This window comes from Aquarana catesbeiana, linkage group LG01, assembly GCF_042186555.1.
Source record: "Aquarana catesbeiana isolate 2022-GZ linkage group LG01, ASM4218655v1, whole genome shotgun sequence".
In the NCBI taxonomy this organism is placed as follows: domain Eukaryota; kingdom Metazoa; phylum Chordata; class Amphibia; order Anura; family Ranidae; genus Aquarana; species Aquarana catesbeiana.
The window spans coordinates 673,770,258-674,346,973 of NC_133324.1; the positions used below are offsets into that span (position 1 = coordinate 673,770,258).

The following is a 576,716-nucleotide window of genomic DNA, read 5'->3' on the forward strand; positions in this document are numbered from 1 at the left end:
TATTTGATTCTAATGATGTATAGGATCTCGCATGGAGTGTGCTCTTAGTGTGTTGTATTATACATTATCAGTGTTGTACTATGCAGTACTAGTGGGGAGCGCTGTACCACATATCATAGTTTTATCACAACTAAAGCCTCGTACACACGACTTTAAACAAACTTTTCTGTGGATTTCTGTCCAAAGGGCGTTGGCCGTGAACTTGTATTGCATACACACGGCAGGACTTTTTAGGCAACCAACACGAACGTAGTGACGTTTCAACGTACTGACGACACTTCAAAAGAGGACTTTCAATTCTCTGGCGCCACCCTTTGGTCAACTTCTGTATTGTTGTCTGATCTTTTGCATTGGTTCTGAGCATGCGTGTTTGTACTTTGGACTAAAGTCCGATGGATTTGTGTACACACGATCGGACAAGCCGACGTAGGACTTTTGTTGCCGCCAAGTTTGTCTGTTCGCACAGCCAACATTTGTCTGCTGAAAAACGAAAAAGTATGTCCGATGGAGAGTACACACGGTCGGATGTTGCCTTAAAACAGCTAATTTGCATGTTTGTTGTCAAAAAGTCCGATTGTGTGTATGGGCTTTTACAGGGGTTGATTTACTAAAACTGGGGACTGCACAGTTGCACCAGATTTTGCACTCTCCAGTTTTAGTAAATCAGCTCCACAGTCATTTGGGTGTGTCCCTTGTGCTGATTCCTCATCTATTAGTAAAAATCCTTCTCCATCCATGCCTCACCTTCCAGTGTGTTGGGGGATTAATACAAATAAGAGGCTGTCACAGGTTCTCATCAAGAGTGCCAGACTACACCCACTCTTTCTCCCTGCTGTTCTATAGAAAAATTAATAGAAGCCATACTACAGCTTCTATGAATAGCAACACATCTATGAATGAGGGGGCAGATCTATCAATCATCTGCCTGTCCTCCATTCTGAGATTATGTTTCATTCCTAAGAGCTGTAGAAGGGTTTCTATGAATGGAGGAGTTGGGCAGAAATGGCAGGCATATTCAAGCTCTTGATGAGAGCCTGTGACAGCCCTTTAGTTCTGTTAACTCCAACTGTACCAGAAGATTACATATCAAAGCAGCAAAACAAAATAGAAACATTGTGGAACCAACTCAATTTTTGGGGGGATAAAGTAAGAAAGCATTAGAGCCTCAATCAGCTTTTTTTATTAGCATCTGTTACTGTTGTATTCGTGTACAGGTTCCAATTATAGAAAACCTGTGGGAACAAAAAATTTGATCTAGCTATTCCTCAATTTTTCTGCCTGCCTTTTTTAAAACAAGATAGCAAAGTGAGCATATTTGTGTTCCCTTTAAAGCCCCACTCCAGCCAAAAACCTTTTGTTTTGTTTTTTTAAGGGAGAGGGGGATCTCACTTTGCATCAACAAGGATACAACACCAAGCAAGGATCAAAATATCCGAAACAATGCTTTCAGCTTGTCCCACCAGCACTTCTGCAAGAAAGGGGACTCAAGTTTTCAAGAAAGGCGCCTTTGTTTGTGTGAACTTTGCAGTGTCCAAAGAGAACCACTGAGGTTTAGGTGTGTTTATAGCCATTGGTTACACAGAAAGAGACAGACCCCACAAGTAGCATGCCTGGATAGCAACAAGTCTTTCTTTTTCTGTAGGTCAACTGGAAACAAATACAGGGGGAGGCATTGTAAAAAAAAAAAAAAAAAATACAACAAAGGATAGGCCTGATTTATGTTCAACAGAGGCTTCTGCACAACAACATCCTTAAAAGTAGTGGTAAAATACACTCTTCAAATAAAATGCCAGCAAAGACATTTCAGACTTGCAAATAACTGTTTTAAATGTTACGTGCCGCGTGTGCTGTAAAAGTAGGTCGTGGTTACTGTAAGGCTGTGTGTTGTGGTTTTTTTCATAGCTTTAACCTCTACATTTTTGTTCATATAAAATCAGGGAACACTGAAATTCTAGTGGGGATTGGTCAGTTATAGATCTCTGAATTTTGCTTGGTATTGTGTTTCAGTCGATTGATCATTCTATAGTCTTACTTCATATGATATCTGATTGGTTGATATGGGTTTCAAGTGCATTGCTACTCTTTCCAGCTAATTAAGTAAGCTCCAATGTAAAGAAAAAATGATAATCGATACATAGGATACCAAAGCCCTTTAACACAGAATGAAGCCAGCTACAGGTACACCTTTTCTAAAGCTATTTGTATTCTTTGTCATGGGAATATTGTAATTCTAAGTGTAGAGTTTACATTGTGCTGTGCATCTTGGATGCCTTTTGGTTGTGCTATCTCTGGTCTCAGAGATAAGACTCAAATAAATCCTGTAAATTCCAATGTACCATTTTTTCTTTTTCAATAATGCTTTATTATTTTCAAACGTGTCATTTTTAAAAATAACATTTCACTTTTATTTTCTACTTAAGCAAAACATCCACAAAAAAATAAAATGCAAACCATGCTATTTTTAATATGCACTTGCATAGCAGCCATCTAGTTTACTGTACAGTAGAACTACAGTAATCCACTATATTGCATTTTGAACTTGCCATACACTATACACCTCCCAGGTTTTCTTCTTTACAGCACACCCCCTTTTTTTAACACAGTAATCAAGGGTATCTCTAGAAGTGCCATTCTTTAGATTAAGAATACCAGTCAGACTGGTGCTTTATTATTTTGCTCTCATACTACAAAGATGCATAGAAAAGAACAGCCTATTGTGTATAGGCTCTTGCCTGCAAAAAGGGACATTGGCCATCCAGGCAAAAGTGGGAGAATAAGAGCACTAATCGCTGATACAGCAGACAAATTCGATTACCAGCTCGGAGCCCTGAGTCAGAAAGTCTCATAGACTTTAAGATGTTAATCCTCAGCATAATCCTTCCTTTGGCGTGTAGGGATAGTGCAGCCACAAGAGTTGTTTTGTTATTTATATTGGCGTTTAATAAAACTCAGCCAGTGGTGAATGGACTGCCCACTCACCAATGGTAATTAATTCTCCATTTCAGTGACCCAATTGTACTGAGATAGAGCAGCGGGCCAGTGGCAGTGCTCCAATCCCCCTTTGTGCTGTTACACTGCTCTCGTGCTCCAACAGCTATGGAAACTCAATCTTTTCATGTCATTCAGAGTTTTCCTTGGGCATCTTCTAAACTTCAAGGATCCCTTTCTTTTCAGGGTTTTACTGAAAAGCTGTGCTGGCTTGACCACCTCTGTTGAATATAATGATTTGGCTGAAAGCCTTTTGGGGTTTCAGTTAGGCATAGAAAGGGAGGGGATTTTGCAAACTCTTATGCAAGTTAGGCTACTCTGTCTTACAAATAAAAACACGCTAGCTGCGCTAATCTGGGCAGATATCTTCTGAACTGTACAGTTAACATTTTACGGACCAGCCAATAAGCTTCTGTTAGCTTAGTGAACATACAGTATATCAATGTCATTTGGAATTCTCAAATTTACAGGACAATCCTTCTAAAAGTTAAAAAACAGCTTATACAAAAGAAACATTATGCATGTTTATATTTTTGGAACCTAATACATCAAATAGTAAATACATCAGTGTCCATACCCTAGTTTTCTGTCCACAAAAGTCTATAACAGGTGGATGCGGTCTATTTATACAGTGTGGAGTACAATAGAAAGATGTTTGAAAGCTGCATAAAGACACACATAGGCCAAATGCCAGGCGAGATCAGCCGGGTTAATAAAAAACAGCCGACATTCGGCCTATGTGTATGGCAGCCAGTCCGACAAAAGCCGGACGTTTTTTGTCGAACAAGCATGGTGGAAAACCAGCAGCTGACCAGATCGCTATCAGCGTTCTCTTCAAAGGCTGAGAACGCTAATAGGAGTGTTCTGGTGGGGGGGGGCATCCCCCTGTCAGAACACAACAGTTCAGCGGGGGGGGGGGGGATCACTGTACTAACGTTGGATCGACAGCATCTCCGACCCGGAAAAAATTCATATTGTATGCTACTTTGAGTTTTTTTCCATTCAACCTAGGGGGTTGAACGAAAAAAAAAAACTGTCAGCTCCGGTCTGAGTTGCTGTACTAACGATCCAACGTTAGTACATCGATCTCCCCCCACTGCACTGTTGTGTTCTGACAGGGGGATGCCCCCCCTGCCCCAGAACACTCCAATCAGCGCTCTCAGGCAATGGCTGAGAGCGCTAATCGGCTGCTGGTTTTCCAGTATGCTCGTCAAACAGAAACCAGCTGGCTTCTGTTGGACCGGCTGCCATACACATGGGACTGAATGTGGGTTTTTTTTTTTTTTAACTGGCCTATGTTGCCTGGCATTCAGGCCCATGTGTACAGGGCTTTAAGGAGTCTCATATGATTCATGAACACATAACTTATTATAGTCAAAAGACACCAAAGCAGATAACTCTTTGGTAGTACAGTTGGCAAGGATCCATATATTAGCCTTCTTTGCAGATAATCTATGTATTGGTATCTTCAGAGCTGTAAAATTTTATACTACAATAAGCCTACTGCACCTTGTAAACTCAGAATATATACATACACCCACAAACTGGATGAACATAAATAAAGGAATTTTAGGCATTTTATGTAGAGGTCGACCGATATGGGTTTTTCTCTGGCCGATGCCGATATTTAGAAATCGCGGTGGCCGATGGCCGATATGTGATGCCGATTTTTTTGGGCCGATATATTAGGCCGATTTTTTTTTTCTTTTTTTCCCTTCATCTCATAAAATCTAACAGTTAGACCCCTTTCACACTGGGGCGTTTTTCAAGCGCTTTTGGGCTAAAAATAGCGTCTGTAAAGTGCCTGTAAAACGGCTCCCCTGCAGTCTCAGTGTGAAAGCCGGAGTGCTTTCACACTGAGGCGATGCGATGGCAGGATGTTAAAAAAAAGTCCTGCAAGCAGCATCTTTGGAGCGGTGTATAACGCTCCTCCACCACTCCCGCCCATTGAAATGAATGTGCACCGCTGCCGAAGCGCCTGCAAAGCGTTTCGGCAGCAGCGCTTCATGGGCGCATTTAACCCCTTCCTCGGCCGCTAGCTGGGTTATAAGCGCCCCGCTAGCAGCCGAATAGCGCCGCTAAAATGACGGTAAAGTGCCGCTAAAACTAACAGCGTTTTACCGTCAACGCATGCCCGCTCCAGTGTAAGAGCAACCTTAAGTAATACGTGATACAGAAAATTTTTTACATTTAAACATTTATTAAACAAAACAAACCTCCAATCAGTTCACTTGTATGTATAATTTAGATTAAAAAAAAAAATAACTATATCTTAAATATTAAATACACAAAAACAGGTAATCAAAACTTTTGGACGAAAAAAATGGGCTTACTTTACTGCTTATTTTTGTTTTTTTTTAAATTGCGTTTGAAAGACCGCTGCGCAAATACCGTGTGACATAAAATATTGCAACAACCACCATTTTATTCCCTAGGGTCTCTGCTAAAAAAATATATATATATAATGTTTGGGGGTTCTAAGTGATTTTCTAGCAGAAAATACAGGATTTTTACTTGTAAGCAACAAGTATCAGAAAAGACTGAGTCTTTAAATGGTTAAACTGAGAGCTTCTACACACAGAGTTCAGTCTATTTTATAAAAAAAACCTGAAAAGATACAATGTATCTTCTTATCAGACTTGGCAGGCTGCCCAGAGGAGGAGAGACTCCTCTCCACAGATAACTCCAGGAAACTTGCATTGACTTCTATTACAGAAGTCATTTGCAAGTCCCGCTGAAGTTATAATCGGCTTTTTTTATCAGCACAATTAGCAGATGCATTAAGTAAAAAAAAGCCAAATATCGATATATCGGTCGACCTCTAATTTTATGTCTTTAACGGTTTTAAGGCTCTAATGTACTATAGTGCCTTGAAAAAGTATTTATACCCCTTGAAATTTTCCACATTTTGTCATGCTACAACCAAAAACGTAAATGTATTTTATTGGGATTTTATATGATAGACCAACACAAAGTGGCACATTATTGTGAAGTGGAAGGAAAATGATAAATGGTTTTAAACATTTTTTACAAATAAATATCTGAAAAGTGAGGTGTGCATTTGTATTCAGCCCCCTTTACTCTGATATCCCTAACTAAAATCTAATGGAACCAATTGCCTTCAGAAGTCACCTTGTGTAATTTAAACTCAGTATAGATACAACTATTCTGTGAATTTGGAAAATTTCAAGGGATATGAATACTTTTTCAAGGCACTGTACATCCATACAAGCATTATAATTATCTGTATTATTTAGGGTCCAATGAGTGTTCCTGGATGTCCCTGTTCATGAAGAAACAAAAAAAATTCCAGTTACAGTTGGAGTCTAGTGAGCTAAATCATCCACTGACAAATCTCTAGGGGACTCCAAAGATGTCATAGCGCATGGCTCTGTTTCAACCCACCTAGGACAGTAAGTTTTTCTGCCTACAATGGTATGTTCTTACTCTTCCTGTTGCCTTCATCATAATAATAAAAACAGCAATAAGGAAAGATGTTGCAGATTTGCAGGCTTACGATCAATAAATACATTTGCAATATCAGTTTTTGGACTGATCATTAAATCCCAATTTATCTTTTATTTCAAAGGAAAACTGTAGCTTTGTTACAGTTGTCCTTTAATTGCTTGCTTGTTCCCTCTGAGTGCACCCTACTTGAATAAATACATACCTTGTTGCCACAATCTAGTGATATTCATTATGTGGCCCTGCACAGGTCATTGTCAAAAAAGCTCTCCATGGTCCTCCTCAGTGCGCATGTCCACTATAATCCCATTCTATCATATGGGGATCTCTACTACATTCCAGGGTCATCAAAAAAAAAAAAGGTGTAGAAAGTCTTACAGTTCATTTTCTTTAAAAGACAACCACAGCCTGAGGAGAAAAGCCTGTGCCCTGCCAGCATGCTGCATATCAGGACCCTTGCTCTATGTGTGAGCAGTGGTCTCTCTGAAAAGGTCCGATACATCCACTGCCTGTAATCACCAAAGCCTCATACTCCCTGCTGTTTGGCGAGCTCTAGCTCTGACTAAAAGGGGATGTGTTGGATTATTGATTTTCACACAGGGAGCAAGGATCGTTCTCGGAAACATCCTGGCATAGGGCAGGCATAAGGCTTTTAACATCCTTTATTTTGATGCACCTGGATTGTTTGGCTGATGAAGGGTTCATGTCGATGGAAGTTCTAGTAAAGCGCTGCATTTCCATCGAATGCATGTAGTTGCATTCAAATGGATAACGCAGCGTTTGACAAGAAAAGGCTACCTTTGTCTGCGCCCAAAGAATTGCAGTGTAATGCAATGAAAGTCAAATGCAGCTTCTGAACTACAATGTGTACTGCTCAGTTAGTCAATGGGACATTGCTGACCTGCATTTCATGTGTATTCCAAATTCACATCAAATGCAGGAAAACTGAGCTGCCTCATATATGTGTTTGTCAGGAATCTCCTGTTTTCTGATGAGAGCACATGCTGTCACCGTCCCTCCTCTCCACCTTGTAAAAATACAAGTAGTTTTGTATTCAATGAAACAAAATTACAAGATGTTCTATGAATGGTGGTGGTGCTAAACAAGCAAGCCCATGTGGCCAGTGTGCAGTGGGACAGTCGCTCGCATACAACCTAAGCAGGACCAAAAAGATTTTGGCTATAACTGCAATAGCGCAGACTACTACAGTGATTTCCAGCTTCCTCAGCAGTCCTTCAGCTTTAGGTTTTGGAATCTTTACATATACTTTAAAAAGTACAATAAAGCAAATTAAACGTCAGAAATATAGAAGCTGCAACCACCAACTTGTTTTTGAAGGTGAAAGCTCCAAAGTCACTGACTTTTAAAAAGGATATGCATGTCTGGTGATGGGACACTTGATATATGCATGCCTGTTGAGGGTCAGTAAATCACTAGACAGTGCTAGAATAAAAGTGACAGAAGTTGTGACAGGAGTCAGCAATAGCAACTCCCAAATTTCTATCTTGGTAGTTTCCTTTTGCATTTTAAAGGTATTTTCTACAAGCAGACACCACAACACCCACTACTGCATTACTTTTGTTAGTCGGAATACCCTCCTATGTGAAGCTGGTTTCATAGGGTTACTGAACCTGACAGAGGGTTTCTTATTGTTTACTAAGGAAATGCATTTCCCTAAATTCTGCATTATTTAACAAAGACTCTAAAAGTCTAACAAAATAACTTGACAAAAATATTGCAATTAACAAAAATATTCTTGCTTTCAATGTATGCACAGTACCTTGAAAAAGTATTTATACCCCTTGAAATTTCCACATTTTGACATGTTACAACCAAAAACATAAATGTATTTTATTGGGATTTTATGTTATAGACCCACACAAAGTGGCACATTATAGTGAAGTGGAAGGAAAATGATAAATGGTTTTCAACATTTTTTACAAGTAAAATATCTGAAAATTGTGGCATGCATTTGTATTCAGTCAATACTTTGCAGAACCACCTTTCGCTGCAAATACAGGTGCAAGTATTTTTGGGTATATCTCTACAAGCTTTGCAAATCTAGAGAGTGAAATTTTTGCCCATTCTTCTTTGCAAAATAGCTCAAGTTCTGTCAGATTGGATGGAGAGCGTCTGTAAACATCAATATTCAAGTCTTGCCACAGATTCTCAATTGGATTTAGGTCTGGACCATTCTAACACATGAATATTCTTTGATCTAAACCATTCCCTTGCAGCTCTGGCTGTATGTTTAGGGTCGTTGTCCTGCTGGACGATGAACATCCACCCCAGTCTAAAGTCGTTTGCAGACTCTAACATGCTTTCCATCAAAGATTGCCCTGTATTTGGCTCCATCCATCTTCCCATCAACTCTGACCTGCTGAATAAAAGCATCCCCACAACCTAAAGCTGCCACCACCATGTTTCATGGGGGATGGTGTGTTCAGGGTGATGTGCAGTGTTAGTTTTCCGCCACACATAGTGTTTTGCTTTTAGGCCAAAAAGTTTAATCTTAGTCTCATCTGATCATAGCACCTTCTTCCATGTGTCCCCCACATGGCTTCTCGCAAACTGCAAATGGCTTTCTTTCAACAATGGCTTTCTTCTTGCCACACTTCCATAAAGGCCAGATTTGTGGAGTGCACGATGATGGATTGAACAGTGCTCTGTGAGATGTTCAAAGCTTGGCATTTTTTTTTTAGGACCTAACCCTGCTTTAAACTTCTCCACAACTATATCCCTGACCTGTCTGGTGTGTTCCTTGGCCTGCGTTATGGTGTTTGTTCACTAAGGTTCTCTAAGAAACCTCCGAGGGCTTCACAGAACAGTTGTATTTATACTGAGATTAAATTACACACAGGTGGACTCTATTTACTAATTAGGTGACTTCTGAAGGCAATTGGTTCCACTAGATTTTAGTTAGAGGTATCAGAGTAAAGGGGGCTGAATACAAATGCACACCACACTATTCAGATATTTGTAAAAAATGTTGAAAACCATTTATCATTTTCCTTCCGCTTCACAGTTATGTGGTGCTTTTGTGTTGGTCTATCACATAAAATACATTTACATTTTTGGTTGTACCATGACAAAATGTGGACAATTTCAAGGGTTATGAATACTTTTTCAGGGCACGGTATAAATAATGATGTTATTTTCCTGTTAATTCATAACACAAACAATTATATTCTAATTTCATTAACACTGGTACCAAATCTGTATATAGATTATGTCACATTTTGATGGAACACAGATCACAGGGTAGATTATGGTTTGAACCAAAAAATACATTTTTAAATGCTTTAAAAAAACATTTTCCAAATGATAGTGTTTGCTGCATCTGTAATAAGACAAGATGAGGATACTCTGTATCACTATACACTGGCTAGTCCTAGAAAAGCATACTGAATCAAACTAAGAAAATACAGAGTGAACCATATGGCCATGGAAGACTTGCACTGCCTCCATTTTTTCTCAGACAAAGAGGGGATTGATAGTTGAAGGCAAGGAGAAAAAAAAAAACTACTTTCCGGCTGATGAAGCTGTTGTCTGGATGCAATGATCCCACATCTCAAGGCTTTATTCCAGGCTCCGACTGAGACGTGATATGTCATATGATTAGCATCTTTCATATTTACAAGGGTAATAGAAGCTGCTAGGCTATAGAAAAAGGCGAGAGAAAGCAGGGGCATATGCTAAAATGGATTTAGCATTTGAAAGAGAGGAAAGAGATTGGATAAATACACTTAAATGAGGATTTAGTTTTACTCCTGTTGAGCTCTAATGGATTGTTGATTGAGATTTTAAGAAACTACCCTAAGGTGTCTGCACTAATTTAAATTGGGGAATTCAATGCTCCTTAGGTTTGGTTTGTATTAAATTTGAAGTAATTAGCTTAGATGTGAACATGACATACTTACTCTGATAACATCAAAACAGTTTTTTTCAGATCACAATTTTTTTTTCTTTTAAAAAAGGAGGGTGTATTGAGATTATATTAGCATTTGCAAATGTGATATGCATGTTATTGAAAAAACAAAACTGAGCTGATAATAGAAAATAATTAGAATATCAAGGCAAAAAAAAAAAAAAAATAAAAAAAGAAGATTCTAAAATATATATGTTTATATTTATATAGAAGTTTGAACAACTTAATTAGCCATTACATAAAAGAAACAGAAAGCGCAACATTGAATAAAGAATACACTATCGCCACCTAGTGTATTCTGTGTAATACATTTATTTTAACACTTTACATAAAATAAAATACTGTACGTATATACATTTACATGAACACTCAAATTACATATAGTCAAGACAGAATAAGTTAAATAAATATTGCAGAACATTTCATTAACAGCTTGCTGAAATGATTGGATGCAACAATTAGCTCAAGGTATAATTCTCTAATTACAACATAGAAATGATTATTGCTGCATTTTCTATTTGGACAGCATCGCCTAAGGTATACCCTTTCTAAAACAGATATGTTGTGACCTCACTCCTGTGGTCTCCTTACTGAAAGGGACATGAGTTTCTCAAAGCAACACCGGTACACAGGGACTGTATGAGAATCTATTAGTCAGTGCAGCATTCAGATGCAATGCAGGTAGGCAACTAATGCCCCATCTCTTTTTTTCAGGACAGTAGGGTGGACCAAGCAAGGGATGGAATAACTTATCTATGGGGGTGATGTGAATAGTGGCAGTAAAATTGCCTTGAAATAACAAAAGGCAAATTATAACGTGAGCTAGAATTGTATGTAATGGCCTAATCATTTTCTACATTTCTTTTCACAGATTGGAGCCAGGCTCAATTAATTAGGCTATAAACCATCTGTTATTTACCATAATGATCAATATTATCAACCATTTGACTTATGTTCAGCTATCAGTGCCCTCATTATGACAATTAACAATGATTTAGATTAGTGAATTGAGCCTTGTGTGTATGAAGGAGGTAGAGAAAATATAATAAAATCTGTTTATCTTGAATATTGCACATGATAATTCAGTTCTTAAATTGCATTTAGAATTAAAACAATGTGATAGAAACTTTTCTGTTTGGCAATTCCTCAGGTGGGCAAAGAGGCTTCAACCTGTAATTAACAGATATGAAAATATTAGTGCTTTCATATGAGGGGCATCACATTAAACCTAAAGGAAGAAATTGAGTTACCAATCAAAATAGCATTTAACTGAATTCACTGAATCTAAAACTTAAATTATATCTGAATCATGAAGGTAACTTAATTGGGGAGGGAAAAGTAACACTAATCAAAAATAATGATATTACCCCCTGCCACCACCAGACATAGTTAGCTCTATAGTATGTCCAAGTAAAAATATGCTATTGCGTGAGCTTCTGTAATGAGTACAGCAAGAGCACTCCCACAAAACAAGTAGGCACAGATTATTAAATTAGACCTTTATTACAAACAAAAAGAATCAACATATTCAAGTGCTACACGAGCAATTTTATAATATATTATTAACATCTGCATTAAGCCAATCAGTTCTGTAAAAACCACAAAAGCAGTATTTTGGTGTTTACCGTAAAGTCAATTTCTTTGATTTCATTGGGGGACAAGGTTATCAGTTATTCTGAGTCAATTGGATTATAATGCCCCCTACAAGAGTATTTGGACACAAATAAAAAATCTGTTGTCCAGCCAGGTATAACCCCTCCCATTCCCAGCATGCTTTAACTTTGTAGAAAAGTAGTACTTAGGAGTATATCACAAACACAGAATGGGAGGACCTGTGTGAACTCCATGAAACGGATTTTGCAGTAAGTACAAAAATACCGTTTTCATTATCACTCATAAGACATATGATTCAGTTATACTGAGACAAGTAGGATGTACAAAATCCGTCCAACTAAGTGTAGGACAACACAGCAAACAAAATGGTAACAGGCCACAGACAAGCAGAATAATACTTGGGGCAAGGTGCAGCTGAAGAACTGCCTAAAAGATCTTACACATAAAAGTTGAATTACAAGACGCCTGAACATCCACCTGGTAAATATGTGAACAGAAGACCAAATGGCATCCCTGAAAATTTGTGAAACTGTTGCCTGATGACCACAAGCCACCAAGAAATGGTGGAATTATAAGCTGGTTTAACTATACAGGGACCATCAGAAATCACAAAAAGAGACAATTTTTCTTATGAATACAGTGGCTGAAGGGGAAAACTTGCACAGCAAGAACCACATCCAAACAATGCAGGTAAATCTCCTTTTGATGAACTGGGGCAAGGCATAGAGAAGGAAGAACAATGTCCTGCTTGAGGTGAAAAGCGGATAAAAGGAAGAAAGCTCTAGGCTTCAACACCACCTTATCCTTGTGTAAAGTAAAAGGTAAAAAGGTTCTTTACAAGATGAGGTCGCCAGCAAAAGAAAATGGTCTTGCAGAGATGATGGCAACAAGAAATGAAACCCTGAGAGTGAAAGTAGAATAGGGGAACTAATAGGTAAAAAAAAATAAAAAATAAAATAAAAAAAGAATCTTTAAAGAGCCTAAAGAACCAAACTGAAAATCCACAGGGTCAGTTGTGCGGGAGGAGCCACAAGAGAGACACACTGTACAAGGGTCTAGAGCACAGAATGGGAAGCTGGTTGCAAAAAGGTCAAGATTCATCCTACAGAGTATTTCCTGAAGACAAACCCACTAAGTTTGGAATTGAACCTGGAGGCCAGAAGGTTCAAATGTTCCCAGATGAGGCTGGAATATAGAGTTCTGCCTCTTTTGCAGCGGCAAGATTTCTTGTTCTTCACTGGTAGCTAATGTACACCACTGCTGTAGCATTGTCTGACTGGATCCTGATCAGATTACAGTCAAGGCATCCAGCATTGCAGGGACAACTAAATTGCTGGTAACTAAGATTTGAGATTCCTCCAATGACCAAGTGCCTTGCACCTATAAGGTATCTAGGACTGCTCCCCAGCACTTCTTTCTGGCATAATTTGTGATGATCTTCCAAGACAGCAGGAGGAAGATTTTTCCAATTCCAGAGCTAGATTCCTGAGCCTTTGGTGAGGGGAGGCGAGTTGACTTGTCTAGAGAATGAACCGATTTGTCCCACAATAATACATTGTTGTGTTGTAGAAAGTGTAACTGAATAAATGGAACTACCTTTAAAGAGGCCACCATCAAGTCCAGAACTCTCAAGTAGAATAAAAAGTTTTTGTTAGGGAAGAAAAAAACTCTTTCAGGATCTGCATTTGAACCTAAGAATTCTATTATGACCGACTGTAGCTCTTTTAACAGTGCCACTTTAAATGCTGGACAGTTCCCTGCCTGATCCTTAAGACAACTGTACTTTATTTATTTTTTTTTTTGTTTAATAAATTTTTTTTAAAGAAATATAGAGCAAAGATAAACATATGTCTCAAAATAGATACATACTTGGAAATAAAATAACATAGGTTTCAGTACTCAACAGTTACAACATATAGATGTAAACCAATAAACCAATGAGTGGCTATAAAGTGCTACTGTAATACCTGAAAAAAAAAACAAAAAAACACAATGGGTTCATAATATGTAAACCGTTAAACAAAACACAGTAAAGAAGAATCTTTGCTTTTAATTTAAAGAGAGTGGAGAATAAGAGAGGACAGCAAAGGAATAGATGAGAAAATGAGATGATAGGAAAGAGTATAGATAGGAGACGGAGAGTGGGAGAGGAAAGAGAACAGATAGTGGGAAGGGGGGGGGGGTGTTTTGCTGGCATGCATGTCAGTATATTGAAAAGAAATGAGACTTTTGGATTTAAATGGCTAAGCTTGATCGATAAGTTTAAGGGGTTTGCATTAAAAGGTCCTTATAGGTGGAGGTGGATTGAAATTTTATCCAAGAATCCCAGGTTAGAGAATGTTTCTTGGAAGTACCTCTAATGCTGTGGGTAATACTTTCCATAAGATGTACGTTATCGACCATTTGTAACCAAGCTTGAACAGAAGGGATTGTTGGTTGGCCCCATAGAGTCGGAATTAAGGCTTTGGCAGTGTTTAATAAGTGAGCAATAATTGAACGTTTATACAGTCTTATAGGAGTTGTCGTAGAATGGAAGAGGATAGCCCATGGGTCATTGGGTACATTGATATCCGAAATCTGTATTATCAGACTACGAATGGCATCCCAAAAAGGTTGAATTAGTGGGCAAAACCACGAGACATGCGCGTGAGTAGCTTTGTTCCCACAGTTCCTCCAGCACAATGGGGAACTGGCGGGGAACATTTGGTGTAGTCTAGCTGGGGTGTAGTGCCACCTGGTCAGCAATTTATAGGAACTGAGGAAGTATGAGCTAATTGAAGGATCCTATCCTTTTGGTTGTCAGTGAGGGAGGAATCTAAATCAGATTCCCATTTAGCCAGGAAAGGTGGATCGATAAGGTGGAAGTTGGGATTTTGAAGGGCAATGAGAGCTTTTATAAAATAGAGATATCCCATGTAGAGGGGGATCCTTAGGGTAAAAAATTTCCTCTATAGCATGTAAATCACCAATACCTCTAAGCGGATTAGGAAGGGAGCTTAAAAAATGTTGTAGTTGGTGGTATCTCCATTCATGCAAAAATGAAACAGGTTTAGGGGCAAGGATCATACGTAATGGTTTAAGTGTGTTGTCACGGAGAACATGATGTAGTAGGAGAGGTTCTTCGGATCTCCATGATTTAAAGCCTGGGTCTAGTAAACCCGGTAAAATATATGTATGGTTGAGGAGAGGTAATAGAGGGGAATTATAATTCCATGAGAATTTTTTGTGCAGTGCATCCCAGATATCTAAAGAGGATACAGTAAGAACCAAAGTATTTCAAGACAGTTTTCTGCAAGAGCGGGGTATCCAGGGGGCTATTGAAAGATCTATTCCACTTAAAAAATATTCAAGTTGTACCCATAATTTTGAATTGAGAGCATTTTTCCAATCAGCCAATCTGGAAAGAATAACCGCTTGATAATATGCTTTGAAATTAGGAAGTGCCAGACCATCCGAACATTTGGAGCGAAACAATAGCCCTCTGGATATTCTGGAATGCCTATTCTTCCAAATAAATCTGGAGATCAAGGTTTGTAATATAGTAAAGAACCCTACCGGTACACCCAATGGGAGCATTTGAAAAACAAAAAGGATGCGGGGCAATATATTCATTTTGATTATATTTACTTTCCCCAGCCAAGTGTGTGATAAATTAGACCATTTTCGTAAGTCATCTCTAATCCTATTTAGCAAGGGGATATAATTATATCGAAAAAGAGAATGGGGATGAGGAGTAAGATATATTCCCAGGTACTTCATGCATTTCGGTTCCCATTTAAAGGGAAAAAGAGGTTTAAGGGAAAGTGCCTCCGACTTGGGAATATTAATGTTTAAAATTTTGGACTTGGATAAATTTATCTTAAAGTTAGAGATGGAATGAAAATTGGAAAATGCAGTCATTAAATTTGGAATTGAGATGCGTGGCTGTTGAATAAAGAATAGTACATCGTCAGCATAAGCTGCATTTTTATGGGATCTGTTGCCTATTTGTATGCCTTTGATATCAACATTATGTCTAATTGTAGCTAGGAAGGGTTCTAAGGTAATAGCAAAGAGAAGGGGTGAGAGGGGGCAGTCCTGCCTGGTTCCATTATGTAAGACTAAAGGGTCACTTAACATTCCATTAATCCTAATTTGTGCTGTGGGATTTGAATAAAGGGATGAAATTCGATGGAACATCTTAGGTCCCAGCCGAAGTGTCGTAAGGTCATTTTAAGATATTCACAGTCCACCCTATCAAACGCCTTCTCTGCGTCAATGGAAAGGAGTAGGGTGGGCTGGGCACACCTCTGGACATATTGGATCAAAGAGATTGCACGAAGGGAGTTGTCTTTTGCTTCTCTATTGGGTATAAAACCCGATTGATCCGCTGATATCCAGCTGGGCAAAAGAGGCAAGAAGCGATTTGCCATTACTTTGGCAAGTAATTTAATGTCAACGTTTATTAATGATATTGGCCTGAAACTATTGCATAGGGTACGATCTTTATCAGGTTTAGGAATGACAGTGATATGAGTGGAGAGAGATTCTGGGCGTAAACCTGAAGAGTGAGAAATAGAATTTGCATAAGCGCAGAGGCGAGGGAGCAGGACGTAACTGAATGTTTTGTAATATAAAATAGTGAACCCATCAGGTCCAGGGGCTTTACTGGATGGGGAAGATTTCAGTGCAGCCTGGAATTCCTCGACCGAGAAATCTTCCTCCATTTCTTTAAATACAGATATGGGCAATTTAGGTAGGTTAGCTTCTTTTAAGTAGGAAAGTATGCGGCTTCTCCTCTCTTTTTGAGGTAGAGAGGACAAGTCGTTTTTAACATTGTAAAGGTTCGCATAGTATTCTCTAAAAGCCTTAGCGATATCTGGAGTTGCATGAACTAGCTCCCCTGTTGAGAGTTTGATTTTGGAAATAAATGACTGTGACTGTTTAGCCTTTAAGGATCTAGCCAATAATTTACTGGGTTTGTTCCCCCACTCATAGAATTTCTGAGCTAGGCTTTGGAATCTTCTCTTAGTGTCTAAGTTGAGAAGAGACTTTAATTCCTCCCGTTTAAGTGTGAGGGATTGAAGGTTCTCAATATGCAGAGATAGTTTGTGTTGTTTATCAAAGACCGCTATCTGCTGTAGAACCTGATCAATTTGTTGACCATGCTCCCTTTTTTTTCTAGCACCAAGCTCAATGAGACGGCCTCTGATAGTAGCTTTATGAGCTTCCCACACAATGGAGGGAGAGGTGTCAGAGGGTTTATTTTCCTGGAAGTACTGTGATAAATGAAAGGCTAACATGGAAACCTCAGCTTCATTGGAAAGAAGGGAGTCATTAAGTTTCCAGTTACTAGTGCGTCGTGGTAAGGAAGGCATGGTCAACGTCATCGATACAGGTGCACGGTCTGATATAGATGCGGTGCCTATGTGGGCGGATTGTAGGAGGGGAAGATGAAAATGATCTAGAAACATGTTATCTATTCTGGAATAAGATTGGTGTGTTGTGGAAAAATCTTTTTCCTTAGGATGGAGGAGACGACAGACATCCATTAATTGGAGATTCAAAAGCTTTTTTTTAACAAATTTCAGTCGTTTGAAAGAAATACTAGAGCGACCTTGGGACGTATCTATTGTAGGGTCCAGTGGTATGTTTATGTCACCCGCTAGGATAGTAAGACCCTTGGCAAAATGAGAGAGTTTAGTGAGGATTTGTGAGAGAAAAGTTGGTTGGTTGTGGTTTGGACAATATACATTTGCAAGAGTACATTAAGTGTTACCTATGAAGCCCCGAAGGAAAAGAAAGCGACCATGATCATTCACTAACATATCAGATAGCCTGAAGGACACACCCCTGCAAAATCCAATGGCAACTCCTTTAGCTTTATTAGTATCTGATAGGCTATAGTACCACTGCGGAAAGTGGGGTGAGGTTAACTTAACAGATGTGTGAGTTAAATGCGTTTCTTGAAGAAAAGCAATGGAACACGCGGATCGTTTTAGTTCACGAACTATTTGGTGGCGCTTAGCAGCGACATTAAGTCCCCTGACATTGTATGATACAAAACTTTAATGTAGCCATTATTAGAGCAGAGCACGGTCCTTCAGCCTACCCATCCATGCATGCCAGCAGGAAGGGGGGATTGGAGGGGGAGGAGAGAAGGGAGATTTTTGGAGAAAAAGATAAAGAAAAAGAGAAAAGAATGAGCATATATAGAAATCACATATGTGAATTAAACATCTTGTGGGAAACATATGAACATCACGCAGAAATCTGCAGTGTTCCCATTGGGGAAAGAAAGAACGAGAGGCCATCTCAATCCCTGGATAGGGATTGAATAGAACAACTGTAAGGCCAATCGCCCTCACCAACCCCAGAAGGAAAGGGGGACGAGTTTACTTTGTAAGAGATGAGGTAAAAGGAAAAGTGCGCACCAACAGCGCACGGCCTATGAAAAACAAATAACCTATAACTATAAGGAAAGGATTAGTTCCAGTTAGTAATATGAAGATTAACTATGCAGAACCAGGATCATTTTAAACAACACATAACCTACAAGGTAATGCAAATGTAGACCAACTTGGTACGTAAGGTAAAAAATAGAAGATAAAAGGACACACAAAACACAAAAAAAAAAAAAAAAAAAAAAAAACATTGGTCAGTTCAATGGTATGTCAGTTTTGGCCAAATATAAATGGGCAGAAACAGAAAAAACTGTGGCCAAAATTTGGCTTAATATAGAAAACCTGTGGGGAGATGATGATCTACATAGATGAAATTATTATTTGTGAAAAAATACACATGTCAACCATGCTTTTGTGCAGAGCCTGGAAGGGAGGTACGCCGCTTCTTTGAGGGGGTCTTTCTCCAAGGTGGGTCCAGAGGGCTCAAAAATTTGGGGATTGTGTCTTGCCAACCTGGGAGCTCCATTGACGGAAGATTAAGATCATGCAGGAAGGTTGAAAGTTCCTCCGGGAATCTCAGTGTATAGGAGCGTCAATTTTTCGTGGCAATCAGGCAGGCTGGGAATCCCCATCTGTACGTGATCCCATCGGAGCGCAACTGATCAAGGAGCGGTTTCAGGGCTCTACGATGATCCAGTGTATCTTTGGAGAGGTCTAGAAATATGATGATGACTGCTCAGTCAAAGTCTACGTTAGGCAGGCCTCGCATCTTCATCATGATAGCATTTTTATCCTCAAAGTAATGCAGGAGACAAATAACGTCTCTAGGTTGATCTGAGTTAGCATTTCTGGGTCTTAAGGCCCGATGCACACGGTCGAAGCGCAGCGGTTCAGTGACAGGGTTACCCAGGATGGTATTAAAGATGACTCTTATAGATGGTTCGAAATCACTATCCCCAGTTGCTTCCGGTAGACCTCTGATACGAATATTATTTCTACGGTTGCGGTTCTCGAGGTCCTCAAGTTTATATAGAGAGGCTCGATAAACGAAGGCCAGTTGGGTAACAGTGTCCTGCAGTTCTTTAATGGCCAGAGCATGTGTATCTTGCCGCTGCTCTGTTTCCTCAACTCTGACCAGAATATGTGACATATCAGATCTAACAGCAGTTATTTCTTTTTTAATGGATTTCTCCAAACTGCGAAACGTACCTGCAAGTTCTTTTTTAAGACCGCTCATTAGTGTAGTCATCTCGGAACCAGCTGGGGATCCTGGATCGTCCATAAGGTCCGAGCAGTATGAGGAGGCAGGAGAGCTTTCTCGCACAGAGGCAGCGTGAGATGATGGAGAGGCACTTGTTCGCGAGGTTCGGACCTGTTTGTCACGTGAGTTAGCTAAATATTTCTGAATGGAGCCTGTGGAGACTGGAACGGACAGTGATCTCTTGCCTGGTCGTTTACCTGGGGCAGCACGGGGTTTAGCGGGCATTACTGGAACTATACGGCCGATTGCTGTAGGAAGCACCCCTTATTCACATCTGTTTAATGTTGAACATATATCAGAATATCGCTATTATGCGAAAAGATGTAAAAGCAAGTAGCATTTAGAGTCACTTCAGCAGCCACAGGGAGGAACAGGGAGATTTACCTTGATTAAAGTCTGTATGAGCAGGAGCTGTGCAAAAAATGTGGTGTTGAAGAATGAGCATGGGAGTACTTGGAGCACCAATATGGCCGACAGCCTCCAAAGGCAGGCCAGATCCACAGACTTTCCTTGTGGTACTAAGCATGTGTCCCAGCACTATGTGGGGGAGTCTACTTATAAACCTTTACTTGAAGAATTGTTGCTGAGGTGGATAATGGAGCAGATTGAAAAAGGGGGAGTACTGTGGAGCACCAAGTTGGCCGCCGACTTCCAGGGGTAGGCCGAAGCCGCGGGCTTTCCTGAGAGTAGTATCCTGCCGGGTGAGTGCCGCTCCCTGAAGGCCTGGATCGGCACTGTAAAGCACTAAGTTCTGGGTCTCGGTGGAGCTACAGTGTGCCAGCACTACTAAAAGTATTGGTTGAGGGGAGACAGGTAGATGACACTGTACTCGCTGTGCCTTTTGCAGGAGAGGTCGGAGCGGCAGGCCGCAAGATGGCGTCCAATGAAGAAAGGTCTGAGGCAGAGGAGGGGATCATCAGGCGCTGTTAAACCGCTGCAAAGAGCCTCCGAGATCACCGATGGTGACCCGATCTGAGAGTGAGGGTGAAGGCTCCACGTATCCTCTGATCCGTGGGAGAGGAAAGCGGCTTATTCTGGGCGCACAGCAGGCCCCAAAATGGTGGCGGGTGCAGTAGGCCTAAGGCCGGCCGCGGGCTAGGAGCCAAAAGATGCAATGAATCTGGCCAATTCACAGTGGAAACAGCAGTGGATGGAGGATAGTCTCTGTTGAGAGGAGGATTTAGCTTGGGGAATTGAAATCTGGCTAGGATGGCTTTGGATGTGAGTGCGCTGAATGGAGCTCAGCTTCCATACATCCTCCCTGTAGCTCGTCTGGACACGCCCCCGACAACTGTACTTTATATCTCGTTTCGAATGAACCTTAAACTCCTTGCTCCTCCCATGAACTTCCTATTTAAGCCATGCCTCTGCCAGATTATTGTGCCCTGCTCCAGCCAATATCTTGCTCCATGTGTTTCTACTGCTGTCCGTATCTTCTCTACAACTCATTACTGACCTTTGGCTTGTTCATTGACTATGCTTCGGCTCGACCCCAACCCACAACCGCTTGTTACGGACCTTTGGCCTGTTCATTGATTACACTTCTGTTTGATCCCAACCTGCAACCACTTGTTACCGACCTTTGGCTTGTTCATTGACTATGCTTCTGCCTGATCCCAACCTGCTACATCTGCTACAAGACCCCGGCTTTCTCACCTCCTGGTGGGGCAATGCTGAGGACCACAACCTGGCAGTAGCACACTACAAAACTCACATCCACCATTTTCAAGTTTAGAATCCAATCAAACGTTTTTATAATCTGGACTATCCCCATCACATTGGCAACAAACATCTGAACTGATTTTTCACTCAACAGGGGGTTGTTGAGTTATCACAACATGGCAATCGGAGTGTAGTAAGGCTAGCACTGGGGCTAGAGCCTTGGTGAACACTTGAGGCGCAAATGAGAGGCAAAATTGTTGGGCTACAAAATGGTAGAGTTGTGTGCCCACAGCCAAATGTAGATAATATTGTTACACTGGAAAGATGTGGATATGCAAGTATGCATCCAAGGTCTTAACTGAGGCTCGGAAGTTTCCTTGATGGAGGGAGGCAATAATAGTCTTGGTGGATTCAATGCAGAACTTTTGAACTTGAATGAAGAAATTTAAAGTCTTCAAATCTAAGATGGAGTGAATGCCCTCTTTTAGCATTAGCACAGTAAAAAGATTGAAGTAGACCCCCTGAAATTTTTCCTCCATTAGTGCAAGTGGAATAACTCCTTGATTCAAAAGGTCTGGAGCAGAAGGGAGGATCACTAACCATTGCAGAGATGCAGGTAAGTTGGATAACTTCAGCTTGAAGCCCCTGGACCCCACTTCTCATACTCGGGTGAACAAGGTTCTTTCTAACAAGGCATAAACAAAGGTCAACAGATGGCCCTTCACTTTGAAAGGTGGGATGCTCCTTCATAATGAAGAGGACTTGTCTAAAGGCTTGGAAGATTTAGAGGTCCAAGGTTTGCAACTGTCTTGGGTCCCTCCCATAGGCTTGGCTTTGGAGCGAGAAGCCTGGGAGAAATACAAGAAACTGTTGGCTACGGAGGCAGGTGAACATCTGCCACTTTGAGACCTAGGCTTCTTCTGCTGGAGTAAATGAGTAGTCTTACCACTAGTCGTAATCTTTGTGAAATTGTCTGGCAAAACACCAAAACAAAGACATTCACCATCAAAGAGCATGCTGGAAATAAGATGGATACCATTTGCTAGCCCATCAACACAAGAATGTAGGGCAGAAGGCAAAATCTCTAAGCACTTTACAACTAAAGGCTCAATAATGAATATATAGCTGGATCCCTTGATATCAGGAGTCCACTCCCATAAGGTCTGACAGAATGACATTACGGCTATAGCAGGTTTCATAGCAAGGCCTGGTAGTGGAAATACGGATTTGGAAAGTGTTTCCAAACTTTTATTAGTTGGATCCTTAAACACTGGTCCATCCTCAACAGGTGCAGGTGTTGTGTAAGCAGTATATGAGGGTGGTCATACCTACCTCCCTTGAATGTCTATTACCTGCTTAACAATCTGTATTTGAACTGTGCAGTTTGCGTTTTGGCTGATGACCAAATTTATTTATTTTTTAAAATCTTTTTATTGAGGTTTTTGAAAAAGAGTTACATACAAAAACAGAGCCTATTGGGCATACCCAGGCTCGGAACCTTTACACAACATAACATGACTTAAAAAAGTCTAAAACATTAGTGCCCTAACTTGCACTTAAACTAAAAGTGCGCTCCCAAATCTACAGTACACCTGCAAAGTTCTTGTATTTAAACCAGTCAGGGTCAATATTTGGGTCTTGTAACTTTAAAGTAGGGGGTGGAATGTTTAACCACTTCAGATCCGCGCTGCTTTGCCGGGACTACGTCCATTCGTCCCATGCACGAGCGGTTTGCAGGGCGCGCATGGCGTGCTCTGTTTAGCGAGTCTATGAGACACATAGACTGATGATCACAGATCGGAGTAAGGGGTCGATCCCGACCCCTTACCAGGTGATCAGCTGTCAGCCAATGACAGCTGATCATGTGATGTCAACAGAGCCGGTAATCAACTATTTTTTCTCCTCGCGCTGACAGCGTGAGGAGGAAAAAAAGCCGATCACGGCGGCCGTGAGAGGGACATCAGTCCCGATCACGGCGAGCTGCTGCAGATCCTCAGTGCCCACATGTGCCCCCTGCCAGTGCCACCTAGCAATAGGCAGCAGTGCCGCCTACCAGTGCCCACCAGCGCCACCTATCAGTGCCCACAGTGCCACCCATCAGTACCCACAATGCCACCTATCAGTGCCCACAATCCGTGCCTCAACAACAGTGCTGCACATCAGTGCCACCTATCAGTTCCCATCAGTGTCACCTACCAGTGCCCATAAGCGCCCATCAGTGCCACCTTATCTGTGCCCATCAGTACCGCCTTATCTATCCCCATCAGTGCCGCCTTAACTGTGCCTATCAGTGCCGCCTTAACTGTGCCTATCAGTGCCGCCTTAACTGTGCCTATCAGTGCCGCCTTAATTGTGCCCATCAGTGCCGCCTTAACTGTGCCCATCAGTGCCGCCTTAACTGTGCCCATCAGTGCCGCCTTAACTGTGCCCATCAGTGCCACCTTAACTGTGCCCATCAGTGCCACCTTAACTGTGCCCATCAGTGCCGCCTTAACTGTGCCCATCAGTGCCGCCTTAACTGTGCCCATCAGTGCCGCCTTAACTGTGCCCATCAGTGCCCATTAGTGCAGCCTATCAGTGCCCACCAGTGCCGCCTCATCAGTGCATATCAATGAAGGAGAAAAATTACCTGTTTGCAAAACAAACTATGAAACATGTTTTTTTTTTTCAAAATTTTCCATCTTTTTTTGTTTGTTTAGCAAAAAATAAAAATCCCAGCTGTGATTAAATACCACCAAAAGAAAGCTCTATTTGTGGGAAAAAAAAAATGATAAAAATTTCATTTGGGTACAGTGTTGTATGACCGCACAATTGTCATTCAAAGTGCGTCAGCGTTGAAAGCTGAAAATTGGTCTGGGCAGGAGGGGGGTTTAAGTGACCAGTAAGCAAGTGGTTAAGGAGAAAGATCAGGGTCTGCGTTTGTGAAGGGGGCTTCAGTCTAAATGTCCCACACTTTATGGAACTTTTGTGGGCATCCCCTCGACAGGTAAGTGCCCTTGTATAAGGACAGATTAGAGTTGACCAGTTTTTTCCATGCAGCCAAGGCCTTCCAGTGAAGTACAATTATTTTTCTTGCATAAAACAATAGCAGTCCAATTAGAGTTTTGGGGGCCCAAGAGACAGACCTCCATTGAGTGCGGTATCTGAATAGTAGTCACTGTGCAAATAAATGATGTGAGGGCAGTGCCAGAAGATATTATGAAATCCACATGATCTACCGTGCAGCGCCAACACACAGCAGGGATAGAGGGATACATTTTATGCAAGCATGCAGGGGTGAAATAAATTCTATGTAATATTTTAAATTGTATGAGTCTATCTTTAGCAGATACTACCTGTATGAAGGAGCATTCCCACAGCTCCTCCCAGTCCTCATCGTCTAGCTTTGGGAAGTCTGATGACCACTTAGATTTAGTCGTCTCGAGGCCTGTATGGACCAAGGGAAGCATAGACTGTTATAAATTAGATAGAGGTTTAGTCAGTGTATCATCTCTGAGTATCGTTTCAAGGGTGGAAGTAAAGAAGGCAAACGAGTCAGTGACAAATTGAGTACGGAATGCATGTCTAAGCTGAAGGTATCTATAAAAAAAGTACTTATTAGGGAGGTCAAACTGTGATTTCAGAATATCAAACCGGAGCAGCAGATTAAACCATAGTGGAGTATATTGTGATAAGTGCCCAGAAGGAGTGGGTCTTTCTGCTCGGACTGCTTTCTTCGCCGGTGTCAGAGGAAGTGGTGCGGCTGGACCTCTATAAACCAGATTTTTTAATGACTCATAAGAGCCCACACATGTAGCCTCTAGGGCCACAGCTGCGTTACAGCTGTCTTCTATTAGCCAGGTATGTGCGTGTGTTAGCATGGCAGCCAAAAAATATTTATAGAGGTTGGGACATGCTAGTCCCCCCTGCAGCCATGGCCCTAAAGCCCCGTCTACTTGAATCTTGGCTGCTGTGAACCCCACAAAAAGGAGACAAAGCTTGAGTGGATTATCTTAAAATATATTTTAAGGATCCAAATAAGGAAGTGGCGTAGCACAGAGAAAACCCGGGATCAATTTCATCTTGAATAGGTTGATATGTCCTACCAGAAACAGGGGGAGGTTAGCCCATTCTTTCAATCTGGATTGCATGTTTGGTATTAGTGGTAGCAAGTTCAATGCACAATAATCCGACGAGTCCAGGAAAATTTCAATACCTAGGTACCTAATCTTGTCAGTCCAGAGGAGGGAAAGAGTGGGATCAGCCATAAGCCGTGCAGCGAGGTGAATAGGTAGAATTCGCGATTTGTCCTAATTAATCTTTAGGCCGGAACAACAAGAAAAATTTGAGAGGATATGCAAGGCCTCCTTCAGGGACGATCCGGGATCGCTGAGAAACAATATGGAATCGTCCGCGTACATGGCTATTTTTTCTACTAACGTTCCTACCTGGATTCCAACCACTGCAGGCGCCTTCTTTAGACCTATTGCCGCTGGCTCCATCACTATGGCAAATAATGCTGGAGAGAGCGGGCATCCCTGGCGCGTGCCCCTCCCAACCCAGAAAGGCACTGAGAGCTCTCCTCCCAGCTTAATCTGGGCGGTAGAAGAAGAGTATAGTAGTTTAACCCAATTCCAAAACTCTGGCACGAAGGCCATAAGCTCTAGTACCTTATGCATATATGACCTTGCTACAGAATCAAAGGCCTTCTCAATGTCCAGTGCAGCCATGATTCTGGAGGTGGAGTCAGCCAATAGCAATTGCAGATGGGTAAATACCCTGTGTATATTAATATCAGTTGACTTCCCGGGCATAAAGCACCAATGCTCAACAGGTTAGGAAGAATTTGCATTAGTCTAGTGGCCATATTTTTTGTTTGAATTTTAAGATCATAGTTTAATAGGGAGATAGGCCTATATGAGGCGCAGTGGGATGTCTTTACCTGGCTTAGTAATTAATACTACATGAGCCTGGTACATAGAGGGGGGTGATGTTATATTTTCTATACAGTCAGTGAATAGCTTATGGAGCCTGCGCGCTAGGGTAGCAACATAAATCCTGTACCATGCCCCTGGAATACCATCTCTGCCTGGTGTTTTTCGAGCCTGGAAGGAATGTATTGCTGCCTCCCACCTATATGAGGCGCAGTGGGATCTGTCTTTACCTGGCTTAGGAATTAAGACTACATGAGCCTGGTACATAGAGGGGGTGATGTCATATTTTCTATACAGTCAGTGAATAGCTTATGGAGCCTGCGCGCTAGGGTAGCAACATAAATCCTGTACCATTCCCCTGGAATACCATCTCTGCCTGGTGTTTTCCCAGTGTAAAAGGAATGTATTGCTGCCTCGATTTCCTCAATTGTAATGGCTTTGTCTAAAAATTTAACTTCCGCATCATCAAGTCTGCGCAAAGTTATGGCCACTCAGAAACTCCCGAAGCCCATCGTCTGACAGGCGCTGAGTGTCTTCATACAATTTACCAAAGTAGTTTGTAAATTTCTGTAGAATACTAGAGGTTTCAGAGGTTATAGTACCATCTGCACAGTTAATGGCTGAAATTACAGTTTGAGTTTTCGATTCTGCCACTAAGTTGGCTAACATTTTCCTATTCTTGTCCTTGGACTCAAAGGCTCAGCAGGCCAAGGAGCGCATATCCAGATGTGTGGAGGAGGTGAGATGTAGGGACAGTTCATGTCTCTTCTGCGCAAGGAGGCCGAAATGTCCAGAGTCTGGGACACAGAAAAGGTCTCCGCTGCATCTTCCTCCAGCTGCTGAACTAGTGAGGATAAATCAGACCTTGCCACTTTTATGGCAGAGATATATTTTCCACGCATCCCACACTATTGGGGAGGTGGCTGATCCTTCATTCGATTTCCAATATTGCGCTATCTTGGGAGAGATTAATTCCCCAACCTTTAGGTCCTGTACCCATTTAGGAGCTAGGCGCCAGCAATTAGATAGTCCGGCATCTCGTAGTTTGAGGCAAAGCTCTAGGGGTGCATGATCCAAGAGGCCAGAGGGTAAGTAGGAGATATCAGTGAGTGTTGCCATGGCACGTGTATTACCAAACGTGAGTTCAATACGAGATCCCGATTTATGTGTAGCAGAAAAACATGAATATGCCCGAGCCCCGGGATGTTTCCAGAGCCAGAGTTCTGTATATTCCAGAGCTTTGGCCCATTGCAGTGATCCATTACAGAATTGAAATCCCCAGTGAAGTATAACAGAGAAAAATTTAAAGGGGCCAAGTTAGCATATGTTGTGTACAAGACCTGTTGGTTAAAGGGAGGGGGGGATATACACATTCACAAAAGCAATAACCAGTGCATGAATTTCTAATAATAAAATATTATATCTCCCTGAGGGATCAGTGATAACATGTAAAACTTTGTATGCTAGAGATTTGCTCAAGAGGATCGCCACCCCCCTGGCATAGCCTGAGTAGGTAGCATGGAAAGATTGTTGGACCCAGTGCCTGTGTAGTGCCAGAAGCTTACTACCCACCAAGTGAGTTTCCAGGAGAAACAGTACATATGGCCTTTGACGATTGAGATACTTAGTGTCCTCTTGAATTTGTCATTAAGACCCTGAACATTCCACTATATTAGTTTTAAAGCCATGACTTAAAAGGGGGCAGAAGTGACCAAAACATGGGAACCACCTGGAAATGGAGTAGCCATCTCGAGGATGGAAGGAAAATACGATTTGAAAGACCCTGAATACAATCAAAAGACCCAGTGTCACAAGGTATACAAATATATATGATCATATCCGGAGCGCACATTAAACATCCTACATTGAACTCACTATTAAACACCCTACCGACCATACTTCCCCAACAGTAACTAGGTCAGTTTAAGTCCCAAAACCGTGATACAATTTGCTTCAACAGTGCGGTCCAAGCGGGGGACCCGAACGTTTACATCTCCATTAGCAACCTTCTTTGTTTGTCAAAGAGGAAAGCAAGTGGGGGTAGAAGGGGGGCATAAAGTTCCTTAGGTATCGAACGTTTAGAGTTACCCTCAGCTCCCTTAAGCATAGGAGTTTGTGCATTAGGTAGGAGAATGGAATAGCTAACGGGCAGGGGAGGAGTAGAGGAGGGTAGTTCACAAGGCTACCCTTTAGGAAAAAACTAGCAATGTTATACTCCTCTTGCCCCGCCAGGTGAGGTGCCAACAGTTTCAAAATCTTGGTTGAGAGTCCCCGAACAAGATACGGAGCCAAACATCCTATATCTATAGGCTGAGTATATAATTACAAAACGGAACAGTACCTCTCAAACACAGGAGAACAGGTTAACAGAAACTGCTTGGCAGCATCAGTGATAGGGGGACAAATACCATTATCTTAGCATGTTGAGCCAGGTATCTGCTTCCACCAGTGACTCAAAGAATTTGGTGGTGCCCTCATGTTGGACTCGGAGGCGGCTTGGATAGAGCATACCATACTTGATATTGCGGTCACGTAGTCTGCGGCAAACTTCTGTGAAGGTCCGGCATTTTATTTGAAGTTCTGGAGAAAAATCAAGGAAAAGCATAATGAAAGCGTTGCTATAGTGCAAGGTCTGATGTTTCCTGGCCTCTGCAAGTATGCGATCACGGTCTCGGAAGTTTAAAAGGGCGAGGTGGGGCCCCTGAGATGTGGCGGCCCATCGGGACTCTATGCGCCTGTTCAACCACGCATGTGGGAGAAACATCAAAGAGGCCCAAAAGCTCCTTAAAGAAAGCTTCCGCAAAGTCTGCTGGTCTATCCCCCTCGGGGAGCCCCAATACTCTGACGTCGTTGCGCCTCAACCGGTTTTCAGCATCTTCTGCCTTTGCAACCAGCAATTTGACTGTGTGATGGCGCTCAGAGAGCTGATTTGCTTGCTGTCCTGTACGGTCTTCCACCAATGAAACTCGGGTCTCAGACTCTGAGAGGCGACCACTGATCTTGTCCAGGTCATTGCGTATTAGGTTACGCTCCTCTGCTAGATGATCTATTCTGACTAGTGAGGCTCTGCTGCTTTCAATTGCAGCTAGGATAACAGCAGTGTGAACTGCTGGGGCTGAGACATTGAGGGAGCCGGAACTGGTGCGAGGGCGTCTTCCTCCTTGGTTGTGAGCAGAGCCTGGAGCCTCTGGATTAAGATAGCATCAGCACGTTGATTCTCAGCCTGGATCGCCACTGCAGATGTATGTTTGTGTGGCTGGGAGGCAGCGGATCGCTGCTTAGAAGGCATCTAGCAGAGAGGCAGGGAGACAGCGGTGACAGGTCAGAGTGGGCAGCACGGGCGTAGGAGACAGCAGTAGCCGATGATGATGCTCGGGTGGCTGGAACTCCCCACTAAACCGTCTTCTCAAGTCTGCACCAACTCCCCGCCAGTGATCACTCCAGGCATGGATCGGGCACAGAAGAGTCAGGGAGGCCTAGAGCAGTTGGCGGGGTGGAGCAAGACGGCCACTATTCACAGGGCCTGAGCTGTTGCTGAGGCGGAGCAAGATGGCCACTACTCACAGGGCCTGAGCTGTTGCCGGGGTGGAGCAAGATGGCCGCTACGCACAGGGCCTGAGCTGTTGCTGGGGTGGAGCAAGATGGCCGCTATTCACAGGGCCTGAGCTGTTGCCAGGGTGGAGCAAGATGGCCGCTACCCTAGGAGGGTAGACGCCACGGGTGCAGGCTGGGCAGCTCCGGTGGCTGTGTATGCAGTGTGCTGGGTGTGGAGGAGTCAGGGATGCCAGGAGCGAGTGCTGGCACCATCGGTGGGTGGAGCAAGATGGCCGCTACTCACAGGGCCTGAGCTGTGTCCGTTTTTCAGGCAGCTGCAGAGGAGTGCTCCTAGAAGGGCTGAAAGCCACGGGTGGCAGGCTGGGCAGCTCCGGTCGCTGTTTATGCAGTGTGCTGGGTGTGGAGGAGTCAGGGATGCTAGGAGTTGAGGGGGTTGTTGAAGTCTTGTAACACAAATAATATCAAACAACACTTTTTTTTTTACTGGCTTGTTTATGTAGCAATCAAAAGTAGCTAGTTCATTTTAGCAGTTTGATTTATATGTGGCTTATTTGTCAATTTAATATATGCAATATGTTTATTTGATCCTCTGCTGGTGGCATGACATAATTTATTTGCATACATACTTGCATTTTAATAAAATGTATACAAGCAATTATATGCATGTCTACATTCTTACAAAAACAGCTAGAGAATGAACACAATTAGCAACCCACAATGGACATTTCTGAAGAATACATAACTAAATGAAATTATACACATTTATGGACAGTCTTCTCTGTATCTTGCGCCAAGATAATATCTAGTTCATCAATATGATGTACAGTAAAACCTTGGATTGAGAGTAACTTGGTTTGAGAGCATTTTGCAAGACAAGCACGATTTAAAAAAAAAATTTTGACTTGATATACAGTACAAGCTATGTCTTGATATACAAGTAGTGAGTATAAAAGAGAAGAGAGGCGCCTCTAAGTGTGGCAATATGGTTACACTTAATGAAGGTACAGCACTTAGAAATTCACATTGTTGATTAAAAAAGGCACATCTAAGTATGCAGGCATCTGGGGTAAAGCTGTCCACATAGACCGTCCTCCGCACCGCCGTTGGCGTCATCCCTTCCACAAGCAGTTCAAGCCTCGCTTTCAGAACGCTCTACTGCGGGTTAGTCTTCCCGATCACAATTGCAGACTGACAGCGGGGAGAGCTGGCAGTACGGAGGATGGTCTATGTGGACAGCTTTACTCCGGATGCCTGCATACTTAGGTGTGCCTCTTTTAACCACTTTAATATCGGGCCTATTCTGGCACTCCTCTCCTACATGTAAAAATCATAATTTTTTGCTAGAAAATTACTTAGAACCCCCAAACATTATATATGTTTTTTTAGCAGACACCCTAGGGAATAAAATGACGGTCATTGCAACTTTTTATCTTGCACGGTATTTGCGCCATAATTTTTCAAACACCTTTTTTTTTGGAAAGAAAACGGTTTCATGAATTAAAAATAACAAAACGGTAAAGTTAGCCCAATTTTTTTGTTTAATGTGAAAGATAATGTTACGCCGAGTAAATAGATACCCAACATGTCACGCTTTAAAATTGCGCACACTCATGGAATGGCGCCAAACTTCGGTACTTAAACAAAACAAAAAAATTTTTACAGGTTACCAGTTTAGAGTTACAGAGGAGGTCTAGTGCTAGAATTGTTGCTCTCGCTCTAACGCAAGCGGCAATACCTCACATGTGTGGTTTGAATGGCGTTTAAATATGTGGGCGGGACTTGAGTGTGTGTTCGCTTCTGAGCGCGAGCTACCTGGGGGGCAGGGGCATTTTAAAAATGTTTTTTTTTATTTTTACTTTATTTTTAATTTTTTTAATCACTTTTATTCCTATTACAAGGAATGTAAACATCCCTTGTAATAGGAATCTATCGTGACAGGTCCTCTTTATGGAGAGATGCGAGGTCAATAAGACCCCACATCTCTCCTCCAGGCTGTAAAGCATGAGATCGAAAAAAAAAAAATTCACCGATCTCATGCTGACAGCCGCGATCGCGGCTTTGTTTACATGCGGGTCCGGGCGTGACGTCAATGTCGCGCCCGAGCCTCCGACGGTCATAGAGATGGCACGGGAGAGCCTGGAGGAGAGCCTGGAGGAGCACCGGATGGCGGCGGGAGGGGGGGAGATTGCCGCTATGATCATTCTTATCGTGCACAGAATCGCCGCCTGCAAATAATGATATCTGAATGATGCCTGTAGCTGCAGGCATCATTCAAATATCCCCGCACAAAGTCAAGGACGTCATATGACGGTGTGCGGTATTGAAGTGGTTAATCATCGACCATGTGAGTTGCTAAATGTTGTACCTTCATTAAATGTAACCATATTGCTACACTTAGAGGCGCCTCTCTTCTCTTTTATACTCTGTAGCTCCTGCTGGATTTGGCTTCTAATCCCCTTGTGGAGGCTTCCATTTGTGGATGGACATTTTATGGTTACACAACCTATCACATTGCTATAATCTTTTTATATGGACTATAAACTGAAGGACTTAAGAATAAATGGTTGTGGAACGAATCATCTGAGCTTCCATTATTTTTTATGGGGAAATTCGCTTCGATATACAAGTGCTTTGGATTACATGCATGTTTCCGGAACGAATTATAAGCGCAATCCAAGGTTTTACTGTATGTATTTATTTTTCCAGCAGAAAACCAAATATGTCCACATTTACCTTCCCAGCTTTAGCTTTGGGATGCTTTGTTTGCATATTTGATAGTAGTTCTTTTTTCTCTTGGTAAAGTTTTAAAATACCACTAAGTTTTTCATCCCATTGACTTACATGTTTTAATCCATTATCTTGTCCTGAAAAAAAAAAGACAAAAAAGACATCTTGAGTGTTTAACTGGAGAGAAGAATTACAGTGGGGATTTGGAAATGTACGCAGGAATACAGAAACAATTAGTGGAAACAAATGTATCGTGAAAGAGACAAAGTCCAATGACAACATTTTATTCATACAAGTCAACCGACTGAGAAGGTTTAGTATAGAATGGCCATTGTATACTTTCCACCTACTGGTTATATTTGGACCCCACAACAGAGAATCATTAATAAACTGTATGATCTTAAAGTGATTTGTATTTAGTTTGAAGTTGATAACTTTACAGTAGCAACACAGGTTCCATCTGATACTAGCAAGTAATACCTTGAAATGGGCTTATGGTGCGCTTAGAAGAATCCACCTACATGACATGCCCAGACTTCCAAATAGGCATTGCACTGTGAAGAACCAGGTGGAGGTGACCTCCCAAGATACAGGAAAAGAATTCAGGGGGCTCCCAGGCAATTGAAGCTCATTATATAAAGTTGGTTGTACCTAGTAGCCTCATTTTCTAATATAACTAGGTTGACTTTAAAGAGGTGACACAAAAGATAAGTATATAAATAAAAAGCGTAGTGTAAAGTCACACATATTTTTTCAACCTTGTAAACACTGCTCAGTAAAAATAAATTATGGAAAAGCCAACATATTAGAGTTGTCACTAGAAAAAAAAAGAGGGGAGAAATCCTCCAATAGGACACCTATTCTGGTGGTAGTTGTCTAAGAGTATATTTCCCTTTGCTTTGGAGAGATTTCCTCTAAGTTTCTGTTAAATCTCTAGGAAAGAAAGTGAACGGAAATCTCTGATGGGACAGACAGGGGTCTAACTCTTACCTACTATATCCAAAACAATAAAAACCATTTAGGTTTTAAAATCCTAAAAGTTTACAACCATGCTATATTTTATAATTAAATAGGAGAATACAAGGAGTTTACTTGGAACACACATTATTCCATGCAAATTTGGTATTACTATATGAATTATGATTATTAACTCCTGAACAAAATGAATATTTGTCATACGTACAGGTATATCTGGAACAAACATTATTGTATTGAAAGTTAATATTAGGCTAATATCATTGGCTGCCCAGTAAGCATTGTTTAACATACTTTCACAGTGATGAATGACTTGCTCCCACAACCTATTTTTTCTCAAGCATGCCAAGTTGCCGACTATTAACAAATGTCTCTTTCCCCTTGTCAGGGCCACGTTCATTCTCTTTTCAGAGTCTATGAATCCAACCTGCCTTGTTCGCACACAAGACAAGATAATGATCTCCTTTTCTGCTCCTTGGAAGGCATCTACTGTAGATACCTGGATTGCTTTCATCTCCAGTGGATCACAGTAAGACATGCCACTAAGCAAACTGCAAATCTATAAAAAAAATACAAAATAAAAGTTAAAATTGTCATATAGCTACAATATTAAATATGTAAAAATGCAGATACACCGTGAAATTACTAATGTGAGCAAAGCTGAAGCTGAAAATCAGGCTAAGTATATCAAAAGGGGCCTCACATACTAGATAAGTGATGAAGTACTTCCGGCTAGGGGCCATGCTGGCCAAGCCGATCAGCGGGTCCCAGCCAATGATTAACCACTGGCCCCCGCCGGTCAGCAAAGAATATGACAGAACAGAGTTCTGTGAATGTAAGTAATACAGAGCTCTGTCCTGTCAGCGGGGATGTGCCAGTTTTTGTTTCCCCGCAATGCAGGGTATAAAAACCAGCACATCCTTTAGTAAAAGCACCTTACAGGGAATGCAGCAAGCACTGTTAGGCACACATTTACCTCTTGATCGCCTTATGCCGCGTACACACAAGTGGACTTGCCAACGGGCTAAACTCCGTCGGAATTTCTGACGGAAAGATTTAGAACATGTTCTATATCTGAGTCCGTCGGAAATGCCGACAGAAAAAGTCCGGTGGGGCATACACACGGTCGAAATGTCCGACCAAACGCTCCCATCTGACTTTTTCTGTTGGGAAGTCCGGCTGTGTGTACGCGGCATTAGATGTTAACTCCTTCCCCGCCAGTGTCATTAGTACAGTGACAGTGCACATTTTTAGCACTGATCACTGTATTAGTGTCACTGGTACCCACAAAGCGTCTTAGTGTCAGGCTGCCCGCCATACTATCACAGTGCGTTATAAGTTGCTGATCACCACCATTACTAGTATAAGCAAATAATTCCAGTATATATACCATACCTAACTTTGTAGACGCTATAACATTCCTGTAAACCAATCAAGATACACTTATTAGTTTTTTTTTGTTTACAAACTTTTGTTATTGAGGTTAAATTGTAGTACAATAAGAGGTTTCAATTACAGTAAAATTAACATATATAGGTTATTCAGTTATATAATTATTGAAAAATAGAAAAGTAGAAAATATATTGATACAATCAATCAAGGGTTCTGTACAAAAAAAAATATATAGCAGAATACATTTTGGCCTAAATTCATGAAGAAATGTTATTTTTAACATTTTTTTAATCGGATATGTTTTATAACAGAAAGTAAAAAATATTGTGTTTTTTTTTTTCAAAATGTTCAGTCTTTTTTCATTTATAGCGCAAAAAATACAAAAACCCAGTGGTGATCAAATACCACCAAAAGAAAGCTCTATTAGTTAAAAAAAAATATATTGATTGACCATGCAATTGTCAGTTAAAGTAATGCAGTGCCAAAAAGCAAAAAATGGCCTGATCATGAAAGGGGGTAAATCGTCTGGAGGTCAAGTGGTTAAAGATGATATTGGGATACTGGATCACATTATTATTATAATATGCCTTAACCCTCTTGGACATGGAGTTCACCAAAGCTTCACAGGTTGCCACTGGAGTCCTCTTCCACTCCTCCATGACGATGTCATGGAGCTGGTGGATGTTAGAGCTCTTACACTCCTCCAACTTTTGTTTGATGATGCCCCACAGATGCTCAATAGGTTTTGGAGACATGTTTGGCCAGTCCATCACCTTTACCCTCAGCTTCTTTAGCAAACCAGTGGTCGTCTTGGAGGTGTATTTAGGGTTGTTGTATTGGAATACTGCCCTGCGGCCCAGTTTCTGAAGGGAGGGGATCATGATCTGCTTCAGTATGTCATAGTACAACCCCTGGCAAACAATTATGGAATCACCAGTCCCTGAGGATGTTCCTTCAGTTGTTTATTGTTGTAGAAAAAAAGCAGATCACAGACATGGCCAAAAACTAAAGGCATTTCAAATGGCAACTTTCTGGCTTTAAGAAACACTAAAAGAAATCAAGAAAAATAATTGTGGTGGCCAGTAACAGATTTATAGAACAAGCACAGGGAATAAATTATGGAATCACTCAATTCTGAGGAAAAAATTATGGAATCATGAAAAACAAACAAACAAAATAACACTCCAACACATCACTAGTACTTTGTTGCACCACCTCTGGCTTTTATAACTGCTTGCAGTCTCTGAGGCATTGACTTAATGAGTGATAAACAGTACTCTTCATCAATCTGGCTCCAGCCTTCTCTGATTGCTGTTGCCAAATCATCTTTGCAGGTTGGAGCCTTGTCATGGACCATTTTCTTTAACTTCCATTACAGATTTTCAATTGGATTGAGATCCGGACTGTTTGCAGGCCATGACATTGACCTTATGTGTCTTTCTTAAAGGAATTTTTTTACAGTTTTTGCTCTATGGCAAGATGCATTATCATCTTGATAAATGATTTCATCATCCCTAAATATCCTTTCAATGGATGGGATAAGAAAAGTGTCCAAAATTTCAATGTAAACCTGTGCATTTATTGAAGATTTAATGACAGCCATCTCCCCACTGCCTTTACCTGACATGCAGCCCCATATCATAATTGACTGTGGAAATTTGCATGTTTTCTTCAGACAGTCGTCTGCATAAATCTCATTGGAACGGCACCAAACAAAAGTTCCAGCATCATCACCTTGCCCAATGCAGATTCGAGATTCATCACTGAATATGACTTTCATCCAATCATCCACAGTCCACGATTGCCTTTCCTTAGCCCATTGTAGCTTTGTTTTTTTGTGTTTAGGTGTTAGAGATGGCTTTCTTTTAGCTTTTCTGTATGTTTCTTACAGTTCGGTCACAGATGTTGACTCCAGTTTCCTCCCATTTGTTCCTCATTTGTTTTGTTGTACATTTTCTGTTTTCAAGGCATATTGCTTTAAGTTTTCTGTCTTGACGCTTTGATGTCTTCCTTGGTCTACCAGTATGCTTGCCTTTAACCACCTTCCCATGTTGTTTGTATTTGGTCCATGTTTTAGACACAGCCGACTGTGAACAACCAATATCTTGTGCATCTGATGATTTACCCTCTTTACCTACATACTAACAAGCAGATTTAATCTGATGCAGGTGTTAGTGTTTGTAATGGAAATTTACAGAGTGATTCCATAATTTTTTCCTCAGAATTGAGTGATTCCATAATTTATTCCCTGTACTTGTTCTATAAATCTAACTGTTACTGGCCACCACAATTATTTTTCTTGATTTCTTTTAGTGTTTCTTAAAGCCAGAAAGTTGCCATTTGAAATGCCTTTAGTTTTTGGCCATGTCTGTGATCTGCTTTTTTTCTACAACAATAAACAACTGAAGGAACATCCTCAGGGACGGGTGATTCCATAATTTTTGCCAGGGGTTGTACATGTTGGCATTCATGGTTCCCTCAATGAACTGTAGCTCCCCAGTGCTGGCAACACTCATGCAGCCCCAGACACGACATTCCCACCACCATGCTTGACTGTAGGCAAGACACACTTGTCTTTGTACTCCTCACCTGGTTGCCACTACACACGCTTGACACCATTTGAACCAAATAAGTTTATCTTGGTCTCATCAGACCACAGGACATGGCTCCAATAATCCATGTCCTTAGTCTGCTTGTCTTCAGCAAACTCTTTGTGGGCTTTCTTGTGCATCATCTTTAGAAGAGTCTTCCTTCTGAGACGACAGCCATGCAGACCAATTTTGATGCAGTGTATGGTCTGAGCACTGACAGGCTGACCCCCTAACCCTTTCAACCTCTGCAGCAATGCTGGCAGAACTCATACGTCTATTTCCCAAAGACAACCTCTGGATATGACGCTGAGCATGTGCACTCAACTTCTTTGGTCGACCATGGCGAGGCCTGTTCTGTTAAGCCGCTGTATGGTCTTGGCCAACATTTTTCAGATCCTCAGAGAGTTCTTTGCCATGAGTTGCCATGTTGAACTGCCAGTGACCAGTATGAGAAAGTGAGTGTGATAACACCAAATTTAACACACCTGCTCCCCATTCACACCTGAGACCTTGTAACACTAACGAGTCCCATGACACCAGCTGTGCCCAATTTGGACATTTTCACTTAGGGGTGTACTCACTTTTGTTGCCAGCGGTTTAGACATTAATGACTGTATGTTGAGTTATTTTGAGGGGACAGCAAATTGACACTGTTATACAACCTGTACACTCACTACTTTACATTGTAGCAAAGTGTCATTTCTTCAGTGTTGTCACATGCCCTAGGGGACAGGATGGACGTTCAGTAGGTGACCTGTCAGTTAAGAACCCCATACCATCCCAATATCGATCCGGTATCTTTACACGCTGTTTGCCTGATGCAGAGTGGCGCACTGACGCGCCTATACTATGTGAGGGGTTTTATGTGATTAATAAACTGTTAAAACGTTATTACACCATCCAGTCCTTTTTCACTCAACCGAGGTATAGTGCTGACAGGTCCAGGAGTCTAGTTAAAACTGTAGAGCCCCAGAGGTGGTTCACAGGTATGTATTGACTAAGCTTAAGTGCAAAGTCACACGCTCAGAGGTGAGCGTTTATAACCTAGGGGGGAGCACCAGAGTGTGATCACTGTGGCTTGCTTTGGATTATCTACACAGCAGTTTCCAAATCGCATGGACTTTAGAAGCACTTTTGAATTGAAATAATTGGATGACACATATGCACATAGAAGCCCTTTTCTTCATCTATATGTTTTAGTGGATTGAGTCCACTATATATTTTTATGAACACTATAAGATTTTATGAACAATAATTTAGATACAACCAATCACCATATGGATGCATGTTATAGCACCTTTTATTAGTGTGATTATTTATTTTCATGTATATGTTCATTTTTAAGTATTCATAACTATTTGTTGCACTATTGTCACTTTTTAGTCACCAGTTACTGGATGTATCACGGTGTGTGACTCGCATGCATATTTGCACTTTGGTTAAGTGCAAATATACGTGTGAAGATTATATCTGAAAGCGCAGAGTATATATTTATTTCTGCATTTAGTGAGATGTGTTTAACGCTTGCAGCTGTTTCACGGTGCCATTTAGGCAATTTATAATCAGAGGAGGCTCACAGGATCTTTTATATATACTTGTGTTTAGTACGTCCGGTCCTTCTGCCCTGCTGCCGGGATCCCCCCTGTCACAGTACATGTCAATTCAGCTTTGAAAAATCACAGCTGCGTTGCCGAGTGCACAGAAAAGGTCCAGGCAGCAGGAGCTGTGAAAAAAAAAAAAAATCAGTCTGGCAATGTTTATCCACAACATTGCTCAGCGTGAATACAGAAAGATACAATGAAACTTTGTTTAATTTTGTAACTTTCTGTTTTGTCATCTACAGATCAAAGGGATGAACTTCTATCTGCAGATGAAGTCATTTCACCACTTTACTACCTCCCTATTATAGCTTTACTGCTACAGGGCGGCCGCTGTGTGCAGGATCATGTATTTATATATGTGATCCCGCACTTCCAGGTCGTGTGCGCGAATGCGCGCCACCGCCAGCTCGCTGCCTATGTAAACAAGTACAGAAGACATGGATCCTGTGTTACTGCAAAGCAGGAACATGGATCAATGCCTTCCCCTAGTAAAAGCACCTCCTACACAGTGCGCAAAAACAGCCTAAGCACACAGTTAACCCTTTGATCGCCCCTGATGTTAACCCCTTTCCAATCAGTGTTATTAGTACAGCGATAGTGCAAATTTTTATCACACTGATCACTGTATTAGTGTTACTGGTTTCTAAAAAAGTGCCAAAAGTGTCCACTAGTGTCAGATTTGTCTGCTGCAATATCGCAGTCCTGCTATAAATCGCTGATCGATGCCATTACTAGTAAAAATTTTAATTCCATCAATATATCACATAGTTTGTAGACACTATAACTGCGCAAAAAGATTAATATACGGTTAATGGGATATTTTTTTCCAAAAATATGTAGCAGAATATTGGCCTAAATTAATGAGGAAATTCAATTTTTTTGCCTTTTCTTTATTGGATATGTTGTATAGTAGAAAGTAAAAAATATTGGGGGGATAAAACTGTAGTGGCAAACTGACAAGTAAGAACATTTTTTTTTAAATTAAATGATCCTCTGTTAAACCCCTTATTAACCTTAGTTTACTCTAATTAGCCCTATCTAACTCCTTATTCTCCTTCTCCATTCAATTATAACTTTCTTGGTGTTTTTTTATTTTATTAACTTCTATTTAAACTTTTTTCTGTTTCTGCTTGCTTTGTTCATTAATGTTTTTACACCTTTACATTTATTTACACTTATCACACTGAAAAAAGCGCAGAATTGAAAAAACTACTTTACTTCATTTGTAAATAACTTTGCAATGCTTTGTACCAAAATGATAATTTTTGTGTTCTTTAAACAGGACAAATTACAGAATAAAATGCACACTTTTATGTACAGTAACACTATTATTTTTAAAACACCGCTCAAGTCAAAAAAAGAAAAAGTGCCTTTTCGTTTAGTTTTCTTACTTTTTTCTGATGCCTCGTACACACGATCGGATTGTTGGCCAACAAAACCGTGGAAGTTTGCCCGAAGGGTGTTGGCGCAAACTTGTCTTGCATACACACGGTCACACAAATGTTGGCCAACAATTACGAACGTAGTGATGTACTAGACGTACTGTGTGGTTTTTCAGCTCTTTAGCGCCACCCTTTGGGCTCCTTTTTCTAATTTCGTATTAGTAGAGGTTTGGTGAGTGTTGATTCACGCTTTTCTTTTCGCGTTTTCATTTAGCACTTTTCATTTTGTGCTTTTCAGTTGGTTTCTGCACGGCTGTTCTTCAACCAGACATGTTGCGGAATTGGAGGAGATAACGTGTTATTGGCCTTGGAGTTATTGCTTTGACATAGTTTTTTTGGTTAATGATTTGATTTGGTATATTTTCTATATTTTTGGATGCATATAATGCACTTTTTGGTTAAGTTCTATTGGCAGATAGCATGTCTAATTTTATTTGTTTTCTTTTTTTAATGCACAATAAAAAAATTGTGTAGAATAATACTTACTCTAGCTATGTGTTTAACTTCAAATGACAGTTTGGGAGTAGGCAGTTACATTTAAAAAAATACAATGTAAAATTGACAAGGGATACCAACATACAGTAGTTGTATCTTTGATCTTAAAAACGACAGGATAATGGTGTTGTGTTAACTTGCACAAATAATAAAAAAAAAACCCAGAATAGTATTATTCTTGATATCACTAGAAAAAAAAGCCTTTGAACATTTGTTTTCAATAACAGTATCACCAGCAAAGCAGCTTCATTATTATCCCATTAAAGAAGAAGAGAATTGTGCGCTGCATTTGGAGATGTCATAATTTGTCACGTCACAAATGTTAATTCTCCATTACAAAAGCTAGTTTACAAGACCAACCGCTTCTGCTTCCAAGCATGCGTGTTTGTACTTTGGACTTTTGTCCGATGGACTTGTGTACACACGATCAGAAAATCCGACAACACACATTTGTTGGCGGAAAATCTGAAAACACGCTAGCCAACATTTGTTGGCGGAAAGTCTGACAACAATTGTCCGATGGAGCTTACACACGGGCAGATTTTCCACCAACAGCCTGACATCTAACATTTCCAGTCGGAAAGTCCGATCGTGTGTAGGGGGCTTAAGAATTGCAAAAAGAAATTATTGTTGCATTACAATATTCACAAAAAAGAAAGCCTTGTTTGCCCTTAAAAACAATGTATGTATTCTAGGTTCTAGGTGTAACCCTGGACTCTGAACTATCCTTTCTGCCCCAATGTCCAATCACTATCCAAATCTTGCAGCCTCAACCTTCGCAACATCTCCAAAATATGTTCCTTTCTAACCAATGACACCACAAAGTTCCTAATTCACTCCCTGGTCATCTCCCACCTCAACTACTGCAACTCTCTTCTCATTGCCTTACCCCTTTACATAGGCTATCCCCCTTTCAGTCCATTATGAATGCTGCTGCCAGTCTCATCCACCTTACCAACCACTCAGTGTCTACTACTCCTCTCTGCCAATCCCTCCATTGTCTCCCGCTCACCCAACGAATTAAGTTCAAAATACTAACAATAACTTACAAAGCCACCTACAACTCTGCTCCCAACTACATAACTAACCCAGTCTCAAAATACCAACCTAATCATTCTTTGTTCCTTCCAAGAACTCCTGCTCTCTAGCTCCCTTGTCACTTCCTCCCATTCTCGCATCCAGGACTAAGCCCCTCCCATCCTATGGAACTCCTTACCCCAATCTGTCAGATTATCTCCTACTCTGTTTGCTTTTAGATGATCCCTGAAAACCCATCTCTTCAGATAAGCTTATTCTGCATTTACCTATCAACTGTACTTTCCTCCTTTAGCTCCTCCCCCACAGTTACTAACTTTTGTATCACTTGACCCTCCCTCCTAGATTGTAAGCTCTAACGAGCAGGGCCCTCTGATTCCCGTATACATCCTGTATTGAATTGTAATGTAAGTGTACTGTCTGGCCTCATGTAAAGCCCTGCGAAAACTGTTGGCGCTATATAAATCCTGTATAATAATTATTACATTATTATCTTACGTAATGACAAAATTATCACCGACTAAACAGGCTCATAGCAGAAATTTGAAAATTGCTCTGGTCCATAGGGGTGAACAGGTGTGAAAGCCGAAGTGGTTAAACGCTGTATGGAGAAATCAGGCCAAAATTATTAATTATCAGGAGCTCTAGAACATCCAGAAGAAGGCAAAAAAACCCCCCCTAAACATGAAATGTAGTCTAATTTGCTTAGACAAGCAAAAAATTGTGCTTTGCTTCTTGCACTTAAAAATATTTTTCAAGACTTATAGCCTTACAAGGAGAGCTCTTCATTATACACTGTTGAAATGTAAATCTGCAACAGTACATCTCAACTTGGCTTAGCGGAGTGGAATGTCTGTGTGTTCCGGCAAAACCTAAAAACGCTTTTTACCTTAATGCATTAAGGTAAAAAACGTTTTTAGTTTTTCTGTGCCCCCCTTCCCCTGTGTGAAGGGGAAGAGAGGGGAGAAGAGATCAACGCTGTGCACGGCTGCATCTATTCTCCCCTCTTTTCACAGCATTCGAGCAGGCAAGTAAAACATGTTTGTTATTTTAATATTAAAAAAATGTTTTGCGTTTAGTAACACTTTAGGCTGTGGCATTGGGAACATTATGATCATGTGATTTAAAGTGATATTAAACCCAAAAGCATACATTTATTATATTGCAGATTACTAATTCTTAGATGTGATCGCTGTATTCATTTTCTTTTTTAGGCTCTCTTTCTTCTACTTTTTCATCTGGCGATCCAGCCAGTAAGTCTGTTGTTCTTCAACAGAAAAGCTCTCTTGCAGTTACAAAGAGGAGACAGGCCACTTACCACTGACAGGGGTGCTTACAACGGTCAGCTTTTATGTATCTATGTAAAATCTTTATTCCAAAGGGAAGAAGACGCTGTTTGCTGTAACTGATTATAAAGTATTAGCTGGAGTTCAGATTCAATTTGTTACTAGCACATCTAACAATCTAGAGTGGTGTCTGTATAATACAGGTGTGTTAATGGCCAGATCAGCAGCTGAAAACAGGGGGGGGGAGCCTAAAAAAAGCACATTAATGCAGCCACCACATCTAATGATTGGTAAGCCGCTATATGTAACATTTTTGGTTTTGGGTTTATTGGGTTTAATACCACTTTAAAATTAGTGAGGGTTCTTATAGGGAAAGCCATTTAGCCCTTGGTTTGGTAAAAGTATGTTATCCCTAAGCCTAGGTTCACACTGCTGCGGGATTGAAATCGCGTTCAGCTAAACTCGCACAATTTCATTTCCGCATGTTAGTCCGACTTCGGGGGCGATTTCAGAGACATCTGTGCGGGTTCCTGCAGAGATGTCTATTAAAATCGCACCCGAAGTCGCCAAAAGTAGTACAGACACCACTTTTGCGAATCAGTGCGGCGCCACACTGATTCAGATGGTGCCATTGCCAGCAATACCTGCCGATTTGGCATTTCAGATCGCATGCCAAATCGCGTCAATGTGAACCTAGGCCTACAGTGGTTCAAAGGCAGAAGGTTTTTTTTTTTTTTTAACCTTAAAGCGGCATTAAACCCAAAACCAAAAATGTAATATATTGCAGATCATCAACCCTTAGATGTGGTGGCTGCATTCGTTTTCTTTTCATTGGCTTTTTCCCTTCTGTTTTCACCTGGTGATCTGGCCAGTAAAACACCTGTATTAGTGAGACACATCAGACAGCAGCATTGTCAGTCGGTGTGTGTGTGTGTGGGGGGGGTGTTAAATATATTAGCAGATTTAAATACACTTACAAACTGAAACCAAACCCCGGCTCACACTTTATAATCAGTTATAGCAAACAATTTTTCTCCTTTTGGTATAAAGGTTTTACATGAATAAATAAAAACTGATCTCAGTGGTAAATGGTTTGTCTCATCCATGTAAACTGAAACATTCTGCTGGGGAGCTTGTGGTTTTGAAAAACAACAGACTTGCTGGAGCACCAGATAAAAATAAAAGAAAATAAGGCTAAAAAAAGAAAATGGATGCAGCTATCACATCTAAGAATTGGTACGCTGCCATATAGTAAATGTTTGCTTTTGGGTTTAATACTGCTTTAATACATTCTCTGAGGTATTGCATCCCAAAAGATACTTAAAGACTTCGGCAACCTACGCCTGACTTCCTCAGGCATGATGAGACTTGTAGTTCAGTAATAGCCTGGAGGGTTTACGTTTGCCTATCCCTGCTTTAAGGAAAGCACCAACCCCTTTTTCAAACCATCTAATGTATTTGTAAGTACCGGCTCATGTGGAGAAATATTTTACATTTTCACAGCTTTTAAAGCAGAACTCAAAGCAGTCTGATACAATTAATGTTCTTTAACATACATTCCACATTCATAATTATGCTACCAAAATTAGTGTATGCTGTAAATTGCCTCTGGCAATATGTACATTTCCAGCTTTGACTGTGTGTATTGGCTCAGTAGAGAGGAAGGCTGACAGAAACTTTACAGTGCTGAAGTTCACAGGCTGCCAATGAGGGAGAAAGGAGAGACTATCAGGGAGATAAGATGAGACACTATCTTTGTGATTTTAATTTTTTTTGTGCCTCTCTTGCAGCAGAGTTTGTCCTGTCACCTCTCCTGCCCCCCCCCCCCCCAAATCACAGTCATTCCTGTTGCTGTCTTCCCCCTTCATCAACAGTAATTCTTAAAACTGTCAGCTGATCGGCCTCCAGCTGGGGATCAGAGCAGACTGACACTAACCAGCTCCCTGCTTAGGGAGTTCTGGGAACCGAGCAATCAGTGGTGTTTAATCGCTTGGTTCTCAGTGTTAGAGACGGCGGGGGACAGATGCAGCATCCAGCTAGGCAAGTATGATTAAAAAAAACAAAAAAATAACAACATTCCCATGCTTCTCTTTTACAGTATATCTAAACCTGAAAACAAAACTTTAATATACTGCAGCTGATCAGTCCATAGATGTAGGACTTTCATTTTGTTTTTTAACAAGTACAGAAAATATCAGTTGATCTTGCCATAAACGCAAGGTCCTTGTCACTCTGTGTGAAATGAAAAAAAGCACAGAACCTTATTGGAGAAATGAGTGTAGCCGAAAAATGACAAAAAGAGGGGGGATTATCAAAACTGGGGCAGCCATAATGAGAAGCAGCTGTGCATGGCAACCAGTCAGCTTCTAGCTCTCATTTTCAAACCTCAAGAAAACAAGCTGAGGATAGAAGCTGATTGGTTGCCATGCAGAGCTTGTCATAGTCTGCTCCAGTTTTGATACATTTGCAGGATTACCAGAACAAAATGAAGTGAAAAAATCTAAAATAGAAACCTAACAGAGTCACCTCATCTATAGACTGAAAAGCTGCAGTGTATTACTTTTTTGGGAGACTAGATATGCTTTAACACTAAAGTATCCTCTTCTGCAATATACAGTACTTATTCTATCCTGTGGTCAAAGTAGTGGGAGCAGAGAGATAATATTTCCATGTTGAAAGTTTACAGCACAATAGTCCATCACTGAAAACTACTGATCCACATGTAAATATACCATTTACAAAAAAAATGTACCATAGCTAGCTATTAATGTATCCCTAAAGTGACAGATATACTGTAAAGATTATATACGTTTATTTTATATTATAATGTATATTATATTATATATGTTTTTCTTGCAAAACCCAGATCCTTGTAACTCCCATGCTAATGCCGCATAATGCAAAGTACAGTAATCTCAAAAGTGTTGCTAAGACGTAAAGAAGCTGCTACAGTTGTAAGATAAACTTAGAGTACATATAAGTTAAACTGCATAATACAGCACAAATATTAACAAAACCATAATTGCAAAAAGTGTATTGGAACATATATTGCACTTAAGCATCTATAATGTACTTCGTTTTATAAATATCCAGAATATATATTACATATATATAATACATATGTGAAAAACAAACCTTAGTCATCTGTGACTTGTAGAGAGTAATTACTCCAATCATGGAGCTCTGTATTCCACTAGCTATCAGAGATTGGATGAGCTTCACAGTAAAGTTGGCTTCCTCCATATTATAGAAGCTATTGTTCCCTTCCACCTAAACACGTTTGGAAGAAAATATATTTGGATATAAAATGAATTCTATAGTGTAATTAAAGCCACATTCTCTTACACAGTAAAATGTTTAAATGACCTTGAAAATATTTTGTAGTATAGATCCCAACAACTAATGAAAAAAACTAAAAAAAACTAAAAAAATTAAATCCAGTACACATACCTGTTCTGTTCCATTGGCATTATAAAAACACAAGGTGGGTAGCCAGTCTAAAAGAGGTTTACAGTCTTCTTCTGACACTCCATTAAAAAGATGTCCATCATAAAACAGCTCATTAGCTACAGAGCTGATAACAGGGTGACAGCGATACTGGGTCCTTAGCATAATCGCCTGGTGGCCCTGAAATGATGTAAGCCATTTGACAATTAGGTAATACATGTGAAACCCTAAGGCCTCGTTCACACGCTCTAACACCCTTCTGAAAAGAGGGCAGTAGAGCAGCGGCTGTTGGGCATTCAAGAGGCAATCCTGCTGCTTCCTGAATGCACTTTTTTATTTAGTAGAACACGGTTTGCTATTGAAATACGGCAGCACTATTGAAAGCCAAGCATCTGGCTTTGATTTGTGGCCCAGCCCAATTCGTTTGCATGGATCGCATTTGGCAGCAATACTACCTGCTGAACACAACATGTATAATTTGTGCCGTGCCACAAAACAAAGCATGGCAGCCATAGCAATATCTACTACTCTTAATAGCCTGTGGATGGGTCAGCTATCCGTTTAAATGAGACCCAATTTAGAATGTTTCAGTCACAGCTATTGCTAAAGGTAGGGGAGATTTTGCTGGGCTCCTGCTTCTTGAAATCCCATACTGGCTATGGCCGGCACTGGTTAACTACTGGTGTAAGATTAAGTGAAGTTTTACAGCTTTGATGGAACGGATAATGTATAAACACATGATAAATCAAATTTCTGAAAGCATTAAGCAGAGGTTGCACCCATTGTTGTGCACCCGTCTGCGACTTATATTGCATTTGTAGAAGGCAGACTTTTTTAAAACCTTCAAACTATACTGTTGTATGAAAATGTTTTTTTGGATTTGTTTCTTTATTGTAGCATTGATAGTTTTTGAAAAAAATACATAGTGAAAATGTTTAAGCGCCTTAATTTTATTAAAAAATATCTACCATGCTTTGTATCGCAATCCTCAATCCTATCTTTAAATCTACAATAACACTTGTTTTAAATTAATGCTGGTCAAAGTGGAAAAAAGTGTATGTTTATTTATTTTAGTTTGCAAAGTGTATTTAAAGTCAAAACGTTTTTATTTTTCACTTTTATTGAAGGGTTAAAACCCTTATCAGGTTTTTATTGTGTCCCTACTGTGGGGATTCCCCTCTCTATCTGCCTCAGTAAAAAATGTCACCAGAACTGAAAGCGAGGGAAAATCACTGGAACACAGTGCCGGAGGACCGCAAAAAATGAACAGCAATACATACAATAAAATACAAAAAATAAGATTTTTATAACAGCTTACCTGTAAAATCCTTTTCTTCGAGTACATCATGGGATACAGACCACCACAGTAATTACTATGTGGGTATATAGGCACCTTCAGGTGATGGACACTGATATACCCAATAAAGGAAGTTCACTCCCTATATAACCCCTCCTCCTACCAGGAGTACCTCAGTTTTTGTAGCAAAGCAATATACTTAAGCCCCAGAAAGAGGGGAGGGACCTCTGTGTCCCATGATGTACTCCAAGAAAAGGATTTTACAGGTAAGCTGTTATCAAAATCCTATTTTCTTTATCGTACATCATGGGACACAGAGCACCATAGTAATTACTATGTGAGACGTCCCATAACAATGCTATTTGAGGGGAGGGAGACACAACCCATAGGGCACCCCCATACTTGAGGATCTATACTGCTGCCTGCAGCACACTGCGCCCAGAGGCGATATCCTCATGCCTTCTTACATCCACCTGATAAAATTTGGTGAATGTATGTACTGAAGACCAAGTTGCGGCCTTACAGATCTGAGCCATGGAGGCCTGGTGACGCACTGCCCAAGAAGCACTAACCGACCTGGTAGAGTGCGCTTTGACTTGAAAAGGTGGAATTTACCCCTTAAATCATAAGTCTGAATTATAACTTGTCGAATCCACTTAGCGACAGTGGATTTCAACGCTGCATGTCCTTTCTTAGGACCCTCTGGCAGTACAAATAAGACATCATTCTTCCGAATCTGAGCAGTTGTCTTTAAATAGACTTTGACCACTCTCACCACATCAAGACAATGTAGTGACTTCTATTTCTTTGATTATCTTACTGCACCTTTACATAAGAACATGATTAGTGCAAACATTCTATTTTTCAACCGTTATTTCTCCCGTCCCATCTCCCCACAGTATTCCTATAAAATTCACTTATATCTTCTAGCGTGCTTGTGGATCAGCATCCTCTTCATAAAGACATCGAATTGACAATGAGATGCTCATAATGACTAATAAGATCAACATTTTTAAAAATTGTCCTAGGGTCCAACAGTTTTTAACTCCCCCCATCGGGCATATCAAATGGTCAAACACCCACACATGGCAGAAACTAATTGAGTGGCCCCTGGAACCACCCATGATTTGGTGGTGCTAACCTTCCCAGGTATTTTAAGAACAAAAACAAATTTTGACTGGGTTTCTACTTTAAAGTGTAACGCTGCGTACACACGACTGGACTTTCTGGGAAGCTAGGTCCGACGTTCTTCCCGCCGGACTTCCGGCGGACTACCGCCAGACTTTCTGAACGGACGGACTTGCCTACACACGACCGGACTTTCCAGGAACCGGTCTTCCCGATGGACTTTCAGAATGAACGGACTTGCCCACACACGGACAAGTACCGAGTCACGTTCATTTTGAACGTGACTCGGGTACGACGGGACTAGAAAAGGAAGTCAATCTCGCCGCTTTTATCGGCGAGATTGACACCTTGCAAGCCCCGTCGCGGGGCATCCCAGGCCCTTAGGTCTGGTATGGATTTTAAGGGGAACCCCCTACGCTAAAAAAAATGGCGTGGGGTCCCCCCTAAAATCCATACCAGACCCTGATCCGAGCACGCAGCCCGGCGGGTCAGGAAAGGGGGTGGGGACGAGCGAGCGCCCCCCCCTCCTGAACCATACCAGGCCGCATGCCCTCAACATGGGGGGGATGGGTGCGACACGCGACACCCTGCCCTTTCGTATGTGGTCTGTCGCATACAGACGAACAGGCTTTCCATCAGGAACTGAGTCTGGCGGAGTTACGACGTAAAGATTTGAAGCAGGCTTCAAATCTAAAGTACGTCGAATTGCCGACCGAAACGGTCCGTCGGAAGTCCGATGCAGACCACACACGGTCGGATTGTCCGCCGGATTTGGTCCATCGGCCAAGTCCGGTCGAAAAGTCCGACCATGTGTATGCGGCATAAGTTCACCATTGAATTACTCTATGTACATTTAATAGCCATATAACACATGCACCCTGATAAATGCAAAGCACCATGTTTAACTTATGTCTGCCGTCAAGTTGACCAGCAATCAGCTTTGGAAACTGCTTGCCTTCACAAAATGTAGATAGTATCTAGATGATGCATGGCGTTACTGGAAAATGGACAGCAGTTTCCAGTGCTTTATGATGCACAACCAGGGCTCTGTTAGAAGTCATGGTGCAATGCATTTATCAAGGTAGATGTGTTATTTGCGGTTTATTGTTCTGGTGTGAACTTCCACTCTAAGAGCCAATCTCAAAACACCCTGGGTGTGCGATCTGCTGCAGGTGGCAATGTAATCCTAACAACATCCCAAACGCAGAACGTAAACGCAGTGCGTTTGCCTGCATCAGTCTACGGTTGAAGTCAATTTTTAAAAGTAGTGCATGCACTATTTTTGGTGCAATCCAGTGCAATTTCAGCACATTCAAATGAACGGCACATCATACTGAATCACATAGGAATCACACAGGTAACGTGGAGTGCGTTCCTGTGCAATTATTGTGTAAACTGGCACTAAGTGGGATCTGAATAATTTTTATTTACTTTTTTTAAAATTCTTTAAATAAGAGGTTCAATGAAACATACAAACTTCATTGTATTTTTTCCATAAAAAAAAAAAAAAAAAAAAGAGAACTAAAGTTGGGTAACGCTAGTATCATACATTGTTACGCATACTGTTTATCTGAGAAGACAACAAAAAAAATTGAATTACTAAAACAGAAATACAAAAATTCAATGTTGGTCTACCCTCTAAATGCAGCTAAGGTCTGCATTCCAGCCCTGTGGAAGCGGGAATCACCCTCTATGATCTCGCTGTGGCTCACCAAAGTAGCTGATATTTACACCATGGAGAGTATTCCTGCAACCTTGCGAGGTAAACAGGAGAAATGTAACTAAAAGTGGTTCTATTGGTCTGTTTATATTTGCTCTAGGGAATATGGCTCCGTACTAGTAGGGGAGGAGAAGGGGTGCCAAACCCTACCCCCCCCCATCTTCCCCTTACCCCCTGATCTTCCCCTTGCCCCCCATTACAGCCCTTTTATTTTTTCTTCTTGCGTTTCCTTCCTTTATATATGTTTTGTTACTTTGTTGTTTTGTTGCTTAAGAAAAATTACGTACTGTCAGGGTGGTGGAAACTCAAGTGGCTATTATAACTGGTGTTTCATGACATGGAATATGACTTTTGTTGCGAGCTATATGTTTTGGTATGCACTGTCTTATGTTTCTTCCATGTCTGTCTGTACGAAAATTGGTTAAAATAAAGAATTAACAAAAAAAATTGAATTACTTGATACATTTTGCCCCTGAGGGGAGCTGGAACATGGTTTTAGAAAAAACGATGGCAGGACAATATCTTGGTTCAGGTGAAAACCTGAGACCACTTTTGGCAAAAAATCCGGAGGAGGGCGCAACACCAGTCTGTCCTCATGAATAATCAAGTATGACTCTTTACAAGAAAGAGCAGCCAATTCCGAAACCCTCCTTGCTGAGGAAATAGAAACCAAGAATACTAGCTTCCTTGTCAGAAGGACTAAGGGAATATGCTGTATCGGTTCAAATGGCTGTTTTTGTAACACTGACAAAATTAAGTTCAAGTCCCAAGGGCTCAAAGGTGATTTAACTGGCGGATTAATCCGCATCACCCCTTGCATAAAACCCCGGACTAAAGAATGTGTAGCAAGCGGTCTTTGAAATAAGACCGATAAAGCTGAGACTTGGCCCTTCATAGTACTCAAGGCCAACTTCATTTCCCCCCCTAATTGTAGAAAGGCAAGAATTCTGCCTATGATATACCTCCGAGGGTGCCAGCCCTTGGATTCACACCAGGAAACATAAGCCCTCCAGACTCTATAATATATAGTTCTGGAAGCTGGCTTCCTTGCATTAACCAAGGTAGAGATAACTGACCCGGAAAGCCCACGTTTCTTCAGAATGTGGGCTTCAATAGCCAAGCCGTTAAATTTAGCGATCGGAAGGTAGGATGGAATATAGGCCCCTGTGAGAGTAGGTCTGGCCATAGTGGAAGGGACCATGGATCCTCCACCACCATCTTTACGATTTCTGCACGCTGGGGCTACCAGAATTACCGGCTTTCTTTCCAGCTTGATCCTGCAAAGAAGTTGTGGCAGCAAATGCATAGGGGAAATGCATAAATCAGTGAGAACTGATCCCCCGGGGTCACCAACGCATCTGTTCCGCATGCGAGTGGAACCCTTGTCCTGGACACAAAGTTGACTAACTTCGTTTTGAATCTGGACGCCAGAAGATCTACGTCCAGAGTCCCCCATCTTTGGCAAACAACCCAAAAATGTAGGGGTGAAGGGACCATTCCCCCGGGAATAACTGCTGGCGACTCAGGTAGTCTGCCTGTCAATTCTCTATTCCCGGAATGAAGACTGCCGATAGGCACAGAACATTCTCTACTGCCCAAGTTAGAATATGGTTCACCTCTGTCTGCGCTGCAAGACTCTTGGTGCCCCCTTGGTGATTGATATAGGCCACAGCTGTGGCATTGTCGGATTGGATCCTGACAGGACAATCCCGTAACCTGAAACTCCAGGCCTTCAGAGCCAGACGCACTGCCCGAATCTCTAGGAAGTTGATGGGCAAGGCTCTTTCGGTTCTTGACCACTGTCCCTGGACAGTTGTCTTCTCTAATACTGCTCCCCAGCCTGAAAGGCTGGCATTTGTCGTTACCACTTTCCAGATAACTGGTCTGAAGGATTTTCCTTTCGGCAGACTCTGGGTTAGTAACCACCAAGGCTTTGGGACACCCTTGGGGACAGCCGCATTGGCAAGTCTAAATCTTGAATCGCACGCGGCGCCGCGCCTTAAGCCACGCCCCCTGCCCCTCTCCTCTGTTTTAAATGGACAGCGGTCCGCAAGCGCACTCGGGTATGTGCAGACCCATAGGAGAGGAGGCTTGTCCTCATATGGACAGGGCTGGGGATAAACTTTATGGCCAAGTGGGGGATATTGGCATTCAAAAATACGCACAGGGAAGCCACCACGTTTAGCAAACCTTCAAGGACCGGATCCCTTTTATAGGGGTTCCACTCCCTTGGACCTGAATTAGCACCCCGCCAGGAAAAACTTTAGGTAATATAGCATGACCAAAGTCCTGGGTCCCGGGGTCTAGCCCTGCAGAGAGAGGCGTTACAGGCAAAACCTTGTGCTTCATATACGAGGCCCTGGTACCATCCACCTTGGCCTCAGTGGCACTTTGGATGGATCCGGTCTATGGAGGCTGATTAAATCCAGCAAGGATCCCTCCTGGAACTCCTCAGAGCACATCTTCACTCGTGACCAACACCTTAGACACTGGCCAAAAAACTGAGGTACTCCTGGTAGGAGGAGGGGTTATATAGGGAGTGAACATCCTGTATTGGGTATACCAGTGTCCATCACCTGAAGGTGCCTATATACCCACATAGTAATTACTATGGTGCTCTGTTTCCCATCATGTACGATGAAAAAATAACATTTTTCTTTGAGAGATATACATTTTATTTTATTGTATGTATTGCTGTTGATTTTTTGCGCTCCTCCAGCTTCATTGACAGTGGTCTGGCCCTTGTCTGGCGTGGTTATGTGGTAAGGCATTCGGGCGCCCCTGGTGGACGAGGAGGCTTTTCTTCCCCTTGGTATCTGTCTGCCTTAGCTCCTCTGGCAGACAGGAGGCGCTGTGCATGCCGCCTCTTCATTGTAGTCTCTGACACGGTTGGAGGTTGGGCAGATGCGCTCTTACAGGGGGGCCTGCACCGGATATGACGTCGGTGAGCCGCGTCTGGCTCAGTCATTTCTGGTGGGATCGCGTCTATAAAGGCGGAAGTGACAGCCATAAGGAGTGGGACACACACTACGGTGGTGGCGAGGCAAGGTACTAAGGTTGGGGGGAATCTGTGCCCTAGATTAACGCGCAACTATGCAGGTTATTTCCGTTAACATCAAGGTAACCAATCATGGTCTGGGCTGATCCTATATAATTATATTTAGATACTTAGGACATTAGTTCCTGTTGCTCTTTAGAGGGTGGCATTGTATTCATTATATTGTTGCACTGATGTGGTCGGTCTATATGAGGTGTACGACGTGTTGGGCTCGTTTAGGTGATGCTCCGGGCTAGATATGGGTCATACATCTTTGGGGTGCCCACTGTGTCATCCCAGAGGATGGTTGGATGTATGTGTGGTTGGTTGGCTGTTTTTCATGTATAGATTAGGGTGGTCTAGGCAGGTACAATTGGGACATACTGGATGTGTATATGGATATATGCACTCGCCGGTTTGTGGTCTCCCCCCCCCCCCCCGCTTTCCCCGTTTTTTCCTCTTCTCTTGTCACCCATTAATTAGTGCATACTCATATATACATTTAGGTGCAGTTTGTCTTGATACTTTTGCATATATGATGATGTAAAGAATTTTGCATCTGAGTATACGTGTATGGTATTGTAGATAATCATTGGTTAATGACCGCATTGCCCTGGATGTGATCCGATGCTCACCAGACCAGATCAATGACTGACATCATTGATCAATTGCCGGATGATGGTCCATCCTTTCTTTGTGATGCTGCAGACCGCATATAATCAATATCATATAATTTGGTTAGCACTTATATCAATGGTATTACATTGCATATATATGATGAACTTTATTGAATAAATTTATTGTAAATGATACTGTTACTTTTGTGATGTCTTTATAATTTGACTGACAATTTAGATGCATGTAGAGCTGCCCAGAAGAAGCAGTTATGACTCTGCGAAATGCGTCGGCTTACTCCACACACAAGCATCTTTCAAGTTTTTATATGGATTAAGTATAATTTTTGGCCAATGTTCCATATGGCCTAATGCTACTGTCAAATTTTATGTTATTGTATATTTTGTAATAAATTTATAATTTATTGTTATCTACTGTGTATGTGCTTACCCCAGTGACAGTGACATATCCGTTAAAGTGCCATCACCTTATGGGAGAGTGGTGTTCTCCCAGTTTTTCTTCCAATTTACTTTTGAGGGATGTGGATATGACAATCTGTCCCTAGAACTGGTCTCACAACCTCAAATACATATATTTGACTTAATTAACCGCTTCAGCCCCAGACCATTTGGCTGGCCAAAGACCAGAGCACTTTTTGTGATTCGGCACTGCGTCGCTTTAACTGACAATTGCGCGGTTGTACGATGTGGCTGCCAAACAAAATTACATATTTTTGGTAAAAAAAAAATCACAATAAGCGTATATTGATTGGTTTGCGTAAAAGTTATAGCGTCTACAAAATAGGGGATAGTTTTATGGCATTTTTATTAATATTTTTTTTTTACTAGTTATGGCGGCGATTAGCGATTTTTATTGTGACTGTGACATTATGGCGGACACGTCGGACAATTCTGACACAATTTTGGTACCATTAGCATTAATACAGCGATCAGTGCGATTCAAAATGCATTGATTACTGTAAAAAATGTTACTGGCAGTGAGGGGGTTAATGTGTGTCCTGGTTTGTGTTCTAACTGAAGGGGGATGAGGACTGTGCAGGGAAGCTAACAGATCGCTGTTCATACTCTGTATGAACAGACGATCTGTCAGTTCTCCCCTCAGAGAACCAGAAACTGTGTGTTTACACACACAGTTCCGGGTTCTCCGTGTGGCCCGAGTGATCGTGGGAGCCCGGCGGAGATCGAGACCGCGGGGCACCCGCATCGGCTCGGGGAAAACGCGCCCCCTAGTGACCACAGGGTGAAGCAATGTTACATAACGTTGTTTTGCACAGCCATGCCATTCTGCCGCAGTACAACTGTGGCGGCTGGTCGGCATATGGTTAATGTGCTCCTGCTCACTTATTGTCCAATTACAATCTGGGGTGAATGTTGGAAAGCTTTGTTTTGTTGCAGTGTAGTCTGAAAAAAGGTCCACTATCTACTTGTGCATAACTGGATCACTAAAACAGCTCAACAGCAAATTCCTTTGCTGGGTACAATAGTTCACCTGCATGTATTTCAATGAAAGCACTGACAAATGATGATGATGAATACTCAATGTTAATAAATACTAGTTTTAAAAATCTCAAAGTCAATCTGTGCCTGGATCATGTACTATAAAGTATTTGCATATTGTAAACAAGCAGTACTAGCACTTTAAAACAAGTCCTCATGAACAACATAGGTATTGTATTGGCTCCTTCCCTATAAAGAGCAGAACTATGGAAGCTTGCCAGCCTTCTAATGTAAATACACAGTAGGTGTTCCTAAGCTGTTAGGCCATTTGCACGCAGGGCTGTCCATCTGATGTGCGTCCCTGCTGGCGTTCTAGTGCACTCAGGAGGGACAGGTGCACTATCCAGCCCCACTGGCTGCAGCCTGTCAAAGTCTATGGTAGGCTGCAGCTTGAAAGAGCTGAACACTGTACCAAGTGGTACTCACATTGAGGGCCCTATGTGTTTAGGGAAAAATTCCCAAAAATGCAAGTCTACTGCGTTCTGGACATCTGTCATGCAAAGCAAAGGATTCTACACATGACTACTACTCATTACAGCATTCGGCTCGCCATAGACTTTCACAGGCTGCAGGCAGTGGGGTCTGAAGCCGCACCTGTCCCTTCCAGGGCACACAAAAAATGCCAGGAGGGATGCACAGCAGAAAGATGACCCATGTGCGAAACGCCTGTCTTTGCTGTGATTTTTGATAAAAAATACGTTCATATTAAAAGCAGCTACAGAGGTTAGGAATGGCTTGTTGGCTTAACACTCTTTTACTGCCTGTTAAGAATATAGTCTAGACACCGGTGCACTATAGGGAAAAAGCCAGAGCAAACATACTATTGTATAATATGTGATCCACATGGTAAACAGTACTGTCACTTCAAAATTCAGGAGCATAAGTCATCATTGCTCTAATAATTTATACCATTAAGCAGAGCCGATCAAACAGAGTTTGTTCTAATCCACCTTCATGTGCTGCTTCAGAGCCCTGGATAGTGGGAGAAAGCTGCTTTGGGTCTCCAACCAGTATCAGCTTCTCACACTGAAATCTGCAAATGTCAAATAACAGACAATCGCTGAGTTATCTGATATAAAGTGCATGCTTACACAAAAATTTGCATAAAACAAGTCTATTGTAAACCAACTAATTACTACCTATCATAGAAAAGAAAACACAAAACCACTAGTTGTCAGGAACTACTGCAGATAAACAGCTTTTACTACAGTGAAACATATTTGGAACTTTCTAATATAAAATAAAAAAAATAAAAGGATTAACCATTTCCACATTCTCTGTGTGCAAACTGACATACCTGGGAAGCAATACTTTATAATCTTATGAAATATTTATACCTCACAACACTGTAAAAACCAACACACAATTGATTACTCCAATATTCTACAACTGAAACTCTTAAAGTGGACATAGATGGATCGAAATTCAGCTGGTTTAGCAAACACCAGCAAAATTTCTATCCATATGTGGCCACTGCAATTAAACAATCTACTGATGGACTTCAATTTAATAACTTCAATACAAGGAACTTTCCCCCCTCCCTGCCCAGGCCAATTTTCAGCTTTCATCCCTGTCACATTTTAAATGACAATTGCGCGGTCATGCAACACTGTACCCAAACAACATTTATTATCATTTTGTTCACACAAATTAGGGCTTTCTTTTGGTGGTATTTGATTGCCACTGGGGTTATTTTTAATATTTTGGTAAACAAATAAAAGAAGACAGTTTTGAAAAATAAATTTTTTTTGTTTCTGTTAAAACATTGTAAATAAGTTTTCTTCTTCACTGACGGGCACTGATAAGGCAAAACACATTAGGTGGCAGTAATATGCAGCACTGATAGACAGCACTGATGGGCACTGATAGGCAACACTAATGGGCACTGAAAGGCCACACTGATGGGAACTGATAGATGGCTCTGATAGGCAGCATTGATGTGGAGGCACTGGCAGGCATTACTAATGGGCACTGATTGGCAACCCTGGTGGTCATGGGTGGACATCCCTGGTGGGGCTGCACTGATAATCAGCGCAGACCCTTCGTCAGGAGCGCAGCCGATCGGCTCTCCTCTACTCTTGTTGTCTGTGCGAGTAGAGGAAAAGCCGATAAATGGCTCTTCCTGTTTATGCTGTGATTAGACAGAGCTGATCACATGGTAAAGAGCCTACATCAGAGGTTCTTTACCGAGATCGGTGATGCGGTGTGTCAGACTGACACAGCACACCAACGATCGCTGCACGCCCCCCGCGGGCACACGATCACAGCTTATCCTGCTGGACATCATATGACTTCCACTTTGCGCACGTCATTCTGCTATATGGCGGGTGGGAAGTGGTTAACCACCCTGTCGGATAAAAGCTGCTTGACCAGTGGCTGCAGCGCTGATCTATGTACTCTGACAGCAGAGGATTCCCCCTGCAATCAGAATACAATAGTGCAGGGGGAAGGAATCCCCCATCAACCCTGAATGTGTGGATGGGGAAATCGATTTAGTGTTTTTCGTTCAGCCTGCTGGCTGAATCAAAAAACTGAGCCATGTATGGCCAGCTTATCTGCCTGGTGGTGGTGGTTGTTCTTTTCCAACATAGTATATTGTAACTGGTCTCATAAAGCTCAATCCACAACAGATGTTAACAGCTTGCATCCAGCAGCAATTATCTGTCCCTAACGCCCCTTTCACACTGAGGCACTTCTAAACTGCCAGTAAAACACTGAGCGCATTTTAAGAGCTTTTCAGGCACTTTTGAAGAGCTTTCCTCTCATTTCAATGGAGAGGGACATTTTTTCACCTCCCGGCCAGTACACTGCCCCAGTGTGAAAGCATTCATTGATTTTAATTGAAATAGTTTTTCATGGGCTTTTCAGGTGTTTTTTTTTTAGCGTTAAAGCACCTGAAAAGCGCCTCAGTGTAAAAGGGGTCTTAGAGATCACTCAAAGCTGCAGCTCTGTTTAATGTACATGCCTGCACCCTGTATAATGTAAAAGAAGTCTATAGGCTCAATTCACTAGTTTTAACACAAGGCCAAGTATCTTATTTTTAGCCATGTGACTATATTTAAAATCTCAATGGACTAAACTAAAATAACTGCCACTTTTCCTTTTTTTAAGTATCCTTAGGCTAAGTTCACACTGGCATTAAAAGCAGACATTTGAGGGGTGTTAAAAATCACCTCAAACGCCTACGCAAATGATACAATGGACAGCACGTAGTGATGTTCACATAATCAAAACATTAGCGTTGCTTCAAAATTAAAGCCTTGTGTCGAGTCAGGAGGCGTTTGAAGCATTTTAACGCCTCCCATTCAAGTCTAGGGTAACACTTTGCAAACGCTCTGGCAGGTGTTTGTGGTGCAGTTGCAGGGTGTTAAAATTAGATAATTTCCTCTAATGTCCCATTTAAAAATAGGTGTTTGTGGAGCGGTTTTAATGCACCTTAACGCTCATCAAACGCTTCAAAACTGCACATAAGGCATTTGGGGACCGTTTTTAACTCCTCATTAATGCTGGTAAAGTGGCAGTCTAATGCCCATACAAAAGCTCATTAACGCAAGTCTAACGTCTATACTAACACTATAGGAGCATTTCTTAAGCGTTAGAAATGTAGTCAAGTGTAAACAGGCCCTTACTCTGGTGTGTTTGCTTTGTGAATTGACGCTCATGTGCTCTAAACTGACTTGCCTAATGCTGCACTTCTATCCAATATCTTCCTGAATGACATTTTTTATTGAGACTAATCACAATATGCTCTTGTTAAACACGGTCTGTCTGAAGCCTAGTACACACAGGACAAATGTCAGGCAGCATCGGCTGGTTTAATAGAAACCAGCCAGCATTCGGCCCGTGTGTAATGCACCTGGCTGTACAGAAGCCATTTGGCTGGCTTCTGTCGATGGGGCATGACCGAAAAAGTCTGCCGATCACCTCCCAAACAGCGCTCTTAGCCAATGGTTGAGAGCGCTGACTGGACTGTTCTGGGGGATGGGGGGCCATCCCCCTGTCAGAACACAATAGCACAGCAAGGGAGATCACTGTACTAACATCGGATTATTAGTACAGCTACTCCTCCAGAGCTGTCAGTTTGTTTTTTTCGTTCAGCTCCGCTGGGTTGAATGAAGAAAAAACGAATAGTGTGTACTAGGCTTTAGCATAAGAACACTTCATACGGCAGTAAGACTTCTGTTGCAAAGACACAAATCTACACTGAGTGAAACCATATGTAGAAAATATTGGTGTTACCTGGCAATCGGAAGCAAGGATGCTGGCTCTGTCATCTGACTGCATTCATCAAGAACTACAACTGGGAATTTAAGGTTGCTCAAACAAGCAAAGGGACAAGCTGCACATGTTGCACCAACAACACGAACCTTGGATAAAACAGGACAATCAGAAACATTCTAGATAAATGCACTCCTATTGTGACTGTAAAATGACTATAATTAGTTTTCTTAAAAACACTGCCATTCTTTGAACCATAGGGCACTGTGATCCTTGGGAAAGTGGCAAGCTATCGGTGTCCTCCTTTCTGTCAGATTTGTAAACCTTGTGTGTGCATGCAAGCAAATGCAGAGGCATTCCACATATGCAGAGGCTGCTTCAAGAAACTAGCACCCTGGACCCAGTCTGAACGTTCTGTCCAGTGTTTACTAAAGCTGGCCATGCACTAAACGAATTTCCACCAGATCTGGATATGCCAGAGAAAATTTGAGTCATGGCTAGCACTGCCAACGCCCTCCCACCTGACATCCTTTGAAATGAAAATCAAAAGGAACCTGACAAATGGTTGTTACCTGAACACTGGCTGCATCCAAACAGATGTAGCTACTGTTTGAGTATTGTGATAATTGCAGGTGCTGGCTGTCAGAATACAATAGCCAGCAGGGAAGACTGCTCTATTTAGGCTGTTTTTGAATGAGGTACTTAATCGTGGGGCTGAACAAGAGGAATCTTACAGCATATGCATTTATTTGTATACAGCAAGTAAGCTTCCTCTAGAGTAGTCATAAAAATACTCACTGTTGGTGTAACTATAAGAATTTGACTAATAACATTAGAAAAACAGACCATTTTAGAAAACCAACTTATCTATATTAAGGGCCCTATCACATTTATGCATATGCAGTACAGTTTTTATAAAGCCCTGTACACACGGCCGAATGTTGGGCGACGTTGGCCAGTTCAATAAAAACTGTACAACGTTCGGCCCATGTGTAAGGCAGCCGATCAGACAAAAGCTGGCCGTTTGGCTGGCTTCTGTCGGACGAGCATGCTGAAAAAACAGCAGCCGACTGGCTCCAGATCAGCGCTCTCAGCCAATGACAAAGCGCTGACCGGAGTGTTCTGGCGGGGAACCCTCCCCCTGTCAGAACACAAAATAACAGCAGGGGGGATCGCTGTACTAATGTCAGATCATTAGTACAGCGGTCGGAGCTGTCAGTTTTTTTTTGTTCAAACCAGCGGTAGTAGTGTGTACCAGACTTTAGGCAAAAACAATAGGATTTTTATAACAGCTTACCTGTAAAATCCTTTTCTTGAAGTACATCACAGGACATAGAGCACCATAGTAATTACTATGTGGGTTATAGACCATCTTCAAGTGATGGACACTGGCACACCCTAAACAGGAAGTTGCCTTCCTATATAACCCCTCCCATACCGGAAACACCTCAGTTTTTGTAGCAAAGCAATATACATATACCCCAGAAGAAGAGGGGCGGGGCCTCTGTGTCCCGTGATGTACTCCAAGAAAAGGATTTTACAGGTAAGCTGTTATAAAAATCCTATTTTCTTTATCATACATCACGGGACACAGAGCACCATAGTAATTACTATGTTGGACGTCCCATAGCAATGCTATTTGAGGGGAGGGAGACACAACCCGTAGGGCACCAACAGACATGAGGACATATACTGCAGCCTGCAGCACACTGCGCCCAAAGGCGATATCCTCATGCCCTTTTTTACATCCACTTGATAAAATCTGGTGAATGTATGGACTGCAGACCAAGTTGCGTCCTTGCAGATCTGAGCCATCGAGGCTTAGTGATGACTGCCCTAGAAGCAATAACTGCTCTAGTAGAGTGCACTTTGACATGAAGAGGTGAAATATTACCTTTTAACCATTAGGCCTGAATTATAACTTGCCGAATCCACTTAGCAATAGTGGATTTCGACGCTGCCTGTCCCTACCTAGGACCCTCTGGCAGCATAATAAAACATCAGTCTTTCAGACCTGAGCAGTCGTCTTTAAATAGACCTTGACTGCTCTCACTACATCAAGACAATGCAGTGAGTTCTCTACCCTAGAACCTGGTTTTAGAAAAAAACAACGGTAGGACAATCTCTTGGTTTAGGTGAAAACCTAAAAACACCTTTATAATTAGACACGACTTCTTTACAGGAGAGAGCAGCCAACTCCGATACCCTTTTGCAGAGGGTATATCAACCCGAAACACTATTTCCCTTGTCAGAAGGACCAATGGAGTATGCTGTAATGGTTCAAAGGGCTGTTTTTGCGATACCGACATAAAACTAAGTTCAAGTCCCAAGGGTTCAAGGATGGTCTAAATGGCGGAATAAGCCGTATTACCCCTTGTATAAAAACCCTGGACCAAAGAATGCGAAGATGGGAGCAAATAGTAGAAGTAAATAAGTAGAAGAGACTAAATTAGTGCGTGATAGAAACATAACTTGATGCTGTATAGAGGAATCTGCCACAGTTTAACGATTGAAATTAGCGGTGAACAACTTGTTGTGTAAAATGTATCTATGTTTCTATAATGCTTTGTTTATTATATGCTAAGCTACTTTAGTCCGAGAGGTGCAAGATTTATCTGTTTTGTGTGTTTTCCTATTTTTTGATACTTCATGGATGTAACATGTATGTCTGTATGTATATTTAATAAAAATAAAAATTATTTGATTTAAAAAAAAAAAAAAAGAATGAGAAGCAAGCAGTCTTTGAAATAAGACCGATAAAGCTGAGACTTGCCCCCTAATAGTACTCAAGGCCAGCTTCATTTGTACTTGTAGGAAAAAAACAAGAATTCTACCTATTATTATATTTCCGAGGGTGCCAACCCTTGGATTCACACCAGGAAACATAAGCCCTCCAGAGTCTATAATATATGACTCTGGAAGCTGGCTTCATTAATGAAGGTAGAAATCACTGACACGGAGACACTAAGTCTCTTCAGAATGTGGGCTTCAATAGCCAAACCGTCAAACTTAGAGTTTGCAAGGTAGGATGGAATATTGGCCCCTGTGAGAGTAGGTCTGGCCGTAGTGGTAGGGACCATGGATCCTCCACCACCATCTTTGCGATTTCTGCATACCAGGACCTTCTGGGCCTTGCTGGGGCTACAAGAATTACCGGCTTTCTTTCCAGCTTGATCCTGCAAAGAAGCCGTGGCAGCAACTGAATAGAGAAAAATGCCTAACTCAGTGAAAACTGACCCCATGGGGTCACCACGCATCTGTTTCCATGTGAGTGGATCACTTGTCCTTGACATAAAGTTGACCAACTACATGTTGACCCTGGACGCCAAAAGATCTACGTCTGGGATCCCCCATCTTTGGCATATAGCCAGAAAGATTTCGGGGGGGAAGGGACCACTCCCCCAGGAACAACTGCTGGCGACTCCAGAAGTCCACCTGCCAATTCTCTATTCCCGGAAAAAAGACTGCCAATAGGCAAGGAACATCCTTTTCCGCCCAAGCTAGAATATGGTCCACCACTCTCTGAGCCGCGTGACCCTTAGTGCCCCCTTGGTGACTGATATAGGCCACAGCTGTGGCATTGTCGGATTGGATCCTGATAGGACAATCCCATAACCTGAATGTTCAGGGCCTCAGAGCCAGACGCGCTGCCCGAATCTCTAGGATGTTGATGGGCAAGGCTTGTTCGGTTCTGGACCACTGTCCCTGGACAGTTGTCTTTTCTGGTACTGCTCCCCAACCTGAAAGGTTGGCATCTGTTGTTACCACTTTCCAGCTAACTGGTATGAAGGTTTTTCCCTTCGGCAGATTCCCAGATACCGAGCCCCAACTGAGGCCCTGGGACACCTTTGGGGACAGTTGCATTGGCAAATCTAGAGCTTGAACCATTTTGTTCTAAACAGAGAGGATAATGTTTTGCAACAGTCTCAAATGGAACTGGGCATAGGGAACCGCTTTGAATGAAGCCACCATCTTTCCTAACAACCTCATGCAAAGGCGAATGGAGGGATCTCTTTTCGACCTGACCATCTGCACCAGCTCTCTTATGGCGTTGATCTTTGCCTGAGGCAAGAACACCTTTTTCTGGGCTGTGTCTATGATCAGACCCAGGTACTCCAGCCTTTTCAGCAGTTTTAAGGAAGACTTCCCTAGTTTTAGAATTCAACCCAGATTTTTCAGGTATTTGATTGTAATGCGCACGCTTTGCTCCAAACGAGCCACCGACTGGTCTATTAGCAATAGATTGTCTAAGTACACTAAGACTGTTATGCCCTGTGCCCTTACCTGGCTAGAGGTGGGGCCAAAACTCTTGTAAACACCCAGGTTGCTGTAGCTAGCCCGAAGGGCAAGGCTACAGACTGAAAATGCTGCTGTTCTCCCTTGAACCGCAGAATCCCTTGGTGAGAGGGAAATATAGGGACATGCAGATATGCATCCCTGATGTCGATAGACGCCATAAGTTCTCCTCCTTGTAGGATAGAAACCACTGACCTGATTGACTCCATGCAAAAGGAGCGGATCTTCAGGAACTGATTTAGATTCTTTAGATCTAGAATGGGTCTGATATCTCCATTCGGTTTTGGTACCATAAAGAGGTTTGAATAAAACCCCAAACCTTGCTTTTCTGTGGGGATTTGTATGATCACCCCCCGAGCCAGTAATCGGTCTAGTGCCCGAAACAGAGATTGCCTTTTCCCTGGATCTTTGGGAACGTTTGACCTCAGAAAAACGACACGGTGAAAACCAGGGTGGGGGGGGTTGGGGGGGCGTCCCTTCATAATGAGGCTTTAGAATTCTGTTTTGCAGGTGTCCGGCCCCAGGACTTCTTTTGTGCCTGGGCCTGACCCTGAGGTCTTCCTCTTGAGTCTGACGCCGGAAGCCGTCACCACTGCCTACGTTTATCCTTTCTTTTGACTGACAAAAGAGTACTTTTCCCACTGGAAAACGTTTGGATGTATTTGTCCAAATCATCCCCAAATAGCCGATCCCCATGAAAAGGAAAACCAGTCAGGAGCTTTTTGCATGGTGCTTCGGCTGACCAATTTTTTAACCACAGGATTCTACGCATGTGTACTAGCACAAGGCGGGACGCCTGGTGAGCGTCTATGGCAAAGCATAATGCTCTTGGTAGCTCGGCCAAATCCTGGGCTTGCTGTACAGGAACCTCTTTAAGGGCCTGTCTAAATTATTCTTTATGGATTGACAGATGCCTATTGCAGCGACTGCAGGCTGAGTAACGGCACCTGCCAAAGAAAAAGAGGACTTTACCAGGAATTCCAACCTTTTATCTGTTGGATCCTTAAGCATTTGTGCATGGTCTACTGGACAAGTTAAACTTTTATGCACACTGGAAACCGCAGCTTCAACTGCTGGTACATTCATTTTTTTTTGGTGAATTTCTCCCCCATGGGATAGAGAACTGAGAATCTCCTTGGAGGGAAAAAAATGCTTATCCGGGTGATCCCATTCAGCATATATAAGCTTTTCTAGTAATGCATGGACAGGAAATGCATGCAAAGGCTGTGAAGGTTTTAAGGAACACAAGGAAGAAACCAAACTTTCAGCAGACTCCGTTAGGGTAGCATGAAAGTAGAACGAACCATATCCGTAGGAGATTGTATCAGCAACTTCTCAGATTGCGAGGCTGAAAAGGGTTCATCTACCGTTGTTCCTCCGCAGAGGAGTCATCGGTTTGTCTTTCCTCCTGATCGCCTGAGGGTAACACCTCATCCTGTACCCACTGTTCCCCTTGCAAAGGGTCTAAGGTGGGGGAGGGGGATCTAACACGCTTCCTATCTATTTGAATGGAGGATGCGATTAAAGCCGCTAATCTTCCCTCTAGGTCCTGCAGGGCGGAGGAAAAGGCATCTTCAGTCACGTATACAGGGGCTGAGATGTGAGAAGCAGCTGCACCACCAATTTGTTCCAATGACTCACCCTGACTTGCCATATCTGGTATTTCAGGCGAGGTTGACAAGTGTGAAGACACGACTGGAGTTCCTAGCGCCTGGGGGTGAAATCTTTGATACTTTGTGGTGTCTTTTTTGGTACGCAAAGTCCTAAGCACAAAAGCAGAGGCACTATTTAAATGCACTATTTGCTGAACATAGTCTGACAGTATAATGCCGCTATACAAGTTCAGTCTAGTGCTGGGAAAAAAAAATGTCCTTCCATATTAGGAATGCCCGTTTTTGGACCCTTACATGCCCCATCTGTGTCCAGAGTCTAGCCAGCTTGCTTTCTCCTTGCTGCACAGCCGAGGAGAGACAGCTCCAAATAATATCTCCTCTCTGCACCTGCACCATGCGTCCTCGTGGACGTTTATGTCCCACACACGGCGGCGCTCCGCCTAGGCCCCCCCCTCCGTACAACCCGCCCCTCCTTTTGTTTGAAATTTCAAATGGCCTTCGTGTCCTGCAGAACCAACATGAGGGGTGGGGGGGGGTGGGAGAGGCAGAGCCCAAAGACAGCTGGCAGGGGAGTAAAACTTCTGGAGCCGAAACCAGGACCTCCGCACCCCCTGCGGCGGGGGGGTATTACAAGGGGCGCCACAATTGTTGATCCCTAACCCCTCACGGTCCCACCAGGGGGGAGAAATGCAGGATGGAAGATCTCTTGCCAGCAAGAGGAATCCCCACTGCGCAAGCTGCTGCTGCCACACATGGACTGGCACTGAGCTGAAGTGAAGACAACAGATAAGGTATGTGCATATACTCCCTCTAGTGAAGGATTTAAGGCATGACAACATTTTTTCCCTAAGGAAGAAAAATCATAGGTGGATTTTTTCCTTGTCAAAAGAGGTTTATTGAATATACAATGTTATAAAGATACATAAAGTAAGTTTACAAGGATCTATAAAGTAAGCTCATTGTTTTACAGTAGGGTTTATATAGGTAAATATCATGAAATTTCAAATATTAAACATTGGGTTCACGTAAACCTAAATTAAAGATATATATCATTTCCTTAGTTACTTTTGTATGTATTTAAATGATTTATACCTACTATACATATTGTTTACAAGTAGAGTGTATATAGGTCAAATAAATTCTGATAATGAGCTTTAATCGTAAGGTGGAGAAAAGGAAAGAGAAAGAAGAAAAAGGGTTGAAAGGTAGAGGTATGGTCCACAAGGTTGTCCCGCTCGTCAGTTTATTATTCTTTTTAGTTCTCTTTGAAGCCTTAGAATGGGTGTCTCTGTAAGTCATTTAATCTGTTACCATGGCAACAGGACAGAGTCATTGAAGTTTGACAGGAACTGTTGTTTTATTCAAGGATGCCAAAGTTTTTCAAATTTTGGAATTTGATTTTGATCGATGGCTACCATCTTAGCATGGGACATTGTATTATTCATTCTGTGAATTGTTTCTGCTAGTACCAATGTAGGAGATTTCCATGCCTTGGCCACTGTTTGTTTTGCAGCCGTTATTAGTTGGATCATAAGTTTGAATTGAGAGAGTGTCAACCATTCCGGTTTTAGATTAAGTAAAGTTAAATATGGATCTGGTTGTATTATTTTTTTAAATATTTTAGATGCAATCACGAAGACTTCCTTCCAGAAGGTTTGGATTACTAGGCACGTCCACCATATGTGTAAATATGTGCCTATTTCTGGGCATCCTCGAAAACAAAGAGTTGAGGTATTAGGTGAATATTTTGCCACTCTAGCGGGTACAAGGTACCAGCGAGTTAGGACTTTATAATTTGTCTCCAGTGCTAAGATGTTGGGTGAAGATGACTTAGATGTGAGCCATATGTTAGACCAGTCCGTGTCTTCTAAAGTTCGTCCCAGGTCCTCCTCCCACCTCTGAACGTAAGAGGGTCTATTAAGATTTGCTACTCCATATAATTGATTATAAAGTGATGAAATTGTACCTTTAGCAAATGGATCTTTTGTACAGATTGGATAATTGGGATAATGGTGTATCCCCCTTTAGGAATGGTGTATAGAAATTTTTGATTTGGAGATATCTAAATATCTCAGAGTTTGGTAGATCATATTTTTCTCTAAGCGATGGGAATGAAAGGAATGATTTAGATGCTATGAAGTCATTTAGTGTCTGAATGCCTGATGTTGTCCAAGCTTTAAAAGAATTTGGGTAGATCCATGCCGGATAAAAGGCCGGATTTCTGATAAAAGAAAGGAGAGGATTGTGTGGAGATTGTAACTGATATTTGGTTTTTAGTTTATCCCAGAGAGATAAGAAGTGTTTAGTTATGGGATTATGAATTTTAAAGCGGTCTTTAGGATCAAGCCATAATAAATTTGATATTAATAGAGGGTCATTTTCTGAAGCCTCTATAAATACCCATAATGGGATTTCCTGTTTTGCATGGTATTTGGACAGACTGGCCAAATGTGCTGCTCTGTAGTAGTCAGTAAAATTAGGGTATCCCAGGCCTCCTTTATTTTTGGGAAGATGTAGTGTGTGTATAGGTATACGTGGTTTAGAAGAGCCCCATATAAACAAAGTTGCTCTTTTTTGTACTATTCTCAAAAAATAGGAAGGAATTGGAATAGGGAGGACTCTGAATAGATAAAGCAATTTGGGTAGAATAGTCATTTTGATTGCATTAATCTTCCCTATCCAGGATAAAGGAAGTTGCGACCATTGTTTTATTAGATTTGTGATCTGTCTTAATACAGGAGGATAATTGGTTGAGAATAAGTCAGAATGAGATGCTGTTAAATGAATTCCAAGATATGGGATTGATTTTTCTGCCCATGTGAATGGGAGTGCAGCCCTAGCTGGGATCAATTCCATGTTTGTGAGTGAAATATTAAGCACTAGGCATTTCTTAGGATTAATCATAAGGCCGGATAGGGCTGCAAATCCATCAAGAGCTGGTATTAAGTTAGGACCAGAGACCTGTGGTGATGATAGAAAAAGTAATATATCGTCTGCAAATATACATAATTTGTGTGTAATACCTCCTACTTCAATGCCAGTTATAGTTTGGTTTGTTCTGATGTATTGGGCCATGGGTTCGAGTATAAGGGCAAATAATAAGGGAGATAATGGGCAACCCTGTCGGGTACCTCTTTCGATATTAAAGGCTTCAGATTTGTATCCAGCATATTTTATATAGGCTTTGGGTTTATTATATAATGCTTTGATCCATGTTAAAAAGTGGGGTCCAAAACCCCATTTTTGTAATGAATATTGCATATATTGCCAGGATACTGTGTCAAATGCCCTCTTAATATCGAGAGATAGAAAACATAAAGGGATTTTCCGTTTTTTGCAATATGTGCCAATAACACTGCCCTGCGTATATTATCGCCTGCCTGTCTATTTGGCATGAAGCCTACTTGATCTCTATGTATTAATTTTCCTATAATGCTATTGAGGCGTTTTGCTATTATTTTTGCTAATAATTTAATATCGAGGTTTAACAGAGAGATAGGCCGATAATTCACACAGGAAGTATCATCAGAAAGGGGTTTTGGGATCATACAAACAATTGCCATTAGCGTTTCTTGCCGAAAAGAATGTCCATCTAGAAGTTTGTTAAAAGTTTCAGTGAGAATGGGAGAGAGTATTTCTGAGAATGTTTTATAGTATAAAGCCGAGTAGCCGTCTGGGCCTGGTCTTTTGTTAAGTTTTAGGTCTTTTATGGCGTTAGCAACTTCATCTATAGTTATAGGCTCATCCAAACTGCTTTTTTGATTCTGAGATAACTCAGGTAAGGTTATTTTTGAGAAGAAGGATTCAGCTTCTATAGGATTAAATTCATTGTTTGTCTTGTATAAAGTTGCGAGATGTGAGTGAAATTTATGGACTATTTTAACTGGATTACAAGTGTAAACATTTTTTGATAATTTCAAACGTATTGGTTTGAAAGATTTGTTAGTTGAATTTAATGCCCGAGCCAAATATGTACCTGGTTTGTTTGTATTCATGTAGAAATTGTGTTTGGAGCGTTTGAGGGATTTATCAACTGACTCAGTGAGAAATAGATCGTATTCCAATCTAGATTTTTCCAGATGAGATTTTGTACTCTGAGATGGATTATCTTGAAATGATATGTAGGCTGCATTAAAATTGAGTTCTAGTTTTTTTGCTAGATTTTTGCGTTCCCGTTTAAATAGTGCCATTTGTCTTTGTATTGTACCACACAAGACAGGCTTATGAGCTTCCCACAGTGTTATTGGGGAGATGTCTGTTGTATTATTAATTGATATGTATTCCTTTAAAGCTTGTTCAATGGCCATCTGATGTAGTGGGTGTTTGAGCATTATGTCCGGTAAGTACCACGTTGGGTCATGCGCTTTTGGTATGGCTGAGGCTATAGTAGTGTATACTGCATCATGGTCAGACCACGGAATCGGAATTATATCTGATGCAATAATTTCTGGTATCATTCCTATTGTTAGAAAAATATGATCTATTCTGGTGAAGGTTTGATGAGGGTGCGAGAAATAAGTGAATTTCTTTTTCATTGGGTTACTTTCTCTCCATGAATCTACCAGATTGTATTTGGAAAGAAGTTGAGAAAAAGGTAATCTAGAGGTTATTTTGGATGGTGTAAAAGGTGATTTATCTAGAAATGGGAGGAGGACCTGGTTCGAATCCCCACACATTATCACTGTTCCTATTTTGTGTGTATTAATCACTTGTAATATATGTGAGAGGAATGGTGTAGATTGTTTGTTAGGAGCGTAGTAGGAAATCACCGTGATTGCTGTATCCATTATATAACCCATGAGTATCAGGTATCTACCTTCTGGGTCTTTAATTTCTGATGATAAGGTGAATGGTGTGGATCGGTGAAATGCAATTAGAGTTTCCCTTTGCTTGGTACAGGCAGAAGCCGTGTAAATTTGTTGATAAAAAGGAGAAATATATTTTGGAGTAGAATCTTTGGTGAAGTGTGTTTCTTGGAGGCATACTATGTGAGCCTTCTTGTTATGGAAAGTACGGAAGGCTTTGGTCCTTTTTTGAGGGACATTTATTCCCTGAACATTCAGGGAAAGTATATTCAGTGGTGCCATGGCAATAGATCAAATAGTTTTGACTTACTTTTTGTTATGCAGAGCTGACTGCGCAGATCAACCTGTGTGGACTGAAGAGATGAATAGATAGAAAAGAAACCAGTGAATTCTGGAGTAAAGAGTAAACAAAAAACATATGAGATTAGATGATACATTGTATAAATTATTTTTTGCAAGTAATCACAATTTACCCGTGAAAGAGAATAAATCTCTCTCTCAGGGGAATAAGTGCCTTCGTCACACTCCCACATAATATGGTTGGGAGAATGAGGAGGGCTAATGGGGGTACACGGATCTTCCGCTTACAGGAGAGAAGTGCTATGTCAAAAGACATCAAAATGATGTTTCATTAATTGGAGTGCAGAATATAGTTTTTGTTGAAATTATTTATTCCAGGGTGGTTGTATATGGTTAGTCTTGCCCTAGGCTAAATAATTCAGTTAGAAAGGTACTGTTAATAACTTTGGTATTGATGAAGATAGTTTGAATTATTTTGGGATTTTAACCCTTTTAGAGTAAACAATTACATATTTTATTCATATGTAACTGTTTAGATATGTTAACTCATAAAATTGAGGTTGTATTGCTTCAGATTAGAATAAACAAAAACATAATTCTAGGAACTAGTTAGGTAATAATATATTTGTTTTAAGAAAAGAAAGAAAAAGCTTCCATTACTTCTGGATTATTGAACATATTTGTCCTAAAAAGTAATAAATCTATTGTTATTACCTGATAATATATAACTGAACAAGAATTTCCTTATTTCACTTATATATTCTAAGGCTATATGAATCAGAAGTAATAAGAAATATAACTGGAATGTAACATGATCCCACACAGTGTGTGACTATCAGAATGCAGTTACATTCAGTTATAAATATAGGTTTTTTATAGAGAACCATCTCTTAGTATAATAAATGAAGAGATATCAGGAATTAGGATGTCAGTCCATTGAATCTTCTTGGTCCATGGATGATGTGGCATAACGGCCTCTTTTGTGAGAATGATGATTCCCATTTTGTTCTGAAATTTTCTGGGTGCTGCCTGAAGGTGAAGATGACGCCATTCTTCTGCGTGTGGGAGTGTTGCTGCTTGTGGGTTCTGTCAGATTTAATTTTAAAAGGGTTTGTTGTAGTTCATCTGCTGATCTGCTTCTGTAAATTGTACCTTGGTAGTTAAATCTGACTGAAAAGGGGAAGCCCCATTGATACATAATGTTGTGGCGTTGCAGTTCCATTAGTTGGGGTTTCATGGATCGTCTTTTAGTAATAGTAAGTTGGGATAGGTCAGCAAAAATTTGATAATTGTGTCCTTGAAAATTAAGTTCCTTTTTTTCTCTTGCAGCAATTAGTATTTGTTCTTTCGTTCTGTAATAATGAAATTTTGTGATTATATCACGTGGGGGTCCATCTTTCTTTTTGGCTGTGAGGGCTCTGTGTACTCTGTCCAGTTCTAAACGTTCAATAGGGATATCTGGCTTTAGTTCTTGTAATAGAGCAGTAATAGTAGATTGCAGGTCTGTCACAGTTTCAGGTATTCCCCTTATGCGCAAGTTTGAATGTCTGGCTCTATTTTCGTAATCTTCGAGCTTAGTTTGAAGTATTAATTTTTTTTTTTTTTTTTAATTGTTCCAATTCTGTTATATTTTCTTGGGTTGTAATTTCAATTTCATCCATTTTTATTTCTAAGGCTGTGGTGCGGTTTCCCAGCTCTCTTATTTCTTTGGTTAGGCTTTTTGTTATTTGGTCTGAGATTTGTTTTAAAGCCTTATGAAGCATCTTTTCAAAATGTAATAATATTACTGGGGATACTGAGGAGGCTTGTGGAGAAGTTTGTGAGAGGATTTGTTCTGTATCTGACTCAAATGGAGAGTGTTGCTGTGACATTTTCTGTCTGTGAGAGCACCCTGATGCTGTATCTTGTGAGGTGACTGGAGCTGCTTCAGCTGCAGTGAGTGCCTGTGAGCTCTTTGTGAGGTGATTTTTATTTCTGCCACGGTTTCCTCCCAGTACCATATTTCCTGCCCAAACTTTCACAGTTTGTTCCCTGGGGCAAAAAGGTTCAAATGGATACCTTTTGAGCCTGCAGGCTCCGCTTTGTCCTTCTCTTCTCTCCTCAGCGGTGTGGAGCTCTAACAATGCATGTCTGCTCCGCTAGGCTCCGCCTCCTGCCCCCCATAGGTGGATTTTTTCAGTTCCTATGCTTCTTCCCTTACCTTATCCTCGCCGCAGGATACTGCTGAAGTCAGACAGATCCAAACTTCACCCATCACGGTGGGCTGCGTTTAGCAAACCTTCAAGGACCGGGTCCCATTTTATCAGGGTTCCACTCCCTTGGACCTGTATAGCACCCCTCAGGAAAAACTTTAGGTAATGTGAGCATGACCAAAAAGCCCTGGGTCCTGACCTGCAAAAAGAGGCGTTACAGGCAAAACCTTGTGCCTTATATACGAGGCCCGGGTACCATCCACCTTGCCCTCAGTGGCACTTTGGATGGAATCCGGCCTGTGGAGGCTATTTAAATCCAGCATGGATCCCTCCTGGAGCTCCTCAGAGCACATCTTCACTCGTGACCAACACCTTAGACACTGGCAAAAAAACTGAGGTGTTCCCGGTATGGGAGGGGTTATATAGGAAGGCAACTTTCTGTTTAGGGTGTGCCTGCGTCCATCACCTGAAGGTGGCCTATAACCCACATAATAATTACTATGGTGCTCTGTGTCCCATGATGTACGATAAAGAAATTCAGAACACAGATTTTCCATGATGCAGTTGTTTGTAAAATGCACAAAGTTGAATGATACATGCATTTTAAGGTTTTTCACTTCAATTGGCTGGCTCAACTCAGCAAGTAAATTCACTAAATGCAGCATCTCCTATTTTTTAACAAAACTGCCATATTGGCAATAAGCTGTAATAATGCAATCGTTCTGGATTTACCTTTTTCAGTAAAAAAATTAAAAAAACATTACATGAGATCATGTATTATAACATTAAACAATTAAAGTGCAATATTAAAACAGGGTGGATAATGAACATGTACACATACCTTTCCCAACAGAGTCTTATTAGTGCCCAGTTTATGCTGTTCAATACTCTTTCTCACATAGACCTTTTCTACAGGAGTTAAATCTTCCTTCAGGAGAGCCAGAAGTTCCTTTAGTTGCTCATTTTCATTTTCTGATCCTGCATGCAAGCTGAATCGGATAACATAAAGGTGATATTTCTACAAAATGATGCTTTAAAATCATGCTTGATGTACACAGCTCGTTTCATAAGGGCCTTAGTGTCTACACGTTTATTGGACTCCAGCACAGACTTTAGTGATAACACAATACAAAATCTGAACTCCAGGCAGCTTAAAAAACAAAAACAATACAGTTAAAGTGGTTGGAAATCCTCACATATACTCAGTGAAGTGACTGGCCTCAGGTGATACAGAGATGAAACAAATCCTGCTGGAGCTGAAGTTACATCAGTGAGGAAAGCTCTGAGGGCTGATTGGAGGGACACCACCCTTCCACATAGCACACAGGAATAGAGCTGAGGCTGTCAATCACAAGCTGTGCCCTCCCTGTCACCATTTTTCTCTTGGTGTCAGGAAAACCTGTCAGAAGTGACTTATGCTTAAAGCAGAGGAAGGAGTCAGCAGACAGAAATGACACTTAGTGCTCCTAGTTGAGACAAGTATACACCATAGAGGGATGTGCTTTATTCATATTTCAAGTCTGAGGTTTACAATCAGTTTAAATGTTCTTTAAAAAAATAAATCAAATGTATTTTTAAACAGACCTAGATAAGGTATATTGATTTTTCCTAGTATCAGTCTCCTCCAGTTGACTGCATGGCAATACTCAAAGTAGACAAAGCCAGTCAGGCTCTGCTGAAGCGCACATGTGCAGACAGGATTGGAAAGCAGAGTAATGGGCTCAGTAGTGTCCTGCTACTGATTTGACTCTCTTATCAATCAGCAAGAAGGGAGTCATTTGACCCGGTGTTCTTGACTGCTGCAGGGATAGTTCAGGAACTGGCTGTCATCTCAGACAGGGGTGCCTGGATCCTAAAAACTGTCTGCAGAACTGAAAATCCTTTGACAGGTAAAACAGTTTCCCTATTTCAACTGGGTATTTATCTGTTTTTCTAAAGTTCAGCTTTGAGGTAGCCAAATAATCCATATAAACCCATGTATGTGTTTTTATTTATCATTTTTTTATGTGTGACAGTGACAATTTAAAGAACAAGTATTGTGTACTTTCAGTTATCACATATTGTTAGCTATTACTGCAGTGTTTATCTACAACTTTAAGGCCTCATGCTTCTTGGGTGTCTAATGCCACTTTTAAAGTGGTAGCAAACTCTGTTTTATTATTTTTACCTACAGGTGTGCTTATAATAAGGCTTACCTGTAGGTAAAATGAATATCTCCTAAATGTGCACTGTTTAGGAGATATTCTAGCGAGCAGCCGTTGGGGACATCACCTGCGCATGCACTATGAAGGAATAACATATCTGGGCCATCCCTTTTGTGATGTGTGCTGTGGAGGGCTTTATTTTACGGTAAGTCTTTCATAATGTGCTAGTATGTGATGCATGCTAGCACATTATGGCTTTATATTGCAGAGTAAACTTTTATTTATTTTTTACTATGATTATTGGGTGGGGGAGCCTGTTCAATAAATTCAGGCACAATCCCCTAAATAAATTAAAAATGGGAAAAAGGGAGTATTTCCCATATCTCCCCAGTAAGGGGGATTTGGGGAAATGGGGATTTTAACATGCCTTAACATTCTACCTATTTAAAGTGAAGCGCCAATTGGTTTTCTGAAAAATAAGTCAGTAGCTACAAAAAACTGTACCGGGATCAAGTGCTGTACTCAACCGGGGGTGCGCCGGGGACCATTTATGGTCCTCAGCATCTTAACTGTGGGCAATCGGCTTGGCAGCTTGCGGTTGCGCATTGTAAATGGTCCTGCAATGAATCTGACTTGTCCCAGAAGACTGCGGGGAGGGGGGGGAGATGGTAGAACTTCTGTTCAGATCGCCTAGGTGCCCCCCCAAAAATGGCAAAGAGGAGTGGGGGAGGAGGCCTTAAAGTGGTAGTAAACCTCTGGGTGATTTTTTTTTTTCTGACCTGAAAGGTAATGTCATAATGTGCTAGTATGCATTGCATACTAGCACATTATGTGAAACCTACCTGAAAACGAAGCCCTCCAGCGATGCGTTGTCACCACTGGAGGCCATTTCTATCTTCACCCGGTCTCCCTTCTGGGTCCGCGGACTCCGGCTCTGTGACTGACCGGAGCCGCGGTGAAGTCACCCCCGTGCATTCACAGGGAAGCCGCCATTTACGGCACAGGATGCGCTGGTGACGTCATAGGCTGCATATACATTAAATATCTCCTAAAAGTTTAGGAAATATTTACAGTACCTATAGGTAAGCCTTATTATAGCCGATCCCTTTTGGGTGGAGTTCCGCTTTAAGGAGCAATCTGGAAACAGTATAATCTTGAATTGTATTTCATATATGTATATACAGTATATGAGAATGTGACTGCAGTTAACAATACAAATAGAATTCCTGCAAAGAGCTATTTTCAACACTGAAAGCAACCCAAAGATGTAAATTACCTGTGAGGAAGAATAGGCCTTGCGATTTTTCTGATACTTCCAACTCGAATAAACTGCTCAAATCCTAGATTAAGCAATCTGTTTGAAACACAAAATATTATTGCCTAAATGTTGAAAGAGGTTGGTCGTTATACTGTCTTTAACACTCTGAACACGTGTCTAAATTCTTCAGTTTAGACATTTTGCATCTGTGTAACAGCAACTAGAACATACGCAAAGAAAGAGTTGTTCCATGTTTTTTTTGGAAAAAATAAAAAATAAATTGCTTGTAAAATCCGAAAAGATTGCTGTGTGACCAACCTGATTATCTATGTGCCTTAGCTAAACAAAATGATCATGGCACCTGTAACAGAAAACAAGTGAAACCCCTCTTTACCACCAGCACACAAGGATTGTATGCAACACTTTACGTGGCTAAAGGTATACATAAAATCACAGGGTAATGCTGTTGTGTTTCTTTAAATACTTGAATTTATGTTAATAAAAGCATTACAAATTATTCAGTCTCTGCTGTATGCACATATGCTGACAGTAAACATGTTAACAGGGGGAAACAATAGTGATCAGTGATTACATTGTGTTTTGCTGCTTCTTCATTTTTCAAACAGCAGGCGGTGAGCAGGAAAAGTGTACCACTGTAGTTCTCATCTATAACAAAGAACACCTGGCTATGCTATCTGTCAGAGGTGTCTGGAGACAAGGCAAGCTCACACGTGCATTAAAACACTGGGAGAAATTCAGTAAAACAATACATACCCTTTTCTGGTAATATGGCCATATTAAAGCAGTTTTAAACAGCTGAATTAAAAAAAAATTTTTTTTCCTTACCTGCAAGGTAATGTCATAATGTGCTAGTATGCATCTCATACTAGCACATTATGTGACACTTACCTGAAAACAAAGCATTCTAGTGATGTGATGTCATCGCTGGAGGCCGCTTCCATCTTCACCCGGTCTTCCTTTGGGGTCTGCGGACTCCGGCCGTGTGACTGGCCGGAACCGCGATGAAGTCACTCGCACGCATGCACAAGGGAGCCACCGTTTACGGCACAGGACTCTGAAGGAATGGCTCCGGCGGCCGTTCTTTCAGAGTCCTGTGCCGTAAACGGCATGCACCGGTGATGTCACTGGCTGCATGTACAGTATATATCCTGAACGGTGCACGTTTAGGAGATATTTACACTACCTATAGGTGAGCCTTATTATAGGCTTACCTATAGGTAAAATTTAGTGATGGAAGTTTACTTCAACTTTAAAATGGCTTGTGCCAGATTCAAAAAGCCCTGTCGTCAGTTTCCATAGCTTTACCAACAGGTGTGGCAGATTCAGGTAGTTCTTAATGGCGTTACTTTTAGAAAGTAGTGCTATTACTGAACTAAATTCAAAAATAATTACCAACTGTTCTTAGAAAACAAAACTGGAGGTAATAAAGATCTACCTAAACTTGGCATGCAGAGACAGTCAGAGTGCACTTTGTTTGCCACGTCTAACCCTTTTTAACCCCACCACTTGTCACTAGTTGTCAAGGACAGGCCCAGAGAAACCAGTGATGATGGTCTGGGGAAGCCTGACAGGGAAACAGAGACTTGTTGAGTATATCCAGGCGGTCCTTGGGTTACAAACAAGATAGGTTCAGTAGGTTTGTTCTTAACCACTTCAGCCTGGAAGGATTTACCCCCTTAATGACCAGGCCATTTTTTGCGATACGGCAATGCGTCGCTTTAACTGACAATTGCGCTGTCGTGCGACGCTGTACTATGGTTGCCACCTCATCCCTTTAAACCCGAACACATATTAATTACACAGGTTCCGTGGCTGGTAATTAAGGTGGTAATTAAATTCACTTGGTGCCTTATCTGCATTAAATTAGCCTCAGAACTTGTGTAATTCAAAGGTGTTCGGGTTTAAAGGGATGAGGTGGCAACTCTATGCTGTACCCAAACAAAATTGTCGTCCTTTTTTTCCCACAAATAGAGCTTTCTTTTGGTGGTATTTGATCACCTCTGTGTTTTTTTTTGCGCTATAAACAGGAAAAAAGAGCAACAATTTTGAAAAAAAAACAAACACTTTTTTATTTTCTGCTATAATTCATATCCAAAAAAATATATATAAAAAAACAAAATTTATTCATCAGTTTAGGGCAATGTAAATTCTGCTACATATTTTTGGTAAAAAAAAAATAAAAATAAAAAAAATCGCAATAAGTTTATATTGATTGGTTTGTGAAAAAGTTATAACATTTACAAAATAGGGGAAAGATTTAGGGTCTTTATATATTTTTAAATTGTTTTTACTAGTAACGGGTGCGATTTTTAGCGAGACTACGACATTGCGGCGGACAAATCTGACCCAAAGTGACACTTTTTGGTGATTAGTGACAACAACACAGTGATCAGTGCTATAAAAATGCACTGATCACTGTATAAATGGCACTGGCAGGGAATGGGTTAACATTAGGGGGCGATCAAGGGGTTAAGTGTTCCCTAGGGAGCAGAGGCGGATCCAGAGTCTAGTCTCGGGAGGGGCACTGCCAGAAAATACGTTTTTTTGGCGGCAATTTATCGGTGAAATGGCTGGTGTTGGCGCTTCAATCATCCTGACACCATGGTTGTTATGGTGTCAGGATGATTGAGGCGCATTATTTTATTATTACATTGTTATATAAAATGAAATAGTTAAATTCACCATAATGCAGAATCAGTGGAAGCCCTGTGCGTGTCACTTGCCACCGTCGCCTGCCACCAAATGGGGACTTTCACTTGCCACGCCACAAGTTGCGGACTGTCACTTGCCACATCACCTGTCACAAGTTGTAGATTGTCACTTGCCACCAGATGCGGATTGTCAATCGCCACGTCACCTGTCACAAGTTGCGGACTGCCACTTGCCACCGTCGCCTGCCACCATATGCGAATTGTCACTTGCCACGTCACCTGTCACAGGTTGCAGATTGTCACTTGCCACAAGTTGCGGATTGTCACTTGCCACGTCACCTGTCAAAAGTTGCGGATTGTCACCTGCCACGTCACCTGTCACTCGTTGCCGATTGTCATTTGCTGCTAAGGTGGGGATTGTCTCTTGCTGTGTCCCAGAGTCAGGCAGCAGAGATATGATGTAATCTCTCTGTTGCCCGCGGCTGCCTGCACAGTGAGGGCAGAACTGCAGGGCGGGTGGTGAGAGATGATGTCAGGTTCCCCTACAAAATCTGTTTCCCCTGGCTCTCGGCTGAGATCGGAACTCCTCCCCTCCAGCCCTCTGCACTGCTGCTCCTCCTACTCTCCCCCGAATGCTAATCATCCTTCTACCGCCCCCGCGAACGTCCACCTTCCAGGTGATATTGTCGGACTAATAATGGTGACATAATAGGAATAGGGACCGCGGGGAGAACTTCCAGTGTCTGTACCGAAATAGGTTTCCCCAAAAAACTGGGGACGCGCACAGGGGTGGTAAAAAGATGATTAGCATTCGGGGGAGAGTAGGAGGAGCAGCAGTGCAGAGGGCTGGAGGGGCAGAGTTCCAATCTCAGCCGAGAGAGGGGAAACCGATCTCGGCACAACACCGGCCCGCCCGATCTCTCACCCGCATCTAATTTCTTGGGGGGTTGCCATGTTGCCCCCTCCCCCAGGATCCGCCCCTGCTAGGGAGGTGTTTCTAACTGTATGGGGGACGGACTGACTCGGAGAAGAGAGAGATCACTGTTCCTGATTACTAGGAACAGCTGTCCTCTCTCTCTCCTCCCTTGTCAGAACAGGGATCTGCCTTGTTTACACTGGCAGATCCCTGTTCTGCCTCTCTTTCCCATGATCGTGGGTGGCCAGCGGCGGGCGCGCACCCTCAAAACCTAGTGCATGGATCACCGTACATGTACAGTGATTAGTGCAGGTAAGTCAACCTGCCCCAGTATAACTGCCACGGCTGGTCGGGAAGTGGTTAAAGGGGTTGTAAAGGTTTTTCATCTTAATGTTTTCTATACATTAAGATAAAAAAACCTTCAGTGTGTGGCAGGCCCCCTCAGCCTCCCTAATACTTACCTGAGACCCATCTTTATCCAGCGATGTTGCAGGAGTGCCTCGGTGGTCCAGGACTCTCCCTCCTGAATGGCTGAGACACAGCAGCGGCGTCATTGGCTCCCACTGCTGTCCATCAAAGTCAGTTAGCCAATCAGGAGAAACAGGGGGCGGGGCTCTGTCTGAATGGACACACGGAGCTGTGGCTCGGCTTGGGTGATATGGGGAAACTATAGCACAGCTTGCTATGGGGGAACCCAGCAGGAAGGAGGGGCCAGGAGAACCGAAGAGGCACCCGAGAAGAGGAGGGTCTGGGCTGCTCTGTGCAAAGCCACTACACAGGGCAGGTAAGTATAACATGTTTGTTATTTTTAAAGAAAAAAAAATGAGACTTTAGTATCACTTCAAGTTGAATTTGTATGTAAGTTGGAAAAAGTACATTTTTATAAAAGTGTAACTCCAGCCTAAAAAATAATTTTTACGTTTTGGATAGATAGCATTGAGAAGGATTAACACCCTGTAACTTTTTTTTGCGGTCTGTGCCCCTGTTCAAAAGATTTCACCTCACTTTCCGTCCCCGTGACAATTGGATTTGAAACATTTTGGTTTGTCGGGGAAACGAGGATTGGTGATAAAGCTTCAGTGGAGACACCTTTTTCCCATGATAACTCTTATATGAGTGAATTTCCCCTACTAGGGGTAGATTTCCTCTCAATTCCTAATGTCTCCCTCTGTTTATAAGTATGAGTCGTATGTAAATCATATGTTTGTAACGCAGGGACTGCCTGTAACATCGTTTAAACTGTGGTCCCCAAACTGTGGCCCTTTGGTTGCTTTTATCCAGCCCTTGGGGCATTATTCTCCCCCGTCAGCAACAGTAGGGAATAGTTCTTGCCACTGACAGCGGCAATGGTGCACTAGTCCTCTCACTGACAACTATGGCACACTATTCCTCCCCTTGATACCAAAGTTGGGGTACTATACCTCCCACTGAAACCAATGATGGAGCACTATTCCTCCAACTGACACCAATGATGGGTTTAATTCCACTGACGCCAGGACATTTTCTTCTCCCACTGGCCACAGTCCACCTCCCCTAAAGTTTGGAGAAAAGGAAACTGGCCCTTTATTTAGAAAGCTTGGAGACCTCCGATTTAAAATAAACAACTAAAAGTCATCCATAGAATTGCTACATATTCAGATCCATTAAGTAAGTTCTTCTGTTTCCAACAAATCCTATTTTAACAAATGAAAAGTATCTAGGAGTGCAGTTAAATCTGTGTGTTATACAGCTCCATTTATATCTAAAAGTTAATATTATTTACACAAATTATCTTTGGTCTTTTAGGATGTAAAGAAACTTGCTAATGAAGAAGGGGGGGGGGGGGTAATAGTAACCTGGGTATGAGACCAGAAGAAAAATAATGCTAATTACTAAAATTCACTTAGGTCTTGTCATGCTGCCATGTCTTCCATATATAATGGGAGGGAGTAATTAGAAGATAACACTGAACTTGTCTGGTACAGGGCAGACCTGCTGAGAGATATTTTAATCCAATGATATGTAAATGAGGGCGTTTATTGTCAGAGGTGCTCTGCCTAGTGCCTTGTTATAGGACATGCCTCAAGCATCATTCCAGATATTTTACACAAAGTGTTCATTCAGACTCTATAGCTTTCCAAATTAAAACACATTGATTTCTTTATCATACAACATTCTGTTTACTGTACATAGAAAATACACATCATCAACTAATTCATGCAGACAATAAGTTCTATGTTAAGAAAAAAACAAAGATCAAACCAAACCAGTGGAAATTACTAGTATAATAAATGAAAGTGTATGCCAAGGAAAAACATAAAAATAAACAGCATGCAGTGTATCTATGCAACATATGTACATTTTCTGTGTTTTATCCCTTTAACCCTTTTGCTGCCAGAGCCATTTTTGTACACGTTTAAAAATTATAGGCCTGATGAATAGTTAAAACCCAAACATCGTACATTTTCTGAAAGCAGGGACCCCAGTGAATAAAATACTTCTACTTCCAAATTTTTATGTCACACAATATTAGTGCAATGGTTTAGTTAAACTTGCAAAAGTGTAACTAAAGGTAAAACTTTTTTTATTTGTTTTTAATAGAATGGCGAGGAGTTAGAACTGTTGTCAGTTTTTATTGCTGAAAGAAAGAAAAGTGAAAGAAAACCCCAAATTTCGGGTTGACGCCAGAACAGGGGAAGTCTTCCAATAGGGACACTAGTTCTGATGACACACCAGGATTTCCTCACGTTAGAAGGATTTCCTTTTATTTTATTATATAAATTAAAAAAAAGAATGAAAATTTAGAAAAATACTTTTTGATATAAAAACATATCCAATAAAAACATGTAATTTCTTCATAAATTTTGGACAAAATGTATTCTACTACATCTTTGGTAAAAAAAAAAAAAAAAAAAAAAAAATCTCAATAAGTGTATACTGATTGGATTGCATGAAAGTTACAGCATCTACAGACTATGGTATACATACACACACACACACACACACACACACACACACACACACACACACACACAGTATATATACACATACACACAGTATCTTACAAAAGTGAGTACACCCCTCCTCACATTTTTGTAAATATTTTATTCTTCTTTTCATGTGACAACTCTGAAGAAATGACACTTTTCTACAATGGAAAGTAGTGAGTGAAACAGTGTAAATCTGCTGTCCCCTCAAAATAACTCAACACACAGCCACTAATGTCTAAACCGCTGGCAACAAAAGTGAGTACACCCCTAAGTGAAAATATCCAAATTGGGCCCAAAGTGTCAATATTTTGTGCAGCCACTAGGAACGGACTGACCATTAGGGCACTCGGGCGCCGTCCGAGGGCCCGGTTTCAGGGTCTTGGCAGTCTTCTTATAGCCCAGGCCATCTTTATGTAGAGGAAAGAGAAAGGCTCCTAAGTGCATTGGTTAAAAGATTTATTACAACCCCCGGGGCCGGATGGCTTCTCAGTCTCTTATTATAAAAAGTTTGCCCCACTGTTGGCACCCCACATACAAAAATGATTTACTGCTCTTAGCGACTGGGGGGCACTTGATGCAGATTCTAATAGAGCTCGTATATGCTTGATCCCTAAACCGCTATGATCCCTATCCCTAAACCGGATAAGGATCATAGCGATGTGGCAAACTACCGTCAGATATCGCTGATTAATAAACTACTCACAGAAATATATGAAACCAGTTTAATACATTTTTGGCGCAATACATTCATATATGTGGGATTTGTTACGGGGCGACAGGCTACAGACCAGATCTGATGGGCCATAGACCTGGTCTCTGTCCTGCGCTCTAATTGGGATGGGATGGGTGCTAGGCGAGGAATGTTGCCGTCTTTGGACCTTCACAAGACCCTTACCTGGCCCTTCCTCTTCCACATATTGAGAAAATAGATTTGCAGACCAAAATTTTTAAGTCTTATCGGTACACTATATTCTAACCTTCGGCTAACATTCTCGCATATGGGCGCAAATCTGACCTTTTACAGATAAGGACAGGAACTAGGCAGGGATGTCCCTCTCTCGCCTCTCCTCTTTATCTTGGTGATAGAATCCTTGGCTGTGGCCATTCGAGCTAACCCCAATATTCACGGTGTCCCTAGTGGCGGCAAGACTCACTTTCTTTGCCGACAATTTGTTACTATTTATAACGGATCCTATCACAACCCTGCCTAATTTATTTGCTACACTTTCTAGGTTTGAAACTGTGTCAGGACTGCAAGTCAACCAATCTAAATCAGAAGCGTTGGACATAAATCTTCCCGACTCGGTACGGGACACGGTACAGAGGTCCTATCCCTTTAAATGGTGTACACAAGCACTTCCTTATCTTGGAGTTAAACTCACTCAGGACATTTCCACAATGTTTGAGGTTAACTGTATCCCCCTTTATAACTCCACTGAACAAGAATTAAAGAACTGACAGATACATGAGCTTTCCTGGATGGGTAGAATAGCGGCCATTAAGATGACAGTTCTCCTTCGAATCCTATATTATTTTCGGTCACTGCCGATTCCAATACCATTTATATGCTTTAAAAAACTTCAATCGCTGGTTTAAAAATTCATTTGCAGGGTAGTGGATGTAGGGTGGCCCATTCCACTCTGTATATCCCCAAGTGGAGGGGCGGAATGGGATTTCCTCATTTTTTGAGGTACTACAGGGCTGCTTAATTCGTACAACTCTACCAAATGTTCTCTACAACATACCAACCTGACTGGGTACAGTTGGAGGCGCAAGCTAGTCCCTCGCTGCCTATGGACCTCCTGATGTGGCTCCCGACAAGAGAACGTCGGGCTATACTAAGTCCTTCCTTATCTCACTCCCAACATCTCTGGGACAGGGTGTGCATATTGTACCCACTGAGGACTCCCATTCCCCTGTGGCCCATGTACTTAATAACCCGCATTTTCCTCCAGGACAGAATCCACAACAATTCACGTGGTGGGTTAACAAATGCCTTTACAGGACAGCACACTTTATATATCACAAAGGGATTAGGCCACAGTCTTATTTTCTGGAGACACTACAGATGCCCCAGACGGAATATGTCTGTACCAAATTATTCATATTAGAAAATCCCTGGGTACTGATCAGATAGACATAACCACTAGGACCTTGCTTGAAAATAAATGCATATGTGCACCTGAGTCACGTGGGGGGATCTCGGAGCTCCATGTCCTCTTCAATACTCAACAAACTAAACCCTCATACCAAACGGCATGGGAATCAGATCTAGGCGAGACTGTAGAGGAGGAGTTTTGGAGCAGTGGTCGACCATGGTGCACAGAGGTTCCTTGCTGGAAGCGAATTACAAGGTGCTGTCCAGATGGTACCTGGTCCTGGGAGGCTGGCGAGATTGTACCCTGGCAGTTCACCCCTTTGATTCAGAGGGTGCGGGCGAGAGAGTACTATGTTCCATGTTTGGTGGTCCTGTCCCAAGGTCCAGCGCTTTTGAATCAGAGTATTCACTCTGGTTTATTCAGTGACAGGACAAAATATACCTAAAAATCCTAAAATGATGCTGTTTGCGGACCTGCTGGACGAGATCCCTAGACATCTCCAATCTCTCATCTTTTTCATTTTTACAGCAGCTAAAATTACAATAGCGTGAGCATGGAAAACCCCAGTGGTCAGTCTCGCACTAGTAAAACACAAACTTTCTTGGATCATGGTCAATGAAAAATTGACCAGCATCCTCAGGGACAGCCAGCCAGATTTGATAGGATGTGGTCCCCCTGGATTAAATACCTCCAAGCCCCATGGTTCCTCTGAGCTCTTTTCTTTTCACTCCTTCCCTTTTTCTCTTTTTTTTTATGTTCAATGGTATTTACCTTATGGATGCAAATGGAGAGTCCTGGAGCCTCTCATTTTTCAATGCCAATGTGGGAGCTACGTAAAGTAACTTGAAGTACCAGATCAACCTTGGGAATAAGTGCTCCCATCTCTAGTTAAGCTATAGATGCTATAGTTTGATCAAATGTTACAGGGATGAGTTTTGGAGTAATATTTCTGAATCGTTTATACCACAGAATAATTATGACCATACCTTATATGCTCAGGCAGGCAGTAGCCTAATTCAATTGAATTCATCTTTTACAATTGATTTTGTATTACAGTGTGGACGGAAAGTATTCAGACCCTCTTAAATTTTTCACTCTTTGTTATATTGCAGCCATTTGCTAAAATCATTTAAGTTCATTTTTTTCCTCATTAATGTACACACAGCACCCCATATTGACAGAAAAACACAGAATTGTTGACATTTTTGCAGATTTATTAAAAAATAAAAACTGAAATATCACATGGTCCTAAGAATTCAGACCCTTTGCTCAGTATTTAGTAGAAGCACCCTTTTGATCTAATACAGCCATGAGTCTTTTTGGGAAAGATGCAACAAGTTTTTCACACCTGGATTTGGGGATCCTCAGCCATTCCTCCATGCAGATCCTCTCCAGTTCTGTCAGGTTGGATGGTAAACGTTGGTGGACAGCCATTTTTAGGTCTCTGAAGAGATGCTCAATTGGGTTTAAGTCAGGGCTCTGGCTGGGCCATTCAAGAACAGTCACGGAGTTGTTGTGAAGCCACTCCATTATTTTAGCTGTACGCTTAGGGTCATTGTCTTGTTGGAAGGTAAACCTTCGGCCCAGTCTGAGGTCATGAGCACTCTGGAGAAGGTTTTTGTTCAGGATATCCCTGTACTTGGCTGCATTCATCTTTCCCTCGATTGCAACCAGTCGTCCTGTCCTTGCAGCTGAAAAACACCCCCACAGCATGATGCTGCCATCACCATGCTTCACTGTTGGGACTGTATTGGACAGGTGATGAGCAGTGCCTGGTTTTCTCCACACATACCGCTTAGAATTAAGGCCAAAAAGTTCTATCTTGGTCTCATCAGACCAAAGAATCTTATTTCTCACCATCTTGGAGTCCTTCAGGTGTTTTTTTTTAGCAAACTCCATGCGGGCTTTCATGTGTCTTGCACTTAGGGGAGGCTTCCATCGGGCCACTCTGCCATAAAGCCCCAACTGGTGGAGGGCTGCAGTGATGGTTGACTTTCTACAACTTTCTCCCATCTCCCGAATGCATCTCTGGAGCTCAGCCACAGTGATCTTTGGGTTCTTCTTTACCTCTCTCACCAAGGCTCTTCTCCCCCGATAGCTCAGTTTGGCCGGATGGCCAGCTCTAGGAAGGGTTCTGGATCTTCCCAAACGTCTTCCATTTAAGGATTATGGAGGCCACTGTGCCCTTAGGAACCTTAAGTGCAGCAGAATTTTTTTTGTAACTTTGGCCAGATCTGTGCCTTACCACAATTCTGTCTCTGTGCTCTTCAGGCAGTTCCTCTGACCTCATGATTCTCATTTGCTCTGACATGCACTGTGAGCTGTAAGGTCTTATATAGACAGGTGTGTGGCTTTCCTAATCAAGTCCAATCAGTATAATCAAACACAGCTGGACTCAAATGAAGGTGTAGAACCATCTCAAGGATGATCAGAAGAAATGGACAGCACCTGAGTTAAATATATGAGTGTCACAGCAAAGGGTCTGAATACTTAGGACCATGTGATATTTCAGTTTTTCTTTTTTAATAAACCTGTAAAAATGTCAACAATTCTGTGTTTTTCTGTCAATATGGGGTGCTGTGTGTACATTAATGAGGAAAAAAATGAACTGAAATGTTTTTAGCAAATGGCTGCAATATAACAAAGAGTGAAAAATGTAAGGGGGTCTGAACTTTCCGTCCCCACTGTATAGTCATTATAATAGTATTAACGATCTGATGCTTGGTTACCCTTGAGGGTGCATGGATCTTTCTATATCAGTATAATATTTGTATCCTAAGAAATTAGTTAAACTTAGTTAAACTTTTGAACAAAAATCTATTGCAAAAAAAAAATGTATTACAGGCACAATGGGATTAAAAACACTTACAAGATAGTAAGAGGTCATAGGTATATAATTATTAGTCCTCCTGTGGATCGCTGTAATCCTCGTCTGTCTGGGGGAGAAAGCCGTCCTGCAGCTGTCAGAGTCCCTGGTGACGTGGATTGGCGAGGAGGTGAAGATGCGATGAGGCGGCCGGGTTATGGAACCAAGCTGGAACGGCCGCTGTAACATCTGGTGAATGTGGTGGGTGGTAACATGTTTCGGAGCATGCACAGCTCCTTCGTCAGAGAGGTCTGACGAAGGAGGAGGACTAATCATTATATGCCTATGACCTCTTACTATCTTGTAATCCCATTGTGCCTGTAATACATTTTTTTTTTGCATTAAGATTTTTATTCAAAAGTTTAACTAAGTTTAACTACCAGTAATTTGTTAGGATACAAATATTATAATATTAACCACTGCACTTAGAGGCGCCTTTCTCTTTCCTTTATGACCCTCCAGAGCTGCTTCTTCTATACAAAGTGTTGCCTTCAGTGCCATCCCTCCACTGCTACAAAGGACCAGATACCCAGCCTCACCAGAGCGCCCTCATCTCTCCCTCTTTTCTGCATCCTTATATAAAGCAACAATTCTTTTTTTCAGATCCTCAGAGAGTTCTTTGCCATGAGGTGCCATGTTGAACTTCCAGTGACCAGTATGAGAGAGAGAGGGATAACACCAAATTGAACACACCTGCTCCCCATTTACACCTGAGACCTTGCAACACTAACGAGACACATGACACCGGGGAGGGAAAATGGCTAATTGGGCCAAATTTGGACATTTTCACTTAGGGTTGTGTACTGACTTTTGTAGCCAGCGGTTTAGACATTAATGGCTGTGTGTTGAGTTATTTTGAGGGGACAGCATATTTACAAGCTGTACACTTACTACTTTCATTGTAGCAAAGTGTCATTTTTTCAGTGTTGTCACATTAAAAAATAGAATAAAATATTTACAAAAATGTGAGATACTGTGTGTGTATATATATATATATATATATATATATATATACACACACAGTAGAATGGAATATATATATATATATATATATATTTTTTTTAAACTACTAATGGCGGTGATCAGCGACTTATAATGGAACTGTGATAGTGCGGGTAGCAACCTGACACTGACGCTGAGAAGGAACTGACTAACTGCCACTATCATCAATAGCGCCACTAATACAGTGATCAGTGCTAATAGTATACGCTGTCACTGTACTAATGACACTGTTTGGGAAGGGGTTAACATCTAGGGCGATCAAGGGGTTAAACGTGTGCCCAACAATGTGTACAGTGTGTAGTATGTGCTGCTTTTTACAAAAAATCCCTTTTTTTCTGATCACCACTTTGCAGGGCTAAGAAACAGAGTGATTGTTCCCTCTGTACAGAACCATGTGTTGTTAATTTTAAAGTTAATCTAAGGGCGCACAAACGCAATATATTACCCAATTTTTAGTAACATACAAAAGTTATGCTGAGTTTATAGATTCCAGACATATCAAACCTTAAAAAAATGCATGCACAGTCAAAGGGCAAAGAACTTTAGTACTCAAAATTTTTCATAGGCAATGCTTTAAAAGCCCCTACAGATCATGAGTTTACAGTTAACCGTGAATAAAGATCAAGGCTTTGTAAGCCAAAAAGCATTAGAATTCTGTTGTAAACTGGACCACCTGATTTTTAATAAATAAAATCTGCGGATTATGTATGGCCTTCAGCGTTGACTTTTTTGAGTACCAATAACAAAAAGTTTTGTAAAGTTATGTACAGCGCTGACCTTAGCGCTGTATAATTTCACAATAATGAATCTGTCCCCAGAGTTGGGATTGGCCATACAGCTGCTTTACCTGATACACACATTGGCGTCCCGACGCTGGTATTGGCTTTCATTTTTATGTGAATAACAGAACATGTTTGAAAAAGAATTACCATGGCAGCATCACCAGGCATTTTTTTTAGTGAAAGTTACTTGTAAAAATACTGAGAAAAACATTTTGAAAATGGTTCAGTGATTGGATTTAGATCTGCTTTAAAATAGGTCTGCTAATGGCCTATTTCAAAGCAATACAATAAGCTTAGGGTCAGATTCAGCTTGTCTTTGACAAATTGTTTCTAGCTCACTTGACTCCTTGGCAATTGTGCTGGATAACACCACTTAAAAACCTACATAAAGACACATGTATAAAGGATCCTAGTTAAAGCGGGGTTCCACCCAAATTTTGAACAATATCTGTATGTATTCTCTTCCTTGCCTAGATGCTGACATGCCGTTTAAAAACATTTAAATCGCCGTAATTACCTTTTATTTTTCTATTCTTCTTTGCACTTCCTGGTTCTCCTCCCGTGGGAGTAGGCGTGTTTCTAGCCTCTCCCAGACTCCTGGGAGCTAGTCTCAGGCTTCCCAGGATGCCACTGAGCATGTGCGGGAACGAGCGGTGAATGCTGGGAGCACAGCATTCACCACACCCAGGAAATAAATGCTTGTGGGCTTCAAATGCCCACAATGAAGATGGAAACCGCCTGCAGTGAATAATATAAGTTATTCTTTCCGACGAAATCTGACACAGGCGGACATATTACACACAATATGTGAGTATGTAATGCTGAGAAGAAAAGTTTGTGAATGAACTGAAAAAAAAAAAAGATAGATAGGTGGACTCCCGCTTTAAAATGAGAAATTTCCAGTACAAAGAGGGTAGTGCTAGATTTTGAGTCTGAGAATTTTGTCATGTCAGATTGCAAAATGTACAAACAACAAGGGCATAATAGTTAGGCAAAGCAGTTAAGATCTTGCAGATAATACAACCTGTCTTCATTGGTCAAGCAAAGTTGAACTGATCCCATTGTTAGTAAAACTTGGGTGGCATATAAAATCAAGCACTTTTTAAAGGAACAATCTACTAACTCTCCCTTGCTCTCAAAACAGGCTCAGTTCTTCGACATGTACATTCTTAGATGCTCTTCTGCTCATCAGAAAAAAGAGTAAAGAGTAGTTCCCTGAATAACTATAGCCTTTCTTGCAGCTCAAACCAGTCCCACCATTCTCCGCTGACCTCTATCATCAAAAAGCATTTCCATCAATAGAATTGACACTCACAGGATATTTTCTGTTTTTTTGCACGATTCTAAGTAAACGCCAAAGCTGTTATGAGTAAAAATCCCAGGAGATCAGCAACTAAAAAATACTCAGACCAGCCCTTCTGGCACCAACAATCACTGAAATCGCATCGGTCCCCATTCTGGTGTTTAAGGTGAACATTAAAAGCTAACCTCACTTTTTGCAACATGTTACATGTTGCTAAGCAAACTCCTACTCCCCACCCTGTAACAGCAATTGGGGGTTCTTCTTCCAAAGGCTGCTGTCACTTTTGAAATCAGCGCGGCAGATAGACTTAAAGTTCTCAATGGAATATGCCGTGATTACTACTGAGATTTACTCCAGCTCTCCAACTGAAAGCTTGTACCTCTGTACACACAGGAAGCTGGAAGAATCCACTCCTGTGAAAAAAAAAATAATATGTGCGCATTTTTATTCCCTACAAAAATAAGTGCATTGGTTACTTTTCTTTAACCACTTGGGGACCACCTAGTGCAGATATACTGTGGCAGAGTGGCCCCTCTGCGCCGGATCATGTACATGTATGTGATCTGCTTCTTCCGGGTAGGAGGGGTGCGCGCATGCGACCTTGGCTGTGCTGCCGTCGATCCGCAGGTCTTGGCCATTGATTTATGGCTGACACCCGCTGATCGACTGAGCAAATGACAGAAGAGAGCTCTGTGTAGGTAAACAACAAAGAGCTTGTTTCTGACAGTGGATATGTGCCGCCCCCCCCCCGAAAAACAGTGAATAAAAACTGGAACATCGCTTAGTGAAAACACAACACAGCTCACAAAGTAAACATTTTTAGCCAACGTTTTTAGTTTTGGACTGAGTGGGGAGAATTAAAAGTTCTTCTAGGATGTTATTTCTGTCTGTTACTCTAGTAGGGAGATTTTCCCTTCCTGTGTCTTTGATGCCTTTACAAAGTAATGGGTGGTGTAGTTCTCACTGGAACAGAAAAGCACAAATAGCAATAAAAACATCAGTAATTCCCTGTTTGTGAAATTAAGCATTACTTCCTGTCCTGGCAGGAAATTAGGTAAATCTTTCCAGTAAAAACTTTGGCTTTAAAGCTGGGTGAACATTAGTACAAGTTTTTAGGAAAATTCTCAGAATGTCGTTTGAAAGCTGTTTAAGATTTCATTTGCTTTTATCATTCTAGTTTGGAATACTAAAGGAAAACTACATACACTGTTAGTAATTCTTGCATTAAAAAAAAAATTCCATCCTACTTCTTCATATTTTCTTGTCACTGTGATTGAAAACGAACACCGATTTGACCCCACTAATGATAAAAAAAATGAACAAATGTTCTTACAATGAAAAAGTGTCAAACAAGACTTAACCTTTGTCTAGAGTGGGGATTTATAATGCTTATAATGCTAGTTGCCTGACTTTGACTTCAGTGCTTCTAAAAAAAAAAAAAAACAGACCTAGAACAAGCATGAAGAATATTCAGATAAAATAATCAATGAGAAAGTAAAAAAAAAAAAAAATTCTTTACTCTACAATTGTTCTTAGTCAGTGATCTATAAAGTATTGGAGCCAAAGAATCAGTATGACAGCCAAGTCTTGCATTTTTAGAAAAACAGGTCCTCAGTGGCAGCCTACACATGTCACCCTTCAAAGCTGTTCTTTATACACAGGCCTAAACCTTTCACGGCTTATTACTCTCTTTGCCTAAATAATGAATTTTTCCTTGCCTACTGAAAAACGTTCTTTCTCATAAAATAGCCTGCTAAATTTGCAGTTTATAAAATAACTGAAAGGGCATTTAGAAAAACAGCTAACAGTCCAGGTATAACCATTTCCTTCCATGAAACCCAACTGTGACAAAATTACTTGTAACAGCTGCACTAGAACACATGTTCCAGTGTTCTCCTAACAGTAGTGTTAATAATTAAAATATAAAGGCACACTTCTGCCTTGAGACATCTTCCTAATCCTACTTGGGGTGTATTATTGCAGTAGCTTTACTCAAATTAGCCAGTATTTACAGTTATTGGAGAAGCATCACCAAACATAGGTAAGCGTGGAATGAGAAAACAGATGGATGGGAGGCATCTTGACTGGAGCCTGCAGGCAATGAACTCATAAAATACGGACAAAGGGGATCAGCAGCAACATGCTGTAGACTACAACTGCTCTAACAAGGTTATAAATCACGGTTATTACAAAAACATGGTGCATGTTTCCTTCAATCGGAAATGTGTACAGTTTCTAAGCACTTTACCTCTATCTTGTTACCAACCCTCATACATTTGTGGTGTCTTGTGGAACATCACTGGTATATACCCTGCAGCATTTAAGAGTTAAGGTTTGTTTTGGTATCACTGCTTCATATACAGTTTTACTGGATTAGACACTACAAAAAACTAAGAGTTTTTTTTCTAGGACTATTAGATGCACTGTTTACAAAACTCAATAATCTCTTAGAAAATATCCTTTTAACTAAATTAATTGTAGACGCACTAATTTAAATTACCAATACACAGCAGGGAGTATGAGCAGGCGTGGTACTTTCAAAGCACTGTATCATTAGGTGAGACTAGAGATGAAGAATTTCCAGAAATTTTAAAGCCATGAGAAAAAAAAAAAAACTTTCTCTGTTTTTTTTTCCCAAAAAAAAAAAATTCAGTGTGGTGTAGTTTTATAAATTCAAAATCATACTGTTGCACTGGGAAGGTAAAGCCTGGATTCTTTTCTAAATGTACATAACATAATTGGATACTAACATTTATAGGTAAAATCGATCTAGGGAATATCTGATTGCCTCTTGGGGGATCAAGAAGGATTTTTTTCAGAGGAGAGTGGAGGTCCTTGGAGCAAGGAAATGTAGTGTACAAGCCTACTAACTTAAGGATGAGCACTGCAGACACTGGGTGATGACAAAGATCTTTATTGCTAAAGATCCTGTGGGTCACATCTTTGGAGAAAGTTCATTTTAGCAAGGCTGACAACTACCGCTGAGGTCAGCGGGTTAGCTGGTCATACAAAAAGGAGAAAATTCAAGGTGGGAGACACGGATGAACATATATCAAGAGTAAACGAAGGCGTGGATCTGGATACTGCTGCACAGTGGCAAATACTGTGAATGTGAATTACCCCTTCGAGGGGTGAGTATCTCCGGTGAGTGCGTTACCTCTAGGGCAGCGGTTCTCAACCTGGGGATCGATTGCCGATTTGCCAGGGGGTCGCTAATGCTGGCCGAGACGGACCCGAAGTTACTGTGTTACGCTGGAGTCTGTCCGTCTCGACCAGCGAGATGTCACTTCCGGGAGAGGAAAGACCGCACAGAAGTAACATTCCGCCACCTCCATCTTGGTACTCTTGTCCGCAGCAAGGCTACACTTAGAAGTCGGCAAGCGGACATCTTTTTACACCCACCGAAGTCTGCTTGCTGAGGACCAGTCTGCCAAGATGGCGGCGACGAAACATCACTTCTGGGTAACACAGACGGCTTGCTGATTCTGACGAAACACCAGTGACTTTGGTAAGTCAGAGATACTAATTAATAAAAGCATTTTTGTACATCAAATGCAGCCACTGTGCCTTCAAACACCGCACTGTGCCATCAAATGCAGCCACTGTGCCATCAAACGCCGCCACTGTGCCATCAAAAGCAGCCACTGTGCCCATCAATTGCCACCACTGTGCTATCAAACGCAGCCACTGTGCCATCAAACGCAGCCACTGTGCCATCAAACGCAGCCACTGTGCCATCAAACGCAGCCACTGTGCCATCAAGCGCAGCCACTGTGCCCATAAAACGCCGCCACTGTGCCATTAAACACAGCCACTGTGCCCATCAATTGCCGCCACTGTGCCATCAAACGCAGCCACTGTGCCATATCAAATGCTCCCACTGTGCCCATCAAATGCTCCCACTGTACCATCAAATGCTGCCCCCGTGCCATATCAATGCTCCCACTGTGCCCCCCACCCACCGTCTGCCTGGCACTTACCCTGTCTCTCGGTGGGGCATATTATTAATTTGTAACTTATATGTTAATTTTAAATAAATATTTTGCGCTGTATACTACAGATTGTTTTTGTGGTTAATCACTACGCTTTAAGATGTTAAATTTGTAAGAATGAAAATACATCCTGCATATCAGATATTTCAATTCATAACAGTCGCAAAATTACAGCAATGAAATGACCAACGAAAATAATTTTACTGTTATGCAGCGTACACACGAGCAGACTTTTCGACTGGACTGGTCCGACGGACCGAGTCCGGCGGACAATCCGATCGCGTGTGGGCTTCATCGGACTTTCCAGTTGAAAATCTGACGGACTTTAGATTTGAAACATGCTTCAAATCTTTCCGACGGACTCGAGTCCGGTCGAAAAATCCGCTCGTCTGTATGCTAGTGCGACGGACGAAAACCCACGATAGGGCAGCTATTGGCTACTGGCTATCAACTTCCCTATTTTAGTCTGGTCGTACGTCATCACGTACGAATCCGTCGGACTTTGGTGTGATCGTGTGTAGGCAAGTCCGTTTGTTCAAAAGTCCGTCAAAAGTCTGACGAAAGTCCGCCGGAATGGCCGTTGGACTTTTGTTGCCGAAAAGTCCGCTCGTGTGTACGCGGCCTTAGGGGTCCCCACAACTTGGGAAATTTTATCAAGGTGTCACGGCACTAGAAAGGTTGAGAACCACTGCTCTAGGGGCACTGTAAGAAGCACCAGCACAAAGGACACATGATTGAACAGCAATTGTCACTTTTGGAAAAATTATATATTTTTTAAGGACTGTATATATTAATTGGTTTTTTTTTTAGCACAAAGGACACATACAATCGAAGAGCACCTGTCACTTTGGAAATGTTATATTAGGATTGTGCACATCAATTGATTTTTTTAGCACCAGTCACATTTTTCATGATTGCACAATATGCATATGAATTACATTTTAGCACCAATCACTTTATAATCAATGCACATAAGTCTGTTTAGACATATAAGTCACTGGTTAGAGAGTGATTTTGGAGCACTCAAATCCCAGGATTTAAGAACAGCGCCACACCTACTTTTTTAACCCTTATGGCCCGTACACACGATCGGACTTTGTTCGGACATTCCCGACAACGAAATCCTAGGATTTTTTCAGACGGATGTTGGCTCAAACTTGTCTTGCATACACACCATCACACAAAGTTGTTGGAAAATCCGATCGTTCTAAACGCGGTGACGTAAAACACATACGTCGGGACTATAAACGGGGCAGTGGCCAATAGCTTTCATCTCTTTATTTATTCTGAGCATGCGTGGCACTTTGTCCGTTGGATTTGTGTACACACAATCGGAATTTCCGACAACGGATTTTGTTGTCGGAAAATTTTATATCCTGCTCTCAAACTTTGTGTGTCGGAAAAGCAGATGGAAAATGTGTGATGGAGCCCACACACTGTCAGAATTTCCGACAACAAGGTCCTATCACACATTTTCCATCAGAAAATCCGACCGTGTGTACAGGGCATTAATCTCATGCTCCACCTAGGTGGTTGTATTCATAGGGGCAGCAGTTCTTATTACACTAATTTAATCTAGCCATTTGCCCAGAACCACCCATGACCTTTTCTTAAATTGAATCATGCTTTATTGGGGTTATTTTTGCCTTCCTCTGGATCAACTATATACTTTTTTTTTGGTTGAACTGGATGGACTTTTTTGTCTTTTTTCAGCCAGAATATGTAACTATGTACAAATGAATTAACAAGGACTGTATATGTTAAGAACATTTCAATTATACATGAGAAAAGGTAAAAAGGTAATCCCCCCCTTTTTACTCATAATATAAAAAACTTATTAACAATATGCATTTTCAGTTATTGACAATGCTGATATAGAAGCATATCTTGCTCTATAAAGAGCTTGATCAAAGTGCTACTGATTTTCAGGTGTCATTTTATCTATAAGTGAAGGCATTGTTTTTTTTTTGGGGGGGGGGGGGTTTGGGGGGGGGGCTTGGTTTGTAACACTACTTACTTTGAAGTTGCTGCTGGTGAAGAAAAACTTTGTGATGATCCAGAAGCAGCAGAAAGAGTGTTTCTAAAATGAGAACTCTAGAGGGAAAAGCTACTTGCACTTTAACTATGGTCCTCATCATTTCATTCCATAAAGCATTTGTTAATGTCTTTAGAGCACCTCTGGCATGCAAGGATGTGTTTTGTCATCCTTGTAGCAATTGGAAAAGAATATTCCTTCTCACACTATTTACAAAATGCAGCTTTGCTCCCAGCAGAAATTGCATTGTGAAAATGTTTCATTTCTAGATGTTAGTCTCACCATTTTACTGAGAGGAGGAAAAGAAAAAACAATATACTGCGCAGACTATAGGAAACATTATGCTGTGATGGTGGAGAACATTAATAGAAATCATTTAAAGGTCATACAGAGAAACTATTTTTCAGCGTTTTTTTTTTTTCTAACTTCCAGCTTTCCTGTACCAATATAACATTATTGTACTTATTTTGCAAAAATAAAACAGCTTTCCATTTATTCTACATACACTTACCTCACTCCCTCCAAAGCTGTTTAGAAACACTGCTTGAATACTTCTGCCTTCCTTCCTGGACAGACTTTAGGTCATGACACAGGAAGGAGTTGACCAAATAATGCAGGGTGTGTGCTGAGATCAGCTGGTCCACTCCTTCCTGTGCCAATGCTATATTGGTGCATAAGGGAGCTGAAATTTAGGGGAAAAAAAAAGTGAACAAAGGTGAATATAGCCTGAAGACTTTACATAAAGTCTCAGAAACCTTTCATTAACCTCCCTGATGGTAATCCCGAGTGTGGCTCAGGGTTAAATTTCAGTACCATTAGCGCTAACACGAGCAACACTGGGGATTGCATTGCAGAATTCTGGTGCAGTGTACATACCTTGTCACCAGGATCCTGCGATGTCCCTCCGCAGTGTCCTCCGCCGGATCATCTGCTCGATGTCCTGTGTTCTGGGCTCTGTTCCCTGCGAGCGTTGCAACGCATGGGGGCGGAGCCCAACAGCTATTTTGAAACAAACAAAACATAACACAAACAGTACACTGATTACAGATTACATTACTGTATCAAATCATTTCACATTCCTTTTGTCCCTAGTGCTTTGTCTAATGTCCTGCATGCAGTTTTATATTTTATATACTGTTCTTTCTGCCTGGAAACTTGAGATTGTCCATGGCAACCAAAAAGTGTCCCTTTACGTCAAAAATTGTTTTAGACCAGCTAGAAAACAGCGATAGTAAATTAGAACACTTGCAGAATTGAACAATAGTGAATCGTGGGGAAATTAATTTTATTATATTATTATTTTTTATAATTATTTATTATATTATAATTTATGATTTCGTGTTTCAAAATTTATCATACCTGGGATGTCTACTAGACTCTTGTTTGGACAGATTTAAGTGTGTTATTACTAAGAATTACAGGCCTAAAATATAAATCGCCAAATTTCCATGCGAAACAATGTACCACTTTGAGATGCAAAAATCTGACATATTCATACCCCAGGGTGGCTATGGTCTTAATGTTATATAATTTAAATAGATATATTGCTTACTGTAAAAGAACATTTTCCACTCTTTTTTCCATTTTTCCTGGGAAAAAAACCAGCTTTAAAAAAAATGGGTAAAAAAAAATTTTTTTCCTCAATTTTTCCATTTTTTTTCCAGGTCTTCCCATCTCTAGGTGAGACACTAGTCACACCTCATTGAAAATGTATGTGAAGATACCCATATACAAGGTGATTATGTTAGCCATCTGGAAATCAAGAGAGGATCTAACTGCTGGAAGATTTATCTTACCCCTGTCACTTACATATATATTTATATACTACAGGTTTGCTGCCATTGTGATCTCATGAAGCATGCGCTTGTCTGCAACAATCAAAAAGTGCATAGTCGAAAATTCCAACCAGGCAGATAGATTTTTAATATGATGGAGGTGCTAGGGAAATCAGTTGTGTTCATTGGTTCTCCATAGACAATATAGCTCTAAAAAAGGTATCACAATGACATCTACCAGGGCCATAGCAATTTAGGGTTTAATAATATTTCACAATCTTTATTAATCAAATTATAACTGCAAATGTTCCCTTTCTTTTAAATAGATTAAAGCTGAACTAAATTGTATCTGAACAATACAATACAAAAACACTATTTAACCGGTTCAATACAGGGCATTTTCACCCCCTTCCTTCCCAGACCAATTTTTAGTTTTCATCGCTGTCGCACTTTAAACACTTCCCTACCCGCGTATAGACATATGACGTCCACAGATGGGATCTCCCATCCTGGGTGGACATCATATGACGGCCTCGGTTCCCGGCCGCCTAGGGAGCGCGCCCGCCTTGTTGCTCGGGACCCGGTGCGTGTGCCCGGTGGCCGCGATGTCCGCCGGGCACCCACGATTGCCCGTTAACCGGGCCGGACAGGTGAGTAATAGCGGCGATCGCGATTTTTTTTCGTTATGGCGGACACATCGGACACTTTTGAGACATATTTGGGACCATTCACATTTATACAGCGATCAATGCTATAAAATTGCATTGATTACTGTGTAAATGTGACAGGCAGGGAAGGGGTTAACCACTAGGGGGACACGAGGGGTTAAATGTGTTTCCTAGGGGAGTGATTCTAACTGTAGGGGGTGGGGACTCACAGTGGGGACTCACAAGGGGAGGAGACCGATCGATGTTCCTCTGTACTGGGAACACAGATCGGTCTCCTCTCACCTGACAGGACGTGGATCTGTGTGTTTACACACACAGATCCACGGTCCTGCTCGGTTAACGGCAATCGCGGGTGCCCGGCGGACATCGCGGCCTGCCGGGCACACGCACCGGGTCCCGAGCAACGCGGCGCGCACGCGCGCCCCCTAGACGGCCGGGAAGCCCAGGACGTCATATGACGGCCGCCCAGGATGGGAGATCCCATCTGTGGCCGTCATTTGACTATACGCGGGTACTGAAGTGGTTAATAAATGTTTAATATTCAAAGCAAACTTCCCCATCCATCCATGCTTTATTTTGAAGAGGAATCACCTTTTGAAAAACCAGCCCCTAGCATTTCTGGCCGTGGCCATTTTGACTAAGGGCAAATGATTAATGTAGCATTTACTCCCTGGAATCAATTTGCCCTTAGCTTAGGCATGCAGGAGGGTGTGCTTAGCTGAGAAAACCTCTCCTCCAGATGAAAGAAAAAAAAAACATGAAGAATTCTGGGATGTATGACATCATTTTGGCCTAGTCCAGAAAACAGGGAGCAACTATAGAAATGTAAATGTTTTAAACAAGTAAATATAATATACCTCCCAATCAGTTTACTAATGTTAGCAGCATAAGGATTAAAAATAGTTAACGTTGATTGAGAGAGTTTACTTTAGCTTTAAATAGAACTCTACTGCACAATGTAAACTTACCCTAGAAGAACTCGATCCACTGCAACATTGGTGGATGATGAAATAAGGAGTTTCCAGTGAGATGAACCCTGTTCTTCAGAAGGATCATAGGTTTCAAATAGTTGAACTAAGAACAAAACCACCACAGCCAGTAGATAGCTTTTTCCAGCACCAAAAACTCCTGAAATCACAAATGTCTCCATTTTAGAGATTGCTGGACAAGTCAGAAATCAAATTTTAATTAGGTACCTATAAACAATGGACAGGGTCAACAATAACAGTGTGGTTTTGCCTTCCCTTCAATGTTTTTTTGTTTTTTCTAGTTATGGTTTCTAGCATCAATATTTCCTTGCTCTAGCTAAGCTATGCATAATTTTTATGTTTCGAGCATCCAATCACATACTTGGGCCAAACAACTCTACCATATATTTAAAGCGTAACTATGGTCAAATATTATAAAATCATATACTGATTTCTATTTTGTGTTTCAATTATTTGTAGCCTACTCCTATTAATCTAGTAATCTTAAAGTTTGTAAACTAACTTTATGACGATCCACATCCATTTATTTCCTTGAATTCTGTGACACATATTCACTGTGCTCTGTGGGTAGGCACTGCTGTGTCACACATTTCCCAGAGCCTGCCATCTGGACTACAGAGGTGCTGAGAGGAGGAGTTTCAGGAGTTAGAGTCAGTACAGGAATCACTAATCACTTGCAGGTAGCAAGGTACCATGGAATACTTAGTCCTAAGATACAGCAAAGGAGGAGCTGCAAAGCATGCAGGGAGTCCAGCAAGTTGATGAAAGAGATGGCCAGCAGACAGGCAGAACTTACAACATGAAAGGAGATTTTTCAATAAGTATTGTTTGTATTACAATGCTGATATCATAAAATGGAAGTGTATGTTGTGACCATAGATTTCCTTTACTCATGGCATTATACAGCGCCGGCCATGCGCAATCGTGTGCACGAGAGTGGGAACAGGGATTTGTGTGTGTAAACACACAAATCCCTGTTCTGTCAGGAGAGAAGAGACATATCATTTGTTCCTACTAAGTAGGAACAACGATATGCCTCCTTCTCCAGTCAGTCCTATCCCCTCACAGTTAGCAAACACCTAGGGAAAGAAATTAGTATTTTAAAACATTTTTGGGGACATTATAACAAAAAGTTAAAAATATTGTTTTTTTTTTTTTTTTTTTGGCGCTTTCTTTGTTTATAGCGGAAAAAATAAAAACCGCAGATGTGATTAAATACCACCAAATGAAAGCTCTATTTGTGGGAAAAAAAGGGCGTCAATTTTGTTTGGGTACAGCGTCGCACAACTGCACAATTGTCAGTTAAAGCGACGCAGCGCCGTATTGCAAAAAACGGCCTGGTCATTAACCACGCAATGATCGCGCCATAGCCGAATGGCGGCTACAGCATGGCTCAATAACTCTGGGAGGATGTACTATGACATCCTCCCAGAATCGCTCTCCCGCACGCACACGTGAGTATCCGTGAACGGATCACGGTAAATGGCCGCTGACAGAGGCCGTTTACCACGTGATCGCTCTATCAAACGAAGGAGCGATCACTTGTAAACAAACCGGTGTCATGTCCAATTACTCTCTCCCCTCTGCACCGATCAGTACAGTGTGAGTGGAGAGGGAAGAGATCGGGTGCAGCAGCGCTGTGGGCTGGATCTGTAGTGTCCACAGTGCTGCTCTGTGACAATTCCAGCCTCATCCATCCATCCATACTCAGCAATACTCATCCATCTATCCCTAATCAGCAATACTCATCCATGCTCAGCCATCCATCCCTAATCAGCAATACTCATCCATCCATGCATCCATACTCAGCAATACTCATCCATCCATCCTCAGCCATCCATCCATACTCAGCAATACTCATCCATCCATGCTCATCCATCCTATCCACCCCCATCCATACCACATCAGTTCTCATCCATGCCACTACAGTGCCTCACAAAAGTGTAATAGGTAGTCAAATTAGATTTGAAATGTATGCCCCTAGAACAGCTAACGGTACTCCCTGCATGTTGGGCCTCACTATGTGGCCAGGCTGTGGAAAAGTTTCACACATGTGGTATCACCATACTCAGGAGGAGCAGGACAATCTATTTTTTGGTATGTACATGCTATGTGTTAGAAATATTGTATAAATGGACAACTTTGTGCAAAAAAATGTGTTTTCATTTTCTTTCTACATTTTCCAAAAACTTGTAGAAAAAAATTACATGTTCAAAAGACTCATTATGCCTCATAGATTATACATTGGGGTGTTTCCTTTCCAAAATGAGGTAATTTTTGGGGTGTTTCCATTGTCCTGGTGCTCCAGGGCCTTCAAAAGTGCAAGAGGTAGTCAAGAAATGATATGTGCAATTTATGCTCCAAGAACGCCTGATGGTGCTCCCTGCATGTTGGGCCTCTCAATGTGGCCACGCTGTGTAAAAGTCTCGCACATGTGGTATCGCCATACTCAGGAGGAGTATCAGAATGTGTTTTGGGGTGTAATTTGTGCTATGCATATGCTGTGTGTGAGAAAAAAACGGTTAATATAACAATTTTGTGAAAAAAAAATCTTGATTTTGCAAAGATTTGTGGGAAAAAATTACAACTTCAAAAAACTCACCATGCCTCTTACTAAATACCTTGGATTGTCTACTTTCCAAAAGGGGGTCATTTGTACTTTCCTGGCTTGTTAGGGTCTCAAGAAATGAGATCCATCAGTACATCAGGTGTGATCAATTTTCAGAGATTGGCATCATAGCTTGTGGACTCTATAACTTTCACAAAGACCAAATAATATACACAGATTTGGGTTATTTTTAACAAAGATATGTAGCAGTATAAATTTTGGCCAAAATTATGAAGAAAAATTACTACCGTATTTATCACATGCACTTTTTTCCCCTTAAAATCAGGGGAAAATCGCAGGTGCGTGTTATACGCCGATCCCCGGCGATCCCCCGCTGACTGAGCGGAGCGATCACCGACCGCGATTTGAAAATGGTGCTGCTGGCGCCGAAATACACAGAGCCGGTCCTCGGCTCTTCTTGGCTTCACTCGAGCGCCGCCCGAACCTAGCCGAGTGTACTCGGCTAGGTTCGACTAGCTCCGCTCACAGTCACGCCCATCCCGGGCGGGTCTACGAGTGGAGCCGAAAGTGGCCGAAAGTGAACGAGAGCCGCCGAGAAGAGCCGAGGACCGGCTCTGTGTATTTCGGCGCCATTTTCAAACTGCAGTGACACTGACATGTCACTGCAGTTTAACTGCAGCCTGGGCAAGGCTGCAAAAGGACACAGAAAAGCTTCAGATCGGCACTGGCAAAGCTGCAAGGCTGCAAATGGACACTGATAAGGCTGCAAATGACACCAAGGCTGCTGACTGCAAGGCTGCAAATGACCGCAAGGCTGCAATTGACACCAAGGCTGCAAATGACACTGGACAAGCATGCAGATGGACGCTGTGCAAGGCTGCATTGATGGAGATTTAAATGTAAGTTTTTTTCCTTACAACATTTTTTTCCTTATAATTCCCTCCTAAATTTGGGGTGCGTGTTATACGCTGGCGCGTGTTATACACCGATAAATACGGTAATTTGCAACATTTTATAACAGAAACGAAGAAAAATGCATTTTTTTACAGAATTTTCGGTCTTTTTTCTTTTATAGCCCAAAAAAACCCAACTCAGCAGTGATTTCAATACCACCAAAAGAAAGCTCTATTTGTGTGAAAAAAAGGACAAAAAATTCATATGGGTACAGTGTTGCATGACTGACTGCCATTCAAAATGTGAGAGTACCGAAAGCTGAAAATTGGTCTGGTTAGGAAGAGGGTTTAAGTGCCCAGTGGGTAAGTGGTAAAGCAGCCAAATCTTCCGGTCTGTAAGTGGTTAAAAGAAAAAAAAAGTCTTCCTTGGTGCTGAACATGGAGTTCTTGTTACTCAGGAGGCCTATAGTGTTTAGCTCTAGCTCATAGCTTGTGTCATTAGGTTTATGTACATTTTGTTGACAATCCTGCCTCTCTTTATCTTGTCATTCAAAGTATTATTTTTACGTTTCCCTTTGCAGTGTCCGTAAACCTTGAAAAAACCTAATAAATCTCTTGTGGAAAAAAAAAAGTGTAAAAGCAGAGGTTACCTATGATGACAATGTCTAGTGAAAATGCAGCTAAAATTAACATAGTCAGCTTGAATTGCCCACATGTGATCTCTCTGTGTTCTCTTTAGAGGGTCTGTGCTTCTCAAAGTGCTTCCCCTACTACATTTATAATATAAGACATGTGGGTGACACAAAAGATTGTGAGATTTGTGCAAAAAAGCCATGTAATGCTTTGTGAAGATCATATGGATATTCTGTCAGTTCCAAAAATTTGAGTTTAAAAATCCATTCCATAACTCACAGAGATTGGGAAATGGCACCTATAAACACAGAACATCTAAAAACGAAATATCCGACTGTTATAAAGGGAGCTTGTTGCTTTTTAAAAGTTAACTAGCCATAAATATAAAAGTGGACAGCTAAATGAAAATAACTTTTCAAAACATTAGCCTGTTTTAAAAGCATTGTTTCTATGTAGAATTTATTTACAAAACATTATATTGATTACCTATGGTCTCTGTTAGACCCATTGTGATATTTGCCTACAATAAAAGGATGACAAACTCATCCTCCTTTGTTCACAAAATATAAATTCACACCTGAGACCTTGTAACACTAACGAGTCACATGACACCGGAGAGGGAAAATGGCTAATTGGGCCCAATTTGGACATTTTCACTTAGGGGTGTACTCACTTTTGTTGCCAGCAGTTTAGACATTATTGGCTGTGTGTTGAGTTATTTTGAGGGGACAGCAAATGTACACTGTTATACAAGCTGTACACTCACTACTTTACATTGTAGCAAAGTGTCATTTTTTCAGTGTTGTCACATTAAAAAATAGAATAAAATATTTACAAAAATGTGAGATACTGTGTGTGTGTGTGTATGTATATATATACATACACACACACACACAGTATAATGGCATATATATATATTTTTTAAACTACTAATGGCGGTGATCAGCGACCCTCCCCGGTGTCATGTGACTCGTTCGTGTTACAAGTTCTCAGGTGTGAATGGGGAGCAGGTGTGTTAAATTTGGTGTTATTGCTCTCACTCTCTCATACTGGTCACTGGAAGTTCAACATGGCACCTCATGGCAAAGAACTCTCTGAGGATCTGAAAAAAAGAATTGTTGCTCTACATAAAGATGGCCTAGGCTATAAGAAGATTGCCAAGACCCTGAAACTGAGCTGCAGCCTGGTGGCCAAGACCATACAGTGGTTTAACAGGACAGGTTCCACTCAGAACAGGCCTCGCCATGAGCACTGCATGAGTGCTGCCTGCACTGGGAAGCTACAGTTCTTTGAGGGAACCATGAATGCCAACATGTACTGTGACATACTAAAGCAGAGCATGATCCCCTCCCTTCGGAGACTGGGCCGCAGGACAGTATTCCAACATGGTAATGACCCTAAACACCTCCAAGAGGACCACTGCCTTGCTGAAGAAGCTGAGGGTAAAGTTGATGGACTGGCCAAGCATGTCTCCAGACCTAAAGCCTATTGAGTATCTGTGGGGCATCCTCAAAGGGAAGGTGTAGGAGCGCAAGGTCTCTAACCAGCTCTGTGATGTCGTCATGGAGGAGTGGAAGAGGACTTCAGTGGCAACCTGTGAAGCTCTGATAAACTCCATGCCCAAGGGGGTTAAGGCAGTGCTGGAAAATAATGGTGGTCACACAAAATATTGACACTTAGGGATGTACTCACTTTTGTTGCCAGCGGTTTAGACAATAATAGCTGTGTGTTGAGTTATTTTGAGGGGACAGCAAATTTTCACTGTTATACAAGCTGTACACTCACTACTTTACATTGTACAAAGTGTCATTTCTTCAGTGTTGTCACATGAAAAGATATAATAAAATATTTACAAAAATGTGATGGGTGTACTCACTTTTGTGATTTTATATATATATATATATATATATATATATATATATATATATATATATATATATATATATATATATTAATTATCACACACACGCACACATACTTTATATAATGTATGCAGGTTGTGCTTCTTGGTTAGTAGTTCAGCTTCATCACTGCAAACCTGTCACATGGTTCAGCTGGGAATTACTCTTATCTCAGCAGTTGTTCAGCAGCTATGCTTACTTAACTGCCACTAGAGGGAGAACAACTACATGTGTTTAAAAATACAACCATGAAGAAATGATATGGCAAGCATATAAGTTGTAAAAATAACATAAAAAATGATCACTAAAAGGTCACTGTTCCCAAAACACAATTTATTTTGTGAAATGGTTTCTTCCAGTTTTGGGCCATCTGTAATCTACATTACAGGGAGTCCTAAAAAATGATTTCCCATTACATACCCTCACCATGCACTTTATTGGTAATGTCTAGTACACATGGGCCGGTTCAATAAATACAAACATTCAGCCCGTATGTATGGCAGCTGGTCCGACAGAAGCCGCCCGTTTGGCCGGCACTCTCAGTCAATGGCTAAGTACGCTGCTAGAACACAACAGCTCAGGGGGGAGATCGCTATACTAATGTCGGATTGTTAGTACTGCGGTCAGTTTTTTTTCCTTCAACCCAGCCCAAACTATTAGTGTCTACCAGGCTTAACATCTGATTTTTCACACATTTATCCAGCCAGCCAAATACAGGTCAGGAGCCTAAGCTAATAATCAAATCAAACCTAGGTAAGAAACATGATTTTGTGTGACATGATAGCTGGTGCCAGATAGACTAGTTTGAGTATTTCTGTAACTGCTGATTTCCTGGGATTTTCACACACAACAATATACTGTATGTTGATTAGTCAGAATGGCATAAAAAAAAAAAAAAACAGTGTGTGGCAGTTCTGTGAATGAAAATGCCTGGTTGATGAAAGAGGAGAAAGGCAATACTGGTTTGAGTGTGTAGAAAGGCTACCGTAAGTCGAATAACCTTCTTCACAACTGTGGTGAACAAAAAAGACCTTAGAATGCACAGTATGTCAAACCTCAAGACAGTTGGGCTACCAAAACTGAACAGAATATTTATCAAGTAGTAGTTAGTCATATTCATCTGGACTTGCTGTCCCGTTAAATCCGACAAACTGCTAGTAGATATACCTGGATAAACCACCTAGATAAATGAGAATCTTCATAGACAACAGCAGACAATTTCATAATCCACTCCTCATCTCAGCCAACAGAAATCTAAGGTTGAAGTGGACATAGGCACCACAAAATTGGACAGTTGAAGACTGGAAAAACAAAACCAAAAACCAAAACAAAACCATGGTCAGATGAATCCTGATTTCTGCTAAGGCACACAGATGGCAGGGTCACAATTTGGTGTTAGAATAAATGCATGAACCCAACCTGCTTTGTGCCAACAATCCAAGCTGGTGGTGTAATGGTGCCGAGAAGGTTTTCATGACATACTTTGTGTCCATTAGTACCAATATTTCAATATTTTAATGCCATAGAGTATTATTGTTGACCATGTGCATTCTTTTTTGGCAACAATTTAGCTTGACGAAGCATTCCTAAAAAATTGCTTGGCAAGTGTGTATTTCTCATAGTATATTTTTTACCAGCAATTCAACAGAGTTCAAATAACATTTTTGACATATATACACCAACATAAAAAAGGGTTGTTGCTCATGAAAACTAATTATAATCCCTATTTTTGTTATTAACCCTTTCATGACAAAGCCCATTTCTGACATTTGTTGCTTGCAAGTTAAAATCTGTATTTTTTGCTAGAAAATTACTTAGAACCCCCAAACATTATATATATATATATATTATACATACAGTGGGGACGGAAAGTATTCAGACCCCCTTACATTTTTTACTCTTTGTTAAATTGCAGCCATTTGCTAAAATCATTTAAGTTCATTTGTTTTTTCCTCATTAATGTACACACAGCGCCCCATATTGACAGAAAAACACAGAATTGTTGACATTTTTGCAGATTTATTAAAAAAGAAAAACTGAAATATCACATGGTCCTAAGTATTCAGACCCTTTGCTCAGTATTTAGTAGAAGCATCCTTTTGATCTAATACAGCCATGAGTCTTTTTGGGAAAGATGCAACAAGTTTTTCACACCTGGATTTGGGGATCCTCAGCCATTCCTCCTTGCAGATCCTCTCCAGTTCTGTCAGGTTGGATGGTAAACGTTGGTGGACAGCAATTTTTAGGTCTCTCCAGAGATGCTCAATTGGGTTTAAGTCAGGGCTCTGGCTGGGCCATTCAAGAACAGTCACAGAGTTCTTGTGAAGCCACTCCTTCGTTATTTTAGCTGTGTGCTTAGGGTAATTGTCTTGTTGGAAGGGTAAACTTTCGGCCCAGTCTGAGGTCCTGAGCACTCTGGAGAAGGTTTTCATCCAGGATATCCCTGTACTTGGCCACATTCATCTTTCCCTCCATTGCAACCAGTCGTCCTGTCCCTGCAGCTGAAAAACACCCCCACAGCATGATGCTGCCACCACCATGCTTCACTGTTGGGACTGTATTGGACAGGTGATGAGCAGTGCCTGGTTTTCGTCACACATACCGCTTAGAATCAAGGCCAAAAAGTTCTATCTTGGACTCATCAGACCAGAGAATCCTTTTTCTCACCATCTTGGAGTCCTTCAGGTGTTTTTTTTTTAGCAAACTCCATGCGGGCTTTCATGTGTCTTGCACTGAGGAGAGGCTTCCATCGGACCACTCTGCCATAAAGCCCCACCTGGTGGAGGGCTGCAGTGATGGTTGACTTTCTACAACTTTCTCCCATCTCCCGACTGCATCTCTGAAGCTCAGCACAGTGATCTTTGGGTTCTTCTTTACCTCTCTCACCAAGGCTCTTCTCCCCCGATAGCTCAGTTTGGCCAGACGGTCAGATCTAGGAAGGGTTCTGGTCGTCCCAAACGTCTTCCATTTAAGGATTATGGAGGCCACTGTGCTCTTAGGAACCTTAAGTGTAGCAGAAATTTGTAACCTTGGCCAGATCTGTGCCTTGCCACAATTCTGTCTCTGAGCTCTTCAGGCAGTTCCTTTGACCTCATGATTCTCATTTGCTCTGACATGCACTGTGAGCTGTAAGGTCTTATATAGACAGGTGTGTGGCTTTCCTAATCAAGTCCAATCAGTATAATCAAACACAGCTGGACTCAAATGAAGGTGTAGAACCATCTCAAGGATGATGAAATGGACAGCACCTGAGTTAAATATATGCGTGTCACAGCAAAGGGTCTGAATACTTAGGACCATGTGATATTTCAGTTTTTCTTTTTAATAAACTGCAAAAACGTCAACAATTCTGTGTTTTTCTGTCAATATAGGGTGCTGTGTGTACATTAATGAGGAAAAAAAATGAACTTAAATTAGTTTAGCAAATGGCTGCAATATAACAAAGAGTGAAAAATGTAAGGGGGTCTGAATACTTTCTGTCCCCACTGTGTATGTATATATATATATATATATATATATATATATATATATATATGTGCAGCGTTTTTTCAAATGCAATTTTTTAGGAAAAAAATACACTCATGAATTTAAAAAAAAACTAAACAGTAAAGTTAGCCCAATTTTTTTGTATAATGTGAAAGATGATGTAAATAGATACCCAACATGCATGCTTTGAAACTGTGCACACTTGTGGAATAGCGACAAAATACGGTACCTAAAAATCTCCATAGGCGACGCTAAAAAAAAAAATAAATAACGGTTACCAGGTTAGAGTTACAGAGGAGGTCTAGTGCTAGAGTTATTGCTCTCGCTCTGACAATCGCTGAAATACCTCACATGTGTGATTTGAACACCGTTTACATATGCGGGCGCGACTTTTGTGTGCGTTTCCTTTTCCTTTAAAAATTAAAAAAAAATTTTTTTAGTTACTTTAAAAAAAAATGTGATCACTTTTATTGCTGTCACAAGGAATGTAAACATCCTTAGGTGGTGACAGGTACTCTTTATGGGGGGATCGGGGGTCTAAACGACCCCAAATCCCTTCTTTGCACTTCAAAGTATTCAGATCGCCCAAAACAGCGATTCTGAATACTGTCTTTTTTTTTTTAAAACCGCACCATTGGCAGCCGAGTAATACGGAAGTGACGTTGTGATGTCACTTCCGTGTTTACAGAAAGAAGACTGGAACAAAGCCGTTTCCGGCTTCGTTCCAGTCATACTCTAGCCGGTGGAAGTGCCAGATCGTGTCTCGGGTCTCCCAGTGGGACAGGAGGCCCGGGAAGAGCGTTGGAAGGCGAGAGCGTCCCCTCTCGCTCCTCCGGTATAACAGCCGAGCGGCTTTTAGCCGCATTGGTTGTTATCCCTGAAGAGCCGACCTCAGGCTCTAAAAAAAAATGGTACTGGGATGATGGCAGTTGCAGCCATCATCCCGGTATAACCCCCCGAAAGCCGAGGCCGAATATGTGCGTACGCTCGGCGGGAAGGAGTTAAACTATGAACTATATTAAGCGTCTGTTAGTGCCACTGTATTGTAATTTTCTCTAGCATTTATACATCAGTCCCAGAGCATATGCTAAAAAAACAATTACAAAAGGTGAAATGCAGTTTCTAGTTTTTTGCTTACCATGGATAATAGTGATAGGGGGGCTTTGTGGTTTCTGGGGTCCATCAGAACCACACATCATTAGTGCTATTTGCATCAAAGCAGCTGCTTGGTCTTCATTCAAACAGAAGTGTTTAATCATATCCTTAGCTAAACTCATTACAAAGTTATGATCTGGAATCTCACATTTGTTAGAAATCTTTGCAGTAATGGCTGGTGGCTTGAACTTTCCTCTTGAACTCTTATTAGGTTTTTCACATTCAGAGGACCTGGAGTAACAAACATAAGTTAGAGTACTGAAATTTGTGACCGAGTCTCATCTCAACAAAGTATGCGCAGTATTGTAAGGTCTATGTCATAAGGACAGATGAAAATTTGTTTGGAGCTTTTTTTTTTTTTTAAACACAGATGGGTATCCTAAAGTCAGGTGTCGCCTTTTAATTGGTCTGAAAGCAGCAGCATGCAATTAGTGTCAATATACAAAACACCAGAAATAAATAAAAAAGCAGCGCTGATTTTTTTTTTTCTTTTATACAGATGGGTATCCATCTGCATCTTGTGTGTTTTGTGGAAAGTGTAAGAAATTACTTTTTTACATTGTTGGCAGCTCCACAGCAAGAAAAAATCTGGTACACTACAAACCACTTATGCCATGTATACATGAGCGGAATGTCTGACAGAAAAAGTCGTATATGCCGATCGTGTGTATTCCCCATCAGACTTTTTACGTCGAAAATTCTGACGGAACTAGAAAGAGAACATGTTCTAAATTTTTAAGACGGAACCAATTCCTATCGGGAAACCGATAGTCTGTATGCTGTTCCGACGTACCAAAAAAGAGGCATGCTCTGAAGCAAGTACGAGACGGAAGCTATTGGCTACTGGCTATTGAACTTCCCTTTTCTAGTCCCGTCGTTTCTAGGCCCAAGTCACTGGATGTTCTGGACGGTCGGAATTTGGTGTGACCCTGTGTATGCAAGACAGCATGAGCAGAATTCTATTGTAACGCAGTCGGAAAAACCTTCAGAGTTTATTCCGACGGGAAAACCGGTCGTGTGTACAGGGCATTATGTATAGCTTTATTTGAAAAGAGTTTTTAATTGATAAGTGCAGTGCCCTGTGACAACAGTTCAGAATTAACTTTGCTGATGTCAGTGCAGTAGATCAGTTACTGCATTTAAGATTATTGTTATAAATTACAGCACTTAAGAATAAGACACATTGCACCAAGTGAGTCGTGTTCAGGCATCTCATTTCTTAATGGCAGGACAATGGCCCTCCATAGAAATGTTCATGAGCGACACAGGCCCCTTTCAAATTTCCTTTCTGGAACGTGCGCCAACTATGGCACTTTCTAAATGCTATACCAGCGTTTTGGTCATCATCTGATGACCTTTGAAGAATACTGCTCCAATAAAGGCACCCTTACACAAGTTCTGTCTAAAACATACAATCTCTTAAAACACCCCGGCCGAGCAATCACATTTACCATACCTGAGAAAATGGGAAAAGGAATTGAATCGTACATTTACACTAACCCAACAACAACACATCCTCAGATTCTCCCTAAAATCATCAGTCTGTCAGAAAATCCAAGAGACCAACTATAAACTTTTGCTTAGGCGATACCTTATTCCTCATTTGCTACACAAATACTACCCCGCTACAACTGATTGTTGCTGGAGATGCCAGAGGGACACTGCTCCACATATTTTGATCATGTCCCAAGTTAAGTCACTTCTGGGCAACAGTCAGAGAAATCCGATGACCCGGCCTTCTTCCTGCTACATGTCTCCACCATTTCAGCCAAATTTTAAAAAAATCAATTGTGCGACACCTCTTGAACGCCGCCAAGTCCTGTATCCCTCTCCATTGGAAGAAACAACTACCAATGACTATTGCTAGTTGGCTTCACAAGGTGGAGGATATCAATAAAATGGAGGACCTGACACTTACTGCGCAACATCAGCAGAAAAAATACTCTAAAACTTGGGGGCTTTGGAACCAGTTTATCCTTTCTGCAGAGGGTACGGCCCTTCTTGGAACATATTATCTTAACCAAGTTCCACTATTAGAATATCTTAATTATCCTGAACCAACGCCATCTCAGATTATCCCCCCTTTTTTTCCGTCGACTTATTTACTTCTCCTCTACTCTGACCACTGAAAAATGGGAAAATTGTTCTGGACAACCCCCGGTCTTACTCCATAGTTCAATCTTTACCTCTTGTGACATATAACCAACAGTAGACATCTGTCTGTTATAATTTCTCTTGACACTCTCCCCTGATACCATCTGTAATCTATGTATTTCAGAAACTGTTTATTTGCTAGACACATAAGTTATATGTTTGACGTTTTCAATATCTACACATTATGGATGTAATGGCTTGGTTTGCTGTTTGGGTTTCAATAAAAACTATATTTGAAAAAAAAAATTAAGAAGATATATTTACTGAATAGGGTTAACGGTGTTCCGTGACTTCAAATACAAGGTGTGCCTAAAAAGTTTGGTGATTGGTCCAATATCTCAACCACAACATGGGCCCGGATGCGCGCGCATGCACATGGTTATCCATAGACACGTTGAGAAGCATCCAAAGCATTAAGTACATGTGACCATGAGGGTATACCCGCTGCGGGCAGTTCAACATAGTCAGTGTAAGACAGGGGTGCTCAACCTTTTGAAGAGCGAGGGCCACTTTAGCGAATTGGTAACCTGTCACGGGCCACAATGAGCGTAGCGGGCGGATGACAGGTCTGTGTCCACTTGCATATGTAGAGCAGACACTGACACAGCCCGCTCTACTCTATGGGCCCTTCGATCTGATCCGCCCAGACAGAAGGTGGCCCCTTCTGTTTTTTTAAGCAGATCAGATTGGAGATAGGCGGGTGTACACAGACGCGTTTATATCTGCCGCTCTACAGAGGTGAATGGAGAGTCCATTTGGGTCCGCATGAAAAACGGACAGGCGGACCCATTTGATCGGACACTGATTCACACTGATGCACTGGGATTTACCTTCACCTCAGCTGACCTCAATCTTCACTTCTTCCTCAGGATTCCTGCAGGGATCGCTGGCTGCTGCTGTCCCCCAGGCGGATATGGCTGGCGGCTACTGCTGGCTGTCATCCAGGGTGGGTACTGCTGGCTGGTATTGCCGGTGGGTACTACTGGGGGTATCCCTGGTGGCTGCTGTCCCAGATCGCGGGTTCCCGACCTGCCACCCCCAAGCATCAGTGTGACAGGAGCATGCAGCAGCAGCAGAGAGCAGAGCTGATGCTTCCTATATCGCGCTGGCAACTGTCACAGGTGGAGTACATTTGGTATCACTCCGTCTATGAAAGAAGCCGGCGCTATACAGGAAACATCAGCTCTGCTTCCTCTAGTCGGCTCTGTTCTTCACACTAATGCTCTGGGATGGCAGGTCTGGAACCTGCGATCTGGGTTTGCTGACCTGCCATCCAAGAGCAGGAGGTGGCGGGCCACATCAGAGGGCGCCGTGGGCCAGCTGTTGGGCACCCCTGATGTAAGAAGTAGGGTCACAGTGCAATGGAGCAACGAGTGAACATCAAGTTTTGCTACAAATCCAATCTCATCATCTGAACTGATCTTACAGTGTATGACCCCCGGCCTGGCTCTCATTTCTGTCTCCGGTTGCTACTCTGTCGAGCTGACCTGGTACTCCGCAAGCACACCAGCTTTACAGTTCATCCAGCCTGTTCCTGCTACATCACGGTAACCAGCTCATTTCATCTCAGTACCTGGCAAACCGTGCTTCTCTGGGCACTGCTCTCCCTGTACCATTTTCAGGGAAGAGCTGCACTTAGCCGCAAGGGGCGCCCTCTCAGCAGCTCGGCCTCACACCTGGTATGTGAAAGCATAATCCAGCCAACATGTCAGAGGCCGACGGAGGTGCTTCCCCTCTGAAGGTTTTGTGCCAACAGGTCACTGCTCTCACTCAAGCAGTAAAAAGATTCCAGGAAGGCTACTTCCAGCTGGAAGGACGTCTGCAGCATTTGACTGGGCCACTTGCCCGGGCAGATCAAGCTGTACCCTCCACCAGCTCAAGAACGCCCCACCACTACCCATACAGTGGTGGTCCCTCCACCTGAACTATGGGTACCAACCCCCGAACGATTCTCCGGGGACCTGAAAAAGTTTAGATTGTTCAAGAATGCTTGGCTGTTGTACTTGGCCCTACAACCACGGACTTTCTTTCTTGAGACTATTAAAGTAGGGTTCATTGTCTCATTACTAACAGACGAACCCCAGGCTTGGGCTCACAGCTTATTGGAACAAAAGAACCCAGTCATCAATTCTGTGGACATGTTTTTTGATTCTATGGTGCAATTATACGATGACCCACAGCGGGTAGCCACGGCTGAAACTGCTCTACATACTCTGCAACAAGGAAGGCGCCCCGTGGAGGACTATATAGTAGACTTCCGTAAATGGTCCGCTGACACAGGATGGAACGAGGCAGCCTTAAAATATCAGTATCGTCAGGGCCTGTCAGAATCCCTCAAGGATGAATTGGTTAGAGTAGAGTCTCCTGCCATCCTGGAAGCCCTTATTCAGCTTTCTGAATAATTGAAGAGGTGCTACATGTCAGAGTACGCGCTGGTCTACCCCACATCCCTAATTACAGTAAATTGAAAAGGTCAAATTTCCTCTGGGTGGGACTTTTGGAGAGGGGCAGATAGCACAAGTCCTGTCCTGATGGAGGAGAAGAGTCTGCCTGGAGGTGATCTGTGTATGGGGATATCAACGTTTGTACGTTCTGCGACAAAATCGCATACACCCCTGATGAAGAAATAGTAATTTTGAAATGCGTTGGGTTCTTTCTGTTGTGTCCACTGTCAACTCAACAGACCTTTTGCGATTTCCAGCTGTCTCATTTGAACTGTTACTGTATGATTAGTTTTGTCCAAAATCTAATTGTAATTTTTTGATATGTGTATTGTTTATATATGCTCATTATTTTATTATTATTTTATTATTATTATTTTATTTATACATATGTTTCCCAATAAAATCCTATATATTTTTTATATTCTTCTCATACCTCATTGTGCTATCTGCCCCTCTCCAAAAGTCCCACCCAGAGGAAAATTGACCTTTTCATTTTATTCAGCTTGCTGTTCTGCGATTTGATGTTCTGAGCTCACCTATGTTGCCGGTCATTCTAGGTATTCCATGGCTACAGGCGCACAATCCGCAGATCGACTGGTCTAAAGGAGAAGTTCTATTTCCCTATTCTTATTATCATCAGCACTGTCTCACTCCCAGGCATAATAAGTCTGCCAACTGCTTGGCTGTCCAACCAATGTCCAGCACCCATAAGGATATATCATCAGTCTATCGAGGATTCTCGGATGTCTTCGACAAGAAGAATGCCAATGTCCTTCCACCTCATCGGCCATATAATTGCCCAATAGAGCTCATTCCAGGTTCTGAAATACCCTTTGGCCGCATATTTCCTCTCTCTGAAAAGGAGCTTGAGACACTACGGGAGTACCTTGATGAGAACTTGGAAAAGGGATTCATCCGGTCATCTACCTCTCCTGCCGGGGCCGGCATATTTTTAGTGGAAAAAAAAAAGATAAGAACCTCAGACCATGTGTGGATTACAGGAAGCTGAACAAAATCACTATTAAAAACCGTTACCCGCTCCCTCTTATTTCAGAGCTTTTTTAGAGGTTCTGTAATGCCGAGTCTTCACGAAGCTAGATCTGCGAGGAGCCTACAACCTGATCTGCATTCGCGAAGGTGACGAATGGAAGACGGCATTCAGAACACAATTCTGGCACTTCGAATACCTTGTAATGCCATTCGGACTCTGTAATGCACCAGCCACATTCCAGCATCTGGTGAATGACATCTTTCGGGAGTTCCTGGATCATTTCGTCATTGTCTATCTTGATGACATTCTCATTTTTTCAGCTACCCAAGAGCTTCATAGGTCACATGTGGAGAAAGCGTTTTCAACTTTAAGGAAACATAAAAGCCAAAAAGTGTGACTTTGAAAAGATGTCAATTCAGTTCTTGGGGCTTATCATTTCTACAGAAGGAGTCGCCATGGATCAACAAAAAGTCAAGGCTATTCTGGAATGGCCCACTCCTGTAGATAAAAAGGGGGTACAAAGGTTTGTTGGTTTCGCAAACTTCTACAGAAGGTTCATAAAGAACTTTTCTGCCATCATCTCACCAGTCACCCGCCAGCATACCCGATTTCAGTGGTCGCCTGAAGCCCGAACAGTCTTTGACAAACTAAAATCCCTGATTACTTCTGCTCCAGTTCTGCAACACCCTGATCCTGCTTTACCCTATGTTTTGGAGGTTGATGATTCAGAAGTAGCCACAGGAGCAGTCCTGTCACAATGTCAGGGTTCTAAAGCGTTACTCCACCCTGTTGCCTTTTCTTCACGCAAAATGAGTCAGCCGGAAAGGAACTATGACGTTGGGGACCGAGAACTCCTGGCTATAAAGACAGCCCTAGAGGAGTGGAGGTATCTTTTGGAAGGAGCCGTACACCCTATCATGATTTTCACTGACCTTAAAAATCTGGAATATCTTTGAACAGCCAAATGTCTAAGACCCCGAAAGGCTTGTTGGGCATTGTTTTTCTCCAGGTTCAATTTACACATTACCTATCGGCCAGTGTCAAAGAACGGAGAAGCTGATGTTCTATCACGGATGTTTCCCGACACCCCAGAGGTAACAATACCCGACACAATTCTGCCAAGCCACAACTTCTTGTTGCTTCAACATGATTTAAGAGCATCAATTGAACAAGCCTCCGTTCAATGCAGAAAATCAGAGGCTTCCTCTCTAAGAAGTCAAGAAGGGTTCTTGTGGCATCAAGATAAGATCTTTGTCCCTCAACAAAATAGGTTACAGGTTTTGAAGACCCTCCACGAGCAACTTTCTGGGCATTTCGGGGTTTGAAAGACAACAGAACTCATTCAGCGGTCCTTTTGGTGGCACACCTTGAAATTGGATTGTAGGAGGTATGTGAAGTCCTGTGCCATCTGTCAGCGCAACAAGGGGTCCAACACCAAGGCTTGGGGTTTGTTGAGGCCATTACCAGTCCCGGAGCAGCCATGGAATAAAGTTTCAATGGACTTTATAGTGGATTTACCCCCATCAGATGGGTACACAACTACTTTTGTAGTGGTGGATCGCCTGTCTTAAATGGCTCACTTCCTGCCTAGGCACACCTTCAGCTATGGATACAGTAAATATCTTCATTAGAGAGTTACTCAGACTACACTGCCCTCCTGATAGCATTGTTTCAGATAGAGGGGTCCAGTTTATCTCAAGATTTTGGAGAAGTCTTTGCAGAAGTTTGACAATAGATGTGATGTTTGCTTGTCCTCCGCCTATCATCCACAAAGTAATGGGCAAACCGAGAGAACCAACCAAAAACTCTAGTACAGTATCTAAGGTGATTTTGTTCTTTTTCCCAAGATGATTGGCTTTCCTTACTTCCATGTGCTGAATTTGTGTACAATAACTCTGTGCATGCAGCAACCAATCAGTTACCCTTTTGGGCGAACTATGGATTTCATCCTTCATTCCTGCCAAACACCATACCCGAAGCCTCAGTACCAGCAGTTCAGGATCGCATAACATTTATCCAGACTAATTACCAGACCCTCCGAGAAACTATGCAGAAAGCTCAAGAGGACTTCAAGAGACAATTTGATAGAAGGAGAAGAAGCAGTCCTAGCTTCCAGGTCGGGGACAAGGTAGGGCTCTCTTCTGTTAACCTCAAATTGTCTTGTCCTTCCAGAAAATTGGGGCCAAAGTTTGTCGGGCCATTCGAGGTCAAGAGGGAAGTTAATCCTGTGGCATTTGAACTGGCACTGCCAACATCGTATCGGATTCATCCGGTGTTTCATGTCTCGCTGCTTAAACCAGTCACGCCAAGCCCTTTTCCTGGGAGAGATGAAGTGCCACCTCCTCCAGTCTCTGTGGATGATGAACCAGAATTTGAGGTAGAAGCTATCCTGGACTGTCGGAAGAGAGGTAGGCAAAACCAATTTCTTATTAAATGGAAAGGGTATTCAGCAGAGAATTCTTGGGAACCAGCGGGTAACATACATTCCTCTAGACTACTACAGGAGTTCCGGGATAGACATCCTGAAAAATGGGCTCGTTTAGGCATCCGGAGACTGCACCTTGGGGGGCATTGTCCGGGAAATGGCCGAAGAAAGACTGGCAATTCTGCCCAAGACATTCATGGCCGCCATGATGCACAGTGTAACTAATGTGGGCGGTACATCCTCTATGTATCCTGAACAGATCACATGACTTACTTCCTGGTCTATTTAAGCCTGCTGCTGGAGCTGCTCATTGCTGGCTTATCTTCAGCTTCGCTGGCTTATCTTCAGCTTCTCCTTGATCCTGATTGAACTTTTGTTATTGACCCGGCTTGCTCTGACCTGTGATCCTGATCTCCTGATCTGCCCTTGGCTTGTACTTCTGACTTCTCTCTGGCTTGCTCTACCGTGTCTGACCTTCGCTTGGCTTATCAACTCTGCTACAGATAAATCTTCCTGTATATGACCCCCGCTATCCAATCTCATCATCTGAACTGATCTTACCGTGTATGACCCTCGGCCTGGCTCTTGTTTCTGTCTCCAGTTGCTACTCTGTCAAGCTTACCTGGTACTCCACAAGCACACCAGCTTTACAGTTCATCCAGCCTGTTCCTGCTACATCACGGTGACCAGCTCATCTCATCTCAGTACCTGGCAAACCGTGCTTCTCTGCTCTCCCTGTACCACTTTCAGGGAAGCGCTGCACTTTGCCGCAAGGGGAGCCCTCTCAGCATCTCAGCCTCAGACCTGGTACGTGACACTTTGTCTCATTTTTTTACATCACAGAAACCTGACATTTTACCAGGGGTGTGTAAACTTTTTATATCTACTGTATATCTAAATTGTCATGGCCGGGATACATAAAAATTTTCATCATTCATGAAACACTCAGCCAAGGAGTCGTCATACCAAGGGAGGACCCCCCCCACCAGAAAAGGTTGATTGATTATCCTCTCCAGTGGAGGGTTGAGGTCAATATACAAACCTTATGTTGAAACAGAGTAACCTGAACAATTGTGCCACTTTACACGAAACCAACGGACAATGGTCAACTGGTATTTTGAGTTCCAGATATCAAAACCTTTGATCAAGGAAAAGCCAGGGTAAATAACCCCATTGTTTCAAAGGGTGAGATCGTCTCTTCAGTAAGCACCCAGTGTTGACTCAGCTTTTCCCCAGACAATGGCAGAAGAAGCCCAGTTAATTATACACCGGAAGGACACCAATCACAAGTTGAAACAAAACCAAGAGTATATGTGTGTACATATATATACACACATATATTTATGTATAGTGCATCAGATTTATGGATGTATAATATATATAATGTGAAATTACAATATTGCAACGTATTTTGTAAGAATCAGTGTGTACTGTAGTCATCCATGTATTGGACAAGGATTTGGCACCAGTCTTTTATGGTTAAGAGGTAGTGCTGTTTGATTCCATAAATCTCTGTCAATCTCAATATATTTGGTTAGGTAGAAATTTCTTATAGCCAGCAAGGCACACGAGATGGGGACAGCATATGACAGGGCATAAGGCAAGCAATCGCCATATTATATTATCATGAAGCATATTAAAATACATTTCATAATAACACTAGACATCATATTCTTATACACCTTTACCATGATCACAGATGGGGGGGGGTGAGAATTAGGGCAGTTACCTCCCATATTTGGAACCAACCAATCACAAGATGGTAAACATGAAGACAGGGAGGTAACAATCCAACAATTTGCACCATACAAAAGGAGACACACACGATTCAGGAGAGGGAGGACCACAGATCCACACGCTGACATACACTCTCTGGACAAACACAAGTTTGGTAATAAGTGACCACTCCCCATCTCGTTGGACGTTGCTGTTAGGACGAATCGAATATACATCCTTTCCTTTAAACAGTGGTGAGATACTGACCATATAAATATTGATAACATTTTTCTTCCCAAAATTATAGGAAGCGTATTTTACTGTTTATATTTTAATCTTATTAAGTACTGTGTGAAGGGTAGTTTAGTATTTAATAATTGTCCCACGTTATTGGTCTTGTCGTGTGTTGAAGCCATGTGTGTGAAATTAAGATCAACCTGTATTGCAACTAATTTGACTATTGTGGTCCCAGGGAAAGTTTTTATCGCCCAATCCAATCTAGTAGCCCTGTTAAATTAAGACTTCTTTCAAATTGATAATATCTATTTGTTGGCTCTGCAAGACATACCGTATTTATGGGCGTATAACACGCACCCCAAGTTTAGGAGGGAATTTTAAGGGAAAAAACTTACATTAAATGCCCATCAATGCAGCCTTATCAGTGTTCATCTGCAGCCTTACACAGTGTCCATCTGCCTGCTTGTCCAGTGTCCATCTGCCTGCTTGTCCAGTGTCATTTGCAGCCTTGGTGTCATTTGCAGCCTTGCAGTCATTTGCAGCCTTGGTGTCATTTGCAGCCTTGGTGTCATTTGCAGCCTTGTCAGTGCCCATCTGCAGCCTTGTCAGTGCCCATCAGCAGCTTTGTCAGTGTCCATTTGCAGCCTTGACCAGGTTGCAGTTAAACTGCAGTGGCATGTCAGTGTCACTGCAGTTTGAAAATGGCGCCGCCGAGTACACAGAGCCGGTCCTGTGTATCTCGGCGGCTCTCGGACGCTTTCGGCTCCTCTCGTAGTCCTGCCCGGGATGGGCGTTACTGTGAGCGGAGCCGAGCGCCGCCCATATACATAGATAGCCGAGTGTACTCGGCTAGGTTCGGCTAGCTCCGCTCACAGTCACGCCCAGTCCCTGTGTCCATCATAGGGCGGGACTGGGCGTGACTGTGAGCGGAGCTAGCCGAACCTAGCCAAGTACACTCGGCTATCTATGTACTGTATACATAGATACATAGTCGCTCACTCCGCTCACAGTCAGCAAGGGATCGGCGAATAACACGCACCCGCGATTTTCCCCTGATTTTAAGGGGAAAAAAGTGCGTGTTATACGCCGATAATTTGGACTTTCTTCCGGCCGGAAAAATTCTGAAAATTGCCTTCAAAGTGGCAAGAGATATTGTGTGTTTAAATTTAAGGCACGGTTGACCACAACTTTTTAACATAGTCGATTGGGGCTACCCTAGGGTTATTTGTCAAATATTAAGGAAAATAGTTTTATTGTTGTGTTGATGTCTTTGGTAATGTGTATGAAATATTAATAACCAGAACGTCCGGTTTTGTATGAAGTTGTATAATTATACTTGTATATTAATAAAATTCATTTACTTATTAGTTTAATTGGGAGATATTTATACACTGGTAAGAATTTCCCATAGATTAACAAACTTGTATATTACTGATTGTCTGAACAGAGTTCACATTTGTTTTTATTAACTGCCATAAGTGGCTGGAGGCACTGCAATTTATTATATGTAGATTCAGACATTACCCTTTAATTTATCACGTACCTTTCGTCAAAACACTTAATTTATCTATTTAAAATTCCCTATACTTATTATTATTAAATTTACAAACCACACTCACAAGAAAATGGTCAGACCAATGCTACCTATAGAAAAAAAATATGCATGCAATGGTGCCTGCCGGTTAATATCAAAGATATGCTTCTAGGGTACAAGAAATGAGCATGAATTTGAAATTCAATTGTTTTAACTAGAATGCACCTCTCACCGTTGATGCGGTTTTTGAGTCGAATGATCTATGAAAAACACACCATAAGCAGAGTAAAATCGCGGCAAAATTGTGTGTTTTTGCGAAATACCGAAAACACAATTTTCGGCCGATATAATTTAGGTGCATTTCTAGTGTTAACATGGAAAAAAAAAGTCATGCAGAAAATTCTTGCTATTCAGACCACGCTTTCTGGTGTTGGCCATTTACACAATAGCCCATTTCTTTGGATGGTCATCGAAGGTAAGAAGCCTTCACTTGTTAAGCAAACATAGAGGACTGGTAGTCATATAGTACTTTTTGTCCCTGAACTTGGTGTTAGTAGGCAGAAGAAACAGGTGTTATCTGCTTGGTGTTAGTAGGCGGCTGAAAAACCTTTCTAGCTTGCAAAACCCACAAAAAAAAAGAAAAAAACAAAACAAAAACAGAATAAAATGCATTACAATAATACAGCTATACACTAGAAGCTCACAATTCATGTTTCGGACGTGCCATTTTAGGACTCTGCTTTTACCATGTGCACCTATCATTTACTTACATTGTAAGGAGATGAGGCATTAGAGGTAAAGTGGATGAGTTGAAGTGCTCTTGAATATTTCTCATACAAGTCAGTTCTGTGCTTGCATTACAGACCAGCAATGCATGAACAATCACTGAAAATATATACAATAAAAACAACGTTTTAATGAGTTTATGTAGTGCGTGTACATTAAAGTTGTAAATCTAGGCACGTATAAAAAAGACAAAAATTAATATATTTATACATACTGTAAATCAATGTATTTTTTAATGCAAGCAGTGTAAGTACCTGAATGCCTTTGCAGTCTCCTGTAAACCATAGCTGAATGGGAATGAAAGCAGCACTAGGAGCTAGTGAGTTTTTGTTCTGACAAGCATCTTGCTGATAAGTGGAGAGAACAGAGTGACAGAGGTATGAGCTCATCACTGTGCCGATTCTGTCTTGGTGTCTAGTCATAAGATGTGGGCAAGCTCATGGCTGCCTGGTTTTAGAGAAAGTGGGTTAAAAGATGCTGGTATCATTTAACCTAGAAAACTGGGGACAGTGCCTGGAGTTCCACTTTTAAAAGAGATAATCAGGTATAAACTCTCTATTATTTAATATGAAGACTTCTCTTTATATTACAATACTGTATGTTTATTTCCATATGAACAGTGTTATAAAAACAATTCCTTTCACAATGGGGACCAGTTAAGAATTTGGGATTAATAATAATCAGAATTTCGCAAGAGCAACAAAGTCCTAAAGATCAATATGATGTTCAAATAAAGACATGTGTCTAGAAATTACATACAGTATGTCACATTTTTGAAAATATTTTATTATATCTTTGTGACAACACTGAAGAAATGACACTTTGCTACAATGTAAAGTAGTGAGTGTACAGCTTGTATAAACAGTGAAAATTTGCTGTCCCCTCAAAATAACTCAACACACAGCCATTAATGTCTAAACCGCTGGCAACAAAAGTGAGTACATCCTTAAGTGGAAATGTCCAAATTTGGCCCAAAGTGTCAATATTTTGTGTGGCCACCATTATTTTCCAGCACTGCCTTAACCCTCTTGGGCATGGAGTTCATCAGAGCTTCACAGGTTGCCACTGAAGTCCTCTTCCACTCCTCCATGACGACATCACAGAGCTGGTGGATGTTAGAGACCTTGCGCTCCTCCACCTTCTGTTTGAGGATGCCCCACAAATACTCAATAGGCTTTAGGTCTGGAGACATGCTTAGCCAGTCCATCACCTTTACCCTCAGCTTCTTCAGCAAGGCAGTGGTCCTCTTGGAGGTGTTTAGGGTCATTACCATGTTGGAATACTGTCCTGTGGCCCAGTCTCCGAAGGTAGGGGATCATGCTCTGCTTTAGTATGTCACAGTACATGTTGGCATTCATGGTTCCCTCAAAGAACTGTAGCTTCCCATTGTAGGCAGCACTCATGCAACGCTCATGGCGAGGCCTGTTCTGAGTGGAACCTGTCCCGTTAAACCGCTGTATGGTCTTGGCCACCAGGCTGCAGCTCAGTTTCAGGGTCTTGGCAATCTTCTTATAGCCTAGGCCATCTTTATGTAGAGCAACAATTCTTTTTTTCAGATCCTCAGAGAGTTCTTTGCCATGAGGTGCCATGTTGAACTTCCAGTGACCAGTATGAGAGCAATAACACCAAACTTAACACACCTGCTCCCCATTCACACCTGAGAACTTGTAACACGAAGGAGTCACATGACACCGGGGAGGGAAAATAGCTAATTGGGCCCAATTTGGACATTTTCAAGCGCTGCGTAAACTGTTGGTGCTATATAAATTGTGAATAATAATAATATTCACTTAGGGTTGTACTCACTTTTGTTGCCAACGGTTTAGACATTAATGGCTGTGTGTTGAGTTATTTTGAGGGGACAGAAAATGTACACTGTTATATTAGCTGTACACTCAATACTTTACACTGTAGCAAAGTGTAATTTCTTCAGTGTTGTCACATGAAAAGATATAATAAAATATTTACAAAAATGTGAGGGGTGTACTTACTTTTGTGAGATACTGTATATTGTATGTCAATATACATGTGATGCAGTATGTCTTAAATTATTTATAAAAAGCCTGTACGTAAGTGTTGTGACAAAATAATATTGATAAACCAATTCCCTACTTATGTGGTAGAAGGGAAAGAGGAAATAAAAAAAAAGAAAGCAACCTAAAGAAAAAAAAGAGAAGAGAAAATAGAAAAGGTGTCTCCAAAAGGTCACGCTAGTCCAATGCCAGGTATTATATCTGAGGATCTCATGTTTTGATAAATTTAGTTTGGGTATTATTGAGAGTGCACAAAAGTTTATCATTGTTCATGATCCAGTTTAGTCTTTGTTTAACATAATCAAAGAACACCATCGACTGGTCCCAACTCTGTGCAATCGCGATGCTGACTGCTAGGATAAGGTATAACACTAACCTTTTCAGGTTTTTAAGACGCTCAGGATCCAATTTTTGAAAAATGCTACTTCTGGAACTCTAGGTGTGTTCACCCTTATTACAGAGAGGATTAGGTTAACCCCTTGTGCCCGCTCTCGCCACCCCTTTAAGGGGTTTGGCGTTCCGGAAGGCAGGGTGGAGCTGGTGACCACCGTGATTGACTGTCACGGCGGTCACATGATCAGAAAATGCCCAATCGTAAGAGGCGATCAGGAGCTTTTCGTGACCCGCTGGTTCTATCGATGCTAATGTGTGCAAATATTATTTATTATTTATTTATTTATTTCAGGTACTTGTATAGCGCCGTCAATTTACGCAGCGCTTTACATATACATTGTGCATTCACATCAGTCCCTACCCTCTAGGAGCTTACAACCTAAGGTCCCTAACTCACATTCATACATACTAGGGGCAATTTAGACAGGATCCAATTAACCTACCAGCATGTCTTTGGAGTGTGGGAGGAAACCGGAGTACCCGGAGGAAACCCACGCAGGCACAGGGAGAACATGCAAACTCCAGGCAGGTAGTGTCGTGGTTGGGATTCGAACCAGCGACCCTTCTTACTGCTAGGCGAAAGTGCTAACCACTACACCACTGTGCCGCCCAAATATGTGGCCCCCTCAGCGCCAAGGCCCAGCTCCGTGAGGCCGCATATTTGCGTAGGGTCAGCGCCTAGGGGTTAAAAATCCTAATCTAAAATCTAGTTACATTAGGGCACGGCTACCAAACACGAAACCTGGCCACATTGTCGAAAACAGTAGTATGATGCTTGTGGACACATTTTAGCAACCCTACTGAGGACCATGTACCATTTAACCACTTCAGCCCCAGAAGGATTTACCCCCTTCCTGACCAGAGCACTTTTTGCGATTCAGCACTGCGTCGCTTTAACTGACAATTGCGCGGTCGTGCGACGTTGTACCCAAACAAAATTGACGTCCTTTTTTTCCCCACAAATAGAGCTTTCTTCTGGTGGTATTTGATGGCCTCTGTGGTTTTTATTTTTGCGCTATAAACAAAAAAAGAGCGACGATTTTGAAAAAATAAAAAAACACAATATTTTGTACTTTTTGCTATAATAAATATCCCCATTTTTTTTAAAAAAAAAAGCTAATTTTTTTCTCAGTTTAGGCCGATATGTTTTCTTCTACATATTTATGGTAAAAAAAAAAAAAAACAACTCAATAAGTGTATATTGATTGGTTTGCGCAAAAGTTATAGCGTCTACAAAATAGGGGATAGATTTATAGCATTTTTATTATTATTTAATTTTTTTACTAGTAATGGCAGCGATCTGCGATTTTTTATTGTGACTGCGACATTATGGTGGACACATCGGACAATTTTGACACATTTTTGGGACCATTGGCATTAATACAGCGATCAGTGCTACAAAAATGCATTGATTACTGTAAAAATGTCATTGCGGTGAAGGGGTTAACACTAGGGGGCGATCAAGGGGTTAACTGTGTTCCCTGGGAGGTGATTCTAACTGAAGGGGGAGTGGACTGACTGGAGGAAGTGACAGATCGTGGTTCCTAGCTAATAAGAACACACAATCTGTCACTCCTCTCAGAACAGAACACGGATTTGTGTGTTTAAACTCTCACTTCTGTGTTCTGTCCCTTGTGCTCGCGATCGTTCGTGGCCGGCGGTCATCGCGACCATCGGCCACGAGCATCAGCACCCCTGTGCTGTGCAGCGGACGCACCTGCTATCCCGATCCCACGAGCCGATGTATATCTATGACGGCTTGCACAGGGGAGCCAACCTGCCACAGTATAACTGTGGCGGCTGGTTGGGAAGCTGTTAAAATAGGATTTTTATAACAACTTACCTGTAAAATCCTTTTCTTGGAGTACATCACGGGACACAGAGCCTTAAGTAATAACTTAATGGGTATATAGGCACCTTCAGGTGATGGACACTGGAATACCCAATCCAGGAAGTTCACTCCTTATATAACCCCTCCTCCTTCCAGGAGCACATCAGTTTTTGTAGCAAAGCAATATACTTAAACCCCAAAAAGAGGGGAGGGACCTCTGTGTCCCATGATGTACCCCAAGAAAAGGATTTTACAGGTAAGCAGTTAAAAAAATCCTATTTTCTTTAACGTACATCATGGGACACAGAGCCTTAAGTAATAATTTAATGGGACGTCCATAGCAATGCTTTTTGAGGGGAGGGAGACACAACCCGGAGGGTACCCCCAGACATGAGGACCTATACTGCTGCCTGCAGCACACTGCACCCGAAGGCGATATTCTCATACCTCCTCACATCCACTTGATAAAACTTGGTGAATGTATGCACTGAAGACCAAGTTGCGGCCTTACAGATCTGAGCCATGGAGGCCTGGTGACGCACTGCCCAAGAAGCACTAGCCGCCCTGGTAGAGTGCGCCTTAACTTGAAAAAGGGGGAATCTTACCCCCTAAATTATAAGTCTGAATTATAACTTGCCGAATCCACTTAGCGACAGTGGATTTCGACGATGCCTGTCCTTTCTTAGGACCATCTGGCAGAATAAATCAGTCTTACGAATTTGAGCAGTTGTCTTTAAATAGATTTTCACTGCTCTCACCACATCAAGACAATGTAGTGCCTTTTCTTCCCTGGAACAGGGTTTTGGAAAAAACGATGGCAGGACAATATCTTGGTTCAGGTAAAAACCTGAAACCACTTTTGGCAAAAAGTCTGGACGAGAGCGTAACACTACTCTGTCCTCATGAATAATCAAATATGGCTCTTTACAAGAAAGAGCAGCCAATTCCGACACCCTCCTTGCTGAGGATATGTAGCAACCAAAAATACCAACTTCCTTGTCAGAAGGACTAAGGGAATAAGTTGTATGGGTTCAAATGGCTGTTTTTGTAACACAGACAAAACTAAGTTCCAGTCCCAAGGGTTCAAAGGAGGTTTGACTGGCGGATTAAGCCGTATCACCCCTTGCATAAAACCCCGGACTAAAGAATGTGAAGCAAGCGGTCTTTGAAATAAGACCGATAAAGCTGAGACTTGGCCTTTAATAGTACTTTAGGCCAATTTCATCTCTACCCCTAATTGAAGAAAGGCAAGAATTCTGCCTATGATACATCTCTGAGGGTGCCAACCCTTGGATTCACACCAGGAAACATAGGCCCTCCAAACCTTATAATATTATAGTTCTGGAAGCTGGCTTCCTTGCATTAATCAGGGTAGAGATAACTGACCCAGAAAGCCCACGTTTCTTCAGAACGTGGGTTTCAATAGCCAAGCCATTACATTTAAAGACGTAAGGTAGGATGGAATATCGGTCCCTGTGCGAGCAGATCTGGCTGTAGTGGGAGGGACCATGGGCCCTCCATTGCCATCTTTACGATTTCTGCATACCATGACCTTCTGGGCCATGCTGGTGCTACCAGAATTTCTGGCTTTCTTTCCAGCTTGATCCTGCAAAGAAGTCGTGGCAGCAACTGAATAGGGGGAAATGCATAGATCAGTGAGAACTGATCCTACGGGGTCACCAACACATCCGTTCCGCATGCGAGTGGATCCCTTGTTTTGGCCACAAAGTTGACTAACTTCATGTTGAACCTGGGCGCTAGAAGATCTACGTCCGGAGTCCCCCATCTTTGGCAAATAGTCCAAAAAATGTTGGGGTGAAGAGATCATTCCCCCTGGAATAAGTGCTGGCGACTCAAGTAGTCCGCCTGCCAATTCTCTACTCCCGGAATGAAGACTGCCAATAGGCACGGATCATTCCTTTCTGCCCAAGTTAGAATATGGTTCACCTCTCTCTGCACTGAGAGCCTCTTGGTGCCCCCTTGGTGATTGATATAGGCCACAGGTGTGGCATTGTCGGATTGTATCCTGACAGGACAATCCCGTAACCTGAAAGTCCAGGCCTTCAGAGCCAGACACACTGCCTGAATCTCTAGGATATTGATGGGCAAGGTTCTTTGTTCCCTGGACAGTTGTCTTTTCTAGTACTGCTTCCCAGCTTGAAAGGCTGGCATCTGTCGTTATCACTTTCCAGATAACTGGTCTGAAGGATTTTCCTTTCAGCAGATTCTGGGTTAGTAACCACTAACTGAGGCCTTGGGCAGACTCTTGGGGATAGCTGCATTGGCAAGTCTAAAGCTTGAATTTTTTGTTCCAAGTAGACAGGATACTGTTTTGCAACAGTCTTGAATGGAACTGGGCATAGGGAATCGCTTCGAATGAAGCCACCATCTTTCCTAGAAACCTTATGCAAAGGCGAATGGAGGGATCGCCTTTTGACCTGACCATCCTCACCAGCTCTCTTATGGAGTTGATCTTTGCCTGAGGCAAGAACAACTTTTTCTGGGCTTTATCTATGATCAGACCCAAGTACTCCAACTTTCTTAGCGGTATTAAGGAAGATTTCTCTAGGTTGAGAATCCAACCCAAACTCTTCAAGTAACTGGTTGTAATGCGTACGCTTTGCTCCAAACGAGCCACCGACTGGTCTATTAGCAATAGGTCCTCTAGGTATGCCAAGACTGTTATGCCCTGTGCCCTTAACCTGGCTAGAGGTGGGGCCAGGACTTTTGTAAACACCCGGGGTGCTGTAGCTAGCCCGAAGGGCAGGGCTACAAACTGGAAATGCTGCTGTTCTACCTCGAACCACAGAAACCTTTGGTGAGCGGGAAATTTAGGAACATGCAGATATGCATCCCTGATGTCGATAGACGCCAGAAGTTCTCCTCCTAGAAGGATAGAAACTACTGACCTGATTGTCTCCATGCGAAAGGAGTAGATCTTCAGGAACTGATTTCGATTTTTTAGATCTAGAATGGGTCTAACATCTCCATTTGGTTTTGGTACCATAAACAGGTTTGAATAAACCCCAAACCTTGCTCTTTTGTGGGGATCTGTATGATCACCCCCTGAGATTGTTTCGGGCAGTAGACCGATGAATGAGATTGTCTTTTTACTGGATCTGTGGGAACGCTTGTGTGATGGAGATATTGAATTCCATATTTATATCAATGAGATTCAAGCGTACCATCGCGAGGACTTTCTAATTAGATTACCAGGCCCCATTTTGTATGATATGTACGTGTATGTATGAATATATCTATCTATCTGTATGTATGTGTATATGTATATATATATATATATATATATATAATATATATTTATGGGTGTATTTTTTATAGGAACATGTGTACTAGAAGGTGGGCCTATTTAACTGATTGGCATCTCAAATACACCTTTTGTGTTGGCCTGCTATCCGCATAGTAACTAAGTTACCCTATTGTTCATAGAGAGAGCCAGGGCAGACATTGCGTCTCTTGAGTCCTTGTAATGCTAATTTATGGTATATCACAGAGGGCTGACGGTTGGAAATCAAGAGATAGTTAAAAAGGTACTCTTCAGGGGTAGCCAATCAGGATTCAATGCCACTTCTGAACCAATGAGGTGACCCTGAGTTCTGATTGGTGGGAGTGGGTTCTAACAACATACAACCAAATACCTGGGGAGGGCTAGGGCTCTTCTCGGGCGGACGGTCTAGATGCAGGATGGTTACGTAAGACTTCTCCATACAATGTATCTCTATGTCTCTTTTCTTTCCTGTAACCTTTTCTATCGTAGGATTTGGCCGTAATACCTTATTAATCTCTTGATAGCATGGGTATGACCATTATGGCAATATTTATTATCATTGGTAACATTGTTGTTTTAAGGTTATATCATTTATGTTATAGTTGCTAATCTCATATTAACACAAGTTTCTTTTCTGTACAATAGTAAGTTTAAATAAATTAGATTGTTACCCTTTTCGAACAGATATCATTCGTTCTTAATTTCATGGGTTGATTCATATATAGATAAAAGGTTTTAATCACTTATGTATCATTAAATATATAAGTGAGGTAGGTATAAAGGGATCCACGTCAGATGGTGCCCCCTGTGTGAGGAAGTTTAATTTTGGGGTGAATATGATTTCTTGTATGGAAGACAGAGCTGGTTTTGTGTTTACCTGTCTCCCATCTGAATACCCAGACAAAAAAAAAAAACTTATCAGAACTTTCCTGTTTACCTTTTGTCTATGTTAATTCTTTGATGAGACTGATTTTGAATAAGGCATATGAGAAATAGAAATGGAAACTGTATATTGTGTATGATTATAGATGTGGGATTAGTTGCATCCTGCAATGTGTGGGTTTTGTAAGCAACTGCATGTTTGTGGCCATGCACGGGGGAGGGGCAGCCAGGCTCGCTGTCCCATGGTTGTTACATTAGGATATGTATGTGGAAAGGGCTACTCCCTGTGCACAATAGGAAGAGGGAGGCTTTCTTTTTGTTTTTGAGATGAAAAGACCATGCAAGCATTCACTGTGGGTGGGATGGTCTCAGGATCCCAGAAACGCTGTTTGTATTTCTGAGATGTTTTTTCTGTGAAAGCTGATGCCAGAAGAAGGATTGAACTTTCTTTGAGAAAAGTGGGTATGTTTGAGCTGTGTTATATTGTGGCGTTGTTGTTTCATTGTAAAGCATGTGTTGCTAAGTGTGCACTCTCAATTGTGCGGCGAGATTACATACTTTTCAGTGGAACTGTTCCTAAACTGTGTGTCTATGGTTAAGTGTGCATTTACAAATGTGTAGTCAGTCTTTGTGGAGAAAGGAGTCTAGTGAAGAAGTCTGATTTAGCAGGATCAACAATTGCATTTCACGTGTTGGTGTTTTAGTGTGCCCTTTTTCTCATTGGCCATTTTGTGGTCGCTGTGAGACTGTGGCTCGATGTTCATTTGCAACTACCAGTTTATGTTTTATGTAACTTTTGGCTTTCTCGGATGTGTTGTTTGGTTGGAGAGCCTGTATTTGAGGCCTGCCAAGGTCCCTAGTGGTATGCAGAATGAAATGTTTGTAAGTGTTCATTTAGTATCTTAAATGTGTAATTTTGTAGGGAGAAATTTTAGTTTTGTCTGGAAAATTCGCCATTTTGTTGTGGCCTGGCCTTCCTCTGCCATTTCCTTTTTTTGTTACCATGTGACTGTGCTGTGGTTTTCATCGGCCATCTTGCTGTAGTCTACCATGTGGTCGTGGCCTGGCTTTTGTTTGTGCTGTTTGGCCTGTGGGTCATTCTATAGGGGAAGGTGTAGCCACCATTCCTTTGTGTGTGAAACCATGTGACATGAGCCACCATTTTGTTTCTAGGCATTATTTCTGTTGTAAGTGAATGTAAGCTTTTGTAGGTGTTCTGTGTTTGTACTTTTTGTCAACTCTTCAGTAGAAGAGTGGCGATTTTTGTATTGGATTTCTGTTTTGGTGGGAAAATGCACCCTTTTGTTGTGGCCGGGCTTTTGTTGTAGACACCATGAGGCCATGGTCGGCGGCCATTTTGAGAGGTGCAGTTTAAGGATTTTGTGCTTTCTAGCCTGTAAATCATCCCAGAGGGGAAGCTGCTACAATTCCTTTGTATGGGTGTAGCCATCCAGTCTACTTTGCATTGAATTTAATAGCTTTAACTGAGTTTTTTGTACTTTTAGCGGTGCATGTTTTTAAAATATTTTTGGAGTTCTTCAGAGGGAAATTCATTGTTTTGAGACTTGTATTGTATATCCTGCAAGAGTTTAGGAAGGGGGCAATTTATTCTTAGATATCTCTATGCAGTTATGGTTAGGGAGCAGGATGTTTGGTGCACTCTGGGAGTGGCAGACAGAAGAGATGTACTGTGTGGACTATTAGAAGAGAGATATGCTGTGTGTACTGTGGGGGGTGAGTCTGGCGGATATCATCAGACTCAGAGATCAAACTTTTTTATTTAAACAAAAAAAAACAATGTCTTCTTCTAAGAAGGGTGTCATTTTTGGGAGCGTTCGTTTGATTTTCTAATCGTTAGTGGGGTGACGTTTATTTTCAACCACAGTGATGGGAAGATTTGGAGATAAATAGGGAACCTCTTGGTCAAGGGAATTGTCAGACAGTGTATGTGGTTTTCGTTCAGAAATTACATTGATTTTAAAAACAGAATGTAAAAAACAAGTTAAAATTTCAAACATTTTTTTTCATTCAGCGAAGGTACAAAGACTTTTCGGCTGAATATTCCTGTCTGAAAATTGATCTGTGTGGCCAGCATGAGGCTCGGTGCACACCTATGCAGTTTGCTTTTTATCTGTTTCTGCAGTGCTTTTTGCTGTGCGTTTTCGATTTTCTTGCACGTGATTTTGCTGCAATTTGCGTTTTTGTTTTTTCTGGCCAGGTTGTTGTAGGTCAGATTGGAGGACACGGGTTGCTGCAGGGGTGCATTGTATGTTTTTCTGCAGCTTCTCCATTGAAGTGTATTGAACAGAAGAGGCGCTGTTTTGCATTAAGGAGGGAGTCCCCGACCCTTTCCAAATATGCTGGGGGGGGGCATGGATGTGAACGTGTCTCATGGGAGGCCATGTGAATGAACTGTAGTGTGTTTCTGCAAAAGGCACCAGAAAAGCACATAGATGTGAACCAGGTCTAAGACGTTTATTAACATAATGGGGTGCAGGGGGGAGCAGATAGTCACTACTGTAAGGGGTTCATTTTTTTACTGTAGAACGATGAAAGTTATATTTACGTTTGCGATTGTTTGCTCTTTTTGTACTATAGAGGGCTCATTTTGTTTTTGTTTTTTTAACCTCCATTGTGTTACCGGCCGATTGATTGATTGTGAAGGTAGTAGTCGAATGATTTTGTGGTCGATTGGTTGTAGATTAGTCGATTAGTTGTTTCAGCCCTAGTATGGATCTGTCTCTTTGTAAACTACTAACTGTGGATGGTGAGATTTGTAATTAGACCTGTATACACTGGCTATATTGTAAACTGATACCAATCATATTGAACTTAGGTGTGCATCAGTTAACTGCCTCCTGTACTACAAGCACCCATAGGGTCCTGATTATCCAAGTTTATGTTAATCATTATGGAGATAACAGAAGTAATAGCCCTTCGTTAAGCATTTCCTTTAGAATACCTCTGAAAAGTCCACGGGGGAGATTGAACTATTATAGTTTGGAAAATCTCCACGCTATTTTTTTTGAAGGACTATAGTCAGAACAGGGAACATTAGGAGTAGTACGCTAGCAGCCCGCTCAGGCCGTGTAAAATAATCGGAATGCGGGGGCCGGTTATCGTGATAAAGGCGCAAACCATAACCGCTCCAATAGTAAAGCGCGGGGTTCTCTGTACGCAGAGTCCGGGAAAAAATTGTTCTGACAAGTAGTGAAAAAAAAAAATCGGCAAGGGTGACAGGGGCGGTACCTGTCAACCCAATTCTTGGTCAGAGAGTAGCTACCTCTGAAGTAAAGGCAACCTGTAAAAAGGTTGGGAAATCAGTTCAAGGTCCGGAGTCCGTAAAGGATGGGTAATCTAATCGCTTCAAAGAGGGGGTCTGAATGGGGTAAACCCTATCAAATGACCCCAAGGGAAGAGATGATAGATAGATATGGACCTTGGGTTGTGAAATATTTGCAAGATTGGGATCGTTGGACTGGGAAGAAGTATTTTAAAAGAGGTAATTTTAAGCCAAAAAGCTTGGGAAAATCTGTACCTTGCTCACCACAGAAAGATGATACGGCCATATGAAAAAGACACGTTATTTATATGGATGCTGGAGTCAGCAAATAAAACAGAGGAAGTGAATGTTATTACTATGGGATTTAAGGAGAAATCATTCCAAACTCCTGAGAATGCGTCCATACAGCTGAGAAGGGGCTAATGAAATGGGATGGATCTCTGAAAGAATTTTAACCTTACCAAACAGATGTTATGGGTTTAAGAAGAAGTACAGGGTATTATAGAAAACATGCTGATGTGTGATGTCTAGAGGTCATCGTTAACCTAGCCAATTGTGTGAGGGTGTGTGGAGTATGTAATATATGTCGTGTTGTGTGACGTTTGTTCTCAGCTGCTGACAGCCCACCCAAATGACCCCCCTTCTTTCTCACCAGGTCTGTGAAAAGGTGCAGCGAACTGTATTGACATGCAAATGACCTGAGCCAAGAAAATTATCTGTACTAGTGAATTATAAGATACATGTACTAAAATGACTTTGTTTTTCAGGAAAACAGTACTGCAGAGGTTCTTTGTGGTGAGGTATTATAATCTGTTGACAAATGGTACTGCTAAAAGTTTTTTTACGGATTGCTAATTTTTTTCAACCATGGTGAATAAATTTTTTTTTTTTTTGGAATTATTGGTATACCATAAAACAAAAAATCCACGTGGTATTAATGTGTATTAAGTAATACATATTAATGATAAGTTGAGCTCAACAATTTTTTGGTATCTTAAAAAAAAAAAAAAAAAAAAGTGCACTGTTTATGTAATGTAATGTAATGTAATGTATATTTGTGTTTCATATGCTAATGTATTGTTACAGGTATATAACCATTGGATTATTTTGTTTCTAGGAGGAAAATTGAATATTTATTACTAAATTTTATTGGTGTTTTTTTCTCAGATTCGATAATTGGGTTTCCTGGCTTTAAAGGGTTGGCTCGTGTACCCACTACTGTTCAGTGATCCTGGCGCCTCAGTGCTGCAAGGGATATTTCTTTGCCCTTTGGCCAGTTGTGTTTGGTAGCAGAAGTTCCTCGAGTTGGATACACATTATGCAATTTTTGTTTTCCAATTTCCTTCAGATTTACCTTCAGATGTGTAGTATGAGGGCCTGCCTGATGGCATACAAGTTGAGAGTGTACTATTTCCCATCCTTAGGAAAGAGAGGCTTAATGGAGACTGTCTTTGGAGCTGGAGGTGGGACACTGGGTACCTTAAAACACTATGGAGCTGGAGCTATTCAGGATCACATTGGGGGGTCTTGTGCTACATATCAGGGAAGGGGTTAGGAAAGCCAACTTGCTCTGTCCAGCCTCACTTTGCAGGGACAGACAGGTGGGGGTAGTATCCAGGTTGCCTATGAGTCGTAATAGATTGGTGGATGACTCAGTTCCAGGATCGTCAAAAATCTTACTTGCACTGGTCTCATCCCTAATGGCAGGGATGGAACATTGTGCAGATATCACGGTCAATCTGGGTACTATCCTATCAGACTCTACTGGATTACACCCTGGAGTCCATCTTGTTCTGATGGTTTGAGTCTGGACAGCCTCAGATGACTGGTACTGATGAGTGCTAGAGGAAGGTAAGGGTTGTGCTATGGGAAAAGGCAATAATGCTGGCACAGGGGGGGTCATGTCTAATGGATGCCGGGGTAGTGTCCCAACTGGTCCTAAGCAAAGTTAAAACTACTTGAGACTGGAGACCAGGGTACTGGTGCTAGTATCACATGTCTAATGATGCACTGTTTTCAGCATCAGGTTAAATGGTACCCAGCAGGGTACACTACCTCGGGGAGTCTATAGTACACCTCCTCTGGCCCGTGGCATAGATATAGCAGAAACACCGGGTTGTACCCCGATCACCCCTGAAGAAAGGTTTTATAGCAAACCTGACATCCCCTTACACCTACAGAAACTTCCTCTGGGATTTGGGGCTGAGTTAAAAGCTTGGCTGATGGATTTCGGACAACAGGATGAAATATTAAATGTACTAGGAGATGCTGAAAAACAAGCCACCATACGACTCACCCATGATCAAAATAGACTGATCCAAGTATCCCACGCTTTAGACGCAAATGCTAAGATTTCCTGGTGGGAAAGTTTATTTGGGTATAGTCTGAACGCTACAGCTTTCCTAAACATTTTGCTCCACCCTGTTGTTGTCCTAACCTGTGCAGCCTTATTGCTTTTCCTGATGCAGGTAATAATGTGCGTTACTATCAGGAGAATGAATGCCAAAGCTATGAGAATGTGTACCTCAACAAGGTATCTTCTCTCAAGGAACAGAAAGGCCACTAACTCAGAAACAAATCTCTGAGGAAGCCATATCCAATCCAGACCAGTACAAAGAAGTTGCGCATTTAAGAGAGGACCCTAGAACTATATTTTTCTTGTTCCAGGGATAAGCCTCTTCAATTTTTAGTAATAAAGTGCAGTCAGGTTTACCTAAATTCCAAAAGTTTTAATCATTTTTTTTATTTTTTATTTTTTTTCCCTCTCCCTTTTGTTGTTAATATCTGTGTACCTGACCTGCAAAAATACTGTTAATGGGAGAGGAGTTTTTTTTAGAAAAACATTTGTTTTGTTTTTTGTTTTTATTTTTATTTTTTTATTATGTTTTTTTAACCAATGTATTCATTTTTTTTTATATACAGATTCAAGGCTCTTTAACAGTCTTGGTTGGAGCAGCGTTCAATCTGTAGTTTTTTCCGTTTTTTTGTTCTTTTTTTCATTATTATTCCCACTATTTTTCCTGTTCATTTTCATTACTCACCTCTCTTCTATTCCTTTTTCTTCTTTAATATTATGCTCTCTAAGTTTTTCCTTTTGGTTTCTATCATTTATCTTCTCAAGATAATGTAACTAAGACATCAGTCATATCATTTTTCTTTAAAAAAAAGACTTTGCCTGCCCGCAAGTACCATATTTTAACTAAAGTATCCCTGGACATCCAGTTTTATGTCTTAATGTAATTTCACCTCCCCTAGTCTACCTACTACTTTAACCTGAGCCCCGTGAGCAGGCGTGGTGAACCCAGGGACCTGGCAATAACAGACAGTATTGTCTATCCCTACCATCAAGGGCCATGGATGATATTGGCTGTTGCTCAGACTCTGTACCCTGTGGGGAACCCACTCTACTCGTCCACATTACACCCTTTATGAGTATTTAGTTTTAATGGCCAACACTCTGTTCCTGTCCAGAATTTCTCCAATATCTGTACACTAATGTTCTTCTCTCTCTTTTTGTATTCATGCACAACTGTCTGGAGGCCCGCCCGACCCCACCTGAAGAAGCAGCGACCACCAAGTTATTTCTTGAGATATATGTGTCACGAATAAGACTTTCCTGGACTTTCCTTCACCATGCTGAAAAGTGCTGTCTCGCGGTCCGATCCAATCGATGCAACCATTACATGGTCTTACAAAGAGACAGGACTAGATATGCCAGGATCCCGCCATCAATGTTGGAGTTCCGCTCCTCCAAGGCAGAGAAGTGATGAAACATTGCAATACAGACACTCATGGTTTGGATGTGAAGTCTCCAAAGGACCAGGATTTCTTTACTATCTTAAGCCTACTTTGAGGAGTTCCGGCGTGTTCAAGAAAGGAAGAGGAGGCCGCAGTGGTGGTGGGGAAGGGTCGGGGCTTCTGGGCTTTTGTGGGTGGGTGCAAGATCATTGAAGGAGGACATAAGTTCAAGAATGAACTTCAGGGGGAAATGTGATGGAGATATTGAATTCCATATTTATATCAATGAGATTCAAGCGTACCATCGCGAGGACTTTCTAATTAGATTACCAGGCCCCATTTTGTATGATATGTACGTGTATGTATGAATATATCTATCTATCTGTATGTATGTGTATATGTATATATATATATATATATATATATAATATATATTTATGGGTGTATTTTTTATAGGAACATGTGTACTAGAAGGTGGGCCTATTTAACTGATTGGCATCTCAAATACACCTTTTGTGTTGGCCTGCTATCCGCATAGTAACTAAGTTACCCTATTGTTCATAGAGAGAGCCAGGGCAGACATTGCGTCTCTTGAGTCCTTGTAATGCTAATTTATGGTATATCACAGAGGGCTGACGGTTGGAAATCAAGAGATAGTTAAAAAGGTACTCTTCAGGGGTAGCCAATCAGGATTCAATGCCACTTCTGAACCAATGAGGTGACCCTGAGTTCTGATTGGTGGGAGTGGGTTCTAACAACATACAACCAAATACCTGGGGAGGGCTAGGGCTCTTCTCGGGCGGACGGTCTAGATGCAGGATGGTTACGTAAGACTTCTCCATACAATGTATCTCTATGTCTCTTTTCTTTCCTGTAACCTTTTCTATCGTAGGATTTGGCCGTAATACCTTATTAATCTCTTGATAGCATGGGTATGACCATTATGGCAATATTTATTATCATTGGTAACATTGTTGTTTTAAGGTTATATCATTTATGTTATAGTTGCTAATCTCATATTAACACAAGTTTCTTTTCTGTACAATAGTAAGTTTAAATAAATTAGATTGTTACCCTTTTCGAACAGATATCATTCGTTCTTAATTTCATGGGTTGATTCATATATAGATAAAAGGTTTTAATCACTTATGTATCATTAAATATATAAGTGAGGTAGGTATAAAGGGATCCACGTCACTTGACCTCAGGAAACGAGGTGGTGGAAAGTCCCCAAATTCCAGCTTGTACCCCAAATTACCGTGGAGATGACCCATCTGTCCTGAATTTCTTCTTGCCAGACTTCTGAAAACTGCAGAAGTCTTCCCCCTACCTTGGTGAGGGGGTTGCCTCTTCATGATGAGGCTTTATGATACTGCTTTTGAGCCTGGGCCTGACCCTGAGGTTTTCCTCTAGAGTTTGACGACGGAGGCTGTCACCACTACCTAGAGGAGGAAGCCCCTGGCGCAGGAGAAAGAGCCCATTCAAATGAAGGGCATTTATACTTTCTTTTGACTGGCAAAAGAGTACTTTTCCCACAAGAAATTGTTTGGATATATTTGTGTAAATCATTCTCAAATAGCCGCTCCCCATGAAAAGGGAACCCAGTTAGGAGGTTTTTACATGGTGCTTCGGCTGACCAATTGTTTAACCACAGGATTCTACACATCAGCGTAAGGCGGGACGCCTGGTGAATAGGATCTTTAATGGCATCTATGGCAAAGCATAAAGCTTTTGTAGTTCTGCCAATTCCCGGGCTTGTTGTGCAGGAACCTCTTTAAGGGCCTGCCCTAAATTGATCCTTTAAGGAGAATCTGCTTAGTGACTATAACACGTATGCTATGCTCACCAAGGATCCCAGGCTTCAGTTTAAGGAGGAGTTACACTCACTTATTGAAAGAGGGAAACATATAGGAGTCCTTAGTTCCAAAGAAGCATCTTATCTAGATCCATCATCCTGTCGCACTCCGATAGTATACTTTTTGCCAAAAATTAATAAGAACAGTACCAATCCACCAGGCCGGCCAATAGTCAATGGGATCGATTCAGTCTCGTCGAGACTCGGTCAATACATTGACTTCTTTCTCCAACCAATGGTTTCAAATACTCAATCGTTTTTGAAAGACATCAAACACATCATCCAGATTCTTGAAACTCTTCCTAGTCTGTCCTCTTGTTTTCTGATAACAGCAGACGTCAGTTCGTTGTATATGATTATCAGCCATGAGGACGCCCTGACTTCTGTACAGTGGGCATTTAGAACATCTAACTTAACTAGAAGACATAAGAACTTCATGTTGGATTGTCTGAAGTTCTGCCTATCAAAAAATTATTTTTGGTATAACAGACAGTTCTACCTCCAGACCAGAGGTGTAGCAATGGGGGCCCGATTTTCTCCCAGTGTTGCCAACCTATTCATGGCACACTGGGAGGAAGAGGCTATCTTTAAAAACACACCCCCGGAACTTGTCTGTTACCAAAGATATATTCACGATATCATTATGATCTGGAAGGGCGACAGGCCTAATCTGGATCTATTCATGCAGAAATTAGACAGGAATAATAGGAATATCGTTTTGTCCTGGAATGTGAGTAGTGAGCGGATAATCTTTCTTGATTTGGATATCTCTGTGGAGGGTAATTAGTTAAAGCTGATGAACCATTTTAAACCCACTGATCGCAATGCGTTCATTCCCCTAGGAAATTGCCACCACACCCAGTGGTTGTGCAACATTCCGAAGGGACAATTTGTACGCATCAGGTGAAATTGTACACACAAAAGTGACTATCTTTCACAGTCACAGGTTCTTTCGGCCCGTTTTTTGCAAAAAAGGCTATGACAAATCTAGTATAGATAGAGATATTGAGAGTGTCCGGATGCTGGATAGAGCAACATTGGTGACCAATCTCCCTAAGGATCAACAGGATATATCTGGGAACACCAAAATGATCCTGGATTTCAATGTACAATACAAAAAATTTGAAAAGATTGTTCATAAACATTGGCCTATTCTTAAACAGGATAGGGTACTTGGTCCAGTCCTGTCCGAATATCCCCAGTTTGTCTACAAGAAGGCTCCTTGAGAGATAAATTGGCCCCTGGGGTTATCGAACCACCTGTGGTATTTGAGAACAGGATATTCAATGTATTGACAGGTTTTTTATGCCTGCGGGTATTGTCCACCATGTAAACAGGCTAAGGGTAATGTTAAAAAACGCAAAGAATTTGTTGCCACGGCAACCAAGAAAGTCTATCAAATCAGAGACTTTATTACATGTTCTACATCAGGCGTAGTATACATTATGGAGTGTGAATGTGGTCTCCAATATGTGGGGAGAACATCGAGACCTCTACATATAAGAATTGGAGAACACGTGACAAACATCAAAAAAAGGTTTGGTCACACATAATGTTTCCAAACATTTCAGATTGTTTCATGCCCGTAGCCCCGCTAAATTAAAATTTTGGGGGGGTTGAGAAAGTAACCCCTCATTGGAGGGGGGGGGAATTATTTTCGACAATTGAGCCGCCATGAGTCTTTCTGGGTCTATGAGACCCGAGTGGGGGTACCCACGGGGCTCAATGTCGAATTTGATTTAAATTGTTTCATTTCAGATAGAAATATTTGTTTTTCCTTTAAGATATCTAAAAATCTTTTTGGTAACATTCATGCTCCCATATTCAGATTGGGAATATATGCTATTCAACTGAATGGTGATTATATTTTTAATATTGTTAAAAGGTGGCTGCAATTATGTCGTTTTTTAATTATGCGAGGTTTATTCTTTTTTTACATTTTATATGATTGGATATTCTATTATTAATTACTTCTTCGATTTTTACTTATAAATCTTCTCCTTTAAGGCCATTACCAACTCTGTTCTGTTTAGATATCTAATTTTTCAGTCAGTGGACTGGCCGGGGTTTTCTAATTTCAGCCACTTTAGAGTTAATAATTTTTCACAATCTTGTGTACCATCCCACAGAGCAGTCCGTTGCGGGGCAGTCTCAGGCTGTGTAGGTGGATTACCATAGTAATGACTCTAATTGGAGGGCAGGGTTACCAAGGGTGGAGCTTGCTTTTCCCTGTATGCGTTCCAGCTCAATAGCTGGTAGTACGTGCGCTAGGTCACCTGACCGGACGGCGTGCCGTTGATGACGTCACGGCCGCCACGGTAACTCAGTATTGTAAATAGGAAGTGTCTCCCTGCATGTTAGGTCATGTGACCGGGCGTCATGCCGTCGATGACGCCACGGTCGCTATGGTCACCTAGGATTACAGACAGGAAGCTATTTCCTTGACCCCGGAGCGGTCCGTTCTGAATGGGCGGCCTCCATTGGATAGTTTTTCACACAGGTGAATGAGATAAAGGGTTTTATTATATATATGGATTAGACGCCCGGGACTCCATTACCGCTGAGGAAGTCCCGAACAGGACGATACGCGTGAGGGAGTTCCCTGGGACGTCACTGCAGCCACCTTATTCATTGATGTCATATCATGATGTTATCATTCACCATTCATCCCAGCACTAGGGCTTTAGTGCTTTTTATGTGAGTATTTGACTTTTTAATAAATGAAGTTGTTTTAGCCACGCAGTGTGCACTATATATATTTTTATATTTCATGTCACTACGGCTGAAAATTGATTACAATCAAGTGTGGTCTTCCCAAGTTGGTGTGACTATCTACCCATTCAAGCTTCCATCCATGACCACTGAGAGTGGTAAATGTCTGTTTGACCCATCTGTTAGCTCAGGGGTCCTGTGACTGAGGTGAGCGGTTCGGCTAGCTGGTGGTGGAATCATTGCATTGCACCGTATGAACCTTTTGAGCACCCAGACCACCGCAGAGGAGACTTCCTTCTGTCATTTTGTCTTTTTTCATCTTCTTTTATAAGGGGACTTTCATTATTTATATTCTATAAGCAATTTCTGAGTCCTCTGATTGCACTTCTAGCGCTGCACTGCTTATTTACTTTGTACTTGATAAGGGTTTATATGTTTTACCTTCAATGTTCAGCTGCTCTTATTTTACAGTCAGGATATTGTTCTTGCGCTAACTGAATTCCCAATCTTTATCCTTTAAGGATTGACAGACGCCTATTGCAGCGACTGCAGGCTGAGTAACGGCACTTGCCAAGGAAAAAGCAGATTTTAAAGAGGAATTCCAACCTTTTATCTGTTGGATCCTTAAGCATTTGTGCATTGTCTACTGGACAAGTTATGCCCTGTATACACGGTCGGATTTTCAGACGGAAAAAGTGCGATCGGATTGTGTTGTTGGAAATTCCGATCGTGTGTGGGCTCCATCTGACTTTTTCCGTCGGAATTTCCGACACATAAAGTTTGAGAGCAGGCTATAAAATTTTCCCACAGCAAAATCCAATTGGTTAAATTCCGATCGTGTGTACACAAATCCGACGCACAAAGTGCCACGCATGCTCAGAATAAATTAAAAGACGAAAGCTATTGGCTACTGCCCCGTTTATAGTCCCGATGTACGTGTTTTACGTCACCGCTTTCAGAACGATCGGATTTTCCAACAACTTTGTGCAACCGTGTGTATGCAAGACAAATTTGAGCCAACATCCGTCTGAAAAAATCCATGGATTTTGTTGTCGGAATGTCCGATCAATGTCCGATCCTGTGTACAGGGCATTAGACTTTTATTCACATTGGAAATCGCAGCGTCAACTTCTGGTACCTTCCATTTTTTTGGGGAATTTCTCCTCAATGGGATAAAAATCTCTTTGGAGGAAGAAAATGCTTATCTTGGTGATCCCATTCAGCATAAATAAGCTGTTCTAGTAATGCATGGACAGGAAACGCATGCAAAGGCTGTGAAGGTTTTAAGGAACCCAAGGAAGAAACCAAGCTTTCAGCAGACTCCGTTAGGGGTAGCATGAAAGTAGAACGAACCATCTCTGTAAGAGATTGTATCAGCAACGTCTCAGATTGCGAGGCTGAGGGTTCATCTACCGTTGTTTCCTCCACAGAGTTTGTCTTTCCTCCTGATCGGCTGAGGGTAATACCTCATCCTGTGCCCACTGTTCCCCTTGCAAAGGGTCTGAAGTGGGGGAGGGGGATCTGGCACGCTTCCTATCCATTTGAATGGAGGATGCAATTAAAGCCGCTAATCTTCCTTTCAGGCCCTGCAGGGAGGAAGAAAGGACATCTTCAGTCACCTATACAGGGACGGAACTGTGAGAAGCAGCTGCACCATCAAGTTGTTCCAAAGGCTCACCCTGGCTTGCCATAAATGGTATTTCAAGCGAAGACAACAGTGTGGAAATACGACTGGAACTCCTAACGCCTGGGGGTGAAATCCTTCATTTTTTGTGGTGTCTTTTTTAGTATGCATAGTCCTAAGCACAAAAGCAGAGGCACTATTAAATTGCACTATTTTCTAAACATAATGAAGACAGAATGATGCCGCTATTAAAGTTCAGCCTAGTGCTGGGAAAAAAGTCCTTCCTGTATCAGGACTGCCAGTTGCAACCCATACGTGCCCCACAGCTCCTGTGTCCCTGTGTGCAGACTGCTTGTTTCCATGTCAGCGGAGGAGAGACTGTTCCAGCTGTAGTTTATTATCCTGCTTGCCTCGTGGACATTGCACGGTGCTGCGCCTAGGCCCTGCCCCCTCCATAAACCCGCCCCCTCTTTCGTTTTTGAAAATGTTCCAGCGCAGGCGGCTTTCGGGTCTACAGACCCAACACGAAGGGGGGGGGGGGTGGAGAGGCAGAGCCCCTGACACCAGTCAGCATAAGGAACAGATGGAACAAAATCCGGGACCTCCGCACCCCCCCACCGTGGGGGGGAGGGGGACATTACAAGGGGGGTACACCGCTGGTGTTTCCCTAGCCCCCTGTCCCTTCAGGGGGGGAGAAAAAAAGCATTTTAGAAGATCTCTTATCTGAGAGGAATCCCCCTGCGCAAGCTGCTGCAGCCGCACACAGACTGACACTGAGCTTTCCAGTGAAGACAACAGATTAAGGTTTGTGCATATACTCCCTCTAGTGGAGATTTTAAAGGCATGACAAAATTTTTTCCCTTAAAAGAAGAAAGCATAGGTGGACTTTTTAGTTCCTAAGTTTCTTCCCTTCCCTTATCCCCGCTGCAGGATTTGCTGAATTAACAGACAATCCAACCTTCACCCATCATGGCAGGCTGCGTTTAGCAAACCTTTAAGGACCGGGTCCCTTTATTTCGGGGTTCCACTCCCTTGGACCTGTAAAAAGCACCCCAACAGGAAAGCTTTAGGAAATGTATCATGACCAAAGCCCTGGGTCTCGGGGTCCAGCACTACAAAGAGAGGCATCACAGGCAAAATCTTGTGCTTCGGATACGAGGCCCAGGTACCATCCACTTTGGCCTCAGTGGCACCTTGGATGGATCTGGTCTATGGAGGCTATTTAAATCCAGCATGGATCCCTCCTGGAGCTCCTCAAAGCACATCTTCACTCCTTAGACACTGGCGAAAAAACTGATGTGCTCTTGGAAGGAGGAGAGGTTATATAGGGAGTGAACTTCCTGGATTGGGTATACCAGTGTCCATCACCTGAAGGTGCCTATATACCCATTAAGTTATTACTTAAGGCTCTGTGTCCCATGAGGTACGATAAAGAAATAAAGTTTTATAATTAGATTCAACCAGGGTCATATTAATGGATATTTTAAATAAAATGTTAGATATATCCTGCCATTCAGTTAAATCCAGTGTTATATTAAGATCACACTCCCATTGTTTCATAAGGAAGTTTAATGCCGCGTACACACGGTCAGACATTCCTACGGGAAATGTTCGATGTTAGTTTGTTGTCAGAAAGTCCGACCGTGTGTATGCTCCATCGAACATTTGCTCGAATTTCCGGCCACAAATGTTTGAGAGCAGGTTCTCAAATTTTCAGCCAACTTCACCCGTTGTCGGAAAATCCATTAGTGTGTACACAAGTCCGTCGCACAAAAGCTCACGCATGCTCAGAATCAAGCAGAAGGAGCCGCACTGGCTATTGAACTTCCTTTTTCTCGGCTTGTCGTACGTCTTATACGTCACCGCGTTCTCACGTTCGGAATTTCCGACAACATTTGTGTGACCGTGTATATGTATGTAGTTTGAGCCAACATCCTTCAGGAAAAAATCCACGGTTTCATTGTCGGAATGTCCGATTATGTGTACACGGCATTAGGGTCAGATCCACTAAAAGATTATACAGTATTGAAATATTGCCTTCAGGTTTTTTTTTCCATGTTCACATTTGTGTTTTATTGTGTTTTTGATTTTTATACTTATATTGATTTATGATTTTTAATTGTGATACACAATTTGTTAATTTATTTTAATCATAAAAGGTACACTTTGTTATATATTTTTACAATTATATATTTTAGGCATATGTGTATATAGCATATGATTTGAAGCACTAGATAGGATTGTTTTATTTACATTTAGCGCAGCATATATACACTGAGCAAAATTATAAACGCAACACTTTTGCGTTTGCCCCTATTTATCATGAGATGAACGCAAAGATCTACGACTTTTTCTATATACACAAAAGGCCTATTTCTTTAAAATATTGTTCACATATCTGTCTAGATCTGTGTTAGTGAGCACTTCTGCTTTGCCAAGATAATCCATCCACCTCACAGGTGTGGCATATCAAGTTGCTGATTAGACAGCATGATTATTGCACAGGTGTGCCTTAGGCTGGCCACAATAAAAGGCCTCTCTAAAGGCTACAGATGTCACAAGTTTTAAGGGAGCATGCAATTGGCATGCTTATTGCAGGAATGTCCACCAGAGTTTTTGCCCTTGAATTACCGTAAATGTTCATTTCTCACAATAAGCTGTCTCCAAAGGCTTTTCAGAGAATTTGGCAGTACATGCAACTGGCCTCACAACCGCAGACCACGTGTAACCACACCAGCCCAGGACCTCCACATCCAGCATCTTCACCTCCAAGATCGTCTGAGACCAGACACCCGGACAGCTGCTGCAACAATTGGTTTGCATAACCAAAGAATTTCTGCACAAACTGTCAGAAACCATCTCAGGGCAGCTCACCTGCATGCTAGTCGTCCTCATCGGGCTCTCTACCTGACTGCAGTTTGTTGTCGTAACCGACTTGAGTGGGCAAATGCTCACATTCAATGGCGTCTGGCATTTTGGAGAGGTGTTCTCTTCATGGATGAATCCCGGTTTTCACTGTAGAGGGCAGATGGTAGACAGCGTGAATAGCGTGCTGTGAGTAAGCGGATTGCTGATGTCAACGTTGTGGATCGAGTGGTCCATGGTGGCCTTGGGATTTTGGTATAGGCAGGTGCATGCTATGGAAAACGAACACAGGGGCATTTTATTGATGGCATTGTGAATGCACAGAGATACAGTGATGAGATCCTGAGGCCCACTGTTGTGCCATTCATCCACGACCATCACCTCATGATAATGCATGGCCCCATGTTGCAAGGATCTGTACACAATTCCTGGAAGCTGAAAACATCTCAGTTCTTGCATGACCAGCATACTCACCGGACATGTCACCTATTAAGCATGTTTGAGATGCTCTGGATCGGCATATACGACAGCGTGTTCCAGTCCCTGCATATATGACAGCGTGTTCCAGTTCCTGTCAATATCCAGCAACTTCGCACAGCCATTGAAGAGGAATGGACCAACATTCCACAGGCCACAATCAACAACTTGATCAACTCAATGCGAAGAAGATGTGCTGCACTGCGTGGTAGTCACACCAGATACGGACTGGTTTTTGGACCCCCCGGACCCCCCTAAAACTGTAAAACTGCACATTGGCCTTTTATTGTGGCCTACAAAAATAACAAGGAAAAGAGATTCCCCAAAAGAAGGCAGAAACCCAAACACAATCTGTCAAAAAGGCAAATTTATTTATTAGGCTATAAACACCACACAACAATACAAAATGGAAAAAATATTGGGCAATTTAGGGAAGAAATCAAAAGACTAATAAAATTGATAACGTTATCATTAAAAACAACAACAGAGCCGCGGCCAAAGCATACCCCATACACACACCAATCACAACAGCAGATTCCTACTGAATAACCAAGTAATGGGATATCTCAAATCAACAATGTATAAGGTATGGCGGTGTGGGGGTGGGTGGATGAATGCAGGTCGGCTTAGGATTATCACAGGAGGTATCACTGTGGTGTAAACACCAATAGAGGGTTAGTAAGATCAAATAATCTTGGTGACCTGTTGGTCCATTCTGAATACACCCGTACTACCCAGAAGAACTGGTTAAGTGACCCCAGAATCTCCCCAGGCATGTATAGATGCGGACACTGCAATATCTGCAAATATGTTCACCAGACAAGTGTGTTCCCGAACCCTCGTGGAGGTGCAGATTATAAGATTAAACAGTTTGTAAACTGCTCCACTACTCGAGTGGTTTATACACTTACCTGCCCATGTAATAAAATCTATGTGGGTAAAACTAAAAGAGCCCTAAGGGTTAGGATTCGAGAACACATTGCTGGTATTAAAAAATTGAATGATGAACGTCCCATTTCACTCCACTTTGCTAAATTTCATAACCGTGATCCAAGGGGCCTAATAGTAAAAGGTATTTATAGGTTGAACTTACCTACAAGACGCGGCGATTTCGACACCATCCTTCTTCAGAAGGAAAAAATGTGGACCTACTATTTGGATGCGATGGCCCCTAATGGGTTAAATACCGAATGTAGCCTTCAGCCTTTCTTGGAGAAATGATTTTCTATTTCCCCTGTAGCTACCACTTACACATAAAAAGCTTTTTCCCCTGCTCTATATCTTTGAGCGTCTTTTTACCTTTATACTGATGCCCTAATGTGCCAAGCCTTATCTTTAGGTTGTTTTTTGTTTTCTGTTTTTTCGTTTTCTGCTTGGTCTCTGTGTTACTGTATATATCCACTTTCATCAAACATCTCTCTGTATTACAATGTAACACTGTTTGAGGTGCTTACTTTTGAACAATTGAGTGAAGCTATTTTTTATGAAGCCATTTACGAGATACTATCTTTGCTGAAATGTCTGTGATGAGTGGTGACTGTGTGCGACATCTGGTGGACATGTTATGTAACTACACCTTTATTGGTTAGTCTATTTAACCTTCGCCCACGGACCCCTCCTTTGCTCTGAGGAAACCAGCGGTGATTGGCTGGTGAAACGCGTCAGCACGTGACGTCAGCACGTCATCTCGGAGCCGCGATCACAGGGTGTTTGAATGCCTCACTGAGAACTAACAGCTGACGACCGGCTTCTACCATCTGATAGAAGGCACTGATACAGCGGAACTTTTTCAATCAGACGGCACAAGCAAATACAACTGCTTTCATCAACAAGTAAATATCTGGGGTAGAGCCTACGATCCTGAGAGCTGCTGATCCGTTTGGTGAGAGTATCACTCCTATTTTAATATCAATGCAGCCCTGTCCTATGTGCTCCCCCTCACTGCTTGCTATCTACATGAACTGCTCTGCTTGTATGCTCTGAGTTACTACTGCCTACCATAGATGTTGCCGGTCATCTTGATCAACCTGCACATGTTATATGTTCAGCTCCTGGACTGTTACTAACCCTCTATTGGTGTTTACACCACAGTGATACCTCCTGTGATAATCCTAAGCCGACCTGCATTCATCCACCCACCCCCACACCGCCATACCTTATACATTGTTGATTTGAGATATCCCATTACTTGGTTATTCAGTAGGAATCTGCTGTTGTGATTGGTGTGTGTATGGGGTATGCTTTGGCCGCGGCTCTGTTGTTGTTTTTAATGATAACGTTATCAATTTTATTAGTCTTTTGATTTCTTCCCTAAATTGCCCAATATTTTTTCCATTTTGTATTGTTGTGTGGTGTTTATAGCCTAATAAATAAATTTGCCTTTTTGACAGATTGTGTTTGGGTTTCTGCCTTCTTTTGGGGAATCTCTTTTCCTTGTTATTTTTGTATGCCTCTTAAAGGCGACCCAAACTGCATCCATTATTTTTCTGGATGAATATCTGTTCATACGTAATTAAATTAGTACCATTTTTCTTTGGAGGTTGATCCGGGCTAAAAGCTTCTTTTTTTTTCATAGGATCTTCTTTGGGGAATTCTATTCCCTTTTCCTAGCCTTAGTTGATCCCCCCACCACACACCACTATACTGGCTAAGAATTTATATACCATTGGCCTATTTAAGCCATACTGGGCTGTTTTTAGGGTATATCTCATTTGACCTTTATCTCGCATATATGGCTTACATGATCAATCATGATCTTGATCTAGAGATTAATACTGCCTTTGATGTTGGTGTGGAAAGTTGTGACACAGAGAGAGAACCAATCAGGAAACTTTTCAAGCAACACAAAAAACTTGTAATTAAATTCCTTAATCGTAAATGGGATATTTCTTCATTGAAATCCCATATTTCTAAGCAGATTATACCAAGGGGTTTACGTGAGAGAATCTTACCTGCGGAACATCTACATACCCCGCGATTTCTTTCTGCTTGGAAAACTGAATGCTTGAATAGAGGCTTATCTTTGTTAAAACTCATTGTCGATGAGGAGGAAGCCCAACTGGAGGAGATACGTATAGAACTTGATGCAAGCGCTAAAGCATTAGAACCCTTCAAAAATGATCCTGAATTTGACAAAAATAATGAGTATATAAAAAAGGAGATAGAAAGAATCCAAAAAAGTTTAAAACACAGCAAACAAGAAAAGTTTAGACAGAACCTAGCTGATTGGGAAAGTGGTGATATTTTTGATCCCACAACCCAAAAAAGAGGTAGATCACTTTCTAGAAATACCAGACATAGACAACGTCAGTCTAAAACTAGGAATAGCTCCTCATCTGACAGTGAGTGTGACAAGGATACTTCTCAAAAGACTGTTTCTTTTTTAGAACATATAGAGGGGAAGATATCCCCAGAGACTCAAAAGCGAAATTTAGACAAAAAGCAAGAAAACGAAGGAGACAAAGGAAAAACAGAAAGAAAAGGAAAGGAGAGGGACAGTGTACAGAGCCGAACGAGTGGGAGATTGAGAAACCAGAGGAGACGTTGAACGTCTCGAACGGTGCCCCAATGGATCTCAATGTTGTAAACCTCTCAGAGTTCCCTCTTACAGAAATCCACATCAATCTACTTAAAAAGGGTCTTTCCTTCTCCCCTACGTCATCCATGAACGAGTTTGAGGTTTTTAAGGATGTTAGTTTATTCTTGAGGAAGGTCCTCTTCAAATTATGGCATGTAAAACGTCAGAATGACTCTTTCACCTCAGAGTCCTCACTGGATAAGGATGAAAAGGAGGCCATTGAATGCCTAATCTCTTTGCTGAATGAGAACTGTGACAGTGACTTAGATGAAAACCCATGCCATACCTTGAGGAGACCTCCTGATTTAAGAATTAGATCCACCAAGATGCCTCCACTATCTAAGCACAAGTGGTTGCAGCTCTTCTTGGATCAAGTCAAATCTGATCTCATGAAGATTAATTGGAAATGGATCGGCCCTAATAACCTCACAAACATGGAAAGAAAAGCCCTGTTTGAATTGCAAAATGCACCAAATCTGGTGATTAAGAAAAGTGACAAAGGGGGAAACGTGGTACTCCTAAGTGAGAAAATGTATGAGGATGAATCTCTAAGACTTCTTGGCGACATCTCCACTTACCAAAAACTTACCAGTTCCCCCTTTCCCACTCTTGTGGAGGCATTGAATAAAAAACTTAAGTTGGGAATGGAGGCGGGTCTCTTAACGAAAAGGGAATTTTCTTTCCTTAGGGTAGATGAAATCACCATTCCTACCTTTTATATAATACCCAAGCTCCACAAATCCCTTACCTGCCCCCCTGGTAGGCCAATCGTTTCAGCTATAAAGGGTCCCCTAGAAAAAACAGGCAAATACATCGATTCCTTGATTAAACATATGGTTAACCTACTCCCTTCCTTTGTCCGTGATAGCAGAGACGTTTTGGTTAAATTACAACATTTTGTCATACCCCCAGAGGCTCTTTTGGTGGGTATCGACGTGGAGAGCTTGTATACGTCGATACCACATCACTGTGGTATCGAGGCTACAATGCATTTTCTGGACTTTCATCATCCCCAACAAGGTGCTCAAAATGAATTCATTGGGGAACTCCTTGAATTCATGCTTAATAACAATTTCTTCCAATTCCTTGGTCACTACTACCAGCAGATTAGAGGCACAAGTATGGGGGCACCATGGGCTCCCTCATACGCATGCCTCCACCTGGGACTTTGGGAGGAAACTATGGTCTACAAGTCCTCTCTGTACCTCAGCCACTCCCTCCTGTGGCTGAGGTACATTGATGACGTCTTGATGGTGTGGGGGGGCTCAGCTAAACAACTTGAGGACTTTATGTCCGAACTGAACAGAAATAACTACAACATACGTCTGACCTACTCACACCATCCTGACATACTCCCCTTCTTGGACTTATCCATACGGAGATTTGGGAATGAAATTGTTACTAGCACCTATAGGAAGAAAACAGCAGCTAACACCTTGCTGTCTGCCCAGAGTCATCACCCCAAATCATTAATCCATGGGATACCCACAGGACAATTCCTGAGGATCAGACGGAATTGTTCTGTGGAGGAGGAATTCCATAAGGAGGCATACGAGATGTATCAAAGATTTAGACAAAGAGGTTACTCACATAGATCCCTTAAAAAGGCCAAGAGAAGAGCCACCCTCACAAATCGTGATGAACTCCTAGTACCCCCTGCTAGCTCTTCCCTAAATAAAAATAAAAACAATGAGTCAAAAGGAAACTCTGAAAAGAATTTCCCAAGGATTATTACTAAATACGGATCCCAATGGAAATCGGTCCAAGGAGTCCTACAAAAGCACTGGCATATCTTAAAATCAGCCCCTTTAATCTCGGAACTCGTGAGTCCAAAACCCCTCTTGACAGCTAAAAGATCAAATAATCTTGGTGACCTGTTGGTCCATTCTGAATACACCCGTACTACCCAGAAGAACTGGTTAAGTGACCCCAGAATCTCCCCAGGCATGTATAGATGCGGACACTGCAATATCTGCAAATATGTTCACCAGACAAGTGTGTTCCCGAACCCTCGTGGAGGTGCAGATTATAAGATTAAACAGTTTGTAAACTGCTCCACTACTCGAGTGGTTTATACACTTACCTGCCCATGTAATAAAATCTATGTGGGTAAAACTAAAAGAGCCCTAAGGGTTAGGATTCGAGAACACATTGCTGGTATTAAAAAATTGAATGATGAACGTCCCATTTCACTCCACTTTGCTAAATTTCATAACCGTGATCCAAGGGGCCTAATAGTAAAAGGTATTTATAGGTTGAACTTACCTACAAGACGCGGCGATTTCGACACCATCCTTCTTCAGAAGGAAAAAATGTGGACCTACTATTTGGATGCGATGGCCCCTAATGGGTTAAATACCGAATGTAGCCTTCAGCCTTTCTTGGAGAAATGATTTTCTATTTCCCCTGTAGCTACCACTTACACATAAAAAGCTTTTTCCTCTGCTCTATATCTTTGAGCGTCTTTTTACCTTTATACTGATGCCCTAATGTGCCAAGCCTTATCTTTAGGTTGTTTTTTGTTTTCTGTTTTTTCGTTTTCTGCTTGGTCTCTGTGTTACTGTATATATCCACTTTCATCAAACATCTCTCTGTATTACAATGTAACACTGTTTGAGGTGCTTACTTTTGAACAATTGAGTGAAGCTATTTTTTATGAAGCCATTTACGAGATACTATCTTTGCTGAAATGTCTGTGATGAGTGGTGACTGTGTGCGACATCTGGTGGACATGTTATGTAACTACACCTTTATTGGTTAGTCTATTTAACCTTCGCCCACGGACCCCTCCTTTGCTCTGAGGAAACCAGCGGTGATTGGCTGGTGAAACGCGTCAGCACGTGACGTCAGCACGTCATCTCGGAGCCGCGATCACAGGGTGTTTGAATGCCTCACTGAGAACTAACAGCTGACGACCGGCTTCTACCATCTGATAGAAGGCACTGATACAGCGGAACTTTTTCAATCAGACGGCACAAGCAAATACAACTGCTTTCATCAACAAGTAAATATCTGGGGTAGAGCCTACGATCCTGAGAGCTGCTGATCCGTTTGGTGAGAGTATCACTCCTATTTTAATATCAATGCAGCCCTGTCCTATGTGCTCCCCCTCACTGCTTGCTATCTACATGAACTGCTCTGCTTGTATGCTCTGAGTTACTACTGCCTACCATAGATGTTGCCGGTCATCTTGATCAACCTGCACATGTTATATGTTCAGCTCCTGGACTGTTACTAACCCTCTATTGGTGTTTACACCACAGTGATACCTCCTGTGATAATCCTAAGCCGACCTGCATTCATCCACCCACCCCCACACCGCCATACCTTATACATTGTTGATTTGAGATATCCCATTACTTGGTTATTCAGTAGGAATCTGCTGTTGTGATTGGTGTGTGTATGGGGTATGCTTTGGCCGCGGCTCTGTTGTTGTTTTTAATGATAACGTTATCAATTTTATTAGTCTTTTGATTTCTTCCCTAAATTGCCCAATATTTTTTCCATTTTGTATTGTTGTGTGGTGTTTATAGCCTAATAAATAAATTTGCCTTTTTGACAGATTGTGTTTGGGTTTCTGCCTTCTTTTGGGGAATCTCTTTTCCTTGTTATTTTTGTATGCCTCTTAAAGGCGACCCAAACTGCATCCATTATTTTTCTGGATGAATATCTGTTCATACGTAATTAAATTAGTACCATTTTTCTTTGGAGGTTGATCCGGGCTAAAAGCTTCTTTTTTTTTCATAGGATCTTCTTTGGGGAATTCTATTCCCTTTTCCTAGCCTTAGTTGATCCCCCCACCACACACCACTATACTGGCTAAGAATTTATATACCATTGGCCTATTTAAGCCATACTGGGCTGTTTTTAGGGTATATCTCATTTGACCTTTATCTCGCATATATGGCTTACATGATCAATCATGATCTTGATCTAGAGATTAATACTGCCTTTGATGTTGGTGTGGAAAGTTGTGACACAGAGAGAGAACCAATCAGGAAACTTTTCAAGCAACACAAAAAACTTGTAATTAAATTCCTTAATCGTAAATGGGATATTTCTTCATTGAAATCCCATATTTCTAAGCAGATTATACCAAGGGGTTTACGTGAGAGAATCTTACCTGCGGAACATCTACATACCCCGCGATTTCTTTCTGCTTGGAAAACTGAATGCTTGAATAGAGGCTTATCTTTGTTAAAACTCATTGTCGATGAGGAGGAAGCCCAACTGGAGGAGATACGTATAGAACTTGATGCAAGCGCTAAAGCATTAGAACCCTTCAAAAATGATCCTGAATTTGACAAAAATAATGAGTATATAAAAAAGGAGATAGAAAGAATCCAAAAAAGTTTAAAACACAGCAAACAAGAAAAGTTTAGACAGAACCTAGCTGATTGGGAAAGTGGTGATATTTTTGATCCCACAACCCAAAAAAGAGGTAGATCACTTTCTAGAAATACCAGACATAGACAACGTCAGTCTAAAACTAGGAATAGCTCCTCATCTGACAGTGAGTGTGACAAGGATACTTCTCAAAAGACTGTTTCTTTTTTAGAACATATAGAGGGGAAGATATCCCCAGAGACTCAAAAGCGAAATTTAGACAAAAAGCAAGAAAACGAAGGAGACAAAGGAAAAACAGAAAGAAAAGGAAAGGAGAGGGACAGTGTACAGAGCCGAACGAGTGGGAGATTGAGAAACCAGAGGAGACGTTGAACGTCTCGAACGGTGCCCCAATGGATCTCAATGTTGTAAACCTCTCAGAGTTCCCTCTTACAGAAATCCACATCAATCTACTTAAAAAGGGTCTTTCCTTCTCCCCTACGTCATCCATGAACGAGTTTGAGGTTTTTAAGGATGTTAGTTTATTCTTGAGGAAGGTCCTCTTCAAATTATGGCATGTAAAACGTCAGAATGACTCTTTCACCTCAGAGTCCTCACTGGATAAGGATGAAAAGGAGGCCATTGAATGCCTAATCTCTTTGCTGAATGAGAACTGTGACAGTGACTTAGATGAAAACCCATGCCATACCTTGAGGAGACCTCCTGATTTAAGAATTAGATCCACCAAGATGCCTCCACTATCTAAGCACAAGTGGTTGCAGCTCTTCTTGGATCAAGTCAAATCTGATCTCATGAAGATTAATTGGAAATGGATCGGCCCTAATAACCTCACAAACATGGAAAGAAAAGCCCTGTTTGAATTGCAAAATGCACCAAATCTGGTGATTAAGAAAAGTGACAAAGGGGGAAACGTGGTACTCCTAAGTGAGAAAATGTATGAGGATGAATCTCTAAGACTTCTTGGCGACATCTCCACTTACCAAAAACTTACCAGTTCCCCCTTTCCCACTCTTGTGGAGGCATTGAATAAAAAACTTAAGTTGGGAATGGAGGCGGGTCTCTTAACGAAAAGGGAATTTTCTTTCCTTAGGGTAGATGAAATCACCATTCCTACCTTTTATATAATACCCAAGCTCCACAAATCCCTTACCTGCCCCCCTGGTAGGCCAATCGTTTCAGCTATAAAGGGTCCCCTAGAAAAAACAGGCAAATACATCGATTCCTTGATTAAACATATGGTTAACCTACTCCCTTCCTTTGTCCGTGATAGCAGAGACGTTTTGGTTAAATTACAACATTTTGTCATACCCCCAGAGGCTCTTTTGGTGGGTATCGACGTGGAGAGCTTGTATACGTCGATACCACATCACTGTGGTATCGAGGCTACAATGCATTTTCTGGACTTTCATCATCCCCAACAAGGTGCTCAAAATGAATTCATTGGGGAACTCCTTGAATTCATGCTTAATAACAATTTCTTCCAATTCCTTGGTCACTACTACCAGCAGATTAGAGGCACAAGTATGGGGGCACCATGGGCTCCCTCATACGCATGCCTCCACCTGGGACTTTGGGAGGAAACTATGGTCTACAAGTCCTCTCTGTACCTCAGCCACTCCCTCCTGTGGCTGAGGTACATTGATGACGTCTTGATGGTGTGGGGGGGCTCAGCTAAACAACTTGAGGACTTTATGTCCGAACTGAACAGAAATAACTACAACATACGTCTGACCTACTCACACCATCCTGACATACTCCCCTTCTTGGACTTATCCATACGGAGATTTGGGAATGAAATTGTTACTAGCACCTATAGGAAGAAAACAGCAGCTAACACCTTGCTGTCTGCCCAGAGTCATCACCCCAAATCATTAATCCATGGGATACCCACAGGACAATTCCTGAGGATCAGACGGAATTGTTCTGTGGAGGAGGAATTCCATAAGGAGGCATACGAGATGTATCAAAGATTTAGACAAAGAGGTTACTCACATAGATCCCTTAAAAAGGCCAAGAGAAGAGCCACCCTCACAAATCGTGATGAACTCCTAGTACCCCCTGCTAGCTCTTCCCTAAATAAAAATAAAAACAATGAGTCAAAAGGAAACTCTGAAAAGAATTTCCCAAGGATTATTACTAAATACGGATCCCAATGGAAATCGGTCCAAGGAGTCCTACAAAAGCACTGGCATATCTTAAAATCAGCCCCTTTAATCTCGGAACTCGTGAGTCCAAAACCCCTCTTGACAGCTAAAAGATCAAATAATCTTGGTGACCTGTTGGTCCATTCTGAATACACCCGTACTACCCAGAAGAACTGGTTAAGTGACCCCAGAATCTCCCCAGGCATGTATAGATGCGGACACTGCAATATCTGCAAATATGTTCACCAGACAAGTGTGTTCCCGAACCCTCGTGGAGGTGCAGATTATAAGATTAAACAGTTTGTAAACTGCTCCACTACTCGAGTGGTTTATACACTTACCTGCCCATGTAATAAAATCTATGTGGGTAAAACTAAAAGAGCCCTAAGGGTTAGGATTCGAGAACACATTGCTGGTATTAAAAAATTGAATGATGAACGTCCCATTTCACTCCACTTTGCTAAATTTCATAACCGTGATCCAAGGGGCCTAATAGTAAAAGGTATTTATAGGTTGAACTTACCTACAAGACGCGGCGATTTCGACACCATCCTTCTTCAGAAGGAAAAAATGTGGACCTACTATTTGGATGCGATGGCCCCTAATGGGTTAAATACCGAATGTAGCCTTCAGCCTTTCTTGGAGAAATGATTTTCTATTTCCCCTGTAGCTACCACTTACACATAAAAAGCTTTTTCCTCTGCTCTATATCTTTGAGCGTCTTTTTACCTTTATACTGATGCCCTAATGTGCCAAGCCTTATCTTTAGGTTGTTTTTTGTTTTCTGTTTTTTCGTTTTCTGCTTGGTCTCTGTGTTACTGTATATATCCACTTTCATCAAACATCTCTCTGTATTACAATGTAACACTGTTTGAGGTGCTTACTTTTGAACAATTGAGTGAAGCTATTTTTTATGAAGCCATTTACGAGATACTATCTTTGCTGAAATGTCTGTGATGAGTGGTGACTGTGTGCGACATCTGGTGGACATGTTATGTAACTACACCTTTATTGGTTAGTCTATTTAACCTTCGCCCACGGACCCCTCCTTTGCTCTGAGGAAACCAGCGGTGATTGGCTGGTGAAACGCGTCAGCACGTGACGTCAGCACGTCATCTCGGAGCCGCGATCACAGGGTGTTTGAATGCCTCACTGAGAACTAACAGCTGACGACCGGCTTCTACCATCTGATAGAAGGCACTGATACAGCGGAACTTTTTCAATCAGACGGCACAAGCAAATACAACTGCTTTCATCAACAAGTAAATATCTGGGGTAGAGCCTACGATCCTGAGAGCTGCTGATCCGTTTGGTGAGAGTATCACTCCTATTTTAATATCAATGCAGCCCTGTCCTATGTGCTCCCCCTCACTGCTTGCTATCTACATGAACTGCTCTGCTTGTATGCTCTGAGTTACTACTGCCTACCATAGATGTTGCCGGTCATCTTGATCAACCTGCACATGTTATATGTTCAGCTCCTGGACTGTTACTAACCCTCTATTGGTGTTTACACCACAGTGATACCTCCTGTGATAATCCTAAGCCGACCTGCATTCATCCACCCACCCCCACACCGCCATACCTTATACATTGTTGATTTGAGATATCCCATTACTTGGTTATTCAGTAGGAATCTGCTGTTGTGATTGGTGTGTGTATGGGGTATGCTTTGGCCGCGGCTCTGTTGTTGTTTTTAATGATAACGTTATCAATTTTATTAGTCTTTTGATTTCTTCCCTAAATTGCCCAATATTTTTTCCATTTTGTATTGTTGTGTGGTGTTTATAGCCTAATAAATAAATTTGCCTTTTTGACAGATTGTGTTTGGGTTTCTGCCTTCTTTTGGGGAATCTCTTTTCCTTGTTATTTTTGTATGCCTCTTAAAGGCGACCCAAACTGCATCCATTATTTTTCTGGATGAATATCTGTTCATACGTAATTAAATTAGTACCATTTTTCTTTGGAGGTTGATCCGGGCTAAAAGCTTCTTTTATTGTGGCCACCTGTGCAATAATCATGCTGTCTAATCAACATCTGGATATGCAACACCTGAGGTGGATGGATTATCTCGGCAAAGGAAAGGTGCTCACCAGCACAGATTTAGACAGATGTGTGAACAATATTTGAGAGAAATAGGCCTTTTGTGTACATAGAAAAAAGGTCATAGATCTTTGCGTTCAGCTCATGATAAATAGGAGCAGACACAAAAGTGTTGCGTTTATAATTTTGCTCAGTGTATATCTATCTATCTATATATATATATATATATATATATATATATATATATATATATATATATAATCATTCAAGACCATGTTGCAAAAATGAATACACCCCAATGAAATTTTTAGGAGCAAAGCTATATTTTAGACAACAAAATCATAATTAACAAGAATTCAACTATCCAATTATTCATTAAACAGGTGTCCAGCAGACAGTTATCAAAGGGCGTTACTTAAAGAAAACCCCTTCCCATTTCATGCCGTCAACAATGGCACTACATGGAGAAAATGTTACAAGGCCTGAGAAAGAAAAAATTTCTTTACACAAGAGAGGTGAAGGCTACAAAGAAGATCAGCAAAACTTTACTTATTAATCAGAATACTGCAGCAAAAGTGCTAAATTTTTTTAACAAAGATGGAACTGCAACAATCTCACAGAGACGTCCACAGAAGTTAATGCCTCGACAGGAGCGTCTTCTGATGAGAAGGGTTCAAGAAAATCGCCATGCAAATTCACTGCAGTTAGCTAAAGGCAAGCCAAACTGGGGTGATTGTTTCCCATGACACAATACAGTGTATACTGCAGAGGAATGGCATGTATGGGTGTCATCCACAAAGGAAGCCTCTCCTAAAGCCAATGCACAAAAAAGCCTGCCTAGAATTTGCCAGGACCCATGTTAAAAAGAAGAAGACTACTGGGACTGTGTACTCTGAAGTTATGAGACCAAGATAAATGTTTTTGGAAATGATGGCTTTTAAAACTGTATGGCGTTGCAAAGGTGAGGCGTACAAAGAAAAGTGCATGGTGCCTACAGTAAAACATGGTGTTGGCAGTGTCCTTCTGTGGGGCTGCATGAGTGCTGCTGGTGTAGGGGAGCTGCATTTCATTGAATTCACAGATGTACTGCTCTATATTACAAGAGAAGATGGTACCATTACTCCGTGCCCTTGGTCATTGTGCAGTTTTCAACATGACAATGATGCAAAACACACACCTAAGGTCACTGTTGCATTTCTGAAGAAGAACAGGGTGAAAGTGATTCAGTGGCCAAGTATGTCTCCTGATCTGAACCCAATCGAATACCAATGGGGAATTCTGAAGAGACAAGTTGAGCATCACGCTACATCAGGGGTCGGCAACCCCTCCGATCGCCAGAGGGTGACGGGTAGATCTCGTGTCTACAGTGCCGACCCCGCTGCCAAAACAATTCCTTCCCGATTCCTGAGCAGAGCAGCAGACACAAACAGCCAGCTATATGCAGCATGGCTTCACTGACTCCTGTGATCCTCGCCTCACATCTCTCCCTCCCATTTGCTACATATCACACAGGCACTCTGTATAGATGTGAGGGGAGGGGACAGAAAGCAGCATGTCTGAACATGCAGGTAAGGAGCTGATCATTAGGGAGGGGAAAACAGTAGTGACCTGTATACTCGGTCCGTAATTCTGAGCTGTAGACTCCTGACCTGTAATGCTGAGCTGTATACTGCTGACCTGTAATGCTGAGCTGTATACTCTTGACCCGTGATGCTGAGCTGTATACTCCTGACCCGTGATGCTGAGCTGTATTACCCCTGACCCATAATGCTGAGCTGTATACTCCTGACCTGTAATGCTGGGCTATGTACTCCTCTTGACCTGTAATGCTGGGCTATGTACTCCTGACCTGTGAACTCTAGTTACTTCTGACCTGAATAAGTTCATATTTTTACATTGACATTTGTATTATTATATTTTTCTAAGGGCCGGTTCACACCAGAATATGGTGCAGGAAACATAAATTCCATGCGCGTTTCCCGCACTGCCGGTGAGCACACTGACTTTGCGATCTGCATGCAGGTGCCAGTGTTTTGGTAACAGCACCCCAAATGCAGATCACAAATGCAGTGCAATTGTGGGCACCATATCGCATGGTTTCCACAGTACCATGCTTTGTGCTGCAGCGTGCTTTTAAAAGTAATGCATGCATTACTTTTTCTGCATTCCAGTGTGATTTGCAGCCCATTCAAATGAATGGGATGTCAAAATGCACCACACACGGAAAAACGTGGGAAATGCACAGGAGTGTGTGCCGCATTACCACATGATCCCAGAGTGAATTGGCCCCTATTTTTTTTCAAAACTGCCTTACTTTTCAATGGCCTTGCTAGGTTAGCTCCCAAAAATAGTACGTTGAGCCCGGTGATCTTTGATTTCTTCCATGTAGATCTTCACCACTCTAAGGCTGCCTACCCCTGCTCTACATCCAGCATTCAGGCTCTAAAAGAGGTAATATTTGAAGAATGGAAAAAAGATTGATATTGCAATATGTCGCCAACTTGTTCATTCCATGCCCAGAAGACTTACAAATCATGGAGGTCATACAAAATACTAGATGTAGCAGTTTTTGTTGTGGGGTGTATTCATTTTTGCATAAACTAATTTGCGTAAAACTGAAGATTTTGTAATCTGTTATATTATTAAACAAATATTCTATAAAACTCAGTTTTGTCAAAATTGTGGAAACTGTTCATGTGTTCATTGAGATATTGATTAAAATCGGTTTACTAACTTATGCTGAGCACATATATATATATTGTAGTTGGTGACAGATCAAATTACAGTGATGGAAGTCATTATTGACAGATACCAAAAAAACACCACCATTCTACTCATCAAGAGTCATAAAAGTTGTCACCATTTTTTGTTACAAAATTCTTTGTTTTGCTAGTTACTACAGTCACATACTGTTTGCTGGCCAGTTGGAAGGACAGTATCCTTTCAAAGGAGAAATCTCTATGTCATTGTTAGCAGAGGGTCCATAGAAAACGCTGCAAGCGATAAAAGTATCCACAGGATCAAAGTTCAGAGTCTTTGAAACAACCCAGACATCATCTGAAAAATGTGATAAAGTAGGTCATTAAAAATAGTACCATTATATATTACAGCTCAGTTGTAAAACGACAAGGATTCTCAAGATGAATGGACACATTGCTCTAAAAGTCCCCTGCACATGTCAGGTCAACAAGCTTCCTGGGTACTTTAAAAAGGAGGCAATGTAAACATGAAATGTACATAAGTACAATTTGACATTCAGTGCAACACACATTCAAATTCAGAAAAAAAGGTGAATGTATTACAACTATTATACAGCAGTAACACAATCTACATGTATTAAGCGTCATATCAAGTATTATTAATACCCACCACACTTTTGAAAATGCCTCCTGATTTTTATTTTTTTTTTTTTAAACTTGAATTCACAAAACTTTAAAGGAAAATGCTAAACTTAGGGGCTAGTATTGCTTTTACTTTTACCCAATACAGATTTGTGATTAGCTAATTTTGCACTGACACACTGCTCTTGTCAAAAAATATAAAAAGTTCTTTAAAAAATGTATGTTTCTTAAGAAAACTACATCACCTATGGGTTTTTAGCCTTACAGAAGGGGGTCTGGCAAGTGTGTGCTCTTTTCTATACTGATACTTTTCCTTGTGCCTTTTATCAAATGGACCGCCCCTCTGACAGTACTGGCACCTAATGCCAATATGAAGGGAAGGATAAATGCCCCCTGGATGGCAGACAAGTTTGTATGTTATTTCCTGTAATTTGGAATAGCTTAGTTTTTTAATTAGTTTTTGACAATGTTTTTTTTAACATCTTCAAATACAGGTAATAACAATACGTATGGTACAGAGGCACATAACATAGCTCAAATCACAATATATATAGAATAGTAAAACAGTAAACAGTAAAAACAGAAGAATCTTCAGCAAGAACAACCATATTTACTTTAGTTATATAACCGATTACCCATTATTTCATTGTCTTAAGCATATTTATTTGACATTGATAAGACATATCATACTGTATTTTAGCATTACCCCTCCGGCCAGCCTCCACAACCACTTCATCCAGTCCATATTAAGAAGTACTTTTCCGAGACTCAACAACTCAAGTAAGATTTTCATATGCTATACGTTTGAGTTCAGCAACCCATTCTGCCAAAGTGGTTGCTGTAGTGGAAGCCCATTTCAATACTACCATTCTACGGGCTGCGAATAAAGATCATGTCACTGCGAGGGAAGTGTGTATGTCTAGTTCTGTGGCTTCAAAGCAGACCAATATACATGTCAGTGGGGTATTGCTTATGTGCGTACCAAATATACTGTTGATTTTAAATACCACCATACCCCAGTATCGCACAAATGTAAGGCAACTCCACAGTAGATGTAAGAGATCACATTAATTCACTTTGCATTTCCCACAACATCGAGTTTCTCTGCCACCTATCCTGTTGAGAAAAGTTCTGTAGACCCAATGCAAGAAAAATAATTGTGTCCACCTGTGGGAAACAGACCATTACATTTTTGAGACTGCCTGAAAGGCATCCTCCCACAGCTCATCAGTCAGCACACCCAAATTCACTTCACACTTCTGTCTACAAGGTAATGAGAAGTTGACTGCGGATTTATGCAGTAGATATATATATACAGTACATAGAGGATATCAAGCCCTTGGTTATTGAGATTAAACACCTGATGTACTGATTGATTTCTGATTTCTTGAGACACTAACAAGCCAGGAAAGTACAAGTACCCCAAAAATGACCCCTTTTTGGAAAGTAGACATACCAATGTATTTAGTAAGAGGCACGGTGAGTTTTTTTTCAGGTTTTAATTTTTTTCCCACAATTCTGTGCAAAAAGAAGATTTTTTTTAATTTATTTTTTCACAAAATTGTCATATTAACAGGTTATTTCTCTCACATGGCATATGCATACTTACAACTACACACAACACATTCTGCTACTCCTCCCGAGTATGGTGATAGCACATGTGTGAGACTTTTACACAGCCTGGCCACATACAGAGGCACAACATGCACGTCATTAATTTAGGCCAAAATGCATTCTGCTATATTTCTTTGGTGCAAATAACCCAAATCAGTGTGAGTCATTTCGATTGTAGGAAAGCTGGACCTCTTTTTGGAATGTAGACAGTCCAAGGTATTTATTAAGAGGCATTGTGAGTTTTTTGAAGTTGTAATTTTTTGTCATAGTTTTTTGGAAAAATTAAGAAATTAAAAAAAAATTGTCACATACTGTCACCAGTGCAGTACAGCGTCATCAAATAACTGGTGTGGCAGTGTTCAGGGACACTGACTGGTGATAGTACGAATAAAAAATAATATTAATAATTTTTTTAAAAAGGTTTTAATTTTTATTATATTTTCGTTTCTTTTATTTTTTTCACGATTTTTTTTCAACACACTTTGACCAGAGCAATATACTGTCCCATAGTAATATTGTACTACTCTGGGGAAGTGATCAGTAGTTTTTTTTTTGTTTTTTTTACACATTATGTTTGGTTATAGCAATGAATTTCATTGCTATATGCAAACATTTTACTGAATGAAATCGATTCTTTCAGTTTGTTTTGTTGTGATTAGCTGTGATTGGCCACAGCTGGTCACATGGCACAGATGGGCTGTGATTGGCCCAGTCTGTACCATGTGATCACTGTGACCAATCACAGCTAGCAACACAATTGTACACAATGGGTGGCTTGAAAGGAAGCCGTCCATTGTTTACAACGATCATGTAACCTGCTGTGATTGGTTACAGTGGTCGCATGGTACCAGCAGCGGGCCGGTACGGTGATCAGTCATTAGCTGTGTCCCATGAATGCATCCAGTAACAGATCACGCCGCTGCTTGCCCCTGCACGAGGTGCGATCTGGGAGAACATCATATGGCGTCCACCTGGATCAACAAGAGGCAGGCTCTGGCATAATTCGGCCACAGGCCAAGCGGGAATCAGTTAAAGACAGTAGTACTGTGTCCGTTTGCAAACTGAACAATATGTACACTAACTAAATTCAGTTCAAAGATGATAAAGAGCCTTTTCAGCATATCTTGCACAGGAGACGTTAGATATAAAATATACAGTGTTGCGCAAATCATAAATGTCCATATAATAGAAAATAAAAGAAAGAGTCCCAATAAAGTGTGCGTGTGGATACAGCTTAGGTAAAGTGCAGGTGACACACACAAGGCAAAAAGATCTCAAATCCAGTGTTGGTGACCCCTCCACCTCAAACGGATGGCCTCTCACCTCAAGGACTCGACCTGAAAAAGGTCACATAGCGAGGATCTGATATCAGATAAAGCAATCCAGGCAGAGCAATGCACAGATAGCAGCTCCAATGTTCGTCCAAATCAGTGAGTTGAAAAAGCGTAAAGCTAGATAGAGAAAACACACCAATCTAATGCTCTTTGTAGCCACATTTATTAGTAAAAAGAAGAAATATATTGCACTTACATGAAGCCGCACTCAGATCCAAGTGCCGGCATAAGAACGTGTAATGGTATCACACGAGATGGCCGCGGGTGACGTCATGCGTGACACCAGACCCCCGTACGCGTTACGTCCGTAGGCGGGACTTCCTCAGCGTGGGGCAGGATACACGCAGACGGCCCGCTTGTTATATATAATGCCATGGTAACCAGCAGTAGGCCAATCAGGGTTCTGGACACAGCGCTCAAATGACCAGTTACATCACAGATAGTCCCATCGAGCTGCTACTGAGGATAAATACATAGAAAGTGCTGATGTGCTTATAAGTGCAGATAATAGCGCTAATTTATTTAAAATTACATATAGAGAACATCAGTTCCTCCTATATGTAAAAAATATAATAAAGAAAAAAGAAAAAAGTGCTTACATCTGCATAAATACAAGAACGGGAAAGGTTACCCAAAACAGCACATTAATTGATTAAGAATACATATAATTAAAATAATTAAATAGACGTCAATCCATGGCCATCATAAAGACAAAACCACACACTAACAAAAATTAAATAAAAATAACACAATAAACTGTAAATAACAGATATATGGGATTATCTGTGATGTAACTGGTCATTTGACCGCTGTGTCCAGAACCCTGATTGGCCTACTGCTGGTTACCATGGCATTATATATAACAAGCGGGCCATCTGCGTGTATCCTGCCCCACGCTGAGGAAGTCCCGCCTACAGACGTAACACGTACGGGGGTCTGGTGTCACGCATGACGTCACCCGCGGCCATCTCGTGTGATACCATTACACGGTCTTATGCCGTCACTCGGATCTGAGTGCGGCTTCATGTAAGTGCATTATATTTCTTCTTTTTACTAATAAATGTGGCTACAGAGAGCATTAGATCGGTGTGTTTTCTCTTTCCATCTATACGCTTTATCATCTCACTGATTTGGACGAACATTGGAGCTGCTATCTGTGGATTGCTCTGCCTGGATTGCTTTATCTGATATCAGATCCTCGCTATGTGACCTGTTTCAGGTCGAGTCCTTGAGGTGAGAGGCCATCCGTTTAAGGTGGAGGGGTCACCAACACCGGATTTGAGATCTTTTTGCCTTGTGTGTGTCACCAGCACTTGTATCCACACGCACACTCTTTCTTTTATTTTCTATTATATGGACATTTATGAATTGCACAACACTGCATATTTTATGTTCATTTGAGGTATTTTGAGTTAGGCTTTAGTGTCTGCCAGCAGTTCACCTAGTTGTGTCCTTTGTGTCAGCGCTGAATATTCCTCCTGTTTTTACAGGAGACTTTAGACCCTAATTACACCGTTAAGGCAAATATTCCTTCACATTTACTACATAACGATCAACATAAAACAATACAACCATAATTACTTACCTTTACTGTATGCAGATGAGTTATCCTTTCTGTTTAGCTTAAGATAAAGTTTTGTTTTTGATTCTCCATCATAATATGCATTGACAACTTTTGAAAATTTGCCAAACTGCCGTTTTTGATATCCAGATATTTTCCTGTTAACAGGCAACATGAAATTAATATTATTCTTTAGATACTCAATACATTTTGACAACAGTGCAGTAACAGTTTATTCTAGAGTTTAGGTTTAAACTAAATGGGACAGCAAGTCAAAGACCATGGGTTACACGCTGTTACGTTCACGTAATTAAAGCGTTTGTAAAGGTGTTTTTTTTTTTTTTTAAAAATAACAAACATGTTATACTTACCTTCACTGTGCAGCTCGTTCTGCACAGAGTGGCCCCGAACCTCGTCTTCTGGGGTCCCTCGGCGGCTGTTTCAGCTCCTCCCCGCAAGCATTCACCACCTTAATGCGAGCTCCCTCGCACGGTGGTGAGTGCTTGCGGGCGCGCTCCCGTGATACAGCCGGCGGCTATAGCCGCTCGCTGTATCACTCGGCCCCGCCTCCCGGCGCGCCGCGTCATCGGATGTGATTGACAGCAGCGCGAGCCAATGGCTGCGCTGCTTTCAATCCATCCACTGCAGCCAATCAGCGGCCAGGGTGAGCGGAGGAACAGATGTCGGGAACGCGAAGCTGACTTTCGAGGCGTCAGGTAAGTAAAACGGGGGGCCTGGGGGCGGCGGTTCTGTCAGAAGTTTTTTCACCTTAATGCATAGAATGCATTAAGGTGAAAAAATTTTTACCTTTACAACCCCTTTAAATACTGGCAAAAAACTTTGCTGGGAATGCAGTGCACCTTTATATAACCCCATCCACTCCATTGAAGGCCAGTTTTGTAGTAAGCAATTAGAAGTTAGAAGACAGTGGGGAGGGACCCGTGTCCTGTACTGTACACCAAAATATGGAATTTACTTATATGTTTAAATTCCCATTATCTTAATTGTACAGTACAGGACACAGGAAAGCAAGTCATAGAACATGGGATTTCTGCAAGCAATAAACCGAGGGATGGGGAACAATATAGCAAACAGACCCACATAAGGTAGGGTCTATGGACCCCCAACACTCAGATGGCCAAAGAGGCCTGAACATCCACCTAATAAAGCTTTAAACAAATAAAAATGGAAGACCATGTGGCGTCCTTGCAAAGCTGTGAAACAGATGCTTGGTGTTGAAAGGTGCTAGAAACACCCACAGATTAGATGGAATGAACCCTAATAGGGAAGAGAAATGGTAGTGGAAGAAGCAGCAGGATATCCCTTTTTGGGGCTTTCAGGGAGGACAAAAAGGGACTCAGTCTTTCTTGAAAGAAAATGTTGCGGCTAGGTAGACCCTAACTGCTCTGACTAAATACATGCAGTGAAATTAAATCTCCTTGGGATGGTATAGAACAGGACATAGGGATGGAAGGACAGAGTCCTCATTGAGGTGAAAGTAAGAGACAACCTTGGGGAGGAAGAAGGATCTGGATCTCAGTACCTCCGAGTCCCAAATAAGAGAAAAAAAGGTTCCTTGCAAAAAAGAGCTGCCTACTCAGGCGCTCATGACAGAGTAAATGGCCAGCTCACTGGAGAACCTCCAATGTAAAAATCCCAAATCAGTTCAAAGGGAGGTTTTGAAGAACCCAAAGTACCAAATTAAGGTCCCTTGGATACATGGGGCGATTAAAATAATCACTTTTTGGTGCTCACTGTAAAATCCTTTTCTTGGAGTCCATTGAAGGACACTAGAGGACATAAACCTTTGGGTTATAATGCTGCCTGCAAGAGATTTGGACAATGGCATGCAAAAAACTGTGGATCAGCCCAGGATAAACCCTCTTATTACCAGCAAGCCTCAGTTTTGTAAGGAAAGAAGTACCAAGAGCAAAACCATAAACACAGAGAGGTAGTCCCTGAATGGACTCTAGGAAAGGGATTTTACAGGGAGTACAGAAATCATTTTCTCTCTTACCCTGCGAGGGACACAGAAAGTGTTTAACCTTTGTGACATACAGAAGCAGTCCAACTGAGGGTTGGGTAACACAGCAAATGCAGCAACAAAACAAGAGAAAACTGGGGACTGCCTGCAGCTCAATTAACTGCCTGAAGTACCTTAAGCCTGAAGATGGCACCAGATAAGGCAGAAGAGTCTACTCGGTAGAACTTAGAAAACAGAAGACGTGGCAGCCCTGCAAATTTGAAAAAAAACGATTGTTTGATGCAGAAAAGCCCAAGTGCTCACAAATCTAGTAATGTATGTCTTGATAGGAAAAGGTGGAGCCTAGTCCTTGAGGTCACGACCATCATCTTGAATGATGGCCTGTCTGAGCCACCTAAAGATGGTGCAACGGGAGTATCTTTTCAGGATCTATCCAAGATAACAAAGAGGAATCACTGTTTCTGAAAAAAAGCAGTGACTGAGAGATAGACTTCCAACTCACATCCAATGGAGGGAAATTTCAATTTGGCAAATTGGAAGCAGGCAGAAGAATCGAAGAACAATGTCCTGGTTGAAATTAAAGCAGAAATATTTGGCAAGAATGGTCTCAACAACCCCTTGTCTTTGTGAAGAACCAGCTGATAAGGCGATCAGATCATACACTCACCCCGCATAGGTAATGGCTAAAAGAACACCTTGTAGGTAAGAGTAGAAAGAGGAATGTCTCTTATTAACTCAAATAGTGGTATCGAACGTTCAGAGAAAACCAGATTCAGATCCCAGAAAATCACTAGGGAATGAATGGGGGAGCCATTGTGTACAAAGGCCTTAATCAAGGACTGAGAGACCAGTGGTATCTGAAACAGTAAAGAAAGGGCAGAAACCTGACCCTTGACAGTGTTTAGAGCCAAACACTGGTCCAGATTCAGTTGCAGGAAGGAAAGGATTAGTCCTATGGAGAAGCTTCTGGGGTGAAAGGCCCAGGACTCACATCAAGTAAAGTATGCCTTCTACATCCAATAGTAGACTTAGTGGGTAATAGATTTCCAAGCTTTGACCATCATAAAAATGACACTCAGGGATGCCGCTGTCTCTCAGTAACTGGGCTTCAACAACTATGCTGTTAAAGCAGATTCGAGAATCAGGATGGCAAATTTGCCTTTGGGACAGAAGATCTGCCAGAAGTCTTACCAGGTACCACATCTGCCTGGGCCAGTCCGGATCAGTGAGGATCACTGGAATGCACTCCAGCTCGATCCTGCAAAGCAGACGAGGAAGCAATTTTAGCTGAGAAAATGCACTGATTGGGGTGCACTGATCCTGCAGAAGCACCAGAGCAGCCACTGCTTCTGCTAAAGGATCCCGATATCTAGAGACAAACCTGTCCAATTTGTTGTTGAACCTAGAGGCTAGGAGGTCCACAGTCAGTGTCACACACCTCTGGGTGCAGGACCTCTCTCCTGGGTGCAGGTACTGATGGTTGAGTAAATCTGCTTACCAATTGTCTACATTTGGGATGTACACAACAGACAAGGCAGGACCATAAAGTTCTGCCCAATACAGGATCTGATCTACCTTTCTTGCCTTGGCAAAACTTCTGATTCCTCTCTGATGATTGATATATGCCACCGACATGGCATTGTTCATCTGAGTGCAGACTGGATGAACCTTCAGATGAGTCCAATGCTTCAGATGAAGCCAAAACACATCACATTGTGAGGGTCCTGCTGAAGACGGTTAAAGAAGACCTTACGGACGCCAGAGCTGGATTCCTGTGCCACCAAGTCTGGGACAACCTGATCCTTGGTGAAAAATAAATCCGTCTGTCCAGAAACCAGATCGATTAAATGATAAAAGGATGTTGCGACGAAGAGGTCTTCAGTAAAACTGGGCAAATGGAACTTCTCCAAAAGGAAGCTACCATCGGGCTTAGAACTGTCATGCAAAAAGCAGAGAGTCTGACAACTGAGCTGGAAAGTTCAGATCTTTCCAGCTGTTTAAGGAAAACTCTGGCCTGAGCTGTGTCCAGGACTAGACCCAAATACTCCAATAGAGGAGTTGGTTCCAGCAATCGATTTTGAAAGATCAGCATCCATACTAACTGCAGTAACCTGTGGACAAATAAAGACATATTGTCTGGCACAGGCCATGCTGACTGTTCCCTCAAAAGGAGGTTGTCTAAGTATCCTACAATAAAGCCCACAGGAACTAATCCTGGAACCAACACCTTGGTAAATACCCGAGGTGTAGAGTAGAGGCCAAAGGGTAGGGCCACAAACTGGTAGTGCAGGGGCCTTACAGCAATCACTTATGTGCTAGAGAAACAAAAGGGACATTTCTTAAGATCCTGAATATGGATTCCTCATATAGTACAGCGCTAGTACAGTATCCAGTGAGAAATATAGTGCACCACAATACAGTGACAAATTGCAGTAATAAAAATTGGCTATAAAAATATATACTGTATATTATATATTCATACATAAGTGCATAAAGATCCCATATGTGTTCTCCAAAAAAACATATAATCTCAAAATAGTGAATGTATACAAATAAGTCCAAAATATAAACAGTAGATGAAAATGTGTCCAAAAAAGAATATAGTTCTTAACAATCCTTAATTTTATCACCCAGTGATTCTTAAAAACAAAAGTATATGAAACAGAGTCAACCTCGATACACAGTGCTCCCTTCGCCACACATAAGGAAAAGCACCTGGTTAAGGAAAGGCAAACACACCCTAAAAAAAACCAGGGGAAGTGGTTAAACCCACCATGAACAGCTCTAGGAGAAGTAATTCTCCACTGCCTGCACACAGCGTAGTTCCAGACTCACAGGTGGATGGGTGGATGATCACCACAAAAAAAAAAAAAAAAAAAAAAAAAAAAAGGGCTTCACATAGTGTATTATAGTTATAACAAAACATTTGTTGTGGACAATAAAAGTACACTCACAAGTACAGCAGACTGAGGAGTATAATGAAAACCAAACATGCAGATGGACACTGTGGATCAGTATAGCACTAGCTGTAAGATAAGAAATACGCTGGCTGCTCAGATCAAAGCCACTCACAGCACAGAGAGAACCCACAGCATCAATTTGCCTACAACATCTGGCTTCACCCCCTGAAGTAGAGCGGCCAGCGGATTCCTTGGCATACAGCTAGTGCTAGAGACAGGCTTAAGCAATGCCAATGCATCCAGACGTGAAAAGAGCTCTGCAGCTAACTTTTACTATGATGGAGTCTGGAAAGTGCCCTTCGTGGAACCCAGAGTCTAAAGGCAACTTTCACTCTATCCTTACAACATCCAGTCCTGCAGGGTGCAGATACTGTACTCCAAAAATTAGGCTGAGGACGAACGTGCCAGGTGGCTGCATTTAAAGAAACCAACTGCCGAACAGCAAATGGAGAGACGTCTTGATATAAAAAAAAAAAAAAGAAAAGATGTCCATCCTCCTTGGATACTAGCAAAACACTATGACATGTTAGTAGTAAGAGAGGTAATTCCGGGCTTGCCTACAGTTTTTTTGTTTGCCAGTGTCCAATCCTCCTTGAGGGCCAGTTCACACCACATGCAGTCCAGTGCATTTGTTTTCTGCATCAAAAATGCATGGAAATAGGTTATATAGTTTCCAATGGCATAGTTCACACCAGTGCGTCATTTCAAGGGTGTTCCAGAAAAAAATAGAACTTGTTGTATTTTTCCTGCACTTGGACTTCGGTAAAACACATCAAAAACACACCGGAATGCACTGGAACCAGACCCCAGTACAGTGAAAAAAAAAACAACAGGCAAAAAACATCTGAAATGCATCAAAAACGCGGTAAAACTGCACATGCAGAAACGGGTCTGGAGTGTGTTTTTGTGGTGTGAACCAGCCCTTAGGCAGCAATATAACCCAGAAGGTAAAAAAAACTTCCTGTGTCCCTCAATGGACGAGAAAGAAATATATTTTAGTGCAAAATTTAAATATATTGCGGATGATCTGTATAGTACATACCTAATGATAAGCTGGCTTTCTTCATACAAGTTTATATGCTGACATCTGATGAACTTGGACAAGCTCTTCATGTCCCCTAGTACAAGTCTGGACTCAGATTTTCCCTTCTCCTTATGTGTCCCTTTTACTTCATCCAACCATTTGAAGTACTTACACTGATCAGCTTTAGGATAATCACATGTATAAAAGAACCTACCCTAGGGTCAAAAATAAATTTAATATTTTTACAAATAAATTCATCATTTTGTTTTTTGCCCTGGCCACAAATGTAACATTCTAAACCGAGATCAATATAAATAGGTTACCTTATTGGGGCCTTCTTTTCTGACCATAACAAGCTTGGCAGGTTGCTGATGCAAGCAGAGTGGAGAAACTGTTTCCTTTCTGTTTATCTCATCAACCACTGATGATGTGTAGAAGGATATGTCCACTTTGGAGAGAGCTTTATGTAGCCTCTGTGACAGCTCAAACATTATAACATTTAAATGTTCTGTATAGGAAAAGATTAGGCAAACATAATTATGGTACCTATAAAGTGGACCTATCCACAGTCAGGCAGTTTATCATTTTCCTTCCATTTCACAATTATGTGCCACTTTGTGTTGGTCTATCACATAAAATCCCAATAAAATAAATTTAAGTTTTTAGTTGTAACTAGGGATGAGCCGATGTTCGAGTTGAACGTAAGTTCGACTCGAACATCTGGTGTCCGCCTGTTCGCTCGAATAGCGAACAATTTTGGGTGTTTGCGGCAAATTCGAAAGCTGTGGAACACCCTTTAAAAGTCTATGGGAGAAATCAAAAGTGCAAATTTTAAAGGCTTACATGCATGGTATTGTCATAAAAAGTGTCTGGGGACCCGGGTCCTGCCCCAGGGGACATGTATCAATGTAAAAAAAAAGTTTTAAAAATGTCAGTTTTTTCAGGAGCAGTGATTTTAATAATGCTTAAAGTGAAACAATAAAAGTGAAATATTCCTTAAAATTTCATACCTGGGGGGTGTCTATAGTATGCCTGTAAAGTGGCGCATGTTTCCCGTGTTTAGAAATGTCCCTGCACAAAATGACATTTCTAAAGGAAAAAAAGTCATTTAAAACTACTGGCGGCTATAATGAATTGCTGGTCCCGGCAATACAGATAAAAGAAGTCATTGAAAAAAACGTCATGGGATCCCCCCAGTCCATTACCGGTCCCTTTGGGTCTGGTATGAATATCAAACCAAAATGAAAAAAAAAAATTGCATGGGGGGTCCCCCCAAATTACATGCCAGGCCCTTCACGTCTGGTATGGATATTAAGGGGATGTTGAGGGCATGTGGCCTGGTACGGTTTGGGGGGGCGCTCTCTCGTCCCCCCTCTTTTCCTGCGGCCTGCCAGGTTGCGTGTTTGGATAAGGGTCTGGTACGGATTTTTTGGGGGGACCTCCACGTCATTTTCTTTTAAATTTTGAAGGGTCTGATATGGATTTTGAGGGGGACCCCCACGCCATTTTTTAAAAAAATTTGGAGCGGGGTTCCCCTTAGAATCCATACCAGACCTGAAGGGCCTGGTATGGAATTTGGGGGGACCCCCACGCAATTTTTTTTTGTTAAATTGTGGTTCGGGGGTTCCCCTAATATTTGTACCAGACCCAAAGGGACTAGTAATGGACTGGGGGGATCCCATGCCGTTTTTTTCAATGACTTCTTGTATCTGTATTGCCGGACCAACATTCATTATAGCCGCAAGTACTTTTAAATTACTTTTTTTCCTTTAGAAATTTCATTTTGTGCAGGGACGGTTCTAAACACGGGAAACATGCTCCAATTTACAGGCATACTACAGACACCCCCAGGTACGAAATTTAAAGGAATATTTCACTTTATTGTTTCACTTTAAGCATTATTAAAATCACTGCTCCCGAAAAAACAGCCGTTTTTAAAACTTTTTTTTGCATTGATACATGTCCCCTGGGGCAGGAACCCAGGTCCCCAAACACTTTTTATGACAATAACTTGCATATAAGCCTTTAAAATGAGCACTTTTGATTATTCATGTTCGTGTCCCATAGACTTTAACGGTGTTGGCATGTTCAAACTAATTTTTTGCCTGTTCGCATGTTCTGCTGCGAACCGAACCGGGGGGGGGGGGGGGGGGGGGGGGGTGTTCGGCTCATCCCTAGTTGTAACATGACAACATGTTGAAAATTTCAAGGGTTATGAATACTTTTTCAAGGCACTGTATCCCATGTTGCCTTAGTGCCTGCAAGCATGATTCCTGTACGGACTCTACCTTTTGAGACTCAATCTCTCGGCACTTCGGTAGTTTAGAAGGCAAGCTCTGTGAATTCTGTTACACAGTAGTGCCCATCAACAGTGCGTAATGAGTGTCATAGAGTTCAAGTAAGTAAATATGTATGGATTTTCACAAAGTAAGCTCACAAACTTCAAGATCATTCAGCTTAATAGGAGTAGGCTAGAAAAAAAGTGAAATATAATGCAGAGATGAACATATGCTTTAACATTTTGAGGACAAGGCATACCAATGCCATTGATGACATGCATTGAGGTTTTTAGATACATTTTCTGGAATTTAGATGCAAATAGATTCATACATTACTATAACGGCAAAGAACATAAAGAAACTCTTAACAAAGAGTACAGCAACAAGTGCAAATAAGATGTCTAATTATCAACCTAATATTTTATTGATAAAAAACCCAACTGTTCAGCAGTATTATACATTGGAACAGAGGGCTAAACATGCATAGTACACTTTATATGATATAATAGGCAGCATACAAGACTTTCATGTTTTCTTAGCTGTATGAAACTTTGTGTGCGCCAGTTATATGCATGCTTGGTTGCTTTGATTTTCAAACTTAATTAAAACAAGAGAAAATGTATTCCTTGAATTACTTACTACTGACCCCTGCACTCTGTGTTACTTACTACTGCCCCCTGCACTCTGCATTGCTTACTACTGACCCCTGCACTCTGCGTTGCTTACTACTTGACCCCTGCACTCTGCGTTGCTTACTACTGACTCCTGCACTCTGTGTTGCTTACTACTGACCTGTGCACTCTGCGTTACTTACTACTGACCCCTGAATTCTGCATAACCTAATACTGACGTCTGAAGTAAACATCACTTACTGTTACAATTACTAAACATCACTTACACCCAGTCTGAGCACCTTGGAACACGGATATATCATTATAGAGCAGGAGCACTTTTATCAAATACCGGGATTTATGTGTATATATATTTGCTAATACCGAGCGGCGGTGGACTGTTATTATTATTAATTTATCATTGCTTTTAGCAATCAATTTTTTTTACTACAGCTGGTTTACTATTGTGCATTTACTATTCCATTGGCACTGTTATTTTTTTTAATCAATAATCAAATTGATGCAGGGCCCATAACCCTGAATTGGACCGGAAGACACAGATGAACAGTCTACAACTGAAGCATAAGAGAGCAGTTTCAGCAAAAATAATGTTTTATTTTTTTTAATTCAGTTAATAAATTTAACAAACATGCATATCACCAATCTTTGGAAAAAAACTGCTTGAATAAAGCTTTGCATAGTGTAAAAAGCCATAAAAGAAATAGAAAAGTTAGTCATGTTTAGCAGTCTTTCTACTACTTAAAACAAATCTGTCTGAAAGTAAGACGTGGGCAAGGTAACATTCCTGAATTTAGGTATCTTATCTCTGCAAGCACTTGTGTTAGTATACAGAACAATTCTTGTGCCCCATGGAGCACCTTGAATCCTGGACCCAGGCTTTGCAGAGAGCCTTGAATTGTCTCCAAGTTGGCCTTAAAACCCATCTCTTGCTGACACTAAGCCCCACCTTCTGCAATTCAACTTTTAAATGTCAGAGTCTTAATTGCATACCAAGAACCTAGAATTTGACAGTTTAATGACAGGAATAGGCTTAGCCCTGTGGAGGGTGAAATTTGATCTCAGCTTAAAGTGCTGTTGAGGCCCTATGCACAGTGAGGGAAAAAGTATTTGATCCCCTGCTGATTTTGTACCTTTGCCCACTGACAAAGAAATGATCAGACCTATTCAAGTCATTAGGGTTTCGAGGCTGACGTTTGGTAACTCGAACCTTGAGCTCCCTCCATATATTTTCTATGGGATTAAGGTCTGGAGACTGGCTAGGCCACTCCAGGACCTTATTGTGCTTCTTATTGAGCCACTCCTTTGTTGCCTAGTTTTGGGTCATTGTCATGCTGGAATACTCATCCACAACACATTTTCAATGCCCTGGCTGAGGAAAGGAGGTTTTCATCCAAGATTTGACAGTACATGGCCCCGTCAATCATCCCTTTGATGCGGTGAAGTTGTCCTGTCCCCTTAGCAGAAAATCACCCCCAAAGCATGTTTCCACCTCCATGTTTGAAGGTGGGGAGGGTGTTCTTGGGGTCATAGGCAGCATCCCTCCTCTTCCAAACACTGCAAGTTGAGTTGATGCCAAAGACCTTATGGGTTCTGCAGGATTTCAGTACTTCACGGTGTAGTATGTTACCGATTGTTTTCTTGGGGGCTATGGTCCCAGCTGCCTTGATATCATTGACAAGATTTTCCCGTGTAGTTCTGGGCTGATTCCTCACTGTTCTCATGATCATTAAAAACTCCACGAGGTGAGAACTTGCATGGAGCTCCAAACCAAGGGAGATTGATAGTTATTTTGTGTTTCTTCCATTTGCAAATAATCACACCAACTGTTGTCACCATGTCACCAAGCTGCTTGGCAATGGTTTTGTAGCCCATTCCAGCCTTGTGTAGGTCTACAATCTTGTCTCCGACATCCTTGGACAGCTCTTTGGTGTTGGCCATGGTGGAGAGACTGGAATCTGAATGATTGATTGCTTCTGTGGACAGCTGTCTTTTATACAGGTAACAAGCTGGGATTAGGAGCACTCCCTTTAAGAGAGTGCTCCTATCTCAGCTCGCTACCTGTATATAAGACACCTGGGAGCCAGAAAGCTTGCTGATTGATAGATAGGGGATGAAATACTTATTTCACTCATTAAAATGCAAATCAATTTATAACTTTTTTGAAATGTGTTTTTCTGGATGTTTTTGTTGTTATTCTGTCTCTCACTGTTAAAATAAACCTACCATTAAAATTATAGACTGATCATTTAGTTGTCAGTGGACAAACGTACAAACTCAGCATGGGATCAAATACTTTTTTCCCTCGCTGTATATCTTAGGCTAGGCTAACGGCTCTTCACATGGAATGATTTGAAGACTAACAAAAGTACTTGTAGGCACCATAAGGTGACTGTATTTCAGCACTGTTGCATATTTGCACATTTTAGGCCAAGGCAGATTTGATTTAAGTTTCTGAAGGAACACAGAAAACTAACTGAGCCTTATTGTAGCAATGTAATATTTGTTTTGGGAGGAAAAAGTGGGAAAACAAAACCATTCAATCTCTTCATGCAGTCTAAATGCACTTATAGGCATGCTACATCAACTTGCTATTCAGTGCATGTACTGGATGATTTTAGGTTACCTCTCTAGTCATGCCATTGTCTCCTCTACATCAGTAAGCTCTACAGCATATGCATTTTATTAGTTATTCTTCAAAAAAGTGCCCATTCCTGCATCATTTGTTGGTATTGATGGTGCAATTTAACTCAGCTGATTTAATTGCAAAAAAATGGTTCTCATAAGGGCCAGATTTAAAATCAACCATTCTAAAAGCAATCCTCTAATGAATAAGCTATGAAGCCCAATTACATTATTTACTGTAAATAAATATTACTGTTTAAGTACAGAAGAAAGCTCAAGAAAAGCATAATCCGTACTGGGGTACAATAGAGACTGTCTGTAATTGGGTGGCTTAAATAAGCAACACCTTATCTCATTTGAAGATCCATGTAAATCCTTTTACAATGATAGCCATAATATTGTAAATTGTTTTGTAGAGTCCTTTACATCTAGCAGCCCAATCCCTTTACATAGTAAATCAGTAAAAGAAAGTTCGTAGTGAGAGACAATCCATTTCAACAGGTACTGCAAGCAAAGGACACAAACACGTTTAAATGCAATTTGCTGATGTAATCTAACATATATTTAATTCTAATTAATCCAGTCAAGAGCATATTTCCATCAAATCTTAATTATATGTTCTGAAAATTGGACTGTTTGTGGCCAGCCCTACTGTAGAGATTAGGAGATCAAAAGAAGAGACTAAGGACGGTCATACACGGTTCAAATCTTGGCCGGTTCAGCAGGCACTGGCTGAGAATCTAACAGTTAATGGGCAGGCTGAATGCACCAGGCTGATCGATCGATCAACTTGGGTACAACCAGCCTACCAAATTCTCTTGCGATTATCGATAACGGCTATAGCCGCCAGAGATAATCACTGTCCCGGGGGAAGCCGTCCCCACTGGGAGCAGACAATGGCCCAGCAGGAGAGATTCCCCTGTCAGGACTGTCTGTGTTGATGAGGGAATCATCCAAATTTCTTTCCTGCAACCCGTGATTACAGGAAAGAAATTTGCACTGTGTATGGCCTGCCTAAGGGGTTGATTTACTAAAACTGGAGAGTGCAAAATCTGGTCCAACTGTACATGGTAGCCAATCAGCTTCAAACTTCAGACAAGAAAACAAGCTCAATGTGTCTGAGCCACAGTATCCCCTCCCCCGTCAGGTACAGGTGCCGGCTCCGTATGCAAATAGCATGTGAAGAAGGAAGTGATCCGGATGGCCGCACTCCAAGGAAAATATCTTTATTAATGATAGTCCATACAGCAAAGGAATAAAACAGATGCTGACGTGTTTCACACCGTGACTACTGGTGCTGCAAGTGGCAATCTGACTTTAATTAACACTGAGATGAATCAGCTGAAACCATGATCTTCATAGGTGCCATAACAGCCTCTTTACGGGTGATGCAATTAGGCAATAAACCCCAAATCTTTACTTTAATTCATACATTTCATAGTGTAAGGATTTGCCAATGAAAGAACATCTCACCTAAAAACAAAAATGAAAAAGTAAAAACATCAAAAAAACAAAAGCACATGTATTGACATGTGTACATATGTTCATTGAAGCTGGAGGATGTGCAACACTTATGAAAACCCCTACATAAAATTGTATAAAGTGTCAAACGCTAATTAAATGTATTATGTTGTGTATATATCATCGGTCTAATATCCCATATATGAAAATTAGCCCACAAGGTTTTCCAGCACAAAAGTTCCTCCAGCAAAAAGCAGAACACCCCTAACACCATTGTCAGCCTTCATCTCCCATAAGGCCCCTTTCACACAGACGGATAGAATGGTGCTTTTAGCTGCGGATTTTCTCATTTTCCACTGCAGCTAAAAGTACACAATGCTTTCCTATGGCCCCATTCACACACTGCGTTTAGCTGCGATTTAGATACACGCGGTTCCGTGCAGATAGAAAAAGTAGAATTGACTGCGTCCAGGAGCGATTTAGCGCAGCTATCTGCACATAACCGCAGTGCACTGTGTCAGCTGCGCATAACAGCGCCGAGCTGCTCATCGGGAAAGGAAAAATGATTTTTCCTTTCCCAATGAGTGACAAGCACGAGGATCTGACTCGGATCCCCGACAATGCCTGGCACTGTTTGGTATGAATCTTGAGGGGGAACTCCACGCCAAATTTTAAATAAAAAACCGGCGTGGGTTCCCCCCCAGGGGCATACCAGGCCCTTGGGTCTGGTATGGATCTTAAGAGGAACCCCCTACGCCGAAAAAACGGCATGGGGTTCTCCCCAAAATCCATACCAGACCCTTATCCGAGCACGCAGCCCGCTCGGTGAGGAAAAGGGGTGGGGGACGAGCGAGCGCCCCCCCCCCCTCCTGAACCGTACCAGACCGCATGCCCTCAACATGGGGGGTGCTTTGGGGGAGGGGGGCGCCCTGCGGCCCCCCCCACCCCAAAGCACCTTGTCCCATGTTGATGAGGACAAGGGCCTCTTCCCAACAACCCTGGCCGTTGGTTGTCGGGTTCTGCGGGCGGGGGGCTTATGGGAATCCTGTAGCCCCCTTTAATAAGCAGGGCTCCCAGATCCCGGCCCCCCACAATATGTGAATGAGTATGGGGTACATGGTACCCCTACCCATTCACCTGGGGGAAGAAGTGTAGATAAAAAAAAAATAGACAGGTTTTTAAAGTAATTTATTAGACAGCTCCGGGGGTCTTCTTCTGGCTTCGGGGGTCTCTCCGGTTCTTCTCCGTGCTCTCCAGGTCTTCTGCCGGGCTCCTCCGCTATCTTCTGCTCTTTTGCAGCTCTTTTGCTAGTGGTGGCTCGGACTTCTTCCCTCTTCTCTTCTTCCGATGTTGACACGACGCTCTCTCCGGCTGGAATGGTCTCTGAGCGCTCCGATGTGACTTATAGAGGCGGTGACCCCGCCCCCTTATGCCGTCACAGTCCCTGGGCATGCTGGGACTGTGACGTTTTAGGGGGCGTGGTCACCGGGTGATGTTAATGTTAAGATAAGCCCCCCCGCCCGCAGACCCCGACAACCAACAGCCAGGGTTGTCGAGAAGAGGCCCTTGTTCTCAACATGTGGACAAGGTGCTTTGGGGTGGGGGGGGCTGCAGGGCGCCCCCCTCCCCCAAAGCACCCATGTTGAGGGCATGCGGCCTGGTACGGTTCAGGAGGGGGGGCGCTTGCTCGTCCCCACCCCCTTTCCTGACCGACCGGGCTGCGTGCTCGGATAAGGGTCTGGTATGGATTTTGGTGGGGACCCCACGCCGTTTTTTTCGGCGTAGGGAGTTCCCCTTAACATCCATACCAGACCGAAGGGCCTGGTATGCCCCTGGGGGGGAACCTACGCCGGTTTTTTATTTAAAATTTGGCATGGAGTTCCCTCTCAAGATTCATACCAAACAGTGCGAGTCGGCACCCTCTCGGGTTGCCATGGAGATGGCAAACCGCAGCTAAACGCAACCGCAGCTAATCGCACTGTGCAAATGCAGCTGATCGCAGTGCCTGGAGTCTTGAATTTCACAGGAAAAAAACATGCTTTTAACTGCGGCAGAATAGCCGTCCATGTGAAAGGCGCCTAATGCTAACATTGTTATCTTCCATTCTTTTAGAAATAAAATCTGCTAAGTACAAATCATTTTGATTGAGAAAATATGTATATGCATTTAGGGACAAGGAGAAGGGACATCGTTACGGTAATGGAGAAAATGTTAATACCTGAATGGGTTAACATGAAAATTACTCATAGTAGTGGGTGACATCCCACTCGAAATTCATACCTGCCAGTATCCTGGTGTTAAAGAAAAAGGTCCAATAAACTTCTCTTTTACATAAGATCCTAAACTTATCTCCTTCTCTAACTGGTGAAACTAGTTTCTCCACTGCCTGAATAACCAGGTAACCGGGTATTAACATGAATGGGTTTCTGTGTGAATCCTAATAGGGTGCACAATTAGTTGCTTTTTAGATAACAGTGATTGTCATTCGACACTCTACTTTGGATTCATGCCAGTTGAAGTGGTAATAGTACCACCACAATGGTCAGAACATCCTTAAATATTTTGTGTACCCTATGTATGTGTATATATACATTTATCATGTTATACACCATACTTCATATTAGCATTTTCTCGGTTACCATAACAATCTCCCTTCTCCTTGTCCCTAAATGCATATACATATTTTCTCAATAAAAATGATTTGTAATTAGCAGATTTATTTTTAAAAGGCAGGAAGAGAACAATGTTAGCATTATGGGAGATGAAGCCTGACAATGGTGTTAGGGGTGTTCTGCTTTTTGCTGGAGGAACTTTTGTGTTGGAAAACCTTGTGGGCTAATTTTCATACATGGGATATTAGACCGATGATATATATACAACATAATACATTTAATTAGCGTTCAATACTTCAATACTATAATTTTATGTAGGGGTTTTCATTAGGCTCGGTTCACACTGGGGCGACTTGGGATCCGACTTGTACGCCCTCAAGTCGCCCCAAGTCGCTCCAGAAATAGTTTCAATGGGAGTTAACGCTAGCGTCTTAATAGACACTACTGAAGTCGCTCCGACTTCAGAGCGTACTCCCTGTACTACTTTGATCCGACTTTGATCCGACTTCAGCCTATTGACTATCATTGAAGTCGGATCAAAGTCGGATCGCCGTCTCGCATGATCCGACTTCGGCATGCGACTTGTGCTCAGATGATCTTGAGGGGAACTCCGCGCCAAATTTTAAATAAAAATCCGGCATGGGTTCCCCCTCCAAGGGCATACCAGGCCCTTGGGTCTGGTTTGGACCTTGAGGAGAACCCCCTACGCCGAAAAAACGGCGTGGGGGGCCCCCCCCCAATCCATACCAGACCCTTATCCGAGCACGCAGCCCGGCCGGACAGGAATGGGGGTGGGGACGAGCGAGCGCCCCCCCCCCCCCTGAACCGTACCAGGCCGCATGCCCTCAACATGGGGGGTTTGGTGCCTTGGGGGAAGGGGGCGCGCTGCGGCCCCCCCACCCCAAAGCACCTTGTCCCCATGTTGATGAGGACAAGGGCCTCTTCCCGACAACCCTGGCCGTTGGTTGTCGGGGTCTGCGGGCGGGGGGCTTATCGGAATCTGGGAGCCCCCTTTAATAAGGGGGCCCCCAGATCCCGGCCCCCCACCCTATGTGAATAGGTATGGGGTACATGGTACCCCTACCCATTCACCTAGGGAAAAAAGCGTCAATAAAAAACACAGTACACAGGTATTTAAAATAATTTATTAGGCAGCTCCGGGATCTTCTTCCGACTTCGGGGGTCTCTCCGGCGTCTTCTCCCGGTGTCCGCATCTTCTGCCGGCTCCACCGCTATCTTCTGGCGCTCTTTTGCCAGCGGTGGTCCGGACCTCTGGATCATTTTCTTCCCTCTTCTCTTCCAGAGATGTTGACACGACGCTCTCCCCAGCCAGAATGGTTTCTGTGCGCTCTGCAAGGGACTTATATAGGCGGTGACCCCGCCCCCTTATGCCGTCACAGTCCCTGGGCATGCTGGGTCTGATGACCACGCCCCCTTATGACGGCACAGCCCCAGCATGCCCTGGGACAGTGACCTCATAAGGGGGCGGGGTCACCGCCTATATAAGTCCGTTGCGGAGCGTTCAGAGACCATTCCAGCTGGAGAGAGCGTCGTGTCAACATCTCTGGAAGAAAAGAAGAAGGCAGAAGTCCGGACCACCGCTAGCAATTGAGCTGCAGAAGATAGCGGAGGAGCCGGCAGAAGATGCGGACACCGGGAGGAGACGGCGGAGAGACCCCCGAAGTCGGAAGAGGACCCCCGAAGTCGGAAGAAGATCCCGGAGCTGCCTAATAAATTATTTTAAAAAACCTGTGTACTGTTTGTTTTATTGACGCTTTTTTCCCCTAGGTGAATGGGTAGGGGTACCATGTACCCCATACTCATTCACATAGGGTGGGGGGCCGGGATCTGGGGGCCCCCTTATTAAAGGGGGCTCCCAGATTCCGATAAGCCCCCCGCCCGCAGACCCCGACAACCAACGGCCAGGGTTGTCGGGAAGAGGCCCTTGTCCTCATCAACATGGGGACAAGGTGCTTTGGGGGGGGGGCGCACACTGCGCCCCCCATGCCCCAAAGCACCCCCCCATGTTGAGGGCATGCGGCCTGGTACGGTGGGGGGGGCCGCCAGCGAAGTCGCCCGTCATGGAGGCGACTTGAAGTCGCCTCGTAATTTGCCGAAGTCGTGCCAAAGTCGCGCTGAAGCCGCGTTGAAGTCGTGGTACAAAGTCGCGTTAAAGTCGTGTTGCCCATGTGTGAACCGACCCTAACTGTTGCACATCCTCCAGCTTCAATGAACATATGTCAATACATGTGCTTTGTTTTTTTGATGTTTTTACTTTTCATTTTTGTTTTTAGGGTTTTTAGGTGAGATGTCCCTTCACTGGCAAATCCTTACACTATCAAATGAATGAACTAAAGTAAGGATTTGGGGTTTATTGCCTAATTGCATCACCCATAAAGAGGCTGGTATGACACCTATGAAGATCATGGTTTCAGCTAAATCATCTCAGTGTTAATCAAAGTCAGAATGCCACTTACAGTGGGTGTATGTTAATCCTTCAATTAAGCCCATTTTGTATGTAATTGTGTGTGTCCTTGTCCTGACACGCCTCTGATAAACAGTCATTCACTGGATAGCTCAGTGTGCTGCTGCTTCTCCTACCCTCCAGCGCTTATGCAGCTGAGAAAAGAGGGAACATGATCACTTATAAAAAAAAAGGGAAAAAGGGTATTTATAATTTTTTTTATACCTATACAAAAATGTTTTGCCTTTCATTTCTATTTTAAACTGAATGGGTTGTTTTACAAGGTGATCTAAACAGCTCAATTACTACTTGGAAAACTTTGTCTGTCAACAACTAAAAACGGGTATACACGTTCAGTTTTTTTTTGGTTAAACTAGCAGGTAGAACCAAAAAAACCTGACAGATCCCCACATCAACCCATCCCACATCCCTGTTGATGCAGGGATCTTTCCTGCTACTCTGTTGTATTCTGACAGGGTGACTTCCCCCCCTACCAAAACAGATCAGTGCTGCAGTCATTGGCTGTTCAACAGACGACCGGCTTCTGTTGCACACACACCGGTACACACAAACTGAAATTTGTCCGGTTCTTGCTGAACCAGCTGATTTTCTGTTCATGTATACATTGCTTTAGTCCTTCCCTCTAACCACTTTTCTTGGCTACTGATGTAAGCAGGGAGCAGTGACATGCGACTGTCCAAGGACAAAAGTGTCTGACATGCAGGCTATGATTGACAACTGAATTTTCCTTTCTTTTTTTTTTCTGCAAAAGGCAAGATGGCATCACAAAATGCTGATTAAATTGTGTTACTTGGGACACAAAGACAAGTACAAGTGTGTCTTGCCTAGAGTCAAGCATGGTGGTGGGAGTGTCATGGTCTTGGGCTGAATGAGTGCTGCCGGCACTGGGGAGCTACAGTTCATTGAGGGAACCATGAATGCCAACATGTACTGTGACATACTGAAGTAGAGCATGATCCCCTCCCTTCAGAGACTGTGCCACCTCCAAGACAATCACTGCCTTGCTAAAGAAGCTGAGGGTAAAGGTGATGGACTGGCAAAGCATGTCTCCAGACCTAAACCCTATTAAGTATCTGTGGGGCATCCTCAAATGGAAGGTAGAGGAGCGCAAGGTCTCTAACATCTACCAGCTCCATGATGTCATCATGGAGGAGTGGAAGAGGAGTCCAGTGGCAACCTGTGAAGCTCTGGTGAACTCCATGCCCAAGAGGGTTAAGGCAGTGCTGGAAAATAATGGTGGCCACACAAAAGAGTGACACTTTGGGCCCAATTTGGACATTTTATATTAGGGGTGTACTCACTTTTGTTGCCTAGCGGTTTAGACATTAATGGCTGTGTGTTGAGTTATTTTGAGGGGACAGCAAATTTACACTGTTATATAAGCTGTACACTCACTACTTTACATTGTAGCAAAGGGTCATTACTTCAGTGTTGTCACAATGAAAGATACAATAAAATATTTACAAAAATGTGAGGCGTGTACTCACTTTTGTGAGATACTGTAGAAATGCGTGGTTTTGTAGAACTTACTATCTATTATTGTCTTGTTGACATGGAAACTGCCTTTTTGGTTAAACAAAGTATGTGAAAAAAATTTTAAAAATAAATGTGCGGTTTTACCTCTAAGAGGTATTTTAAAGTGTCACCTGTGGATAATTTTCAGCACCAACGTTTGTTGCTGTTTCTTGGGCACACACAATTTTAAAGCTTGACATATTGAGCATCTATTTACTCAACACAACCTTATCTTTTACCAAAAAAATGGGTAAAATATTGCATTTGTGCTTAAATTAACTAGTGTATTTTTTACTGACAATATGTGGCAGATTTTCCAATGCTGGCGCACTCAGAATCTGGAGCAGCTGTGCATGGTAGCCAATCGGCTTCTAACCTCAGCTTGTTCAGTTAAACTTTTGCAATAAAACCTGGAAGCTGACTGGTTTCTATGCAGAGTTGCAGCCGAGTTTTCACTCTTCGGTTTTAGTGAATAACCCCCTATGTGTTTGATGAGTTGTTGCTCTAAAATCATGTGTCACATTTAGTCTCCAGTCCCTGCTTTCTGAAAATATAGAGTACTGTGCAAACGTTTTAGGCAGGTGTGAATAAATTCTGCAAAGTAAGAATACTTTCACAAATATATATTTTATATACAAGTTTATTTTTTATCAATTTATAAGATGCAAAAAGTGAGCGAATAGAAGAAAAATCAAATTAATATTTGGTATGACTACCCTTTGGCTTCAAACCAGCATCAATTCTTAATCTTGCACAAACTAACGTTGTAGGATTAGAGTCAGGTTTATGATTAGCCAATTATACCAAGTAGGTGCTAATGCTCATCAATTTCATATGTAGGTTGAAACACAGTCATTAACTGGAACAGAAACAGCTGTGTTGGAGGCTTAAAACTGGGCAAGGAACAGCCAAATTCTACTACTAAGGTGAGGTTGCGGAAGAGTTATCACAAGTCATATACCATGGCAAGACTGAGCACTCAGGGTAGTTAAACTGCATCAGCAAGGTTTCTCCCAGGCAAAGATTTAAAAGCAGACTGGAGTTAAAAGATATGTTGTTTTGTTCTTTTGAAAAAGCACAAAGAAACAGGCAACGTTGAGGACCGTAGTAGACTCAGTGGTTGGCCAAGGAAACAGCAGATGAAAAGACACATAAAGCTTACATCCCATCGACACTGGAAGATGCCCAGCAGTGCCATCAGCACAAACCCAGTGGAAACCAGTGGGATTCAGGTATACCCATCTACTGTCTGAGGGAGTTGGGCCAGAAGTTGTCTTGCAGCCAAAAAACCATACCTCCGACGTGGAAACAAAGCTAAGCGACTCAACTATGCAGGAAAACATACGAACTGGGGTGCAAAAAAAATGACAGCAGGTGCTTTGGGCTAATGAGTCAAAATTTTAAATGTTTGGCTGTAGAAGGAGGCAGTTTTTGTTCGCAAAAGGTTGGAGAACGGTACAATAATGAGTGTCTGCAGGCTACAGTGAAGCATTGTGGAGGTTCCTTGCAAATTTGGAGCTGCATCTCAGCAAATGGTGTTGGATATTTGGTCAGGATAGATAGTGTCCTCAATGCTGAAAAATACAGGCAGATAGTTATCCATCATGCCATACCATCATCAAGGAGGCGTGTGCTTGGCGCCAAAATTTATTCTGCAGCAGGACAATGACCCCAAACATACAGCTAACATTAAGAACTATCTTCAGCATAAAGAAGATCTGATATTAACATCGAGTCATCTGTGATTACATGAAGAGACAGAAGGATTTGAGGCAGCCTACATCCACAGAAGATCTATGGCTAGTTCTCCAAGATGTTTGGCACATGCTACTTGTCGAGTTCCTTCATAAACTGTGTGCAAGAAGTGTACCTAGAAAAACTAATGCTGTTTTGAAGGCAAAAGGGTGGTCACATAAAATATTGATTCGATTTGGATTTCTCTTCTGTTCAATTACTATTAACACTTCTATTTCTTAGAGCATTCTTAAGTTACAGCATTTTTTTCACATGTGCCTAAACATTTGTTCAATACTGTAAATTGTTTGAAGTTAAACTAATCTTTATGCCTAAAATATGCATTTTAACATGTGCTGAAAAAATGCTTTGGCAGCAAAAGGGTTAATGATATATTATTGATAACAGATACTGCTATAGTTATCAGATACTTAATTTGTGTCTTTTATACTGTAGCTGTGTGGAGTTCAGCTTAAGGTTTCACATTGCACTGAAGACTTTTTTTTTTACCTGCAAGAGATGCACTGAAAACTTGCTTATAATGGGCTGAAGACTGGAACGCAGCTGGGATATTTACTTTCCTTTTAGGAACTAATGCAGACAGCACAATGTGTTTGGGTGGAAATGCAAGATCACAGGAGAGTGAGATCTAAAATGATATGAAAAGAAGATCCAAGTAAGCATAAAAAATATGTGTCTAATTGCCAGAAGCTCTATAAAGTACAAGGCTACTTAAATGATAAAGGGCAAGAGTTATAATTTATATATACAGTGATTTATAAAACATGCAGAGCAGTAGGGGCTCAACAAATTAATAACAGCAAAAACACATTGCAAACACTCATGATCTCGGTTGCAATTTGCTCACCAGATTCGGCTGGCAAATTATTTAAAGTGACACTGGTCACTAATATTTAAAGTGACTGGTTTAAAAAAAAATAACATTCTATTCAAATATGTATTATTAACTCCAAAAAGTACAGTTTATTGCTCTCAACCTCCTCCAAATTTATTATTTTTTCTTCTGTGATCCAAATACCTGTTAGAGGGTGGCTATGTCAGTTCTCCATGTAGGAAGGAAGCCACCCTCTCTTGCTCACTCCATAGATGGATTATGGGATTCGTAGTGTGCATTGAGCAGCGCACAAGACCTCAACTAAAGTGCATGGCTTGTTCCAAACAGAAGTGAGGGGGAACAGAAGAGGTTCAGAAGCTCATGGAGGAAGTTACAAGGAGGCAGAAAAACACAGTAACAAATTATTTCATGAAAAATATATCACAGGTCCAGTAAGTAGGGATGTACAGTATATGGATTAGTTTTGTAGAATACGGATAAAGCATAACTAAAAGAAAAACGTTCTGATTTTTATCGTTGGATAGAGTGGAGATAGATTAGAACTAGGGCCAAAACAACTAATCGATTAATCGATTGTGAAAATAGTTAGTCAACTAATTAGTTGGCCTGCATACAGAATGCAGTATTTGTTTACATATCAGGAAGTACAGTGCAGCACACATACAGCTCAGTACACTGTCCATACATGTCAGAAGACAGTGCAGCACACATAAAGCTTAGTACACCAGCCATACATGTCAGTAAGTGCCTGAGAACTTGTAAATGTGAAGAGTAGGGCTGAAACAACTAATCGATTAATCGTCAAATAATCGATTATGAAATTAATCGATTACTATTTTCATAATCGATTAATTGGCCAGTAACATAATGGGGTTAAAAAAAAATTAAATTAGCCCTTTATAGTACAAAAAGAGCAAATAATCACTACTGTAACTATTTCTTTCACAGTTCTACAGTTAAAAAAATAACCCCTTACAGTAGTGATTATCTGCTTTTTTTTTTTACTAAAAAAAGGGCTAATTTTAGTTTTTTTTCACCCCATTATGTTACTAAACATCTTAGACCTGGTTCACATCTATGTGTTTTTTGGTTCTTTTTGCAGAAACGCAATACAGTTCATTTACATGGTTTCCTATGGGACACGTTCACGCAAATCGGTGCTTTTTTGGTTCAATATACTTCAATAGAGAAGCTGCAGAAAAGCATGTAATGCGTTTTTGCAGCAATATGTGTTTTTTAATCTGCCCAACAACAAATTGGCCAAAAAAAAATGCAAAAACGCAAATCTCAGCAAAATCACGTGCACCAAAATCAAAACGCACAGCAAAAAGCACTGCAGAAACAGATCAAAAGCAAACTGCATAGGTGTGTACCGAGCCTTATGCTGGTCACACGGATCAATTTTCAGACAAGAATATTCAGATGAAAAATCTTTGTACATTCACTGAATGAAAGAATGAACGTTCTTTTGAAGGAAGACATTGTTTTTGTTTTTGATAAAAAAATTTGATCACTGAGTCTGATGATATTTACCAGATTCACCCTTTAATAGTATATACAGTATATATCCTCTAATAGTATATACAGTATATCTTCTCTAATAGTATATACAGTATATCTCAGTATATCTCTTCTGTCTGTTATGCTCAGAGTGGATTCGATATTTTGCTCCCTAACCATATAGTTGGTTTTTTATATTTACCACTGCATAGAGATAGTTAAGAATAAGTTACCCTTTTTTAAAACTTTACACATTAACTAAATTATACACCATACTTTTTTTAAGGTTATTAACCGAATAATCGAAACAATAATCGGCCAACGAATCGATTATGAAAATAATCGTTAGTTGCAGCCCTAGTGAAGAGCAATGCCTCTTGGGACACGTAGTCCTGGGCATAAAGTGAGTCGTTCTAAAGTCAGAAGTTTTTTACCTTGCTATAGGGGTACTCTATATTACAGCTTGTTATTGGGGCACTCTGAAGGCAGGAGCCAGAAGCGTCGGTGGGGGGCCCTAGAAGAGGAGAATTAGGGCTGCTCTATGCAAAACCATCATTATTAATATTTTTGATATAAGTAATATATATTATTACTTTCACAGTATAAATAAACCCCTTACAGTAGCAATAATCTGCTCCTTTTGTACTATAAAGGGCTCATTTTAGTTTTTTTAACCCCATTATGATAGGTGATATGAAAAAAAGCATGCTGCTGCTACTAAACGTCTTAGGCCTGGTTTACACTTATGTGTTTTTTGTGCTTTTTGCAGAAACGCACTACAATACATTTAACATGGTTTCCTATTGGACACGTTCACATCTATGCTTTTTTCAGCCGCTACGTATTTGAAAAGGGTCAGGGACTTTGCTTTTTTTGGTTCAATAGACTTCAGTGGAGAAGCTGCAGAAAAGCATGTAGTGCGTTTTTGCAGCAATTTGCGTTTAATCTGCCCAACAACAAATTGGCCCAAAAAAAAGCATAAGAAATGCAAACCGCAGCAAAATCGTACGTGCAAAAAGGCAATACGCACAGCAAAAAGCACTGCAGAAATGGATCAAAACAAACTGCATAGGTGTAAACCAAGGCTTATGCTGGCCATACAGGTATTGATTTTCGGATGAGAATACTCATACGAAAAATCTTTGTACATTTGCTGAATGGAAGAATGTTGTTTGAAATGTTCACTTGCTTTTAACATTCAGGTTTAAAATTAATGTAATTTCTGAACGAAAACCACATACACAGTCTGAAAATTCCTTTGACCAAGAAGTTTTCTATTCTGCCCCTTTAGGTTTTCCTATCACTGTGGTTGAAAACAAACGTCGATTTCACGCCACTAATGATTAGAACAGGGCTCGACAAACCCCGAGTGCTAGGTCGCATTTGCGACTAGAATTAGCGACCTGGCGCCTGGGGCGGCACACCTGGGGTATCCTGTCTCCGTGCGGACCCCGACCCCTCCGTGCGATCGCGTCGGGCCGCGACAGCTGGTAATTGAGGCCGCGGCTTTGCGGCCTTCTGGAATCTGGCGCCTTCTTGTGGTGGCCGTTGGTATGACAACACAACCAGCAAAGCTAGTGCAATGCTAATGGTGCTTTCCCTGCCTGTTTTCACTGCCCGCCCATCTCCTTCCCAAAGTGGAGAAGATAAGGAAGTGATTGCGGGCGTCATCTGGCGCCTTTTGCCTAATGGTGAATGTGGTGATAGCCTTTTTTTTTCGTAATAGCTTTTATTATTATTATTTTTTTTTTTTTTTTAAGTAAAAACTGTTTATTTTTTTCTTAATTAAAATTAATTTAATTGTCATCTCCCTGCTTGGCCCCTTTCACACGGGCTGTCTAATCAGGTTCGCCTGTCAGTTTTTCAGGCGGTCCTGATCGGACCCTTAGAGCCCTTTCACACCGAGCCGCGGGGGGCGTCGGCGGTAAAGCGGCGCTATTTTTAGCGCCACTTTACCGTCGTTTTAGCGGCGCTATTCGGCCCGCTAGCGGGGCAGTCTTTCTGTGTAAATCTAAGATTGGTTATTTTTTATATTGAAAATAAAGCTTTGTCGGTCGTTTAAAAAAAACCTGGCTCCTAACTTTTTTAGCTGGCTCCTAGATTCCAAGCAAATTTGTCAAGCCCTGGATTAGAAAATCAAACGAATATTCCTAAAATTACATTTTTTTTGAAGGAAGTCTTTTTTGTATGGCCAGCAAATACATTACAGTTCTGTTCTGTTTAAATAAAAAATTTGATCTGAGTCTGATGATAGTTACCAGATTCAACCTCGAATAATATATACAGTATACCTCTTCTGTGTGTTATTCTCAGAGTTGATTAGAGATTTTGCTCCCTAAGCATATACAGTAGTTGGTTATTTAGATTTACCACTGCATAGAGATATTTAAAAATAAATTGCCTTTCTTTTTTTTTTAAACTTTACATATAAACTAAATTATAGACCAATGATTTTTTTAGATTATCCGATTAATCGAAACAATAAAATCGGCCAACTAATCGATTATGAAAATAATCGTTAGTTGTAGCCCTAATTAGAACACCTGTTTTTATTGTTGCCTGTGCCCCTGTTAGGGAGAATCAACCTCTCTAATTGCCCTGTTGACCTTTATCATCCAACGTGAAAGTACAAAAAAAAAAAAAAAATCTGAAATTTTGGGTAGTGTCCAGAAAAGTAATGGAGGGGAAATCTTCCAATAGGGATAATAGCTCTGGTGCCCTAGGGGTCCCCAATGCATTCCCTTAATTTGCATGGATTTCCTCTCACTTCCTGTTTTGGCTATGAGACAGGAAGTTAAAGGGGTTGTAAAGGTAAACATGTTTTCACCTTAATGCATTCTATGCATTAAGGTGAAAAAACTTCTGACAATACCGCCGCCCCCAGCCCCCCCGTTTTACTTACCTGACCCCTCGAAAAACAGCTGCTCGCTCCCGACATCTATTCCTCCGCTCAGGCTGGCCGCTGATTGGCTACAGTGGATGGATTGGAAGCAGCGCAGCCATTGGCTCGCGCTGCTGTCAATCACATCCAATGACGCGGCGCGCTGGGCGGCGGGGCAGAGTGATACAGTGAGCGGCTGTATCACGGGAGCGCGCCCGCAATAACTAATCACCATGCGAGGGAGCTCGCATTAAGGTGGTTAGTTCTTGCGGGGAGGAGCTGAAACAGCCGCCGGGGGACCCCAGAAGACCAGGTTCGGGGCCACTCTGTGCAGAACGAGCTGCACAGTGAAGGTAAGTATAACATGTTTGTTATTTAAAAAAAAAATAAAAAATTTACCTTTACAACCCCTTTAAGGTAAATCTCCCCAATGGGACACAGAACATTTTTTTTTCCTACTACTAGCATGCCTTAGTTTTGTAGCAAAGCAGTACCAAGAGCGTGATCATAAACACAAAAAAATGGGTCCTGTGTCCCTCAATACCCCTCAAGGAAGTCTTTCACCTTCGGATGTCCAAAAGCAGTACAGCTGAGGTGTGGACAAGCCCTGCGGCCCCCCCACCACAAAGCTCCTTGTCCCCATGTTGATGAGGACAAGGGCCCCTTCCCGACAACCCTGGCCGTTGGTTGTCGGGGTCTGCAGGCGGGGGGCTTATCGGAATCCGGGAGCCCCCTTTAATAAAGGGGTCCCCAGATCCCGGCCGCCTGCCCTAAGTGAATGAGTATGGGGTACATCGTACCCCTACCCATTCACCTGGGGAAAAAAGTGTCAATAAAAAAAAAAACACACTGCACAGGTTTTTAAAGTAATTTATTAGGCAGCTCCGGGGGTCTTCTTCCGACTTCGGGGGTCTCTTCCGACTTCTCCGCTGTCTCCGGCCTCTTCTCCCGGTATCCAGTTCTTCTGCCGCTCTCTGGTTCTTCTGCTCTTTTGCTGCTCTCTTGCTAGCGGTGGCCAGTCTTCTCCGTCGTCTTCTTCCCTCTTACCTTCTTCCGATGTTGACACAACACTCTCTCCCGCTGTAATGCTGTTCACGGTGCGCAACAACTTATATAGGCATGGGGCGGGGTCACCGGGTGGGTCCCCCGGGACTGCGACATCATAAGGGGCGGGGTCACCGGGTGACATCACCCGTTGACCACACCCCATGCCTATATAAGTCGCACACAGCATTACAGCGGGAGAGAGCGTCGTGTCAACATTGGAAGAAGAGAAGAGGGAAGAAGATGATGGAGAAGACCCCCGAAGTCGGAAGAAGACCCCCGAAGCTGCCAAAAAATTACTTTAAAAACCTGTGCAGTGTTTTTTTATTGACACTTTTTTCCCCAGGTGAATGGGTAGGGGTACGATGTACCCCATACTCATTCACATAGGGTGGGGGGCCGTGATCTGGGGGCCCACTTTTTAAAGGAGGCTCCCGGATTCCGATAAGCCCCCGGCCCGCAGACCCCGACAACCAACGGCCAGGGTTGTCGGGAAGGGGCCCTTGTCCTCATCAACATGGGGACAAGGTGCTTTGGGGTGGGGGGCCGCAGGGCGCCCCCCTTCCCCAAAGCACCCACCCCCCCATGTTGAGGGCATGCGGCCTGGTACGGTTCAGGAGAGGGGGCGCTCGCTCGTCCCCACCCCCTTTCTTGACCGGCCGGGCTGCGTGCTTAGATAAGGGTCTGGTATGGATTGTGGGGGGACCGCCACGCCGTTTTTTCAGCGTAGGGGTTCGCCTTAAAATCGATACCAGACCTAAGGGCTCCTGTGACGGGGCTCGCAAAGGTGTCATTATCGCCGATAAAAGCGGCGAGATTAACTTCCTTTTCTAGTCCCGTCGTACCCCATCACATTCAAAATGAATGGACTTTAGTCCATGTGTGGGCAAGTCTGTTCAAGTCCGCCGTAACTCCGCCGAAAGTCCGTCGGGCCTAGTCTGCCAGAAAGTCCGGTCGCATGTGCGCCAGTCCATTCATTCAGAAAGTCCGTCGGAAAGACCGTCGGACTTTTGATGCTGAAAAGTCCGCTCGTGTGTATGTGGCATAAGAGTGGAAGCTGACCCTAAGACCATAAACTTAAATATTGGTGTGTCTAAACCACTGAGTGGAACAAGAAACCAGGGCACTGTTCTGGGATGCCTCCTGAATGACAAAAAAGGAATTACCTTTTCAGAAAGAAGCAGTGGCTGAGAAACTCAGACAACCCGTGTCACAGCCAGGCAATAGAGAAAGATTTGCTTATGATGAAGCAAATCTAAACTGGACAGAAGAGCAATTTCCTGGTTGAGGTGAAAGGCAAAAACTACCTTAGGAAATATAAATCAAGCACACAATCACTGTTCTCACATTTATCTCAGAGATGTTATCATTTGGAGTTGTATTGCACATGAGGTTGTGGTACCTTTTGCGAATCTAAGCATTATTACACTATTACACTATATAGTTTTTATCTTTTTTTAATACATCTGGAGTTCTAGTTACACAAGGAGGTCCTAAACAGCCTAAAGGAGTTGCGTTTACATGCACTGTTGCTGCACTCGATTGAGCAGCCCTGACTTCTGGTGAGTGGGCTATCTGGCTATTTGGAACGTTTGAAGATTGTACTTCATGAACTTTTATTGATGACCTTTTATATTGATAGAATGGACTTTTCTTGAATTCACAAAATTTTTAGTACTGCAATTTTATTTATTTTATGATCATGAAGGGTTCACAGTATATTGCCCTTATTACTAGCAGCTTTGACACAGGTGTTTAGCGCTGCCTTTTTTTTTTTTTTTCTTATTCTTGCTGGAAGTAGACTACCTAGGTTTGGGCACCATAGTCATCACAGAATCAGAGATGCTCTTGACCCTCAGAACCTGGGCTTCAACAGCCATGTCTTTAAAGTTAGCTAACAAGTAGTAGGGTGGCAAATAGACCCTTCAGACAGAAGATCCGGACAATCTGTGACAAAGCGTATGTCAAGAGTCTTACAAAGTTGCTGTACCACATTCACCTGGAGCAATGAGGATTACTAGCATGCCTTCCACCCAATAGGAGATCCCTGTTCCTGGATGCAAACCTCTCCAGTTTGTCTTTGAACTTAGGGGCTTGTCTGAGGATTTACTAGACCTTGTGGGTGAATGCGTTGCCAAGGGACTCAACATGGAAGTCGAGGGAGTGGAAAAACTAAAAACAACTTTAATAGTCAGAGTGGGAGAAGACTTCACAGTCTGTTTTTTTCTTCTTCCGCTAGGGAAGATAGGTGCTTTTGCCTCTAGTAGTGTCTTTGATGATAGTATCAAGAGCTGGTTTGAAAAGAGTCCCCCAATGGCCATGTGGATCAAACACTTCTTGAGCAAAGGTTTCGAAGTCCAGCACTTTGGCCAAAGTGAACTAAGGATAGGTTCTGACATGATGCACATCAGAGATTAAACCGGAAATTTCCAGAAAAAAGACACAGCTCAAATTCAACTCTACAGCCAGCTGCTGTACACATTTAATTTGCAAGGTATTGAGCTCTTTTCGGTGGATCTCTTTATGACTGGATTCACATTTTATGGGCTGCAGGACTACAAGTTAAAACACACAGGTTGCATGTTGGAGTGCTGCGGTGCAATTCATTCTTGGAACCGCAAAAGTACATACACTTTTTCTGGTGTATTAGGCAGCCCATTAATGCGTAAAAGAATTGCATAGCAATAAGCTTTGTGTTAAGGCACCCCAAAAGTTGTGAACCCAAGGTTAAAGAATTGTGACCAGTCAGACGTGGTTTTGTAGGAAGTGAGCTCAGGGCACCCACCTGCCCACCCCCATGTTTAGAATTGGACATGTTGTCACGTAGCAGTTAAAGAACACATATACTCAGGGTAAAAGGCAAGGCCTCAAGCACTCAAGAAACCTATACAGCAGTTGAGGGTGGAATGGCCAAAGTCACTATAGATGGACAGCAAGAACAGACCGTAGATCGAGAATCTACGTGGCTCTTTGCAACAGGAGCAGCAGCAGGAAGATTCTCCTTAAGGCTGTATGGCAGGAAGGAGAGCATAGAATGCATGCACATGACACTTTACTGAGAGGATCCTGTCAGAGCTCAGTCATACAGTGTTAACACATTCCATGATAAAACCAGTGGAAAAAGTGGAATGATGACACCGTGTGAAAATGCTGTAGCTCCCAGCGTTACCCTAAGTGAGTCTTCTGAGACAAGGCAAGTGCTGAGACAATGCCAATGGCTCTGGGTTAGGAGAGAGATCTACTTTTAATAAAAAAAACCTGAGTCAAGAAAAAGGCTGGAACCCAGTGCCTGAAGATCACTTCCAGGTTATCCCCACAAAATTCAGTCTAGCAGGGGTCCGGATACAGTACTCCAAAAGCGAGGATGAGGACAGCCACATTGTACAGCTTCAATTGGAAAAAAAAAACCTCCGTGGTGGTGCAGAGAAGAATCTTGACTGAGGAGAAAAATCAAAGATGAAAAGCACTAGTAAAAATAATAGGCAAGTACCGTATATACTCGAGTATAAGCCGAGTTTTTCAGTCAAGCACTTTTCTGCAGCAGAGAATGACATTTTCTGAACCAAATTTGGGGCCCCGTATCTCGGGGCTACTTGGTGGTAGGAACCTCAACTTTGGATATGTTGTAGTGCTATTTCCACTGGGTTTGCACACCAAATTCAGGGTTCCTAGCACTGAGTGGCCCCGAGATACTGGGCCCCAAAGTCGGTCAACTGTGTCCATCAGCAGCAATGTCATTTCGGGACCCTTTGGGTTCAGAGACCCCAAATTTTGGCTGCAGCTAGGGGGCATCTAGGAACCCTTAACTACCGAGTTTGAAGTTCGGGGGACCTATGGGTGCAAATGGGCACAGTGAGGCATGCAAATGGGCATTGTTGACCCTCTTTTCCACTTACAGTAGCTGCGCATTTCTCACCCTAGGCTTATACTCGAGTCAATAAGTTTTCCCAGTTTTTTGTGGTAAAATTAGGTGCCTCGGCTTATACTCAAGTATTTATGGTATTTATTGCAAGAAAAAAAATATCCTAGGACACTTGCAAAAACTGAGGCATGCTGGTAGAAGCAGGTGTTATCCTAGACTTAAGAATTTTTTGTTTGCCAGTGTTTAATACTTCTTTAGGTAGCAACATAACTCGGAGGGTAAATACCTATTTTGTCCCTCAATGGATAAAAATGGAGAAAGAAACTCCACTTCCCATTCTGCACCCACTGAGCCCGCAAGAGATAAGCTCTAAGCACTGTAAGTTTCTAGGAGGATATAGGGGTCTAATAAAAAAAAAAAAAAAAAAAAAGTATATTCAGGACCGGTTCACACCACAAAAAACGCACTCCAGATCTATTTTGGATGCTTTTGTGCATGTGCGTTTTTAACCCGTTTTGCTCCATTATTTTATGCATTTCCAGATGTTCCTTTTTTTTTTTTTTTTTTTTTTTTCACTGTACCGGGGTCTGGTGCATTTTTGATGCGTTTTACCGTGTTCCAGTACAGTCCAGGGCAGGAAAAATGCAGCATGTTCTACTTTTTTTTCTGGAACTGGAATGCACTGGATCTGACTGCACTGGTGTGAACTATGCCATTGTAAACCATATAACCCACTTTCCATGCGTTTTTGATGCAGAAAAAAATGCACTGGACTGCATGTGGTGTGAACTGGCCCTCAAACCTATACTGTCCTTTCAAGGGTTCAAATGCTCGCCCCCACCCCCATATTCTTTTGATGCACATACAGTATCACCCATCTTCAAACTCCTTACACATCCTTTTGCACAGTCTGCTACCATACACTTTGTACTCCCCACTGCTGTATATACTGATCATATCCCCTGCACTTTTAAAGGGTTTGTTAACCCTTATAAGACAAACACTGTCATGCCCTCTATTAGAGCCTGGCATAGCACACTGCATTGGTATTTTGTAAAAACGAGCGCTGTAAATATCTATTTAGAGCTATCTTCAGGCCGGTCACATGACTCGTGGCTGCCGTACAGCTCTGATGGATGGATACTACAGGAGGGGCTGTGATCTCCGTCTGACACCAGTCGGGGAGATCACATGGCCGCTAAGCCCCTCCTGCAGTAGTCCTGAAAACTGGCCAAAAGTCACGTGACCGGCCTGAAAAGAGCGCTAACTTGTTATTTACAGCGCTCGTTTTTATAAAAAACGAATGCAGTGTGCTATGCCAGGATATAATAGAGTGGCTGGCAGTGAGCATTTACAAATGTTTAATTTTAATAATAGCGGTAGGGGGCGGAGACGGAGACACACAGACACAAGCTGACAGGCGGGAAGGAGGGGGTGAGGGGGAGAGAAGAGAGCAGAGGGGACAGCTGCGTAAGACGCAGGGACGCACTCTGACCACGGTGGTCAGGGCTCAGTAGCCCCGATTTTCGTGGTCAGTACAGAGAGGGCATAAAGGAAGTGGCAGGTTTAGGGAGGTTTTTTTTTTTTACAGTTTAGAGGGGGGGGGGGGGGGGCAGATTACACAGCACAAGCACTGTGCTGTGTAATCTGCTTTAAGGGACCAGGAAATCAATTTTTTGTTTTTGGGTTGACAAATACTTTAACCTGAACATACTAGACACAGTCTTATCCTCTGAAAATTCTTTCCTGCAAATACTAGCAAATGTAACCCTTGTTCTAATTCTCACCATCATACCCTTCAGATTTCTCTCATGCACAAACTGTCCCATGTTATATCCTCCACACTCCTGTCCTGCAAATATTCCTACCATAATACCCTTTGTGCTCCTCTTATGTACATACTGCCTTCCCTCATATCATCTGCACTCCAATTCTGCCCTCTTAAGCTTTGCTTTCCTCTCCAAACTTCTGTTCTACACATTCTGCCTGTTGTCATACCCTCGGCACTTATCTCCAGCACATTTGCCATAATACTTCCTGAACTCCTCTCCTGCACATATTCCCTACCATCAAAGTCTTTACAATCCTCCCCTATACATACTGCCCACTTAAACACTTATTTTGCATTATTTGTAATATGATCAACTTTACCTCTTCTGGATCCGAGACACTTTTGCTAGAACAGGTAAAATAAGATACTAAAATGACACCAAGCATATAAAACATGGAAAAAACAGATCTATATGTAAAAAAGGTAAGGCTAAAGAAAGTGAATTTTGTAAGGTCCTTGGACATCTTATATTTGTACAGCCCAACTAAAGGTGAATTTTTAAAAACATATCTTTAAAAAGTTGAGTACAGACCTGCTTATCTCCTGTGTCATGGAAAAACAAGTTCTTTCTCCTCATATGAGTCACAGAACCACTAGCTGGAGTAAGAACATTTGTGATCCGCTCCACCCTTGAAACAGCAGCATTCTGGCAGCCAGGTCTGTGCTTCAACAGACCATTCTGCTGTTCCTGGGCTAATTCTGTATCATCCTTCTGGATCTCCTCTATTCTTTCAGGGTGTCTAAAGACACTTTGTGCGCAGAATTCAGTAATCTCTTCACAGTTATTGTTTTGTGAATTTTCCGAAGAAGCATCCTGATATTTTAACCATTTGCTTAGGTGATTACGTGATGGTTCAGGAAAACTTTTAGGTGGTCCCAGTAATGTGGGACCAGTGCCTAAGCATTTGAGAAGATAATCTCCACCTTGACCTTTGTCATCTACAATGGTAGACTGTGTTTCCTTGAATCTGTATGGATTAGTCTTTATTAAGGATCTGTATTGCTTCTGAATTTCAGGAACATCATATTCACCATCCATAGGATCTAAGCTGGGACTAACAACAGTCTCTGGTTGAATTATTTTTGGTACTTGCATCTGAAGCCTGGGCTGTACTTTTGAGATAAAAAAAAAAAAAAAAAAAAAAAAAAGGTAATTTTAGCTACTTTGTATTGCCTTTCATTTCTAACAGTATGTTATCAGCAGTTCAGCACCATAAGATAACATTTTGGAGTATCATTGTGAACTGTTCATACTTGGTAATCTTTGAAAAATACAAATCAGTAAAGGACCAGCAGCCAACAAAAGAATGTGTAGGCAATCGTGGATTGTTCGTTTTGTGTGTTTCACTTCCCAGCTTACTGTTAGTTGTCACCTGACGCTCATAAAAATTACAGAATCTAGATCAGTGTTTCTCAACCTTTTTTCGGTCAGGGCACCCTTTAAAATTTTGCACAACCTCGAGGCACCCCATTCTAAAATGTAAAAAAAACGTAACTTATAGCTTTACATAATGTAGCAACATCCACACACATAGGACACCCAATGTTAGAGGCGATTAATTCTTCCAAAGCAAAAACACACCTTTGCACACTGCTACTGACTATTATTCCAGTGTTTCTCTTCACCCTCAGTTACTCAGCTAATGTGACTCCAGTGCTGATGGACAGGGGACGGCCTACCAAGGATGCTGTGCAGTTGCCCGACATCCTTCTTATCAATTGATGGTGCCATTGGTTGTTAGGACACCAGCACCTAGAAGGTTTTAATGGTACACAATGAAAACCTGTTGCGTTGTGCTAAAAGGCAGGCTTCATCCACCTGCTGGCTTGTGTACAATTTTTGGGCATTTTGCCAAGGGACCCCTGAAGAAACCTGGCACCCTGGTTGAAAAAGATTGATCTAGAGAACTGTGACCTAATGTTTATGGATACCTTTACTTGTCGCTTATTAAAGCAAAGCAAGCAAACAACCAACCAACGGCTACTATGAACAGGTGTCAGTTTACTTGCCCCAGAAAAGACCTACATCTACCACAGAAATATCTAGGATAGTCATGTATATATGTTACTTTAGCATTTGGACTATTTTCTTACTTTGCTGCTTAAGGAAAGCTGACCCATCCATTAACTGTGCTTCTGGGCTCTCCACAGAAATGCATTGCCTTGGTCTCAGAAAAAATTGACGCGTTAGGTTGTCTGACTTTTCTTGTGTTGGTGTTTTAACCTAAAATCATTTACAAGAGAACAACATATACAATGCACGTATATACCAAGGTCTCATGTTCTGTGGCAGTACAGTCAATAATTAACGAATCAAAAAAATGTATTCTACAAAAAATAATCATGCTTCTGGTTTAGCAAGGAAAGAAAAAATACTAGAACAAAAATTTCCATGCATGAAGAGGAACTTTACCCATCTATGGCTGCTGATTTTTAAGAAATGCATACTTAAGTGCTGTCTTCCACAAACTCAATTCTTCACAAGGCTTCTGATTTTCCATGCCGCCATCTTATATTCCAGTGCTAGCTGTTTCTTCCTGCTCACTCACAGCTCCCCCCCCCCCCCCCCCTACTGTGCATGTACGTGATTATGGACTGTAGCCTCCTGGGATCTGTGATGCATATCCCAGGAGGTGGCATGGGCACCTAGGCAAAGAAAGATGAATATAACTGATACGAGTGCTCACCAACCTCAGTGTCTATCCATTGTGAAAACTCCCAGTCACAGTCAGATCCTGGAGTTCCCACAATCCATTGTGGAAGGGAACATTGCACTGAGGAAACTGAGGGTAAAGAGCAATACTATATTTAAAAAAACAATAATCATTATCCATAAAAAGAAAGCTTATCAGCAGATGTTTATTTTATTTATGATATAATTATTACAGTTAAAGATCTGGAGGTAAAGAACAGTGGAACCCGTAATGTAGGTTAAACAGATTCTCAAAAATGGTCCAATAAACCATAAGCTGCATATATCAAAGTATTGCAATGAGTAGTAACAGTAACTCCTTTTTTGTATGAGACAAAAGAGTATAGTAGAGCACCATAGACAGAGATATCTTTAGTTTTGGTTACATTCAGAACTAAACATTAGAAATCTGTAACCAAGTAAGGATCTTTTCTGTTTTCCAAAAGATAAAAAAATAATTCCTAGAAAAAAATGGGGAAAAAAAAAAAAAAGAAAACGCTTAGACTGGGAAGAATATTTGTGGTTGCTTTTGTTTCAGGGGCATGGGTACACTAACAGTTGCCTCTTTAAATGTTTATTGAAAGAGACAAAAGATTCCCTGTTTTATGGCTTGGAAAGGACCATGCACAACCATTCAAGAGTCCGATGAGTATATGCTGCTCATTTTGCAAGCCCAATCAATAAAACACATTGTCTCAATCTGAACAATAGGCAGATTTAAATACACAAGTGAATGCAGCTTTGCAATTATTATTATTATTATTATTATATTATTAAATGTTGTCTTTTTTTTTTAAGTGTTGTGAAGTACCCAAAATTTACTTGGTATCAGCCTCTTGCAGCAGAGGAGGAAGTTCTGCTTGTTTTCACCCTCCAACCCCCCCCCCTCCACATTTTCCACTTTTGTTTTGGGGGGAGGGGGCGGGTACCCCCTCCGTTCCCCTGCAGTCTTCTGGGACACATCACAGGTCCCAGAAGACTATGAGACCATTCGCTAGGCGCAGCGCGACTTGCACATGCGCAGTAGAAAAATGGCCTTGAAGCCACAAGGCTTCACTTCCTGTTTCCCTTACTTCTGGTCTCGGCACCTGCACCCGAAGCCGAATGAACAATCAGCTTGGGTGAGAACATCGCTGGATCCCTGGACAGGTAAGTGTCCTTATATTAGAAGTCAGCAGCTACAGTATTTGTAACTGCTGACTTTTAATTTTTTGGGGGGAGCCTAGAGCTCCTCTTTAATGATAAGTTCATATCTGATGAAATGACAAGTGTCACATATGATTGTAGCTCAAAGTAGGTCTTCTAAATATTTCTTACCATTGTTGAATTACTGTCTTTATTGTGCACTTATTTCACTTATGCCTGTTCCTTGTCCCCACAATGCAGCTTTGGAATAACAAGATAAATGCCTATACTCAAGAAATTCTTGTTTTAGGATTAGACACAATGAGGGAAATTATCAAAACTGGAGCACACAAAATCTGGAGCAGTTGTGCATGGCAACCAGATAGCTTCTACCTTTCATTTTCAAAGCTTAACTAAACAAGCTGAAGATAGAAGCCGATTGCTTGCCATGCACAACTACTCCATACTGTACTAACTTTACACAAAAGAAATGTTTAAAAACGTAATTTCGTATTAACACCTCAGTTTGTATTCATTTTCAATACAACATTAAAGTGGATGTAAACCCTCACATATACCCAGTGAAGTGAACAGCCTCAGATGATACACAGAGATTAAACAAATCTCCCTACATAAGTTTTACATGTATATCTGCTGTCTTCAACTTTCTACACTGTTTAGAAAGTGCACATCGTGTTAGAATTTTCTCTTCCTGTTCCACCACTGGGAGTGGATTCTTGGCATACACTGTGTGACAGCTGATTGGAGGAAAGGCACACACCCCCACTTCACATAGGCAGAGGAAGGAAGAAATGTGTACAGCTGTGCTGTGAATAGATCAGCTCTCTGCTAATCTATTTCTATGTACCATCCCTAAAACAAATTTTAGGCTGGTTGTCGGAGAGCTTGTCAGAAGTTATCATGCTGATAACAGAAGAACCGAGCAGCAGAAAGACACGGGACATAGGGCTTTGGAGAGAGATAACTAAACACTACGGATAGATGTGCAAAACGTGTTTTCATATAAGGGTTAAAGTCATCGTTTTTAGCACACAGAAAACAACTAGAATCTCTGAGGTTGATTTACTAAAGGAAAAACAACTGTGTACTTTGCAAAGTGCAGTTGCACTCTGTAAGTTCAGGTGCCCCAGAGCTTGGTAAATTAGGTAAAGATTCACGTTGCAAAGAGTACCCAATCACGTGCACTTAAAATAAAAAACAGCATTTTTGCTTGCACATGATTGGATGATGGAAGTCAGCTGAGCTTCTGCTCATTTACTAAGCTATAGAGCAACTGCCCTTTACAAGGTGCACAGTTTATTTGCCTTTAGTAAATCAACACCTTTATTTCATTCTCAGTGTACAGAATGGGAGAGTAGAACAAGGAACTGGCTACTTTGTAAAACAAAGTATAAGATTTAACTCTCAAATAAACGGGTCCCAGTTATATTACCATGTCTGTAATGTAATAAAAAACAATGAGACTTTTTACAAACCATATAAAAAATATGTACATAATTTTAGATAAATGGAGTTGAGGACTAAATTACTGGCAGATAGGATTTTCAAGGTACTTCAAGTTTTAAAAAAGGAGTTGTCGCCACCTGGTGGTGGAAAAAAGTATTACCATCACCTACAATACACCAGCAACTCCAATACGTTCTTTAAATTTACTTACAAGAATTGCTTTCAGGAGGTGTCATACTGTGCAACATAGTCTGGGAAGGACCACTGAAATCAAAGCCTTTCTCATCCAATGCAATAATGGGAGAATTCTGGAAATAAATATAGCTTTACTGTAAGTTACTAAAAATGTAACATTGGCAAGAGACATTAGTTTGCAAAGATCACTCAGGCAGCAATATTAAAAAAACAAACAAAAAAAAAAACATGTTATGTGTATAAAACAATGCACAAAAAAAATGTACTTATAAATGTGTCAAATTTCATGTGTCTCCAAACAATTCAACTCTATTAACCACTTCAGCTCTAGAAGGTACCTACCCCCTTCATGACGATATCATTTTTTTTCATACAAATAGAGCTTTCATGGTATTTGATCAACACTGGGTTTTTTATTTTTTACAATAGAAACAAAAACAATATGAAAAAAAAACAATATTTTTTACTTTCTGCTATAAAACATATCCAATAAAAAAAATCAAATCAAATGCCTTCATAAATTTTAATATTTAGTATTCTGCTACATGTTTTTGATTAAAGAAAAATAAGTGTATATTGATTGATTTGGATATACTTTGCATCAACTGCAGGATTTACACATTGGGGTTGATTTACTAAAACTGGACAGTGCAGAATCTGGTGCAGCTCTGCACAGAAACCAATCAGCTTCCAGGTTTTGTTGTCTAAGCTTAATTGAACAAGCGGACGTAAGAAGCTGATTGGTTACCATGCAGAGCTGCACCAGATTTTGCACTCTCCAGTTTTAGTAAATCAACCCCATTGTCTGTATTTGGTCGGTTTGCACCTCAATAGATTTAATTTGTTTAGAGACACATGAAATTTGACACATTTATAAGTTAATTTAATTTTTTTTAGGGCAGCATGTTTATACATAATATTTATTACATTCGCTAAGGCCCCATTCACACCTTATTAGAATCCCAGGCAGAATAACGCGATTTTGCCTGTGATTCCAGAATCGCAGCAAAACGCGAGCCGTATTTTCAGTGCCATTATTTGTTAAATGGTACCTGAAATGTGGTGCGATTTTTCAGCGATTGTCGTGCAACAAAAAGTGCAGAAGCTGTGGCAAAAAAAAAAAAAAAAAAAAAACGCACCATGGAACGTGCCTGGCTCAGTGCCAAAAGTTGGTACATGAGCTTCTTGGGCGTAATTTGGAGCGAAGAGAGGCCCATTCAAAATGAATGGTGCCGCTCCAAAAACTCACCACAAAAATCGCACAAAAAACCTGCAATGCCGCAGCGTCATTCAGGTGTGAATGGGGCCTAAGTGTGCTTGCAGCTTATTATTGTTTGTGGGAAAACATCTAAATTTATATAAAAAAAACTATGCTTAGAAGAATAAAATTAAACATATTGTAAGAAAGATTCACACAAGACAACTCCATTACCTGCAATGACTGACTGAAAAGACAAGCTGATGGTGATAGAAAGTTACTGCTTGAATCAAAGGGTAGACTTTCATGTGGGCTTCTATCTGGAGTGCAGCTCCAATCTAGCACTGAGGCTTCAGGCCTAACCATGACTGCACTACATGCCGATCCTTTCACTTTGTGACCTTGAAACTCAACTGGATGATCTGCCTGATAAGGGTATATGACACAAACATGGGACAATATATGGTTGTAAGGTTTTATATACATTTTTGAAATGTCTAAAATGTCCACTCCACTCAAAAAAATAACTCAGAAGCAGTATTGTTAAAGCACTAGATGGCTGCATACATCTCTGGGGGACTTTATTATGAGATATACAGTGGGGACGGAAAGTATTCAGACCCCCTTAAATTTTTCACTCTTTGTTATATTGCAGCCATTTGCTAAAATTATGTAAGTTCATTTTTTTTCCTCAGTAACCACATTCCACCCGCTATATAGCAAAATGACGGCTGCAAAGTGGTTTCAATAACCTGACTGGGCGTCATATAACGTCCTCAGGATATTAAGCCGATGCGCGCCCCCGGGGGCGTGCATCGCGGCGATCGTTGTTGCGGTGTGTCATTCTGACACACCGCAACTCCGATCTAGGTAAAGAGTCTCTGACGGAGACTCTTTACCACGTGATCAGCCATGTCCAATCACGGCTGATCACGATGTAAATAGGAAGAGCCGGTGATCGGCTTTTCCTCACTCGCGTCTGACAGACACGAGTAGAGGAGAGCCGATCGGCTGCTCTCCTGACAGGAGGGGTCTTGTGCTGTTTGTTTATCAGCACAGCCCCCCCTCGGATCCCACCCAGGACCACCAGGGAAGCCACCCAGGACCACCAGGATGGCCATCCACACTGGACCACCAGGCATGCCCCCTAGACCCCCAGGGAAATACTAATCTGTGCCCAGGCAGCTGCCAATCAATGCCCAGGCAGCTGCCAATCAGTGCCCACTCACAACGCCTACCACTGCCAGTGCCACCAGGGATGCCTATCAGTGGCGCGTATCAGTGCCCATCAGTGCCAGGTATAAGTGCCCATCAGTGCCACCTATCAGTGCCACCCATAAGAACCCATCTTTGCAGCCTTTCAGTACCCATCAGTGATGCCCATCAGTGCCGCATATCAGTTCCCATCGTCAGTGTCCACTCATTGGTGCCACCTCATCGGTGCCGCCTTATGAGTGCCTGTCAGTGCCCATTAGTGAAAGAGAAAACTTATTTACCAAATTTTTTAACAGAAACAAAAGCAAAACTTTTATTTTTTTCACAATTTTCAGTCTTTTTTTATTTGTTTAACAAAAAATAAAAACCGCAGAGGTGATCAAATACCACCAAAAGAAAGCTCTATTTGTGGGAACAAAATGATAAAAATTTAGTTTGGGTACAGTGTTGTATGACCGCACAATTGTCATTCAAACTGCGACAGCACTGAAAGCTGAAAATTGGTCTGGGCAGGAAGGTGTATAAGTGCCCTGTATTGAAGTGGTTAATGTACACACAGCACCCCATATTGACAGAAAAACACAGAATTGTTGACATTTTTGCAGATTTATTAACCACTTGAGCCCCGGACCATTATGCTGCCTAAGGACCAGAGGTCTTTTTCCAATTTGGCACTGCATCACTTTAACTTTTAATTGCGCGGTCATGCAATGCTGTACCCAAACGAAATTTGCGTCCTTTTCTTCCCACAAATAGAGCTTTCTTTTGATGGCATTTGATCACCTCTGCCGTTTTTATTTTTTGCGCTATAAACGGAAAAAGACCGAAAATTTTGAAAAAAAATGATATTTTCTAATTTTTGTTATAAAAAAAATCCAATAAACTCAATTTTAGTCATACATTTAGGCCAAAATTTATTCGGCCACATGTCTTTGGTAAAAAAAAAGTTAATAAGCGTATATTCATTGGTTTGCGCAAAAGTTATAGCGTCTACAAACTAGGGTACATTTTCTGGAATTTACACAGCTTTTAGTTTATGACTGCCTATGTCATTTCATGAGGTGCTAAAATGGCAGGGCAGTACAAAACCCCCCCAAATGACCCCATTTTGGAAAGTAGACACCCCAAGGAAATTGCTGAGAGGCATGTTGAACCCATTGAATATTTATTTTTTTTGTCCCAAGTGATTGAATAATGACAAAAAAAAAAAAAAAAAAAAATATTTACAAAAAGTTGTCACTAAATGATATATTGCTCACACAGGCCATGGGCCTATGTGGAATTGCACCCCAAAATACATTCAGCTGCTTCTCCTGAGTATGGGGATACCACATGTGTGGGACTTTTTGGGAGCCTAGCCGCGTACGGGGCCCCGAAAACCAATCACCGCCTTCAGGATTTCTAAGGGCATAAATTTTTGATTTCATTCCTCACTACCTATCACAGTTTTGAAGGCCATAAAATGCCCAGATGGCACAAAACCCCCCCAAATGACCCCATTTTGGAAAGTAGACACCCCAAGCTATTTGCTGAGAGGCATGTTGAGTCCATGGAATACTTTCTTTTTTGACACAAGTTGCGGGAAAGTGACAATTTTTTTTTTTTTTGCACAAAGTTGTCACTAAATGATATATTTCTCACACAGGACATGGGCATATGTGGAATTGCACCCCAAAATACATTTAGCTGCTTCTCCTGAGTATGGGGATACCACATGTGTGGGACTTTTTGGGAGCCTAGCCGCATACGGGGCCCCGAAAACCAAGCACCGCCTTCAGGATTTCTAAGGGCGTAATGTTGTGATTTGACTCCTCACTACCTATCACAGTTTTGAAGGCCATAAAATGCCAAGATGGCACAAAACCCCCCCAAATGACCCCATTTTGGAAAGTAGACACCCCAAACTATTTGCTGAGAGGCATGTTGAGTCCATGGAATATTTTATATTTTGACACAAGTTGCGGGAAAGTAACACTTTTTTTTTTTTTTTTTTTTTTTTGCACAAAGTTGTCACTAAATGATATATTGCTCAAACATGCCATGGGCATATGTGGAATTACACCCCAAAATACATTCTGCTGCTTCTCCTGAGTATGGGGATACCACATGTTTAGGACTTTTTGGGAGCCTAGCCGCGTACGGGGCCCCGAAAACCAAGCACCGCCTTCAGGATTTCTAAGGGCATAAATTTTTGATTTCACTCCTCACTTCTTATCACAGTTTTGAAGGCCATAAAATGCCGAGATGGCACAAAACCCCCCCAAATGACCCCATTTTGGAAAGTAGACACCCCAAGGTAATTGCTGAGAGGCATGTTGAGTCCATGGAATATTTTATTTTTTGACACAAGTTGCGGGAAAGTGACAATTTTTTTTTTTTTTGCACAAAGTTGTCACTAAATGATATATTTCTCACACAGGCCATGGGCATATGTGGAATTGCACCCCAAAATACATTTAGCTGCTTCTCCTGAGTATGGGGATACCACATGTGTGGGACTTTTTGGGAGCCTAGCCGCATACGGGGCCCCGAAAACCAAGCACCGCCTTCAGGATTTCTAAGGGCGTAATGTTGTGATTTGACTCCTCACTACCTATCACAGTTTTGAAGGCCATAAAATGCCAAGATGGCACAAAACCCCCACAAATGACCCCATTTTGGAAAGTAGACACCCCAAACTATTTGCTGAGAGGCATGTTGAGTCCATGGAATATTTTATATTTTGACACAAGTTGCGGGAAAGTAACACTTTTTTTTTTTTTTTTTTTTGCACAAAGTTGTCACTAAATGATATATTGCTCAAACATGCCATGGGCATATGTGGAATTACACCCCAAAATACATTCTGCTGCTTCTCCTGAGTATGGGGATACCACATGTTTAGGACTTTTTGGGAGCCTAGCCGCATACGGGGCCCCGAAAACCAAGTACCGCCTTCAGGATTTCTAAGGGCATAAATTTTTGATTTCACTCCTCACTTCCTATAACAGTTTTGAAGGCCATAAAATGCCAAGATGGCACAAAACCCCCCCAAATGACCCCATTTTGGAAAGTAGACACCCCAAGCTATTTGCTGAGAGGCATGGTGAGTATTTTGCAGCTCTCATTTGTTTTTGAAAATGAAGAAAGACAAAAAAAATGTATTTTTTTTTTCTTTTTTCAATTTTCGAAAGTTTGTGACAAAAAGTGAGGTCTGCAAAATACTCACTATACCTCTCAGCAAATAGCTTGGGGTGTCTATTTTCCAAAATGGGGTCATTTGGGGGGGGGTTGTGCTATCTGGGCATTCCATGGCCTCCGAAACTGTGCTAGGCAGTGAAGAGTGAAATCAAAAATTTACGCCCTTAGAAAGCCTGAAGGCGGGGCTTGTTTTTCGGGGTCCCGTGCGCGGCTAGGCTCCCAAAAAGTCCCACACATGTGGTATCCCCATACTCAGGAGAAGCAACAGAATGTATTTTGGGGTGTAATTTCACATATTCCCATGGCATGTTTGAGCAATATATCATTTAGTGACATCTTTGTGCAAAAAAAAAAAAAAAAAAAGATTTGTCTCTTTCCCGCAGCTTGTGTCACAATATAAAATATTCCATGGACTCGACATGCCTCTCAGCAAATAGCTTGGGGTGTCTACTTTCCAAAATGGGGTCATTTGGGGGGGGTTTGAACTGTCCTGGCATTTTATGCACAACATTTAGAAGCTTATGTCACACATCACCCACTCTTCTAACCACTTGAAGACAAAGCCCTTTCTGACACTTTTTGATTACATGAAACAATAATTTTTTTTTGCAAGAAAATTACTTTGAACCCCCAAACATTATATATATTTTTTAAAGCAAATGCCCTACAGATTAAAATGGTGGGTGTTTCATATTTTTTTTTCACACAGTATTTGCGCAGCGATTTTTCAAACGCATTTTTTGGGGAAAAAACACACTTTTTTAAATTTTAATGCACTAAAACACACTATATTGCCCAAATGTTTGATGAAATAAAAAAGATGATCTTAGGCCGAGTACATGGATACCAAACATGACATGCTTTAAAATTGCGCACAAACGCGCAGCGGCGACAAAATAAATACATTTTTAAAAGCCTTTAAAAGCCTTTACAGGTTACCACTTTAGATTTACAGAGGAGGTCTACTGCTAAAATTACTGCCCTCGTTCTGTCCTTCGCGGTGATACCTCACATGCATGGTGCAATTGCTGTTTACATTTGACGCCAGACCGACGCTTGCGTTCGCCTTTGCGCGAGAGCAGGGGGGGACAGGGGTGCTTTTTTTTTTTTTTTTTTTTTCTTTATTATTTTTTTGCTTTTTTATCTTATTTTTAAACTGTTCCTTTCATTTTTATTTTTTTTTAATTAATTTTATTGTTATCTCAGGGAATGTAAATATCCCCTATGATAGCAATAGGTAGTGACAGGTACTCTTCTTTTAAAAAATTGGGCTCTATTAGACCCTAGATCTCTCCTCTGCCCTCAAAGCATCTGATCACACCAAGATCGGTGTGATAAAATGCTTTCCCAATTTCCCAATCGCGCTGTTTACATTCGGCGAAATCTAAGTCATGAAATGCTCGTAGCTTCCGGTTTCTTAGGCCATAGAGATGTTTGGAGCCATTCTGGTCTCTGATCAGCTCTATGGTCAGCTGGCTGAATGACCGGCTGCATTTTCAGGTTCCCTGTTGGGACAGGAAAGCCAGAGAAAAACATGGAAGACGGTGGGGGAGGGGGGGGCATTCCCTCCCACTGCTTGCAAAAGCAGTCTAGAGGCTAATTAGCCGCTAGGATTGCTTTTACATGAAAGCCGACCGCTGGCTGAAAAGAATGATACCAAGATGATACCTAAACCTGCAGGCATCATTCTGGTATAACCACTCAAAGTCCAGCAACATACCAGTACGTTGCTGGTCCTTGTTAGGCATATATTGTAAACTTTTTTTTCATGCAGCCTGTGGGCTGAACGAAAAAAAGATATTGATCGGTGGGTATGCCCACCATTAGAATACCTCCCTTCATCCACCCACTTCTAATGATGGGCATACATGCACCATTTATATATGCCGAAGCATGGGGGCATCCTCCCGCAAAAGGCAGGAGCAAATTGCTCCTCCACCCACTGCTGCCCCCACGCTTCGGCATATATGCTGAAGTATGTAACTGTGGTGGTGAAATCACCTCCGACAGCGCTGGAGTCACGGCTTTATATATCGTGGGAGCAAACGCTGTTGCTGTCAAGATAAATAAATCCGCGCTGCAACTGAATGGCGTACCTGCTAAGCAAATGATGGTTAACAATAAAACAAAGTAACATTACAGTATAACAGTAAGACTTACCATACCTGCAAAGCAAATACAAAAAAAAAAATAGTAAAAAATAAAACATTTAACGCAACCTGTGCCTAAAATATATATATGCCGAAGCATGGGGGCATCCTCCCGCAAAAGGCAGGAGCAAATTGCTCCTCCACCCACTGCTGCCCCCACGCTTCGGCATATATGCTGAAGTATGTAACTGTGGTGGTGAAATCACCTCCGACAGCGCTGGAGTCACGGCTTTATATATCGTGGGAGCAAACGCTGTTGCTGTCAAGATAAATAAATCCGCGCTGCAACTGAATGGCGTACCTGCTAAGCAAATGATGGTTAACAATAAAACAAAGTAACATTACAGTATAACAGTAAGACTTACCATACCTGCAAAGCAAATACAAAAAAAAAACATAGTAAAAAATAAAACATTTAACGCAACCTGTGCCTAAAATATATATATATGCCGAAGCATGGGGGCATCCTCCCACAAAAGGCAGGAGCAAATTGCTCCTCCACCCACTGCTGCCCCCACGCTTCGGCATATATGCTGAAGTATGTAACTGTGGTGGTGAAATCACCTCCGACAGCGCTGGAGTCACGGCTTTAGATATCGTGGGAGCAAACGCTGTTGCTGTCAAGATAAATAAATCCGCGCTGCAACTGAATGGTGTACCTGAAAACAATAAAATGGTTACCAACAAAACAAAGTAAACGGTAAAGTATGAAAAATCTGAAAAGGAAACATGGTAAAACATAATAACAATAAAACATTGCAGAATAGAATAGAGTAAAAAAGAGAAGAACAATAGAGAGAGAATAGAGAGAGAGAGAACAATAAAACAACAACTATTTTTGGTTTTTTTATTTTATATTTTTTTTTGTTTTTATTTTTTTTAATTTTTTTTTAATTTTTTTTTTACACTTTTTTTTAGTAACTTTTAACTTTTGTAACTCGTTCCAGGTTTGGGTCTCTCAAAATGCAATGGCATCTTGGGAGACCCTGTGTTAGTGTGCCTAGTCTGTGCAGTGCTGAACCCTACGCTAATACTCAACTAATGTATGGTAGCGTTCAAAGCATTCACCCATGCAAAGACCAGGATTGCCAGGACAGGAGGGACAATAAGACCGGGTGTCACGCCTAAATCCGCGCTTGCTACAGACACGACATCTTTTTTGGGGGGCTCGTTGGGTAGGGGTACTCGGGATGGCATAAAGAAAATGCCGCTCATGCAGCCGGCTTACTGCATTTGGTTGGGGAAGGTGAGGTAGAGCACCGTCTGGAAACAGAAGGGCTCTGACGATCTCTTCCTGGAATTTAAGGAAGGATCCAGTCTGTCCTGAAGCTCTGTATAGCACATGAGCATTCAGCAAAGCCAATTGAAATAAGTATACAGACACTTTTTTGTACCAGCGTCTGGCCTTACGGGCAACTAAGTACGGCGCCAACAACTGGTCGTTGAGGTCCACCCCTCCCATATTAAGGTTGTATTCGTGGACACAGAGGGGTTTCTCCACAACACCAGTCACCGTAGAAATTTGGGTCGTCGTGTCTGCATGAAGGGAGGTGAGAACGAAAACATTCTTCTTATCCCTCCACTTCATAGCGAGCAAATTATTATACTTCAAGCAGGCTCTCTCCCCCAGCCTAAGACGGGAATCTACAAGCCGCTGGGGAAAGCCCCGGCGATTAGGTCGCACGGTGCCACATGCTCCAATCTGATGATCAAACAAGTGACTAAAAAGTGGCACGCTCGTATAATAATTGTCCACGTACAAGTGGTACCACTTTCCGAATAAGGGTGACACCAAGTCCCACACTATCTTGCCAGCGCTTCCTATGTAGTCAGGGCAGTTTGTCGGCTCTACGTGACTATCTTTGCCCTCGTAAACCATAAATCTACATGTATAGCCTGTGGCCCTGTCACAGAGCTTATACATCTTGACCCCGTATCTGGCACGCTTGCTGGGAAGGTACTGTTTGAATGACAAGCGGCCAGAAAACTTAATCAGGGACTCATCAACGCAGACAACTTGATGGGGGGTAAACAAGTCTGCAAAACGTTGGTTGAAGTGGTTTACGAGGGGCCGAATTTTGTAGAGCCGATCGTATGCAGGGTCTCCACGAGGACGACAGAGTTCATTGTCGTTGAAGTGCATGAACCGCAAAATCTGCTCGTATCGTGCCCTGGCCATGGAAGCAGAGAACAAGGGTGAATGGTAAATTGGGTCAGTGGACCAATATGACCGCAACTTACTCTTTTTATTCAACCCCATGAGGAGGGAAAGGCCCAGAAAGGTCTTAAATTCGGAGACCGTAATTGGTCTCCAATCTCCGGCAAGGGAGGACTGGGGATTAGCGGCGATGTGTTGACCAGCGTATAAATTGCTTTGGTCCACAATAGATCTATAGAGATCTTCGGTGAAAAACAGTGAATAAAAATCCAGTGGCGTAAAGTCAACTGTTTCCACCTGAATTCTGGGTTGGCCAGTGAAAGGGGGAAGTACGGGTGCTGCAGAAGTGGAAGGTTCCCAATTCGGATTGGCCAATGCAGCAGGAAGGGCACTATGGGCACGACGGGCCTGTCTTTGTCTTCTTGGTGGCAGCGGGACACTACTAGTGCTTGCCACCTCGCCAGCTTGAACTGCACTTATGGGACTCGCCACGTCACCACGTGATACTGCAGTGCTGGATGTACGACCAGGGTGTACTAGGCCGCTGGTGCTTGCCAGTTCACCAGAAGGAATAGCGGCGCTAGTACTTCTCTGCTCCATACGAGAGCCCTGCGGTTCTTGCACTTCAAGGACAGAAGAAGAAGAATGGGGTCTGGTACGCCTGACTCTAGCAGGGACCACAACTCTGTCGTCAGAGCTATCTGTCATGGAGCCGCTGTCCTCTACAGGTTCGTATTCTGAGCCTGAACTTGACAGATGAGTGACTTCCTCTTCACTATCTGTCATACTCAGAAACGTGTAGGCCTCTTCACTAGTGTACCTTCGATTTGCCATTTTGGCCTCTAAATTTAGGGGTACACTAGTGAGACTCACAGGCAAAAAAGCTCCTGACTGTTGGCGACTGTATAAAAACGCTACCAAAAAACTGTTAGCGATCGCAGGGATCAGGCCTGACTCTGCGAACGCTGCAGTTATGTGTGCTTAGTGTTTTGTAAGTGTCAGTTATCGATCGATACTGCACTTGGGTGGGCTGGGCAGGGCTGGGCCGAGGAGCAAAACGCAGGTGCTAGCAGGTATCTGGGCTGATCCCGCTAACACTGCGTTTCAGGGAACCCTAAACTGCTGGGGAGTATAGATCTGATCGGATCAGATATCGATCCGTTCAGATACTATAGCACTAAGGGAGGTGTATGCTGCGTGCGTGGGTTTTAGCGGTACTGGCGCTAACCTGACGCTGCCTGGGGCGACGCAGACCTTATCTGATCCTAAAAACTTAACTTCTATCACCGCCGGGCAATTAGGGGGTTAAACCTTTATAGGGTAATAAACGGCGGGTGCCCTAAAACTATAATAAACTATAATAAACTGTAATAAACTGTAATAAACTACAAAAAACAAACTAGCTAACCAGCGTCACCCGTAACAGTTATACGGTGATAGCTGGTGAAAGGGTTAACTAGGGGGCAATCAGGGGGTTAAAACCTTTAGCAGGTAGTATATGGGGGTCCCTGTCGCTATAAAACACTGACAGCGAACCTATATACTTACCTCCCTAACTAGCGTCACCTGTGTCACTAATACAGCGATCAGAAAAACGATCGCTTAGCGACACTGGTGACGGGGGGTAATCAAGGGGTTAACTTTTATTAGGGGGGGTTAGGGGGGTACCCTGGACCTAAGGGGGGGTACCCTAGACCTAAAGGGGGCTAACCTAACTGCCCTAACACTTCTAACTGACACAAACTGACACCAATGCAAAAAAAAAAAAAAATGCTATTGGTGTCAGAGTGACAGGGGGTACAGGGGGGTGATCGGGGGGTGATGGGGGGTGACAAGTGTGCCTGGCGTGTTCTACTGAATGTGTAGTGTTGTGCAGACTTACTTGGATGTCTTCTCTCCTCAGCGTCGGATCAAAAAGACCGACTCGAGGCGAGATTACATCACTTCCTTTCCCTCTGTTTACATTACAGAGGGAAAGGAAGCATTTTCATTCGCCGGGAGCGATCGGGAGGGGGTGGCCAACAATGGATGGCCGCCCCCTCACCTCTCATCGCCCGGGAACAAATGGCGACCGCCTCGGGCACCGGGGGGGGGACCGATCGGACCCCCCACCCGCGGAAGGCAAATCACGTACATGTACGTGATTTTGCCTATCCGTGCCACCTTGCCGACGTACATCGGCGTGAGGCGGTCGTCAAGTGGTTAAAAAAGAAAAACTGAAATATCACACGGTCCTAAGTATTCAAACCCTTTACTGTGACACTCATATATTTAACTCAGGTGCTGTCCATTTCTTCTGATCATCCTTGAGATGGATCTACACCTTCATTTGAGTCCAGCTGTGTTTGATTATACTGATTGGACTTGATTAGGAAAGCCCCACACCTGTCTATATAAGACCTTACAGATCACAGTGCATGTCAGAGCAAACCAGAATCATGAGGTCAAAGAAGCTGCCTGAAGAGCTCAGAGACAGAATTGTGGCAAGGCATCTGGCCAAGGTTACAAAAAAATTTCTGCTGCACTTAAGGTTCCTAAGAGCACAGCGGCCTCCATAATCCTTAAATGGAAGACATTTGGGATGACCAGAACCCTTCCTAGAACTGACGGTCCGGCCAAACTGAGCTATCGGGGGAGAAGAGCCTTGGTGAGGGAGGTAAAGAAGAACCCAAAGATCCCTGTGGCTGAGCTCCAGAGATGCAGTCAGGAGATGGGAGAAATTTGTAGAAAGTCAACCATCACTGCAGCCCTCCACCAGTCGGGGCTTTATGGCAGAGTGGCCCGACGGAAGCCTCTCCTCAGTGCAAGACACATGAAAGCCCGCATGGAGTTGGCTAAAAAACACCTGAAGGACTCCAAGATGGTGAGAAATAAGATTCTCTGGTCTGATGAGACCAAGATAGAACTTTTTGGCCTTCATTCTAAGCGGTATGTGTGGAGAAAACCAGGCACTGCTCATTCACCTGTCCAATACAGTCCCAACAGTGAAGCATGGTGGTGGCAGCATCATGCTGTGGGGGTGTTTTTCAGCTACAGGGACAGGACGACTGGTTGCAATCGAGGGAAAGATGAATGCGGCCAAGTATAGGGATATCCTGGACGAAAACCTTCTCCAGAGTGCTCAGGACCTCAGACTGGGCCAAAGGTCTACCTTCCAACAAGACAATGACCCTAAGCACACAACTAAAATAACAAAGAAGTGGCTTCACAACAACTTTGTGACTGTTCTTGAATAGCCCAGCCAGAGCCCTGACTTAAACCCAAGTGAGCATCTCTGGAGAGACCTAAAAATGGCTGTACACCAACGTTTACCATCTAACCTGACAGAACTGGAGAGGATCTGCAAGGAGGAATGGCAGAGGATCCCCAAATCCAGGTGTAAAAAACTTGTTGCATCTTTCCCAAAAAGCCTCATGGCTGTATTAGATCAAAAGGGTGCTTCTACTAAATACTGAGCAAAGGGTCTAAATACTTAGGACCATGTGATATTTCAGTTTTTCTTTTTTAATAAATCTGCAAAAATGTCAACAATTCTGTGTTTTTCTGTCAATATGGGGTGCTGTGTGTACATTAATGAGGAAAAAAATGAACTTAATTGATTTTAGCAAATGGCTGCAATATAACAGAGTGAAAAATTTAAGGGGGTCTGAATACTTTCCGTCCCCACTGTAAGTGCTTGAGTTCCTGGGTCTACACAAAGTCACAATCTCCTTATTGGATGTTTTATTCATGTTACTTGATTGAGTATGCAATAGGAAGTACTGAAACGTGCAAAGGTAGGCAGGAGCACCTAATGTTCTAAAATAAACAGAAGCAGATAAATGGCAGGGTGACCTCACTATCATAGTACTCAAGATATATTTAAAAAAAAAAAAAAAAAAAAAAACACAGGGACTGACACGCTCTCATGCCCCGTAAACACGATCCGCAAATCGGATTGTCTGACTTTTTTCGCTTACTAGTGGCAAGTAGAGATTGAATAGGTTACTAAAGTCACAAAAATTCTCGTACGACAGAAAAAACAAAAACAAAAAAAAAAAAACGGCAGTCATGTCATGTATTGTAGTGTATTTGTATAATATTTTCGGACGACAACTGTACTGACTAAACGACAATCGTACGATTTGGTATCGTACAAGGAAAATTTTCGGGCTTGTCCAATCGAATAATATCGGATGAACTGTCGTGATCGGCTCTCGAAAGCTCTGTACTAACGATCCGATTATCGTACAAATGCGTCAAAAGCGGTATTTTTCGTCAGATTTTCGGATCGTGTGTACGGGCCAATAGGCTCCACATAACTTAAAGCGGAGTTCCACCCAAAAATGGAACGTCCGCTTTAAGTGTTGATGACCCCTGACATTCCACATTTAGCATGTAATTTTTTTCTTGGGGGGGGGGAGCAGATACTCTGTCTTCACAGGCACCCAGCTCCCACTTCCTCCCCTGGCATTGCGGCGACAGATGGAAGATCATCTCTCCCCCCTCTCTTCCTGCAATCTTCTAGGACACGTCACAGGTCCCAGAAGATTGCCCGGCCATTCCCAGTGAGGCTCACACATGCGCAGTGCGCGTCTGGCTGTGAAGCCACAGCCAAGGCGCCCACAGTTAGAATGCCGGCGCTGCGGAGAGGAGAGGGAGAGGAGCGGGCTCCGTGCACCCGCATCGCTGGACCATTGGACAGGTAAGTGTCTGATTACTAAAAGTCAGCAGCTACACTTTTTATAGCTGCTGACTTTTAAATGAGTGGAGTTCCGCTTTAAAAAATCATTTTTGATTTGCCTTACCCTTTAACCACTTGACCTCTGGAAGGTTTTATCCCCTTCATGACCAGGGCATTTTTTTCTATTCAACACTATGCTACTTTAACTGGCAATTGCTCAGTGTCCATTCGCAGCACAGATGAGCAAGGGGCACGCGCCTCAAAACCAGGAAGTTCACCGTGATGTGCAGGTACGTTGGATTGCCTGGGGCTGCGCCCCCCCCTCCCCCCGGCACTAAATGTACTGCTGGTGGTCGGCAAGGGGTTAAGTCACCTAAATGATACTGCTCAGTGTGACCTATGCATTCCACAATGGAATTCCATCCATACTTAAAGCGGTATTAAATCCAAAAACAAAGATGTAATACACATCAGCTTATAAGTCCTTAGAGGTGGTGCTGCATTTCTTTTCTTTTGACTTTTTTCCTTTATTACACCTGGTGATCCGACCTGTAACACACATCTTGTCTTAGATTGTGTACATTCTGGATGAAGCAGTAAAGCAGACACCTTTGGACAACAGCATTGTTAGTCTGGGGGAGAGGATAGTGTTGGATGAGAAGATTTTGATGGACTTGACTAAAGCTGAACTCCAGCTAACACTTTATAGTCGTTATTTACAACCACTTGAGGTTACCCTACATCCTTTGGTGAAAGCCTGGAGTGACGGTTGATGCACGGAGTCTGTGCTGCAGATGATCCATCCAATTTTGACTTTCCAAAATCTATAAATCTATAATTTGAGGGTCAACACAATCTGGAAGGTGAAATTACTACAACCATCTATGAACAGTCCGTATTCTGGGTTCCTGCCCAAGAGCCGATACAAGACCGGGAATTCATAAAGAATTCCAGAATCTCTGAAATATGTAACAACGCGTCCGTGCACTGGATTTATCCTTCATCTGCAACAGGGATAAATAAATTTCCGTGGATTCAACATACATCTTATGTGAGTGCGAATTGTCATACCCCACTGTGACTGGTCTATCTCAAGGCCCAGGCTGGGTTAAGCCACCTGCCCAAGTTGGCTTGCAATCTGGTAAGCACGCCATTCATCAGTTGTGATTATACACATTTCGTTTTGACATATTTCTGATTATTATTGATTGGACAGTTGGGATTGTTTTGGACTCTTACTATCACCATACAAGGCTTTCCATAGAGATCATTATATATATTTTTGGATTTTATATTGAATTTTCACTATATGGACTATTAATTAGGATTTGAATATTCTTCACCAATAATTTTTTCACATAGACTTTTTAGCGCGGCATTTATATATTACTTTATAGTCAGTTACAGCAAACAGTTTTGTTTTCTTTGGGGATAAAGGTGAATAAAAGATGATAATTGTAAGCACCCCGGTCAGTGTTACATGGTTTGTCTCAACCCTTTAACTGCTACTCAGTCTGGACAGCTTGGTCTGCCAAACTTGCAAAATAACAGACTTACTGGCTGTATCACCAGGTGAAAAAGGGAGGAACAAAAAAAAAAAAGCCTAAAAAAATTAATTTAGCCACCACATCTAAGAACTGGTAAACTGCAATTTAATACATTTTTGTTTTGTTTTTTGGGTTTAACACCACTTTAAAAATCGTGAAAGAACTGGGAAATAATGTATTTCGTATATTCAAAATATTCTACCATTGTGCAAATTGAGGAGAGATCTTTTAGGATAACAAAGCAGTTCAATTAAGTATGTAAATATTTTATATACATGAACAATACAATCTACTAATAAAACAAATGTAAAAAAAAAACAACTGAAGCACATGCACACAAAGTATAATTATTATATTCCTATGGTTTAAAACTCAAGCCTCACCCGTTTCTGCCTCTGGTGCTTGGTGGAAAACGGTTGCTTTGTTAAGGTCTCCTATTTCCCTCCCCACTGTACTGTATGCTTCTGAATTTCCAACTGATATTTTAGCTAGGGCTGGACAGTGGTGGTCTGGATCAGCTGATGATTAGACTTCCTAGCACCTAGCTCTTCCCTCCAAGCCATAGAATGTGGCAACTGGAGGTTTAATGTTTGTGCTACTATTCCATAAAGTAAATATGCCAACCAACATAAAGTCAGATTACCTTCACTTAATTCAGTTGGCTAAAACCTAAATAAAACTATTGTAGTTCTGTTGGATCTCATTAGCTTCCCAGACTGCCCCTGATCAACTTTTTTCTGAGGAGGAATCAATCAGCTGCACTGGATTTCCATTGTGCCTGCACTTCTAACCCAACATAACAAATGCGAATAGCTAAAAAACAAATGATCCAACAAGGTGACAAGACTACATCATAATGGCAGAAGCAGGTGAAAGCATCTGCTAAAATTGATCAATAAAGAGCATGTGAGATGAAGGAAATTCAACCATCCATTGTCTACCCAAACGTAATACATCTGTTTTGGATGGACTGACCCTTTCTTCATATAGAAATATACTTCAAATATGCATTTACCATGGCTGAGGTCGTTAGGATATTTTGCTCCTCCTGACAAACCGGCAGTATCTACAAACAGAAAATAGGTAGTGTCATTGTATGGGGAAAGGAAAGCTTGCCATCATCGCACAGCACCCAATATGCCATAATAGACCTCAAAATCTGAATTTAATAATGAAAACCAACAATGTGTTTGTTTTTAAATAGCAAAGTTGCTGATTAAATGATTGCAGATTTTGACATTCTAGCAATCACCAATAAAGGAAACTTTAATAAGCAATTCACTGCAAACTCTAATTCATTAGCTATTGGCAGCTTGAAACATATGCAAGTTTACCAACTATTGTATGATAAATATTTTAACACCATGTATATAGTGTTTTTGGCACACATTAAAGTATAAGTTCACCGTTACAGAAAATTTGTAAGGTGAACTTACACCGGATCCCCCCCCATCCCGCTGTACCGGAGTCCCGCGATCCCCCGCTGTCAGACACCGGGTTGCCGCTTCACCGGTCTGGGGATTTGAAGTGAGCAGAGAGGGACTTGTCATCCGCCGGCTCAGTGGAGATCAACAGAGAGATCTCCCGCTGAGCCAGCGGACCGAGGCGGGCTACGTGGAAACGGAGTCCGCCTCGTGTGAATGAGGCCTAAAGCTGAGTTCCTTTTTTTTTTTTTCCTCTCACAAAAACACTCCCCGTGATGGTCTCAACTAATCCTAGAGACAAAGGATTGATTAATAAATGTAGGTTTTCTAATTAGTTTTCTTTGTAAAAAAACGCACACTGCTCTACTCGGCGTATGTGCAAAAGAGGTGACCGCATTAGAATCTTCAGAAGTATAAATGCTTTAATCGTAAAAATCCACGCATAACATCACTAGGCCATGATACAACAGGACTATAGAGTAGCAAGGTTAACATGTTTCACAAACCAAATCGCAATCAGTTATGATTAAGGTTCCGTGCACATCTTGCCGGGCGGAATCGCTGCAATTCTGCCCGCGATTCGAAATGGCGGCAAATCACGTGGCGGGCGTGTGTTCCCTGTCACTTTCAATGGCACCCGAAACGCTGCACAATTTTGCCGCAATTCGTCCGGCGCAAAGAGAATCGTGGGACGCCTGTCGCCCAAAAGTAGTACGAAAGCTTCTTTTGGGCAACAGGTGTCCCGCGATTCTGTTTGCACGATTTTAGCACGATTGTCGCCCGACACGCCAAGATGTGAAAGGAGCCTCATGATCTGGCTCATGAAACATGTTAACCTTGCTGCTATAGTCCTGTTGTATCATGGCCTAGTGATGTTATGCGTGGATTCTTACAATTAAAGCATTTATACTTCTGAAGATTGGAGTGCGGTCACTTCTTTTGCACGTACTTTGACAGCCTTTCAGTTCACGGAATAGACCAGCACAAGATCTCCAGTACAACTATTGTATCACCTGGAGCGGTATTGCAGCCTCTCTTTGTCTTATTAGGATTCTGTGCTCTCCTCATTAGTGTGGATATTTGAAGCCCATTCCTTGCTTCTTCCGGGATACGGCGCTGCTGGCTACCCAGCATGCACCTCCCAAACTTACATATGCGCAAATTGTACAAAGCGCGGCGTTGCTAAAAGCGGCAGATGCTCATTGATATCTTGGATTGATGACACTCAGATCCCAGGAGCCTATGGGCGGGCGGACATGACGTACCCCGCCGCAGCAGGGTACAGTGGAAGTATCATTTTCAGCTAAAAAATAAGGTACTCGCAGTGAAGAAAAAGTTGAAAAGTTTAAAAAGAGGGTGGAGCTCTGCTTTAATCTCCTATACCTCTCAGCGTGTATGGATAGGAGGCATTCTAATTGGTCAGCATCGTCATATGGACAGTGCTGAATAATCAGAATCCACCTTTCTAAAGGTGAACTTACTCTTTAAGGGCTTGCTTACATCACAATTTCAGCACTCTGGATGTGTTTTTGTATATACATTTACACATTTGACGTGTTTTCAAATGCAGTCCAGTGCGTTTTTTTTCCTGTTTTATTAGTTTGACACATCTGTATTTTCATTAGGACAATGTACATTCCAGTGCATTTAAACATGTTTTGAAATGAAATGCAGCAGGTTGTACTTTTTAAAAAAAGACTGGAACTGACCATAGTGGTGTGAACTAGAGCCATTGGAATATATGGCAAATACTGTGCATGAGGTCTGGATGCGGTTTAAAAATGCACTGGGAAGCATCTAATGTGAACCAGTCCTAAATGCAACTCTGCTACCAAAATAAATGTTTAGAAAACAGTTTCCTCCAAAAAAGAATGTGAATACTCACCTGTCTTACTGCCCATGCCACCAATCTCTGCATAAGTGAAAAGAAAATAACAACTGAAGATCCTGCAAAATGCAACACTCCTAGGAGTGTCACTTTCCTGGGCCGGCCTATGAGCTCCTACCTATATCACTAGAGGACACAGTGTTGGCACAGGGGCAGGCATATCAAATCACTGAGTGTAGGAGGATCCCAACATTCCCAGAAAAGTTGGATTCTGCAAGATTTTTAGCCAGCAGTATCCATTCACTTTTACAGAGATCAGTAATGCTGAAAGCACAACCGGTGAATATTCAATGTCTTCTTTGCAAGGAACAGTTTGTTTTGAACATATATTTTAGTGACAGGGTCACTTTAACTTAGACAGGTGCTTCTATGCACAGGCATGCTGAGTTTTCTAAAAAGAAGGCCCAGCACGCCATGCATACTTGGCTCTTCTGTACATTTGACTAATGCAGATGGTTTTGTCTTTGAAAGTGGTCAGTATGAAATATTTGAATTCCTACTTTATTTCACATTAAAGCAGAATTCCACCCAAAAGTGGAAACTCAGCTTATCTGCTCCCCCCACCCCACCCCCGGGGGGAGCAGATACCAGTCAAAAACAGGTACTTGCTCCCACTTCCATGTAAGGGCGCCAAAGTGACCTACGTCATTTACAGCCCCTCCTCCTTTCCCCTGCTGCCTTCAGGGAGACACACACAGGTCCCAGAAGACAGCGGGACCATTCAGAATGTGCAGCGTGACTCACACATGCGCAGTAGGAAACAGGCTTTGAAGCCACAAGGCTTCACTTCCTGTTTCCCATATTAAGGATACTGATACTGATAATATGCTGAGGCATTCTCCTCTGGTCAAGTAGGGAAGTGCTAAAGCCAAGCAAGCCCATAGACTTCTATGCACTGCGGTGAGAATCCTGGGAGTTGTAGTTTGATATGTCAGCCATATAATGGGGCCAATTCACTCATTACACTTCAGATCCCAATAAGCACTGTGCAGTAGGAGGAGTGAGAGATGATTTTGGTTAAACTGCCTGGGAAAGCTCTTCTTGGCGCTGAGGGATTTATTTCTATCTGAATATTTGCCTACTAGCTGCAGACAATGCTAGCGAAGATCCAAGTCTGAGACTGGGAGTGAGGACCTCCTGGGGCACCACCCATATCACAATACCTGCATCGCTGCCGGTGATTTCCTGCGCTATTGTATGTTTGTACAATTAACTTGGTGTGTTAGAGGGGCTGAGGTTCGAAGCAAAGAACAGAGGACCTGTCCTAATCAGTGGCTACTACAGGAGTAGCGCTACAATAATAATAAATACCTGTAATAACAATAATTTGAAAGAACAAAATTTTTTTTTTTTTTACCAGTGGAGGGGAGGTTGACTGAGGGAAGCATAATGTCTGTGCATCATCTTCTTCACATGCTGGTGAAAAGGTTGACAACACTGGTACAGTGAAAAATGAAACTGGTACATCTTCACAAGTTGGTAGCTTCATTGCCAAGTCACTTGTCCTGTGAAGAACTTAAGGTGTACAATATAGGTCTTACTTTTAACAAAAACATAAAATCGTCACTGTAACATATTTAAGGGCACAAATGGTCAAAATTTTAAAATTCCCAACAGTGTCACAACAGAAAATACCTTCAATGCTCATTAGTGTAAAAAATAAAACACTTACATAGAACTTCTGACTGGTGAAATGCTAAGATTACAAAGACTTGCACTTTATGACTTAAAAGTGGTAGGAAAGTCTGCTTTGTGATTTTTACCTACAGGTAAGCTTATATTAAAGATTACCTGTAGGTAAAATGAATATCTCCTAAACATGCATCGTTTAGGGGATATATGCTCTTTTGGCAGCCAGTGACATCGCTGGTGCATGCACTCTGAAGGAATGGCATGCCTGTGCTGTTCCTTCAGAGCGCTGTGCCATGGCTGTTACTCCCACGCACATGCTTCATTCTAAGGTATTTCATATTGTGGTGCTATGCGATGCATACTAGCACATTATGTCATTGCCTTGCAATTTTCTTTTTAATGATTGGTGATCTCTCCATACTATCATTACTCGCAAAGGCTTGGGATTAACCCTATGTTATACTGTTGATATTTACTTCCATTTGTGGGGCTTGTTTAAGTGTTTGGATGAATTCAAAGTTGAAGATTTCGTCAATTACATAAACACTAACTTATGAGCCAGTTTACTGAAATGTTTAAATGCCCATTTTAATTTTGTCCTACAGGTAAGCTTCTAATAAATCATACCTGTATGTACTGTGAATATCTCCTAAACGTGCGCCGTGTAAGAGATATTCACATTAACTCGAGCTAATGATGTAACTGCATATAGGCAGTGTGCCGTGAATTCAGAGAGGGCTGTGCAACGATAGTTTTTCCTGTGCACATGCACGGGAGTGATGTTTTTACAGCTTGAATATTTAAATGGAGAGCGGAAACCCGGAAGGAAGACTTAGCAAAGATGGAAGCAGGGGTGACAGCTCTGCACTGGAGAGCTCTGTTTCAAAGGTTCCGTATATACTCGAGTATAAGCCATCCCGAATATAAGCCGAGGCACCTAATTTACTACAAAAAACTGGGAAAACTTATTGACTCGAGTATAAGCCGAGGGTGAGAAATGCAGCAGCTACTGTAAGTGGAAAAAGAGGGTCAACAATGCCCATCTGCAGCTGCATGCCTCATTGTGTCCATTGCATGCTTTCCCTGTGTCCATTGCAGCCTCCCTGCGAGCACTGCAGCCTCCCTCTGTCCATTGCAGCCTCCCTGTGTCCATTACATGCATCCCTGTGTCCATTACATGCATCCCTGTGTCCATTACATTGCAGCCTCCCTGTGTTCATTACATGCTTCTCTGTCTCCATTGCAGCCTCCCTGTGATGATCTGCCTACCTGATCAGCCCGTGTCATGCAGTCAGACGGCGGCCATCCAGTGTACAGAAGCCACGCCTCCTCCTCATTCGTGATAGGCGGAACACTCAGTTTCCCAGCAGTCAGTGTTTAGTGTTCCGCCTATCACAGACATCTGTGATAGGCGGAACACTGACTCACTGCTGGGAAACTGAGTGTTCCCCTATCACGGACGACGAGGAGGCATGTCTTTTTTACACTGGTCGGCTGCCATCTGAGCATGACACGGGCTGATCGGGTATGCAGAGGTGGCAGTGAATCGAGTATAAGCCGAGCGGGGCACTTTCAGCACAAAAACGATGTGCTGAAAAACTCGGCTTATACTCGAGTATATACGGTAAGTCTTTGAAAGCATATTATAAAACAATGCAAAAGGCCCTTAAAAATAAAAAATAAAAATAAAAAAAAATTAAAAAATTGGTATTGTTAACTGCTGCTTAAAGACACCCCGTAAAAAAAACTAAAAAAACTCTATTCTCTTGCACAGCTATGAATGCAGCTGGTATCAGACTTCCAGTTGTTTAGGATTTCTAATCCCACACTCAGGTTCCATCTGTTAGCCCCTAAGTCACTACTGTGTCCTGTAGTGACAAAAAGGCCAGTGGATGGAACCACAGAGCACAGTGGGGGAGCAGACATCGGACACTTTCAAAAGTGTGTCGCGTGTCTGTGTCCTATAACAAGATAGGGGCCAGCAAATTGAACCAGAGAACTTATTCAGGCTAGAATCACTATTAACATAGTTTTAAAGTAGAACTAAAAGGTAAAACATTGTTTTAATTTTTGAGTATAGAAGGGTTAAAACCCCTGTCATATTTTTGCCCTCCCATTGAGGAGATTTCCCTTCACTTTCTGTTCCATAGCTAAAACAGGAGGTGTGAGGAAATCCCTACAAAGTGAGAGTCCCCTTTGCAAGATTTCCCTGCTATACCTGCTCTGGTGACAACCAAAAATGTGTGATTTTCTTTTGCTTTCAGGGAGAAGGATAAATAGGACAAATAGAGAAGGTGAATCTCCCTAATGGAGACACAGATGGCAGTAAAACTTGACTTGCCCCCTACTTTAGTTATTGTAAAAAGATTTTCTCTGCTGCACAAGTCTTTTTCCCCAAATATCCTTTATCACTCTTTATTTGCCACCAAAAGCATTGCTTTTTTCCATTTGTGATTTCAGCACTGGCAGTTTTCCACCATTTTATATTAATGTACAATATGAGATTGATATTGGTTGAACTGGATGGACTTGTGTCATTTTTCTGTAAATATGAGATATTCTTCTTATAGACATGTACAGAGCATTAAAAAAGTATTCATACTCCTTGAAATTTTCCACATTTTGTCACGTTACAACCAAAAACATAAATGTATTTTATTGGGATTTTATGTGATGGGCCAACACAAAGTGGCACATAATTGTGAGGTGGAAGGAAAATGATAAATGGTTTTAAACATTTTTTACAAGTAAATATCTGAAAAGTGTGGCGTGCATTTGTATTCAGCCTCCCTGAGTCAATACTTTGTAGAACCAGATTTTGCTGCAATTACAGCTCTATCAGATTGGATGGAGAGCGTCTGTGAACAGAAATTTTCAAGTCTTGCCACAGATTCTTAATTGGATTTAGGTCTGGACTTTGACTGGGCCATTCTAACACATGAACAGTGGCGGCTGGTGGCAATTTTTTTTTTATGCTATCTGCGGGCATCAAGGTGGCGGCGGCTTCAGTTTCTTCCTTCCTCTTCAGCAGCCAATTAAGACGCTTCTCCTTTCGGCTAATCAGGAAACAGGCCTCATACCCGCTACCTGATTGGCCGGGAGGAGGATCAGATTTTCAATATATATTGAAAAATCCATATGCTATTGTAACACACCTGGGTGGGCTTGTAGCGCAATGCTCTGTGCCCCGAGCCCACCCTATTTTGAGGCCTATTAGAGCCTCTGGCATGGGGGCCGGACGCAAGGTTTGGGGGGGGGGGGGGGGGGCGGCGCTCAGGCTGCCACTGCACATGAATATGCTTTGATCAAAACCATTTCATTGTAGCTCTGGCTGTAAATTTAGCTTTGTTGTCCTGCTGGAAGGTGAACCTCCACCCCAGTCTTAAGTCTTTTGCAGACTCTAACAGGTTTTCTTCTAAGATTGCCCTGTATTTGGCTCCATCCATCTTCCCATCAACTCTGACCAGCTTCCCTGTCCCTGCTGAAGAAAAGCATCCCCACAACATGATACTGCCACCATCATGTTTCACGGTGCAAATGGTGTGTTCACCGTGATGTGCAGTGTTAACTTTCCACCTCCTCCGTGAGGTGTTCAAAGCTTGGGTTATTTTTTTATAACCTAACCCTGCTTTAAACTAATCCACAACTTTACCCCTGACCTGTCTGGTGTGTTCCTTGGCCTTCCTGATGCAGTTTGTTCACCCAGGTTCTCTAACAAACCTGAGAACTTCACAGAACATCTGTATTTATACTAAGATTAAATTACACACAGGTATTTACTAAATTAGGTGACTTCTGAAGACAGTTGGTACTATTAGATTCTAGTTAGGGGTATCAGAGTAAAGGAGGCTGAATACAAATGCAAGCCACACTTTTCAGATATTTATTTGTAAAACATTTTTAAAACCATTCATCATTTTCCTTCCCCTTAATGTGCCACTTTGTCTTGGTCTATCTAGAGCTGCACGATTCTGGCCAAATTGAGAATCGCGATTTTTTTGCTTAGAATAAATATGACGAATCTCACACAATTCTCGCGGCGTAACATCATCTTCACATTATACAAAAAAATTGGGCTAACTTTACTGTTTAGCTTTTTATTAATTCATTAAAGTGTGTTTTTACTAAAAAAAATTGTGTTTGAAAGACGCTGCACAAATACAGTGTGACATAAAATATTGCAACAAGCGCCATTTTATTCTCTAGGGTCTCTGCTAAAAATATATGTTTGCGGGTTCTAAGTAATTTTCTAGCAAAAAATACCGATTTTAACTTTGTAAGCAACAAGTGTCAGAAAAAGGCTTAGTCTTTAAGTGGTTAAACTTCCCTCATTTACAGACCGAAGCTCATTCCTTTGATCTAAAAGGACTAAGTGTAACAATGTTTCTTTCTCTTTATCTCTGTCTAAGCGAGGTTGTCATAAACTTGGCAGGCTGTCTGTTTTTTTTTTTGTTTTGACAGCTGTCAACAGTGAACAGAGAACTCTCTGCTTTGCGTTGAATCGGGAAAATGCTGTGTTAAGATCATGAGGGGGGTAGAATTATGATCTTGATTCTTTAACGATTAATCGTGCAGCTCTAGGTCTATCACGTAAAATCCCAATAAAATACATTCACGTTTTTGGTTGTAACATGACAAAATGTGGAAAATTTCAAGGGGGGTGAATACTTTTTCAAGGCACTGTATAATATCCAAAGCAGTACAGTTCTGTACCATGTCAACAAATGACAAAGTAAAAATTATATTACTGTGCTGCAAAGTTGATAACCTCCTTGAGGCAACCAATGCATGCTTTGAAAAGACAACAAGCACATGGGTCAATTTAGTAAAGTAGTACAAAGAACTACAATGTTCCATGGCAACCAGGTTCATCTTTCCCCCAAATTGAGAGCAGTCAGAATATTTAAAGTGTATGTAAAATCAAAACACTTTTTTTGTGTTGGAGAGTGGAGGAAGATTTAAAAACCCTGAGCAGGGTTCCACAGCTTGCAGTAAAGAAAATTGCTCAATTCCACCATCAACACATTGAGCGTTGATGGGCGAACCCCTCCCACGGTGCTTTTGTATTCTGACAGCGAGATGTTTCCCAGGTGTCAGAATACAATGATCACTGTAGGCTGCTATAGCTGTGATCAATTGCAAAAAATAGGATTTTATAACAGCTTACCTGTAAAATCCTTTTCTTTGAAGTACATCACGGGACACAGAGCCATAGTAGTTACTATGTGGGTTATAGGCCACCTTCAGGGGATGGACACTGGCACACCCTAAGACAGGAAGTCCACTCCCTATATAACCCCTCCCACTACTGGGAGTACCTCAGTTTTTGCAGCAAAGCAATACACGTGTATACCACAAAGAAGGGAGGGACCTCTGTGTCCCGTGATGTACTTCAAAGAAAAGGATTTTACAGGTAAGCTGTTATAAAAATCCTATTTTCTTATCTTACATCAGGGGACACAGAGCTATAGTAATTACTATGTGGGATGTCCCATAGCAATGCCAACTGAAAGGAGGGAGACACAACAAAAGTAGGGCACCAAGAGACCAGAGGACTTATACTGCTGCCTGCAGCACACTGCGCCCAAAGGCGATATCCTCATGACCTTTTACATCTACTTGATAGAATCTGGTAAATGTATGGACTGAAGACCAAGTTGTGGCCTTGCAGATTTGAGCCATGGAGGCTTGGTGATGCACTGCCCAGGAAGTACTAACAGCCCTGGTGGAGTGCGCTTTAATAGGAAAAGGTGGAACTTTCCTCTTTAAACCATAAGCTTGAACAATCACTTGACAAATCCATTTAGAAACAGTAGATTTCGATGCTGCCTGTCCTCTCTTAGGATCTTCAGGCAACACAAACAAAACATCTGTTTTTCGAATCTGAGCAGTCGCCTTCAAGTATACCTTGACTGCCCTCACCACATCAAGAGAATGTAGTGACTTTTCTTCCACAGAACAGGATTCTGGGAAAAATGAAGGTAGAACAATATCCTGGTTTAAATGAAAACCTGATACTACCTTCGGTAGAAAATTAGGATGAGGACGCAATACAACCTTATCCTTGTGAATAATTAAATATAGCTCTTTACAAGAAAGACAACCAAATCTGATACCCTTCTTGCAGAAGATACAGCTACCAGAAAAACTAGTTTTCTTGTCAAAAGGACCAAGGGAATATGTCGTGTTGGCTCAAAAGGCTGTTTCTGTAATGCCGACAGGACTAAATTCAAGTCCAAAGGGTTCAGGGGTCCTGGGGTGCCAACCCCTGGATTCACACCAGGAGACATATGCCTACCAGACTCTATAATGTATGACTCTGAAGGCCGGTTTCCTTGCATTAACCAGAGTAGACACCACTGAACCTGGCAGCCCACGCTTCTTCAGAATGTGGGTCTCAATAGCCAAACCGTTAAATTTAGCGTTTGTAAGGTAGGATGGAATACCGGACCTTGCGAGAGAAGGTCTGGCCGTGGAGGTAGGGTCCATGGGTCCCCTACCGCCATCTTTACGATCTCTGCATACCAAGATCTCCTGGGCCACAAGAATCACCGCCTTCCCTTCCTGCTTGATCCTGCGAAGAAGTCGCGGAAGAAGCAGAACAGGAGGGAATGCATAAATCAGTGAAAACTGATTCCATGGGAACACCAAGGCATCTGTTCCGCATGCCAGCGGATCCTTTGTCCTTAACACAAAATTGTCGATCTTTTTGAACCTGGACGCAAACAGATCCACGTGCGGAATTCCCCATTTTTGCCATATTATCAGAAAGATAACCATTTTCAAGTAGTCCGCCTGCCAATTCTCTATTCCTGGAATGAAGACTGCCGTTAGGCAAGGTATGTTGTTTTCTGCCCAAGACAGGATATGATTCACCTCTCTCTGGGGCGCACGACTTCTTGTGCCCACTTGGTGATTGATATAGGCCACTACTGTGGCATTGTCGGATTTGATCCTGACAGGACAATAACGTAATCTGAGCGTCCAGGCCTTCAGGGGCAGGCGTGCTGCCCGAATCTCTAGAATATTGATGGGCAAGGTCATTTCTGATTTGGACCATTTCCGTTGGACAGACGCTTCTTCCAGGACTGCTCCCCAGCCCAGAAGGCTGGCATCTGTTGTTACCACCTTCCAGGTAACTGGTAGGAAGGATTTCCCTTTCTGCAGATTCTTGGCTATCAACCACCAACTGAGGCTTTGGCGCACCTTTGGGGATAAACGCATTGGGAAGTCTAGAGCTTGTACCTTCTTGTTCCAAGTCGATAGGACACTGTTCGAATGAGACTGAGCATATGGAACGGCCTCGAATGAAGCCACCATCTTTCCCAACAATCTCATGCAAAGTCAAATAGAAGGATTCGTCTTAGCTTTGACCACCTGAATCAGTTCCCTTATGGAACTGATCTTTGCCTGGGGCAAGAACACCCTTTTCGGAGCTGTATTTACGATCAGACCCAAGTATTCCAATCTCCTTGATGATTTTAAGGAAGATTTCTCTAGGTTGAGAATCCAACCTAGGTACTTCAGGTAGCTGACTGTGGTGACCAAACTCTGGTCTAAGCGGGCTACCAACTAGTCTATCAACAGCAGATCGTCTAAGTAAGCTAGAATAGTTATACCTTGAGCCCATAATCTGGCTAAAGGGCGAGCCAGGACCTTTATAAACACTGAAGGTGAAGTACCGAAATGCAGAGCTACTGAAGATGAAGATTTTTCTATCTCGAAGAGTAAATATTTCTGGTGAGCGGGGAAAATAGGTACATGGAGGTAAGCATCCTGGATGTTGATTGACGCTAGAAGTTCTCCACCTTGTAGAATGGAGACTACTGATGGGATTGACTCCATGCGAAAAGAGCGGATATTCAAAAACCGGTTTAGATCTTTGAGATCTAGAATGGGTCTGACATTCCTGTTTGGTTTTGGTACCATGAAAAGGTTTGAATAAAACCCTAATCCCTGCTCTTCCATAGGGACCACCGATATCACCTTTTAAGACAAAAGATGGTCCAATGCTTGAAAGAGAGACTTCTTTTTCTCTGGATCTTTGGGAACGTTTGATCTGAGAAAACAAGGAGACGGGGACTCTCTAGTTTTTACCCTAGTGTTATTGAGGAGGCCACCTATTTGTCTCGACACTCTTTCTGTCAGACCTTTGAGAACTGCAGAAGTCTTCCCCCCACTCGAGCGAGCGAGGGCGCCCCTTCATAAGGGGGTTTTAGTATTTTGTTTTGTAGGTTTCCTTCCCCAGGACCTCTTTTGTCCCTGGGGTTGACTCTGAGGTTTACCTCTTGAACTTGACGGTGGAGGCCGTCATGACTGCCTGGTGGCTGATGCCCCTGGCACTGGAGAAGAAGCTTGTTCTAAAGAAAAATGCTTACTCCTTTTCTTAACTGGAAAAAGGGAACTTTTCCGATTAGAAATTCTTTGGATGTATTTATCCAGATCATCCCCAAACAGCCGTTCACCACGAAATGGAAAACTAGCCAGGAGCTTTTTGCATAGCGCTTCAGCTGACAAATTTTTCAACCATAGTATTCTACGCATATGCACCAGCCCAAGCGCAAGTCGAGAGGCCTGGAGAATAGAATCTCTCATAGCGTCTATTGCAAAACATAATGCCCCTGGTATCCCGGCCAAATCTTGGGCCTGCTGATCAGGAATAATCTTGAGCACCTGTTTAAACTAGTCTCTCAAGAATTGACATACACAGTCACTGAACCTGCCAGAGAAAAATCGTTTTTTAATAGGAATTCCAACTTCGTATCCGTTGGATCCTTCAGCATTTGAGCATTGTCTACCAGACAAGTCAAACTTTTATTCACAGAGGATATAGCAGCGTCAATTGCTGGTATCCCCCATTTTTTATTAAATTCTTACTCCATAGGATAAAGTGTTGAAAACTTTTTCGGAGGAAAAATCTGTTTATCTGGGTGATCCCACACAGAATACATAAGCTTTTTCAGTAATGAATGGATAGGAAAAGCATGAATAGCTTGGGGAGACTTTAGTGGGCTCATCAACTGACTCAGCTAATGGTAGCATGAATGTGGAGCGGACCAATTCAGTAAGAGATTGTACCATCAATCTTTCAGATTGTGAACATGATCCTTCCACATTTGACTCTTCAGAAGAGGAATCATCAGCCTCTTCCTGGTTCCCTGAGAGAAATTCATCATCTCCCGCCCCCGGTTCCTCAGTTTGAGGGTCCTGGGTAATGGAAGGGGAGCGGTCGTGCTTAGTCCCACTCTGGGATGCGATTAAAGCCTCTATTTTCTGCTCCAATCCTAATATGGTTGAGGAAAAAACTTCTTGAGTAATATAGACAGGGGCTGCAGTGTTGGAAACAGTTGCAACACCTGACGGCCCTGATGGCTCACTCTGACCAGCCACCTCAGAACTCTCAGGGGAAGATGCCATTTTTTTTTTAGAGATGTTCTAGGTTTTTTTGCTGCTGAAAAAGTCCTTCTTGAGCCCTTTTTTGGGGTGTCTCTAGCCCCCCCTTCCAACCAAAGCCCAATGCACAAATGCAGAGGTACTGCCAGAAGGATCGCATCCACTGCTTGAGCAATAGTCCAGCCACTGCCGCTGCTATTAATGCTAAGCCTGATGCTAATAGTAAATATGTCAACAGGAATGCCTGTGTCACCAAACCTCTTACATGCCCTTCCTCTCTCTTTCAAAAGATAGTTTTCCCGCGTGAGCGCGGGCCTCCAATCCGACAGGATCGGCATGTGTGTGAAGGAGGGATGGCGAGGAGGAGCCCTGACAGAAGCCACTGTGCCGAGGCGGCGGAAAAAACGGAGCGGCATCGCCGATCGTTTTAGCTTCCCCCTTTCCAGGGAGAGGAGGAGAGCTTAGTCCAGGTGTGGGGTGTCTGGTGGAAGAAAATCCCCCCCAAACTTACCGGAGGTTTGAGCTGCTAGCTGGAGGAAAAGCCTTCTGCTTCTGCTGACACAGCGTGAGGAAAGCATGACAAGGTACGTGCTCCATACAGCCCCCAGTGGTGACTTTTAGGCATAACAACATTTACTTTTTTCTTAAGGAGACATTTCATAACAAAATTTAAAAATTCCTTAGAAATACTCCACTTACCTTTCCCGCCGCAGGGTTTTCTGTGGTAAAACCAACAGACCCAATCTTCACCCCTCACGGTGGGTTCCGTTACCAAACCTTCAGGAACCAGGGACCCTCGGGGAACCCACACTCCTGGACCTGTAAAACTCCCCGCCAGTAAAAACTTTATGACTAAAAATACCAAAGTACTGGATCCCGGGGTCCAGCTCTCTAAAAAGAGAAGCCTTACGGGCTAAACCCCGTTTCTTCCGCCACAAGGCCCAGGTACCATTCAATTCGGCCTGAAAAGACACTTTGAATGGATCCGGCTGCATAGCTAGCCCCAGCAAGGATTGCTCCAGTGGAGCTCAGCACAGCACATCTTTACGCGTGACCAACACCTTAGACACTGGCGAAAAAACGGAGGTACTCCCAGTAGTGGGAGGGGTTATATAGGGAGTGGACTTCCTGTCTTAGGGTGTGCCAGTGTCCATCACCTGAAGGTGGCCTATAACCCACATAGTAACTACTTTGGCTCTGTGTCCTGCGATGTACGATAAGAAAACCTGACAGGCTGGTTGTACTAAAGTCAAACGATGGATCAACTTCAGCACAACCAGCTTGCCCATACATAAATCGAAATTTGGTTGGTCCCTGCTGAAGTGGCCCAATTTCAATCCATCCATGGCCGGATTATGAGGGAGTTTTTCCTCGTTTTTGAGATATCTAATCTTACGTCCTCCTTTTACTGCTTTTTACTGTATCAAAAAGAGATTGCATTTCAAACCTAAATCCAACCTTAACCACTTCCCGCCCACGGACGTCATATGACGTCCTGGGCTTTGGGCGGGTATATCTGAATGATGCCTGTAGTTACAGACATCATTCAGATATTGCCGGTTTCAGCCGGCGAATCTCTACACCATAGGAACGATCATAGCGGCCATTCCGCCGCTTGATCGTTCCTATGGGAGGCGAGAGGGGACGTCCCCCCCCCTCCCGCCGCCCTCCGGTGCTTGCTCCGACTCACCGTTACGATCGGTGAGGCGGAGAGTGGATCCGCCGGCGCCGGATGAAGATCATAGAGATTTCCGGCGGACCAGATGGTCCCCGGAGTCTCTATGATCGTCGGAGGCCGGGCGCGATGTTATGACGTCACGCCCGGCCTCTCCATTCAAAAAAACGGCGCCCCTTCGGCTGGTAAGTGGCGATCGTTTTATTTTTTTTTTTTCAGGCTTCCCAGCCTAGTGGTGAGATATGGTGTCTTATTAACCCCATATCTCACTATTAAGAGCACCTGACATGTCATATTGCTATTACAAGGGATGTTTACATTCCTTGTAATAGGAATAAAAGTGATCAATTTTTTTTTTTTTCAAAAAAGTGTCAAAATAAAAAAAATAAAATATAATTAACAATAAAAAAAAAAAAAAAATTTTTTAAAGCGCCGCTGTCCCCGTGTGCTCGCACGCAGAAGCGAACGCATACGTAAGTCCCGCCCACATATGAAAACGGTGTTCAAACCATACATGTGAGGTATCGCCGCGAACGTTGGAGCGAGAGCAATCATTTTGGCCCTAGACCTCCTCTGTAACTCAAAACATGTAACCAGTAAAAAAATTTCAAGCGTCGCCTATGGGGATTTTTAAGTACTGAACATTCGCCATTCCACGAGCGTGTGCAATTTTGAAGCGTGACATGTTAGGTATCTATTTACTCGGCGTATTTTCATCTTTCACAAAATGCAAAAACATTGGGCTAACTTTACTGTTTTTTTTTTTTTTTTTTAAACACAAAACAGTTTTTTTCCCCAAAAAAACGCGTTCGAAAAATTCCTGCGCAAATACTGTGCGAGATAAAAAGTTGCAACAACCGCCATTGTATTCTCTAGGGTCTTTGCCAAAAAAACATATATAATGTTTGGGGGTTCTATGTAATTTTCTAGCAAAAAAAATGATGATTTTTACATGTAGGAGAGAAATGTCAGAATTGGCCCGGTATTGAAGTGGTTAAAGTGATATTTTAGTTATAGGAGGATCCTGATGGGCAGCATCTAGCATCTTATGTCTATGTGATATTCCACAGTAAGATCACTCTGTTTGTGTCTGCTTGGGCATTTGGGGTTTTCCCAGCTATCTTGTGTGTTCCAAAACATCCTCTTACATTCTCCACCACATAAAATAACCATTAGAGAGAGTAGCAGGTGTGTAGGATTAGTAACCAAGGTGCACTGGTCCACACAGATAAAGGACAGTAATCAAATCCTCTCTACGTCACCAAAAAGAACACTTTTGTTATATTTTTAGGTAGGCAATACAAATTAACGAGAGAAGAAAGTTACATCATGTGATGATGAGCTTAGGCCTGTTAGGATTAGGTCGACCGATATGGGTTTTTCTCTGGCCGATGCCGATATTTAGAAATCGCGGTGGCCGATGGCCGATATGTGATGCCGATTTTTTTTGGGCCGATATATTAGGCCGATTTTTTTTTTTTTTATTTCCCTTCATCTCATAAAATCTAACAGTTAGACCCCTTTCACACTGGGGCGTTTTTCAGGCGCTTTTGGGCTAAAAATAGCGCCTGTAAAGTGCCTGTCAAATGGCTCCCCTGCAGTCTCAGTGTGATATCCCGAGTGCTTTCACACTGAGGCGATGCGCTGGCAGGATGTTAAAAAAAAGTCCTGCAAGCAGCATCTTTGGAGCGGTGTATACCACCACTCCTGCCCATTGAAATGAATGCGCACCGCTGCCGAAGCGCCTGAAAAACCCCTTCCTCGGCTGCTAGCTGGGTTATAAGTGCCTCGCTAGCAGCCGAATAGCGCCGCTAAAATGATGGTAAAACGCCGCTAAAACTAGCAGCGTTTTACCGTCAACGCATGCCCGCTCCAGTGTGAAAGCAACCTTCAGTGATACAGAAAATTTTTTACATTTATTAAACAAAACAAACCTCCAATCAGTTCACTTCTATGTACAATTTAGATAAAAAAAACAAAAAACAAAAAAAAACTCTCTTAAATATTAAATACACAAAAACAGGTAATCAAAACTTTTTGACGAAAAAAAAATGGGCTAACTTTACTGCTTAGTTTTTTTTTTTAATTTATTAGTGTATTTCTTCAAAAAAATTGCGTTTGAAAGACTACTGCGCAAATACCATGTGACATAAAATATTGCAACAGCCGCTATTTTATTCCCTAGGGTCTCTGCTAAAAACATATATATATATATATATATATATATATATATACACATACATATACATATATATATATATATATAATGTTTGGGGGTTCTAAGTGATTTTCTAGCAGAAAATACAGGATTTTTACTTGTAAGCAACAAATGTCAGAAAAGATTTAGTCTTTAAATGGTTAAACTGAGAACTTCTATGCTCCCAGTTTAGTCCATTCATAAGTGTAAACATTGTATCACTTCAGGTTCTTTTTATCAGATTTGGCAGGCTGCCCAGAGGAGGAGAGAAGTGCTTCACAGAAGATTTCAGGCAATTTGTATTGACTTCTATTACAGAAGTCATTTGCAAGTCACACTGAAGCTATATCGGCCTTTTTTATCAGCACAATCAGTAGATGCCGATTAAGTAAAAAACACCAAATATCGGCCGATATATCGGTCGACCTCTAGTTAGGATCCTACTCTGAACCCACGGGAACGGGCTCGCCAGGAAGTTGTCTCTGTACTGTGCCAATTATCTGCATCAGATGCATTCCCTGCCTTGCAGCAACACATATACATGCCCCCTGTATACATGCAGCTGCACTGCACTGGATAATGTAGCCAGGAACTATACTCCTAGCACTGCAGCTCTCATGCAGTGAAGATCCTGTCACTTACCCTCCCCTTTCTCTCCCCTTATCCATTAACAGATTGCCCTGTATTTTGTGAACGGAATACAAGACATTCTGTAAAAGGACAAAGGGAGATGAGGGGCACAAAAACAATATTATCTCTTGAATGTATGAGAGCTTCTTGTCCATTCACAGAACACTCTGTATTATTTTCACAAAATACAAGGCACTCTGTTAATGGACAAGGGGAAATTAAAGAATTTGTTAATGGACAATAGAGGATTAAAGAAAGGGTAAACAACAGGATCCCTTCACTGTATGAGAGCTGCAGCACCAGTAGTACAATGATAGCTGTATTATCCAGCAGGTAGATTCATGAATTATACAGTAAACATGGCTGGGCATATAATACACTTCAAAGGAGGTAACATTTTTTTCCCCTCCTATGATTTTATAAAGATATATGTGGCTGACTTTAATTGCTAAAACAGATGATCCAAAGTGCTTTTGGTAAAAAATGTCTTAGTTTCCAAAATAAAAATTAACTTCAGCCATTATACTATTGTTTTAACACATGCAAGTCCAAACACTGACAATTTAGAGACCAAGGACACATCACTGACGTTTGTATGGAACAGATTTTTTATTTATTTATAATGATAAATGTAGGTCTAACCTTCTTGTGCTCCACTCTGCAGACATGTTCCTGATTCACAGTCTCGTTTCTCTGGGGTAGAAAAAGATTTCAGCTTTACGGCATTCAGGCTTTCAAGAGCACTGCAAGATTTAGTTAGAGTTTTTAAGACCGAAATGCTGCTTCCAGACTGTGGAAGCCCAGGTGAGTCCTCTTCATTACACTGGACCTCCTTAAGTGAATCCTGTGTTAAAGAACTACCACTAGTGCTTTTAAAAAGAGTGTCATCGTCACTTGATAATCTTTCCTGTTGTAAAGCATCAGCTGATTTTAATGCAAACTGACCACAAGAAATGTCTTTATCATTGTAAGGCACAGACATGCTTCTGGACTCACACAATGCCAAAAGCTTTTCTCCTCTACTTTTAATTTCCTCTTTGTGATCATCACAAACATCACTTTCAGGCAGTTCAATAGAAGCAGCAAGTTCATCTGTGTTACTTTCTGCTATTCTGCCAGAGATGTCAGCGGCTATAGGCAGAATGCAGGTTGTGTAATTAATCTCTTTTTTGCCATTTCCAGCCAATACGGATTTGACAGTATCAGGTTTAAATAATGATTTGCTCTCTGAATATTTTTCCTGAATTTTCCCCTCTAAAATATTGTTTTCTTGATGCGTACCCACGGTTTCTTCTGCTGAACGTAAGTTGTTTTGTGTAAGAGGAGGGTTCACATTTGAATCCCCATCATCCAATTCAGTGAAATCAAAACTGTCCATCAGGGTAAATGAAATGTCTGTAAAAGAAGTTATATTTTCATTCTCTAAGCCCCCATCATCCAGTTCTAATTTAGCTGGGGTATGAGAAGAACACAGTACTGGGGTAGGAGATTCTACTTGATGTAGAGCCGACTGATGTGAATTGTTTTTACAGTACTTGTTTGCATTATAAGGCTCCTTGTTTGATGGCCTACTTACATGTTCTAAATCATTTAATTTATGACCATTCATATGTGGTTTTTCAGCTTCTGAAGTCCGTCTATTATCTCCTTTTAGTTCCTCCTGTTTTATTCTATTGTTTTGAAAGCAATTTACAGGGTTTTTGTTGGGAAACTCATCTGAACTTCCTGACAGCACAAATGTGTCATCGTCATCACCATAATCAGTGCAGGAGACTGAGGGCTGATCTAAGTAAATATCCCATCGACTTTTTACAGGATGAGGTTTTACTGGTGGTGGTTCCTGACAGACATTTTTATGTTTTAAAAGAGGACTGCCTGCAAATGCAGATCCTAAAAGGTCCTTGTCCGGTTTCACTGGTGCTTGATCAATAGGTTGATCCACTAATTTAGTTAATGTTCCTTCTTTACTTGACTGTGACTTTAACAGGGCCAAAATTTGTGCTGTGCTTCGTAAATTTTGCTTAGTTCTGTTTTCATCTTCTAGTACATTAATAGCAGCAATATTTTCTCTTTCAGGTCCCTGATTTTTAATACTTGAAAAATGACTGGTGGGCGTATTGCCATTGACTTGTGGGTTTCCAAAGGTCACACTGCTCTGCTTTTTACACATGTAGGAACTGTCATCTGGATGGTATGAGTTTTGCCACTGTACTGCTCCCACTGTGTCAGCCTTCTTGGTGAATGAAGCAGCAAAGAGAGGGGATGTAGTAAAGAGCTCTGAAGAAGTAGATGCACATCCTTGTACCAGTTGAGATGTCCTCCCTGACTCCTCCACCTCTGGACATGGCTTTTTGGTTACTTCACGGGGACACTGAAAACCCTGAAAAATAAAGTATCTTACATGTAAAACATGACAAGCCATATATTGCCCCCTTGTTTTTATTCCTATCCATTAGTGGCTTCCGTGGACTCTTACTTGAACTATGAAAAACTGATTATGTACCATCAAACTCCTCCAATAAGAAAATATTCTGTAAAATCATATTATTTTATAAAAATAGGATTTTTTAAAACAGCTTACCTGTAAAATCCTTTTCTTTCGAAGGACATCACGGGACACAGAGCCACAGTAATTACTGATGGGTTATATAGGTATCACTGGTGATTGGACACTGGCACACCCTATCAGGAAGTTCAACCCCCTATATAATCCCTCCCCCTTGCAGGGATACCTCAGTTTTGTAGCCAAGCAATATAGTGTATTAGAAGAGGGGCGGGACCTCTGTGTCCCGTGATGTCCTTCGAAAGAAAAGGATTTTACAGGTAAGCTGTTTTAAAAAATCCTATTTTCTTTCTCGAACATCACAGGACACAGAGCCACAGTAATTACTGATGGGATGTCCCAGAGCAATGCTACCTGAGGGGGGGAACCACGACCAAGTAGGGTGCAATCAGACCTGAGGACCCTGTACCGCTGCCTGCAGCACACTACGCCCAAAGGCGATATCCTCATGCCTTCTCACATCCATCTGATAGAATCTGGTGAATGTATGAACTGAAGACCAGGTTGCGGCCTTGCAGATTTGAGCCATAGAGGCCCGGTGATGCACTGCCCAAGAAGCACCAATAGCCCTTGTGGAATGTGCCCTGATCTGAAACGGAGGAATCTTCTGTTTCAAACCGTAAGCTTGAATGATCAACTGTCGAATCCATTTAGAAATGGTAGCTTTTGACGCTGCCTGTCCTCTATTGGGACCCTCTGGCAGCACAAACAAAACATCCGTCCTGCGGATCTGAGTAGTTGCCCCTAGATAGGCCTTAACTGCTCTTACTACATCCAACGAATGTAGAGATCTCTCTTCCGGAGAACAGGGATCTGGAAAAAAGGAAGGTAGAACAATGTCTTGGTTTAAATGAAAATCAGAAACCACCTTCGGTAAAAAACTAGGATGAGGGCGTAGTACCACTCTATCCTTGTGTATAATCAAATAAGGCTCCTTACAGGAAAGAGCTGCTAATTCTGATACTCTTCTAGCAGAAGAGATGGCCACCAGAAAAATTAATTTCCTTGTCAACAAGACCAAAGGAATCTGACTTATTGGTTCAAAAGGCTGTTTCTGTAACACAGCCAGGACCAAATTCAAGTCCCAGGGGTTTAGGGGCGCTTTAACAGGAGGATTAAGACGCATCACCCCCTGCATAAAGTTTCGGACCAAAGAATGTGGCCGCTGAAATGGCCGCTGAAATAATACTGATAAAGCAGAGACCTGGCCCTTGATGGTACTCAAGGCCGGCTTCATCTCTAATCCCATCAAAATCAAGGATTCTACCTATGACATATTTCCTGGGATGCCAACCTCTGGATTCACACCAGGTTATATAAGCCTTCCAGACTCTATGATAAATCATCCTGGAAGCTGGCTTCCTTGCATTAATCAAGGTAGATATGACAGGACCTGAGAGCCCACGACTCTTCAGAACGTGGGTCTCAAAAGCCAAACCGTCAAATTTAGCGTTTGTAAGGCAGGATGGAACACTGGACCTTGAGATAACAGGTCTGGGCGTACCGGTAGGGTCCACGGGGAACCCACCTTCATCCTTACTATTTCTGCATACCAAGTCCTTCTGGGCCAAGCGGGGGCCACCAGAAGTACCGACTTCCTTTCCTGCCTGATCCTGCGAAGGAGTCGTGGTAGTAGCAGAATAGGCGGGAATGCGTAAATCAGTGAGAACCGATGCCACGGAATCACCAACGCATCCGTCCCGCATGCAAGAGGATCTTTTGTCCTTGCCACAAATCTGTCTATCTTTTTGTTGAATCGGGATGCAAAGAGATCTACATCTGGAACCCCCGATCTTTGGCATATGGCCCAAAAGATGTCGGGATGCAGAGACCATTCCCCTGGAAGTAACTGCTGGCGACTTAGATAGTCCGCCTGCCAATTTTCTATTCCCGGGATGAAAACTGCCGATATGCATGGCACATGCATCTCTGCCCAGACTAAGATCTGGTTCACCTCTTTTTGAGCAGCTCGGCTCCGGGTGCCTCCCTGATGATTGACATAAGCCACTGCTGTGGCATTTTCGGACTGGATCCTGACCGGACAACCCTGTAGCCTGATAGTCCAGGCTTTTAGAGCTAGATGTATCGCCCGGATCTCCAGAATGTTGATGGGTAAGGTCCTCTCTGTCTTGGACCATACCCCTTGGACCGCAGCCTGTTCCAGAACTGCTCCCCAACCTGACAGACTGGCATCTGTTGTTACCACCGTCCAGGTAACCGGTAGAAAGGATTTCCCCTTCTGCAGGTTTTCGGGTATGAGCCACCAATTGAGGCTCTGACGCACCGCATGCGACAGGTGCATCGGAAAGTCTAATGCCTGAACCTTCTTGTTCCAGGTCGACAGAATACTGTGTTGCAGCATTCTTGAGTGAAACTGAGCATAGGGAACTGCTTCGAATGAAGACACCATCTTCCCTAGTAGCCTCATACAAAGGCGGACTGAGGGACCCTTCTTGGTCCTTACTGTCAGAATCAGCTCTCTCAAAGCAGTGATCTTTGCCTGGGGTAGAAATATTTTCTCCTGGCTTGTATCTATAATCAGACCTAAATACTCCAGTCTTCTTACTGGTTTTAGGAAAGACTTTTCTAAGTTGAGGATCCAACCCAAGTGTTCTAGATACCCGACTGTGGTCCTCAAGTTTCCATTCAAAGAGGCTATCGACCGGTCTATCAAGAGCAGGTCGTCTAGGTATGCTATGACAGCTATACCCTGAGCCCTTAATCTGGCCAGAGGAGGAGCCAAGATCTTTGTGAACACTCGAGGTGCAGTGGCTATCCCGAAAGGCAGAGCCACAAACTGGAAATGGCGCCCTCCTACCTCGAAGCGCAGAAACTTCTGATGAGCAGGAAAAATGGGCACATGCAGATATGCATCTCTGATGTCTATTGATGCCAGAAATTCTCCTCCCTGCAGGGTGGGAACTACTGTTCGAATTGATTCCATGCGGAAGGATTGAATCCTTAGGAATCGGTTCAGATCCCTTAAGTCCAGAATGGGCCTGACATCCCCATTTGGCTTTTGGACCGTATAAAGGTTGGAATAGAAGCCCAATCCCTGGTCCTTTGCGGGAACTATCATAATGACCTCCTGCGACAAAAGTCGCTCTAACGCTAGCAGGAGCGACTGCTTCTTCTCTGGGTCTCTGGGAACATTTGATCTGAGGAACCGAGGAGAGGGGAATTCCTGAAACTCCAGCTTGTACCCTAAGGTTACCGTGGAGATTACCCATCTGTCCTGGAAGTCCTCCTGCCAGAGCTCTGAGAACTGTCGCAGTCTTCCCCCCACTCGAGTGAGCGGGGGCGCCCCCTCATGCAGAGGTCTTAGTGTTTTGCCTAGTAGGCTTCTTTCCCCAGGACTTCTTTTGTCCCTGGGGTTGACTCTTGTTTCTGGACCCCGATGGAGGCGACCGTCGAGACTGCCTGGAGGCTGAAGCCCCCGGCGCTGGGGAAAGAGTACGTTTGAAAGAGGGACGCTTACTCTTCTTCTTGACAGGTAAGAGAGTGCTTTTCCCACAAGAGATTCTCTTGATATAGTTATCCAAGTCCTCTCCAAACAACCTTGCACCACGAAATGGAAACCCAGCCAGTAGCTTCTTACATGGTGCTTCGGCTGACCAATTTTTCAACCATAGGATTCTACGTATATGCACCAACCCCAGTGAAAGACGGGAGGTTTGCACGATAGAATCTCTAATGGCGTCAACCACAAAGCATAAGGCCGCTGGAAGGTTAGCAAACCCCTGGGCCTGCTGTTCAAGTAATACTTTGATGACCTGCTTAACATGGTCTCTTAAGTATTGACAGACTCCAATCGCTGCTACTGCAGGTTGGGCCACTGATCCTGCTAAGGAGAAAACATCCTTCAATAGGGATTCCATCCTTTTATCTACAGGATCCCTGAGCATCTGAGCATTGTCTACAGGACAAGTCAGGCTATTATTTACGGAGGAAATGGCGGCATCAATAGCCGGTATTCCCCACATTTTAATAAACTTTTCTTCCATCGGATAAAGTGTTAAAAACTTTCTCGGCGGAAAAAAAAAAAAACGTTTGTCTGGGTGATCCCACTCAGAATAAATAAGCTTTTCAAGTAAAGTATGAACAGGAAAAGCATGTGCTGCTTGGAAAGGTTTCAGTGACCCCAAAGCAGAAGAGGATTCTTTAGCAGTTTCAGGTATGGGCAACTTAAATGTGGAGCGGACCAATCCAGTGAGGATCTGCACTAAGACTTTCTCCTCTTGGGAAGTCGCAGAGGGTCCCTCTCCACCTGAATCCTCCGAAGAGGAATCATCCATCCCATCCCGATCCTCTGAAAGGGATTCATCTCCTTTATCCCAGAGCTCCTCTGTCTGAGGGTCTTGGGGAACGGCTATCTTGAGAGATGGTGGCCATTAGGCCGCAGAGCCCGGGTGGTATAACCACTTTCTAGACCCCTGTGGCCCCTCTCTAGCCTGGGGGGGAACATTCAAACATGAGAAATCCCCCTTTCCACCTTACCTGTTTGCAGCCTGCTTGAGACGCTGGGACATAAACAGCGATTACAACACCTGAGACAGAGTCAGCATGTGCAGGTTTGTGCTCTTGGCAGCCCCCGGTGGTCACAATAGGCATAGCATGCATTTACCTTAAAGGAGAAAAGCCACTAGAACTCAAAAATTCTGTGGAATCTCCTCTTACCTTATCCAGCCGCAGGGTGCTGTTTACACAGACCCAATCTTCAAGTCTCACGGTGGGCTCCGTTTGAAAAAACCGTCAGAGACTGGGGCCCCCATTAGTAGGGGGATCCAACAGTTCTGGGACCGTAAAGCACCTCGCCAGAAATTAGGAAGTTTAAAGCCATTTTCTGATCTGCGGGGTCCAGCTCTCTAAAAAGAAAAGCATTACGGGTAAAACCTCGTTTCTTCGGACACGAGGCCCGGGTACCATTCAATTCGGCCATGAAAAGACACTTTGAATGGATCCGGTTCGCCTGGCTTGCCCCAGTATAGGATCTTAGGATATTCCCTTTGGAGCTCAGCACAGGACATCTTTACACGTCCATCACCTAAGACACTGGCGTAAAAACTGAGGTATCCCTGCAAGGGGGAGGGATTATATAGGGGGTTGAACTTCCTGATAGGGTGTGCCAGTGTCCAATCACCAGTGATACCTATATAACCCATCAGTAATTACTGTGGCTCTGTGTCCCGTGATGTTCGAGAAAGAAAAGCGCTTTTCATTAGCTAGAGATTAAAGTAGCTAAATAGAATTTAGTATTTTTATTTTTACAAGTTGGATCAGCTTTGGTCCAAAGGAAAAAAAAAATCAATCACCTTCATTGTAACTCATCATCAGGTCTTGTTAAAGCCAGCCACAGACATTTCAAATCTCAGCTGGTTCAGCAGGGACATTTTGTCATGTTACAACCAAAACGTAAATGTGTTTTATTGGCATTTTATGTGATAGACCAACACAAAGTGGCACATAATTGTGAAGTGGAAGGGAAATTATAAATGGATTTCAATTTTTTTTTTTACAAATAAATACGTGAAAAGCGTGGCGTGCATTTATATTCAGCCCACTTTCCTCTGATACCCCTAACCAAAATCTAGTGGAACCAATTGCCTTTAGAAGTCACCCAATTCGTAAATAAAGTCCACCTGTGCTTAATTTAATCTCAGTATAAATACAGCTGTTCTGTGAAGCCCTCAGAGGTTTGTTAGAGAACCTTAGTGAACAAACAGCATCATGAAGGCCAAGGAACACACCAGACGGTCAAGGATAAAGTTGTGGAGAAGTTTAAAGCAGAGTTAGGTAATAAAAAATTATCCCAAGCTTTGAACATTTTACGGAGCACTGTTCAATCCATCATCCAAAAATGGAGTATGGCAAACTGCAAACCTACCAAGACATTGCCGTCCACCTAAACTGACAGGCTGGGCAAAGGAGAGCATTAATCAGAGAAGCAGCCAAGAGGCCCATGGTAACTCTGGAGGAGCTGCAGAGATCCACAGCTCAGATGGGAAAATCTGTCAACAGGACAACTATTAGTTATGCACTCCACAAATCTGGTCTTTATGAAAGAGTGGCAAGAAGAAAGCCATTGTTGAAAGAAAGCTATAAGAAGTCCCAGTTGCAGTTTGCGGGAAGCCATGTGGGGGACAAAGCAAACATGTGGAAGAAGGTACTCTGGTCAGGTGAGACCAAAATTTAACTTTGGGGCCCAAAATAAAAGGCTATGTGTGGCAGAAAACTAACACTGCACATCACCCTGAACACACCATCCCCGCCGTCAAATGTGTATGCGGGAATGCTTTTCTTCAGCAGGGACAGGGAAACTGGTCAGAGTTGATGGGGAGATGGATGGAGCCAAATACAGGGCAATCTTAGAAGAAAACCTGTTAGTCTGCAAAAGACTTGAGATTGGGGAGGAGGTTCACCTTCCAGCAGGACAACAACCCTAAACATACAGCCAGAGCTACAATGGAATGGTTTAGATTAAAGCATATTCATGTGTTGGAATAACTCAGTCAAAGTCCAGACCTAATTCCAATTGAGAATCTGTGGCAAAACTTTTTGCTGTTCACAGATGCTCTCCATCCAATCTGTCAGAGCTTGAGTGATTTTGCAAAGAATGGGCAAACATGTCACTCTCTAGATGTGCAAAGCTGGTAGACACATCCCCAAAAAAGACTTGCAGCTGCAGCAAAAGGTGGTTCTACAAAGTATTAACTCAGGGGGGCTGAATACAAATGCAAGCCACACTTTTCACATTTGTAAAAAAAATTGAAAACCATTTATCATTTTCCTTCCACTTTACAATTATGTGCCACTTTGTGTTGGTCTATCACACAAAATCCCAATAAAATACATTTAAGATTTTAGTTGTAACATGACAAACTGTGGAAAATTTCAAGGGGTATGAATACTTTTCAAGTCACTGCATATGGTGCAATGTTAAAACACAAAGGAGAACATTTGAGCTCTTGCTTATTTCAAACAATTATATTGTTTTAGTCTCTAAAGTGCCATTTAGAGTTTTGGTTAATGTGTATGGTGACTTCAATGGTAGAAGTCAGTAAAAAGTGCTCTGTCAATGACCACAGAATGTCTTGAGACTTCTATGGTGAACAGGATTAACAAAGTGCTATATGAAAATTGATAACCAGGTGACAAACTGTAATGAAATGTTCTGAGAGATTACGATAATGCAGAGATAGCAATTATATTGTACTGCTAAATTCCCTTACTGTAAATTTTCTCTTTAAACCAGCTGGAGGACGCAGGCCAGCAGACTTTAAACCATATCTGTTAGACATGGGTACATCTTTACGTTCAGTGTTGCTCTCAGAAGTATTAGTGCTTGCACCTTCTGCTTCAACGGTGATCAGATAGCGTTCACTTTCCAGATCATCGCCAATATTTACCTATAAAAGAAGAAAACTCATAATAAAATGTATGAAGATAAAGTCTACTTAAAGTGTAATAATTGGTTTAGACGATACATTTCCCTTGATGAAGTCCCAATGATTTATCACAAACGCCATTCCATTGATGAAGGTGAACATATGGTATATAGAAGCACAAAGCAAATACACAATTACATATTTGTGTTCAGCAGTAATATTACAGTTTTAATCACTACATGTAACCAGTATTAGAAATCAATAATGAAAAGCCTGAAGTGCATTCATGCAAGGTCCCGAGATGAATGCTCATTCTAAACTAATAAAACGAATCACTGCCAGCTATCTGAAAATGTTATTTATTCATAAAGCTAACACAGAATGGAAAAAACTACTCCCCTATATAGTTATGAAACCTAAAAACAACACCCACTACCATCATATAAAAACAAGGTAGCTCTGCTCCTGAAGATCCCCAGATGTGAACAAAAGCCAACATTTAATAAATGTGGGTGGGTGTTGATTGAACATTTTATAGATAGGAAGGAATATTGTTCTTCTTCTATATTTGTGGTTTATGTGTAAATATCTAACACAGTCTATTTAAACCAGGTTGCCTTCTGGGTTCTTTTCAGGGGTGCCTTGGCAAAATGCATAAAAATTGCCCAAAAATTGTGTACAAGCCAGTGGGTGATTTAAGCCTGCTTCCTGTTACACAAAGCTACAGGTTTTCATTGTGTAACTCCGTATTACAAGCCTAGGCACTATGCAGGCCAGCCGTCAGTGTCCTACCACCTGCTGACATCATTGGGCACCTCAACAGCATCCTTGTCTGACCTCCCTCGCCTCCTCTTTGTCAGCACTGGAATTAAGTTAGCTGCATGGGGGAGAGAAACGGAAGAAGAAGAAATGCTGGAATACTAGTCAGTACAAGTGTGCAAATGTGTATTTGCTTTGAATGAATAAATCAGCTCTAATATTGGGTGTTCTATGTGTATGGATGCTGCTGCTATATGTAAAACTATTTGTTTCATTTTTTACATTTTAGAATAGGGTGGCTTAGAGATCGTTGATCATTTTAAAAGGGTGCCTTTACTGGAAAAGGGTTGAGAAACACTGATCTAACCCTTACAGAAAGCTGATGATATGCTTGTTCACTTTTCTTTACAAGGTTTACTTCATTAGTTTCCAAGATAATGTACAAATCATATAAATGTATCATGCATAAAAAAAAGCAAAACTGTTTTAATAAAGATTTTAAATGAACTTACTTGGAGTTATTTGTTTTTTAAACCCACCTTGCCAGTTTTTATAAATACGTTGTCCAGGCGTTGGCCCTTATCGTTGCACAAAGAAGCCTACATATAAAGACCAAAACAGAAATAATTAGCATAGCAGACAGAATAAGGAAACAGAATAAGGTCTCCTGTTTATCTGCAGTCTAACCAACAAGCTGCAGTGGTTATCATACAGAAGTGCACCAGGTATTTTCCACACCAGATTTGCCCAAAAGGAGGTGCTACAGGTATAACTACAACTTCAGGATCCTGTAAAACTTAAAAGGGAGCTGCGTGCCACTATTATCATTGGCAAATGAGAATTTAAGATTTTTGCTTGAATTCTACTTTTCCCCGAAACTTTATTTTCAATTACAGAACATGCTTCCTATGCCTCTAATGCAATAAAAGCACCTTTTTTGAATTCCAGTCTGCCTTAATGTTCACCAAACCACAGATGTGCAGCTAAATCTACAGTCTTGGCATGCCCTGCTTCCTGGATAAATAAACTCCCATGCACATGACTGGAAGGTACAGCATGCGGGGCTGGCCAATGACACCAAACACAGAAGTAGACCAGGCACATATGTCAGTGATGGTGACAGAGCTCACAGATGTTTCATTGTTGGAGGGGAAATTAATAAAGTGGACTCACTTCCCCTTAAGGCTCGGTTCACACAGGGACCTAGTCGCCTGACAAGTCGCCTCCCGTTCTGTGCTATGGAACCGTTCTAAGGGGAGCGACGCAAGTCGCTCCGACTTAGAAAAAGGTTCCTGTACGACTTCGGGGGCGACTTGCATAGACTTCTATACAGAAGTCGTTTTGCAAGTCGCCCGGGCAGTCGTGTGCAGGTCGCCTCGGTGAGGCGACCTGCAAGTCGTGCCGCCTCTGGTGTGAACCGAGGCTTAGGATGTGTGATAAGTAAATTAAAAAACAGTAACATTTTCTAGTGAAATAACAGTCTTAAGTTAAAGTGATATGTCTTGTTTTTTTTTTGTTGTTTAAAAATAACAATCATGTCATACTTACCTGCTCTGTGCAGAGGTGTTGCACAGAGCAGCCCAGATCCTCTTTTTCTGGGGTCCCTTGCTCCTGGCCCCTTCCTCCTGCCCCCACAGCAAACAGCTTGCTATGGGGGCACCCGAGACGGGCCGCTGCTCCGTGTGTCCATTCAGACACAGGGTCGTGGCTCAGCCCTGCCCCCCTTTCTCCTCAATGGCTCACTGACTTTGATTGCCAATAGTGGGAACCAATGGCGCCCGCTGCTGTGCCTCAGACAGAAGGGAGCATCCCAGACAGCTGAGGCTCACGTGCAACATCGCTGGATCGAGATGGGGCTCAGGTAAGTATTAGGGGCGCTGCTGCACACAGGTTTTTTTAGCTTGATGAAAAGAATGCATTAAGATAAAAAAACTTTCTGCCTTTAGAACCACTTTAATCTTCATGTATACTTTAAAAAGCTGACGCTCTAGTCACATAAACTAGGAGTTGCAAAGGATTTCTGAGGAGTCACAGTCATCCTGATAATTCCCATTGCATGTAATTTGTGGACTAAGATCTGAGAAAACATTTTCCAAGTTCTAAGATGCCAGCATCATCTAAGGAGAGAACCATAAGATGTAACCACAATGTAAGGGGAACTAAGAGCTCAGAGGTGAAAACGTAGTGATAAACACATTTGTTTACTATAAAACTTTGCGATAGAGCATAATTCTATGCAGCAATCGCCCTGAAAACAATTTTGTTAGATATGCTGGCTTAACCTCCCAATTTCAAAAGAAGAGGGACGTAATTTGAAATAAAATATGCAAAAATTCTTGCATATACTTAAGCAGGGAGATTTAGAACTAGATTGCAGTTTCACTTTAAAGCCCAAATCCAGCCAAAACAAATGTCTTGGTTTTGGTTGTAGTGAGGCAGGGTTGTGTTTGTACACTTGTAGGGAGATCTTCATTTCCTGCCCTGATGACCACAAAGTGAGGAGATCTTCTCAACAGGGATACAGTTGACAATTATAACCAAGACAGAGGTTCTTATCATTCCCCACTTCATTTTTAGAAATTCTATATTTCTGTCTTCACACCTGTTGGGGAAATATTACTCCCTTCTTGCCCTAATGACCAAAGTCAGCGGAGGAATCCTGCTGAGCAGGCAGATCCGCTGGCAGACTCTGCCAATGTGAACGGGGCATAAAACAAGTTTCCATTGGCAAGAATAAAACAGAAAAGGTTTGGGCTCCTTGGATTTTGTTTGGCTAAGTTTTACTGTTAATAAATTGAATCACCTGATTTCCCCCTGTTAAAATCTTCAAAATACCATCTTGCCAGACTTTAGCCTTTTTTGTCTTCTGATGAGTATATAAAACCTAAGGAAAGAAAAGGGCCAAATATTATTTCAAACATTATGTTTAGTATGCTTTCACGATCAGAGATATTTTATGTGTTTGTGAACAAAGTGATTTTTGTTAGGAGGCATTAACTGTTTTTTTTTTCATTGGTTGGCTAAAGGTGTCTGTGCACAGTGCATTAAGGTAGAACTAAAGGCAAAACTTTTTTCATTACGTAAGGGAGGTTTTTTAAGCTGTAATTTTTTTTTTTTTGCCATCTGTGCCCCATAGGGGCGATTTCCCTTCACTTCATGTCCCATTTCCAAGAACAGGAAGAAAGGAAGGAGAGGAAATCCCTTCAATAGGTAGGAAACCTTGGGGTGTCACCAAAACTAGTGTCCCCATTAGATGATTTCCTCTCCATTACTGCTCTGGTATTAACCCAAAATCTGGGATTTTCTTTTACTCTCAATGATAATGGTAAACACAAATAGAGGGTGAATCTCCTTAACGGGGCACAAATTAGTGGTGCACCGAAATTTGGGCCGCCAAAAATTATTGGCCGAAAACTGTGTTTTTGGCATCGGCCGAAAGAAAAAAAAATGCAGATAACGGAGCGCCGAAAAGGGGACGGGGTCTGCCACGGGTGCTGCCCATTGCGGGGGTGTCATCCTGGCACGCCCCAGTCCTCCTCCTCTTCTCCTTGTCATCCATGTGTCACGGAGCTGAATTGTCCGGGCGGCAGCAGTAACAATATCCTGCATCCTGTGATAGACGGCACACTGATCCAATGGCAGGACATTGAATCAGTGTGACATGATCACAGGAGGCGGGACATTGTTACTGTGGCCGAGAAATTCAAATACAGCTCTGTGACACACAGAGATCACCGCTCTGATCTGGGTACAGGCAGGCTGCATCCACAGGCACTGGCGAGGCTGCATTGATCTCTTGTATCGTGTCTGCAGTCTCTGACCATCTCTTGTATCATGTCAGCTAGAGGTGCACCGAAGGAAAATTTTGCTAATACTATTAGCAGTGTGTTAAAGTTTAGGTAAGAGATAACAGACATGATACAAGAGATGATTAGTGACTGAGGACAAGATACAAGAGATGGTTAGAGACTGTGGACATGATACAAGAGATGGTTAGAGACTGTGGACATGATACAAGAGATGGTTAGAGACTGTGGACATGATACGAGAGATTTTAGAGACTGAGGACATGATACAAGAGATGGTTAGAGACTGCAGACTGCGTTTTTCTTGACCTTTCTTGCAAAAGGTGCCAAAAATGGCTAACAAATTCATATTAATTTAAAATGATGATATTAATTAAAAAGTTGAATACAATACAATCATATATAAAAAGATATATCCTTTTTTTTTAAAACTGTCATTTTCGGTTTTTGGCAAAGTGCATCCTGCATTTTTGGTTTCAGCACTCGGGCTTTCACACTGGAGTGACAGGAGAGGCCCTTTACAGGCGCTATTTTTAGCGATATAGAGCCTCTAAAGCGCCTTAGTGTAAAAGTAGCCTTATGCCGCGTACACACGGTCGGAATTTCCGACAACAAATGTTCAATGTGAGCTTGTTGTCGGAAATTCCGACTGTGTGTAGGCTCCATCGGACATTTTCCGTCGGAATTTCCGACAAACAAAATTTGAGATCTGGCGCTTTGTAGATGCAGATCTAAAGCAGCCTATATATTATGCAATTTCACAGGTGGAAGGAAAGAATTGCTCGATTCCTCCATCAACACAGTTACTGTTGAATCCTTCCCGCAGCGCTATTGTGTTCTACCGGTGGCGATCATTGTGGCAGAACACAATGATCACTGCTGGCAGCTATAGCCAAGAGGCTGGTTGTACTGAAGCTGATCAATATATTGACTTCAGTACAACAAACCCGCCCAAAGATAGGTCGAGTCTCGGACAGTCCCTGTTGAACCGGCAGAGATTTGATTCATCTATGGCTGGCTTAAGCTGGCTGACAATTTGGGCTTAAATTGCCAAGTAAAAAAAATAAACTTACTGTGAATTCTTGGGCAGCCATGTCACCACCTATGGAACCATTTATTTATTATACAGGTCATCTAAACTGAAGAACAGAAAATAATGAGTAAATATGACAATACCATACAATAGTGATGCAACAAAGATATTTCACTTTTGAAAACTTGGCAAAAAAATAAATTAAATTTTAAAAATAAAAATATAAAATTGGACTAATCTGATATTCAAAACATAGCAAAGTGAATCAACAATGCAGACAACATATTATAAATCTGTAGTATGCTTACAGTATGAAAGAAAAGGATTACCTTATAGATTATTGAATTAAGCATAACAATATAGAATTTCAGAAACATTCAATGCCAGTAATGATGATGATGATGATGATGATTAATGATAATGACTGAGTGCCCAACCAGTGATCCGCAGAACCCTCTGATGTTTTACACTATGCTCTTCCTTCTTGTCATTATTTCCCTCCGAGTGATATTACCGGGCTTCCAATATCAAGCTGCGCTAACTCAAGAGCTACTGGATTTAAAGGGGTCATTTGACCATACTAGCAATAGTTGGTCATATACATTCGGTGAGTGCAAACCCATGTGGGGCACTAGATGTACAAGTGGAATCAAGCACCAAGTTTACATTTTAAAGAGCATCTGCACATTGGGGATTATTTTTATGGGACTTTGATATGAATTTGTTTACACTGTTTAACTAGATGTGAAACATTTTATGGCATGAGTATTTATTTATCACACTGAGTGTTATATGTGTCAAACGTGGTTGATTATTAATTATTGGTTAAAGTGTTTGTTACCATTAACATTTCATATTCCTGATAAGTGCTTGCTGTGCCACGTACTTGCATGAAAAAGTATCTTTGTGCAAAATCCCTGGTGTTCTCTCAGTCCCTCTGCTTTCCTATTAAAAACTGAACACACTAGGCAGAAGAGCACAGCATGGTCAGGTCTCTAGCTGTGCTGAGAACTCGGCCTGCTCTCCTCCAATGATCAGACTTGTCCTGACACACCCCCCTACACAGCCTTTCACTGGGAAGCTCAATGTCCTGCTGCTTCTTCCCTCAACTCTTATGCAGCTGAAAACAGAGGGAATGTGATCACTTATAAAAATGGGGAAAAAAAGGTATTTATCATTTTTTTTTAATCTGTCCACAAATGTTTTACATTTCATTTCTATTTCAAATTGCGTGGGTAATTTTACAAGGCGATCGCTGACAACCACTTTAAGTTATGTTAGAAATATTGCCCTTTATAACTGCAGCTGTCAATTTTATGAATAAAAATTTTACACAATTTATTACTACTTTATATCCTAGGCGCTGAACCATTTTTTATTCTTTCAAAAAGGGGTTCCTTGTTGCTGTTCACAATGTCAGTTAAAATGAAGAAAACATTTAAAAGGAAAATTTTTCCCCTTTCCAGGGTTCAATTCCCTCCTCTTTCTAGTTAAGATGAGAAGGAGGAGTCCCAAACAATTATCAGTGCAGGAGTGCTTATTTAAAGTAGGCAAATAAAGGAGCTTTGAAGAAGGAAGTTTGAGGAATTTAGTAAAAAATGTTGGTCCCGCACTTTCCCGAAATTTGGGTCATAAACAGTGGGTGTCTTGATCAGAAGAATAGTAGATCAGGGCAAGATCACATCTTGAATGGCGACATTTCCCCACATTTAAGAAGTCCTCGAAAAGAATAGGTCCTGCGATTATAATAGTTCAGACTGATGGGGAGTACAGAGAACCTTGTAAGATATAAGATTATGAAACTGTAAAAAACATGAGAACAGGGAACAGTCCGTTAAGAAGGGTAACAGAAAAAGACCTGTTTCACGCAGAAAAATAAACAAGCAAGACGAAACTATCAGGTAACAGGATGAGAGGTTTTTGCTTTCTTGGAGGTTGGTGACCATAATGGGCATATGGGTGTAGATTCTGTGAGAAGTTATTTATGAGTGGATGAGCTTTTATAGATAAGGCCCAGATCCAGTAGTAGTTTTCTCATCCCCTTGGAGTGATTTTTTCTGTTATATTAAAAAAAGTCTGAAGGGATATGCCTGTTATTGAATATTAAGAAAGGTGAGGGGTGAGAGAAGAGGCTTCAGAGCTTGTCTTTTCTGAACTGTTTATTCAAGAGAAGGAAACGTTGACTTTGGAGGCACATCCATAGCATTGAAGGACAAAATAAACTTATTTTTGTTAAAAATTCACATTATTTACATAACATGTTAAAAGCAAAACATAGTGTTTGGTCTATACGACACTCACACCACCTAACACAACCATTACCACAGTGAAACAGATCGATCAATAATGATTCAAATTAACTGATATCAATAGAAGGAGCAGCTGGTTGGTGGTAGAGACGTAGTGAAGAAAACGCTACATGTTACGTGCCCTTATGAGCTTTTTCAGGAGCTTGCAGTCTAATATATACATGAAAACAATAAAAAAAAATAAAAAACAAAGACAGCCAATTAATGTATCAGAATGAAAATATAACAATTATTTGATAATAATGTAAACAATTACTAACATGTCAAAGAGTCTGCTCCTCACCCCCCCCCCCCCCCCCAGAAAGCATGTGATCATAGGTGAACAAGACCCAATTGCAGGGGCGTACTGTATATAACTGTACAAGTATGATCTATTAAGGCAGGTAACAGCTAGCATATAACAGGGAAAGGATAAATACTTATGGTGCATAATATACAAAACAGTATACGCAGGCAAACCTGGCGAGATCATCCACCAATCAACGGTTTCTCATGCCTTAAACAATATAGAGCTATAAAAGGAAGTGCGCAAATATATATATGTCTATACATTTAAAAGATCAAAGCACAATAGACATACCCTATCTATAAGAAACAAAGGTGCTTACCAAAAGATCCTTATAAATTGTGTGGGACGGGGGTAGTCGTCATATCCTCAAAAGCCAAACTAGGGAACTTTGAACCAGGCACTAGTGCCATACACATGTAAAGGGAAAGCCCAATATGGCTATCCCTATGTAAAGTCTACTTTAAGTGTAAGAGGCCAGTAGAGCGCCAACAGTTTTAAGGCTAAAAAAAAACAAAAAACAAAAGGAGGAATGTCATCAATAACCTAGTGAACACTATCAAGTAGGGTTGTCCCGATACCACTTTTTTTAGGACCGAGTACAAGTACCGATACTTTTTTTCAAGTACTCGCCGATACCGATTACCGATACTTTTTTTTTAATGTCACGTGACAGTGTTTTTTTTTTTTTTTTTTTTTTTTTAGGGGGGGGGGTGAACGGTGTGTGTGTGTGTTTTTTTTTTTTTTCCATTTACATTTATTATTTTTTACAATTAAATTTTTTTTTTATTCTTTATTGCACTATGTGTGTGTGTTTTTTTTTTTTAATCAGCCCTGTTGGGGGGCTTTGGTGAGATATCAGGGGTCTTAACAGACCTCTGATATCTCCCCCTTGAGACAGAGAAAGAGACAGAGGATAGAGATTCCCCAGTCCCTTTCTCTGCAGCCTCAGCTGCACTGAGAATGAATGGAGAGAAGACAGCGGCTCCTCTCCATTCATAAACTGACACATCGTAATCACAGGTGATTACAATGTTTCAGTTATGTGAATAGACAGAGTCAGCTGACTCTGTCCATTCACACAGCGGAGAGACAGCAGAACGGAGGGGACAGAGGAAGAGAGAGGGGGACAGCGGAAAGCCGGGAACGGATGGGGACAGCGGAGGGGGACAGAGCAAAGAAGGAGGACAGCGGAGGGGGTCAGAGGAACGGAGGGGGACAGAGCAACGGAGCAGGACAGCGGAGGGGGACAGAGCAAAGAAGGAGGACAGCGGAGGGGGTCAGAGGAACGGAGGGGGACAGAGCAACGGAGCAGGACAGCGGAGGGGGACAGAGCAAAGAAGGAGGACAGCGGAGGGGGACAGAGGAACGGAGGGGGACTAAGGGGGATGAGGTGACAGTCAGCGGTGGTCGTGTGTGGGGGAGTTACAAGCACCGATCACCGCTGTATGTCACTAAAGCAGCTGAAAGCCGCGGGGGGGAAGCTTGTAACTCCCCCACGCGCCGATCACCGCTGACAGTCAAGGTATCGGGGGAAGCATCGGGAGCATTTGCCCGAGTACAAGTACTTGGGCAAATCGGTATCGGTGCCGATACCGATACTAGTATCGGTATCGGGACAACCCTACTATCAAGATAGAGTGACAAGACCTTGTTTAGAAAAAGAAACAAGCCTTGTATCCAAAAACATAGACAAAGCACAAGCAGTGCATAACCTACCCAGAGGTGGTATATGTAACGAAGACTCACCGTCCGTACCTCTCCAGACAGAGTGAATCTGTCTCTGTCCAAGAGGTGCTGTGGCCGCCTGTATATATGCCCCGACCCGAAGTGCGTCATTCCCAAAACCGGATGTGATGTCACCCGGAAGTGCGCCAATCCGAAACGATGTCGCCCGGACCGACCGCACGCTAGTGCACATGTGCCAGACTCCCTGCTGATACAGGGAGGGCGGGACACTGAAACAAAAGCAGAGAGGGACCAATACGAACAGAACGAGTCCCTCAGGCGCCGCAGTCAGGCAGCAACAAGTGTTACCGTACTTACGGCGCTGGGCGGCCATACAACTGGGAGATGACATCCACCACACTAACCACAGCCAGCCAGGCAGGCCACCAAAACAGGGTTGAGCAGACAGATCGACATGCTAAAAATAGAAAATATAGAAAAAACGTACTCATAATCGTCCATCAAGATTTGACCTAACGCTTCTTTCCCTATAATGAGCCTCCGTTCCCCCCCACCCCAGGGCCCCCCCCCCTTTTCCCACCCCCCTTTTCCCACCCCCCTCTACTCCCACTTTCAATTTCTCTTTCCTTCTTCTTATTCAAGCCCTTGGGCTTAAGTCTACAGAAATTGGATATTTAAGGTAGCAAAAAAAAAAAAGTTACTCCATACAAAGGTATGTTATGTTTTTTGAGGTTAATCAATTTAATCTGATTTTATTTCTGGTTCTTTCTTTTTTTTTTTATTAATGCAATGTTACGTATTACAATAACATCTCTCTAGGCATCCTTTAAATGTTCAAGAGTGTTCTGTGTTTGCAGTTTACCGCTAGGCTAGTAAACACGAGATGAAGACTCTCTTTAGTATGTCGCCTGGCCTCGGCCTTGAGCTGCCCGAGACCTGGCTTAATTCTTTGAATGTCAGTTCTACCTGCCGGATACCGGCAGTCTTATACCTGTTAATTTATGATGTATCCATCACTGTTTTGTACTATTCTGTTGATATATATTTTCAATAAAACTCTTTGTACAAGAAAATATAGAAAAAACGAATATTATTGATAAATATACATAAATGATTAATTGAGACAGCAAACAACCCAGTGTTAAATGTGGACAGCCCAAACAATAATTGTTTAGGTCATTATGTAACACATATTTGAGAACTTTCCGCCATGATACAGGGCAGCAATGGAGATAACCATATGAGAACATCATTGTACAACATCATACCATATTATATTGTCATATAATATAACTCAACAGGGACCAGCAAGTGTGAAGGAACATGCAGCAATAAGACTCTAAGATGTCCAGAATCAAACAGGTTCTAAATTCTAGTTATAAGTTGAAATATATATAACACCCAAACGTCAATTTTTAAAGGAAGGGCTTATATGACTGGGTTTCGTTTATCCCTGGAACATATGTGGCAGCTAAACGCTCAATCCACAATGTCTCCTTTTGAAGAATAAGTTTGTCCCATTCGCCTCCTCTTGGACATTTGAGAATGACGGCCACAGCAATATACGAGATAAACGAGACACAGGATGTGTCAAATTTATGGTACAAATCCAGATGTCGACTCACTAGAGTCAGCATTTTTCGGTTTGAATAAAAGACGTGATAGTTTATCCTTTGTCTGAAATGCCTGGCCGACTTGCCCACATAAAAAGCTCTGCATTTGCAGCGCATCAAGTAGACTATGCCCTGTGTGTCACAATTGACATGGAATTTTGGGGCAAACATTTCCCCATTGGGGGGTCTATGGACTTTGGAGTCGGCAGAGTAGTGACTACAGACAAGTCTTTTATGAAGCGACGTGGCTCTCTTGAAAGTTATCTCAGGGCGTAGCCTAACATGTTTCCTCAAAATAGGGTCATGTAGCAAATGCCAATGATTGGTCATAATATGTCTTAATTCGAGGTGTTGAGAAGAAAATCTCGTGACATATTTAACTGTAGACTGACTATCGGATACTCTAGCTCTATACAACAATTTGTTGTGAGACTGACGCACTGCTTTGTTGTATGCCCGACAGAGTAGAGTCTTACTGTACCCACTTTCCAGGAGACGTACACATAAAGACTTAGCTTGTCTTTGAAAATCTGTTAAGTGCGTAATCCAATATATTGTGCATATGGAATGCTTCGAATTAGGGCCGGTGGATGAGCACTTGATGCGTGTAAAAGATTGTTTCCTGACGTTTCTTTTCATAACAAGTCAATTGCCACTTGTACAGTTATATACGCCCCTGCAATTGGGTCTTGTTCACCAATGATCACATGCCTTCTGGGTTGGGTGCCCCCCGAAGGGGGGGGGGAGCAGACGCTTTGACATGTTAGTAATTGTTTACATTATTATCAAATAATTGTTATATTTTCATTCTGATGCATTAATTGTCTCTCTTTGTTTTTTAATTATTGTTTTCATGTATATACTAGACTGCAAGAAATGCATAAGGGTGTGTAACAGAGTTTTCTTCAATACGTCTCTACTACCAACCAGCTGCTCCTTCTATTGATATCACTTAGGTGGTGTGAGCGTCATATGGATCAAACACCATGTTTTACTTTTAACATGTTATGTCAATAATGTGAATTTTTAACAAAAATAAGTTTATTTTCTACTTCAATGCTATGGATGTGCCTATAAAGTCCATGTTTCCTTCTCTTGAATACATTTTGCAATATATTTAGGACATTGGCACACTTATGCTTATCTGTATCCACAATGCCATCTTGTGGTGATACATTTAAATTAAAATTTTCTGAACTGTTAAAGCGGAGTTCCACTCATTTTTTAGTTTATTAAAAGTTGGCAGCTACAAAAAGCATAGCTGCTGACTTTTAATAAACCGACACTTACCTGCCCCATGGTCCAGCGATGTGGCCGCCCGGAGGCTAGCTCCTCTCCCCCTCCTCTCCTTGGTGCCCTCATGGTAACTGTGGGCACCCAGCTGTGACAGCTGCACGGCCGGGCGCGCACTGCGCATGCGCGATCCGCGCTGCGCTCTCCTATTGGCCAGCAGATCTTCTGGGACCTGAGTTGTGTCCCAGAAGATTGCTGGCAGGGAGGGGCAGCCTAGGGCGAGAGGAGGAGTCGCCTAGGCGGCCAAAGATAGGAAGTGGGACAGGAAGTCCCACAGAAAAAAAGGGTACACACTCCCCCCCCAAAAAAATGACATGCCAAATGTGGGATGTCAGGGGGCGAGGAGTGCTTAAAGCAGAAGTCCCACTTTTGGGTGGAACTCCGCTTTAACATCCGACAACAGACTCTTGGAAAACAAGTTACCGGTAACTCTAACTTGAATTTTCCCTAAACGTCTTTCAGGACAGCACTTGAGAGGATAATAGAGACTTACCCCCCTAGGGAGGGACCACAGCCTGCAGAATCTTTCTGCCAAAAGCCTGATCCCCTGCTGACAGGAGATCCAGTCTGTAATAACGGACAAACGTTACGTAGCTTGACCACGTAGCCGCCTTAAAAATCTGAACTGGGGTGGCACCAGCTCTTTCTGCCCATGTAGTGGCCTGGGCTCTCGTTGAATGAGCCCTAATTCCCAGCGGGGAAGATAAACCCATTTGAGAATAGGCTACAGAAATAGCTGTCTTAAGCCATCTAGCCAATGATCCTTTCGATGCTTGTTGGCCTTTTTTGTTTCCAGAAAAAAAGAACAAATAATGAATCTGAAGCTCTAAACCCTCCTGTTACTTCCAAATAATGTAATAAGATATGTCTTACGTCCAAATTGTGAAACTGCTCTTCCTTTTCACCCGAAGGGTTAGCACAAAAGGTTGGTAGAGTAATCTCCTGAGACCTGTTACTAAAGCTTGCCACTTTTGGCAAAAACCCTGGATCTACTTTAAGGACAACTCTATCAGGAAAAACTGACAAAAAAGGCTCTTTTACTGATAGGGCGTGCAGTTCACTAATCCTTCTTGCTGAAGTAATTGCGACCAGAAAAATAGTTTTCAAAGTTAAATTTTTTAGGGATATAGCCTGTAAAGGCTCAAATGGTTCTTTTGCCAGGGCTTGCAGAACCACCGAGAGATCCCAATTTGGGAAATGTCTCACCGGGACCGGTCTAGACCTGGAAAGTGCTTTGAAAAATCTCATGATCAGAGTTTCTGAAGATAAGGATCTCTCCAGATAAACTCCCAAAGCGGCCACCTGCACTTTAAGAGTGCTGACCGCAAGATTCTTGTCTGCACCTTTTTGCAAAAATTCCAGCACTGAAACTAGGTCTTTAACCTCCCTATGTTCTGAAGGACAGAATGAAATATAGACTTTCCATACTTTGGCATAAATATCCCTGGTTACCTTTTTCCTACTGGAAAGTAACGTAGTCGTTAAATGTTCTGAAAAACCTTTGCTGCTCATTAATTGCTCCTCAGATACCAGGCAGTGAGCTTTAACCTGCCTACCTCTGGATGATGCACTGGCCCCTGAATCAACAGATCCTGACTGAACGGTAGATGCCAACACGGTTTGATTGCCAACTAAAGAATCATGGAAAACCAAGCTCTCTTTGGCCAATATGGAGTAATCAAAATTATTGATACTCTCCCTTTCAGTATTTTTCTCAACACTAGTGGGATTAACCGGAATGGAGGAAAAGCATACCCTAGGTGAAAATCCCACGGATGTGCCAGAGCATCTATCCCCTGAGAGCAATTGTCTCTCTGAAGGGAGAAAAACTTCAGGAGCTGCGTGTTTTGTTTTGAAGCAAACAGTTCTACCTGCGGAAGGCCCCAAGTACTGGTGATTAATGCAAACACCTCCCTGTTCAGACTCCACTCTGATTCCTGAACTTTCTGTCAGCTCAGATAATCCGCTACTTCGTTTAATGTGCCTTTGAGATGGACTGCGGGTAGAGATAGTAAGTGGTTCTCTGCCTACTCCAGAATCTCTACTGACAGTAAGTGAAGAGCCCTGCTTCTTGTGCCTCCCTGTTTGTTCAGGTAGGCTATGGTAGTGGCATTGTCCGACAAAATCTGGACATTGCAACCTATGAGGTTTTGAGAGAAGAAAGCTAATGCTCGGGCAACCGCTTTTAGCTCTCTCCAATTTGAGGATTTTTGGGCCTCGACTTGGGACCATGTTCCCTATGCTAAGGCCTAACCCATATGGGCCCCCCATCCCTTCAGACTGGCGTCTGTTGTGACCACTCTTCCGTTCGGAAAAGACCAAAGAAGACCTCTTTGGAGTACCACCTGACTCTTCCACCACCAAAGTGAACGTTTGACTCTGGTGGGGATCTTTATTTTCATATCCAAACTCTCTGTCCTGTGGTTCCATGTTCTTAGAAGGAACCTCTGGAGAGCCCTGAAATGCAGCCTTGCCCATTGGATGGCTGGCATAGAAGAGGTTAATGTCCCCAGAGCCGACATAACCTTTCGGACTGATTTGATTTGATTTGTTTGTAGTGTCGTTATTACCCTTCGAACCTTGATCTTTTTCTCCTCTGGGAGAAAAATCTTTTGCTCCACCGAATTTATCAAGTAACCCAGAAACAGTACTTGCTGAGCTGGAATGAAATTCGATTTTTGAACATTCACTATCCACCCTAGTGACTCAAAATGACTGCGGGCTCTGTTCAGATCCTCCTGCATAATCTCTTTGCCCATATTCACCGCAATATCTCTGTGAATCTCTGTGACTGAGGTGCTACAGGAACATGAAGATAAGCATCCCTCAGATCGATTGATGCCATAAAACAATCTTTTGTCAGAATGTTCCTGACTGTGAAAATTGAGTCCATACAAAACTTTTTGTATAGGACTGACTTGTTCAGGGGTTTTAGGTTGAGAATAAGACGGAAGCTTCCGGATGGTTTTCTTATCAGAAATATGTGTGAATAGAAGCCCTGACCTTGTTCCTCTGGGGATACTGGTATCACTACCCTCTGGTGCCTCAGATCCTTTAAAAGGTTCTTCATAGCCAGAGACTTTTAGATCCCTTGGTAAGTTTGTTACAAAAAAATCTTTCTGGCGGGCGATCCGAAAACTCTATCCTGTAACCTTGGGACAGCATGTCTAAAATATATCGACTTTCTGTCATGCTGGCCCAAAGGGGAAGGAAACTTTGAAGCCTTCTCCCCACTGGTACGCACAAGTCATTGCGTTTTACCGGAGGCTGCAGGAGGATGGAAAAGGACATTTCCTTTTCCCTTTCCCTTCTACGACGCCCAATTTCTCTTTTGCTCCTGGGGTTTGGTTTGTTCTTGAGCCCTTTGGGAACGAAAAAAACGTTTAACTGGCTGTTTTTTCTTTTTGATAGGGAAAGACTTCTTTTTATCAGCTGTTCTATCTAGAACTGCATCTAAGTCAGGACCAAAAAGCTAGTCCCCCAGGAACGGTATTCCACACAGCTTGTTTTTGGATGCCGCGTCCCCCGGCCAAGTTTTCAACCACAGAGGCCTTCTGGCCGAGTTAGCTAGGGCAGCAGATCTAGCTGTCATTTTAATTGATTCCGCTGATGCATCAGATATAAATGCAACAGCAGCAGACAGAGTCGAGAATGAATCCAAAATTTCTTGTTTCGGTGAGTCTGCTGAGATATGGGCCTTAAGTTGATCTAACCAGAACTCCATATTCCTGGATACCACCGTAGTTGCCATTGCAGGTTTAAGATTTCCCATGATGGATTGCCATGCTCTTTTTAGTAGCTGGTCCATCCTCTTATCCATGGGATCTCTTAAAACCCCCATATCCTCGAATGCCAAATCTGTTGACCTCGAGACTTGGGAGAATGCGGCATCTAGTTTGGGGCTTTTGTTCCAAACCGCCGCTGGATCTTCATCAAAAGGGAAACGCCTTTTCAAGGCTTTGGGAAAGAAAGGCTTTCTCTCTGGCTCTGCCCACTCTTTTTTAATAGTCTCAGAAATAACTGAGTGTACTGGAAAACTGCGATTTTTGTGTTCGCTGAGCCCTGCATACATTTTATCATGCAGAGATAACTCCTTTCTTTCCTCTTCCAGACCCAGTGTGGTATAGATTGCTTTTAACAGGCCATCTACCTGTTCTAAAGACAATTTAAATTTTGAAGGTAAATTTTCTCCTTCCTCCCCCTCATCAGAATCCTCCGATTGAGAGGGGGAATGTCCCTCTGGGGTAGGAGATGCCTCAGTCTCTACCGTCGGGACTATAAGTGAGCCTTGAGTGGACTGTGAGGTGGTAGGCTGACTCAGGGATGGGTTTGCTAGCGAATAGCGAAATGATTGAATAGTCGCATCAAGTTCTTTTTTAACAGATGCAATCAAGTCGCTGCAAGCGGAAGAAGCTTCTTCTTTAACTAGCAAATCAATACAGGTTTGACATAACGTCTTCTTCCATCCTTCAGGTAGTTTGGATTTACATGAAGGGCATTTCCTTTTTGCCACTGGATCAGAGCTCTTGGTCTGCCATAAGACAAAAAGAAGAAACCATCCCAGTGAGACAACCTGTCCTTTTTCCAAGGATGCTCACCATAGGTGCACAGTAAGAACTAAACTGCCTCATGTGCCCAGACAGGCCCCTGCCACCGGGTGGGGGGGGGGAGAGATATAGAGAGAGAGCGCCCCACAGTACAAGGAGGATAGTATACAACTGCCCCTTACCTGGGCCTTGCTGGTGCCAGTGCCTGTCCCACTAGCTGCCGCCATCGATTCCATCGAGGAACGTTTGCTGTGTTGTGTGGCTAAAACGCCGGTTCAGGACTCCAATAGCGCCAGTCCGGAATCGCTAAATAAGCACCAGCCCCGTTCCTCCCCTTTCCCTCTGCGAATTCTGGCGGAAATGACGCCTTACGCCTGTTCCGTGGGCGCTGCCCCCTTCCCGGATGCCTCACTTCCGGCGGATGGATGGTGGCGGTGAAATAAGCAACAGGCAGTAGACCAGAGTAAAAAACATAATAAACGGCCACCGCCTGCCTTACAGCCGCCTAGGAGCGGTGCCCACGACAGTCAGACTCACCCTGAGCCCAGATGAAGAGGGAGAGGGAGCCCAGCCAGTAGCACCTAACCTCAGCTGTGGAATGGGAGGAACAGCTCTCATGAGGTAAAAGAAAGCATTTGGTGAAAACACAGGAAACCTGAGCTCCCAGGACAGCACCTGAGAGCCCTGACTTCCCCACGAAGTGTTCCCTCCGGAGGAAACACAAAAACTGACAATGTGTGGAAAGGAGCCTCCTTTTAAACTTTGGTGGAAGAGGTGTTTCCTGTTTGCAAGGGGAGGAGTCACTCTCTCAAGTGCTGTCCTGAAAGACGTTTAGGGAAAATTTGGATTTTATGGCCCAAGAGTTCCAGGTCAGGGTTATCACTAGCATAGTACTGCCTCTTTAGTCTGCTAGAAGTGTGGTTTAACATTAATATCTCGGGGCAGCAAATGCCCTGTGAATCCTATCCATTCCAAGATGGAGTTCATCACTTTTCGGTAATGCACTTTTCATTAGGGTTTAAGGTGCAGGCATTATGTTCTTGATGTTTCGGGTAAACCTCTAACGTGAAAATTGTAACTCCTAGGGAAGTCTTCAAAAGCTTTGATTTTTACATGAGCCTTTTCTAATTGAGCGTATAAACTTCAGTGGAGTTTTCATTAACTCTGTGGACCTGTTTTGTCCATTTTTAATTCAATGCTATCTAGTCTCTGGCCCAGTTCCTTAAAGTGATATTAAAGCTAAGAACCTTTTTGCATACCTTGTATTAAGGTTAAAAATGTTTTCTATTCCTCTGCCCCCCCGTGTGAAGGGGAAGAGAGGGGAGAATAGATCCAGCACTGTGCACAGCTGCATCTCTTCTCCCCTCTCTTCCTTTTCACACAGCACTCGCCAATAAAATGCAGTTCCGTGAAAGCTCAGCTCCAGGATCGCCACCAGGATACCCGAGAACAGGAGGATCAGGGATGCTCTGTCCAGCCTGAGCTTTTTAGACTGGGCTTCTCCTCTGGGTCACAGGAATGCAATTTGTTTTGCACTCCTGTGAACCGTTCTCAGCAGAGAGCAGTCTGATGTCCGCTCTCTGCTGATGTCACTGCCATCAGTCGAGGCAGCACGTCTGATTGATGGAAGTCTCAGTGAGCCGCTGAGACAGCCTCTCCCTGCCCCTCCACAGCTCAGCGCTCCAGTGAGCATGGAGGAGAGACGCTGACTGACAGTCAACACCTTTCCTCTCAGGAATCTGTGAGAACCGAACCATCGGCGGCGTTTGGTGGCTCGGTTCTCAGTGTAGAGATGGCGGGGGACAACCGCAGCATCGGTCTGATGCTCCATCCACCAAGGTAAGTATGAATCAAAGAAAAACCCATACTTCTCTTTTAAGTGGTTAAACACTAAACCTTTTTCTGACACTTGTTACTTACAAGTTAAAATCATTATTTTTTTTCTAGAAAATGACTTAGAATCCCCAAACATTATATATATTTTTTAGCAGAGACCCTAGAGAATAAAATTGCGGTTGTTGCAATATTTTATGTCACACTGTATTTGCACAGCGGTCTTTCAAATGCAATTATTTTGGAAAAAACACACATTAACCGCCTGCCGACCGCCGGCCGTCAATTGATGGCCAGGCGGCGCAGCTCTCGTTGCGGGTGGGCGTCATATGACGTCCTCGCTTTCCTAGGCCACCAGGGGGCGCGCGCGCCCGGCGTGTCACTAGGCACCCGGTGCGCGTGCCCGGCGGCCGCGATGTCCGCCGGGCACCCGCGATTACCGGTAACACAGCAGGACAGTGGATCTGTGTGTGTAAACACACAGATCCACGGTCCTGTCAGAGGAGAGGAGACCGATGGTATGTTCCCAGTACAGCGGAACACCGATCGGTCTCCTCCCCTAGTGAGTCCCCGCCCCCTACAGTTAGAATCACTCCCTAGCAACACAGTTAACCCCTCGATCACCACCTAGTGTTAACCCCTTCACTGCCTGTCACATTTATACAGTAATCAATGCATTTTTATAGCACGGATCGCTGTATAAATGTGAATGGTCCCAAATATGTGTCAAAAGTCTCCGATGTGTCCGCCGCAATATCGCAGTCACGATAAAAATCGCAGATCGCCGCCATTACTAGTAAAAAAATTTAAAAAAATAAAAATGTTATAAAACTATCCCCTATTTTGTAGACGCTATAACTTTTGCGCAAACCAATCAATATACGCTTATTGCGATTTTGTTTTTACCAAAAATATGTACAAGAATACATATCGGCCTAAACTGAGAAAAAATTTGTTTTAAAGAAAAAAAAAATTGGATATTTATTATCGCAAAAGGTAAAAATGATTGTGTTTTTTTTTTAAAACTTGTCACTCTTCTTTTGTTTATAGCGCAAAAAATAAAAACCGCAGAGGTGATCAAATACCACCAAAAGAAAGCTCTATTTGTGGGAAAAAAAATGATAATTTCATTTGGGTACAGTGTTGTATGACCGCGCAATTGTCATTCAAAGTGCGACAGAGCTGAAAGCTGAAAAATGGCTTGGGCAGGAAGGGGGCGAAAATGCCCAGTATTGAGGTGGTTAATGAATTAATAAAAAACGAAACAGTAAAGTTAGCCCAATTATTTTGTATAATGTAAAAGATAATGTTACGCCGCGAGAATCGTGATCTTTGTTCTAAGCAAAAAATAAATCGTGATTCTCATTTTGGTCAGAATCGTGCAGCTCAATGCAGGGACTACTTTGAAGTCGCACAGATATGAATGGTACTCAATGGAAATCATGGGGTACGACTTGTCATGCAACTTTGCAGTCCCAAGTCACACAGCTGTGAAAGCAGTCTTAGTGGAAGGCGGCACTTGTTTGTACAATGATATTTAGATTTGGGTGTATAGAACATGTTTAGCAGCAGCTACCCGGTAACAGGATAGAATGCAGTATGAAATCTATTAGCCATGTTACCTATGTATGTGGTCTGGACAATCAGCATAACAATACTATTGTACAAGCTCCAATGTATACTATTATATCGCCCTGCAGGAGACTGGAGCACATAGCTTCCTGTCCTGCTGCTGTCATATCAGGAGATGTCTCCTCTCATGTGTTTCCCTCTGTCAGGCTGTAACATTTCCCCCCAAGTGTATCACCATACCAGTGCCCTCTGTATACAATAAGTAGACCCAGAATGTACAGCACCACCCTGTCACCTGAAACTCTTTTCCTCACACCTGGCAGCTTTTCGTACACTTCGCGCGTTTGTTGACGTCACTTTCCCGCGTCAGGTAAAGAATGGCACAAACCATGGTGTGGAATGAGCCAGCTGGCTTAGGTTTTTTTTTTATATGTTAAGATTTTTATTCACAATAATCAGTTAAGGAAAAAATGTTGGCGTGTAAGTAGAGTGACTTCTGGTCTTTGGCATGGTAAGGTTACCATAGTAATGCAGGCACAGACAGGACAGCCCTGGCGCTGTGGAAAGGTGGGGTCCTGAGCTGCTGTGGGTCGCATGTTGGATGACGCGTCGCGGCGCTTTTCTTTATAGAATCTTGTGCGCTGAGGGTGGGAGAGGTGCGTGAGGGCGCGGGGTGAGTGGAAATAACGTAATATGTCATCTTAGACCGGGTAGCGGTTGTTGTTGGTGTTGTAGAGAGTTTGTTGTAGACAGCATGGATTGGTGTTACTGCTATATGCACACAGCACAGTGCTGTGTACTAATAGGATACATGAATGGGCTCGTCTAAGGGGGCAAGATAAATTGTACTACCGTTGTGACCACTAGGGGGAGGTAATTTGCACTCGTTTTTCCTGGGCATAAACATTCACTGTCTACAAGTGTGACAAGCTCAGGCTGTTTGTTCTTATCCTGGATGGAGTAGGAAATGGATAAAGCCCGTATCATTTACAGCTCGCCCCAAGCTACATCACCAATCTTGTGTCACTTTATCGCCCAAATTGTGCTTTACAATCCTCCCAAGACCTCCTGCTCTCTAGCTCCCTTGTCTTCTCCTTCCATGCTTGCCTCCAGGACTTCTCCAGAGCCTCTCTCATCCTCTGGATCTCACTACCCTAATCTGTCCAGCTATCTCCTACCCTGTCCACTTTTAGGTGATCCTTGAAAACCCATCTCTTCGAGGAAGCCTATCAATCCACCCAACAACTGAACTTTGAATTCTTCCATCAGCTCATTCCTCACAGTTATTGTCTTTTGCTCCAATTATCCCACCCTATTAGATTGTAAGCTTTCAAGACCAGGCACCTCCTTACCCTCTTGTCTTGTGCTGCAACTGTACTATTTTCCTTTATATTGTACAGTGCTGCACAAATCCTGTATAATAATAATGTTGGTTTCTGCCATTGGTGGCCCCTTGGGTGAATTCCCTTTACTTTGGTTAAAGTGGAGTTCCACCCATATTTTAGTTTATTAAAAGTCAGCAGCTGCAAAAAGCATAGCTGCTGACTTTTTTTAATAAACTGACACTTACCTGTCCCACAGTCCAGCGATGTGATCGCCCAGAGGCTAGCTCCCCTCCCCGTCAAGGTAACTGTGGGCACATGACCGTGACAGCTTACAGCTTCATGGCCGGGCGCGCACTGCGCATGCGCTCTCCTATTGGCCAGTTGATCTTCTGGGACCTGAGTTGTGTCCCAGAAGATTGCTGGCAGGGAGGAGCCGCCTAGGGCGAGAGGAGGAGTTGCCTAGGCGGCTGAAGATAGGAAGTGGGACAGGAAGTCCCACAAAAAAAAGGGTACCAACCCCCCCCCCAAATTACATGCCAAACGTGGCATGTCAGGGGGCGAGGGGTGCTTAAAGCAGAAGTTCCACTTTTGGGTGGAACTCCGCTTTAAGTTCACATAGGCAGCCAGGGGGAGGTTTATGTGTGTTTTTACCACCCCTAACTGCCCACCAGCAATGTGATATGATCAGTCAGTAATGGTCCAGATGAGCAAAGACAGGAAAAAAGAGAGCTAAAAAGCCACGAAAGCGATCATGTTAAGGGTAGTATTCAGTAGCACACAGGGGAAAAGTATGGCAAAAAGTGTAGTAAGCATAAACTCCCATTCATAAGGTTGCTGAATACCTGTCCCAGGGCCAAGCAACCTATTTTAGCACATGTGGAGAATGACTGTCTCCACGCAGAGTGAGGGCGATCACACGCAATGCCCGTCTGGGTTTTCTGGAAATTCTCACGGTAGGTCGCGATTAGATCAAGTGAACAAAGGTGGGAAATAAAGATGGGCTTGGGTGTGTTCAGGATCCAAGCCCCAACCCAACTACCCGATCCTGCCAGGAAGCTGACACGGCACACCGCTAATCACAGGCAGTGAGGCATTTTATGGTCTGCAGCTGCACACATCAGGGAAATATCTTCCTGCCTGTGATTAGCGGTGTGCAGTGTCAGCTTCCTAGCGAGATCAGGCAGGTGGGTTGGTACTAGGATCCTGAACACACCCAAGCCCATCTCTAGTGGAAAGGATAAGGTTCCAATATGGAACCAGTGTGTAGTCACCAGAGAGGCACCCATTTAGTAAAAAGGCGATTCCAAATGGATTCTTCAAGAAGGTCGGAATTTATTGATAACGGTTAAAACACCCTCAACCCATTTCTTTGATGGTGTACCATATGTCCATACATGCGTATGGATGTACTGTAAAGCAGGGCTTAAAATTTCAAATCCTGAGCTACTAGCCAGGCCTTAAGAGTTATTCACCACCAGTTGCCCCACTCCTAGACACGCCCTCATAAATTATCTCATGAAATAACACTTAAATGTTTTATGCAGAATTAAGTTACAAAAATAAATATTAACAATAACAACTCTATCACTGCAGCCTCATCAGTGCCCATCAACATAGTTGATTCTCCTTCCAGTGATCGGCCAGGAAATTTTGGGGAAGAGGAGAGCCGACCAGATCACACAGAGAGGGGATCTCTGCTGTCAAAGTTCCGTCTCCTGTGATAGACGTCACACTACTTTAATTTCCCAGCATTGGACTTGTGTGCTGTCTATCATAGGAGCCTTTTCAGGAGGCGTATGCTGTAAAGCATGCTTGTTGTACTCTCTGTGGAACCTAAGAGGTTAATCCTCTGCATTGTGTAAAAAGGCTGTTTGATCCTGTATTCTCTGATCCTTCCCTTCTTCCACTGTCCCCAATATATTTCCCGATAATACAGAGCCAGAGGACAGGTTGCACATGCTCAGTTTGGTGCGTATTGCTAGAGTGTTTTTTCATTTATTTTTTGCTTCCTTGGGAGGGTGCATGTGATCAGCACAGGGCCAATCAGCACTGTCCAAATAGAGGGTCATGGGTCCTGCATCCTGATGGGACAGTCAGTTCAGAATGAAAACTCCCCCTACAAGCTTTAATCAGGCACTCATAAGACTGCTATATACTGCTGATGAGAAAAAGTTATTTAGCAGTTTATATTTACTAAAATGGTTTCATTTCCTTGTACTGTGGGAGACAAGATATAGTGAATGCAGGGTCCTGGGTTTTACCTATAATCACCATAACTAAAGGGCCTTTTTTCCATTTTTTTAAAATATATTTTTCAGTGTTTGTGTGTTTGTATATATGTGTGTGTGTATGTATATGTGTATATATATATATATATATTATCTCTGTCCCAATTTTTTGGGATAATATGAAAGATGATGTGGCACTGTGAGAATTATGATCTTTATTCTAAGCAAAAAAAAAAAAAATTGTGATTCTCCTTTTGATGCAAAATTGAAGTGCTCAAATATATGCATAGCTAAATCTTCCAACAGATTATTAGAATACACTGGATGCAGCCAAGATTTATATATATATATATATATATATATATATATATATATATATATATATATATATATATATATATATATATATATATATATATATATATATATATATATATATAAAAATTTTTTTTGACAGATGCCATTCCTCATTGTAAATTCTGTCTTTGGATGATGACAGGGATGGCTGACATGGAAATGGACACACCAAGGAACAAGGGGAAAGAAGATGAAAGCACAGAGACAAGGAAGGAACGGGAGAAGAAGAAACGCTCTCGAGTAAAACAGCTGCTGGCTGACATTGCCAAGCAGGTGGACTTTTGGTTCGGTGATGTTAATCTTCACAAGGATCGCTTCCTGCGGGAGCAGATTGAGAAATCCAGAGATGGTTGTGAGTCCTATTGTGTGATTTGTTTATTCCTGTGTCAAATGTTTTGGATATTTAAAGGATTTCTAAAAAACTTGCTGTAACTGCGTAATTAAATGGCAAAAAAGTTACTAATATGTCATAACATATTTGGGGCTCTAACTTGTTATATCGTTCTATGGGAACGTATGTGAGAAGTTAGATGATGGAAGTCCAGTGGATGTAGTTCATCTAGATTTTGCTAAGGTATTTGATACTGTACCGCATAAACATTTAAATAAGTTCACCTAAATACGGGTGTAACATGTTATTAGGCAGCATACACCACTCACCCTCAGATCTCCCACTGCGACAGTAGATGGGGGTTCTTCTCCCCGCACCTGCTTTCACAACTTAAAATCAGTTCTGCCCACACAGCTGAATCATTCATTCATTCACAGCGATCTGTGAATGGGGAAAAAAACAGTCCATCACAGCATATGTAAAACAAATATCCAGGCGCATGGACGATGTCCCAAGTGGGTGGAGGCAATGAAGCTGTGGCCGCTGCTGTCCCAAACTCATAGACCAATGAGATAAAAACATTCAAATTGGGGAAGAACAGTGCTGAACCACAGAAATAAAAGATGGATCTCAGGTGAGTAAAAGGAACATTTTAATCCCTTGGGAGTGAAGATAAAATGCCAAACATACAGCAGCCTGGGAATGGTCATGCAGAGACCTTTATTTGAGACAGTACCTGAAGGCTGGAGCCTCATGGATGTCAAAGGGGCTCAGAAGGGATGCGGCTGAGCCATGGAGCAAGAGATGACAGAAGCGCAACTGGCAGGGGGCCCGACCGGGACCATAAAACAAAGGGTCCGGTGGATGGAAAAGCTGCAGCTACAGCTGTGGGAGCCAGGACTTGACGGCCGCTCGAGCTGTTTCTGATGCCCGGAAGTGACATCACGGTCTGGCAGAAGTCAGACAGGGAGATTCATGGGCTGTGGGCAAAGCCCTGCTGCTGTGATCAATCTGGAGGCGCTGATGCCAGCGAGGCAAAGGGGATGATGCACTGCCGGCAGCATTAACTACATGTTTTGGGGTCTCGCCCCTTCTTCTGGTCATCACCGCTTATGGACTTGTAGATTGAATGAACTGCACGTGTGCCGGACTGTTTTTCTTCATTCGCAGATTGCCATGAATGAATTACTCAGCTGTGTGGGCAGAATGGATTTTAAGTTGTGACAGCACGTGCGGGGAGAAGAACCCCCGTCTACTGTCACTGTGGGTGATCAGAGGCTGAGTGGTGTCTGCTGCTTAATAGCATGTTACACCTGTATTTAGGTGAACTTATTAAAATGTTTATATGGTACAGTAACAAATACCTTAGCAAAATCTAGATGAACTACGTCCACTGGACTTCATCTAATTTCTCACATACTTCCTCATAGAACAATATAACAGGTTAGTTTACAGACTACAAAGGGAATTTTAAAGGATTCCATCAGAAGCAAACTTTCTAAAAAATGTGATTTGACCCTTGTACAACAAAATCAATATTTTTTTCAAGCTTTACAGTACATTTTCATCTATATGTCATGTTTGTACATTCATCACGATAGGAAAACTGTTTCTAAAATGTAAGAAAACAAATTCACGACAAAAGAATGCATAGATGATTGCAAACACTGCTGTAATAGCATGTTGTCTAATACTTTATTTTTTATTTTTTTTCCAGTCATAGATATTTCGCTACTGGCCTCGTTTAATAAGATGAAGAAACTGACTACAGATACTAAACTTATTGCCAGAGCTGTCAAGAATTCCTTAGTTGTGGAGGTGAGTCAGTTTTTGTATAGTTATGTCCTGAAAGAGACATTGGGTGTGTGCACTTTGCAAGTGAAATGCTCCAGAGCTTCTTAGTAAATGAGGTGAAGCTTCACTTTTCAAAGAGAACCCAATCACATGCAAGGAAAAAAAAAAGGGAAAACTGCATTTCTTTCTCGAACATCACGGGACACAGAGCCACAGTAATTACTGATGGGTTATATAGGGTATCACTGGTGATTGGACACTGGCACACCCTATCAGGAAGTTCAACCCCCTATATAATCCCTCCCCCTTGCAGGGATACCTCAGTTTTTACTCCAGTGTCTTAGGTGATGGATGTGTAAAGATGTCCTGTGCTGAGCTCCAAAGGGAATATCCTGATATCCTATACTGGGGCAAGCCAGGCGAACCGGATCCATTCAAAGTGTCCTTTTTAGGCCGAATTGGATGGTACCCGGGCCTCGTGTCCGAAGAAACGAGGTTTTACCCGTAACGCTTCTCTTTTTAGAGAGCTGGACCCCGCAGATCAGAAAATGGCTTTAAACTTCCTAATTTCTGGCGAGGTGCTTTACGGGCCCAGAACTGCAGGATCCCCCTATTCATAGGGGGCCCCAGTCTCTGACGGTTTTTTTCAAACGGAGCCCACCATGAGAGGTGAAGATTGGGTCTGTGTAAACTGAACCCTGCAGCTGGATAAGGTAAGAGGAGATTCCACAGAATTTTCTAATTCTAGTAGGTTTCTCCTTTAAGGTAAATGCATGCTATGCCTATTGTGACCACCAGGGGCTGCCAAGAGCACATACCTTCACATGCTGGACGGTCTGTCTCAGTGATTCATCGCTGCACATGTTTTTTCCACAGCGTCTCAGGCCGGCTGCAAGGTAGGATGGAAGGGGGGATTTCTCATGTTTGAATGTCCCCCCCCCCCCCCCCCCCCCCAGGCTAGAAGAGGCCACAGGGGTCTAGAAAGTGGTTATACCGCTCGGGCTCTGCTGCCTCAGCCACCATCTTTGACTATTGCTGTTTAGGCAGGTCTTCACTACCAGCTTCTCTCCCTTCTCCCCCAGCCTTCCTCCATAGTATTACAGGAGAGTCGGCCAGCGTGGGAAGCGCTCGTTAAACTCGGGGAGGGACGTCAGCACAGAGTGCTTAGACTCCCACTCAGGCCAGCTACAGGCTATTAAAGGCACTCTGTACAGGTGCACACAGCCTTTTGAGAGACACAGAGCTGACGGTCGCATGTAAGGTGGGACACAGGCATTCTCCTAGGCAGCATTTACTGAAGTAACACCAGACTGAGCATTGGATAGCAAGGCTTTTAGCCAGACTACATCGCTCAGCAGTCAGTGTTCATTTGTATACCTCACACCTTGTTGCTTTGCACTATGGATAGAAGAGGTTCAAGCACCCCAAGAACCAGAGACACTAGGGGATCTCGTTCAGGTTCTGAGGGCCCCCTGTCAGCAGCATCCTCCCCCCCTGATGGGCCAGGGATGGCTAGCCAGGGAGAGCCATCGGGGTCAGGGGCTTCACTTGCTTCTGGCACTTCAGCCCCTGTATATATTACACAAGAGGTTTTTTCCTCAACCATTAATGGTCTAGAGGAAAGATTAATGGCCGTGATTACGTCTTCACTCAGTAGAAGAAAACGCACTAGGCCTTCCTCTGTTCCCCAAGACCCTCAGACAGAGGAGCTCTGGGATAAAGAAGACGAATCCCTTTCAGAGGATCGGGATGGGATGGATGATTCCTCTTCGGAGGATTCAGGTGGAGAGGGACCCTCTGCGACTTCCCAAGAAGAGAAAGTCTTAGTGCAGATCCTCACTGGATTGGTCCGCTCCACATTTAAGTTGCCCCTACCTGAAACTACTAAAGAATCCTCTTCTGCTTTGGGGTCACTGAAACCTTTCCAAGCAGCACAGGCTTTTCCTGTTCATAATTTACTTGAAAAGCTCATTTTATTCTGAGTGGGATCACCCAGACAAACGTTTCTTTCCGCCGAAAAAAGTTTTCAACACTTTATCCGATGGAAGAAAAGTTTATTAAAATGTGGGGAATACCGGTTATTTAAGCCGCCATTTCCTCCGTAAATAATAGCCTGACTTGTCATGTAGACAATGCTCAGATGCTCAGGGATCCTGTAGATAAAAGGATGGAATCCCTATTGAAGGATGTTTTCTCCTTAGCAGGATCAGTGGCCCAACCTGCAGTAGCAGCGATTGGAGTCTGTCAGTACTTAAGAGACCATGTTAAGCAGGTCATCAAAGTATTACCTGAACAGCAAGCCCAGGGGTTTGCTAACCTTCCAGTGGCCTTATGCTTTGTGGTTGACGCCATTAGAGATTCTATCGTTCAAACCTCCCGTCTTTCACTGGGGTTGGTGCATATGCGTAGAATGGTTGAAAAATTGGTCAGCCGAAGCACCATGTAAGAAGCTACTGGCTGGGTTTCCATTTCGTGGTGCAAGGTTGTTTGGAGAGGACTTGGATAACTATATCAAGAGAATCTCTTGTGGGAAAAGCACTCTCTTACCTGTCAAGAAGAAGAGTAAGCGTCCCTCTTTCAAACGGACTCTTTCCCCAGCGCCGGGGGCTTCAGCCTCCAGGCAGTCTCGACGGCCGCCTCCATCGGGGTCCAGAGACAAGAGTCAACCCCAGGGACAAAAGAAGTCCTGGGGGAAGAAGCCTACTAGGCAGAACACTAAGACCTCTGCATGAGGGGGCGCCCCCGCTCACTCGAGTGGGGGGAAGACTGCGATAGTTCTCAGAGCTCTGGCAGGAGGATTTCCAGGACAGATGGGTAATCTCCACGGTAACCTTAGGCTACAAGCTGGAGTTTCAGGAATTCCCCTCTCCTCGGTTCCTCAGAGACCCAGAGAAGAAGCAGTCGCTCCTTCTAGCGTTAGAGCGACTTTTGTCGCAGGAGGTCATTATGATAGTTCCCGCAAAGGACCAGGGATTGGGCTTCTATTCCAACCTTTTTACGGTCCAAAAGCCAAATGGGGATGTCAGGCCCATTCTGGATTTAAGGGATCTGAACCGATTCCTAAGGATTCAATCCTTCCGCATGGAATCAATTCGATCAGTAGTTCCCACCCTGCAGGGAGGAGAATTTCTGGCATCGATAGACATCAGAGATGCATATCTGCAAGTGCCCATTTTTCCTGCTCATCAGAAGTTTCTGCGCTTCGAGGTAGGAGGGCGTCATTTCCAGTTTGTGGCTCTGCCTTTCGGGATAGCCACTGCACCTCGAGTGTTCACAAAGATCTTGGCTCCTCCGGCCAGATTTAAGGGCTCAGGGTATAGCTGTCATAGCATACCTAGACGACCTGCTCTTGATAGACCGGTCGGTAGCCTCTTTGAATGGAAACTTGAGGACCACAGTCAGGTATCTAGAACACCTGGGTTGGATCCTCAACTTAGAAAAGTCTTTCCTAAAACCTGTAAGAAGACTGGAGTATTTAGGTCTGATTATAGATACAAGCCAGGAGAAAATATTTCTACCCCAGGCAAAGATCACTGCTTTGAGAGAGCTGATTCTGGCAGTAAGGACCAAGAAGGGTCCCTCTGTCCGCCTTTGTATGAGGCTACTAGGGAAGATGGTGTCTTCATTCGAAGCAGTTCCCTATGCTCAGTTTCATTCAAGAATGCTGCAACACAGTATTCTGTCAACCTGGAACAAGAAAGTTCAGGCATTAGACTTTCCGATGCACCTGTCGCATGCGGTGTTTCAGAGCCTCAATTGGTGGCTCATACCCGAAAACCCGCAGAAGGGGAAATCCTTTCTACCGGTTACCTGGACGGTGGTAACAGATGCCAGTCTGTCAGGTTGGGGAGCAGTTCTGGAACAGGCTGCGGTCCAAGGGGTATGGTCCAAGACAAAGAGGACCTTACCCATCAACATTCTGGAGATCCGGGCGATACATCTAGCTCTAAAGACCTGGACTAACAGGCTACAGGGTTGTCCGGTCAGGATCCAGTCCGACAATGCCACAGCAGTGGCTTATGTCAATCATCAGGGAGGCACCCGGAGCCGAGCTGCTCAAAAGGAGATGAACCAGATCTTAGTCTGGGCAGAGAGGCATGTGCCATGCATATTGGCAGTTTTCATCCCGGGAATAGAGAATTGGCAGGCGGACTATCTAAGTCGCCAGCAGTTACTTCCAGGGGAATGGTCTCTGCATCCCGACGTCTTTTGGGCCATATGCCTAAGATGGGGGGTTCCAGATGTATATCTCTTTGCATCCCGATTCAACAAAAAGATAGACAGATTCGTGGCAAGGACAAAAGATCCTCTTGCTTGCGGGACGGATGCGTTGGTGATTCCGTGGCATCAGTTCTCACTGATTTACGCATTCCCGCCTATTCTGCTACTACCACGACTCCTTCGCAGAATCAGGCAGGAAAGGAAGTCGGTACTTCTGGTGGCCCCTGCTTGGCCCAGAAGGACTTGGTATGCAGAAATAGTGAGGATGACGGTGGGTTCTCTGTGGACCCTACCGGTACGCCCAGACCTGTTATCTCAAGGTCCAGTGTTCCATCCTGCCTTACAAACGCTAAATTTGACGGTTTGGCTATTGAGACCCACGTTTTGAAGAGTCGTGGGCTCTCAGGTCCTGTTATATCTACCTTGATCAATGCAAGGAAGCCAGCTTCCGGGATGATTTATCATAGAGTCGGGAAAGCTTATGTATCCTGGTGTGAATCCAGAGGTTGGCATCCCAGGAAATTATGTCATAGGTAGAATTCTTGACTTTCTACAATTAGGATTAGAGATGAAGCTGGCCTTGAGTACCATCAAGGGCCAGTTCTCTGCTTTATCAGTATTATTTCAGCGGCCACTAGCTTTGCATTCTTTAGTCCGAAGCTTTATGCAGGGGGTGATGCGTCTTAATCCTCCGGTTAGGGCGCCCCTAAGCCCCTGGGACTTGAACTTGGTCCTGGCTGTGTTACAGAAACAGCCTTTTGAACCAATAAGTCAGATTCCTTTGGTCTTGTTGACAAGGAAGTTAATTTTTCTGGTGGCCATCTCTTCTGCTAGAAGAGTTTCAGAATTAGCCCTTTCCTGTAAGGAGCCTTATTTGATTATACACAAGGATAGAGTGGTACTACGCCCTCATCCTAGTTTTTTACCGAAGGTGGTTTCTGATTTTCATTTAAACCAAGACATTGTTCTACCTTCCTTTTTTTCCAGATCCCTGTTCTCCGGAAGAGAGATCTCTACATTCGTTGGATGTAGTAAGAGCAGTTAAGGCCTATCTCGGGGCAACTGCTCAGATCCGCAAGACGGATGTTTTGTTTGTGCTGCCAGAGGATCCCAATAGAGGACAGGCAGCGTCAAAAGCTACCATTTCTAAATGGATTTGACAATTGATCATTCAAGCTTACGGTTTGAAACAGAAGATTCCTCCGTTTCAGATCAGGGCACATTCCACAAGGGCTATTGGTGCTTCTTGGGCAGTGCATCACCGGGCCTCTATGGCTCAAATCTGCAAGGCCGCAACCTGGTCTTCAGTTCATACATTCACCAGATTCTATCAGGTGGATGTGAGAAGGCATGAGGATATCGCCTTTGGGCGTAGTGTGCTGCAGGCAGCGGTACAGGGTCCTCAGGTCTGATTTCACCCTACTTGGTCGTGGTTTCCCCCCCCCTCAGGTAGCATTGCTCTGGGACATCCCATCAGTAATTACTGTGGCTCTGTGTCCCGTGATGTTCGAGAAAGAAAATAGGATTTTTTTTAAAACGGCTTACCTGTAAAATCCTTTTCTTTCGAAGGACATCATGGGACACAGAGGTCCCACCCCTCTTCTAATACACTATATTGCTTGGCTACAAAACTGAGGTATCCCTGCAAGGGGGAGGGATTATATAGGGGGTTGAACTTCCTGATAGGGTGTGACCGTGTCCAATCACCAGTGATACCTATATAACCCATCAGTAATTACTGTGGCTCTGTGTCCCGTGATGTCCTTTGAAAGAAAAGGATTTTTACAGGTAAGCTGTTTTAAAAAAAATCCTATTTTTTGCTTGTATATGATTGGGTGATGAAAGTCAGAGTTTCCCCTTATTTATTAAGCTCTGGAGCAACTGCACTTGCAAAGTCTGTTTGTCTTTAATAAATCAGCCCCACTGCCACCATTTTTCCATTGCAGCTGGTGGCAGTACTCAGTGAAACGGGTATGGGTAGCATGTGACCACTATAACATGACTGCTCCTCCTTTCATCTTACCCCAGCTGAAACTAGGGATTTTGTCTGCAAGTAAGCTTAGCATAACTAGTTTGGGGCCCTTTGCAAAGACACTACATGGGCAACGTGACAGTGTCTCTTTAACATATCTGTCTAAACTATATATAACACTGCTACTTACAATCTAACTTTCTGCAATGTATTCCACGGTTACAGAAAACCTTGGATGTTCTGATATGTAGGTAACGGACCATCTCCTTTGGTTGCCGATTCTGGCCCGCTCTCCCTTTTAATGCCTCATTCCTGGTTGGCGAGGCAGCCAGTCAAATTGATGGGTCAATAGCAAGCGCTGAAGGGAGCAGTCTACAGTTGCTGATCGCTGTTTTTATATCAGACTGTCCCAGATTTTCTGGTGACCTAGTAAGCTCTTAAGGAAATCTCATGGCAGTTTTTATATGTATTTGAAATGCAAAGATACTTCTCTGTGGAGGGTATATCTAATCCTTCTTCTTTTTTTTTTTTTTTTTTTTTTTTTTTTTTTTTTTTTTCTATTTAAGATGAATTTAGAAAATACTAAAATCAGGAGAAGGCTTCCACTTGGGGAGAAACCTGAGGATGTGGATGACCGTACTGTATATGCAGTAAGTGGTTCCAGCTCTTCTTCTACTTTTAAAGGGTGTATGACTACTGGTGTGTGTGTGTGTGTGGTGTTTTATATATATATATATATATATTAGAGAGAGAGAGCTCGCAAACACAATAAGTAAAAATACAATTAATGATGAACAAAACAAAGTCCAAATATAATAACTAAAGGTGCTCCAATCCAAAGTGAAGAAAATATAAGGTATCCCCACTCACCAGTTCAGAACGACCCCCAGCTTTTCAGTATGGTGGGTCATTTAAAGCTTGGTAAAGATATCCTGGGATGGCGGATATGGTGTCATCAGGTCCAGAATTCCTTTATGACGTTTCTCAGCCAAACAGGTACCCAGAATTAAAAAAGAATGGAACTGATAGTGAAGTACCATTTTAAAGGTTTTATTGTAAAAGGGAGTGGGTACTTACAAAAAAGTGAGATCAAACATGGAGCTGTAGATGTAAAAACGCCATTCCTGGCGTGCGTTCCATGGGGCCGGAAGTGACGTTGGTAAAACCGGAAATTGCGCCAACGTTTCGCCCTCCCACAGGGCGTCATCAAGGACCTAATTTCCGGCTAGCTGAGCCACCTTAAATAGTGGGCGGAGGAGAAACGCCCCTACATAGGACCAATCAAATTTGGCATAGCGGCCATTTTGCTGGTGGGATGAATCGTCACTCCTAGGGATAGAGCACAATCCATAGAGACAAAAACGCAATTTTATTGGCATTTCTTTGGAATTACTTCCAAGGAATCGTTCAACGTCAATTCAGGCTAAATAGTGGAACTATTGACAAACTTTTGTACAAACATTAAAACATTACAAATTGCAAGACTAAAAAAGTGAAAATGTTTTGATAAAGGGAAAAAATATGAGGAAAAATAAAAAAATAAAGATAACAATGAAAATAAAAATAAATAGAATGAAAAATAATAATATAAAAAATAATAAAAATTGAAAATGAAAATAAGAATACATAAACAATTGGATGAAAAAAAGGTCACAGTAAAAAAAGTGTAAAAATACTTATAAACTCTTCTAGAAATTGGACAGGAAGCAATTTGGATCCAATTCGATATTTAACCCCAGGGGACTCATCGTTTTAAGACAATGGATCCACTGGGTCTCATTGTGAGAAATAGCTTGCATGAGATTACCACCTCTCCAGTGTCCCTCAATTCTATCTATACCACAGAAGGTATGGCCACTTGGGTCCCTTCCGTGGAATAGTCTAAAATGGTTGGACAAACTGTGGTGTTTGTAACCCTTTTTGATCCTATTGACATGTTCCCTTAATCTGACTTCCAATGCTCTGGTGGTCCTCCCCCACGTACTGTAGCCCACGTGGGCAGGACAACAGGTACGTGACGTGGGTGGTGCCACACATAATAAACTTGTTGATTTTAAAGGACTCACCAGAGGACCGGGCTGTAAACTCGGTAGTTTTCCTCACCCTATGTTTAGATGTTTTACGCATTACACATCTCCCACAGCTGAAAATACAAACCTGATTAAAAAAAGTACATGTCTTTTTTGGGGGATCAACAACATTAGGTGCCAATTTCAACCGTAAGGTAGGGGGTTTGGTAAAACCTGGGTTTACCCAGGTTTGCTGGGTAAAATTTTGGATAAATCATTGTCTTTTAGCAAAAGATGCCAATATTTACAAATTATTTTTTCCACTTGTCTATGCTGGCGGGTATAACCAGTCATAAAAGTGATACCAAAATCCCTCTCAATGACTGCCTTTTTCCTGAACAGATCGTCTCGGTTCAAACTTCTTACTGGTAATAAGGTTTTATTTACGTGGGGTGTAGCCCTTTTCCACGAATCTGTCAAACAAAACTTTGGCCTGTATGTCAAAATCCTCAATTCTGGCGCAATTGCGCCTAACTCTCACAAATTGGCTCTTGGGGATAGAACTGAGCCATCGAGGATGGTGACAACTCCCCAGAGGGATATAACCATTTCTGTTTTGTTTTCCAGATTTGTGGAAAAGGGCTACACCCCACGTGAGTTAATGAAAACCTTATTAGCAGTAAGAAGTTTGAACCGAGACGATCTGTTCAGGAAAAAGGCAGTCATTGAGAGGGATTTTGGTATCGCTTTTATGACTGGTTATACGCGCCAGCATAGACAAGTGGGGAAAAAATAATTTGTAATTATTGGCTTCTTTTGCTAAAAGACAATGATTTATCCAAAATTTTACCCAGCAAACCTGGGTAAACCCAGGTTTTACCAAAGCCCCTACCTTACGGTTGAAATTGGCACCTAATGTTGATCCTCCAAAAAAGACATGTACTTTTTTTGAATCAAGACGTTTTTTTCAGCTGTGGGAGATGTGTAATGTGTAAAACATCTAAACATAGGGTGAGGGAAAACTACCGAGTTTACAGCCCGGTCCTCTGGTGAGTCCTTTTAAAATCAACAAGTTTATTACGTGTGGCACCACACACGTCACATACCTTTTTGTCCTGCCCATGTGGGCTACAGTACGTGGGGTGGACCACCAGAGCATTGGGAGTCAGATTAAGGAAACATGTCAATAGGATCAAAAAGGGTTACAAACACCACAGTTTGTCCAACCATTTTAGACTGTTCCATGGAAGGGACCCTAGTGGCCATACCTTCTGTGGTATAGATAGAATTGAGGGACACTGGAGAGGTGGTAATCTTAAGCGAGAAGCGAGCCATTTCTCACAATGAGACCCAGTGGATCCATCGTCTTAAAACGATGAGTCCCCTGGGGTTAAATATCGAATTGGATCTAAATTGCTTCCTGTCCAATTTCTAGAAGAGTTTATAAGTATTTTTAAACTTCTTTTTTTTTTTTCATTATCTTCTTTTTATTTTTCATCTTATTTTTCTCTTTATCATAATATTCTAATGTTTTGATGTTTGTACAAAGGTTTTTTGTCAATAGTTCCACTATTTTATCCTGAATTGACGTCTAACGATTCCTTGGAAGTATTTTGTTTGATTTGATCAAACCAATAAAATGGCATTTTTGTCTCTCCCATGGGTTTGCTCTATCCCTAGGAGTGATGTTTTCATCCCACCAACAAAATGGCCGCTATGCCAAATTTGATTGGTCCTATGTAGGGGCGTTTCTCCTCCACCCTCTATTTATGATGGCTCAGCTAGCCGGAAATTAGGTCCTTGATGACGCCCGGTGGGAGGGCGAAACATTGACGCAATTTCCGGTATCACTGACGTCACTTCTGGTCCCGTGGAACGCACACCAGGAAAGTGCGTTTTTACACTTACAGCTCTATGTTTGAGGCTTGTTTGATCCTGCTTTTTGTAAGTACCCACTCTCTTTTTACAATACAACCTTTTTTTTAATGGTACTTCACTATCAGTTCCATTCTTTTACTTCTGGGTACCTGTTTGTCTGGCTGAGAAACTTCATAAAGGAGTTCTGGACCTGATGCCTTGACACCATATCTGCCATCCCAGGATATCTTTACCAAGCTTTAAATGACCCACCAGACTGAAAAGCTGGGGGTAGTTCTGATCTGGTGAGTGGGGATACATGAGGGGTTGTTGTACACCTGAATATTTCTGAAGCACCTTATATTTTCTTCACTTTGGATTGGAGCACCTTTAGTTATTTTATTTGGACTTTGTTTTGAATTAATTAATGAATGACTTTTGTATAGTGCTGCAAATGCAAACTGAATCGCCTCAAGGCGTTTTGTTCATTATATATTGTATTTTCACTTATTGTGTTTGCGAGCGCTATATTTATATGTTTCTTAATGTCTTTATTGTATTTAACTTAAAGCCAAGTTCCACTCAAAAGTAGAACTTCCCCACATCCTTCGCCTCCACCAAAGCCCGCCCAAGACCACCCCTCCCCCCACAGTATATTGAAGCTTGCCACTCCTTAGATGTGGTAGCTGCATTTGTTCTCTTCAGGTGTGTGGGGTTTTTTTGTTTTTTTACTTTTCACTTGGTGATCCTGCAAATGTCACACTTTGTTACTGTACTGTAGTGACTGTGCTCATGTACTGTATCCGTTTAGGAACCATGTCACATGAGGCTTATCTCCTGGAATACAAACCTGTCTTCCTCTTAATTTCCATTACATAAGGGGTGGGGGAATTAGTAGTTTGAAAAGAATTGCTTGGAAAGAAACTACCCTTCCATTTCATTTCTGGCAAGATCAATGTGTATAAATTTAAAACTAACCCAAATCTAAGGGCTGGTAAGCTGCCATTGGCATTAAACATATTACAAACTGTGCCCAGCATTTTACTTGTCATTGCAGAATACTAGTTCATGTTTTCATGTATTTCTTTCTGTATTTAGGAACTACTTCCAAAGAATGTTACCCACAGCTGGATTGATCGTGTTTTTGGTAAATGTGGAACGGTTGTCTATATTAGCATTCCCAAATACAAATCTACAGGTGACACAAAAGGATTTGCATTTATTGAGTTTGAGACTCAAGCACAAGCTGCTAAAGCAATTGAGGTAATGCCTCTCCTTTTTTATTAGATCTTACTGTGTCAATGAGACGTAATTTCCTTAACCTCTGTTACTCATTGGTCAGCAAAAACTGTTTTTGGTTTGTGGGTTTTTGTTTTTTTTTTTTTTTTTCTCTTCTAAGTAAGTGGTGTCTTGTGTGAGTATATTCCTTAACAGAGACACTAACAAATGCCGCTGCTGCTTGGAAATAACATGTAACCATAATTTCCCATAATTGTTGACTTCCTCAGCGTTGCTGGGTTAGTAAATTCCATGCATGTACACAGATCGAGTCCCTGCAAAAAAAAAAAAGTATACAGCCTGTTTTGTCTTTTAAGGAATATCTATTGAGTGACGTTATGGTAAATTTGATTGGAAAAATTAAAGCTGGACTCCAGCCTTATTTTCAGTCTTACACAGATGTACAGGCTCCTCTCATGTACTGAAATTGCTTAGTCTGATTTCACTGAATACCATGAGCTTCTCATAATGTGCTTCAGAAGCTGCAGCAAGTCAGACAAAGCCCACCTAATTTCCTTGCTGGAGGACATCCAGCATCATCTATCACCCTTTTATTTAGAGGATTTGAGCTCAATGAAATCATAGAGGCTTATCATCATGAGCGTTGCGTAGGAAAACCTGAATGCAAATTCAGCCTGCCTAGGAATGCCCACTCCACCAGGCTAACATCCATCCAATTTGATTGCGCGATTTCTCCCAAGAGCCAGCTCACTGCTTGCAACAAGGCTGTGGGCTCTTGAGAAACCTACTGAAGCAGGGCGCTGTGATATTTTTACCAAGCTATGTACGGCACTCCGCTGGCCCTCCCACCTGCCTTAATCTGCCATAGGTGAGCACAGAGACCCAGTGATGTTACTGGGTTGAAAGGGGGGTACATTATGAAAACGGTATTCTTTAAAAATTTAATTTGTATGTTCATAAGGGGGAAAAGGAGACACAAAGGTAGGCAAAATATAAGCAGATTAAACTTCAGTTTTGAAAAAAAAAATTCTTATATCAGTACTAAAAATGTTATGACTGTATTATAGCATACATTTAGTGTTAATTTTTTTTCTATGTAAAATGCTACAAAGTTTGTCAGTGAGATGTGTGTTTATCAATCAGAATTGGCTAGTTTGTGGTACCTGCTGGCTTCTAATAGTGAGCAGATGGAATTTCCATGGACATTAAAGATAGTTCCTCGTTCCTTAGCATTTAGCAAAGTGACTGTAAAACTCCAGTGCAGCTTAGGATCGCTGTAGACTTTGTTGACTCAGCATCAAATGAGAGACCTAGTGCCAAAGTACCTCAATAAGCAGGGTGACTCTGCAGGTACTCAGACTTTGTTGACTCGCTGGTCGATTCACCCTTGTCAGTTCTTCGTAGTAAGAATGCATTTCGGATAGAACGCTCATTCATACTTATGTGTGCAAATCATATCTATGTGATGCAGCTTAGAATATCTCAAGGCCCTTTCAATCACATGCACATGCAGTAACACATTTTTTGAAGTGTGTGATTGCATGTAGAGTCCCTGATCTGCAGTTTACCTGGCTGTTCCCACCGAGGTACTGACATCTCTGAACCCAAGAATGTTCATAGCTGAGCAGCTCCCTGTTCATTCCACTTTCCTATTCCCTGGTCTACCACCACTTTCCATCATAAATGCTATACCTCTGCCTACTTTCTGGTATTCCAATCTGAATCGGGTAACTCATACGGATATTGGCGATGATTACAAGCCAGTCCTTTTTAAGTAATACTTTATTGCATACTATGATGTTACATTTATAATGCTTGCTTTATATACTTTTGTATATGTGTATGACCTCTTGACTTTTTGTTTTGTATTTTTGCAAAAAAAGAAAACTAATTGTGACCATGTTAAGGAATTAAATCTTATGAATACTGTTATAAATCATAGTCCTTAGTTTGGTGTGGTTTATTTCAGGTTAATGTTACAAAGGGAATTCACATTTAAAGTTTTCTAATAAAAAACTTCATGCCAGGGGATGTATTTCACCACACAGGTTGTCCAATATTTTCCCGACCTTCTGTTGTAAACCCTTCTTCTTTTTTTTTTTTTTTTTTATTTTAGTACTTGAATAATCCTCCAGAGGAAGCACCAAGGAAGGCTGGGATTTTCCCCAAGACTGTAAAGAGCAAGTACGTTCCGGAGTTAAGAGTCTCTGAATCACGGGAGCTTGGTATGAGCTCAGTTTTGCATATATGTGTGTGTTGTGTTAGTCATCTCTGTTTTTTTATCAAGAGTTAGCATTGTTTTCAATTCTCGCTTTGAGCTAAAGAACAACCCCCCTTGCCCATGGTATGGAGAGGTGGTGGTGTTATGTAGTCCTAATATAAATCCTGTCCTTGGGGGTGACAGTTCTGCAGATGCATACATACATACATACATACATACATACATACATACATACATACAATACAGTGAGCATAGTGACCCCGGAACAGAAAGTGATCCTGCAGGATCACCAGATGAAACTAGGGAAAAGGAAAATGAATGCTGGCGACTTAGCTAAGGACTGGTAAGCTGCAGTATATTGATTTGTTATCCTGCACAGGAATTCCTACGTTTTTGGGTTACATTGTCCCCCTGTTGACCAGCACAGGGTAACTCCACCCACAACCATCATGCCTCAATTTTTGCTATTGTCCTCAGATTATTTGACTTCTTTCTTCTTCTTTTTTTTTTTTTTTTTTTTTTTTTTAGCTCTGTTGTTTGGAAAATTTTTCTGAAGTACTTCTCCACTATTAACAATCTGCTGGGTAGATTCATGCCAGAGATATGAAATTCTGGAAATCTCTCCAGTCAGCCAGCACTCCTAGTAGATCTACTTATGATGTATTAAAATCCTTAATGGTTTCTCCAGTTAGCCATGAAAAATTGTTTGATGAATACACACTGGAGATTCATACCGAATATATAAAAACCTGGAAGTCTCTCCATGCAGATGACTAGCACAGATTTTCCCAGTTTTATACCAGTGATCTCTCTGACAGACCTGCAGTCAGTGGCATCCTATTACCACAGGACTTTGCTATTCAGGTCGGGGCAATATTGCCTGGGATTCTTTGCTGAGTTATTGGTACCTAAGCTGCAGCAGTTCATCTGACACCATCTCTGAAGACTCTTGTTATGGGTTGTATGCCCTCTTATCTATTACTTATCCTACTGGTGTGAACACTGATCTAGGGCTACAACTAACGATTATTTCTTTCTCGAACATCACGGGACACAGAGCCTCAGTAATTACTGATGGGTTATATAGGTATCACTTGGTGATTGGACACTGGCACACCCTACCAGAAAGTTCAACCCCCTATATAATCCCTCCCCCTTGCAGGGATACCTCAGTTTTTACGCCAGTTTCTTAGGTGATGGACGTGTAAAGATGTCCTGCGCTGAGCTCCAAAGGGATTATCCTATATCCTATACTGGGGCAAGCCAGGCGAACCGGATCCATTTCAAAGTGTCTTTTTTCTAGGCCGAATTGGATGGTACCCGGGCCTCGTGTCCGAAGAAACAAGGTTTTACCTGTAACACTTCTCTTTTTAGAGAGCTGGACCCCACATATCAGAAAATGGTTTTCTATCCTTATTTCTAGCCGGGTGCTTTACAGGCCAGAACTGTGAATCCCCCTATTCGTAGGGGGCCCCGGTCTCTGAAGGTTTTTTCAAACGGAGACCACCGTGAGGGGCGAAGATTGGGTCTGTACAAACAGAACCCTGCGGCTGGATAAGGTAAGGGAGATTCCACAGAATTTTTTTAATTCTAGTAGGTTTCTCCTTTAAAGCGGTTGTATACCCGCTTTTTTTTTTTTTTCTACACCTGCAAGGGAAAAGGCATAATGAGCTAGTATGCACCGCATACTAGCTCATTAGGAGATACTTACCTTAGAACGAGGCGCCGGCATCTCACCCTGTCCACGCCGAGGGATATGACATTTCCCCTCGGCGTGGGGGGGGGGCAGGGCGTCAGCACAGCGTCCAGCATGCTCAGACGCCCACAGGACCGGCTGCAGGCTATTTAGGCACAGATTACAGGTGCACTAAGCCTTCTGGAGGGACACAGAGCTGACGGTCGCATGTAAGGTGGGACATAGGCATTCTCCTAGGCAGCATTTACTAAGGTAACACCAGACTGGGCATTTGGTAGCAGGGCTTTTAGCCGGACTACATCGCTCAGCAGTCAGTGTTCATTTTGTGATACTTCCACCTTGTTGCTTTGCACTATGGGTAGAAGAGGTTCAAACACCCCAAGAACCAGAGACTCTAGGGGATCTTGTTCAGGTTCTGAGGACCCCCTTTCTGCAGCATCCTCCCCCCTTGAGGGGCCAGGGACGGCTAGTCAGGGGAAGCCATTGGGCTCAGGGGCTACACCTGCTTCTGACACTTCAGCCCCTGTATACATTACACAGGAGGTTTTTTCCTCAGCCATTAATGGTTTAGAGGAAAGATTAATGGCCGTGATTACATCTTCACTCAGTGGAAGAAAACGCACTAGGCCTTCCTCTGTTCCCCAAGACCCTCAGGCAGAGGAGCTCTGGGATAAGGGGGAAGAATCCCTTTCAGAGGATCAGGATGGGACGGATGATTCCTCTTTGGAGGAATCAGGTGGAGAGGGGCCCTCTGCGACTTTTCAGGAGGAGAAAGTCTTAGTGCAGATCCTTACTGGATTGGTCCGCTCCACATTTAAGTTGCCCGTATCTGAATCGGTTAAAGAACCCTCTTCTTCTTTAGGGTCACTGAAACCTCCTCAAACAGCACAAGCTTTTCCGGTTCATAATTTACTTGAAAAGCTTCTTTATTCTGAGTGGGATCACCCAGATAAATGTTTTTTTTTTTTCCGCCGAAAAAGTTTTCAACACTTTATCCTATGGAAGAAAAGTTTGTTAAAATGTGGGGAATACCGGCCGTTGATGCCGCCATTTCCTCCGTAAATAGTAGTCTGACTTGTCCTGTAGACAATACTTAGATGCTCAGGGATCCGGAGGACAAAAAGATGGAATCCCTATTGAAGGATGTTTTCTCCTTGGCAGGTTCAGTGGCTCAACCTGCAATAGCAGCGATTGGAGTCTGTCAATACCTAAGAGACCATGTTAAGCAGGTCATCAGGGTCTTACCTGAACAGCAGGCCCAGGGGTTGGCTAACCTTCCAGCAGCCTTATGTTATGTTGTTGACGCCATCAGAGATTCTATTGTGCAAACCTCTCGTCTTTCGCTGGGGTTGGTGCATATACGTAGGATCCTATGGTTGAAAAATTGGTCAGCCGAAGCACCATGTAAGAAATGCTGGCTGCGTTTCCATTTCGTGGTGCAAGGTTGTTTGGAGAAGACTTGGATGACTATATCAAGAGAATCTCTTGTGGAGAAAAGCACTCTCTTACCTGTTAAGAAGAAGAGTAAGCGTCCCTCTTTCAAATGAACTCTTTCCCCAGTGCCAGGGGCGTCAGCCTCCAGGCAGTCTCGACGGCCTCCTCCGTCTGGGCCCAGAAACAAGAGTCAACCCCAGGGACAAAAGAAGTCCTGGGGGAAGAAGCCTATTAGGCAAAACACTAAGACCTCTTCATGAAGGGGCGCCCCCGCTCGCTCGAGTGGGGGGAGGACTGCGACAATTCTCAGAGCTCTGGCAGGAGGACTTCCAGGACAGATGGGTAATCTCCACAGTAACCTTAGGGTACAAGCTGGAGTTTCAAGTATTCCCCCCCCCTCCTCGTTTCCTCAGATCAAGTGTCCCCAGAGATCCAGAGAAGAAGCAGTCGCTCCTAGCGTTAGAGCGACTTTTGTCGCAGGAGGTCATTATGGTGGTTTCCGCAAAGGATCAGGGATTGGGCTTCTATTCCAACCTTTTTACGGTCCAAAAACCAAATGGGGATGTCAGACCCATTCTGGATTTAAGGGATCTGAACCGATTCCTAAGGATCCAGTCCTTCCGCATGGAATCAATTCGGACAGTAGTCTCCACCCTGCAGGGAGGAGAATTTCTGGCATCGATAGACATCAGAGATGCATATCTGCAAGTGCCCATTTTTCCCGTTTATCAGAAGTTTCTGCGCTTCGAGATAGGAGGGCGCCATTTCCAGTTTGTGGCTCTGCCTTTTGGGATAGCCACTGCACCTCGAGTGTTCACAAAGGTCTTGGCCCCTCCTCTGGCCAGATTAAGGGCTCAGGGTATAGCTGTCATAGCATACCTAGATGACCTGCTCCTGATAGACCGGTCGGTAGCCTCCTTGAACGGGAACTTGAGGACCACAGTCAAGTATCTGGAACACCTAGGTTGGATCCTCAACCTAGAAAAATCTTTCCTAAAACCAGTAAGAAGACTGGAGTATTTGGGTCTGATCATAGATACAAGCCAGGAGAAAATATTTCTACCTCAGGCAAAGCTCGCTGCTTTAAGAGAGCTGATTCTGGCAGTCAGGACCAAGAAGGGTCCTTCTGTCCGCCTTTGTATGAGGCTGCTAGGAAAGATGGTGTCTTCATTCGAAGCAGTTCCTTATGCTCAGTTTCATTCAAGACTGCTGCAACACAGTATTCTGTCAGCCTGGAACAAGAAGGTTCAGGCATTAGACTTTCCGATGCACCTCTCTCATGTGGTGCGTCAGAGCCTCAATTGGTGGCTCATACCCGAAAACCTGCAGAAGGGGAAATCCTTTCTACCGGTTACCTGGACGGTGGTAACAACAGATGCCAGTCTGTCGGGTTGGGGAGCAGTTCTGGAACAGTCTTTGTAAAGACACTTTGTAAAGTACATGCAATCCCCTCTGTTAGAAAACATCCTATGCTCCAGTGTATGTTCTTTGTAAAATATATGCCCATTTCTACCTTTTTTCAGACTTGACTGCTCGCTGCTCACTCTCCCGATCTGACAGCTACAGCAGGAGGGATAGAGAATCCCCCACTGACATCAATCGGGAGGAGAAAAGGAAAGCACCGACCAGTCGCGTAAACGCCGAGCGGCGTTTGAAGTAAGGTAGAAATGGGCATATTTTTACACAGCACAGACACTGGAGCATTGGACTTTTCTAACAGAGGGGATTGCATGTACATTACACAGTGCCCGCCCCTCCCGCTGCTGAAATAACTATCACTAGCTGACAGGTGGGCGGGGGGGGGGTGAAGGACAGGAGAGCTGCAGATGACGGAGGCACGTAAATTGACCAGGGTGTCAAGGCTCAGCAGCCATGATAAACCGTGGTCAGTTTACAGGGGGGGAGGACAGAAGCAGGAAGGATCAGCCGGGTACTTTAGGTTCTACAAAGGGCCAAATTGTACACCACATGCAGTCCAGTGCGTTTTTTTGTTTCTGCGTCAAAAATGCATGGAAAGTAGGTTATGTTTTCCAGTGGCATAGTTCACACCAGTGCAGTCAGATTCAGGGCATGCCAGTTTCAGAAAAAGGTAGAACATGCTACTTTTTCCTGCACTGGAATGTAGTAAAATGCACCGGAATGCACTTGAGCACATCAAAAACGCAGCAAAAAATGCACTGAACCCCAGTATTGGAATGCATATGGAAACGCATCAAAAACGTGCATGCAGAAACACATCCGGAACGGATCTGGAGTGCGTTTTTGTGATGTGAACCAGTCCTGAAACTCATTAATTGCTTGCTGCCCGCCCACCGTCAAATGACGGCGGAGCGGTGCGGCTCTCATTCTGGCACACCGTCATATGACAGCGTCCCAGAACGGCCGCTCTCACGCGCCCGCACCGTGTTGCTTGGACACGGCGTGACCCCCGATCTCTGTAAAGAGCCGCGTTCGCATTCGTGTCCAATCACAGCCGGTCACATGTAAACAAGGAAGTGCCGGTAATCGGCGCTCCTCGCCTCACACTGACAGTATGTGGCGAGTAGAGCGTTTAGCGGCATCTCCACGTAGGGGGACATCTAGGAATGTAATCGGGGCACTGATCATCAGTGCCCTGATTACAATATTGTGTCACAAATCAGTGCCCACCATTGCCAGCTATCAGTGGCAGCCACAAGTGCCACCAATCAGTGCTGGCAATCGATGCCCATCACTGCTGTCAATGCCCACCAGTGTCGAGTGCCGCCTATCGGTGCTCATCAGTGCCCATAAGTGTGGCATATTGGTGCCTCCTCATTAGTGCCCATAAGTGCCACCTCATCAATGCCCACTAGTTCAGCACATCAGTGAAGGTGAAAAATTGCTTAGTTACAAAATTTACTGACAGAAAAAAAGTAAACCTAAAAAAAAAAAAAAAAACCCAGCAGTGATTAAATACCACTAAAAGAAAGCTCTATTTGTGTGAAGAAAATGATAAAAATTTGTTTGGGTACAGAGTAGCAGGACCGCGCAATTGTCATTCAAAGTGCGATAGCGCTGAAAAATGGCCTGGGCAGGAAGGGGGTGTAAGTGCCTGGTAAGTAAGTGGTTAAAGGCTAGTTCACACCACAAAAAAACGTCCTCCAGCTCTGTTCCATGCGAGTTTCTGCATGCGCAATTTTTGATGCATTTCTGGGTGCGTTCCAGATGCTTTATTTTTTTTACTGGGGTGCAGTGCGTTTTTGATTGTATGCATTTTTGATAAGTTTTACTGCATTCCAGTACAGGTCTGTGCATGAAAAATGCAGTATGTTCTACTGTTTGTTTTTTGTTTTTCTGGAACTGCAAGCACTGGTGTGAACTGTCATTGAAAACCAAAATGCCTACTTTCCATGCATTTTGGATGCAGGAAAAAAAGCACTGGAAAGCATGTGATGTGAACTAGCCCTAAGTGTGTCAAGTTCCCAGACAAGCCTCCTCTGCATGAAGGTACACCCTCACTTTTTAGTGTGGGGTAACTTTTTTCTTTTTTGTACATATGAAGAAGACCCACTTCAATGAGGCTGCATATGTGTGCAGGCGGCGAGAAGGGGTAAAACAAACAATATATGGGTTTACAATGACTTAAAAGATGAATGGATACTTTGGTCAAGCTTAGACCAGCCCATCCAGATTAAATAGAGTGGATGGACAAGTCCTTCAGTGCTGGCTGTTGGATCATGAAAGCAGGAGCAGTTTGACAAGGAATTTCCCGCCCAGCTGTTTTTACAAGAGGGCAACCCAGCAAACAAATTTTCTACTGAATCGCCTGAAATTTGATCTGTGTATGGCCAGATTTAGATGTATTGGTAACGGGCAACTAGCATTTTCACAAGGAGAAGCAATGGCAGCCCATGTATTTCTGTTTGAATAGATGTTAAAGTGGTATTAAACCCAAAAGCAAACATGTATTGTGCTACAGCTTGCCAATTCTTAGGTGTGATAACTGCATTAGTTTTTCTTTTTTAGGCTTTCTTTCCTTTATTTTCACTTGGTGATCTGGACAGAGTCTGGTTTTCAAAAAAAAACAAGCTGTCCTGCAGTTTACCACTGACAGGGGTGCTTATTTGATCATCTCTTATTTATTTATGTACAATATTCACCCCCCCCCCCCCCCCCCTTCCAAAAAACAAAACAAAAAACTGTTGCTGTAACTGCTTGTAAAGTATTTGCTGGAGCTTGGCTCTAGTTTGTTAGTATAACGAAAAACGAAATCTGCTAGTGCATATAATGCGCCCCCCCCCCCCCATACTGACAATGCTGCTTCCCAAAGGTGCCCCTGTGCTCTTTTTCATCCAGAGTGGAGGCACCCTGATACAGAAGGGGGTCACTGGCCAGATCATCAGCTGAAAACTGGTGGGGAACCTAGAAAAGAAAACAAGTGCAGCCACCACATCTAATGATTGGTAAGCCTGAACATGTTCCATTTTTGGTTTAATACCACTTACTTTTTATCTGCCCATTTGAGAAAAACAAACGAAACACTTCTTGCCTTGGAGAGAATACCGTGCAAGGTTTCCTCCATTGCTCACATGACTGCAAATCTAGGTATGTGGTCATACAACCTCTGCTAATAGAAACGATCTGCCTAAAGCTTTAATAATTTCCCTTAACAGAGATGACATGACAACATGCTTTGGTTTTGAGAGAAGTGCTGGGAAGAATTTGCTACTATTTCAGCTGCTCACTTACCCTCTTAATTATCCATCCTAGTAAGGTAACTTCCTTAGGCAGGACATACACTGCTTGAGTCCTGCTGAACCTGCCAAGATTCGAACAGTGCATGGGCAGGCTGAATTTACCAAGTTGATCGATTGATCAGCTTGGGTATAACCGGCATGCCGGGTTTTACCTGTGATTATCGCTAGCAGCTGCTATAGCCACTAGCAATAGTCACTGTCTTCTCCCTGCGAGGACGGCTTCCATCGCCAACAACCTGTCCACCTGCCCCCCACCCGCCTGGAAAAGACAATGGCCCAGCAGGAGGGATTCCCAAATCAACACAGTCTGTGTTCATGGTGGAATCAAGAATATTTCTTTTGGAAAGAAAATCACTCTGTGTATGGCCGACCTTAGAGGACAGAGACATTCTTATATGGCAATATCTTCCCTGACTAATTTACTTTATTGTGTAAGGAAAAGTTTAAGCCTCTGCTGCAGTCACACCACCTAGGCTATAGCCTTCTTCCTTCCTTTTTTTTTTTTTTTTTTTTTCAAAGTAGGCCAGCAAAATCATGGCCTATTAGATTGTAAGCTCTTCTGAGGGCCCTCTTAACCCTCTTGTATTTTATTGTATTGTAACTGTACTGTCTCCCTTTTATATTGTAAAGCACTACGTAAGCTGTTGGTGCTATATAAATCCTGTATAATGATGATAATAATGTTAGGACAAGTGTATGGTACATATAATTTTTTTTTTTTTTTCTACAGGTGTTTTTTAAGGCTTTACATACTGTACATTTCACATCAAAAAGCCCCCACAAAGCCTACAGTCTAAGGTCCCTATCTCGCATGCATACATGCGCGCACACACATACTAGAACCAATTTGCACATGAGCAAATTAACCTACTAGTGTGTCTTTGGCTTGTGGAGGGAAACTGGGGTACCCAGAGGAAACTCACACAGGCATGGGAGAACATGCAAGCTGCATGTAGAGAGTGTCCTGGGTAGGATTTGAACCGAAAACCCCAGTACTGTAAGGCAGAAGTGCTAGCCACTAATCCACTGTGCTTATAAGTGAATGTGTTTATGCTGGAATTGTTCTGCTGAACTATGTCATTATTCTAATGCCTTACTCTGTTTCCTAGAAGAGAAAAAGAAGAAGAAAAAGAAAAAGTCAAAGAGTAGAAAAGAGAGTGAGGAAAAAGCAGTGGAGGAGAATAATGATGTACCTTCAAAGGAGGAAAAACCTAAAAGGCATCGCAGTTTGTCAGAAAGTTCAGTGGCTGAATCGTCTGATACCAATAAACAGTCATCAAGGAGGGAAAAGAAGAAGAAGAAGAGAGATAGAGCAGAGAGTTCTGACCAGTCTGATGAGGTTAGACCATCCAAGAGAAAACATACAGAGAGCAGCTCAGACCACGACTCCTCCTATTCAAAGCAAAGGAAAATGCATTCTGAATCTGTTGATTCAAAGTCTTCCCGAGACCTTCTGGACTGTAAAGGTAACGCATTGTATTGCTCGTTTGTAAGTACACTGAGTTCTTTATGTTCATCGCAGCTTGTTCTCTAGCTGTAAATAAGATAATAAGCATTTAGAGGTCCATTTCCACTTGAGTGTTAATTGGCCACAATAACGCATTAAGTGGCCCTGCACTCAAATGTTAGCATAATGGAAAGCTGCCATGAGATAATTATGGAGATATTTTCTGAAAATGGTACTTGCATTGCAAATATGTGTGTTGTACTAGTTAAAATACTGCTTAAGTCTGTGTCTCGCGCTCTCGGTGGTGTAAACCTGATTGAAGGGTTCCCTTCACTCCCATGCAATTGTTTTCATCAGGAACCGGACTAGATTCGAACCATGCATGTTTTAGCAGGCTGAATGTACGCAAGTTGATCAGTCAATTAAATTGGGTACAACCAGCCTGCTGGATTTTACATGTGATTATTGCAAGCGGTTGTTTTAGCCGCTAGCAATAATCACTGTCTTCTGGTGGGGATGGTTGCAGGAAAGAAATTTGCTCCATATATGCTCGGCCTAAGTTGATGTATGATGCAACTCCCCTCTCCGCTTCTTTTTCTTGTAGAAGTGACCGGTCACTGATGCTGCTCTGTTTAGCACGAGAATACAGTCACCTCACTCTCACTGCTCAAGCTGCCTGAGAGCAAAGAGTTATTTAAGTATGCTTCAAAGTCATCATGGCTTGTCTTGTTGACCTGTTTTTTTGCATTTTATCAGAGGTTTCTACAGAAGAAGAAAAGGATACAAGCGACAAGAAAGACACATCTACTGTGAAAGTAAAAAGGAAAAGAAAAAAGAAACACAAGGAGAGACACAGAGTTGGAGAAGAGGTGATTCCACTCAGAGTCCTGTCAAAGTATGTACCAGACATCTTTTCTCCAGCTTAATTTAAAAACTATAGCTTATATGATCTCACAGCAGAAGCAATTTTTATAACCTTTTCCACTGCTGAAAGGGATATCCCACTATTATTACAAAAATAATGCAGTGAGCAATGCACGCTAATATGGTAACAAGGCATTGGATGCAGGTCACTGTAGTGTTGATGCTGCGGTCAGATCAAGCTGCTGCTCTCCTGGCCTGTATATAGTAGAACAGTTTTTTTGAGTCGCCAGTCATTGCTACTTGGGGTCTGATTCATCAATCTGATCATGCAAGGTTTGAACCTGTGATCATACTCCCATAGTGCACTTGAGTCAATACTTTTTTGTTTTGGATAGAGTGCAGAGGGATTAGAATGCTTGTCCTATTTTATTGCTGTCTGTGTCCCTCTCTCTCCATTTGTCCTGTTTACCTTTTTATCATTGAAAGTAAGGAAAATCCCAATATTTGGGTAGTCCCAGAAAAGTAATAGAGGGGAAATCTTTCATTGGTGACCTGGGGGTCCCCAAGGGATTCCCTTAATTTGCAGGGATTTCCTCTCACTTCCTGTTTGGCTGTGGCACAGGAAGTGAAGGGAAAATCTCTGAGATGGAGTGTAGATGGCAAAAATAAACCTTACAGGGATTATAACTCTCCCTTTCTCTGCTTTGTCCATTTGGGGAAAAAGATTGCCCAGTCCTCTGCAGAAGCATAACTTTTCTCTACTCTCCCGCTTCTCCTTTCAGTGTTGTGAGCTGGAGGAAATACTCAATACTTTTTGGGTGTGGAGAAACCTGTGACTCGGACAATCAGCACTATCACACAGTTAATACATAGCCCTGTGTAGGTTATAACTCTGGTGACTTGTAGCATACAAAGGACATTCTTTTTCTCCTGCTTGCTAAATGGGGCGGTGGGAGAGCAAAAGGAAGGTAAATCCTTTGCTGCAGGGGAAGGGGCATTACAGTGAACCTGCTACCTTGCCAAGGTACAGGTTCACCTTCTACACTCGTGCTAAAGAACCCTTTCCTACACAGGTGATAAAATATTCTTTAATTCGTAGACAGCGCATTTTCTTTTTTTCATTGTAAAGAATGCTTTAAAATGCTTATTTAGGATAGGAAATAATGAATAAGGTTGAATACTTGCCTTATTTCTTGCTCCCACAAAAGCAAGAAATAAGGCTGTAAGACTGGTCCCTGAAGGTCCTCTTCACTACCTGACCAGATGTAGCTTAGTGACATTTATCATGTGCAATGTTTGATCAGTTGTCCTGCATTGTACATGAGAATGCCCAGGAGTGTTAATTAGCAGAGAAGAGCTGCGGCTGTTTGGGGAGGTGTGATAAGTAACTCGCCTTATTCATTATCTCTTAGACAAAGCTATCCTTGCAGTGTGGAGGAGGGGGGAACCCACAGTAAGAGCCCTTCCACACTGGGGCGGTGTGGGCGCCGGCGGTAAAACTGCGCTATTTTTAGCGGCGGTATTCGGTCGCTAGCGGGGCAGTTTTACCCCCCTGCTAGCGGCCAAGAAAGGGTTAAAAACACCGCAAAGCGCTGTTGAAGCAGCGATATGCCGGCGGTATAGCTGCGCTGGCCCATTCATTTCAATGGGCAGGAGCGGTGTATACACCGCTCCAAAGATGCTGCTAGCAGGACTTTTTTTTACCATTCAGCCAGCGCACCGCTCCAGTGTGAAAGCCCTTAGTCTTTCAATGTGAGACCTACCATTTTTAAATTTCAATGCCTGCATTTGAACCCTCTCCAAATCTTATCTCAGTCTAACAGCAATGCTCAAAACATATTTGCGATATTGGCCTGCAAGTGATTTGTAAATGGCCAATTCAAAAAAAAAAAAAACTTTAACAGTGTATGATCAGCTTTACACTGTAGTGCATTTCTTAAATACTTTTTTATGCAGCCCAGTACATCTGTTTTAGCTGCAAATATTCAGTAATGTGCAGCAATGTCATTGTTTAAATTCAAAAGTACTGGTTTAAAGTGAAATCAGGTTCACCCCATTTACAAATTTTGTCCCTTATGTCTAGTTCAGGGTTTCTCATCCTTTTTACCACTTCAAAACCGTCCATTGTATATAAACGTCCTCACTTTTGGGGGGGATATCTGAATGATGCCTGTAGCTACAGACATCATTCAGATATCATTCTTTTCAGCCGGCGATTCTGTGCACGATAAGAATGATCATAGCGGCAGTTCCGCCGCTTGATCGTTCTTATAGGCGACGGGAGGGGACGCCCCTTCCGCCGCCACCCGGTGCTTCTCCGGGCTCTCCCGTGCCATCGGAGGCCCGGAAAAAGAATTGGCCGGCGGCGGATGATGACGATAGAGATGAATGGTGACCAGATGGTCACCATTCATCTCTATGTCCGTCGGACACGGCGTTATGGCGTCACGCCCGGGATCCCGGATGTCATCAAAGCCGCGATCTGTCAGCATGAAGATCAGTGAATTTTTTTATTTTTTTTTTTCCACGATCTCATGCTTTCCAGCCTGGAGGAGAGATGTGGGGTCTTATTGACCCTGCATCTCTCCATAAAGAGGACCTGTCACAATAGATTCCTATTACAAAGGATGTTTAGATTCCTTGTAATAGGAATAAAAGTGATCAAAAAAAAAAAAAAAAAATTAAGTAAAACAATTTTAAAAAAATTTTTAAACGCCCTTGTCCCCGGTAGCTTGCGCTCACAAGCGAACGCACACGCCAGTCCCGCCCACATATGTAACTGCCATTCAAACCACACATGTGAGGTATCGCCGCGTGCAACAATTCTAGCACTAGACCTCCTCTGTAACTCTAAACTGGTAACCTGTAAAAATTTTCAAAGCGTCCACCTATGGAGATTTTTAAGTACCGAAGTTTGGCGCCATTCCATGAGTTTGCGCAATTTTAAAGTGTGACATGTTGGGTATCTACTCGGTGTAACATCATCTTTCACATTATACAAAAAAATTGGGCTAACTTTACTGTTTTGTTTTTTTTTTTAATTCATGAAACCGTTTGAAGGCGTTTGAAAAATTATTGCGCAAATACTGTGCGAGCTAAAAAGTTGCAATGTATTTTTAATTCCCTAGGCTGTCTGCTAAAAAAACATATATAATGTTTGGGGGTTCTGAGTAATTTTCTAGCAAAAAAATTATGATTTTTACATGTAGGAGAGAAGTGCCAGAATAGGCCTGGTATTGAGGTGGTTAAAGGAACCCTTGGAAAAAAGCTTGAATTGTCACCATAGCATGCACTATTTGAGTGTATAAGTTAATGGAACTTTTTGTGATGTTCCTTCATGTATACAAACAGTATTATTTTTGTTTTACTGTAAACCTAATTAAAAAAAAAAAAGTTTAAAAAGTTTGAGATCTTGGGGAAACCCTGAAATAATTTTCATATCTACAGCTCAGAGAACATCAGTGAGCGGTTTATGTAGCAACAATTGTTCTTAGAACTAGCGTTAAATAATAGAATAAATATTAAAACTTCTCTCCTTAATGTGAAACTTGTACTTGATTTTTCTGCCCTTATGCTCAATTTTGGGTCATACTTAAGATTAGTGGTGTACAGAGTTTAGCTGGATAAAAGTGGAGGCTGCAGGGTAGAGCACAGGGGGAAAACAGAATGGGGTGGGGGAGGGGTGTACAAGAGGGCACAGTACAGGGAGACAGCAGGGCATAATACTAGTGTCAGGAGTACACAGTTTGGGGGAGAAGGCATTGGCAGAAGAGCACAATACATTGGGGACCTGGAAAGCACAGTTGGGGGGGGGGGGGGGGGCGCGAGCAATAGCACAGTACTGAAGTTTGTAGTGCATAACTGATTTCCTCATGACAAACGGCGCAGGGAAGCTGCTGTATTGTATCTGGTGTGCTGATCCTTGCCTGCGCTCCTCACTTGACCTTCCCATGTGGCATTGCATACAAGCACCTGGGGTGGACACAGGAGGGGAGGGGCCAACTGGGATTAGCACAGGACAATGATGTAGGTTGCTTCCCTGCATGGCTGTGAGGGGGATCAGATGAACTATCGATTATGTGGGGGCGCAATCTACCCATTATCTGCCTATGATAGACCGGAAAATTGCCATGAAACACTGGTCTAGTTGTAGACTATCAAACAACAAATAGTGTGGCGCTACCCAATTTGTTGAGGGTATCACTACACTATTTGTTTGATTTTTAATTTTGGGTGCCGTGGAATCGCTCATTAATTGTTAAGCCTGCAACCTTATTTTTATTAATGTATGTAAAGAACTGTGTGATCCAATGTTGTGCTTAAGGTCTAAATAAGCATTTAAAAAATTACATCTTTTTTAAATGAAAATTTATAGCTCTTGCGTTGTGGCGTCTAAGGATTTGGTAAGCAGCATTATAATCACTTGGTGGTTGATGCACAGTAGCTGCATGAAGATTTTGCACACTTTAGGTTGACATTGATATTTTGTTTGTAGAGCTTTTATTAAGAATCGTTGATTTGTTATACACTACAGTATATATTGAATGAGAAATTTTCCTGACAGTGCAACACAATTTTTTTTTTATCTAAAGAACTGCAGATTGATTTTGGGTTGTTTGTTTTTAGTTGCAGACTATCAAGCAATATCTAAAATACCAAAAAAAAAAAAAATGGTACTTTTCTGCTTACTATTTGTACATATAGATCTGATCAATAGGTATTTTATAACATAGCAGTTTTATTACTTTATTGTTTAGCATGGATAGAGAAATCCGTGGAAATCTTTACGTGTGTTGCCAACTTTACAATAGCACATATGCTCATGTAAACCTAGGGAATCAAGGAATTGTTACATACGCTACAGCTTATTGCTTTTCATACGTGCAATTTGGGCTGCTTTAACAAATCAGTGTTGTATTCAGGGATAATTATAGTATTTTACAGTATATTTGATTGTTCCAAATGTTTAAAAGTGCCAGTCCTAGAAAATCTAGTACCCCCGTCCCCAGAACCCAGAAGATAAACCACACAAGCACAGGTAGAGCATACAGACTTCATGCAGATAGGTCTGGTTCACACCTATGCGTTGTTTGGTGCATTTTGCAGAAACACACTACAGTCCATTTCACACGGTTTCCTAAACGACACATTCACATCTATGCTTTTTTTCAGTCTGTTTTTGAAAAGGGTTAGGGACTTTTTTAAACACAAGACAGTGCATTTTTGGGTCAATAGACTTCAATGGAGAAGCTGCAGAAAAAGTGTGTAGTGCGTTTTTGATGAGATTTGCGTCTTTTGTTTTGTTTAACAGATTGGCCAAAAAAAGCATAAAGAATGCAAAACAAAACAAAAAAAATAAGTCAAAAACAAGTGTGCAGAAATTCACCACCAAAAGCAAGCTGCAAAGGTGTTAAGCAGGCCATAGTGTCTTGGATGCAATTCAAACAAAGGACACCAAAACAGAGATGCTAACCACCGAGCCCCGCATCCTTTAATAATAATTTCTTGTAGGACTGGTGTTGTATTTGAATTATCCTTACAACTTGTGTGACTAGATTGCTGAGAGGCTGCAAACTACCACCATTGCTATAGTGCAATTCCAGCTCTTACCCCACAGAGGTGCACATTGACAACGATTACTGCATGCGGCAATTCAGTGACATCTCTAGGCTACCTGTGATAGGAGAGTGCATGGGCTCCATATTTCTTCCATTATCTTCCTTCTTTGGTTTAAAGCAAAACTCCATTCGATGAGATTGAACCCACCAGATCTAAAACAGTGAAGCACTTGCTTGTTTGCAAGACACAGGAAGTGCTCCAGTGTTAAAGTGCCGGTGTATTCTGAGATGTGTTAAATAAAGCATAACATTTCATGGAAGGCAATCGTTAATTACACATATTGTGTACAGGCAAGTACAAATATATAAATGTACTGGTGCTATTAAAACTTCACCGTTTGCTTTCAGCTGTTCTGTACAATGTGCCCTGGTTCACTGTAAGGGTTTTGTTGTTTATGCAAGGACAGAACCCTCTTTCACCAAATCATTGAAGCACTTGCTGTTTTTTAACTCAGAAAAGCACTTCAATGTTAAGGTAAAAGAAAGTCCTTTGCATTGTTGATCTTTTTCAGCATGGAACCTTCTGGGAGAAAGAATTAGAATTATAAATGGAAAACATAAACGAGACTAGGCACAGAACAGCACACATCAGATTTTAGTTAATTTGTAACTTTGCACATTGGTTTTTGGTTTACAAGATAAGCCTAATGGAGATTTATGCCAGTTTTCTTTAGTGTTCATACACTAGAGTTCAATGAAGAGGAGAAAGTAGACTTAATGTAACACCTTCTAGCAATGTGTACAGTAGTAACTTGATGAACGGGTCTGCTGGGACACAAATTATTAAAAAGAAAAAAAAAAAAAAGCTTATTCTAAAATCCGGTTTGTGTGCAATAAGCTAACATTCAGCTAACTAGTAAATCATGCCACACAAAGTATGTAGACCAAATATTTCCAATATGATTATAAATATGACCCAAATGCTACATATACAAAGCAGAGAAAACTGGATTAAAATCCGAGCCCTACTGATTGTTATGGCTCCTCGTTTCCAGCTTTTTTTTTTTTTTCTCTATATAGTTTTTATAAAATCAGTGGCATGTATATCTCATGCTAGTTTTAGTCTATGTGCATAAGTATACCTATGCCTGTCTATGCCTTAGCCTGTTTCAGAGGTAACAAGCATGCAGTCAGTAAACCGCAGAAGGCAGGTATACAGTTGTGATCTGGTTCTAATGGTCACTTACCTTGGTTTCTGGCTGCTGATCTCTACTCCTGTGCTACTCCTAATGGTCTTGCTTCTCTGCCCTGCCCTTTTATACCTTCATATTATCATTTTGGCTTACTGATCCCAAAGGGGTGGTCTGTGCTCTCTTTTGTTATTGTAATGTATATGCTGTGTGCGAATTTTTTTGGGAGGGTCTTGTGTCCATTTGTCCTTTTTTTTTATCTTGATTAAGTAGAGGAAATCTTAACTCTTCTGATGACTGAAGGATGACCCAGTTACTTATTTTCTAGGGTGTTTCATATGCTAACTACCTGCAGTGGTGAAACCTGCTGGTGGGCTGATTAGGTTTTCCTGAGGCAAATATACACAGGAGTGAGCTAATCAAAGCTCTGCAATGGCATTGTGTTGCAATCAGGATGGGCCGTGGATGCATACTAATTGTATACATACTAAAGGCAAAAGTCGTTAGGATGCGCACCAACTGCACATACTTTCTGTAATCCCCAAATAAAATAAATTAGAATTTTGGTGCCTTTCAGACTGCCTGCTAGGAAATTGCAATCCTAATCACACATATATATACGGTGTGTGTAAAATATATAGAAATATTAATTATATATATATATATATATATATATATATAATTTCCAAATAACGAAGAAACCCTTTATTCTGACCATTTCTAATGGCCAGTCTATGAATACCGTATATACTCGAGTATAAGTCGTTCCCAGTATAAGTCGAGGCCCTAATTTACCACAAAAAAATGGGAAAAACTTAGTGACCCGAGTATAAGACGAGGGTGAGAAATGCACAGCTACTGTAAGTGGAAAAGAGGGTCAACAATGCCCATTTGCAGCCTCACTGTGCCCATTTGCAGCCATAGGTCCCCCGAACTTCAAACTCGGTAGTTAAGGGTTCCTAGATGCCCCATAGCTGCAGCCAAAATTTGGGATTGCTGCAGATGGACACAGTTGACTGAATTTGGGGCCCCGTATCTTGGGGCCACTTAGTGTTAGGTACCCCAAATTTGGTGTGCAAACCCAGTGGAACCATAAGATATCCAAAGCTGGGGTTTCTAGCACCAAGTGTCCCTGAGATACAGGGCCCCAAAAATTGGTTCAGAAAATGTCAAGCACTTTTCTGCAGCAGAGAATGACATTTTCCGAACCGAATTTGGGGCCCCGTATCTCGAGGCCACTTAGTGCTAGGGACCCCAGCTTTGGATATGTTGTGGTACCAGTTCCACTGAGTTTGCCCACCAAATTTGGGGTTCCTATGATATACAGGGCCCCAAATTCGGTTCGGAAAATGACATTTTTTGCTGCAGAAAAGTACTTGACTCGAGTATAAGTCGAGGGGGGCACTTTCAGCACAAAAAAAATGTGCTGAAAAACTCGACTTATACTCGAGTATATACAGTAACCTGTATAATATGTATGTGTTTCTGGGGCATCTCAGAAATGGAGACGTTGAAGACAAATGAGGTGCCTAGTAGTTTAATGTTCTGCTGTCCAGGAAGTGTCTGTGAAATAAAATTGCTGACTAGTACTTTTTAGTTTTGGTTTAGCTCAATACATAACTCTAATGTTTGGCTGGAGGTATAGCACAATAACTAAAATAAATATAAATTAAAACCATTTCTAAAATTATTAATATTGCAGAAAACTTAAGCTGAGGGAAGTTTGATGGCTGCCATTATTGTTATTTAAATGCTAGTCACATGGCTATCATGCTGACCAAATGGCTTCATTACTTTAAATTAGTGATCCAGAACTTGTTTGCTATCATTAGGGGATACGGGCATTAATAGACTGAGCCAGGAAGCATGGATGTTTTAAATGGCATCAGTGCAAGGAGGGGTTAATCATTAAGGACTGGTTCACACCACAAAAAATGCACTCCAGATCCATTCTGTATGCCTTGATGGATGCACGTTTTTGACCCGTTTCAGTGCGTTTCCGGATGCATTCCCGATGTGTGTGTTTGTTTTTTTCCCATCTCTTCTCTTACCCCCCCCCCCCACTGTAATGGGTCCGATGCATTTGTTTGTGCATTCTGGTGCATTTTTTTATGCGGTTTACCGCATTGCAGTATAGTCCAGTTCAGAAAAAAATGCAGCATGTTCTACTACTTCTTCTTTTTTTTTTTTTTTTTTTTTTTTTTTTTTTTTTCTCAACTGGAACGTCCTGGAACTGACCACACTGGTATGAACTATGCCATTGGAAACAATATAACCTACTTTCCACGTGTTTTTGATGCAGAAAAACAACCCACTGGACTGCATGTGGTGTGAACTGGCCCGATGTCTCTGTTCACACTAATGCGATGCAGGTAACGCACAAGATTTTTTGCTTTTCCCTTTTCGTCATTTCAGGACAGCCACAATAGAGAGATAGTCTCCTCCCCTTCCTCTGGAAACACTGCGCCAGCCCATAAATTCTCTCCTCCCCTGCCGGACCTCAGTTATTAGTGTTTCCTCCGGTGGGGAGACACTGTGCAGAGGAACCAGGCCGGGTGCAGTCAGGGAGACTGTGGCCTTTCTTTTTGAAGAAACATCCCTAGGGAAGCAGGGGCTTCCAGGATAAAGAGTGGCGGTGCTTACCGCAGCTGAAGCCACCCCTTCCTTGCTGAGCGCGGCATCAGGTCGTGGGGGACCCCTATCGCGTCCACAGGGCCGCAGCATGGAGACTGTCCGCTCTCCCTGTACTCTGTACAGGCCGCAAAATTTGGAACCAGCGGGCCGGACGACGGGTGACGTCATTTCCGGTGGGGGGCGGACGCTTTCCCTTTGACCCGCGACTTCCGGTTCCGGGTCGCGGTGCTGATAGGGGGCCGGGCTCAGGCTGGAGTGAGTCGCTACACGTGGAGACAGTGTGAGACTCTACACAGGCAACCACCTGCAGTCATGTCTGAGGCAGATGCTGCAACTCATACGGACGCTATCTCCAGCCTTCCAAAGGTAAGAGTTCCCTGGGGAAGGGTCCTCTCTATCTAAGGATTGCTCCTCCTCATGTATGGTTCCTTACTTAGAGGGGGGGCAGACCCCCTGGGTGGTCAGGGGGTGGGGGGGGTGTGTGCAGTTCCCTTAAGGTGGTTCTGGTACACTCCCAGGGTTGTTTCCACTTAAACATGCTGAATGTAATATGTGGTTTTTGTATGTAATTTCAGAAATCTACGGAAAAAACAAAGTCCACTCATGTCTCTAAAAGGAAGTGTGCCTCTTGCAGAGACAGTTTAGGGGAAGCATGGACTAAGGTTTTGTGTAAAGAATGCATAGACTCCCTGGTTAAGGAAAGGGAATCTGAACAGCAGTCTGGTTTGGCAGCTTCTGTGAAGGAGCTGTCATCCACCTTTTCATCCTTTAAAACGTTTTTTGAGACGTTTCAGCTTCCCTCTAAACCCATTCAGCAGGATACAACCCCGCCTCATGCTCAGGGCTCTGCACCTGCCAGATCTTCTAATTTAGTTATGGCAGAGGAAATGTCAGGCCCTTCCGGGGTGGAGCTGAGGCAACCGGACAGTGGCACGTCTGACTCCCATGAGGAGTCAGAAGAGGAAGACCAGGACGGGAAGTCCAGAAAAATCTCCAGGTATAAATTGTCCCTGGATGAGGTGGAAGACCTCTTAGGGGCAATATATACAACCCGCGGTATACACGAGGATAAGAAACCCCTATCCCTCCATGACCTTATGTATAAGGGCTTGGGAGATCAAAAAAGAAAAGTTTTTCCAGTACATTAAGTTTTGGTGGAAACGATTAAAAAGGAGTGGCAGGATCCTGAGAGGAAACCCTTTTTTTCTAGCTCCCTTAAAAGAAGGTTCCCATTTTCAGAGGATCCAGGGTCCATTTGGAATAAAAATCCCAAATTGGACGCCGCCTTCTCTCAGGTCTCTAGACACACAGACCTGGCATTCGAGGATAGGGGGGCCTTGTCGGATGTCATGGACAAGAGGATAGACTCACTTCTAAAAAAGACGTGGGATTCAACTGTGGGTAATTTAAAGCCAGAAATGGCTGTTAATGTGGTAGCCCGCAATTTAGAACATTGGCTTTACCAGATTCTGAGCATATTGAAGCTGGCACAGCCAAGGAAACTATCCTAGCTTCGTTCCCCACGATTCTGCGAGGAATCGCATACATTGCAGACGCCTCGGCAGAGTCAGTCCGTATGTCGGCCAGATCAGCGGCGCTGGCAAATTCGGCCAGAAGAGCGCTCTGGCTGAAAACTTGGCCGGGGGACACCGCCTCTAAAGTCAAATTGTGTGGGATACCCCTGACAGGTGATCTACTCTTTGGCCCTGGGTTAGAGACGGTCTTAGACCGTACAGCGGACAAAAAGAAGTCCTTTCCGCTTAAACGGAAAGCCCCAGCTCAGGCAAGTAAGGGGTTTCGTCCGAAAAAAGGCAAGGAATCTCCCAAACGAGGGAAGAAAACTTGGGGCCAAAGAGGCAAGGGCAGAGGAGGGGCAATTTTTCGCCCTCCTGAGAAAGTCCGCAAAGATCAATGACTCTCTAGGCACGGTGGGAGGAAGATTGGGGGCCTTCCTTCCACAGTGGGAGACCCTCTCACCCAATCGATTTATCTTGGGGGTCATAAGAAGGGGGTATCTCTTGGAATTCTCAAAGCCCCCCCCCGCAAAGGTTCCTTGTTACGCAGCTTTCCACCTGCACAGCAAGGGCCGAAGCTTTGGTAGACGCCCTGAAGGAACTGGAGATTCAGAACGTAGTTCACAGAGTACCAAAGGGGCAGGAAGGAGAGGGGTTCTATTCCCACGTATTTGTGGTGAAAAAACCCTCAGGGAAATTCAGGTTGATTCTGAATTTAAAACCCTTAAACAGGTCAATTTGCTACAAAAGATTCCGCATGGAGTCAATTTTTACGGTCAGGGCCCTGCTGCCACACAACGGTTACATGGTGTCTCTGGACCTCAGAGACGCATATTTACATGTCCCTATCGCAGAAACCTCCCAAAAGTTTCTCCGGTTAGCAATAGACCTGAAAGGTACAATACTGCATCTACAGTTTCAAGCACTGCCTTTCGGGCTATCCTCCTCGCCCCGCATATTCACAAAGGTACTGGCAGAGGCGTTGGCCTTCCTGCGACTCCAGGGGGTGTCAGTCATAGCCTATCTGGACGACCTGCTCCTATTCGCAGTATCCCCAGAACAGTTGATCAAGGACCTCGATCTTACAAAGCGGGTACTAACAGGGTTGGGGTGGTTGCTGAACTTAGAAAAGTCCAGTCTCATTCCCTCACAGCGCATTGTGTACCTGGGATACCTGCTGGACACTACGCTTTTGAGGGTTTTCCTTCCAAGGGAAAAGATTCTAAAGCTGGACAGAGCAGTTTTCTCCCTCCAGTGCAACCATCTGGAGTCAAAAAGGTCCATAATGTCAACGTTAGGCCTTCTAACGTCTACTCTTCCAGCGGTGCAGTGGGCAGGATTACATTTTCGTCCCCTGCAGTCATATGTACTAAGAGTATGGGACCACAGTCAGAGGGATCTAGACACCTTAGTACAGGTTCCCCATCAAATAAAAAGATCTCTTTGGTGGTGGAGGAAGGAAGTGAACTTGTCACAGGGACGTCTGTGGCTTATCCCAGTCCCGCAGATCGTAACCACGGACGCAAGTGGCAAAGGCTGGGGGGCACATTTGGGATCCCTTCTAGCGCAGGGCACATGGAAGGGCGACGAACTGCAAAGGTCTTCCAACTGGAAAGAACTGAGGGCAGTAGGCCTAGCCCTCAGATTTTTCAAAAAGGAACTCCAGGGCCACCATGTACAGGTACGGTCGGACAACTCATCCACCGTGGCCTATATAAACAAGCAGGGAGGCACCAGGAGCGGAAGTCTGTTGGCTCTAGCAAAAGATATTCTAAGCTGGGCCGAGTCAAACACCCTCTCACTCTCAGCGTTTTTTTTGAGAGGGGAGAGGAATATAATCGCAGATTTCCTCAGCCGGAGGAGTCTAAAGGAAGGAGATTGGGCCCTCAACCAGGAGGTCTTCAATCTCATATCCAAGAAATGGGGACCCCCGGAAGTGGATCTTTTCGCTTCAAAAGACAACGCGAAAACCCCCTGGTTTTTCTCCCTAAATGCAGGGGAAGGAGCACTGGGGGTGGACGCATTGTCTCAGAATTGGCATTTCAGGACATGCTATGCCTTCCCTCCTCCGGTGCTGTTACCGGCGGTTCTGAGGAAGTTTCAACTAGAGAGCACCTCTCTCATTCTAGTAGCTCCACATTGGCCGAAAAGGGCATGGTTTTCAATCCTCAGTCAGTTAGCAGCGGAGCCGCCCCTTTTCCTTCCACCTCGAAAGGATCTTCTGTCGCAGGGTCCAGTCCTCTGCCCACAGGTGCAGCAGTGGAAATTAGCGGCCTGGCTACTGAGGAGGGTATATTAAGATCCAAGGGGTTTTCGGAGAGCTTAATCTCTACCCTCCTCAACAGTAGGAAAAAGGAGACACGTAGGATTTACAAAAAGGTCTGGCTCCTTTTCAACAAATGGTGCATAGAAAACTCCTTCTCGGTGCAGAGTCCCGTAGCTGTGTTGGAGTTACTGCAGTGTGGAGCGGACAAGGGTTTATCTGTAGGTACCCTTAAAAGTCAGGTTTCGGCACTCAGCGCTTATCTGGAGAAGTCTCTGGCTACCAATCCATGGGTGGTCAGATTCTTTAGGGCACTGTCAAGACAGAGACCTACCAGGGGTCCTCCCTTTCCCGGGTGGGACCTATCTCTGGTTTTACAGAGCCTTACGGGAAATCCCTTTGAGCCATTGGACAGGTGCCTGTTAAGGGAGCTTACCCTAAAAACAGTATTTTTAGTAGCAGTGACAACTGCCAGGAGGGTCAGCGAAATTGAGGCGTTATCAATTAGACCTCCTTTTTGTGTTATTTTGCCAGACAGGATAGTCCTTAAGACTGATCCAGCTTTTTTGCCTAAAGTGGCGTCAGGTTTTCACAGAAGCCAGGAAATAGTCCTACCCTCGTTTTGTCCCAATCCTTCAGGTGAAAGGGAACTAAAATTTCATTTTTTAGATGTAAGGAGGTGTATCCTACAATACCTAGAGATGACTAAAACAATAAGGAAGTCTGATTCTCTATTTATTTTGTTTTCTGGGGCCAGAAAGGGTCTCAGAGCGTCCCGACGCACGATTGCCAGGTGGCTTAGATTAGCTATTGGGCAGGCATATTCTTTAGCAGGGAAAGAGATCCCTAGAGGCATAAAGGCACACTCCACCAGAGCAGTGGCAACTTCCCAGGCAGAGAAGGCTGGAGCAACGCCAGAGCAAATATGCAAGGCAGCAACCTGGTCCAGCTACTCCACTTTCGTTAGACATTACAGAGTGGACTTGGTGGCGGCAGGTGAGCAGGCTTTTGGGCGAAAAGTTCTGCAAGCTGTAGTCCCACCCTAATTGGTAAGTGCTCGATTATCCTCTCTATTGTGGCTGTCCTGAAATGACGAAAAGGGAAAATTAAAGTTACGTACCGGTAACGTCTTTTCCTGTAGTCTTTCAGGACAGCCCTAGTTACCCACCCTAAGCTTGGGGGGGTCTTATTAAAGACCAGAACGCAATATGGTAATGATATTGATTGGTATGTTATTAATGTGTTCTTGTGTCTCCCCAGCTGGCCGGAGGTACTCTTGAAAGAACTGAGGTCCGGCAGGGGAGGAGAGAATTTATGGGCTGGCGCAGTGTTTCCAGAGGAAGGGGAGGAGACTATCTCTCTATTGTGGCTGTCCTGAAAGACTACAGGAAAAGACGTTACCGGTACGTAACTTTAATTTTTCACACATCGCACTCTAAGCAATTGCATAGCGTCCATGTGATCTGCGAATGTCAATGTTATCTTCATGACACCCTGAGACAGATGGCAAAACACAATGCGTTTGCCAGAATTGGATTGCATGTTTGTGAACATCCATGCGATGCAATTCAGATGCTGGAGGAAAAAAACGGGTCCTCCACCATTTTAGTGCAGATGCGATTTCAGCCATAGAAAATGTATGGCTGAAATCCCACCCCACAGACATCGCATGTGATGTCCACAGGAATGTGGTGTGATTCCTGTGCAAATCACATTTGGTGGTTTGCAATGCGCCAGTGTGAACCTAGCTAAAACGTTAGACAAATTGCTTCTGAAAAATATGCACCAACATGCACATCAATCTAGTATTTTCTGTTAGTGTTCAAGGTACTGCGGAGTGATTCCCCTGGCCATAGAAATAGAAAATGTAGATTTGAAGCTTTTTTTTTTTTTTTTTTTTTTTTACATGGTAACAAGGCTTCACATGGGCAGCAAGATGGATTATAAGCAACTTTTTCCTTTATAAGCTTTCAGAAACCAGGCCTTAGCTACAAGTTTTCTATGATCTGTTTTAACTCATGCTGTTGCCCTTTTATACAAGCAGGCTTGGTGGATTTAAACCGACCATAGACAGAGCAATTTTCTTTCCTGCAACCACGGCTTGCTCAATTTCCCCATCAACACAGTCAGTCAGTGTTTGACCAGGGGTGGGGATTCCTCCCGCAGAGCCATTTATTTTCTCCTGGGGGGGAGCCATCACCGCCAGGGGAGCACAGTGATTATTGCTAGCAGCTGTGACAGGCTGGTTGAACCCATGTTGATCGATCAGCTTGGGTACATTCAGCCTGCCTGTACATGGTTCGAATCTGCGCCAGTCCCTGCTGGACTGGCCGTGATTTGAACAGTCTATGGCCAGCTTTGGGCTCTCAACCAACAGACATTTCCCTTTTATTTTTCATTCAGCACATTGTATGCTTGGACGTCTCTTCAAATGAGATGTATGGTCACAGCATACGCTTTCATTTTAGGATGTCGGCAATATAATAGCAATATGGGAGCAGTCTGGGAATTTTGATTGAATTAATGAATTTCTGCCATTGTATGTGGTTTGGTTAGTTCATTTTAAAGTCCATTCATGATTTGACACTGAGGCAGTTTTCAGGCGTTTTGTTTAGCACCTGTAAAGCTGCCTCTCCAGTGTAAAAGCCTGAGTGCTTTCACGCTGGGGCGGTGCGCTTGCGGGGTAGAAAAAAAAAGTCCTGTTAACATCTTTGGGGTGGTGTAGAAGCGCTGTATAAAGCGCTCCTACAATGCCCTTGCCTATTGGAATGAATGGGCAGCGCTTCGGAAGCGCCACAACGTGGGCGCTTTTAACCCCTTCTTGGGGGTTAAAAACGCCCTGCTAGTGGACGAAGAGTGCCGCTAAAACTAGTGGCGCTTTACCGCTAATTGACCCGCCGCCCCAGTGTGAAAGGGGTCTTAGTAGTGAGTGTATACAACAATACAAGGAGTATCATAGTATCTGTTCAGAATTGGCGCAATACAAAAGGTGTACGATGTTGATACAAAGGCATTGGATTGTAAAGCAGATAATTGTTGAATTTATGTAGCCAATAGCAACCAGCTGATTACCAAAAAATCAAGGTAACCAGAAAAGAAGGCAAACAGGTATACAATAAACAAGAGAACAAGTATTTTCCATGTGTATTACGTGTACAATAACGTTTTGTGAAAAAAGTTATTGCATTATCTGCTCCCTTTTTTTTTTTTTTTTTTTTTTTTTTTTTTTATCAACTTAAATTTGTGGTAGGTAGGGGTATAGTTGAGTTCTAGTTCATCGTAGGTATCATTGATACATAGCCATTCATCCCAAATCTTGGTAAATTTCAGAGGACTGCCTCTGGCTTTCTTTGTTGATTTTATACATAGATAATGTTTGATCATTTCTTTTTCTTAACTAATATTAACCACTTTAGCTCTAGGCCTTTGCTGACGCTTTTTGTTTACATGTAGCAATCAGTATTTTTTGCTAGAAAATTACTTGGAACCCCCAAACATTGTATTTTTCTTTTAAAGCAGAGGCCCGAGAGACTAAATTGATGGGTGTTGCTATTTATGTCACGCAGCAATACACAAAACACAATATAATACTTCATTGTTTGTTTGGTAAAATTTAAAAAAATGTTATGCCAAGTAAATGGATACCAAACATGTCATGCTTTAAAAGTTCAACGGCAACAAACAACATAAATTTTACTATCTACAGGCGACAATTTAAAAGCCTTTACAGGTTATCACGTTAGATTTACACGGGAGGTCTGGTGATAGAATTACTGCCCATGATCTGATGTTCATGGTGATACTTCACATCTGTGGGAGGATCACTGTTTGCGTTTGTGCAAGACCTCAATACATGTGTTCGCATTTGCGTGCGGTAACATTTTTAATGATCTATTTTATTTTTACACCGTTGCTTTAATTATTTTTTTTATCACTTTTATTATCACAGGGAATATAAATATCCCCTGTGATAGCAATAGGCAGTAACAGCAGGTACTGTTATGGAGAGATCCGGGGTCTATAAGTTTACATCCAGGGAGACTAAAAGTATGCTCATCGCTTCCAGTTTCCTATAATCATGGAGGTGATCAGAGCCGTTACGGTCTCCGTATACCTATATGATCAGTTGGCAAAAGTGCTGACTGGTCGCTCGGGCCCCCCCGTTGGGATGGGTGAGCCAGAAAAAGCCACAGAAGGCAACAGGACTAAAAAATAATACTGGACGCTCAGGTCTCCCAGTCAGAGCCAGAGAAAGCCGCGGAAGGTGGCAGGACAAAAAAAAAAACAAAACCGGTTGCTCAGGTCCCCCCTGGTGGGACGGGAGAGCCTGAGAAAGTTGCAAAAGGGACTGCGCTAAAAAACAATACTGGAATGATAGCTGCAAACATCATCCCGGTATAACCACTTGAAGTCCAGCGACGTGTGGGTATGCACTAAAGCGTCTGTTTTTCTTGCATAATACAGAAGAATTCTCAGAATTTTTTTTTTTTCAAGTTAAAGAATTCCCTCCAACTTTTCATCTTTAACTTTTTGCCATTTGGTATTGTAGTTTAGAGGTTTTGGGAGGTTTGCCTCTGAGGAGTGTATCATAGAAAGTGGAAATTACATGGGTATGAACTACACCCAGAGTCCCAAATGGAACAAATAACCCTAAACCCAGAGTAGCTACCAAAATCTCATACAGTATGTAATGCCTTATTCTAAGTGTGCTGTGGGTTTGTCAAGTACAGCAACATATATGGGTATAGAGAGGCTTGTTCCTCCTAAAGCATCTATCCAGACGCCTTTCATTAACACTGAAGTTCCAATAAGCTCTGCTAGTGCTTCTATCTCAAGAGCAAGAATTGGAGAGGGGCGCCCCTGTCTAGTCCCCTCTTTATAGAAAAGGAATCTCGGATGAAACCCAGAGTCATGCCAGGGGGTGAGTGTATAGGATTTGGACCCATATCGCCAAATCCAAATTTACACAGTATTTAAAATCAGTAAGGCCATTCTATAGAATCAAATGCCTTATGTGTGTCTGAGGTCACTATATAGCTGGGAGTTGTGGAGGTGTTAGGAATTTATAAATTGGTAAAAAGGCTACAAATATTTAATATTTGTGGATCTGCCTGGGATGAATCCTATATGGTTAGCGTTTATAGCCACCAGATTGTAACTTGTAACTGATTTTGCTAATCATGTTGGAGTGGAGAAAGGTTTAGAATTTGATGGGGTTTTATTGCTGCCAGTGACCCCATTGGAAAGAGTTTCCCTCACACCTTTGTCTTGATGACAGGAGGTCAGAGGCAGGAAGTGATGGGATATCTCTCCAGTGGCAGAAAACTTAAAACTGTACAACAGAGTGGTAAAAGATTAGAATCTGTCAGTTTTGAGTGCCTTTTTTGCCTTCTTTCCACAGTGACCCCATGTTCTTGCACTAATGTCAAGTGTGGGGAAAATTCCACAGTGGGGTCTCAAACTGTAACAAAAACATGAATAAAGTTCTAAGCCTTTTCCATTATTCAAAACTGTGGGCTCATCAAGTACACTGGATCAGTATTTCAATAAAAGAAATTCTCCAAACCTGTACGTTCTGATATTTCCCCTCGTACAAGCAGTATACTAGAACAGCAGGCTTTCCTAGGATGCTAATGAAGATGGTTTTGAATACCCATTTAGGTGCAAATTTGCTTGCCTCTCACCCAGCCTCCAAAAAGCCATTGCCTGTCTAGTTCTATTTAGACATTTAATTGAATTCTAAGGTCATTTAAATGACACTTTTTTTCTTACTAGTTCTGTGAAAACCCTGAAGCTGTGTTATGCACCGAAATCAGTAAGTGTTTCCTTAGAACATCATTGTCAGGAACAGTGTCAATCAAATTAATGTGACAGGAAGTTATAGGGTCACCATGGAGGAAGACTGCAGTAAATTAGCAGTGTCTATTATATTTTTAGCTTAGCATGGATGTCATGGGTGTTTAGGATAACTAAAATTTCTGCTGATGATCCTACTGAAATTCATCTTGCTTACAGGCGTGCACTGCCTGGTTTCCTAATGACCAATAATTTCCCTTTCCCATAGAAAAGGTACAATTCCATTAACCATGTGTGCAGTAAAAAAAAAAAGTGATATGAGGAGAAACCAACCTAACTATGGGCAGTCTGAATGTACAGTAGAACTTTAATAGAGTAAGGGAGGGCTATAGGTCAATGTCTTTGATTCTTCCATAGCCCTTGAAGAACCTCTCCGCATCTTTTTCTCTTGCAGCTGGGTTCTGCCGACCAATGAAGATTCTGCAACCACTCATATTTTCAATATTTTGAAACAAGGTCTCAAAATGCCCAATCGCCAAATGACCCCTGTGTCACACTGGGGGCAAAGGGGACATCATTTCCCCTCACTTCCCGTCCCATAGCCAAAACAGGAAGTCAGAGGAAATCCCTCAAATGTGACGGAATCCCTGGTTATCACCAGAACTAATCCTTAAAGATTTTACATCTATTCCTATTCTGGGCACAATGCAAAATTTGGGATTTTCTTTTACTTTTAGTAATAATGGTAAACAGCACAAATAAAGAGGGGTGAATCTGATGTCCCAATTGCGAGATTTCCCCTCTACTCCTGTTCTGGTGACAACCCAGATTTTGGGGATTTTCTTTCACTTTCAATGATAACAGGGCAAATAGAGAGAGTTAATCACCTTAATGGGGACACACAGAAATATAAATCTGACAGATATTCTAATCCCTCTACACTCTATCCAAAACTTAAGTTCTATACTTTAAGCTAGCCAATAACATTTAGACTTTCCCTGTTCTTCACTTGATTCCCCCATTCACACTAAACAGCGTGAATAGAGGAATCTGCACCGCAACTATTGTATTCAGACTGCCGACACTCGTAAGCAAGACAAATTGAGAGGGTAATAATAATAGGTGTTCTAATCGCTTTCCACTCTGTCCAAAACAAAAAAAAATACCTTTTTAGTTCTACCTTGACCTAAAAACATAAGGCAAAACTTTGTTGAAAACTAAAAAAAAAAAAAGCGAGTGGAGAGGGATTAGAACACTTGTCAGTTTGTATTGCTGTCTGTGCCCCATTAGGGACATTCTCCCTCTAAAACACCTTCTCCTGTTCTTTTTAAAAGTAAAAGAAAATCCCCAAATTTGGGTTGTCCCTAGAAAAGTAATAGAGGGGAAATCTTCCAATAGGAACACTAGGTCTGGTGACCCCAAGGAATTTCCTTAATTCACAAGAATTTCCTCTATCTTCCTGTTTGTCTATGGGACAGGAAGTGAAGGGAAAGCTCCTCAATGGGACACAGATGGCAAAAAATAGACAGGGCTGATGACCCTCCCTTATTCTATCCAAAATGGGTAGGGGGTCCCTATAGTACTACTTTAAATTGGCCGAACATGGTGCAGTCTGATTCGACAATTTCTTTTAGATTTGTCAACTCGGGAGTGCGATACATCCGATTCAGCTCAAACGATGTGTAGTTGTTAGTAAGGAGATTGTGCAGTCTGATTGTAATAAGTATGTCAAGAATTAGAGCATGCACTTTGTGTTTTCTTATATGCATGTGTTTTTCTAGACCTACCGGAGCAAATTTTGTAGTCCTTTTTTTTATATATATATATATATATATATATATATATATATATATATATATATATATATATATATATATATATATATATATATATACATACATACATACATACATACATACATACATACATACATACATACATACATACATACATACACATATATATATACCATGTGTTTGCATTAGCGTTGCACCAATACCGGTGCTGATACTAAGCATTTGCACGGTACTTGTACTTGTGCAAATGCTCTGATACCTTCAACTCTGCTCACATATGTGCGAGCCAGTTTGTAGTGTGATTTTAAAGCCCAGTTCAGTTGTGATTCTAATACGAATTGTAGTCTGAGATTAGAAATTGCACCTGAACCAGACAATGAATCGCACAGGACTCTTTATCAAATCGCAGTGCGGGCACGCCGCACATATGTAAACAGGCTGTAAAAACTCGCTGAAATGCCCATAAAAACTGATATCTCTGCACAATGAAGTCTGTGTGCATTTCTTATTAGTTTTAATGCGTGTATGGTGTGAACTGTCACATGACACTAAAAATAAGTATCGGTAATTGGTATCAGTGAGTACTTGAGGAAAAGGTATCGGTATCAGCCAGTAAGCTGCCCTCTGAATGCAGATTTGGGGCTTTTTTTGCCCCAACACTGCTCTAAAATCTAGATCTCAAAGCCACAATGTGCATGGACATAGGCTACAAAGGCCTCATACACACACTCTGAGGCTTAAAATTTGCTGTAGATATAAAAAATTTAAATCTGCATGAAAGCATTGCTTGATTATGGACGCATACAGCCATTCACTTTTATGGCCGACTGCATAAAGGTAAGTTATTCTGATTTCAGTGGCTGCATACTTGTTTCAGATCCGTGCCTTTCAGTATATTGCAGAAGCCAGTGACAACTGGGCAGCTTGCATTTTCCAGACAGTGATAGCAGCCGCTCAAGACAGGTTTCTTTTGTAATGCATGTAGTAGTTTTGGGGTTTTTTTCGGTTTTTTTTATTCGGTGCAGCAGGCAGTTGTGGTGAGTGGAACGTAATGAAATGTTACTTGTAACAAATCACTTTAGTTCCATCAAAAAAATAAACAGAGTGCTGCATCGGGTTATGTGCTTCTCCCAACAGGCACCAGTGACTGTTCACAGCTGCTTGTGTGAATCCAGCCCTAAGACTGTATGGACTGTAAGGCTTGGTACATTGTTTTTGCCAGAAAATGTGCCTAGGAATTGTGCTAAAATGTTAGTAACAATATATATCACCAAAGAAATAAATAATCATTTTTTTGTGTTGCACTCAAATAGAATCATTTGTAAGAGATCTTAATTTCTGTGTAAGCTTTCACAGACCTAGTAAACAAATTGTGGTTTGTTTACCCAGGAAAGAATGGTTGGACCTCAAGGCTGAATATCTTTCACTTCAGAGAGCCAGCATGGTGTCTCTCAAGAAGTCACTATATGAAATAAGCCGTTCTTCTACAGGAGCGATGGAAACTGAGCCAACGGGGCCAAACCTTGACAGTAAAGGTAGATTGATCTGAAGCATTCACGGTGCAATAGTAGACAACACATACATGTGAACTTCCCTACTTCATGAAAAATGTGTATAGCAAGTCCTGTGATCTGTGCACCCCTACCAAACAGCGAAACCAGTTCCTATATATGTACCTGATTTGAGCTTCGCTAAAACACAACAGCTTGGGCAAAGACTGTTCCAACGTGTAGCTAATGGGCAAAGAGACAACCGCTCACTGTTGCATTTAACCTGCAATTGCTCCTCACATCAGCACATTCCCAGTGTTTAGGCCAGCCATACATGTAGTGAAATTTTGCTTGATTTTCCCTATCGACACAGACCATGTTGATGCAGGAATCCCTCCGGCTGGGCCCTTGTCTTCTCCTGGCAGGGGAAGCTGTCCCCGCCGGGATCCGACAGTGACTTTTGCTAGCGATAATTGCAAGAGAATCTGCTGTGCTGGTTGTACCCAAGTTGCTCAATCAGCTTGGTACATTCAGCCTGCCCATTCCTGCTGAACCGGCCGAGATTCGAATCTTGTATATCTTGCTATGCAGTGAAGTCTTCCTCTTCCCACTATGAATACTGCTATGTGGAGTATTACAGATGGATAATATGAAAACAGATTCAAGTACCATTTAAAAAACCCTTTTAAGGATTTGTAACAAATATACCATATACTTGATTCAATTGGCATCTCGTATTTTTTGCCTACACTTTTGCTTTAAAAAACACTAGTTACTGCACTCATCAGTGAATTCATTTTACAGTTGTCCCAATATTTGCCGTTTATTTTCTTTCTGTGGATTGCCCCATCCACGTTATATTTTGTCAGTTTCTCTTCATATTTTCCTCATTTATTCAACAGCAAATAGTTCAAAGAATGAAAATCTTGGGCCTCAGTTTGTATGTGGTGTTATTGTGAAGATCACTTGCTCAGATCCTCTGCCGGTTCGTAAATCTGTTAAGGTAAGCAAATAAAACTCTATTGACTCTGTCTACAGTTGTAGCTGCATAATTCATCTTAAAGTCATAGTTACGTTTCATATTTAAGGCTTGGTTCACATTATCATATTATCGCGTGTCTGCAGGCCGTATTTGCATGGGCACAGAAGCCCATTCATTCGACTAGGCTGCTGTGCCTGTTTTTGATGCAGGAAAAAGGTTCCTGCACCATTTTCAAAATGCAGCGGCCGGTAAATCACACTCCATATCATTTTCCGGCAGCTCCTGCACTTGCAAACGTGCTGCTTTTTTTTTAGATGCATGGAGGTGCCATTAAGAATGAATGCCAGCCCCACGCATTTTTAAACGGCAGCTAATTTTGGCTGCGGGTGGTTGCTTGTGCGGGAACAGGTGAGATTCCTGCACCGACAACCACTCGCAATAGTGTGAGTAAAGCTGGACTTTGGAAATTAAAGACAAATTCTGGAGTTTAGCAATGATGCTATGTATTTCAACAGACTTTTTGGAAAAACTCTTCAGATAATTGGATTAGTGACATTATGATAGAAAATCTTGGTATATTTAATTCCAATTGTCATGTGTTCTTTTACAGTCAAATTTTAAGAGGTTTCCCTTTAGGTTTTTAGATGTGACCTCAGCCTCTTTTGCACGATTCACTGTTGTGCTGTCTCAGTTTCTCTATAATGTGTAGTCTGCATTGGGCTCGGAGAGCGAGCTGCACTTGAATACATTAATATGAATGCAGTTCCTCAAGACTTGAGAATAATGGCAACTGTGTATGGATTTGAGGCTCTGAAGATGGATGGAAGGAGAAAAATTTGTACCACTCTGTAGGTAGTCTGTATCTTGGATTGGGCTTTAATTGCAAGACTCCTGTGTTTAGAGGGTAAAGTTGGCCATAGTTAGAATCCATCTATAGGCAGGCTGATAGTACCCAAGTCCATTCCAAGCAGCATGTCAGATTTCTAGCATTCGATTATTTGCAGTGGCTATAGTTGCTAGCAATAATCATTGTGTTCTACCAGCAGGGATGGCAGCCCTCGCTGGCAGAACACAATAGCTCCGCGGGAGGGGTTCTCCCATCAGCACTGACTGCGTTGATAGAGGAAAGAAGATCGCATAGTCTGTGGCCTGCCTAAAGGCCCCTTTTCCCACGGGCGCCTCTGTTTGCCGGACTCCACTCGCTCTGCTGATCCCCACTGAGCAGGCTGATGACAGGTCCATCTCCGCTCACTGTGCAGAGCGGAGACTAACCCAGTTCCGCTCTCCTCTATGGGGAGATTGGGTGAAAACGGACCGCCTGTCCATTTTCAACCGATCCACCAGATGGATGGGAAATAGGACCACCATCCTTCTGGATTTGGCGACCTGGATCGGATGTCAGCGGACATCCACTGCTCCATTGGGGAGCGTAAAATGTCTCATCAGACAGCCTTTGTGAAAGGAGCCTAAGTGTTTGTAATGATGAAGTCTACTATTATTATTATTATTATTATTATTATTCAGGATTTATATAGCGCCAACAGTTTACGCAGCGCTTTACAATATACTGCTTATTTATATAACACTATGTGGAAAAATATAATTTCATCAAACTTTTTATTTTTTTTTTTTTTTTCAGGAGATATTATCTGCAGTGTCTGAAGTGGTATATGTAGATATGCTGGAGGGGGATACGGAGTGTCATGCTCGCTTTAAGACTCCTGAAGATGCTCAAGATGTCCTGAAAGCGCGCTCTGATTTGCAGAGCAAGCACAATTGGAAGGTTCAAATTCTCACTGGTAAGGAAATGGTTAATGGATATCAGTCACTTGCTGTTAACATACTGCTCAAGTACAGCAGGGTATAGACTGCATGAAGCTAAGGCAGAAAAATAGGTTATAAATACCATCTACATTTTAGATACAACATTGTATAGTCTATGTAAGTTTGTATTCAAAGGCTAAAATAGGCTAAAATGGGTCAGTTTTTTTTTTTATTTTTTTTCAACCAATGTGTTGAATAAAAAACTGACCCAATTTTTCCATTCAAGGTGGATAGGGGAATCCTCCCCACCGTACTCTGACAGCAGGAAGACTTCCCCGGCGTCAGAATACACTGATCAGTGTTCCAGAGCTGTAGCTCTGATTGTGGAAAATCCAACATGGCAGAGGTACAGAATTTGATAGATCGGTTCAACCAGAGGGGCCATATATGGATTAAAATTCAGATGGGCCCTTGAGTGCTTAATTTCAGCTTTTTTTAAAAAAAATTATAAATGCACATACTTTTGAAGAAAAAAAAAAAGGTGAATTTATTTTTTTTTCAGAGGAGTATGCATTGCACCTTCAATCAGTAGATAATGGGTGCTATGTCAGTCTCCTGCAGACACCACCTGCAGCTTTGTACCCGTACCCCTCTGCAGGATTTCAGTTACAAAGCTGGAGAAAGTGTGAATGAACTAAAAGGGTGCTCATCAGTGCCCCTACAGTTCTTTGAGAACTGCAGGTTTGTCTGCCACAGTGGAAGAGGGTTCCTGTGACTAAAGGATGCAGCTGTGCGGGCAGAGCCCTGCACAACCGCGCCAATTTTGAAATGTAACATCTGGTGCGGAGAGGATCCCTCACCCGCTGCCACAGGAAGGGGGACAGGAGCTGGAGCATGTTATGCCCTAAATATGGGTGTAAAGAGTAACATGCTTAAAATGGTGAACTTATCCTTTAATGCATTACTGCAGATTTCCAGAAAGGATTTTAGCTTATACCATGAAGTAAAGCCAGTCTCAGAGCGTTCCTGCTTCTCCTGGGTTCCAGCCAATATGGTAGCCACACGTCACAGTGCACTTTTATTCAATGCTTCCTTTATTAGAGGAAGTTGTTTATACTTATATTTGCACAGTTCGTATTATGTAAATTTACGTGGGGATTCAATCCTATCTGGAGCTCTCATTGATTCCCAGCCTAAACCAAATCAATGGGCACTGGTAAATTCCACAATCTTTTATTTTCCTTTAGGAGACGGTGAGCAGCGATATTGGCAGAAGATCTTAGTGGACAGGCAGGCAAAACTGAACAGACCTCGTGAAAAGAAACGGGGAACCGAAAAGGTGAATCTTATTATTTTTTTTTTTATTAGCCTTAGGATTATGATCAACTGTTTTATAAGATGTTGAGTATTCCCAGTACCTCCAAGCTAAAATGCTGTAAGGATAAGAGGTCTTACATTATATATATATATATATATATATATATATATATATTTTTTTTTTTTTTTTTTTTTTTCAGAAGTGTTTCTCCATGTTCAAAATAAATAGTGAAAGTTACTGAAGAAGCAGTTTTTTTTTTTTGTAATGCGTGAATCATGTACTCTTAAGCCAGGTACACTCCACTAGTATTTTTGGGTTGAACGAAAAAAACTAGCAATCTAATGTTAGTACAGCAATCTCCCCTGCTGAGTTATTGTGTTCTGACAGCCATTGGCTAAGAGCATTGATCGGCAGCTGGTGGCTGCTGGTATTCCAGCATGCTCGTCCAACAGAAAAGGCCGGCCTATAGGCCAGCTTCTGTTGGACCGGTTGCCATGCACACGGGCCAAATGTCAGCCGGCCAATGTCGCCCCAACATTCAGCCTGTGTGTACTAGGCTTTAGGCTGGCCATAGACAGAGCGAATTTCTTTCCTGCAACCACAGAAAATAAATTTGCTTGACTCCCTCATCAGCAGACAGTGGTGATGGGGGGAATTCCTCCCACTGAGCCAATATGCGCAAGAAGCTGCCGCCGGGAGAAGACAGGGATTATTGCTAGTAACTATAACAGCCGCTTACTATAATTGCATGTAAAATCCGGCAGGCTGGTTGTACCCAAGTTGATCGATCAATCAACTTGGGTACATTCAGCCTTGCCCGTACATGGTTTTGAATCTCGGCCGCGATGTGAACAGTCTGGTCGGCTTTATTGACCTTACTCAAATTTCGATCTGTGTGTCCCTCCCTCCCAATTTAATTTGATTGACTTTTTCTGTTGAACAGCCACACTTTCGTTTTCAGCCAGTGATCTGTGTATTATGACAATGGAGAAACCCTGTTAACAGAATACATTGTTGCAGTGGGGAGGATTCCTCTCTCCACTTCACTTGTGTAGAAAAGATGGGGGTGGGATCAGTTTTTTCAGAGGCTTTGCTCTGGGGTTTTGTTCTTATGTGTCATTCTGTACTTCGTGACCTGGAAGGAGCATGCGCATATTAAGTATATTGGGATACCTGATGCCGCACATCATTGTTCTTAGTCAGGAAGGACAAAGATGAAAGCTTGCATTTACAAGTAGGCAGGACCGCCCATGTATTCATATTCTGATAAGTTCCCTTTGAGGAGAAGATTGGAAATCCAGATAAGTTGCATTCTAATTTCTTTCTTCATTTGTTTTTTGTTTACAGTTGGTTGCGAAAGCTGAGAAAATCCGCCTTGTTAAAACCCAAGAGGCTTGCAAACACATCAGATTCTGTGAAGAACCCTGACACACAGAAGTGACATTCAGACTTTTCTACATTTTATAATTCTTCAACATGCAAACACACACATTTCAGGTTACAGTTTTGTTAAGAAATTCTTCTGTTGGATTTTTTGCAACAAAAAAATGTTATTTTAAACGTATTGGAGGTAAATATAGAATACAGTATCTCTTTCTGGGTGTTTGTTTGCTCAGGAGTTAATGAGCTTGCTGGAAATATGGATAGGAAATTAATACGTGGAAGCTGCCACTGTTGACCTCACCGTCTGAAAATGCTAGTTGCCTGATTAAAGCCCCATACACATGGGCCGAATGTTGGGTGACAATGACAGTTCAATAAAAACCGTCCGACATTCGGCCCGTTTGTATGGTAGCCGGCAGCCAATGGCTGAGACCACCAATCAGAGTTATGACGGGGGGGGGCCCGTCCCCCTGTCAGAACACAACAGCTCAGCGGGTGAGATCGCTGTACTAACGTTGGATCATTTGTACAGCGGCTCCAAGCGGAGCTGACAATTTTTTTTTTTTTTTTCGTTCAACTCGCTGCGTTGAATGGAAAAGACTCCTAGTGTATACCAGGCTTTACTAATCCCATAGTGATTTTTTATTTAGTGACCTAAGCATGGAGTTTAGGAGTTTTGACCTCCATGGATAAGTTTGGCGTTAGTGATCCAGCAAGTACTGAGGTGAGTGACAGCCAGGCAGCTGATGTTTTCAGGAGTGGATAAGTAATAGCAGCCTATGTATTCCACCGCCTGCAAGTACATTTAATTTTTGTTCAAATAATTCTGTGTAAAGTCCAGGCCCACTACTTTTTTATCATCTACCACAAGATTAGATAAGTAGAAAAGGAAAGGGGGCAGCATGCTAAAGCTTCTAGATGCTAAGGAACACCCCAGATGCTTTATATTCTGTTGTTAATGTTCAGCATATAAAATAAAGAAGGCTTACTAATCAATTTAGTTATCATAGACCTACTGATGACTACCAATGACTCAAGCAGTTTGTACCTAATGTTGATGTTACTGCATATAATAACTTCGCTACAGAGTTTTCTTCCTTTCCTCAGTGTGATCAAATTGTTTAAAGGAGATGTTCATCTTTTAGATCATGTTAGATGTTACACCTGTATTTAGGATGTAATATGTTCCAGCACGTGTCCCTCTCATCCTGACAGCAGCTTTGGGGAGGAAACCCCCGCCCACTGTCACATAATATAACATACAACACAGTTATTAACAGACTATCTTACAGGTATGTTTAATACAGACAGGATTGTGAATTCTATGTGAAGCTGCCAGACAAGATATATTTTGTTTTTGTTTTTAAAGAAAATAAAAATCCTTATTTTTAAGTCTTGTGGGGAACCGCCTTTTAAATGGTACAGCCTGCTAGGAAAGTGAAGCTACACAATCATCAGAATGCCAGCAGTGCTTGATTTACTATTTAAGCGCTGGCAATTTCTGCTCTTTTATGTTGCCATTGTGAAGTGTATATGCTGGGAGCAGCAATAAAATCTAAAAAAAAAAAAAAAGTCCAATGAGTAAAAGAAAAGCAATTGGCCAGATTTGCACTTAATACTCTTAGAAAAACCCAGACATTGCATTCACAGTGCTGATACATCTTGATATGGATGTATGATTAATGTGTATATTGGGTGACGAAAAGATGTTTAAATTATTAATTCTTTCAACAAACCATAATTAAAAGAACATGGCAGTGAGTAGTAGCATGGTGTGTGTGTGTGTGGTGGTTTTTTTTTTTTTTCTCCTTTTTTGCTCCTTGATGTATGCATATGTGAAGGACAAGCCTGCCATGAGATAGCAAATACTTGTTTAAAGGCACCACGGGCATTTAGCAACACTGAATCCCAGCAGCAAGAATCTACTGATTTTTGCTGCTGGGATTGACAGGTGTGTGTGTGTGTGTGTGTGTGTTCGCTGCCACGAAGCCCATAAACTGCAATGGCAGGCTTTCAGCGGCTGCAGCTATTAACCACTTGCCGACCGCCGCACGCCGATGTACGTCCTAACTTTCGGGCAGATATTGTTATGGCAGCAACTAGCTGCCATAACCCCGATATCCCCGTTTTCGTGCGGCGGTCGACTACAAGATAAAAGTGGTCTCTGCGGCGGATTCGCCGCGAGATAATTTTTATCGGTGGCGGAGAGGGGCCGCGCCCTCCGACGCTTACCGGAGCCGTCGGTAGCGGCCGAGGCGATTGCGTCTGTCCCCTTGCTGTGCCTGGAGACGAGTGAGGGGAAGATGGCACCCACTCGTCTCCTTGACACTGCAGGGCAGAAGCGACGTCAAAACGTCACTTCCGGCCATACGTCTTAAAGGCATATTTTCTTAAATGACTTTTTTTTTTTTTTTTACATTTTAGTGTAAATATGAGATCTGAGGTCTTTTTGACCCCAGATCTCATATTTTAAGAGGACCTGTCATGCTTTTTTCTATTACAAGGGATGTTTACAAATAAATACAAATTAAATAAAATCATATAAAATAAGAAAAAAAAAAAAAAACATTTTTTAAACGCCCCGTCCCAACGAGCTCGCTTGCAGAAGCGAACGCATACGTGAGTAGCACCCGCATATGAAAACGGTCAAACCACACATGTGAGGTATCACCGCGATCAGTAGAGCAAGAGCAATAATTCTAGCTCTAGACCTCCTCTGTAACGCAAAACATGCAACCTGTAGAATTTTTTAAACGTCGCCTATGGAGATTTTTGAGGGTAAAAGTTTGACGCCATTCCACGAGCGGGCGCAATTTTGAAGAGTGACATGTTGGGTATCAATTTACTCGGCGTAACATTATCTTTCACAATATAAAAAAAAATTGGGCTAACTTTACTGTTTTATTTATATGATTTTTTTTTTTTTTTAATTCAAAAAAGTGATTTTTTTCCAAAAAATGCGCGCTTGTAAGACCGCTGCGCAAATACGGTGTGAAAAAAGTATTGCAATGACCGCCATTTTATTCTCTAGGGTGTTAGAAAATAGATATATAATGTTTGGGGGTTCTAAGTACTGTATTTATTGGCGTATAACACTCACTTTTTCACCATGAAAATCGGGTGCAAATAGCATGTGCGTGTTATACGCCAATACTTAAATTTTTAGCTGCCTCAGAGGGGACAGGGAGTGGGGCGGGACGAGCGCCATCAGATTACATGCAGTGAGAATTTCCTGTTTACTTGGCGGCCTCTGTAATAGGAAGTCCCATCTCCTGGGCCGCCATTGGACCACTGTTCTGTCTATCATAGGATTCTCACTGCATGTAATCTGTCGGCACTCATCCCGCCCCCCTCCCCCCTCCCTGTCCCCACTTGATGCAGATGGGCATCGATCAGGCTGCATTGAAGGCAATGGCGAGGCTGCTGCATTGAAGGCAATGGCGAGGCTGCTGCATTGAAGGCAATGGCGAGGCTGCTGCATTGAAGGCAATGGCGAGGCTGCTGCATTGAAGGCAATGGCGAAGCTGTACTGATGGAACTTGTGAGGCTGCAGATGGGCATTGATGGCAATGGTGAGGCTGCAGATAGGCACTGACCCTTATTTTGCTTCAAAGTTCCTTATTTAAAATTTAAGTTTTTTTCCTGAAATTTCCCTCTTAAAATGAATGTGCGTGTTATACGCCGATAAATACGGTAATTTTCTAGCAAAAAAAACTTTTAAACATGTAAACCCCTAAATTCCAAAACAGGGCTGGTCCTTAAGTGGTTAATACTTGTTCACACAGCCAGCCATTACCTGTGGTAATCAGCACAAGGGATGTTACTTACAATAACTATGATGTGTCCCTTGTGCTATTGGCTGGTACTTTAGCTGAAATCTTCTATCCTTCAATGCCCCCCTACCCCCGCTACCGTACTTTTCTGGTGTGGCAGGGGTTATTAGAGCCAAGGAACCTGTCGTATGCACGCATCAAGAGTATCAAGCATGCTGGACCTTTCCCATCCCCCTCCTCCATTCTGTACTATAGCTTCAATGAATGGAAAAAAATGTATGGCTGGAGGAAGCAGATCATTCAATCATCTGCCCATTCTCAATTCATATATTGCGTTTCATTCATGGAAGCTATACCGGTAGTAGAGCTTCCATGAATGGAGGGAGGACGGCAAAGGCAGAAATAGTTGGCACTTTTGATGAGTGCATATGGCAGATCCCTTGGCCAGCGCACAGGAATATTCAGGGGTGGGGGAGGCATCAGAGGATGAAAGATTTTAACAAAAGCACAACTAACAACACAAGGGACATATCACATTGATTGTAGGTAATGTCCCTTGTGCTGACTTTTCGTTTTTCTTTTAACTAAAATTTGGGTTTAAAGGTGAGCTCTATTCCAAAAAGTAAGTTCATACTTAAATATATCCATTTATATGAACTGTTTGATGTGCAAAAACCATTTGAAATTGTGTTCAACTAGTCGTCTCGTCTAAGCACCCCTGCTGGACAGCACAAAATGCTCCTAGACCTTCATGACACCACATCTTGTTGCAAAGAGCACACCCCCAGTGTAGAGACTGAAAAATGTAGGAGCAACATCAATCTGCTTTCTCCTTTTGAAAAGGCAAAATGGAACATCAGCACTTCCAAGACAATCCTTGATAATATATAGATTAAGTTTTAATAAATATACATTAAAATGCTCTTATGCATTTCAGACAGAAATCTTTTCTCGTCACGGGTTTCTGTCTGAAACATGGTATAACATTTTAATGTGTATTTAATAAAGCTGGATTTTTAGTAGAGGACTGTCCATGTTGTGCTGGTCCTTTTGCATCCCTGGACTTGCTAATTACTTAGGTGTGAAGTTGTTTGCTCCAGATGTTAACTTGGGCAGTGGATAAGAGCTATTAAAGAGCAGGCAAGCCATCATTGTTCTTGCTCTATCTCTTCCAGTCAGTCTTCCTCCTGTTAGCACATGTGCATGCAGTGGAGCTTTATAAGTTTCTAATTTTGGAACTTCCCAGCCCTACTCTACCTGCCCTGAAATGTTCTTAACATAACAATACTGCTGATGTACAATCACCTTATGGTGCCTGCAAGTTCCTTTGTTGGACTTAAAATTAATCACTGTGTCACTCTTGCTGTACAGAGGCTCTCCGCTTCTCCCCAGGTTATGGTTTAGACTTGCTCCCTACTGGCATTAAGCTTTGTCTCATGTCATTCAAATTCCAGAGCCCTAATAGACATTAGAGGTTTTTGCGCTTTTACATGGAGAGGGGCATAATCTCTTTTGGAGAGTCCTCAAGGCCCCTGTGTACAACCAAGTATTCAAGGCCTCCGAAGCGACACTAACATCAATTTGAAGTGTAACACAACTTACTGATGAACTCATCTGTCACCTTGCCTTCTTGTATCATTATTCAACACCCCATTATTAGCCCCTTGTGCATCTTCTATTCCGCCGCCGCCCCCCCACCCTCCCCTGCTGAGCTCTGTTGTACAGGGACTGTAAGGCTGGCCATACACTATTCAATTTTCCTGTTCAACTTTCCTTTAGATTTACCAAAACCATATAATAGGAGGTCAAACCTAAACACTTTCAATTTGGATGCAATCAGGCAGGCCCTTGTACTACATAGTTGAAGGTAAATCTAAAGAAAATTGAACAGGAAAATTGTATGGTGTATGGCCAGCTTAAGAGTCTGATACCAAGTCAAATTACAGTACTCGCGCTGCTTGCATTTAAAAATATAAATTTAATAATGTATTTATGATTACAAAGCTTTTATGTATCTGTTATATCTGGCTTGAGATTAGCTGTAATTTAAGAAGTTTATAGATGCCAAACAAGACACTAAATACGCAGTTAAAGCCGGATACTTTTAAACAAACCATCTCCTTCACTAACATGTGCACCCACTATATAAACTATATGTAGCTTCAGCTACATAAACGCTGTTTTCTGGGTGTGAGACAAGATCTTCCGGTCTCCCAGAACAAAATGTCAGGCTGAGCTGCACTCAACCATTTATAGGCAGCTTTGTAGTCAATCAGTGAATACAAAGCGTTCTCTGATTGGCTGTGTCAGAGAGGCAGGGTGATGACGTCATGATCGCCGACTCGGCCAATTAAAGGAAGCTGTGTATGTATTGTTGAAATACAAAGCTGCTTATGAATGGCTGAGTGCCGCTCAGCCTGGTGCTGTTTTGTTCCAAGTGTGAGTCGGGAAGATCTCATCTCACACCTAGAGCAAATGGTTTTGCCTGCCAGAGAATTCTTAATTTTGTGTGTTCAGTTATGTGACCCAATAACCCCTATCGGGCAAGGCAGCCAGACAAACCTCTACTTCAGCAGAAGCAAGCCTGTTATGCTCTAAAAGGGATTTCAGGAGGCCAAGCAGACAAAGCTTGTGTGTGTGGTGTGTGTGTGTATATATATATAATGTGTGTGTGTGTGTGTGTGTGTGTGTATGTATATATACATACATACACACCACTCAGCTTTAAACTACTTTCAATTTTTAATGAACACATGACTAAATTAACTGGTGTTTATCTACCCAGGATTCAGCTTTAATCTGTTCACATTGTCCAAGATTAACTGTAATACCACATCTTACCACTAGATAGAGTTGAACAATCCTGGTGGCAATATGGTGCCAGAACCCCTATACAGAGTAAATAAAGTGTGATAACAGTTTAGTATATGTAAAGCTTCTGGAAACACAGTTCACCTGTTTTGAAAAAAAAAAATCTATGGAATTGATAGGTAAAATGGGTAATAAGATGACAGTGCGTAAAAGGGCTAATTTATAAAAAAAATATAATCTAGAAAGTAGGCAAGTTAGACAGTGTTTCACATATTTGTAGATTTCTTACATACACTATACAAATACTAGATAGATACTACTCTTACTGTCCAGTTCCTCATATTTTACCTACAGTGCATGTATTTATAGCAAAATGCTTCCAGCACTGCAGCCTCTGTCATTGTCCTCAGATGCTTGTGCGCTCTAACTCGCCCCTCTAGTCATTTAGTGACCTGATGGGGTTCTTTTTGAATGAGATGAGAACCACAAAAATGAGAGGGCTGTTAGGCAGGTCAAAACGGGTGTTTTTGGCCTATTTCAGTAGATTGGAGCGATAAGTCATCCTCTCCTCCTTTTTCTTTATTTTAGTTTTATTATTTTACCTGGGAATTCTGGGAGCTGTGATGTCACTTAGATTCCAATGTTCCAGCCATTGTCTGTGCTCCCTCCTCTTCTGCAGGTGCCGCTCACTGACACAGGGGAGCAGGAGCTGTGGAATCTCCTAACTGGACCAGAGTCTATCACTTTGCGACCAGATAGGAAGCTCATGGAGCGTGATCTGCAAAATATTGAGAAACTCTGTCATTTTGAGCAATCTTGATGCTCTGGAGCATGCAGATGATTAGAATAGTATCATTGCTTAGCGGCTAATATTCATCAAGTGGTGCCTGTATTCTGTTCCTTTTTCCTGGAGGGTTATTATGCTCTATATTTCAATCCCCGAATAAACACTGCTGTAGGACAGGTGCTCTTTAACACAGTTTTATAGCTCTGCTGTTAGCACAGAACATCTCTTTTCCATCACGGCTTTGTCCAATACTAAAATATAAACAGAGTGCATTATTAATCACATCCGCTCCTCAAGCAAGCAACAGCAAAGAACATTTCACCATTATGCTCTGTAATGAACAAGTGGAACTCGGATACAAATTGCACTGGATAACATGTTTTAAAGCTTTTTAAAGAGATCTAATTACATCCTGACAATGAGGAAGTGCATTTGATGAAGAATTCAGGGTCATCAAAACAAATGATTTTGTTTCTTCTGCTGCATTTTACCATGTCTTAAAAGGAACACTTACAATTTACTATAGATTCACTCACTCAGTTTAGGACTACCCTGTTATGTCAATACAATTTGAATTCTCTGAAGAGTATGCTTTCCAGAAAGTAGTAGACATTTTAAAGGGACTCTACATTTTGTTTATAGGTAATATCTGCTCTCTGAAAGAAAGTTATCTATTGTCTGTAAGGCCTGGCCATACATGGAGCGAATTTCTTTCCTGCAAGCACGGGTTGCAGGAAAGAAGTTTGCACAATTCCCCCATCAACACAGACCATGTTGATGCGGGAATCCCTCCTGCCGAGCCATTTGTCTTCTCCCGTGGGAAGTCTTCTCCGCCAGTAGAAGTCAGTGATTATTGCTAGCTGGTATAGCCGCCTCTAGCGATAATCAAAAGCAAACCCGGCAGGCTGGTTTTACCCATGTTGATCGATCAACTTGGTACATTCAACCTGCCCATTAATGGTTCAAATCCTGTATGGCCTGCCTAAGATCAAAAGCCATAATAAACCCAAGAGCAAATATTCATTATATTGCAGTATACTAACTCTTAAATGTGATGGCTGCTTTAGTCTTCTTTTTTAGACTTTCTTTCCTTTGTTTTCACCTTCTGATCAAGCTAGTTATCTGTTTTTCAGCAGAACAAGCTGGCCTGCAGATATAGTGGTTGGATGGATGAGACAAACCATTTAACATTGACAGTGGTGCTTACAATGATCCATTTTTATTTATGTAAAACTTATCCCAAAAGGGGGAAAAAAAATGTTGCTGTAAAAAATTGTTAGCTGGAGTTGGCTTCAATTTGCTAGTGTATTTTAAACAGGTAGTGCACATATAACCACCCTGCTTCCAGACTGACAATGCTGCTGTCCAAATGTGTCTCAGTTGCTCCTTCAGCCAGAGTGGGGGTACTCTAATAAAGGAGGTGTGTTACTGGCCAGATCAGCAGGTGAAAACATGGGGGAAAAAAGTCTAAAAAAACAAAATAAATGCAGCCATCACATCAAAAAATTGGTAAGCTGCAACATATTTAATTTTTTTGGTTTGGGTTTAATACCAATTTAAAGTGAGTGGAAAGCTTTATATTTTTTCTGTATTAAAATAATAAACATGGTATGCTTACCTGCCCTGTGCAATGGTTTTGCACAGAACAGCCTCAAATCTCCTCTTCTGGGGTCCCCTGTTCTTGCTTTTGGCTCCTCCTTCCTTCCAAGCGCCCCCATAGCAAACTTACACTAGTGCATAAAGATACAGCAGAAAAAAAAGGGAACTTAGAGTGAACACTAGCAAACTCAGTAGTGAAGATGAGACCCCACACTCCGTGCACATATTACGCTTACCACAAGGCAAGCCAACAACAGCTTGTGTTCAGTATTGGTTAACCACACCACACTACGTGATCCACCACCAGGCAAATAATGCGCTTACCGCAAGGCAAGCCAACCACAGCTTATGTTCAATAGCAGTATGAGAGATCCATTGGCGTTCTGGACTGCTTGCGGCAGGAACCGGGGGATACAGCAGAGACTCCAAAATGACATCTCACAAGCATGTAAATAAAAAGGAACTGGCCATAGTGTAATCGGGAGGTTGACGCTCTGACGTCATCGCCATTTTCAGTGTGGACGGGTGCTCGCTATCCCGGCCGGCTGTTTGCTGTATTTTTACATACTCATGTGAGTTTTCTACCTTTTATCTATTAAATCGTTTTTATCAGTATTACACTATGGCCAGTTCCTTTTTATTTACATGCTTGTGAGATGTCATTTTGGAGTCTCTGCTGTATCCCCCGGTTCCTGCCGCAAGCAGTCCAGAACGCCAATGGATCTCTCATACTGCTATTGAACATAAGCTGTGGTTGGCTTGCCTTGCGGTAAGCGCATTATTTGCCTGGTGGTGGATCACGTAGTGTGGTGTGGTTAACCAATACTGAACACAAGCTGTTGTTGGCTTGCCTTGTGGTAAGCGTAATATGTGCACGGAGTGTGGGGTCTCATCTTCACTACTGAGTTTGCTAGTGTTCACTCTAAGTTCCCTTTTTTTTCTGCTGTATCTTTATGCACTAGTGTAAGTTTTCTACCTTTTCTAAACTTTAATTAGTTTGGCAGTATTACACTATGGCCAGTTTCCTTTTATTTACATGTCCATGAGATGGAAGTTTGGTGTCCTCATTACATCCTTTCAGCTACGATGTATACAGTCTAAGAGCACCATCTGGATTCTCCACACCAAGACGTGATACAGGCTGGTGTACGCTTGCCTTGTGGTAAGCGCAATTATTGGGTATTGGCCGATACTGTATGGGTTGTCACTCATATTTTTTACACCATTAACTCTGGTTGGATTCACCCAAGGGGTCTTTCTTGGACTGTTTTCAGATCATTACTTCACATTTTTATTTTCTGTTACTATATATGGACACTTATTTTTATTCGCAAATATTACATATGGACACTCATGTTTGATTCATACATACATGTGTTGACCCATGTACTTTTCATAATTTCATTTTTAATATTTTTCAACATTTTTGTATTTATATATGTACTTCCTCACGGAAGTCTTTGAGATTGCTTCACGTGTTTCACTTATATTTAGCGCGGTTATTTCTTTTTTATCACTCTGCCATAAAGCCCCAACTGGTGGAGGGCTGCAGTAATGGTTGACTTTCTACAACTTTCTCCCATCTCCCGACTGCATCTCTGGAGCTCAGCCACAGTGATCTTTGGGTTCTTCTTTACCTCTCTCACCAAGGCTCTTCTCCCCCGATAGCTCAGTTTGGCCAGACAGGCAGCTCTAGGAAGGGTTCTGGTCGTCCCAAACGTCTTCCATTTAAGGATTATGGAGGCCACTGTGCTCTTAGGAACCTTAAGTGCAGCAGAAATTTTTTTGTAACCTTGGCCAGAGCTTTGCCTTGCCACAATTCTGTCTCTGAGCTCTTCAGGCAGTTCCTTTTGACCTCATGATTCTCATTTGCTCTGACACGCACTGTGAGCTGTAAGGTCTTATATAGACAGGTGTGTGGCTTTCCTAATCAAGTCCAATCAGTATAATCAAACACAGCTGGACTCAAATGAAGGTGTAGAACCATCTCAAGGATGATCAGAAGAAGAATTGACAGCACCTGAGTTAAATGTGAGTGTCACAGCAAAAGGTCTGAATACTTAGAACCATGTGATATTTCAGTTTTTCTTTTTTCAATAAATCTGCAAAAATGTCAACAATTCTGTGTTTTTCTGTCAATATGGGGTGCTGTGTGTACATTAATGAGGAAAAAAATTATCTTAAATGGCTGCAATATAACAAAGAGTTAAAAATTTAAGGGGTCTGAATACTTTCCGTCCCCACTGTATATACAGTAATATACGTGTGTGTGTGTGTATGTATCCCCAGAGAGCCCCCCACTTACATCAGGGTCCCCAGAGAGCCCCTCCTTACATCAGAGTCCCCAGAGAGCCTCCACCTTGCACCAGGGTCACCAGAGAGCCTCTCCCTTGCATCAGGGTCCCCAGAGAGCCCCCCACTTACATTAGGGTCCCCGGAGAGCCCCCCCCTTAAATCGGGGTCCCCAGAGAGCTTCCCCCTTGCATCAGGTTCCCCAGAGAGCCTCCCCCTTGCATAAGGGTCCCCAGAGAGCCCCCCACTTACATCAGGGTCCCCAGAGAGCCTCCCCTCCCCTTGGGGATCCCTGCAGAGACTTGGGGCTATGGGCCCCAGATTCGGGGTTATAGCCCCAAAAGCCACCCCCCAGCAACGCCACTGCATATATGTATATTAAACCAGTGTGCAATGCAAGTCCTAGTTTAATACAGTGTTTCTCAACTCCAGTCCTCAAGGCGCCCCAACAAGGTCATGTTTTCAGGATTTCCCTCAGATAAAACAGCTGTGGTAAATTACTAAGGCAGTGAAACTGATCAAATCAATGCAAAATAATGGACAGCCTGAAAACATGACCTGTTGGGGCCCCTTGAGGTCTGAAGTTGAGAAACACTGAAGCAAGTCTAGCAAGTCATTAAACTATGGCTTGCTTTTCTTACTTCTTATTGCATTCATTGAAAGTCTCCTAAAGACAATTGCTGCTGTTAGATCACCGCTTGACTTCAGTGGGTCTTATTTTCACATACAATTCAAAGAGAAACTCTTGCTTTTATTGTCTAGAAAACCCTCTAGGTAGACTTCATTCAAGGGTTTTTTAAATTTGTGCAGATTTTTTTTCTGTTTCTGTTCTAAAGAAATGTATGTAACCCTATTTTGTATTCTTGCTCAAAATTACTGCTAACTTAGGCAGGCCATACACGAAGCAAATTTTTTTCCTGCAACCACAGGTTGATTCCCCCTTCAACGAAGACAGTGTTGACAGGGGAATCCCTCCCATGAGTCATTGTATTCTCCAGGCAGGGAGAAGCCGTTCTCGCCTGGAGAAGACAGTCATTGTTGCTATACCGGCCACTAGTGACAATTGTATGTAAAATCCATCAGGCTGGTTGTACCAAAGTTGATCGATCAACTTTGGTACATTCAGCCTGCCCATACATGGTTCAGCAGGAACCGGCCGATATTTGTACTGTCTATGGCCGGCCTTGGAGAGTATGGCTTCACTATCATCACCTAAGCATTCTTTTTGTTGTAGTAAGCAAAGAAGCAGCCCTGCCATCACTGAAGACATGTAATAAACTGAGAACATATCTCCTTGAAAATCAAAAGTCTATTGCAGGGAATCAAAGCAGGGAATCAAATAGTTGTCTCTAAAACAGGTGACTCTAATAGAAGATCTACCTGTACCTCTTAAGCTGGCCATATTGTTTGATTTTTGTATGGTTAGTGTGCTTACTGTGACAGTTGATTTCTGTTTTAAGATAAAAAATGAATGAACAAACATGTTGGAAAGATTTTCTCAAAAACAATTTTCTAATCGTTTATTGGTCAATCATTTTGAACAAAAATAATTTTAAGTGAAAGGACCGGGAGCAGTAGGGATTGTAGTAGAATGCAATGGCAAAAAAACTATGTTTAATGTTGAAAACTATCAGTTGTGGCTTTACATACACTTTTTAAAGTAAATCTACAATAATAAGCAAATAAGATATGTGTTCATTACAAATACAGTATACTTTTCCTTTTTAAATAGTGACTATGCCCTTTCATAATCAGTAGTGATGCTGCAAGTTTTTATTGAATACCTCTATCCTTCCATAAGACCAGTAAGTTTATTTGCCTTTTTATGATGGTCCAAACACAAAATGACATTTTAAAAAAATTCAAATGGCAAAGACCCCTTTGATCGACTTCAATTTCTCACACAAATCTACTCTCTTCTGAAAGAAGCATTGGAGACAAATGTTTCACGCTGAATTGCCTCTAAGTATTCTTTGCAAATACTTTGGATTTTTTTTTGGTTAGACTACCAATGTGTTTAACTAGGCTTCACTAATTAATGTAAGCCAGTCCTGCCAATTTAGTGCTTTTTGTTCATGAATGTATACTATATATCTCTGTGAGCTGAGATGCAATCACATCCTTTGGGCTATGTAGCCGGCTTGTATAAATTAAATGGATGAGTGTAATTAAAAAGGGTTTGGATTAAATTGTTCTATTGAGCTTGCAACTGTAAACTGTCCACATTTTTGTGAACCAGCTCTCATGTACCAGGATTGGTTGTTTTGGTCATTTAGATTAGTGGCATGCATACTAATTGTGTGTTTTACTTTGCATAGAATGATAAGACTGTTGAGTCTTGACTGCCTTTTGTCTGGCAAAGCTAAACTTTTTGTGGGGGGAGAGGGAGGGGGGGGTGGAGCGAGAATAAGGGGGGAGAGAGAGAGGAGGAGGGGGGGTGGTAGAGAGAGAAAGAGGGGGTGACAGGGAGTGGTAGAGAGAAAAAGGGGGAGACGGGGAGTGGTAGAGAGAGAAAGGGGGGAGACGGGGAGTGGTAGAGAATGAAAAAGGGGGAGACGGGGAGTGGGGGAGAGAGAGAGAGGGGGAGACAGAGAAAAGGGGGGGAGAGGGAGGGGGAGAGTGGGAGGGGGAGAGAAAGGGGGGGAGAGAAAGGGGGGAAGGGCGCGGGGGCAGAGAGAGGAGGGGAAGGGCGCGGGGGCAGAGAGAGGAGGGGAAGGGCGCGAGGGGAGAGAGAAGAGGGGGAGGGGAAGGACGCGAGGGGAGAGAGAGGAGGGGGAGGGTAAGGGAGGGGAGAGAGAAGGATAGAGAGAGGAGGGGGGAGAGGAGTGGGAGAGAGAAGGAGGGAAGAGGGGAGAAAGGGGGGGGAGAGAGGGGAAGAGAGAAAAGGGGGAGAGAGAGGGTAAGAGAGAAAAGGGGGAGAGAGAGAGGGTGAGAGATAAAGGGGGGGGGGAGAGGGTAAGAGAGAGAGAAAGGGGGGGAAGAGAGGGTGAGAGAGAGAGGGGGAGAAAGCGGGGGGGAGAGGGTGAGGGAGCAAGGGGGGATAGAGAGGGTGAGGGAGCGAGGGGGGAGCAAGAAGGAGGTGGGAGCGAGAGAGAGGGGGAGATGGAGAGAGAGGGAGAGAGAAGGGGGTAGCAGGGAGAGAGAGAGAAAGAGGGGCAGGGGAGAGAGGTGGGTAGAGAGAGAAAGGGGCAGGGGAGAGAGAGAGGGGCAGGGGAGAAAGAAAGAGGTGGGGAGAGAGAAAGAGGGGCAGGGGAGAGAGAGAGAGGGGCAGGAGAGAGAGGTGGGGGGAGAGAGAGGGGCAGGGGAGAGAGAAAGAGGGGCAGGGGAGAGGTGGGGAGAGAGAAAGAGGGGCAGGGGAGAGGGGGAGAGAGAAATGGGCAGGTGGAGGGGAGAGAGAAAGGGGCAGGGGAGGGGAGAGAGGTGGGGGGAGAGAGAAGGGGGGAGAGAGAAAGGGGCAGGATAGAGAGGTGGGGGCGGGGGAGAGATAGAGGGGGAGAGGAGAGAGAGAGGTGGAGGGGAGAGGGAGAATCACTAGAAACAGACAATCACACTGTGCTCACCTGACAGAACAGGGGATTTGCTTTGTTTACACTAGCAGATCCCCGTTCTGCCTTTCTGTGTAGCGATCGTGGGTGGTTGGCGGACATCGCGGCCGCCGGCCACGAACATCGGCTCTGGCACCATGGGCGGCAACTTTTTTTATTACACAAAGTGCCATACCGGTACGGTGATTTGTGCAATGGAGCCGCCTTGGCAGCTGGCGGGCACGTGGTTAATGAGTTATTTCAGTTTTTTGTTTTTTTTTGTTTTTTTTTTGTTTGTTTTTTTTAAAGGTTTTTATTTATAAGAAAGGTACATTGAAAAGTTACAAGACGTAGGGTCTTTAAAGGTGCCAAATCAATACTCAAAAAAAAAAAAAAATTATGTAAAAAGTTAATCAATTTTATTGAATTACAGAACTTTAAAAACATCACCAACTTAGTGTTAATTTGAAATTAGGGCTGAAACAACTAATCATTAATCGACAACTAATCGATTATGAAATTAATCGATTACTATTTTCATAATCGATTAATTGGCCAGTAACATAATGGGGTTAAAAAAAAACCTAAAATGGGCCCTTTATAGAAGAGCAAATAATCACTACTGCAAATATTACTTTCACAGTTCTACACTAAAAAAAATTAACCCCCTACAGTAGTGATTATCTGCTTTTTTTTGTACTATAAAGGGCTAATTTTAGTTTTTTTAACTCCATTATGTTACTAAACGTATTAGACCTGGTTCACATCTATGTGTTTTTTTGGTGTTTTTTTGCAGAAACGCACTACAGTTCATTTTCATGTTTTCCTATGGGACACGTTCACGCAAAACGGTGCTTTTTGGTTCAATATACTTCAATTGAAAAGCTGGAGAAAAGCATGTAATGCGTTTTTGCAGCAATTTGTGTTTTTTAATCTGCCCAACAACAAATTGGCCAAAAAAAATGCAAAAATGCAAATCGCCGCAAAATCACCTGCGCAGAAATCAAAACGCACAGCAAAAATCACTGCAGAAACAGATCAAAAGCAAACTGCATAGGTGTGTACCGAGCCTTATGCTGGCCACACGGATCAATTTTCAGACGAGAATATTCAGACGAAAAATGTTTGTACATTCGCTGAATAAAAGAACGAACGTTCTTAAAATGACATTATTTTTGAAGGAAGACATTGTTTTTGTTTTTAATAAAAAAATTTGATCACTGAGTCTGATAATATTTACCAGATTCACCCTTTAATAGTGTGTGTATATATGTATGTATGTATATATATATATATATATATATATATATATATATATATATATATATATATATATATATATATATATATATATATATATATATATATATATATATATATAGTATATCTCCTCTAATAGTTTATACAGTATATCTCTTCTGTCTGTTATGCTCAGAGTGGATTCGATATTTTGCTCCCTAACCATATAGTTGGTTATTTATATTTACCACTGCATAAAGATATTTAAGAATAAATTACCTTTTTTTAAAAATTTATACATTAACTAAATTATACACCACACTTTTTTTTAAGGTTATTAACCGAATAATTGATTAATCGAAACAATAATTGGCCAACTAATCGATTATGAAAATAATCGTTAGTTGCAGCCCTATTTGAAATCATCACACAGAATATCCATTCGGCTTGAGCATATATGCAATAACTTTAGCTATACATGTTTCACCAAGATATGGCTTCTTTAGGAGTCTTATGCGTACTGCCTGAGCTATCCCTATGAATAGAATATACAAACCATGAGTGAAAAAAGAAACAAATGTCTGCATTGTAATAATCAAAATCACAATAGTGACAACAATAATTCATGTAAGTGGAAAATAGATTATGCTGGAGGAATTTCATACTGGGGTGTTCAGAAGTGTCAAAAAAAATGAAAGGCTCGTGCATCAGAAGGATCGATGCTTGGGCCTTTCATTTGTTTTGACACTTCTGAGCGCCCGGTATAAAATTCCTCCACCATGCTCTATTTTTTTAACACAAAAAATAAAAAGTGAGCACTGTACAAGTAACAGCAGCTGGCACGCAAAGGTGAACATACAACCTCCCAAAATAAAAAAAATATTAAATGGTGTGCAGCACGCCACTACAATACCCAAAACTCCAAAGTTTAAAGAGAATGTCCCAAAATATTAGTGCAAAGTAGTCAATGACTTGTAAATCTTACATGTGATTAAAAGATCATCCAGTTGTGAAGTACAGTGTGTCTAACCACTCACCAGAAACAAGAAAAATATCAGCATTAGATTATCATTACACTCCACCAGGTGTATTGGAAATAGCTTCCACAGCCGTGCACCTCCATCAATCTAAACACTCACCAGAAGCCAGATAACATTATGCCTAGAACTACTACTATCGATCAGAGTGGTATCACAGCCGTGGGTAATGATTGGATGAAGGACTCCAGAAGAACCATACACTGTATAAAAAAAAAAACTTTGTATAGACATGATATTTGTCTTCAGCTGTTACTGATAGTTCAATCATGGTAATGGGCCTAGGAGCAACTTTTATAGGTACTTTTGATCCCCTGATACCTGGTAGCTTTCAGACTATTATAAGAAAGGCAGTTTAACAGTCGACTATTGTATATTATAGTGAGCTTTACAAATATTTTTTAAATGATATTGCAAATGACAGTATATCATATAATTCTAATGATGAACCAAATCAAAACAGAGTGACATCTTTAGGAAGCAGAATACAATTACATCAGCATATGGAAAGTATAGTATAAATTGACCTTGTGTGTGATGATACTTCATATAAATAAAGGAAGATATCAGTGGACCTGGATTCAAAAAGTGAAGATTTGCTGTGTTATAGGTGCCATTTACAAATGAAATCACCACTGTGCTGCTCACTATTTTCCTTACTGGTGGCTCTGACATAAGGAAGGAAAACCCTGCATCTACCAAGATTGCCACCTCCATGCAGAGACACTGGTAAGACATGGTAAGTCAGTAATGGGGGAAAAATCAGCTGCAGGGAGACCACAGGTAATACTAGTGACTAGTCCTTTGCCCTATGTCTATAATTCTTTGGACACAGCTTCCAGAGTTCAGTTATTTACCTTTGCTTGGAACATATGTGTATGTAATTTTAATACAGGGCAGTGGTGGCTGGTGCTCAAAAATTGGGGGGGGGGGACTTACCCCATCTTGGTGGGGGGTCAACCACCAGGTGACAGCGGTGAGCTGTGGGATGAGCAGCAGGTCAGGCGACGGCTCCTGTGTCCTCCATTTGTCTCTTCCTCCTTCCTGCTAGGCGTCCAATCGGAGTACCTGTGCCTTCAGCCAATCAGGTGATGAGTATTAGACCCGTGCCTCCTGAGAGGCGGTTCAGTGTTAGAAAAGCAAATTCATTTTGCTTTGCATTCATTTTGCTTTGCTTTGCTTTGATTAGAGCCTATGGCTCTAATCAGGTGCTTAAAAAACACTCCTGCCACTGTAATTCAGGCATCCGGCATCCTAAAAGGGGCCGGACACCTGCTTAGGGGGTGGCTAAGCGGTTATGGATAGATTCATACAATCCATGAATCTATCCATTCTACACAGAGGGGGAGGCACCCCTAATGGATGGGCCACCACTTATACAGGGTAAAAAAAAAAGTTATAGGGTCAGTCTGGACAGAATTTTCAGATAATGAAAACTTTGCACCCAACACCTTGTAACTAGAGGCAGAACTCACTTCCTCTGTTCTCTATATTTGCTCTTATGTCTCTTCAGCAGTGGCGGCTGGCTTTTTTTTTGGGGGGGGGGGGGCAAACAACCAACAGCACCTTCCCACCCCCTGGCACAAGTCTGCACCCAGAGCCCACCCTTTTTTGAAGCCTATTAGAGCCTCTTGCACTAATCACATGCTTCAAAAAAAAAAACACGCCCCCCATCCATGGTCCGTCCCCCTGCATGTAGACCAGGGAGTCGGTGCATGGATGGGGGGGGGGTGCCTGTGCGCCCCTAATGAACGGGCTGCCACTGCTCTTCAGTAAGGATGAACCGAACACCTCCTGGTTTGGTTCGCACCAGAACATGCGAATAGGCAAAAAATTCAGACGAACACCGTTAAAGTCAGGAAAAGAGGGGGGAACTATGAACCATACCAGGCCACATGCCCTCAACATGGGGAGGGTGCTTCGGAGAAGCCCCCAAAGCACCTTGTCCCCATGTTGATGGGGACTAAGTATCTCCTGTCTTTTTTACTATTTTTGTCACTTTTTTTGTGAAATGGTAGGTAATGGTCCCCATTACCAGTTCACATGGGGGGAGGCCCGATCTGGGGGTCCCCTTGTTAAAGGGGGCTTCCAGATTCCGATAAGCCCCCCGCCCGCATACCCCTACAACCACAAGGTTTGTGGGGATGACCAACACCACTCTGCACTCACCAGATGTCAGGCTGCATAACGTAGCAACCATGCGTATATAGTTGTCATCCAAAAATAACAAGTCTCCAACCCTCATCACATAGGGAGTCTGCAGTGACCGTTAGCAGATACTTTTTGGAAAGAATCGCTCTTGAAATGGAGCCACAAAAAAGCTCATAGTGTAGTATTTTTATTGGTCATTCCTAGGGATGAGCTTCGTGTTCGAGTCGAACCCATGTTCGACTCGAACATCGGCTGTTCGATCGTTCGCCGAATCGCGAACGATATGGGCCGTTCGCGCCAAATTCGTGTGGCGCGTCACGGCCCATAATTCACTGCGCCATCGCAGTGCATTGCTTGCTGATGATTGGCCAAGCATGCACTATGACCCGCATGCTTGGCCAATCACAGCGCCGCCTTAACAGAGAGCCATAATTGGCCAAAGCCAAGGAGGCTTTGGCCAATTATGGCTCAGGGGATTTAGTACACGCCCCACACTATATAAGGCCGCCTGCACGGCGGCCCTGTGCACAGTGTTCCGGTGTGCTTAGAGAGAGAGAGAGACCGTGTCATTTCATTTGAGTTAGCTAGATTAGGCAGGACAGTCAGTCAGTTAGCTGCACTTAAAGTGTATTGTGTATATATATGCATCCCAGGTGTTGCATATATATATATATATATATATATATATATATATATATATATATATATATATACACTGTATTCAGTTTAGCTAGATCCGTTCCTGTTATCTTCTAGACTATTTACATTTAGTGCAGTGCGTCCTGCTCACAGTGTTCAGCTAGATCCGTTCCTGTTATATTCCTACTGACAGGCAGGCTTGTCTTGTTACAGTATTTTGAAGAAAATTACTGGTGTTCTTTTGATCCTATTACTACCACAGTCAGGCAGCTAGACTATTTACAGTTAGTGCAGTGCGTCCTGCTCACAGTGTTCTGCTAAACCTACAAGTTAGTGGGGTGCGTCCTGCTCACAGTGTTCAGCTAAACCTACAAGTTAGTGGGGTGCGTCCACCTCACAGTGTTCAGCTAAACCTACAAGCTAGTGGGGTGCGTCCTGCTCACAGTGTTCAGCTAGATCCGTTTCTGTTATCTTCTTACTGACAGGCAGGCTTGTCTTGTTACAGTAAATACAGCTACCTGAAGAAAATTGCTGGTGTTCTTTTGATCCTATTAGTACCACAGTCAGGCAGCTAGACTATTTACAGTTAGTGCAGTGCGTCCTGCTCACAGTGTTCTGCTAAACCTACAAGTTAGTGGGGTGCGTCCTGCTCACAGTGTTCAGCTAAACCTACAAGTTAGTGGGGTGCGTCCACCTCACAGTGTTCAGCTAAACCTACAAGCTAGTGGGGTGCGTCCTGCTCACAGTGTTCAGCTAGATCCGTTTCTGTTATCTTCTTACTGACAGGCAGGCTTGTCTTGTTACAGTAAATACAGCTACCTGAAGAAAATTGCTGGTGTTCTTTTGATCCTATTAGTACCACAGTCAGGCAGCTAGACTATTTACAGTTAGTGCAGTGCGTCCTGCTCACAGTGTTCTGCTAAACCTACAAGTTAGTGGGGTGCGTCCTGCTCACAGTGTTCAGCTAAACCTACAAGTTAGTGGGGTGCGTCCACCTCAGTGTTCAGCTAAACCTACAAGCTAGTGGGGTGCATCCTGCTCACAGTGTTCAGCTAGATCCGTTCCTGTTATCTTCTTACTGACAGGCAGGCTTGTCTTGTTACAGTATTTTAAAGAAAATTGCTGGTGTTCTTTTGATCCTATTAGTACCACAGTCAGGCAGCTAGACTATTTACAGTTAGTGCAGTGCGTCCTGCTCACAGTGTTCTGCTAAACCTACAAGTTAGTGGGGTGCGTCCTGCTCACAGTGTTCAGCTAAACCTACAAGTTAGTGGGGTGCGTCCACCTCACAGTGTTCAGCTAAACCTACAAGCTAGTGGGGTGCGTCCTGCTCACAGTGTTCAGCTAGATCCGTTCCTGTTATCTTCTTACTGACAGGCAGGCTTGTCTTGTTACAGTAAATACAGCTACCTGAAGAAAATTGCTGGTTTTCTTTTGATCCTATTAGTACCACAGTCAGGCAGCTAGACTATTTACAGTTAGTGCAGTGCGTCCTGCTCACAGTGTTCTGCTAAACCTACAAGTTAGTGGGGTGCGTCCTGCTCACAGTGTTCAGCTAAACCTACAAGTTAGTGGGGTGCGTCCACCTCACAGTGTTCAGCTAAACCTACAAGCTAGTGGGGTGCGTCCTGCTCACAGTGTTCAGCTAGATCCGTTCCTGTTATCTTCTTACTGACAGGCAGGCTTGTCTTGTTACAGTATTTTAAAGAAAATTGCTGGTGTTCTTTTGATCCTATTAGTACCACAGTCAGGCAGCTAGACTATTTACAGTTAGTGCAGTGCGTCCTGCTCACAGTGTTCTGCTAAACCTACAAGTTAGTGGGGTGCGTCCTGCTCACAGTGTTCAGCTAAACCTACAAGTTAGTGGGGTGCGTCCACCTCACAGTGTTCAGCTAAACCTACAAGCTAGTGGGGTGCGTCCTGCTCACAGTGTTCAGCTAGATCCGTTCCTGTTATCTTCTTACTGACAGGCAGGCTTGTCTTGTTACAGTATTTTAAAGAAAATTACTGATGTTCTTTTGATCCTATTAGTACCACAGTCAGACAGCTAGACTATTTACAGTTAGTGCAGTGCGTCCTGCTCACAGTGTTCTGCTAAACCTACAAGTTAGTGGGGTGCGTCCTGCTCACAGTGTTCAGCTAAACCTACAAGTTAGTGGGGTGCGTCCACCTCACAGTGTTCAGCTAAACCTACAAGCTAGTGGGGTGCGTCCTGCTCACAGTGTTCAGCTAGATCCGTTTCTGTTATCTTCTTACTGACAGGCAGGCTTGTCTTGTTACAGTAAATACAGCTACCTGAAGAAAATTGCTGGTGTTCTTTTGATCCTATTAGTACCACAGTCAGGCAGCTAGACTATTTACAGTTAGTGCAGTGCGTCCTGCTCACAGTGTTCTGCTAAACCTACAAGTTAGTGGGGTGCGTCCACCTCACAGTGTTCAGCTAAAGCTACCTGTAGAAGGTTGGTGGTGTTCTCATACTAAAGGCAGGCAGTTGATTTTGCTAGCTGCAGTATCAGTACATATATATATATATATATATATATATATATATATATATATCCCAGCTTAGTGCAGCTACAGGCCATTAGTATGTCTGGAAGGCCAAGAAGGAGAGGCAGACAGTCACAAGCCAATAAGAGAGAGCAAGCAGGCTCTGTGTCTAGTGCTGGTCGTGGAGACGGTGCATCCTCATCAGCACGTGGCCATGGGACACGCTTGGCCTTTTTTTCGGCAGCTGGCCATGTTGAGCCGCAACATGCGGAAGACTTGGTCGAGTGGATGACCAAGCCGTCCTCATCCTCCTCATCCTCTCTCACCCATGCCCAGGGTACTTTGTCTGGCAAAGCAGCGGCCTCTTCCCTCTGCTCAATGTCATCAGTGACTCCTTCCCTAGCCCCACCATGTCCTCCTGAGGAGTCCCTCGAACTGTTTGACCACAGTGTTGGGTACATGCTCCAGGAGGATGCCCAGCGTTTGGAAGGCTCTGATGATGATACTGAGCTCGATGAAGGCAGTAACATGAGCACGGACAGAGGGGGTGCCCAAGAAGGACAGCTATCTGGCAGTCATGCTCCCCCTGCTGCAGCATACTGCCAGGTTTGCTCCAGTGATGAGGAGGGAGGGGATGATAAGGTCACTGACTCAACGTGGGTGCCTGATAGGAGAGAGGAGGAGGAGGCGGCACATCACCAACGAGGCAGGATGCCCTCCAGGGGCCAGCCTAAGGGCAGCACATTGACTGCATCACACCCCAAAGCTCCACATGTGCAGGGCGCTGCAGTCTCTGCGCGTCATTCAAAAAGTTCTTTGGTGTGGGCCTTTTTTGAGACGAGTGCATCAGATCGCACCGCTGCTATTTGCAACATATGTCTCAAGCGTATCTCGCGTGGCCAAAACATCTCCCGCTTGGGTACCACATGCTTGACCAGACATATGTTGACCTGCCATGCAGTTCGTTGGCAAGCGTATCTAAAAGACCCACACCAAAGAACAAAGAGGACCTCTGCTTGCTCCTCATCAGCTGAGATTTCCAACCCCACTAGACCTTCAGTCCTCTCTGAGACCTGCACTGAGAGGAATGAAGGTGTAGAATTAGGTGTGTCACAGCCACGTACTTGTGGGCAATCTGATTTTGGTACACCGACGTCAGATTGTACCAGGCAAATTTCCCTGCCCCAGCTGCTGCACCGCCGAAAGAAGTTTGCTCCCAGCCATCCACATGCCCAACGGTTGAATGCTAGCTTGGCAAAATTGCTAGCACTTCAACTGCTGCCTTTTCAGTTGGTAGACTCTGCCCCCTTCCGTGAGTTTGTGGAATGTGCGGTTCCTCAGTGGCAGGTACCCAAACGCCACTTTTTCTCACGGAAGGCGATTCCGGCTCTCTACCAGCATGTGGAAGGCAATGTCCATGCCTCGCTGGACAGGGCGGTCAGCGGTAAGGTGCATATTACCGCTGACTCATGGTCCAGCAGGCATGGACAGGGATGTTACCTAAGTTTCACGGCGCATTGGGTGACTCTGCTGGCAGCTGGGAAGGATGCAGGACAAGGTGCAGTAGTGTTGGAGGTTGTTCCGCCACCACGTCTCCAAAATGCTAATGATTGTGACACACCTCTCTCCTCCACCCCCTCCTCTTCTTCTTCCTCCATGGCCTCTTCCTCGGAACCAGCGGTGCTCCATAGTCGTTCAAGGGGCTACGCAAGTACGCAGGCCAAAAGATGCCATGCGGTGCTTGAGCTGGTGTGCTTGGGGGACAGGAGCCACACTGGGGCAGAGGTTCTGTCAGCTCTGCAGGGGCAGGTTCAGAGGTGGTTGACGCCACGCTAACTTAAGGCAGGAATGGTGGTTTGCGACAATGGCACCAACCTCCTCTCTGCCCTCCGACAGGGACAAATGACCCATGTGCCCTGTTTGGCTCACGTCCTTAACTTGGTGGTGCAGCGGTTCTTGGGCAGGTACCCGGGCTTACAGGATGTCCTGAGGCAGGCCAGGAAAGTCTGTGTGCATTTCCGCCGGTCATATAATGCCAGTGCTCGGCTGACGGACCTCCAAAAGGAGTTTAACCTGCCCAAGAACCGCCTAATCTGTGACATGCCCACCAGGTGGAACTCAACGTTGGCCATGCTGCAGCGGCTGCACACGCAGCAGAGGGCCATCAATGAGCACCTGTGCGACTATGGCACCAGGACAGGGTCAGGGGAGCTTGGTTTTTTTCCCCACGCCAGTGGGCCATGATCAGGGATGCATGCACTGTCCTGTCACCATTTGAGGAGGCCACGAGGATGGTGAGCAGTGACAGTGCATGCATCAGTGACACTGTCCCCCTTGTCCACCTGTTGGAGCACACGCTGCGTGGAATAATGGACAGGGCACTTGAGGCAGAACAGAGGCAGGAAGAGGAGGACTTCCTTAGCTCTCAAGGCCCCCTTTATCCAGACAGTGTTCCTGCGTGCCCGCCGATCACACAGGAAGAGGACGAGGAGGAAGAGGAGGAGGAGGAGGAGGAAGATTGTGTCAGTATGGAGGTGGAGCCTGGCACTCAGCATCAGCAGCAGTCTTTAAGGGATCAGTCCCAAGAAACACATGGACTTGTACGTGGCTGGGAGGAGGTGGCTGCGGACCATATCGTCCTTAGTGACCCAGAGGACTCCGGACCGAATGCCTCAGCAAACCTACGCTGCATGGCCTCCCTGATCCTGCAAAGCCTGCGTAAGGATCCTCGTATTCGTGGTATCAAGGAGAAGGATCAATACTGGCTGGCAACCCTCCTTGATCCACGTTACAAGGGTAAGGTTGCGGACCTTATCTTGCCATCGCAGAGGGAGCAGAGGATGAAACATCTTCAGGAGGCCTTGCAGAAAGGTCTGTGCAACGCGTTCCCAGAGACTGGGAGGTTACAAACTCCTGTTTCTGGACAACGTGTTGCTGAGGCTTCGGTCAGTCAAAGAAGGAGCGGTGGAGAAGGTGGCCGTCTGACCGATGCATTCAGACAATTTTTTGGTCCGCAGCCCCAAGGTATGATCGGTTCCAGCAACCATCGCCAGCGTCTGTTTTACATGGTGCAGGAATACCTAGGGGCAAGATCAGACTTGGACACCTTTCTCACCGAAAATCCTCTGGGTTACTGGGTCTTGAGGATGGATCACTGGCCAGAGCTTGCACAGTATGCAATTGAGCTACTGGCCTGTCCTGCATCCAGCGTTCTTTCGGAACGCACATTCAGTGCTGCTGGAGGCGTGGTAACCGATCACAGGGTGCGTCTGTCCACTGACTCGGTCGATCGACTGACCTTCATAAAAATGAATGAGTCTTGGATCACCACCAGCTACCAAGCACCTGATGCTGATGTAACCGAATAATTTTTTTTGAAATCTCAGATCCCTTCAAAGACTGCCTATGCTGATGCTGAGTGACTATCCCTGAGTAATTATCCTCTTCCTCCTCAATCATCACGCTGATAGCTTGTAAGAGCATTTTTGGTTCTGGGTGCCACCACCAGCGCCTAAGGCACAATTTTTCAGCCCCTGTTTAACAGGGGCGTGTAATTACGATTTTTGATGTAATACTTTGCAGCAGGGCTCGTTCCTGCATTCCAACTAGAGTGTCTGTGAGGGGTTGCAGTGTTGTGGCACCAGCACCAGTGCCTAAGGCCTAATTTTTCAGCTCCTGTTCAACAGGGGCATGTAATTACAATTCTTGATCTAATATTTCACAGCAGAGCCCTGTGAGGGCTTACAGTGTTGTGGCCACAGCAACACCTAAGGCCCAAATTTCTGCTGAGTATATAGGGCAGGACCCTACTTTCAAACAACTAACTTACAAACGACTCCTACTTGCAAACGGAAGGAGACAACAGGAAGTGAGAATAAATCTACCCCTAGGAAGGGAAATTCTCTCCTGTAAGAGTTAATATGGGAAAAACATTTCTCCTTTCCACTGATGCTTTCCAATCCATTGGGACAAAAAGTGAGGTGAAATCTTCTGAAGAGGAGGAAAGACAGCAAAACAAATGTCACAGGGGTGATAACCCTTCCCTATGTTTTCCAAAAAGCTTAAAAAAGATTTTTTGGCTGGAGCTAAACACGTTAAAAATGTACCCGTTCAAAATTACAAAGAGATTCTACTTAACAACAAACCTACAGCCTGTATACTGCTGTTCAGAGTATATAGGGCCTGGTGGCCCCACACCTTTCCTTATTTTAATTTGGGTGCGGGGTTCCCCTTAATATCCATACAAGACCCAAAGGGCCTGGTAATGGACTGGGGGGTACCCATGCCGTTTGTCTCACTGATTTTCATCCATATTGCCAGGACCCGACATTACATTAAACCCGCAAGCAGTTTTAAATGAGATTTTTTCCTTTAAAAATGACATTTGGTGTAGGGACTGTTCTAAACACGGGAAACACGCGTCACTTTACAGGCATACTATAGACACCCCTCAGGTACGATATTTAAAGGAATATTTCACTTTTTTTTTTTTTTACTTTAAGCATCATTAAAATCACTGCTCCCGAAAAAACGGCCATTTTTAAAATTTTTTTTTGCATTGATACATGTCCCCTGGGGTAGGACCCGGGTCCCCAAACCCTTTTTAGGACAATACCATGCAAATTAGCCTTTAAAATGAGCACTTTTGATTTCGAACGTTTGAGTCCCATAGACGTCAATGGGGTTCTAACGTTCGTGCGAACTTTCGGTCCGTTCGCAGGTTCTGGTGCGAACCGAACCGGGGGGTGTTCGGCTCATCCCTAGTCATTCCTTGAAAAAGTATTCATTTTCCACATTTGTCATGTTACAACCAAAACCATAAATGTATTTTATTGGGATTTTAGACCAACACAAAGCGGCACATAATTGTGAAGTGGAAGGAAAATGATAAACGGTTTTCAATTTGTTTTACAATTAAATATCTGAAAAGTGTGGCGTGCTTTTGTATTCAGCCCCCTTTACTCTGATACCTCTAACTAAAATCTATTGGAACCAGTTGCCTTCAGAAGTCACCTAATTGAAAACCTAATTGTAAATATAGGCCACCTGTGTGTAATTTAATCTCAGCATAAATACAGCTGTTCTGTGAAGCCCCAGAGGTTTGTTAGAAAACCTTAGTAAACAAACAGCATCAGGAAGGCTAAGGAACACACCAGACAGGTCAGGGATAAAGTTTTGGAGAAGTTTAAATCAGGGTTAGGTTATAAAAAAAATATCCTAAGCTTTGAACATCTCACTTAGCACTGTTCAATCCATAATCCGAAAATGGAAAGATTATGGCACAACGGAAAACCTACCAAGACATGGCTGTCCATCTAAACTGACAAGCAAGGCAAGAAGAGCATTAATCAGAGAAGCAGCCAAGAGGCCCATGGTAACTCTAGAGGAGCTGCAGAGATCCACAGCTCAGGTGGGAGAATCTGTCCACAGGACAACTATTAGTCGTGCTCTCCACAAATCTTGCCTTTATGGAAGAGTGGCAAGAGTGAAAGCCATTGTTGAATAAAAGCCATAAGGTTCCAGTTTGCAGTTTTCGTGAAGCCATGTGGGGGAGACAGCAAACAGTTGGAAGAAGGTGCTCTGGTCAGATGAGACCAAAATTTTACTTTTTGGCCTAAAAGCAAAACATTATGTGTGGTGGAAAACTAACACTGCACACCACACTGAACACACCATCCCCACCGTGAAACATGGTGGTGGCAGTATCATGTTGTGGGGATGTTTTTCTTCAGCAGGGACAGGGAGGCTGGTCAGAGTTGATGGGAAGATGGAAGGAGACAAATACAGGGCAATCTTATAAGAAAACCTGTTAGAGTCTACAAAAGACTTGAGACTGAGACGGAGGTTCACCTTCCAGCAGGACAACGACCCTAAACATACAGCCAGAGCTACAATGGAATGGTATAGAAGCATATTCATGTGTAAGAATAGCCCAGTCAAGGTCCAGACCTAAATCCATTTGAGAACCTGTGGCAAGGCTTGAAAATTGCTGTTCACAGACACTCTCCATCCAATCTGACAGAGCTTGAGATATTTTGCAAAGAAGAATGGGCAACAATTTCACTCTCTAAGATGTGCAAAGCTGGTAGAGACATACCTAAAAAAACTTGTAGCTGTAATTGCAGTGAAAGGAAGTTCTACAAAGTATTTATTCGGGGGCTAAGTACAAATGTACGCCACACTTTCAGTTATTTATTTGTAAAAAATTTTGAAAACCATTTATCATTTTGCTTCCACTTCACAATTATGTGCCACTTTGTGTTGGTCTATCACATAAAATCTCAATAAAATACATTTACGTTTTTAGCTGTAACATGATAAAATGTGGAAAATTTCAAGGGGTATAAATACTTCTTCAAGGCACTGTATTCCAAATAAAGTTAAAATCTCAAACATTAGAACAATCCAGCTGCATAAGTATAATGGATGGATGGATACTATCCACTCAAACATACATAATAAAAAACCAAAAGGAAATTAATTAAAAATATGGCCGCCGATTCCAGCTGCAGAAGCAGCAGTGTGATGTCAGCATGTAACTCCAACCCAACATGTTTCGCACAAGGGGACGGCCAGGGCAGGCCAAGGGCAGGGGGTTGTCGCGTAAGCAACAACTGATATTTTACCTTAATTTGGAAAATAGTCTGGTGGAGGCTTCTCTTACCACCTAATCTCCATGTCAGGTGCCTGACCCAACTTTCATTCTCTTTTACTACTACTTACTACCATGTCATTTCCCCCCCCCCCAACCCTCCGCCCCCCGCACACAAGTTGCTAGAAACTTGATAGAAACAGTGGAAGACAATATGGAAGGTACCTCAAGACAATGAAATATCTAAAATCAAGTTTTTCATATCCTAACCAAACAAATTGAATCTAATATTTTTCCATCCAAGAACACTTATTTTTACCAAGCAGGCATGATTGACTTAGATGCATTTCTCTACTTTGTCAAAGAAAGTACCCATATTAACCACTTACTGACTGCCTGCCATACATATACTGCAGCAAGACGGCTCTATTAAGCAAAATCGCGTACCTGTACGTGATCCTGGCAATAGCCACTGGGGGGCGAGCGCACACCGCCGGAGCCGCAATCGCACGCTGATTGGCCACAGGGGGAGTGGCCAACCGCGATCGCTTCCCGCAGAGACAGAACGGCGGTCTGCCGATGTAAACAAGCAGGCAGCCGTACTATCAGGCATAGACACTGATCTAGTGCTCCTGTTAATCAAGAACACGGATCAGAGTGTCCATGCACTGAGCCCATTCCCCCCACACAGTTAGAAACACACTGAGGGAACACTATTAACCCTTTGATCGCCCTGATGTTAACCCCTTCCCTGCCAGTGTCATTTATACTGTGTCAGTGCATATTGTTAGCACTGATCACTGTAATAATGTCACTGGTTCCCAAAAAAGTGTCAAGAGTGTTGTAGTCTCGCAAAAAATCACTGATCATCGCCAAATATGTAGCAGAATACCAGAGGCGTATCCAGGGAAAATGGCGCCTATGGCAAGCACTGAAACTGCGCCCCTGTCAAAAAACAAAACAAAAACAAAAAAAAACAGCTAACAAAACTACAAGTCAAGCTCTTTAATCCTTATATTAACAAATTATGGATTAGTACTACATAAACTGCCCAATGGATCAGTTTGCCCCTGGTCATTAAACATTCTACATTCAGCGAAAGTTCATGTACTGCAAAGTTTGCACTGCATGAACTTTCACTGAATGTAGAATATTTAAGGAGCTTGTTGCACAAATCACTTTATTAAACTTTATGATATCTATTTATTTAATCCATATTGAGCACTATTTGATTGTGTGTATATGCCAAGCAGAAGCAGCCAATCAAATATGGTGCTCAATATGGATTAAATTAATATGCATAGCCATAAATATCAGAAATAAAAGTGTAATAAAGTGATTTGTGCAACAGCAGGTACTACTTTTAAATAGACTGCGAATGTGACTACAGCAGATGACCAGACTGCGAATGTGACTACAGCAGATGACCAGACTGCGAATGTGACTACAGCAGATGACCAGACTGCGATGTGACTACAGCTGATGACCAGACTGCGAATGTGACTACAGCTGATGACCAGACTGCGAATACAGGAGATGACCAGACTGCGAATGCGACATACTACAGGAGATGACCAGTCTGCGAATGCGACATACTACAGGAGATGACCAGAATGCGAATGCGACATACTACAGGAGATGACCAGTCTGCGAATGCGACGTACTACAGGAGATGACCAGTCTGCGAATGCGACATACTACAGGAGATGACCAGAATGCGAATGCGACATACTACAGGAGATGACCAGACTGTGAATGCGACATACTACAGGAGATGACCAGAATGCGAATGCGACTACAGCAGATGACCAGACTGCGAATGCGACGTACTACAGGAGATGACCAGACTGCGAATGCGACATACTACAGGAGATGACCAGAGACTGCAAATGCGACGTACTACAGGAGATGACCAGACTGCGAATGCGAAATACTACAGGAGATGACCAGAATGCGAATGCGACTACAGCAGATGACCAGACTGCGAATGCGACTACAGAAGATGACCAGACTGTGAATGCGACTACAGCAGATGACCAGACTGCGAATGCGACGTACTACAGGAGATGACCAGAGACTGCGAATGCGACTACAGCAGATGACCAGACTGCGAATGCGACATACTACAGGAGATGACCAGACTGCGAATGCGACTACAGGAGACGACCAGACTGTGAATGCAACTACAGGAGATGACCAGACTGCGAATGTGACTACAGGAGATGACCAGACTGCGAATGCGACTACAGGAGATGACCAGACTGTGAATGCAACTACAGGAGATGACCAGACTGCGAATGTGACTACAAGAGATGACCAGACTGCGAATGCGACTACAGCAGATGACCAGACTGCGAATGCGACTACAGCAGATGACCAGACTGCGAATGCAACATACTACAGGAGATGACCAGACTGCGAATGTGACTACAGGAGATGACCAGACTGCGAATGCGACTACAAGAGATGACCAGAATGCGAATGAGACTACAGCAGATGACCAGACTGCGAATGCGACTACAGCAGATGACCAGATTGCGAATGTGACATACTACAGCAGATGACCAGACTGCGAATGTGACATACTACAGCAGATGACCAGACTGCGAATGTGACATACTACAGCAGATGACCAGACTGCGAATGCAACTACAGCAGATGACCAGACTGTGAATGCGACATACTACAGCAGATGACCAAGTAGCCAGTTTTAAAATTTAAGCTTTCAGCAATGCACAGCTATACAGGGGGATAAAGAACATTGTCAGGGAGGGTTTAGTAACACTGAGTCTATAGGTAGAAAGACCTACCTGACCAGCCGGGCTCACCTCTCAGAGGTCCGGAGGCGGAGCTTTCCGCGGTAGGGGCGGGGCTTGTGGTGGTGGGGGCGGGGCTTGCGGTGGTCGGGGCGTGGCTTACGGCGGTAGGGGGGGGTAGGGGGCGGGAATATTCGTGGTCCAGGAGAGGTGATGTCAGTGCTCCGAGCACATACAGAGTACATGGGGCGGGGCAGGGCGGGGTCAGAGCGTCAGTGGAGCTCCCTGCCCCGCCCCTCCCTGCTGACAGAGCCTCCCTCAGCCTAAACCGAGCCCGACAGCCATCTGATAGAACACCAGTGCTGCGATCCTGCAGGCTGGCTGCGGCGCCGGGGGCTATATTAGTCTGGGAGGACAGGTGGGGGATATTTTTTCATGCAGAGGGCGGCTTTTTGCCGCCCCTTCCCCCCATGGCGCCCATGGCACTTGCCATGGCTGCCATACCTTAGATACGCCACTGCAGAATACATATTGGCTTAAACTGATGAAGAAATTTGATTTTTAAAAATTTTTTTTATTGAATATGTTTTATAGCAGAAAGTAAAAAAAATTGTTTTTTTTTTCAAAATTGACATTCTTTTTTTGTTTATAGCGCAAAAAAATAAAAACCGCAAAGGTGATCAAATACCACCCAAAGAAAGCTCTATTTGTGGGAAAAGAAAGGACAATTTTATTTGGGTACAGCGTCGCACGACTGTGCAATTGTCAGTTAAAGTAACACAGTGCAAAAAATGGCCTGGTCATTAAGGAGGTAAAACCTTCCGGGGCTGAAGTGGTTAAAGTTATTGTTTATTAGGTAACCTTGCATGTAGAACAACATTTGTCAGGACTCCTTGATTTTTATTGACTGGAGCTGCAGTATATATTTTTTGCCGGGAACTGAAACACAGCAAAGTTACATTGATGAATAGCTTTGGATGTCTTGGCGGTTTGTCTCTTTTAATCTCAGGATCGGAGCCTTGGCACAGGTGCATGCTTAGCCACAGCAAAATTGGGCATAGGAATAGGTTGTAAAAATGAAAAGATGAGCGAACTAGCAATATGTAGGCTGTGAAAGATATACTGTGCTTCCCCAAAAATAAGACCTACCCTGAAAATAAGACCTACTGTCATTTTCGGAAAGGCTGCAATATAAGCCCTACGCTGAAAATAAGCCCTAGTTTAAAGTGGTTGTAAAATGCTAGAATCCTCTCTATTACAGTAGTATATAATGTAAAATGTGTGTGTTTCTGTAATCGAATTGAGTCAAATACCTTTGGTATAGCGACGGTCGGTGCTTAGCTTATCTCCCGCTGCTCTCCTCCTCTTCTTCCTGCATCTCAGGCCCCACCTCTGCAGTGCTCGAAGCGGGGAAGAGAGTTCCAGCGGGTCACGGAAGCACCGAGTAGCGCTATAAGAAGGTATTTGACACAATTAGATTACAGAAACACACATTTTACATTATATACTACTGTAATAGAGAGGATTCTAGCATTTTACAAGCACTTTTACACTGTTCACACTGGGGATTCCTGACAGGCAGTGAGGGAGAGGGGGGGAGAAGACATAACATTGCATGGCAAGCCCTACCCTGAAAATAAACCCTACTGTGTTTTTGGTTGACAAAATTAATATAAGACCCGGGCTTATTTTCGGGGAAATACGGTACAGCCAGGTGGGATATGTCACATAAAATTGTCTTAGATGTAAACAGAGTAACAGAAGAAAATAAGAGAGAGAAGTATTTTCGATGTGCCTCTATTTTATCTTAGAACACAAAGTTCAATTTAATTTGCCCATGGGGGCACCTATTAATTTTTTAAACAGCCAATTCTAATTAAAAGGGTTTGCACATTTGTCAATTAGGAAACACCAAAAGCAAATTGATAAGCAATTCAGTAACATAGGCCACAGCATGCTCACATCTGTTTTAGGCTGCCCTGTTGGTACTAATTTAGAAGAAGCTGTGAAACATTTAATCTTAGTCACATTCTAACATTAGATGAGCAATTGTATACCATGGCCACAGCTCTGAAAGATATCTTTTTTTTTTTTACAAATGTAAGAACTTTATTGAACATCTACATGTCAGTAACAGAAGCATATGCAGTATATATAGAAAGGTACAGGTGTACATGCACATGACTCATGTAGACATTACAAAGGAGAAACAGTCAAACGTAGCCAACAGGATAATCAACTAAGATGGAGTGCTTTACAGATTCCAGGAGATCAGGCTCATCCGAGACAAGGAGTCCATATATAGACAAAAGGGGATCTCTAGTAGGAAGCAGAGTGGGGGGGTACAGAGTAAGGCAGGTGAGGGAAACCGAAGGGGAGAGGAAAGTACGGGGGGGGGGGGGGAGGGGCAGAGGGACAAGAGGAGAAGAGAAAGAATAAAAGAAAGGGAACATATCTGGCTTGTACGTAACCCAGGTGGAATGTAGTGTTTATAGTTGGGGGTCCACTTCCGGACTAGGCGGGAAAATCTCCATCTGTAAAGAACCCTGGGACTCTATCCAAGAGGACCAGATCTTGTCAAATTTACTCGGACAGTTCCTGTTAACATACGTCATTTTATACAAAGGTAAAACGGCATTCAGGGTATTCCGCCAGGCAGAAACATTGGGTGGTAGTGTGGCTTTTCATTTAAGTAGAACCTCTGCGAGCATAATACGAGGCATATCTTAGGAACAACTTTGTATACCTTCTCACGGTGGAATCATCAACTATATTTAACAGCAAAGCCCCAGGGTCTAACTCAAGGGTTGTCCCCGCTACTTGGTTGATATCTTCCAGGACCTGCTCCCAAAATCTTTGCAGTGAAGGACAAGACCAAACCATATGCATAAAGGACACCTCCAGATTCCCACAACGTGGACAAGACGAGGGCCTGTCAGGGTAGATGACCGCTAATTTTTGTGGTGTGTAATAAGCTCTATGTAAAAATTTCAGCTGAATAAATTGGTCTCTAGCAGGGATTATATTTGTGATGTATGAGGAGACATAATTTTCCCACTCTTCTTCAGGGAGGGAAGGTATATCTTGTTGCCATTTCAAGAAGACTTTGGTCAATTTAGTGGAAGAGGACAGAGTAAGGTAAAAATATAACGAGGACAGGGGAGAAATAAGGACCTTTGTCGTCAGTAACCGCTCCACTGGATCTGATTCTAGGGGAAAATTATTGGGAAACTGACGTTAAAAGGCATGCCTCACCTGCAGGTACCTTAAGAACATTCAATTGGGAAGACTAAAAGTATACTTAAGTTCTGAAAAGGTACACAACCTGCCATCCGTCACCAAATGCTTCAACCCCACTATGCCAATAGAAGACCATAGCTGAGGGACAGGTATACTGCGCATATGTGGGAGGGAAGGGTTACCCCACAAAGGTGTATGAGGGGAGAAAGTCACCAGGGAGCGATACACTGCTCTAGCTCGGTGCCAAACCCCTATGGTTGTACATATTAAGCTTGTGATCCCAAAGTGAGCCCTTACCCCCCCGAAACCCCAGGTTACTTAAAGTAGCGTACAACCCCAATATTGCCGCCTCCAAGGTCACAGCAGGGTTGTCCCTGGGCTGAGAGGACCACCACTGTACCATTACGGAAACAGCCGCCCAATAATACTGTTGGAAGTTTGGGAGTGCTAGTCCTGCCCGGTTCATCGGTAGTTGTAAAGTAGTCACTGCCATTCAGGGCACCCTCTCCAGCCATATAAAGGAAACAATAATGGCCTTGAGTTTATTGAAGAACGACCCCGGGAGCAAAACAGGGTGATTTCTAAAAAGGTAGAGAAACATAGAGAGGAAAATAATTTTTATTAACTTTGCTCTTCCTACAGGGGTAAGAGGGAGTGATCTCCAACCCATACACCTCTGGGAGAACAAATTCAGCAGGGGTAGCAGATTCGGATTAAAGTACGTGGTTACCGGCCCACCTATTCTTATCCCTAGGTATTTAAAACTGTCAATCCAAACATCCGAGGTGGGCACAAGAGTGCAAGGGTACGAGGAATGCAAGAGGTATAGCAGAGACTTGTCCCAGTTTATCTTGACTCCAGAGTAGGAACCAAAGTCGTCAATTATCTGCAGGGCTGTTGGGAGGGAGGAGATGTCACTTAGAAACAGGATTGTGTCCTCTGCATATAAGGTTATTTTCTCCTTCTCCATCCCAACTTGGATCCCCCTGACCGCAGATGCAGCTCGTATCTACGATGCCAGGGGCTCCACAGCTAATGCAAACAGTCCAGGGGAGAGTGGGCATCCCTGCCTCATGCCTCTGCCCAAAGGGAAGGCCGTGGAGAGACAGTTGTTGGTGCGCACCCGAGCCCTAGGAGAAGCATATAGTAAAGGTAGCCACTTGATTAAAACGGGTCCAAACCCAAATTTATGGAGGACAGTCCAGAGGTATGTTCACTCCACCGAGTCAAATGCTTTCTCAGCATCCAGTGAGACCACCACCCCCGGACTGCCCTCCGATGCCCTGTCTATGTGCATTAGAAGCTTGCGTATATTATTGTTGGTCCCTCTGCCTGGCATAAACCCAGACTGGTCAGGTTGTACTAAGGCAGTAATCACAGAATTCAAGCAGGCGGCTAGAACTTTTGCAAGAATTTATAAGTCTACATTCAGGAGGGATATCGGCCGATATGAGGAACACAATTCGGGATCCTTGCCAGGCTTAGGGAGGACCACTACCACCACTTCGGACATGGAAGGGGGCAAAGAGCCACTCTCCCAGGCTTTTAAGAGCATTACATGGTACGTGGGAAGCAGGTCCTCAGTATAGTGGTTAAAGAATCCTGCCGTCAGGGCCCGGGGTTTTCCCCGCTTGCAAAGATGAGACCTCCAATTGGATCTCTTTAAGGGTAAGGGGACTATCTAACTGATTTCTAGCCAAATCCGTGAGGCAGGGCAAATCATCAGAGTCCCGGCACATGTGCATTTCCACCTCCGTGTACAACACCCGAGAGCTGTACAGCTCATAATAGTATGAAGAAAACCGGGCTTTAATCTGTCTGAAAGATATCTTTAGCATTCATTTCACTGTCCAAAAAAAAAAGACAAACATAACAAGTGTGGAATTGTAATAGAATCATTCTGTTTTATTAATCTGTTATTTATACAAATGGATGACATGTATATTAGCTAAGAATATACACTATCAGCTGTGATGGGAGTGGCCTGGACATGGTCGGGTGAAGACAGGTTCTGATAGAGCTCCGGGGCTCATAGGTCTGCTCAGATAATGCTTTCTGACTAGCGGCTGACTTTGTGGTATGAACACAGGCAACAGATACAAGATCCGTTCCGCAAAAGAGAGAGTACACCCCCGTATTGTCCAGGGGGACATTCAACAGTATTTAATTATACCTCCACGTGTCCCCCCTGGTGCTGTACCAGAGACATTGCGAGGTCTGAGTGGTGGTGTGAGCGAACTTACGGCGTCCTCTGGCTTGCCTCTTGAAACAGATCCTGTGATGGAGGACTCGGCGTCTCCCCTCGTTAACCCGCCAGAAACGGCGTACTGTATGCAGCCCAGTGAAGGGGGGAAGCTTGGAGGGAGACATTCGAGGCATCCGAGCGTTGTTAAGTACATTACCTACCTGCCGGGATATCAAGGCTCCGATCCTGAGATTAAAAGAGACACACCGCCAAGACATCCAAGCGGTAAGATCTGAAATCAACATACTGACAGAGAGAACCAAGGCGGGGGAGGAAACAGTATCCCTAGTGGAACAAAGGGTGGGGACATTGGAAAAGGCATTGGCCACCCAGACAGCCATGACGGCTGACCTCCAGCTCCATACTGAGGAAATTGAAGACAGAAGCCGCAGAAACAATCTGCGGCTTCGAGGTCTCCCGGTGACACGGGGTACTGAGGATCTTCAGGCAACAGTTACTGCTGTTATCCAGATAATCTTGAAATCCTCTGAGAAGGTAGTTGATCTAGACGGAGTTCATAGAGCTGCGGGTCCTAGACCAAAAGATTCAGAGAAACCTAGAGACGTTGTCTGTCGTGTCCACCGTTACCAAGAGGAGATGATACTCAGAGCAGCTTGGGAAGCAGGGGTCATTGATTTCAAAGGGTCTGCTATCAATGTTTTACCAGACTTATGCCGAGCGACCCTCCAGTGTAGAGCCTGCCTATGTCCTATTTTGGATTTAGCAAAAGAACGGGGGTGTAGTTACAGATGGGGATATCCGCTGGCAGTGAGATTCCGTAGAGATTCAATCTCCTTCTCCGTTTATACACCAGAAGACCTCCCGGGATTATTTTCTTTCCTAGATGTGGCCCCTATCCAGATTTCCAATTGGCTTTCATATATCCCTCATACAGGGGGGCGTATGTATGGAGTAATAAACATTGGATATATTAAGGGAGGGGGGGGGGGTAGGTGAGATATGTTACCCTGAAAAATCTATATTTAAGATTTTTCATATCTATATATATATATATATATATTCATATTTCATAGATATGATGTGGGTTAAATGAGAGTTCCTTTCGACCAAGAGTGAAAGCTTCAAATATAATAACATTTATTAGGAAGCAGTGGAAAGTCTAGCTAATACACAATCATCTATCTATCGTCTTACACCAAGGAAGAAAATATTAGGTTGAAATAATGTATTTACATGAAGGAATACAGGGTATATTCCTCAATACAGTAATCTACACACATATTTAGTTACAAGTAAAAGGGCATTCCTTTCCCATAATTACCCATCCTTACCCAAGTTCCTTTCAGCTTGCTGGTCTATCAGAAAGAGAGCGATACCTCTCCCTTGGTTGGCCTAGCTTGGATCATGATTGGAGGGCTTACTCCATAAGTCGGCCCCCTTTCATGCAAATCCTTGTGACTATGCTGGCCAAGTGAGTTAACTGAATTTCCCCAGGAAGTTAGGTCCAATGCATATCCCAGCATGGGACCCTTTTAAAGGAGTAGGTGTAAAACAATGGAATTGGCTCTCCATTGTTTGTATATACAAGCCTTGGCCCACATTCTCTGCTCTTAGCAAAAGCTTAAATGAAACCCTTTTTGCCCGGATTTCATAGATGCCAGCTAAATGAAATATATTCATTATTACAATAGTTTACAGTTATTAATGGAGATTTCACATAAACTCATAAGGCAACAGATAGAAATAGAGGTGATGCGGACTATGGTGTAACGGCTAAAGGGATTTAATTGAACTTAAGTTTATGAATAATACGATAATACCAATATTTTACATAGGGGGATATTATCTAATAGGATTTTTATTTATTTTATTTATTTATTTATTGATTTATTTTTTTTGTTACTTAATATGAATACAATATAAGAATAGCTACTCTTTACAGATATTGGTCTTTGCCAACGCCTCACCCCCAGGTTTTATGGCAAAGGGAGGGGGGGGGGAACATAAAGGAAGAGGAAAGGAAGGCAAATGTCTTTTGGAGGTTCCCTTTTTTTTTTTTTTTGGTGGGGGGGGGTTCTCACTGAGATTTGTTGGGATGAAGTTGGTAACACTTAATTTATCATAAAAAGGGCACGTTGATCGCCCTGAACTTTACTTATTTTTTCCCTTTTTTTGGGGGGTTATGAATATTGTATTTAAGACACTATTGGGATTGGGTGGTTTGTCTTTTTTTTTTTGGATGGTTAAAGCATGAGAAGGCAGATATCACGTTAATAGCACTATCTAGTTTTGGTTGCCGTACCTGCAACCCTTATGGGTTGTGAGGGGGGGCGGGGGGGGAGAATTTTCTTTTTTTTTCTCTTTTCTCTCTCTCCTTCTTTCCCTTCTCTCCCTCTGACACTTATTATTTTCACAATACTATATTGAGATAATACATTTTTTTTTTGTTCAAACCACTATTTTACTGTCACCCTTACTTAGAATATCATTGTAATGAGCCCCTTGCTCGCTCGGTTCCACTCTCCCGACACTCCTCTGCAGCTATAGAATCAGATTGCAGATCACAACATCTGATTGTTCGGTCATCCAATGCTCCGGGATTAGAACTACAGCTATGTGCTGTTCTAACCCAGTTGTGATAGCTCAGAACAAACACCAGGCAGGCTGTATGTAAGTTCAACCAGGAATCTCCTTTATTCAAAAATACAGGCTTTTATACACTAACAGTGGAGGTGCATACCTCCGCCTCATATTACTCTAACAATACACCTGTAACCTAATTAACCTAATTAACATGGGCTAATTAACTAATCCCTTTAGACAGCCTAGATGACTCAGACATGCCCTTTAGGCCAGACTGGCCGTCTTGTAGCTTAGAACCCCCAATCAACATTATCACATTAGCAGAGTTAATTAAACACAAACAACAATGGGGATCTAATGACTCTTAGATCCCATACTAGAGACTTATTTACAATACACATTTTAGCAGACAACAGACAGGTAGCTGGAATTGATGACATTAGCATTTAACAGTAGGAGTCCCAACGGTATGAATCAGTCACTATTCCAATATGGCAAATCCAGGGTCCCCAGAGTCTGTGTGTCCTGGGGGACCAGGACCCGAATCCACAGTAATACCACCTCAAGGGTCCCCAGGCATACAGCTCACAAAGAGCACCGTTCCCCAAATGCCAGGGCTCACGATCGATCGGCAAAAGGCTAGCATACAGTCCCCTCCAAAAATCTCTCTCCCGGCTAGGTCTGTCACAATCATACTATATATTTTCCTATGTTCCTTCTTAGGAACTCTATACATGGAGGGTACTATATAAAGTGAAGTGTTTAGGATATAAGTCTTTTTTCTTTTCTTTTTTTTTTTCTCTTTTTTCTTCCTCAGGGCCTCCAATCCCTTGATATATAAACTATTAAGATTGTACCAATATAGGTAAAGATAAAGGTAGAGGGAAGTGGAAAGTGAGGACTTTCTTTTTCCTCTGCTGGTCCCTCTTTTCGTTTTTTTTTTTTTTTTTTCTAGACTTATGCTTTTACGCTTATGCTTGGTAAAGAATTAAGCTGTAATAGAATAGGCAGTAAAGTCAGCTGACGGTTCTAATTTGGAATTTAGATAGCCGCCCCCCCCTCCTATCCCTGGTTTGGGTTTCTTTTTTTTTTTTTTTTTTTCTGGTTAGTCCCGATCCCTTAAAATGCTTGACGATTAAGAGGAGCAGACAGCCCCGGAGTTCTACATTCGACTATCTCTGTCCACAACCCCAAATAGGGTGACGCTCAGATACCGGGTTTAAACGGTGAGCGTATTTTTAGCAATATATTGCTATTTTTTCCCTTTTTTTTTTGTTAGAGTCATTCTATGGAGACTTTAAAAATAATATAGTTGAATACTAAGGGTGTAAACACGCCGGAAAAAAGGCAGATACTCTTACATGATTTGCAGCGTTATGGATCAGACGTGGCATTTATACAGGAGACACATTTTAGAAATGATAAAGTACCTATTCTAAAAAGTCGTGAATTCCCGTCGGTCTACCACGCCGCAAACCAAAATGCAAAATCGAAGGGGGTATCTCTCTTTCAAGTAGGATACCATGGTGTTTTACAGACATGGTTAGCAACCCTGGAGGACGCTTTTTGTTTGTGAAGGGCAAAGTTGGAGACATTGGTATTACATTGGCAACATTGTATGCCCCCGATGATCACCAAGAGACCTTTTTGGGCAAAGTGCTTAAACAACTGATTGATTTTACAGAGGGCCAGTTGATCATTCGGGGAGATTTAAATGTCCCACTGAACCCAGCAGAGGATACTTCCTCTGGACTGTCATCTATCTCCTGTAGCGCACGTAACCGCATAGCTCAAACTTTACATAAAGGTCAACTGATTGATATATGGCGCTTACTCCATCCTACAGAAAAAGATTATACTTTCTTTTCATCTCCTCATAAATCTTATTCTCGCATAGACTATTTTCTTGTCCCACATGCTCAACTTCACTCAGTACCAATATAGGCTCCATTACCTGGTCAGACCACGCACCTATTTTTATGATGTACAATTTACAGGATACTCGGAATATGAGATCAACTCAGTGGAGATTGAATAAAAGCCTTTTACAGGATGAAGATGTAAGCAAAGAACTAGATTTTTATTTTTCTATTAATGATAACCCAGATTGCGATCGTGTGGGAGGCACACAAAGTGGTTATTAGAGGGGTATTAATTAAACATGGGGCCAAGATTAAACGAAAACGTGCGGAACAATTAAAATTATTGTTGGAAGAACTAGCTACGTTAGAGACCTGTCATAAACGGACTTTATCCTTGTGGTTGGAGAGGGAACTTCATGTCAAGAGAACATAAATTTCAGATCTTCTTTTTTATAGGGCCAAAGCGGCATTACAGATTTGCAGGACATTTTTGTATGAGTCAGGTGACAAATGTGGACGTTTTTTAGCTAGAACATTATGAGAGCAGAAACAAATGAATTATATACCACATCTGATCTCACCTAATAAGTCTAGGGTCACAAAACCTCACGACATAGTTAAGGAATTTCAAGAATATTATAAGTCACTGTACAATCTGCAGAATAAGCCCCCTTCTCAAGCTCAAATAGACCTGTATCTTTCACGGTCATTAATGCCCCAGCTATCAGAGGCAGATAGGGATAATCTTGATAAACCTATAACAATGGAAGAACTTCAGGGGGCAGTAAGAGCTATTAAATTGAGGAAGGCTCCGGGCCCTGTCGGTTTGACGGCCCAATATTATAAGACCCTTTTCCCCTCACTAGCTCCATATATGCTCAAACTATTTAATGCCCTTGGATCATCAGCAACATTCACAAAGGATACAATGCTAGCTCATATCTCGGTAATCCAGAAAGAGGGAAAAGACCCGGCTTCTTGTGGAAGCTATCGTCTGATCTCCTTACTTAATGTAGATCCTAAACTCTTTACAAAAATCTTGGCAAATAGGATTCAACAGTATATCCCGAACTTGATACATCTAGACCAAGTGGGATTTGTCCCTACATGTGAAGCAAGAGATAATACAATGAAAGTCCTTAATCTCTTGCATGTAGTGAATAAAACTCAGACACAATCTGTGTTTATAAATGCAGATGCGGAGAAGGCCTTCGACAGGGTAAACTGGAATTTTATGTTAACAGTTCTACGATATGGAGGCTTCGGGAATAAAATGTTGCAGTGGATCGCTTCTATTTATTCCTGTCCGGCGGCTCGAGTACGGGCTAACGGAGTGCTATCAGAAGCCTTCCAGATCTCAAATGGGACACGCCAGGGATGTCCCCTTTCACCACTCCTTTTTGCCCCGTCGTTGGAACCATTTCTCTGTACTATACAGTTAAATCAAGATATTACAGGAGTACAGATAGGAGAGGCTCAATATAAGATCTCGGCCTACGCAGACGACATGATGTTTTCTTTGACAAATCTCTTAATTACGAATCCTAATTTAATGAAGGAGTTTGAAAAGTATAGTTCACTCTCTAACCTTTGTATTAACTTTACTAAATCAGAGGCTATGGGGGTTAATTGCCCTTAAACCTCAATTGAACAACTTAAGCAAAAATTTAAATTTAAGTGGATGGATAAAGCTCTTACATACTTGGGCACACTGTTGGCACTTAATATTGCTAAGATTTTTGGGCTAAATTTCCCTCCACTGCTTCAAAGAGTGAAGATCCTATTGGACAAATGGAAATCAGGTCTGCATTCATGGCTAGGGCAATGTAACATTGTTAAGATGAGTATCCTCCCTAAATTTCTTTACCTCCTACAGGCACTACCAATACGAATTCCATCTATTTACTTTAAACATTGTCAGAAATACATTTTTGATTTTATATGGGCATATAAGCAGCCTCGGCTATGGCGTAGTCAATTAACACTTCCTAAAAGACAGGGGGGATTAGCGGTGCCAGATATACGCAAATATTATCAGTCTATACATCTTAGTCGGGTTGTTGATTGGAACAGACATAGGGATCTTAAACTCTGGGTACAGATGGAATATACCCAGTCACCCGTTATATTAGGAAGAGCCTCCTGGTGTTTTGCACACATTTCTAAAAAGCTCATTAAACATCCCCTGATAGGAAATACTCTTAAAATTTGTGCGTCAATGCGGCAATGCTCCCCAATATTGGTATAACACCTGAGACTTCCCCATTATATCCAATACTGGGGAAGCCTTAATTTCCACCAGGGATTGACGATAGGGCTTTTAAACATCTATTAAATATGGGCGGTACACAAGCTTCTAGCTACATAAAAGGGGGGATATGGTTGACAGTCACAGAGCTGATGGAATTATTTGGATTAAGATTCTGGAGTGCTCTCCAGATCATCCATTTTCTTGGTACCCTTCCTGCCCCGCGACAGTTTGAAAGGCCTCTTAATAACTCTGAGAAATTGTGCTCAGAAATGGGAGCAAAATCACATACCCTATCAGCCAATTATAAGATACTAATTGCAGCAAGGGAAATTGACTCTTTGAATTGTGTTCAGGAATGGGAACGAGAACTGGGGAAAGACTTCAGTATAACACAATTACGACAAATTCTTAGGAAACAAATCGTCTATTTGTGTGAAAACTCAGGAGACTAATTTTAAAATTCTTACTCGTTGGTACAGAACACCAGAGAGATTGAAGAAGTTTTTCCCAGACTCTTCAGACCTCTGCTGGAGATGTCAGGCAGATAGAGGCACGATGTTGCATATTTTTTGGGATTGCTCCAAATGAAAGAATTTCTGGGCAGAGATCAGACGTATTCTTCAGACTATCACTAACTGTAGGATACTAGCAGACCCGGCCTTTTTTCTTCTCCACGCGTCCCACATACCAGAAAAGGTATATAAGAAATCTGTGATACGTCATCTTTTAGATGCGGCTAAGGCTTGTGTTCCATTGACATGGAGATCAACGCCTCCACCGACGATAGGGATGTGGCTGCGCAAATTGAAAGAGATAAGTAAATTAGAGGATTTGGTCCTTTCTGCACGACACCAACAAGAGAGATATTCCGAGACTTGGTCCCCTTGGAATATCTTTCTGGCTTTGGAGGAGGGAAGCACCCTCTTTGATGGTAATCTGAATAGTTAAAGTAGACATTTAAGGATCTTACTTGCATCCTCTTTTTGGGAGCAAGAGTACTGGAGATATATCTCTATGGATTGGCTCTCTTTTTTGTTTTTTTTTTGTTTTTTAATAGGTTTTTTTTTTTGTTTGTTTTTTTAGGTTTTTTGGTTAATATATAAAGGTATAAAATGACTGGGACTGGCTCAAGACTATAGGGGAGGCAGGATATTAGTTGAGTAAGAGTTATCTTAGACACAGATTCAACTTCCTGCTGGATGATATAAAATTATGTTTTCAGTATGTTTAAATATGTATAATAATATGTTTTTCTTTGGTATGCTCTTGAGTATGTCCTATGTTTAAAACAGAATATACACTATTGCTATATTTATCATAAAGTAGTAAACTCATGAAGCGTCCCTGCTAAAGAGTCATTCGGATGCAGTTTTTCATGGCATCCAAGTAAACTTTACCACAATAAGGCAGGCCATACATTGTGTGAATTTCTTTCCTGTAATCACGGGTTGCAGGAAAGAAATTAGATTCCCCCATCAAAACAGACAGTGCTGACAGGGGAATCCCTTCTGCCCAGCCATTGTCTTCTCCCGGCGTTGGAAGCCATCCCCACCAGGAGAAGTCAGTGATTGTTGCTAGTGGCAATAACAGCCACTAGCCGTAATCGCAAGTAAAATCTGGCAGGCTAGTTGAACCCAAGTTGATTTGATCAACTTAGTACATTTAGCCTGTCCATACACAGTTCGAATCTCAGACGTTTCCCACTGAATCAGCCTAGATTCTAACTGTCTATGGCTGGCATAAGTTTGCATCAAATTAGAAGTTCCCCCGTTTTCTGTTTGTTTTGTGTACAGCTGGGTATTTTCTACCCTGTATGACAATGGTGCTACCTCAATAAGAGCCTGTTTATTATATTATCAATTATGTATTAGGAGATTGGCTCCAGCTTTGAAATAGACAAAAGGGAACCGGAAAACAGACAGCAGAATTTCTTAAAGTGGAACTTCACTCTTTCAATCAACATTGAATATTTTAATTCGTATGCTGCTAGCATTAGTAAATAGATAGGAAAGTATATCATATTCCCTCTTTTTTAACTTTATTTAAATTTTTTTCAGTTACTTCCTGGTTTCCGTGCCTAGGCAAATGATGTCATACATCCCAGGAGTCTTCAGAAGGGGAGGAGGGGTTTTCTCAGCTAAGCACCCCCCCCCCCCCACCTGCATGCCTGGGCTAAGGGCAGATGGATTCCAGGAAGCAAATGCTACATGAATCCTCTGTCCTTAACCAAGATGGCCACAACCAGAAATGCTAGGGGGTGTTTTGCAAAAAGATTTTTGAGCAAAATAAAGCATGGAGACATGGATGGATGGGGGAGTTTGCTTTGAATATTAAAAATGAATTAAAGGGGTTGTAAACGCTCATGTTTTTTCACTTTAACCACTTGCTGACCGCCTCCTGTACATATACGTCGGCAGTTTAAAGATGGATATCTCGGTAACGGCAGCAGCTGCTGCCACAACCGAGGTATCCATCTTTTGAGCCGGCGGTCCTGTTTACGATAATGGTGGTCTCTGCGGCGGATTCGCCGTTATCGGCGGCGGGAAAGGGGCCATCCCCCCTCCCATCACTCTCCCGCGCCATCCGCCGCTTACCGGAGCCGACGGCAGAGGCGGAGGCGATCAGGGCCTGTCCGTGGCAGGGTATGGAGACGAGTGAGGGGAAGATGGCCCCTACCTGTCTCCATACTATAGCAGGGCGGAAGCGACGTCAAAACGTCACTTCCACCCATACGTCTTAAAGGGCCATTTTTCTGTTGTCATTTTTGCAAATGACAAAAACATTTTTTTAATTGCATTTAAGTACAAATATGAGATGTGGGGTCTTTTTGACCCCACATCTAATATTTAAGAGGACCTGTCATGCTTTTTTTCTACTACAAGGGATGTTTACATTCCTTGTAATAGGAATAAAAGTGACCCAATTTTTTTTTTTTTTAAAAACAGTGAAAAAAGAAATAAAATCAAGTAAAAGAAATAATAATAAAAAAAATTTTTTTTAAGCACCCCATCCCGACGAGCTTGCGTACAGAAGCGTATGCATACGTGAGTAGCGCCCGCATATGAAACCGTTGGTCAAACCACACATGTGAGGTATCGCCACAATTGTTAGAACGAGAGCAATAATTCTAGCCCTAGACCTCCTCTGTAACTCAAAACATGCAACCTGTAGAATTTTTTAAACGTCACCTATGGAGATTTTTAAGGGTAAAAGTTTGACGCCATTCCACGAGCGGGCGCAATTTTAAAGCGTGACATGTTGGGTATCAATTTACTCGGCGTATTATCTTTCACAATATAAAAAAAAATATTTAAATAAAAATAAAAAATAATTTTTTTATTCAAAAAAGTGAATTTTTTCCAAAAAAAGTGCGCTTGTAAGACCACTGCGCAAATACGGTGTGACAAAAAGTATTGCATTGACAGCCATTTTATTCTCTAGGGTGTTAGAAAAAAAATGTATAATGTTTGGGGGTTCTAACAAATTTTCTAGCAAAAAACTTGTTTTTTAACTTGGTCTTTAAGTGGTTAAAGCATCCTATGCATTAAGGTGAAAAAACACCTGACAGTGACTCCCCCCCAGCCCCCCCATTTTACTTACCTGAGCCCTGGAACTTTATCCGGCGGGGACGTGCTCTTCCTCTGCCTGGGGTTCTCGGCTCTTGATTAGATAGATTGATAGCAGCGCAGCCATTGGCTCCCGCTGCTGTCAATCAAATCCAATGATGCTGGCGCCGGGGGGCGGGGCCGAGTCATACATTCAGCGGCTATGGATGCCAAATGATGGACTCGGGAGCGCGCCTGCAAGGTACCCCCCCCGGGAGAGCGCTTCTCTTAGGAGGTTATCTGATGTGGGGAGGAGCCGCTGAGGGACCCCAGAAGATGATGTTCGGGGCCACTCTGTGCAAAATAAGCTGCACAGTGGAGGTAAGTATGACATGTTTGTTATTTTTGTTTTTTTAAATAAACAAAGCTTTACAATCACTTTAAGTAACATTTTTGGTTTGTGGTTTGAGGTGGAGTGTAGTTCTGCTATAAATGACTAAGCCATGCCAGTTAGCTATTTTGTTCAAAGCTACCTGTTAGGTGTAAGTAACTTCTAATACCTTTTATTTATTTTTCTCTTTTTTTCTTTTCATTCTTATCACTGTAAGATGGCAGTTTTGGTAAATATGAGTTTTGCTTCAAAATCAAGCAGAGTGGAGATAGGGGCAGTTGTGATTTAGATCTCTCTTGCTGTCAAGCATATCTGTTTATATTGCTGCCAGTGTTAGGGTTTGCCTTCTTCTGATTGCCCTCAGAGTAGTGATGGCTCTTTTTTTATAAGCTACCACAGATAGGTGATATTTTTTACTTTTGATTTGTTGTGCTCCAAGCATCTATCAGTGCTTTATCTCTAGTTGGGCCTTGAGCAAATTATTTCTTCTTTGTTACTTTGTTCTCATTTACATTTTTTTTTGGTCTTTCCTATTAGAAACACAGACCTATTGTTATAATGGATTACTACTATTAGGAGGTTATGAGTAAGCGATAAATGTAGCATGAAACGCGTTAACTTTCAGCTGTACCCCACACTATGATTTTAAAGAAAATTCAATAAAGGTTGAAGTGCAGTGGATTCTGTATCCTTTTCTTTTCTGTGACTTACAGATGAGCTGTACTTCCACCTTCACCCTGGGTGGTTAGTAGGTGGACTGCTGGTTACTCACCTGGAGCAGCTTTGCTTGTATATGGAATACTACTATTGATAATCCCCAAAGCTCTATACTAAAAAGCCTTTGCTGGACTCCACCAGTCAGAAAAACTTCAGACCCATCATCTTGCTCCAATTTACTCGCAAACTTCTAGAACACCTAGTCTACAACTCTCTGAGCTCTTATCTCATTAAAAATAACCTTCTTGTCCCCTGTACTCTTTCGCCCCACAACACCTCACAGAAACGGACCTACTAAAATTCACCAACAACTTACTAACTGCTAATACAAATGGATGTTACACTATAATTATACTATTAGACCATTCTGCTGCCATTAATACAGTTAATCTTCTGAACCTCCTCAAACTCCACTCTGTTGGCCTCCAAGACTACTCTTTCCTTGTTGTCCTCCTACCTATCTAAGCACTCCTTCATTGTCACCTAAAACGTCTATTTGCTCCTCTCCTTTTTTTTTATTCCCTAGGAGTCTCCCAAAGCTCTGGATGTCACACCACTTCCTAAAACTCAATCTATTAAAAAATTAGCTCATGCTAACTCCCCATGGCAGGGAACTACAGTCGGGTCCATAAATATTGGGACATCGACACAATTCTAATGTTTTTGGCTCTATACACCACCACAATGGATTTGAAATTAAACGAACAAGATGTGCTTTAACTGCAGACTTTCAGCTTTAATTTGAGGGTATTTACATCCAAATCAGGTGAACAGTATAGGATTTACAACAGTTTCTATATGTGCTTTCCAATTGTAATGGGACAACTGGCTGCTCAGCTGTTCCATGGCCGGGTGTGTGTTATTCCCTCATTATCCCATTTACAAGGAGCAGATAAAAGGTCCAGAGTTCATTTCAAGTGTGCTATTTGCATTTGGAATCTGTTGCTGTCAACTCTCAATATGAGATCCAAAGAGCTGTCACTATCAGTGAAGCAAGCCATCATTAGGCTGAAAAAACCCAAAACAAACGCATCAGAGAGATTGCAAAAACATTAGGTGTGGCCAAATCAACTGTTTGGAACATCCTTAAAAAGAAAGAACGCACCGGTGAGCTCAGCAACACCAAAAGACCCGGAAGACCACGGAAAACAACTGTGGTTGATGACCAAAAAATTATTTCCCTGGTGAAGAAAACACCCTTCACAACAGTTGGCCAGATCAAGAACACTCTCCAGGAGGTAGGTGTATGTGTGTCAAAGTCAACAATCAAGAGAAGACTTCACCAGAGTAAATACAGAGGGTTCACCACAAGATGTAAACCATTGGTGAGCCTCAAAAACAGGAAGGCCAGATTAGAGTTTGCCAAACAACATCTAAAAAAGCCTTCACAGTTCTGGAACAACATCCTATGGACAGATGAGACCAAGATCAACTTGTACCAGAGTGATGGGAAGAGAAGAGTATGGAGAAGGAAAGAAACTGCTCATTATCCAAAGCATACCACCTCATCAGTGAAGCATGGTGATGGTAGTGTCATGGCGTGAATATTTGAATATATTTCACGCAATATTAATAAACCATGTGAATGGGTGTACAAAATATGTACTAAGTGAAAATGTGGAGGTATACAAATATTAGTAGCTGCAGCTATTGATGCTAGGATCAATGATCTCTAATTGCATTAAGTAGCGATCGCTGCTATTTACTGGTGGGGTGATGATATTAAAATAAACGTGAAAAAATACATATAAATAACTGCAATGATGTTATAGTTCCACTCAATAATTAACGTGAATAAAATAGCATGAATAAAAAAATTTTCGTGAATAAATCTATGTGAATAAAAAACAGTGAATTCTTCTAAAATCATTAATTAAATGTGCAATCATTCATAAATATAATCATAGAGCAATAAACATAAAAATGGCGACCATAAAAGTGTGTAATGATAGTCCACTTCAGTGCTATAGTAAAGTGCTGGTGATTAGATTATCATAATAATGATTTAAAGGAAGTAGATGGGTAGTAGCTTATGAACAGTCTGTAAGTATTTCTTGTATTTAATCTTGGTCTATGTGATGTAATGAGTATGTTTCCTTCTGCTGCTGGTGTCTCCTAGTGTGGTCTCACAGAACCCTCACCTTCGGTTTGTAGTACTCAGGCATTCAATGATGTGGCTTTAAGATGTGGGAGTAGTCTCTGGAAACCTCTCTTTCTTTATTATTTTTTCTCCATCATTCCCTCTAGGTGTCTCTCAGGGAAAGACCCCTACAGGTCTATTTGCACTTCTGGTATCACTCTTTAGGTGTCAGCAACCGCAGGCTCCTTCTTGAAACACTCAGCAACCGTAAACTTCTCAGTAAATTCAAATGGATACTCAATATCTCATCACCTCCACGTTCCTCCGTAGTCAACTTTCACTGCTCCCGCGGTGCCCTCAGACGAAAGTGATGACAGAAACGTGTCCGCGTCAGGGCGTTGCTACGCAGCTATCTACAAAGTCGGCTTATCCTCGTCTGTCCTTCCCAGGAACACCGCAGGAGCAGTGAAAGTTGACTACGGAGGAACGTGGAGGTGATGAGATATTGAGTATCCATTTGAATTTACTGAGAAGTTTACGGTTGCTGAGTGTTTCAAGAAGGAGCCTGCGGTTGCTGACACCTAAAGAGTGATACCAGAAGTGCGAATAGACCTGTAGGGGTCTTTCCCTGAGAGCCACCTAGAGGGAATGATGGAGAAAAAATAATAAAGAAAGAGAGGTTTTCAGAGACTACTCCCACATCTTAAAGCCACATCATTGAATGCCTGAGTACTACAAACCGAAGGTGAGGGTTCTGTGAGACCACACTAGGAGACACCAGCAGCAGAAGGAAACATACTCATTACATCACATAGACCAAGATTAAATACAAGAAATACTTACAGACTGTTCATAAGCTACTACCCATCTACTTCCTTTAAATCATTTTTATCATAATCTAATCACCAGCACTTTACTATAGCACTGAAGTGGACTATCATTACACACTTTTATGGTCACCATTTTTATGTTTATTGCTCTATGATTATATTTATGAATGATTGCACATTTAATTAATGATTTTAGAAGAATTCACTGTTTCTTATTCACATAGATTTATTCACGAAATTTTTTTTATTCATGCTATTTTATTCACATTAATTATTGAGTGGAACTATAACATCATTGCAGTTATTTATATGTATTTTTTCACGTTTATTTTAATATCATCACCCCACCAGTAAATAGAAGCGATCGCTACTTAATGCAATTAGAGATCATTGATCCTAGCATCAATAGCTGCAGCTACTAATATTTGTATACCTCCACATTTTCTCTTAGTACATATTTTGTACACCCATTCACATGGTTTATTAATATTGCGCGAAATATGTTCAAATATTTACTCTACTAAGTGTTGGTGTGAACACCCTCATTTTGCTGCAATAGTATCACTTGTTTGTTAATTATATATTCACATAATTGTTTAGCTACCTCACTATTTATATCCACCAGCGCGAAGGACACTTTTTAGTTTTAGTGTCATGGCGTGGGCATGTATGGCTGCCAATGGAACTGGTTCTGTTGTATTTATTGATGGTGTGACTGCTAACAAAAGCAGCAGGATGAATTCTGAAGTGTTTCGGGCAATATTATCTGCTCATATTCAGAAAAATGCTTCAGAACTCATTGGACGGCGCTTCACAGTGCAGATGGACAATGACCCGAAGCATACTGCGAAAGCAACCAAAGAGTTTTTTTAAGGGAAAGAAGTGGAATGTTATGCAATGGCCAAGTCAATCACCTGACCTGAATCCGATTGAGCATGCATTTCACTTGCTGAAGACAAAACTGAAGGGAAAATGCCCCAAGAACAAGCAGGAACTGAAGACAGTTGCAGTAGAGGCCTGGCAGAGCATCCCCAGGGATGAAACCCAGTGTCTGGTGATGTCTATGCGTTCCAGACTTCAGGCTGTAATTGACTGCAAAGGATTTGCCACCAAGTATTAAAAAGTTAAAGTTTGATGGATGATTGTTAATCTGTCCCATTACTTTTGGTCCCTTAAAAAGTGGGAGGCACATATACAAACTGTTGTAATTCCTACAATGCTCACCTGATTTGGATGTTAATATCCTCAAATTAAAGCTGAAAGTCTGCAGTTAAAGCACATATTGTTCATTTCTTTTCAAATCCATTTTGGTGGTGTACAGAGCCAAAAAGATTAGAATTGTGTCGATGTCCCAATATTTATGGACCTGACTGTAAGTGTGATCCTTCATTCTGATGTTTGCTTTCGGCCCCACATCCAATTACTGTCCAAATCTTGTTGCATTCACTTCTTAACCAATGACACCACTAAGCTACTAATTCACTATCTTACTATCTCTCCCTTTGACTACTTCAACTCTCTTCTTGTTGACCGACCGCTACAAAGGCTATTCCCCTTCAATCTATCACAAATGCTGCTGCCAGATTCATCCACTTTACTAACCGCTAAGTGTGTCCACCACCACTCCAATCCAGTCCCTCCACTGGTTTCTGCTCACCCAACAAATAACATTCAGAATACTAAAAACAACATACAAAACCATCACCAGCTTTGTCTTACAATATCATCCAAACCATCCTCCTCACTCCTCGGGATTTTCTCCTCTAGCTCCCTCTTCAACTCCTCCCATGCCTGCCCCCAGGACTTCTCCAGAGCCTCTCCCATCCTCTGGAACCCTGTATCCAAAGCTCCTCAAGCTAACTCCTATTTAGCCTTTAGACGATCAATGAAAACTCATCTCTTTAGAGAAGCTTAGCCCACCCTTGCCTAACAACTGAGCTTATACTTTTTCCATCAACTCATCTCTGCACAAATATTACCTTTTTGTATCACTTGCACCTTCCTTTTACATTGTAAAATGTCATAAGCAGCACCCTCCTAACTCTCTTGTCTTGAATTGTTACTGTACTGTCTCCCTTTATTTTGTAAAGTGCTGAGCAATCTGTTAGAGCTATATAAACACTGTACAGTAATAATAAGAAAGTATAAAAAAAAAAGAAAAAAGTTAGCAATCATTGCTTATAACTAGATTTGAATTGTTTCACAATATCAACATCTTCACGTTGTAATAATTTTTTTTTTTATCCCCTTGAGCTACCTATGCTCCACTGTAGGGGTATAATTTCATATGTATATATGATTAACCATAATGCAACATCAAGTGCTGAAGACATTGTTAAGTAATACATTCAGTATAGTAATACATGGATCCTTCTGCTGAAGACATTGTTAAGTAATACATTCAGTATAGTAATACATGGATCCTTCTTTAAACACCCATGAATCCTAGCACGCCAGTGAATGACAAGCTATTTGCCAATGATGGAAGGCCTTGGTTTGCCAACTGCACTGTAAAGTTTCCATTACCTGCTTCATAGGGATCTGTGTTTCTCCTAGAGAATAAAGCAATAGTTATGAAGTGTTATTGTCCTCCTGTATACTTTCAGTTTCAGATGTTATGGAAATTCATTCCAGTTAGCCAAGTTTGTGAATCATGGGCTCCGTAAGTAATGATAGGCGACACAATTAATTGCTAGGTTTGAAGCTTCCGCCGTCAAATTATATTCCAGGCAAAAATGTTGTATTCCCACACCATCCTTTTCCTCATTCAGTGTCTCATCTACCAGGCACACATCTTCTTGTTTTCTTGTGGGGTAGAGAACACCAAACAATTCTAGTGCGATGGTCTACAGTGAAGATTTTATGAAGTGGTGTCACTGGGGATATCTTGTAGCAGGTAAGCAAACATAATAGTAAATAGAACATTTAAGGGGATGGGTAAAGTCATGTACATATGAGAGCTACTGTATTTCTATAGCAATTATCTTTTTTTATTCATTTATTACTCCAACAAAAGTTCTCTTTTCAGATTACTTTACATCAGTTTTCCAGATTTTAGATGACAAAGAGCAGTTCAGAATATATATATATGGGATATAATACGCCACTGCTTTGGTTCTGTTAACAATTTTAACATGTTTTATCAGATTAGCCTCATGTTAAAATGCTTACTCCTATTTTTAAAATGTATTTATTACAGGTACTTATATAGTACCGACAATTTACGCAGTGCTTTCCATATATATTGTACATTCACATTAGTCCCTGCCCTCAAGGAGCTTACAATCTAAGGTCCTTAACTCATATTCATACATACACATACTAGGGCCAATTTAAACAGGAAGCAATTAACCCACCAGCATTTGGAGTATGGGAGGAAACCCATGCAGGCACAGTGAGAACAGGCAGGTAGTACTGTGGTTGGGATTCGAACGGACAACCCTAGTGCTGCTAGGAGGAAATACTAACCATTTAGTCATTAGTGCTGCCCATCCCTATTGTGACAGTAGTACTAAAGTGAAACTGTTCCAAAGAGGGGTGCTTACAACTTCAGCATATTGTTTTCTGCAGTCTCCAAATACCCCCATTTTAATTCAGTATATAAATGTGGGTTGTCACCACCTCCTTAAGCCTAGTACACATGGGCCAAATGTGTATTGCAGTGAGTCAGTCCGACAAAAGCCAGCCGTTTGACTTGCTTCTGTCGAAGGGGCTTGACTGAAAAAGGTCTGCCGATCGGCTCCCGATCAGCCCTCTCAGCCAATGGCTGAAAGGGTCGAACAGAGTGCTCTGGAGGGGGCCATCCCCTGGTCAAAACACAATAGCATAGCAGGGGAGATCACTGTACTAGGTCGGATAGTTAGTATAGCGGCTCCTCCTGAGCTGTCAGTTTATTTTTCATTCAGCCTTGCTTGGTTAAATGAAAAAAACTACTAGTGTGTAGTAAGCTTTATGCCCCATACACACGATCGGAATTTCCGTTGGAAAAACCAAGAACGCGGTGACGTACAACACTACGACGAGCCAAGAAAACGAAGTTCAATGCTTCCAAGCATGCGTTGAATTGTTTCCGAGCATGCGTAGGAATTTTGCGCGTCGGAATTGCTACAGATGATCAGAATTTCCGATAGGAACTTTTTCCATCGGAAAAATAGAGAACCTGCTCTCAATCTTTTACTGCCGGAAATTCCACCAGCAAAAGTCCAATGGAGCATACACACAGTCGGAATTTCTGACCAAAAGCTCACATCGGACTTTTGCTGGTGGAATTTCCGATCGTGTGTACGTGGCATTAGTCTTCAGTTGCTGTTTATGCTGTGTTGCTTGATGGATAAATAAGAAAATGTGGAAAAGGGAGAGGGCAACTGAACGTTGCTACAGATAGGTATGTGCACTTCTAAGTACCTGCATTTCATACCTGTTAGCAGGATTTGGTCTTTTTAAAGTGAAAAAGTCTCTTTGAAAAAGAGATTGTATCCTTTCATTGACTGAAGTCAAAAACAGACTTCACAATTCATTTTCCAGCACAAAGTGAATAGCAAAACTAGCTGACTCAGTGTAGAAACCTGGGAGCGGGGGAGCTCACATTTTCTAAACCTAATAATCTTACCATTTCTTTGCTTTCTGAACCTAAAACTCTCCATTGTATATTGTCCCTTCCCCCTCCCTCCCAATCTTCTGCCATACCCCGTATTTAAAAGCTTTTTGATTCAAATTGTTCGATTTGTATTACCATTTCATTCTGCTTTCAGGTTTGCTAACTAATGACTTGGATATGTACTGCTACGAAAGATCCACTGCAATGAACACTGTACTATTGCAATACAGTGCCCTGAAAAAGTACCCATACCCCTTGAAAGTTTCCACATTTTGTCACGTTACAACCAAAAACGTAAATGTATTTTATTGGGAATTTATGTGATAGACCAACACAAAGTGGCACATTATTGTGAAGTGGAAGGGAAATGATAAATGGTTTTCCAAACTTTTTACATATAAATATGTGAAAAGTGTGGCGTGCATTTGTATTCAGCCCCCCTGAGTCAATACTTTGTAGAACCACCTTTCACTGCAATTACAGATGCAAGTCTTTTTGGGTATGTCTCTACAAGCTTTGCACATAAACAGAGTGACATTTTTGCCTGTTCTTCTTGGGTGGGCTGCATTTGTGAACAGCAATTTTCAAGTCTTGCCACAGATTCTCAATTGGATTTAGGTCTGCACTTTGACTGGGCCATTCTAACACATGAATATACTTTGATCTAAACCATTCCATTGTAGCTCTGGCTGTATGTTTAGAGTCATTGTCCTGCTGGAAGGTCTCAGTCTCAAATCTTTTGCAGAATCTAACAGGTTTTCTTTTAAGATTGCCCTGTATTTGGCTCCATCCATCTTCCCATCAACTCTGACCAGCTTCCCTGTCTCCACTGAAAAAAAGCATTCCCACAACATGATGCTGCCACCACCATGTTTCACGGTGGGGAGGGTGTGTTCAGGGTGATGTGCAGTGTTAGTTTTCCGCCACACATACCGTTTTGCTTTTAGGCCAAAAAGTTCAATTTTGGTCTCCTCTGACCAGAGCACCTTCTTCCAACTGTTTGCTGCCCCCCCCCCCCCCCATGGCTTTACGCAAACTGCAAACTGGAACCTCATGGCTTTTATTCAACAATGGCTTTCATTCTTGCCACTCTTCCATAAAGGCCAGATTTGTGGAGTGCATGACTAATAGTTGTCCTGTGGACAGATTCTTTCACCTGAGCTGTGGATCTTTGCAGCTCCTCTAGAGTTACCATGGGCCTCTTGGATGCTTCTCTGATTAATACTTTCCTTGCCTGGCCTGTCAGTTTAGGTGGACGGCCATGTCTTGGTAGGTCTGCAGTTGTAACATGCTCTTTCCATTTTCGGATGATGGATTGAACAGTGCTCCATGAGATGTTCAAAGCTTGGGATATTTTTTATAAGCTAACCCTGCTTTGAACTTTTCCACAACTTTATCCCTGACCTGTCTGGTATGTTCTTTGGCCTTCATGATGCTGTTTGTTCATTAAGGTTCTCTAAAAAACCTCTGAGGGCGTCACAGAACAGCAGTATTTATACTGAGATTATATTACACACAGGTGGACTCTATTTACTAATTAGGTGTCTTCTGAAGGTAATTGGCTCCACTAGATTTTAGTTAGGGGTATTAGAGTAAAGGGGGCTGAATACAAATGCACACCACACTTTTCAGATATTTATTTGTAAAAGATTTGGAAAACCATTTATCATTTTCCTTCCACTTCACAATTACGTGCCACTTTGTGTTGGTCTATCACATAAAATCCCCATAAAATATCTTCTTTACGTTTGATGACGAATTGTATTCTTAATTTTTCAAATAAAACATATTAAAATAAAAAAGAAATAGTTTGGAAAATACGAATATACATTTAAAGGGTAATTTCAACAAATTACATTAATGTAATTTGTAATACAGTGGATATGAAAAGTCTACACACCCCTGTTAAAATGTCAGGTTTCTGTGATATAAAAAAATGAAACAAAGGTAAATAATTTCAGGACTTTTTCCACCTTTAATGTGACCTATAAACTGTACAACTCAATTAAAAAACAAACTGAAATCTTTTAGGGGTTGCATAAGTGTGTACACCCTCTTATAACTGGGGATGTAGCTGTGTCCAGAATTAAGCAATCACATTCAAACTCATGTTAAATAGGATACAGCACACACCTGCCATCATTTAAAGTGCCTCTGATTAACCTCTTGCTTCCTGGGCACGTAAACTCCCCTCCTGCCCAGACCAATTTTCAGCTTTCAGCGCTGTAGCACTTTGAATGACAATTGCGCGGTCATGCTACACTGTACTCAAATGAAATTTTTATCATTTTTTTCACACAAATGGAGCTTTCTTTTGGTGGTATTTATTTAATCACTATTTGGGTTTTTATATTTTGCTAAACAAACAAAAAAAGACAGAAATTTTTGGGAAAAAAAAAACACGTTTCATAGTTTGTTACAAAATTTTGCAAACGGGTCATTTTTCTCCTTCATTGATATTCGCTGATGAGGCTGCACTGATGGGCACTGATGGGCACAGATAAAGCGACACTGATAGTCACAGATAAGATGACACTGATGAGCCCTGATGGGTGGCACTGATGAGTGGTACTGATGGGTGGCAGTGATTGATGTCACTGATGGGCACTGATAGGTGGCACTGATGGGCACTGGTAGGTGGCACTGATGGGCACTGGTAGGTGGTATTGATAGGCAGCACTGGTAATGACGCACTGATTGGTGATTTATAGACTGCACTGTGGGCACTGATATGTGACACTGTGGGCACTGGTAGGTGGCACTGGTGGGCACTGGTAGGTGACGCTGGTGACACCTCCATGATCGGGAACGAAAACCCTCGGCTTTTATTTTCCTCCTCGCGCTACCAGCGTGAGGAGGAAAAATAGCCGATTACCGGCTCTGTTTAGATCACATGATCAGCTGTCATTGGCTGACAGCTGATCACGTGGTAAGGGGTCGGGATCAACCCCTTACTACGATCTGTGATCAGGCGAGTCTCATAGATTCGCTGATCACAGAGCTCGCGAGCTCGCCCTGCAGGGGGCACGCAGGCCGCTCAAGCATGGGAGGACGTCCAGGGATGGCCCTCCTGGTAAATTAAGTCTGCGCTGTAGCCGTCTTTCAACTATAGTGGTCGAAAATGGTTATACGGACGGCAAGTGGTTAACCCCAAATAAAGCTCAGCTGTTCTAGTAGGGCTTTCCCGACATTTTCTTAGTCACATCCTACAGCAAAAGTCTACAGTAAAAGTTGCATCCTACAGCAAAAGCTTCCAAAGCATCAGAGGGATCTCCTTGTAAAAAGGTATCAGTCAGGAGAAGGGTACAAAAGAATTTCCAAGGCATTAAATATACCATGGAACACAGTGAAGACAGTCATCATCAAGTGGAGAAAATATGGCACAACAGTGACATTACCAAGAACTGGACATCCCTCCAAAATTGATGAAAAGACAAGAAGAAAACTGGTCAGAGATGCTGCCAAGAGGCCTACAGCAACATTAGAGGAGCTGCAATAATATCTGGCAAGTACTGGCTGTGTGGTACATGTGACAACAATCTCCCGTATTTTTCATATGTCTGGGCTATGGGGTAGCGTGGCAAGATGGAAGCCCTTTCTTAGGAAGAAAAACATCTAGGCCCAGCTAAATTTAGCGAAAGCACATTTGAAGTCTCCCAAAAGCATGTGGGAAAATGTGTTATGGTCTGATGAAATGAAGGTTGAACTTTTTGGCCATAATTCCAAAAGATATGTTTGGCGCAAAAACAACACTGCACATCACCAAAAGAACATATCCACAGTGAAGCATGGTGGTGGCAGCATCATGCTTTGGGGGCTGTTTTTCTTCAGCTGGAACAGAGGCCCTAGTCAAGGTAGAGGGAATTATGAACAGTTCCAAATACCAGTCAATATTGGCACAAAACCTTCAGGCTTCTGCTAGAAAGCTGAACATGAAGAGGAACTTCATCTTTCAGCATGACAACGACCCAAAGCATACATCCCGGTTAACAAAGGAATGGCTTCACCAGAAGAAGATTAAAGTTTTGGAATGGCCCAGCCAGAGCTCAGACCTGAATCTGATTGAAAATCTGTGGGGTGATCTGAAGAGGGCTGTGCACAGGAGATGCTCTCGCAATCTGACAGATTTGGAGTGTTTTTGCAAAAAAGAGTGGGCAAATATTGCCAAGTCAAGATGTGCCATGCTGATAGACTCATACCCAAACAGACTGAGCGCTGTAATAAAATCAAAAGGTGCTTCAACAAAGTATTAGTTTAAGGGTGTGCACACTTATGCAACTCTATTATTTTAGTTTTTTTTTTACTTCCCTCCACCTAAAATATTTCAGTTTGTTGTTCAACTGAGTTGTACAGTTTATAGGTCACATTAAAGGTGGAAAAAGTTCTGAAATTATTTATCTTTGTCTAATTTTTTTACATCACAGAAACCTGCCATTTTAACAGGTGTGTGTAGACTTTTTATATCCACTGTATGTACTGTATAAAGTTCTGCTTAGTATATTATTCCTATAAAGATACTGTAAATAAAGTATTTGAGATAAACTAACTTACAGTATGGATACAGGTAAATGCCGGTTGTTTCAAATGGGTGTATAATACATTGGAGAAACACAGAACTAGATTGTGAAGTCTCCTTTACATGCGTAGAATCATATAATTAAAGCGGAGTTCCACCCTGAATTTTTTTTTAACATTTTTCTAATCCATGATTGATATTAAAAAAACATTTGGAGAGAAAAGTCTTTTTTTACTCACCCAAAGTGTCCTGTTGCTAGGTGGTGGCTCCTAATCTGCCACTTCTGGCTCCGGTGCGCACCACATCACTTTCTCCCTCACCTGTGCTCCTGGAAAATGTGAGCCATCATTTCCCAGGAGTCAGTGGGCAGAACTGTGTGCAAAAATCGCATAATTTCCCGACAGGAAATGAAGCAATTTAAAGCAGATAACTGATTTACAGGGTTCCGTCTTCCTGTATATATAATTAGCTTATCTTGGTTGCCCTCGCAACGGGGTGGGCACTTTCGATGCTGCACTTTGTGATGGCAACCTGATTAGTTTCCTGCGCCTCTAGATGTCCTTACTGCGCATGCGCGAGAAGGGGCGGTGCACCGTATCCCGGAAGTATATGCTTGTGGGCTTCGCCTGCCCACGAGTAAGATGGGAATGCCTGAGATACATCAATATAAGGTAAGTTTTTATATAAACTATCTAGAAATGCGGCGCTAGTAATAAGATTAACCAATGCTAAATCCACAGAATGTGATTGTAAGAGATAGCTTTTTAAACGAAAATTGTTTTTGAGGCTGGAACTCTGCTTTAAAACCAATGATATGACTTATGTTTTCTCTATTCTTTCCTAGCTATTATATGTGCACAGATAGAGAACTGCTCCCTCATCAAAATAGAACCCCCAAATCCAACCGTGGGTCAAAATGCTCTATTGAATGTTGAGTATGAAGGCAAAATTCTAATGATCAACTGGTACAAGGGGAGCTCGATAATTGATCCAAAGTTAATTGTGACATTAAACCCTGAAACAAATGATCCAACTACTGGGAAAATGTTTACAGGACGAGAGAAAGTCATGAAGAATGGATCTTTATTGATATCAAACCTCAGGACCTCTGATGCTGGAGACTTCACTGTCCAACTGACTATTCCAGGCTCTTTTACGTCCGAAACAGCTCAGCTCACTGTGAATGGTAAGCAGACTAAAGTATGAGTGTTGGCCTAGACATGCTTTTTTTTTTTAGGTTGTGAAAACCACTAAATACAACCAAATAATGTTTTACTCACATTGCTTGCAGTGGAAAAACAACTAATGTGCACTGTGGATTCCGCCATGATCACAACCAGTTGGACTGCGCCCACCTCCTCTACTCATACTGAGCAGCAGCATAGTACAATGTATAATAATTCACAGATGTGAACAGTCAAATACTGTTCTTTATGTATCTTTATATAAAGCAGTACTATGATCTCTGGATATTGTTATTAACCACTTAAGGACCAGAAGGATTTGCCCCCTTAATGACCAGGACATTTTTTGCAATATGGCACTGCGTTGCTTTCACTGGCGGAACTACCGCCATAGCGACACATGCGGTAGCTATGGGGCCCGCAGCCGAGTTGGAGCCCGATGAGTGGCGTTGGTAGGCGGGTGCAGGCCGCACCGGGTGACACCCGCCACAGGGGTGACACCTTTAGGTAGCAGCAGCCGTACCGCACGCTGTCCTCAGCGGCGCGGACCAAAGCCACCTTCCCTCCTCTCTGTTTACATCCACAGAGGAGGAGGAGGAGCCTGCGCTCGAGCCTCAAGGGACACACTGCTGTGTGTATCTGGAGACTGTCAGTGCTGTTCTGAGGTATGTAAGGGAGGGGGGGGCTTCTTTACTGCTGGGGGGTATCTGCAATGCTGGGGGGTGTCTGTACTGAGGGGGGTGGTCTGCACTGGGAGGGTGTCTGTACTGGGGTCCTGCACTGAGGGGGGGTGTCTGTACTGCTGGGGGGGGTCCTACACTGAGGGGGGTGTCTGTACTGCTGGGGGGGTCCTGCACTGAGGGGGGGTGTCTGTACTGCTGGGGGGGTCCTGCACTTAGGGGTGGTGTCTGTACTGCTGGGGGGGTCCTGCACTGAGGGGGGGTGTCTGTACTGCTGGGGGGTCCTGCACTGAGGGGGGGTGTCTGTACTGCTGGGGGGGTCCTGCACTGAGGTGGGGTGTCTGTACTGCTGGGGGGTCCTGCACTGAGGGGGGGTGTCTGTACTGCTGGGGGGGTCTGCACTGAGGTGGGGTCTGCACTGCTGGGGGGGTCTGTACTACTGAGGGGGGTCTGTAATGCTGGGGGGGTGTCTGTACTGATGGGGGTCTGCACTGCTGGGGGGGTCTGTACTACTGAGGAGGTCTGCACTGAGGGGGGTCTACACTGCTGGGGGTGTCTGCACTGAGAGGGGTGTCTGTAATGCTGGGGGGTCTGTAATGCTGGGGGGGTCTGCACTGGGGGGTGTCTGTACCGAGGGGGGTCTGCACTGGGGGATGTCTGTACTGCTGGGGGGGTTGGGTCCTGCACTGAGGGGTGTCTGTAATGCTGGGGGGTCTGCACTGAGGTATTGGGTGTCTGTACTGATGGGGGTATGCATGTGTGTCTTTCAGGGGCTGCATACTAGGGCTGGGGAAAAATCGATTTGAATCTTGAATCGAGTTGAGTTTCAAATCGATTCAAATTTTCAGCAAACCAATTCTTTAGATTTTTTAATTTTCACCAGGACCGGCGCTGACACCGCGGCAGTCCTGAGGCGCCGCAGACTAGGACGAAGCCGCGGCCTCGCCTAAAAACTCCTGCCCACAGCTCCTCAGGACTGCCGCGTGAATTGAGTTTTTTGTTTTTTTTAAAAATCGCACATTTTTTTGGGGAGAAAATCACCCAGCTCTACTGCATACAGTATACTGCATACTTTGTTGTTCGAAATTAATATAAGCTGCCTGGGTACTGTGCCACATGGGTGTGGTAATCTGTTGTTCAATGGCATTAGTTCATTTTTTTTTTTTGTGGGGTGGGGGGGGCCCATACAACATTTTGCTATGGGGCCCTGTGATTTCTAGTTACGCCCCTGGTTGCTTTAACTGACAATTGCGCGGTCGTGCGACGCTGTACCCAAACAAAATTGATGTCCTTTTTTTCCCACAAATAGAGCTTTATTTTGGTATTATTTGATCACCTAAACAAAAAAAGACCAACAATTTTGAAAAAAAACACAATATTTCTTTACTTTTTGCTATAATAAATATCCCCCAAAAATAAAAAAAATAAAAATTTCTTCCTCAGTTTAGGCCGATATGTATTCTTCTACATATTTTTGGTAAAAAAAATCACAATAAGCGTATATTGATTGGTTTGCACAAAAGGTATAGTGTCTACAAAATAGGGGATAGATTTATGGCATTTTAATTTTTTTAATTTTTTTATTAGTAATGGCAGTGATCAGTGATTTTTAGTGGGACTGCGACATTGCGGCGGACAGATCAGACACTTTTGACACTTTTTTGGGACCACTGATATTTATACAGCAATCAGAGCTAAAAATAGCCACTGATTACTGTAGAAATGTCATTGGCAGGGAAGGGGTTAACACTAGGGGGCAATCAAGGGGTTAAACGTGTGTCTTAGGGAGTGTTTCTAACTGTGGGGGGGATGGGACTGCCTGGAGGAGGAGACCGATCGTTGTTCATAATCAGTATGAACAGCAGATCTGTCTCCTCTCTCCTGACAGAACCGAGATCTGTCTGTTTACATTGACAGATCTCGGTTCTGTCTCTCTCAGGAGCAATCACAGGTGCTTGGCGGACATCACGGCTGCCAGGCACGCACATTGGCTCCATTGTCGCACCCTAGTGCTCTTAAAGCGCCTGACGTACAGCTACAGCGATTTGCCCAGAGGAGCCAACTTGCTGCAGTATAACTGTGGCAGCTAGTCCTTGACTGGTTAACCTTGCACTGCAGATCACTTCCATTGTCAAATACATGTTTATGAATGGCTCTATTCACAACTCTCTATGATGATAAGAGCAATTTTTTGGTCATCTTGCTGCTATCTTTTCATGCCCAGACATCCCTTTGGCCAGTTGGAATGATTAAGACTCCTGTACAAATCTTTTGGTGTCTATGCCCATTGAGGAGATCTCTCTTAAAGTGGAACTTCATTCTCTTTTTCTTTTTCTCTTTTTCATTCTGTTTTTAATCCTAATGCTGCTAGTATTAGTAAATAGATAGGAAAGTATATCATATTTACTTGTTTTAAACTTATTTTTTTACATTTTTTTCAGTTACTTCCTGGTTTCTTGCCTAGGCAAATGATGTCATACATCTTCAGGATGGGAGGAGAGGAGGAGATGTTTTAGCTAAGCACACCCTCCTGCCTCCATGCTTGAGCTAAGGGCAGATGGATTCCAAGAAATACTACATGAATCATTTGCCCTTACTCAAGATGGTCACTGCCAGAAATGCTAGCGGGGTCGTATTTCAAAGTGATTTATCAACAAAATAAAGCATAGAGACATGGATGGATGGATGGATGGATGGGGAGGGGGGGTTGCTTTGGAATATTAAAAATGAATTAAATAGTGTTTTTGGTTTGTGGTGCTCAGATCCAGTGATGATCCACTTTACCTACCTGTTCCAATTTAAAAACATAAGGTAAGCGGTCAGTTTTACAAAGAGAGGGAAAAGGAAGATTTACCCTCACCCCCTGTTCTAATAACATGGTTGCAGGGTGCTTGGGACATGGCCCCATTCACTTAAATGGGTTTCATTCAATGGCAGTATTGCTCTTTAGGTGGCATTTGGGATGGTGGTATAACTGTCGCCAGGGGCGTAACTACCACCATAGCGACCCATGCGGGCGCTATGGGGCCCGCAGCCGAGTGGGGCCCAGTGAGGATAAGAGCACCGCCGGCACAGTCTCAGTCAGCCAGGGGAAGAGAGAGGAAAGGAAGAGGCGAGCTGTCCGTATCAGCAGAGAGCTGAATTGCCCGATGTAATAGCTTTCATTAGAACTTCCAGTGTTCCCGGGGATCACGTCACATAGCTCCACCTTTTGGCCCTGTGCCTTTGATAGACAGAACGCTGATCCAATGCGCGACATGTGACGTCATCAAAGGCGTCGGGCCAAGAGGTGGGGCTATGTGACGATGAGCCCCGGGAAGACAGGAAATTCAAATGAAAGCTATTACAGCGGGCAATCCCGCTCTCTGCTGATCTGGGTGGCTTGCCTCTTCCTCTGCATAGGTGGGGCTGTATGGGGCACAGGCAGACCAGGCTGTATTGGGCACAGGTCACGCTGTATTGGGCACAGGTCACGCTGTATTGGGCACAAGTCACGTTGCATTGGGCACAGGTCACGCTGCATTGGGCACAGGTCACGCTGTATGTGGCACAGGTCACGCTGCATTGACACTAGGGCAGCTGTGGGGGGGGGGGGGGCTGTTTGCAGGGGGGCCCCATACAACATTTTGCTATGGGGCCCTGCTATTTCTAGTTACGCCCCCGACTGTCGCTGAACCACCTGTTTCTGACAGCCTGTACAAATAATCCCTTAAGAATATGGTTTAAGTTGGAGTCAGCAGCTATTACAGTAGTTCTTCTGGTGGTATAAAAGTGTGGCGAAATACCAAGTTGTAAAGGTTATATTTAGACGCAGAAAGTTGTTAATTACTCATGTAACTGTTACCTCTGAAAAACAGGAAAGCACGTTAGAACAGCACAGTGTGTAGGAAGCCTAACACAAAGATTCCCAATCCACTTTAATATTATATATATCCAAAAATATTATATTGTCATTTACATGTTTTGTAGCCAAAGAAGGTCAAAGACTCATATTGCAAAAGTAATATTTTAACAGCTGCCTACAAGTTAAAGTGGTTGTAAACCTCAGACATGAAATATAAGTAACACATGTCCCTCTATAGTGTCTACTTGTCTCAATTAGGAGCACTAAGTGTCAGTTCTGTCTGCTGTTTCATTCCTCTGCTATCAGCATGAATTACTTTTGACAAGTTTTCCTGACACCAAGAGAAAAATGGTGACAGGGGAGGGATCTCCAGCTGATTGACAGTCTCATTTCTGTTCCTGTGTGCTGTGTGAAAGGGGGTGTGTCCCTTCCCTCCAATCAGCTCTCAGACGTCTCCTTACTGAGCTCTACAGAGTGTTTCAGTTCTCCACCCCCTTTTTTTCTAAACTCTCAGACAAGCTTTATAATTCAGCACTTTGAACAGATGTAGAGAAGAGAAGACTGCAGATAGACAGGAACAACTTAGGTAGGAGGATTTGTTTCATCTCTGTGTATCACCTGATGCCAGTCACATTACTGGGTAGCAAACAAATACACTTGCGCACAAGTGTGTTGATCAGGTGATCTAGAGTTCAAGATGGATAATGTCTCAGGCCTTGCTGCCCTCCAAGACAGGGGTATCCTAGCAGTCAAAAAAGGAATACAAAAAAGACGGCGCACCAGCCTTGTGCATTATCCTTTGATAAATGTATTAAAAGAACAGATTAAAAACTACTCACAAGCATGTGAAAGAAAACCGCACTGTAAAGGCCTTTGAATGGTGGCAATCAGCCTGATTACAACAGTCTCCAAGTCATGAAGGAGAGGACATGAGGACCACTGTTGGCTGACGTGTTTCGAAGGGATACCTTCTTCCTCAGAGCCTAGCAGTGCCACCTCCTTCCGCTTCTTAAATACATGTTTGCATTCATAGGACACATCCCAGAGAGGCCCAAGGGCCCCTCCCACTGTTGTGAGTGGTCCAATAGAGAGGTAGAGCTAGAGTGACAACTAAAGAATGACACTTAATTCCCACAGTATAATACAGATGATATTATAATCATAATCATAATTGCACATCAGTGATCCCTGTAACCAGTGCAGGAGTCAGTCGGGTTGGATCAAAATATAAATATGTTTAGCAGCCGTCCACAAGCTATAGGGGTCTGTAATGCTATAGGGGTCTGTATCTTACCATATTGCGGTGCCTACCATACTAATGGCGTTTTTGCATAAGCCCCATCCTAGCGGTCCGACTGGTATCTGGAACGCATGCCACTTTGTTTATGGGTATATGGACGCTGGGTTTTACAACCACTTTAAGCTCTTATCTAAACTTTTATCATTATTATAATTATAGAAGTGAGAACTATCAGAGAGAAGGTGAACGAACACCCCACTGGGTTTATATATCAGAGTATGCTTGTAAAGCAACTGAATACATCAATTATGTTTACATCACATTACAGGAATCTCAGTCTGTATGGTCACGATTATCCTGCACTGTAATACTGACATTGCACAAGTTGCATCATTTCCTGTCAATCACACCTATAGCCAGCTTGTTACACAATTATAATAGGAATTTGAAGTATGATAGAATGCTCCAGATAACCTGGGGTACAGAAAATACACAGTATATATATATATATATATATATATATATATATATATATATATATATACACAGTGGGGACGGAAAGTATTCAGACCCCCTTAAATTTTTCACTCTTTGTTATACTGCAGCCATTTACTAAAATCATTTAAGTTAATTTTTTTCCTCATTATTGTACACACAGCACCCCATATTGACAGAAAAACACAGAATTGTTGACATTTTTGCAGATTTATTAAAAAAGAAAAACTGAAATATCACATGGTCCTAAGTATTCAGACCCTTTGCTCAGTATTTAGTAGAAGCACCCTTTTGATCTAATACAGCTATGAGTCTTTTTGGGAAAGATGTAACAAGTTTTTTCACACCTGGATTTGGGGATCCTCTGCCATTCATCCTTGCAGATCCTCTCCAGTTCTGTCAGGTTGGATGGTAAACATTGGTGGACAGCCATTTTTAGGTCTCTCCAGAGATGCTCAATTGGGTTTAAGTCAGGGCTCTGGCTGGGCCATTCAAGAACAGTCACAGAGTTGTTGTGAAGCCACTCCTTCGTTATTTTAGCTGTGTGCTTAGGGTCATTGTCTTGTTGGAAGGTAAACCTTCAGCCCAGTCTGAGGTCCTGAGCACTCTGGAGAAGGTTTTGTCCAGGATATCCCTGTACTTGGCCGCATTCATCTTTCCCTCCATTGCAACCAGTCGTCCTGTCCCTGCAGCTGAAAAACACCCCCACAGCATGATGCTGCCACCACCATGCTTCACTGTTGGGACTGTATTGGATAGGTGATGAGCAGTGCCTGGTTTTCTCCACACATACCGCTTAGAATTAAGGCCAAAAAGTTCTATCTTGGTCTCATCAGACCAAAGAATCTTATTTCCCACCATTTGGAGTCCTTCAGGTGTTTTTTAGCAAACTCCATGCAGGCTTTCATGTGTCTTGCACTGAGGAGAGGCTCCCGTCGGGCCACTCTGCCATAAAACCCCGACCGATGGAGGGCTGCAGTGATGGTTGACTTTCTTCAACTTTCTCCCATCTCCCAACTGCATCTCTGGAGCTCAGCCACAGTGATCTTTGGGTTCTTCTTTACCTCTCTCACCAAGGCTCTTCTCCCCCGATAGCTCATTTTGGCCGGACGGCCAGCTCTAGGAAGGGTTCTGGTCATCCCAAACGTCTTCCATTTAAGGATTATGGAGGCCACTGTGCTCTTAGGAACCTTAAGTGCAGCAGAAATTTTTTTGTAACCTTGGCCAGATCTGTGCCTTGCCACAATTATGTCTCTGAGCTCTTCAGGCAGTTCCTTTGACCTCATGATTCTCATTTGCTCTGACATGCACTGTGAGCTGTAAGGTCTTATATAGACAGGTGTGTGGCTTTCCTAATCAAATCCAATCAGTATAATCAAACACAGCTGGACTCAAATGAAGGTGTAGAACAGGGATATGCAATTAGCGGACCTCCAGCTGTTGCAGAACTACAAATCCCATGAGGCATAGCAAGACTCTGACAGCCACAAGCAGAGGCATGATGGGACTTGTAGTTTTGCAACAGCTGGAGGTCCGTTAATTGCATATCCCTGGTGCAGAACCATCTCAAGGATGATCAGAAGAAATGGACAGCACCTGAGTTAAATATATGAGTGTCACAGCAAAGGGTCTGAATACTTAGGACCATGTGATATTTCAGTTTTTCTTTTTTAGCAAATGATTTTAGCAAATGGCTGCAATATAACAAAGAGTGAAAAATTTAAGGGGGTCTGAATACTTTCCGTCCCCACTGTATATATATATATATATATATATATATATATATATATATATATATATACTGCCTAGGGTGTCTCATGTGAATAGGGTTTAAAGTGACACTAAAATCTGGTTTAAAAAGAAAAAAAATCTATTCAAGTATGTATTCTTAAAGCAGTATCAATCCCAAAAGCAAACATTATTATATTTATTATATTGCATCTTACCATGCGATGGCTCTATTAGTTTCCTTTTTTTAGGCTTTATTTCTTCTATTTTGATCCAGCCAGTAAATCTGTTGTTTTTCAACAGAGCAAAGCTATCTTACAGTTATAGGGATGAGACAGACCATTTACCATGGGCAGGGGTGCTTAAAATGATCAGCTTTTATTTATTCGTGTAAAACCTTTATCCCAAAAGGAAAAAAAACTGCTGTAACCGATTATAAAGTTGGATTAAGTTAAAGTTAAAGGGGTTGTAAACCCTCAGGGTTTTTATCCTCAATGCATTCTATGCATTGAGGTGAAAAACCTCCTGTAATGCTGCAGCCCCCCCCCCCCCCCCCCCCCAGCTCCCGTTTCCTTACCTGTACCCTCTGTAAACTGCAACATGTTACATATTTGGTTTTGGGTTTCATACTGCTTCAAAATAGAATTATATGCAAAACTTTTTTTTCATTTTGGATAGGGTAAAGGAGGGTTATTATAACCCCTGTCAGTTTATATTTTGCCATCTATATCCCATGGGGGGGATTTCCCTTCACTTCCTGAGCCATAGCCAAAAGTGAGAGGAAATCCCTGCAAATTAGGGGAATCCTTTGGGGCCCTCCAGGTCACCAGAACTAGTGTCCCTATTAAAAGATTTTCCATCTCTTACTTTTCTGCGGACAATTAAAAATTGGGATTTTCTTTTACTTTAACTTTCAATGATAATGGTAAAGAGGACAAATAGAGAGAGGGAATCTCCTTAACAGGGGCACAGACAGCAATAAAACTGACAAAGGCTTTAATCCCTCTATTCAAAATTAAAAAAAGTGTTGCCATTAGTTATACTTTAACTTAAAGATGAAACTGCAGTCTGCTCACGTAATTTGTAATAAAAACATCTTTGCCATTCTGAAGCTTCTTTGCATATTGTTTTATAAATACTGTGATTCTGTACTTGCCAAATATGGCTGTAACCATTTTAACTGTGGGCAGCTAAAGCTGCTGCGTGTTCGCTTCCTAGATTTACACAGACACACAGAAGCACACCTCCAGCTCTGCAGCTCCCATTGGTCCTCTTACGACTCATCCCCCCCCCCCCCTCCCTGGCAAACGTTCACAAGAGTGAGAGAGAGAGCTGTGCATGATGTCATAAGCCTAGGCTTTTTACCAGGCAAGAAACAGGAAGTGGGCTTTATAAGGTATTTACTGGCAGAAAGAAAATGTTTTACTATCCAAATTTAAAACAACAAGGGCAAAGGGTTTAGTAGATTGAAAATTGAAAAAATGACTGAAGTTCCGCTTTAGAAAGTATTTTTTATTGCTCTCAGCCTCACTGCTGTGACCCAGCTTCCAATTAGAGGGTGGCTATGTCCATTCTCCATGATCCCACTGTATGTAGAAAGGTAGTTGCCGTCTCTTGCTTGCTCCTGAGATGGACTATGGGCTATGGGATGTGTGGTGTGCATGTGACCACTACTAATGTCCACTGCTTGTAACAAACAAATGTAAATAAGAGGGAAAATCAAAGGTTCAAGAGCTTACAGAAGTCATTTAAAGGAGGCAGAAAAACACAGTAGGAAGTCATTTAGGCTAGGTTCACATCTGTGAGGGTAGTGCCGCTGTGGGACCCACACAATACCGACAGCCGCAACCACCCACAAAGAGAAATGTGGGAAGTGCTATTAAGGCCTCGGCTGCTATTTTTAGCGGCGCTTTACTGTCATTTTTGCGGGGGTTTTCGGCCGCTAGACGGCCACTTTTAACCCCCGCTAACGGCTGAAAAAGCGTTGAAACGACCTGCAAAGCGCCGCTGCAGCAGCACTTTGCAGCAGGTTTGGCAGTGATGCCCATTAATTTCAATGGGCAGGAGCGCTTCACCGCTCCAAAGATGCTACTTGCAGGAGTTTTTTTTTAACGTCCTGCCAGTGCATCGCCTCAGTGTGAAAGCACTTTTCAGGCGCTTTACAGGCGCTATTTTTAGCCCAAAAGCGCCTGAAAAACGCCTCAGTGTGAAAGGGGGTCTAATTCTAATGGCAAGCCACCCGCAACTAGAAATAGTACCCGTGCAGGGAACCTGGGTTCTCGTGCGGGCTGCGATTTCAGAAACAGTGCAGGGATTTCTTTCCTGTGTGTCCTGTGGCATGACAGCCCTTTCAAATTAATGGGCTTTTGTGCCCGTGCAAACCGCAGCCCGCACGGTCACACAGGTTTCAGCCTAGCCTTAATGAAGAGGATAAGGATAAGTAGTGGATGTATATGGGTTGTTTTTGGAGAATTAAGATATTGTTTAGTGTCACTTTAAGATATGGACACATCCTGGAGGGACGTGGAGCAGACTCTTCAAGGACAGGTGCTTAAATGAAAAAGGGGTGTCCCTTTTCCTGTCTATGTGAACTAGAGTGCTATATTGCAGTATGTACACCATGGGTGCTCAACCTGTGGCCCTCTAGCTAATACAGGACTACAAGTCCCATGAGGCATTGCAAGGCTGAACATTACAAGCATGACTCCCAAAGGAAGAGGCATGATGGGACTTGTAGTTCCACAACAGCTGGAGGGCCACAGGTTGAGCACCCAGGATGTACACCAATACATACAGCACCATAGCGTCATGTATCCCAATACACAAAGCACCAAGTACCCCAATACATTCAGCACAGGCACCCATGACATGTAATATTCATGCTAGAAGTATCATGTGTGGCTCAGTGGGATACAGGGAGATGTGGCAGTCTACCACATATACTCAGGCTCACCATTTTTTTGTCACTCACACACATAAACAGAAAACAGGAACTGTCACACAGCAGTCCTCCCAAACACATCCAATAATTAGTGTGTAGGGAAATTTATGATCAGTGCTGTATCACTAATATATATATATGTTTGATGTGTTAATACATTCATTATATTGTGTATTCTCCTCTCAGCACTACAGAAACAAGTGAACAAACATGTTTTTCTTTTAAAATATATGTTGCCAGCAAGTTAAGATAAACATTCTGTAGAGTAAGCTGTTGTAGATGGTAATCACATTGTAAGCAGTAGTGTGAAGATGCAAGTCATTGTATGTGATGCGCTGATAACAATAAGTCACAGAATGTTAAGTCATCATTCTACGTCATCATAGCTCTGAAAAATATCGATAAAGCAGAAAAGCTAGGTGTGTCTACCATAGAATGGGTATAAAAGTAGGAAAGTTGTCATATTCTCTAGAACAAGGCTAAGACACACACATTCTGTGTACAAGCTCTGTTCTCCATATATATATGCAATAAAAACCTTTTGAATTTGGAGCCATTTTGTTTTCAGGCATTTAATCCTTCTACATCAATGGTGCCGTAGAAGGACTCGGATTGCCAAACTGAACACAGGATCTGTGATCTATCTGACGTACAACTGCAATAAGACAAGGGCCCAAGGGTGAGTAAAAAAAAAAAAAAAAAAAATTTGTCTCCCTGAATTGTCTGGTTGTCCTTGTACGGCGGGGGGAGCACAGATCGTGTGTCAAAACGCAATCAAAAGAACCTGGGCAAAAGGGGTGATATTTTATGTCTTGTTTGTCTACTAACTTGAATGAATGGGTTCATGAGCCATAGTCATTAGGGCTGCTGGCTGTAAGTCCTTTGGGATTTACAAAGAATTAGGCTGCGCTGGCTTCACGCCTGGCCAGTCCAACAGAGGTGTATGAAAGTGTGAGTGTGTGGGGAAAGTTGGGGTCTCAAGGTGAGGAGAACCCCTTTCGAAGCAAATGTGAAGAGTGAACATTATTGTCTGTTATATTAAACAGTTGTCTTTTTAACTAACGCAGAGTACTAAATTGTTTTAAGTGTGAATGAGAGGGTTGCCTAAACGTCAAAAGCTGGAAAGCCTGGGTTTATAGCCTAAGGTGAGGCCATACATGTATGTGCTGTTTTGATGCCTATGACGTCAACAGGTGCCCTCTGAGTGAAAGTGTATTGTCTAAATGTCATAAAACTATACTAATTATTGATACTCATGCATACTAATTGAAAGGTGTTAACAGCTACCCTTTATGAATGGGGTTTTACTAACGGGGTTCATAGAGTAAAATAAGATTTTGCCTAAATGAATAGTACTGGTAATCTTTGTACAAATTCTTTACTTGTTTTTGAAATACTGACGGTTTTATTGGGGGCAATTGCTTGGTTACTATTAGCAATAATTGTGCTTAGACCAAGAGATAGAACCATACCCCCTCAGGAGCACAACACGCTAGAAGGGGGAGAATACATAAAATTGCATAACCTTGCTGATGTGTCCAAGCAATGAATGTGGGCAACTTGGGGTGTTAGTAGATACCTTGTTCATCTGTTATATCATATTGTTTGTGGTGTGTATGCTGCTAAAGATCTGGAGAGATAGACAGCGTGGTTTCCCTGTGTGTGATCTCCAATTCATGCTATAACAAACTGTGCCACAAAAGTCCAGTATACAGCCTCATCCAAGTTGGGGGTGAGGACGTGCTTTCAGTGGAAGAGAGCACAAGGGGAGTATTGGCCAGCTCCCATAGGAAAGGAAAAGTAACTGGAACCTCACTGACGATCCAGTAATGGGGAATCAGGTGGGAGGAGGTGCTAAAGTTTACGGGGCGCCATTGACACCCCGGGAGGAAGTCAAGGCCCGCTATGGAAAGTGGGTAGTGAAGTACCTAAAGAAATGGCACAGTTTGGCAAAGGCAACGGATTGGCCGGTACCCATACAGGGAACATTTGATGTCAGAGTTTGGACAGCATTACACCATAACTTTAAGAGTAGGATGACTGAGCCTAATGAAGTTGCAGCATGGGCCAGATGGGAGGCAGAGGCATATGGGAAAACAGCTAAGGTCCTAGTTGCAACACTGCCCAAGGTATCGGAGGAAGAAGGTGAGTTATCAGAGGAAATGATTGCTAGTACACATATGTTAGCAAAAACACTCATCAGAAACCCAAGTAAGCCTGTCTCTGACCAACTAATATCTAGTAGTGGGTCCCCCCCACCATATGTCACATCATCTACCCCTATTGGAACAGGTGCTATAGAAGCATCTGCACCAATGAGAGAGGAGGTGATGCAAGAATATATACCAGACACACCTAAGGGTAAATATTGGTATCAGAAGCCAGGATGGAGTAGCATGCCTCCGTCCAAGTTGCTGAGTACAGAAGATTCGCCAGAGGTAAGTTGGCAGGATAAAAGTTTCCTAAGAACATCTGTCGGGATGACACCAATACAAGGGGTAAGTATGCAACAAGAAAGAATTTACCCACCTCTCCCCCTTGACTCAGATGACGAAGAGGTAATAACTTCTAAACAAGGGGGGACAGGAAGAATATTACCAGTAAGAGAGCAGAGAGCTTATAATGATAAGAATGACTTAACGGGGACTATAGTTCACCATGTTCCCTGGACTCCTGGGGAAATGAATACTTTCTTGAATTCAATCCCCAAGCCCAGGCATAGTCCTCATCTGTTTGCTAAACAGCTATGCAACATAGCTGCAAGTTACAGAGCAAATTGGGAGGACATGTTACGAATCATAAAGGGGGTGTCAGGAATAAGTGATGCTGATCTTATGATACGGGAAGCAAGGTTAGCAAAATCAGAAGATTTAGGGGTCTTCAAACGGGACTCACCAAAATTAGCACTAGAAGAGTGTGAGAAATTGAAGGAGAGGATAGGGAAGATTTTTCCGGCAGCTTCCTGGAATAAGGTGAGTTCAATGACCCAAGAAAGTAAAGAGGAAGTGCACCAATACACTGATCGGTTTAGGAATGCAGTCCTTGAGACTGGGCAGGACCCCGATAGTCCAGCCTTGGCCTCAATGATTGTCACCATGTGGGGTACAGGTTTGAAAAAATCTGTTCAGGAAAAGTTAACCACCCGTTATCCTGAGTGGAAGACCATGAGCCTACAAGCTCTGACCTCAGTGGCATCCCATATCCAAAAGAATATGGATGACATGGAGGCAAGAAAGCCACAAAAGGTGTTGCTCTCCTACCTCCCACCAAAAGAAGCCCCACAGGGCGAAAAGGGGAGGGAGGGTGGGAGACCAAGAGCTATGGGTGTGTGTTTCAACTGCCAAAAACCTGGCCACATTGCTAAATTTTGCCGTGCACCCAGGAAAAGTGGCAAGGATGCATGGGGAAAGAGGGATTGACAGGCAGAGGCCCCAGTGTGGTCAGTAATATCTGAAACTGATGGTAATGATGCTTTTGTAAAAATTACTTTGGCAGAAATGCCTTATTATAATGAACTTATATTTTTAACAGACACTGGGGCATCAAAGTCAATCCTCTCGTCCCATTGTACCCCATCTCTCCCCTACTCAAACGAAAAGACAGTGATTGGTTTGGATGGTTCCGTGGCAACTCTGAAAGAAACCGCCCCTCTGTCTGTAAAGATCGGAGATGTTACGGTACAATCTACCTTTTTGTTGTCTGATACCGTGCCTTGTAATTTGCTGGGAAGAGATATCTTATCAAAATTACAGTGTACTATAAGTTACACTCCTGAGGGGGTCTTTGTTACCTCTCCGCTGACTGAAATAGAGCAAGATGTGTGTGACAGTCTTCATGTTTTGGTGGCTGCCTCACAAAACCCAAATTTACCACCAGCCTTGCTGGAAGTACCTGAGTCACTCTGGGCAGAGTCCAAAGAAGACATAGGTCTCCTAAATGTGACTCCAGTCAGCGTTAAGGTAAAACCAGGATCTATCTTGCCTAAACTACCTCAGTATCCTCTCTCCTATCAGCAACGGGAAGGTATCAGGGATCAAATAAGGATTTACTTGGAGAAGGGGGTGTTGCGGGAAGAAAGCTCCCCTTGCAACACACCTCTATATCCAGTGAAGAAGAAACCTACAGATAAGAAAGCTCCAGTTAAGTACCGGATGGTACATGATTTGAGAGCTATAAACAAAATAATCGAAGCTGATGTACCAGTCGTACCAAATCCCTACACTCTCCTTTCAGGTATTCCCAGTGACGCCAGCTGTTTCACTGTGATTGACCTGGCAAACGCTTATTTTAGCGTAAAGCTGGACGAATCATGTGTCTATCTTTTTAGTTTCACCTTCTCTGAAAAAAAATATACCTGGCTCCGCCTACCTCAAGGCCTGTCTGTTTCTCCAAGCTGTTTTAATCAAGCATTGAAACAGGTGTTGGACCAATGGCGGGCGCCGCCAGGTGTCACACTGCTCCAGTATGTAGATGACTTGTGCTTGGCAGCAGTGACCAAGGAAGTGTGTGAAAAGGCTTCTTTGAGCTTACTGAAATTTCTGGCAGAACAAAATTGTAAGGTAGCTAAAGATAAGCTACAGTGGTGCCAGGAAAAAGTTGTTTTCCTGGGGCACTGTATCTTTAAAGGGGGCAAACACCTAACCTCAGAAAGGAAAGAGGTGATACGTTCATACCCCCTTCCAAAGAATCAAAGGTCTCTAAGAGCATTTTTGGGTTTGGTTGGTTACTGCAGACAATGGATCCCAAATATGTCCCAAATAGCTAAACCATTGTATGCTTTAACCTCAGGTAAAGTTGTGCATTTTGAATTGTCTGCTGAGGAGATGCAAGCTGTAGAGGCATTAAAGGAGGCTATAATATCATCTCCAGCATTATCACTGCCTGACTATAAAAAGGACTTTTACCTATTCTGTCATGAATCAGGTAATCAGGCATCTGGAGTGTTAACACAAAAATCTGCTGATAAGCATAAACCTGTGGGATATTATTCCCAGCCTCTTGATCCTGTAATCTCAACAGCAGCACCTTGTGTGAAAGCCACGGCAGCAGCAGCCATGTTAGTAGAGAAAACTGCTGAAATTGTGTTGGGGAACACCCTGATTCTCATGGTCCCTCATGCAGTGGAGCAGGTGCTGGGACATCTTAACACGAGACACTTATCTGCTGCGAGGTTAACTAAGTATGAGCTGGCTTTGCTTACACCAAGTAATATCATTATTAAGAGGTGTGATGTTTTAAATCCAGCCACTTTGTTACCCATTCGGCCTACTCCAGTGGAGTGGGTACATGACTGTTGTCACACAACTGAGGCCTACTATGAGCTCCCAGTGATGGTACAGGATTTTGCCCTGGAGAACCCAGAGCTGGAACTGTGGGTAGATGGTTCCAGGTATTACACTGAGAAAGGTTCTCCCGTCACTGGTTTGGCTGTGGTAAGTCGAGAGAAAGTAATTTTCCAGAGGGCTCTACCAAATCATTGTTCTGCCCAAGTGGCAGAGTTGGAGGCCTTGATAAAAGCATGTGAAGTGGCAGAAGGGAAATCAGTGAATATATACACTGATTCTCGTTATGCCCACGGTGTTATACATGATTTCTCTATTTTATGGAAAAGCCGTAATTTTTTGACATCTCAGGGCAAACCTATTAAAAACTCTGCTCAGGTGAAGGCCCTACTTGAAGCTATCACTTTGCCCGCTGCAGTGGCAGTGGTCAAGGTGAAGGCTCACACAAAAGCGTCTGATGCTGTTGCAATGGGTAACCAAAGGGCAGACGAGGCAGCGAAAGCAGCTGCCTTGCTCCCCCTGGTGGTGAGTGATGATGAAAGAGTATATTTCCTAAAAGGGGATACAAACACTCAAACCCTACAACAACTGCAGAGCACAGCATCTCGAGAGGTAATCAATAAGTGGAAAAAGAACAATTGTCATTACAATGAGGATACCAGTATTTGGCTCCATGAGGATGGGAGGCCGTGTGCCCCTCCTTCGATGTACCCTTCTCTTTGTTCTATGGCACATCTCCCTTCTCATGTAGCCAAAGGGGGGATGGTTGATCTGATATGGAAATTGTGGTATGCACCAGGCATTGAAGAAGTAGCTAAACAGTATTGTCAGGCTTGCTTGATCTGTGCACAATACAATCCAGGGAAACGTGTAAAAACTCCTCAGGGTCACATTCCGAGGGCTCTATATCCCTTCCAGAGATTACAAATAGACTACATACAATTACCTAAGGTAGGTTTATATGAGTTTGTGCTCACGTGTGTGGACTGCTTCTCAAGCTGGTTGGAGGCGTGGCCTATACGGAAGGCTACAGCCACAGCAACAGCAAAGAAGCTGATACAGGAAGTGGTGTGTAGATATGGGGTTTTTGAAACCTTAGAGTCAGATAGAGGAAGTCACTTTACTGGGCAGGTAATGAAAGAGGTACTTGCAGCCTTTAACATTGATCAACGCTTACACACTCCTTACAACCCCACAGCTAGTGGTAAGGTAGAAAAATACAACGGGCTACTAAAAGCCAAGTTGAGTAAAATTACAGCTGAGACAGGGCTAAATTGGCTCCAAGGGTTGCCTATAGCTCTGTTTGCATTGAGAACTACACCGAAACAAAAAGGGAAGCTCTCTCCCTATGAAATATTATTTGGATCAGTACCAAAGACAGGTTTGTACTATCCACAGGCTTTAGCAAGATCATATGGGTCACTCACTGAATATGTCATCGGGTTACACAGACATTTAAATCAATTGCACAAGAAAATATATTCATCTCTTCCAGACCCAGATGCCCTTGAAGGGATTCATGACCTGCAGCCAGGTGACTGGGTAATGGTGAAAAAGCATCAGAGGAGGGGTCTGGATCCCAGGTGGACAGGACCCTACCAGGTGCTACTTACTACAGCTACAGCAGTGAAGCTGGAAAACAGGGATACTTGGATACATGCTTCACATTGTAAACGTGTACATTCTGCAATTGTATCTGAGCAGTAGGACCAGTTCTCCTGCCTAAGGATTCTGTGTCCTCAGCAAGACACTGCTCAGAATGTGATCATATCTCTCTAGTCGTTGCAGGAACATCTACCAAGAAGTTGTGCTGTGTTTAAAGTACCCGATGAAGGATCATGAGTGCCTGGAAAAACTTGCTGCTGTTGGCGTGGTGTGGGCTTGTGGATGGTCAAACCTATCTGAATAGGATGATCCAGTTACATGAGGTGATCAGTACTCAATTCAATCTCTCTAACTGTTGGGTGTGTTCTATGATTCCCCCAAGTGTGAGACATAAACCGATAGTAGCTATAGCAGTTACAGATCCCAATTTATTTTATGCAATATTGATAAAAGAAACAGCCAATAGTACCCTAGCTGAGAAACCTTGGAAACTGGTAGAAGACAAAGGGCTTTTAGTGCAGGGAATATCAGGAAAAGGAATAGGACTAATCCTTAACCATAGTACTGACCCAGAGATGGTTGAAATGGGGATCACTGATTATTATCAGGATCCGGGGAATGTTCAGGTTGTGGTGAATGGTTGTTTTAGCATAGAAAACCAGACGATGTGTCAGTGCCTTAGGGATTGCTCTAACTGTTTTGATGAAACTTTGAAAAGGTCATTGAAGGAATTAAATGTAACTGATGAATGTGAGAAGGATTATGAGTTTACTGACTTAAATAAGTACAATCGCTCTTTACAGGAAATAGTAGATTCCCAATTGAAAATTTACCATATAAGTGTTGAAGCAAGAGTCCTACCAGGTTCATATTATTATGTGTGTGGTCGAAAGGCCTACAAGTGGCTACCAGTAAAAGCAAATGGTACTTGTGTGCTTGCTAGGCTGATTTACACTACTAGAGTTGTTAATACTACAGAACTAATAGAGGCCCATAAAGGAAAAAGATTCAAGAGAGCTACGGGAGATAAGGTATACTCTATCAATACAGCACAAAAGGAAATGGAGCGAATAGGGAAAAAGTACTCAGTTTCTTTGTTTGGGGAGGCATTTAAGACATGGACTTATGCCCCCTCATTCACAGGCTGGGGACATGAAATGATTAATAGGTTAAATGATTATGCTAATGCTACTAATATGATGTTGGGACATGTCTTGGAGGCCCTAAAGGAGGAGACAGATGAGCTAATAGAGATACGAAGACAGGTAATTGCTAATCACATGGGATTAGACATATTATTTGCTTCACAAGGAGGGTTGTGTAAAGTTATTGAGCAGGAATGTTGTACTTATATAGTTGATAATAGCTATGATATAGAAAAACATCTAGCCGCAGCAGGGGAATTGCAGGGGAAAGTGCATGAAGTTGCCAATCATACATTAGATATATCAGAATGGGGAGGGGGATTGCTATCCTGGTTGAACCCTCTTTCATGGTTCAAGGGAATAGGAGAAGTGTTTAAAACCTTTCTGATAGGACTACTGAAAATTCTGGGGGTGATCTTAGGAGCTGTGCTATGTTTGTATTTGTGTTTTAAGATAGTCATGTGTGCATGTGTAGCAATGTGTAAGGTAAAGATGAGACCTGATAAGAAAACCTCAGATGTTTCTCTGGCTTTCTCAAAGGAAGAAAATGGCAGAAAGAGAAATTCCAGACCTATCCTCCATCTTTGATGGCCCCTGCAGTTGTCTGTCCTGTTATGCTGCTGAAGCAGAAATGCCTGAACTAGAGTTTGGACCTGAAATTGAGAATTCATCCACCCGGAGGATCTATGAACTATTTCAAGAATCTCTAAACCCTACTACAGTCGCTACCATGAACTTTGAACTAGAACAATTAAGCTGTGCTACTGGACCCAGTTCCCTACCCAATGCTGAAGAATCTCCAGAAAAGAATCAGGAGTCTGTTTATTCTGATGATTCATGCCAAATAGTGGAAGATGAACAGACTGTGCGAGAACTTTGGGTGATGGGACATTCATACATACATTGGGCCCATAAGAAGGCATTACAAGTGGGCATGGAGAATTTGGGCTGTGATCCTAACAAGATAAGAGTAGTTTGGGGTGGTGTTAGGGGAATGCGCTGGAAAGCTTTGAGGCCACTCTTGTTGGAGGCGGCTGGTCATTGCCCTACTCCTCTTGGCATTATCATCCACTTAGGTGGTAATGACGTGGGGAGAAAAAGGAATCTTGAATTGATTTCTTTGATGAAAGAAGATCTGAAGTGGATTTCAGAGTATTTCCCTGACACCATTCTAGTGTTCTCTTCCATTGTTCTTAGACCCTGTTGGAGTCGGGGAGCAAAGTGGAGGGGAAGGAGAATAAATAATGTTCTACAAAGGTTTTTGTGTAAGGAACAAGGGTATATGTACCATAATCATTCTTTGGAAGGAGAACAGCTTGATCTCTTCCGAGATGATGGGGTTCACCTGAGTAATGAAGGAAATTGCATTTTTGTGTCTAGTTTAAAGCAGATGGTGGAGTTCTGTTTGTTTATGGGGGATGTGAGTTCTTAGTTAGAGTGTGGATGATTGATGTGTGCAATGGCTAAATAAAAAAATTAAAGTTTGCTTGGATGAATAGTTGATGACTCTGTCCCATTAACTCCAACTCTTCGAGGGTAACATTTACCCAGTTCATGAGTATGGCTACTCCAGCTCGTGGATGTCGGTAGAGGAGATGGAATGGACAGTGTCTAGATCTTAGGAGGATAGTAAGGAACTAAAGTATTGTAACCTTCCTTTACACCAAAAGATCTGTGAACGGGGATGAGTGTGGGAGAGTAAAGGACTTATATTTTTACATTTCCATACTTAAAATTATAAATATTTTGAAGGGTCTTATACACCCTGGTCCCTGTCACTTTCAGGTCGGTGGAAGGGAATGACAATTAGTGATCGGCAATGATCAAAGGGGGGAAATGTGTAGGGAAATTTATGATCAGTGCTGTATCACTAATATATATATATGTTTGATGTGTTAATACATTCATTATATTGTGTATTCTCCTCTCAGCACTACAGAAACAAGTGAACAAACATGTTTTTCTTTTAAAATATATGTTGCCAGCAAGTTAAGATAAACATTCTGTAGAGTAAGCTGTTGTAGATGGTAATCACATTGTAAGCAGTAGTGTGAAGATGCAAGTCATTGTATGTGATGCGCTGATAACAATAAGTCACAGAATGTTAAGTCATCATTCTACGTCATCATAGCTCTGAAAAATATCGATAAAGCAGAAAAGCTAGGTGTGTCTACCATAGAATGGGTATAAAAGTAGGAAAGTTGTCATATTCTCTAGAACAAGGCTAAGACACACACATTCTGTGTACAAGCTCTGTTCTCCATATATATATGCAATAAAAACCTTTTGAATTTGGAGCCATTTTGTTTTCAGGCATTTAATCCTTCTACATTAGTAATAAACTGCAAAATTAAGACAAATTGACTGTCCACTTTGCAACTGACTGTTTTGCAAAGTGAATAGTCTATTTGCCTTCAGTAAATCAACCCCAATGTCTCTAGAACTCCCTAGTAACACAATCTGCCCTTGCAGATCTAAAAGGAATTAGCCCCTACCAGGTTATTAAATACTATTGTAATAGTAACACTTTTCTTTCTTAATTCATTCTACAGCGGTATCAGGTGGACCTACTCAAGCTCTCCCAGTCAGCTCTTATCCACCTCTAAATCCCACTACTTCTGAATCCAAACCCAAAGGTAAGTCTCATAAAGTACAATTAATATAGTGCACAGTGTTGACAAGCAAAGGTGTGTAAAACAAATTAGGCAAAACATAAATCCAGTAACCAACAAACAGTGCAACGCTATTCCATAGCTCCCAACTGTCCCTGATTTCGAGGGACTGTCCCTGATTTGGAGCAATGTCCCTCTGTCCCTCATTCCTCCTCATTTGTCCCTCATTTTGGTCTGATCTATAAAGTTGTATATAAAATGCACTTTTTATCTATCAAAAAGTGTTTCCCAGTGCTAAACCTTTCATCTAATTTCTAAATTGCTGCATTTGTAAATCCCAAAAGCCAATATAAAGGACTAGTAGTGGTAAAAAAAAGCACTTGTGGGTTTAACCAATCTTGATTTGTTGTACAATTCTCCTTTAAGGGGGCGTGGCAAGGGGTGTGTCCTGTGCCTGCATACTTTTGCTGATAGGTGTCCTTCATTCCCATCTCAAAAAAGTTGGGAAGTATGCTATTCTTAAATAAATACACAGTGCAAAACATATTCCATAAACTTCATATGTGCAGCTTCAGTCCCATTCCTTTAAATCTAAACACATTTTGTATTAAACAATGAACATTATATTTGAATCAAACACATTTAAATTGTGAAAATGATGAAAAATCAAGTGTAACCATAACACAAATGTGAATTCCCAGAGTCCAACAGAGTCAAACATAAGCTGTTCCACCCAGTGCAATCTTCCTAAAATTATAACATGTCACCACCAACAGGTGTCTCCTTTTTCCTCCACCAGCCAGCCCAAGCACTCGCACCTTAACCACTTAAGAACCAAGCCTCTTTCTGAGATTTGGTGTTTACAAGTTAACTGCTTCAGCCCCGGAAGATTTTACCCCCTTCCTGACCAGAGCACTTTTTGCGATTCGGCACTGTGTCGCTTTAACTGACAATTGCGCGGTCGTACGACGTTGTACCCAAACAAAATTGACACAAATAGAGCTTTCTTTTGGTGGTATTTGATCGCCTCTGTGGTTTTTATTTTTTGTGCTATAAACAAAAAAAGAGCGTCAATTTAGAAAAAAATGCATTATTTTTTAAATATCCCCCAAAAATATATATAACATTTTTTTTCACTCAGTTTAGGCCGATATGTATTCTTCTACATATTTTTGGTAAAAAAAATATCGCAATAAGCATATATTGATTGGTTTGCGGAAAAGTTATAGCATCTACAAAATTAGGGATAGATTTATAGCATTTTTATAATTTTTTTTTTTTTTTTTACTAGTAATGGCAGCGATCTGCGATTTTTATTGTCACTGTGACATTATGGCGGACACATCGGACAATTCTGACACATTTTTGGAACCATTGGCATTAATACAGCGATCAGTGCAATTAAAAATGCATTACTATAAAAATGTCACTGGCAGTGAAGGGGTTAACACTAGGGGGCGGTGAAGGGGTTAACTATGTTCCCTGAGAGGTGATTCTAACTGCCGCAGTAAAACTGTAGGGGCTGGCCCGGAAGCGGTAAAAAAACATTTTTTTTTGCTAGAAAATGACTTAGAACCCCCAAACATTATATATTTTTTTCTAACACCCAAGAGAATAAAATGGCGGTCGTTGCAATACTTTGTCACACCGTATTTGCGCAGCGGTCTTACAAGCGCACTTTTTTTGGAAGAAATACAAGTTTTTTAAATTAAAACAGCAACAACAGTAAAGTTAGCCCAATTTTTTTATACTGTGAAAGATAATGTTACGCCGAGTAAATTGATACATAACATGTCACTCGTGGAATGGCGACAAACTTTTACACTTAAAAATCTCCATAGGCGACATTTATAAAATTCTACAGGCTGCATGTTTTGAGTTACAGAGGAAGTCTAAGGCTAGAATTATTGTTCTCACGCTACTGATCGCGGCGATACCTCACATGTGTGGTTTGAACGCCATTTTCATATGCGGGCTTCATTTGCTTCATTTGACGGGGCGCGTTTAAAATTTTATTTTTTTTCTTATTTATTTTGCCTTTTTATTTTTACACTGTTCTTTAAAAAAAAATGTGTTACTTTTTTTCCTATTACAAGGAATGTAAACATCCCTTGTAACAGAAAAAAAGCATGACAGGGCCTCTTAAATATGAGATCTGGGGTCAAAAAGACCTCAGATCTCATATTTACACTAAAATGCAATAAAAATGTTTTTAAAAATGTCTCTTTAAGAGCTATGGGCGGAAATAAAGTTTTGACATTGTTTCCGCCCTGCAATGGTATGGAGACGGTGGGGGCCATCTTCTCCTCATTCCTCTCCATACCAAGCCAGGGATAGGACCCGATCGCCTCCACCGCTACCGACGGCTCCGGTAACCGGTGGAGGGCACCGGAGAGCGTCGAGAGGGGGGCCCTCTCCCGCCGCAGATAAAAGTGATCTTGCGGTGAATCCGCTGCAGAGACCACTTTTATCTGAAACCGGACTGCTCACTGAAGAAGAGGATACCGGGTTTATGGTAGCTAGCTGCTGCCATAACAACGATATCCCTCTTCAAAGTGCCGACGTATATGGGCGCGAGCCAGTCTGGAAGTGGATAAGTGATTGTAAAAGCTTGATTTTTGTGCTCATGGCTCCCCCCCCCCACCACCAAATGCCCACCATAACAAGCCAGAAGGTGTCAGACACTGTAGGGAAGCAACGCGTCAAGGAATGGAGTTTTTCTGATGCTATCACGCTTGTCCAGCATCCTCTGGCTGAAGATCTCTGCAGGGAAGGGTAGCCCTGTTTTCTCAACAGTGAAGCCGGAGACCAGGGTGAATGGAAATGATTCTCATTGTTATGCTGCATATTGAGACTATTTACTTTAAATGTGCTTTTTAGTGCTGTGATTTCTATTAAATTGCAGAGAACACTATCTGCTGTGGTCTGTTTTATTACATGCATCATTCCTTTGGAGGAGAAATAAGTGATTAACCCTTTGGGGAAAATTTACTAAAGTTGGTGCACTCAGAATCTGGTGCAGCTGTGCATGGTAGCCAATCAGCTTCTAACTTTAGCTTGTTCAATTAAGCATTGACAGTAAAACCTGGAAGCTGATTGATTTCTATGTGGATTTTGCACTCTCCAGTTTTAGTAAATAACCACCTTTATGTCACCAAGAAATTCCCATTTAATGGATACCCCGGTGGATGGAGCTGCCCCCCTCTTACTACTAAATGCTAATAGAGCTCCTATAGTTTAAGAGGTTTTATCTTAGGGTGGGAGGGTTTGGGCTGGCAGGTGGTGGAAGAAGGGGACACTGTTGGTGGCATGTTATAATTGTAGGAAGATTGTTCTTGGAAGATTGCACTGGGTGGAGCAGTTTATGTTGGACTGTGGGAAGTCACTTTTATGTTTGGTTTACACTTGATTTTTCATCATTTCCATAATTTAACTGTTTTAATCAGAGATAGTGTTTATTTAGTGTGATATGTGTTTACATTTAAAGAAACAGTACTGAAGATGCACATAAGAAGTTTATGGAATATGTTTTGCACTGTGTATTTATTTAAGATTAGCACTGCACTGTTTGCTGGTTATGGGTTACTTAGTTTTGAGTGTGAATCACTTTAAAAGTGCTGACGGACTATTTAAATAAATTTAGGTGAGGGTTTGCACACAGTTTTTTTTTTTTGTTTTTTTTTTGTGCAAACATAAATCCAAGCCAGATTCTCCCAATTTGCCACACACAGATACCCTTTTTTAGGTTCTGCCTTCAAGTGCGGTGGTCCTCCCATTTAGCTACCTGGTCTTTCATATAGCAATCAGACACAAGCTACATATCAAACACAATGTAAAGAGGCCTTTATTGGCCTGCTAAATTTGGCAAAGGATTACTGCTCAAAGTTTGTTGTCACACAGAGACTTTATATTACAGGTACTTATATAGCACTGTCAATTATTGCAGCACTTTACATACACAGTATCTCACAAAAGTGAGTACACCCCTCACATTTTTGTAAATATTTTATTACATCTTTTCATGTGACAGCACTGAAGAAATCACACTTTGCTACAATGTAAAGTAGTAAGTGTACAGCTTGTATAACAGTGTAAATTTGTTGTCCCCTCAAAATAACTCAACACACAGCCATTAATGTCTAAACTGCTGGCAACAAAAGTGAGTACACCCCTGAGTGAAAATGTCCAAATTGGGCCTAAAGTGTCAATATTTTGTGTGGCCACCATTATACATGTTGGAATTCATGGTTCCCTCAATGAACTCCCCATTGCCGGCAGCACTCATGCAGCCCCAGACCATGACACTCCCACCACCATGCTTGACTGTAGGCAAGACACACTTGTCTTTGTACTCCCCACCTGGTTGCCGCCACACATGCTTGACACCATCTGAACCAAATAAGTTTATCTTGGTCTCATTAGACCACAGGATATGGTTCCAGTAATCCATGTCCTTAGTCTGCTTGTCTTCAGCAAACTATTTGCAGACTTTCTTGTGCATCATATTTAGAAGAAGCTTCCCTCTGGGATGACAGCCATGCAGACCAATTTGATGCAGGTGTATGGTCTGAGCACTGATAGGCTGACCCCCGCCCCTTCAACCTCTGCAGCAATGCTGGCAGCACTCATACGTCTATTTCCCAAAGACAACCTCTGCATATGACGCTGAGCACGTGCACTCAACGTTTTTGGTCGACCATGGCAAGGCCTGTTCTGAGTGGAACCTGTCCTGTTGAACTGCTGTATGATCTTGGCCACCATGCTGCAGCTCAGTTTCAGGGTCTTGGCAATCTTGTAATAGCCTAGGCCATCTTTATGTGGAACAACAATTATTTTTTCAGATCCTCAGAGAGTTCTTTGCTATGAGGTGCCATGGTGAACTTCCAGTGACCAGTATGAGAGAGTGAGAGCGATACCACTAAATTTAACACACCTGCTCCCAATTCACACCTGAGACCTTGTAACACTAACGAGTCACATGACACTGGGGAGGGAAAATGGCTAATTGGGCCCAATTTGGACATTTTCACTTAGGAATGTACTCACTTTTGTTGCCAGCAGTTTAAATATTAATGGATGTGTGTTAAGTTATTTTGAGGGGATAGCAAATTTACTCTGTTATATAAGCTGTACCCTCACTACTTTACATTGTAGCAAAGTGTGATTTTTGTGTTGTCACATGAAATGATATAATAAAATATTTACAAAAATGTGAGGGGTGTACTCACATTTGTGAGATACTGTATATATAGGGACTGAACTATATACATCCCAGTATATACAACCTCTTCTCTTTCACCTCCAGCACATACACTTGATTGCAGACTATCACTCCCAGGACCAGCTAGCACTGATGTGGAGACCTGACACTGTCTCTGTCAGGCCCAAATCAAATGCCCTTTGCAGGCAGGGACCACGGGCCCCTATGGTGTAGCAAAAATATGGTAGTCCATAGTGCTAGCTGTCCCATGTGTGGCTACTGATCCCAGTACCACCTCTTCACGCACTGCCGACCCTTCTGGCTGCAGCTGCCCCTTTCCACTGCCCGTGCTAGTACAGTCCTCCTGACTGGCTCTGCACCTATCCCAAACTGCTCCATCCCAGTCCTCTCAGGTGTGCCTCCTAGTCCTTCTGACTGTGTGTCACTCACCAGTCCTCCTGGCTGTTCCTGTTTCTCCTGGAGACTTACCCGACAGTGTTCTCCCGCTGTCCTCCTTGCTCCCAGTGCCTCCTGGCCAGGACACCTCCATTGTTTTGGGAAGGTCCTATCCGCACCCGAGCCCAGGCCCAGGGTTGCCCCCCCCCCCCCCCCCAGACTGGGGAGCTCCCTCAAAGGTCACGACAGCCTAACACTCCATCTCCAGCTTCCACCCGAACTCTCCTCCCCAGCTGGGCTGACCCAGAGTGTTTGAGGGGGCCTGCCCCCTGCCAATCCAAGTTGGGGATTGGTCAGGGCCCTCAGAATACGCCAGGCAGCTCCACCTTACCTCCTCTTCTATTCTTCTAGAAGGTTCCAGAACATTCAAGAAGTAGGGTTAGGGTCTCATTGATGCTGCCTGTGAATCATCCATTTCTCCCTGGATTTCTGCCCAACCTAGGACAAAACACAGACAGGCTTGGCTGCCAGCCAAGCCTGCAAAAATGTACCTACACTTACACAAAACAGAAACTATCTACACTTCTAGCATTAGGGGGTACTACAGTATAAATATGTCAAATCATTACCGTGCAGTACTTCACAAATATTGTGACCTGAAAATTATATCATATGACAAAAGCAAGACCAACATTAAAATAATAGTCCAGTGTGTCCATATTTTCCCACAGACTTGAACATTCGTAATGCTGTTTATTTCCAAATGTGCCAAATATTTTTTTTCCCAGCTCTTCACTGTGTTTATAATTTTTAAAATCGTTCTTTCACCACTCGTGCATATCCCTTCACCAGCACTCATATGCTCTCACCTTATATTCTTTTTTTTTTTTTTTTTTTTTTTTTAAATTCTTTATTTTTCATGGGTTTCACAATACAATTCATTGCACTCATATAGTGCCAGCTTAATACGTCTTAAGTAAATCTATTCATCTACACATCATATCTTACCTTTAATTGACACTTTAATTCCTTGTGAATTCCCTTTTTCTACTATTAACCCATTGCTCCAAAAAAAAAAAAAATCCCCTTTTACCCCCTCCCTATCTCGGAGTAATAAAAAAAAAAAAAAAAAAGAACTCCTCTCGACCCCTCCCTCTCCCCTCCCCTCCATCTCCTCCCACTTCAGTCCCTTCTCTCCCTATAGTCCAAATATGGGGCCCATGTTGTCCGGTACTTCTCATCTTGGTCTTTCATTGTCAAAGTAAGGTTTTCCATTTGTTGTATTTCTGCAATTCTGGCCAACCATTGTGCCCTAGTTGGAGAGCTGTCTTTTTTCCACAGAGCAGGGATACATGCCCTAGCTGCTGTTAAAAGGTGTCTCAGCAGCGAGTTTTTAAATTTTTCCGCTGATAACGGGAAATCTACCAGTAAAAAAGTTGCCGGATTATTTCCCAAGGAGAATCCTGTTATTGTTTTAGAAGTTTCTGCAACCATTTCCCAGAACTCTCTTATTCTCGTACATTCCCAGAAGATATGTAGAATTGTTCCTGCTTCTTCATGACATCTCCAACATACCTCTGACACCTGGGGGTAAATCCGATGTAGCACATTCGGCATCCTATACCATCTGGTAAGGATTTTATATCCCCCCTCCTGATATCTGCTTGCTACTGATACCTTTTGATTAAATACTAAGATCTTATTCTTCTGTTCTTGGGAGAATGATGTTCTTAAGTCTCTCTCCCACGCTTGTAGGAAAGTTAGTTCCTGAGGCGATTTTATTCCCGTCAATACAGTATAGAAATAGGACAACGGATGTCTCATTGTTTCTCCCTTCAAACACATCTCCTCAAACCGGGTCAATGCTCTTACTTGTGTATACATATTAGATTTTGATTTAATAAACGCTTCTAGCTGCATCACTCTAAAAAAATCTAATTCAGGTGCTATTTCTCCTTCCATTTCTCTTTTTAATAATAAACGATTGTCCCTTGAAAAATGTATGATCCTGCTGAAACCTCTACGTCATATTGCTCTGAACTTGGGGTCTGTCATTCCTGGCTGAAATGATGGTGTCCCCAGAACTGGGAGCATTGGACTAGGATTTGTCGAGATTGCCGTTTTTTTGAAAATCTTTTTGATCATCCGCAGAGTTACGCCTATTGTTGGGTGTTTCCTCAGTTCAGCTGGCAACTCAGTTTCTGGTATCCATACTAATCCTTCCAATGGGATATCTGTTGCTGCCTGTTCTGTCTGTATCCAGGGTTTCTTATTTCTAAGTCCACACCATTCCATCACTCTGGTTAAATGTGAAGCCTCTTGATATCTTATTGGATCTGGAAGCCCTATCCCTCCTTTTCCTTTAGGTAATGATAGTATAGTTCTACGTACTCTTGCTGGTTTCCCAGCCCAGATAAATTTCAGAAATCTTGATCTAAGATCTCTTAAAAAGCTTGGAGGAATTTTAATTGGCAAGGTCTGTATTAAATACAGAAATCTTGGCATCACATTTATCTTAATAATATTTGTTCTCCCGAACCATGTAAAAATCTCTTTATCCCATCTCGACAAATCCAGTTTGATCTGTTTAGCCATTGGTATGTAATTAAGCTCAAATAATTCCTTCGGATTTTTTGATATTTTCGTCCCTAAATAGCTTATATACGAGTTGGTCCACCTAAATCCGAATTGTGTGGTTACCAACTGTAAAAGGGGCGCCTTTATTTCTATCCCCATTGCTTCAGATTTCCCGTAATTTACTTTAAAATTAGATATTTTCCCATATTCACGCAGCTCCATCAACGGGGATGGGAGAGATATGATTGGAGAAGTTACAAAGAAAATTAAATCGTCCGCATACGCCGCAAGTTTCTGTTCTACTTCCTTTATTTTTATCCCCTTAATATTCACATTAGCCCGTATTTTCCTTAGGAAAGGTTCTATTGTCAAAATAAAAATCAGTGGTGAAAGAGGGCACCCCTGTCGTGTTCCATTTTGAATAAGGAAGGACTCTGAGATTCTATCATCTATCTTTACTCTAGCACTTGGTGTAGAATATAAATTAGAAATCCATCTCATCATCCCCTCCCTTAAGCCAATATGTTGTAGTACCGCCTTTAAAAAAATCCAGTCTACCCTGTCAAAGGCTTTTTCTGCGTCCGCAGAGATTATCACCATTGGTTTTTGCTGCCTTTGTGCAAGGTGGATCGTGTTCACCACCCTCTGTGTATTCTCTCTTCCTTCCCTCTCCGGGGTAAATCCCACCTGGTCTGGATGGATTAGACCCGGGATATAATCTAGCAGTCTCGTGGCTAAAATCTTTGTAAATACTTTTAAATCCAATTCAGCAGTGAAATAGGTCGGTAACTAGAGCATTGGGAGGAATCTTTCCCCTCTTTCGGAATCACTGTTATATGCGCTAGTAATGTTTCTATTGGGATCTGCGTCCCATCTCGTAGTGAATTATAAGCTGCTACGAATCTCGGGGCTAATTCCTCTGCATATTTTCTGTAGTACGACAGGTTGTACCCATCTGGGCCAGGGGCTTTGCCCACATTCAATGATTTTAACGCCACTATAATTTCCTCTGTTGAAATTGGGGCATCGAGATCCTCTTCTGTTAGCTTTGGCATTTCTGTCTCTTCAATATATTCCCTCGCCACTTCCCACTTTTTTGAATGTTTATTGGGTTAGATTTCTTTTCTAACTGATATAAATTCTCATAGTAGTCCTTGAACGTCTGGGCAATTTTCTGTGGAGAGTTAACCAATTCATCCCTCAATGTTTTAATCTGTGTAATATAGTTTCGTGTGGTGGTTTCTCTAAGAGCATTTGCCAACAATCTTCCTGGTTTATTCCCAAATTCGTAAAAAGTTCTTCTTCCCCTAATTAATTTGGATTTAGCTTTTTCTATTAACTGTAAATTGAGTTTTTCGCGTAGGCCAGCAAGTTCCTGTTCTATTGTTTGAGCCTGGGATTTTTTGTGTATTACTTCTAATTCCCCGATCCGTTTAAGCAACGAGTCAATTTGTTCATTTAGTTTCCGTTTCCTATGTGTCCCCAAGGAAATAAATATACCTCTCATAAAGCATTTGTGTGTCTCCCATATACAGAATGGTGATGTTTCCCCTGTTTCATTTGTTATAAAAAAAGATTCCAATTCTTGCTTTAATTTCCCCTCATATTCACTGTCCTTGAGGAGGGTTTCGTTAATCTTCCAAAACCATTCTTTACGTTCTTCCTCCCCTATTTCTAGCGTGCACTCTATCAGAGCATGATCTGATAGGGTAAATGACCCAATCAAGGCTTTTACTAGGGACGTAATTATATTTTGAGAGACAAAAATATAGTCAATTCTGGAATAGGTCTTATACTTCGCCGAAAAAAATGTATAATCCCTTCCCTGTGCATGAACCACTCTCCAACTATCTATCAATTGTAATTCTTGTAAAAAATGTTTCACTTTCCTTAATTTGACATATGAAAAGTGAGAAGATCCTTTGGATGTATCTTTTAGTGGGTCTAAGGCCATATTAAGGTCGCCCCCCAATACTAAGATTCCTTCCTTATGTTGTTGCACTATCTGTAAATATGTCTCCAAGGAGTTTACTTGATCCTCATTTGGTAAGTATAAATTTACCAGTGTGATTTTCTGAAGACCTCTCACCTTATATTCTGACCCAATAATAGGTCTCATGTGCTTGCCCCCTTTAAGTGAGGTCTCCTATGCCACGGCTGTTATGCCTGTCTCCACTATACAGATCTTCCTCAATCCATCTCCATCCTCCGCAATCCATCCAAGGGCGAAGTAGATGGTAGGATATAGTTAGTAATAAAACAAATACTGGAAAATAACCTCCTCTTTGTTGCTGTCCCCCACAGAAAGTGCTCCTCCGTGGTCCAACGGTGCAAGTCTTCCAGGCTGAGCGACACTCAAAGTTATCTAACCTACTTTCATCATTCATTTCTTCATTCTCTTTTACACATATTACAGGCCATGGCATCCGTGGCATAGGAGACCCCACTTAAAGGGACAAGCAAAGGAGACTTATTATTGGGTCAGAATATAAGGTGGGAGCATATCAATGCTGGTGAAGGGATATGCACAAGTGGTGAAAGAACATTTTGCAAAAATATTTGTCACATTAGGAAATAAACAGCATCACAAATGTTTACGTCTGTAGGAATATATGGACACATTGGACTATTATTTTAATGTTGGTCTTGTCACATGATATAATTTTTAGTTCACAATGTTTGTAAATTACTGTGTGGCACTGATTTGATATATTTATACATATTCTGACAGCAGAGGGAGCCTCTGTCAGAATACGATGTCCCAGTGGGGGGGATTCCTCCATATACCTCATTTTAATTCTGCTTGCTGACTGAATGAAAATAACTAACAGTTTATGGACATCTTTTGTTTATTCTTGGTATCTTTTTTGTATTTCTTACAGAGCTGTTAATTTTTCAAGCATGAGATAGCTCCTTCACTTTGCCTCTGACCAGGAATTTCCTGTAACAAAGACCAATCACTGCTGCTCTCTCTTTGTGCAGGATGATCGGTCTTGTATCCACCCCCTCCTGTATTTTTCTGCTGGCAGACTGTAATACAGTAAGCGGACCTGCCAAATTCCTCCCATAGCTTTGCTGTTTACACAAGCTATGTGCAGCATAGTGATGGTGTCATAACTACTTTTACAAGGTATTATCTAGGTATGCAAAATTTTTTTTGCACAAGTAGATTTATATCCATTGTGGCTATTAAGAAATATAATTTAATGAAAGATGTACCCAGGGATCAAGGATCAAAATAACAAATAAATCATTACTATATATTTTGACACCTGTTGTGTCCTATCTATAATCATTACATTACAACATTATATTACGCAGTTTACATCGCTCTCTGTTTATAATGTCACTTACTAATTTGAGATTTGAATGTATCAAACTCTGACCATTACTCAGCTGTACGTCATTCTTTGTGATAATTGATGGGTGGAGTACTTTAAAACGGGAAAATCCATATGTTACAAGAATTATGTGTATAGTGTAGGTGAATAGAAAACTGATGTAATTCTGGGTGGCAATGTTGGCAAACCGGTTTCAGAATCCACCGGGAAAATCCCTAAAATTGGGGGTTGGAGAGTACATTTACATGTATGCATTGCGTAAATATTATATGCTTTGCTGCATTGTGCTGCCATTCAGTTTGAATGGCACATCAACACACTGAGGCAGTGCACATAGGTTGCAGAGTGTTGCAATCCACAATAGTGAACTGCATTGAAAATGTTTTAGCATATCTATTTTTTGGGACATTTTGGTGCGTTCTGTTGTTTCCAATGGACTGCCTTAAAACAATACACATTCGCCACCACACAAATGTAAATGAGCTCTTAATGTTATTTTCATTATCTTTAATTCCAGAGAAACTTTTACTAGTGTGTTACTCCAGTACTAAAGCCGGCCAGAGGCAGTTCTAACCTCGGGCAATTCAGCAAGGGCCGCCCAAGATGCAAACCAGCCAGCATGTCGAATTTTAAGAATGCCATTATTACCAGAGGCTATAGCCACTAGCAATGCTCACTGTGTTCTTCCGGCAGGGACAGCTCCTCGTGCCCCCCTGCCAAGAGAACACAATAGCTCCGCGGGAGGGATTCCCCCATCAACACTGACCGTGTTGAGAGATTTTCTTTCCTGCAACAGCAGAATGCTGTGACACTAGTATACAGGGAGCTTGGTCTCAACACTGTGCTGCTTATAAAGAGAATCAAGGGAAAGGTGGGTTATTATGTATGCGCTGGCGCCTGAGTGACTGTTACAGTAGGTTTCCTCTTGATTATTACAAGAGGGGCACAATATGACAAAGGCTTCTATCTACCAGCAATGGGTTGTGCCATTTAAGAGGAAGTGGGACAGGGACTTGCGCATTTTGGCGCCAACACCTGACCAATTAGAAGTCCCCTTACGGTGGCGAAGATAATTATTAGATCCCTGCAGATTTTGGACGTTTGCCCACTTACAAATAAATGAAGGGTCAATAATTGTTATCATAGGTGTATTTTAAATGAAAGAGACAGAATATCAACCAAAAATCCAGAAAAAAACACGTGATTGAAATGTTATAAATTGAGTTGTAGTTAAGTGAGTAAAATAAGTATTTGATCCCCTACCAACCAACAATAATTCTGGCTCCCTCAGACAGGCTACAGTACATGCTCATGTGGTACACAGATTAGTCCTGTCAATTTTAAGAAGGTGCTCCTAACAACTACTTGTTATATGTATAAAAGACCCCTGTCCACAGAATCTCTTTCTTTCATTTAAACCTCACTGTGGGCAAGACAAAAGAGCGTCCGGGACAAGATTGTAGACCTGCACAAGGCTGGAATGGGCTACAAGACCATCAGCAAGAAGCTTGGTGAGAAGGTGACAACTGTTGCATCGATCGCAAATACAAAATAACCATCAATCGCCCTCGGTCTGCAGCTCCATGGATTGAAATCCTGCAGCACCCGCAAGGTCCCCCTCCTCAAGAAGGCACATGTACAGGCCCGTCTGAAGTTTGCCAATGAAAATCTAAATGATTCAGAGAAGGATTGGGAGAAAGTGCTGGGGTCAGATGAAACCAAAATTTAGCTCTTTGGCATTAACTTGATTCGCCATGTTTGGAGGAAGAAAAATGCTGGCTATGAACACCATCCCAACAGTCAAGCACAGGGGTGGAAACATTATGCTTTGGAGCTGTTTCTCTGCTAAAGGTACAGGCCAACTTTGCCGCATTCAGGGGCCAATGGACAGGGCCATGTATTGTCAAATCTTTGATGAGAACCTTCTTCCCTCAGCCAGAACATGGGTCGTGGATGTGTCTTCTGGCATGGCAATGACCCAAAACATACCGCAAAAGCAAAGTGGCTCAAGAAGAAGCACATTAAGGTCATGGAGTGGCCTAGCCAGTCTCCAGACCTTAATCCTACAGAAAATTTATAGAGGGAGCTGAAACTTCGATTTGCCAAGCGACAGCCAAGAAACCTTAAAGGTTTAGAGAATATCTGTAAAGAAGAGTGGGCCAAAATCCCTCCTGAAATGTGTGCAAAACTGATAACCAACTACAAGAAACGTCTTACCTCTGTGTTTGGCAACAAGGGTTTCTCCACCAAGTACTAAGTCATGTTTTGCTTGGGATCAAATACTTATTTTACTCACTGAACTGCAACTCAATTTATATCATTTGTATCAGGTGTTTTTTCTGGATATTTGGTTGATATTCTGTCTCTATCATTTAAAATAGCTTCTTGCTGATGGTCTTGGAGCCCATTCCAGCCTTGTGCAGGTCTACAATCTTGTCCCTGATGTCCTTTGACAGCTCTTTGGTCTTGCCCATGATGGTGAGGTTTGAATGGAAGATAGAGATTCTGTGGACAGGGGTCTTTTATACATATAACAAGTAGTCACTAGGAGCACCTTCTTAAATTGACAGGACTAATCTGTGTACCACATGAGCACATACTGTAGCCTGTCTGTGGGAGCCAGACTTATTGTTGGTTGGTAGAGGATCAAATACTTTTTTACTCACTGAACTACAACTCAATTTATAACATTTCAATCACATGTGTTTTTTTCTGGATTTTTGGTTAATATTCTGTCTCTGTCATTTAAAATACACCTATGATAAAAATGATAGACCCTTTATTTCTTTGTAAGTGAGCAAACTTACAAAATCTGAAGGGGATCAAATAATTATTTTCCCCATTGTACATATATGCCAGCAGTGAGTGCCTATAGTACACCGAACTTTCCCCCATAGTTTGAGTTGGACACCCATCACTACCTGCAGGTTCATCCCACCTGTTTTAGCACTGACCTGTATCCACTTTAGCATCTGTCCTTCTGCTTTCAATACTTCGTTGTGTCAGTGAACTCCAATAATTGCTGCTTTCACACTGAAGTATTACCATATAAACCATATTACATTACACACTGCTCACTACACAACCCAGAAAGATAACACTGTCCTACTACATATCATTCTATGAGTTCATACATTGACTAATGTGTTCTTGAAAGCCTCTCCTTTATATATTAATAAAACAGTATTGCTCAACTCATTCAATTTGGCAGTAATTAAAAGCGTTTTCTTTAGGAAATACCCTTCCATCCAGTATAGCAGGTGCCATTTTTTTCTGGCATAATTAAATTCAAATTTTTTTAAAGAAGAGTTCTAGATATAAATATCTGGAACAATGTAACTATGCAGAAACCATAGCTGGCCAATGCCCCTGGAAGCTGGAAAGTGGACACCGATACTCCAGTGATCTTCACTTGCTCTTGGATCCTGCACTGAGTGGCTGGCCTGATGTATTTTGAATACAAGAGGTCGACCGTTTAGCCTAGGAACAGTAGTGGTGCGTCCATAAGGGTGCACGGGCGCCGCCCCTTCTCTCCAGCCACCCCTCTATCACCAATAGATAGATTCATGCATTGCATGAATCTATCTATGACCGCTGCTGCCACCCCCTATTCAGGCGCCCGACCCCTTTTCGCAGGGTATTATGTTTTTTTTAAAGCACCTGATTAGAGCCATAGGCTCTAATAGGCATCATAAAAAGTAAACAGCGAGCGCCATGCTTGGCGCTCGCAGTTCACTGAGCTGTGTTAGAGAAGCGAATGAATATTCGCTTTCCTTACACTGAACCGCCTCTCCGCCAATCAGGTGCTCGGGTCTGTTACCCCGTCACCTGATTGGCTGAAACGACAGGCGCTGTGATTGGACACCTATCTGGCGCCCAATCATAGGAGAGGACGGGAGGAGCGGACGGGAGAAGACACCGAGGACACGGAGGAAACCGCTCGCCGCCGTCACCCGCTGCCCCACTGAGACAGGGTAAGTGCCATGCAGACGGCGAGCGGGGGGCACAGTGGCATCATTCAGTGGGCACAGTGGGAGCATTCGATGGCAGTGGCAGCATTTGATGGCACAGTGGCAGCATTTGATGGCGCAGTGGGAGCATTTGATGGCACAGTGGCAGCATTTGATGGCACAGTGGCAGCATTTGATGGCACAGTGGGAGCATTTGATGGCACAGTGGCAGCATTTGATGGGCACAGTGGCGGCATTTGATGGGCACAGTGGCAGCGTTTGATGGCACACTGGCTGCGTTTGATGGCACAGTGGCTGCGTTTGATGGGCACATTCGCGGAAATTGATGGGCACAGTGGCTGCGTTTGATGGTACAGTGAGGCTGCAATTGCTGTTTTTTTTTCAGCTTGTTTGCGCCCCCCCAAAAACTTTCAGCACCAGCCACCACTGCCTAGGAACCATTGAAGAAATGCAAAGCATTCTCTGATTGGATGAGGTAGACAGGTGGGGCGGTGAAGTTTATATTTTACATTTCATTAATAATAATGCTCATGAGGTTAATAGTTATCCACAGGGCTAATCAGTCCTCCACTGCACATGTAAATAGCTCAACCTTTTGTTTTCTTTCTTGCAGCCAATGTCAATCAAGTTTTGATAGGTGCTGTGGTTGGATCGATAACTGCAGCATTTCTGGTTGTGACTGCTGTAATAGTTTACTGTAAAAAGTATCGCAAACCATCACAAGCACCAGTTGAGAAACCATCTGTGGGTAAGTATTAACTCAAACTTTGGGGAAAAATTGAATAATAGTCATGGGGGACTTTTAGAATAAAAAAGAAGAATGGCTGAACATAGCTCCTAACTGTCCCTCTTTTTGAGCTCAATTTCTCTGTCACTCTTTTCCTCCTTAGTCATTTCTTTTTTTTTTTTTTTGCCTGATATATAGTTGTCTATAAAAAAAATGTCCATTGCCTACACACTTTTTGATTAAAGATGTCCCTTTTTATCATCTAAGAATGTTTGGTGGTATGCGACAGTACAACAGGACATAAACTGGTCTATAACAGAGTCATGTGAGCTGACTTCAGTTCAACACGTCATTCAATCCATAGAAATAATATTTCATTGCAGACATTCTAGGCTCCCGCTTTTCTGTCACCAAAGCATTGCACTTGTATATGCAGCAGCTCACTAATAAGATAAAGTACCAAATACAGACATCCATGACATGAGCTTTAACCATCTGACATCTGAAAGATTTACCCCCCTTCATGACCAGGCCATTTTTTGCGATAAGGCACTGCATTATTTTAACTGACAATTGTGCAGACGTGCGAAGCTGTACCCAAATAAAATTGATGTCCTTTTATTTCCCACAAATAAAGCTTTCTTTTGGTGGTATTTGGTAACCTGGTATTTTTTGCGCTATAAACAAAAAAAAAGACTGCCGATTTTGAAAAAATATATATATATTTTACTTTCTGCTATAAAACACATCCAATAAAAAATGTAAAAAATCTAATTTATCATAAATTTATGCCAATATGTGTTCTGCTACATATTTTTGGCAAAAAATCCCAATAATCATATATTGATTGGGTTGCGTAAAAGTTATAGTGTCTACAAACTATGGGATATTTTTCAATTTTTTTAAATAATGGCGGTGATCAGCGACTTATAGCGGGACTGCAATATTGCAGCGGACAAATCGGACACTTAACGATAGTTTACACTTGCTTCAAAACATGGCTTTGGACACGCTTTGAGAAAGCTCTCTGAATGCCAGTCAAAGCTCCTGTCACTAAATAAAATGGTTAGCTTACAGTCCAGTTTACACCTTGCGTTTGCTTTGCTTTGGCTTTGCTTCAAAAATGATACCCCATGTCACCTTAGTGGTGCTTCAAAGCGTCTTCAAAGCCTCCATAGAACTCTATGACAAAGCTCACCGAAGCTCGCTTGAAGCACCTGCAGCTTTTGAGAGGCTTTGATTCAGCTTTAGCTTCGCTTTGTTTTAGAGAAATTTCAGGTATGAGATATCCACACATATTCAGGGCATCTGTCAAGCTTCAACAAAGCTTCAAAAGAGCATCAGGGAAGCATCACTGATGCTCCACCAAAGTGCCACCGAAGCTTTATCGAAGCACCACCGAAGCATCAAAAACACATCATAAAAGCATGTTGAAGTGCTAGGCGCTTAAATGTGTGTTGAAGCCAAAGCAAGTGTAAGTGAGCCCTAAGGGCTCATTTACACTTGCTTCGGCTTCAACACACATTAACGGCTAGTTTACACTTGCTTTAAAACAAGGCTTCAGACAGGCTTTGTTAAAGCTTTCTGAACGCTAGTCAAAGCTCCTGTCACTAAATAAAATGGTTAACTTACAGTCCTGTTTACACCTTGCTTTTGCTTTGCTTCAGCTGCACTTCAAAAATTATAACCCATGTCACTTTAGTGGAGCTTTAAAGCGTCTTCAAAGCCTCCACAGAAGTCTATAGCAAAGCTCATTTGAAGTCTCACTGAAGCCCCACCAAAGCCACATCGAAGCCCCACAAAGCCTCACGAAGCCCCACCAAAGCCCCATCAAAGCTCTACCACAGCCTCATCAAAGCACCAAGCAAAAGCAAGGTGTAAACAGGACTGTAAGCTAACCATTTTATTTAGTGACAGGAGCTTTCACTGGCGTTCAGAGAGCATTACCAAAGAGTGTCCCATATTTTGAAACAAGTGTAAACTAGCCCTAACTGACACGTTTGACATTTTTTAGGGACCAGTAACGATAATACAGTGATCAGTGCCAACAATATGCACTGTCACTGTACTAATGACACTCGCAGGAAAGGAGTTAACATCAGGGGCAATCAAAGGGTTAAACCTGTGCCTAGCTGGTGTTTCAGTGTAGCAGAATTATGTTCTCGGTACTTTATCCTGCGCAGCAGAGCCGCCTTGCCGCCGTATATGTAAGTTTTACGGTCAGCAAGCGGTTAAAGGAGAAGTACGGGCTTAGGAAAAAACAGATATAGATACTTATCTCTATGCTGTAGCATCGGTTTGATGCCGCAAATGTCCACCGCCAGTTCTAAGCCTGACGTGATCCCTGTCATTGGTCACAGTGATCACATGGTACCAGGGCCATGTACAGTAGCCTGGTTCAATGATCTGTGTTCTACTCTGTCTGGTGGACACAGCAAGTGACAGAACATTCCGCTGCGCGGCCCCTAGGGCATCATATGACGTCCACCCAGGATAAAAGTGCTCCCCCCTGACCGTATTATTATAATAAGCTGAGTGAGAGGTGGTTTATGCCCTGTACACACGGTCGGATTTTCCGATGGAAAATGTGTGATAGGACCTTGTTGTGGGAAATTCTGACCGTGTGTAGGCTCCATCACACATTTTCCATCAGATTTTCCGACACACAAAGTTTGAGAGCAGGATATAAAATTTTCCGACAACAAAATCCGTTGTCGGAAATTCCGATCGTGTGTACACAAATCAGACGGACAAAGTGCCACGCATGATCAGAATAAATAAAGAGATGAAAGCTATTGGCCACTGCCCCGTTTATAGTCCCGACGTACGTGTTTTACGTCACCGCGTTTAGAACGATCGGATTTTCCAACAACTTTGTGTGACCGTGTGTATGTAAGACAAGTTTGAGCCAACATCCGTCGGAAAAAATCCTAGGATTTCGTTGTCGGAATGTCCGAACAAAGTCCGACCGTGTGTACGGGGCATTAGGGTTAAGTCCACCTTTTATACTACTTTATACCACATCACACCCCACCCCCAAACTGCACCCCTCCTTACAAAGTTTGAGGGTTCTTCTACTGTCGGCTCTAAGCCTGAGAACTGAGCGATCACATGACTGCTGCTCGCTCAGTTCTTGGTCCACTCAGAGCTGAGAGCGGTGACTGTCTGTCACTGCTCTCTGCTCTGCCCCTCCAGCGCTCCCTGGAGCACCAGGCTTGCATTACGGGTCTACATTTTCACTAAAATATATGCACGCCAAGTGTTGTGATTCCTCAGCCTATCTTACTGATTGCACACTGGTGTTTGGGTCATACAGTTCAGGAAAGGTCAGTGCATGAACAGTTTTTTTTCATTGGAATCTATTCAAAACACCAGCATATGAACTCTCATGCAATGGTTGGTGCTTGAAAGTTTGTGCATGAGCAATACAATGGGATGGATTTACAAAAGGCAAATAGATTGTACACTTTGCAAATGCATCTGCACTAACGCAGAGCTTAAGCTGGCCATACATTATAAAAAAATTTCTTTTTTTTTTTGTATATAATTTTACTTACATAATATCACCAGAACAGTACAGTTTCACCACAGTGACACTGTACTGCTCTTGTGAGGTGATTAGGATTTTTTTTTTTACACTATGATTTCTTATTACAGTGATGATCACTGTATAAGCAATCATTTCTACTTTGTAAATGACATACATTCATGTGCCATTTTGTACTGTGATAGTTGTGATTGGCCACAGCTATCACATGGTACAGGTTTGCTGTGATTGGTCCTGTATCGTGTGATCACTGTGACCAATCACATTAATCATCACAATAATACACAATGGTGCCATGGTACTACTTTACAGTGAGCCCACAGACGAGCAGGTGACACGGGATCCCCCAGGGCGTGGAGTCTAAGGGCCAGCCGGTATTCTGCCAGGGACCCCCTCACGAGGGTTTGGGCTTAGCTGCGTGCTGACCCAAGGTCACGACCCCCGGGTTCACCCTGCTTGCTAGGGAAGTACCAGAAGACAGTCAGACAAGGATGGATGGATGAAGCAAAGGAGAGCCGGATAGCGAGTCAAGGTCAGGGCGGGCTGCAGACAACGTAATCAGAACAAGCTGAGTCGGCGGTACACAAAAGATCTGTTCACCAGAGGTCAGGTTAAAGCAGGTTACACGAAGGGAGCTTCAGAAACAAGTGTTGCTCAAGTAACAGAAAGTGGTCTGAGAGGGATTTAAATAGAGAAGCACATGAGGGGCTGGACAGGAAGTAGCAGGAAGGAATTACATACATCCCAACATTTTGAGATAGGAATGAGGGACACCTGCTAACAAATGTATGTAGGCATAGGACACCCCCCGCCACACCCCCTTAAAGGAGAATTAACAAACAAAAAAAGGTTAATTAAATCCACAAGTGTTTTTTTTACCACTACTATTCCTTTTATTGACTTTTAAAATGTACAAATGCAGCAATTTAGAAATTGGATGAAAGGTTTAGCACTGGGAAACACTTTTTGAAAGATGAAAAGTGCATTTTATATACAACTTTATGGATCAGACCAAAATGAGGGACAAATGAAGAGGAAGGAGGGACAGAGGAACATTGCTCCAAATCAGGGACAGTCCCTTGAAATCAGGGACAGTTGGGAGCTATGGAATTATATATTAAGCAACAGATGAGGCCAGCGACACCCATAGCTGCAGAGTGCAGCAGAGCTGAACACAAGCTAGTGGAACAACAGGTGCCAGCCGATCTACAGCAGTAAAGGTAAGACACAGATCAGCTCTGCAGCTGATCTGTGACAAATGGCTTTAAATGAAAGCCATTGTTTACAACTGACATGTGTTTGCTGTCATTGGTCACAGTGATCACATGGTAGCAGGGCCGTGCACAGTGGCCTGGTTCAATGATCTGTGTTCTACTGTGTCCGGTTGGACACAGCAGGTGACAGATAACGCCACTGCACAGCCCCTAGGGCATGCACAAGGAGCACAACTGAGAGGACATCATATGACATCCACCCAGAATAACAGTGCTCCCCTCTGGCCGTAGTTTTATAATAGGCTAAGTGGGAGGTGGTTTAAGATTAAGTCCACCTTTTATACCATTTTATACCACAACACACCCCACCCCTAAACTGGGTGCTATATAACTTCAGTCATTTTTTCATCTTTCTATCTATTACATTTTCTGCCCTTGTTGTTTTAACTTTGAATAGTAAAACATTTTCTTCTGCCAGTAAATACCTTATACAGCCCACTTCCTGTTTTTTGTCTGGCAAAAAGCTCAAGCTTATGGCATCATGCACAGCTCTCTCTCTCAATCTTGTGAGAGTTTGCCAGGAGGGGGGGGGGGGGGTGAGTCATAAGAGGGACAATGAGAGCTGCAGAGCTGGAGGTGTGCCTCAGTGTAAATCCAGGAAGTGAGCAGGCAGCAGCTTCAGCTGCCCACAGTTAAAATGAATGCAGCCAGACTCAGTGGAGGGAGATTTCTGCAGCATATTTGGCAAGTACCGAATCACAGTATATATAAAGTAATATGCAAAGTGGTTGGAGGGAAGCTCCAGAATGGCAAAGATGTTTTTATTACAAATTATGTGAACAGACTGCAGTTCCTCTTTAAGGAACTTTTTCTTTTAGAGACCAGTGTCTTATAATTTGTGAAGCATTTCTAAACATTTGTGTTCATTCTGGGGTTGTGCCACCAGGGACAGAAGCAAGTAACCCGACACCAAGCCGTTCATTCTCCTTCCTTTTTTCCTACCTGTGGTCATAGGCCTTATTCAGGTTACAAGTTGCTGTTGCTCTTTCTCATTGATATCCTATGCCCACAATTACTCTGATTATTGTACTAAAGGTAATAACCTCACATTTGCCTATGCTATACCTTGTTGGTCTGCTAATTGCAAAACATTAGGTAAAGAATTATTTGCTTACTGTGTCATAGTTTGGTGTCTGCATTGTTACAGTCAGAAATGTCTGAACTAGTGGTGTCAGAGGGGTCAGGAGACTTGCAAGGTTAGGGCAACCATTGGGGTCAAGCATCTTTAAGTGGCCCTCAGGGGGGTAGCGCTACATACTTATCTACTCATGCTTGTCCTGGGTCAGTGACTATATAATATTGAAGCCAGACACAGCCAGACAACTAGCTTTTTCAGATCAACTGTAGTTGCAGTCTCAGAATTTCTCTCATGAGTCTGACATCTTTTAACCCATTCACTGAAATTTCATATAAAATCTAACATGTTAATGAAAGTAATTTTCGATCATTTTAAAGCCCAACTCTGAACTCTGAGAAAAAAATTATCCAGATACATTGAATAAGATAAGGATAGTTACCACTGCTCCGGACAAACCAAACTGAAGTTTCCTTTCCTCCAAGGCAGAGAGGGGGGAGAGGCTATGAGGGGCTATGAGTAGGCGCTCTGTCCGAGTGTGAAACGCGTTAGCGGCTAAGCTGTACCATTCCAGCGGTGTCATCATGTACTGTATATTCATTCAATAAAGAAGAATTTTATCTGCCTATTCCGTTGTGCGGCTGTCCAGATCCTTCTACACAAAAAAATTATTCGTCGGAGTGGGTCTGTGCTTACGCTGCAAGCGGCGCCGCACTCCTTAACACCACCGCCGCCCTCCCTATCCCCAGGAAGGCGGGCACATGAATTACTATGGCGGGGGGAGGGGGGGTTGTTTTTGGAAGCACCTGATTAGAGCCAGAGGCTCTAATAGGCTTCAAAATAGGGTGGGCTCAGGGCGCAGAGCATTGCGTCCGGAGCCCTCCCAGTTGTGTTGCAACAACGAATGAATATTCGCTGTTGCAACACTGATCCTCCTCCAGGCCAATCGGGAAGCGGGTCTGATACCCATCACCCGATTGGCTGAAAGGACAGGCGATCCTATTTTACACCTAGGAGGAGGGGAGGAGATGCACGGCGGAAGCTGCCATGATTTCAGAAGAGAAAAGGACACAGGAGATGCTGCCAGATGTCCACTGTAGCCTGATCCCCTGCCCGATGTGCCCGCTGATCCCCGATACTGTGTGCCCACTGATCCCCGATATGCCCGCCTATCCCCCTCTGCCGATGGGGTAAGTGACAGTGGACCAGCAGACATCGGTGGGGGGTGGGGGGTTTAAGGTGCTGCGGGGGGTGGTTGTTTGACGCCCCCCCCCCAAACAAAAAAACACCAGCCGTCACTTGTTTTGTCCAAGGAAGGAGAAACAGTTTAACTTGATCCTCCACTCCCCTGGCAGACAGCCTTTGATCAGGTAGTGGACTATGTTTCAGTCTCCTCACGTACAGCGAAGGGCTATGGTTCCTGCTCTGGTATTAATGTCAGGACCCTAGACTGCTAGAGTGCATGGGCGCAGAAGGTGCAGGGAATGGTCTAGCTGTGGGGAAGAATGGAGGATCGGGCAAGTATATCTCCTTAATTGTTCCCCTAGGCATAAACAAATAAATAACACTTGTAGTGCGTGCGCAGCCCCACTGCAAAGCATCATTTTTTTTTTTGCCCAGAGTTGGGCTTTAATCTGCAGCTTTCATTAAAATTGCAATCTGGTGGTTAGCCTGCTAAAAGGATCCTTGTGCAGGGCAGGCACTACCTATTATCAGGTGATACCGCTCGGTCTCTGAACTGTGCTTTTGCATTGTCACACAGGCTGGAGACTACATTACACAGGCTTAGTCCATAGATAGATAGACAGATAGATAGATATGCAAAGAAGGTGTAAATAAGTATTCTATCTAAAATAAATGCGTGCATTAGCAATTTAATGAGATCAGTAGGGGTCTTCATTTACATTTACTTTATTATGGAAACAAAAGGAGATTTTGGAGAACAGATAAGGGGTGATGTGCCTAAAAGTAGTTGTAAACATTAGCTGCCCTTTATACTGTAAGTAGAAGTTTAGAAGTTTTACAAAGCAATACACCTACTTATGGTGTGCCATGGACCTCAGTCAGCAGAAAAAGTTGATCTCAACCCCTTCATGCCTAAGCCTATTTCTGACACATGTTGCTTACAAGTTGAAATCAGTATTTTTTGCTAGAAAACTACTTACAACCCCCAAACATTGGGCTTGTTTTCCTCAGAAAATAGGTGCAGGAACCCAACCACGACCCCCCCCCAAAACCAACCTTCCCCCCCACACACCCTCCAAACCGCATCAAATAGTGGGTGGGGATAAATTTCACTAACAGTGCAAGTTTCTTAAAGGGGCATTAAATACCAGGAGTGCAGAGTTTGGGGGGAGGGGGATGTTACACACAGAGTTCAGAGTTCAGGGTGTGCTACATACAGAGTGAAGAGTTCAGGAGTGCACTACGCACGGTGAAAAGTTCAGAGGTGCACTGCACACAGAGTGCAGAGTTCCAGGGTGTGCTACGTTCAGAGTTTGCAGTTGCGCTATGTACACAGTGCAGCGTTCAGGAGAGCGCTGCATACAGTGTGCAGAGTTCATGGGGTGCACTACATACAGTGCAAAGTTAAGGGGTGCACTACACACAGAATGCAGAGTTTAGCCTTCTTCCGCAGCTGCTTACCTCTGCATCCCCCATCCGTATCTCACTTTCACCCCTCTTTAGCTCTGACCTCTGCATGCAACCCCACTTCCACTGCCCCCATCTTCTCTCTCCCTCCTTAAAAGCTCCACCATTTTCCACATAACTTACTCGTGTTGCTGTATTAAACCGAAACACCCTGTTGGCTCTAGTAGCTCCCCACACACTGTAGGTGGCTCCTCTCTCACTTGTAGGGAGATGATCCAGTGGGGGAGTTGGGATCTGCTCTGCATCTTCCTTGTCCACTCGGCAGATCAGATCCATTGAGAGATGAGCTGTCCCTTGTAAACACAGAAGCCGGACTTCAATGTTTACACGTATTAATGGTGAGCAGGGAGCAAATGGCGATCGTTGCAAAATTTTATGTCACACTGTACTTGCGCAGTGGTCTTTCAAATGCAATTTTTTTTGGAAGAAACACATTTTCATAAATAAAAAAAAACAAAAACCTGTTAGCCCAATTTATTTGTATAATGTGAAAGATGATGTTATGCCGATAAAAAAAGATACCTAACATGTCATGCTTTAAAATTGCGCTTACTCGTGGAATGGCAACAAACTACGTTACTTAAAAATCTCCATAGGCGAGGCTTTAAAAATGTCTACAGGTTACCAGTTTAGAGTTACAGAGGATGTGTGCTAGAATTTTTGCTCTTGCTCTAAGAGCCCTTTCACACTGGGGCAGTTTGCAGGCGCTATTGCGCTAATAATAGCGCCTGCAAACCGACCCGAAAGTGCCGCTGCTTTCATTCCAGTGTGAAAGCCCCGAGGGCTTTCACACTGGAGCGATGCGCTGGCAGGACGGTAAAAAAAGTCCTGCTAGCAGCATCTTCGGAGCGGTGAAGGAGCGGAGTGTATACCGCTCTTTTACCGCTCCTGCCCATTGAAATCAATGGGACGGCGCGGCTAAACCGCCGGCAAAGCGCCTCTGCAGAGGCGCTTTGCGGTGGTATTTAACCCTTTCTCGGCCACAAGCGGGGGGTAAAACCGCCCCGCTAGCGGCCAAATACCGACGGTAAAACGCCGCTAATAATAGCGGCGTTTTACCGCCGACGCCGCCCCCGCCCCAGTGTGAAAGGGCTCTTACAATTGAGGCAATACCTCTCATGTGTGATTTGAACACTGTTTAAATTTGCGGCCATGACTTACGTATGCGTTCGCTTCTGCGCACGGGCACGGAGGGATGGGGCGCTTTAAATTTTTTTTTTTAAATATTTTTTTATTTTTACACTGTCCCTTTAAAAAAAAAATGTGATCACTTTTATTGCTGTCACAAGGGATGTAAACATCCCTTGTGACAGTAATAGGTAGTGATAGGTACTCTTTATGGAGAGATCTGGGGTCTGTAAGACCCCAAATCCTTCCTAAAAGCATTTAAAACACCACGTTTGGCAGTTTTGAATGCTGTAAATTTGGCACCTCTAAGTCTTCTGTAAACCGGAAGTGATGTCCAGGTTACTAGATCCGAGACCCGATCAAAGCCGGGTTTGTTAGGGTCTCGGGCAGCACAGTGGCAGCACAGTGGTGTAGTGGTTAGCACATTCACCTAGCAGCAATAGGGTCGCTGGTTCAAATCCCAATCACGACACCATCTGCCTGGAGTTTGCATGTTCCCCCTGTGCCTGCGTGGGTTTCCTCCGGTTTCCTCCCACACTCCAAAGACATGCTGATAGGTTAATTAGATCCTGTCGAAAATTGGCCAAATATGTGTATGTTGCATGTGTATGTGTTTATAAGCATGTCAGGACCCCATGGGGCAAAGGACCGTGCTATACTGCAGATGGACACCGGCAGCAAAAAAGCGCCTTGAGGCGATTCAGTTCGCATAGGTAGCGCTATACAAGTCACTCATTCATTCACTCGGGCCAGCCGGCGGACATGCTGGCTGGTCGCTCGGGCCTCCCGCTGCTTGGGATAACAACTGAGTGGCTGTTAGCACAAGAAAGCCGACCATCGGCTCTAAAAAATGGTACTGGGGTGATGCCTGCAGTGGTACAACCCCTTCAAGCTGAAGGCCGCATATTTGCGTTACGTCAGTGTGAAGGGGATATTCAAGTAAAGTGTCAATACAGAAGTTATTCTATATTACTAGAAGGATTACAGCAGCAATGTTAGCATTGAAGTGTGGTATCCTTTTTTACTAACTCAAATTACTAGAATTGAAGTTTTCGACACAACCCATTAGGTTTTCTTGTCGGCATTACAAAATGGCTTGACAAAGATACTTAACCCCTTGGTGCTGGCGTCTCCTGGCCCTTTAAGGGGTTTCAGATTGACGGTAGGCAGGGTTTCTGATCATGTGACCACCGTGATTGGCTATCACAGTGATCACATGATTGGAAAGCTCCCGACCACAAGTAGCGCACAGGGGCGCACCCTTTAGGGACAGCTCGGTTTATCTTTATGTACGTATATATGTGGCCTTTCAGCATTAAGGCCCACTTGCCAAGAGGGTGCATATATGCGTACAGCCAGCGGGAAGGAGTTAACTCACTTAACTTCTGAACTTTCTACACTAATTAATGGCTAACACGATACAACACACTGGGGTTGATTTACTAAAACTGGAGATTGTAATCAGCTTCCATTTTTATGTGTCAAATCCTAATTGAACAAGCTGAAGTTAGAAGCTGATTGGCTACCATGCACAGCTGTCCCTGATTTCGAGCAATGTCCCTCTGTCCCTCTTTCCCCCTCATTTGTCCCTCACTTTGGTCTGATCTATATAGTTGTATATAAAATGCACTTCTTATCTTTCAAAAAGTGTTTCCCAGTGCTAAACCTTTCATCCAATTTCTAAATTGCTGCATTTGTAAACTTTATAAGCCATTATAAAAAGAATAGTAGTGGTAAAAAAAAAAGCCCTTGTGGATTTAATTATACTTTTTTTGGGTTAATTCTCCTTTAAGGGGGCGTGGCAGGGGGCGTGTCTTATGCCTACATACATTTGCTAGTAGATGTCCCTCATTCTCATCTCAAAATGTTGGGAGGTATGTAACCCCTCTACTACAGAAGGATTTTTAATCCTCATGCTACTAGCATTAGTAAATAGGAAAATATTTTTTTTTAATTTCTTGAGTTACTTCCTGGTTATATGCCTAGGCAAATGATGTTAAACATCCCAGGAGTCTTCAGGAGGGTTAACAGCTGGGTTACTTTTTAAATAACCTAGGGGTCTTCAGGAGTTTGAGGAGGGGTTTTCTTAGAAAAGCCCACTCTCCTACATGCATGATTGAGCAAAGGGCAGATTGATTCCAGGAAATAAATGCTACATGAACCATTTGCCCTTACTCAAGATGGCCACAGTCAGAAATGCTAGGGGATTGTTTTTCAAAGTGATTTCTCAGCAAAATAAAGCATGGGGACATGGATGGATGGATGAGTTTGCTTTGAATATTAAAAATTAATTAAATAGTGTTTTTGGTTTGTAGTGCTCAGATCCAGTGAAGATTTGCTTTAACATGAAATAAGTAGCTGCACTTTTCCTCTTTATAGATAAAGTCTCTAAGCCGCAGTACAATGAAAACAGAAGATTGCCATCTACTCCAGCCCGTCCTTACCAGGTAATTTATTTATATTTAAAAGAAGACTTTTGTTTAGGCATAAAGGTGCATATAATGAATATACATTAGTTATGCTGTGAATTGCGTATGCTTTTCTCCATCATAATGCTTTGTATTGCCTGATATACTGTACAACTTTGCACCAGAAGAACTGACAAATCTGTATATGGAATGCTTTCATGAAAATAAAGAGCAGCATTTATGTAAAATGTGAATGTAACCGAAGGATTACTAACATGTAAACTTTACAGTAACAGCAAAAAAAATCAAAAACTGATCTCCAGGCAAGTAGGTAAAGTACTTGTCACTGTTCTCACTGCCACCATCTGCAATTCTGTTTAGCCAGTCTTGTGATACAAGCACCCCTGGTAAGGAACATATTCAGGCCCTGGACCTCCTTCCAGGCTATGCTAAAGTACATTTGTCAGCACTATAATTTTACTGAACAATCTCCAGGCCTACTGTTCTGTTTCAAATGCCGCTTTTAGCATTGACACACCTCCTTAGATTCTGTGTACAGTATGGTCACCTACTGACTTGGCAACATCCACGGGCAAATTAACTCTTTAACAAGAAGCTGAATTGGACACAATTTTCTCCAGATAATTGCAGTACAGATTTAGTTTTTCCAGTCTTTTAAAGCAGTATTAAACCCCAAACCAAAGCAAAAATGTAATATATTGTAGTTTACCAAGCATTATACAGTATGTGGTGGCTGCATTTTAGGCTTTTCTCCCCTCTCTTTTCACCTGGTAATCTTGCCAGTAAAACAAATGTATTAGAGTGCCTCCACTCTGGATGAAGGAGCACAGGGGCACCTTTGGACAGCAGCATTGTCAGTCTGGGGGGAGGGGAGTGTTATGCCCTGTACACACGGTCGGACATTGAGCGGACATTCTGACAACAAAATCTATCGTTTTTTTCCAACGGATGTTGGCTCAAACTTGTCTTGCATACACGCGGTCGCACAAAGTTGTCGGAAAATCCAAACGTTCTGAACGCGGTGACGTAAAACACGTACATCGGGACTATAAACGGGGCAGTAGCCAATAGCTTTCGTCTCTTAATTTATTCTGAGCATGCGTGGCACTTTGTCCCTCGGACTTGTCTACACACGATCGGAATTTAAAGGATCGGATTTTGTTGTCGGATGGAGCACATACACGGTCGGAATTTCCAACAACAAGCTCCGATCGCACATATTCCGTCGGAAAGTCCGACCCTGTGTACAGGGCATTAGGCTCCATTCACACCTGAGCATAGCGATTTACTGGTGTTTTTCTGGGCATTTTTTTTAAAGCTTTTTTTTGCAGCTTTTTCAGGCATTTTGTTCAGCCAAAAGAAAGCACTAGAGGGAGGAGAAGGAGAGTAAATTAGGGATGAAGAGCTGCTGTTTGAAGAGAAAATAAGCGACAAATCACTTGTAAAACGATCAAGTCAGGCGTTTCTGTTGAAGTCTAATGCCCCGTACACACAGTCGGACATTGATCGGACATTCCGACAACAAAATCCTAGGATTTTTTCCGACTGATGTTGGCTCAAACTTGTCTTGCATACACACGGTCGCACAAAGTTGTCGGAAAATCCGATCGTTCTGAACGCGGTGACGTAAAACACGTACGTCGGGACTATAAACGGGGCAGTAGCCAATAGCTTTCATCTCTTTATTTATTCTGAGCATGCGTGGCACTTTGTGCGTCGGATTTGTGTACACGCGATCGGAAATTCCGGATTTTGTTGCCGGAAAATTTTATAGCGTGCTCTCAAACATTGTGTGTCGGAAAATCCGATGGAAAATGTGTGATGGAGCCTACACACGGTCGGAATTTTCGACAACAAGGTCCTATCACACATTTTTCGTCGGAAAATCCGACCGTGTGTACGGGGCATAAGGCTGGATTCACACCTATGCATTTTTAGTGCTTTTTGCATTTTGCAGATTTGCACTACCGAACGTGTTTCATAGGAAACCATGTTAAATGGACTGTAGTGCAAATCTGCAAAATGCAAAAAGCACTAACAATGCATAGGTGTGAATACAGCCTAAGGGGCCAAAAATTGGCCAAAAAGAAGTTCATGTCCTTTTTTTGAGTGACAGACGTTTTTGCTTCAGGCCACAGAACGCTCATATGTGAACGGGGCCATTGAAATTAATGGGATTTGGCTTGTTAAACGTTTTAAAGCTACAAGCTTCAAGCAGAAAATTGCTAAGGTGTGAACAAGGCTTTAGATGTACTAGCAGTTTTGGATACACCAACAAACTGAGAACAAACTCCAGCTCACACTGCAGTTACACAAGCCATTTTAACAACATTTTTTTTTAAATTTGGGATAAAGGTTTCCCATAAATAAATAAAAGCTGATCATTGTAAGCAACCCTGTCAGTGGTAGATGGTTAGTCTTGACACTCTAACTGACACATTTGCAAGAGAGCTTGTTCTGTTGAAAAACAACAGACTTACTGACAGGATCATCAGGTGCAAATAAAGGAAAGAAACCCTAAAAAATAAAACAGCCATCACATGAAAGTATTGGAAAGCTGCAATATAATAAATGTTTCCTTTTGGGTTTAATGCTGCTTTAAAGTGAAAGGAGACAAGTACTCTCCCAAGCCCTGTCTCTTCAGAGAACTAACACTGACCGAAGGAACATGGAAAAAACAGGGACTGTACTAACTAGTCTTAAGCCGGAGGGTAAGACTGAGTGAGATACAAAATCACACAGGTAAACAAGTTGCAGTGACCCAAAACCACCACTAGATTTCAGTATGCATTACAATAATAACATTATGCAGTTCAATACAACACAGAAATAATATATATATGTGTGACAAAACACCTACAATGCAGGAACCAGTTGGTGCTTTCACTTATCTCTGCACACTTTCTTCATTACCCTCAGTGTCTATAGCAAACATGTTTCAACACATCCTTGTAATGTCAAGTGCTGGCCCCTAGTACCTCCCATGTTTCCTTTTGCTCCATCACTATGCTGAATGGACTTATTAGTCAATACAAACTACTGTGATGCTTAGATGCGTCCTATGAGTCTTCATGACAATCCTTGACTTTCCCTTCAACCAGCATCATTTGAGTTTTATCATCTATAACTGTAGACTGTAACTATAGTGCTATATAAAATCGTAACTATATATATTGTAACTACAGTATGTATAAGGCCCCTTATACACAGGGCAGGCTCCATTGGAGTCCGCCTGCACAGTGGGGAATCTGTCCGCTGATCTCCACTGAGCAGGCAGATGGCTTGTCTGTGTCCACTCCGCTTATGTAGAGCAGACACAGACAAAGCCCGCTCTCCTCTATGGGCGGTCGGATGTAAACAAACCACCTGTCCATTTACATCAGACTGTCATCCAATCTGATCTGCCAGATGGATGGGGAACGGATCTCCAACCATCTGTTATTAGTGTAAAGGATTGGGTCAAATGTTGGCGGGTGTCAATGTACACATGCCTGTTGACACCTGCTGCTACATAGAGGAGACTGGAGGGTCCGATCGGGTCCACCTGAAAAACTGACAGGCGCCCGTGTGAAAGGGCCCTAACTATATAATTGTACATTAATCAGTTAGAATTATAATAAACACTCAAAGGAAACAAAAAATATATAGTACCACAGACGTCAGCACTTAGACCCCTTTCACACTACAGTGCTGCTAAAATAGCGCTAAAGCACCGGACGTTTTTACCATGCTTTAGTGGCACTTTAGCATCGCTTTTCGGACGATATCGTGCGGATTTTACCTTAAAAAAGGTAAAAAGTCCAGTTTTGCCGAGCTTTCAAAGCGCTTTTAAGGTGCTTTGGAAGCGCTGCCCATTCATTGCAATGGGCAGGGGCGTTTTGGAAGAACTCCCAACCCGCCCCAAAGATGCTGATTGCAGAACTTTTTATAACGTCCCGCAAGCGCACCGCCTGGGTGTAAAAGCACAAACTGCAAAGAATGGGAGGCAGTTTTCAGGTGCTTTTTAGAGGCTATTTCTAGCGCTAAAACGCCTGAAAACTGCCTTAGTGTGAAAGGGGTCTTACTTTACCAGTGTGATTTTCATTTTCAGTCTGTGGTTGGAATTACTCCTTTTCAAATACCCTTTTCTGGTCTTCAGTTGGCTTTGTCCCTTTATACAAGGACCAATGAACCACCTTTGCATGCCTGTTCCCAGCTGGTAATGTGGACAGGTCTCCTTATATCTAAAAAAGCCCTGGCAGTAAGCCACTTCGCCCCCTCTTCTCCAAGCTTGTGATTGACAGCATCTGAAGACTGCGCTGTTCCTAGTGAACTGTGCAAGTGAAGCAGTCAGGGAGCACATTCCACTACCCAGCAGTTCAGGAAGTAGTGCTGTGGGCTCGAAGGGGTATTTCACTGAATGGGCTCAGGGGCATGTGTACAAGAGCCCTTAATCTTAAACTTCAGGGTTGATTTACTAAAACTGGAGAGTGCAAAACCTGCTGCAGCTATGCATAGAAAACAATCAGCGTCCAGTTTTTTTTTTTTCTTTTCAAATCTTAACCACTTCCCGACCGCCGCACGACGATGTACCTCCTAAATTTGAAGGGGTATATCGTTGTTATGGCAGCAGCTAGCTGCCATAACCCCGGTATCCCCGTTTTCGTGCGGCGGCCGGCTTTCAGATAAAAGTGGTCCCTGCGGCGGATTCGCCGCGAGATCACTTTTATCGGTGGCGGGAGAGGGGCCCCCCCCTCCCGCCGCTATCCGGTGCCCTCCGCCGCTTACCGGAGCCGTCGGTAGCGGCGGAGGCGATCGCGTCCTGTGCCGTTGTGTGTCTGGAGACGAGTGAGGCCAAGATGGCGCTCACTCGTCTCCATGACACTGCTGGGCGGAAGCGACGTCAAAACGTCACTTCCGTCCACGCCTCTTAAAGGCATATTTTTTCAAATGTCATTTTTCTAAATGACTTTTTTTTTTTTTTTTTTTTTTTATTGCATTTTAGTGTAAATATGAGATCTGAGGTCTTTTTGACCCCAGATCTCATATTTAAGAGGTCCTGCCATGCTTTTTTCTATTACAAGGGATGTTTACATTCCTTGTAATAGAAATAAAAGTGACACAATTTTTTTTTTTTTTAAACAGTGTAAAAATAAATAAAATATTGTAAAATAAATAAAAAAAAAAAAAAAAAAATTTTAAAATCCCCCCTGTCCCGACGAGCTCGCGCGCAGAAGCGAACGCATACGCGAGTAGCGCCTGCATATGAAAACGGTGGTCAAACCACACATGTGAGGTATTGCCGCGACCGGTAGAGCGAGAGCAATAATTCTAGCCCTAGACCTCCTCTGTAGCGCAAAATATGCAACCTGTAGAATTTTTTAAACGTCGCCTATGGAGATTTTTGAGGGTAAAAGTTTGACGCTATTCCACGAGTGGGTGCAATTTTCAAGCATGACATGTTGGGTATCAATTTACTTGGCGTAACATTATATTTCACAATATAAAAAAAAATTGGGATAACTTTACTGTTTTATTTTTTTATTCAAAAAAGTGAATTTTTTCCAAAAAAAGTGCGCTTATAAGACCGCTGCGCAAATACGGTGCAAAAAAAAGTATTGCAATGACCGCCATTGTATTCTCTAGGGTGTTAGAAGAAAAACCATATATAATGTTTGGGGGTTCTAAGTAATTTTCTAGTGAAAAACACCTAAAATCCAAAACGAGGCTGGTCTTAAAGTGGTTAAAGTGATTGTAAACGATCACCTTGTAAAACAACCCATTCAGTTTAAAATAGAAATGAAAGGCAAAACATTTTTGTATAGATATAAAAAAAATTATAAATACCCTTTCCCATTTTTTTTATAAGTGATCATATTCCTTCTGTTCTCAGTTGCATAAGAGCTGGGGGGAAGGAGAAGCAGCAGACTGAGCTTCCCAGTGAATGGCTATGCAGTGGGGGCGTGTCAGGACAAGGCCGATCATTGGAGGAGAGTACACTGAGTTCCGAGTATAGCTAGAGGACTGGCCACGGTGTGCTCTTCTGCTTATGCCCCATACACATGATCGGAAATGCCGCCAGCAAAACTCAGATGAGAGCTTTTGGTCGGAAAATGCGACCGTGTGTATGCTCCATCTGACTTTTGCTGGCGGAATTCCAGCCAGCAAAAAATTGAGAGCAGGTTCTCTATTTTTCGGTCGGAAAAAGTTCCTATCCGAAAATGCGTTTGTCTGTATGCAATTCCGATGCGCAAAAAAACACGCATGCTCGGAAACAATTCGATGCATGCATGGAAGCATTGAACTTTATTTTCTTGGCTCGTCGTAGTGTTGTACTTCATCCCGTTCTTGACGGTCGAAAGTTCAGAGAACTTTTGTGTGACCGTGTGTATGCAAGCCAAGCTTGAGCGTAATTCCTTCGGAAAAACCATCCAAGATTTTTCCGACGGAAATTCCGCTTGTGTGTACGGGGCATAAGTGTGGTCAGGTTTTCATAGGAAAGCAGAGGGACTGGCAGGAACACCAGTGATTTCACATAAAGGAAGCAATACAAAGAGAGCAGGATACTTTCTCATACAAGTACATGGTACAGCAGACACATACCAGGAATATGAAGTGTTGGGGTAACAAATGCTTTAATTGAACAAGCTGCAGTTAGAAGCCGATTAGCTACAATGCACAGCTACACCAGATTTTGCACTCTCCAGTTTTAGTAAATGAACCTCTATGTCAGACAGTGTTTCTGACATGCTTGTTATGCTTTGGCGCGTATTTATTTATCTATATTCACACATTTATTATCTTTTTGTGTAAATGTAAGTGATATTAAAGGCAGATATTTTTTTTAAATAACAAATATGTCATACTTACCTGCTCTGTTCAGTGGTTTTACACAAAGCAGTCCTGATCTTCCTCTTCTGGGGTTCCCCGCTGGCGCATCTGGCCCCTCCCTCCTGTTGAGTGCCCCCATAACAAGCAGCAGCACCCAAGCAGGCTCGCTCCCGAGCTGCTGCTCTGTGTGTCTATTCACACACAGAGTGCGGCTCTGCCCCGTCCCTGCTCTCTCCTCATTAGCTCACTGGCTGTGGTTGACAGTAACGGGAGCCAATGAGAGTAACATGCAGCCATTTGGCTCTTGGCCCCCAACAGTCAGTAGCTGTAGTGAGAGTGTTTTGGATAGGGTCTGTTCAAGTAGTGATCTTTATAAGCATGTCTCCAGTCACACCATTGGCACATTTACAGTCTCTGACTATTTTCTCTAGTAAGTCTGAGGTCTCTGACAGTCCTCTGTAGCATACCATATATTGGATATTATGTGTGGCCCTTTGGTGATGCAGAATTTTGGAAGATGTCTGCTACAAGAATCAGTGGGTTGCGTCTCTCCTACTGAAGCCATGCTTTATCTGTCTAGAAAGACTTAATTAATAATGTCATAAATAACATACAGTATATGCATACAGTATATCGTCACCTGAATCCTTTATTAACACTGCAGTGATGCCAGCACTATGTATTCCTAGACTAACAAACCTACAAAAAACCTGCAAAGGTTCTCATTCTGGAAAGATGCAAGGATGAGTTAGCCAAGGTTTATAGTAATATATCCAACTTTTACATGAAAATCACACATAATGTATATATCAAGGATCACAGCAGGATTAAAATTTTTTTTTTTCAATTACCTTGGAACTAATGGAAAAACTATCATAATCAACACATTCTGTAATGCAGAATGCTTTGTATGGGTCTTAGAAACAATGTTGTGACTAAGTACCTTCACTTTTTTTATAGAATGAAGGAGGAAGCAATGAAGAACATCCATATGAAGTAAGCATCTGTTTTTGTATCAGTAACCTTTAATTCAACACTATCTAAAAAACATTTTTAGCTGTGATTAAGAAAGCTTTAGAAATAATTTTAAATAGATTTAAACACATATGCGATTGGAGATTGCTTCCGTACCCATCCCCAAAGACCTGCAAACAAAAAGGAAATCATCAATTGGTTGCATGGGTGGCAGGGGCTTAATAGAGTCCAAATGAACCACAAAGATATTTATATAAATATATTCTTTATTCATAAAGTGCTAAAAACATGTACATCAGACCATCTGATTTGTTCCACATTGCATCTCTAAAAACATATGTATAACAATGGTGTGCATAACCCTTATGATGGGTTGTATCTGCCCCCAACCCTTATGATGGGTTGTATCTGCCCCCAACCCTTATGATGGGTTGTATCTGCCCCCAACCCTTATGATGGGTTGTATCTGCCTCAAACCCAGGGGGTAATTTTGAGGCCATTAACAACCCAGAATCAATTGAGCCCAAAGCCCAGATGTGAGTTGATGAAGATAAGTGGGTAAGCATGACACACCTCTCTGACCCCCTTCAACTCTCTCACTATTCTGCCATTCTCCACTTTCATCCGCAAGTTCAATCTTCTTATGCTGCTTCTTTCCTATTTTAATGTGGAACTCCAGTCAAAAATCATAATCCCAAATCTACAGTAAATTTGGTGCTGTAGGATGTATAAGAAGTGTCACAAATAAACTATGTATTTTAGGACTACCCACCTTTGAAAATGCACATCAATCAATGCAGCACTGTAACACACTTTGCAAGGTGTACTTTTGGCCTACAGAAGTCTGTCCCTTCCATGAAAGGGATAGTAGATTGTGTTTGAGTTGTCCCCTAGGCCAATTGTTCCCAGTCCTTCCCTAATTTCATTTATCTTACATCAAAGGAACAGCCAACAGTCAAACTTTTCCAGCTACAGTGAAAAAATAAGACTAAATAACAGGATCGCAAAGAATTCTATCAGTGAGATCCCCCGATGGAGCCCCCAAGAGATCTGTTACTATGCTGCTTTAATTATAAAACATAATTTAGATTTTTATGTTCTGCATGACAACAGGGAATGATTAGTTGCATGATTTCACATCTTATGGACAGCATGAGGTGGTATGCTCTGTACTGAATTTAGATAAATTTCTCAAAGAGGGAAACAAGCCAGTTTACAACTCAAGCTCAAATTAAAAAAAAAAAAAATTTTCGTATGGTCATAGAGCTGTAATGTGTAAATTTTGAAATATATGTTTGAGTAACATAGTAGCCTTACCATTGTCTTTTCTTTTTACAGGATCTTTCATATGTCTACTTGAGCAGTTCTTATCATGACCTTCATGGACCACCAAAAACATGAGACAAATAATGAAACAGGGTTATCTCAGGAAGTCTACTAGTTTGATATTGTGAAATGAAGGTGAAATCAATAAATCTTGAAAAGTGAAAATGTAATTTAACCACTTAAGGACCGGAAGGATTAACCTCCTTAATGACCAGGCCATTTTTTGAGATACAGCACAGTGTCGATTTAACTGACAATTGCCCGGGCGTGCAACGCTGTACCCAAACAAAATGTATGCCCTTTTTTTCCCACAAATAGAGCTTTCTTTTGGTGGTATTTGATAGATTCTGCCGTTTTTATTTCTTGCGCTATAAACAAAAAAAAGCGAAAATTTTGAAAATATATATAATAAATATCCCCTCAAAAAATATAAAAAAATCGAATTTCTTCCTCTGTTTACGCTAATATATATTCTTCTACATATTTTTGGTAAAAAAATCGCAATGAACGTATATTGATTGTTTTACGCAAAAATTATAGCATCGACAAAATAGGGAATAGATTTTTCGCATTTTTATTATTATTATATTTTTTACTAGTAATGGTGGTAATCTGCGATTTTTAGCGGGACTGCGACATTGTGGCGAACAGATTGAACACCTAAGGCTTAATGTACACGGGACATTTTTACAACCTCTCCTGAACGATTTAACTTGACAGATAGTAACCCACCAGAACTCACAGTCTCCCCTTAGAACAGAAATCTGCCTTGTTTACACAGGCAGATCCCCGTTCTGTCACTGCGGGGAACGATCACAGGTGGCCGGCGTACATCGAGTCCACCCCACTCTCTGATTGGCTGCCCCTGCTGGCCAGTGGGCGCGCCCACAAAATAGATTTCCCGAGCTGACATACAATGACGCCGATTCGCGGGACCGAGCTGAACTGCCGCAGTACAATGACGGCGGCTGGTCAGCAAGTGGTTAATATTTTCATTGTTGTTTCTGCCTATGTTGATGATGGTGTTGCTGTCCCCACCTTGTAGTATTGAGTCCACAAAAATCCCTTCTAAAAAAAATCCTGCTCAGGAGAGCAAGTTTATTTTAAAATTGTCTTGTTCAATATATATATATTTTTTTAATCCAAACGTTTTTTTTATTGATATCAAAGAGCAAATGAAAAGGTACAGCAGTACAGAACAATTAGGATTTATAGAACAATCCAATAATGGAATAACATTTTCAGACATGAAGATAATGCATACTTAATTCAAACTTGTTCAATCTTTTTATTGAGAAATAGATAAAACAACAGCTTCAATAAGGTTGGTACAAATACAATACGGAGCGGGATTCACACCCACTTCAATTATAATATATACCATAACATAATGATACATGAACACATAGCAGTAACACAGAAAGTTGACTGGTAGCGACCAATAAGGGTAAAGACTGGGGCCTCAGGTCCTGCAAAATTAGAATAATGTATACTTCTGGGCCTTAAAGGCACTAACAACAGTCAATCCAGAGAATCTAAGGTGCAAAGTAAGCTCAAAAAAGCCAAGTAAGCATACACCAGAGAAAGAGAAAAGGAAAATGGGGTGGAGGTAGAGAAGTGGGCAAGAAGAAAGAGAAGAGGTCTACTGCCCTCTCCAGGCAAAAGAAGTAACCAGTATTGCAATAGTCAACTGGGGAGTCACAGTTCAAGAAGAGAAGCACCAAAGCTGGAGGTAGGAAATTATCCACCAGGGTTTGCCAGACCTTCGCATGTTTAGGACTGCCTCTAGCAAAGTTGCCTCAGTCTTACTATGAATCATAGACTGTGTGATTAGATTTTTTTTGTCTCCACTGTGCATAATGTCAGGGTCTTCCAGGCCTTTGCAATAGTTTGTTTGGAAGCTGTCAGGACCTGAAGGGAAAGTTTTAATTGAGCTCTCGTAAGGCCAAGAGAGCAATGGTTTAGCAGTGCAAATGCAGGGTCCAGTGTTATGGTGACATTAACTTGGGTAGAAATAATATGGAAGATTTCAGTCCAAAAAGCTGCATCGTAGGGCAAAACCTCCATATATGGGTGTGGGTTCCCCATTAACCACAGCCCCGAAAACACAGGATAATTAAGTAAAATTTTAGAATCTTGCTGGGACCAGATACCAGTGTATTGATACTTTATAATTAGTTTCCAGTGCTATAATGTTCTGAGAAGGTGAGTTAGTCAATGCCCATATTTCATCCCAGATAGATAAGGAGAGCCAGCAACTCGCACATACATATCAAAGTCTTTATTTAACTACAGAATAGTGAAGATAGGAATAGCCCACATGTTTCAGCAAATAGCCTGCCTTATGACTAAAGTCTTGTATACACTGCTAGTTTTTTCTCGTTCAACCCAGCAGGCTGAATGAAAAAAAAAAAAGACGGCTCAGGTAGGAGCCACTGTACTAACAATCCGATGTTAGTACAGCAATCTCCCCTGCTGTTTTATTGTGTTCTGACAGGGGGACGCCTCCCCCACCAGAACACTCTGGTGAGCGCTCTCAGCCATTGGCCGAGAGCGCTAGTTGGCAGACCTTTTACGGTCATGTTGTTCGGTTTCTGTCGGCCTGGTTGCAGTACACACGGGACCGAATGTCAGACGGTTTCTATTGAAATGGCCGATGCCGCCCGACATTTGGCCCATGTGTACAGGGCTTAAGGCAATTTGTCAAAACATAGATATTTTATTAGGACCCAAGCCAAGCTGTATGAAAGTGTGTTTTATAACAGGCTAACTCAACCTGTCAAAAGTCTTTTCTACCAACAGGAGGCACATGGGAATTTTGGAAGTCTGGACATATTGTATCGGTGATAAAGTTTTGATTGTATTATCTTGCACCTCTTGGCCAAATACAAACCCCACATATACAGGTGAACGAGGTAGGAGGGGTTGGAGTCTGTTGGCTATCATCTTGGAATAGTGTTTAAGGTCCACACCAATCAGTGAAATGACCTGAAAATTAGAGGAAAGAGTGTGGTCCTTATTCGGTTTAGGGATTAGGGAGATGTGGGTCTCCAACAGCCGTGGCAAGAAAGGGTCTGCCCTGGGAGAAATAATTAAACATTCTCATTAGGAAAGGAGGAGTTCCCAATATAGTTTATAGAATTTAGGGATAAACCTGTGTGAACTAGGACTCTTCCATGTGGGGGTAATTCCAATGAAAATTATTAGCTCTTCCTGAGTAAAAGGAGCGTTTAGGTTGTATCTGCTAGGTATTTAGTGATCTTGCTTTCCTGGTCTTCAAGGGATAGGTAAGGAGTAGAAACTGGAAGATTGTAGTAGTTGCTGAACTGAAGAACGGAAGAGGGGGTATGGAACAACTCATTATCAACATTCCTAATATGGGGGATATATGTGACTTTTGTTTCTGGAATGTGATGTTCTTCCCAGGGTTCTACTGCATTTGCTGCTGTATACTGTATATATAACTACACAGGGCCTGACTCTTGGTATATGTTACCATATGTTACTGTAGAAAAGCAAAAGAGATCAAAAAGTTTAGACCTTGTGGCTGTGATATCTACCAAGGTTGGGGGTGACTGAGTGCATTTATGGCTGGTCTCCAGAACATATAGCCGATCAAGGGTGGATAGAATGGCTGTAGACTGTTACTTTTTCAGTCTATACTCTTGTTGGATGAATAATCCCCTTAGGACTGACATAAGGGCCTCACTCTGATAGGGGGAGTGGTGCCATTGGTGAGGTCAGTCAGGAAGTTATGAGTAGTCGTTGTACCAGTTTGATGGCAAACCTTATCATCCATTAAAGAGACATTGAGACACCAGATCCATTCCCTAAGGAGGGGGAAAAAAAGGTGTCCACTCCATGAGACAATGGTGTAAAGTAAGTAGTCAAGTGAATTAGTCAAGCCTGCTATATAAATGGCGGAAGAGTAAAAAATGGCTTTTCAAATGAGGATGGAGAATCCTCCATGTGTCTATCAAGCAGAGTCGAACTATTTTGAAGGCTTTCAGCTTGGTGTAAGAGAATGTAAATCTGGTTAAGTGTACAAGAGGGGTTCCAACATGAGATTGAAATTCCCACCCTAAATATTATTACCTTCTGCAAATTCATAGAAGATAGAGAAATATTATAGGGCTAAGGTAACTAGATCAAAATTCAGGAGGTAGAAATTTGCAATAGTAAAAATCTGGCCCCGATAAAAATACCTTCAAAAGCACATATCTGACCTGGTGGGTCTGTACTTGATCTACTATGGTAACCTGCAGACTTGTATGGGTAGCTTGTGAGACCCCTTTAGATTTGACTTTGGGTTTATTACTGTGTTACAGACATGAGACATACCTGTTATGGCAGGTGAGGTGCATTCACTATATAACTGGGTCTCTTGGAATAGGGCTATTTGTACCTTATGCAGGGTCCAACCTTAGATGGGTTGTTGAGGCCCTTAACATTGTAAGAGCGGATCTTTAGTTCCAGTGAGCTGGTATTCATACCAGCCATGATGGAGAATAGGGATGGAGGTGTGTAAGGAAGGGGAGGTTAAGAGGAAGGAGGCGAAGTTGTAAGATAACGATGTGAATTCCTTCCTACTACACTCTAGGAAGAAACGAGAAGTTGACACAACAGATGGGTCACTAGAGGTCACTAGAGATGAAAAAAGAATATTCCTCTGATCAATTGAAGGCAAGCTAAAGCTGGTCCCAGGAGGCTGAGGTAGTGTAGGGCCTACATGGGGAAGGAGGACAAAGATGGAGGTCCATGAGGTGTGCCCCCCGTTACAATCCTAAATTTATGTATAGTGTATCATAAGAGCATCCAAACTATGAGATAATGAGGAAGAGGGAAGAGTCATGAAGACCTGACACATTATCACTGTAACTGCTCCATTTACCCTACAGACATTTGTAAACAACACGGTAGGTTGCAAACATGAAAAGTGTGGAAGATAAAGCCAAACACTCTGAAGTTAGGGCATAGAATAGATTAGGACTCAGGAGACATAGTCAATGCACCCATCTAGATGGCCTGTCCATTTACAGGAGTGGGAGTTACAGAGCGCCCCTACCATCTAGAGAATGAATAAAATCCAAAAGGCACACCAAAACCATATCAGGATAGAAGAATCAATGAACCGCCATCAGGGGCTGCTATGGGGGGGAATGCTTAAGTTGGAAGGTTGCCACACTACCTAGAGTTTCCATGAGCATCTGGCTTCAGGCACGAGTTGAAAAGAACAGAATAATGCTTATGCATTAATCCCCAAACATAAAATATCATACACCAGTAATTTATCCTGTAGAGCAGTTTCACACAAAAGAAAATATTTATATATGCGTAAAACAATGTAAACATTTTTATTGTCAGGTTCACAGATGCAAACATTTCTAAATTTGGTCTGGCCATCTAGGATTCAATAACCTCTGGTCATTAAGGTGTTAAGGTTCAAAAAAAGTTTCATAATAGCACCACAATTAGAAAATGTATATATCGATGCGTTTTTATATTGAAACCATTACAATTACCTTCATAGATCAGACCAGCATTCTCCCTTTCATTGCTATGCACACATATGAACATTTTCCTTTTACAAAAAACCTCAACTCAGCAGTCATTTAAAATGAGATGTCTCTTATGGAAGTTAAACAAGATCTGTTGCTTTTTAATGTATTCTGTGTTCATTTGATATTGTTTGCTATTTTTCTACTTTAATCCCACTGTGTGCATTGCAGGAAGCTTTTATATCACATCAGCAGATCTGCAGAAATTTGAATAGTCATCTTTGCATATCACTTTAACCCATTATGTCATGTATGTATACACTTTGCAATGGAAGTTTTGGCCAGCCAAGGGTTTATTGTATTTGCTTAAAACTGTTTATTGACCATCTGTTGGATATTGGATATTTTGTTCGATTTTAAACCATATGTGACACATATATTTTTACAATAGAATATAAAAAAAATGTTTTTTATATTGATTTGTTATGTATATTATGTGTAGCTGGCATTACTTGTGCATATAAATATACTGTAGCCCAGGCCCAGTTAAAACCTTTGTTTTATTTTTGGATAGAGTAGGAAAAGTTTTAAATAAAGCTCCAATCTCTGTATCACAGGATTGGAGTAGGGAGATCAAAAAGAAAGATATGGAATGTTTTTCATTTCTTCATATTTTAAATTGCACTAATACAATTGTATTTTTATATAATTTTTATATATGTCTGTTTTTGCTTTACAAAAAGCTTGGTGGATCATCACGTTTCACACCTAGGATTGCTTCATCAGGATCCACTTGCCATAATTACAGAAAGATATGGTCGATCATACAATATCTAGAAATAAATTGTCAAATAACAAATATGTAATGTATCACATTTGTTTATTTAGAACCATTTACATGCATCAGAGATTAATTATATAGATTATTTATAAACATTAAAGTGATTGTAAAGTCAGAAGATTTTTTATCTTAATGCATTCTATGCATTAAGATAAAAAGCCTTCTGTGTGCACCAGCCCCCCCTTAGCCTCCCCCAATACTTACCTAAATCCCATCTCTATCCACAAGTGAACCAGCTGCCTGGGACTCTCTCTCCTGATTGGCTGAGACACAGCAGCAGAGCCATTGGCTCCCGTTGCTGTCAATCAAAGTCATTGAGGAAATCAGGAGAACAAGGGGCGGGGACAAACCGCAGCTCTGTGTCTGAATGGATAGATGGAGCTGCAGTTCAGCTTGGGTGCCTCCATAGTAAGCTGCTTGCTGTGGGGGCACTTGACAGGAGGGAGGGGCCAGGAGCTCCAGCCAGGGACCCGAGAAGGTGTGGATCCGGGCTGCTCTGTGCAAAACCACTGCACAGAGCAGGTAAGTATAACATGCTATAGGCCCCCTAACCTGAGGGAGGAGGGGGAGGCGGACCTCCTATCACAATTTGGATTAGCAGCAAGGATGGGAAGTGTTATCATAATGGGGGATTTTAATTATCCAGACATAGACTGGGCAGAGGGAGCCACGCATTTGTCTAGGGCTTGCCAGTTCCTAAATGTCTTGCAGGACTATTTCATGGGTCAGATGGTAGATGCAACAACTAGAAATAAAGTGTTACTAGATCTACTGATTAACAATAATACAGACCTGATCACGAATGTGGAAATACGGGGCAATTTAGGAAACAGCAGTCACGGGTCAATTGGCTTCAGTATTTATCACACAAATAGGAAACATAAGGGAAATACAAAGACACTGAATTTCAAAAGAGCCAACTTCCCTAAACTACGAACCATGCTAGAAGATATAAATTGGGATAAAATCTTAGGAACAAAGAACACGGAGAAGAGATGGGTTCACTTTAAGATCATATTAAATAAGGGCATCAGCCAGTGCATCCCATTGGGTAGTAAATTAAAAGAGCAAACAAAAGTCCTGGATGGCTTAACGCCAATGTAAAAATGCATATAAAAGCAAAAGAGAAGGACTTCAAAAAATACAAGGTTGAGGGATCATCATCAGCATTCAAACTTTATAAAGAATGCAACAAGAAATGTAAGGGTGCAATTAGGGCGGCTAAGATAGAACACGAAAGACACATAGTGAAGGAGAACAAAAAAAATCCCAAGAAATTCTTTAAGTATGTAAACAGTAAAAAAGGGAGGACCGACCATATTGGCCACATAAAGAACGAGGAAGGACATCTGGTTACAAAGGATGGGGAGATGGCGAAGGTATTGAATTTATTCTTCTCCTCAGTCTTCACGAGGGAATCAGGGGGCTTCAGTAACCAAAACTGCAGTGTTTATCCTCATGACACATCACAGGAAGCACCCTCATGGCTAACAGAGGACAGAATTAGAATTAGACTTGGGAAACTTAACATTAATAAATCCCCGGGATCGGATGGCTTGCATCTGAGGTTACTTAGGGAACTCAGCCAAGTAATTGCCAGACCATTGTTCCTAATTTTTACAGACAGTCTACTGACTGGAATGGTACCAGCAGATTGGAGAAAAGCCAATGTAGTACCAATATTTAAAAAGGACCCAAAATACATCCCTGGGAATTACAGACCAGTTAGCCTAACATCAATAGTATGCAAGCTCTTGGAGGGGATGATAAGGGACTATATACAAGATTTTAGTAATAAAAACTGTATCATTAGCAGTAATCAGCATGGATTCATGAAGAATTGTTCTTGCCAAACCAATCTATTAACCTTCTATGAGGAGGTGAGTTGCCATCTAGATAAAGGAAGGCCTGTAGACGTGGTATATCTGGATTTTGCAAAAGCATTTGACACAGTCCCCATTAAAGTTTACTGTAAAAAATAAGGTCTGTTGGCATGGACCATAGGGTGAGTACATGGATTGAAAACTGGCTACAAGGGCGAGTTCAGAGGGTGGTGATAAATGGGGAATACTCGGAATGTTCAGGGGTGGGTAGTGGGGTCCCACAGGGTTCTGTGCTGGGACCAATCCTATTTAATTTGTTCATAAATGACATGGAGGATGGGGTAAACAGTTCAATCTCTGTATTTGCGGATGATACTAAGCTAAGCAGCAGGATGTGGAAACCTTGCAAGAAGATCTTAACAAATGAATGGGCTGGGCAACTACATGGCAAATGAGGTTTAATGTAGAAAAATGTAAAATAATGCATTTGGGTGGCAAAAATATGAATGCAATCTATACACTAGGGAGAGAACCTCTGGTGGAATCTAGGATGGAAAAGGACTTGGGGGGTCCTAGTAGATGATAGGCTCAGCAATGGCATGCAATGCCATGCTGCTGCTAACAAAGCAAACAGAATATTGGCATGCATTAAAAAAGGGATTAACTCCAGGGATAAAGAGATAATTCTCCCACTGTACAAGACTCTGGTCCGGCCACACGTGGAGTATGCTGTCCAGTTCTAGGCACCAGTCCTCAGGAAGGATGTACTGGAAATGGAGCGAGTACAAAGAAGGGCAACAAAGCTAATAAAGGGTCTGGAGGACATTAGTTATGAAGAAAGGTTGCGAGCACTGAACTTATTCTTTCTGGAGAAGAGACGCTTGAGAGGGGATATGATTTCAATTTACAAATACCATACCACAATAAGGATAAAACTTTTTTGCAGAAGGGAGTTTAACAAGACACGTGGCCACTCATTAAATTTAGAATAAAAGAGGTTTAACCTTAAACTATGTAGAGGGTTCTTTACTGTAAGAGCGGCAAGGATGTGGAATTCTCTTCCACAGGCGGTGGTCTCAGCGGGGGGCATTGATAGTTTAAAAAAACTATTAGATAAGCACCTGAATGACCGTAACATACAGGGATATACAATGTAATACTAACATATATTCACACACATAGGTTGGACTTGATAGACTTGTGTCTTTTTTCAACCTCACCTACTATGTAACTATGTAACTATGTTTGTTATTTTAATAAAAAAACAACTTTACAATCACTTTAATATCACAGGAGGAACTGTGGAAAAAAAAGGAATACATCCACATGCATACATACACCAATATGTCCTCTACATGTAAATATATATATATATATATATATATATATATATACATATACATCCACGCATGTCTATGGGCGCATGTATCCCACCAAACTGACACATACACACATGCATGCGGAACTTACAACTCCTTATCCACATACATACTAACACCCATACACCTAAGTAATAAAATGTCCATCATGTCTCCGGGGGAGTAAAGGATCTCAAGTTTGGGTGACGAAAAATAAGGAGCTAAAATGGCAGAGATCCAAACCCCAGAACTTACCTAAAAAGTCACGTATAAGAACAAATCTGGTGAGTTAGTGTATTACTTGTTACTAAAAAAAAAAAAAATCTTGCTTTATATCTAATACTGCCAAAAACAAAAAATAGTATCAAGAAAATAATTAATTGATCCCCCTTTTCCAATCCTGTGATACAGAGATTTGAGGTTTACTCTTACTTTTTTTGTCATTTACACTTGAGGGATATGTTGTATTGACTGTTGTAAAGGTCTACCACCCATTTTTATATTCAGGAAAATTTTAGAACCTCTTTCAGGATTTTATTGCTGTCTGAGGCTTTGATGGGGGGATTTCTATCAAAAATATGATGGGTTCTAGCCCTTTCCTGTATAGCAGCTCTGTCAAAGCCTGCATCTAGGCTGTAGCCGACCTGAGTTCTGAATGTTATTTATTTCTGCATTTGTTGGTTTCCCCTAATCTCTAATTATTGCTTAGTTCTGCCTGTTGCTGAGGAGTGTTCCCCAATAGATAGAGCAAGAAGAAATAATATCATATGCTATGAATGTTTATTTTGCTTTGGTCAATCGCCGTGGGGTTTATTGCCAGTGATGTTAGCTGTGGAAATAGATAAATATTTAGGGAGCCCCTCTAGAAGGGTTTTTGCTTGGAGAGGATATGAGGCCAGAAACCTAGTCTTTGCCTGGAGAGGAAGTCTACCAAAAGGCACCTGCTGTCTGGGGAGGCCTCATCAGCTTCAGAAATCAGTTTGCATGGAATAGAAAATGGGCTTATGTTTAGGCCTAGAAATTAGGCAGGTGGCTAAAAAAGGGGAGCACCTTCAGAAAGCTTGCACATTGAAGTAATGCTGATCTCAGCTTAAAGGCACACATTGAAGAATTGCTGGTTCCAGCCTACAGACGCATCCTTGGCCCGTAAGTGGAGCTGAAGCTATTTCTATTTAGCTGAGGGATTTTTGTTGCTGTTTGGGTATTCTGTAAACTCTATTCTTCCTTCCTGGACGTTAAGCAAATAAAATCTGCAAGCAAAGATTGATAGCAAGGATGTCGGTCATTCAGTTGCTGCTAGTGAGTCAGTGAATGCTTTTGGGTAGTTGTGGACTAGATCAGCAATAGGGGGGCCGATAAACTCAATGGTCCTTTGGGAGTCATCGCTGCAAATAGTGAAACAAAAACAAAATTAATTATTCAGTAATTCAAAATAAAATTTTTTAAAAAGTTTGTCTAAAGATACTCCATCAAACTGCATATAAACCCAAGACCAAAAATGTAACATATTGCAGCTTAACAGCCCTTAAGCCTCGTACACACGATCGGATTGTTGGCCAACAAAACCATGGAATTTTGTCCGAAGGGCGTTGGCCCAAACTTGTCTTGCATACACACAGCCACACAAGTGTTGGCCAACAATTATGAACATACTGACATACTAGATGTACTACATGTTTTTTCAGCTCTTTAATCTTTTTCAGCTCTTTTAGCTCACCACCCTTTGGGCTCCTTCTGCTAATTTCATGTTAGTAGAAGTTTGGTGAGTGTTGGGTGTTGATTTGCGCTTTTCATTTCACGCTTTTCAGTTTGTGCTTTTCAGTTCGTTTCTGAACGGCTGTTCGTCAACCAGACATGTTGCGGAATTGGAGGAGATAACGTGTTATTTATTATTGGCCTTGGAGTTATTGCTTTGACATTATTTTTTTGGTTGAATAATGATTTGATTTGGTATATTTTCTATATTTTTGGATGCATAGAATGTACTTTTTGGTTAAGTTCTATTGGCAGATAGCGTGTCTAATTTTATTTGTTTTCTTTTTTTAATGCACAATAAAAAAATTGTGGAGAATAATACTTGGCTATGTGTTTTACTTCAAATTACAGTTTGGGAGTAGGCAGTTACATTTTAAAAAATACAATGTAAAAATGACAAGGGACACCAACATAGTTGTATCTTTGATCTTAAAAACTAGGAGATAATGGTGTTGTGGTAACTTGCCCAAATAAAAAAAAAGCATAATAATATTATTCTTGATATCACTAGAAAAAAAAAAGCCTTTGAAAATTTGTTTGCAATAACTCCATCAGTATCACCAGCAAAGCAGCTTCATTATTATCCCATTAAAGAAGAAGAGAATGTGCGCTGCATTTGGAGATTTCATAATTTGCCACGCCACGAATGTTAATTCTCCATTACGAATGCTAGTTTACAAGACTGACCGCTTCTGGCTCGTCCTTGCTTCCGGGCATGCGTGTTTGTACGGACTTGTGTACACACACTCGGAAAATCCGACAACACACATTTGACGGCGGAAAATTTTAAAACCTGCTAGCCAACATTTGTCCATGGAAAATCCGACAACAATTGTCCGATGGAGCATACACACAGTCGGATTTACTGCCAACAGCCCGTCATCGAACATTTCCCGTCGGAAAGTCCGATCGTGTGTACGCGGCTTTAGATGTGGTGGCTGCATTCATTTTCTTTTCTTCTGTTTCTTTCCTTTATTTTTACCTGTGATCCTGCCAGTAACATACTTTCTGACCTAGGATGACAACACTATTTAGTGTGCCATGTTTATGGATAAACAGCCTTGTTACTCTAGGCAGTTCTCCTTATTGGAACTACAAACACAATCTCTCTTACTTAGGGTGCAGGTGTTTTGTAACTCACAGAATATAGCTGGAAAAACTAACAAAATTGCTAATAAAATAGTTTGAGCCCAAGGTGCTAGTTAAAAGATGACTGAGGTGCAACAGCCAGAGAAGTCTATGGTGAATGAGGCTCTATACTCACAAATCATTCAGCCTCAGCAGAACAAGCATCCACTGGTTGCAGGAAAGTTGGCGATGGATCAAGAGCTGGAATGTTCTTTGGGGTCAGGTCCTGATTTCATAGCAGAGGGAACAAGTTGGCCTCTCATAGGACAGTTGCAAGCAGAGGAGTTGTCCAAGTTAGCTGTGGAGGAGATGTCTACTGAGTGTACAATCTCTGTGCCTCAGTAGGAGGTCTGTTGGAGGAATCTGAACATGCGGGGGCCTCTCTGGAATGAGCTGTGGTGATGCAATCCATGAATGCTTACATCCCTTCGGGAAAGGGCAGGGGTAGTTGCAGTTGTATATGATTCCAGTTGCAGCGGTATATGATCCGAAAGATGCATAATAACTATGGCATGGAGTTGCCATATTAACCAAAAAGACTGTTCCTTATGGTCAAGACAGAAAAGCAGTAGGTATGATACTGCGCTGTGGGAATATCAGAGGGCGCCTAAGGCCTTTCACTGCCATCAAGCAGGTAATTTCACTACCAAAGAGATTTGATGGTGTCCTGAGGAACTCGGCTACGGCGCCATGTGCATATGGAAAGGTTGTTCTGGTACGTCTAGTTGCAGAGAACAGAAAGCTTGTATTTTATGTGTATAGTAAACACCCTGACAGTGAACAGTGGGTAGATTTGCCTGATCATGACCATTATATTTGAGGTGTAGGCTATGGTAACTATCCATTGCTCTGTTTTATATTTTTACTTAGTTTGTTAGGAATGTGAGAGGCAAATGTGAAGAGAAGCCATGATGTTCCCTATTGAGTAGTGGTAGGAGTACCACCTACTGTATGTCTCTACTTTGTGGGCCCTGGGGCTGGTCATTATTCCTCAGGATGTTAGAGTAGAAGAGGATGTGTGCAAAGAAGTTGAATGCTGGCATGTAACCCCTATCTGCACGAAGTGTGTTCTTATTGATAGATCAGTTTACCACAAGCTGGATTATGTTATAATGAACATTAACTGTTTGGTAAAGCATTTGAAAGGGAAGTTTTGACTCGACTATCATTTATTTGGGAAGCAAATTGGTAAGTGGTAGTACCCGATTCAGGTGGTGCTGAAATTCACTGTAGGGTTCTGGGACTGTAGTGCTCCCATTGGGACAAGATGGAGGAGGCTTTCCCATAGGTAGGTGGATCTGAAAACCTCATTTTCTTTGCATTTCAAGAGGTTAAAGGAGGATTCCCTGGTGCATTGTGTGCTGTTGCTAACGACTGCCAGGGAACCTGCTCACACACTGCTTACACTGTAAGCTGTCTCCTGGCAACTAAATACCAGTGCCAGATTATTAAGAATAGAGACACTGAGTTTGCTGCCATGATGGTGGTGCCCAGGAGAAACCAGTAATAAGAGATATGTTTTTTTGGGGAAAAAATCTTCCAAAATTTGTTTTTGAATTAAACCACTGTCTCTTTAATGACATCATATAATGCCAGCCTACAGCTTCTATAGCAAGCAAGATACTTTCTTCTATCTAAAAATATTACACATAATTTTGCACCTATACACACTATTAATTACATCTAATGGTGATGCAATTCAGTTTTGGGCGCAACTCATAAAAGAAATGTGGATTGTGGGCGCAACTCATAAAAGAAATGTGGAATTGTAAAGAGAGCAGAGAGCAAGTAAATGAATAAAGGGCATAGAGGACCTTTGCTTTGGGGAAAAATTAAAGCCCATCTCTAAACTCTATAGTTTTGGATAGAAGCAATTAAAGGCCAACTCAGTGAGCAAAACTTATTTTATCGGGGTACAGAAAGTAATTAAACATTGTTTTTTTGAGAGAAGAGTAAGGAAGGATAAGCGCCTTTGTCAGGTTTTTATTGCTGCCTGGGTTCTTACTGGGGGGGATTTCACTTCCTGTTTGGTCACAAGGATAAAGTGGGGTCAGATCTCACCAACAAGGATACAGACGGCGATAAACAACATACTAAAAAATATGTTTTGCTTGAAGTCAGGATTTAAAGTGGAACTAAATCTATTGATTTAACTGTTTCTCAAAATGCAAACCATGCAGTGAATGATGACTGTCACAGCTGCTTGTGATCTCAACTGGACTGCCAAACCATCAAATGGCTGGTGTGACATCTGACCACATGTGCAGTACCTTGGCAACTGCAGATCAAATAGAGTCTAAGATGTCTGCTTCTTTTAATGTAAAGGATGGAAAAGTTTAGTTACACTTTAAAGAGGATATGGACACCTTAGGCAAATAAATAAATGGTCCATATAGTAAATTAGGTTTAGAGAGTAACTCAATTTTTGTTGTGATAAAAAAAAAAAACAATCCCCTCTGTGTGATCAATGTACATTGCAGGAATTTGAACAAACTTTGTTGCAAGTTTCTACCTGTTAATCTGAATGGGAGTGACTTTTTCATTATTAATCAGTTTATGCACTTGCAATGTTCTAATGAGGAAAATGCAGGATCTGCATCACTTTAGAACTGATTAACCCCTTGGGAGTATTGCCCCAGAAATTAAATTTTTATTGTAGAGGATGTTTAAAATCTGACTTGTATCTTAGTGCAGACTTCATATTCCAATAAATTTTATAGAAAATTACAGACTAAAAGGGAAAGGAAATTTTTTTTTTACATTAAATTCAATATAGCTTGTTTAGCCAATCTACACACTGTATTTTTTTTTTTGCTATAGGTTTCCCCACAAAAGTGGAGTTACTCTTTAAAGGTTTCTTACCACAAAAGGACATATGGGATAGCAGGCCCAGCTGATTGTTTCAACCAGACCTGGATGAATTTCCACAAGCACAAGATATGAAGATACTTATTTATATACAGTATATAATAAATACCAGAATATTGGTCCAGGTAGGGAACATGAACCATGGCTTTTGCCTTCCTCTGGATAAGCTGCTGGTTTGGGTTTCCATGAATGCAAGGTTTTCTTCTTCTTTTTTTTTTTTTTTTTTTTTTTATTGTTTACCTTGATAAACATGTGGCCTTTTCAGCCTTTCAGACTTTTTAACTATAAGGATAAGAAATTTATAGACAGTATAGAATAATATGTTTGAAATCTCATTCATAGTTACTAAAATCATTTCTTTGAAAACTGAAAAAATTGTATTCATATATTATTGTACAGTGTACTGTACGTAAATCTGGTTTGTCATTTAAATTAATTTTGTAAACAGTCAAACTGTTATACTGCATTTTCTCACATTTGAAGTCCATATAGTTGCCACTAGATGTCACTATTTGTGATCATGCAATCCATGCACATATACTGTATTTTATAGGTGGAATATATATGATTTTGCAATGTTTCATAAATGCATACTTAGTTTTTTTTGCAAATTGTAACATTTTCCTTTTTTTTATCAGTATTCATCTTTTAATCTATTTATTCTAAGCATTTTTTGGTGCTTTCATTCAGTTTTTATACATTTCTCCAGATACTTTAACAGTAATGAGCAGAAAAAAATTAAAGCAAAACTTTAACCATAACAACTTGATAAAAAGGAATGTTCTTTAGCAAGGAACATACATTCCACATGAATAATTATGCAACTAAAATTAGTGCGTACTGTAAATTGCTTCCAGCACCCTGTTTCTTCTTGCTGGAGGCTGCCATTTTGCTCAAGCGCAGAGCCCTTGTACAGCAGTAAATCTTTAGGCTGTCAGCAGATCGGCCTCTTCAATTTTGACTCCCAAAAAAAATAAAAAAAAGTAACTGAGCATGTGCAGACCAGGGTGAGGCAGCATATTGCTGGATTTTAAACTGTACAGCAGTGTTATTTTCATCGACTAAAACATTTTCATTGACTAAATTAATACTATTTTAGTCAACTAAAATATGACTAAAACTAAAACAATTGAGATGACTAAAATACGACTAAAAGTAAAATGGCATTTTAGTCAAAAGACTATGACAAAAACTACATTAAAATTTGACATCAAAATTAACACTGCATTACCACTTAAGAATATGTAGGGGGCATATACTAAGCTGCTAAAAGAAAATTAAGAAAAAGGCTTTTCTTATTTTTTTGTTAATATTTAATGTTGGTAATATATTCAGGTAATATGTGCAATGGCATTACAGTTTTTTTTTTTTTTTATATTTTTAAGTGTTACTTCTGCTTGTCAAAAAGCAATATATTTTTTATGCTTGTCAAAAAGCAATATAATTGTTTATGAATCTTGGTTTAATTTATAAAGACATTATAGATCACAATTGCTAAATCTGTGTCTGTGGTGCATGTTCAACCCTTAATACCAGAAATAATAACATGTTATTAGATTTTTACTCAAGGAGTATATAATGAGTTTGACAATTCTAAAGAAATGCTTAAATAATGCATTAAAATTTAACTAAACCCATTAAATTTTAGACAACTAAAATGTATTGGAGATTTTAATCGACTAAAATATGACTAAAACTAAAACAATTTTGCTGTAAAAAAAAAAAAACTAAAACAATTCATATGACTAAAATACAACTAAAACTAAAATGGCATTTTAGTCAAAAGACTAAAATACGACTAAAACTAAAATGGCATTTTAGTCAAAAGACTATAACTAAAACTAAATCGAAATTTGATATCAAGATTAACACTGCTGTACAGATATTATATTTAATGTTTTACATAGCTATACCTGCAAAAGGGACCAGTCTGAAGTGATCCAGCGGAACTTCATTTTCTGACTAAAGCTCCACTATAAATAAGGATTGATAATAAAGTAATGTATTGAAAGCAGAAAAAACAGACATCATATTCACCACTGTCTACCAAGTACATGTTTGGGACAGGGTCTGGTCTTTCCTGCTGTCAAAGGCCAGTATGGAAAGATTTTCCACCACCTTTGTGGTCTGGATAATACAGAAATTAATGGGTTTAACCTCAACCCATTCAACATCTATATTTGTTTATTGTGTATTCATCTTTTTTGTGTTTAATCAATCTTTGATTGGACCTAAACCCTCTCCATTACACTTAAAGAAGAACTAAAGGTACTCCTTTTTCATTATGGATATAGTAAAGGTGGTTTATAACCCCTGTAAGTTTTTTTGTCATCTGTGTCCTATTGGGAGATTTTCATTTACTTCCTGCCCCATAGCCAAAACAGGAAGTGAGTGAAATCCATCCAAAGTGAGGGAATCCCTGGCTGTCCACAGGATCACCAGAGCTAGTGTAGCAATTGAAGGATTTACCCTCTACTCCTAATGACAACCAGATTATCATTGTCTAATCCAGCTAGTTACATTCAAATCACACAAATATTGCATGCCTTTGGACACTATGCCTACTTACTGGTCTCCATTTCATATACATTAATTACCCAGGGATTTCTCTCTGACCTCTAAGAAAACTCTTATAAATGACCCCCCAGAGATCATTGTATTCCCAACAAAAATTCACAAATATTACCCCTCATCTTCCCACCTGGTATCAGGGAATGCCACAGCCAGGACTCATAAACGTGTAAGCAGGGCCCTAATTCACCACCAGAAACACCTGTGCTGACCCAGGGCACTTCCCATCTTCCTACTGCAACAGTAATGCCCCGTACACACGGTCGGACATTGATCGGACATTCCGACAACAAAATCCTAGGATTTTTTCCGACGGATGTTGGCTCAAACTTGTCTTGCATACACACGGTCACACAAAGTTGTCGGAAAATCCGATCGTTCTGAACGCGGTGACGTAAAACACGTACGTTGGGACTATAAACTGGGCAGTAGCCAATAGCTGTCATCTCTTTATTTATTCTGAGCATGCCTGGCACTTTGTGCGTCGGATTTGTGTACACACAATCGGAAATTCCGACAACGGATTTTGTTGTCGGAAAATTTTATAACCTGCTCTCAAACTTTGTGTGTCGGAAAATCCGATGGAAAATGTGTGATAGAGACACACACGGTCGGAATTTCCGACAACAAGGTCCTATCACACATTTTCCGTTGGAAAATCCGACCGTGTGTACGGGGCATATCAGATTAGGGCACCGTACACTCGGAATGTGGAGGAGCTCCATCATTTTGGTTACTCTCATTCTCCTGGACCGAGACCCACCTGCAGAAATAAAGAAATGTCTACATGTTTAGCCCTTGTAATGTTTTACTGCAGTAAGAACAGAATGTACAGGTAATTGTCAAAAGGGCTTCTTTACCCTTGTCATTAGTAACACTGTACAGTTCAAATTCAACTTTACCATAGGCTCAGCCTTCCAGTTCCCTCATTGTAGGTCCCTCAGGTGGGTTCTCCAACAAAGCTTATATCAGGCCTACCCCGAAGGGTTCACTTCCTGAAGCTACAAGCTTCCATAGTAGTATACTGATGGTAGCCTCTTCCCAACAACCTCTGCCCCAAGCTCTTATGGCTCTAGAATATATGGGACTAAGCTAGCTCCATCCAAAGTATCCACCCAGGGAAGGGGTCTCCCTACCCCTGCTTACAAACATATCTGGTGGGACTGCTCAATAACTAGTCAATTCAGGATAGAGACTGAGCTACTAATTAACAACATTTTATCTATGGATCTAACATTGGTTCCCTAGTCTGCAAATGTAAATTACATCCAAGAACAACTATGAAAACAACATTTCTCTGAAACTTTGACTATTGTGAAGCAATCCTGCAAATCTGAATTTCCAGTACAGATGGTTCAGAACAAAACTGGCAATAATATAATAAACAAAAAGCTGCTTAAATTTTTACTTAATAAAATGAGCGCATTCCAAAATATTTTCTAACCTTGGTTCAAAAAAAAGCTTTACAGCTCTTTTTTATTTTAATAACGTAGATATCCTATGTACAGCTATCGCTGGGTTATTTACTGCTTTTACTTTTATCATAATTACAATACACAGCGTTGAATGTACCATATTTTTTTTGGTAGTGCACTCATTGGGGTTGATTTACTAAATGCTCACTGTATTCACTAAGCGTGTCTTTCTGTTTGCTGTGCCATATACTAGTTTCTAAGGGCTCATTCACATATAGAGGTTGATTTTCTAATGCCGCATACACACGAGCGGACTTTACGGCAGACTTTGCCCGGCGGACTTTTTGACGGACTTTACAATGGACTTTCTGAATGAACGGACTTGCCTACACACAATCAACCAAAGTCCGTCGAATTCGTACGTGATGACGTACGACCGGACTAAAATAAGGAAGTTCATAGCCAGTAGCCAATAGCTGCCCTAGCGTGGCTTTTTGTCCGTCGGACTAGCATACAGACGAGCGGACTTTTCGACCGGACTCGAGTCCGTCGGATAGATTTGAAACATGTTTCAAATCTAAGTCCGTACAACTTTTGAGAAAACAAAGTCCGCTGGAGCCCACACACGATCGAATTGTCTGACGAAATCCCGTCCGCCAGGCAAAGTCTGCCGTAAAGTCCGCTCGTGTGTACGAGGCATAAACGTAAATAGGCTGTTCACTTTGTAAGGAATTTTCCCCTAGATACTAGTGAATGAGGTAAAGTTTCACTTTGCAAAGAATGCCCAATGATGTGTAAAGAAAATAAAAAAAAAACAGCATTTTTGCTTATACATGATTGAATGATTGAAGTAAGCAAAGCTTCACTTCATTCGCTAAGCTCTGGGGAAAATTTCTTTACAAAGTGCACTTCATAGAGTTGCGCCCCCCCAGCTCCTATAGGGGTGTGGGGGACCCGCTAGAGGGGTGACACCATCAAGCAGGGCCACTCACTGGAACGATGCACTGTGTCTGTCTCTCACAGCTGCCGCATGAAAGCTGGTTTCTCTCCCTCTTGGCTTTCAGCTGTGGCAGGGAGAGACACAGACACAGTGCATCATTCCAGTGATTGCTCCCCCTGTCACACCTGGACTGAGGAGCTGTTGGGGTCTCTGTGGTGGAGGTTTTTACAGGTGTCCTACTACCCCACACTGGCCCGCTGCTGCTCTCCCCGGTGTCCATTCTGGACTCCCCAGTCACCTGCACTCCCCCCTTTCCTCTTCCTGGGTAGCAGCTGGCTGGGAACTCTTATGGCCATTCCTTGATCTCAGGGACATGTTTCCCCTCTGCACATGGATATCACTCAGCTGTTCAGACCCAGAGTGAAGGTGTCCCTGCTGGAGACAGATGTGCTGAAGAAGACCCAGCCCTGGGTCTGCAAACCCTGATCGAATGTTAGTTTTTCCGGTATGATTGATAGACAAAAGCCCATTATTAGACCAGCTTCTGTTGAACAGACCGTGGTACACACATACTGAAAGTCGGATGGTTATTGCTGAACCAGCTGACTTTCGCTACGTGTATACCCAGCTTTAGATTTACAATGCAAACTTTTGGAGCAGGAACTCTTATGGATCTTTATACTCCAGAATTCCACAAGGGTTAAACTACAGATGGGATGGTAATTTGCATACTAAATATTGCTTTTTTTATGAAATGTAGCATTTGGAATTTATTAATATCATTTTTTACACTTGCTGTCCAATTTTGTACTGCTTCTTTTCTTGTGTTTTTGTGTGATGCTTCACATTGTAATTGTTTTTGACTGTTCATTCTGTTAACTGCATACCCCTCCCAGGTGAGTTGGGTATTTTAGGAACGTTTGCTTTTTCAAGTTAATAGCTATTTCTAAGGCCCGTCTGGAAACACATAAGCGGTGCTTGTTTTTATGTGGAACCTGTAAGTCTTAAAGTAGAACTAAAGGCTATTGTTTTTTTTACAATTTGGATAGAGTAAAGGCGGTTTTAACCACTGTCAGGTTTTTTTTTTATACCATCTGTGTCCCATTGGGGAGATTCTCCTTTACTTCCTTTACTTCCTGCCCCATGCCATCTGTGTCCAAATGGGAAGATTTTCTTTCACTTCTCACCCCATACCATCTATGTCAGGGCAGGCCCAAGACATTGAACTGCCTGGGCCCGAGAATGAAATGCTGCCCCCCCCAAAAAAAATAATCACGCCCACCAAAAGGCCCCCACATTCATTATTTTATATCACAACAACTAAAATGAAATTTATCAGAATCTTATTAAATTATATTATCTTATTAAAAATGCCATAAATCTATTCCCTATTTTATAGACACTATTGCGCAAACCAATCAATACATGCTTATTGCGATTTTTTTAACCAAGAATATGAAGCAAGATACATATTGGCCTAAACTGATGAAGACAGTTTTTTGGGGGTATTTATTAAAGTAAAAAACAGTTTTTTTTTTCTAAATTTTAATTTTTTTCTTAGTGCAAAAAATAAAAAATGCAGAGTGAGGCAGTGGACGGTGTCAGTAGAGCAGTGGACGGTGTCATTAGAGCAGTGTAAGGTGTCAGAAGAGCAGTGGACGGTGTCAGTAGGGCAGTGGATGGTGTCAGTGGGGCAGTGGATGGTGTCAGTGGGGCAGTGGACGGTGTCAGTGGGGCAGTGGACGGTGTCAGTGGGGCAGTGGATGGTGTCAGTGGGGTAGTGAACGGTGTCAGTAGAGCAGTGGATGGTGTCAGTAGAGCAGTGGATGGTGTCAGTAGAGCAGAGGATGGTGTCAGTAGAGCAGAGGATGGTGTCAGTAGTGCAGTGGATGGTGTCAGTAGAGCAGTGGATGGTGTCAGTAGAGCAGTGGATGGTGTCAGTAGGCCAGTGGATGGTGTCAGTAGGCCAGTGGACGGTTTCAATAGAGCAGTGGATAGTTTCAGTAGAACAGTGGATGGTGTCAGTAGAGCAGTGGATTGTGTCAGTAGAGCAGTGGATGGTGTCAGTAGGGCAGTGGATGGTGTCAGTAGGGCAGTGGACGGTGTCAGTAGGGCAGTGGACGGTGTCAGTAGGGCAGTGGACGGTGTCAGTAGAACAGTGGATGGTGTCAGTAGAGCAGTGGATGGTGTCAGTAGGGCAGAGGACGGTGTCAGTAGGGCAGTGGACGGTGTCAGTAGGGCAGTGGACGGTGTCAGTAGGACAGTGGATGGTGTCAGTAGAGCAGAGGACGGTGTCAGTAGAGCAGAGGACGGTGTCAGTAGAGCAGAGGACGGTGTCAGTAGAGCAGAGGATGGTGTCAGTAGAGCAGTGGATGGTGTCAGTAGAGCAGTGGATAGTGTCAGTAGGCCAGTGGATGGTGTCAGTAAAGCAGCAGACGGTGATGGTGTCAGTGGGCCAGTGGATGGTGTCAGTAAGGCAGTGGACGGTGTCAGTGTTTTTTTTTTTACCATATTTTTTCTATTAGCCCTGTTGGGGGGGCTTTGGATTTAGGTCTCTGAATGAACACAGAGGTCCTGCTACTGCCTGTACACTACAAGACCCAGCATGTCCAGGACTCACCCCTCCACCATGCTGGCTCTTGTCACAACCCCAAATATAGGATGTTCCCAGTACAGGGGGGTCAGGAGAAGTCTCAGTCTCCCTCACTATGTAGAAGACCAACCAGCCCTGTGTCCAGCACTGCAGAATGTTCTAACATTCCCGTTTCCGCCCGCCCCCGCTCCACTCTTACCAAGTCACACTTCTTTGGCTCCAGCTAGAGAGTATGTTTATCCCCCAGCGGGCCCCGCCATGACTGAGGACAGGTGGTGGGAGAGGCGGTTGTAAGAGAAGAGGCAGGTGAAAAGACACAAGTGGCGTCTGACTTGAATGGAGACGTGAGGGGAGGCGACAGGAGAGGAGGGGTTGGGACCAACTCACAGAGGCGCAGAAACAGGGAGGACACGGAGATCGGAGGCAGTGCGGAGAAGGTGGGTCTGTGCACCAGGAAGGCAGTACGTTCACCGCAGTACATGACCCGTCTCCTCCACTCAGCAGCCACATCTCACCTGTGTGAAGGGGAGTGGTCTGCCTGTCACATACTGGTATCCGAGGTGATGCCCGCCGCCCACACAGAGACACATTGACATCGGATCTAATGTGAGAGGGAGCCCGGGGCAGGGGCCGGGTCGCTATGGCGACTCCGCGGCTGTATCCCTTCACACTGCCCACTTGTCACTGGCGGCTGCCGCCCCTTTGTACATGCCGCCTGGGACCATGGGCCCATTGGGTTCCATGGTAGGGCCGGCCCTGATCTATGTCCCATTGGGGAGATTTCTTTTCACTTTTTGCCCCATAGCCAAAACAGGAAGCAAGAGGAAATCCCTCCAAAGTGAGGGAATCCATGGTTATTACCAGAACCAGTGTCACTGAAAGTTTTCCCCTCTTCTACTGTGCTGGGGACAACCCAAAATTTTGGATTTTCTTTCACTTATTATTATAACTGTAAAACCGGACAAATAGAGAGGATGAATCTCTCGAGTGGGGGCACAGACAGCAATAAAAATATGACAGGCGTTTAATCCATCTCCCCTCTATCAAAAAAAAAAAATCTAGTTTTGCCTTTAGTTATACTTTAAAGAGATATTAAACCCAAAAGCAAACATGTATTATATTGCAGCTTACCAATCCTTAGATATGGTGACTAAATTAGTTTTCTATTTTAGGCTTTCTTTCTTTTATTTTCACCTGGAGACCTGGCAGTAAGTCTGTTGTTTTTCAAAAGAACAAGCTCTCCTGCAGATGTAATAGTTTAGACAAACTATTTACAGCTGACAGGGGTGTTTACAATGATCAGCTTTTATTTATTTTTGTTAAACCTTTATCCTAAAAGGAAGAAAACTGTTGCTGTAACGGCTTATGAAGTGTGAGCTGGAGTTTGGTTTCAATTTGTTAAATGATAAGTTCACCTTTTTAGAAAAAATAATAAATGCACCTATTTTTGCAGTAAAAAAACAGGTGCATTTATTATTTTTTCCTGAAGCCTGGAAAGCATTGCACCTGTAATCAGTGGATCAGCAGTACAATGTTAGGCTTCTGCAGACAAGCCCTGCAGCTTTTAGCCCATACCTCAGATACAGGCTGTGAGTTTGAAAGTTGCAGGGCTTGTGAATGAACTACAAGTGTGCTCATCAGTACCCTCACAGTTCATTCAGAACTACAAGCCATCTGTCGCGGTGGCTACCATTACTTGTGGTTTAATCATTTACAGGAATGATGCTGCTGTGTGGGCTGAATTGAGACAGCGGGTGCGGGGAGAAGAACCCCTGGCCGCTGTCATACTGAGAAGGGGATGGGGGGCAGAGGCGGCAGGAGCTCAAACATGTTACATGTGTAGGTCGTTGAACTGGCTGCTGATGAATGGTGCTGCTGGAAAAGCAGCATTTGATCAGTGCTTGCAGTCAATGGCTCCAGCACTGATCTTTGTATTCTGACGGGGGAGATCCCTGCTGTCAGGAAACAATAGCGCAGCAGGGGAGATCCCTGCATGCACAACGCAGGGTAACACTACAAGTATACATTGGTTTTGTGTATCTAAATATGCTAGTACATCTAACACTCGACTCCCCCCAGACTGACAATGCTGCTCTCTTACGTGCCCCTGTGCTCCTTCATCTAGAGTGGGGGCACACTAATACAGGAGGTGTATTGCTGGCCAGATCACCAGGTGAAAACAGAGAGGAAAAAGCCTAAAATAAACAACTGCAGCCACCACATCTAACGATTGGTAAGCTGCAATATATTACATTTTTGGTTTTGGGTTTAATACTGGTTTAATAAAGGACATTTCTGAGGACTGGAATGTGTGCAGGCATCATTTTGTTACTCAGGAGGCTTACTGAAGAGGAAGACTCTCTGTTCATGAAACATGGGGAGGCTAAACACTGGGCTTTTTGTGAGGTTTAGAGTGACTATGTGGGATTTATATTGTTTGTGTTCCCTGTATTATTTCCTGTAGAAATTTACAACCTACAATTTCCTGGTAACAAGCAGTAAAATAATGTTAGGATCATTTCACACAGACCGCATCTGTTCCAATCTTTAGGGGATGAGTGAAGAGATCCCCAGCTAAATCGGAGTCAATCGGTACAGATGTCATATTTGTGACATCCGTGTCTGTTCAGTTTTTCCCTGCTGGAGCTTAATGGACCTCTGTTAGAACTATAGGCGGGGTGTTGTAAATGGACATGGGTTTGTTTACATCCTTTTACCTCCAATCTATAACATTTAGGTCTGAGAAAACAGAAATGGATGCAAGCCTTTTCAGTCCTTTTTTTTTGGCCTTGATGAACTTGAAGGTAATCGAATACAAATAGATACCCTACCATTTACATTTGCCAACCCATAGACAAATATGAAGCTTCTGTTAAGATCTGTCTGAAAGCTGATGGGTAGATCTAATTGTAATGCCTGTGTGAAAGAGTCCTAAACAAGCCCCATTCACCTCTGTATCTACAAGCATCGTGAAGGATTGTATACCCCTCTCGCATTCAGCAGCAATGCATGCGGTTAAAACAGGCGCTGAGAAAACAACATATAACCCCTTCTGAGAGAAGATCCTGGGCCCACCAGCCTTCTATTGTAAAAAGCAGATGTCTCAGCTATTAGGCTAAGTTTATACATGTGTAGCGGTACCCTCGTAGGAGCCGCTGAATGTTGTGGTCCTTCTGTTACCCTTCCCAGCCAGGCACACACTCCTCACTCGCTCAGAGACATGAAAGCAGCCCTTGCACTTGTTTTCATGTTTTATTGAAGGGAATTTAACTTGGATGGGGGATAGGAAACTTATGAGATGCCCAAGTAATCAACAGTCAAAGTTGGGACTACTATATACACCACAGTATATACAATCTCCTCGTCTCCTCCTGCACTTCCTTGCTTGCAGATTATCACTCCTCACTCCTCCAGCACATCACTTGCTGCATTTCCCAGACTAGCTAGCACTGTAGGCCTGGCACTGGTTCACCCAGGCTTAAAGCAGATGTCCTTTACAGACAGGGACTGTTGGCCCCTATAGGGTAGCAAAAATAGAACAGTTCCAGTGCTAGCTGTCCCTGTGGCTACTGCTCCCAGCACCATCTCTTCAGGCACTGCAAGCCCTCCTGGCTGCAGCTGCCCCTTTCGACTGCCCGTGCCACCACAATCCTCCAGACTGGCTCTGCACCCATCCCAGACTGCTCCATCTCAGTCCTCTCAGGCATGCCTCCCAGTCCTCCCGACTATGTGAACACTCACCAGCCCTCCTAGCTGCCTCTGTGGAATTCCTGGAGACTTGACCGGCAGGGTTCTCCTGCTGTCCTCTCTTGCTCCTCCTTTGCCTCTTGGCCATGACACCTCTGTGGGTTGTAAGAGGGTTCCGTCCCCACCCAAGCCCAGGCCCAAGTCACCCCCCCCCTCAGACTGGGGAGCTCCCTCAAAGGCTCCGACAGCCTAACACTCCATGTCCACCTTCCACTCGATCAACTCCTCCCCAGCTGGGCTGACCCTAGGTATTTAAGGAGGCCTGCCCCCTGCCAATCCAAGTCCTCAAAATACCCCAAGTGGCTCCACCTCCCCTTTCCACCTCTCTTTCCAGAAAGTACAAGAAGAGCCTGGAAAGAAGTGGGAGGTCCCAGTGACACCACCTGTGAGTCATCCAGCTCTATTCTAGGTCACTCACAACCCAGATCACCAAAACACACCCAGGCTTGGCTGCCAGCCAAGTCTGGAGATGTACCTACTGTAAAAAAAAACCTGTACTATTCTTCTAGGTGCTACACATATGGCAGACTTTGTTGCCCTTCTGAAAATTGATCTATAACATATCCTATACCCTGGACTCCAACTGTAAATGAGCCTCTAGAAAGTGACTGAAACCCAACTCTAGAGTCTTTGTTGTGATCGTTGAAGATCTTTCTGAATGAATAACTTCACATTAAAGAGTACCTAAACCCAAGACAAAAATGTAATACATTGCATTGCACCTGGTAATCCTGGAAGGTCAAGTAAGTACAATAGCTTTTTGTAGCTCCCAGGCCTAAACAAGCATTTAACACTTGCAGTGCAGGGACAGCAGCACTGCAAGGGTGCATTTTTCCTTTCCCTGGATTTCAGATTTAACGGTTTTGTTAAAAACAAAAAAAAAAAACTTAAGGAAGGGCCCATGTTGAAGTGCATTTGTTTGCATCAGATAGATTTTGCTTTCCCATACATGTCTATAGGGATTTGCAAATCTGCCTGAAGCAGGTCAAATGCAGGTCAGAAAGAGGTGCCAATGAATTTTAAATAACAGTAATTATTCAACTTATTAATTCTAAAAGTCACTATATATTTACAATATATGTATAATTTATATATTCAATCACCTGCATTCACATAAATAATTAATTTGCTATATTTTGAAATATTTTAGAAATTCTGTTTAATTTGCAAGCAGGTTTTTTGTACCTCATCATTTATTTATAGATAATTTAAATCTGTATTCAGTCCAGATTTCCCTTTGCCAGTAAATGTAAATTAGCATAGGACAACAACATATGCAAATAACTATCTTCCAGCTATAACTTTGCACTCATTTTTCTAAGTTCACTGCATCTATCATAGTTGTAGGCAGTAAAGGTCGAAAGAGGTGATTCCAAACTCTCCAATATTTTAGAAAAAAGAAATTGTATGGCAAATCTGTAACCTACATTTTTAAGTACATATTGATTATATTGACTGTCATAAGAGAGACGCTTGTGCTGCCTTTTCCAAACCCCTTCTGAAAATACTTCTCTGAATGACATATGGATCCTATACATTACTACTTAAAGCAACTCTGTTGTTTGAATGGAAGTGCCTGTAAAAGTATTTCCTGTAAAGAAGATTACTTACCTCTCCCACTGCCAGTGCCACCAAACACTGCTGCAATGAGGAGAACTCATTCCCCAAAGTCCCCAAAGTCTTTGACACTTCAGAGGCACCTTAAGTGCAGCCCCTGATATCAACAAAATTAATGCTACAGAAAGTCAGAGACTGCAGCATACAACAGGATGAGAGTCAGAGACTATGTGCATGCTGCAAAAGGTGGTCAAAGACTGCAGGCAAGCTACAGAAGATGGCCATAGACTAGGGACATTCTTCAAGAGATGGTCATAGACTGGAAAATGGTTATATGATACTACTGGAGATCATCACTATTACCACCCTTTACAAATTAGTGCTTTCATCTTTGTGCTCCATACAGCCCCATTGAAAGAACTTGTGTGGTATTTAACAAGAACCATTATAAAAGATCAGAGAAAAAAATGGATGGACCTAACACAAAATATAAGATAATGTGGAACAAATAAATTAAGCCATAACTACTGGAAGCCAGTCCACAGAATATGCCCCCCCCCCAGTCAGTACCAATAATATAAAATTGGTGACAGCCTTCCACACTCCAAAAACATGCTGGTAGGTAAACTGGCCCTAGTATTTGTATGTTTGCATGTGAAATAGGCACTTTAGATTGTAATCTTTTTGATGGCAAGCATTAATGTAAATGTGCAATATGCAATGCACTGCATACATTGTCGGAGGTAAATAAATACCTGAATTAAAGAGAAATATTCCCAATTCAGACATCAGTCACAATGGGATCTACAGTTAGTAACAGGTCCTGGGAATTATATAGATATCTTCTCCCTTTGATGTCATGTTGCACTGACTTTTATTTGCTGCTCTGAGATGTAATAAGATCAAATACAATGAGCTAAAAAAAAGTTGATGGGCCATAAAGTACATCCCTGTTTACAATGCATCCATTACAATATGTCCCCCTTTTTAGTAACTTTATGTATTTATTTATAGAGTGTCAGAATAAACCATATTTATCTTTAGAATAACATGAATCTTTCACTATGGCCAACAATCTATGTAGCACACTTTGCTCACAGGAAAAAGCCATTTGGCTGTGTTTGCCTCCCAGGTCAAAGGTTCCCAGTCCCTCCCTGATCCAGAGATTTAAACACCTGAAGCTATATGCAAATTCAAACTTTTGACTTTACAGTAAAAGTTACATTGGACCCTTTCTGCCTTATTTGTCCTTTAATGTAATGACAGCACATGTTGGCCAAAAAGGAGGCAAGGGAGGTGGTAAAGCCAAGGTCAAAGTTTTCATCTGATTTCACATTCTGATATCTATGGAGCTACTTGCTATTTTTACTAAAGGTGACCTCTGTTTAAAGTGATTTAAAGGTTTGAATTTTAATTTTTTTTAAATAACAAACATGTCATACTTACTTGCTCTATGCAATGGTTTTGCACAGAGCAGCCCCAATCCTCCTCTTCTGGGATACCCCGCTGATGCTTTCGGCTCCTCCCCCCTGCTGAGTGCCCCCATAATAGGCTGTTTACTATGGGGGCACTGGTGCATCCTTGATCCCGAGTGTCCATTGACACAAAGAAGATGGCTAAACCCCACCCCCAGTCTCTGCTCACTGGCTGTGATTAACAGCAGCAGGAGTCAATGGCTCCCGCTGCTGTCTCCGAGCCTATGAGGAGGGAGAGAGCCACGAGAGCTGCTGTTCTCGTGCACAGTGCTGGGCCCTATTATGAGAGAGGTATGGGGGCTGCCCATTGCAGGACTTCTGAAAATGCTAGATGTTTAACTGTGTCTCACTTTGGTTTGTTTCAGTCACAGTCCCATTTTATATTATAGCTAATAGCCCATAATTCATTATTTCATTTTCTTTCTTGTGTTTTGTAATTATCACTTCTGCATCAATTTCTATGCGCTGGAATCCTAGTGATATTGCATTTAACAATTAATAAGTTGGCTTTCTGTGTATTAAGTTAAAAATTCACTATTCCTAAGGAGGATGTTTTATTGCATTACCAAATGCCTGTGTGCTTGATTGTAAATTTGCTGGTAATCTGTGGAAGACTGCATTATGTGGGTACACCCTTCTGTTCCCTGTAGTTGCAGCGGTTGGCTGACTGAAAACAATCCCCCATAAGTAAGCTCCAGTGGGCGGAGCCAAATGCATTGGGGGAATCCTGTGTCTGGTTTCCAGCTTGCTGGATAACTTGGAGAATTTCAGAAGCCTACAGGAATTACTTAGCTGCAACACAACCCTTAGAGTACTCCTGAGTTTATGCCAGATTCACTCCTGTCTGTGTATGTTCCAGCAGTTAGATTTTGGGAGAGTTTTCCCTTTAGTGGTGGCTGGTGGTATTGTAAGCTGTGATAATTTTAGTGTCAGTGTGAACTTCTCTGATACTCTTGTGAAAATTTGCTGGCAAACTAGCTGATAGACAGCGATATCTTGTGCATTGGCCAGCCTCTCTCATCCTTGTACTCTCGGGACCCTATATACTATGTCTGCAATCAATCCAATGATTACAGAAAGTATACATATGAACATTACCAAATAAAAATATAAGTGTGCCAAAGCAGATGATCAATCACATAAAATTTTAGTTTTAAAATTGACAATTACCTGTCAAGGTTTCACAATGAACTTGGGTTACAGGAGTTACACTTCATGACACAGCACTTAGAAAAGGAGCTGTCCAGCATCACAGGTAGCATGTCGAGAAGAGCATTTGGACAGCAGCATCTCATGGTTCTAGACTTCACATTAGGTAGAAGGTTATGCCTAGATGGAAATTAGATACTTATTCCTATTAGCGATAGGGCCTTATTTATGAAGTTTTAAAATGCTGGTTTCCAACTATTGGGACTTATGGATCCGGGAGGGTGATTGTCCGCTTGAATCCTTCCCCTCATGTTCTGTGCCTAATTTCCTATCTCCTTTAGTGATGCTACTCATACTTATGTCCCTCTGGGAGACAGTGTGACACTACTCATTTTACGGCCATTTTTTATCCTCTATTTTTGTGGAAGCCTGAAGTTCTTTCATAGTTGATCCAGTCGCTTGAGTTTAATGTATGGTTACTTCCTGCCTATCGTTTCGTACAAGGCTTCCTGGCATCTACTACTGGTAGCTGAGGCACCCAATGGGAGATTGTATTTATGGAGCAATAGAGTCCTGCTGTTTAATATATATATCATTTTTCTTTTGGTCCCACCCCCCCTTTTTTTTGCTGTTGTTAATGGTTTTATATTTGTAGGAGGTGGCTCTTGCTACTGCAAATTGCTGTAACTGTTACTACTTTTGAAATTTCAATAAAAATAGAATGTATAACAAAAAAGGTGGTTTCCAATTTTTCCCCACTTCACTTGCCAATCTAACTTTCAAAAGCTTCTTCAAAGTTCAAGTTTCCTATTGCATTCTTTATGGCTGCACTTCAGTTTCCACAATTGTAGAAAACCGTATTTCTTTTTTTTTTAATGGAAGTTATCCATAGTTATAAAATACAATGGGAATGTGCAGGATTAGTATGGCACTATATCTGCGGTGTATATAATTGCTTGTAATACAAGTCTCTCCCTCTTCCAGTGTATAGACTCTTGGATTTTTTGCTACCTTTGCTGCTAAAATGTACAAATACAATGTAACACATTCAATATTTTTTTTTTTTACAGAAAACCATAGGAAAGGGAAACTTGATTTAGCTGATAACTTCTTTACAAATAGGGTTTCAAGACATCGATAAGATTTAAGCAGACTAATCAATTTTTTAATTTAGATCTCTTTAGGGTTGTTGCTAACCCTTTTTATTTTTAGATTTCTTAGTCCAGATAAACATTTGTCAGGTAATGTTACAAACCTTTAATTCCACTGTGTTGATGACTGCCTCCTAACACCCAGGTAATTACCAATACAGCTGTGTGCAGATATTTTTGGTGTAAAGCAGTGGTCTCCAAACTGCAGCCCTGAGGCTTGATGTGGCCCTTTGCTTGCTTTTATCTAGCCCTAAGGGCTCTTTCACACGGGGCGGATCAGTGATGATCCGCCCCATGAACACCCGCTTGCTCAACGGGGATCGCTCTGCCGATCCCCGCTGAGCAAGAAGATGACAGGTCCGTCCCTGCACACTGTGCAGCGACGGACCTGTCAGAGCGCCGCTCTCCCCGATGGGGGATCGGATGATGATGGACCGTAGAGTCCGTCGTCACCCGATCCGATCCACAAACGGATGGAAAAGTAGGGTTTTCCTCCGTTACACTTTTCGGATCGGAGCGGGTCGGATGTCAACGGACATGTCACCGCTGACAATAAATAAATATATGTGTATGCGCTAAAGGCTATAAATACATGAACAAAGAATATAATAAATCTATACAATATTAAAAATTATTATAAATTATAAACAGTGTCACACACCTGTGAAGAAAGTGACTATAATCCACAATTTAATATATGAAAAATGGTAACATGCACCATGCAAAAAAATGTGAGAAAAAAAAAAAAAAAAAATCCTTTAAATGATTAAAAAAAAATATATAAGTGCTACTTGATAAATAAAGTGTCCGAAACCAATTCATACAAATGAATATATCTCAGTCCAAGCCATTCATAAGAGTATATAAATCAAAGTGCACAATAGTGTCCAAACAAATAGCAGGCAATCCTCATGCTGTTTTTTTTTGAAAAAGTGCTAAATATTCCTCATGCTCTTCTTATGAGATGTGCACATTAAGGCATGCTGCAGTGCTCTCCAGTGACCCCCAATGGATAATGCGCTCACCTTAGAGCGTGTGACACAGTAGCTAAACAGTGTCCGTCCTGCCCCTTCCCTACGCGTCTTCGGCACAGGGTATACGTGCCTTCATCTGGGGGATCTGGTAGGGAAGGGGCAGGACGGAGCTTTCTACATACAGACAGGCAGAGGATTGAACACCGCACCGCACGCCACAGGATTCATCTGTATTGCATGTTTTGGATAGGATGGTGCACTGACGCACCCAAGCATTGTGAGTACCCTCCTGGAGGGATTGTTTTTAGGGCTTTTCAAATAAATTCCTGGCGGTATTATGCTATGAGTCTCCTTTCTTTCATATATGTCACCATTTGAGCGAGATACAGATCATCACCAGCATACCCTGTGTGAGCCCTGGAGTGGCTCTAATGCGTGTTTTGACACTGTTTAGCTACTGTGTCACACGCTCTAAGGTGAGCGCATTATCCATTGGGGGTCACTGGAGAGCACTGCAGCATGCCTTAATGTGCACATCTCATAAGAAGAGCATGAGGAATATTTAGCACTTTTTCAAAAAAACCAGCATGAGGATTGCCTGCTATTTGTTTGGACACTATTGTGCACTTTGATTTATATACTCTTATGAATGGCTTGGACTGAGATATATTCATTTGTATGAATTGGTTTCGGACACTTTATTTATCAAGTAGCACTTATATATTTTTTTTTAATCATTTAAAGGATTTTTTTTTTTTCTCACATTTTTTTGCATGGTGCATGTTACCATTTTTCATATATTCAATTGTGGATTATAGTCACTTTCTTCACAGGTGTGTGACACTGTTTATAATTTATAATAATTTTTAATATTGTATAGATTTATTATATTCTTTGTTCACGTATTTATAGCCTTTAGCGCATACACATATATTTATTTATTTTTGGCATATACACGGTATGGAACGTGGTTAGTGTGTGCAGCTGAATTAGGTTCATTTATTCACACTGAAGGCATTAACCCATTTGTGGCTCACAAGATTTTAGCACTATTTTTGGATGTCACCGCTGACATCCGACGCTCCATAGGGATACATGTATGTCGGTTTTTCATCCGAAAACGGAAGGATGAAAAACGGACATACGGATCCTCCTTGTGAAAGAGCCCTTAAGCCATTATTCCTGCCACTGACACCAACAATAGGGCACTATTCCTTCCACTGACACCAATGATGGGGCATAATTCCTTCCACTGACAACAAAAATGGGGTACCATTCCTCCCACTGACACCAACTAAAATCTGAAGGACAATTAACTGGCCATTTCTGTAGAAAGTTTGGAGACCGACCCCTGGTGTAAAGCAACCCTAGTACCTGTAAAAAAAACAAAAAAAAACATCCCTTATGCCGCGTACACACGGTCGGACTTTTCGGCTACAAAAGTCCGACAGCCCGTCTGACAGACTTTCGACGGACTTTTGACGGACTTGCGGCAGACTTTCTAACGAACGGACTTGCCTACATACGATCACACAAAAGTCCGACGGATTCGTACGTGATGACGTACACCGGACTAAAATGAGGAAGTTGATAGCCAGTAGCCAACAGCTGCCCTAGCGTGGGTTTTTGTCCGTCGGACTAGCATACAGACGAGCGGATTTCTGGGTCCGGCGTAGTTAGGACGTAAAGATTTGAAGCAAGTTCCAAATCTAAAGTCCGTCAGATTTGCGGCTGAAAAAGTCCGCTGAAAGTCCGGGGAAGCCCACACACGATCGGATTGTCAGCCAGCTTTGGTCCATCGGCGTCCGTCGGACTTTTGTAGATGAAAAGTCCGACCGTGTGTACGCGGCATTAGGACCCTGCAGTATTTGGGATGAATCAGAGTGGAGACAAGCCAGGTCTTCTTGTCCACATCAGTGCCTGACCTCACAAATGCACTTCTGGAAGAATGGTCAAACATTCCCATAGACACACTCCTAAACCTTGTGGACAGCCTTCCCAGAAGAGTTGAAGCTGTTATAGTTGCAAAGCGTGGGCCAACTCAATATTCAACCCTACAGACTAATGCCCCGTACACACGGTCGGATTTTCCAATGGACAATGTCCGATCGGAGCGTGTTGTCTGAAATTCCGACCGTGTGTGGGCTCCATCGGACATTTTCCATCGGATTTTCCGAAACACAAAGTTGGACAGCAGGAGATAAAATTTTCCGACAACAAAATCCGATCGCGTCAATTCCGACCGTGTGTGGCCTGTTCCGACGCACAAAGTGCCACGCATGCTCAGAAGAAATTCCGACACGGGACAGCTCGGTCTGGTAAACTTAGCGTTCGCAATGGATACAGCACTTTCATCACGCTGCAATGTTAAAAATGGTTTAATACATCGCACTCTCTTCTTCTTTATAATGTGACAAGAATTAAGTAGTTTTGATGCTCATATTCACACACACTTCTCACAAACTTATTTCGTTACTATTTATCGGGATTCCCTCAATATATTTTGATTTCTCACATCTGACAACATATTTTTTTTATTTTTTTTGGACTTTAATGTAGATTCTTTTTTTGTTTTTCTCTTTTTTAATTTTGTTTTTTGGTGATTTTGATTAGTACTCCCGAAAATGTTTGTGTGTTTTTTGTGACAAGTTCCCACAACACCATTGATATGTTGTTCTATTTAATCTGTAGGAGATTGTTTGGTGTTGTTGTCCCTTGTTAATTTCACATTGTACTTTAGAAATGTACCTGAATCGTCACCAACAAACTGTCCTTTTTGGATGAAAACACACACAGGAGAGTAGAATTTACCTAAAAAATTTTTATTAAGGGGTCACAACTATAAACAAAGAGGGAGGCAACGCTGGAGAAACTGCAGAAGTGGGCGAAGCCTTGGACCCCCAGGGCAGACATCAATTATTTCAAAGCAAAATTGGTGGCCTGAGGAGTCCTTATCTAAGGGAGAGCAGTGTGGTCCAGAAGTCCCAGAGATCCGGAAAGCAGCAGATGACATCTATGTCCCCAGGCTGTGGTCATACGAGAGACTGTAGCTTTTGTCAGACCAGACTGAACCCAGGGCAATCACTCTTTGGTCTTCCTTCCACGCTTCCTTCCAGCCTTTGGCTGTGGTGGTGGAGTTGTGGCAGCAGGAGGAGGAGGAGGATCGTCGATCTCAATGACATCCGTCTTGTGTGTCAGTTCCCCACTCTCCCCCTTACGTAGGACTTTATAAATCAGGTCCTCAGAGATATTGCGTTGGCCCTCCTGCATGCCCTGCAATTTGGTGGCAGCCATGCAGGCAAAGGCCTCTTCAGGACTGGGGAAGGCTCTGAGGGACGCCGAAGCCTCCTGGATCAGCCTGTACGCTGAATCCTGCACAGGACTCGGAGTCATCTTCCTGGCTCGTTTATGTGGCAGGCGGAGGGGAGGAACCTGAGACTCAGTCAGGCTGCGACTTGTCCCAGGCTTCTCTTGGCTGACACTTAGCCCCGCCTCCTCCTGGCTGCCACTAATCCCCGCCTCCTCCTGGCTGCCACTAATCCCCGCCTCCTCCTGACTGCCACATTCCACAGCCTCCTCCTGGCTGAGGTCTTCCTGTGTATGAAAAAGGGACATAGTTTTAGTATTGTTTTCATCAATCACACACAATTTTCACCTCCTAACTGCTGCAAATTGAATGTTAACAAATATAACAGACTATCCTTCTGAGCCCAGCATTTTGCATTCTTGTCCCAATTTTGGGTGCCCACTACTGTCTATTGATATGTAAAACACTTTTTTTTAATCAGCAATTAATGATCAATAATAACATCTAGTAAGCATCATTTATTTATTGCCCAGAAATCTGTAGAAGAATGCTATACCTGACTCCAGCTGGGCTCCTCCACTTCTTCCTGGCTGGAAGGCCCAGGTTGGACATCGGAAGCCTCAGCTGGGATGGAAGGAAGCGTGGAAGGAAGAGTGGAGAGGGATTCCCTGACTTCAGTGTGGTCTGACAGAAATCGCAGTCTCTCATAGTACCACAGCCTGGGGACATAAACGTCATCTACTGCAGCTCCGGATCTCTGGGAATCTGTGACCTTCTTGCGCTCCCTAAGATATGTGCTCCTCAGGCCACCAATTTTGGCTTTTAAATAAGGGATGGTTCCTGTGGGGACCACCGGCTTCACCAACTCCAGCAGTTTCTCCAGCGCTGCCTGCCTCTTCTGTTTGTGATTATAGTGGGGGTGTCTCACTTGCCACAGACAGGGCAGCTCCCTGTACTTGTCAATGAACAGGGGCAGGAAATTGTGGTCGTTGAACCCATCCATTTTCTCTGCAAGACACAACACAAGACAAACCCTAATGTCAGGCCAAACTCCCCTAATCTTGTTACAATATAGGCTTCCATTTCGAAGCAGTATAGGCCCAAGTTTAGATCCTACCTTCGTTAGCACGATCGGCGTCTCCGATGCTCCTTCCTCCGCTCACAGATCGTACGTAAGACGCGTGCGTTACGATTTATACACACTGCGCATGCGTATAACTCCGCCCGCCCCTCATGTTCTTTCTATTCTATTCCCCGCCCCTTTTCGTTTGGCGCAGTGGAGGAAGAGCACATGGCGGATAGACAGCAGGATCGTGCTAATTGTAGCAACGAGGAGGAGGGGGAGGAAAGGCCGGAGCCTGAAACGTCCCGATCCAGAAGGAGATTAAAGGACTCAAATATGTCCTTTGGGGAGATGTTGGAGATGGTGGACATCCTGAAGAAGGCCGACTATGATGGAAAGTATGGGCCTTACCCCAACCCCAATGTCTGAAAGGCAAAGATCATGGCGAAAGTGGTCAGGAGTCTGCACCGGAAATTCGGGGTACGACGATCGAAAGATCAGCTCAGGAAGCGGTGGTCGGACCTGAAATTACGAGAACATGAGCAGTACAGAAAGATCCGGAGAGTGCTGCAAAAAAGTAAGTAGTTGTGCTGTGTTCCTATTGTTCTTGTGTTTATTACGTTCGTGCTGCTCCATGTGCTTTTAGGAACTTTCATGTTCATGGGCACATTATTCGTTCGGCTCACACATTTTTATTTCGGACGATAAAATACCATTGTTTAGGCCATATGCATTTGGCCACCATTTTGACGCCCTATACTTGTCTTCAAAGAATTGGGTTGTGTAGATGGCTTTGTTACTAGAATGAAATGCAAACTAGATTCTGTGTAAGGAGAGGACACTCAGCAGCTGTTTTCACATCTGGACACTGGAGCACTAGTGTGGGACCCCAGAACACCATTTTTATTAGGGGGGGGCACACAGGTGCTCCAGTGTATACTATAGGGGGGGCTACATCTGTGAAGCTTGTACTAAACAGGTAAAGTATTGCAGCTTGACAAAGGACACTAAAAATTCTACATCTTGGAACTCGGCTAAAATAGATAATTGTACTTCACTTCCAAGCAATGTTTCATCTTTATAGTTCTGCCATCAAATATCTGTGTGCTAATTATACCATTTTTGTTTTACATAGGGGAGAAAAGACTCGGAGGACACCCCTCTTCCGAGGAGACCAGAGCCCCCCCCCCCCCTCTGGAAGAAGGGGAAATCTACCCAACACAAGAAGAGCAGGAGGAAGAAGACGTGGTGGAACTAGTCACCACAACAGGTGAGTGTCTGCGACCACAGGCTCAGATAAGAGATGGATGGCGGCAATTTATTTTGGGTTTCCTCTCTTTTTAGGTGATCGTGAGGTTGTGGATGAAGATCCTTTTTACATCAGAAAGTGCCCAGATCGTGATCGGGGAGATCATGGGATGTAATTTACAATTGGGAAACATCAAGCAAAACATCAATGATGTTATTCCAAAATATAAAAACATCATTGATGTTTTGGGGCGAGTTTAAAGCCCCTCCATATCACTTTCTTCTTTTGTCTGCTACAATGTGCGAAATGTTTTTGTGATTTTTCCCAAAGCCAAATTTGGAGGATGCACACAGTGTGTCAACATGTGCTATCTGCCGCGTTTTGGGGGTGCAACCCCTTCCTCAATAATAAAGTAGCGGTGAGGAAGGGCTTTCTCCCCCAAAACACATCCCTTGATCCCCCGTGATGGCAGCTAGCACATGTTGACATTGGGAAATTTGTGTGCATCTTCCAAATTTGGCTTTTCCAGGGGTGATTTCCCCCCATCTGAACGCAATATCAAACACAGTTCCTAAATACTCATGTCTGATATTGCCTTCAAGTTCTACCAAATGTGAACTTTGTAAGATCAAGATTTGTGTCTTTCTTGTTGGTTTTACACAGGCCTGTTTTCTATAAAATGCACATTTTGATTTTGGATAATGACACCACAAAAATTGTTATACAACAAACATGTTGGTTTGTCAGAAAAACCTTTGGTAAATGCACATGTGATTGTGCAGGTATTAAAAAGATTGTTCATCAAGAATGTGTGGATTATTGTCTCACGCTACAACACTTTTGGGGTGATGTAATTGTTGTTTTATGAGAAAATGGGGGTTATTTCCTAAGGGGAAATCCACTTTGCACTACAAGTGCAGTTTCAGTGCAGTTGCAAGTGCACTTGTAGTGAAAAGTGTCTTTGCATTTAGTAAATAACAGCCAACAGTGCTTTGTATAAGGTTACACAATCACGACATTTTCTGCACTCCACACATTTCTGTCAGGGTCAGCTCAAACAAACACAAGCAGTAAATGTCCACAAAGAAGAGCCTGGGGGGAGATGCCTGTCGAGAACGTGAGGTCCTGCAGGCTTCTCCCTGTGGCCAAATACCGCAAGGTAGCGGCCAACCTCTGCTCCGGAGTGATGGCTTGCCTCATGCAGGTATCCTGCCTGCTGATATAGGGGGTCAGCGAAGCCAACAAACTGTGAAACACGGGGTCCGTCATCCTGAGAAAGTTCCTGAAATCATCAGGATTATTCTCACGGATCTCACGGAGCAAAGGCATATGAGAGAACTGGTCACGCTGAAGCAACCAATTCTTGGTCCATGAACTCCTCCTCACCCTGTTCATGGACTGGACTTGTGTCAAGGTCAGGACCCCAACACCAAGCCCCCACACAGCACGAACTCTACGAGGAGTACGCATACGAAACATGGCTAGAAAACGGTCGGCTGCTCAGAACGAAGTAACAGAACGCACTGAAGAACAGCAAGGCCTGTGAAGAGCGACCTGAAAACCAGTAACGAACGAACAAGAATACAATGACTACTTAAAGTCACGCGGAACTTGCTGCACGCACTGAAGAGCAGATACAAACCCACAAGCACAAACTGAACGGCAGAAAACGATCTGAAAGCCACGAGTCTGAAAAAGCGTGAATCGTCTCTCACCAAACTTTTACTAACACGAGATTAGCAAAAGGAGCCCAAAGGGTGCCGCGCTTGGTTCTGAACCGGCCTTTTCTAGTCTCGTCGTACGTGGTGTACGTGACCGCGTGGTTGTCGATCGGAAATTCTGACAACTTTGTGCGACCGTGTGTAGGCAAAACAAGTTTGAGCCAACATCCGTCGTAAAAAATCCTAGGATTTTGTTGTCGGAATGTCCGAACAAAGTCCGACCGTGTGTATGCCCTATAAGACTGGGATACCATTAAAGTTCATGTGTATGTAAAGGCAGGCGTCCCAATAGTTTTGGTAATATAGTGTATGTATATTTATATATCAAAAATATGTAGCAGAATACATACTGGCCTAAATTGATGAAGACATTTCTTTTTTCTTCTTCTTTTTTTTATTGAATAGGTTTTATAGCAGAAATGAAAAAATATTGTTTTTATTTTTGTTTAAAATGGGGTAAATGGCCTGGTCATGAAGGGGGGTAAATGAAGGGGGGTAAATCTTCCAGGGGTCAAGTGGTTAACGTTCTTTAGGAGAAAGCTTGTTTTGTTGTTGTTGTTTTGGATAGATGGATTAGAACACCTGTCACTTTGTATTGCCGTCTGTGCCCCGTTAGGGAGATTCCCCCACTTTATTTGTCCTGTTTACCATTATCATTGAAAGTGAAAGTAAAAGAAGTATTTTGGGTTGTCCCCAGAAAAGTAAAAGAGGGGAAATCTTCTGGTGACCTGGGGGGTCCCCAAGAGATTCCCTTAATATGCAGGGATTCCCTCTCACTTCCTGTTTTGGCTATGGGACAGGAAGTGAAAAGAAATCTCCCTAATGGGACAAAGATGGCAAAAATAAACCTTACAGGGGTGTTAACCCTCCCTTACTCTATCCAAAAAAAAAAAAATTTTGTGTATAGTTCTACTTTAACTACAAACTGCGCTTACAAGTTTTAAGAGTATGTAAGTCCAAAAACATGAGGCAGTGATTGCAGTTTACAGTAAAAGAGCTATGTCTTATTCAGAGTGCTGGCCTTTCTTCACACTGAATATTTAGTAGCACTGCTGCTTGCCATGCACTTGTGAAGTTTGCAGGTGGGAGATTTACACTATATTATCAAAAGTATTGGGACGCCTGACTTTACACGCACATGAATTTTAATGGCATACCAGTCTTAGTCTGTAGGGTTCAATATTGAGTTGGCCCACCCTTTGCAGCTATAACAACTTCAACTCTTCTGGGAAGGCTGTCCACAAGGTTTAGGAGTATGTCTATGGGAATGTCTGACCATTCTTCCAGAAGCGCATTTGTGAGGTCAGACACTGACGTGGACGAGAAGGTCTGGTTTGCAGTCTCCACTCTAATTCATCCCGAAGGTGTTCTATCAGGTTGAGGTCAGGACTCTGTGCAGGCCAGTCAAGTTCCTCCATCCCACACTCACTCATCCATGTCTTTATGGAATTGCTTTGTGCACTGGTCCAAATCATTTGGTGGAGGAGGGATTATGGTTTGGGGTTGCTTTTCAGGGGTTGGGCTTGGCCCCTTGGTTCCAGTGAAGGGAACTCTTAAAGCATCAGCATACCAAGACATTTTGGAAAATGTCATGCTCCCAACTTTGTGGGAACAGTTTGGGGATGACCCCCTTCGTGTTCCAACATGACTGCGCACCAGTGCACAAAGCAAGGTCCATAAAGACATGGATGAGTGGGTTTGGGGTGGAGGAACTTGACTGGTCCACACAGAGCCCTGACCTCAACCCAATAGAACACCTTTGGGAAAAGAACTGCGAGCCAGGCCTTTTTGTACACATCAGTGTCTGACCTCACAAATGCACTTCTGGAAGAATGGTCACACATTCCCATAGACACACTCCTAAACCTTGTGGACAGCCTTCCTAGAAGAGTTGAAGCTGTTATAGCTGCAAAGGGTGGGCCAACTCAATATTTTCCTATGTTTGGAATGCAAACAGGGCACAGTGCGGTCATTTTACTTTGTTACAAGAATGCACAATGTGAGTGTAAAACTTTTTTATTTAAATAAAAGGCTTTTAATCCATATCACACTATAAATGTCCATTTCTCCTTCTACGATAATGTGTAACTGGTAGAAATGGGAGGAACTACCCATAAAGCCATATAGGATCCTACCTACCAGATCGAAATTACCGACACGACACCCAAAATTTACTGACACCGCCACATTTTTACTGGCATTTCCAAGAGTTACCAAATTACAGGTTGCAGTATTTAGGCTACAAATAAGTACAATATGCAATTAGCAATGTGATTTAAGGTAGATTTTAAGGCAAAAAACATATTTCCGATTTTATTTTCGATATGGTAAGTAAGTGCCTCAGGGACAGGACTCAGGAGGGCAAGAAGTTAGAATGGGCGGGCACATGCACATGAAATTGACTCTCCCAGTGATACTGACAGCAGAGTGCAGCAGCACAGATGATGATGACACCTCACTGACACGACACGTCCCCTCCTTAGTCCCAGTGATAGTCTCTCTCTATGCCAGGTGGTCCCTTCAGTCCACTCTAGTCCAAACAGTACCGGTATGACTTATGCCCCATACACACGATCAGAAAATCGTATGGAAAATACCGCTTTCAAAGCGATCGTACGATAATCGGATTGTTAGTGCAGAGCTTTTGAGGGCCGATCATGACAGTTCATCCGATATTATTCTATCGGACATGCACAACATTTTTTTCTGTACGATGCCAGATCGTACGATTTGCGTTTAATCAGTACAGCTATCATTTGAAAATGCAATAAAAATGCATTACAACACATGACATCACTTCCGAATTTTTTTTCTGTCGTATGAGAATTTTCGTAAATTTAGTAAACTCATCAGATTCGATCTGAGATTAGCATGCAAAAAAAAAAAAAAAACGGACGATCCTTCATCCGATAACCTCATCGTGTGTAAAGGGCATTACTCCCATTCCGCAGATCCGCACATGAAGCTCCGGCTGCTCGGCTCGGCTCCCTTGCACCATGACATCACACGACACGCTCAGGCACCACGTCCACCAGACCACCCCCCCGCCAGCACTGCCCGAACACACTGTAGCAATCACAGCCATATTTTTTACTGGCAAGCTTTTCCTGTCACTGGCAGGAGAAAAAGGGCCCGTTTTTTACTGGCTGCCAGTAAAAATACTGACGGTTGGCAACACTGATCGGATCCCTTATCTTTTACCAAAGGCGATATTTCTATGGAAAGTTGGTGAGTGAGGGCATGAGAGTAAGGGGCGCACATTACCTTTACCCCCTTGTCATTTCACTGCACGGAAAGCACTTTATTAAGAGACTTTTGTGGAACAGAGAATTCACAGCACTTTATTGATTTTTATTTTCACAAAATTGCAACTTTTTATCATGAATTCACTTGTTGTTGAATTAATATGAAATTTTTGTTTGATTTTTGTCACATTTTCTGTATTAAACATGGGGGGTTATTTACGAAAGGCAAATCCACTTTGCACTACAAGTGCAAACGAATGCCATGTACACATGATAGGATTTTCCGACAACAAAATCCATGTTTTTTTTTTTCCGACGGATGTTGGCTCAAACTTGTCTTGCATACACACGGTCACACAAATCTTGTCGTAAATTCCGAACGTCCAGAACGCGGTGACGTACAACACGTACGATGGGCCAAGAAAAATGAAGTTCAATAGCCAGTGCAGCTCTTCTGCTTGATCCTGAGCATGCGTTGAACTTTATGCATCAGAATTGTGTACACACGATCAGAATTTACGACAACAGATTTTGTTGTCGGAAAATTTGAGATCCAGATCTGTGACGGAAATTCCGATGGAAAATGTCCGGTGGAGCCTACACATGGTTGGAATTTCCGGCGACAAGCTCCTATTGAACATTTTCTGTCGGAAAATCCGACCGTGTGTACGGGGCATACAAGTGCAAAGTGCACTTGGAAGTGCAAGTCGCTGTAGATCTGAGGGGAAGATCTGAAATGAGGGGAAGCTCTGCTGATTTTATCATCCAATCATGTGCAAGCTAAAATGCTGTTTTTTATTTTCCTTGCATGTCCCCCTCAGATCTACAGCGACTGCACTTCCAAGTGCACTTTCAGTAGTGCAAAGTGGATTTGCCTTTAGTAAATAACCCCCTTAGTCTGCGCAGGGATTTCATATTTCAACTCAATATTGAACCCTACGGACTAATGGGGCGTACACATGGTCGGACATTTCGACCGGACCGGTCTGACGGACGCCGACGGACCAAATCCGGCGGACAATCCGATCGTGTGTGGGCTTCACTGGACCTTCAGCTGACTTTTCCAGTCGCAAATCTGACAGACTTTAGATTTGGAATAGGCTTCAAATCTTTACGTCGTAACTCCGCCGGACCCAGAAAGCCACTCGTCTGTATGCTAGTCCGACAGGCAAAAACCGACACTAGGGCAGCTATTGGCTACTGACTATCAACTTCCTTATTTTAGTCTGGTGTACGTCATCACGTACGAATCTGTCGGACTTTGGTCCATTCGTTAGAAAGTCCATCTAAAGCCTGTCGAAAGTCCGCTGGAAAGTCTGTCGGACCAGTCCGGTCGAAAAGTCCGCCCGTGTGTACGCGGCATAAGACTGGGATGCCATTAAAGTTCATGAGCGTGTAAAGGCAGGTGTCCCAATACTTTTGGTTAATATAGTGTATCTGTGTGCTTTCCCCTCACCTGTTCCTGTCTAAACTTGTAGTTTTCCTATTGCATTCTGTGTAAAAGGCAGTGGTCACCAGGACAGAGGGCCAGTCTCCCTGTTGGGAGATAACAGACAGCAATGAAAAACCTGACAGGGATCTTTATCACTTCTTCATTGTGGCCAAAATGAAAATTAAAAATAAATGAATAGCAGGAACAGTAGTAACACTGTAACAGACCAAGGCAGTGAGTTTTGCAGGCATTGCTGCCCTGCCATTATGTTCTCTAATGACTTTTTATTGACTTTCTCCTAATAAGCTCCAATGCCAGTGGCAGAGTTAGTAGTGAGGGCTGAGGAACAGCCCAGCCTCCACCTCAGCCAGTGTGTGTGTGAGTTTCCCTATAATAATCTGAGCACTAGTAGGAGCAGCAGCCCTCTCCTCTCCCCTTGTGTCTCTCACACTGCAGACTGGCAGGCGCTGAGTGCAGCCCTCTCTCTGCAGCCCTCTCTCTGCAGCCCTCTCTCTGCTGACTTCTATTGGAGCTAAGGAAGGTCATTGCTTCCCTGTCTGCCCCTCACTGCAGTCACATTGTGGACACCAGGCTTGCCAGCTCTGGGTGTAGGTACCAGCCTGAGACACTGGAAGAGGGAGGGGCTGTGTGTAGACTGCAAGCTGCAAGATCTTTCCCTGTGCTATCCTAATCCTATGAGGAAAGGAAGGTGTCTGCCTGCAACAGGAGCTTCTACCCAAAGCCTGCAAGAGAAGGAGGGAGGGGACAGGAGCCCCCCAGCTGCAAGAAGATGGCCTCTCCCACCTCTGCCCCTTCTACACCAGGGGGTGGTGTGTCTCCCTCTGTGCCCCCCAGGATACGCCAGGTGGGTCAGCATGGAGAATGGCTGGGAATGTATGAGGTGTCATGCCTTGGATGTGATCAGTGTGTAGATAGCATGCTAATGGCAGTATACAGGAGCTGCTGACACACACTATGCTAGTCATCCCCCTCTTTGCTGCATTGCTAGAAGAGAGCCTTTAGCTTTAAGAATGACATTTGGAGCCCAGCCCTTTTTTTTTTTTTTTCTCCTCCTAGGCAAGGGCATTGACTTTTCCCATCGTTGGGTGACGTCATAGGCACTCCTCTTATCGGTAACAATGAAATCAGCATTGATCAGTTCATCTGTATGCTGGTGAACGTTGGGTTAAGTTCATTGTATTGGAACACTTGTTACGGTATGTGCCTCCTAAAATCCGGTACAGCACAATAACTTAGAATAATCACTACAGTTTTCCATACACAATGTTACATACACATTTATAAATATAAATAGTATAGTAACATTTAAATATAGTAACATGTATAAATAGTATAGTAGTACCAGCATTCTAGTATATAATAGGGACTCGGTGCATCAAGAAAATGATGATAGATGCTGGCACTTAGGGTGTACTTACATTGGCTGCTTTAACCTTACCCGGGCACCGTATACTCCCTTGGTCAGTTTTGTTTGTGTAGTGTGAGTGTTTCAAATCATGCCCGAGTATGGTTAAGCGTACTGTGCCCAGGGCCACTTGGAAGAGGTGCCACAAGCACGGCTTACTTGGTGTCAGGTACGGCTTGCTTGGTGTGAGCTCAAATAGTGCCAGAGCAAAGAACTCTCTATAGATCACTAAGCAAGGAAGCAAGGATCACTGTGGTCTGGCTGGCAGAGGTGATGACAAAGGTGCTCCCGGGAATGCTTCCTTTAAAGCGCAGTGGGGCACTCAAACTTGGGCATAGTTCAGTTCAGCTGTGGAGACTGTGTGAGTACATCCCTAGGGTGCAATCAGTGGCGTCACTAGGGTTGGTGTCACCCGGTGTGGTAAAACATGGTTTCACCCCCCCACCAACTTTAGTCTCCCCTCAGTACAGACCCCCCACCACTAAGTATAGACCCACCTCCACCAATTATAGTTCTCCTTCAGTACAGACCCCCCCTGCACTAAGTATAGACCCCCTCTCTGTCAGTACGGACTCCCCTCCGAGTATAGTTCCCCCCAGTACAGACCTCCCTCCCACAGTACAGACCCTCCCTCCACCAAGTGTAGTCCCCCCAGTACAGACCTCCCTCCCTCAGTACAGACCCTCCCTCCACCAAGTGTAGTCCCCCTCAGTACAGACCCCCCCAGGACAAACCGCCCCCCACCTTCATCAGTACAGACTCCCCCCTCAGGATAAACAACCCCCTCCTCCATCAGTACAGACCACTCCCTCAGGACAAACCATCCCCCTCCTCCATCAGTACAGACCCCCGCTCGCGACAAACCACCCCCTCCTCCATCTGTACAGATCCCCCCTCAGGACAAACCACCCCCTCCTCCATTAGTACAGACCCCCCCACAGGATAAATCACCCCCTCCTCCGTCATTACAGACCCCCCCCTTCAGAATAAACCACCCGCCTCCTCCATTAGTACAGACCCCCCCAGGATAATCCACCCTCCTCCATCAGTACAGACCCCCTCACAGGATAAACCACGCCCTCCTCCATCAGTACAGATCCCCCTGTCAGGATAAACCAGCCCCCTCCTTCATCAGTACAGATCCTCCCTCAGGATAAACCACCCCCCTCCTCCATCAGTACAAACCCCCCTTCAGGATAAACCACCCACTCCTCCATCAGTACAGACCCCCCTCAGGATAAAGCACCCCCTCCTCCATCAGTACCCCCCTCAGGATGAACCACCCCCTCCTCCATCAGTAAAGACCCCCCCCTCAGGATAAACCACTCCCTCCTCCATCAGTACAGATCCCCCTGTCAGGATAAACCAGCCCCCTCCTTCATCAGTACAGATCCTCCCTCAGGATAAACCACCCCCCTCCTCCATCAGTACAAACCCCCCTTCAGGATAAACCACCCACTCCTCCATCAGTACAGACCCCCCTCAGGATAAAGCACCCCCTCCTCCATCAGTACCCCCCTCAGGATGAACCACCCCCTCCTCCATCAGTAAAGACCCCCCCTCAGGATAAACCACTCCCTCCTCCATCAGTAAAGACCCCCCTCAAGATAAACCACCCCCTCCTCCATCAGTACAGATCCCCCCTCAGGATAAACCACCCCCTCCTCCATCAGTACAAACCCCCCTTCAGGATAAACCACCCCCTCCTCCATCAGTACAGACCCCTGTCAGGATAAACCACCCCCTCCTCCATCAGTAAAGACCCCCCTCAGGATAAACCACCCCCTCCTCCATCAGTACAGACCCCCCTCAGGATAAACCATCCCCCCTCCTCCATCAGTAAAGACCCCCCTCAGGATAAACCACCCCCTTCTCCATCAGTACAGACCCCCCTCAGGATAAACCACCCCCCTCCATCAGTACAAACCCCCCTCAGGATAAACCACCCCCCTCCTCCATCAGTACAACCCCCCTCAGGATAAACCACCCCCCTCCTCCATCAGTACAGACCGTCCCCCTCAGGATAAACCACCTCCCTCCTCCATCATTACAGACCTCCCCTCAGGATAAAACACTGCCTTCTCCATCATTACAGACCCCCCCCATGCACCTGGGCAGGCAGCGGGCTTGTGACAGGAGGCAGCCGCATCAGCAGTGAGAGTGAGACTGAGCAGTCTCACTCAGGGCTAGCGTAGTGCCTGGCATGTTCCGGCTGAAACAAGCCCTGCCTCCAGGACCTCTGCGGGTGTCACCCGGGTGTGGGCCGCACCCCCCTGCCCCCCTCTAGCAACGCCAGTGGGTGCAATCACACTGGGTATGGTTGAACCAAACAGTGCTCGAGTTCAACTGTCCCCACTCCTCCACTGGTCTGCACCCATCCTGGACTATGAGCAAGTGTTCGCGGGCACACTTATCATCACCTCTGCCAACTAGACTGCATCCCTCTGTGTCCAGCGATCTATGGAGAGTTCTGTGCACAGGCATAGTTTGCACTCACACTGATTCAAACTGTACCAGACCACAAGTGAACTGTGCCTGGGACCACCTCTTCCAAGCAGTCCCAGGCTCAGTTTGCTTAGAAGAGAAACGTGTGAACCTTTTTTTAATCATACCAAGGTGGACTGATGCTACATCTGTCCCCTGCCGGCTCTAAGACTGAGAACGGAGCAATCAAACACCACCGATTGCTTGGGTCTCAGTGCTCCCTGAGCAAAGAGCTGGTGACTGTTAGTCAGCAGCTCTCTGCTCTGCCTCCCCCCCCGCGCTCACTGGAGTTCTGAGCTGTGGAGAGGGCGGTAGTGGCTAGCTCAGGCTCTCAGTGGCTTGCTAAGAGACTGAGCCAGGTGCCAGTTCAGGGATGTGGGCGGATCCTGGGATTTTTCCAGAGCTTGGACCGGCTCTTTTTTTCCCTTAAAGTGGTTGTAAACCCTCACATATAGCCAGTGAAGGGACTGACCTCAAGTGATACACTGAGGTCAAACAAATACTCCTACATAAATTGTACCTGTTTATCTGCAGTCTTCTCTTCTCTACATCCATTCAAAATACTGAATTTATAAAACTTGTCTGAGCTATCTGAAAAAAAGGGGGAGGGGAGCTGAAATTACTCTCCTGCTCAGTGAGGCCAGCTCTGATTGCTGATTGGAGGTATAAGACACATCCCCTTCACACAGCACACAGGAACAGAGCTGAGGCTGCCAATCAGCTGGAGCTTCCTCCCCTGTCACCTCTTTTCTCTTGGTGTCAGGAAAATTTGTCAGAAGTGTCTCATGCTAATAGCAGAAGAAGGAAGCAGCAGACAGAAATTACACTTAGTGCTCTGGATTGAGACAAATAAACACTATAGAAGGATATGCTTTGTTTACATTTCATGTCTGAGGTTTACAGCCACTTTAACTGTTCCTGGGCACGGTCCAGAGTATTCACACTACACAAAAAAAACTGGACCAAGAGGGTGAACGATGCCTGTGCATGGTTAAAACTGCGAATGTCAGTGCACCCTTAGGCTTGCCCATTATAGGGCCCATGATCCTGTTGCTGGTGGCACTTTGCCAGTGGCAAAATAATTGAAGTTCAACTTACATTATCTCTTATGAAATGCGCTCCTTTGCTGCATTAAGCTCTGCCTTTATTCAAGTCTAAAAGTTTTTACCTTAATGAAGTCTTTGCATTAAGGTAAAAAAACACCCCACAATCTTTCCTAGCCCTCTCCACCCCTAAACACTTACCTGCCTCCTATCACTGCCCCAGCGCTGTATCAAGCTCGAGCACCACTCACCTCACTTCCTGCTTTCACAAGAGAAACTGAGGGCAGAAGAGATGTAGGCTGACAGTCAAATGCCTGTGAGGAGGTAGCAGGACGTGGCTTGCCAGTGCTGTGCATTTCAATTGACATACACAGCCTGGCTCAGGAGCACACACACTCCTTAGGAGGCACTCAGAGCAGCGAGAAGGTAACAGGACTGCCAGCAGAGGAGACGATGGTGCTTTGAAGCAGGTAAGTATGACATCTTTTTTATTTAAAAAAAGTTTGATATTAGTATCCATTTAAGGACAGCATTTTGTTTTGTCATTTTAAGCTTAAAGCGGACCTCCACACTGCAAAACAAATTTGGACTACTGCATCCCTCCCCTCTCTATTATGCAAAAATTCTGGCTTTTAAAAAAAAAACAAAAAAAAACCCTTTTCTTTATTTAGCTTTTTTTGTAAATTCCCAGTCCACCCCACTCCTTACTTCCATTGTCGCCTAGGCAGGAATCACATGTGCCAGGCTCCTACAGCCTCCTGGAAAATCCATGTCACATATCCCAGGAGGCTTCAGCAGAAGTATCACATAGGACTGGAGGAGGACTGACCTGGCGGTGCATCATCAGGGGGCCAGCTACTTGTATTAGGAAGAGAGAGCCGGCTCCTAATGATGTCAGAGAGGAAGGAAGATAGTAGCACATGACCTAGTGTTTAACAGCGGCGAGGAGCATCACAGCAGATCAATGCTGGGCTCATGGGTGTCTGAGTATGTTTAATGTGGGTGAAAAGTCAGGACAGGATTAAAAAAAAAAAAAAAACATGGGAAATGACATTCCTATTTAAATATGTGCTAGTAAATGTATCCAGCACCTTTTTACATGGATTTTGAAAGTAGTGGCTGATTTCTGGACCAGGCCCATCCTATTGATTAGTTGCCTTGCATTAAAAATTTCTAGAGGTACGTGGTCAGGTTGGTCTGTGCACAGTGCAGGATGGTCTTTATGTTGGCAGAGCCTGGAAGATTTCTGCCTCTGGTGCTTTCTGATGTCAGTTGCAGGGTCATCCACCGCTGTAGTGCTCCACTCCTGCCCACCATTCCACTTGTTGCTGTCACCCACCTCGGATTCATAGGATACAGAAAATGGCAGAAAACAAGAAATAGTAAGTGATAGATGTTTAAATAGGAAGGGCTTGGAAAGAAGACATCAAAGAAGGCTTTATTACCTACTAAAAACTAAAATTATGGGGCAAAAGGTGAAAAAAGTCTTTAATCCCTAGTGAAGGCATAGTGATGGAGTGGCATGTTGCTCTGTTGGACAGCAAAGGAAGATCTCCATCCAATTATTTGAAAATAATCTCACTAACTACTGCTGGAAAAGTGTCATTGGTGACAGACTGGTCTGTCTGACATTTGCCTTAAATGATTCTGTCACGAGATTAAAAAAGCTTTTGAAATAATCCCCCCTGCAAGGAAAAGCTTTAATATTGTTCCCAGTGTCCACAATGTTGATCTTCGCTTCCTTAAAATGTTAAGCTTTCTAAAGAATCTTCTGCATCTGATACATCCAGGAATACCAGATGCCTGGTCCTCTTCTACGCTCTGTGGTTCCTACTGCCATCAACAATGTCACTAGAGGACATAGTGCTGGTGTGGGGGTCAGTGGAAGAAACCACAGTGCACAGCATGGGGCAAACATCCAACACACCAGAAATGTGTTGGATAATGAAGAACCTTTAGCACATTTATCTCAACAAGAGAGCTAAGATTGGTGACACAGGCAGTGGGATCATGAAGATATTAGTGATTTTCTTTACAGGGAAGACTTTTTTCTCCCTTAAAGTGGTTGTAATCCCTTACATATATCCAGTGAAGGGACTGACCTCAGGTGATACACTGAGGTGAAACAAATCCTCCTAAGTTGTACCTGTTTATCTGCAGCCTTCTCTTCGCTACAGTCATTCAAAATCCTGAATTTTTAAAGCTTGTCTGAGCTATCAAAAAAAAGGGGGCAAAGAGCTGAAATTACACTCTGCAGAGCTCAGTCAGGAGAGCTCTGAGAGCTAATTGGAGAGATTAGACACGCCCACCTGCACACAGGAACAGAACTGAGGCTGCCAATCAGCTGGAGGTCCCTCCCCTGTCACCTTTTTTCTCTTGGTGTCAGGAAAACTTGTTATAAGTGACCCATGCTAATAGCAAGGGAACAAAGCAGGAGACAGAAATTACACTTAGTGCTCTTAATTGGGACAAGTGCACACTATACTGTAGAAGGACATGCTTTGCTCATATTTCATGTCTGAGATTTACAACCACTTTAACAACAAAGATGCTTTAAGGACCGTGGCTGTGAGATCGCTGCACAGAGATCACTGAGATGCACTACAGTTCCTAGTTTTGACCTGTGAAGGGGGCCTCAAGTTGCCTGTTGAATATTTATTATATTTTATAGAGATTACGGCTAAAGCACAGAGAATTTGTTTGTTGTAGCAGGAGAAATGTAGCTCCTTGGTATGTTGGCAGAACAGGGTGTACAAATCAAATCAGACTACCAGTGTTCACTCATAAATAGGAAAATTTGATTTGGCTTTACCGACCCTCAAAAATGTGCTTCCTCCATACAGGTTTCTGATAATGCCAGCCCTTGCAGTTGCTAATATGTACCTTCCATAATGTCATGTCACTCCGCATGACTGGAGGGAAGAAAATGCCTAGTGCTTTCAGGCATGAGGACACATGCAACTCATTGCTGTTCATGGTAGCGCTGATGCTTGGTAACTGGCAGCTCAATCTCCCAGCACTGTCACATAGGCCAAAGAGAGAGTCCTTAGTTCTGTGTAAACCTCAGGTCCTTATTTGGAGCTTACACAAGGCTCTCCTTACTGCAACTAGCAAACAGTGTGGTTGGGGAGAGCAAGTAAGGTACGTATTAGCTGTTCATGGGTTTGCACCAAGTAAACCTGCTGCTTTGCGTTGCATGGAAAAAGCAAAGGTTTACTTTAAGGAGATTTTGTCATGAGGAAGGAATTGGAAACTGCTATACCTGTTTGAAGTTGGGCACACACACCAGCCTCTCAAAGCTGTCACAGCTAAATGAGCAAAGCTCCAACACTTCTGGGTAGTGTTGGAAATTGCTTCTAAGCCCCCCCCCCCCAATTCATTATGGCAACATAAGGTCCGTTGGCATGGACCATAGGGTGAGTACATGGATTAAAAAACCCTTGGCAACAAGGGTGAGTTCAGAGGGTGGTCCCCCAGGATTCTGTGCTGGGACTAATCCTATTTAATTTGTTCATAAACGACCTGGAAGATGGGGTAAACAGTTCAATCTCTGTATTTGCTAAGCAGGGCAATAACTTCTCCGCAGGATGTGGAAACCTTGCAAAAAGATCTGAACAAATTAATGGGGGGGTGGGCAACTACATGGCAAATGAGGTCTAATGTAGAAAAATGTAAAATAGTGCATTTGGGTGGCAAAAATATAGATGTAATCTATACACTGGGGGGAGAACCTCTGGGGGAATCTAGGATGGAAAAGGACCTGGAGGTCCTAGTAGATGATAGGCTCAGCAATGGCATGCAATGCCAAGCTGCTGCTCACAAAGCAAACATAATATTGGCATGCATTAAAAAGGAGATCAACTCCAGAGATAAAACGATAATTCTCCCACTCTACAAGGCTCTGGTCCGGCCGCACCTAGAGTATGCTGTCCAGTTCTGGGCACCAGTCCTCAGGAAGGATGTACTGGAAATGGAGCGAGTACAAAGAAGGGCAACAAAGCTAATAAAGGGTCTGGAGGATATTAGTTATGAAGAAAGGTTGCGAGCACTGAACTTATTCTCTCTGGAGAAAAGACGCTTGAGAGGGGATATCATTTCAATTTACGAACACCGTACTGGTGACTCCACAATAGGGATAAAACTTTTTTGCAGAAGGGAGTTTAACAAGACTCATGGGCACTCATTACAATTAAAAGAAAAGCGGTTTAACCTTAAACTACATAGAGGGTTCTTTACTGTTAGAGCAGCAAGGATGTGGAATTCCCCCTTCCATAGGTGGTATTATCAGCAGGGAGCATTGATAGTTTCAAAACACTATTAGATAAGCATCTGAACAACCACAGCATACAGGGATATACAATGTAATACTGACATATAATCACGCACATAGGTTGGACTTGATGGACTTGTGTCTTTTTTCATCCTCACCTACTATGTAACTATGTAACATCAATGGCCAATAAGATTGCGCAAGAGGTAGAAAGAGATGGGCAAACGCCAACGTAGGCCCATGAAGTGTCAAAGCTTTGCCTGTGAGAACAACCTGAAATTTGGACCTGGTGTAAGGTTAGGTACCTCTAGGTACCTGCATTTCACATCTGAAGCAGTTTACCCCCTCCCCCCAAGTGATAGGGACTCTTTAAGATTTAAATAACTAACCACATCCAGTGCCTGTAAGAATTACATTTTCCTTCAAATTAAGAAGAGAGCAAGAAAAAAAGCTTAATTAATACACCTTCTAGCAAAGCAATGCCTGGAATACAAGATTATTTTTCATATTAATCTGCTCTGTACTCGATAAACTTACTATATTATTATGACAGCATAGTTGTTGAATAGCGTCTAATTATACAGCCTGTGATTGCCAAATAGGCTGTCTTATGCTGAATGGCAAACCCAGTGGTTCGTGATTTTCTTATACAACCACCCAGAAGAGCTGCAGTTGACATCACGAGATATGACACTACAGATTACTCTGTGTTGAGATCCAGGTTTGCATTTTGGTTGCAATTCAGTTTGTAGGTCATCAGAATATTGCCAAGTACCTAACATATTTCCGGATAGTCAGTAAATGATTACTGATTAAGGGATTCAGATTGGCTAGCCATTCCCAGTTAACGTCCTTTCATACAGTATGTGAGTACAAGAAAAATGCGGATTTCGTGTCTTTTTTCCAAGATTGTGTGACAAATTTAGTGCTAATTGCCATTCAATAAAATTGCAGTGAACGCACTGCCAAATATACAATGTTTTTACTATGTGTATTAAATAGAAATTGGCATTCAGTGTAATGTAGTATATAGTGCAAAATGTCTATATATAGCAGATTTTCTGGTATATTGAAGCAGTTTCAATGTGAAGGTGTTCACAATGACAATCACAAGACAACACAGTATCCATATCTTGCAAATTATTTTCTAAGCTTTACCTGCATCCTTGCAATTATGTATTTGCTTTAAAAAGTAATCTGGTTTAATACATATTTAAAACAAATTCTGTTTTTTTCAAATGTTGTCATACTTTACTCTTTTATTATTAAAGCCCATCTCCATACTGGTAAGTTTTTAGGCCATTTAGTTATTTTTTTTTAATTCTAATGTGTCAGTTAGCTGGGTTGGGGTGTGATTAAAGTTTAGGCTTCAGCTTTAAGAAAACTATTCCTGGAAGAAACATTGCAATTGCTAGCTTCTTATTCTACAAATGTTGACTGCCTGTCATAGTGCTCCTTATAAGGGCTCATTCACACTGGACGTTTTTACAGCTGCTTATAGGGGCGCCTGGCGTTTTTTTTTTTTTCCCTGCCTCTAAATTCCCCTCAATATTAGCCTATGTGACCATGCACACATAGCCTTTTAGCGGTGTTTAGTGGCAGGAGCTTTTAAAGCCTTTTAGCCTTTTAGTGCGTCCAGGAACAGCAGATTTTGGGCAGAAAAAACGCTTGACGCTAATAAAAGCTGCTAGAAGCTGCTAAAAGCTGCAAAATGCATCTAAATGCTAGTGCTTGAACATTAATTCATTGAATTATTTATTCTGGCCATTTAAATGAATTAATGCTCATGCTAGTGCTTGAGCATTGATTCATTTCAATGGCCAGAATAAATAATTTATTCTGGCCAATGGAATGAATTAACACCCAAGAACTGTAAAAGCTCCTAGAAGCTTGTAAAAGCTTTAGATACTTTTACAAGCGTCGGGCATATTTGCGGAGGAGCCGCTGCGGTACAGAGATGACAGTTGCTCCTTAAAAATTATGATTTCAATCGACTTGATTTAAATCAAGCCTTTTTACTGGTGATTTAAACCATGATTTAAATCGTGATTTAAAACGACTTGATTTAAATCAAATCCACCCTGCTATTTCAAGTTCTTTTGTTTACATTTAGCTGTAGCTAATTGGGGCCAGGGATAGAGCTGTGAGCAGGAAGCTGTCACCTGTCACGTGACAGCTTTCCAGTACATACAATCTCCACTCTGAGTATTGGCGTATCTCCATATGCCAGCTTAGAGCTGGTTCAAATTACCGCTAGTTTTCTAATCTGCTAAGTGGTGGTAATTCTTAAAGGGGTTGTAAACCCTCAAGGTTTTTCACCTTAATGCATTCTATGTATTAAGGTGAAAAACCTCCTGTCATGCAGTAGCCCCCCTTTTACTTACCTGAACCCTATAATTCCCACGACGGGAACGAGCACACCAGCTCTGACCGGTGTCCTGTGTCCTGATTGGATATATTGAAAGCAGTGCAGCCATTGGCTCCTGCTGCTGTCAATCAAATACAATGATGCGGGCGGCGGGGGGGCGGGGCCGAGTCCTGCTGTCTGTGTCAATAGACGCAGCAGCAGGACACGGGAGAGCGCATGCACGGGTATCCCGAAGGAGAGCGCTTCTCCGACGGGGCACTCGAGAAGAGGAGGAGCCAGGAGCGCCGCTGAGGGACCCCAAAAGAGGAGGAACGGGGTCACTCTGTGCAAAATCAACTGCACAGAGGAGGTAAGTATGATGCATTTAGTAAGCCTTTAAACAATCTTAAAGTAGCAGCAGTTGGAACTATCTGAATTTATCGCCCATGTCAGGAGTGTTACCAAAACTGGTGCAAATGCCTACTTGACTAAGGCACAAATAGTTCTAAAGGAAACTACCACCAGGAGGGTGTTTTACATGCTTTATTAGATTCCCCTGAATATGTCAGTAACATTTTAGACCATCTGTATATTTAAAGGATACTTTGTGGAAGGGTTAGAACCTCTGTTAGTTTTTTATTAATGCCTGTGTTTCCACTGGGGGATTCAGCCCCTCTCTCAACCCCCTCAGTTTAGGAAGATTTTCTCTTACTCCCTGTTGTGTTTTCAGGAAAGAAATGTGAGATAAATCACTCCCAGCAGAACACAGACAGAACAAAAAAAAAAAAAAAACCTGTAACGGAATCTCAATCTTAAAAGAGAAGTATGGGAAATTTTGGAGAGGCTGAGCCGGGTGCCGGTCCAGGCATGTGGACGGATCCCAACTATATGGTCACGATCGTTCCCGAGCCTGGACCGGCTCTGTGACATCAGCCAACAGCAGGCTTCAGCCCGCTGTCTGCTGAAAACAGGTCACAGGAGTGCAGAATGAACTGCACTCTTGTGATCCCCAGGAGAAGTACAGCCAAAACGAGCTTTGGCTGCACTTCTTTAAAAAGAAGAAACATTTATACTCACCTAGGTGGATGCAGCATCGATTCGGTGCTGCACCTGTCCCCTGCCAGTTCTAAGCCTGAGAACTGAACGATCAAACACTGCTGACCACTCAATTCTCGGTCTTCACCAAGCAGAGAGCTGGTAAAGACTGAGCTCCGAACTGTCAGTCTGGAGTGCCGGATCCCAACTATAACGTCGGGCCGGGTGAGTGACGTCAGCAGAAGGGTGGGCTTTAGCCCGCTGTCGGCTGAAAATGTGTCACAGAAGTTCAGAATAAACTGCACTCCTGTGATCCATAGGAGAAGTAAAGCCAAAATATCTTTGGCTATACTTCTTTAATTTTTTTTTTTAAGCAGATCATGCAGTGGAAGAAGCTAAATGAATGACTAAGGTGATAGAAGCTAAAATGCATCAGCTGTTGTATTGTTTGGAAATAATCTTCAATAAGGTGTCATCAAAGGAAAATTTGAGAGCTGATAATTGTGTTTACATATTGCTGTATTTGTTTCTGGGAAGAGTGGTTTACTGAGCACCACAGAATAGGAGGTTGGGCAGTGAATTTCCATATACTTTAGGCCATGGGAACCTTCAAAGAAAATCTGTCTCTATATAGTGAAAATGACTTTGAACTCTAGCTTTTTGAGTATTTATATGCACTGTCCAGGAAGAGGGCATCTGACTTTGTTGTTCTCTGAAAAGTCAAGTCTTTGGTACAACTATGGTCTTGGCCAGGATATTTATGTTTCTCTACTGTATCTAAACGCTCAAACAAAATGCATTATATTCCTTGTTAACGTGGTTAATCTGCCAGTAACACAGTTCCTGTACTAGCCTGTCATACCATGACGTGGTAAAAAAAAAAATATTGCATGCTGTCTTTTTTTCAGAGCACATCACTACAGCATGGTGTTGTGCATTTCCATTATAGAGAACAAGGTTTTTTGTCTTGTCTGTGCATTGGTACTTCGTTGGACAAGGCTGCCCAGTGTACAGTAGCCTAATGCATCTGGTGTGAACAGGTCCTTAGTTTTCATGGCTGCATCCATTATGGGCTGGTGCAGTCCCCATGCTGCTAGGCACACATCCTCGCCCCCAGAGTGCTGCTTGGTTCTGTCAATTGGTACTTTGCTACATACAGAATTTCAGGGGGGGGTTAGGGACTATGGTGGTGCAGAGGAAGGATGACCAGGAATGGTAAAGACCAAATATGGCAACAGAGGGTACTTGCTTCGTATCTGCTTTGTCTTCTTCTGTATTTATATAGCAGTGCTGCAGAAGCTGTCCATATTTTGTATTAACGAGACCAAAGAAGCAGATGTTCTAGACCAGTGGTTTCCAAACTACGGCCCGTGGTCCAGATGAAGCCCTTTGCTTGCCTTTTTCTGGCCCTTAGGGTACTTTTTCTCTCGCTGATACAAGGCACTATTCCTCCCACTGACACCAACAATAGGGCGTAATTCCTGCTACTGACATCAACAATAAGCACTATTTCTCCCGTTGACGCCAATGACGGGGCACTATTCCTCCTACTGACACCAACGACAGGTACTACTCCTCCCTCTGACACCAACAATGGGGCACTATTCCTCACACGAACACCGACAATGGGGCACTATTTCTTCCACTGATACCAATGATGGGACACTATTCCCCCCCACTAACACCAACCACAGGTACTATTCCTCCCACTGACACCAACGATGGGGCACTATTCCTCCCGCTAGTACCAAAGATAAATTGTTTACTCCCACTAGCACCAGGACATTGTCTACTCCCAGTGGCCACTGTGTGGCTCCCCTGAAGTCTGAAGGATAGTAAACTGGCCCTTTGTTTGGAAAGTTTGGAGACCCCTGTTCTAGACCCACTGTTAAACACTGGGGAATCTATGAAAGATTTGCATGGTCCCCCCTGTTATCAGTAAAGTGAACCTGTCAAATCAAATTAAGAAAACTTGCATGCTGCCATCTTTAGGTATATACTTGAGCACCCTAGGACCCCTGAATGTCAGGATGCTTTATTACACACATTTCTTTGAAGAAAGATGAGCTCAGACTTCTATATTTCACCATATGTACTAGTGACAGGTGATTTCACTGTTTACAAATGGGGAACCCAAAACTGGAGGGGTCTGACTAGAGACTGATTCATGTACCCGAGGTCAGGATTTACACAAAGCCTTGGGTTTCAGGGTTCCCAGACTGCACAGATACCCGAACATATGTGCAAACATTTTTAGATGCTGGTTTAAGTTCCTGGTGTCAGATTAATACTTTTAGTGACTTGATATGTTTACATTACCTGAGTAATAAACACTTTTGTTATAGAAATATCCATTACCTTGTCAGTACCTGTCATTTCTGACTTGTTTTGAAAGGATAATTGTATTTTGTTTAAAGATGAGAGAAGGATTAATTCATTGTACAATGTGACATATACTTTCAGCTGGGTCACGTTTGTGCACTAAAAAGCTGAACTGATAACTCATTTTTGGAATGCAGTTTGGAGATTGTAACAATTCTGGCAGTGTGCGAGTGCCAATCTAAAATGCAGTGAAGTCAACATGCACATGGAGCGATGTGTGAGAAAGGGAAACAGCTGACAATGCAGTATAACTTTTCATAATATAAATTCACAGGGACAAACTGCTTTCCGAGAAAAATGTATTTACACTGGACTTGAATATTTTGATTCATAAAGGAAGTTGGAGAACTTTGATTGACACAAGAGATAACATGAATATTTGTAGGAAAATTTGCAGTACGTTAGATAAGTTGATGAATGTCGTTTGAAAGCACTTCAAAATTTTGTTTGCTTTTAGCATTTGATTTTGAAACGAATGGGCTTTCCCGACCTAAAAGCACATTCGCTGTTGGATATCCGTTGGTTCGAGAAAAATTCTCCATCCTGTTCCTTTGAATTTTCTTATCACTTTAGTCGAAAATAAACATGGATTTGACCCTACTAACTAAAAATTGCATGAACGTTCTTGAAGTGAAAACAATCTATTGAAATTCTACTACTGTATGGCCAGCATTGCTTTCTCACTTCTATTATCCAGTGGGTTTTTTTTTTTTCAGAGATTGTTGTCTTTGCAGATTTTTTTTACATTTTACTAAACTTTTGTACTAAACCTGCTTGGACCCACAAAACTGGACCCCTGAAAACATAGCTATTGGGGCAAATGAAAAAATACAGTGGGCCAATCACTCCAGAAATCTGTTAAAAAAACTTGAACTGTTGAACTTTAAAATTGCTTCACAGTTCACTGAGCTACTGACCCAAAACAAGTATGTGCTTGTTACATCACAAGTCAAAGTAACCTATATACTAATTTAATAAAAGTCAGGTCCATAAATATTGGGACATCGACACAATTCTAATCTTTTTGGCTCTATACACCACCACAATGGATTTGAAATAAAACGAACAAGATGTGCTTTAACTGCAGACTTTCAGCTTTAATTTGAGGGTATTTACATCCAAATCTGGTGAACGGTGTAGGAATTACAACAGTTTGTATATGTGCCTCCCACTTTTTAAGGGACCAAAAGTAATGGGACAGATTAACAATCATCCATCAAACTTTCACTTTTTAATACTTGGTTGCAAATCCTTTGCAGTCAATTACAGCCTGAAGTCTGGAACGCATAGACATCACCAGACGCTGGGTTTCATCCCTGGTGATGCTCTGCCAGGCCTCTACTGTAAATGTCTTCAGTTCCTGCTTGTTCTTGGGGCATTTTCCCTTCAGTTTTGTCTTCAGCAAGTGAAATGCATGCTCAATCGGATTCAGGTCAGGTGATTGACTTGGCCATTGCATAACATTCCACTTCTTTCCCTTAAAAAACTCTTTGGTTGCTTTCGCAGTATGCTTCGGGTCATTGTCCATCTGCACTGTGAAGCGCCGCCCAATGAGTTCTGAAGCATTTTGCTGAATATGAGCAGATAGTATTGCCCGAAACACTTCAGAATTCATCCTGCTGCTTTGGTCAGCAGTCACATCATCAATAAATACAAGAGAACCAGTTCCATTGGCAGTCATACATGCTAACACCATGACACTACCACCACCATGCTTCACTGATGAGGTGGTATGCTTTGGATCATGAGCAGTTCCTTTCCTTCTCCATACTCTTCTCTTTCCATCACTCTCGTTCAAGTTGATCTTGGTCTCATCTGTCCATAGCATGTTGTTCCAGAACTGTGAAGGCTTTTTTAGATATTGTTTGGTAAACTCTAATCTGGCCTTCCTGTTTTTGAGGCTCACCAATGGTTTACATCTTGTGGTGAACCCTCTGTATTTACTCTGGTGAAGTCTTCTCTTGATTGTTGACTTTGACACACATAAACCTACCTCCTGGAGAGTGTTCTTGATCTGGCCAACTGTTGTGAAGGGTGTTTTCTTCACCAGGGAAAGAATTCTTTGGTCATCCACCACAGTTGTTTTCCGTGGTCTTCCGTATCTTTTGGTGTTGCTGAGCTCACCGGTGCGTTCTTTCTTTTTAAGGATGTTCCAAACAGTTGATTTGAGCCTAATGATGGCTTGCTTCACTGATAGTGACAGCTCTTTGGATCTCATATTGAGAGTTGACAGCAACAGATTCCAAATGCAAATAGCACACTTGAAATGAACTCTGGACCTTTTATCTGCTCCTTGTAAATGGGATAATGAGGGAATAACACACACCCGGCCATGGAACAGCTGAGCAGCCAATTGTCCCATTACAATTGGGAGGCACATATAGAAACTGTTGTAAATCCTATACCGTTCACCTGATTTGGATGTAAATACCCTCAAATTAAAGCTGAAAGTCTGCAGTTAAAGCACATCTTGTTTGTTTCATTTCAAATCCATTGTGGTGGTGTATAGAGCCAAAAAGATTAGAATTGTGTCGATGTCCCAATATTTATGGACCTGACTGTATAAATTACTAAATTCCAGGTTTGTGATTCTCTTTGTGGTAAAGCAAGAGTATGATTGATGATCTTGGCACTTTCTGCAAGTAGGCAATTTTCTATAATTTTATTCTGATAGGTTAACTTTAAAGGCATGTAATCAATAGAAAGAGTGCCATATGGTCATCTTAAGAGACTCCATAATTCTTTATTGTAGATTACCTTTTTATCTACATACAGTCACCTTGTTAATCAATGTGTTTCAGGGGACCCTGAATATATTTCAGTTTGGGAGGTCATGGCATGTTGGCATGGCCCTGCATTGTGGTAGAGCTGCTGAAGTCTAGTCATCAAGCCCAACCAACAGGTTCTATTTTGATGGAAATTAAGATCCAAGTCCAGCACCTCATACTGTAGCTATTTATTTTAGAACTTGTAAAAGCAGGCCCCTGTGAAGGCAGTTTCCTCTAATGTTCCTTTTTTACCAATCAATAGAGAGGCATGGATTGTTAGAGGGAACGTGCCAAAGTTTGACTTCAAAACTGGAAGTCAGTATATGGAGTGCTGAAGATAATAAACAAAGGTATGTTTTAAACTTCCTGTATAAGTTTAATTTATTTAATGAAAGCATACCATAAACTTGGGCAATTTAAACTGAACATGTGTAAGAGCTCATGCACACAGACATAAATGCAGGAGCATGGGAAAACAGCATAAAGTACACCTATATTTTGCCTCAGAGCCCAAATTCTGTCCATATGACTGTATTAACTGATTATGCAGTATGTGGGTATACACCTGTAAATGACAGTACTCGCATTTGCATGCGCATGGGTGTCAATTCTGAAGTTTCGCATTTGGAATATTATGCTCATAAGCATGCACATTTAAATGCGAATAGCAAAATTTATGGTGTATACCTGGGTGCAGTGTATTCTTTCAGTATATTCCAAGCAGCATAATTATGCACTGGCTGGGGCTCCCTGACACAAGAAAATACAGGTGATATACAAGATAAAACAGACAATCCATATACAGTATCTATATGATTGTCAGTGTAAGCCTTCTAATTTGAAATATGCCTCATTTTCTTTTCTTTTTTTCACTATCACTTCTTATGTGAGACCTCCTTATGCAGAACCTGTTTGAGAAACCTGGTACTAGACTACACAGTGTGAATTGTGTGGAAGAAAGACAGGACTCTGTGTTTTAATTATTATAACATGTATTATAAAACAGCATGAATACCACCCATATGCAAGTAATTTATTTTAGTGTTTTTATATTTATTTCTGTATATCACTTCTTATGTGAGACCTCCTTATGCAGAACCTGTTTGAGAAACCTGGTACTAGACTACACAGTGTGAATTGTGTGGAAGAAAGACAGGACTCTGTGTTTTAATTATTATAACATGTATTATAAAACAGCATGAATACCACCCATATGCAAGTAATTTATTTTAGTGTTTTTATATTTATTTCTGTATCAAAATAAACTCGGGAAAGTAAATGCAGCAATGCTATATTCAGCATGAGGAACATACTGTCTAACCAGTCTTTGCTGTTGCTTGAGGACATCAGAAAAGAAGGCAACCAATCAGTACTTGCCAGGATTTTTTTTTTTTTATAAAAACTGTTTTATTTATATTATCATTAGACCCTTTCCGCCTAAATGATTATCCCCGCCTTGGCAGGAGCTTTAGCTTTCATCACTACTGGTGTTCCATCTTTCTCCATTATAGGCTAAGCAAACCCAGTGGCCAGGAGGCTGCCAACCTGGTGCCTTATATCCAACATAGCAACTGGTTAGAAACTATTATAATCTATCTAAACTAAACAAGCAGAACTGTAACAAATGCATTTTTAATGTAATCTGCCACAGTTAATGTCACACAATGTCTTTATAATGCAATGTCTTTGTACATACGATTTATCTATCTTGTAAACCACAGATTTGTGTTATGTTGCAAACAGCAGGCAGTATAAGCTATGTGTAGTACTGGCACAAACTTTGTTGCAGAGCTTGCTGTGTGGGTAAAATCAGATCCATATTTAAATGTCACTGTAAAGCTATATTTGCAGTCTTGTGGATATGGAAAACTAAAGAGCAATAGAAGGGCACAAATATATATAGGGCTGGAAGGCTGGAAGATGCTCTGGTGGGCCCCGAGGATATAGTGCAATGACATTTAAACCATTTAGTGAGGGGAGTGCCCTGTACATGTATGGCACTGCACGCTATAATTGACAGCTCACTAGTCATCATTATACAGCCCATATAGTGACTTATTGGGCTATACACAGCATTCAGCAGCAGTGTGCAGTGACGGGGCCAGGGTAAGCAGTGACGCGGTTTATAGCGGTCGGGTAGGGCTGGCAGTGTGTGTGTGAGAAGTGGATAGATAGAGGTCTGGAGACTCCTATGTACAGGCTGCCACCACTGTGTATCTTCCTCCTGCTAGCCCTATCCCTGCCGCCATGTGTGACAAGGAGTTGATATGGGCCCTGAGGAAAAGAGACCTGTATACTGTCAAACAGTTCAATGTTGGGATTAGAAATACTGAGTGGCTGGTTACTGAATGAGGGGATACACCTGACAGAGAAGGGGATGGAGAGGATAGTGTCAGGTCAGTCCTGTCAGTGTTAGTATGAAGGGATGCCTAAGTCCCCTGTCACTGTTGTGACTGGGTGGGGGTTGCAGTTTTCTATCAAAATAATAGAGGAAAGGTAGACTTCACTGCCAGTGTTATGCTGGGTATACACGTTTCAAAATTTGGCTGGTTCAGCAGGAACCGGTCGAATTTCAATCTGTGTGTAGCCCTCTCTGGCTAACAGAAGTCAATCATTAGACCGGCTTCTGTGGAATGGGCCTGCTGGAAAACCAGCATTGTGTTGCGTAGGGGGCTGGAGAATGACATGTCAGTGTTGATGAGAGGGGTACTGGAGTTTTCTGTCCGTTTCGGGAACAGGGATGCTGGATTCTCCTGAAAATGTCAGGGACATGGGTGCTGGAGTCTCCTAACAGTGTTGGGTAGGGGGTTAGAGAATGTCCTGTCAGTGTTGATCAGGGGGTGCTGGAGTTTTCTGTCAGTGTCAGGGACAGGGGTTCTGCAGTTCCCTATCAGTGTCAGGGGCAGGGGTGCTGGAGTTCCCTATCAGGGACAGGGGTGCTGGAGTTCCCTATCAGTGTCAGGGACAGGGGTGCTGGAGTTTCCTATCAGGGACAGGGGTGCTGGAGTTCTTTATTGGTGTCAGGGTCAGGGGTGCTGGAGTCATCCATAAGTGTTGGGAAGGGGGCTGGAAAATGACCTGTCAGTTTTGATGAGGTGGGCCTGGAGTCTTCTATCAGTGTTGAGGAGTGGGTTGATTCTAGAGTGCTGGAGTATATATCATGGTTAGTTGATTGTGGGGCTACTGATAGTGACAGGAAACATTTACAGGAAATTTACTAATGGTACAGCATTTTTTCACTGACGCATGAGCCATTTTTGTTACCATTTACCACCAATGACATTTTTTTTCTCCTACTGACCAATGGCCCAAGGTATTTTTTCTCCCAGTCACTATTGACACCAAACAATTTTGCACTCACTGATCACCAATGGTAGGGCATTTTTTCCCACTGACGAATGATGCATGGCAATTTTTTCTCCCACTGATCTGCAATACTAGGGATTTTTGTTTGCTTTTTTCATCCAATGATTAGCAGTGTCAGGGGCACCATGTTACATACTCATCACTGCTGCAGCCTGTACCCTCTGTTGTATACTAGATCCTCCACCCCTCTACACTATATAGTATGGCATAAGTTACATATTCTTGACTTTCACCCAACTTCTAAATTTTTATTTTGACAAACCAGTATAAAGAAAAATAGTGATGAATAAAACTACTAGCCACTTTATATTGTGCTTTTTGGTTTGCATAACGGTGGAGGGTCATTGGCAGGGGCGTGTTCCTTACTTCTTTACTTTAAAATGTTAATAAACCCACAACAATAAAATCAGTCTGTAAATGCAGTAAAGAATGCTTGTTATATTCACTGTGGAATCTAAGGGGTTAATCCTCCACATTGTGTAAAAAGGCTGTTTGATCCTGTCTTCTCTGATCCTCCCCTATTTCCACTGTCCCCAGTCCATCTCCTGACTAGAGAGAGCCTTTGGAGTCACTCTGTACATGCTCAGTTTGGTGTGTAATACTAGAGAATTTTTTTTTTTTTGGAGGGTGCATGTGATCAGCACAGGGCAAGTCAGCACTGTCCAGACATAGGGTCAGGGGTCCTGCAGCCTCATAGGACAGTCAGAGTAGAATGAAAACTCCTGCAAGCTTTAACCAGACACTGATAGAAGTCACAAGACTTCTATATACTGCTGATGAGAAAAGGTATTTAGCAGTTTATATTTACTGAAATAATTGTAATAATTATATTTACTGAAATAAATTTCCATGTTCTGTCTATTGTGGGAGACCAGATATAGTGAATGCAGGGTCCTGGGTTTAGTAACACTTTAACCAGTTCTATACCGGCGTATAGACAAATGATGCCTGCAGGAACACCCTGCCATCCTGGGTGGACATCCTCCGCCTCTCGCCCCTACTATGGACCCCCAGGGGCCTGCAACACTGCGTTTGGGGATCGGCATGTCCCTAGGGATACAGCCCATCCCCGATCAAGGTAAAGAGCCAATAAAATTGGCCCTTTACCACGTGACCGGCTGTGTCCAATCACTAATGTAAACAAACCACGGGTAACTGCCTGTTACCGGGTTCTCCTCCTCACACCGATCCAGTGTGAGGAGGAGATCGGTGGAAATAGTGAGTTACCACTTTACTGTGAATATTACTGTGCCCAGATTGACCCCCCCCCCCCCTGAATAATGAGGACCCATCATCATCTTCCCATCTGAGCTCATTAGAGTACTTGTCACCCCATCTGAAGTACCTGTCACCCCATCAGAGTACCTGCCATCCAGTCAGAGTACCTGTCACCCCATCAGAGTACCTGTCACCTCGTCAGAGTACCTGTCCTGTGATCCCATCAGGAGTACCTGTTCAGTGATCCCATCAGGAGTACCTGTCCCATGAGCCCATCAGAGTACTTGTTTGTGCAGCCCATTAGCCCCTGACGTGCAGCCCATCACTACCTGTCGTACAGCCCATCAGTATCACCCGTCATACAGTCACCATGTCCAGAAAAGTATACACTCCAGAAGAGGCATATCAAATACTAAGCCTGACTGATGAGAGCAGCAGGGAGCTCTCACCGCCCAGTTACAGATTCGGGTTCTGATTCTGGTTCGGAATACGAGCCTGTTGAAAGCAGTACATCTGTATCCAAATGAGAGGAGGAAGTAGTCCGTGCTAAAAGAAGATTATCCGAAGACCAGGCAGCTACCAGCAGCGCCAGACACCCCAATGGCCAATCGGCAAATGCCAACGGCGCTAGACCCCAGGAGGAGATGCCCAGTACAAGCGCTGGGATTTCATGCCAAAGAATTAGGGCCCAAACCCAGCTTTCGAGTGCCTTGGCAAACCCATTGTGGCTGCCTTCTAGCACAGGGTCAGCCACAATCCCCCCTTTCAAAGCACAGTCAGTTGTGCAGGTCAACACCGAAGGTTTTTCTGAAATCGATTTTTTAAATGTATTTTTTCCTGATGAATTAGTTCAAAACATCGTGGACCAAACAAATCTTTTTTCTCATCAATTTATAGAAAACAACCCCAGCTCAAGCTATGCCCGCCCTTTCGAATGGGGACCCCTAACAGTGGAGGAGCTTAAATAGTTTTTAGGCCTTACAATCAACATGGGGCTTACAAAAAAAATGAAGTGCATGCATATTGGTCTACCAACCCCATCCACCACATGCCAGTTTTTTCAGCTGTCATGTCCAGGTCCTGTTATGACATGATAATGCGCTTCCTGCATTTCAGTGATAACTCGCAGTGCCCCCCCCCCCCCCCCCCCCAAAATCATCCCGACTTTGATAAATCATATAAAATTCGCCCCCTAATTGATTTTTTCTCTAAGAGGTTTGCCGAACTTTAAATCCCTGTCCAGAACATCTCTGTGGACGAATGCCTAGTCCATTTCACAGGCCGGCTGGCATTCAAGCATTATATCCCCCAGTAAAAGGGCCAGGTACGGATTGAAGCTCAACAAGCTCTGTGAAAGCTCCTCCAGATATGTGCATGCCTTTCGTGTGTGCGAAGGCAAAGACTCCCAGCTCCAGCCCTCTGAGTGTCCAACGTACATGGGAATAAGCGGGAAAATTGTCTGGGAGTTGGCATTCCCACTCTTCCAAAAGGGGTATTACATTTATATGGACAATTATTATACTAGTGTAGTGCTATTCTTTCTCTCTCTGCGGCTACTGAGGTATAATGGCATCACCTGTATATTATTTAGGAGCAGAGTCTTCATAATCAGTGTGATCAGGACAGGATCTCTAACAAGCGCAGTGCCTCAACTCAATTGGGGCTTGTGAATAGCAAGTGAAATCCCAATTGAGAAATATATCTCCACATAGACAGTAATCCACACAGCATTGTATTTGAAATTCCATTTATTGAAGAAATAACATTTAGTGAACCATCCAAAATAGTGATTTTATGTTCCTGTTTGGAAAATACCTTAACAGCCTCTATGTATGTCTCAGTGAGGTGAAGCTGCAACACTTACACAGTCTGTTCTCTCTTAGCAGGAATTCACTCTTCTTCTTCTGGCACATGTCCCTCTCTCCACCCACAAAACCTCTGCTCTTCTTGATGACCTCATCCTTGGTGAAAGAGAGAGAGAGCACGCACGAGCACAGCAGCCATATTGGAAAAGGGCAACAAACACTGCATAACAAGTGTATACACTTGGTAAATAGGCAAAGAAATTACCACATCACTACATTCTCCCCCTGCTGAAAATCCTTCCGACCCGGCAAGGATATACACTCAAAACAACAAAACATATCAAAAGTTAACATCGTTGTCACCTTCTGCAGACCACTTCTCCAGAAGCAATCTATTACAGAGATTAGCTGCAAAGGAAATATGGTTTGTAACAAATAGGCATCATGCAAACCAGTCTAGAATGAACTGCAATCATGTCCATCAGAACATGAGGTTGTACATAGTTCTGTACAGCATAGCAGGGTCTTCCCAAGGTGTCATAAGTAAACACTGGTGGAGGTTATCAAACATGATCTCCTCTCCACAAGCCCTCAGTTATTAGTCCAGATAACTCTGGGACAGCATTAGTGGGAAAACTTGGTGCTCCAACCATGCCTGGAACTGTAGGCACAACGTTTTGGGCTGTTGGTTAAAAAACAGGAGTAGCTGGGTTCAGACCTCCCCTCTGAGAAAGGCCCCATCAGTAATAGGTGAAGAAACCTGTACAGGAAACACTGGTGGAGGTGTAAGCCAGTGAGTGTCATCACTCTGGTCTCCACAAGGCACATCATTAGAATCTGTATCAATATCAGATTGTGGCTCCTCATCAGCAGTAGCAACTTGTGGTACTGGAAGCAACTGATTCCTATGCCAAATTGCGGAGAATCACTGTATCACCAGGTTGTAAGTCTTTGTAACAAACTTTGGCATCAAAACGCCTTTTATTGGCAGCATTTATTTTTGCAGTATTTTCCTCAGCCATTTGATAGGCCTCTTTTAAACTCTGTTTAAGTCGTGCCACATATTGGTAGCGATTTCTATTTTCCACTCCATCAGTAAACGCACCCAACTGAATGTCAATAGGGAGACAGGCTTCTCTCCCAAACATGAGAAAATAAGGAGAGAAACCAGTTGATTCATGTCTGGTACAATTGTAGGCATGTACCATAGCTCCAACATATTGGCTCCAGGTTTGCTTGGCACCATTAGGGAGGGTACCCAACATGTTCAACAAGGTGCGATTGAAACGTTCAGGGAGAGCATCACCCTCTGAATAATAAGGTGTGGTGCGGCTCTTGTCGATGTTAAGCAATGTTAACAGCTCTTTAATTAGATGAGTTTCAAAGTCCGGCTCCTGGTCAGATAAAAGTCGATTTGGCAATCCATAATGAACAAAAAACTTTTCCCACAACACTTTAGCTACAGTTACTGCTTTCTGATCTTTGGTGGGATAGGCTTGAGCATATCGACTATAGTGATCAGTCACAATCAAAACATTTCCCACACCACTGCTGTCATTGTCAATACACAAAAAGTCCATGCACACTAAATCCATTGGACCACAACTTTTCAAGTGTTCCATAGGAGCAGCTCGAGTAGGCAAAGTTTTCCATTGCTGACATCTCACACAACGGCGGCAATAGTCCACAACAGATTCTCTCATTCGTGGCCAAAAGAAACGGTCTTGGATTAGTCTGTAGGTTTTTTCAACTCCTAGATGCTCATGTTGGTCATGCAAACTTCTCAAAACAGATTTTCTGTAGACTTGAGGAAGCACTAGCTGTCTCCTTCCAGGATGATCGTGGAACAAATGTACCCTGTATAAAAGTCCATCAATTATTTTGAGTTTATCCCATTCTTTAAGATAGAAGGTAGGGTAGGGTTTTTCTCATGTAATTAGGATCTTTGCGGAAAACAGATTCTCTAACATGTCTCATTACTGGATCTCTCTTTTGTAGAAGGACCATATCTTTCTCTTGCAGCTGGATGTTTTCTGGTACTCCCTAAAGTGGTGGGGCAGCAATTACATGTTGGGGATACACTCTTCACCAGCCTCCAAGGAGTCAATAACTCGTAAGTAAAAACATTTTTTTTCCTTGTACAGCAGCTGTAGCACAGTAGGCAGCCACAACAGGCCCAGGTACTTCCTCCCATTCACTTTCTTCTCTCTAGGTGTCCTGGGTTGCCAGTGAACTTAGAACATCAGCCCCAATATTTTTGGGCCCTGGCTTGTACTTGAGAGTGAATTGGTAATTAGACAAGGCAGCAAGCCAACTATGACCAGTGACATCCAGCTTAGCTGTAGTCAAAACATAAGTGAGGGGGGTGTTGTCAGTTCTCACCTCAAACTGAGCCCCATACAAGTAATCGTGCAGCTTTTCAACAATAGCCCACTTCAGGGCAAGACATTCCAGTTTGTGAACAGGATAATTATTTTCTGCTGGGCTTAGACTGCGACTAATATAAGCAACAGGCCTTAGTCCCCCTGGGTACTCCTGATGTAGGACTTCTCCTAATCCATCATAGCTGGCATCTACATGCAGAATGTATGGCTTTTGTTGGTCTGCATAAGCCAACACTGGTGCTTCTGTAAGACCTTTCTTAAGCTGTAGAAAAGCGTCCTCACAAGCAGAAATCCACCTCTTACTGAAAGGAATTTTGGTGGTTGTGTCAATGCCAGGTTTTTTTTTGAGCAAATCATTAAGAGGCCGAGCAGTACTGAAATAGCCTCTAATGAAGTGGCGATAATAGCCACAAAACCCCAAGAAGGACCTCAGTTCTTTCAGATTTATGGGACGGGGCCAGGTTATCACAGCCTCCACTTTAACAGGAACAGTTGCTACCCCTTCTGCAGATACGATGTGACCCACAAAGTTTACTGAAGAGCGAGCAAACTTACATTTGTCCAGGGAGAGTTTTAGACCTTCTTTCCTCAGACGATCTAGCACTTTAAACAGTCTCTGGTCATGCTCCTCCAGTGTCCGATCCATTAGACGCTGGAAGGTTGCAGGTACACCACTAATGCCCTGAGGCATGCGAGCAAACTGGAGAAACCCCAGGGGTTTCTTGATCTTCCTCACTCATTGGTACTTGGTAATAACTGGATCTTATGTCCATTACTGTGAACCATTTGCTGCCTTGCAGGGCATCAAGAGTTTCTTCAATGCGAGGTAGCGTGTATTGATCTGGGACCGTTCACTGATTTAGAGTCCTATAATCAACACATATTCGTACTCCACCATTTTTCTTTCTGACCACCACTATTGGGGATGCATATGGCTTTTAGACTCAACAACGAAGTCTTGATCTTCCGTTTTGTGCAAGCACTCTCGAACATCATCCAGATCTTTAAAAGGTATGCGCCTGGGTCTTTCTCTAAATGGGGTGCTATCTGTTAGGCGAATACTGTGCTGAATACTTTTAGCACACCCAACATCCATGTCATCAGAAAAGATCATCGTATTCCATTAGCTGCTCTCCTAGCGCTTGTTTGTGCTCTGCAGGGCTATCAGCATCATTCAGGTAAAAGTCTAATTTGGTTTCTTTCTCCTCAACCTTGGCAGGGTAGGAGCTAATGGTTTCCACTGGGTAAAAATAGGCTACCTCTTTCCATACTGGTATTATAACTGGGTATGTGGTAATGTTCCGAACAATAACAACATCCATTCTTGGACATTTTAAACGATAGTCTTTCCTTTCTGGTACTATCTCCCAGCCATTCTTTGCAGCCTCTTTTGTATCAAGCTCTAGCAGGAAAAAGTTACCGGTTGTACTTGGTGAAATTTCCACCTAAACCTGCAACACTCTCACTCCCCTGGCTGGAAGCTCTATGGGATGCCATGGATTTCCCACACACCCTTAAGGAAGATCAGGAGCAAAGGTTTGGCAGGTATTTTGAAACTCTGGAGCAACAGGCAGTGAATCTAGAGGAGTTCCTTGTTGGAGCTGAAGAAACCATATGAAAGGAGCTCCAACGGCTTCCACATTGGAACCCACAATCATAGGAGCATACCTGTTACCCCCCAGGTGGAGGGCTCACATAAGTAATGACTTTAAGTGGGGGATCTTCATCAGCTATCACACCAGGAATGCGAAGCTCAACTTCTAGACAATCATCCATAAAAACAGGATTTTCTCCCACACCATAAACAGGCATAGTGTCCACAGTTTTCAAAGGGATGTGGTTCAAGTGTTGCTGATAGAAGGGCCTGTATATGATAGTCAGCTGAGAACCAGTATCAAACAGAGCAGTAGTGGGTATATCATTAACAAACAAATTGAAAGTACATCTGCAGACTATCTCAGGTAGTTTGGTATACATTTGTTTTCTTGATTTTCCCTGTTTTCTTTTGTACACATGTCCAGCTTTACTGTGAATTTCAGAACTATCAGCCAGCAGTGGACACTGACGAACTGTGTGGCCTGCTTGTCCACAGCGGAAACATTTAATGTGGAAGAGAGCAGGGCCGATCCTAGGGTCACCGGTGCCTGGGTGCAGAAATATTTCTGGCGCCCCCACATGGGCGTGGTCATCTTACCAACTCCTCCCCTTTACAAATGTTTCTATGGCAACGGCTCAAACACAGAGATGCTCCCCTAAGAAGTCTTTGTTACCCTAGGATCCTCCCATGATCTTTTAACAATAAAAAAAATACAGGAAGAGCGTACACTAATGAGACCTGGAGGGGAGTCTCTCTGATGCACACAAAGAGGGCTTCTGTTAGAGAGTCTGTTAGAAAGAGCCCCCAGACATAGTACAGGAGATGATCAGAGACTGCAGACATAGTACAGGAGATGGTCAGAGACTGCAGACATAATACAGGAGATGGTCAGAGACTGCAGACATAATACAGGAGATGATCAGAGACTGCAGACATAGTACAGGAGATGGTCAGAGACTGCAGACATAATACAGGAGATGATCAGAGACTGCAGACATGATACAGGAGATGATCAGAGACTGCAGACATAATACAGGAGATGATCAGAGACTGCAGACATAGTACAGGAGATGGTCAGAGACTGCAGACATAGTACAGGAGATGGTCAGAGACTGCAGACATAATACAGGAGATGATCAGAGACTGCAGACATAGTACAGGAGATGATCAGAGACTGCAGACATAGTACAGGAGATGGTCAGAGACTGCAGACATAGTACAGGAGATGGTCAGAGACTGCAGACATGATACAGGAGATGGTCAGAGACTGCAGACATAATACAGGAGATGATCAGAGACTGCAGACATAATACAGGAGATGATCAGAGACTGCAGACATGATACAGGAGATGGTCAGAGACTGCAGACATGATACAGGAGATGGTCATAGACTGCAGACATAATACAGGAGATGATCAGAGACTGCAGACATAGTACAGGAGATGGTCAGAGACTGCAGATATTGTACAGGAGATGCCCAGAGACTGCAGACATAGTACAGGAGATGGTCAGAGACTGTAGTTATATACAAGAGACAGTCAGAGACTGCAATCATAGAACAGGAGATGGTCAGAGACTGCAGACATAGTACAGGAGATGATCAGAGCCTGCAGACATAGTACAGGAGATGGTCAGAGACTGCAGACATAGTACAGGAGATGGTCAGAGACTGCAGATATTGTACAGGAGATGCCCAGAGACTGCAGACATAGTACAGGAGATGATCTGAGACTGCAGACATAGTACAGGAGATGGTCAGAGACTGCAGATATTGTACAGGAGATGCCCAGAGACTGCAGACATAGTACAGGTGATGGTCAGAGACTGTAGTTATGATACAAGAGACAGTCAGAGACTGCAATCATAGAACAGGAGATGGTCAGAGACTGCAGACATAGTACAGGAGATGATCAGAGCCTGCAGACATAGTACAGGAGATGGTCAAAGACTGCAGACATAATACAGGAGATGATCAGAGACTGCAGACATAGTACAGGAGATGGTCAGAGACTGCAGACATAGTACAGGAGATGGTCAGAGACTGCAGACATAGTACAGGAGATGGTCAGAGACTGCAGACATAATACAGGAGATGATCAGAGACTGCAATCATAGAACAGGAGATGGTCAGAGACTGCAGACATAGTACAGCAGATGATCAGAGACTGCAGATATTGTACAGGAGATGCCCAGAGACTGCAGACATAGTACAGGAGATGGTCAGAGACTGTAGTTATGATACAAGAGACGATCAGAGACTGCAATCATAGAACAGGAGATGGTCAGAGAAAGCAATCATAGAACAGGAGATGATCAGAGACTGCAGACATAGTACAGGAGATGGTCAGAGACTGCAGACATAGTACAGAAGATGCCCAGAGACTGCAGACATAGTACAGGAGATGCCCAGAGACTGCAGACATAGTACAGGAGATGATCAGAGACTGCAGACATAGTACAGGAGATGGTCAGAGACTGCAGATATTGTACAGGAGATGCCCAGAGACTGCAGACATAGTACAGAAGATGGTCAGAGACTGTAGTTATGATACAGGAGACAGTCAGAGACTGCAATCATAGAACAGGAGATGGTCAGAGACTGCAGACATAGTACAGGAGATGATCAGAGCCTGCAGACATAGTACAGGAGATGGTCAGAGACTGCAGACATAATACAGGAGATGATCAGAGACTGCAGACATAGTACAGGAGATGGTCAGAGACTGCAGACATAGTACAGGAGATGGTCAGAGACTGCAGACATAATACAGGAGATGATCAGAGACTGCAATCATAGAACAGGAGATGGTCAGAGACTGCAGACATAGTACAGCAGATGATCAGAGACTGCAGATATTTGTACAGGAGATGCCCAGAGACTGCAAACATAGTACAGGAGATGGTCAGAGACTGTAGTTATGATACAAGAGACGATCAGAGACTGCAATCATAGAACAGGAGATGGTCAGAGAAAGCAATCATAGAACAGGAGATGATCAGAGACTGCAGACATAGTGCATGAAATGGTCAGAGACTGCAGACATAGTACAGGAGATGCCCAGAGACTGCAGACATAGTACAGGAGATGCCCAGAGACTGCAGACATAGTACAGGAGATGCCCAGAGACTGCAGACATAGTACAGAAGATGGTCAGAGACTGCAGACATAGTACAGGAGATGGTCAGAGACTGCAGACATAGTACAGGAGATGGTCAGAGACTGCAGACATAGTACAGGAGATGGTTAGAGACTGCAGACATAGTACAGGAGATGCCCAGAGACTGCAGACATAGTACAGGAGATGATCAGAGACTGCAGACATAGTACAGGAGATGCCCAGAGACTGCAGACATAGTACAGGAGATGCCCAGAGACTGTAGTTATGATACAAGAGATGATCAGAGACTGCAATCATAGTACAGGAGATGGTCAGAGAAAGCAATCATAGAACAGGAGATGGTCAGAGACTGCAGACATAGTACAGGAGATGCCCAGAGACTGCAGACATAGTACAGGAGATGGTCAGAGACTGTAGTTATGATACAAGAGACGGTCAGAGACTGCAATCATAGTACAGGAGATGGTCAGAGACTGTAGACATAGTACAGGAGATGGCCAGAGACTGCAGACATACTACAGGAGATGGTCAGAGACTGCAGACATAGTACGGGAGATGGTCAGAGACTGCAGACATAGTACAGGAGATAGCCAGAGACTGCAGACATACTACAGGAGATGATCAGAGACTGCAGACATACTACAGGAGATGATCAGAGACTGCAGACATAGTACAGGAGATGATCAGAGACTGCAGACATAGTACAGGCGATGGTCAGAGACTGCAGACATACTACAGAAGATGGTCAGAGACTGCAGACATACTACAAGAGATGGTCAGAGACTGCAGACATACTACAGGAGATGGTCAGAGACTGCAGACATAGTACAGGAGATGGTCAGAGACTGCAGACATACTACAAGAGATGGTCAGAGACTGCAGACATAGTACATATTGGCCGATCGGCCCTCTCACCTGACCCAGCGATACAGCAACAGTTCCTCTGATCAGGAGTCAGCTCACTCTGAATTGCCCATGGCGACTCCGCTGTATTCCTGCAATGACTCCATTCCTTTCTCTTCCAGGGATGGCGCTAGGCTGTGTGGCTTTCCCTCTGGTGGCGCAGGGCAGCGGGGTTCTCTCTCTGATGGTGTTCTCTCAGCACTGTCCTCTCCCTCTGGAGTCCTGGGTGTACTTCCCTGAAAACTTTCCCAGGCTCCTGTCTCTCTCTCTCTTTCCCATTCAGCTGAGCATGCTGTGTGGGCTGCAGTTTCCGTGTTACAGTGGGGCTGCCAGTTCTCGGGCCTATATGTCCCACAATCCTCTTCTCTGCTCCTTTTTCTATTCTGTTTCCTCCCTGGTTGATATGAAGGCGGGGGAAGAAACATAGTGGGCAAGCACCGCTCACTAGTACAGCAGCACGCAGGAGGAGAGGGAGGGGGGAAAGGAGAGGGAGGGGGGAAAAGAGAGCCCGCAGCTGCATTGGCTTCACTAGGGTTGGGGTCACCCCCCTTCCACCAACTATAGTTGCCCGTCAGTACAGACCCCCCTCCACTACATATAGACCACCCTCCATCAGTGCAGAACCTGCACTAAGTATAAACCCCTCCCTCAGTACAGACCTTACTCAGTACAGGTAACACCCCCCCAGGTAACCCCCCCTCCATTAGTACAGACCCCCCCAGGACAGATCTCCCTCTCCATTAGTACAGACCCCCACAGGACAAACCACCCCTCCATTAGTACAGACCCCCCCAGGACAGACCCCCCCATTAGTACAGACCCCCCCTTCATTAGTACAGACCCCCCTCCATTAGTACAGACCCCCCCTCCATTAGTACAGACCCCCCCTCCATTAGTATAGACCCCCCAGGACAGACCCCCCCTCCATTAGTACAGACCCCCCAGGACAGACCCCCTCTCCATTAGTACAGACCCCCCTCCATTAGTACAGACTCCCCAGTACAGACCCCTCTATTAGTACTGACCCCCCCTCCATTAGTACAGACCCCATTAGTACAGACCCCTCTCCATTAGTACAGACCCCACCTCCATTAGTACAGACCCCCCATTAGTACAGACCCCCAGGACAGACCCCCCTCCATTAGTAGAGACCCCCATATTAGTACAGACCCCACCATTAGTACAGACCCCCCCTCCATTAGTACAGACCCCATTAGTACAGACCCCCCCTCCATTAGTACAGACCCGATTAGTACAAACCCTCTCTCCATTAGTACAGACCCCCCTCCATTAGTACATACCCCCCCTCCATTAATACAGACCCCCCTCCATTAATACAGACCCCCCTCCATTAGTACAGACTCCCCTCCATTAGTACAGACCCCCCAGGACAGACCCCCCTCTATTAGTACAGACCCCCCAGGACAGACCCCCTCTCCATTAGTACAGATCCCCCCTCCATTAGTACAGACCCTCCCATTAGTACAGACCCCCAGGACAGACCCCCCTCCATTAGTACAGAACCCCCCCATTAGTACAGACCCCTCACCATTAGTACAGACCTCCCCTCCATTAGTACAGACCCCATTAGTACAGAACCCCCCCATTAGTACAGACCCCTCACCATTAGTACAGACCTCCCCTCCATTAGTACAGACCCCCTCCATTAGTACAGCCCCCCATTAGTACAGACCCCCCCATTATAAACAGCCCCCCTCCATTAGTACAGCCCCCCTCCATTAGTACAGCCCCCCCCTCCATTAGGGTACATACATACACCCGGGCGGCAGCTGAAGAGGAGAGGACAGTGTGCAGCCAGCCGCGCCGTCCGGGTGGAGAGCAGAGCAGTTCAAAGCAGGCAGGAGTGGGAGACACAGAGAGGAGAATGTGTCAGGCACGGACCGCTCATACGCCCCCCCCCCCCGTGCAACATCACTGTGGGACTGGTCTCTCTCCACACAGAGGCCAGTCGCTCTGCCTCCGATGCCTCTCTTTCTCTGACAGGAGGAGGGAGGGCTTGAGCAGCACACACAGCGGCGCCTTTCTTCTTTTAACACCGGCGGAGAGCGCCGCCGCCGGACACAATTAAGAGGAGGAGGGAAGGGAGCACTCTGGTGCTTCAGCGCCCCCACCTCTCTGGTGCCTGGGTGCACTGCACCCCGTGCACCCCGTCTAGGATCGGCCCTGGAAGAGAGGCTTATCACTGGAGGTTTTATTAGCAGATTGAGCTCTAGGCTGTGGGTGTCTACCCACTTCATTGTTTTTAGCAACAATCTAATTTTTGTGCTCCACCAAAGAACTCTGTTTAACTTTGCTCTTAGAAGGGGTACTAAAAAGGATATCAGATTCCTGTTTCTTTACTTCAGTCATAGTTTCAATAAATGTAAAGTCTTTAATTTGTCAACATCCGTATGAAAGATTACCTTTTTCAGTGAGCAATCTCCCTAGAAGCACTTCTAGCCTCCTCACAAACACAGGAACATCCTCTTCCTCTTTATGCTTTGTCTGTTTAAAATCAGCAAGCATCTGATCAGGGTCACGGTGCAGTCCATAAGCATCTGTCAAAACATCAATATATTCTTGAGCACTGGTACTCACATGAGTGTCCTTGTAAGCTCTAATGATAATGGATGCTGGTGGTCTTAAATTTTCCATGATGCGCTGTTTTTTCTTTTTCTCTGAGCAGGTCCATTCCTCTATCAGTTGTTGTGCAAAATCTTTCCGCACTTCAAAGCTTTTTTCACGAGCGGGGACAGGGAGCACCCCTGAAAATTTGCGATAAGAATCAGCATGTAAATTCTGAGCAATGACTTCAGTGAATTTTAACAGCAGGAGCTAAATATTTGTTTCCTGCTTAGCAGCAGTAGCAATCAACATCACAGTTTCTTCTGATGAAGCAGTTCTATTCAATGGTTCACACTTTACAGGCAGAGCTGGTAACTTCCGCCTTACTGGAGGTGAGATTACTGGAAATACTACAGCACAACAAATTACTTCAGCCCCTTTTGGGGGCCCTATAACTGCATTTAAAGGGGTTGTAAAGGTAAAAATTTTTTCACCTTAATGCATTCTATGCATTAAGGTGAAAAAACTTTTGACAGTACCGCCGCCCCCAGCCCCCCCGTTTTACTTACCTGACGCCTCGAATCTTCGCTCCTCGTCCTCGTCAGCTTCATTGCAGCTCAGCCTGGTCGCTGATTGGCTGCAGTGGATGGATTGAAAGCAGCGCAGCCATTGGCTCGCGCTGCTGTCAATCACATCCGATGACGCGGCGCGCCGGGGGGCGGGGCCGAGTGATACAGCGAGCGGCTATAGCCGCCGGCTGTATCACGGGAGCGCGCCCGCAAGCACTCACCACCGTGCGAGGGAGCTCGCATGAAGGTGGTAAATGCTTGCGGGGAGGAGCTGAAACAGCCGCCGAGGGACCCCAGAAGACCAGGTTCGGGGCCACTCTGTGCAGAACGAGCTGCACAGTGAAGGTAAGTATAACATGTTTGTTATTTTAAAAAAAAAAAAAAAACATCTTTACAACCCCTTTAAATCCACCTCACTGAGACAGAGATAATGGGTATATAGTTCATAACACTCATCTTCCTCTCTTTTATCCACAAGAGCAGCAGACTGCAAGTTTTCATTTGCTTGTAGTTCCTCCTGCAGTCTATGGGTGCTCACAGTGATAGGTACATACGAAATAGCAAATGTCCTTTTAGGTGGCAGTTCCTCTTTCAGGGCCCACTGCCTCACAGCTTCTGTTGATAACAGTGACATGGTCGTTCCTTAATATCCTGATCCAAGATATTTATCTCAGCAGTGCCTCCAAATGTAGCGCTATTCTTTTCTCTCTCTGCAGCTACTGAGGTATAGTATAGTATAGTATTTAGGAGCAGAGTCTTCTTAATTAGTGTGATTAGGACAGGATCTCTAACAAGCGCAGTGCCTCCACTCCATTGGGGCTTGTGAATAGCAAGTGAAATCCCAATTGAGAAATAAATCTCCACATAGACAGCAATCCACACAGCATTGTATTTGAAAGTCCATGTATTGAAGAAATAACATTCAGTGAACCATCCAACATAATGATTTCATGTTCCTGTTTGGAAAATACCTTAACAGCCTCTATGTCTCAGTGAGGTGAAGCTGCAGCACTTACACAGTCTGTTCTCTCTTAGCAGGAATTCACTCTTCTCCTTCTGCCACATGTCCCTCTCTCCACTCACAAAACCTCTGCTCTTGATGACCTCATCCTTGATGAGAGAGAGCACAGCAGCCATATTGGAAAAGTGCAAACCAGCACTGCATAACGAGAGTATACACTTGGTTAATGGGCAAAGAAATTATCACATCACTACACTAGTTTGCCTCTTTTCCGCCACCTATACCTGAAGAAAACTTTGGCCTGCGGTACAGCAAGAAAAAACAGGAAGGGCTTCCCACAGCGTCTAGTCACCACAAGGCTACAAAGGGGGGAATCAGAAAGCCTGAGGAACGAGGAAGTGTTGGCCGTGAAGTGGAGGGATAGGAAAGGTGTGTACATCATGTCCACCATCCATGATGACACCTCGGTGGAACTTGCTTTCATGGGGGAGGGGAGGGGGGTGGATTTAAATGATCAAATGTTGCAGCCCTATCAACAAGAAAGTCCCTATTCTGGTATAAAATGTCACAATTTACTTTTTCATTTGCCCATTTACAACGTGTTCATCACCTATCAAAAATCTACAGAAATACTCAACACCTTCCTAAAATTTGTTGAAGACGTTGTCACTGCCCTGAGCTATCAGCAAGGAAACCCCCCAGAAAGCATTCACTCTGATTGTGTCAGCAGACTGCATGAGCGTCATTTTCCACCATCAGCAACCGGAAGAAGACGCCAAAAAAAATGTCGGGTGTGCAGCAGAAGAGGAGTTAGGAAAGACACCAGTTTCCATTGTCCCCAATGTCCCTCCCAACCTGGCCTTTTCATTGGAGAATGCTTCATACGCTATCACACTCTTGTAAACTATTAGCCCATATTTCAAATAGACTTCCATTTCTATATTTTCAATTTCTGTGCTGATTATTTCCCTGGTGCCTCAACCAATCATACCACTGCCTTCCATGTGAGCTGACCCTGGCCTGTTAATGGACTATGCCTCTGCCTGCTGTCTGTATTATTTATCCGCCATGTTTCTGCCTTTCAGGTGAACTGACCCTGGACTGTATCGACTATGCCTATTTCTATTTCTACCTGCACTGACCTCGGCCTGTTGACCATGTTTTTGCCTGTCCCTTGGACTCATCTTTCACCCTGCTACACAGGGGTCTCACATATGTGAGGGGGCCCAGAATAGTGTTCTGAGTTGAGAAAACCAGTTATTGGTTTTCTCTTTGTTTTTTAATTCCCAGAACAGGGTCTGGAGTCCGGAAAATTCAAAGCGATTTGGGTGGGAGAAGCCTCCACCCCTGTCCCCATTCTTTCCTGACAGAGGCCCTAAGCTTGATGGTCCTGCCTGCTGCCTGGACAAATACTTTGACTGTGACCATATCTCTGCCTGCTGCCTGTACTAACTGTGGACAGTATTCCTGCCTGCTGCATGGACGATCCTTTCGCTGCTGCTGACCACATCCCTGCCAGATACCGGGACTAATGCTTGGATAGTTGGGCCCCTGTATGTGGCTAGTCTGTGTAAAAGTTTCACACATGTGGTATCGCCATACTCAGGAGTAGCAAAATGTATTTTGGGGTGTCATTTTTGCTACGTACATGCCATGTGTTGGAAATATTTTATAAATGGACAACTTTGTGTAAAAAAAAATAAAAATGCGTTTTCATTTTTTTCCCACGTTTTCCAAAAATTTCTGGAAAAAAATGAATTGTTCAAAAGACTGATTATGCCTCATAGATTGTACATTAGGGTGTTTGCATTAAAAAATTGGGTAATTTTGTGGGCGTTTCAATTGTACTGGTGCTCCAGGCCCTTCAAAAGTTTGTCAGGAAATTAGATGCTGCTAGAATGCCTGACAGTGCTACTTGGATGTTAGGCTTCTGTATGTGGCCAGGCTGTGTAAAAGTCTCACACATGTGGTATCACCATACCTTAGGAGTAGTAGCAGAATGTATTCTGGGGTGTAAATTTTGCTATGTACATACTATGTGTTGGAAATATCTTATAAATGGACAACTTTGTGTAAGAATGCGTTTTCATTTTTTTTCCACATTTTCCAAAAACTTCTGGAAAAAAATGAACAGTTCAAAAGACTCATTATACGTTGCGGTGTTTGCTTTCCAAAATGGGGTCATTTTGTGGGAAATGTTATTGTCCTGGTGCTCCAGGCCTTCAAAACTGTAATTAGTGGTTGAGAAATGAGATGTGTAATTTATGCGGAAATAGCACGCCTGAAGGTGCTACTTCAGTGTTGGGCCTCTGTATGTGGCCATGCTGTGTAAAAGTCTAACACAAGTGGTATCGTCATACTCAGGAGTAGCAGAATGTATTTTGAGGTGTCATCGCAAGTATGCATATGCTGTGTGTGAGAAATAACTTCTTATTTTGGCAATTTTGTGTAAAAAAAAAATTCTTAATTTTCTGAAGAATTGTGGGAAAGAATTACAACTTCAAAAAATGCACCATGCCTCTTACTAAATACCTTGGAATGTCTGCTTTCCAAAAAGGTGTAATTTGGGGGGGATTTGTACTTTAATGGCTTGTTAGTGTCTCAAGAAATCAGATAGGCGGTCAGTATATTAGGTGTGATTAATCTTCAATGATTTGCACCATAGCTTGTAGACTCTATAACTTTCACAAAGACTAAATAATATACACTAATTTGGGTTATTTTTACCAAAGATATGTAGCAGTATACATTATGACCAAAATTTATGAAGAAAAAATGGAAAATTGTATCAAATACTTACCGTAATTTTCCTTTCCTGACGCCAATACATATCAGCATACATATGATATAGCTCCGCCCCTATATCCATCCACAGGAACTGTTTAGCTTTATAAAAGTCTGACTGAGAGCTACCTCGCCCATTCGCTGTATAAAGCACAAAGATAAGAGGGAGGGTGCATATGCTGCCATATATTGGCGTCAGGAAAGGAAAATTACGGTAAGTATTTGATACAATTTTTCATTTTCCTGACGCCAAAGATGGCAGCATACATATGATACATAAGGAGCTTTTGAGAGGGAGGGTTTAATGCTACAAACAGTCTTTATTTGACAATAGACATAAAAGCTTGGATGGTTTTCCTCCCAAACTCTACTGTAGTAAGAGCTGCTGGATCCACCCTGTAGCATTTTAAGAACGTATGATGTGATGACCAGCTAGCCTCTTTGTAGACTGTCTCCAGAGACAATCCTGCCCCTGCCGCCCAAGAAGAAGACGTTGCCCTGGTTGAGTGAGCTCTAACCACCTCTGGAGGATCCTTCCCGGCCACTCTATATACCCGGTGAATAGTTTTTACTATCCAGGCCGAGATGGTTCTGGCCGAGGCCTCTTTCCCTTTAAATTTTCATGATGATGAAAAAGTCTGTCAGAACGTCAGAAGTAGAAGTAGCCTGAAGATAGGCTTTGAGGACTTTTGGAAAGTCCAACTCGTGCAGAATAGCATATGATTCCACTGGGAAGGCTGGAAGCACCCATTCACTGGGGAGATGAAATATTGATGCCACTTTTGGGACAAAATGATCCAATGGTCTCTGGGAAGAACATGGAATAAGGTTCTGCTGCCCCCAATCCTTGGAGTTCCAACACCGTTCCCCCTGAAGCTATGGCTAATAGGAAAGCCATTTTTAAGGTGATATCCCATAATGAACAGTCTTCTCTCGGAGTATGAGGAGGGTTTGCTAGAGGATTGAGGACTACTGCCAGGTCCCATTGAGGGAACCTATTTCTCTTGGGAGGGCGTAGTCTAAGTACCGCTCTCATGAAGTGCTCCACCAGCAGGTTTGCTGCCCATTTCTTTTGGGTAAAAGCCGAGATGGTTGAAACTTGCACCTTAAGTGAACTGAGCCCCAAATTCAATCCAGATTGCAGATAAAACAGGATTTGAGATACATTTGGGTCACTAGGGTCAAACTAACATCCAGCTGCAAAGCTTGTGAACCTATTCCATATTCTGGAGTAGATGGCATTGGTTGACCCCTTTCTGGAACTCTGTAAAGTTCTAACACCCTCTGGAGAACATTCTAATTCTTGTAACCCCTGCCTTACAATCTCCAGGCCGCTAAGGCCAGTCTTGATGTTGCGGATGTAGGGTATCTCCTTCAGACAGGATATACCGGCAGTGTAATCGGTGTGCACATGCTGAGATCCATCCAACAGAAAGCCTTGTTGGAAAAGTTTCCAGTGAGCCCAGGGGACCATCGGAATACATGAAGCCATTGTCCCGAGAGGACTCATGCACTGGGATGCTAACATCACTGGTGCAGCCAATGCCTGTTGGAACTTCTCCCTGATTTTGGGGAGTTTCTGAGGTGGCAAAGAAACTGTGGCCACCTGAGTATTAAATTGGGCCCCTAGGTAGACCATATTCTGTGTAGGCTCCAGCTGGCTCTGGTAATGCCTGTCCCTCAATGCAAATCTGAGGAATTGCTGGTATGACTGAAGGATCGGGACATGCTGGTAGGCATATTGCAAGTCCACTGAAATCCTCCAGTCTCCTGGTTATGGAATAACCTGGATTATGGTATGGAGAGACTCCATCTTGAGTCTATCCGAATAAATTGATTCAGCCTCTTGAGGCAGTTCTGGAGGCTGCCGTTTGAACAGACAATAATGGCCTTATGCCACTGTGGACGGGATCCGCTGTTTTTTGGCAGTGGTCTTGCAGGGAACTGGGTCACTTTGAGCCACCTGGCTTCAACTGCTTCCTGGGTGGGCCTAGCGTTAAAAGGGCTTCTGGATATTTTGGGGAGCCGCAGGGGTCTTAGCTCTCTGCGATCTTACAATGGTTGACTGTGTACCCCTCCAACACCTTCTGAAGTCCTTGGATGGGCGAAAGCCTACAAAATCCCAGTACCTGTTTGACGCTCCTCTGGATGGTTGTCCCTCTGGCGTCTGGACCTTCGATCCTGGGGTAGAAGACCTGATTTTCCTCCTGTAACCCTGGCCAAACAGCGCCTTCCCATCAAAAGGCAGTTTACAGCAATTCTGCTTTGAGGATGGGTAAGCCCCCCAGGGTTTTAGCCACAGCGCTCTTTTGGCTGTGACTGAGCTGAGCATGGCTCTGGAGGACCATCGAACAATGTCTATAGCTGCCTCACCTGTGAAGTCCGCCGAGAGTTTTATTTCATCAAGAGCCTAGATTATTTTTTTCTTTTGGCAGCTGGTTATTGATCGCATACTCCAAGTTCTGCGCCCACACTCGCATAGCACTTGCTATGGATGTTAAAGCAACGGCGGCTTTACAAGCACCACCTGCCGCAAGGTAAAACTTTCTTAAGTCTATGTCAATGCGTCAATCAAGGATATTGTGAAAGGAGAAAGAGTATTTCATCGGAAGTGTCACATTCTTGGCCAGTCTGGTGAGTGCCGCATCCACCGTTGGTGGGTTAGATAAAGGAGTCGCATCCTCCTCTGTTAGTGGATACAACTTCTGCAACCTAATGAGGAGAATTTTCTCTCCCCTTTTCCCATTCCTCCTAAAACTGACCTTTTATTTCTGGCATAAGAGGAAAGGTAGCTACCTGTTTCTTTTGGTTCCTCTTATGGAACCCAAAGGCTTGTTCACACTTGGAGCAGGCTCTGCTATTGCACTGAAAAGTGATCTGTGCTTAGGTCACTTTTCAGAGGCATATTATATTATCATGTAGAGGGGACAAGTGTTCCTGCTGAGTGATTTTCAAAGAGCATTTTGTACGCAATGTTGCAACTCGCATGGGGGCGGCCCACTCACTTGGCTGCCCTACGTGTGCAAAAAGAAGCCCTTGCTCCTATTTAGGGGCGACCAGCTTGGCACAATGTTTTTAAAGGTGTGTTCTCTCATGTGACCATCACAGCAGAATCGCATTGCATTTGGGGTGCCCTGAAAGGATAAAGGCACCTATTGCGTGTTGTGCAGCAATTTCCACACAATTTTAAATCAGATTGTATGGTATGTGATAATAGGTTTTCTCCTTCTTTGGAGGAGGTTCCAGATCATCCTATTCCAGTGCAGCTTTTACTGCCTTAATAAATGGTGGCATTAGTGCAAAATCAAAGCCTGAACCTTCAGGATCCTCTGCCGAGGAGGAGATGATATCTTCTCCCTCTGCCTGGAAGGTTGGCTGTAATACTGGGTCTGGGGAACCAGCCTTGGTTCAGACCTGGTGCAGGGCCCACGCTGTTCATCCGCTTCTGTCCCTGGTTGCCCCAGATGACCAGAAAATTCTGCTATGGAGTTGGGGATTACTTTCTTGAGCAAGGTTGACACCTGCTGACTCTCACACTCCTGGTTTCTGGCAAGCTGCCTGAAGCAGTTGCTGCAAAGTAGCTTTCCAGGCATAGGGTCATCTCCACAAGACCAACATTTGCCTTTCGGGCGCTGAGCCCTCGGAGCAGAAGCTGTGTGCCTTCTCTTAAAGGTACATTTGCGCCCTTTGTACTGGGGTCTGCCAGGACTGGAGGAGTCACTTTCTGCCCTGGAAAAATCCTGACGTTCCATAGGGCCTCTGGACCTCCTAGAGCGGGAGTGTGAGCGGCCGGGACTGCAATAGACAGGAAGACACACTCGTCAGGGCAGAAAGCACTCTTTTTCCTGCATCTTCTTACTTACCCAAAGTTGGCCCTTACCTGGTATTGCGGTGGTCTTGGTTATGTGGTGTTAGGCTCATGCTGGCAGAAGATCCGAAAGGTGCAAGGGGGACTGCATGGCAACAGAGAGATATAAGGGAATAGAGAGAGAGAGAAAAAAAATACATATATACCCCCCTTTTTTTCGTTTTGGGAAAAGAGTAACACATTTAAATAAAAGAAATCTGGGCAACCCCCCCCCCATCCTCTATTAATACATTGCTCCCCCCCCTTCAATCCCCATTACTAGGATAGCAAGACTTACCTGTCATTGACTGTTCCTCAGAATGAGATGCTGACTCTCTGATGCCTGAATAGCAAAGGCATCCATTACCTGATCATTTGTGCTCTGTAAATAGAGCACCTGAGAGCGAGAGAGACTCAGACCTCTCTAACCTCTGTTCTAATTGGAGGGAAGCCAACGCTCATCCACACAAAAGAACTCTTTTAACCACTTCAGCCCCGGAAGGATTTACCCCCTTCCTGACCAGAGCACTTTTTACAATTTGGCACTACGTCGCTTTAACTGCTAATTGCGCGGTCATGCAATGCTGTACCCAAACGTAATTTGCGTCCTTTTCTTCCCACAAATAGAGCTTTCTTTTGATGGTATTTGATCACCTCCAAAATCTAATAAACTCAATTTTAGTCATACATTTAGGCCAAAATGTATTCAGCCACATGTCTTTGGTAAAAAAAATGTCAATAAGTGTATATTTATTGGTTTGCGCAAAAGTTATAGCGCCTACAAACTAGGGTACATTTTCTGGAATTTACACAGCCTTTAATTTATGACTGCCTATGGTGTTTCTTGAGGTGCTAAAATGGCAGGGCAGTACAAAACCCCCACAAGTGACCCCATTTTGGAAAGTAGACACCCCAAGGAAATTGCTGAGAGGCATGTTGAGCCCATTGAATATTAATTTTTTTTGTCCCAAGTGATAGAATAATGACAAAAAAAAAAAAAAATTACAAAAAGTTGTCACTAAATGATATATTGCTCACACAGGCCATGGGCATATGTGGAATTGCACCCCAAAATACATTTAGCTGCTTCTCCTGAGTATGGGGATACCACATGTGTGTGACTTTTTGGGAGCCTAGCCGCGTACGGCGCCCCGAAAACCAATCACTGCCTTCAGGATTTCTAAGGGCGTAAATTTTTGATTTTACTCCTCACTACCTATCACAGTTTTGAAGGCCATAAAATGCCCAGATGGCATAACCCCCCCCCCCAAATGACCCCATTTTGGAAAGTAGACACCCCAAGCTATTTGCTTTGAGGCATGTTGAGTCCATGGAATATTTTATATTTTGACACAAGTTGCGGGAAAGTGACAAATTTTTTTTTTTTTTTTGCTTATCACAGTTTCGGAGGCCATGGAATGCCCAGGTGGCACAAACCCCCCCAAATGACCCCATTTTGGAAAGTAGACACCCCAAGCTATTTGCTGAGAGGTATGGTGAGTATTTTGCAGCTCTCATTTGTTTTTGAAAATGAAGAAAGACAAGAAAAAAAATTTTTTTTTTCTTTTTTCAATTTTCAAAACTTTGTGACAAAAAGTGAGGTCTGCAAAATACTCACTATACCGCTCAGCAAATAGCTTGGGGTGTCTACTTTCCAAAATGGGGTCATTTGGGGGGGGTTTTTGCCACCTGGGCATTCCAATGGCCTCCGAAACTGTGATAGGCAGTGAAGAGTGAAATCAAAAATTTACGCCCTTAGAAAGCCTGAAGGCGGTGCTTGGTTTTCGGGGTCCCGTACGCGGCTAGGCTCCCAAAAAGTCTCAAACATGTGGTATCTCCGAACTCAGGAGAAGCAACAGAATGTATTTTGGGGTGTAATTTCACATATTCCCATGGCATGTTTGAGCAATATATCATTTAGTGACAACTTTGTGCAAAAAAAAAAAAAAATTGTCTCTTTCCCGCAACTTGTGTCACAATATAAAATATTCCATAGACTCGACATGCCTCTCAGCAAATAGCTTGGGGTGTCTACTTTCCAAAATGGGGTCATTTGGGGGGGGGGGGTTGAACTGTCCTGGCATTTTATGCACAACATTTAGAAGCTTATGTCACACATCACCCACTCTTCTAACCACTTGAAGACAAAACCCTTTCTGACGCTTTTTGATTACATGAAAAAAATATTTTTTTTTGCAAGAAAATTACTTTGAACCCCCACACATTATATATTTTTTTAAAGCAAATGCCCTACAGATTAAAATGGTGGGTGTTTCATTTTTTTTTTTTTCACATTGTATTTGCGCAGCGATTTTTCAAACGCATTTTTTGGGGAAAAAACACACTTTTTAAAATTTTAATGCACTAAAACACACTATATTGCCCAAATGTTTGATGAAATAAAAAAGATGATCTTAGGCCGAGTACATGGATACCAAACATGACATGCTTTAAAATTGCGCACAAACGTGCAGTGGCGACAAACTAAATACATTTTTAAAAGCCTTTAAAAGCCTTTACAGGTTACCACTTTAGATTTACAGAGGAGGTCTACTGCTAAAATTACTGCACTCGATCTGACCTTCGCGGTGATACCTCACATGCATGGTGCAATTGCTGTTTACATTTGACGCCAGACCGACGCTTGCGTTCGCCTTAGCGCAAGAGCAGGGGGGACAGGGGTGCTTTTTTTTTTTTTTTATTATTTTTTTGCTTTTTTATCTTATTTTTAAACTGTTCCTTTCATTTTTTTTTTAAATCATTTTTATTGTTATCTCAGGGAATGTAAATATCCCCTATGATAGCAATAGGTAGTGACAGGTACTCTTTTTTGAAAAAATTGGGGTCTATTAGACCCTAGATTTCTCCTCTGCCCTCAAAGCATCTGACCACACCAAGATCGGTGTGATAAAATGCTTTCCCAATTTCCCAATGGCGCTGTTTACATCCGGCGAAATCTAAGTCATAAAATGCTCGTAGCTTCCGGTTTCTTAGGCCATAGAGATGTTTGGAGCCACTCTGGTCTCTGATCAGCTCTATGGTCAGCTGGCTGAATCACCAGCTGCATTCTCAGGTTCCCTGTTGAGACAGGAGAGCCAGAGAAAAACACGGAAGACGGTGGGGGGGGGGCATTCCCTCCCACTGCTTGTAAAAGCAGTCTAGAGGCTAATTAGCTGCTAGGATTGCTTTTACATGAAAGCCGACCGCTGGCTGAAAAGAATGATACCAAGATGATACCTAAACCTGCAGGCATCATTCTGGTATAACCACTCAAAGTCGTGAATGGCATACCTGAAGACAAAAAAATGGTTAACAATAAAGCACAGTAAACGGTAAAGTATAAAAAATTGCATACCTGAAAAGCAAACATGATAAAACATAATAACAATAAAACATTGCAGAATAGAATACAGTAAAAAAGAGCAGAACAATAGAGAGAATAGAGAGAGAGAGAACAATAAAACGACAACTATTTTTTTTTATCTTATATTTTTGTTTGTGTTTTTTTTTTTTTTTTAAACTTTTTTTTGTAACTGTAACTTTTATAACTGTAACCGGTTCCAGGTTCGGGTCTCTCAAAATGCGATGGCATCTTGGGAGACCCTGTGAAAGTGTGCCTAGTCTGTGCAATGCTGTACCCTACGCTAATACTCAATTAGTGAATGGTAGCGTTCAAAACATTCACCAATGCAAAGACCAGGATTGTCAGGACAGAAGGGACAATAATAGCGGGTGTCACGCCTATATCCGCACTTGCTGCAGACACAACATCTTTTTTGGGGGGGTTTGTTGGGTAGGGGTACTCGGGAGGACATAAAGAAAATGCCTCTCATGCAGCCGACTGCATTTGGTTGGGGATGTGAATGGGGGAAGTACGGGCGCTGCAGAAGTGGCGGGTTCCCAATTATTAGGATTGGCGAATGCAGCAGGAAGGGCACTATGGGCACGATGGGCCTGTTTGCCTTCTTCTTGGTGGCAGTGGGACACTACTTGTGCTTGCCACCTCACCAGCTTGAACTGCACTTATGGGACTCGCCACGTCACCAAGTGTTACTGCAGTGCTTGTTTGACTACGACCGGGGTGTACTAGGCCGCTGGTGCTTGCCAGTTCACCAAAACGCTACCAAAAAAACTGTTAGCGATTGCAGGGATTAGGCCTGACTCTGCGAACGCTGCAGTTATGCGTTTAGTGTTTTGTAAGTGACAGTGATCGATCGATACTGCATTTGGGTGGGCTGGGCCGGGCGGAGGGGCAAAACGCAGGTGCTAGCAGGTATCTGGGCTGATCCCGCTAACACTGCGTTTTTGGGAACCCTAAACTGCTGGGGACGCCAGTATAGATCTGATCGGATCAGATATTGATCCGTTCAGATACTATACCACTAAGGGAGGTGTACGGTGCGTGCATGGGTGTTAGCGGTACTGGCGCTAATCTGACGCTGCCTGGGGCTGGTACTTGCCAGTTCACCAAAACACTACCAAAAAAACTGTTAGCGATCACAGGGATCAGGCCTGACTCTGCGAACGCTGCAGTTATGTGTTTAGTGTTTTGTAAGTGACAGTGATCGATCGATACTGCACTTGGGTGGGCTGGGCCAGGCGGAGGGGCAAAACGCAGGTGCTAGCAGGTATCTGGGCTGATCCCGCTAACACTGCGTTTTTGGGAACCCTAAACTGCTGGGGACACTAGTATAGATCTGATCGGATCAGATATTGATGCGTTCAGATACTATACCACTAAGGGAGGCGTATGCTGCGTGCGTGGGTGTTAGCGGTACTGGCGCTAATCTGACGCTGCCTGGGGCGACGCATATCACCGCCGGGCGATCAGGGGGCTAAACCTTTATTCAGTAATAAACGGCGGGTGCCCTGACACTATAAAAAATAAACAAACTAACCAGCGTCACCCGTAACGGTTATACGGTGATCAGTGGTGAAAGGGTTTACTAGGGGGCAATCAAGGGGTTAAAACATTTATTAGATAGTATATGGGGGTCCCTGACGCTATAAAACGCTGACGGTGAACCTAAATATTTACGTCCCTAACTAGCGGAACCAGTGACACTAATACAGCGATCAGAAACATGATCGCTTAGCGACACTGGCGACAGGGGGTGATCAAGGGGTTAAAACTTTATTAGGGGGGGTTAGGGGGGTACCCTAGACCTACAGGGGGCTAACAGTAACTGCCCTACCACTTCTAACTGTCACAAACTGACACCATGCAGTAATCAGAAAAAAAAAAAAAACACTGCTTGGTGTCAGTGTGACAGGGAGGGGGAGGGGTGATGGGGGGATCGGGGGGCGATCGGGGGGGGGATCGGGGGTGTAAAGTATGCCTGGTATGTTCTACTGTGTGTGTGTGTGTGTGTTGTGCACTCGCATGTCTTCTCTCCTCGGCGCCGGAAAGGAAACTGCCGAGCCGAGGAGAGATGACATCACATCCTCTGCCTCTGTGTACTATACAGAGGCAGGGGATGTTTCTCATTGGCTGGGAGCGATCGCGAGGGGGGGGGCCATGATTGGATGGCCTCCCCCTCATCTCTAAACGCTCCCAGACAAATGCCGACCGCCGCTGGCACCGGGGGGGTCCGATCGGACCCCCCGCCCGCGGGAAGGCAATCACGTACCAGGTACGTGACTTTGCCTGCCCGTGCCATTCTGCTCACGTATATATGCGTGAGGCGGTCGGCAAGTGGTTAAGCTGGCTACACATCATACAATCCTCTGCAGATTTTTCCCTCAGATTTACCAATACCACAAAATATATATGTCAAACCTTAAGAGCCTCAATTTGTATGTAACCAGGCAGGCCCTGTTTGGGTACAGTGTAGCATGACTGAGTAATTGTCATTCAAAATGTGAGAGCGCTGAAGGCTGAAAATTGGTCTGGGCAGGAAGGGTGTTACGTGTCCTATATTGAAGTGGTTAAGCTAGAAGGTGTACCTCGTTGTTTTCTTATACATTTTGAAGGTATGGTACACCTGAGCTTATAAATAAGCTATACTTTAATAGGATACTGTCAATGTGTTCAGATCAGTAAAAATTTTTAATTACTACACTGCTAAATTGCTCTTTGACTCCCGGAATACGCTGTCATGAGCCTCATTACTGAGAGTGTTTGAAGGAAAAACTTTTACACTTCACTGTAGCAGCCATTTAGCCTCTTTATTTCATTCTTGCATATTGCACTAAAAGGACAAGACATGTGTAATAAATAAAGCACGTTGGTGGTTCTGGCAGGGGCTTGGAAGAGCACAGACTTGAAGAAGACTGATTACTACAGATCTGATGTGAAGATCAAGTAATTTGTAGGTATCTCCTGTTTTTTGGGCTTTGAAAATTATGTTTGTCATTGTAATCACCTAATATCAGTGGCGGATGGTGCTCAAAATTTTGGGGGGGCACAAACAAACTGAAAAATACTGACCCCCCCATCAATTGCAGCCTCACTGTGCCCATCAAATGCAGCCATTATGCCCATCAAACGTAGCCACTGTGCCCATCAAACGCAGCCACTTGTGCCCATCATATGCAGCCATTGTACCTATCAAACGCAGCCATTTGTGCCCATCAAATGCAGCCACTTGTGCCCATCATATGCAGCCACTTGTGCCCGTCAAATGCAGCCACTTGTGTCCGTAAAATGCAGCCACTTGTGGCCATCATATGCAGCCACTTGTCCCCATCATATGCAGCCACTGTGCCCATCAAATGCAGCCATTTGTGCCCATCATATGCAGCCACTTGTAACCATCAAATGCAGCCACTTGTGCCCATCAAATGCAACCATTCTGACGCCCTTCCTCCTGATTGGCAGGGAGGAAGGTTAGTGTGAAAATAGTTAAAATTAATTCGCTATCGTCACACAATTGGGTGGGATCAGGGCGCACTCTCTGAAGCCTATTAGAGCCTCTGGTTTTAATCAGGTGCTTCAAAAAGTACCACCCCCTCCCACCCCCGCCATAGGAATCCATGCCTCCGGCATCCTGAAAGGGGCCGGGTGCATGGATGGGGGGGGTGGCTGGTGGCGCCCATGTGCCCACAATGCACGGGCCGCCACTGCCTAACATGATTGATAGCAATTAGGGACAAGCAGGTATAAGTTGTGCTGTTTATTTATGTGCCATGAGCAGACTGAATGCTAAATTCATCCCTATATTTAATTTCTGGGTAAAAATATAGAGAAGTGTTCTTGCATTTATGAAGTCATACATTACAAAACTCAAGCTGCAGTAGATTTTCACTAGAAGGATGTTCTTGTGCAAAGTGCTGGTCAGTTGGTGTGTAGCACCTCTTAATTGTTCAGTGGGAATGCAGCCAACACAAGTAGCAATTATAAAACACACAGAATTCTGTAGCTTCATTGAGCAGAAAACTCTGTTATTTATCCACCTTCTGCTTTGTGATATTTTAAATAGTATCTGCTGGATACCTGGCTGCTTATTGTCCTGATTGCATTGGTTGCTAGAAAACATTCTACACTCTGTTGATCGTATAGTCTCCAAACCAGCAGTATATTTCATGTAGTTAAGGTCAATGGGGCTTTTTGGTAGCTGCTTTCTTTCAGTGAATTAAGAGACGTCCTCCTCATTGGTTTATTTCTACAGCTGTAGATTAAAAGGGGTTGATTTACTAAAGCATCTTGTCGGAAAATGGGCTCACTCCTGTGCATTACCAACTACTTTTAGTTGGAGAAAAGATTTACTACATACAGATATATTTAACATAAAAAAAGTATTCATAACACTGTAACATTCATTAAAAAATGCAGTCGTTTTGCAGAACATGTAAAAAAAACACTATAAAACAGGAAAGAAAATTAATAACTTTAGTATCAAAAGCAGCCAAACAAGAAATCACACTTGCCAATTATTTCTTTTTACACACAAACGGGATCTTGGCTAAATCCAGTCCTACACTCTCTAGGGACCACGTTTAGCATTTTCTATTATGGAAAAGTTACTATGCCGACTTGACATTTACTAATAGGTGTTCACCTATTTAATGGTGCTTCTGTTCTCCATGTCGAAGTCTTAATTGTTTCAATTGGGTGCAATTAGAAGTCTAATATACTGTATATTGCTTCTCCTTATTCTTAGTAAATGAACCCCAAAGTGTCTGTTTTACAGCAGATTTTGAGGGATTATTTATCTTGTATGTAGTGGTTTTCATTGGCATGGGAAGCAGCAAAGGTATTTACAGTCCTTTTTTTTTTTTCAAAGCATTTATTGGCCACTTTTACTGGTTCGCTTTAAATTCTGTGTGTGTGAGAGTCTTGCAGACATGCATAAACCTCAGGACCAAGGCTAATTTTTTTTTAAGAGACTGTTGCATTGCACTTGCATTTCTGCACACGGAATGTAGACATGAAGCTAGCACTTTATCTGTGCCTACCTTAAAGGAGAATTTAAATAAAATAGTTGGGGGAGTATATGCTTAGCAGCGGAAAAGGCAAGTATTCACAGTCTTCCATTGCAGGGTATTTGTTTTTTAGCCACTTTTAAAATTAAAGCTGAAGATTAATCTGCTTTTTTTTGCATTTCTTGGTTCCTTCTTCCCTCATCAACATACTAATGACATTTTTAAAATAAAGCCTTTCTGTTTTCATCACACACCTCCTTTTAGACCTAGTGATGCTATCACTGGGTCTCTGTGCTTTTTAATGCAATTTAGGCAGGTTATGACTGGTGAGAGTGGCCCGTAGGTTTCTCTACATGGCTTCTTGAAAGGTTCACCACATTCTGCCTCAGTGCTCCTCTCAGAAGCCTTCAGCGAGCAATGGGCTGGCTCTTGGGAGGTGTTATGCAAACATCAAGATGTTTCACCCGTTTCCAGCCAGTGTCATTAGTACAGTGACAGTGTATATTTTTAGCACTGATCACTGTATTAGTGTCACTAGTTCCCACAAAAGTGTCAAAGTGTCAGTGTCAGATTGTCCACCGCAATATCGCAGTCCCCCAGAAGTCGCTGATCGCCACCATTACTAGTATAAAATAAATAACAATTCCAGTATATATCCCATAGTTTGTAGACGCTATAACCCTTTTGCGGCCTTTTTTTTGTTTATAGTGCAAAAAATTTAAAAAAACCCAGTGGTGATCACATAGCACCAAAAGAAAGCTCTATTTGTGGGAAAACATTCACATAAATTTAATTTGTGTACAACATTGCATGACCACACAATTGTCAGTTAAAGTAACACAGTGCCGTATAGCAAAAAATGGCCTGGTCATGAAGAGGAGTAAATCTTCGGGAGGTCAAATGGTTAATAGATAAAAATGCAGCACAGGCAGACCTCACAAAGTTATTATGCGTTTATGAAACAGATATAACAAAATCTTCTTAATGGTTTCTTATACCAAGAAGCAAGAAGAAACATTCATTTTTAGGGTTTACATTCACTGTAACTGGGAAAGAAAAGAATTGCTGTAACAATGCATTGTCCTGGAGTCTACCATTAGCGATTCATGTGGCTTTCTTGTCACAGAACTCTTCTTAGTAAATGATCACATGCAGCCTTCTGCTCTCTATATCTACCAGGTACATCAGCAAAGAAAATGTTTTTCTCTTCATATTAGCTATACATGACTGTGTTATGTACAGGGCTGCCTGAGGGTTATTATTACTCTATCATATTGATAATATGATAGGGAAGACTGCATTTGATTTTGACATGAGCAGCATTTGAAATCTATATGAAAGCAAGGAGCAATGGATTTCAGACCACTGTTAATTCTGTAATATGTCTACTAGGTAAGAAAATAAAGACCTTTTGTAATTTTTTTGTTGTTTAATGGATTGCTTAGGCGTAGGGCACATGGTTTACTGCAATGCTTGGTTGGCCATCTGCAATGCATTCAGGCGTGTACCTTTAGATAGGATCCTCAGTACACCAGAATTCACAAAACTTGGGAAATGCAAATGTTGATATTCTTTTAGACTCCCCCCCATTGCAGATTCCCCCTCACTCTGCACTACTGAAGAAAAAGCTATAGCTAGTAGAGGGAGACCTTGGAAGACAGGCTGCTTAAAGCAGCACTTTATCCATAACAATTTAGTGAAAAATAATGTTCTTTAGCAAGGAACATACATTCTACATTAATAATAATGCTACCAAAATTAGTGTGTATTGTAAATTGCCTTCAGCATTGCTCCTTTTTCTTCTTGCTGGAGGCCGCCATTTTGCTGAAACCCAGAGCCCCTGAACAGCAGTAAATCATAAAGCATAACTAAACCCGATTTAACCATTTCAAAAAACAGTTACATTCCTGGAATGCTAGGATTGCTAACTGTCACATTTTCTTGTGTCTTCAACCAAACTGTTAAACCATCAAATGTCTGGTGTCATAACTGATCACATGTGCAGCGCCACGGCAGTTGCAGATTAAACAGAAGTAGCTTCCTTGGCTGCAAAGGATAGGAGGGTTTCCTTCTCCTTTAAAGCTGTCAGTAGATCGGCCTCTACAACTTTAGCAGTAACTAAAAATGGAGAGCAACTGAGCATGTGCAGAGGAGGGTGAGACAGTGTATTACTGTTTTTTAAATGTTTTATATACAGTACCTATACCTGCAAAAGGGGCCAGCCTGAAGTTATCTAGCAGGACTTAATTGTCTGACTAAAGTTCAATTTTAATCAGTTTAATGCAGTGCCAGCTCCCATTTATCTTTTCTATGCAGCATGTGAGGACAATGAAAATAAAACTCTGCACAGAGCGTCCAGGAGTAAACTGGATCCGCTGTCCGCTTATATGTGGGCACCTGCGCTCCGCTCCTCCTAAACAGAAGAGGATGGAGTCCTCTCCTATTTTATTTTAGTGGGCCTGATCGGATCCAGACCCAAGTCCGTCTCTGGACCAAGGAGTTGTTTTTTATTTTATTTATAAAAGGCCTGGCAACTTATATAAGTTCCAGGTAAGAACGTTTTTACATAGTAACATTGGTCCAGCTTCAAATAATATAAATATGTATGTGCCATACCTGTGGGTTCCCCTTGGAAGCTGGAAATCACTAGTAGCCACTCCTAATACAGTGATCTTCGCTGGCTTTAAGGTTATTGCAGTAAATTAGCATGTACAAAAAAGAAACAGTGCAACAAAACTAGTAAATCAGTAAAGTACAACAGATAAATAAAGAAAAGAAAAATAAATCAGTAAACCATAACAATGGCACTGGGAGTGAGTCTGGCTCCCTGTTAAGAATTTTTACTGTCAGTCTCTCAGTTTTATATTTTTTATGATGCCATTTTGAACTAGAATGCATAGTTACAAAGAATAAAGGACCTACAAGATAATAATAATAAAAAAAGGTCATTATGAGCGCTCACAACAGATGTCAGGTGTCAGCAACAGATACCCATTCTGCCCATATTCTTTTGAATATTATTGGGGCACCCTCTGGCTTTATAAATTAGTCTATAAGTTGTAAAGCTTGATTTGATACCCTCTTCCAATCAGAGATTTGTATAGGAGTAATGTTCATCCATTGCAAGACTACTGTTTTGTTTTTTTATGCATAAAGCAAGTAGGGGGATTGCTTTTTGCACAGCTGATATCTGCTCCTGCTATTATTGCCATCAAGGTTCTCCCTGGAGAGCATATATTAGGGATGGAAAAGTTGTCAGATATGAACTGTTTGCTTGCAGACCAGAATAGTCTAATTGTGTTACAGCTCCAAACCATATGTAGCAAGTCACTCTCAGCTCTTTGACATTGTATAACAAACTGGTGTATCACATTTTCCCATTTTAAATAGTCTGTATGGTATGAAAATACCGAAGCTGAATAAGTCTTTAGATGAAATGATGATGGAGAAATAATGGAGAAAATTTGTATAAAATCCTTCCAATCATGGTCATCTAAATCTGCAATATCATTCATCCTATGGTCCCTAACTCTTTGAAGTCTAGAGTCATGCTTTTGCATTAGAGTAGCATAATAAGTAAAGACTAATTTTGTGTGGGTAAGTGAAAGTAACAGAGCTTCTTGCACAGAATTTTGAACAGTGACTCCGTGGGAGCAAAACTGTGCTCAGGCCACATGTCTCAGACATAGACATTTCAAATATGGTTGAGCATAAGCTTCTTTAAGTGCAGCAAAGCATTGGAATTCCCCAGCTTGTTGCATCTTTGATGCACTTACATCAGCAACCCATGTACAACACGTGTAAAATGCACCTAAACTTTAGAGGTTTGAACCAGCCCTAATCGCTGTCTGGTCTGTAGTTCAGCCTATGTGCTCCAGACTGCCATTATTTTCTATTTCTGTGTGCTGTACATACATTTCCACTCCATAGGCTGATGCAGAGAGATAGAAGATCCTTTTTAAAAGGCTTATTTGAAAATTGATCTTTTGACTATTGCCTCCTTGAGAAAGCAATTTTCCATAATTTTGTGTTTGTGTTTAAAAATATTTACAAGGATTCTGATCAGTTTATGAAACTATTGGGTTGATTTACTAAAGGCAAATCGACTGTGCACTTTTGAAAGTGCAGTTTCACTCTGCAAGTGCAGTTGCTCCAGAGCTTAGTAAATGAAGTAAAGTTTCACTTTACACAAAACACCCAATCACATGCAAGGAAATTAAAAAAAAACAATTTTTTTCTTGCACATGATTGGATGATGGAAGTCAGCAGAACTCTCCCTCATTTACTAAGCTTCGGGGCAACTGCACTTGCAGAGTGAAACTGCACTTTCAAAAGTGCACAGTCTATTTGCCTTTAGTAAATCAACCCCTATGTTTTCTCTAACATTACTACGCAATTTGAGAATGTTAGAGAACTGCAGTTTGCTTTATGTATGTGTTTAAGTACATTTGTAGTTGGGAAGCCTCCTAAAATACAATTATTATTGATTTCACAGGCTCAAGCTTATGCTTTTCTAGTTATAGTCCTCTTTATTACTGTGCCACTGGAGCCCCTTGAAATTCCCACACAAACATTAACTTTCTTAAAGTTCGAAGGTGTAAAGTATATGTAACCACTAACAATGAACTTCCCTTGTTTGCTCCTCTGGTAAAGTGCCTCTTCAGGCAAAAAAAGTATTTTGTAAGGTTTCCAAGGAGTTAAGGGTGAGTGGTTAGCAAGCCTGAAGTTGGGCTTTAAAGAAGAACTCTGTTCTCTCTCTCTTCACAGATAACATCTTATTAACTTGAACTCAACCGCACATAACTCTCCCTAAACTCTATAGAGCCTTGGATTTATACGGTTCAGTCCAGGGATATTACATTATTAAATGGAAAAATGGAAGCATTCCCCCTCAGTATGCCTTTCCAAACGCTCTATCACCTGTTGTTGCAGTTCTCAAACACATGGAAAACTATCTCCATCCAGTAGTTGGGATTGAAGCTAACCCCTGAATATAATTGTTCATATAAGGAAAATTTCCCACCCCTATATCATAAAATTAAAAGATTAATATCTACTTGGAAGTCATATCACATCTTTTTCCTAGGTCGCATAGTGACCATTTAAATGTGAGTTTTGCCTAAACTACTATAACTATTTTAGACACTACTGATTAGTATCCCTGTGTCCTGTAAACATTTACAAATTGATCTTTTCTACTCTGCACGGAACTACAAAAAACATGGAATAGCTAAATCTGTCTCATATTCTACTTGAAGCCAAGGGGGCTTAACGTTCCCAAGCCTCACTAAATACTTTTTAGCTGCCCACCTAAAAGTGCTGGCTTCATGGTCCTCTCTATATGCCTACAACATTTGGAGTGAAATAGAAAAAATATGGATAGCACCAATACATCTGAACATTATGCTGTGGAATAGGAATGCAACACTAGAGCCATCTAAACATCCCACAATTTGACGATGAGCAAAACAAATATACCCTCTGCCATTAAACATTAGGCCTTATTTCAAAAAGGTCACCTGGTAGCTAAAAGAACACAATGCATTTCATTTTTTACAAAACTTCAAAGTCAGTTTGAATGAAGTAAACATGCATTTTATGGATATTTGCAAACCACTGCACTATGCTCAGTCAATCTCTAAAACATTACAATTCTTCAAACTGACTTTGTTTGAAGCTCTGTGCCTGGTGGGCCCTACTTGCAAGTGACTAGTATCTGACATCTACATGCATTTAAACATGCATACATGCTGAAATAAGAGAAGACTCTGGGAGAGGTTCTGCCTTTGGAAGTCTGGCAAATCATACGATCACAGGCTTCCATAAGCTTGATCTGCACAAAATCCTTTTTTTTACAGGCATATTTTAAGCTCAACGTTTAGAGGCAGGAAAAAAACCCTTCTGGTTCGCATTTCAGAATGAAGCTTACTGGCAGAAAAAAAAACATAAAACTCTCCTAAACTCGTCTAAACTTTGTACAAAAAATGCTCTGTATGAGCGTTTTTTACTCCCAAGAGAACAGAAGTTTTTTTGTTTTTTTTTATATATAATCTTTATTTATGTTCACAATTCTGACAAAACGGTAAAAAAAAACAATAACCAATAAGAGCCATGAAAAGAAAAGGACAAAGCAACCCAAGTGGGTATTTGCTCAAACTACATAACATAAGGCCCGATTAGCCATCCAACATAGAGGGTGTTAGAGACGGAGGCGTCTACTTCGTGGTCATGAATACATATGAGCCATATCACCATTAGTTTGTCCCTAGTCCTGCTACCAAACTTAGCGGTAGTAATGAGCAAACACCACTGATTTGGGCAGAGAAATTAGAGCCCAGATCGCAGACAGATAAAGAAAGCATGAAACATTAAAACCAAACAACAAAAATAAAGGAAAAGAAGAGGCACTCTAATAAAATGTACTAGCAGTCATATATCAAATATCTTGGATGATCAAGTCAAGTCTATAGCATTTCTGACAGTTAAACTCCTCCCACAGGGAGGGTACTTGTTGGTTGTGTGTTTGTGCGGGCCTCGTCTACATAATGAATCCATGTTGCCCAAACTCCATACCATTTATCATGTCTGTCCCTCCATATCGCCATCCACTCCTCTGCAGCCTTAGTATCGTTTGCAATATGAATCCATTCCAAGCGGCTTGGAACTTGACTGCTTTTCCAGTAGATGGGGATCAATCTCCTAGCCACATTCAGGAGATGAGGCAGTACTGACTTTCGATAAAGACTGAGAGGGATGGTGGGGACATGAAGGAGGAAACCCATTGGAGAGTCAGGGAGGTCCATGTTCAAGATGAGGTTTATTTGGGTTCTAATGTGCTGCCAGTAAGGCCTCTCCCTCCCAGGGGAGCTAGGGGGAGAACTGAGGGGCAAGCTGTCCTGACCTGTTTAGGGCATCCCATTGCTGCAAAGCATGAGCAGTAATTGGAGAAACAAATGCTGACAGACCTCTGTACCCTGGGTAGACATGGTGCATGGGATAAGTTGCGGCCAGCCAGAAATTTTCTAAAGATACCCACACCTTAGTGGACACCTCATGGTGCCAGTCCAATATCCGCTGCAGAGCGATTGCCTCATAATATCTGCGTATATCTGGGACACCTAGGCCTCCCAGCCACTTAGGTCTCTGTAAGGTGCGGAGAGCCAACCGAGGGCTTCGCCCCTGACAGATGTATTTTAGGAATGTACTGTTAAGGATCGAAAAGAAAGACTTGGGTAAATAGATAGGCACCATTTGTAAATAGAACAAAATTTGAGGTAACACATTCATCTTTAACATATTGACTCAACCCATCCACGAGAAGGTCTCTCTGTCCCACCTGTGTAAGTCTGCTTTTATAGTGGAGAGTAGCGAGGCATAATTACTGTTATAAAGCTGGGAACAGAAGGGGGTAAGATAGACACCCAGATATTACCCAGATATTTCAGGTGAGTGCGGCACCAAGTAAAGAGAAAGAAAGAGGATTGCAACCGTGTACGCAAGCTTGATGGGATGTTCAAGGATAGAATTTCAGATTTATTATAATTGATTTTGAAATTTGAGAGTAAGCTGAAATTCTGTAGTTCATCCATGATGTTGGGGGGAGAGAGATCAGCCACATAGAACAGGACATCGTCCACATAATCAGATAATTTATGTTCCCTTGGCCCAACGCCAAAGCCTTGATATTTGGATTTGAACATATCCTATTGAGCAATTGTTCCAGGATGAGGGTGAAAATGATGGGGGACAGTGGGCAACCCTGCCTAGTTCCATTCATAATAGGGAAGGTGTCCAAAAGGACGCCATTCACCTTAACTCAGACCTCAGGGCAGCAATAGAGCTAGGTTATCCAGGAGAGCATGTTAGGGCCAGGCCCCAGTCTGGTCAATACAGTTCGAAGGTATACCCAGTCCACCCTGTCGAATGCCTTTTCAACATCAGTAGAAAGCAGGAGACAGGGTGGATGGTCAGTCTGTGTTTGTGCCCAATGAATTGAATCGCTGGGTTAGACTTGTCCCTAGCTTCCCTTCCAGTAATAAACCCCGTCTGGTCTAAATGTATGATAGATGGCATTATGGGTTTAAGACGGTTCGCTAAAATCTTTGCTAATATTTTTATGTCAGTGTTAAGAAGTGATATCGGTTTGTAGCTACTAGGGGCAGTGTGGTCTTTCCCTTCTTTGAGGAGCACCTTAATATGGGCCAATAATCCCTCTTTAGGTATAGCGGTACCCGAAGCTAAGGCGTTAAAGTAGGCATACATTGGGCTAGACAATAAAGGGAGGAAGGTACTCTAGTAGGCGTTCGTATATACGTCAGGACCTGGGCTTTTCCCTTTCGGGAGTTCTCAAGGTGTTTGCTAGTTTGGTTAGTAAGTTGGAGGGTTTGAGCCTCTGCCAGATACTCCAGGATATGGCCCTGCTTATGATCTGCCATTGAGGCAGGCAGTGTAGCAGGGAGATGGTAGAGCTGGGCATAGTAGTCCCGAAAGGCAGTCATAATCTTAGAGGAGTGAACTACTGGGGACCCCGTCACGGTGTGGAGTTTATGTACGTGACCCGAGGCCTGTTGTCTCTTTTACTCGTAAAATTTGTGAGAAATGTAGCGTAGGCGTGCCCGTATCCAGGCATCAAGCAGGTTGGCAAGCTCCAAGCAGAGGGTTTGGAGTTCTGCTGCCGGCTCCGGGGTCAGACAACGTTTATGTTTGAGTTCCGCAGATTGGATCTGTTTAGGAGGGTTTGGAGATCCCCTTCACGTGCTTTTTTCAATCTTGAGCCCTGGGATATGAACTCCCCCCTGACCACTGCCTTATGCCCTTCCCATATGGACGCCAGCCCTACATAATCTGTTGAATACTTTGACGCCACTACATCATCCAAGATGTTCTCATTCAAGCGCCAGGTCCAGGACCTAGCGTCAGAGGACAGCGGATGTATAGAGAGGGATACCAGGGCGTGATCCGAGAGGGTGATAGAACCGATCGACGCACTAGATAGGGTCTCCAGAGAGAACTGGTCCATCAGTAGCAGATCTATGCGGGTATATACGGTATGAGTGGCTGAGTAGTAACTGAAATCTTTGTCGGTGGGGTAGCGTACCCTCCAGCAATCAACAAGATGGTGGGCGTGCAGGGATTTTCTGAAGTGTTTGAGGAAAGCGAAAGAGTGGGTAGAATTCCACATAGATGTGTCCAAAAGTGGGTCTGGGCTGACATTGAAATCTCCTCCCAAGATCAATTGGCCCTCCCTAAAAGTGGAGAGGGAATCTAAGAAAGAGCTGTTGAGTGTTTGGCGCATACACGGTTGCAAAAGTGAATTTACGGCCTAGAATGGTGCCTTTAATTAAAACATATCTACCATTAGAGTCAGTAAGTTCACCAGGACAAAGGGACATTGTTTATGTATGGCTATAGCAACTCCGCTCGACTTAGATCACGGAGAGCTGCTGAGAAACCATTGATTATACAGGTGGATGGGGAGGCGGGGGACCGAGTCAGTGCAAAAGTGCATCTCCTGTAATAAAAAAATCTGTGTCCCCAAGCATTTGGTTTTGAGACACAACTTACTGCATTTTTTAGGCGATCCTAAGCCATGGACATTATACGATACCACTTTCAGCGAAGCCATAATATACGGAAATCGTGGAGGTATCCCAATCCCCATCAGGAGGGAGAAGAGACCTGCAAGTGACTGATCCATGAATCAAGGAGTGCTGAGAAAATAGAAAACAAAAATAAAAACCTAGAAAATAAAGAACCATCAAGACATACAATACATTCATGGGGAACTTTGCCGTAAGGGCATCTCAAAGTATCCAACCACTACTATTCGGGAATCTCCACTCGGCCGTCTGGCCAAAAATAGAGTGTAGGTCGGCGAGTAGTGTGGGGCCCCAAATATGTAACATAACTCCTAGGAGTTGGCCAATGTGGGGGAAGTGGCACAGCACCAGTTGTGAGTCCGCCATTGAATAAACCACCGTTCCGCATTAAGATCACAGCAGCATCAAAGATGTGCAAAACCAAATTACCACAGCGGCAGTAAAAATCGAGAAGGAACCCTGGGGGGTTCCTGTAAAAGGAAACAATATCAAGTTATACAGTTAACATGAGTCCTTCAGGATCTCCTCTGAGGGGGGAATATCGCAGAGAGTGCGATATGGCCCGGGGGGATCATCTCTAGACCTGTGCCTGTTCCGTCCCCTGCGGCGTGCAGGGCACCAAGGCTGTGGGCGTGCAGGGAGTGAAATCTCCTGTGAGGACTTCCAGTCTGGAACATCAATGGTGGGTAAGCCCAAGTGTTGCAGCAACTCATCTTTATTGCGCAAGGTGAATTGACAGCCATCTTTGGTCACTGACAAATTAAAAGGGAAACCCCATCTGTAGACCTGCTTTGCATCCTGAAGGGCTTCAAGTAGTGGCTTGAGAGCACGACATTGCTTTAAGGTGCATCTGGAAAGACCCAGGAAGAGGGACAACTTAGCACCATCAAAGTCCACATGGCGGACACCTCTGACGTGAAACTTTATGCGTTCCATCAGGGAATATTTGTGCAGCTTGCAGATGCTATGCCTTGGCTTGTCTGGGTCATCTGAAGGTGGATGGAGGGCTCTATGAGCGTGGTCTATTTCAATGTGATCAGGTGCTTTATGGCCGAGAATCAGTTTGAAAAGACCTTGCAGGGAAGGAACTATATCCCTGGGAGCAGTAGCTTCTGGTATGCCTCTAATACAGATGTTAACTCTGCGACTTGTATTCTCAAATCATCCATCTGATCTATTAAATAGTTAATCAGTCGGTCCTGGGTCTTGCAGCGTTCATGAAGTGCATGCAGGGCAGGTGTAGCCACTTCCCACTGACTCCAAATCTTCCACTCTGCCCCCAATGTGTGCTGTATCAGCCTGAAGTGCTTCAATGTCCTGCCTAAAGGCCTTCAACCCTGTGGCAAATAGCTCCAGATCAGCTTTAGTGGGGAGGGAGAGAATAAGGGCCTGCAGATCCTTGTCCCCCATATCAGCTCCCACCGCTGAGTGAGGTACTGGGCTGGCTGTGCTGGAGGGTGAGGCGGGGGGGGGGCGAGGGAGATGGGAGCTGTGGAGAGGGGATAGGAGAGGCTGCACATGTGGCCTGGTATTTACCGGTCACATGGAAGTCCGTGCTGCGGTGCGGCGAGGCTCCGAAATGTACTGATCCAGGGATCCAGATCGGTTCCAGGAGGTCAGTTGAGGCTGTGGAGATGTCAGCCGCCTGGATGGCATGATTCGGTGCCGAAATCTCCCCGGAAGAGTTGCTGTGGGTGCTATATGTGTGGTAGGTTCACGGAGCTCCTCCAACAAGCGTCCTCACGCGCTCATGCCGTGGCCACGCCCAGAACAGAAGTTTTTTTAAGCCCAGTGTGCATGAAGCCTTAGGCTTCTTATACCATATCTATTGGCAGTGTCTGCTTATCAAAGCATATTGGGAAACGGTACACTCCCTGATACATTTGGCATTTAATAGGTGGATTGTCTTCTCCACAAAAACTTTTCTGTTGGACATCCTCCGAAAGATTTCTCTAATTCAGCTGAAAAACTATCATTGCACATACTTACACCCACTAGATGTTTAGTGGCCATTAAATTGAAAAATAAGGTTGCCCCATCTCTTTTCATACAAGAGTATGGGATGGTAAATGCTTGAAATACTCAAAGGCCTGCTTACAAAACTCTCTGGATCACTATAGCAAAGTTTTTGAGCCGTGGCTTCTTATAGAATCTTCTCTATGACCCAGAGGTCCAGAGGTGTTTTCTCCTTATCTCTTTACTTTATTTCTCTCTACTTTCTCTCTACCTACAATATTCTCCCCCCAACACTCTGCTGACCAGTCTTTTCGTTGGACTGTTTTCCAGTGGTCTTGCCAGGGCCGGTGCTACTACTAGACTAACTAGGAAGCCGCCTAGGGTGCACTGCTGCCTAGGGCTCCCGGCCACTGGTGTTCCTACTCTCTTCTCTCTGCAGCAAGCAACTAAGTCTCAGCATCAGCAGGCACACATGGTGTCAGAGGCGCAGCGGCTGTGGAGTACTGTGTCTGTGTCCCGACTCCCGATTGAATGAAAGCAAGCAAACATTAATTGATGGGCACTGGTAGGCTGCATTGATGGGTGCTGGTGAGGCTGCATTTGATGGGTGCTGGTGAGGCTGCATTTGATAGGTGCTGGTGGGTGCTTCATTAAAAAGGTGGGGTATACATGGGCAGGGCAAATGAGGTGGAGCCAAGGGGTGGCGGCAAAATGAGGTTTCGCCTAGGGTGTCAAAAATTCTTACACCAGCCCTTAGTTTTGCCTACCATACTAGCTCAATAATTATAACTATTACATGGCAAACTGCTAATGTAACATTCCAGTAACCAGGCCACAGGTGTGAAGTGTGCTTGTCCAAAGCTTTTAGGTAAGCTTCACTCCCTTTCTCTACTCTACTCTATACTATGGCAGTGATGTACTCGTAAGATACTAAGGCCTTTGTCTCCACTTAGTTAATTCAATCTTGTATTTAAAGTGGTAGTAAACTCAAGGTTGACAAAATCCGCTGACAGACAGAGTTTTTCTAACAGTGGTCTCTTCTGTCATAAATGTCCCCCCTGTCTGTCATGGTAGTGTGAGCTGAGCTGCACATGCACAGCTCAGACCGCATTTACTGCCCGCTCTGTGTGTCTCAGCGAATTGACTCCCGTGACGTCACTGCAACCTGTCCATTCAAGTGCCTGAAGATTCGTAAGCTGGAAGGAAGACCGGGCGAAGATGGAAGTGCCAAGGACCAGAGAGAGCCCTGACAGCTGTTCGCTGGGGGGCTCTGTTTGTAGATAAGTCTATCATAATGTACTAGTATGCGTTGCATACTAGTACATTATGACTTAAACCTGCAGAGGGGCACTTTTTTTTTTTACTTTCCTAATGAGACTTTACTGCCGGTTTAAGTTATGTTGCGTGTTAAACAGAACAATGGAATGTTCTAATTTGATGGTTTCTTGTACTGCTGATCATTTGCCCATTTTCTATATACAGTATCTCACAAAAGTGTGTACACCCCTCACATTTTTGTAATAATTTTATTATATTTTTTTTTATGTCACAACACCGAAGAAATGACACTTTGCTACAATGTAAAGTAGTGAGTGTACAGCTTGTATAACAGTGTCAATTTTTTGTCCCTTCAAAATAACTCAACATGCAGCCGTTAATGTCTAAACCGCTAACAACAAAAGTGAGTACACCCCTAAGTGAAAATGTCCAAATTGGGCCCAATTAGCCATTTTTCCTCCCTGGTGTCATGTGACTTGCTAGTGTTACAAGGTCTCAGGTGTGAATGGGGAGCAGGTGTGTTAAACATGGAAAAGAACTCTCTGAGGATCTGAAAAATAGAATTGTTGCTCTACATAAAGATGGCCTAGGCTATAAGAAGATTGCCAAGACCCTGAAACTGAAGTGCAGCACGATGGCCAAGAGCATACAACGGTTTAACAGGACAGGTTCCACTGACAACCGGCCTCAACATGGCCGACCAAAGAATTTGAGTGCACGTGCTCAGCTTCATATCCAGAGGTTGTCTTTGAGATATAGATATATGAGTGCTGCCAGCATTGCTGCAGAGGTTGAAGGGGTGGGGAGTCAGCCTTAGGTCTTGGCAATATGTCTTTGGACTCTGAAGGATCTAATTCACCATTTACAGTGCTTTGAAAAAATATTCATACCCCTTGAAATTTTCCACATTTTGTCATGTTACAACCAAAAACATAAATGTATTTTATTGGGATGTTATATGATAGACCAACACAAAGTGGCACATAATTGTGACGTGGAAGGAAAATTATAAATGGTTTTCAAAATGTTTTACAAATAAATATCTGAAAAATGTGGCGTACATTTGTATTCAGCCCCAATACTTTGTAGAACCACCTTTTACTGCAATTACAGCTGCAAGTCTTTTTGGGTATGTCTCTACCAGCTTTGCACATCTAGAGAGTGAAATTTTTGCCCATTCTTCCTTGCAAAATAGCTCAAGCTCTGTCAGATTGGATGCAGAGTGTCTGTGAACAGCAATTTTCAAGACTTGCCACAGATTTTCAATTGGATTTAGGTTTGGACTCTGGGTCATTCTAACACATGAATGTGCTTTGATCTAAACCATTCCATTGTAGCTCTGGCTGTATGTTTTGGGTCGATGTCCTGTTGGAAGGTGAACCTCCACCCCAGTCTCAAGTCTTTTAGAGACTCTAATGCCCCTCCCTAGGGAGGGGGTGTATAATATATGGGGGTGGGGGAAAGAAAGGGTAAAGGGGAATGAAGAAATAAGATGATCACAAGGCACACTGGGAATGGGGGAAAGAAAAGGAAAATTTGGAATGTTGAAATAGTGTGAACACAAGGAAAGGAATGAAAACAGAATCACAGGGGTAACTAGAGAAGGATTGGGTATTAAAGGTTATAAGCAACGGTAGTGGGGAGTGTAATTTTGGAATTTTGGTTGACTCTGGAAAATTTGATGTGGGGTGTTGTGTGGTGGGGTTTTTTTTTTTTTTCTTTTTTTTTTTTCTTTGTTTGTTTCACCTGTAGTAAACTGGGTGATCTGGTAAAAGTGAAATATGTGAACACACAGATTTGGAATGTAGACAACTCTGGAGGTGATGAGAGGGAGGGGAGGAGAGGGGGGGATTAAGGGGGAAATATATAGTCATTTAATTATGAGTACATCCAAGAATTTTTTTTTTTTTTTTTTTTTTGGGGGGGGGGGGGGGGGAGGAAAATACCCAACAGAAAGTGTGTTTATATATTATGTTTAATATATTATGTAAGCAGGATGAAAGGTTTTGCAATGTATTTAAGATTGGAATGTGATAAAAGTTTAATAAAATATTGATTATAAAAAAAAAGACTCTAATGCCCCGTACACACGGTCGGATTTTCCGACGGAAAATGTGTGATAGGACCTTGTTGTCGGAAATTCCGACCGTGTGTAGGCTCCATCACACATTTTCCAACGGATTTTCCGACACACAAAGTTTGAGAGCAGGCTATAAAATTTTCCGACAACAAAATCCGTTGTCGGAAATTCCGATCGTGTGTACACAAATCCGACGCACAAAGTGCCACGCATGCTCAGAATAAATAAAGAGATGAAAGCTATTGGCCACTACCCCGTTTATAGTCCCGACGTACGTGTTTTACGTCACCGCGTTCAGAATGATCGGATTTTCCGACAACTTTTTGTGACCGTGTGTATGCAAGACAAGTTTGAGCCAACATCCGTCGGAAAAAATCCTAGGATTTTGTTGTCGGAATGTCCGAACAAAGTCCGACCGTGTGTACGGGGCATAACAGGTTTTCTTTCAAAATTGCACTGTATTTGGTTCCATCCATCTTCCCTTCAACTCTGACCAGCTTCCCTGTCCCTGCTGAATAAAAGCATCCCCACAACATGATGCTGCCTCCACAATGTTTTATGGTGGGGATGGTGTGTTCAGGGTGATGTGCAGTGTTAGTTTTCTGACACACATAGCGTTTTGCCTTTAGGCCAAAAGTTAAATTACGGTCTCATCTCAAAGCACCTTCTTCCACATGTTTGCTGTGTCCCCCACATAGCTTCTTGCAAACTGTAAACAGGACTTCTTATGACTTTCTTTCAACAATGGCTTTCTTCTTGCCACTCTTCCATAAAGGCCAGATTTGTGCAGTGCACAACTAATAGTTGTCCTGTGGACAGATTCTCCCATCTGAGCTGTGGATCTCTGCAGCTCCTCAAGAGTTACCATGGGCCTCTTGGTTGCTTCTCTGATTAATGCTCTCCTTGTCCGGCCTGTCAGTTTAGGTGGACGGCCATGTCTTGGTAGGTTTGCAGTTGTGCCATACTTTTTTTTATTTTTGGATGATGGGTTGAACAGTGCTCCATTATATGTTCAAAGCTTGGGACTTTTTTTTTATAACCTAACCCTGCTTTAAACTTCTCCACAACTTTATCCCTGACCTTCCTGGTGTGTTCCTTGGCCTTAATGATGCTGTTTGTTCACTAAGGTTCACTAACAAACCTCTGAGGGCTTCACAGAACAGCTGTATTTATACTGAGATTAAATTACGCAATTAGGTGACTTCTGAAGGCAATTGGTTCCACTAGATTTAGTAAGGGGTATCAGAGTAAAGGGGGTTGAATATAAATGCACACCATACTTTTCAGATATTTATCTGTAAAAAAAATTTGAAAACCATTTATCATTTTCCTTTCATTTCACAATTATGTGCCACTTTGTGTTGGTCTATCACATAAAATCCCAATAAAATACATTTACAATTTTGGTTGTAACATGACAAAATGTGGAAAATTTCAGGGGGTACGAATGCTTTTTTAAGGCACTGTATAGCAATTAAGGGGCTAATTGGTCTTTTGCTAATTTTTTGTGGCCTTTTTGGTTTATTATGTAAGCAAAAAAGAAAAAAAAAAACAGGTCCCCATTGTTTCAATTCTCTCAGTAACACACCTGACTGTAAGATATACAGAAACCTGAAAGTAGTTGAATTTTTAAGCTGAATTAAGTATATGCAAAGAGTTTTATGATTATCTTGTTTCTTATATCCACACAGCCTCAGTTAAGCTAATAGCTGCTTAATACAGATAAAATACCACTTTTCTGGGATTTGTGTACTCTACATGTAAGACGATTCTGACTTGGCAGCAGCTTGTGTAGTCCTTAGCTGGCAAATGCTATTTAATTGAGAACTGGCAGTTACCCCTGTGAATGCGGTCAGAAAAAAATGTGCTTTACTGAAACCTGTTAGCTGAATAGTGTTAGTACTCATTAGCATGTTGCTCAATGCTTGGATATAAAACAGGAGCCTTTTCTTTTAAATATTGCTCTTTTCATGTCTGTCCGGTAAACAAGTTTTACCATGTGTGCTGAATGCCAAAGTATTTCCAAGTCTTTAAATTTTTTTTTTTTTTTTTACAATGTGGGGGGTATTTTTAGGAGATTTTCTTTTATTTTATAAGTACAAAACACGGATCAAATTAATGAAACCATTGAGTTGCATGGAACACACAATTCCTTTCCATTCCCAGGCTTTCTACCAGCACGCTGACTCAGTCAAACGTTTGGCAAAGTCAGAAAAATATCTTTTGTGCCATTTCCAGTTTCTGTCTATATGCTGTATTTACCTACCAATACCTACCTATAAAAACCAAACAAACTGCACACGGGGCAAAAAATTATTATTTAATAATAAAAAGGACTAACAATATTTGTTATTGATAAGTATGAAATGTTAATTAGTATACATAAAATGGTTGTAGGAAATGTGTGTATTAGAGTATATTTGTTTTTAATTGTATTTTTTAACATATCACAGCTGTATGTTTTTGGGCTTTCCATTTTATTTTGTTAGTGACCACACCCCTTTCAGTGAGAAATTTTTACATAAATTGTAAAAAAATGTATAAAATCACAGTCACAGATATGACACTAGGGACAGCTGGGTTAACTCCTGCTTTGCCAGTGGTTTGGAGCCTATGCAGTCAAGTGTAAGAAATCCTCACTAAGGCCACTGGAGGTGCTCACAGGGCTGGAGGAGAAGTTCCTTGACCCTGTGGGTAAAGGGCGGAAGTGATTTCGCCCTATAGTGACTTGGGGGTGGACCGCCTCTACATCTCCTCCAGCCCTGTAAGCACCTTCAGCGACCCGGATTTGTTACCAAATATGTACTGTGAGTTCTAACAATTTTTAAACTGCCCACCAGATGGTGCTTTAATCCCTTTCTATACACGCACAGGAGCAGTGAGGAAAATCGCATGTGATTCGGACAGGAATCGCACCACATTCCTGTTCAAATCGCATGCGATTCTTTGCAGTGAGATTTGCGCCCATTCATTTTATATTGATGCAAATCGCACCGCAAAGTATCAGTTTCAGTATCAGGAAATGCTTGAATGCTTGATATTGGCACTGATACCGGTATCAGTATCGGTGCATCCCTAATATTTATCTCTCTATGCTACATTTTGCTATTGATCCATATAAATGAAAGTAGTTTTACAGCTAATACATTTTTAATGGCACTGTGTTAATTTAACTGACAACTCCGTGGTCATGTGATGCTGTACCCAAATGAAATGTATGTACTTTTTCCCCACAAATAAAGCTTTCTTTTGGTGGTATTTGATCACCTCTGCGGTTTTTATTTTTTGCGCTATAAACAAAAACAGACCAAAAATTTTGAAGTGAAAAAAAATTTATTTTACTTTCTGCTGTAAAACAAATCCAATGAAAAAATGAAAAAAAAAATCAGATTTCTTCATCAATTTAGGCCAATATGTATTCTGCTACGTATGTTTGGTAAAAAAAATCCCAATAAGCGTATATTGATTGGTTTGCTCAAAAGTTATAGCGTCTGTAAACTATGGGATTTTTTTATGGAAATTTTATTATTTCTATTTTTTTTTTACTAGTAATTGTGGTGATCAGCAACTTATAGCGGGACTGCGATATTGCGGCGGACAGTCGGGATACAAACTGACACTTTTGACACTTTTTGGGGACCAGTGACACCAATACAGTGATCAGTGCTAAAAAATATGCACTGTAACTGTACTAATGACACTAGCAGGGAAGGGATTAACATCAGGGGCGATCAAGGGTTAAATGTGTTCCTAGGCAGTGTTTTACTAAACTGTGGGAGGTGCTTGTACTAGGGGAAGGCAGAGATCTGTGTTCCTGCTTATCAGGATCACAGGATCAATGTCTTCCCCACTGATAGAAAGGCAATCTGCCTTGTTTACATACAGTAGGCAGACTGCCACTCTGCCTGTGTAATTAGTAATCGGCGGGTGGCGGTGGATATCGAGTCTGCAGTACCCGCTGATCGGTTCTCACTGTCAGTAATCACAGCGGGAGTAGGGCAGCACGTCTGCGTGCCCCCAACCCGGAAGTGCTGGATCACGTACGAGGTGCATGATCCAAGATAGAAGAGCCTCCTTGCCACCGTATATTTACAGTATACAGTTGGCAAGTGGTTGTAAACCTCAGTCATGAAATCTGAACAACACATATATATGTATTGTTTACTTGTTTATTTCCAACGCTCTAGATGTTGTTTCTCTCGGTTGCTTCGTTCCTCTGTTATCAGCACGAGTCACTTCTGACAAGTTTTCCTGACACATGAGATACATTTATGATGGGGGAGGGAGCTCAGCATACAGCTTGTCTATTCAGAACACAGCTGTGTATCCTTCCTTTGTTCCTATGCTGTGTGTGGAGGGGGGGGGGTGTCCCTTTCCTCCAATCAGCTCTCACACAGCGTAACTGCAGCTCTGTACCCCCTTCTCTCTGCTCCTCACAGATGCAGAAGGATTTGCACTTTTGAAGGGATGTAGGGTAGAGAAGTCTGTAGTAGTAGATGACCAGATTTCCTTTGCTAGAAACTTAAAGTAGAAGTTCACCCTAACACTAAAATCTGTAAATCTACAGGCATCCACAATCTCAGATTAACCTATCTAGCCCTGTAAAGTCGAGATCAGTATACATACCTTTTCCGAAAGCCACTCCAGTCCAGTCCCACGCTGAGCTGTCAGCTGCGGGTTCGCTGTGGAGGCAGGTGCAGAGGAGGCAGCCGACAACGGAAGCCCAATAGTAAGTCTATGGGTGACGTCACTCCCTTGGCATTTCACAACCGTTGTTGGCTGTCTCCTGCACACAGCTTCTGCCACTGGAGACCGGACGGGAGCGGCTTCAAAACAGGTATGTATAGCGATTTCTTCTTTACAGGGCTAGATAGGTTAGTCTTAGATTGTGTGATTACTTTAAGTAACCTATACATTTATTATTATTCAATTATCTAAATAGCATGCATGCATACATACATAATATAACATGTTTGGTAACAACTCAGAGAGTGAATCGAGTGCTAGTACCTGTGACCTTGTCAAGCTTGTTCTATGAAGTAGATGTAAACCCTAAATGAATAATAATAAGATTTCAGCGAAGATCATTATCTTAACATTTGGGTTATAGTGCCACTTTCAAGAGTAGTACTGTATGTTAGATACTAATAGAAGCACAGCCTAGGAATGGCCCCTGCTGGTTGTCAAACACCCAATCTGCTCCAGGCAGTTTAGTTAAAATCAAAGCAGTACAAGAGAACAACTCCCCAACACTGGCAATGCTCCAGCAACCCAGAGGGGCAGGTGTTCTGCCTTTTAAAGAATGCAGAGAAAAGAAGGATTTTATAGTGAGTAAAAAGAATCCTAGTTTCTCAATAAAAAGGGGGTGTGACCTGACACAACCAACAATGGCATCCCTCCATCCCTAATGTATTTATACAAAAAAAGATAAAGAGTATTGGACTTTAGATGAGGCATGTCATTACAATGATGATCCATAAAATAGGTACATAAAGTTGAAATAATTTATTAACACAATCACATTGAGCATTCCATGATCTTAAAAAGCATGTTTTATCAATGTATAATAATGCAATCTAATCAAGAGACTGACATATTAAATACAATAAAATATATAGTATAATTAGCAAAAAACCTGATTGGTACAATAAATGCAAAAATAGGTAGTACAGATCATCATATAGTCATAATTGACAAACTAAATTCATAAATTGATTCATACATAAAATGTCAATTATAGACAAATATATAATAAAAAGCGTGATATTGAACTAGACTTTTCTTGGCACCCATTGGTTAAAAACTCGACGTGTTTCCTGGCATTACAGCCACTCATCAGGAGTATAATACAAAGTTGAGCTATAAAATAGGTAGATGAAATATCTATTAGTATATAATGCCCTCTAAGGGAAGAAAATCAAAAGAAAAAGGACAGCTTATCTGTTACTTACAAATCCCAAGCTAAGCCCAGCTTCTAAATGGGAAACAACGGGGGTCTCAGACAAATGTCTGGTACGGGGTTGATGCGGGAAACCCCTACCAGACCAAGGGAAACAGCCACAGGGCATGCCAGATCGCCACAGTCCCTGTGTGTTGTGTGTGTGCACTTATAGTTCTGCAAAAAAATTGTAAAAAAGGCGTGTAAGTGAATGAATGAATGTAAGATTAAAAAATATGAGGTATCTAATGGGTGAACTGTGAACCACCTATGTGTTCCCACAAGGGAGCTACCATGAAGGAAGAAGTAGTAAGTGTATGAGTGAAACCAAAAAACAATATGTGCAAACCAATTAAAAGTGTTGTGATACATTCCAGTAGGAGTTCTCAAATGGCAAATAAACCAATCCAATATGTGTAGATGGAGCCACATAAATGACCCCCAATTACCTGAGGTGTATGATTGCGTGAGGAGCAACGTGGATGAACTCCTTTCCTAGTGATAGGAACACGTGAAGTGGTCTGCCGGATAACCCAGGCTAATATACTCCCAGTCCAGGGCCAGTCTCCGCCAACATCATGCTTAAGGGCCATAGCGGAAAGGGGGAGGCGAGAAAGAGATGTCCCACTTACGGTATATAGGCCTGCAGTGGATCCACACCCACCCCATCTTCGGCGTGAGATGGAATAGGACCTTCCCCACACCACAGCGTCACATGATGCCACGAGCAAGGCGTGCCTTGGATGACGCCGATGTGCAGAGGTCAATCCCTGCCCCTACCGCAAACACGAGGACAAAGAGGGGGAAAGAACTGCTGCGCATCTCAACCCCGGAAATCAAACATTTTTGTAAATATTTTATTATATCTTTTCATGTGACAACACTGAAGAAACTACACTTTGCTACAATGTAAAGTAGTGAGTGTACAGCTTGTATAACAGTGTAAATTTGCTTTCCCCTCAAATTAAGTCAACCCACAGCCATTAATGTCTAAACCGCTGGCAACAAAAGTGAGTACACTCCTAAGTGAAAATGTCCAAATTGGGCCCAAAGTGTCAATATTTTGTGTGGCCACCATTATTTTACAGCACTGCCTTAACCCTCTTGGGCATGGAGTTCACCAGAGCTTCACAGGTTGCCACTGGAGTCCTCTTCTACTCCTCCATGAAAACATCACGGAGCTGGTGGATGTTAGAGACTTTGCGCTGCTCCACCTTACTTTTGAGGATGCCCCACAGATGCTCAATAGGGTTTGGATCTGGAGCCATGCTTGGCCAGTCCATCACCTTTACCCTCTGCTTCTTTAGCAAGGCAGTGGTCATCTTGGAGGTGTGTTTGGGGTTGTTATCATGTTGGAATACTGCCCTGCGGCCCAGTCTCCAAAGGGAGGGGATCATGCTCTGCTTCAGTATGTCACAGTAAATGTTGGCATTCATGGTTCCCTGAATGATCTGTAGCTCCCCAGTGGCGGCAGTACTCATGCAGCCCCAGACCATGACACTCCCACCACCAGGCTTGACTGTAGGCAATACACACTTGTCTTTGTACTCCTCACCAGGTTGCCACTATGCACGCTTGACACTATCTGAACCAAATAAGTTTATCTTGGTCTCATCAGACCACAGGGCATGGTTCCAGTAATCCATGCTTGTCTTCAGCAAACTGCAGGCTTTCTTGTGCATCCTCTTTAGAAGAGGCTTCCTTCTGGATGGAACCTGTCCTGTTAAACCGCTGTATGGTCTTGACCACCGAGCTGCAGCTCAGTTTCAAGGTCTTGACAATCTTCTTGTAGCCTATGCCAACTTTATGTAGCACAACAATTCTTTTTTTCAGATCCTCAGAGAGTTCTTTGCCATGAGGTGCAGGTTGAACTTCCAGTGACCAGTATGAAAGAGTAAGAGCGATAACACCAAATTTAACACACCTGCTCCCCATTCACACCTGAGACCATGTAACACTAATGAGGCACATGACACCTGGGGAGGGAAAATGGCTAATTGGGCCCAATTTGGACATTTTCACTTAGGGGTGTACTCATTTTTGTTGCCAGCGGTTTGGACATTAATAGCTGTGTGTTGAGTTATTTTGAGGGGGCAGCAAATTTACACTGTTATACAAGCTGTACGCTCACTACTCTACATTGTAGCAAAGTGTCATTTCTTCTGTGTTGTCACATGGAAAGGCATAATAAAATATTTACACAAATGTGAGGGTTGTACTTATTTGTGGAATATAAAATACACTTGAGCATCAATGTTTCAGTCTGACTGGGGATGCTAAAAAGTCCCTAGGCCGAGAAGGAAGCTGGAGAGTCCCTTTAACATGACCTATAGACACAAATTTGCATTATGAAGGGCCAACTCTAATAAGCTAGCTATGTCCAGCTGTAAAATTCTGTCAGTGCTGTGGAATCAGTACATATATTTTTTATGTACAGACTACACACCAGTCACCACTGACAGAATTGTACAGCTGGACATAGCAAACTTACTGACATGTATTATACATGTTTGCTTTGTTCAGCTCTAAAGTTTGGTCAGTCCACATTGTCCTTTGCAGGAGTGTGAGGGTGGTATGACTGTAAAATGTGCGGTGGAAACTTCCACTGCTCAGCTCACCTCTAAAAAGGATGCCCTGCTCCTCCTGCCCTGTGCTCTGGCTCTGCTCCACTCCTGTGCTGTCAGCTCTGCTGGGCTGGTGCACTGCACACATAGCGCAGACGCGCACACTCTCACGCTGCCGTGTCTTGTGATGTCACACCTACACGAATGCCCACGCTAAGCTGGCCTGACCCTGTCCCTGATTGAATAGGCGCCGCGAGGTAGCGGTTCACAGCGGCGGTACCTATTCATTAGATTCAGTGCTCTGCTCTCTTCAGCTGACAGCTAGTGGTGCTGTGGTGGCAACAAACAGTCAGCTTTTTTTAAATAAAAAAAATACAAAAAAAAAGGCGTTTTAATTGGAGAGCACATGGCCCCCTTCCCCCCTTCCTGTAGTGAGCTGTAACTGGTTAAGGTGGTGCCTGGTGTTGATAGCGTACTCCTGAGCAATTATATATAGTCTGTCAAATCCACCTAGAAGCAAAAAACCTGCATGAACTTTGCAAGGAACACCCATGACCACAAAAGGAGAGTCTGTCTTGCAGAAGAAGATTCCATGACTTTCAGATACACCCTAACTGCTCTGAGCACATTGAGACAATAAATAGCAATATATTTGCATTGAACTGGTTTTGGCTGAAAAGACAGATAAACCGTATCTTCATTTAGTTGAAAAGAAGACACTGGGGTTGATTTACTAAAGGCAAATAGACTTCACTCTTTGCAAGTGCAGTTGCACTCATTTTCCCCAAAGTTTAGTGAATGTGGTGAAGCTTCACTTTGTAAAGAATGCCTGACCAGGTGCTAGTAAAAAAAGATGCATTTTTGTTTGCACATGATTGGATGGTGGAAATCAGCACAGCTTCACCATATTCAGTAAGGGTAAATTAGTGAAACTGCAAAAATCTACAGCCTATTTGCCTTTAGTAAATCAACTCCACTGTCACCTATGTCATGCCAGACATTTTCTCTACTGAGGCCTCCCCAGGAACCCACCCCCTTACTCTCTTAGACTGGCCATACATGCTTTGAATCTCGGTTCAGCAGGAACTGGACAAGATTTGAACAGTTAATGGGCAGGCTTATTGTACCAAGTTGATCAATTAATCAATTTGGGTACAACCAGCCTGCCGGATTCGCTTGTGATTATCGGATGCTACAGCCTCTAGCGATAATTACTGTGTTCTCCTGGCGGAGATGGCACCCCCCCCCCCCCCCCCCCGCTCCATGCATTGGATCTTGTGGAGGGGGGGCAATTTAGAGAGAGCAGGTAGCTCTGGCTGTTACTCCATGGGAGTGAGTAAGTCAAGCAGGAACAAAGTCATCAGGCTCTTCACCTGCCAGCTGGCTACACAGCAGTCCAGACGCTGTGGCTTCTCATCCATCCTTCCTAAATTGGACTGTTGAGTGATAAGAGTTGGCTTGTTCCCTTGGACTATATGCACTTTTTACCTTCATTTCTGTGAGTGTATTGATGACATTAAAGATCAATAGGGTCTCTTTTATCATAAAAACCCTGCCTGTCACCTTTTTTTTATTTCCTTGAGTTCCATTCTGTTTTACTGAGAATTCCTATAGGGTTACCAAAATGTAATGAACTTATTGCAGATTAAATGCAAGAAAGGGAGTGGTGTCATGGCAATGTATACTGCTAAATCATACTTTTGTGACTTCATGAGCCTGCTAATCATTACTAAAGAGGATCTATTGGGAAACTTGCCTATGGTTAAGGTGGGGCAGGAGTGGATTGAAATTCAGTGTCAGCTAAGGTTGTTGTGTTCTGTGTTTCCTAATTATGTTTATTACCTTTTTTTACTTCCATGTGTATATTACAGAATGCTTCATACACAGTACAATACATACCTGTATATACAGTAGCTATTGAATAACAGGCAAGGAGATCCTCTGAATGTTAGTGATGTCCACTAAATGTCTATAATTTTTTAATGGAGGCAGAGTTGTGTGCAGCATTCATTTTGCCTGGGCACACAAGTGTTTTTTGAATACAACATAAAGAGTATACAAGCTAAGCTCTTTTTCTTTCTCTATTTTAAATGTTTATAACTAAAAATTCAAACTTGAGTCCACCGTCTACAGCAGTGTCAACTCAATTTTATCCAGGGCCACATTACCATTATGGTTGACTTCAAAGGGCTGGTTCTGTAGGACTAGATGTCCAGAGCACCCCCCCCCCTTTCCATCACATGTCAAGAGCTACCCCACCATCAGAAGTCAAGAGTTCCCCCCCCCTCCGTTTACAACACAGTGCACCCCTCTTACCTTGTGCTGTTGCTAGGAAGAAGGTAGGGGATGGAGCTGGGAAGCAGGAAGTGCAGGGTCTGGAGGAGGACCAAAAGAGCGCTGGAGTCAGCTGAATGCTCAGACCAGGGGAGGCAGAGACGAGGGGGTGCTGCAGCTGCACAGAGAGGTGTAGGATCTGTAGAAGGGGTTCTGTCCTCCTTTCTGCTGCCTACTGCTGAGAAGGGGGTGTGGGCAGAGTTTAGCTTTTCCGCGGCTGTAGGGAGAGGCACAGGATCTGTAGGAGGAGTTCTGTCCTGCTTTTTTGCTGCCAACTGCTGAGACAAGGTGGAGGTGGATACGAGGGGATTGCTGCTGCTTCAGGAGAGGGCCACATTTGGCCCACGGGCCTTGTGTTCGGCACATGTCGTCTACAGTCTATAAAGAAACAAGATGTCTGCGCTTTACTTGTCTGCAAAAGTCTTATGACTCCTCTAAACTGGCTGTAGAAGGGGCCTAATTAGTGAACCCAAGTATTGGAAGAAATCACTACACAGTTATTTGCTGTTTATATAGTAGAAATTGAATAGGCACAAAACCGAAGTGTTATACCACACATACAGGCCACAGAATGCCAGATGATCACTTCACTTTCTATTGTTTTACTGGGGCATACTGCGATCCCCAAAAGTCCTTATAGATATGAGGCTGCCAGAGGGAGACTATTCCGAGAAACTGACAGAGGAGAGAGAGACCCTGTAATAGGAAACCTATTTCTTTCCGCCTCAACAGGTACCATTCCCTAACGCTGCTCTCACTGAAGTAGATCCAGATTCAGCTGACAGTGGGCTAAAGTATGCTGTCAACTGACTGACATCACTCAGCCGGTCCAGGCTCTGGAGAAATTCCGACTTTAATGTCGGGATCCACCCAGTTGCCTGGACTGGTAGCTGGCTTAGCCTCTCAGACGTGCTGCTGGGAACCTGAGCCAGCTGCACCTGCAGCCACAACCCCCCCCCCCAGTCCGTTATTGTTCAGTTCTTAGAGGCAGCAGTGGACAGGTGCTGCATCCATCTGGTTAAGTATCAATGTTTTTTTTTTTTAATTCCCAAACTTCTCTTTTAACCACTTGCCGATTAGCCGCCGTCATTATATGACGGCAGGTTGACTCGTTTCCGCGAATCGCCGGAGCTGTATGGCGGTCTCTTTAACAGCTACAGCGGGCACGCACGCAGCTAGGGAGCCGATTCGCGTGGCTGGTGGCCACGATGTCCACCTGCACCCGCGATCGCACCACAGAACGGGGATCTGTCACTTTGAACAAACAGATCACCATTCTGACAGGGGAGTTCGGAGTTGATCGTCTGTTCCTAGTGATTATGAACAGTGATCTCTCTGTTTAACCCCTTGATCGCCCCCTAGCGTTAACCCTTTCCCTGCCAGTGACATTTATACAGTAATCAGTGCATTTTTATAACACTGATCGCTGCATAAATGTCAATGGTCCCAAAAAAGTGTCCTATCTGTCCGCTGCAATGTCGCAGTCCCGCTAAAAATTGCTGATCACTGCCATTACTAGTAAAAAAAAAAAAAAATGCCATAAATCTATCCCCGCTTTTGTAGACAATATAACTTTTGCGCAAAACAATCAATATATGCCTACTGTGATTTTTTTTTACCAAAAAATATGTGGAAGAATACATATTGGCCCCTTTCTGGGCGAACCTTCCCATATTATATTATCCAGGGTGCGCAGCAACTTTATCTTTCTGTATATGTATCTTTTCCATGCTATGTTATTTTGGGTGGCTAAACACCCCTTCCCCCTAGATACATGAGCGTTAGGAAATGAGTTGCGCACTTTTTGTCTAGTTTTCAAAATATATATTGTCATATTGTATTTTATTACTGTGTATACATTGTATGCTACTGTATCAAAATGAGCAAATTTCAGGCCGAAGAATGGGCCAACTTAATGCTAGGATACGAAACAGACTTCGAACAGGGGGACAAAATTGAAACTGAAATTACCTCCCTGGTTCATAAATTGAACCGTGTTTTGGAAAAAAAGTCTGCTATTCTTTGGCACACGAAAACTTTTGACAGATACATAAAAGAGAATATCAACCCTCTTGGATTAAGAGTACAAATCTTTCCAAATTCAGATCAAATTAGTCATGGTTGCAAAAAAGAGTGGATAGAAAATCTCAAACTTTGCTCACAAGAAATGATGGTCGTTCTTACCCGAGAATATAACAAACAGATGCAGAGATCGGTAACTTGGAACTTGCCCTTATGCCTTATGCACAACATGCCATGTGTGTGAGCTCGCAGGATAACCCGAGGGATGGCCTGTCGGTTTTCAACAGGGGCATTCTGCAGAAAAAAGAGATCAAATTTTGGCACAATAAGACAGCTTTCTCTGAGAGGAGAGCATATAAATGGAATGCTAATATCCCACAAACCAAACAATTATACAAATCCCGAGAACAACACAATGACAAAAACATCTAAATTTAGATTTCCCTCCTCTATGGGCCATGGTCAAACCCTTCCTCCAAAAGAACGGGGCAGACAGAAAAGGAGCTGTCAAAACAGGAGCTCCGGGGAACACGATAGCAAAAAATGCATAGTAGACACTGATTCAGAACAGGGCCATAATGACATAAACAATGAGCAGGCTACATCTTCCCAATGTAATGAGTACCCACAAAATACCCACAAAATACAGGTATGAGTGTATCAGATTCCTCGTTATCTGATACTTCTAATACTACCAACAATACTACCCATATACTGGGTTGATTTAAATCTTCAACACAAAAGCCTTTACACCCAGTACGGGGATCCTGCTTCCCCCATACAAACAGGTGTGGCAGGAGACTAGACCCCTACATCACACGGATCCAGCCCAACAACTAAGGGTCATTAATCTGTCCTCACACTCCCTGTCCCAAGCTGAAACCCTAGTGTTATCTCGTAGACTTACATTCAGTCCACAAGACAACTTTGACCTTTTTGAGGTCATAACGGACCTACAATTATTTGCATGCAGACTTCTACCCAAATCTATGCATTCTAAAAGTAGCATAGATATTGATACCACCGACTGGTCCACATATAGCATGAGAGAGTTTAAGGCCCTATGTGACCTGACACTCCTATTTCAGGAGAATAATACTGTTGACCTAATTGATCAGATCGATCTTGACACCTTATTAGATGACGCCAACAAATCCACACAAAATCCAATTTCAATGTTCAAAAAGCCATCCACTAAGTTTCTCCCCTTGAAATTAAATCCTAGTGTGGCAATTTTCACCAAACAGACTATAAAAGACATCTGTAAATTGCCTCGCTTCAAAGGCAACCCCCAGAATTTAACGAAAGAAGAAAATCAAGCTTTAAAAACCTTATGTATGAACACTATTGTAATAAAACTTTCTGACAAGGGTGGCAATGTTGTTCTTATGGACAACCAGGACTATGTACTTATGTGTCAACAAATTCTAGACAATAAAGATTGGTATAAGAATATTCCTGTCAGAATTATAGACTCTTATTACAAGCAGTTTTACTATATGATAGATCAAGCCTATGACGAAG

The 576,716-nt window shown here is 42.6% G+C and overlaps 3 protein-coding genes across 5 annotated transcripts in view; 2 read left to right on the forward strand and 1 right to left on the reverse strand.

The window, feature by feature from the left end:
* Positions 1-10,643: 10,643 nt before the first annotated feature.
* On the reverse strand, positions 10,644-273,677 carry ZGRF1 (zinc finger GRF-type containing 1). The gene is made up of 29 exons (XM_073602703.1): positions 273,527-273,677; positions 258,130-258,195; positions 256,054-256,134; positions 253,790-253,849; positions 252,336-252,512; positions 243,186-244,923; positions 228,374-228,531; positions 224,720-224,770; positions 207,610-207,706; positions 204,806-204,897; positions 204,209-204,338; positions 202,647-203,227; positions 190,651-190,789; positions 175,124-175,308; positions 174,819-175,015; positions 168,857-168,990; positions 163,893-164,039; positions 123,877-123,991; positions 111,589-111,836; positions 100,948-101,107; positions 76,919-76,996; positions 74,340-74,487; positions 60,314-60,441; positions 56,984-57,107; positions 46,764-46,940; positions 46,449-46,583; positions 33,766-34,030; positions 32,503-32,633; positions 10,644-11,551 (listed from the first exon to the last, which is right to left on the reverse strand). The coding sequence occupies exons 2-29, from the start codon at positions 258,148-258,150 to the stop codon at positions 11,528-11,530; spliced, it is 5,721 nt and encodes a 1,906-aa protein (XP_073458804.1). The 5' UTR covers positions 258,151-258,195; positions 273,527-273,677; the 3' UTR covers positions 10,644-11,527.
* Positions 273,678-273,756: 79 nt separating this feature from the next.
* Positions 273,757-332,024, forward strand: LARP7 (La ribonucleoprotein 7, transcriptional regulator). 3 transcript variants are annotated; one of them, XM_073602734.1, is made up of 13 exons: positions 273,757-273,904; positions 277,284-277,493; positions 279,190-279,290; positions 286,026-286,109; positions 290,424-290,588; positions 292,681-292,789; positions 301,743-302,099; positions 302,837-302,975; positions 325,085-325,230; positions 326,088-326,188; positions 327,807-327,966; positions 329,179-329,270; positions 330,597-332,024. In XM_073602734.1, exons 2-13 carry the CDS (start codon positions 277,286-277,288, stop codon positions 330,675-330,677), a joined length of 1,743 nt encoding a protein of 580 aa, XP_073458835.1. In that variant the 5' UTR covers positions 273,757-273,904; positions 277,284-277,285; the 3' UTR covers positions 330,678-332,024. The 3 variants fall into 3 exon arrangements, with proteins under 3 accessions (XP_073458835.1, XP_073458818.1, XP_073458826.1); XM_073602717.1 differs by having other exon boundaries at positions 273,773-273,887; XM_073602725.1 differs by having other exon boundaries at positions 273,812-273,904; positions 277,242-277,493.
* A 164,613-nt stretch (positions 332,025-496,637) lies between these two features.
* ANK2 (ankyrin 2) overlaps positions 496,638-576,716 on the forward strand; it is a 793,913-nt gene continuing 713,834 nt past the window's right edge. The window contains exon 1 of the mRNA XM_073602841.1: positions 496,638-497,049. Within this exon, the coding sequence (XP_073458942.1) occupies positions 496,975-497,049 (75 nt within the window). The 5' untranslated portion in view covers positions 496,638-496,974. The remainder of the gene's footprint in view (positions 497,050-576,716) is intronic.

Excerpts from the sequence above, each read along its gene's own strand:
- ZGRF1 (XM_073602703.1), bottom strand. The coding sequence starts at position 258,150 with ATGGCTGCCCAAGAATTCACA. Across the intron at positions 256,135-258,129 it reads TGGCTGCCCAAGAATTCACA|GTTTTATATACTCATCAGAA; the intron begins GTAAGTTTATTT and ends TTCTTTCCTTAG. Across the intron at positions 228,532-243,185 it reads GCAGAGTGGAGCACAAGAAG|TTCTTCACAGGACAAGTGAC; the intron begins GTTAGACCTACA and ends GTACACCTTAAG.
- LARP7 (XM_073602717.1), top strand. The coding sequence starts at position 273,833 with ATGACGCGTCGCGGCGCTTTTCTTTATAGAATCTTGTGCGCTGAGGGT. Across the intron at positions 279,291-286,025 it reads AGAATTCCTTAGTTGTGGAG|ATGAATTTAGAAAATACTAA; the intron begins GTGAGTCAGTTT and ends TTTCTATTTAAG. Across the intron at positions 329,271-330,596 it reads AGAAACGGGGAACCGAAAAG|TTGGTTGCGAAAGCTGAGAA; the intron begins GTGAATCTTATT and ends TTTTGTTTACAG.